The sequence below is a fragment of the Pezoporus occidentalis genome, unplaced genomic scaffold, assembly GCF_034315485.1.
Source record: "Pezoporus occidentalis ecotype Australia unplaced genomic scaffold, CSIRO_AGI_Poc_V1 ctg124, whole genome shotgun sequence".
Taxonomy (NCBI): domain Eukaryota; kingdom Metazoa; phylum Chordata; class Aves; order Psittaciformes; family Psittacidae; genus Pezoporus; species Pezoporus occidentalis.
The window spans coordinates 1,200,632-1,688,218 of NW_026913038.1; the positions used below are offsets into that span (position 1 = coordinate 1,200,632).

A 487,587-nucleotide genomic window follows, 5' to 3' on the forward strand; every position below is an offset into this window, starting at 1 on the left:
AAAAGTACTGCCCATATTTTCAGTGAACACGTTCTTTTTAAGCTACTACAGTTCTAAGATTATGAAGTTTTCTGTATTTAGAATAGCATGAAACTAAAAATCTAGAGAAATTAATTCTATGGGAAAAGTCTCCTATTTCCTCCCTGAAGAGTGGGGGCAATAATTTGTTTCAGTTTAAATCAATTTTTTTTTTAAAATTCAGGGTTTTTCCAAGAAAATTTTTTTAAAAGTCAGATGAGGCAAAACCAAACAAACTCCAAATTATTCAGAAAGCCAAACCACCACAAATATTTTTCACTGGTGAAAGTCCAGTGTTTCCAATAAATATCATTTGGTCACTGCTCAATTGCTAAGTGAAATACAACATGGCATATGCAGGCTTAATACTGGAAATCTTTACTTACAGTTCAAATTTAGAGCTGCCATTCAAAGCTTTGGTCTCTAGTCAGATCCCATTTAAACACCTGGCCCATACTCTATTGCTTTCCATCTGGCTGGAGAGAGAATGCTCTCAAACTTAACCAGCATAAAGCCACCCAACTCACCTCATCCTTTTGCCCTTCCCTGCAGGGTGACAAAGATGGCCAGGGCCATTTACATCTCTCAGTCCATGTGGACCCTCTGGACAAGCAAATGAGCATAGCACTCCCTGATATGATATTGCAGAGAGATGCATCATCCTGGGAATATAATTTGTGTTTTACAGTGCAAAACCACTTGCTTCCCACAGTTACTACCCCTTACATTTGCCAACACTACAATGTGACACATCAGAACATAGTGGACATAAAAGAGTCTCATCCTTCCTCCTCTGTGTCAGTGGCAACTCTCCTATTGATTTCAACTGGGGCAGGACTAGACCTTTAACAAGGAATAAACTGCCCCAAAGTGATTTTTACAAATAATATTTAAAGTGGTACCATCCAACCATCACATCTTCTTTGCAAGACGTGGAAAGAATTTTTACTTTACAGTCTGGAGCAGGGAATTAGAAATTGCCTGCAATCTCACCCACTCCAATGGCAGGAGCCATAAATCATCATTTTGTCCACACAGAGTGAAAAGCAGGAATCATAGCAAGATTCAGGGAGAGCCGCCCTTCATGTGGACAGCAGGGGAGACATCTGGGTCACATGCCCCCTAACCTTATCTTTATTTTTCCATCAGGCTCTGTGACATTTGTCCTTTTTCATTCAATAAGATGCAGGACTATTTGCCATTTTCAAGTAACCCCATTATACAGTATTTCCCACTGACAGACGCTTCCCCTCAGCACAAGGTGCTTTAACTCTTTCTAATAGGTTTCTTCCTGGCTTCTGTTTCTTGAGTGGGATTTTATGTTTTGTTTGCTTTGACAAAAAGAAGAAAGAGAAAAAAGAAAGAAACATACCCCCTGGGAAAGTTAACCTCAAAACATAACATTTCTAAAGCAGGATAAACCACTACCGTAACTGCAGAGGACAACATAATTACAGGTAAAAACAGAAAAACAGATGTACTGAGCAAGCAGCCTTGGCAGTCCAAAGTTAGAAGGTCAATAGGTTGGGTTGCCTAAATTGCATGGTTTTAAAGCAGGCATTAGTTTCTTTCTGCAAATTAGCCACTTCAAGATCTATATTTTGTCTGAAATCACAGGCACTTTCTCATCAAAAATCCAACTACTCTAGAAATATAAAAGATGGCATAAAACTTTATCTCATCTACTACAAAGTGCTGGGGAGAAGCTGCATGTAGAAACTAACAGGTTGCATCTCCAGAAGGTTTCTACCAGCTTCACAAAATGCTGTCTTCTAGTCTGTAATCAAAGCCTTGAGTTGCATTGTCCTACAGTCTTCATTCTGGTGTCAGCCTTCCAGCTGGGAGAGGACATTCCCTTGTCTGCCCTCTGCAAATTGGAGTTATCCTCATGGGCCAAACCACCTTGATACTGAGCTCTGACACATTTTTGCTGAAAGCTGGAGGATGAATCTACCTTCTCTTCCTATGACGCTTAAAATTTTCTCATCAGCCCTGCTTATCAACAGTGACACTGCTGATTTCAGCAGACTAACTAGAAAGGAAGGGCTACTCTTCCCATTCTACTGATAAGAAGGTGAGGGCCAAGGAAACTGTGTAAAAGAAGGTATTCTGGCAAAGCATGACTTTGAAGAGGACTCTTCAAAACTGTTAGTCACTTAGCAACTTTCCTCCACACAGCCTCCCTGCACATGAGCCGTGACAAAGAGAACAGACCCAGACTCTTGAACATATGACAAGACAAAGTATTTCAGACAGATCCTTTGGTGCCTGCTCTAATGAGTCCAAACCATGTCCTTCCTCATAATGGGTGCTCAGCTGCTCCTTCAGGATGCTGCTGATAAAAAACAAGAACAGTGGTGCATCACAGACATGTTTCAAGGGCATCTCCAAATCACTAAAACATTTTTAAAATTCTCATGACATAAACATGCTTATTGTATTGAAGTCATGTGCTCAACCTCTCAGGTAAAGTCTGGACAAAGGATCCCTTTTCCACGTCACAAAACCTGGTGGAGCAAAGGTGCAGTTGGTGTCCACAAACACTTGAGAGCACTTCATTGCCTCTGAAGGGCTAAGTGTCCTCTAGCCATCACTTAGCTCCATTCCAGCCTCACTTGTACATGCCACCTCCACTCTACTGAGAAAGGGGAAAAGCATTGCTGCACAGCCTGCATGACACAGAGGTGCATTCACCACAGTTAGGTCTTCGCCCACACACAGAGTAACCATGGGTCATGAAGGCAGCAGGATTTCAGCCTGAATGCAAATGCGAGATGTCGGTCAAGAAAATGCCCCGCTGGGTTTTTTTCCCATGTGATTTTAGGCACATTCAGGTTCTCTGAGAAAAATGACGCTCTGTTTAGTCACTGCAGGGAGGAAAGCACCAATGGAAGCAGTGTCACTACTGGGGTGTCCAAACCGCATCTTCAAAGAGGCAGGAGTTTAGTCATTTTTAGCTGCCTTTTAGCGTATCACTGTGCTTATGTGAGTGGATCCACCTCTGCAGCAAAAATCAAAGGCAGCCAATTCTGGTTCTGTTCTTTCCTTAGCTTATATTTGGCAAATGGCAGTTTCAAATGTGAGCTTACATCATGTATGGTAACACAAGAGATGATGACAACCATGGAAGAGGCTGACTGCAAATTGTTCATGCTCATTCTGTGCCAATCCATCTCTGTACCCTCCTGAAAAGTATCTGATTTGCAGTAGCAACAATTCCAAATGATGACACCAAGGTAAACATGAAAAAGTAAATACTAAGAGAATCACAACTCCAGACCATGATACCAGTAAATAGAAGCTTTCTATGACAGCACTTGGTAGCAGCCCATAAATACACCCCATGTGATAAGTACTATGACATTTTCTGAAGGGCAGTTGTCGCATATGTACACCCAGTTGTCCCTACCCAGAATGACTGTCAAGCTGATGACTTCCAGAGGAACTTCTGTGATGCCATAAGATCGCTACTTTTGGTGAACAGCAAATTAAACATGTGACATGATACAAAATGATCAGTGAGTTAGAGCCTTTGAGATGTACAAAGGTGGCATGCAATGGTCAAAAGGCACTGATAGGTGTGCATCTACTCACTGCATTTTCCTTGGGACAGCAAGATTAGCTAAGAAATATTGGCAAATTTGAGAGAGATAAGAGAAAAGTGACAAAATATTTCAGTGCTATTCCAGGGGAAAAAAAAAAGATAAAGTAAAGTACCAGATAAGGTGCAGACTCTTAGACATTATTTATTTTCTGGTAATAATAATTGAATTTGTAGTGTTCTCTTACAATTAGAAAAATAAACCACAACCATAAAAGTAGCAGTTTCATGAGAATGGAGGCATCAATATACAAACTTTTAAGCAATGTTGGAGCTACTAAGGAAAGTTCTCAGAGAAAGACTGTAATATGTTTATCCTTATCATCTCCGTCTACAGTTCAGTGGTTATGCAGCACTGCAGAGCTGAGAACCTGCAGCCTGCTCTCAAGACTAGAGCCATGATATGTTTACCAAAATAGTTTTCTACCACAGAAGAATCTTGTATTCTTGCATTTCCTCTTAAAAAAAAAAAAGAAGCTTATTTAAAGCTTCTTTCCCCCCGAAATAGAAGAAAGTTAAATAGAAAGCCGTCATATTTTTGCAGACTGGAATTCTTGGTTTTTAGTCAGCACTACTGAACTTGCACAGTTGAGTCCAGCCTTTCCAAGGACCTCTGGAAACAACAAACCTTCAATTCCTGTTGAAACACTTATGAACCTATTGCCTGAAACCCACAGTATCAGACATATGCTCAAAAACGCACAGCTTTTAAAAGAACATGGTACCAGGCATGGCTGGCGAGTCTGTATGGAAGTTCAGACTCACCCATCAAAAGAGCGTCGCAGTCAAGTCCCTAGGCCAGACATGGCTGGCTCCCATTTAGGTGCTTCGTGTCTTAATTTCCTGTGCCCCATTTTCAAGTTTTATTTTCTCTCAACTTCCTGTCATGTGTCCTCAGCTTGCAAAAGACAAACTACAAAAAAAGATTCACAAACTACGAGGAGATATTTACTGAACTGTAAAAGTTACTTTGTCTGACATTATTTTGACTGTATCAGCACTGGGTCAATATTCAAAGTTGAAGTCTATTCTACAAGTTGTTGTTTGGCCCTCTTTTGTACTTGGTCTCCATCGAGGAAAAGCTAGGCCGTAGGCAGGAAATACAGAATCTAATCAATATATCAAAGATATGAAGAAATTCAAATATATGAAACATACATTATGAAGTGCTCAGTATCCATGTTTTATTCTTCTTCATTATTTTTTCAAACTTTAAGACCAGGGTTGCACTTAACGCTGTAACCGTGCTCCATTTCCACAATTTCCACTTGCATTAACCTTACTATATGTTCCATCTATTATCCACCTAATGCAGCTGTGTTACTAATCCCCATACCTCAGTCTAGATGCACTGCATGCACAGCACTTGGCCATAATGACGTGGTTTTAAAAATCATGGACTGTTAAAAGTGAAAGCTTGCACAAGACTTTTCCAACATTAAATAACATGATTTCTAACGGGGGGGGGGGGGGTGGGGGGGGTGGTGGTGTCTGTTACTAGAAACTCTTATTTGTAAATAAGGATTGGTAACACTGCAACCAAAAAACTTCTTTGCGGTTTAGCAAAAAGCAGATTTTATTTTAAACTGAACATTCAGTACTGATAAAAGATGTTCTCTATGACTGAGAGCACCAGAAGTAAGAACCTAGCATTTTAAAGTAACTCTTACAAATACAGGTCGTGCTTCAGTGGCTTGAAATGCCTTATTTGTATAATTTCTCCCACTGGGTGAATACAATTCTAAAAGGAAATGAAGCACTTTAATAGCTACATTCCACCTATATATACCTTATGCTTACATGTGGGCATTATAAATATCAGTAGCAAAAAATAAAGCAACCAATGCTTTTCAAAGGAAGACTTTTTTTTGTTTTGTTCTTTCTTGATCTATTGTTCTGACTCTTGCTTTGATTGACAGGTGGCATTCTTGTCTTTATGGATGGAGAAGCAAAGCCCTTGATGGTTATCGACATAAGGAAATGTCATGTCTGACTATGTTTCAACAAGACCTTCCCCTCTTTCCCCCCCAATTCCTGCTCCTTCCCCTCACTTTATTGTATTTAATGCCATGAAATCTGTCAAATACAATTTCATAATCCAAATACTTAATTGCAGTTGGGAACCAAAACCTGGCATTTAATTGCCATTTAGTATTTAAAGTCACATTTGCAACAAAAGTGTCCTTACAGGATAAGGTTGACCAAGTTCCCTTTTGCTTTGTACTTACGCAACCAAAGAGTCTCTTGGCCTTAACCCTGCAAGACGGTGGCAGAAACGTGCTATTGAGTGACAGGAGAAGCTCCGTAACTGACACATTGTAAGTTACGCATCAGGTGTAACTCATTCAGAAACCAGAAGCAATGGGTGGAAGTGGTAAAATAGCTCACTCTGCACTGGGCTGGCGCACAGCGTAAGTGCAACACAAGGGCAGTTCACTCACATGTGGTGCTCAGTGGCATTGCACTCAGTCCTTGCAAAAAGAGGTACCACCGCCGTTTACATCCAAAATAACTGCCTGACACTGTCAGTGTGAGGCCTGACTCCACATCAGGGCTGAGTGCAAGGCCTGAGGGAAACTCTCCCACAAAGCTTCGGTTTGGCACTTTATACCAGTGACACTAACCAGTACATGCTATTAGTTTGCCTCTCTGCTCCTTCTGCCACAATATATCCATAACACAAACCATCCTTGCTGACCATGGTTACCCTCCACACCACATTACCCCCAGCAAGACTCAATGCAAACATTCCTTGTTTAAAAAACGCTGTTCCTACATGCTATGCACATTCAGACTACATTCTAACACTTGTCCTCTCACCCTTTTACACCCTTCTTCTCCTTGGTTTGTCATATCTGAAATTAATTTGTTATCCTCCACCTCAAGCAGGGCTCGTATCTTTTTATCTGCATTGTAAAGTGCCCAAACAGCATAAATATTATATCTTTGGTGATGTCAAATAATAAATAATAACAATAGGGCAGTCTGGGAATACTTTGTCTGGGATAATGCATCATTACTCTCTCTACCATGACCCTAATTCATCTGCATAAATTTCCACATGTTTTATATGCATTAGGCTAACATTCTGACCACTAACCACAGGGTGAAGAAATGTAACATAGGAGCTGGTTTTGTGCAGCCAAAAATAGGTATCTCTAATTAAAAAACAAAGAACATGAAACTACTCCCCAGAACACCTCTGTCCCTGCAGGTGGACCTGTGTCCCCTTCCAGGTGCAGAGCCCAGAGGCATGATTGTACCTATTACTCCATAAATGGCTCAGGTCTTGCAATGAGTAGATCTTAGCCTAGCGAATTGCCCTTCCTCTGCCGCTTTTGCACAAAACCCTTGACAGCTAGGTAAATTTTCAGCTATTTTCAAAGCAAAGCTCTGTGTTTTGCTTCTGTTTAATGAGGAGTGTTTGGGGGTCTAATGTGTTGGAAATGGTTCTCTATTGTGCTAGGCAATAAGGGAGCCAGTCCTTCATACCGGTCATCAGCAGCTGTCTAATCACCTAGACATCTTGCAAGGCTTAGCACACAGGTTAATGTTTCTTTGAATCGCGTTACCGCTCCTGAAGAGCAGATGCTCAGATGTTCCTGAGCACAACTTAAGTGTACTCCCCAGCTTGTTGCCATGTATTTCCCATCTTTTTAATCCATATGCTTTCAGGCATGCACAGGGCAAACGCTTCCCCCAGAAGACTGAATAAAGTTTACCTAAATAATGAATTATATTCCTTTTGGACTTCTCAGCCATTGGATTCAATCTCATAAATGCAAAAAGAACATCTAAGAGGAAAAGAGCCTGCCGGCCTTTTTCTCCATAGTGGGAGCACAGAAAGCAAGTTCAGACTCGGATCTATGCAATGTAAGCCCAGCCTGTTACAACGAGTTTTGGTATAGATGCCAGAAGAAGCCTCCAAACAGCAGAACAAATAGGGAGAGAGTCCTGAGCCAGTTCTGAAACAATTACATTAGTTCAGTTGAAGGAGTATTTGGGAAGACAATCACATGCAGCATGCATGAGCATTTCTATTTCTTCTAGTTAAGTACTTCTGGTTTTCCCTCATATTGTCACTGAATGCATTTCTACTCCTTTATAGCCAGCCAAGCTATAAAATTCAGCATGAGCTTGAAGTATACTACATGCTAATTTTGTATTGCCCTAATAATGTTCAGATTTACTGGGATCTATTCTCTCACTGATGCATATTTGTAAGTGCTATTAACGTTAATGGGAGTTACCAACTAATTAGAAAGGAGAACAAAATCTAGGCTATGGGATGCAAATTAGAGTAGTGCCTATGTCACTTATCTTCCCGCTGAGGAATTACAGAGTAGAGCAAAATCAAGGACAATGGCTCTAAAATCTGTTGACTATTTGCCTTGCATTTTACACCCGTGAACCCACAACAAAACAAAACATTTGAAGGTAAATAGCTAACCAGGTTGTTAAAGTCTATTGCATAATAGTAAAATCTCCAAGCTAGTTCTCAGAGAGAAAGATTTGAAAAGTTCTATTCTGGCTCCCTTAAGCACACTCAGCAAAGAACGGCAGCGAGGTATAGCTAACAATTAATATTTTTAACAAGCTGGTCAAGAGAGCGTAGCTCAGTGAGTCTGTGTATTAAAAGGGCATTGTTAGCACACTGCTTGGCTTTTATGAGGTGAAACAATCCAAACCTACTTCAGCACATGGAGAGGTTTGGAGAGGTTTTATTTTCATCCTTAAAGTCCAGGGTGGCTTTGGCATAATAAAGGTCATATCTCCTAATCATGGTAATGTTCACACACAGCAATATGAGCTCATTGCACAGAGCTCCAGCACTCAGAAATCCCCGGTTAGAAGGTGTCACCGATTAAACTATCGCATTTCAAAGGCTTCCATACAGTAAATAGGAAAGAAAAGAAGAAAAGGAACCGTGGCCTTTTGTTATTCAAAAAGCTACGGAGAGCGATAATTAACCCATTTTTGTTGAGAAATCATTTGGACAAAAGTCAAGGGATTGCCACCCTGTCAATTGTTAAGTCTAGATAAGGACATTATATTCCACTGTACAAAGAGTGACTGAAGATAGTGAATAGAAAGTAGGCCACTACTATGACTTTCCCTAGTCCATCGAAAAAGAGGTCTATTTTTTTTTCATAAGAGAAGTAATATAGTAAAAAAATAAAATCTCTTCCTACATTAGAAACATAACTACAGTGCTTGTTTTTGCATTTTGTTAAATATTCAAAGGTACCACGCAATTAGCATGTCATTAATGAATAATTAATTACTGCTAAAAGAGCCTTCAGATTTTTTTTGCAACTAAATTATTTAAAGAGCAAATATAACAATGGACTGCAGCTCCCCACGCACACCTTTAACTTTGTATTTTCATCAGTGCATTGCTTTGTAGATGAATAGGGATTTATTAACTAAGAGGAAAAACAAAAAAAAAAAAACAAAAAATAAACAAACGTATTTTAGAGCATGGAAAGATTCCAGTTTCCCTTCCTGTTCCGCTGCCCTTACCCCCTCAAAGAAACCTGAGGACAAAAGGTGATGTGGTCCTTGTTAGCATCTGCTAGGAAGGCATTATTTAAAATATCTGAGATGTGCTTCAGGATACAAGATTTCTACATTTCCTGAAAAAAGAAAAAAACAACCCCCAAACCAGCAAAATATGTTGCAGACTACTTCTACCAGCTCTTTGCAGCAGCATACCCAATGACAGCAAGGGCAGTGCATTTCTGTTAATCATTCGTCATCAGCTTTAATGACAGTTACTGTATTATTAAAATCTACCCTACTATACAGCCAAGAGTTAAAGTGAAAGTAATTTGTTGCCACTTGCAGATATACATCACTAGTAAGACGTTAGTTTATATTTATAAGCTGCACATCTGTGAATCAGTTGGCCTACCCATCTGTTAACTGCACCAGTAAACAGTAAGTCTGTGAGCTGCATATTCCTGCATCCATCTCAAATTCTTTCTTTAATTGTATGTTTATGCAACAAACCTCCACTTAAGTGTATTTGAGAATGTTTTGAACAGTGATAATTAGTTTTTATGACTCAATACTACGCTTCCTAACACTGATTCAACACTATTATTTTTAAATAGAGACAGCACTCTGACTCCTCTGACAGTGTCAAAGCAGGTTTTTACCATGGAGCAGAATTTGTGCCTACAAAGATACTCAGGGAAAACAAGTCTCTTCCCAGAGGTCCCAAGCTACCATTACAGCATGTAAATGTGATTCTTCATCTTTTAGTAAACTTTTCTTTTAGGAGTTGGTCCCTGAAATAAAATACATTTAAGAGCTATCAGCTCACCACAAAAAGTTGTGAAAGAGCTTGGATTGTACTGGACTGGAGAGCAGGGGATTAAAATGGCAGTTTTGGGCCACATTCAGCAAGGTGCAGTACAGTTGTGAAGACGTGCCTGTCCGTAAGCTCCCGAGTCAAGGAGACGACTCACCTGTTTAAAGATAACCGCTTACACATACTGCTGATTCCAAGTGCTGTTTCATTTCCAAGCAGGTTTATGCTTGGGTACTTCACCTAATTTCTGTAAACAAAAAGCTAATGGAGAAAAAAAAAAAAAAAAAAAAGAGCCATAAAGTTATACCTCTTACTGAATCTCATTTTACTCAGGAAATATTGCATGCACCTCTTTGCATAATAGGGGATTTTCACAGTGTTTTTTTTCTAATGGCTTTAGAGTGAAGCTGTGTACAATATGATGTTCAACTTCATAAGGCATTTAGTTGCAGCATTTATTTTGTTTGAGGAACTGAAAGCACACTTATCTATGTATCATTGTGCTGATGCAAATGGCAAAATTTTCCACATGATTAAACATCATTTTCTCAGGGTATTCTGTGTCCAACTGCCTGCTACTCAGTAAATGTTTAGATCAATGCATGGTTGATCCCAAGTCTTGCAAGCCCGAAATCCTTCCATATCTAAATAAACACATAGGTTTACTTAAGGCCAAAAAAAAAAAAGAGGACTTAGGAAGGATCTGGAAAGAATCAGCTCAATAAAAAAGAAATAATGTTAATTTTAAGAAAATAACACACATATGCTTGTGATAATATTTTAAACAACAGGTTATATTTATTTGTATATCCTTATTTGCTCCTTTCCAGAAGAGTCTTTCAGTTAGTGACTCTTGGAGCTAAAAATGAGCACCAGTGAATGATGGTGCTCTGCAAATATCACCATTGACTGACAGTAGTGACGCCTACTGGCACCGCCAGCCCCAGTTGCTGCCAGAAGCTCCCCTGTAGTTGGTCTTCAGCCACCAACTGCTCACAAGTCCAGCATCTGTTCTTTGCTTAACATGACTGGGAGCCGTATGGACACAGTCCTCCTCTCTCATTCCTAGGGGCAGATGCCAGCATGGTCTTATGTCACTTCCAAGAGAAAAAGCCCTGACCTACACAGTGGCCGTCAGATGAACCAGGATCTTCAAGAACAGCAGGCTTGACAAACTGTGATAATAATTTTTTAGAGCATGTGGCAGCCTAAAGAGATTCTTCTCAGTAAAAATTGTTGTGATTTTTTACAGTTATTACAGGTATTGAGAAAAGTCAGATCAAAATAAACTTCCTGATGATATGCAAAAAATAGAGAGAAGGAAATAAAAAAGAAAAAAAGAGTCAGTCTATTCCCATCTCCTAAATCTTTTGCCAGTCCAGCACTCTGTCGTGACTGCCGGTCCAGCACTCTGTCTGACTGCTACTGCTGAACCCAGGACACACTCCCAGTCCACCAGCCCCATACACCAACAGTTAAGCTTGGCAGGTCACCGGAGCTCAGTGATAAAAATCATGCAGTCCCCGGCTTCCCTATGAAACTGATGACAAGGGCATCAAATTGATGCTTCTGCCAGAACTGGCCAGAGTACAAAATCTCATTCCTGAGCAGATGTCAGGTAGGGCAAACATTCAATCTCCACAAGGCTTGGACAAAAATGTAGGACAGCAGCACAGAGGTGAAAGAGGTTTGGTGAAAAGAACAGACCCCAACTCTCCAGCCAAAATATTTCAAAGCAACTTCTGCCGAGAAGACACAATCAGCAATTCCAGTGAGAAAGTATGTCGGCTTCAGCACACACAAAAAGCCTTCCACTAACATCTCCCAAATGGAAAAGGTATTATAAACAACATTCACCTCACTCTCCTCCCTCCCTGTCACAGAAATGACCACAATTCTTTACTACATACCTTCAAAACCAGTCCTTTGCAGATGAAAAGAAATAAAATCTAACCTTAAGAAGTACATTCAGAGACCCCCTTTATGCCACCACTCTGTGTCATGGAAAAATGAAGGTAGAAATCTGTTGAAAAACATTTCCCTGCTGTATTGTGATTGACATCTGACAGTGCTCAGTGGTGTCCTAACTTGGATGAATTTAAATGACAAGCTTTTCTTTATAAGTAACAGAGCTCCTTTTACAATAGAACAGCACGATTACTTCATGGAAAGGAAAAAAAGGAAAAATCAAAGTTTTTTCTCCAAATCCCTGGGGGCACCCCTGACCTGTCACCAGGCTATGACCTTCCCTCATTAATCTATGCAAATCAGATGACTCTAATTTGTGGCACCGATTGCTTTGCCACACCTTTAAATTCAGAGATCAGCCATGGGATGATACCTACATCACAGAGAGTTCAGATCACCTTCATGTTGCCAACATTTTTAATGCCATGACAGATGACTTCCCCACCATTCTGGGACAAGGCAGTCCACATAGCCCTCCAGACTACTTTTTGATTAACATCAAGACAAAAGCCAGCAGTGTTTTGCCTCTTCGTTTGTGATTAGCAGCATTGCTGCCATAAGCATTCCTAAGCAAGAACCCCTGGGAAGAGTATCAGATCCCAGGTCAAGGCACAGACTGCCAATATCACGGCTTCGCTAACAGTCACCCAATAGCTTTTATGGACATGAAGAAAAAATAAAAAAGAACAAAAAAAAAAAGGTATTCACTGTAATAAGCACCAGTTCCAACTGAGAGATATTATGTCAAACTCTAAGGCCTGTTTCAAAACTTTCTCCATTCACGTAACTTAATACACTTTGTAAGCCAAAGAGGGCAATATCACAGAAGATGTCTATGCTCACCTTCCACGTCACACAAAGGCCACGGGAGCTATTTTGTCTGGGTTTAGAGTGGTATGGGAGTTAAACTTTTTGCTTTAAATTGGGTCCTCGTCAAGGATACACTATTTTTCATTTAACCCCAGCCTACCTTATTTTATCCCTAGTTTTATCCCTTTTCTCATGTGAGACTCTTGTCTTCATAGTGCTGAAAAAGTGGAGATTTTCATTTATAATGAAAAACTAGTTATTTCTATACATACATATCTATCCACTCAGAAAGTTACTGGAGAGAAAACATGAAAATCATATCCCTGAAAACCAAAAAGCACATGGGAGTGTCATTAATAATAAAACATTCAAAGAATTTAATACATGGCCTATGTGATTCATCCATTTAATGCATCTAACAATGTATCCTGCACAATAATCTTATTTGCTTATGCCTTGCAATTCTGACAACACTCAAAGCTGTTAACCATCTTTTCAAACAAACACTGAAGGTTGCCAGTTGTGACAGATTTGGACTAATGTTGGTGCTAGCATGGGAGTTAAAGTGATTTGATAAGCTTGTAACAGCTTGAAGGGTGGTATCATTCCAAATATGTAAACAACATTGTCAACAACATAACCCATCAATAAATGCAGGCTCTATCACACACGGTCATCATTAAATTAAAATAACAATAATAATGGAAAGCAGGAAGACAGAGAAAAAGAAATAAAAAAGTTTCTCTATCCATAGCCACAAATCAATGACACAGAGCATCAGGGTTCACTGAAACACTGACAAATGTGTCAGGACCACTTGTTTTTAGCATTACTGTATTCTTTACAACTATTAGGAAGCAAGTACAAGGTTGTTATAGGCATAAAGGCTAAACATACAGTGACATACTTCACAAGCTTACTCATGCTTTGTATCAGAGCTTTCACTTACTGTACAAGTAGATTATCCTATTTTCCCCATGCTGATCCAAGTGATCTCATTACTTACAGAAGAATCCTGGCATACAGAGATCACTTTGCCAACCATCATTTACAACATCCCAGCAGACTCCATTTTTAAAGAAAAACTTTTTTTTTTCCTAATGGCTCTTCTATTGCAAGAAAAAAAAAAAACAAACAAAAAACTGGAAATAGCTTCCACAGGGATTACAGCCTCTGCCACTGGGGAGGCCAAATGCAATTATGGAGCCAATATTTTTTAACAGCTCCCACTCTGATGGCCAATAAGCAGCTTGGTATTCCCCCGCCTTCATCCTCCAAGCGAATTTATATATATTTATATATATTTATATCTCCACTGGCAGGCTGTCAGAGACTTTGGAGGCTCTGCACAACAAGCATGCTCAGTGAATCCTGGCCATCTGGTTAGCTGGCTAGATCTCTCCCTCCACGATCTGTGTCTTCAGGCAGGACCAGCTCCTGGAGTACTTGGGTATGGGCAAGAACCATTTTTGGGGACAGTCTGCCTGTGCTGATTGACATGTGACCCATTCCTCTGTTCCATCTTCAAGAGCTTTTATCAGAAAGTGGATCCCAAAGGTCTTTTAGTGTCCTAGAAGCCCTTTCCATAAGGTAGGGCTTTCCATAGCAGACCTCAAGAACAGACCTGTAAATTAGTGGGGGAAAGTGCTTTAAAACAAACAAAAGCTTCCAAAGCAAACCCCAAAAGCATCTAAGCCTCTGTCCAACAAAACAAATGCTCATGTAGCTCTAGAGAGGGAAGGCAACTCACCAAATATGCACAGATGCTTGATGCCAGATTCACTTTTTACAGCTCTGCCACAGGCTCATCCACAATGTCATAGAAGCAGTTTGAGCCCTACCCTTTTCACTTCAAGTCCATGTTTCATTTCCTCCAGCTGTAAAACTGGGGAAGTCATACTGAGTTTCATCACTGTAGATACGTGTTGGATGTTTATCCAGTGACCAGATAGTGGAGTCATGAATTACACAGAGATGCTTATACATCTAACTACATACATACAGTCTCTCCCTTAAACACATGAGCTACCAATCAAGTAGATCCCTCCACTTCAAATTTCATTGAAATTTCTCCTCCAGTAAAAGTTTTGCTGCATTTTTATCTCTCAAGGGGCATTAAGATATCATGGCTAGAAGAATCAATTTGGGAAAAAACATAATTTTAGCATGCTTTCTCTAATGGGCAATCCTCAAATTCTGTCAATGTTTAGGATGCTATGATGTGGTTCAAAGCTAATTTTAGGGGAATTAGTCCTTTAAATTCAATTCAAGGGTCTTTTCACTAAGGAAAGAGACCATATTGGTTTGCCTTTTTCAGATGCAACGGGAAGTTTTTATTATACATTCACATATTAGAGGAAGACTGATCCTGTGAGTTTTCAGAAATAACAACTTGGAAAAAAATATTTCCAAAGGGCTGGCTGCAGTGCTGATAAACATTCAGAGAGGAAGATCTAGTGGATAGGGAACTGCCCTCAGATTTAAGAGATGTAGAAGAGGATCCCCAGCCTAAATACAGACTTCTTTGGGAAATTGATTTTACCTCTCCTGCAAGATCTCAGTAAAATACCATGCCACTACTTCAGAGGGGACATAATTACTAAAATATCTCAGCTAGACTTTATATTAAAGCTGAAATAACAGGCGTTTCATCCATGATACACTCACTTTTTCTTTTCCTGATTTGCAGTCTACCCACACTCCACCAATTCCTAAATCTCTGCACAAACTGGTATTAAGGTCAACTGAACAGTGCAACTATAGGATAAAGACATCTGTTAATTCAGAAAAAGCGTAGAGACTACTACTGCCATAACAGACTGGTTACTCTAAACAAGACAGTTCAGGCAAAGCAGAGCTCCACAGCTACGTTTGCCAATACATACCTAAAACAGCCTCCAACAACAACCGCAGGGAGACAGAAACATGCAGTAAAAGCTATCCATGCAACTGAATAATGCTGCCTTACACAGTTGCCAAGAACTACTTGAGAAGAGGCAAAATTTACCATCACAGACTGGTGCAACAATGCCTATTTCCTGTAATTAAATTATTAGTCTCACTTCCAAGCTAAGATTGCAGTCAAAGCACTCACATGGCAGTGCAATTCCAGAGAGCAGCCTAAGGGGCTCCATGCAGCAGCCACTGTGCTTCAGTGCCCCCCAGCACCCCACCGTCATGCCCTCTGGTAGTGCAGGTGAAGGGCTGAATTTCACAGGAACCCACAGTTAGAAACCATTCCTGGTACTAGAAGTATTGCTGCAATCTACACATTGATAAGCATTTCAATTTAAGCAGTAGTGATTAATTGATATGAAGCTGTGTTCCTGCCCCTCCCATTGCATCTGAGATCTTACTTTTGAAATAACAAGGGGTTAAGGTTTGCCATGAACGTACCACCTCCATTTTTAAGGTTATAAAAATGGGATGCTTACACTTTTCCTAACCCCTCACCAATGACCAGACCCATATGTAAATTTCACACAGTAGTATTTAGTAGCATAATTAATCCCTACTTTATGTTATGAGTAATATTTCCTATTCCCGACCCTGCAACGTCCTTTAAGAAGATCCATGTTCCAATTAGACTAGCCCATCGGCACTCTTTTAATGAGCAGATTAATCATTCAGATGGGTACAATGGTGTCATCACAGGTTTTAAATATGATAATCTACATCCTAATGGTGCTGCAAAAGCCTTGGCTCATAGCAGAAAAAAAAAGGTAGGCAAAAATTGGTGATACTTTCTTTTTTGTTCTCTTTCTTTTTCCATATGACACAAGACATGGGACTACTTGGACAATGCAGAGAGTGCAGCAAGAAGAGAGCTCAGAAAGAGGGACTGCTGAGCAGCTCAATAATTCAGGTGCAGGAATTGTTTTGTATCCTCTGGTCCCTGAAAAACACTCTGCCATGATGGGAAAAAAATTTCAGGTCTGTCTTGTCAGCCTAAGACATCAGCTCTGCCCTTACAGCCTTTTCTCAACACTTATTTAAAACATCCAAAATGTAAGACTGTCATTCAGAAATTCATTTAATTTTAATTAAAATTAGATCATGTCCAACATCACCATTTCCAAAAGGCAGCCTGGATATTATTAAAGCCAAAGAGAACCTGCTATATTTATTTAAAAAGAAAAAGAAAGGTTTGGAAAAAGTGAAAAAAATACATGCAAACTACATTATATGGGTTTAACGCCCTGCAAAAAAAGTAGGTATAGATGAGTAGGTGAAAAGGCTCCTGCAGTAATATCACCCTCAAAACTAGAAGTGCCAGGATTATAAAGCCAGGACCATACTCCATCCCTGCTCTCAGTGTGAGTTAGAAATCTTATGTGCTGCACCATTCCTTAATTTTGGCTTTGTACTCGTAGGGCTTGTTTTAGCAACAGGTAAAAGTTACATCTGCTTTTCCATCTCTTGAGTTTGCCTTAGTAAGACAAGCCCTGCAGAACACCAGCTCCTTTGCAGACACGGAACATTGATTTACACTGCGGTTGATTTTGGTGTAGCCAGAAAAGAACCAGCAACTGTTAATTCATCTAGAGGCTGTCTTTTAAACACAGCAAGAAAAAGACAGTAGTGGATACTTGTCTATGAGAATGATAGCTATAAACCATAACCAGTTCTGAGGACTGTTCTCTTGTCAACAGTCCCCATGAAGTCATGACCAAAGTCTGAGTAATTCTTTCAGCACTGATGGAGGAAGAAGTGAGTAAGGGATATAAAATTTAGACTTATCTCTAATATACCCACACACAATCTATGGCAGAAGGCAACTGTAAATTCTGTCTCAAAATGTCTCAACTTCATTAAAATATGTTTGTGGTACAAAGGAATCTTTATTTATTATAATTAAAGCAAAATCTCTTCTTCAGCAGCCAAAATCTACTCTCCAAAGTCACTGTCAACAGTGTGACTATTTTTCAAACCACATTTTTCAGCTAATTGTTGTCCAAAGCCTCCTCATTTTACGCAGATATGTAACTGTAGGAATCAGGCCACTCAATTAAATTGTATCCATCTTGGCCCTTCATCTTTTAGGATCTGATCCAGCTCTCCTTGACTACAAAGATGATTGAATCAGAGCCATTTTGCATAACATCAGTAGAGGATTAGGTATTTCAGTCAGGTCTTCAGGTGTACTGGCTGAACTCAATCTGAAATTGCCTGCATCAGATAGGCCACTGCAGAAAACTGTTTGCATACAGAAGGAAGCACTGAAATTATAAAGAGCCATCTTATGCACATGCACTTGCTGGGCTAGGAGACATTATTCTTATTAATGCACTTTTGCTAATGTCCACATCATAGGCCTTTTTTTTTTCTTTAGCATAACACTAATGTTAGTTGTCCATTACGGTACCTGGAGTCATAATGGGCAAGGAAACCCTACAGCGAAGAAGTCAAAGGAACAACATTCAGAAATAAATTCCTATATTGGTTATGGGAACACTGTTTTAGCAATATTTTATTATTATTATCATTATTATTTAGAAATGGCAGTGCATTAATTTCTACTCAGTTTGGAAATTCAGGAGATCATTCGCAAGGCAGCCCTTTATAAGCACACAGGGAAACCAGCATCAGCCATGAGATGGCCCCTGAAATGGTCCTCTTAGAGGATGCCCTCACGCCTACCCTCACTGGCTTTTCTGCAGCCCCCATCCTCACTTGCTTTTCTGCAGCCCCCACCCTGGTAAGCAACATATTCTTCTGCACCTGACACGAGATTCTGACTTTGGCTGTCACTCTTTGCTGAGGCTTTAACTAACACTATCTGTGCAACTTGAGAAACCACATCAAATTGCAGTTTTTCCTGATTTTATAGTAATTTGCATAATAGGTCACTGTTAACACACTGTGCTGAAGGAGAAACAGCTCAACTCAAATCTACCTTGAATGTTTCCATTAAAATATGCTCAATTTTTTCCCCTCTACACTCAGTTCTGTCAGCTCAGGAGTGAATTAAGGAAATACATATGTAAACAACTACAAGTAAATGCAAAAAACAATTATAAAATTAGTTATTGATGCATAATCCAGTGTGATTCATGTTATGCTCCCACCGTGATCCCAGTTCCAGAAGAGTTAATCAACCATAGCAACCTTCTAATCAGAGCAGTGAACTAATGATCCTATTTCTGAGTAATACCAGTCAGATAAGGCTCTCAAAAGGTAGTTAACATCACTTTGGTGGAAAGGCATGACAAGTGCAAGTTCTAGCAGTGAGTAATGCATCATTCATGCCCCCTCTCCTTCTGACATTTTAACGTTATCTTGTTTTACTGTGTCGGCCTAACACTGCCACTGCTGGCAAATTAAACTGTGAACTTACAAAGTGGGTGGCAATAAATACAAATTATGAGAGTTCAAAAGATGTCCCTGGAGGTGTACTGCCAGACATGGAATGTCTCTGGCTTTTCTGTCACATAGCGATAGACAAGACAAAGTATAGCATGAGCTGAAAAAAAAAGAATTAACTACATCATGGTGAAAAATGAGATGAAAATGAAAAGAACGAAAGAAAAGAAAAAGGAAAAAAAAATAAAAGGGAGATGTAAAGGCAGGACAAGAATGAACAAAAGACCATAACCTTGAAATATTAAATATAACTGTATTTCACCTTGCAGGGAAAAAAAAGCTATGTAAATTAGGAAACAACTAATGCCTTTTTAGAAATACAGGCAAACTATAAAACGTTGTCAATGTTATTACAAAAGTAAGCAGATCCTCCTAAAGAAACAGCCACAAAAATACAGTAACAGGATGATGCTAAAGCGTTTGTATCTCTAGCAGAAATTCGGAATATCCCACTGTGCTTACCCACACTAATAAAGATTTCACATTTTGCATTGACTTAAATACATGGAGCAAAATCCTGCTCTCATAGTCAGGGTTAAAAAGAAAAGAATGAGAGAACTGCCCAAGATGACAACAAGGCAATCACAAAAAGCTAAAGCTCCTTGTACAGCCTTTGCTATTTTGGGTAGGGAGGTAAAAGGGGCAGTGGGGTTCCTCCTTGCACTCCCCAACAACTCTCAGGGGCTGGTGACCTCCTCAGCCCCACAGAGACAAGGCCCAATTGCACAGTGCATCAGTCGTACTGCAGATTTAACACAGACAAAAGAGGAAAAAGTTTAACATTTCTTCTTTCCCTTGGGAAGATAAAACTTTACATGCTATTACGAAGGTCAGAAAAAAACTGATTTTTAATATACCCAAGCCATGAAGCTTATTCAACTTGGTCTAACACCGCTAATGAATCTTATAAAATATTTTATCTTCCCCGCCCATGTTCACAAACCACTCACATGAGGCTTGAAAATCACAATAATATCTTCCCAAAGTGCAGATATCACTCACACCATATGCAGCACAACTCTGTTTATTTTTCCCTATAAACCATTGGTTTCATTGAAACTCATTAGCATCACCTGTGTTAATTACACTAGCAAACCAATCAACAGCTCCTTCTTAATTAGGTTTTCTTTATTAAAGCCGGAAATTACCAAGGAGACAAAAGTCAACTGGGGAAATTATGTGAAAAGGAGTGTTTATGCCAAATTACCATACAAAATATAATAAGGAAAGGAAACTCAGTTTGTTTACAGGAATAACAAACAATATTAATTTTCAAGGTCACTGGCACAATTATTAATTACCTGTCTTACATTTTATTGTGATAGTTTAGTCTACAAAGGCTCATAAAAACCCCCTTCAGACTCTGGATGTATTGCACTTCAGCTGCCACAGTCACTGCCTATGACGTGCACAGTGTTTTTGGAAGTTACTTTCATGAGCATTTCCCAGATGGGTTGGCATGATGGAAACTCTGTTAAGGTGCATAAAAAACTCCAAGGTTTGACTGCTGCCTCCCTTAGAGAGTTCCCATGAGAAGAGAGAATTCAGCCAGTGAAATCTAGGCTGCTCATTCCTGGTGGAAGACGTTTTGTCATCCAAGAAGGTATCTTGAGAAGTGCTGTTGCTACTGATCCCAAGACCTCACAGAATGCCATGCTCCCTCCCTTTCCATCCCATGACACCAGCTGAAACAACTCCCATAGCTTCAGGCAGAGCTGGCACAGGCTGAAAAAAAGCCCCACTCAGCATAACTGGGTTTCCTGAGGTTCAGAGAGGAACACCATGAAATCAACCCTTCTGCAGAGGAAATCTCCTGGCATACCCAGCTTCTGCCCCTCCACTGCCACTAACAGGTTCTCAGGCTTCATTTGTGCCCTGTGTGTCAAGAGCCAGACCCAAGAGCATCCTGCTTGGTCTGGTCAGCCCTGGGCTGACACCAAGATGAGGTCAGGGTGCTGGGCCACAGAGTAAACGCTGTGGCTGTTACTGTAGGAAGTTTGCCAGCTGCTTTCTGTTCACATGCCCCCTACCAGTAGAGTCCCTTTTGAGTTTCCTTTACCACATTGTACCTTCTCTTAAAGTATTGCCTATGTGCCTACACATACACACATTCCCCCTCAACGCACAATTTAGTGCAACTACTCTAGCTCCACACCTCTACCAAGATCCCCAAAGAATCATTACATGTTACCATCAAAGCAGTTTTCTATTGCCAAGACCTCAAACTAGCAGCCATGATGAAACATTTCAAGACGTACTGTATCAGGAAAGTATCATGTGCTAAAGTTTAGGGTCTTCTCTCCAGATTAAACACCTTGCAGCATATACTGATTTTTCAGCTGACCAATATGAATATTGATACTTGAGCTCTGAATTCTTGACCTGAGATATCAAAGGGAACTATGGAAATAGCCATTCATGAACTGTAGATTATCTGCTCTGAATTCACCTGGAAATCCAGGTTCATCAGCCTATTATTTCTAAGTTACTTGCTGTGCTGCACAACAGTTCAGTTTAGCTGTCTAAAAATGAGATGACTCTTCCTAGCCGTGCACTTTGGTATGCCTATGTTCTTACAGAACCTTACTTTGGAAACTCTTTACTGATTCCATAGAAAGCTGAGATCCTGCACCATCCTCATCATCACACTGTGCTTCCCAAATGACCATGAGCAAGTCTTTTCAAAGTTTACTGCAGTTAATTCAGGGTAACACGCATACATGCTGCTGGTACATTATGTAAGATTTTTTTGTGTCTTGTTGTCACTTCCACACTTATTGTGAAAGTACATCTGATTTTTAATTAAATCTGTGTATTGTGTCCTAATATTTTGGTACATGCACCCTTAGTTAATCACAAATCAGTTCTTTTCAGTCATGCCTACACTTGCATTTGGGAAGAATAATTCCCTGTAGTGTCACAAATATCAAATGCTTGGAAAAAAAAAAACAACAAACCCTAATCTACTTCTCAGAACTGTTTTCTTTTAACCCAGTTACCTACTATACTGCCAACATCTCAGTCTGCAATAAGTCTATTTGTTAACTGTTCAAATGCACATACCTTAGCTTTATTACACAGATCTATTACATGTTGGGCAATTACCTCATTTCACAGATAGTTGCTTGTAAACTAAGATAATGTGGTTTTCCCATGAGTTATTCTTGTATGGCTTATGGTGTTTCTGATTTTTCTGTGGCTTGATCTTACACTTTGCAGGTACCACTGAAAGACACAGCAATCACCAGTGCCAGGACAACTGCTTCATCCGCTTTCTGCTTGTACAGCATCTGGCACACCAGGACCTCAACACTCATCTGGGGTCCCAGATGTGACCGTAGCACAAATATTTCATTTTCCCCAGCTTTTTTTGCAATACCACTTCATTCCAACAAAATTTAGAACCCTTTCTCCCCAGCTCTGCAAGGACTTTTTCCAAACTGGCGCTTCTTTTGATCCATTCCCTTTGTTTCCTCTCTGAAGTAGGTAATAAAGATGTGACACAGATTCAAGAGGGTTGGTGAGAAATGGGGTTACCTCCTGGTTTCAGTCAACTGATGGAAGAAAGAAAAATGTTATACAAGGCTTCAGGTCTGACTCTCCAGAAAACCCTGTATAAACCATAATGCTCCCATGGAGTACTGGCAGGGAAGTGACTGCCCTGGAGGTTTCTGTATAATTGAGGACATCTCACAGAGTCTTTGGCAGGAGCTTTCTCCTCTCCCCACTGCCTGGGAGCACTTTTCCTTAGCGCATCCCAGTCCCTCCTCTAACACACTGACTCTAATGAAAGCAACATCTAGAATCTGCATTCAAACCACGTTTCCTGGTGAACCAGGGTTCAGACAGGTGACACATCCATCCCTGCTTTGATCTCCACCCATAGGATGCTGGAGAAGAGGCACTTTCCAGTCATTCCCTGAGTCTTTCTGACTCTCAGAGTACAAGAATAATGCGGCCTGCATATGCCAAGAGACTGGCTGGAAGAGCCCCACAGGTGAACAGGCAAACTCTGGAAAAACTGTGGTGGCTCTTTAGGTCTTCTTCACATGCTGCCTTAAGAGAGAATAACTTGTCAATGCAGAGAAGTCCTTACTCAGCCTCCTCCACCCAGTGAATGCCAAAAATAATCCAGAAATAATGAGATGTTGCCTATTATGTCACCTGCTGTACCCAGCTTTTGCAAGGTAGGTAATGTCATGCAATGTGACAAAGCTGTCTCAGGAAAGAGTTATACATCAGCTGCCCTTTAACATGGACAATTTTAGAAAAGCATATTGCACCCTAAAGGTGGACTTTCCAATCTGCGGATCATTTAAGACAGACTATCACATCATGGCTTAGGAAAAGAGAGGAATGTGGAAATGTTCCTTTCTTTTATGTTAGTTGGGGGGAAATAGCCCAGAAACAAAATAATCCCCTGTGCTAGAAATGCATCATGGTTACAACAATTCCAGAATGGGTATTTAAAAGACAGGGTTTTTTAAAGTATATTATTTCCCTGACAAACCATGATGGCTCTTTAGAACCCATCATGGTCTACTATAAAAAAAAATTATATTTAAAACACTTTTACAATATGTGTTATAAAGACATTTTTTAAAAATGAACATTCCAACCCAAACCATTCTGTGATTCTGTGATTATTTACCCAGAAGGCCATAATGGCTCTGAAATGTATTTTGTAAATCTGTATTTGGGGGCTTTTTTTGTTAAAAAGGATTTTTTCTTTTGGCCCAAGAGATCTTAAGCAGTTTCTATGGAATTATCAGAATTTATTGTTTTAATAGAGCTGAATTGGAGTTTGGAACATGTTATTGCACGTACAGCAGCAATGTTTTTCAGGCAAAAATGAGAAAGAGGGAAAAGAAAAAAAGGAAGTAGAAGTGGAAGAAGGAAAGGAGATGAAAGAGAGACAAGAAGAAGGGAGATGAGAAGATGGGACACAGCCCACACAGCTAAAATGCACAGGCACAGAAGAGCCACAGTCCTGGTAGCAGATGTAGTGAGGGGCAGGCCTAGAAATCCCAGAAATCAGGGAGGGAAGTATTTCCCAGCTTAAGGCAAAGCACTGCTCCCAGACTGCAGCATTACAACATGCCAGCTCTGAAGGAAATAGAAGAAATAAAACATTGATTTGGGTGAAAGCTGACAGCTACCACAGGTAAATACTGTAAATGCTTGCACAACAGCATTTTGAGGTTAAATAACAAAGGCTATTTAAAGAGTCTTCACCTGTGTGCCCGTTAGGCAAACCCAGCCCACATGCTGGTCCATACTGCAGACTAATGATTTAAGAGGAGAAATGTGAACAGCCAGAGTGAAGCAACATGGCCAGCATCCTACTTGTGCCTGAGCATCGCCATCAGAAGCCATCTCTGACCCACATCAGGTGGATCAAGGAGCCAAGGTATCCTGTCCATGTCAGTTGGAAGAGCCTGGTTCACACTTTTCAGAAACATTCTCTGGCTGATAAAGAACAATCACAACAATTCCATGTTGCCTCCTATCTGCCAAGCACAGTGCCAGAGACATTAACCAATCCGCCTTCAAAGGCAGCCTCCAGCACACCCTCCAAAGGAAATTATGAAGGGGATAAACACCCTCAAAGAACACTCAGGTGTGGCTGCACAAAAAAAAAAACAACTGGCAACAAGTACCAATTTCTACACATGTGCACAGGCACATACATACACACACACTACAATTTCCAGGAGCCACAGCTGGTGTTACGACATGACTCTGAGGCACTACTTCTGATTTTTCTTATATCAGTACATTAATTCTCACTTGGGAAGAAAATACTGTGCCTGGAATGATACTCTGGGGCTAGGAGCCAACTATTTCAGTACAGGTGAATCAGAATCTGGTTGAAACACCAAGAAGCCATTCCCAATCAATGCAGCCTTTCAGTGACAAAACCAGCTCTGCTCCACTTGAAAAAGCTAGAAATCAAAACATCCAGGAGCCTGCTGGCTTGCATCTTGCTAAAGCTCCATGGCTCAGCAGCATCAGGGTAGTTCTTGCTTCACAGATGTTGTGTGCCCACAACTGTAATGCCACACTAGGCACAGCATCTGCAACCAGCACACTGAGCTTCAGCCACCAAACTAAATCTAGAGCAATTCTAAAATGCTAGCTACCATCCTTACTTTTTTCCTTAGTAACTGGAATTAAGTACAAACTAAAAGCAAGCCAACTTGGTTTGTACCATATCGTGCAAATATGTAATGAAATCCAAACTCACAATAAGCCTGCTGATACTGCAAAGGACATTAGTTTGACTAAACCAGTGCAAATATCTAACTTAACATGTTCAAAACATTTTAATCTATGTCTAATGAGATGTGCTGATGCCCTGTTCCTCTTAAAAATGAGATTTAGACATAAAGACAGGACAGCTCTTGAATTTTTTTATGCGAGCTATGGTCTCTTCTGAGTTAGATTATACATAACTCAGTGTAGTAAGAATTTCTGTGCCTGATCTTCTTCTCATGTTAAGGTATTGCTACTGGTGAGGAGGAAGTCGTCACTGGTGTACACTGGTGGAAATGACACTGTGGAGTCACAGCAAACTCCCTCACACAGGGAGTCCAGCTTACCCTCCCAAGTGGGGGTTTGGTTATGTGTTACAGGCAGGATGTGGTAGCAAAGGGGTGAATTTCTCTAGGGGCTGCTAAGCAGAAAGACTGTATCATCTGTGGTGTCTTCTGGACTCCATTTCTCTTCATCTGCAAGTCAGGATAACTGGTGTCAGTGAATGAAGCTTGGAGCGCTCTGCAACTGGAGCCCCGTGCTCCTTAGGGAACAGGGGAATATGTGCCTGCAGAGGGGAGACTTCTTTGGCCAGATGCAGACTATCTGCCTTAAATTTACAAAAGATAACTTTTGTCACCAGTCTTCCCCAGAACACTTCAAGAGCTTAAAGCAGACTTTGAGAGGGTTTCAAACACTTTTTCCTCTCAAATCCATCTATGCTTATTCACTGTGAATTCCAGAGGTATGACCTGGATTTCCTTGCACACTCTCAGACCAAATTATATCAGTCCCAATTAAGTCATCTGCTAGCTGCACCTGCAGCACAGGACTGCAAAATTTCTTCCTCTGTAGATCTCCCTATAGGTAAGGCTGGGCAGGGAAACCTGTGTTAGAATAACTACTATAAAACCATATAATACAGCCTAAAAATACAATTATAATTGCAACACCAAAAGCAAGCCAGTCAATATTTTCAAGATTCTAATAGTTTCAAGCACTATTACCTTAACGGTCTCACATCACAGTACTGATTAAAGAAACATTTTGTCTTTTTATCTGTATTCAATGGAGAGCATAATCACTGGAGTGTAGAGACCTAAAATATTTATTAGGAAGTATACATCTCTGGTCAGGCAGTGAAAGTCAATGCTGAAGTGGTGAGCTGCAGCACAGCTTTCAGTCTAATTCACAGAACCCATCCCATCACCTCTGTTGTGCATGGGACAAGCTATTGAGTAAGCTGTGCTGCTGCCCTGTTCCTCTGCAAAACACTCTCAGAGAGATCCCCCTCAGGATCTTAACTGGCAGCATCACTCATGGAAGAGGTATTTCTATTTGGCTAAGTCAACAAGACACACGCATGGAGACAGGATACATAATCGGCCTCAAATGTGGAAAATATGGTGGGTTTTTAAAAGTAAATGAGCAAATCTGCCTTTCCTGAAAGTAGCACTGCTCTTCATCTAGAATTAAAAAATAAATGAGGCTATGCTCCCGTTCTTCTACTGATAAATTTGTTTTCTCTTTTTGCCTAATTGCTTAACAATAAATCCACACACACTCTATTATCCATAGCCTACTGCAATATTCCTCGGGGCACATGATCAGCAATCAGAAAGCTTGAAAGATGGCCAACATAATCTTAAATATCCCAGTGTATTACCAAATCAGTATTTCAAATTTAGTGGACATACTCAGATATGTTTTCCTCTTTGCAAGAAGCATCATGTAAGTGGCAAACAAGATACAGAAGATCGATTATTTAGCATAATTGCACAATCTAATTGTATGGATTTTAAATGGAACAAGGAGGAGAAAGATTAAAATCATACAGCACAGCAGTATACTTTCACAGAGTGCATGAAATAGATTTTCCCCAATTAGCGGAACAATGGAAATATTTACTGTCAATTCAGTGAAGATATTCTGAAACAAGAGTCAAGCAACATCCACATCAGCACAGGGCAGGAGCAAATCATTTTATCATTAATAGGGGGAAAGAAAACCAACAAAACACCAAAACACTGAAAACTTACACGTTCTGCTCAAAGAGCTGTGCTCCTGTGGTGATGCTTCATTTCAGAACCACATTTGGGGCGTTACGAACAGATTGTGCTGAGCTCTCAGAAGAAAGTGAAACATCCACATGAATGAACGGGTTTTATACCCACATGTACCTGTATCTGTGCAGACACATAAGTGCATGCCCACTCATAGCCCTACTCCAGCACATTTCACCACCAGTTACCAAAAACCAAGCCAGTACAGTATATTCTGCAGATAAACCAGAGGCATGGGGGAAGCTCCCTTGTCTCAAAAATTAAGTGAAAATGCTAACCTTGTCATATTCCCTGGGCAAACAAAGGCAGGGGCAGCGCGGCTCTGCTCAGCCATACCATGGGTTAACTGGCATTTCTAATACTTTTCACCTAGCCTGGCTTGACAGATGCCTAACCTTCACTGGGGAGTGGAGACAGCCTGATGGGCCTGGCTATACAGGGGGAAAATTTTTGATGCTTCCCACTTATGACATGATTGATTTTCTTTCAGCGGCCCTTCACTTCTGGATGTGGCGAAGGCTGCCTGCCCGAGCCCCCGCACGCCCTGACCTCGACATATGGCCGCTGTGAGGCTGAAAACTGATGACGGCAGAAACCTAAAAAATCAATAGGCCCTGTCAGTCAGTGGGGAGGCAAACGTCTTTTAAAAACCCAATCACGACACGTACTTGCTGCACGGTACGGAGCTCCTGCACACTTGAGAACACACTGCATTTCCCGGGGTTTCTGTTTATTTAATTATATAGTTTTTTACTCCTGTGTTAGCACACTGCTTATCTGTTTATTCCTTAACCTTTTGTGCAAGAGGAAAGTGAAAGAATTGTCTTGTTAGGATGGAATCTCCATGATATTAACAAGGAAAAAAGAAATCCCTGGAAACTCTCTGGGAATAGTATGAAATAAATAAAGAGCACCTTTCTGTTGCCAATATAAACACTGACATCATTATTTTTGACATTATCTGGAAAGAATTTAGATATAAGAAGTTCTGGAGTTTAAAATGAGCATGAAACTGTTTTAATTTTCTTTGCAGGGGATGAAGCATTGTTTTGGTTAGTTTTGATATTTTTTTTAAACTTTGTTTCTAAAATATGTAAGAAATAAATTGAATTCACTATTAAGTTTATACACTTCACAGTTCTTGTCATCCCCTGTGCACGCTGAAGAGGGGAAAATATTAGGGCCACTGATATAAGCTGGAGGTGCTGGTGTTTTGTAAACTGCACTGGGCCATTTGTACCCCACAGGATTGGGTCAACAGCATCCAACACCATCCCTTTACTCTTGCCAGCTCAAGAAACAAAGGCATCTTATAAGAGAAATGAGCAATATAACATACAGTGATTCGATTTCTATATTTTGACTCCAAGACTTTGTCTTTTATAACTCTGATGAAAAGCAAACAGCCAGCCACAATTAGAAAATTAAATATGTTACCAGTAGATAGAGCCTGTAATACTTTATCACCTGCAATCAAGAGTGCAAGTCCCAAACAAGCACTGCCCCTGAGTGATTTATCTAACCTTGCTCAAGTTTTGGAGGGATAGGCATTATTTCAAAACCATATCGTCATGCAGGAAAGAAAAAAAGAAACCAGAAGGAGATGTTGGCTGCGAAACCAATGTGTTACTGGGAAGCGTTTTAGAAATCCACCAAAAGTGAGAAAGATTTTTAAAAACTAATAAATCACCCAAATAAACAAAATCTAATGCTGAATTCCCAAACTAAGACCAATTAAAGCTTTCTTTATGACTGCAAACCTGACAAGCTTACGATTTCACCCTGTTGCAGTGGTGTGTGTGTGTGTGTTTTAATGTAATATTAATGAGCCAGGATGGAGGGTCATAAAAAGTGATAGGTTTTTGCGATGGTAAATTATAAATCGGTATTGATTTTTCCCGGCACTAATGCAGCCAGCTTATTGTAAGACACCACAGGCAAAGTGCACTTTATCAGATTAGACTGGAGCCTGGTATCAAATATACATGAGAAAAAGGATGCATTTGTGACTTAGACTAGATTTTTTTTTTAATGATACATGAAATTTTTAAAGAAAAAATGTCTCAGAATATTAAGAAATTAAATACCATTTTAAAAGATCTCAGATGGTAGCAAATAGATATTAATGTCACATTAGGGTAATTTGTTTTTACACTGATGGAATATAAGCTTACATAGGAATATAGGAATAAGTACATGAACTAAATCCTATTCAGATTTAACCATGTGCTAAATCAATCCAATTTATGATCATCTCAACTGCTCATGATAAAATAGTTCCTCATTTGCATAACATGCCTGAAGAATCAGGCCCTACGTCTGCTTATGACTGTAAGCAAGATCAAGTCACACATACATATGTCTATACGGCAAGTATTGATTCTCTGTGTGTTACTTTTTACATCCTACACTGCTTTGAAGAAGTTGTTTAGTTTTCCCCCATAGACGTACCACCCCATCATGCCAGCCAAGGACTATGAAAGAGCTTTTCCTTGTAGTACTTTTATTGCTTAAATGCTGTGAAGCTTTTCTTTCCCTTTCATCTCAAAACGCATTGGGAGTTGGCCACGCTGTAAAACTGGGCGTTATTTTTAAAATCAGCTCTGCTTTTCATCTCCCGACCTTTCCGCAGTTGGGATTTCCTCATTAAAACATTTCACTGACGTGGATAATTGACAAAAAAGAATGAGAGGGAGAAAGAGAAAACAACAACAACAATAAAAAGCACCATTACTTTCTGCAAAGCTGCTCTGGATGGGCAGCAAACCAGCATCACTTTCACTTCACCCAGGAGGGCAAGGGAAAGGTTTGCACAAAAGCTTATGACTACGTCCCCACGCTGGGTCTGAGGTACTCTGCCATCACTACGTGCCAGCACTTCCAGCCTCAGAGACCCTTCACAGCTCTTGGCTCTTCTGCTGCCCAGGAGGCTTCTCCTCAACCCAAACACCCCAACAGCTCCCTGGAGCAGAGCTGTCACCCATCTCCTGCTGCCTCACTGGCCCAAGCAGCCTGTGTGCAAAACTCACTGTTTGTTAATTAACATATGGTTTTGGGGAAAAAGTTTGTTAACAAACAGCCTCTTCACAGGCTGCCTGTGAAGGCACTCACTAAAGTGAAGAAGTGTGAGCCCAAACAAGTAACAAGGTGGAGGAGGATGACACCAATGTGTGTTTGGGGAGCATTTTCCACAGGGAAGGAGGCGTGTGGTTGGAAGATGTGGAACCCCAAGGGCATATGAACCCCCTGGGAGGTTTGAATGGAGGAGCACTGAATACAGTCCTTCACATCTCATACAAGTGGGCAGGGGCCCAAGGAACCCGGCATGCTAGGTGCTGAGGAGGGGTCTCAGTGGGGGCCACAGCCAGATGGCCCCACCAGAGCATCCCTTTCAGCCTTTTTGTATTTTAGCCACTGGAACTAGTGCTTGGCATTGCACTCTCAAAATGTTTCTGAGAGTATTTACTCTCCTGTATTCTGATTTTATTATTCTTATAAGCAGACTAAGGAAGAAATGAAAAATTGGCAGAGGAGAGGGAGGGGAATGCTGCTTTTTCTTTCTAGTAGGTTTATACAAATACTCCTGAACAAACAGAAAACTCCAAGCCATCACTGGAAACCCAGCTGGCCCCTCTTTCTCTGCCCAGTCACACCGACCACAACAGATTTCAGCTTACAGAGCCAACCCTGTGGAGCACAGCACCCTCGACACCAAGGATCAAGCCCACAGCAAGTTACAGGATCATATAAAAATACTTATGATTACAACAACAAAGAAACTCAAACACAAACAGTCTCATTAGCAGATTGCCAGCAACCCTATTTGTCCTGCAGTGATGCATTGTATCACAGGATAAAAATCTGAGGCCTGATCTTAAGAATCTTTTCTCAGACAAAATTCCTATAAACTTCAGTGGAAATTTTGTCTGTCTCAGGACTGACTGGGCTTTTGCCTTGCAACTCTTCATACGCTGAAGGTAATAAGAGGAAACTTTTCTTTTTGACAAGACCTCATCAGGTAAAACCTAATAAAGCTAAAAAGGAAATTAGAAAAATGGAAGGTATTCCCAGAGCAGTCTGATCCCGCCTTGGCTAAAGCCAGTGCTGGAGCCCCCTTCACTCTGAATGAGCCAGATTCCCTCCGGCACGTCTGCCCAGCCACCAACCATGTAAATCAGCAGCACACCAAGGGCACGAGCCAAGGATGTGACAAACCAAGGGGTGTTTCACATGGGTCTCGCTGAACAGAACGGGACAATAAAACACAGCACCAAAATCTGGCCCAGGGAAAGAAAAAACTCCTCTGCTGCCTCAGTGCAAACTCATTGCCCTTCCAATCACAGCAGCACTTTTAAAGTTATTGCTATAAATGTTATTAAAGCAAAACAAGCCATTTTTAAAATGTATGCTAATTCCACTTTATTAGTGATGCCAAAGTCCTCATTTACATTTTTCATAAAAATTATGCGGAGGTTTTTTGCTGCTTTAGGGATAAAACTAATAAACAAATACATAAATTAGTATATTTTAATTAAATGTTATCCCGTGAACTAATATTGTATCCCATTGTCTAAAAGAAAAAAAAAAACAAAAAACCAAAAAGAAAAAAAAAGGAAAGAAAATCTAAAAAGCACTTCTAACTTGGAAATTTATGTTGTATTAAAATATTGTAACTCATTAAAAACTAATTTGAAAATCACTTTACCTAACAATCATAAAAGTTTTGAATTCTGTGTTCTAATATGTGTTATTTGTTTTAATACAAGAGATTATCACTTTAGCATGCATTACTATTAGAATATTAGAGGCATCATAATGCTCCCAGTTCCTCCTAGAAAATAATGAAGCCAGGTACTACGTGCAAATGTATCCCCATTTCCATTATAAATACTGTATTTTTTCTATTCTCTAACACCACAGACTGTACAAAGCCTACACAGACCCATGGTGACACACACGTTAATTTGCTCCTAGGTCCATATATCACATCTGAGTGCGTAAAAATTATGTACGATTTGGGGATGGGATACTGTATGCCATTATTACTTTAAAATGTTGCTCAGAGTACAATAAAAGGGACCATTTAAGCAGTAAGGTGTGGCTGAAGCTGCAGGGGGAAGTCCAACAGGCAGAAAACAATCACATTTTAATTTAACATTTTAAAGTAGTCTGCAGAAATAGCTTGAGTATTAAAGAATCAAATGTGCATTAGAACATATTCACCTCATTAGAAGGTTTTCCATAACCCTGTTTTCCCTCAGAAAAGACAAATAGACCCAGACTCCACATTTTCATTGCTCTCTATCTTCATTGTAATTTTTTTTCTAAATGTAAGATTATTGCTTTCAAGGCAAGTATTTAAATGAAACAAGCACTCTATTTGGCATTTTCACTGAAAAAGCTTTGACTCCTACTTGGTTATGTTTCCTGGAAAAATGAAAGATTAAAAGAAAAAAAAAAGGAACCAAAAGGAAACATGAGGAGGTTTTGTGTATATAATTGCACTTTCTGAAAAAGTACATTCATTTATCAGTCTTCCTGAAAGTGTAATTGACTGCATAGTCCTATTAAAACTATCTTACACTATAACCTGAGCCACTCAGAGGCCATACCTTCAGGTATCTGTTTCCAATATCAGTGAGCGATACTGATTGCATAGTGATGGGGAGCAACAGGACAAAGCTAAAGTAATTAAGCAGCAAGCTTGAAGAGTCCCCATCTCCAGCACTCTTTGAAGGCACAGTTAATTATTGCGTGGATGCAACAACATGGAGCAGTACATGACACTCAGAAATTGGACCACGGTGTATGGGTGGGAGGACTGAGACTCCTCACCACAGTTAACCCCTTTGGATGATCCAAAGGAAGCATATACATTTAATCTATGAGGAGAAAGATCATGCAAACATGGGGCTTTTTCCATTGAACTTAGGGGTTTCTTCTCTGCCCCAAAAGAAGAATTTCCTGCAGCTTTAAACTCCCTGAATCCTTCTGTTCTAGGCGACATCAAATGTTCTCAATAGGGGGATTTGGCTTTCTAGTGGTACAACCAAAAAGTGAAAACCTCTATTGTCCAGTTCCCTGCCAAACAACAATCAACAGAACACAAGCAAAAAAGCAGTCTCCTGAACTTGCCTGGGCACTTTAAAAGCTTTAGAAATATTTTCAAAGTGCTCTTTTTAAACCGGTAAGGCTCATAAGCCACTGAAAGATTAGTCTTAATGTGGAGAAGTGACTCATCTGCAGCGACATCAGAGAGAGCCCAATGTCCTCTCTCACTTTACAGTCAGCCTTATCACCCCCTTGTCTCACCCCAAGTCTTCCCCATAAATATTTAAACAAGAAGCAAAGTGATATATTATGGATATCGTATTCAAAACTGCCTAAGTGAATTGCTTCAATCCAAGATCTATGAAGGATTTAGATACCTATACTTCATTTTAGATCCTTAAACTTCCTTCCAAAGCAACGGAAAAGCGGGCTCCTACATAACACCCAAGATCCATGTATTCTTGTGAATCTGGCATTAGATTACTCACTAACACAGTGGTCTACATCCTTACCATCATCTCTGGAGCTGTGAACAGATGGACTAGCAGCATCAACTCGGCAGAGGAGGTGCAGCTACCTAGTAAAGTGATGCTGGAAGATACATTAGAGAAACTGAGCCCCAAACATCTGATGCTACTAAAAGCCTACCCTGGTGGAACTGACTCCTGAATTTCCTCTCCCCAAATGCAGTACAGCTGGATCAGCAGCCACACAGCTGTCTGGCATCAGAACCCACCCCCCACAGCTCGTCAGGGTGGAAATCCTGGATCACAGCTCAACACTGCTCCAGAGAGTTTTATGTGGAGGAGCTCCCAGGGGATACACTGCTTCTCACAGCAGCTACTCTGAGGTGGCCAGGTCCCCCCAGAGCCTTGTGAAACTTATAAAAAGAGTGAGGATTGCCAGATTCTTGCCGGTAATTATAAGTTATCCCCCATTTAGTGCACAGATTTCACGCTGGCAATCCCCCCTTTCCTCTGCCTCTGTCCACATGTCAGGGCTTTGGGGCCATTACCTTAGACAAGGCAAGAAGGAAAACGCTTTGTCTCTGTCACTGCCACCAGTGTGTTCATTTTGTCACAAACTTCCTAATGCTCAAATCTAGACACCCAAACCAACAGCAACAGCCCACTTTTCCCAGGCACAGAAACTCCTACCTCTCTGCTTAATTACAAGTAGGAGATTCCCTATAGTGACTGATGTCACTATAGTGCTACAGCACTGTTTGTCAACTTTGTTGTATCACCTTCAGCATCCCCAACAGACACTATTATGACAATGACACTATTATGACGCTGACACTCCCCAAGGTAACCAAAACACCCTCTGTTGTGTGATAAAGAGAAGTTTCAAAGTCTCAGGAGCAACTAATAATGAATGATAAGAGCATTGAGCAGGCAACCTGTGTGGGAGTTTCAGGAAGAAGTCTCCTTCCTTCTTCTCAGACCCCCACTGTGGGATCATTTGTGCACTGGGTGCTTGCTGGACCCCTGTGTTCAATTGTGTTTGTTATTAGCCCCAGACACCAAATCTCAGTGGCAAGGGTTGGCACTGAACCTGGGAAAATGGAGGATTAAACCATCCCTTCATCCCAGAACCATTTATGTTAAACTAGGATTTTTTTTTTCCTAAACCAAAAAGCTTTCCATCAAAACTGCAGGCTACCTCAGCAGAGTCCAATGTCCTCAGATCCTTCTGACTCTAAAACCAAGACAGCAGGCTCACAGCAAAACATAAACAGGCAGACACTTCAGCAAAGGGAGCTTTTCTCTTGCCATTGGCACGAGGCTGGTTTTGTAATCAGTCTGGAAGTTTTATTTTTAACTGCTGTAGCAAGGTTTTACAGAGACACAATTGTTCTTCTGAAACCTTGCTAATAGGTCTGATCAGTAATACTATTACTATATACAGAGCAGAAAAGCACAGCATAATGAAACTGTACTGTGAGAAACTATGAACGAAATATTCTTTCTATAAAAGGCATTTTTAATAAAACATGCAATGGCCCCAGAAACTGCTCGTCATACTCTGATTGAGAGACTGTTCTTCAATCAGTGGGTGCTCAAACCCTCCCCACCTCTTCAAGGCCCTCACAGTGCTATTATCCCCCTTTGAGAGAGCGCATCTGGCAAAGGGAAGATGGGGATTTTTCCAAGCTACTTTCACGTTGACCACACACTTTAAAACACTCAGAGCCTGTTCCAAGGAACAAAGTGAGTAGAGATACTCCTTCAGTGACTCTTAGGTCTATGTGATATACTGCAGATGCATTTAAGTATTCTGTGAAGATTGCTGTGATACGTAAGTTCAGTACCAGGATCAGAAATTCAACTGTGGATATCCAAACTTTTCATACATCCCCTGCAAACCATTATCCCTCTAAGCACGCTACCTAAAAGCTTGTTTAGTTATCGGTACAGCATGAACACAATGGTTACAGCCAACAAGTGAACATGGATTTCTGTAGTGGGCAGTCATTTGAGGAAAGTCCATAGTTTCTCCTTCCTGAGAAGTTTGCCCTTAAGGACCCTCTTAAAAACACACACAGAAAAAGTCAATTACACAAGACAGAGTTCTCTGCTGTGTACAAATTTAACAGCATGGCCTGGTTGGTCAAAAAGGGTCAGACAAACCCTCTTGTCCAGTCTGCAGGCTTTTGGAGTGGCAACTGAGAGTTATCTAAACAAATTACACCTCCTAATTAACTCTAGGGAGCAAGAAATGAACTAAAGGATCCCAGCAACACACTGACCAATCTTCCAAGGTGCTTGAAAGTGGTAGGATGCTCCTCTTCCTGAACAAAAATATTTGCACTTGGTTCCCTATAAGTAATTTTGCCCTGTGAACTTTATAAACGTACCACAGCTTGATCTTCTAAATCTTTCTAAACATTAAGACACTTGTGTGTACATGGCTCAGCTCCTATTCCTGTGCCTTTTTAACAACTTAGACCGTATCTATGTTTTTTCCTTGTTACTATTGTCTAAAGTTATCCGAACAGAATAGTCTTTGCTGCCAATTCAACGTTTCTTAGGAGTTTAAAATGCATTAAAAAGTTTAATTATTAAACGTAAAAAAGTAAAATGTAAAAAACAATTTTCAGACATACTGCACAATTTAAATCCTTTCATGGATTTTGAATATCTTTCTAGGTACTTCTCTGATCCTCTCTGCTGTGCCATGCAAGCACTTCACAGTGATTATTGGATTTTAACCTCATAACAATAAGGTGGAGACACAAAACAGATTAAATGACTTGCCCATGTCCATGCCAGGATCCTGTTGCAATGCAGTGACTCACAGGCAGGACAGTTAAATTCACTGTGCTGTGACCTATCCATAAAAGCAATGTTTCTTGTCACAGAATTAAGGGATTTTTCCAATTTATATTGGGAGGGGTCAAGAAAGAAATCTTATTATTGAGCACCATTGTAAAAGGGCATAGTCCGTGACCCCAAAACTTGTTGTTTGGATTGTTTTTTTTAAGTCAGTAGATTTTAAATCTGCATTTACATATAGAAATCATCACAGATACAACCCATTCAAAAAAACACCCTGTATTTGCCACTGCTGTCTTTCAAAAGGGGGAAGAGGAGAAACAGACAGAATTGTTTTGTTGTCAAGAAAAATACATCTAGCATAAAATGTTAAGGTTGCCAAGAGATGACAGTATTTGGCAGCATCCTAAAATGTTTGTCATTTTAAAAGTATTTATGCTAAGGCAGAAAATAAACTATCCAACATTTTAGTCACTTTAAGTGATTAAAACAAGTCGTCAGAATTTTAGTATAAATACTCTTAGATAAAATTTTCCCTTACCTAACTAGCCAGAAAAAAAAGCTGTGTGCACTTTTTTGCTCTTAAAGCCTGTATCTTAGCTCTAAGTGCTCTGGTGTGTAGGTAAAACAAAATGAGGTAGACTTTGAAGATCATTTTCATTTTCATTGGAAACATTTTCAATTACTGCACTGCTGAACAGAAACAACTGGGGGAAAAAGGTTAGGAAAATTTTAAATGGTCACCAAAAATGCAAGAAATTCTCCTTACAAAAATATAAGTACGTGAATTCAGTCGTCTAAGTTTATGTTCTAACATGAATTTGCACATTTTCCCGGTAGTGACTTGCCTTCTATTTATTGTACCATGTTCAACAAGTATTTACAAGTGCGCATTTCTCATGAAGTTGGAAGCAAATTTGGATCTATTTTTTCATTTTATAATGACATTGATGTGTTTTTTCTGACATGCCTCATGAACTCAGTCAATCACAAGTCTTTCTTAATGGAAACCACATGTCTGCCCAGAACTGTGTAATTACAATGCTAGGATTCTTGGCACTGCCAGGAAAATGGGCATTGTCAAACCAATTAGAGTTTATTTATTTACATACCATTTCTGGATGAGAATGTTCTTTCTTTTATGCTGATACTGAGAAAATATGTATTTTATCGAGTAGTTGTAATTTTCGCTAGATACTGTTACATTTTGTAGCAATTACATCTCTAGTTTTCAGTTACTTTCCACGTAAGGAAACTTTCCTTTAAATGAAACAGCTGGGAATAGCATCATGAATTTTATCAGCCCAGTTTTCATTTGTTTCAGATGATGAAGGAGATGTGAGGGCGGTTGTTTCCCTAAGCTCAACAGAGTCAGTATTTCCACCCACTTCCACCCCACGATGAGCTTTTCATTGTACAAGATGCCAAACTTGTACATTTGTTCTCCTGCAGTATTACCCTTTTCCCATGCTTGGTACACCAGTACCTGCAGCCTGCCCTGGTAAAGCAACACAGAGTGTCTCAGAAGGAAGGAGCAAGGCTCCAGAAGGTGATCTGAAATGCTGCTCTAAGGTTAACTCTGGATAACTTTAAAAAGAAAGTTGCATGTCTCAGGAAAACCAAATTCCATGCAGCTTAGCACTGGGTCCTCCACTGAGTCATGCGTGCTGCTGCTGGAAGGTTACAAGCAACCAGAAGAGGCTGTGTGGTGGTAAATTCATTCCAGGGACACCAAAGAAAGGCCAGAGCCTGAATGCTGGTGTACCATGTCTCCCACAGAGCCCCCTGCACACTGTAACCTGCTGAGAGTTCCCTCTGCTCTTTCACAAGCACTGCTCACCAATTCAGACCTTCTCCATGGGCTGCTATATCAAAAAGAGCCTTTCTAACTGGCACTGGGTTTGTCCTGAATATGAGTACAGCTGCAGCATAAGCATGAAAGGGGAAAAGGTAGCATAAGTACTGATTATTTCCAGGAATAAAAACAGGGGAATAAAAGCAGGGGTAAAGCAACAAGTTCAAACTACAAGTTTACTGGGCATCTGTCACTTCTCTGTGTTGCTCCCATCTGTCTGAGATGGGTTGTGTGCTTTTCTGACAAATGCCTTTCCAGGTCTCTATTCCTGCAGTGCCTGAACACCCAGCCATCCTAATTTTCCCAGCCTTTAATCTTACCCTGGACAGTTGCAACACCTCCACATTACGAGGGGAAGCAGCAGGGAGCATAGAAGGATATGCCCAGGACATGGAAGGACAGCTGTGGCTGAGAAGGGGGTTGAAACCCAGTCCCACCAAGAGCCAGACAGGGTTGTGCCAGGCTCATGCTCAGGGCTGACCCACAGGAGCCCTCTGAGGATCTTCCTAACACAGAAATAGTCCTGTTTTACACAAATCTGCTGTGTGACATTGTCCTAAACTACCCGGTGTCAGAAGATAATCCCCTTCCATGGCAGGGGATATCAGGGCCTGCTCTGTGAGACCATAAGGTATTTAGTAACAGAGAGATGTTGGCCTGAAACCTTCCCATCTAGACCAAGCCACCCTAAGGGGTTGCTCTCTGGTCACAGGAGGCACCTCCTACCCTGAAGTTTTGTTATGCTCTTCCACTGAAAACACAGAGGAAGGGAAACAGCTGTAAAAATCTCCTATTTAAAGCTCCTGAAGCTTCAGAGCCTTCTATGAAATCCCTTGTATGGGATTCTTTTTTATTTTTAATTTGTTTTTAATTGCTGCTCCAACCTTTCATGACTTCCTCATCTTTGGAAAGTTCCAAAGCATTTAAAGGAAACATGAAGTTCTGACGCCCTCCGACATTATTTTTCAGTTTAATCATTTTCCCCCATTTTCCTCCTCTTTCTCTGTGCTGAGTGAGGGTGGGAAAGACACAATTAAGGGAAACTCAAAACTCTCAGATGTTTCAAATATGAAAAAGTTTAATAAAAGTTTTCCCACACATCAGCAAAGAAGTAGGAATAACTGTTTTCTTATGGAATTCTCAAAGCTGAAATGACCAAAACATTCCTGGGTTTTGTATTCACCACTCCCTCCCCCATTTTTTGAGCCAGAAGTCTCTGCTTTATCTTGCATTCATGCTTGTGTGCATGTCTATGAGAGATAGAGCCCTGCCCTGGTGATCATACAGTTTATAGTAACCAGAGAGATGAGGGGTGAGGGCTGAAATGTGGCACAGAGAGGGGAAATGACTTGCCCAAGGTCATGCAGTGGGGCAGTGACTCAAATGATTTCCAATAACAGTCGTTTCTATAAAGGCTTTAAAGAAATGGTGCTTGATTCACTGCCTCATTCTGCTGCTGAGGAGAATAACACAGTCCCAGCAGCTACAGGGGAGTTTCTCATTTCTGTGTCAGGCCAAGTGTTGAAGCAAAAGTTGGCTTTGGTTCAGCTGGGAGAGGAGGAGAGAGGGAACGGATACGTGTGTTTTAAACTGCAGATCCTGAATAAGAGAGGGACACTCCTGAGGTAGACGTTTATGTGGCTATTTTAAGAGGTGACAGAGGTAACCCATGTCTTCCATAAAGAGCAAGTGAGGATGAAGATGAGTTGACAGGTTGGGCAGTGGACAAAATACTCTTTTTTTGTTGTCACAGCTTTTGTTTCCACTGTGGTCCAGGTCCCATGCCATCTTGCTACTCATCTTTGGCCATTCACATCCCTCCATCCTCCATAAATCGGGTGGCCCACTACCCTTCTCACACACCAAAGCAGGTCAGGAAACCTCTCGGCACCAGCAGCCCTGTCCCAAACACAGCCAGTCAGCAGGAGGAGGAACCTGGCAGCTTCTCCTTGCTGCAAGCAAATGGCACAGAAAGAAAAGAACAGCAAGAAAAAAAGTGCCCACAGGGAGGATTTACAGCCTTCACAGAGCAAGGGAGTCCAGGGAGAGACTGGATTGTAATCCAAGTTATGTTTTCATCTCTGCTCTATTCACAAGGTGCTGCAGCCCTTGGTTGAGCTGTCTCTTGGCTACTGAAGCAAAGTTCGTCACCTCTTCACCAAGAGATAGGAAAAACCTTGCCACCTTGCAAAACAAACCCATGAAAACAATGCGGTAGCAACTGATTTTCAATGCTAATTTCAAATTACAAAGCAGAAGAGCAACTTTCCACATGCAATTTCTGATTCTGCTTTCTATTCCTGTCGAGCTGCAGCCAGAGTTTTGCCAGTGAAAAGTGCTATAAACAGCCCTGGCCTAGCTGAAAAAAGCAATATGCCGTCAGTCTGACATCTACCTCGCTTTTCCGCTCATTGTCAGCACTTTGATTGATGGTGTTGTTCATTAATGTGGGACGATTGTCAGCTTTTCCTGAATAAATATAAAAAGAAACAAAGAAATCCCCACCCTCTTCAAGCCAGAGTGAATTATTTCCTATTTTCCTTTGCTGAATTCAGGCATGTAACAGTACACTGCCCTCAAAATGTACTGGAGCTTTAACCACAAAGTAGGAAATTGGACTTTGGATAGAGGAACCAAAACTTTACTTAAGTAGTAGGTATGGTAATTAAATTTTTACTATTATTTGTTTTCCAAAAGGAAAAAAAATAATGGTGTGCCCTAACGGCTTCTGCTTTAATACAGTACTTCAATTTTTGTGCAAAAAGCTAAAAGGAATCTATTTGGTGAAGACTAAAATGACGTGAAAAGCACAGGCAATCACAAGCACTGCGAAAGATAGGCAGAGATTCAATTTAGTACAAGACTGCATCTCAATTCACACTGGGGAGAAAGGGAAAAAGAGATGTAAAAATTTGCATACACTTGAAGTATTTAAAAGGTGGATAAGCTTTGTTGGGCCCTTTGTATCCCCAAAATACTCCCCATGATATCTTGTGTGATCAGGAATCTTTGAGGTTTTGTCATGTTGGATGTCCTCATTGTCTTCTCTGTATTCCCATACACCAACAATTAGAAGAGAGGGAGACACCATAAAACCCATCCTAAACTCTGCCTTAACATTTGCCATTTTCACTATACATTTTACCTCTGTGAGTTTGCCTTGCGCTGGCACCCTTAGCTTTCTGCTTGATGGAGTCTTTCTAATCAGGTCATTGCTTTTCTAGTTAGCAATAGGGTCATTGCTCAACATCTTTTTCAAACTGTACATTGCATCAGTGTGTACAAAACACAATAACAACAAAAACAATGATTACAAAATCGTAACTGGGTGGGACGCGGGTAGAAAGGGGAGAGGCATGTAAATGGGTGACCAATGATGAATTCAGCAAATTGTGCTTCGGCACCGATCCGCTTTAGAAACAACATGTTAACAATGATAATATTCTCCACAAGTGCTACATTTGTAGAGTTAAATGGCAAATTATTTTGAATACCTCTGTAAAGAACAGGAAACTGAGAATTGTGGAAAAACTGGCATTACGCCACCGATAGAAGATTCAATCTGACTGTAATAGAAGGTGATTATTGGGGACTAGCAGGCAGATGATGGATGATTTCCTTCTAACATGACAGCTCTGCTGTGTATCAGCAATCCTCAAACAGCACAAATGTACAGGTCGGCTTTTGTGGCTTTTTAATTCTTACCATTGTGGGAAATGGATTTCAAATGTGTGGCAAGCTATTTCAGGCTGGCAGGGCACATCTGGATCGTCCCTGTCTTTCTCTTTCTCCCCTCTCTCTTGGACTTTTTTTCCCCTTTTTTTGCAAACGTAACCAAAGATGCTCACCGAAGTTTCCAGCCATTTACCTTAGGCAGCTGGGGAACAAAGAGCAGAATCACACAGGCCTTGCTCCAGCAAACCCCCCACTCCAACCCAGTGGGAACACTGCTGGGAGAGCAGAGCAAGAGGAGCAGAGCCTTGTGGCAGCCTTCCCTCCCCACTGCTCCCCCCATTCTAGAATATCCTGAAAATTAAAATACCCCCCAAGTACCTAATATCTTCTTTATCTTCCACCCTTATCTGCTTTGGTGAAAAACACACACACAAAGTATAATTCATGTGCTAGAATCTGATACCCTGCACAATGCTTTGTTTCAAAAATACTCATTAGGGTTTCCTCAAGAGCATGGGCAACTTACCACCACAACTAGCGACTGGTACGGCTGCAAAAGCAACACATCTTCCATGTCTTACTGCAGGAAAAAGGCAGTCCAGAAACTCTAACAGGGTTAGGACAAAAAATATTTTAAGTTCTTTGCATAAAGCTATAAGCTTTGTACAGCCCTTTGTTTGAAAAGACGAGCTAATCAATAACCCCATCTTCTATTGCTGTGCCCCTCCATGTACTCCATTAAAGATCACGCAGCACTTTTAGTACGTTGTGAAATCATACAGAGCAGTTATAGGAATGGCTGCCTTCAAGGAGGAAAAAGTGCCATCCAACAAAATCCAGGCCTTTACTCCCTGTCACAGTGGCCTGGTGTCTAATGATGCCCTGGCTCCCTGGTCCTCACCGCAAATTAGTATGGACATATGTTCTGCTGTCTGTCAAGACCCAATCCTGACACTCTGCCAGTCCTGCACAAAAGGACGAGGTAATCCACAAGAGCAGTAAATTTATCAATCAAATCCTGTAAGTGTCCCTTGCTGATAACACCAGCCCTTTCTCAAATTTAACAAGGAACCGTGATCCAGCTCAGTAGGACGTCATGGGCATGTTCCACCTACAAAAACTCCACTGCCACTCTCCTGTCTGCAGTCAATCAGGTGATGGACGGTGCTCATTCACTTGATTTCAAAGATGGGGAGTTTCTACAGCAAAGACCAAAAAAAAGCAGCTCTATACAGCTGGTTAATACTGAGCCTTTTCTCCAAGTAATAAAAAAATAATCACATTCTGGCCTTTATTTAGGTCTCAGCAATGGGCAGGTAATTAATTCTTAGTTTTATATTTGTGTCCAATCTGCATTTTTTTTTGCTTTAGAAATGCAATTAGGGATGATGGAAAAAACAAGTAGGCCAAAGACACTGCATAACAACTGTGAATTAAAAACGATGCATCTTTGCTTCTCTTGTATTGCAGGTTGTAGGCACTAACTTCTGTGACAAGGCAAATAATATGTTCTGCTGCTGTTTGGAATCACTGTGTTGTTGCACAAAATGATATCGCAATAGAGGAGTAGCTAGTGTTTATAGTAAAGTAGAGCAAGCCATTATCAGTATGTGATGTCAATTTAAATTTTACTGGAACAGAAACCTTTTGACCCCTTCCAAACTTGATCCATTACTAGGTTTATACATGAAAGCTTAGGAGAGAATTAAATTAGAAGGAACATTGCAAGAGAACTGTATTTGCATCTATTGCACTTAAGACTGGAGATTAGTTGACCTTTGGAAAAGGGGATTAAAGTAGTTTCACCATCAAGAAAAGACAATCTGTGTTCTTAAGGCAATCAGATTGGGAAGGGTATCAACCTCTGAAAGATGAATTGAACTGAGGAAGAATCCATGCTAATTTGCATGGTTTACATGTCCTTACAAATGAATTTTGCAGTGATTTCTGCGAAAGGAATTCAACAGTATTTGAATTATTCCATGAGTCCTTCAGTGCTGGCATGTAAATGTGGAAACTGTGTCCGTTTTTACAATCTAATTTTACAATAGATTAACCTCAGCAAGGGTATCAGTAGATAGTAAAGATGCTGTGCAGTGCATACACCTGGAACAGCAAAATGCAGTCACCAGGAAGTTTCTTCTTTTTCCATGGAGGAAAATGTCAAGAACAATAATCACCAAATCACAGCGTCGCAGAAGTGCCTGCTCCAAGATAATCCAGGACCAGGGAATAAATAACACCCAGGATGGAAGAAGGCCTAATATGGGACATAAAATGAGGCTTATCACATAGGCAGCAAGCATATCTTGAAAAATATATGAAGCTGTACACATCTGCTGACAAAGTGGCCCTTATGAGTGATGGAGCAGAATTTAAAAAAAAAGAAAAAGGTGGAATTATGTTCTCTAGTAAGTGTCATTAGCACTGTGGTTATACAGAGGGAAAGTGTTCTTTCCCCAGGTCAGGAAGATACCTGTTAGCTTTATTATCTCTGCCATGAGATTTCACAGGAGAGCTCATCAATTAAAGCATAATCACATTCTCATTGAAAATTAATGACAAATATAATCCAAGTTGGGCTCTTCCTTACTTTCTAATAACCAGGAAAAAAAGAGCAGTGAATGCAAATTTCTTACAACCTTAGTGTACCTCTGCAAAGTTACAGCTCTTCAGACTCCAGTGCCATGGAGAAGCCATAGGGTTGATACCATTTTCTATGAACTGCATTTTAAGGTTTGGAGTATAATAGGCTCTGAAATGATCACTGTCAATACAGTTTCCGGGCAATCATAAGAACCAAGCAATGAGGCCACTAAATATGATCCCATCAATGCAATAAAGTGATGCTGCACTCATCATCACACAAATCAAGACAGAACAGGGGTAAAGAGCAAGAGACATGCAGATCTCTTGGGAATCTTTGCTAAAAGAAAATCTCCCCATTTTCAGATATAAAGACACACACAACCAAACATGCTTAGGAAGCCATTTCCCAGCATAAAGCTATTCGTCAGCAGGCTTTTAAGAAATGTGACAAAACTTTTCATGCTGAGTATTTATAATTTAAAGGAGCATTTTGCATTGTCTTATACGCAATTGCACAGTTCCATGTCCATAGTTACAAAACCTCAAAAATACATCAATAATCTGGATGACAATACAATTTGCAGCTTTGCATCACAGAAGACATACATTCTGTCCGTGAAATTTGGGTAGCTTTGATCGAGGGAAAGAGGAGGATGTATTAGAACTACCCATCTTCTGCACATCTCAAAGCAAGACATGGGTCAGAAAAGAATTTCTTAAATGCATTTTTCCCCCTGAATGGCCAAATGGCCATTACATTGGTACCCAAGGGAGTACCTAAATAAAAAAAAAGCAGAAGCATAGAAGGAAACATGCATACCTTAAAGAGGAAATACACTTGAGTGAAAAAAAAATAAAAACAAAAAATAAATCTCATTTTTAACATCAAAAAAGTTTACTTCATTAAGTAAGGATGCTGGGGACATGCTAATTTAGAAGGTAATGTTCCTGTGCAAGCTGAACACAGCTGGGAATTAAGGATTTCAGGTTTGTTTGAACTTTTAACCATAGCAGTCCTGGTTTTTAAGGAGAAAAGTTGCTGAGACACAAGTCACTTGCTGTGCACCTGAGCAAAGGACTGAAGCACAGAGATGGGGATCTGGCTGGGAGACCCATCTTCTTTGGAATGCAGCTGGAGTTGTCTCACTCCAGGACATTGCTCTGGACAGAGAGATGAATGCAAGGACAGGTTTCCAACTGCTCAGGCACATCAGCTACCTCAAGCCTCCAGCAATTCTCAGTACTTTCAGTTCCTGACATTTTCAGAAGAACTTGGCATCCAGAATGCTGATTTTTTTCCCAGGAAAACCTGGGTCAGCCACCTGAAGCATAGCAGAGAAACTAGAGCTGGAATTAGCTGACATCTCCAGAGTCAAGAGTCAGAGTCCACCCCATGTCTCATCTGTTGTTCCCTTCCAGCAAAGATTCACTCATTGAAACATTCTGCAGTGAGGGCACAGAGATCAGATTTAAGGGAAAAGTAAATCCCATAATGCAGAAACCACTCCAGAACCACCACTTCGTCTATTAAAATTACTCCCATCTTTTTAAAACAAAGCGCCCATAACTTCACTCTCAAAAAATTTTAATAGAAAACAGTTAAGAAAAAAAAAAGTATAAATGATGTTATTTTAGAAACCCAGGAAGCAGTGGCTTTCTCATTCTGTTTAATAAATTGTTCTCTGGATGCTCAGAGAATTCACAAAAAGGCACTCGGTCGTACTTTGCAGTACCGGTCCTACATAAGTTTTACAGCAGCTGCAATCATACAATGAGTCCAGCTCCAGGCCAAACAAACAAACAAATAAAATAAAGATGCACCCCTAGGCTGTGTCTGACGCTTCCCATGTAACTATCTCCAGGATGCCACCTCTAAAAAGCCTCAATGTTTCTTTCATATTCACCTGCAGAAAGCCCCTTCCTCTCCCTTGCATTAAAGATTCAGCCTGCACATGGAGACACACATAAAGGCTCGCACACACACATACCCTATGTTATGAGTTACTGTTTTCCAGCGTGGTAGAAGAATGGGCTTAGGCTGACACTTTCAAAGGACTTGGGAATCTCACTCCTTCAGCCTCCTTGGAAAATCACAGCAACATCCCTAACAGCAACAACATGCACTTGCTCAGGACCCAAAACCAGTTATTACACTTGGAAAACAGACTCAGGAAACCAATTAAAAGCCCAGTTCAGCATCCAGGTAAAGCAGAAGCAGCAAACACAGGCTCTGTAGGTAGGTTTGCATGTCAGCTTCTTCCCATGGGAAAAAATTATAAACTTAAAGCACTGCCAACTGCCCCTTGTTTGTGGCTGATGGGTCTCAGCTGAGGGACTGGGAGCTGATACGGTGACTATTTGCAGTCCTTGCACAACAGCGATGCTCAAGGAGGGGTCTGCAGGGGCTGCTGCTGATGGGGTTGGGAGCTGTGCATGGACTAGGACTGAGAACCTTACCCGGTGGTGTACCATCTGCACACCTCATCCACGCCTGCCCCAGCTCCTCCTTGTTGCAGCACATCACAGATTCATATAAGCTAATGCTGAGGAGGTGTGCGTCTCTGAGGATGGACAGACAGACGGATGCTGAGAACAAAGATTTTGCGATCTAGATTCTTCACACTGAGAGGAGAAGACAATTAGAGTTGCTAAACATGACCTAAAGGGGACAGTAATCCAGCTTGTACTGCAAAAAAAAAAAAACCCATGCCAACTTTCAAATCTGCTTTCCCTCTCTGGCAGCTTATTAATTAAATGCCCTAAATACCAACAAAATCCCTTTTCCTAGTATTAACTTGAGACCACCTGGAAGTGCAGGGCTGTTGCTCCCACAAACTAAATCCTCTATTCCTCTCCCGTTCCCTCTCACCTCCTCTTCACCTCAAGATGCAATCAATGCCTTGCACCCTCTTGCACACCACTGCCAGCAGCTTCAGCCGCATCTGAAGCTGACCCTGGCAGCTGGCGGCACAGCCCCCTGCGTGCTCTGCAAATCTGTGCCAGAGATCCCTAAGGCTGCGGTTTGAGGCTAAGCACCTAGGAGATCACTTTCACTCCCAATCTGTCAGCCCATCATTCGGGATCAGCTGTGGCCCTCTTGTTAATTGTTCCCAGCTCTGAGCAACCGGGGATGGGAAACAGGCCATGGCTGATACATGACTCCTGGCTCTGGAATGCTCTTTTACCATCAGCCCTTTGGAGACTGAGTTTGTTGAGTTTAAGTCTCAGCTATTTGCCTAAGTCTAATTTTGGGGAGAGACAGAGGTTTGACTGTTGTATTTTATCCGCAGATGGGAGCAGAGGGGTAGAGAGCTGTCAGAAGTTATGCTTCTTGTTTTAAATATTAGTTTATAAGAGTATATTGGCACATTTACGTTAAATTCTGATTAAAATGGGAAAAAAGGGATTTAGCATTTCTAAAAAGACAGCATGTCTGGATCCACAAGGTAAACTTCCCATAAAAGAGCATTCAGTGTCTGAATTTAAACCTTTGCATATTATTCCGCTGAACATCTGTTGACCATGAAACTTCAGATAACCAACATTAACATATACAGGCTGTTTGTTTAAAAAAATAGATTATTCACACAGAATCAGTAAAGCTCTTAAAGAACTATTTTTCTGCTTGTTGTTTTTTTTTATCCCAGCAACATTTAAAAGGGGAAAAATTAAAAAGAAACTTTTATAAACAAGAAATATTTTTTAATGTATGAAAAATGAGACTTTTGGATTAGAAGTGGAATTCCACACAGCATTCAAGATTGCGTTATCAGTTTTATGGCACCCTATTAATCTGTTACAATAAAATATGGTGGTTTTTTTAAAGGGAAATTGTCTTTCAAGAAAGGAAAAGCAGAAGGTCCAACCTTGATAATAAAGCTTGTGCTTACTGAAAGTAACAGGAAGATCTGTGTCATCTGGCCATCTAATTGAAGAAAGATGCTAAACACCATGCAGAACTGAGTATAATAAACATGATTTCTTTCCTAGCTGAGTGTGGAAATGTTTTATAGATATTTTCTTCCTCCTTTCTTTAGGTGTGTGTATGCTTATGTAGATGTAGGTATCTATTTTTTATAAATATTATTTAGCACTTATATAAAGCTGTCCAAGTGCACTAACAAACCAGCAGGATTCAATTAGCCTGTGCTTTTTAAAAATGGCCCAAAATCACTAAATGCCCCAGCTCCATCCCAGCAAATTTTCCCAGCACATAATTTCACCCTGGGCTCGAGACAGAACATGGCTTTTATAAAAGAAAACCTTAAATATTAATGCATGTTTGGCTAAGGAAGTGGAAGTCGAATCAACTTCCTGATACCCCGAGTATCTGATTTCTAAAACGGTCCGACGCTGATGGTCGCAGCCCCTCCAGATGTGGGGTGAAGCGGTGCAGCGGAAGCCCAGGTTTGCAGCCCACTGCTGCGTCGGACGCAGAGCTCAGCGGACTGCATCCTCTGATAGTATATTTTTGTTAGCTGGCTGCCCGGAAACCCTCCACTGCTCGATTTGTTTTGTGATCCTACAAGGGCCTTCCCGGTGCTGATGACAGCCCTGAATTCAAGAGCTTGTTTGCTTTGGTGGGGTCGGGGACCAGCAAATGCTTCGCCATTTAATTTATCCTCTGCAAGAGAGGTATGGGGGCCTCGTCCTGAAGGATGGAGTCTATTTTGAGAGGTTCATGCTGTAGCCTGTTGTTCACCACATACCAAAAAACAATGCCTTTTTGTTACCGATCCCGCCTTCTTTTATTGCTTTGTTTATTGACATTTTCGGCACAGGACTTTTTAGGAGTATTTCCTCATACAAGGAGCAAATGTCACAAATACCAAAATTTGAGTGAGGGAGAGAGAGAAGTCCCAAGAGGACTACTGATTTCATTACCTCCATTTTGGCAAAGAAATTGGAAAATAAAACTTCTGCATTTTACTTCATTTTTCTCCATCCTCTCTCTACAAAAAGTATTGGGGGAGAAACAGAACAAAAAATGCAACGATGTTTTCTTATTCCATCCAAAAAAAACCAAAAACATTTTTAGGACTTGGAGAGCAGAAGAGGTGATGTCCATAAAAAGAAAACAACAAAAAAAAACACAACTGTCCCCATGCCCCTTCTCCCAGTTTGGAGCTGAAACACAAGCCACTGCTAGAGGGAACAGCCTGTCTGCTCCAGAGATAATTACCAGTGCAGCAACGTCCTGGCAAATTGGCCCATGTGTCAGGCTGGAGAAGGGTGCACAGTGTCCTGCTTGACTTTTCACTGAACTGTGACTTATATTTCATGTTTTAACTCTTTTTGTGTTTACTCGTTCAACGTTGCCACATTTCACGCACTTTGCTCACAGAAGACTGAGTCCCGGTTCCGCAAATATCTTCTCCTTCCTCAGTTATGCAGAAGTTACTGAACTTTTATTTGTCCAATTTTTTTTGGTTTTTTTAAGAGTTAAAATGTGTCATTGTCAACCTAAACATTTCTGATGCCCTTAGTGTTATTTCTATGCAGTAACAATGTAGGAGCTCATTAAAAGGGATCAAATTCTTCTTCCCATTTTAGCACACTCCCCAAGCCCTGCAAAGCTGAGCCAGCTGCCTCTGCAGATGCTCAGCCACCCATCACACCAGAGCACCCACCATCACACAGAAGCATAACGTTTTGGGGTGCACGTGATCTATCCATGTGCTGACCTATCTACTAGATGAATGGTGGGTGTGAAAGGCTGACAGGAAAAGCTACTGCAAGAAGAACTTGGGGCAAAAAGTTTCATAGGTCACGTCTGGTTTTGTTCAGCCCTTCGGAGCGTACAGCAGAAAATCCCTCCCCACTCCTCTGTACCGTATAACTTTGCGAGATCTGGACTTCTGTGGGTGCAGCTATCTTTCCACCTCCCTTCCACCGGCACTATTCTTTTGCTTGGCAGGAAAGACAGTAATCAGCATAAAACTGTACTCCATATTCACATGTCTTGCTCCATAAATACTTAGGAGTGAATTCCTCCTCTGGTTTCCAGAATCCTGAAAGAGAAATAGCTACTGCTCTTTCAGTAATGCAGGCTGGATTTTGTCACGTTGCAATCTCTAAGAACGACATGGTTCCAGCTGGTTAAAAGTCAATACATGAAATGACACAGCAGTACCTGGCATGACAACAGAATCCAATTTAACACAATGTAACATATCAGAAATGTAATTTTTTCCTTTTCCAGATTGGCTGTCTGCTGGCATTTCAAGTATCAAATAGCCAACAAAAATGTTTTTAGATCTGGGAGCTGTTCCATTAGCATTGTCTGCAGCACTTCGATAGCTGCTCACCGTGGCGCTCCTGCTATTGACTACATCAAGCACATGTGCATGTGTTCACTGCTAATATCAGTTCCAATTTCCAAAAGAGAAAAGAAACCTTTTCCAAACTTTTGTTCTTTTGCAATGTAACATACAAAGTAAATCTGTTTAGTATTTTACTTCTATGGTTTAAATAGACTAGATTTGAACAAGCTGTTCATATTTTCAGCTAATAAACTCATTTAAACTGTAGTGAGTGCAGTCCATAACACATGCATCTAAGGAAGTCACTGATTAATGAGATAACATATGAACAAACCATGTTTTTCAGATATTTGTTCAAGTGCCTTCCTAAGACTATTTAGCATGTGGAAAAATACGGACCTATGCAGCACTACAGATGCAGGAAAACAGGCTATTCTTGCTTATCACTAAAAAAGTACTGTAAAATTATGGAAGTACAATAGGAAATCCATTGGACCACCAAGGCTAAAAGGCTTTTACTCATTTACTAAATCCACAGATCAAATAAGGTCAAGAAGAACTGAATTTTCATAGTGTGTCCAAACACACATCAATAGCGAATGGGTAAATCTGTACATACTGACGTACAGACACAGTCTGATCTTTGCAGCCTTTTCCTCAGCCCTCACTGACTCAAATGGGCTATTTATTGAATGAAACATTGAGAGAAGCATACTGTGTATATCTTGGAAGAATTTGGAGCATTTCCTGGACTACTACATACAACACTGGAAAGGTACATTGATTGGAACAGCACTTCAAACAAGATTTAGACAGTAAAGAAGACAGGACTAAATACCCATTTCTCCTAGGAGCATCATTTTGCATATTAGTCTCATCTGTGGGACCTCACTGGACTTACATCCATGTAAATGGTGATAGTTCCCAGTGGGGTGAGGAAAAGAAAGATCAGAGCAATATCCTTAGTACTGCATAACTACTTAAAGACTGACTTGCATTCCTCAGACCAAAATAATTATAGCTCTTCCACTGCTCCAAAAATGCACTTTATTAAAAACTCATTAGGCCCCATTCATTTATATTTACCTAATTCTCCTACAAAAGCATTAATCTTTGCACAATTCCTCCAAGCATTTACCAGACGAATATTTAAAACAGGAGATGTCCTGTGACCATAAATGTCACATTTATTTGCGTTCTATAACTAATTAATATCTCAGACTTCCTGCATGTATCTGTATAACAGTACTGTAAATATAAATGGAAAATAAGTAATAATTTATGAAATCTGATTTGCATTTTCAAATATAAAATGTGCAAAATCCAACTAATTAGCAGGAGTGAAGGCCAAGGTGTTTCTATAGCAACAATAAAAATGCTCTAAAAATGTTTTATATGAGGCTCATTAATGTTTGTGCTCCTCACTTGTTTTGTGGGTATACCCTCAGACACAGATACTGCTTTGCTGTTAAGTTCTGATCACTGAGTAACATTTAATACGCTTGGCAGAGTGCTGGTACTACTTCTTTATGCTGACATTTCTGTCACAGGCTTAAAAAAATATTTGGTGTGCAGTACAAAAACTTATAATTAGAACAGGATCCAATGGCACAGGAAAAATAACCCAACCAAACTGCCAAAGAACAGAAAACGATGCAAAACAACCCTTGAAATTGTTTTCTTTCTGCTTTCTTCAAATACACTCTTTTAAATCTGACCTGCTACATGTAGTAGATGGACACACAGCAAAGTTTCTGAGAGCTTCCCTCCCTGGGCTGGTGCCAGGGCTATTCCTAGCTCAGTACACAGCATCACCCAGCTCAGAGGCCACGCTAAGGAATTCTGATTTTCCCTTCACCTCCTGTGCAACTTTCTTGCTTAGTAAATTGAAAAAGAAACTCTCATTTCCATCCACAGTGTGTACAGTTCCCCAGCAGATTGATTTCTGCAAGAGAGCGAACCACAATGCTTAAAAGGCGGCAAGATCTACTGTACCACCAACAGCCTTACTCAGCTGAAACCTGCTAGTTGCCGCAGCCTGCGAGAGGTAGGAAGGTGACAAATGTCCTCATAAAGCTGGGAGAAGGTAGATGGGAACAAGTCATTCTTCTTTGGTTTAATTACTGAAAAATCATTTGAAACCTAGAAGCCCATCACTTCTACATGGGTTATTTGAATGCAAAATAAACTTATGCTGAATGGCATAGACAGAGGCCACCAAATAGCATTTATTTCCAAGCTGGCTTTAATCAAGTGCTAATTCCCAGCTCCTCTGCTGAGTATTAGTAATATTTTATGAAAAAGTACACAACATTAGGTCTAAATTATCACAAACAATTGAGATATTCTTGAAGTACTGCAGTGTTGACAAAAAAGCATGCACAGTGGCTGCTCGCAGTTGTGGGCATTAATTTCCAGTGCCACGTGTGCAATCCCTATAATAGTTTAATACCATTAGGCTGCATTGCAACTTTAAATGGCCTTAATGGACCCTGAAGTGTTTTTCGATTATGGATACTGGGAGAGGTCTAGTCTGCTCCTGTTACTGCTTCTAGTTGTAAAATACTTGTATTTTATACACTGAGGACATTAAAATAAGTGTCTTTCATTAACTTTCCCATCTTGAGGGTGCTCACTAGAGTACCACCACATTTTAACAAGGGCCTTTTCTACAGCTCTATTTCAGTGGGCTACTGAGATGCTGAAAGGTGCCTGATCTGCATATTACTTTTGCAACAAAGTCCCCGTTTCTTTAAGATCTTACTAACACAAATCTTCTCAAAGGCTTTCTTTTGATAGCTGTTGAATGGAGGAGCCGTGCAGCTCAACTGCAGGCAGCAGAACTATCGGCAAAACATGGTTCGGTGACCAGGGGCTCCGCCACTTCCCAGCTCCCACCACTTCCCACAGGATGAGCTCCGAGTGACCAGCTGCTTTCCCAAATTTGACACCAGGCATATGGAGGAAAGTCAGGCCTGGGGGTAACGAGCTGGGGCGAGCTCCAGTGAGCAATCAATTAGGAGCAGCAGCTCTCCTTCCTCACTGCGACCGCAGCAGTTCCCACCGCCCAGCCGCCACGCCAAGCAGTTTGCATGCAATAAAACTTGTGGGGAACCAACTCAAGTGAAAGTCTTTAAGATATATGATGAGGATTAGCCGTAAAACACTAATTAAGGATGGGCTGAGGAATTAATGGGAACCTGTGAGGTTCTGCATTTTATTTTCCCATCTAACAGCATTGCTGCTCTCCATTTAATGAAAAGAGAAGTTGACCAAATGGATTTGGGTTTCTTCCCCTTATTTTTTTTATTATTATTTTTCCTTAGCTTATTTGGTAAGGGCAGGTCATTAAAGAAGGAACACAGCCAGAAAAATCTCTTAGTGAAGGCTCATTACATTTTTCAAGCACAAATAAAGTGTCACTTTAAAAGGAAATCCAGTTACTCTGAAACATTTGTCGCTTTACTTCAGTGCATGTGAAATGAATACAGGGCCCAACGCTGCCCTCAGCTTCTGTAATTTCCCAGCAGCTAGACTCTCAGAGAGAGTGCTATGTAAAAATAAGTACATTGTTTAATTTATTGCAGTCCGTTACCATTTTTCTCATGAAAACAAACAAACAAAAAAATTCTAGCAGCTGGTTCCAATGCCACCCACTTTGTTTAAATTTATAGCAAAAACTAGCAGCATCATTAAAAACAAACATTGCTCCCCTCCAAGCATCCTATAGTGCAGCTCACAGAGAGATGTGTAACTTTTGTAAGAGGTCCAGGAGACATCAGCCAGCTTGGATCTCAGATCTGAACCTCCAGCTAGGTTTTCCAGGACAGAAATAACTAGAATTTTATTCATCGAAGTCGTTTTCTGGAAAAGAACATTTTGGATAGAAAGGAACATCTTAACAGAAAATTTTCCATTTGCTGAAATGTTCCAATTTTCTGCTGAAAACTAACAATGATTCTTGTAATTAAGTTTGGGAAGCGAATGCGCTGAGGGCTGCCCTATGATGCCTCTCCCTGCTCTGCCGTCATTCCCTTCCCTCAGTGAGAAGGGGAAGAGTGGAGTACAAAAGGATGGATGGAGAAGGGAGAATAGGGAAGCAAATGAAAAAAAAACCATATTTTTTGTTTTCAGTTCCCTCCCCCTAAACTGATAAATTATGTGAATGTTTTCCAATGCTCTTTCAGTTAACCTATTATTAATCAGATGTCTTGGAATGGGACAGATGCTCAGGATCCTTTGTGGAGGAAATAAATATGATCTTTTCCTCGTTCTTTCCTTAGTGAAACTCCCTCCCACCGAGTCTATCTCCCTGATCAAAAGTAAAGAGATGGTTTGGACAAAGTGTTTTGGGATGGGGACGGTATTTTCCTACAGCTGCAAAAATACCCATCATTCTGCAAGGCCCCTACCCTGGCAGGGAGATGGCCATCAAAGGGGACAACCTGTGGGCTCCCTGCAGCCTCGTGGTCCCAACAAACGACAGACGAGATCCAACCATTGCCTGCCTGCTAGCAAACCCAGCAACCTAAAAGCCATGTCAAGACTCATTACATCTTTTCTTCTAGTGTTTCTCAGCTTGACATTTGTCTGCTGGTGGTCTGCAAGTGACTGCGCGAGGACTGACAGAGGGTTTTCAGAGAAATGAAAACTATCTGGATGCTTTTGCAGGCATGCTGACGAGCAAACAGAATGGGGAAAACCGAAAGCAAAGACAACAATTCAAAACTTAGCCTGGTTAGTATTTGGCTACGAATAAAAACATTTTGGCAACAAACCATTGGATGGTCCTTTGGACTAATACTTTTTCCAGATAATACAGGTGGAGCTACAACTAAAAGGGTTGAGGACCAGTACTTAGGCAAAATAATCTGCTGTCCAGCTCTTTACATTGGTTATAAACAAAACAACAAATCCACGAACCTTCCCAACAGAAGCGGTAACTTGCTGACTGCATTTGCAATAGACAGCTAGATCACCCCAAAAGCAGCCTGTGAGACCTGCCAGCAGTTTTACTAAAATGAAAATGCCCACTGAGATCACAGCTAAGCATTTTTGGCAGTCCAGTAGCTCTCTTCAGCCTTAACTTTATACAAGGCAATACTGATCTCCTTGGAATAAATGAGCTCACAGAAACAGCGCCTAAGGATGAAGGGCAGTGTCCATGTAAGGACTTCCAAAACTCAGGCCTGATTTTTAAAACAGGTAGAATATCCCTGAGGAAGAAAAAAACTTCTAACCTTCTTCCTTTATAATGTTCTAGCAGGCCAAAATTAACACAAATGCTAGAAATACTTTGAAATAACAACATGTCATAAGAGCTTCAAGGTCTACTTTTTCCTTCTTAAAAAAAATGCAGATATTAATTGCTTTGGAATTCAGGTACAAAAATCCCCACCAAAGTCCAAATCAACTCAGAGGACAATGTCAGAGCATAGTTCATGCCTAACTTCAGGTGCTATTCCTGGGATTCTCTTATTTACTTAGTCCATGTATGCATTAATTCACTCATTTGCATCTCTCCGTTTATATTTAGAACATTTAGGGGTTGCAGCTACATCACGTTTCCCCCCAGATATCTGTGGAAAACCGGGGGATTCAGCTTGGCTGTGCAGCATCGCACACTGCATGAAGTTAGCCATGTCTCTGACACAAAAGAAACAACACAGTATTATCCTGCTTCAAATTTCTCCAACTGCTTTCCTCCCAGGTTATGACTTTAGTTTCCCCCTTGATATGCCATCCTTTCTTTATTACAGCATATTTATCTGTGGTCTTTTTTTTATTATTGTTAGCCTGCTTTTGCTTCTTCTTTAACCTTATTAACCCTTGCTAGTATTTGACAGCTTAACACCCTCCATTATTCTGCAACATTTGCTATAAGAACTGACATGGAACTAATAGCAGCCTTTTTATATCCAATCTACGAGGTCACATGAAACTGCCCTTGTCTGAACCCTGCAAGATTTCCTATAGGTGGTTCTCCTTTTCTGTGGATTTTCTACTTAATATGTCTCTACAGGTCTGTCTGAATGTAAAAAATGGAATCAGATTCCTGCTAACTTTAGCTACTGACAATGTACACCTTAGAATAGGAGTAAGTCTTCCCTTTAATGAAAGCTCCCAGCAATGTGATTTGAAACAATTTTGTGATATTCTTTTCAAGCATTATGTATCACTTTTTAATGGCATACCCACAGATCTTCCATTTGAAGGGATCTTTGATTTTCCCAGCAAAGTGCCAGAATGGCATGGTCAGATCCATCCCCTGAACCTCAGCTCTGAGTGTAAGTAGGACATTAAAGCGATAGCATGATAAGGTTGAGGTGTCTAGCTCAGTTATTCAGCATGGGTTGATTAAATATAATTAATTTTGGTCTCTGACTTCAGGGGACACTGATCACGCTGCACTGTACAATACCAAGCTGTTGTTTATCCTCTTGACTGGATCTGCTGGAGCTTTCCCCTAGCCTGTATAGTTGACTCTGCACTAAAATCCATGGCAAGATTCTTTAAAAGGATGTAGTCAATCTAGCAGTGCAAAACAACTGAAGTACTGTGTGGCTTGACAGAAACCAAGGGAGGAAAAACGAATTGCTGGGGTAGGATTGCTCAGAAGAGATGCAATGAGAACACCAGTTGCTTCTCTAGATTTTTCCTAATGGGACCTGAGCAGCAGGAAAGAAGGGGTTTTTTTCATGCATTTATCCCTTGCAAGCATGAGAAATTAACTTTTTTGCTACAAGGAAAAGAAAAGCACAATGAGCTCTATAGCGCTGAGCAAAGAAATACATGGAGGACAAATTGAAATTTAGGAGAATAGGTTTTAACAGCCTTTCTTGCAGATGTAATACCTGCTTAGATTAGTCTACAATTATCTATTTTAAAATTAAAAAAGCCTTCTGTGCAAATCCATCATTCTTATTATTGCCATTCTAAGTGCAGCAAAGACCCTGGGAACTCAGTTCTTCACTTGAAACTTCTTTAGAGAACAGTTCTTAGTTCAGAAGTCCACCATTTCCCCCACCCAATTTCAATTTAATACCATCTAGAGTGATAAAGTGGGAAGAGACAGACATCTGGTAGAGCTAACTAGTCATTTGCTGGTTCTGTGAAAGTTTGTGCTTCCCAGTCAGTGCCACATATGAGAAATACAGATGGCCCTAAGTTAGAAAAAAAGAAGTGTTGAAACATATACAAATGTTATGAGGACTTCAAGTGTAAAATGTTAACCAGCTGTGAATGTGACATCTCTAGTTTTACTAAATCTGCTGAGATATACCATTACTGCACATGAAATCTATATACTTTCTATACTGATGGCAATTCCCTGTTCTCCATTTGCTTCTAGTTTTGGGCCAAAACCAGGCAGATGACAACATTAAAAAGAGTCCAGAAAGAGGAAGAAAAGTGGTCTCCATTTCTAAGAGCTGTTTGTAACTGCCCCAATAATTTCCTGTGTTACAAGCTGGCTGTTTACTGGGAGGAGGGTAGAAGTCACAAACATCTAGAGTTAAAAATAATATATAAATGTTAAAACAAAATCAAAAGGTTACTTATTCACACGAAGTCCTAGAGATTTAGAGTCATCCATTCTATATACAGTTCAGCAATGCGTGGAATGCAAGAAGACATTTAAACCACAACACAGCAGTGATCTTGCCCTGTTGCTGGCAGTATCAGTTGTTTCCCACACAAGGGCCTAAATCTGACCCTTTTATGAAACTTTTACATTTGCAAAAATAGAACAGTTGGGAAATCTTGGGCACTTCTAGTTAAATTGCAAGCAAAATAACCCTCTCTCTGCTGCTGCTTAAGCTCTAGATAATCATCACATATCAAGACAATTACTTTTTCCCCCCATATGAGTTGTTTTGACAGAGCTTTTCAAAAGTTATGTACAATGCAACTTAAAATGAAAAGAAAGTGTGTATTTCAGGATGCATTAAAGTGCATGAGCAGGAGGAGAGCCAGGGAAGGAGACAGGTTCCCCTCCCTTTCCCTTGGACAAAAGCTTCAAATTGCCAGGTCTACCTTTGGCGTCTCACACAGATGTGCAGCATCATGATTGACACAGGCCAAAGAAATCACCCATAAAACGGCAGATGCATAGTGACCTGTGTGGGGGAAAAGCAGCTATAGGGAGTCGCTGGAAGCATACCCTGTGTGCATGGTACATTCCCTACCTCACTTCATCCCATCAAAGGCCTCCTAGGAGAAGGGAAATGGAAAGGATCTTTTATCTCAGGGCAACGTTGTAAGGGTAGGAGCACTCTGCAGGAAGGTAGGATTGCTCCTCAGTCCTTCCTACCTTGCTCTACACTGCCTGGCTGTAAAGATGCTCCTTCCCCAGGAGCAGGTCACAGTGAGGCTGGGAGCCAGTTTGGGATTTTGTGTTTGTTCTTGCTAGTAGTGCAGCAGCACTGGCACAAAGTCAGATTCCCTTCACCCCTTCCTAAAATGCAAGTGGGAGCAGGGACCAGCCTCCCTCACCCTTGACTGCCAGGATGCTTTGCTTTTCTACTTTTGCTTTTCTTTTATTTTCTCTTCAGAGAAGGCAGGCAAAAGCAAAAAGAATCCCCAGTTTTAATATAAACTGGCAAAATATTATACTTCTTGGTAGAGTTTTACACCCATCTTACATATGAATGGGTGACTGCAAAGCATAGACCCCCTGAGCCAGGATCAGGACATCACCACTTTGGCGTTAGTGACAAGTGCAAGGGTAGGAGAGTACCTAGAGGAAACAAAACTGAGAGCTCAACTGCAGTGTAAACCTCATTTCCTCAGAGAACAGGGCTGCTGCTTTAGGATCCTCTTACTAGTAGACTGTTTGCCTGTTATTATGGACTTTATTATGACATTGGCTTGCTTTAAATATTATTTGTATAATTAACTTTCCAGAAAAGAATGTTCAGTTAACATATTTCTTTCAACACCCACAGCAGAATTATCCTAGAATACCATCATAAACTTTCTTTTAAACATTTTCCTACTGATTCCAGCTAGGAAGGTTTTGCCTGAACAAAGGGATGGTAGCACAGGCAGAATTGAATTTGTCTTTTCCTTTCAGAGATGGAAAGATGCATTTTTTTAATCCTTCTCTCACTGAAATGAGAGAAGTAAAAGACACCAGTCATCATCAGCAGAACTCCTTAAGGCATCCCTTAGAGGAATAAACCCCTTTAATATAAAGTGGGTCTAAAGCAGTGGCATAAACACATCGGGCAGAATTTGTATGCCTGAAGTTTAGCTAAAGGCCATGTCTGTGCAGGTATTTAGGCACCTAAACACAGGGATAAATGCCTGTCAGGGTGCTCCCACCTCTAGCAACTGCTCTGAAAGCAGCATCAGCACTACCAGCTGCTACATCCCTATCCAAGCTTCATGCACAGGCTCAGCTCCTGCCAAGACTTACTGGCTGGGCTTAGCACAGGGAATAACCCTCACTGAATTCAACAGCCCAACAGGACGCAGTTGGTGCTGATGAGCCCTCATGGACACCTAGCCCTTGAAACACGAAGCACCCCATTCTACGTTCCCCAAGATCGAGGTGCCACTCACAGCCGCTCCTGCCTGCAAGGCAGATGTATTGACTCCCCAGCAGTTCATTGTGTGCACGCACTTTAGCAGGCATGTTATAAATTGAAGGTCCACGTGGATGCAAAATTATCTCTCCCCTGTGGCCGTGCCTTGCTCCAGGTTAGGGTCTATGCCCAGGTACCCACATCCCATGGCACTGGTGACCTCAGGCACAGTCTGGGGTGTACGGTGAGGTCTCCAAGTTGAAGGGTCTGAAATGCTGTTAAATACTATCACTATCACTCCATGCTCAGGACTCAGGAAGCTGGCCACCTGGGTAAATGCTAGAGGATCTTGTACATATTATATCCCCATTATTTTCTGACAGACTTTTCCTTCCATTATGCGATACAGGAAAAGAGGTTTAGTATTATAACACCAAGAACATGGGTTTCAAGCTCCTGCTAACTATAAGCCCAGATCCTGGATACAGACACACACAGCTATCAACAAACACAAGGTAGCACTGAGACCCCATTAGGTTTTTCCTTTACATTTCATTTTTAAAAAAATACAAAAAAAAAAAAAAAGGAAGAGAAAAAAGCTTCACATAGTTTCCTCCTCTTGACCTAACACAAATTCCATCAGACTTCAAAAACAATACTTTGGGATGCTGGGGGATGCAGGCCGGAAACTGAGGAAAGACTTTACACAAAGTTAGGAAATCTTTTTTGGAGGGAATACTTCAAGCTACTGAACAACTTTATCTAGATGACTAGATCTTATGGTAAATGAGTATATAATTAAATTTAAGAGCTACGCTATTGTGTTTGAGGTATATCAGCTCATCAACAATAGAAGGACTGTTTAGCTATGCTAAAAGCGATATGTAAATACCATCCTCTGATAAATAATTGATTATTGCCTTAATGTTTGACAAAGCCACAAAATGCCCTGCAGATTATGTCCAAAACATTTTAAGGTGACGTGAAATCATTTTTATTGTAATGACAGTGAGCTGTCCATGGTTGACTGGTTTAAATTTTATCTTTTCATGTTAGGAAAGGTTTCTGTTTTCTTTGAGAATTTAATTATCAGAGGGTGTTTAATATGATAGGAAGATTTATGGCCTTCAGGAGCTATCCAAAAATAATGCTATAAAAATGGACTAAGATCCCATCACAAGCAATAAAGCTGTTATGCAGACTTGATGCTTGCAGTGAAAACTTTGCGTATGAATATATTTTAGCACTGTGCATAAAAGTTCACTTTGGAGGATTTTGAGTTTTGACCCTGAAATGTGACCCGAACTATGGGGTGAGGAAAAAAAAGCGTCACAAAAGACAGCCAAGCTATGCTAGTACGGATGCGTTAGTGTTTATTTTGGAAAATGCTCTTCACTATCCATAAATATTTCTTTCAACTTGTTGCCATTAAGATGCAGCGGGGACTAAGTTTTCCAGGAGGAGATAAAAAGAACAACAAAGATACACTCCTATTGTGTAATAATCAGTCCACATTTCAATGAATAAGTCATATTTCTCACAAGCCAAAGTTAGATAGTGGATTTATTTAACCTCTGAGGGTCAGGTAATAAATACTAAGTGAATTATTCAGACCAATGGCTAATCAATACTATTCAGTGATATATTTTTTGTGTTTCATAAAAGGTTGTACGCTAAAGGCAGTGAGCAATTATGGAAATTGGGCCCGAGCGGCACTCAATTCTTCTCTTACTTGAAACCCCAGCACCACTACCTTGACAGCAAATCGATTAGTGTGCTAGTGAAGCAGCTCAGCAACCTCTGACCCCTTCCAGCTCTGTCCAACAGCCTGGAGAGTATTTTATATTTATTTTATTGAATTAACCCCCTCTTGCCTGCACTCTGTTTTACACAGACAGTAATGCCATAGCAGAAAAACGACAGGCTTCTTTCATTTAAATGCTCCTCTGTAGGTCTGGGTAAAAGCAAACCTAACAGACTCCTTTGTTCTAACTTCAAAACACCAATTTTTGCTACAGCCCAGGGGTTTCAAGTCCATCCCAAAACTAATATAATTAACAGGATACGAAGAATGTCCTAAGTGTACCCCAGACACTGAATCACTCCCATTCATGCCTGTCTTTGCGCACGGCTACCAACTTTATACAACGCTCAAGTCACTGTTTTGCACCAAAAATAAAAGCTCCTCAATAAAAGTGAGTTAATATTGCTATAGGTATAATATCCTGTTTTACACAGTGTAAGGGAGAACACTAGAGATTAACAGCATTTTCCACCAGGAAATTAAAACTAACGTAAAGCCACATAAAGCACTGGACATTTAACTCTATAGGCGCTACTCCTGTTTCTTTTGCCCACCAGAGCTCTGTCTGATCCCAGTGGGAGTTTGCAAATATTCAAGGCAATGCAGAACACAATTTTAGGTCTAAGACCTGCAGGCTTTTCCTTTGCACCGTGCAAAGTGTTCAATACAAATACTTTTGGCAGTGCCATGGAACAAGAGCCCTTACCCAGCTACGGCCACCAAGCTGTCAACTCTCCACCATCTCCTGCCTAGACTTCCAAGTGGAAATGTAAACCATGAAAAGAAAATCATCTTCCTTGCCCAACAAGCATTTTCTCAATACCACAGCTGCCTCATGTCCCCTTTATATACATCACCACCAGGCTTTGGAAGTGAGGCACCATCTCTTTTACCAAAAAACTAACAGAAGCACATGAAAAAAGGTGCTGTAACAACAGCCATCCTACCCAGCCTCAAGCATAGGAATAAAAACATGATTTTCTCTGCCTTCAGCTGGAGAGATGAGCATTGCAGCCCCACAGAGGGCCCTATGTGAGGCATCCTACCCAAAGTATGAATCTGTTTATTTTTTCAACCTATCCACAGGAATAAGCAGGAGTTGCAGCTATCTGAATGCATTCTATATCACATATAACCAATTCCCCTGGTTCTAGGGAATTTATTCCCCCTTTACATTGGCATAGCTGAGAGAAGGTTCAGACCCCTAAATCACTTTCTGTTAGTGTTCTGATACTAAAAAGATCTAAACAACAGGTAAATACTCCAAGACTCGCAACTATTGCATACCATTTCTATTGGGAACTGTGAGCTAAAAAATATAATAGTGAGTTGAATGCAAATAATAGGAGATTTCTCAGGGAGAAATCAATCACCCCCAGAAAAGTGAAGACATGATGCTGTTCGCATTGAGGCTAAAGGGAACCAGATTAGATTTCCACTGTAACTAGTCTGTTCCACGCCAAAAAATGATAATCAAAGCAAAAATGGCATTAAGTAAGAGACCAGAAGCTTGTGTGTTCTGTCTACAGGTCATATTCTGTCACTTCAAGGCTGAATAAAGAATGCATGCATAGCAGGATACATCACTTTTAATAAGACTACTCACAGGAAAAGGGACCACTCAAAGTTCGCCACATCTGACCATAAGCAGATACACAGGCTTGAGCACAGGCTCGAGCAGTGTATTTTATAAAACCCTTATATGCTTCCATATAACACTGCATTGAGCTCTAAATTATTCTTTTCGTCTCTTTTGCTCTCAGAAGCCATACAAAAGTGATTACTTCAGTCATTTTTCAATATTACTTTCATTCCTGGAAAAATGCATTTTCAAAAGTTATTTATTTTTCACAGCATGGCATGTTGTTATATTATACTAGTTAAAATAAAACCACTGTAGACTTCGGCATGCATTTATGTTTCTCTTCCAACGGTATGATGTAGGATTTTATGCTGAATGTATTCTACATATTACATTATCAATCCTTTATCTTAGGTTTGGTGTAGATTGAAAGAACAAGCTGTTAAATCAACTTACTGAAGTAATTGAGCTATAAAATTGCCTTCTTATTTATAATCACCATTTCCTTCCGAAAAGGAGTTTTTAAAGATCAGCTGTGGTTTCTGTTATGCAATTTTTTAAACAACTTTATGCCACTGATACCACTTAAAACCTAATTAAAATAGTGGAGAAAATGTATGTTTCCTACGTATATCTGGATCAAAGAATGGGCTTTACTAGCATATTGCAGGCTGGGACTACCCCTCACCCTGATAGGTGGGGGAGCCTCTCCTGCGCTGTAGGTGCAAATTGGGGTACAGTCTGGGTCTGAGTCTCTGTTTCACCTCTTATCCCTGCCTCAAAATTCACCCTAGGAACCCTTTTCCAAAGGCTTAGTTCTGTTTGTGTTTCTTAATATCTGATCCTAGGTAATGCCAGAATGCAGAAGAGCAATATTTCTGAGTGCAAAGTGATCTGAAACAAAATTTATTTGAAGATTAATCCTGTGCCTGCCCAGCTAAGAGATAACCATAACCATTGCGCCATTTCTCAGTGGCAACCTCTTTGCAACAGATTCGGTTCAACACCATGAAAATGACTGTTTATCCAGCTCTTTGCCCAGAAAAGCCTAAAACCCTCTGACTCCACAGGGTTTTACCTAAGCAAAGCATGACTGCATGGCTGCTCCAGAACAGACTTTCCTGAACAGGAGCTTGGGGCCCTCTTGCCCACCTGTGCTGCTGGTAGATACTGCCATAAGCAGTTGAAAATCCCACATCCACAAATCCATGATTTCTTCAGAGTGAGCAAAAAGGGAGAAACACAACTGGCTGCGTAAGGAAATGCCAAAACAGGGGAATCCAGCCCAAAGGTGGCCAATGGAGGGATGAGACATGGCCTTAATGGAGCAGCGGGAGCTGTGGGATGGTTTTGAGGCGGCCGAGGATCCCACATCACTGCATTGTGACACATCTTGCAGGCTGCAATCCTGCTCCAACCTTCTGTCGTCCCCACCCCGCCTCCAGCCAAAATCTCAGCGTGACCCTGCCAGTCCCTGTGTCACCCCTCTCACACAAAGAGGGCAAGCAGAGCAGCAAGCCCACCCTAAACCATCAATAAAACGTAGCTGTGCTATGAAGACTCATCCTCCCAAAAAGTGCATTATCAGACACTAGAGCAGCTGAATACCTTTTAGAAAACCCTGCTCTTCTTGCGGTGCGGCTGAATTAGAGGCAGGGAAAAGAAGGAAAAGCTTAAATATTTAATGAACAGGTCCACAAAACCTGGGAGCGCAGCTCTGAAAGCGCTATCTGCTCTACACCCACAGAGGTGGCGGGGAAGTGGCTGAGGGCCAGATGACAGGGGACTTTTTCTCTGAAATAGCGCTGGCAGAGACCTATCAGGAAATCTTTCAGGATTGCTTTAATCTTTCATTTTAGTTTGGTCTCTGGCCACACAAGTGCGTCCAGCCCTCAGAGACCCTGGAGGTCACTATCTGTGAGTTTTAAAAACAGGAAAGCCATTACAACAAAACCAGAAGAGCGAGGGAAAGAAGTACTCGCTGTAAATAACGTGCGTTCTTAATACAACAGAATGGTACTTGCATAGTTTTTGTTCTGCTGTTGCTTTTAACTGAAAAAGGAAGGGAACCTGGAATGTTATAAACACGTCTGAGTTTTTAGTTCCCTGCCAAAGAATTATCTATTAAACACAACATGAACTATAAATCTGAATTTCAGCTCCTGCTCACAGCATATGAATCTGTTCTCCCCTTTGATATGCATGTGAAGTTCATTGACGCTAAGAGGAGCTACACATGCTTATTACAGGATAACTAGACCTCTCAGTGTGAATATATACTTCTAGACAGACAGTTCTGCTTCTGTTTAAGGAAAAAAAAATGGGGAGCAAAAAGAAGATACCAGTGGTGGGGGGGAAAAAAATGTATTATGGGTGTTCTGCAAACAGAAGTTCCATTCTGTGTGTTTCTGATCAGGCAAAATAGACATCCACAGAAACATGCATAGGCATAGCAGTGCATACATGTATGTCCCTCCAGTATTCAGGGATGCATTTAAAGACGTGCACAAACACGTATGTACTTGTGAGGAAGTCTTCTCTCAGTCCCCCAATGCTCAGTGCCAGCGCCAGCTTCTGAGCTAGTGTAAATCAGCTCAACTCCATGATTTCCACTGAACTGCCCAATTTACACCAACTGAGCGGGTGACACAGGGTCTAAGGGAGTGCTGAAAGCCCCAGGTCTCTCCTACAGGATCTGTGTAAAGCAGCTGCTGCGCTGAATGCTAATGGGTACAGGAGCGCAGAGCACTGGTATCAGGGAGTTATTTCTTTTATGGGAACATTTCTTTAGATGTGTATTTCATTTTTTACCTTGCTGGCTAGAGGTGCTCCCAGGGACAGCAAATAGAGAGGGAGAGTCATGTTAAATTCATAAACATACACTGTAGAAACTAAGTGAGCATATAAGGATTTGGTGGGTTGACCCTGGCTGGATGCCAGGTGCCCACCAAAGCTGCTCTATCACTCCCCTCCTCAGCTGAACTGGGGGCGGGGGAGCAATATAACAAAAGGCTTATGGGTCAAGATAAGGACAGGGAGAGATCACTCACCAGCTTCCATCATGGGCAAAACAGACTCAGCTTGGGGAAATGAGCTTCATTTAATTAGCAATCAAATCAGAGTAAGATAAAGAGAAATTAAACCAAATCTTAAAAACACCTTCCCTCCCTGCACCCCATCTCAGAGCTGGCTGGCATTGGCTCTGTGGGATGCTTCTAACAACTTCCACAGAAGCCACCCCTATAGTCCGCTGCTGCCAAAACCTTGCCATGCAAACCCAGTACAAAGGGTAACATATGAGTGTATATATACCACACCTGCATTTTTATGGCACAGATGGCTCTGTATGTATCTGTATACACGTATGTCTATACACGTGTGTAAAAATATCAGCACCTAGGTAAAATTTATAAATTGTCCAACCAGACCAGGTATCTTCAGCATTTTATTTTTTTAATCAAGAGCTTTTACCAGAAATATTAATAAAGGGTCAATTCCTTTCCATGCACCCAGTGACATTTTTGAATAACTGTGTTATATGCAGCGCCTTAAGAAGACTTATAGGACTGTCACAATATTTAACTACTCATTTTTGCTTGCATGATTGTGGTTGATATGACCACAGAATACTGATCTATCCAAAAGAGAAAAATTATAGAGTGGAACAGTGGGATTTATGAATGAGATATCTTTGGCTGCAAAGCAGTCCCATTTATAGCACTCAGCCACCACAAAACTGCTGTGTAATTGGAAGAGAAATTTTTCCCATGTACTGAAGCTATAGTCAAACTGCCAAACAATAAGAGACAGCCTTGTCTGAATTAGAGGAATCGCATACCTGATTTCTCTCCCACTCATTTAGAAACAGACCTTATTTCCCATCTCCACTCCTCTTATGCTGAGACTGGGGGTAGAAATCTGTTTTGTGAGTGCCAGAACAGAAAGCTGATTCCATTTAAGCATCATATCAGAATAAATGTGTGGACAAATCAGCAGGACTAGTCAGAGCTGCCAATTTTAACTTCCTGAGTATCTGCATGTGAAAACTGTTATTTTCCCAAGGAGGCACATGGGCTTTTGTTATGATTATTTATTTGTATTATAATAGGCCAAGGAAGCCACAGAGAGGGCCCTGTAATGTGAGAGGACACACAGACACAACGCTGCTCCGGGGCACTCAGGAGGCGAAGGGACGCTCCCAGGATGGACTGACACTCCCAGCACAGATGGACACTCGTCTTTCCACTGCCTCCATGTGAAGGATCCAGGCAAGTCCCCACCGTGCTCACATGGAGCTTGCTGCAAATCAGGGATGCCAGGGCTTTTACGTAGTTCAGGATGGCAAAATCTGACACCTTAAACCACCCATTGCACAGCTCCACAGCACTGCATGGATGGACAGACGGACACACGGAGATGCCCCTCACCTTGCAGAGCTGCAGGGCAGATGCACTTACAGGACCAGCTATCTGATGAGCCACAGTTAAGAGCAGCAGCTTGAGACTAGGCATGAAGTAACCATAAGCCAGTTGCATTTCTTGCTATAGAAATCAGCAACCTCAACTCCTCATCTTCACAGACAATACCACAGATCAATGGCCACCCATGGGCATGGCCCTCCTTGGAGCACTAGATTGGGCACATCCCATGGGGACAGCACAGTATCACCCCCTTTGGAGCAAGCAGGACAAGCTGCTTTGACATCATTCCATGGTGTGACCCCTTTTCTCCTTCCTATCCACTCCATATTCCCTTGGGTGACCTTTACCCTGGATTGCTGCTGGCAGGGAACAGATAACTGTGCCCAGCCAAGCTTTCCTCTCCCTGCCCGACCTCTCTGCCCAGGGCCACCACAAGTTCCATGACAGCACCCACAACAGCACAAAGCATCATTTTTACATATATTTTTGTAAAAGGAAAGTTCTCTGACAACCCTTTCCATGAAAACTCCAGGGCGGAAAGCAGCACAGAGTGAAATCTCATCATGAGCTCATGCCGGGAAGGACACGGAAGGTGCTGCAGAGAGCACAGTCTTACAGCCCCATCAGAGAGTAGAACTCAGGAAACAGGTTTACTTGCATAGTTACAACATGATTGCTGCTGGGAACACCTTCCTGTCAAGGTCCCTCCAACTGAATCCCTAATCACACACACTGCTGAGGATGCTGTGCACGACCCTCACATCACAGCACTGCAGGAGATGAAGCACCAGTGGCACTGCTCCCTGGTGAGCAACAGCCCAGCCAGAGGGGAGAGAAACAAACACCTCCATGAACTGGCTGCAATGATAGTGGGGAGCAGACACCATCCTAGAGTGGTCCAGGTGGGGTTCCTCCAGCAGCAGTTTTGCACCATTCTGGTGGGGTTTCCCAAAGATGTTTATGGCTGCTTCAGCTTTTAAACCTGCACCTCCAGGTAGATAAGTGGCTTTGGAAGCTAGACTGTGAAATACTAAGCGTAGGAGTTAAATCTCTGCTCTGGAAACCAGGAAACCCCCTGAGAACCCAAAGTTTGATACCCCAGAAATTGAAGCCCCCTGATCATGACTTGCTCTGGCAGCTCAGGACATTTTCTGCCAGTGATCACTAAGAAGGTTCAGAACAGCTTTCTCCAACTGCCAGTATGTTGCGTCAATTTACATTTTCTCCTTTCACACCATCCACAAAGAAAATCAAAATGCCAAAGTACAATTGTAACACAACTTTATGCTTTAACAGGTTTCATAATTTGTCAAGAGTTTTCTAATCCATTTCAAATTCCCTCTTCACAACAGGGTTTCTTCTATTTTTGCATTTGAACTGTGGGTGATTAAACAAGAAGCAGCAGAAAATTAATACGTTAAATTCAAAGTCACAAAAAACACAGATAATCTCATTGTCCAGTGAGAATCCCAGGAATCCTTGAGTTTCCAGGAACAAAAACTACAACTCAGTCAAGCTTAGGTCTGAGCAGACTTAATGCTGCTCAACAGCAAGCACTGATTGATTGTGGGGTTTTCTACTAACCTCCAATACAGAACTTGACTAATAAATAAATAAATAAACCTTGTTTATATTTAAAGAAGAAAAAAAAAGATTTGAGAGAGGTCACATGTGTCACAGGAAGCAATGCATGCGATGGATTCAGAACCACATCTGAAAACCTCTTCAAAGTCCCCAGGGATAACCACAGGACGCTTTTCTGAGTCCCTGCCCCCAGCCAGGCGAATAAGAAATGCGAACAATGACTCTTGTTTTTCTGCTAAAATGCACTGGAGTTATTACTTTGTTGTGTTCTTCCAAAGCACACCTTGCACGTAGGATCCCTGGTGTGGGCTCAGTGTGCCAAAATCTTTCCTCCTCCTGTTTAGCAGCACATATTGATACCATAAGGGAGTTTCAAGGACCTGGCCAGGATCTTCTTACTGTAATGAAAGGGTTTTCCTTCGGACAATGATACCGTGACCGAACCTTACTGATGCAATGCAGTAAGTACATGGTTAAAACATGAAGAGACGAGGAGCTGAAGGAGCTCAGATGCTGACAGAAGTGATGCCAACTATTTATTTGGGGTAAAAAAAAAACCAAAACAACACAGAACTCTTAAACAGCTCTGGAATTTCTGTCTCTAGAGACTCCCCCTTTCTTGAGTCCTGAGCAGTTTTCCCTACAACATTGCCCTATTGGTCCAGAGGGATTCGGGGGGAAAAAGCAGACAGGAGGCCACTGATCTACCTGCCCATAGCAATGGGATTAGGACGCATTCCTGCTATTGGGTTGAGCAAGCTGGAGACAGGGATTTGCCAGTGACAGAAGTAGGGAATCTCATATTCCCTGGGCAGGAGAAGGCAGCAGCACCTAACACATGTCAGGGGCAGGGGCATCTCTCACACATGCAATGCTTGAACAGAAATACACAAAGACAGGACTCAACCAGCCTGGGGACAACCAATATTATCATTGGAGCAGTCTCGTATCTCCTGCTTTGAGCCAGCCCCACCATCCATAGCAGCAAGGCACAAAACCACCAGCCAAAGCAGTAACGTTCATACATTTACATACATATCCCTTGAATGCCCTATTGATGGCCCTGTGAGAAAGGACTCGGTAAAACACTGCAAACTAATGACATAAGAAGCAAAATACATTCTGCATTGCATAGTTTAAACAAAAAAATAGCCTCAGAGGGGGAGACATGAAGTAACAATATAAAGGCAGAATGAAACATTTTGATCTGCTGAATGCCTTTATAAATATTTGAGTATCATTTATTTATGTTTTCTTTCTTTCATTGTAAAGCAAGGTTTTCTGACAAAAGCCCTCATTTGGAGAACACTGTGCTTTATTATTTAACTTCCTAAAAGCAACATCAAAGGTTTGAGTTTAAAGCTTTAAAACAAATGAACTATTTGCAATATTCTAAAGATTTAGAGATGAGAAGAGCAGGAGTTTCTCCACAGCTCAGATCTAAAGGCCTCTGTGTCTGTGCTGGGCAAGGAAGACACAACAACTCTGCCAAATGCTGGGGAACAAAATCCCTGGCATCCTTTTGCAAGCACCAGCTGTAACATGTGCCCAAGGCTGCCAAGATGCTTCATGTTCAGTCATTCTCCTTCCCATCATTGCATTTCACTGCAGTCACCCTCCTCACCTCTTCCCACCTTCACTGTTGGGAACTATGCATGGGTGCTGGGAGTCACCTAAACCACAGGCAGTGGTCCCCAGCAAGGACAGTTTGCATGCATCACTCACAGTGCTCAGACACTGATCCATTCCTGTCCGCCACTGCCATGATACAGACCAAATGATCCTGCCAGAAGAAAATTAGCCTGTGCCAGGTCTGGCACCTGCACGTGTCCTGGGAACATGTGGCTGTTGCTGGCATTCACGCAGTGGACAATATGACAAATTTCTCTACTTTGCAAGGCACTGAGACAAAACCTGGAAGCTCTGCTGAAAGGAGCATCCAGTCCCACCATGATGGATCTGGTCCATAATAAAAGGCACAAGAAGGGCAAAAAAAATGTGTTGTACCTCCAGCATGCAACTATCTCATGAAACAGTTTACCTTGGGAACTCAGTGGAAACGCACCCAGGAGACGGAGCATGCACTTATTCCACCTCAGTCCATTGGAGACTATTTCTTCAGTGAACAAGCTTTGCTCTGCAATACAGACTGCCATGCAGAGGAAAACCATCAAGGTTTCTACATGTGCAGGCAAACACAACACAGCCCCAAGCACCCCCAGGCTTTTCATGGCCAGGGCAGGCTGACTTCTGTTGCACGTATCACATTCAGACCTCAGAATCACTCGTCAACCCTCACAGCTCATAAAAGTACAGGAAACAGAATTTGACTTTTGGTAACACTATGGACCACAGCCACAGTGAGTGTAAATCTGCAGAGCTCCACCAGCTTCAATTTTATGTACAATAAAAAAAATAAAACCTTCATTGGGTGCTATGCAGTTTGTAAGAAAATCCCTAAATGAAATTATTCTGGGAAAAAATCTCTTTAAGAGAATATTAACTTTCAACCCAATGCCAAGACCATTTCCTTGCTGGTTTGTTCTGAGACAACCTAGGTTAGGTCCTACAAACTTAAACCCCCTCAAACACAGTTATGGAAATATTAAATTCCACCTAAACCAGCTGAAATTATGCAGGCACCTTTAAAGAAGAAAAAAAAAACCCAACACAACAGTTTGTGTTTTAAAGCAGAATGGACTCAGCCATCCATTAAATATGACAAGGTCTGCATTTTATTTAGACATTGCCATTAATAATGAAATGATGTATGATTTCCATTCCTGCAGTTCTTCCTTCCCTACACAATCAATTATGCATTTAAGAAAATATTTACTTGATATAAAAGTATTCCAATTAAGCATTACTGGTATACTAATAAGAGTTTGAAAAAATCAGATGATCTCTGAGATGCATGAAGGAAAAAGATACTCCACTTCAAAGAGGCATTTGTTCCTGTCTGGCAGGAAAAAAGTCCCTAAAGCAAAGCAAGGTTCAGTGCAGTGCTGCAGGTACCACCATCCTTTTGACCTGAAGAGGCAAATCCTCCTGTGAGAGGGTCCTTGGGGCTGCACATTGCTAAAGCAAATGGAATTTGACCCAAGAAAAAACACACATGAAACTACATGGATACGAACATTGGCAAGGAGAAGAAAGATCTTCCCAAAGACTCAGACATTTCCAGGTTGTTCCTGGGTGAAGAACAGGATCCTAAAAGTAAATTTAAGAGCGGTGGCAGTGACCAAACTCTCTTGACACTGTGAAGATCATTGCTCTCTGGAGAGTATGAGCTGGAGCTTGGGGCTGCCTCTCATCCACAGGGTGATGATCAGAAACACCTCTTGAATTCTCCCGCTACAAACATAATTGCCCAGTTCCTGGTTAACTGGTGCAAAGGGGTTTTATGGTTGGCAGGGAAAACACCCCAAGGCAGCCAATTGTGCAGGTCATCCAGCTGTGCCCCAAAGTCCTAGCCCAAGGAGCAAGCACACTGCTTCTACAGCTCCTCTCTGCTTCCAGGGCTCACTGGAGGCCCCAGAAAGCAGAGCATAAATCACAGCAAGCTTATGAAAACCGTTCAAGCCCATGCCAGGAGAACAGTACCCTGCCCAACTGTAAGTGTATGGGGGGGCCTAGTCCTGGCTCATGAAGATGGTGTTGGAGGTAGGAAAGGAAATAAAGTGGCTGGAGGCCAGAAAGCAGCAGCCAAAGAGATAGCAATTAGGATGCAGAAGCAGCCAGAGATATGGCATCACCGGAGATTTACTGTGCGCACACACCTCCCTCTCTGCTCCCAATGTACTCGCTCTTTCTTTCTGTCCATATACATACAGTAAATCTTCAGTGACTCCTTATCTCCCAGCCTGCTTCTAGATCCTAATTGCTATCTATCTCTGTCTGCCTGCCACTTCCAGGTCTCCCAGCCTCTTCTCTTACAGCTCCCAGCCCCCAGCAGCCTCCCTGGTTTTCCCACCCCCTCCTCTTCCTCTCCCTGGAGGCAAGAGGTTTCTATATGGCATTCGGCACCAGCAGCCAAAATTTCCCCTTTTCAACTAAATATTGCACCCCAAAACATGCAAGAAAACACTCAGCTCTTAGCAGCACGAAGCTACCTGGCCAATTCAAAGGCTGCTGCGCAGAAAGAAGAGCTTGCAGAGGAGGTGAGCTCCACTCCTGCTGCACAAGCCTCTTCCCTTGGCTTCCCCACACTACTCAACCACCCTGCTCCTTCCCTAACCAGCAGCCTGATCCCATTTCCCAGACAGAGACGGCTCGGCCAGGCGGAGGGAGCCTTCCGCCAGGCTCAGCATGTCGCTCGCCTGATTTCATTTTTATTTACTACTATTCTTTACTACTATTTATTTGTTCATTCCTATTTTTATTTCATTTTGAACATGCCCAGCTGTGTCATCTTGGTTTTGCTGAAAATGTAAACAAAAAGAGCAGCATTCAAATGCAGCCTTTCATTGCATGAATACATTTCCCATCCAACACAGCTCCAGTGCTCCCACCCTGAAATTAAAACTTAAAAAAAGGCAACACCACCACCGTATGTCGCATCTATTCCCGTTGTTTTCTTTATTTGTGCTATTTATTCTTTTTGAAAAACAAACATATCAAGAGTTTTAATAGCCAAGTTTGCTCCCTGCAAAGCAGGAGGAAAGAAATAAATGTAAATAAAGCTAATTTTATATCCCATATGGTAACAAACCTGAATGCCTCTGCTTTTCCCTAGCAAAACATCGAGCCTGCTTTTACAGTCTATGACAGAATTGGTCACCGGGTTGGTTTTTTTTTGAGCACTCAGTTCAGTTTTTGTCTTGCGAAATGTAACTTTGCTCTAGTGATCTCTAAGCCTGAGGTTTTTTGGTTTGGCTTAACAGTAATTATATGGATGTTGAGAAAGGGAAGAAGCATTGTACGTTCCTTACACTTCACAATTTTTCCATGCTTCCCTCAGCAATGAAGGGATATTTTCTCTTTCTCACAGATGACAATCCGAAAGGAAGATACAGAACATACTGTGCAGTAGAAAACACCTCCAAAGAATGCTGTAAACCACAATGCCAAAGCCTCGTTTATAACTCTGTCTTTGGCTTTTAGCAAGGGAACAATTAGAGAAGGAGAGGAAAGATAAGAGTAGAAAGGGTGAAAGAGATATGAGAAAGAAAAAGGAGGAGAAAGACAAGAGAAAGAAAGGATAAGAAGAGGAGGAGAAGAAAGAGAGAGAAAGGAAAAAAATATAATGGAGAATTAAAAAAAAACGAAGACAAAAAAGGGAAGAGAAGAAGAAAAGTGAAAGATGAGAAAGAAAAAAGATAAGAAAGGGAATAAGAAAAGTGAAAGATAAGAGAAAGGAGAGAGAAAGAGCGAAAGAAAAGAGAAAGCAGAGCAAGAGAAGGAAAAGGGGCAAAACGAAAGCGGGGAGAGAGAAGCGAAGAAGGCAGCAAGCCCAGAGAAGGAGCACAGAGGCAAACCGCGGTGTGTGTGTGTGTTTGTTTGTGTGTGTGTCTGTGTGTGCGTGTGTGTGTGTCTGTGTGTGTGTGTGTCTCTGTGTGTCTGTGTGTGTGTGCGTGTGTGTGCGTGTGTGTGTCTGTGTGTGTCTCTGTGTGTCTGTGTGTGTGTGTCTGTGTGTGTGTGTGTCTGTGTGTGTGTCTGTGTGTGTGTGTGTGTGTGTGTGTGTCTGTGTGTGTGTGTGTGTGTGTGTGTGTGTGTGTGTGTGTGTGTCTGTGTGTGTGTGTGTGTGTGTGTGTGTGTGTGTCTGTGTGTGTGTGTGTGTCTGTCACCCTGACGTCACTGTGTGTGTGTCTGTCTGTGTGTGTGTCTGTGTGTGTGTCTGTGTATGTCTGTGTGTGTGTCTGTCTGTGTGTGTGTGTCTGTGTATGTGTGTGTATGTGTGTGTATGTGTGTGTATGTGTGTGTATGTGCGTGTGTGTGCGTGTATGTGTGTGTGTGCGTGTATGTGTGTGTGTGTGTGTGTGTGTGTGTGTGTGTGTGTGTGTGTGTGTGTGTGTGTGTGTGTGTGTGTGTGTGTGTGTGTGTCTGTGTGTGTGTGTGTGTGTGTGTGTGTGTGTGTGTGTCTGTGTGTGTGTGTGTGTGTGTGTGTGTGTGTGTGTGTGTGTGTGTGTGTGTGTGTGTGTGTGTGTGTGTGTGTGTGTGTGTGTGTGTGTGTGTGTGTGTGTGTGTGTGTGTGTGTGTGTGTGTCTGTGTGTGTGTGTGTGTGTGTGTGTGTGTCTGTGTGTGTGTGTGTGTGTGTGTGTGTGTGTGTGTGTGTGTGTGTGTGTGTGTGTGTGTCTGTGTGTGTGTCTGTGTGTGTGTCTGTGTGTGTGTCTGTGTGTGTGTGTGTCTGTGTGTGTGTGTGTGTGTGTGTGTCTGTGTGTGTGTGTGTGTGTGTGTGTGTGTGTGTCTGTGTGTGTGTGTGTGTGTGTGTGTGTGTGTGTGTGTGTGTGTGTGTGTGTGTGTGTGTGTCTGTGTGTGTGTGTGTGTGTGTGTGTGTGTGTGTGTATGTGTGTGTGTGTGTGTGTGTGTGTGTGTGTGTGTGTGTGTGTGTGTGTGTGTGTGTGTCTGTGTGTGTGTGTGTGTCTGTGTGTGTGTGTCTGTCACCCCGCCGTCACCGTGTCTCTGTGTCTGTGTGTCTGTCACCCCGATGTCACCCTCTATGTGTGTGTGTGTGTGTCTGTGTGTGTGTGTGTGTGTGTGTGTCTCTGTGTGTGTGTGTGTGTCTGTGTGTGTGTGTGTGTGTCTGTGTGTGTGTGTGTGTGTGTGTGTGTGTGTGTGTGTGTGTGTGTGTGTGTGTGTGTGTGTGTGTGTGTGTGTGTGTGTGTGTGTGTGTGTGTGTGTGTGTGTGTGTGTGTGTGTGTGTGTGTGTGTGTGTGTGTGTGTGTGTGTGTGTGTGTGTGTGTGTGTCTGTGTGTGTGTGTGTGTGTGTGTGGAGCCGAGCCGCCCCCCGCAGCGCCGCCGTCCGGCCCCGCTCCGGCTCCCGCAGCCGCTCGCTGCCCGCGGCACGCGCCGTCAGCGGGCGCATACCCGGGGCCGCGCCGCTCGCCCCGGAGCCAGCCCGGAGCCGGAGCCCTTCCGCTGGGGACAGCCCCAGCCCCGCGGCCCGGTCCCGGCTGCCCCAGCCGGGGCTCGCAGCCTGGGGGGGGGGGGAACCCCTCTCTGAGCCCTCATTCACGGCCACTGCCCGCAGTGCCGCTGCTGAGAGCCGGGAGCGGGGAAAAAGCCAGCGGCAGGGCCCCAGAGCTGCTGCCCTATTCCCAAACCCCTCTCCCGGTCCCTCTGCTCAGCGCGCCGCCGGGTTTCGCACGCAGCGGGAATTCAGTGTGGGGCGCGCTCCTAAATTAGCTTTACCATAAATCTTTTAGGCTCTTAAATAAACAAATAAATAACGTTGCTCTCTTTTGCCCTCCTTTTTTTTTATTTAGCATGCAGCTCTTCATCAGCCTCAAGCCGTTAGACTTCCCTGACAGTGCCAACAGGAGACCTGTTGAGTCCGGATTTGGGGGTTTGGGGTTGTTTGTGCTGGTTTACTTCTCTCTCAGCAGCAACATGCTACTTTAAACTTTGCACAAGGCTTTGGGCTTGTTTGTTTCCCTGCTTTCAAATGCCATTATGATTTTAATCAAAAAGGACTGGTTTCTGGAGAAGGCCAGAGCAGACCGGGACCGGGAGGCAGAGCGCTTGGGCGGTTTATAGCAGTTCAGAAGGAGGTTTTGTAAACAAACAGAGCTCGGAGGTAGAAAAGCAAATACAGTGGGTGAAATCTTGGCCTCCTCCAAAGGCAATGGCACAGCTCAATGGGGCCAGTATATTCACATCCACACACAACTTCTTGTCCAACAAACACAAACCCAACAGGTAATGGAGAAAACAGCTCCAAATCTGTATTATTGTTATTATTGCCTCATCAACTTAATGCTGTCAGGGCTGAGCAACAGAAATACAATGGATGACTGAGTTTGGGGAGCAAATGTCCTAATGGGATTTCTGGCTAACAGAGTCCTCCTGACAGTGCAATCTCCCCCGAGCATGGGGCAGCACCATGGCCCCCAAGCCAGCACAGGAGGGGTGCTCCAAGCAGGGTCGTAGCCCCCCCTCGGTGCTGACCAGGGCTCCTGCACACTGAAACCTCAGAGGAACCATGGACACAAAGGTTTAGCAACCTGTTATCCACGTTGTTCCCTTGTAATGCCGAGTGAGGGAAATGGAAAATAGGAGAGAACTAGAGAAAGGTGCAGGATTGGCTCATGTGGGGCAAATAAGACAGAAAATTCCACTAGTAATACCCAAGTGAGGGCACCAGAACACATCAGTGCACCTCTGGCCATTTCTATGGGTTGTGATTTCAGTGAGGAGCCCAGCACAGAGCCAGCAGGGCTGGGCTGCGGACCGGACCTTGCCCAGCACGCACAGACAGGCAGTGCACTGAACCTCTGGTCTTGCAGGTGCAAAGCCAGAAGCAGCTGCAGCGCTGTCGTGCTACACAGAGGGACACCCGAGTGATAGAAAGGAAAAGCTTCTCCCAGGAGGAAGAGATGCACGCGCTTATTAAAAGGTACGAATTAAAGTTCCTCTGCTTGGCATAAGCCTGTGCCATTTATTTTCCACACCACCTAACTGCCCCAGGCAGTTCTTGCCTCACTTTTCTCCTGCCACAACTGTGGGGTAGACCCTGCCAGTGCTTCCACTGCATGGGGCCAGCACAGGGAGCTCCTCCTCAAGTCTTTCTGCTGGCCCTTGAAGACTAGGCAAGCTGATGCTTTCAGGACCTCTCAAAGCCAGGAAGACCCTTCCAGAGAGGGAGAGCCACCACATGACAGTTTGCATCATCAGAGCCATATGCTCCATCTACCTTAGTCCCCTCCTCACTACAGCACAGGGACATCAGATTGGAAAAAAAAAAAAGAAAAATCAAAGGGAAAACATTAATAAATAATAATCAAGATCATCTGCAGTTTTAATGATAAGCTATTTAATGAATTATAAAGTACCTATAACTCAAAGTATGAGACCGTACATTGTCAAAACTGGCATTAAAGTGTATGGAGATAATTAAGCAATAATGACCTCCACAGAGGGCTTTTCCTGGGAATTAATGACCAGTCAGGAGGAGCTGATGGCTCAAGACACAAGCAAGGGCCATTAACCCCAGCTGGTCATTTGTCGTGGTTTAAACCCAGTCAGGTAACTCGTTCGCTCACTTCCCCCCCTTTTCTTGCCCTCCCCCTGCTCTCGGAGGGACGGAGAGGAGAATCGAAAAGAATGCAACTCCCACGGGTTGAGATAAGAACAGTTTAGTAACTAAGGTATAACACAAATCACTACTGCTACCACCAATGATAATAATGATAAAGGAAATAACAAGGGAAGAGAATACATCATCTCACCACCAGCCGACCGATAACTCGCCCCCCCAGCCCAACCAAGCTCCGACCGATACCTCCTCCAGCCCTGCAGTCCCCCAGCCCTTCCGGCTAACTCCCAGTTGCATCCTGGGCATGACGTGCTGTGGTATGGAATACCTCTTTGGTCAGTTTGGGTCAGGTGTCCTGTCTCTGCTTCCTCCTGGCTTCCCCTCCTCCCTGGCAGAGCATGAGGCTCACAAAGTCCTTGGCCAAACCAAAACATTGCTTGTTATCAGCTCTGTTCCCGAGCTGAAAGTCAAAACACTGCACTACACCAGCTACCAAGAAGGGGAAAAATGACTTCTACTGCTGAACCCAGGACATTATCCACCCCTTATTCCATACCATTCACGTCATGCTCAGATCCCACATTTTCAATATACCATCACTCTTATCTTAGTGCATGGACCAGTCCCTATAAAGCTGCTGAGTCCATCTGGTCCATGATGTCAGGCTCCATCTCTTCTAACAGTCTTCCAGAGCAGGAGAGACTGTGTGCAGTGTTCACACTCGTGAATAACCTGGGCAATAGTGTCCATTGTTAAGTCCACCCCTTGATCATGAGTCCATCTCTATGTTGCATCTCTGCTCTGATGGCCTGAAGTGCCATGGGCCCACCAGGCTCAAAATAATTCACTGTCCCCTTAAGCAGTTTCTGCAGCTTGTTGCTGGCGACTCCATGCAGCTGCCTTCCATCTCCGACGCTTCCAAAGCACTGGAGGGGCCCAGTGGACTAGATACTTGCCCATAGTGTCCCACACACCCTGCCACTCATGACTCTCCAGCCTTGGGGAAAACCTCTTGGTCCCCCTATATTGTCGTCTAACCCCAGACAAGACCCAAACCTGACTCTGCTTAACTTTTGAGATCAGACAAAATGGTTGTGGGTAGAACACAGTCTGTGTGTGTGCCAACATGCTGATCCCCATCACAATCAGCAGGCAGGTCCCAAGGACACCCAAAGGCCATTCAAAACCTTCAGAACTCTCAAACGATGCTGCTGTACTTGTCACTGGGGCTGGTGTAGCTGCTGTGCTTGCCGACTCTCCCACCACCAGCTTCTCTTTTCCTGAGTCCAGCTCTTCCTCCTCTGCCTTGCTGGGAAATGCTGCGTGGTCTCCTGCATCCTCCTGGGGCTCGGCGGGCGGCTTCCGGGAAACGCTCTCGGCTGTCGCGGGGCTCGGCTCGGCCGCGGGGCTCGGCTCCTCCGCCGCCTTCTCCCGCTGCTCGGCAGCCCCTTCCTTCTGCTCCTCGACCGCCCCGACCTCCTCCACCCGCAGCCGTCCCCTCGCGGCCTCCGGCCCCGCTCCCGCCGCCGCTTGCTCCCCGGGGCCGCTCTCCCGGGCCGGTTCGGCTGCCGCCGGCTCCCGGGGCCGCTCCCCCTCGGCTCCCCGCAGCCTCACGAAGATGGAGAGTAGGGTGAGGGCCAGGACGGTGAAGAGCAGCCGGACGGCCAGGTACAAGTCCAAGGCCACGTCCGTCCCGCCCTGCTGCTGGAGCCCGCCCGTATTACAAGCCATTGCCATAAAGCACAGTGAGACAAGAACCTTAGCCCAGGCCCCACACTTGATAAACACTATCACAGCAAATACCGGCTCTACGTAAGTTACAACATTCTGAAGCTGCGAGATCAAGCGAAACAACTCTGAGAGCCAATAAATCAGCATTGTGACGAGTGACTATTAATCCAGTCAAATCTGTCGTTATCTCAACCCTTCGTGCCCCACGTTGGGCGCCAAAAAGAACTGTCGTGGTTTAAACCCAGTCAGGTAACTCGTTCGCTCACTTCCCCCCCTTTTCTTGCCCTCCCCCTGCTCTCGGAGGGACGGAGAGGAGAATCGAAAAGAATGCAACTCCCACGGGTTGAGATAAGAACAGTTTAGTAACTAAGGTATAACACAAATCACTACTGCTACCACCAATGATAATAATGATAAAGGAAATAACAAGGGAAGAGAATACATCATCTCACCACCAGCCGACCGATAACTCGCCCCCCCCCAGCCCAACCAAGCTCCGACCGATACCTCCTCCAGCCCTGCAGTCCCCCAGCCCTTCCGGCTAACTCCCAGTTGCATCCTGGGCATGACGTGCTGTGGTATGGAATACCTCTTTGGTCAGTTTGGGTCAGGTGTCCTGTCTCTGCTTCCTCCTGGCTTCCCCTCCTCCCTGGCAGAGCATGAGGCTCACAAAGTCCTTGGCCAAACCAAAACATTGCTTGTTATCAGCTCTGTTCCCGAGCTGAAAGTCAAAACACTGCACTACACCAGCTACCAAGAAGGGGAAAAATGACTTCTACTGCTGAACCCAGGACATCATTAATACCCAGGAAGTGCCCAGCTCTGAGTCTGTTGTCGTGAGTATATGATAAAATAAAGGGGAGCAATTATGAATATCTGAATTTGGGGTTTGCTCAGAAAGGTGATGTTGGCAGGTACATGAGTTCATGCCTGACCATCAGCCAGCCCCAGTACTCCCATTCCAGCTGCTCTCAGGAGCATTCCCCTGACTCAAACCCACTCTGGACCCCGGACACCAGTGTGTGCCAGCACAAACAGAGCCAACAAGATATATTTGCAACCTGAAAGAGTAAACGCAAAACATCCTAACAGCAAAGCAAAACCAAAAGCTTTGTTTCAACCCAAATTTTGGATAATAAATCCTCATGCTATTAGTAGTTCCAGAGCCCAGGTCTCAGGTTCGTCTGTCTAAGCAGCACACCATGTAACATATAACACACTTTTGGGACCATCACAGCTAAACCCAGCGCCTGGTGCAACCCTCGAGACTGTTTGCAGAGCGATCCCCCTAGGCTCCACCCAAAAGCAGAAGGGCAGACAGCCTCCTTTCAACCCAAACCTGCAGGCGTCTCTCCCCAAACTCCTTGTCACTTCAGCAGGACCTGGAGATAGACATGTCACATTCTGCTGAGGCAAAACAAAAGCTAATGCAGAGCTGACCCTATATACTGGACTTGCATCATTCCCACCAGACACAGCACCGCAGCAGTGGGTTGGCATGAGTTTGGAGCCTTGGCTGAGAAACAGAGACCCTCACCAAAGCTTCAGAGGCAAATACCAAATCTCTCCTATCCTTAGGAGGGCATGGAAGGATTTGGGGAGATGGGCCCCTGGCACAGATGCCCTGACAGACCCCTTCCCATTGTAAATAGAGGGAGAAATTAGCATGAGCTGTTTTGCCGGGTAATGAAACCCAGCTGCCCCCTGCTCCCAGACTTGTATTTCTACTAATCTCCCCTGTCCCCCTCTCCAACACTCACCAAGGAATGAGGATTGTACCTCTAAAAGCCCAGAGTTGCCATTTACATTTTCCCCCAGCTGGGGAAGGAGGGAGGGGATGTCCATCCCTCAGGCTCAGCATACAGGGAGGTGGAAGCCCAATGCCTACCCCAGCTGCAATTCTCCATCTTTGCTCTAAATAAACCCATGGGGGAGCGAAGGGACTTGGATTTTACACTACAGCCCCTCAGGTAATTTATTTACCCCAGTGCCATATTCTTGCACTGAAAACACATCAACGTGCTCGGAGGTGACAATCACAGGAGGTTTTGCCCTGTAGAATCACAGCATATCAAAATTGTCACCTATACGAACAAATCCATGATGGCTGTAAATATTTCCAAATGATTCTCAGCAGCAATTGGTGCTGATCATGCTGTTTGTGAGAACATAGCACTGATGGTTGCTGGCAAAATAAAGGCTCCCTTTAAGTTTCTTACAATCTGGAAAGAAACCTAGAGCAGCTCCTCAGTCACAGCATTTCTCCTTAACTGTTTACAATTGATCAGAAGAAAAAGATTAAGTATCCCACTGACAATATAGGATTTCCAACAATTATATGTTAAAAACAGCTATCGCTTAGCAGAGGAAAATCACTACATGAGGAAAATTAGTGCTTGTTAGTACATGTAATATTCAGAATCACGAGCAGAATAAAAGCAGCAATGCAGAAACTGTTATCAGCAGAGAGAAAATTATTCAAGTATGCATTTGAGTAATTCTGCATTTTAATTTAACCCTTTGAAACATTAATCAAACCGTGGCTAATTATAGGAATTAAGGAATTAAACGATGGAATCTTCTAAAAGATATTATTTAAAAGGCAGTTTATACAATTACTTGTATAGATGTTTGCTTTAAAGAGGGAAACATTTCTACTGTAATGAAAAGGGTCTTAGAAAATTAAATTAACAAGAGGGGACCAGGCTGATATGAAACTAAATTAGCATCAAATGCAAATTACAGGGTACTTAATGGTAGAAACAGGTGCAGAGCAGGTCCCTAAATGAGATAAATGAATAAAACATCCCTCTGCACAAATGTGGAAGCTGACACAAAGTCAATGATATGAATAATTCAGCAGCCTCAACACTGCTGTTGGGGTCAGCTTTCCTTGACCTTTGAAACAGGAAGTAAAATTCTGTCCAAATTTCAGTGACTGGAAATGCAGCAGTTATTTGTTGGGGGAAAAAATAAAAATGGAAAACCCAGATAATAAAATAAATAAATAAACAATGCAGACCCACAGTATGTGGGTGTGTATATACACACATATAAGATGATAAATTGAAACACCAAATAAATGTATCAGCAGAAGAAAACGTGCATAATTGGAAAACCCCTCAGATGTTAGAGCCACAGTGGCTGCAGAGTATTTGTTTCAGCCTAAAACGCTAAAACAACGTGTATGTGAGAGAGATACATGAGAGTATTTAGGACATGGTATGATCTAAGCATGTTCAGAGCTAAATGGTTTCATCTTTCAAAAAATAATTTAGTTGTGCTAAAGGGGATATTAATAGAATCAAAGTCATTATATTTCAGGCATTAAAGAAATCAAATCATATAAAAGGATCTATTCAAAGCTCACCGATAAATTGTTTTCTTTGCTACAAACTTTGTTTAAGAAAGGAACTGAAAGACTTCTTTTCTGGATGCTTTACTTAAGCTCCAGATTTAGGCACTATTGTTGCCTTAAAACCAGTGGAATATCTCCAGATTTTCATCCTTACGACTAAGTTAAGAAGATACCTGCTCCTTTCCATGTGATAAAATACTCAGCTAAAAACATAGGTCATATAATTTCTGATTAGATATACAGTCCTAATTTCAAATTGAATTTGGCACTAAAAAAGATTAATAAGGTATGACAAATAAGTAATTTTTTCAAGTTGGAAGGCAAGGAAGAACATCACTGCACACAGCATGTCTTCTAGAGCAACAAAAGATATAAGGTAGCAGAAGTTAGCTCTGTTTGCTGTATTAATCTTTCTTTGCCTGCTTACCCATCACCTGTGGAACACGTCTGATATAAGATTATCAAGCTTTGGGGGTTCAATTTGACTTTCTATGCTTTGGGCATGGTAAAGCCCAGGAATGGGACCACAGGGAGCACCTCTGCCTCCGGAAAGTTCCATGAAGAGTTAAATCAAGCTCTGACAGTAGCCACCCTGAAGATGCATATTAAGGAGATAAACAAAAATCAGCCCCAGTATTGCATAATCCCATGTGGCAAATGGAGAACAGGGAATTTGGGGGTTGAGTTCACAACTCTGCTCAGCACTGGGTTTGTGTGCAAAGTGACTCCCTCCAAAAGCCAGCTCTGAGAACCCAGCTGGTTCTCATTTCCAAACAACCAGTTTCTCTATCCCCAAGTGCTAAAGAAAATAATCCCAGCAATCCATGACTACACGCTTTCACAGGGACAGCAGTGAGAATTTGATTGTAGAGATAATTAAAGTCATTCCTGAAACTTCCAAGGAAAAAAAAAGCCGGAGGGGGGAGGAGGGGGACCAAGGGGGCCAACGATGCTCGTGTTTAAATTGAACTAAGCAACTGGTTTGGCTTGGAAAAGGAGGGTGGATGACAACACTACTTTCAGGGAATTAGTTCCCCTGAAAATTCTCTCTCCTGCACTCTAATAGTTATAATATTTGCAAAGAGAATGTGATAGACTGTGGAGAGTAGGAAGATTACAGTGAGGTTTGGAGCCTGGATGTTCTTAATTTGGCAAGAGTATCCAGAGGGAAATGCTTTTGCATTCTGGTAAACTTGAATGAAATTATGTACAGCCACTTCGATTAGAAGGTTTTAAAGGGAAATGATGCCATAAAAGCAATAAAACCAACTGCTATCTGCTTCAAACACTGAAAACATCTTTTTAAAATTAATGTTTCCTGCAGCCCTGCCACAAGTTAGGTCTGAAATAATTTTAATATTAACAGGACTCGAGAGCGGGTCAATCCAGAGCCAATTACATGACTGGATTAGTCCTCTGTATCTTTCCAGAACAGTGGAGTAATTTACACCACTCTGGCTGGTGTAAATCATCAGGGTACTCCTGGCATCAGGAGAGCTCTGAGGCTCTGGCCACACTGGAAATAATCATCATCATGGTTAAAAGAAAACCAAACAAAAACGGCTTGCTCCCAGCAAAGCTGAATTGTACAACCCCCATGTCACATGTCTACTGTGACCCTCCTCATCCTGAAATCGGTGTGAAATTCAGAGATGGGGAGAAAGAGTTTAAAGCACTTGTAATCTCTCCGTCTGCACTATCTGCCTTGAGCAGGAAGGGGGGATCTGCTCAATGAGAGCTATTCAGGGCCTCTCAATTAACCTGATTAGTTCAGCACGCTGCTCTCATGAATGACACCTTATCTTGGAAATGAAGGAAAAAAACTTCCTTCCTTCTGGAGATAGAGTCAGCCCCTAAAGCCAGAGCAGCAGCGCCCATCGGGGCTGGTTCCCCCATCTCATCTCCCTGGGGAGCTGCTTTTGGGGTGGCAGGGCCAGGCAGCCCAGGTGGCCCAAGCAGGGAGGGGGTCCCCGCTTCTTCAGAGCCAACCGGGCACATGATGGGATTTTCTGCAGGGGTTAACCCTTCCAGCACTGCACAGAGCCCAGTCCGGACACTGCCTGCAGGTAAGAGGTAGAGCAGGGAAGGGGGGGGAACCCCCCCGGGAACACTGCCTTGTTTAAGTGTGTTGTAGTCTGGAACTTGTTTCATATGTGACAGATTAATGAGCGATAACTGGGTTACCATGGCAAAAAGCATTCCCAAAATTCTCTTTTGTTTGCCCAAGAACAGCCTCCCTTTCTTCCCCCCCCCCCCATCCCCCAAATCATGCCGCTTTACAATAACAGAAATATTAACTAACAGCATGTTATTCTTTCAAATGTGGATGGCTGCGAATGTCAACAAGGCTGACTGTTACATACAAACTCCAAGAACTAATCAGGGAAAATAGGTGTCTCAACTGCAATTCTGAAAACTCAAATTTATGAGTGCCCAGCCAGCTTTGAAGGCATTTATTAGAAAAACTCCAATGACTTTTAAAGTATTAATGCACAAACGACACATTAGGGCATGATGTATTAACGTTCTTGTAATTTCTGACAAATTGAGTTACCATTGTCACAGCGGGGCAACCCCTCAGAAAAAAACAGTTCCTCTCTCCTGCCATGCGGTGTTCAGCGGACTACAATTTGTGTACACATAATGGGGTTCAGCAAGAAGTTTTCCTCCTACACCACACTGCAGTTTATTCTGTTTTTCAGAATGCCAGGGCTATTACACCACTCACTATGCTTTAAGAAAAGAAGGTAGATATAGCCTAGGGATTGTCTTGCCTAAACAGCTCCTTATGATAGAGGCTCTCTCTGTGCCACTGTGCATTCCCGAGAGCCAGGTCAGCCCAATGGAGCCCAGAGACCCCTGGAGCTCAGTAACATCAGACCACAGTGCCAAGAGGAAACCAAAACCCCAGAGATTAAAAAACCCTTAATTTTTCAGAGCTGCTTTTAGCACATAGACTCCAGCTTGAGAAACAAATTCTACCTAGACCCCAGAAGAGCCCAGGATTACCCAGGGTGCTCCTTTGTAACACAGTGGGAGTCCCTTGCTTTTATTTAAAAAGGGCCAAATCCTGATCCCTGCAGGGCAGCTACCACAAAACTTGTGCAGGTCGTTCCCTTCTCCTGCCTGCAGAATCCCCAGCAAAACATGTGATGGGGCATGTTCCCATCTGCAGCTGAATGCTGCTGGACTCTACAAGCGATGCAGAGGCACAAGGAGCAGACTGGAGATCTTACCATCAGATCTTAATAGCCCTGAGTGTGGCTAATTTCCTTCTTCTAGAGCAAAAAACATTTTAATGAATACAGAATACATTTCTTGTGTCATCCTTCTACACAATCTGAACTAGGTAAAGTGGGTTTTAACATCCACTAATCAAAGTGACTTAACAACTGGGAAGTCAGCCAATGGTTATGTAGTGGTGCAGATGCCAAAAAATCCAACTGAAAGATTATATTCAGGGAGATTACAGAGAAGACCTGACTCAACTGGGTGGAAGTGGATAGTTATCCTGGTCAGGAAAGCCTGTCAGTCTCCCTGCAAAATCATGGAGAAAATTAAGGAAAATTATTATGTTTTAAACAGCTTCCTTTTAACCCATTGTAGACATTGGCTGTATCCCATACAGATAACCTTATCCAAAGGCAAATTCTGGAATCAATGGATGAACAGCTTGGCAAAGTCCAAAAGCAGATGAACGGTCTCTGACAGCCATCAAGAGAACACTAACGAGAGGAAGATCATTTTTTTTTAGTGCTAGATGCTCACAATGAGTTATCAATTCTTTCTAACATTTACTTTATATAAAATTTATCCCTTCCAGGGTCACAATCGTGATGTCACTTTGGGGATGTCCTTTTTCTTTTTTAATTAATCTTTGAAAAAATGACTTAAACTTTCAGCTGATTGCATGATGCTGAAACAGTTTGCAATTCTGATTAGAAAGTCAAGGTGGGAGGAGAACTGAGAAAATCCAAGCCTACAGCAAACCTTAGGACCCTGGCACTATGTCATTATAGTATCACCTTTTTTTTTTAACCCCATTTTTCATCTCTTTCTAGCCCAGCATGGCACTGGAAGAGTTAAAGAAAACAATAAAAGAACAACCAAGTGTACAGGGGAGGATTTACTGGCATTTACTTTTAATTCTATGGTCCTTTGCTCTGTGGCTTATCAGCCCTATGTCAGCCCTTTTTCCTCCTTTATATTTCATGAGGAGACCCACATGCTGGTACTGAGAGACAGAGCCCAAGTGTCTGTAAGCTTTTTGTCAGGTAAAAAGAGAAGAAAAAGGAAAGGAACAAGAGGAAAAGCAAAGCTAAGAGGCATCTATTAGATGTCACTAGGCTTTTGTATTCATGTCAATGATTCAGGATTAGAGTATTTGAAATAATCTTATTGAGAGAACTCAAAAGCCCCACAGAGGGAAAGCCTGCTCGGTAGCATATGGCAGAGCAGCAGACAATATCTTATTAAGGATGTGTTAGCTAACACCATTACTTTTTATATTACATTACTGAACTATTGTGCCTCAGCCGGTTAGCGAGATGGCATAGTTGTGGAATGCCGTTTTGGACATTTTACCACGTCGTTACAAAACCAGAGAGATTTGGCTGGGCATCCAGCCCCAGCCCAGCAGGAGGTGGCAGCAGCGATGCTGCTCTCTCAACCCCCCCGGACCGCTGGGATAAGAAACCACCCTTCTCCAGCAATGGGGAAACGATGTCCTCAAGCCCACTGATGGGCACGCTGCCCTCACGCCATCCAGTCCCACCCACTCTTCCCCACCTCACTCCCCCCCAAATTCAGGTCATCACCTTTCAGGTCTGGCTGCTCACTACTGCAGAGAAAAGCAGGGGTATAGAGGGTGGCTCCTGCTATATCTCCAGCAAAAGAAAAAAAAACCCAGACTATTGCCAAACTCAGCCTCTTGTCAGATGAAGGGAATTTAATTTTGTTATAGTGAATGCTGTTAGTCTGAAAAATCTTTCTTTGCTCTTGGACAAGAGCTTGTAATTGGAGAAATAGCTCTTTTTAAAGTTATCTTCATCTGCCTACACCTTTAGAGGCAGCAAGAAACCAAAGACAAAACAGTACTGTTCATAGCATTTCAATGATTGCAGTGAAAGGCTCTATATCTGGGTCACCTTATTACTGTCCAGTATATAATTTCAGTGACTTGCTATAAAGCCTTTTAATAACTCATTTCACATAATTCACATATTAACAGCACCAGAAAATTTGTTTTCACCTTTCCTATTTCCAAACACTATTTTTAAAAAGTAGGTAGAAAATTATTCATTCTGCTTAAAAAAAAACCTCTAAAATACTGTCCTTAGCAAAAAGAGTAAACACTCATTTGATACAGTAATATATTCTGATCACAAACTACCTATGCAAAGTTGCTAATGCAACACACTGGGAACTCTGTATGGCTTTTCTGTACTTTTCCAGAACTGTTACAGAAAAAAAATACCCCATGATGCTGCAGGGAAAGAGAAAAATTCATACCAGTATTTACCACTATTACTACAGAGACCTGCTGCTGTCTGAGGACAGCAGTAAATCCTTTTCTAGAAAGTCATCTCCATCATGATTTACACAGGAACCTACACTTGTTTCTTGTTCTCTTTTAACTTTATTAGTTAGATGTTGTATTAAAATTAAATACATCCAGCAGGCAGAAGTGAATTTGAGTTTATCACAGTTTTTCTGTAGATGTGGATGATTACTTATAAGAATATATTTCTGTGGCTAGAAGATGCAAACATTTATGACTACTCACAGGAAGAAAACTACTCACACACCCCAGCTTCTACAGAATAAAGCTTGGGTTATGTTTTTACCCAGTAAATGCTGGGATAGAGCTCAGATACATTTTTCATGTTCGGAACAATTTTAGCTAATCTGCATTAAAACTGAGGATGATCTTTGCAAATACATTTTCCTATGACTCTTATTCATGTGTGCATTCCTACTGTGACAGGAAATATGGAAATAAATCAGGTGTTAAGATGGGACAGGAAATTTATCTACACCAGAGACTGTGTGTACATATATATTCATATGAGAAAAAGCCACTAGCTTTTCCCCCCCAAAAAATCATTACTCTTGAGAAAGAGAAGAACTGACACTGAGCTGCATGGAGCCCAGTAACCCACTGCGCCAAGCACGTCCTCCCTGCTGCAGGACACACTTTGAAGTAGGAGTTCATATGAAGAAATCAATAAGTATGAAAAGCACATTTGAAGTTTTGTGACCAGAAACAAAGGACAGATCCCCCTGCCAGGCCCTGGGCTCCTCCTGGGACCAGTCCAGTGCACTTGGAGCTTTCCTGATGCTGCAGGAGGTCACTGTACAGAGGCAGCCAAACTTTTTTAAGCACCTCTAACCTTGGATGCTCAAACCTTGCCATCTGAATGGAGCAGCAGAGTAATCTAGTTATACCTCGGGCTGCTCCTCTGCATAAGAAAACCCATAGGGTCTTCAGGATGGACTTTGAGGACTTAAACCAGTGCAGTCTCCTAAAGCTGTCAACCCTTGCTGACCAAGACTGAGATTTTCAGAAAGAGCCCAAGGGACTTAACCAACTGAAAGCAGTAAGTGCAGAGCTGCACACCTCAGGCTCACCACCTACCCAAGGCAGATCAGACCTATACAGACACATACTGGTCTTGGAGCAGCAGGTCCATCATACCCCATGTGTGCACTCAAGTCACTTTTCTAGACTGACAAGTGGCCAAGCCTCAAAGGGCTGTGGGTGAGCACCAAGATGATAGTCAAATGCCAAAAGCAATAGAGTAGGCTGGTCTTCACTTTCCTCATCCCCAGGATATTCAATACAAGCCTAAGGTTTTTATTCTTGACAGAAAAATCTCAATCTCCATTTTCAGTCTGTATCAGAAGAACCACTTCTCTTTGGGAACAGGATCATCTACCTACGTAGAGTTTACAGAGTACCTAGCACAATACACCTTCTTTGCAAGAGGAGCCTCTGTTTTATCACTGTGATATTAAATAGTGACAATCAGGCATAAGATCACAGTGAAAATAAAGCCCAAAACATTAGCTGCAGATTCAAAAGGCATCACTGAGAGAAGCAAGCAACTATTAGAGTAGTGTGAAATGTTTGCAGTGAAACCCAAAACCACATAAAACTTGCCTGGTTTGGGATTTTATAACACACTGAAAACTCAGAACAGGTTTGCTAAGAAAATCACAAACCTCCTGAGTGAAGCTAAGACCAAATTAAGGTTTTGCAAAATAGTTTTGAGATTATACAAAAATTCTTATACTTGGAGCAGAGGGGAGAGAAATCAAACAAACAATAAGCAGAAGCTGTTTGACCCTGACCAAGTTCACTCAACGCCAAGAGCAAAATAAATGAATTTTGAAGCAGCAGAGATATGTGCCAACCCCAGTAGGCTGAAACCAAGGGATTTTTGCAAGAATCCTTGCAAAGTTACCCCCAGCTCTAGTGATTTCATCACCAGAAAGAAAACTGGCACCCCATGTTTGAGGAGTGCTGATAGAGGGTTATGTCTGAAACTCTGTGTGAGAGTCATCTAGTGATCAGAGTCTCCCATTTATCTCACAAGGGCTCAAAATGCCTTTGGCTGCCGAAGTCATGTGGGAAATGTTTCGGGTAATGCTTCTCAGCTGCATCAATCACAACTAAACCCTCAAGGATGTGTGTTTCAGTCTCTCCCCCCTCAGAAATGTATGGGTTCAGAGGCTCTGGGAGCTTGCATGAAATGCTCAAGGCCAACTTCTGGCTGTCTGAATGCCCTGCTTAGAGGCCCAGAGACAGCATGGGAGACATCTCTGTGCAGTGCTGGGGGGTAGTCTTCTGTCACCCAGTTTCTGCTCCCTGGACTGCCTCCCTGATGTAACTCCCATCTGGCTCTGGAAGGAGTGGGTAATTTCCAGCACAAGACTCAAGAGAACAGCTGAATATTCAGGCCCAGGAGTATTCTGCACCTATGTCTTGAGATTTGTTAGAACATGTCATGCCTGCCTGCCTGCATGCGAAGTCCACCCAAGGATCCAGGACGAATGGGATCCTCAGCCTCCTGCAGCCCTATCTCCAGCATGGGCAAGGGAGGAGCAGGACACCAGCACAGAAACCTTCTGATGACCCCACACAGCAAGGTTCAGGTACCACATATGGTGAGGGGGATCAAGGATATGACCAGGACATGTCAGGAACCGGAGGTCCTGCAGAGGAAGCACTGCCATAATGCCTGGCATCTTCTGCCACTTTGCTGTGACACCAGTGCTACAATGAGCACATGTCCCTTTAGTTTGGCTGGGGATCAGCTGCGGCACTGATCCCATCCCCTGCAGCAAAGCAATCCTCTGCAGCTCCCTCCCAAGCAAAACCAGCCTCGCCCTGTTACCAGCATCTCTCCTAAAGCTGGCCAGATCTGCCAGCCAGCCTGCGTCTCCATCACTCTCCCTCCAGCCATGGAAATCTACTGCAAAATGCATTAATCGCCACATCTGCCTAACAAGTGTATTTGTGGGGAGGACGAAGTGAGTGTGGTACAGTCCTCTGTGTCATTTTTCCACCTGCCTGGTATTTAGGATGAAAAGATGATCAGGCCCGTAGAATACAATCCGCTACCTGATGACTTGTAAAGCAGTAAAACGGAGACATTGAAAGTCATTCACTCCTCGTTTCATGCCATTGCACAGTGAAATTCTACCCACAAACATAAAGTTTTTCAGGTTAAAGGCTGAAAGATTTCAAAAACATATGCAGGTGATTTGGCTCCCTCCACAGCCACAGCAGCTGGGTGTACTGGGGACAGATGACTGAGAGCCTGGCTGAGCACCCCATACAGCAGGTGCCAAAAGCACACAGGCGTTTCAAACACTGGTAGCAGGTCATGTATTAAAATATACCTTGGTGTCATCTGATAATAAAGCTTAGAAGATATTACAGCCTCCAATTTATGAGTCCCCACTCTTGCTCCATAGACAAGAGCTCTGCTTGCGCTGGAAATGCATAAACCACCTCTTCAAAGCCAGAGTGAGCCTCATTGCTCAGAAATTGCATCCAAAACAGCACGTGAAGAACTTCAGTATATTGCCAGGCAAGGGCAAGAAAAGACCCTGCTCATCACCATGCTCACCTACCACCTAAGGGCACACAGTCTCTACCCGGGGGAGCTAAAACACAAAGCCTGTTGACTTACACCACAATTAAAGTTCCTCTATCCAAAAGATAGACAGAGCTGAGATTTCTTAAGTAGGTCTCATCTGTCTTGGTAAATCTCAGCAAAGCCAATTTCAGGTCACTGTCATCTGCCTGCTTGCATACTCTGGGAAGCAGCAAAAGTTGGGATGAACCAGCAATTGCCAAATGGGCTGGTTTCAGCCCTTCTTCCATGCAAAGTCACAAGTTGGAGGTATATATATATATATATATATAGGCCCTAAATGCTGAGATTTTTCTGCCGCTATATTTGGGATTGCAGTGATTATTCCTATTTTATCAGTCACTAGGACTCCTGTTTACTGGATGCAGCCATAAAAGGTAAAGAAGCCCCAGCAGGCACAAGTAACACCATTAAATAGCAATCCTGCACTGGTAAATTGGGTTTAAAAGTTTGGAGCAGAATGCGGAGAGAGGAGTCTCTTTCCTGAACCAAGGAATAATATAAAGCCCCACTTTCTCCCCTATGTGACTTTTGTCATTATCATCTTTTCCGATTCTTACAAAGCAAACCTAATTAGGAAGCTCTCTCATTAGTCTTCCAGAAAAATTAGCACAGCTTATGCTAATTACTCCTGTAAAATTTAATAAACTCGTTGAAATGGGAATAGTCTAATGAGGTTTTATTTATTGAACTAAGGTAACTGTAAGGAAAAAGGTTAGGACACCAGGATATCCAGAGTGGCAATAAAACTACAATTTATTCAATTTCTTCACAGGAATTTTATTGCAAACCTTTTAAATTCAAATATGAGTTACAATTTGAAAGTTAAATCAATCTAGAATTTAATTTAATAACAGGAAGTGCTCTGTGTTTTCTTTAAGCAGGATTACAATACAGCCCTGCCACTGCACTTGTAGGAGGAATTGTGCATTTGTATTGTGACAATAATATCCCTTTTAAAATGAGTTCCTGTTCATCAGATCTTCATCTCAACACATGTAACTGGATTAGTGATAAAATATACAGGCTATGCTAAGAAGATGATTCAGACACACACAGGTTTCCAAGAAACTTCCCTGAAATGACTGCTCTATAAGCATAATAGGTTTATTTTGTTCTCCAGAGAAAATTTAGATCACTACATGAGTATAAATTTCTCTACGTCCCTTTCACTGCTGTATCTGCTGATACCATAATAGAGCGAAGTATAAAGCAATTTCATAAAGGATAAAGATATCCTGTTTCAAACAGACTTTTTTTTTTAAATCCCACATTTTGAAATGTGCGATTTACTTTTCATATCTAGGGTTTGAAAAAGAATACAACACATGTAACTTTGAAGTTGCCAAACAGCTTCTTTGCCAAGTTCACTAAACCACCACAAAGACAGAGCTCTCTCTACCCCAAGTTTCTCTAACCTCATCAAAGAGAATTAATCAATCCAAAATAGTATTGCAGCATGTAAGAGGAGGATAGCATTTCCATGTAAGTACATATGTCAAAAATCCCATGGACAGATTCTACGTTAAGCTCTATGTTAGGTCAGAGTCTGTGGATTCACAGGATTTGACGCAACAGTTAGATTAAATCCATAGGCAAGACTTTATCGGAGTGTAAGGCATGTGGGAGTGCTTTAGCCCAAATGGTAAATGAATTCTCTAAGCTCACATGCAAATAAAAATAGCTAAATATGGTTTTGCATATCAATTGACATAATAGTTAAAAATTGCACGCATGGAGAAGTGACAATGGAGTACAATTAAACACATGTTCTGGCTTGTGCAGGCATTTTAAAGTTAGGACAATTCTAAAGGACTCGTTTTAAGGTAAAAAGGCTCCATATAGATCACTTCATCCTTTCCGAACCAAAAGGGAGAAAAAAAATGAATAGGATAAATGTCACAAGAAACATCACTAAAGCCACTAACTGTATAAAGCACATACTTATTTGGCCTAAATTGTTTGAACTAGCCCCAGCCAAGAAAAGGTTTTAAGTACCCTACTGGGACAGATGCGAAGCGGCAACAATAGAAGCCACACTAATGCAATCCAGGTAACACAATCCTGTTTCAAAAACACGGGGAGGGCTAATTACAGTACTGCTGAGTCAAATTTCTTATACCACTGCAACCCACAGGAACAGGTCAAAATCAAATGTTATTCAAACCACAGTCATATCAGCCTTCTGTATCAAAGTCACAATTTAAAACCAAGTGAAGAACTTAAAAGCTTAACCCATTCACAAGCCAAGCATGATTCAGAGCAGGTGGTGAGGTAGGGTTTGTATTATCATCTTCAAATTATGTTTAGCTTGCCTTTTCAAAATAATCTTCAGAATTCATTCCTTTTGCATCAATTTAGGTAAAGACTGAGAAATTGATCACTGCTAGGAGCCTAAATCTGTTTTTTCCATGTAACAGTTTTCCTCATTTTGCAGAAAGTGTGTAACAGACAGCATCTCTGGCTTTCATAATCTGAAATGATTTGCAACTAGCAGTTTTGCATACTAGATAGTTAAACAAAATATTTCTGTAAACCTGCCATTAGCATCTTAACATCTCACTTTCCAGTACAATGAAAAATTCATGTGAATTTTGTAGCTTTCATGTTGCTCAAAATGCCACTCTAACACCATGTTTATAGTGTTCAGCTCTGTACCATGCTTATAAAACACATCTCCATACAGATTTCACTGTGAATTTTTCCCCACACACACTTTCTCTGCTACTACCTAATGCTCACAGAAGATGAAAATATGCCTAGTTAAAATAGATATACCTTCTGAGATTTAAACACTCTCAGGATCACTTATTATAGCTAATCAAAACACCTGATATAAGCTTCCAATATATGCACTTTCTTACCAAATTCAAACAAGAACTGTAAATCTGGATGAGCACAATGCTAGGCAAGGCTCTGCCCTATCCCTGGACCATTCTCTGTGTGGGGCACCCAACGCACCAAACCCTCTTCACCTCTAACATGGATGCCCTGGCACAGAAAATACTTTAAACTGAGTATAGCAAACCTTAACTCAGACAACAATGCAAGGAGAAGCACACTATTCTATGCTCTTGCCCCTATAAGTATAGGTAGTTTCCCTTCAGGCTCCCTCTATTCACAGATTAGTGCAAGGGTATTGCTTTCCCTAGGTGATGACAGACACTTTCAGTACTTCATGGCCATTTAACTCTTCTAGAGTAATGCTGCATAATAGCCAGGTTATTGCACATGGCTTTGTACAATGAGTTTGGACAATGAAAATGTAAAAATGACTATTTGGCTACCATTTTGCATAATTTGCAAGCACAGAAACTATGCATGGCTCGGAACAACTAAAATAGATATATTGTACTACAGTGATTTACATGGTGATGTCAGATTAGTAATATGAATCTGTTTAAAAACACGGCAATTAAGACAGGCAAAAATGAATTGATCAGCTGACAATACAGTCAAAACAGTATTCCAACCACAGAAAATAAGAGGAGGAGAAAAACCTTACTTTGCAGATCTATTTTTTAACTGGTTTTATGCATAAATAAAAGCCTTAAAATGTAGATGGATTGCATCCAACAGAACTACTGTAGCTAAGTGATAATGATTCAAACATTTTTCAAATAAAAGTTAAATATTTATAAGCACCCAACCACATTTCATAAATCAAAAACTATTATTATTTTATTCCTGAAGCTTCCCTGGCATAGCATGTGAATTGAGCCACAGAAAGTCAGAAAGAAAAATCTCCTCTTTATGCACATGAATCAGTTACAAGAACTGAAGCCCTCCAAAGAGCAGGTCACTCCATTATCCTCCATATGGCCCTTCCATGGCAATCGCAATTGCAAAGCACAACTAATTCAGTATCAAAAACGAAATTTCATCCATACATACTCCTAATTCTTCCCCATTAGCAACACAGGGCAGGTGTTTCGTTATAATGAGGAGGGGGGATAAAAAAAATGGAAGGAAACAATAGCAGTCCTTACCTGTCAATTATCACTGGATCTGATGGAGTCTCATTTCTGTTGCCACAGCTTTTCTTGTCACAACAGCGGCTACAGAGCAAAAGCGAAAGGATTTAGTGCAACCATTACACTGTAAAATCATCATTACGAACATGGTAGGTTCAAATTGCCGGCTAGAGTTACCGCTCGGTCCCTGCCTGGAAATCAGTCAAATGTAGTGGGTCACATATGGGTTAATTACTATGTTTAACTTCTTGCACAGCTGGTTAGCAACGGAAAATATAAAAAGAGAGGGGTTTTGGCCCTTTCACAAATAATATTTCAAGGATCACCCGAAACAGGGAGACCTGCCTATTCGTAGCCTCTTTGCCATGGGGTTGAACAGTTGTGCCACAGACGCTCGCACACAAAATAAGGCAGCTTTTTCCATGCTGAGCCTAGTTTTTACATTTGCTTAACACTTACATTACACATCCACAAGATATTCCTACTTCTACACAATTCTCAGCTACCAGAAAACCTCCCCCTGAAATCTGAAAATGCTTATTCTCCAAGAAACACTGTTGTTAATGGGGGAGCCGAAATGCAAGTGCCATTGGCAGCAGTTCTTTTATGCTCGAGCGTGCCTGTTTCCCCAAGTTTTCTGAGCATGTTAACAATCCCTAATGCCACGGAGAGCACAGCTCCAGCGGCTGGTGCCCTGCGTCAGGTCAGATACAAAGCAGGCATGTGAAAAATAAGCTCTGTCTCCCAAAGCATTGCTCCATTGCTGACCTCGAGGCTGGGATTCTTTTGAAGTAAGGTGGCTCATTGTTTCCTAAGAGAAGTTAAATTGTTGTTTGTGACAATTCCTTGTCAGGGATTACTGTCCATTAGGAGCCACAGATATATTGCAGGTAAGCTCACAGGCAGCATATACATTTCTGCTCAGGGTGGAAATCCCTCCTGGTGCATCTAGAGCTGTGGCTGAGTGACATATAGGCTGCCCTGCTCACCCTGTAGCCCATCCAAACCCATGAGACCTTGTCATAGCTACATAGGTGACCAATCCTCAGGCTTCCACCCACCCCAGGGGGGAAACACCCATCTAGCAAGGAAAGCTCTTGTTTGCTGATGCCTCTTGAAACAAAATCCTCCACTGAAGTCAAGGCTTCAAGGAATAAAAAAAAAAAAATTAATCAAGAACTCCTGGTCTTCGCAAGCCCTCCTTGGTCCCCCCCAAAGAGCTTCTGGATCAAACTTGGGCAGCTTCTATGCAGCTGCAGGGACCCCATCCCATGGTGACAGGCAGCAAGGACCACTCTGCTCTCCCTGGCCAGACCTGAGCACATGCCTCCATTTAATAAACTTCCTGGTAAACCTCAACCACACACAACCAGATCTTTGGAAACCACCAAGCTTGTTCCAAATAGCGTTCCAGGGACCTGCGCATCGCTTTCATTTCAGTGGGTGGCTGGCAAGAGCAACTATGGCTCCCACTCAGATGAACTACTTTCTTTTCCCTAGAAGGTGGAAAACATCAGGGCAGGAAGAAGCCCTCAGAAGTGCCATGCTATATAAATAATCCTGTTGGGAATATGACAAAGGTTCTCTTGTGTTGCTGAACAATAGAGTGAATAATATACAGTTACCCACCAAGATTAGCAATAAAGCAAGTAACCACACTAAAGATAACAAAAAAAAAAGGGGGGGGGCCTTTTACAAAACCAGCCTGTTTAAACATGGCTTAAAAAAAATAAAAAAAATTGTTTTCAAAGAGAGGAAAATACATAATTCTTTTCACCGCAAAGAGCTTCAAGGCAACTATTCAGGGCTGAAACTTTTCACAGTTAACACATGTGCGGTATCTTCATTTCGGTGGAAGTTACATTGTCTGGGATTGCCAAAAAAAACTGCTTAATTTTACAGCACAATACCACAATTGATCCACCAGAAAATGCAAGAGTCTTGGCACCCAGAAAGCATTAAAATTTAGGAAGGAATAAAATATGCTGTAGGTAAATAGTCATGTGGACGTTCGGGGGGCTGTTTTGCCTATAAAAGGACTTGTCGTTGGAGTGCAGCTAGAATGTGTGGGGTGAGAAAATTTACCCACAAACAAGGCAATAAAAACTGCTAATCATTTTTAAATGATTAAAATGTAATTAGAAACAGAGTTGGCACAAGTTAAGACAATGCAGTTCTTGTGACTGAAGCAAATCAGGGCTAGTCCTGACATTCTCACAGCAGACTGGAGGGACAGAAATTGCCACATTTACTCAGGCGAGCAAAGGTTCCCAGGCTCCCAGCACGAGATGGGCAGATACCACCATCCATTTACCACAAGGCTCAGAGCATCTTCCTGGGCACTAACCTAGAGGGAGAAGTGGCGGCAGGGGCCTGGAGATGGGGACACCTTGGACTCACCTCCTGCTGCAAGCAGGATGGAGTCAGGCACTGGCCAATGGGGACAACCCAGCTTCAAGAACTGAGTAAAGACTGCATTGCTCATCGGATATCCGCCCCATTTGGGCAGGGCTTCCAAAGAGTGCACCCCATAATCCTGAGCAACTGTAGAAGTCCTCACTCCTTGCACTGCAATTTGAGGGTGGTGTGGAAGAGGTGCACGTCTGACACATCCTGCTCTCTGAAAGGAGGCTCCAAATGTTCTTTCATGTTCTAGATAATTACTTTTTAAACTTTAGCTTGTCTTTGTGTTTTTATCTCTCAACAGCAGAATTCAAGGCTTCCTCTACCCTAGTTTTTCTATGCAGAGAATTAAAACATCATGCAAACCCTGAGTCTGAGACCTGCTTGCATGAGAAGTACTTGCCTCAAAAGTTTTAGTGCCTACTTAACACTTGGAAATAAGATCCTAAATATTCAGTGCTCTTTTCCCTGAAGGAATTTAAAAATTCCCAGGAGCTTCTCCAAGTCACCCAGAACCCTCCGGCTCCCAGCAAGGCTCTGAAAAAGCTTAGGAAGAGCTGCTGAGTGCCAGCTGCTTGCAGCCAGGGGGGCAAGGTCTCGTCCTCTCTGTTCTTCCATGACACCTCTCCCCAAGTGGGGCAAGGAGCCAGGTTTCAGGCACAACGCCATGTTGGCCAACAAAAAAAAAGCCTACAAAACTTAGTATGTTTGGGGGCAGCTCACTTTTAAAACAAGTAATTCTAGACAGTAATGCAACCTCTTCCCATCACAACCTCATCCTGCTCCTGCCCCCCATCTCTGTCTACCCCACTCCAATTGCCATCCTTGCCATTCACAGGGCTCCTGCCCAAGCCCCACACCATCCCCGTCCTACCCCTTCACAGGCCTCCCCATCTGCTGGCTGCCACCACCACTCCCAGTTTTTATTGCTGCCTTTGTCCTCACCGCACATCTCTGGGGACCTGCTGCCTTCCTGCCGTCTTGCTCCCTATCTTCCTCTTCACTTCCCTGTGCTGGACCATCTCTAGCCTGCACTACCCGGCACTTCTGTGGGCACACAGGAGGTGGCCTGCTCACCCCAATGTCTGGCACCCCCAAATCCTCTCATCCCTCCCCTGCTGTGGTGGGCAGGAGCATCACTCGCGAGAGGAGCCCTGCTTTGTGTATCTGTGCTTGGGCTTTCTGTGGGGACAATAAACAATGAGAAATGACGGGGCGATGGCATGTGGCCAGCGCAAATGCGACTTTCCGATCACTCAGCTGCCAGGCTCTAACAAGTCGTTAGCAAGTCCATGTGGGAGATTTTGCAGGAGCTCCCAGTGAGGTGGCTTTCATCCTGAAGATGATGCGGTCGGGACGAGCCCTGCCCCAAAAAGGCTCCTCACCCTGAAGCATGGAGGTGCGGGAGGTTCTTGCCAAGATGGCTCTAAGGCTGTATTTTACACAGACAAAACCCATATTTTACTCCAACCTCATTCTCAGAAATCACTGAACCATTTTAGCTGAAACTTTCCAAAGAAAGTCAGCCTGAGGCTGACACCCTGCAAAGGACGTTTCAGCCAGAACAGTTTAAGTTTGGCAAAGCTGTAAGCCACTGAAGGTTTCATAATGGAAATTGTTGAGGCAATATTAACTATAGATGTCCCTCCCCATGCTGCCTACAATACTAATAAATTCCACTGAGGCTGTGAATTCTCCCCAGCTATTAACATTTTCGCCAACAGTGTTTTATATTTGACAAAACACAATGAAATCCTTCGAAATAAACCACTACCTGAAGCAAACACCAGCCCACTTTCCTACCACAACCAGGATTCTCCTATACATTTGAATTCTTTGTCTTATCCGTGCCATAGTTGTCGTATACTATAAATACCCAGCTTTGTCACATAAATGCAAAGTTTTATTGTGCAGTTAGCCTTGATAGAGAGCACTGCTGAAAGTTGTTTAGAAATTAAATATCTAAAACAAGCTATTTTAAAATACAGAGCCCTCACTATTTCATGTCTGAAATGAAGAAATTTCATCTTAGGGAGAGCAAGCTGTCTTTCACACCATATGGCTAATGGTAGTGCATAGCAATTAGCTGGGCTGATTAATGGGGAACAGACTCTAATTTTATGCTTATAATTGAGGCTGCATTTGCACCCCTGGTGCAAATTCAGCACATCCCAACTTCCACTTACAACAGGCAAGAAATCAAGAGAAACAGAATGGTGTGGAGAGAGATTTTTTTTTCTCCTTCTAGACCCCTAAAGAGCATCAGATTTGCAATTTAAAAGAGTGTTAGCAGCACAATAGATGACAGATTTGTGCAATAGGGTCAAGCGGCCTGGTAAACAAACAGCACCCTCTTACACATGTATAGGCAGAAAAGGAAATGGGTAATATCTAATATGAGCTATAAGACATTTGAATATATCTCCCCCACCCCATCAGGCATACAACATTTACCTGCTATGGTCAGATTATTATTTCTTTTACTAGTGCTCTGCCTTATGCTTATGAAACTCAAGGCAGCATCTAGCAGTAAACAAATAGAAGGAGAAGAATAAACCTCCTGATCCAGTCAATTTTAAGAACAAAGGAAGTGTAAAGTGCTTTAATAAAGGGAATGACTGCATATATTTCCACATTCCCAGAATGGAAATAATTTTGTCTCAAAGTATACTGAATGTCCGTAAATCTTTGATGTGGTTATTTGGTCCTCTGGTTAGAACTCAGCCCTCCATAGGAAGTTTTAATTTACTTTTTACTCTTTATGTTTCTAAAGTGTTAGTAAGAAAATTAATACATTGAAGTAGGCAGTCTTTACCCTTGGATGGATAGCTCAGAGCGGCTGGCAGATGTAACTCCTAGCTCAAAAACCTTGTCGTTTAAGTATGAGGAACGAGCAGCAGTTTCAGACCTGACACTGCAGGCACTTGAGCACGTGCTTAGTTTTACTCACATGGACGGCCCCACTGTTTTACTGGTTTACTACTAGAGAAAAGCTAAGCACACACTTCAGCCTTATCAGGTCAGGGGCCTCCTGTAATATTTCCATGAACTGGTCCTAGCTAGGTATCTAGTGTGAAACTGGTGCTAATTGGGGCAACAAATTTTAGGGCAATTATGACTTGTCAGCAGGACTGGGTTTCCATTGGGAAAGGGAGAACTGGCCCAGAGTCCTCAAGCAAAGCAATACTGCAGCTCCCACCAGCAGCAAGAAGCTCTGGCACCTCTTGGAGATATCCATGCACTCTGATAGTTCTTAGACTGCAATGGGGTATCTCTGGTTTCCTGGAAGAAACCAAATCATGAATGAAGCAGCCTGGAAAAATACAATATGGAAACTGAAATCCCCAAATGCTGCAAGGAATAATTTGGAGGGGCTTTGTGGGGTTTTACCCAGGCTGGCAAAGCAAGCGGAGCAGCTCCTTCTCTGCTGGCATCGCAGGGTATTGACCTGCAGTAAACTTTTATCAGGGAGGAGCTGCCATGGAGGACAAAATATGGAGATCCCCAAGACAGAAAAGAAATAATATAATAATAATAATAAAAAATAATAAAAATCAACCAACAGAGAAGTTTCCATCTGAATACTTTTTTCTAAGTCTGTCCCCCACCAGGAAACCCTCATCCAAGTTTCTCCTCTTAGAAGTGGGTACTAGTTTTTACCCTCAAGTTACTCCTTTTTAGTAAATGCATTTTGTAAAAGTTACAACGCATGCAATGGCATTTTTACAGTCTTAAAACAACTGATTGTAACAATGAGCTTATGCAAGAACGCCTCATCTTCCACAAGGGAATTCTTTTCTGCCATCGAATAACATGTAACAAATGATTTTTTCAGACATGCAAAAAATATCCACTAACTTTAGTGGGACCATGAGGTCAAGCTCTCCTAGGTGCTAGAAGGTTCTGTGGGAAGATGCTGCCTTCTCTGCAGTAAAAGGGGAGTAGAAAAGGCTTCACCTATTTCAATTGGCCAGAAAAGAGAACAAAGCAGCTGCAGAAGTATCGTGTTCAGGAGAGAAGATATTTGGCTGTCCTGAATTCAAGTGACCAACCCCAAGCAGGCATGTTCAGGGGCAGAGAGCACAAGGCAGAGCCAAATCTGCACAAGGCCTTTTATAGAAAACCAACAGGAAGACATCTTTTGCATGGAGGAGTATCACCTGCCCCGCTCCAGCTGAGCAGGGACCTTGCATGAGCAGCAACTGGTTAAGACTGGCCCTCCTGACCTCGAGTCTCATCACATCCAGAGAAAAAAATACAGAAATTACTATTTTGTCATTCTACTGAGGAGGTTCTGTTGGGAACTGGGGGCAGAGACGTTTATTGCTAGAAGACTATAATCGACTGTTAATTTTGGTGAGGAGACCTTTTATGGGCTACAATGTCTAAATGAAAACCAGTAGTGTTCTGCGAAGAACAACTCTTTATAAATAATTGAAAACTAGTGTGACGGCTGAGACCTTGCTGCTAATTACACAAACTGAACTGGGTTATTTTGGGATTGTTTAATGCAAGAAAGATAAATTTAGGTCCAAAAATAGCTGCAGGTTCAACCTAGATTTTGAGAGACAGATTCATCTTCTCATCACTAATTAACTGGAAGAGGGGTATTTCTTACCTGCACATTATTTCATGCGTGAGCAGAACTCGGCACATTTCTGGGTTCTTGTCTTGGCCTTCGTATACTATTGCCTAGAAGCAAAACACATTTTTAGCTGTGCATCAGGTTGGGTTTGGAGTAAACAAAAACACATCGCTGTAGCCAATGGCACAGCCCAGAGTTGGGAGCCAAGCTGCAGGCTAAAGGGACAGTGCCTCCATCGAACCTGCTCCGAGACCTTCAGTTGGAAAACAACAGAGCGCAAGTACAGCTAAATTCCCTCCTCTCCGTGGCACGTCTCTGAAGTGGTGTGTAGGATGGGGTTTTTTAGTAGTCAAGACAACCACAATTTTCTTTTCAATTCAGAATAAAATATAAACCTAATAGCATTAAAAGAAAAAAAAAAAGGCAAAAAAAAAAAAGGACAAGGCTGGATATACTTTGGGCCCTATTCATTAAAAAAGAAATAAAAATAAGGGCAGAAAAGAGAGTGCTCATGTATTTTTAATTACAAAAGCTGCACAGCCCAAGCATTTTCCTGGTAGCTCCTGAGAAAGCGCCTGGGCCTGATTCTCCCCTTGAACCTCATGATCCACCACTTCCCAGAGAGCGGCTCTGGAGTTACAGGGGTATAAATAAGTGAGAAGCAGGCCCTACCAGAGCAGAGGATACCAAAACAAACCGAGGATCAACCAGCTTGAGAAATTTGACTCTGAGACAGCACAGGGAGAATCCTTAAAGTTGAAACTGTGGAAACACTGCGTTCACATTGCAGGAAGAGTTTACATTTGCAATGCTTCCAGCAGCAGAACCAGCAGAGACAGTGAGGGATCGGCATACACACTAAGTGGATTAAGCACTCACAGCCCGCCCAGTACAGGGTTTCCATCTGATCACGACAGAGTGATATTTTCTAACCACCCCTGGTCCCAAGCACCACACCCCCAGCAACAAAATAAAAGTGTAAAGAAACTGCCTTTATAGCACCATCTTTTGATGGCATTGAAGTTCCTAAATCTTTTAGGGTGCCACTGTAGTTATAAGATCAATGGTTAGAGCCCCAGACTTGGAGGGATGACCACCCCTGTATTTGAGTATCAGCTTTACCCTGGACCTTTTCAGCTTGTAAAATACAGACTTAAAAAGAAGAAACTGGGGGACAAACTCTGCAAATAAAATTATACCTGGTATGGGTATACATAAAGCTAACTATAAACTATATATTGAAAATAAAACCCAAAAGTATGCTATGTGGATGAAATACATTTTATGGAATGAGACCACTTTAAAATGGAAGTGTGGAAAACACTGAGAAAAAATAAGTTATCTTATTCGTGCAATAAATACTGGAGTAATATCATACGAACTGCTTTCCCAGCCCTTACAGATATAACCCACCAAGGGTAAGAGGTGCTGTACCTGCAAAGGAGGCACAGATCTCAGGACATACAAATTTGAGGAAGCATGAGCTGATTCTTAACACCATTTTAATAGTAACAAGCAATATTAATATTATGCATTATAAATTATTTAATGATTAAAAAACAAAAATCAGGAATGGGGCTCTGTTAGCTTTGCTAGTTTTAATTTTTTCATTTCTGTTTTGCTAAACCCATTCCCCTGAAGCCTGAGAGCCAGTGGGGTTTCTGTTGATAAAACAGAGGCCGGCGGTGTCATTGCAGCTAATAGGTAAAGAGCCTCATTCGACTTCTACCCCCTCATTCCCACCAGTGAGGCACAAATCCTGTGAACCCAGGACTCATATGAAGGGGACATAAAAATTGTCACAGGACGAATGTAGTCACTGCAGCACAGACACCAGCAAGCCCCCCTGACACCAGCTAGGACCCTATGTCCCTGCTCAATTGCTGGCCCACACCTTGAGGCACTTCCACTTCAGTGCCCAAGACAGTTATAGATGGTTTGCAAGAAGCCCTGGAAGTTCATCCATGTGCTTACAGCAGGAGGTGGGACAAACTCTAACAATCCTCATTTCCTGCATTAAAGGGGAAGATGGGGAGAAGAACCTTCAGCCAAAACCAGGGAACCAAAGGAACCAGCTGACACTTGACGGGGCTGGTCAGCGGGGACACTGCAAACATTCCAGAAAACCCCAAACCCCCTTAGCAGTAGGACAGGTCAGGCAAGGGAGAAGCTCATGGCACTTTTCAGACTTAATAATTAAAGAATAATCTGCCTCTGAGAGTGCAGAGCATGGGGGTAAAGAACAGATCTACCCTTGAGGCTATTAGTGGAGACAAACACCTCCAGTGCCCATTCACCTCTAGACAATCACAGCATGAACAGTGCCTCAGAGAGGACTGCTCAACTTGGCCTGCTCTTCTTAAGACTTCAGGAAAATAAAATAAATTTACCCACTATGGGTTATCTTGTTGCCAGTGAAGCCAAGGAAGCGCGAGAAATGACAAACCAGAACACAGCATTTACTTTCTTTTTTTCCCCTCCCCTCTCTCTTCCTGCTGCTGTGCTTACTTAACCTCCAGGTACCCGCTTAAATAACTCAACTAAATAGCAATAATGAACGGGCAGAGTCAACACTGTGGTACATAATCACCTTGTCTATTGTGTTTAGCATCAGTGATCCCTTTCTTTGCGTGCATGACATTCTTCTGCCTTCCTCTAACGTTACGGATTTGCTTTTCACTTTATTTGCATTTAATTACCGATGTTGCACCCATCCACATTGTGTTTTCTCCGCATTAAGCACAGATACTCCCGCATACCCTATTCCTGCTGGAATTCCTAGGAAATTCTAGGAAGCAGGAGAAATTGCCGAGCTCATTTCCAAGCAGCTCATCCCCAGTTCCCATTCCTATGTCCTAATTTACTTGCGCGAACGGGTGTGTAAAGCGCCAACTGTTTACTTCCATGAATGGCTGCCTGAGAGCATTGCAGCTACTCTGCCCTCCTGCAAACTGCGTTGCTCTAAAGCACTAATTCTACAATTAGTTTCAAAAAGGAAACAGGAACTGCTAAAGTTTCAGATCATTATAGCTGCCAGGAGTATTTTTACAGGAAGGGTCTACAACGTTGTTGTTGTGAAGATTTTTAACTGCAAAATCTGAAAACTTACCCTATTTAAAAATACATATTTTATTATTATTGTTATTTTTTTAAAGTTCAGGCTTTAAAATGGGCTGGTGGCGGCGGGATTCCTTGTCGTGCTGACACCATCGTGATTTTGTCAAATAGGGATCACATTAATGAGAGATAAAGTGAAAGTTATAGTGTATAAACTTAGACCACAGCAGAGCTAAAAATAAGCCTGCAAATACACACTGGTGTTGCACAACAAAACACCAGCGAAGGAACTGCACGATTGTAGACTTTGCTTTTTTCTTTTTGTTTACTTTGCGTAGTTTAAACTCGGTGTTGTTTCCTGCGTGGTGCAAAATAACTTTGCTCCTCATGAACAGCTTAAATATTTCCCCACAGAATTCATCTTCCATTTTCGTAAACCATTACTCCTCCAAGTAAGCTTTCTACAAGAAGCCCCAGTGAGTAACGATAACTCGGGCACCAACGGACTTAAAAAATGAGACCCCAAAAAATTAATGTCGAAATAGAAGGCTTTTTCACTTCCATTTAAATAAAGCTGCATAAAAAGTTGAATCAAATGCAATTCACTGCTTGCCAGCAAATAAAAATACTAAACTGAGCCCTCCGCAGTCACTTCTAGATGACAAGTGCGTTCAGTGGTTTGCCTAAACTTTACAGCAGTGAGGTTCATTTACAAAAATGTCATAAAATGAAATAAAAGGAAGGGGGATAATATAAAAGTCAGGAGCACAGTTCTCATTTAAGCCACTTTTTCCCCAGTAAAGATGGCAGGATAGAGCTATAAAAGAGTTGATGAATAAGCTGGAAAAATATAAAGCCAGATTTTGTCCTTAACTATTCCTGACTAAATCCAGATTTATGCTGATAGAAGTGAGGGCAGGATCATTTCATGGTGTCAGTTTGCCAGTCAAGCAATCCTGCTTTCTGAACTGGACGAAAAACAATCTTGAAGGAATGAGATCATGGTCATTATATTGTTCAGTTATGGCCTTGATTTTAAGAGAGTAAGAGAAGGAGAGAAATCAGCAACGTGCACCGAAATCCACTTGCTTTCAAATTCCTCATCTGTTTCACAAAACAAAAACTATCTTCATTATTGAAATAAAGGAGAGAGAAAAAGTTGTTTAAAATGAGGGTCCTTTCAAAAACAGAACTAGAATGATTTGGAATGACGTATACAGCCATACACACAGAGAGAAAATAAAATCCTGGCCCCACCGAATTCAATAGGAGCTATGCAATTGACTTCAGATGGGCCAGAATTTCACCCAGAGAGGATTAGGCTTGTATCCGCTATATATCTACGCAGAAAATACTGTGAAATACATTTATTTGGCTTTGAATACTTAACCCTTAATCACCCAAGCTTTTACTCTTTCCCCAGGCAGAATTTTGACTCATCCTAGTGAGGTTTACCCCAGACAAGTAGCACAGCACTCGGTCCTGGGGCGAAGACAGTTAGCTCTTGCTGTCTCTCTCAATGCACAATTCAGAAGCATCTAATTATTTTATGCAGGCTCCCTCTGCCTTTGATACACAGCCTGCTTATCGACGTATTCACACAAATTAAATAAATTTATCTCTCCTAATATGTTCATTTTTAATGGTTTTCAAACATTCACATGGAAACAGCTCTAGCGTAAATATCCCAGAACAAATGGCTGTATATTATACAGGAGGGAGCAGTTGGGCTGCCAGACTGGGAATGCACCAGGCCATCTGGCTCAGGCAGTCTCTCCAAAATCCTCAGCTTTGTTTTCACCCTCAGACTCCAAACAACACATTTTCCACTGTGATGAGTTTACATTTTCCCAAACACAGGTCCTGATCATGCATGCAAATTCCAAACTTCTCCATTCCTCTCTGTACAAGAAAATTAATATCACCTGCGCTTCTGACATCTCACCAAAGGCACAAGAAAGCTGCTAAAATCTGGCGCAACATAAACTTTCCCCGGCACAGGGGTTAGGTTTTGTTTTATGTTTGTGTGAATTTTCTCCGAGTGTGCTGAGGCTCCTCTGAACTTATTGATAACATTTTTTTTTCCATGTGTGTAGCTGCCAAGAAGGGCCGTGCTATGCACAGAATAGAGAGCTGATCAGATGTCTGCAGACATCAGAGAATGATAGAGAAGTCAACAGAAAAAAACATTTGCATCCAGAGTTAAAGTACTGGGGGGAAAAGCAAAATATAAACAGAGTCGAACTCTGAAGGAAGGATTTTGACTCATGAGGGCTCACTGCAATAGACAATAGCTATCGTGCAAAACTTATGATTTTTAAGATGCCTGAGCCATATTAGCATCCGTTATATCTTATGGATGAGAACAGCTGAAGCAAAAATGGGTGGGGAACAAGTATTGCAGATTTATTTCCTCCATCTTTCCTAATAGCGAAATATATCAACTTTATGAAAATACAGCTGAAGAAATAGAAGGCATCTCTTCTCCGTAAATACATTAAAAATCCTTAGACTGGCCTAAAACCTCCGTTTTTATTAGAGCAGACATATTTCACGTTTTGCAGGCAATTTCAAAATGCATCATTGTTAGAGCCAGACCTACTGCGGTAAGAGCTGCTGCTTTACGGAAAGCAACGGCTATAAAGTTTGGGATCCTACAGGGTTTTGAACACATTAGGAATGCGATCCCTACATAAAATGAGGTGCCAAGATAACATAAAAGAAAATGTAATTAAAGCAGTATTGACGCTGAATGTTGTTACTGTAACTGAAAAGAACTTCCCTGCAACACTAACGATTTGTGCGTAGTATTCACTAATTTTAAATGACAGGGACACATTCTGGAAATGTAGCGAGACCCCTGAAAGACACGGAATTGCCATCTTACCCAACACTGCTCTGGAACCACCACCCAAGGCTAAGCACATTATCCCCAGTATAACTCAAAATAATGCACTTTGAGACCGATCCTGCCTGAGTTTCCCATTCGGAAGTCCCACAGCCCAGGCTACCATGGAGCAGACATGCGGCAAGAGCTCATGTTTTGGGATAGCACACACAGAGCTCACACCTAAAGCCCAGATCTGCCCTGGGATGCGGTTCATAACACAATTCTTGGTCCTTTCAGTCATGCCACTCTCTAGCCCTGCTTCCCACACCGCATCACTGCAGACAGAGAATAGACACGCGCGCACCAGGACACATAGGTCCCTGTGCTCCACCTATGAAAGGATTCTCACCATGAGTTTCTTAGTTGGGTACAGACACACAAACAAGCCCCTGACTTATTCGTATCAGGAACATCTATACATACACAGCATCTAGCACAGCAAATCCCTGCCTGTCTACCTGCAGTTATAATACATGCTGCTAATGGGGTATTTATGTTAGACCATGAACAGCGATCCTACATACAGAAATCTGGGTCTGATTCAGAGGACGGATTTTATTTTATCTTACCTAACTTAATAATCCACTATACAAAACCCTGCATTTTATAGCTGTGAGACAAAGAGAATACATTTAAACCTGATGTGTCCATATTTAAAAAAAAAAAAAAAGCATATTTAATAGGAAGAGCCACAGATATATTCCTGTATGTTCTGAGGAACCTAACTCACCCGAGCTTTGCTTCTGTGGGATTTTTAATTTGCCACCAGAAACCTCAGAGTATCTGTAATTTCAGTCTGAGAATTTACAATTATTGAGTGTGTGAATGTGCATGTGAGAGTATCGAGAAGATACTTGCCAGCTGAAACATGTACGCTTCTGCAACAGTTTCATTTAAAAGTAATCATTTCATTATCCAGTTTGTTCTGAGCGTCATGCATTAAAATACTACACCTTCAAGCAGACTGACAATACATTTAACTTTCATTAAAAATTAAAGAATTTTCAGACAGTCTTTGCAATATTTAATTACAGTTTGATGATTTGAAAGTTACTCGAGATCTTCTGTATAATTCACTGTCGTGAACTATAAATGATATATTCAACGTTTGGGTGAGCTTCTGTCATGTGTTGTACTTCACTTCCTAATAAGCATTCAGCCACCAAAGTGATCCCAAATCAGAAATAATTTCACTTTCCAAAAGGAAGAGTTAAAAAAGAAGAGGGAGAATCCAGCCCCTGGGCCCCCAAAAAATCTGGGAGCCGCACACACCACAGTTTTGACATGACAATGCCCTGTTTTTCATAAGCAGTTATAGTCCTGCCTAATGAAATTATATACATGAAATTACTGCGTAAGCAAATATGTTTGTGGCTAAAATAGCCCTGCACTCCCTGTTTCCTAACCTGAGTTCGAAGAGCTTTTGTTCATAAATCCGTCCTTCTCAACCCCACTGCACTTTCCCCAAAATCTGTAATTTGTACTAACTTTGTTTTCCTAAGACTTCCTGAAATCAGACAGACTTTTCCCCCCCCACCTCCTTCTTCATTGTGAATGTGCTTTAAAGCTACATGGTAGGTTTTACAAATAAACTGTATCTCGGGTTTTTTTCCCCCTTTCTTTCCAAAGACCCTCTGATGACTTGATAATAATGAAAGACCAAGAGGTCAAACAGTGCCTTAGGATGAACTCTTCATATGCAAGATGCCTTTGTTAAGAAAATTATTTTGAATCCGCTGCTCTACATGAGTTCAGGGCTCTGTTTTCAGTAGGGTTATGAGCAGAGGCTTTTGCATTTCCGTAACGATAGGAGAGCTATTTCGAGATGATATTTATTGATAGTCTCTCTCATATGAAAGACATAAGCCCCAAAAGGACTAAGAGTTCATATAGCAGGAAGATTTGTTACTTTTAGCACAAACGAACCATTCCATGCCTCAAAAACAAGGAATGGCAGCAAATGCTTTCTCAAGATTTGTTATGAAGAAGAGCATGTTGCTGCTGTTTTAATTCCTTCAGGGAATGGGCTGTGTTTAGAAGTGTGTAGTTTAACAGAGTTCAGACACATAGCGGATTGTCTGGTAAAATTCATCCAAGTTCCCTTTTTCCTTTTTTTTTTTTTTTTACTGTTGAAAGACAATCTTCAATAGCAGGAAAAGATGTTTTGGGACCATCAAAGAGAGTTTTCTAAAACAAACTCAGCCCTTAGAGCTTTATGTTTTGCTGTAGAGAAAAAATACAAGCCAAGGGTTTTTTCCCTACAGACAACATACAGGAGCTGACTTTTCCTATCGGTACAGAAAAAGCTGGATGTTTTTTCCTAAATAAAATTTAAGAATTTTCTTTAACAAGTACAACAGTTTAGGAGGGGGAAAAACGTATCTTAAGGATTAAAAGACTTAAGAGCATCCCAACTACTTAAAAAAAAACAGAAGAGGAAAATGTTCTGACAGAAGCAGAAGAATATGCTGGAGTAGCAATGTTTTTGAAAAAGGGAGAATCGATTTCTTTGGATACTCCCTTCGTAAAAATGCTGTTTTCCTACAGGAAAGTATATTGTACAGGTAGGCACACGCCGGGGGCGAAGCTAAAGAGCAACTTACAACTAGGGGTAAGCCACTGCCGGGGTCTGAAGACCCGCAGCCCGACACGCATTTCGGGGGGGGGGCTGTTCCGACAGGCGAACGTGCCCCGATCTGATCGCTCCTTTCACCCGGGGCCCGGCGGAGGCGCGAACACAGGACGAGCGGACGGACAGACGGAGCCCCCGCGCCTGGGCAGCGGCTGGCGCTGACGGAGCTCGGTGCGCCGGGGGAGCCCGCAGATTAATGCTTATTAATTAAACTGTAAACTCGGCCCCAGCCTGAACAAGGGCGGCTGCAGCATCGCCTTTAGGAGCACCATTTTCCGGCGCTCCCTAAGCGCTGCGGTAGGCAGGGTCCAGCGAGGACCCTCTGCACAGCCCCATCACCGGGGTCGGCCCCGCGGCTAGGCCCCGCAGCCCCTGCCGCTACAGAGCAAGGACCCACTTCCCCGCAGCCTTTTCACCGTGGTGCCAGGGCCACTCCGCTCCGGGGGCGGGTTTCGCCTCCGCGGGCCGCCCCACTGCATTCCCTGGGGCCACCCCGACGGCTGCCACCTCCCCAGCACCCCTCCGCGGCCGTTCCGCAACACCTACCTGCTTGGTCATGGAGTCGATGAGTCGGACGTAGAAATCCTGCTCCGTCCTGATCCCTGAAACAAGGCACAGGTGTGAGGAGCGGGGCCGGCTGCCGGCAACGCGCCGGGGCTCGCCAGAGGGCTCGGGCCCGCTGGGGCTCCTGCTCGAGGCTGCCCAGGTCCCAGCAGCGCTTGGCCGAGGCCGCAAGGATGCGCGGGGCGAGGGGAGTAGTGGGAAGCTGCTTCCCAGCCTCTGGTGGGCTCTGCAGCCGAGGAGGCAACAGGAGGTGATGGGGCTGACACCAGGGGCTCCCAGCCCTTACCATTGCTGTAGAGCAGCTGCAGGCGATAGTGGATCCCGTTGTTGGTCTTTTCGCTGTTGGCTTCCTGAAGTCAAAAAGGACACGGGACGCCGGAGGAAAAAGGAAGAAAAAAAAACCAAACATATGAAGCTTCTCCATCACTCACACATCGGGTGTCCCCAGGGGTGGATAGGGCGGCTGTCACCCCCTCTTCCCTGCCCCGGGCATAGCAAGGGATCAGGGAAAACCCCCTCCCTGGCTGTCCTTCGGGACTGGGGAAGAGCCAGGCGCCAGAGACGCGGCCCCGGGGAGCAGAGTGGGGAGGGCCCTGTGAAGGCGGCCGAGCCCCAGCGGGGCGCAAGGCTACTCACCTTCTCCTTCTCCACGAAGCCCACGAAGGCGGTGCGCTCGATCTCCACGGGCTGCCCCTGCCGGTCGTACAGAGCCAGGACGAAGTGGAAAAAGTTGGACTTCCTCAGGTTGGAAGGAGGCTGCTTCTCGAAGTGAGCCCGAGCCAGACCCACTCCGCTGGGACCAGAGGGACGCGGGTTAGCGGCAGCCCCGACGACGCGGCCTCACATCCCCTTCTCCACCCCCACAGCCGGCTCCCGGGCCCGTGCCTTCCCCCGCCGGGCCCGGCTGGGCTCCCCCGGAGCTGAGCATCCCGCACATACACAATGAGTCCCCCCGGGGCTCTTTTCTCCGGGCAAGAGGAAAGCCGTGCTTTGCCACAGTGAATCCCTTGTGCGGCCGGGAGCGCGGCTGAGCCCGGAGCCCATCCCGCCCTCCGGTGATCCCCGAGCCGCCCCCCCGGCACCCACCACCCCTCCCCGGGGGCCGTGCCCGCCCGCCGCCGGCCCTGCATGGAGAGGAGCCGCGCTCAGCCCCGCCGGCGCGCTGCCCCGCGGAGCGGCATCGCTCCTGCCACTTCTCAAAGTCGGCTCGGAGCTGTCAGCCCAGCGCCCATGTGCCTGGTCTTTCAGTTTCGGTCCTGCGAGCTTTCCTTCCCCTGGCCGGGCGGTGGGTAAAGAGCCGAGGAGACAACTTGAAATATTTCAGGGTTGTCCCTGCAGAAACTTTCCCTTCCTTAGAGGGCTCCAGAGGGAGGGGTGCGGGGCGAGGTGGGAGACACCGGGAGATGTCAACATTAAACTGCTGCCGGCTCCAGGGCTCAGGCTGCGAATCCGCATCAGGGTTTCCTTCTATTTTTTTCCTTTTTCTTTATTTTTATTTCCTTTTTTTTTTTTTTCTTTCGAAGGGAAAAAGATGAGGAGAAGGGGAAATGAGAGAGAAAGCGAGTCTGGGCACAGCTTCGACAAACCCACCTCCTCTTTAAAAGGATTTCTTGTTAAAAATCTAAGATAAGTGACAGTGGTTTTACAAAGGGACTTCGAATTAGATTTCTCTCCGACAAAGCTTTGCAAAACTCCAGCTTATCGGAGGAGGAGAAGGGAGGCTGCTGATTCTGGGTAGGATAAGAGAGAGAGGTAGGGAAATATATTTTGGATACCTCCGTGCACAAGTCGCTGCTTATCGGAGGAGGAAAACGTTATTTGGAGATCTTCAGACTAAATCAGCAGCAAACATAGTTTTGGAAACTACTTCCTCCGCGCGAACACAGTGGGTTGGAGAGATTAAAACACACCTATTCTCGCCTAGCGAGGCTGGCTGCCTCCTCTGCTGTCATTATTGTCACTATTTGATAAAAAGTCCTTGCTACGGGACAGGAGGAATAAATATTTAACTGGCCACTTCTACGCGAAGCTCCCTGCTGTTAGCAGAGCTCCAGAGCCGGCTTTTGGGCTGGTGTAGGGGGGAAAAGGCTGCCTGTGGGGAGCCGCGCTGCCGGGGCGCGGGCGCGGAGCCTGCCTACCTCTGAGCGGCCGTGCTAGCGTCCAGGACGCCGGCTCCCTGCATCCACGTCCGCACCGCGTTCATCCCCGCGCCGAGGGGCTCTTCCTTCATGCTGCTCCCACTCCGCTGGATGCTTTCCTGAATCCCAAACATGAATCAGAAACAACAGCGCAAATCTTCCTTCTTTACTCAAAAAACCAAAAAAAAAGTGATGAAATCGCCAGCGGGCTGTTACACAGGGCTTTTTCTGTCTTTCTCTCTCTCTGCAGCTGATCTCTGGAATCAAAGCAAGTCAGAGAAAGCGAATACAGGCACGCACATTAAGGGGAAAAAAAAATCCAGAGGCAATCAGAGCCCGGTTTTGTCGCTGCTGTTCGCTGCGTGTGCAGTTTGTTTGGGTGCGTGGAGGGGCTGGCGGGGTGCTGGGGGCTGGTTGCAGCTCTCGCAAGCCGGAGGAGTACTTGAAGTCCCTTTTGTATGAAACCCCCCCTTCGGATGGCAGCAGAAAAAAAAAAAAAAAAGGAAGAAGAAGCAAAAGGAAAAAAAAAAATCTCAGATGCAGTTTAAGAAACAATAGGACGAACGGGAGCTGCGGCAGGCTCTGCTACATCAAGTGTCATTTTCCAGTGACAAGAGAGGCAAGTTCCCCCCCTTCCTCCCCTCTCTCTTTTCTTTCTTTTCTCCCTCTTTCTTCTCTTCTCTCCTCTCCTCTCCCAGCCGAAGCGCTCGCTCCTCGCTCCTCTCTCCTCCCTCCTTCAGCAGCGCAGGAAGCGAGTTGCCGTAGCCGGGCGCACGCCGGGAAGGGAACGAGAGGGGCGCACCCGCGGCGGCGGCGCGGACGGACGGCCGGAGGGAGACCCTGGGGCTCCCGGTGCCCCCTCCCTCTCCCGCAGCGCCGGGCGGACTCGCCGTCTCTCCCTATGGGAGCCACTTTGACTGTCCCCGCCGCCGAACACGAGCCCCGCAGCCCCGGCGGGCGGGGGGCGGGGCCGCAGACGCCACGCCCCCTCATTTACATCGCGTCAGCGCTCCACCCCCGCGGCGCAGCAGCCAATGACTGCCCGCAAAGAGCCAGCGCGGGGGCGAGGCCGCGCCCCTCTCATTAGCATAGCCCCTCCCAGACGGCCCGGGGGAAAGTTGCCCCGAAGCCCCCCCGGGGCGGGGGGTGCACCGGCACTAACGGGATCGCGCCTTTGTTCGTGGGCGAGGCGGCGGCGCTGCTCCAGGGACAGCCGGGGCTTGGGGTGCGGACACCCCGCTCCCCGCACCGCATCTCCCCCACAGCCCCCGGGGCCGCCCCTCGCCGGGAGGGCTCCGCGCTCCCACACAGCCGCGGGGACAAGCGGCAGCGCTAACCGCGAGGTGTCCGAGCTCTCTCCGCTCCCTCATCAGCGCCAGGCTGTCCACCAAAGCAGGGGATGCCCCGCGGTCACGTCCCGTACAACGGGTTATCCCCAGCACCGGCGCCTCTGGAAACACGAGTGGAGCCTCCAAATCCCCACTGAATCCATCATCCCGCTCTAACGTCCCTGCCCCACTCCCGGGCAGCGGTGCGGGGCTCTGCAGGAGCAGCACATTTCCTAACGGGACAGCTCAGGAAGAAAGTCCGGTTGTTTTTATTTCCTAGGGAAAATAATAACACCAGAACCAGCTCCTGCCCTCCCTGGGGAACCGCTGGGCTGGCGGAGTGGCGACGCAGCGGGCTCAGTGCCCGCACCTCTCCGCGGGCTCCCCGCATCATCCTCCATTGCCCCTGCAGCACAACTCGCATCCTCGCCAGCGGCTCCAGTAGCCGGGCTCTGGCCACCGCCTCCGGTGCGGGCTCCTGCCGCGGAACGGGCTGCGCTGCGCGGGTTTTATCCCCCCGAACAAGGGCTTGCGAGGAGTTTGCACATGTAACGAAACAAAACACGGCGCATCCCGGGCTACCCGCCCTCAGCCATGGCGATGTCAAACCGCGGAGGGGTGACGGGGACCCCCGGACTGAGCTTTGGGGCCGGTAACCACTGAAGTGCCTGGGCTATCTCTGCCTGCTTCCGTGCCCCGCCTTTCTCCTCCACTCCGAGGTGCAGAAGATGCTGCCCGGGAGCTGCAGGGGGTGGTGGGGCAGGCGGCTGCCGACCGCCCCTTCCAGGGTCCGCGCAGAACCCCGCTGGGCACAGCTAGCCCAGGGACAGCACGCTACAAAAACGTCGGGATACAGCCCCGTAGGCACCCTAAAAGCAGTCTGACAACTCCCTAGGGCATTCTTCCAGTCACCTGTACATCACTTTGTTTGCAGCGGAATCTGAGCACACAGCCAAACCTCAGCCAGAGATAACAAAGATCCCCAAAGTAGGCGCACAATCTACTTCCAGCACCTCTCTGGCAAGGCTAAACTGCGGCCGAGCCCCAAAGCCGATGTGGCTTTAGGAGAGTCCACACACGAAACATCCACATCCCAAGTATGCTGCACTCTCACACGGGAACCGTTACAAAGAGCAAGTTTTCACATTCCCTGCAGATGATATTTGAATCTTCACATAATGCTACTGTGTCATATCTCAGGGATATGTGGAAGAACAGCCATACATGAATATTTACGCCATAGGTACTGCATAGAAATAGTTTGGTCCCTGCAGTGCTCTGGCATATTGGTTTTCCTCCGGCTGCTGCTCTATCACTTGTATCATATCCAGCATAAATGCCTCCATGGTGAGATACATTTTGCAATTAAAAGCTATTTGCACCTGCACTGATTGCTCCTTTCCCAGGATCGGGATCTGCCCAGGGAGGAATAATGCATTTGAATCAATATACTAAGCAGTTGGCAGATTTTGCCCTTCAGATCTGTTCAGAGGATCAGGGGACCGTTTCCGTGCCTTTTCCTGGATGCTGCAGGGAACACCATCCCAGGAGCACTCTGACAACAGCTCCACCGGGCAGGGACCGCCAGCCACGACAATAAAAGTGACAAGTTCTCCGCTATGTTCCTCCTTGCACACACACATACACGTTCCTCTGTGCTCAACACGCAGCCAGCTCCTGGAGGCTCCTGCTGAGGCTGGGGGGATGCCGCACCTGGGTCTTAGAAAGTCTCAAAGCCACTAATTGTTGCAAGAGAGAAAGAGTTAAACACTGCTCGACCCCCACAGGACGAGTGTGAAAGAAAAGCAGGGCTGAAACAAGGAGGGGGTGAGAAAGTCAGGACTTTTTAGGGGAAAAAAAAAAGAGAGAAAAAGAAAAATAGGAGCTGGCAGGAGACTTCTGTGCTCCATCCACCCACAGGGGCCAGCCCCAGGACACCAGGGCTGGCATTTTTAAGAATTCCCAGTTGTCTTTAGCACTCTACACTCCTGGGTCCGGTCTCTGGATCAAAACCACCGCACTCTGACTGCAGCAGAGAGGCTGCTGCGTGTGCACCACTGCCGGTGCTGAGGCCGGAGGGTGTTTCATGTGGAAGGCTGGGTTTGTCCTTCCCTCAGCATGGCAAAGGAGCGGGAGGATGCTCGCAGCCTGCCATGGGGGGATCCCTGGTGGGCTGCTGGGGCTTGGCACTGAGCTGGTTTGCTGCAGAAGGACATCGGGCACGTTGCAGAGAGGTTCCCTGCAAGTGAAACGCTCCCAACATACAGTGCAGAATTAAGCACACACAGAGTTTGCAGGCTGTGATTTGCTCCCAGGGGTGAGGAAATGCTTCTCTCCCAAAGCAAGCAAGAGCCACACAGCTGAGCTGTGGATTTTACCCCAGCAATGCAAACCCATAAACTGCAGCTTTGCAGCACAGGCAGGAGCAGTTTATAAACAGGACCAGGACATGGTCCCCAGGCATGACAGAAGCTGGGATGGGGTGACACTGGAAAGGAGGAGGAAAGGGCCAGCCCTGGCTTGCATGTCCTATACAGGAGAAAACAGGGCTCCTGGGGACCAGCTGTTTTTGAGGTCTTTGAACAAGGGGCCATGGAAGGAGGTCTAAATCCAGGAGACAAGCACAGCCCCTGTGAGGCTGGAGGCAGAGGTCTCAGAGCACAGGAGTCTCCTGCATGGGGAGAGGCCTCTCCCTTGCCCTGACACAGTTTCAAGTGGGCCCAAGGCCCCTCTCCCCTCTGACCTGGAGTTTATCCAGAACAACTCCCTCCTCCTGCCTCCAGTCCCTCTCCCTGTGCCACGGGGCTCCCAGCACAGTGGGACAAGTCAGGCACTGCTTTGCTCTGCCCAGACCCTAAGGGAGGAAAGAAGTGGTTGGAAATAGGAATTTCCAAGAGAAAAGCCTCTGCTCTCTCCTCCCTGACCTTTGCAGCTGGATGAGACACCCCCAAAGGGACCATGCTCTTTCCTGCTCTTCTCAGAAGGAGGCAGATGAACAACGGAGCTGTGCCGATGAGGGAAAAGGGAAAAGCAGCCTCTCCTCTCAAGGTGGGACCAAAAGCAGAGCACTCTGAGCACATACCTGCACTTTCTGCTGATGCAGAGGTGAAAGGGGCTTGGGGGTTTGGGAGCAGTTCACCGTATCCTCTGCAGAAAAGGCACTTTTCATGACTATTTTCCTTATAGCAAACAAGCTCCTGTTTCAATTCAAAACCTTCCCATCCACAGATGAATCCAATGCCCGCCCTTGCAGGTGATGACACTGTTCAGCTACACAGGGTGTTTTATTCCTTGTTCCTGGCTTGCTCCTGAGGAGAAGAAAAAGGCTCAAAAGACTGAGGGCTGGGATATGATGCTCTGATCAGGAGGAAGGGGCCTGGATGTCTCTGGGGTGAGGCAGAGAGTTTGTCCACAGCACGATAAGGACAGAACCCCACTTTTACCCCAGCTGCCTCGAAGAACCAATAGCAGGTGACCAAGATGGAAACGTTTCGAGTAGGAGCTTTTATCCTCCTGCCCCCCTGCCCCTTGGGGACTGGGGACCCCGGGTTGCCCTGCCCGGGATGGGGCTCACCTCTCTGCTGGCCCGGGGCAGGGTTAACTCCCGCGGGTGGGAAGCAGGGGGCACTGAAGGAAATCTCCTCCCGCCTGGCCTGCAAGAGGGGGGAGGAAAGGGGGGACCCCCGCGGGGTGCCCGGGACGGGGGGTGCGGGACCCGGTGTTCCCCCCTCGGTGGAACTGAGCGCCTCGGGGCCGTGCGGGGGGGGGCGCGGTGCCGGGGCCGCAGCGCCGTGTGGTCACGGCGCCACCTGGTGGCCACTGAGGGGAACTGCTCCCGCCGGCACCGCGACGGGCAGCATCGTGGGGCGGACACGGGGTTGGGGAGCAGCACCCTCAGCGCCTCCCCCGCCCCATGGGGACCCGCGTCTGACACCAAGCCGACCGCTGAGCACCGGCGGGGCGCGGCAGGGCTGCCCGTCCGGGTTCGGGGAGCGGGTTGCCATGGGCCACCCCACACACTGCCGGTGCTCACACAGCACGTCGCGCTGCCGTTCCGGGGCACGGGCGTCGGGTCCTGTCCAGCTACGAGAGTGTTACTGCCGTTCCGGGGTCAGTAGGGCCGCCGGCTGAGTGTCAGCAACGAGGACACGACGGCCTGTCCACAGAACACACCCTGAGAGCTTCCTGGCGGCCCTACAAGCCCCAAAGGGGCAAACCCTCTGCTTTCACTCATCAGAGCAGATGAAACCTGTTTTGTTAGTTTATCAGTGGAAATTGCACTACTCTACAGCCAGGTGAAAATTCCCGCTCCCCACAGTACTCACACAAGCTTGCAGTACGTTCAAGGCTAGCTTGTACTTATTTGTTCATGCTGGCAGCCACTGGGCAGATTATGGTTATTTTATCACACAAAATCTCGCTATGATTTTTTACATTGTCAGTTCAGCAAAGCATGTAAACATCTAATCAACTGCTATTGGCTGCAGGGAGATGTAAGTACGTGTCTCCCATCTAAGAGGGAAGGGAGAAGCCCAAAGACATGTACTCCCTCTGAGAGGATGAGTTTAAGCACATTAAATGGAATGGATTTAAATATCTCCTAAAGTTGTCACATGCTTTGCTGAATCAAGACTGAATATTATCAGAAGTATTTAAGTGACTCAGGAATCCATATCTCCTGTTAAATGCCTACATAAACTCTGAGGACTTTACATCTTGGGATTTCGATTTTAAAAGGTGCACAAACTCTTTTGAAGGGCATCCTCCAAAGTCTCAGGCTCTTCGTTCAAATAGGGGTGATAGGAGAGGCAAAATGCTTGCTAATGCAGCAAGGTCAGCTCTCTGTGTGTAGGATCTAAATGCTCAGGATTTGGCTGTGGGTTTTTTCGCTGGTCATTTTGAAACCCATTTTCTCTGGCATTCATGGTAACATCAGAAGGTCTTAGTTCTGTTTCTGTTGAAATCACAAGTTCATCATCTGGGCTCAGACATTTTGCCTGGAGCCAGGAGCATACCTCTGACCAGGGAGATTTTGCCAGGGCACAGCACTGAAGCACTTTAGTTGCAATGACATTTAAAATATAAAAGATACTCACTTTTATACGTACTTTCCAGAGCTTTGGACAACTCAAAGTTCAAGTCTCCACTTTGTGTGATCCACAACAGGGGATTTCTTTGGTTTTATCTTTGTCCAGGATCTGTGTGACTTGAGGAAAACCACTTGGACTTCTCAGGCGCCTTCTCAGGAACTTTCTTAACTATTCTGCCTGGGTGAAAAAGCAAGGAAGGTGAAGAGAAAACCAGAGAACAGCCCATTGAATGAGAAAAAGCACCACGCTCATTAGGAATTTGGGTTATTCTGTGTTAGAAAATCTGTACCTGTTTTAAAGCCTGCATTTTAAGCAGCACTAAAGTGTGCTTAAACACTGTTCCCAATGGAAATTTTGTTGGAAGCTGCTGTTTGCTACCAAGTATTTGTGCAGGGAATGAGGCATTGCAGTCTTTATTCACACACAGCTTGCTCTGACTTGCTTAGGAAAAGGGCAGCTCGTCTGAGCAGGCATCTGTGTGCATGTGTGCCTCTTCCATATGCACACACATTCATTATGGATGATATACAAATGCTGTTCATGCTTCCTGAGCAGATTGTTATGGAAAGGTTCCCATCCCACTGATCTCACTGCAGGGCTTAGGAAGCATTCAGAAGCCTCCCAAAAAATGTGTTACAATCGATGTTAGAAAGAAATTACTTCCTCCAGCACTGAAACAGAGTCATTGTCATGGTGTGATGAAGGAACTGTTAAACAGACACAGCAACAACACTGGAGCTGGATTCTAGCCAGGGTATTTCAAACAACTTGTAAAAAGTTCACTGATTCTTTAATGACTCCACCTGGTTAGAGCAGGACCTCTGGTTTATGTGCCTTCCAGAAGATGTGTTGCAAGAGAAACATGTCGTAGATGATATGAATCAAGCCGGTTCCTCTAACATGCTGGTCTGGAATAGCTGTTGACCTGATGGAGTGTTAATGGGAACATTTATTTGTTTCTTTATCACTACAAAGATGTCATATATACTTACCCTGCTGCTGCCACTGTTCCCAAAGGGCTGTCAGCACAAGAGCCATTATAACATGACTGCCGGAGGTAATTCTTTTTTCCCCCTTCTCACACATTATTTCTTAAAATGATTCTGTAAAGAGAGAAAGAACTTGGATACAAAAATTGCTGCTAAAAGAACAGTGTGACGTGAGCCAAAGAAGCTTTTCTATATGCCTGTCTCTGCTTTTATTGCTTATGGAGAGCAGCACACACACACAGCCCGCATCCATCTTGGCACAGGATGTGTGTGAAGCATGGTGAGGGTGGGATGGGGTGGGATTTGCCACCACGATTCTCCACCACTCTCCCCAGTCAGGGGGACAAATGGGTGAAGTTTACGTGGCACTGCAGCACCGTGTCACTACCCTTGCAGAGGGCCTGCACTTGGGTGATGCACCCAGCTTTGTACTTCCTACCCTTTCCTTTGTATTTGTGATTCCTTACATGGGAGCATGAAGGCTTCAACACAAAATGTTTTGGTAACACAGTCAGTAAATAAAAACTAGGCAGAAACCCATTGCCCTTACCTGTGGAAAAAACCAAACCTATCACATTTCATTCCTGTTATCCAAAGACTTGACAGTTTAAGGAAATTGCTAATGGGACCTTTTACTGCCAGGTCACTAGTTCAAACCTGGCTCTGTCAGTACTGACCAAGAGTATCTGGTGAATGTTTGATGATGTGAGATTACAATATGGGTCTCAATCCATTTATCAATAGAAAACCCCTTCAACAACTTGAACCCCCTAAAGCTAATGCCTATAGGAAAGCCTACAGGCTGGAGCATGAACGACCTTTCGCAGCCCTACAGTAGATCAAGGTCAGGATGGGGGCATGCAGATGGAAAAGCTTACAGCAGTGATGTCCGGGCAGAACCTTTCTGCGCCTAAACAAATCTACTAGTTAGTGCACTAAAATACTCCAGTAACAGTACAGTATGAAAGTGCCAGATCCGGTATTGTTCTCAAAGGGAAAATGAGAGGAAGATGCAAACATTAGGAAATCCAGGATCAAGAACTGGTTTACACTAGTGCCAAAACCTCAAATTCATAATTTTGCAAGCTGAGAAGCTCTATTTGAATTTCTCAATATTATAACACTACCATAAAGTTAAAACTCAAATGTCGGGGTAATGGGTAAGGAGTCAAATGTCTTTATTTTTGAGATTGACAGGAAAATAAGTTACCACCTAATTCACTGCTTCCCAAACTGTCCCTTGCTCTCAAAAAGTATAAAGCATCACTGGCAGCATCTGGCAGCTGCTGACAGCAAAGACCAAGGGCAAGAAGCAGCCACCTGCCCCTGGAGCCCAGTACCTGGGCAAGGTACATGTGTTAGACATGGTCTGTAACCCCCATTGCAGGGTCCAGCTTAGCAACGTTTCCAGCTCTGCACCCTCCTGAAGTCCCCCAGTGCTTCTCCTTCTGTAGGTAGGACTCTACCTTCAGACCCAGGAAAACAGGGGGACCACCGAGAAAGGCGGGGGAAGGAGGCGGGGGTCCGGCCCTGGAGCGTTCGGGACTCCGCACCGCATGCTGCCGAAATGAAGGGACGGGAAGTCTCGCATCCCTCGTGGATTCACCGAGCGCCCGCGGAGCGCTCCCCGGCCGCTCGGAGTGAAATCAAACGCGTGAGGGCCACCTGGCGGGAGCAGGGACGGGGTTGACTTCACCTCGTTGCTCCCCGCGTTTTTCCTGCGGGCTACATCCAGCTGTGGAGCCCGGTGGCAGGATGCTGAGAGACTGGGGAATGCTGGAGGGGCCGTGCTGGCATCACCGGCCTCGGTAACGCGCCCCTTCTTTAAGGGAATTAGTCTATGAGGACCCTGACACCGCTGAAAGGCAGCATGCTTCTGACAAGTGCTTCTGTGTAAGCGACCGAGCTGCTGGGGCTGGTGCACAGGGCCTGCAAAAACACATGAGCACTGACTGCAGGCCAGATACCACCAGGGATGGACAGACAGGTGCTGCAGGCAGGGAAAGGCTCCTCTGCACCATTTCCAGGGCTGGAACAGGATTGTTTCTACTCAGTAAAGCTCAGCACTGACTCACTGAAATCAGCAGCATTTACCTGACCGCTGGATACCCTGAAGGACAAGTGAGAGGTGTCCCTGCCCATGACAGGGAGGTTGGAACTAGACAATCTTAAGGTCCTTTCCAACCCTAACTATTCTATGACTCAGCAGGTACGGTGTGTGCTAAGTGTGAGCATTGGAGCCACAGATCCCAGACTGTAGCCTGCAAACACCAGTCCAACAAGTGTGTTCTCTCACAACTGAAAACAGAACTGGCAGTCACCTTCTTCAGGGTGCACAGAAATTATCTGCCCCTCCTGCGTGCATTTGTTATTCATCGTTCTGAAGTATCATTTCTTGGAGAAACAAACTGTATCGGAGAAACCCAGAGCGTTAACCACCACCTGATGACATCTTGCCAAGGACAAAGAATCAGTGTCACTGAGAAATAACATGAACTGCTACCAGCAGCCCTGATCCTGCTCCACCTGTGCTAGTACTCACTCAATACACTGTACAGGCTTTTCGGGCCAGAGATTCAGCACAGTGAATCCTGCACCAGAAGACAGCTTTGTAATTCAATATTTGGAGTAGTCATCTTTTTGAACTCAACGCCTTCCAGGTGGAAAATGAAAAAGGCAAACCAATTTTCCCTGTTATTCCAGGAGTCTCAGATGTGGTAGGAAAGGGCTGGACAAACCCACAGCATCTGTATTGCACAAATAACCAGCAAACACGCAGCAAGCATCACATCCAGTACTGCTGTTCAGCTGCACAAGGTGCACCTCACCCAGATCCCACCCCACCAGTTCCACAGCTTCAGAACAAAACCCAGAGTTAAAAAGGCTCCTATGGCCCTTCAACTAAATCACTTGGCATCAGCAGTCTCCAAGACTTTGGAGTTGCAAGTATAGAGAATTTTATTCCAATTCTAGTATTTTTCCCCAGTTATATATCATTTTATACAGAAGACACCATTCCTGTGCTTCCTTACCAATTTGATCCATATTGATCCACACTGATCCACACACACTTCTTCTAGGATCTTTTAAGGCTACAGAAATGACAATTTCTGCACTAGTTACAAAATAATTACCCATAATAATTTAATAATGAGCTTTCCCTTTAAATTATTAACATGAGTAGCTGTGGAAATTGTCAATTTCAACAAGTTTAAATTCAAATGATAAACGCCAAATCTGTGTTAAATGAGACCAGCAAATTAGCAATTAAAATATTTATGCAAGAAGGCAAAAGATACTGTATTCAAGGAGCTGAAGAGCACTCCCCTATCGGGATGTTTGACAATGGCATGTGTTTGGATATCCCAGCTCCAAAACCCTGTGCAAAGGGAAGACAAAAAAATATCTAACCCCATAATTGAAGCTGAACAGCGTTGACTGGTGCCCAGTGGGATTTCAGTAGAATCCAAGCAGTTCTCAGAATACCCTTGGGTTATACTGAGCAGAAATCCTGACCCCAATCATATTATTTCTATCATATAAATCTTTATCTGTGGGAAGCTTGGAAGAAAGAAGTTGCTTCATGGCACCTAATTGCTTTGTCACTGAGAACAGAGTTGACCACACTGCTTTTTAAGAAAGAGGAGGGACAACCATCTTTCAAGCTGAAAGTGAAATACCAGTGTCCGGGGAGATCTTGGAACCCTGTAAGTGCAAATCCCACTTTTCCCAGCTAACTTTGCAGGCACAAGCCATTCACAGAGCACCAGCATCACGGGAGCCTGCTGCACCATGGCTTCACTCCAGATTCAACTGGTGGATTTAAATATGGAAATAATTAGTTTTCCCCCTGTTTCAGTGTTCTCTGTGATTTCTACCTGCAGACCCAGTGACAGCACTCCCAACCCCAGCACTTTCCCACCACAGAGGCTGCTGCACCTGGCCCCAGGTTCCCCCTTCCCAACCTGACCTCCTAACTTCATCCTCTTCATCCCACTCCTCTGTCACATTGAAAATGAGAGAAGTGAATCCTTTGGAAAGCAACTCCAGGCTCTTGGGAAGTTTGGAAACCCATTGTACAGGGCTTAATTTCATCTTTTGGACATGTGTTTAAAGGTTTGGATCCCCAGGAGGAGTGAAGCACAGGTTGAGGGATGGTTTTCTGCCCAAGGAAAAGTTTGGGAGCAACATCACATGAGCATGAACCTGTCATAGCCAGAGCCACCCACTGCCTGCTAAAAGCACAGCACAAATATGGAGCCCATTTGCATCTGAAAGCAGAGGGAACAATTCAGGACTCATCAGAGCACAGGCAGACCCAGCCAACAAAACCACAGGAGGGCAAGACTTGTATTTTCTGTTGAGAGTGAACCTGGGAAGGAGATTGCACAACCCACCAGCAGCTGCACATCAGCCCAGACCTAGCACCTGCCTCCACGTGAGGCAGTTTTCAGAGCTCAGTTTCTATTCCTTCTCCATACCAAGGGAAAAAGGTGACCCTGCCGCTTCCTTTATCCTCCTCTCTTAGCTCCAGCTCCTCAGAATAAAAAGCTGGGGACCTGGAAGCCACCAGAGCCATGTTAAATGCAGCTGTAACTCCGATGAGCAATGGCTGCATGGGCCCAGGTTCTGTGAAAATGCCTCTGAGCACTTCAGTCCATCCCCACTGCCATGTAGTACAGCTGGATACAGACACATGCACAGACCTGGGCCACCAGCTGCACCCATAGAGCTCAGGAAGGGGCTGACACACTTGGCTGCATCTTCTGCAATACTCAAGATTAATATTTGAGCACATCAAAGTGTAATAAAAAATCCTAGTAACAGTCAATGGTTGGGTTTGGGGTTCTCCCACTGATTTCCCACCACCAGTGCAAAGGAAGGTCATGACCAAACCTTTTTCCAGCAAGATGAGCACATCAGCTATACCCAAAACTCCATCACACACGTGCCAAGATTTCCAGCTTGAAAACGAGATGTGTCTTCACAGGTTACAACTTTTCACTTTAATTCACTTATCCACACGTACTTTCTAATATGGACGGGCCTTTGAGAAATGAATTTCCATCTGAAAACAAACAAGGTCTGAAACAGTTTACAAAGGGACCCATCTTTCAAGGACGTTTCCTTTTAAATTGCACAATGTGGCTCTTAGCAAGGAAAATAAATAAAACTTAATCCCTCTGCATTCCAGCTGGCATTTTTTCCCCGAGCTAAAAGCGAACAATCAATTTAAAGAAAACTCAGCCTATGGTCAATTAAGGAGCTGTATATCATTGCATTTATAAATACCAGGTACCTATTCCATTGATTATTTTGATCCAGTTAAGTCTGTTTTACCTTTTAAATTCCTAAGAATGAAGTCATTTTCCCACATTGCAGTCCTGGGTTTTTCACATCTGTTGCTGCAAAATTCTGCAGATCGGCTGGTCTTTGGCTGTGGTACTCGCCAAAAGGGTTTCAGCTACCAGATTTATTTAAGGATGGGGATTATAAACTGCCAGGAAATGGCAACCACTGGGAAAATTTGTGTCTAATTACTTGTAACACATAGAAATAATTTCCCTTTTTTAATCTTTTTTTCTTTCTTTCCTCTTTATTATTTTCTCTTTTTTTTTGTTTCTAATTTGAGTTGGTTGCTTATGCCTACAAACTGTTTTCATTTTACATCTTCTCTCTTTAACCAGGATGGGCAGCTTTAGGTTTATGTGTGTGCCAGATGGACTCTCTTAGCACTGTTTAATCCCCTGCCAGCACCACCCAACCTCTGCTTCTCCCCAGGCTTTCCCCCTCCTTTCCAATCTCCCTTTTCCTCGTGACTTCGTCCTCTTTATCTTGGTCATCTCTGTCACTGAAAAGGAGAAAAGTGAACCCTCTGGAAAGTGAACCCCATTCTTGGGGAGGTGTAGAGAGCTCACCAAGTTTGCAGTGTACCTTTTTCTCTAAAAGACAGTGCTTGTTCTCAAGAACATAATCAATACCTCAGAGCCACAGAATACATTTGCCATGCAGTTCATCAAATAAATCATAACTTCATGCAAACAGATGGAATTTCCCTGGGCAGAGTCTCCACACTGGCACTTGGCATTCCCAGGCACAACCACCCGATGGTGCAGCACTCAACAGCACTGACAAGAAGAGTCACCACACCTCTAGGCATGACTCCAGCAGCACGCTGCTAAGTACAATAGCCATAGTTAGAAGAAACAGGCATTGCCGAAGAGAAGACTGGTACGTCTGGAGTGTGAGGGAGTGAGCTGTGATCCTTGATGTGATTGCACACACACATCACAAAAATGGGGACCAGTTAATTTCTAAACTCAGTATTGTAACACTGAGAAAAATTGAGTTTAAAATTGCATTTATCTTTATATGTGCAAGCAAAGCCAAAGGGATTAGTAGGGAAATGTGTTCGTCAGTCTTTCCCACAAGTGTTTTTGTGGAGTGACACCACAGGCAAGACTTAGAATAAGCAATCCTTTCAGGACAGATCTCACTAATACACAACAGCTCCAGATGCTGTGGAGACTGAGAAGTTGCTCTGGAAAATCATTTAAAGGTCTCTTTGTACACATGTAACATGCAGACGGAAAGAAGTCAGCACCAAACCACCGCCACCTCCACCAGCCTCGGAGCAGAGTGAACCAGCAGTGCTTCCTTCTTGACAGGGTCCAACCCTGTGATCCAGCACAGTGCTGTGACATCCTGCTTGCTCCTAACCAAGCCGCTTCTGCCCCAGCAACAGCAGTTTCGCTCTATTTGGTTCCTTTCATTCTGAATGCAGCTGGCTTCCCAACAGCACAACGTGCTTCAAACAGCCAGTTCTCCCTCCCAAGCATGGATTTTTATTTTTAGACACTGCTATCAACTTTTTATATCTTATTTGATAATTTTAATTCTGACCCAACTGAAATCAAACTCCTTCACTATCCATGCCGGTTAGGAAAAATGTTACAGGTCTGTTCTCAAACATTCAGATACTTTGAGCCCAAACTGGCTGGTTTGAGGGGAAGTATTGAGTTAACTTACAAATTGAAATTAAAATTAACCAAGAAAGAAGGGGACTCAGTATGAAGAGGTTTTCCCATGCTGGAAAACCTTGTGCATTTCAAGAACTCTCTGTCCTGGCATAAAGTGAAGCGCTTCCCTAGGAATGAGGAAGGAAATAGATTCTTCTACTGCAAAATAGCCAAAAACCAAGGGAGCCACAAGCAATGCAATTCAAGCTAAGGCTTTCAAATGAGATTTCCTAGCCACAGACTTGTTTGCTCATCTCATGGAGACATCTCACCTTGCAAATACATTTCCCTGAGCCCAGAGCAATGGACTTGATAAATCAGCAGCCCTGGGATACTCGATAGGACTAGCTAGACATACACTATCATCCCATGCAATGAAGTGCTTCTATTTCCAACAAAAACCACCCCACCGTAAAATTCCAAACTGTTCCCATTATATCACCTAGCTGGAAACATCTTTTTTGAGTCCAGATGTTCGTCAATCACACCACCATCAGAAGGAGTCCACATGAAAATGATTTCAAGCCTCAGCCTACACTTGTACCCTGATCATAAACACTCAAAAAGCATTTTTTCCCCATTTACTCATGCACAGCTGCAGAGAAAAAGAAAATCAACTCAAAGCAAGCAGCGTCCAAGAGGGAGTTCTGCACCAAACAAAGCTCAGAGGTCAGGATCATTCACCCAGATGCTCTAGAGAGCATCAAGACAGAAGGCTCATTTCATTTCATTCCTTACCTCCCTGCTCCCCCAGAGCAGCCTCCCCCTTTTCCTCATTCCCCTTCCGGTTACACAGTTCATTTCTTCTGCAAGATCTAACTTGGCACGAGTTTTGGCAATTCTCACTTCATCCCTGAACTTCCTGACCCATAACATGCAGCCTGCTTGGCTTATCAGTATTTATTTCCCACCCACCCCCATTCCTTGCAGGCTTCTTTTTAAGTTCCTCCCAGAGCCGCAGTCCCTCGCTTCTCAGAAAATGGTGTTCTGTCAGGATTCCGAGTGGGGAAAGAACACAACCAAAAAGCAGCAAAAAAGAACACGCTTGCACATCCCGCCCCTCTTAACTTTGCAGTCCAACAGATTCCAGTACCCGGTGAGCTCTGCCTCATGAACCATGCACAACATCCACACTCCACCTTGGCTGGCTCTAACAAACAACTCTTTGTAATGGTGTTGGCACCTAATGTAGGGAACTCCCATCTCTCAAGTGAAGTTCTGTTCCTATGAGCTCCCCAAGCCAGCAGCCTCCCCTTCTTTCTCTTCTCTCCCTCTTGAAAATAACCTTCTCACAGTAAAGAGGTGCAGCTTTCATCTCCTCCAGCCCCTCTTGCCAGGATGCTCAACTCTGCTGACTGCCGGAGCCCCCACACCTTTGAGCACCTTCTCCAGCATGGAACAGTTGCTTTTGGTTCACTCCAGTGGGAATCTTGCAGCATAATTTCTCCTGAGAGCCAGCACGTACCTTCCTATCCTGTCAGGCTCCCCTCCAGCACCACATCCATGTGTCCAACCCACAGTCCTGGATGACACTGTGGTTGTTGAACCTGCTGTGGGACTGCTGGTTCTCAGTGAGGAGTCTCCAAGTGCACTTACCTCTTACCAGTGGTGGTGTGAATCCAGAGTCCTTTCTTCTAGTTTTTGCATTACCAGTGAGCTATGGACAACTTAGGGTAGAAATGGAAAGGTTCATTGCCAAGGGGTCAGGCTGAGGAACAGCTTCTCAGCAGAAGCCATGAACACAAACCTTATATTTTTGCTACTTTCTCAACACCACTTCCTGTATTTATGAAAGCGATGATGTGACACAGTGTGGGACATGGAGGAACTGGAGACAATGACCCCTGTGATCCCCTCCTGCCCCACTGCCCACATGCAAGTCCTGTAGGTGAACACAAGTTCCTCTCCTTCCTTCCCTGCATTCACCCCAAGGTATCTGTAGAGTGGTTACAACCCCTCCAACCTTTATTTCACAAGACAGACCAAGCCTGGCTTTTCTCTCTTCCTCATCATTTGGGCATCACTTGCTCCCTATCATGTGAGGGACATGATCTGTTCAGCCTGGAGAAGAGAAGGCTGTGTGGAGACCTCATAGCAGCCTTCCAGTATCTGAAGGGAGCCTATAGGGATGCTCAGGAGGGACTCTTCATTAGGGACTGTAGTGACAGGACAGGGGATAACGGGTTAAAACTTAAAACAGGGGAAGTTTAGATTGGATATAAGGAGGAAATTCTTTCCTGTTAGGGTGGTGAGGCACTGGAATGGGTTGCCCAGGGAGGTTGTGAATGCTCCATCCCTGGCAGTGTTCAAGACCAGGCTGGATGAGGCCTTGGGTGATACGATTTAGTGTGAGGTGTCCCTGCCCATGGCAGGGGGGTTGGAACTAGATGATCTTAAGGTCCTTTCCAACCCTGACTATTCTATGATTCTACGATCTTACACAAAGGAAAACCTTCCCATTGCTCGCTTCTGGGATCATTTTCCCGCTCCTAGGGACAGCAAGCAGAGTTTCACAGGGCATCCTTCAAAAACATGTTCTGTGAATTGAGGGAAAGTCTTTGTTTCAGAATACTTCAGAGCCTCCTGTAACAGTGCTGCCCCCCCAGACCCTCCATTTCCTGCCTCCACAGGCTTTCAAGTATGGCTGGAATGGAAGCAGCCTGAATTAGTAGATTAAAAACTTGGACACATACACATTGCTTTGAGAGGGATTCAATTCCACAGAAATGCAGGTGTGGAAGAGCAGGACCTAAAGCACTGACTAACAGGAGTGAAAAAAGAAGAGCTCAAGAAAAAAGCCTCATCACAATCTTCCCCCCAAACACACCCAAGCTGTTAATAAAAGCTTTGCAGTGAAGTACATGGAAAATCTACATTTCTGATTAATACACAAGAAAACAAAAATGAGATACAGAATCACAGGATGGTGCAACTGATATTTCCCTCCTATCAGGTGAGAAGGAAATAGGTTTGGGTTTTGCTTGATATTCAGCAGCAGCAGTCACAGCCTCTGGGAGCAAATAGGCCCCAGTGCTCTGTTATTGTGGACAAGATCTGGTGGCAAGGCCTGGGGGAGGCCAGGAGGTATCACCAAGACACACAGCACTGAAATGGAAATGGGAGTAGAGCGCGTGCATCACAAGTTCCACTGAGCTCCAAGGGGAACAGACAGCTGCTGTTGCAGGAGAGCCTCTCAACACATACTTAATCGATGGCATTTCAATGCAAGAATCACATAACCAGGTGTAAAAATCTTCAAATGTAATTTATTAAGACATTCAGCTATGTCTGTCAGTCTACATCCAAATTTACTACTAAAAATAAAATAGTATCACATTTCACATTAGGAATACCGACTTTGAAAAACACTTGAGTCAAGCCTATCGTATAAATAAGTGACTAATTTCTCTTCATATCAAAATTCACATAAAAAAATTGCCTGCTCCCTACTCCCACCTATTCCCCCACCCCAGTTCCTAGTTCTACTTGAAGCCATGATGAATGTAAAAATTTAAGTATGGACATGTCCTTGTCAAAGAAAAAAAGGTGCAAACCTATTAACAGCTTTAAAAGTGGCATTTGCGGAGTCTGATCATACACAATAATGTACTCATTCCCAAAGTGCAAATATCGCCAGAGTTTAATACTGTTTTAATTCAGCTGCAAGAATTAAACATTACACAGCACAGTACTGCAAGGCCTCTATCTGTGCCCTAAAACTCATCCCACTTGCCTCCTGCACACGGTAGCAGAGGTCAAAGCGTTCATTAGAGCTTTAGTTTACTTCACGCAGCCCAGACTGTGCCCATTATTAGCAAAAGTTTCATATACAACAAAATATTTAAGACTCCGTCATAAAAGTCAAGAGTCACTATAGGTTACATAAATTCAAATGCAACTGCCCCACCAAGAACACCCAAAGCATAGACATGACGTATTAAGAGTGCTTCCATCTTCTAGTACAATCACTGCTGTTGTAGCTTTGATTTTTGCTTACGTGCCATAAAAAATTGTCAGCAACCAGGGACTGGTAACTTGCTGCATTTAACATCTCTCAGGTAGCCCGGGACACGGCTGTATGTGATACCCTCTTCCTGTCTGTCAGCAACCTCTCACAGACCTCTCGTTCCTCTTACCCCTCACCTGTGTCTTGAAAACACTTTTTTCACTGCAATTTGTTTCCAGACATCCTTCCTATGCCCACAGTTCAGAGAGCTTCTGGAGTCATTTCTACTGCATCTCACTGGAGTTACCACTACCAAGCAGCCCATAAAAATCAGCATGGGAGATTACATTTTGACCAGCATTAATAGCTAAACTTCTTTCACAGCTGTGGAAGGATAGGTTTTCTTCTGAGTCAAACTTGATCTCTGAAATGTGTTTGTTCCTGTGTCATCCTTCGTCACCTTAGAGCTGGACACAAACCCTTGGATCGGGAGCGGGGCACCCCTCTGGAGCTGCCATTAGTTCTGCAGCACAAGCTGCTCCCTGGCTGGCCTCACATGGGCCTGTGTCACTGTCCATGCTTTGAGACCCCTCCAGGCCATCCTGTCCACCAGTAACCTGGCCACTGCTCTTGCTAGGGCTGTCTTTCACATCTGGCCCATTGTCAGGTTCAGCACCAGGTGGCTCAGCTGCATCTCCAGGTCTGGTATTCTGCTCTGCAGTAGGATTTGGCTGTTGAACTGGCTCTGGTCCCAGCCCCGGTAGCTGTGAAGGGCTCTTAAGTTGGCAGTGGCACAGAGGGCAGGTTTCTTGCACATACAGCCATTTCTTAAGACAACCCGCATGAAAAAAATGGCTACATGGTGTGATCACAGCAGTCTTCATATCCTGAAAGACACAAAAAAAGAAGGAAGATCACATTATTTGTAATTCCATTCCTTTCCTCTCACCCAATGTATCTGATGGGTCCATCAGCCACAGAAGAGACTGAAGCAATCTACAGGTAAATAAAAGAATGTTCCTTCCTTCCTACCAACAAGCCTCTACATTCAAATACAAACACAGGCCAGGTCTGGCTGTTTATACCAGAGAGATTAGAAATTAGGGAAAACAACTTTGTTTATAAGGTGTTAAGAGTCACAGAATTAGCTGGTTTAAGAAATAACTGCGCATCTCAAAACCTGCACGCTTACAGATCCAACACGTAACAACAGCAAGCCAGAAATTAAATAACCCTGAACTCTGTCAGCTGAGACCCACATGTTACTGGTCTGGTGTTTCAAACACCCTCAATCAATCTGGCACCTGTAGTTTTACTCTTCAAAGAGCCTGGAGTATCAAGTTTGGAGTCACTCCAACTGCTCTCCAACTACACGCTGATCTTCAGGTGGTTCTTTCACTGTCATACATAACTACAATTTCTGTCCAAGAGAAAGAGACCTTGGAGCTAGAGGTGTGATAAAGATACTACTTTCAGCATTGACTTCTAAGGTACTTGCATCTGCTGGCTTACATTAGAAAGACTTGATAATTAGGTTTCTGTTATAAAACAGACATTGCACATGAAGTTGAAGTAGCAATGTCTGTAAATACTGGGCTACTTCTATGGAATAACAACAAATTAGTTCTAGAGTACACATTGTCTTTCACTAACAAAATCTTTCACTAATGAAAAAAGGGCACATTTGCTGTTACTTTTGAGACCAAATCAACCCAAATACAAGAGGTTTCAAGGAAGTTTTTTTGTGTAACTTGATTAAGAAAAAGCAATAAACACTTCCAAACTATCTCTTTATTCATAAAAGACTCTGTGGGTGACAGCACTCCAAATCAATTTACACAAAGCAGAAAACTGGGTAATTCAAGTAATTTACTGAGCACAATATTACTCGTTAAACATGATTCAAGTAACTTATTTTACTTAAACATGATTCAAGTAACTTATTTTGACAGTACAGAGATGTCTAAATTAAAGTCAATCTTCTGACACTTTCATTCTTACCTGGTAGCAGATGGCACAGATATCATTGTGTTGCTCCAACTGCTCTTTTGTGGCAACAGGCAGTGATTTTATCTTATTCACAGCATCTCTACGAAGAAGGAAACTCTTCCATCCCAGTTGGGCCCGCAACCACACATTGTAATAGGAGTGAATGAAGATGATCACAGAACCCATCACAGTCCATTCACCAAAGATTGTCTCCGAGACACCATATGCCACCACACAGAGAGCGACGAGGAATTCCAGCAGCCGGTATGTACCATTCACATAATAAATTACATCATCCATATTTTCTACAGGTTCTTTTCTGAACTCCTCCACCATAAACAAAACATAAATGAAAAGTGTTCCAAGCACCTGTAACAGTGAAAAGACCATGAGCTCATCATTCAGTTCTGAACCAGAGTTGAAGTCATCCAGCATTGTCCATTGAGCTCTATACAAACCAGATAGAGAGGAGGTGAGCCCCAAAGGAGTAAAACTGTTGCTGAGCTTCAAGACAAATAAAAGTCACTCTTTCTTGCAGAGCATGTAAGCTTGTTCCCAAGTACTTCCCCTTCCGTACTTTTCTCAGTCCAGAAAACAGCTCAGCTGATTCAACAGAAGTGCTGAGCATCATGAGCAGCAGTTTTATAGTGTTACAACAAATATGCTTAGTAGAAAACATCTGCTGTATTTATACTGCTGTGTTATGAACATCAAATCACTTTCACAGAGCCACAGCCAAGTAACAATACATAGATAAGTACTCTGGGAGGCAAAAAAACCCAACTTTTTTTACTATGATAGTTATGCCTTCAAAAGCCTTCTGGCTTTACAATTTGAAATTATTTTCATTCACCTCTATTCCTAGCCCTTAGCCTCAGTTACAAGCTAATGAAAGAGATTTTATACCTTATCTTGTACTTCTGCCCTTCTGTCATCCCTGGTCTTTCCTCATCGTGCATATCCCCCTCTAGAGTAACAGGATCACAGGTTAATGCAGAGCTTCAGTTACTACAGGGCTAGCATTCTTACCTGAAGAGAGGTTAGAATACTGCTGGAGATAATGATCAACAGCCAGAAATCCATGTGGAAAAATTGACAAATCATGTAGGCCATGTAAGCGGGGAACACAAGTAAGAACAAACAGAGGCTGACTGCTCGGAAGTGCTTCCACAGACTCCTGCAAACATAATAGGGTTTTATTTTTTACGTCAGGTTTAAGTGTCAGGATAAGAATAGGCTGGCCTGCTCAATGTAGGAACGTTAGATGTTTGCTCAAGGCTTTAACTTGTTGAAAGGAGTTTCTATTTGACTCAGGCACACTCTCATTCCAACCATAGGTTGGTAGGCATGCCCACCATGCATGCCTACACCACATAGAGTATGAAAAGTTCCCTCTCATACGGCCTTTTCTGTTTTCAATACAAAGACAAAAACTATGGGCAAAAAATTTCACCCACAGTAATTGCCATAATGGGTCTGATCAGTGGTTGGACAAATGAAGTATCTGAGATACTAAATGCTTCAGATGAAAGACCAGTAAAGAAAATTACTAACTATGCATGTAACTGTTTGTATGCTTTTCCATATAAACAGAGTTTACCCAGATTATATACTTACTACAACTCCTCTGTGTCTTTCTGCTAATACACATGGGGCAAAGGTATTTCCTTTTATCATTAAGTTTAACCCTGTTGCCTTTAGAAGCGTATTTCTCAATTCAGACATTACAAAAGAAATGTAGCAGGGCTTGAACATCCATCTCTGCCATTCCTTACTCTGCTCCTATCACTTCTTCTTCCTCATCTCCTCCCCAACCTGAATATACCATCAATCTTTTTACACCCACCCGTTTGGAAGGCTTTCAGGATATCTTCAGTAATTTACTATACTACCTCTGCATGTTCCTCAGGTATTTTAACCTCATTTAGGTTAAAATGTGGTACAGGAATAGCAGAAGCTGACTAAGAAACTATCTGAAGAGAACACTGCTATGAAGCATGCAAGTCTGCGTCTGTAGGTGAGGGAGAAAGGCAAAGCTGAAGTGGAATTTGTCCTGATTTTAGCCGATTTAGAACTGTCTGGGAGATTTGGCAGAAGAGAGTTACAACTCAGTATCACCACAGACTGCTTGTTTAAGCTGGGCAGATGCTCATATCCTGGCGCTACTCCCTCTCCCTGTGTTACTATATTTGAAGTTAACATTGCTGCAGGCAGAACATGCTGGCTACAAGTAGCCTCTAAGCTAAACAAAATCTCTATGTCTAAACATAAATAAGCTTTCTCTTTCATTTCTTCACTTACAGGTTACAGAAAAAAACACAAACAATTAACAAAGATACAAACAGACTAATACAAGAACACCAGATACCAATACAGCTTTTCAAATCAGAAACTGAAATTAAACAACAATCCCACATCATCAGAACATCTGGTGCACTAATGCAAGCCTTCCACCTCTTATTTTCTGCCAGTAAACCCTCTCATTTTGGGATCAGTCTCACAGAAAAAAGTAAAAGGGTTTACAATATTTAACAGGAGGTCACTCTCAGAAACTTCCCACCCTGTCTGAGATCTTCTCTTCTGAGATCTTCTGACAACTTCTCAGCAGTCTGAGATCACTGCATAAGAGGGAAACCTACCCAACCACAGAGGAGGTTAAGCAAAACCATTCTGCAAAGCCACACAATGGAGGGTGGGTGGGAAGAGCACTGGAGTCCTGGATTTGCTTAACTGAGACCACAGTGCACTGACATTCTTGCTAGGGAGAATAATCACTGAACAGTGCCATGCTCAGGGTGGGCAGCCAGCAGCTACAGAACAGCATGGCTTTAAAAAGGCTGGATGGATGCAGTCCTGGGCAGGAGCAGGTGACCAAAGTCACCTACTCTTTGCCAGTACTCAGCATGAGGAAAAGTATTATACTATGTGCTCTTGAGAAAACAGGATAGGGAGGGGAAAGCTAGAGAATTTAGACTGGAAAAGAAATCTGCATACAAAAGACAGGGTAAATTTACAAGCTACTAAAAAGCCAAATCAGGCCATCAATTACTAGTTTATCACCTCCTAAACCAGCATTGAGTAAGTCTCATTTTAGGAAACCAGTCTCTTACTTGTCCCTTGAGGCTCCCAGGGCCAAGACAATGGGATCAGCGATTTCCAGCATGGACTGAAGTATGGATGCCACCACGATGAAAAGAATAATACTGAGCAGGAACGCCCGATGCACAACTTGGAGCTCAATCAAACCTGTCTGCACAGCCAGGATGAGGAGTGTGACGCCTTCAGTCATTCCCCTGCAGATTAACAGAGTCAAAAGAACAATCAATCACATCTTTCTGTGTATCAATGCTGGTTCAAAAATACATCTAGAAACGCCAGGAAATAAGCTCTTTCTGCCACAATCCTTCAAATGTCTTGTTTTAGCTTTTACTGATGTCCTTGCTAAGGTTTTAATCAGAGGAGTGTTTTCAGAAACACTGAAGTGCTGGGGGTTAGGAAGCAGACTTCAGACTGCTCCTGCCTCAGTGCACGGGCTACAAGCAACTCAGCAGACATCACCCAATACGAGAGCCCTCCCCCAGCACAAAGCATTGTAAGGACCCACGCTGTGTCTTAAGAGGAGGAACCCACACACGTCAGTGTTGCCTACACAAGCCCAAAGCAACCCTGCTATGTCTACATTTGGGCAGCAGTCGGCCTCATTCCTACATCTCCACAAAAACCCCCTCTACCGGTTACATTTCCCCATCAATACCCTCCTGTCTGTCCTTGGCTCAACAACCCACCCAGTGACCAGTTCAGGCAACCAGCAATTTAGCCATTTTTCAGTTTATCCTCTCTGTACCTACACACTGTCCTCTTCTTCTTGGCTTGGAACCTCAGACTGAATATAATACCTCTGAGTTCCACAATTCAGCACCAGTACTTGACACAGTTAAGGAAGAGATCACCCAGAATTGAATTCTTACCCAAAAGATACTTTCAGGCAGACTACTCCTGGGCACCTCCAATTTATACCATTCTCACTTCCACATCATAGAATCCAAAATGTAAAACACTCTTTTGCATATGGTCTCAACTTTCTATAGAGTTAAGGGCTGGAATAACTGAGAAAGGTACTATCATACCTAGGATCCCAATTTCATATTGGACAAGTTGGGACAAGTTTTAAGAAAAGGCAGTTTCCATATTTTGGCTATTTCCCATGGTAATTTACAGGCAGTCTATAAAATGCTGTTTTAAGCCTCACAGATTAGAAATGTTTCACACATGACTACAGGGTAAATGAGGAAATGGAAAGATGAAGTGATTATCCAAGCATGTGAAAATTTTCCAGTGACTCATGAAAATGAAAGCCCTAAAACAATCCAAATCCCAACTAAAAGCCCTGAATTTATCACAGAAATTAACCATCTCCCAAGAAGTCTGTGACAAGCTGTATTTTCACCTCAAATCCTTCCTATGCACAAAGATTGGCATACAAAAAGCCTGTCAAGGATACCCAATAGTTCGTAAGTTAAAAAACTGCAAAGCAGCCTGCATGTTTCTGTATAAATCCCTTCTTTTTAGACCTCAGGCACAAGGCACTTACCTGTTCATAGCAGGATCATTCATGAATGCTCGATAACCCTGCAAGTAAAACTTGCAGAGAGTCAGAACTCCCAAAGCAACAAAAGAGACTGTGAAGACCAAGCCCAGGAGCGAGTACGGAGTGCTACAGCATTCGGCAATACTGGGAGGAGAGAGGGAAAGAAACAAAAAGAAAAGGTCCATCAATTAAAAGCAATGTGCTGAGCTCTCCCCTTGTCCTGTTAACTGTGCACACTGCTTTGAAAGCAAAATTGGATTGGTTTAATGAATATATTAAAAGCTCTAAACCACCATGAAACGCTTCTATAAAAAGAAAAAGATGAGATGTATTCTGTTACTTCTTCCCAAGACACAATTTCATCTCGGCTAATGCTGCTGTCAGGGCTGTGCTACGGTGTTTCTCTGGTCCCTCTTCAGCGCTGTGCCACACGGTGGCACTGTCCTGCTTGCGCAGGGTTTTCATCACCTAAAGTCAATCTGACAACCACAACGCACCCAGGTTACCTGCTGAAATTTCTGCCAGCTACCAGAAGCAGAGTTAAAAGCAGATGGATTCATTAAGGCGCTTTCCACTCAGATCTACAATAATGCAAACAAACATAAAACTGATAAAATTCACACCAGGTTCAGGAAGGCAATGCCTGTCTTTCATATGGCTGAGCCAGAAGCAGCAAAATAGACAGCAAAGAGTATTCTGCAGGCGGCTTCTTCCTCTTTTGCCACAGCAGTGAAGTCAGACAGACTGAGACCCCAGAATACATCTGCTGATGCTGAGAATAGCTGCATTACTTCAGCTCCCTCACCTTCTGTTGATTCTGGCACTGCAATGTTTGGAACAGCCTAAGCCTCAGAGCGTACTCTGGCTTCTGAAACACAATGCTGTCAGAACAAGGAGAATGCAGTGCAGTGCACCACATGCCCCAGCACTACGTAAAGAATCAGCTTACGTAGAACCAGAAATCCCTGTCAACAAGGGATTACACATCTGGAAATCCTCACATATATTATCCAAGGTAATATACACTGACACCCCCATTCACAAACAAAATAATCTCTTGCTCACCAGGACAATAGCCTTGTGAGAGAAAATACAGTGGTCAAAACCATGTCAGGTTAATTAACCAACTGAAGAGTGAACTAGTCCAGGGCTCTGACAAGACAAAAGGACTTTCAAGAAACACATGCCTCAAAAATAAACAAAGCTTGTCCAAGAGACATTTAGTTTGTCTCTTTTAATGACCATTTTAACTGGAAAACTCCTTTGGAAGCCATTCAAAACAGAAAATGTTGATGTGTTTACATATGCTACTTGCAGGGCTTCTGGTAAGCCTTCAAATTCTGCCTGGTTACCAAGCTGGGCAGGGCTGAAAAGGTTTTCAAATATTCCTGCTGCATAATGGTAGTGAGAAATGCAATATTTAGAGCAGCTATTTCTGCAGGATACTTGAGGAACTCTTATGTTTTCCTCCAAAATAAATTACGAGAAATCAGGACTCTGTCTTTTCTGCCTGATTCTTTTTCGTCAATTTTAACACCCTTAAACTTACTTTCAGATGATCTACTAAGCAAGGGTCCCAGAGGAGATTACGAGCTCAAAGAGAAGCCTGGGGAGCTCTGAGTGTTATATTCATGTGTCAAGCACATGTTCATAAATTGTCCCAAATTGCTAAACTCTTCAAGGCTTCTCAAAAATCACAGCAGTTACACACCCACAGAAAGGATTCTTGACAGGAGCAAGGACAATGAAAGGTAGGGAACAGGTTTTAAACAGCAAACATGCAAGCAAGAGCTTTCCAGTCTGGGAAGAACAAACTCCCAATTTTAAAGAACAGAACTGTTTGGTATGTTGCTCTCCCACCCTCATACATGAATCGAGGTGCACTGAATGAAACTATATGGATTCAAACAATCAAAACAGATTTTTTTATCATACAGACCAAGCTGAGCTGTGAAACTCCTTGCTCAGGATCTTTCAATGATGCAGGTGTACGTGGGTTCAAGGGCAGCAAGCACAAACTGATGGAAGAGAAGTCCTTTAGAGGGTTACTGGATGCATATTAACCATATCCAGCTAATACAGCTTGACAGCTGAAGCTGGATGCAGGACTGGAAGAGTACTAGGAAGTGTCCTGTTTGTCACATTATGAGCGGGTGTTTTTCCAGGTATTCATTTACAGCCACTGCTGGAAACTGGATCCTGGGCTAGACAGCATTTGGTCTGAGCCAGCACAGCAACTCTGATATTCCTATGAGAGCTGGACACAGCTGTTCTGCACACCCTAACTGCTCTCACCTGAATTCCAGCTATTCTCTCGTGGAAGAATGCATCTTTTCTTCCATTTTGTTGAACAGCCAGCGCTATATTATTAACTGCCCTCACACAGTATTTCAGCTCCCTTCTAGGGGTTAAGAGGCTATTAGTGGTATTGGGTTTTTGCTTTTAAGATGAATAAGCATTTATAACCTCTCAACTGCAACAGGGCAGAGAACATTTGCACCGTTTTTCCACGTTTTTCCGTATTTTTCCACTTGCAGGGAGAACTTCACAGATCAACTGGTACTCAGGGACTCACAGATCAAGTCAATGCAATCCTGCAAAGCAAGTTCCCTGTTTTGCCATGAAGTTACCAATTTGGTGTAGGAATAAACTCATTTATAAGGAAAAGAATCACTTTCCCCACCTCTAACAGCAGTACTCTGTTGTAACAAAGCTAAAATTTCAGCAGAGACAAACAGGAGGAAAAACTTCAGAGACCACTGGTTTAGTAAAAAACCAGGTAACATAGTCAGCACTTTTACATAATGCAGTATGACAATGTAAGCAATTATAACACTACATGCAACAAAATCTCTGGCATTTCTCCTTACTGATAGTGAATTTTGACAGCTTATACTATTGCACCACAGATATACACACAGAGAGGCAAGAAAAAGGTAATTGTGAAGTCCGACTGGAAAACTGCAGAGATGAGAAAGTTACGAGATGAGCAAGTTACTCAATTTGCTCCCCAAATAGCAGAATTAATGGCATATGGTCTCTAAGGAGTATGTCCTGTGTTGCCTTTGTGTTTAGGCAACTATTACCTCTTTTCTTCCCATCCCAGTATTACATTATCTAATTTGTGTAACTGATCCTTTGCAACACACCCAGTTCCTCTCTGCCCCACACTCCCACTCCCTTTTGTATGCTATCATTTCTAATTAAAGAACAGCCAGCAAAGGCACAGAGGTTCCAGACAGAATCTCCCAAATGCTGCCTTTCTCTCAGAAACAGCATGAACACAGGCCTCTTCTTTATCTCACAGTTTTTACAAAGCTTTTAGGAATTTGGTATCTAAGATCTTTACACCTCTGCCAAATTAACCACTGGACTCAAAAATACTTTGGGAGTGGAGTACTTTGGCTGCTTGGATGAAGTCAAGAATGTGTCCCACACCAGAATGATGAAACGAGACATACAAGGCTCAGAAAGCAACACAGTCACAAATATTACTTGGACTGAAATTCAACTGAAATATCTCAGCCTTAAAACCAATCTCTATACTGAAAACAACTTCTGGACCAAAGCTCCAATTATACATATTTCCTCATCAAAGGAATATTTTGTTTTCTCTAGGAACTGTCCCACAGTTTTACTAATGTTGTCTCTTCTGAATGGGATCCATGCCTCTGAAGGACAAGCTCAACAGGGTTTACACATGTGGTCGCTGCAATAAAGACAAGTATTCGTTTGGCATCCAAATGCAATAAAGCCAACTTAAATGTGCCTAAAAAAAACACATTCGTTTCAGGAGACAGTAACAACAGTAAACCTTTTGCAGACTAGTTAATTACCTTGTCAGGAAGAGGAAGAGGAGCCTCTCTCTTGAGGCAGGCTGGTCCCGTGTACTGAAATAGGAATAGATCTGAAGAGCAAACAAGACAAGCCAAAACACCATGAAAAGAACTGGGACGACCAGCTGGTTCCAGAGAGACATTCCCAAAGCCAGGAGACCATACACCTCCACCACCTGGGCAAGACAGAAAAACGCAGTTTGTTACTGGTTCACAGCACCCATGATTTGGTATCAAAAGCACAATCAAAAATATAGCCACAAGGAAGCTAAGGATAATTCACATGGCACTAGCCATCCCAAAGAAAAGGAGATACATCAAATTACAGTCTGACAAAGGGAGAACCCAGATTTAGCAGCAAGATATTACCACTATCTAGAAGTAGAGAGAATTACCTGACTATGCAGCAAACTATCAGAGCAGCTGAACACATCTTCCTACCAAGAAATGGCTGGAAGCTGCTGACTGAAGCCCACTCACAGCCAGAGGGGTGAGGACACAGGCCTCCAGTTAACACACAACCCTTTTGGATCTTTTCGTCCAGCTTAAGTCACATCAATGTTGCTCTCTCTGTAGGTACTGCCAAGTCACTGCACTCACAGGTACTGAAATAGGAGCCACATCACTTCAGTACAGTAAACCTGCTTTGCTGACCTGTTTTTAGGGAAAAACTTAACGCCTCAGACATTTTAAGTATCTCCAAAAGAACATGTACCAGACTTCTGACTGCTCCTAATCTACCAAGTAGTTTGAAATTAATGCTTAAGAGTTATTTCAGAAGATTCTGCAATACAAAAGAAGTCATTTGAGCTTCAAAGCCTAAATTACAGTGCAGTCATTTCCAAGAAGCTGGAACTTCATATAGCTGGACTTAATACAAAAGCTCAAGAGGAAATCACTCATAATTACTAATTCCTCACCACCTGCTTCCCATAGTGACATACAATCTATAATGGCTAGCAAATTTTAGCTAAACAGAAAGCTGAAAAAGCTGCCTACCTAGTCTTTCATGACAAGCGTGAGGGATATTATGTTCATAGGACCTGCTGCAGTATGTACTGTGGCCGATGGACAAGCATATGCTGCTGCCAGGGATATGGTGCCAAGCTCCTGCCTTTAGCTTTGCACACAGACATGTGAAGGAAGTGTACCAGCCCTCAGGAGATCCCCCCGGACTCTCCCTTGGTGTGGGACCAACACAAGCTATCCTATGCAGCTCCTGGCAGAGTGCTTCACCACATCAGAAAAGGGTCATGCTATGCTCATAATGTATATTCATAACCATGAAGTATTTCTGGCATCTTCTGCTACAAGTAGGCAGCCAGGGGTTTGGACTTGCTTTTAAATTATACCATTAGGCATAGCCTGAAACACACACAAAGCAGCCCTGCCCCACCTTTTAGGGCTGTCTCAGAAAACACTCCTGGTGATTAACATCCTAATATTCACCAGTTTTGCCACTGGTATCAAAATAGCACATGACTGTATTTGCAATTAAACATTCATAAAACGTTGAAGTGTTTTAAGCACAAGTGTCCTATAAAGAAAAATAGATACAATACTCTCAAACCTACACCCAATCTGAATTTGATTTCAGGAAGCTAAATGCTGCACTGTTCATGCACATGAAAATTAAAAGTGCTGGTTCCAACCTGTTGCAAGTGTTATGCTGTACAAAGACATGCAACTGGTTTACCCCAAACGCTGCCACAGTACGTGAAGAGTAAGCATGACTTTCCTATTCTCACTGGAAAACAAAGATACTGAAGCTTTGCCAGTTAGCTCCCAAATTAGCTTTTAATCAGCAAATCTACAAGCCAGTTACGGGTGAGATCAGACCATGGTAGGTGCTGTACAAAGATAATCCTGCTCCAAAGACCAATTACATACAAAATAAATAACCAGACAGTAATGATCAACATGACAGGCTGAGACCTTGGCACACTACACACCTACTGCTGCCAAGTTTTTGTTTGTGGATGACGGATATGACAGCAAAGCGGAGCTTTACAAGAGCTTAACAAGTTAATTTTTCAGATTGCTTAGGGACTGAAAAGCAGAAGTCAGAAAACAGTGTCTTGGTTTGAAAAGAATCCAGCAAGTGGTTCAAGCAAGCATCAAGCTTTATATGTCAAAATACACAGAAATATTCATAGAATCATAGAATAGTTAAGGTTGGAAAGGACCTTAAGATCATCTAGTTCCAACCCCCCTGCCATGGGCAGCGACACCTCACACTAAACCATGTCACCCAAGGCTTCCTCCAACCTGGCCTTGAACACTGCCAGGGATGGAGCATTCACAACCTCCCTGGGCAACCCATTCCAGTGCCTCACCACCCTAACAGGAAAGAATATCTTCTTTATATCCAATCTAACCTCCCTCTGTTTAAGTTTTAACCCATTACCCCTTGTCCTGTCACTACAGTCCCTAATGAAGAGTCCCTCCCCAGCATCCCTACAGGCCCCCTTCAGATACTGGAAGGCTGCTATGAGGTCTCCACACAGCCTTCTCTTCTCCAGGCTGAACAGCCCCAACTTTCTCAGCCTGTCTTCATACGGGAGGTGTTCCAGTCCCCTGATCATCCTTGTGGCCCTCCTCTGGACTTGTTCCAACAGTTGCATGTCCTTTTTATGTTGAGGACACCAGAACTGTACACAATACTCCAGGTGAGGTCTCGCAAGAGCAGAGTAGAGGGGCAGGATCACCTCCTTCGACCTGCTGGTCACACTCCTTTTGATGCAGCCCAGGATACGGTTGGCTTTCTGGGCTGCAAGTGCACACTGACGGCTCATGTTCATTTTCTCATCAACCAACACCCCCAAGTCATATTCACATACATTTTATTTTTATAGAAAAACATGGTGTGATGTTTCTGTACCGTTAACAAAGTGTCTTTTCAACTACATATACATTAGATGTCAAAGTGTTAACAAAATGGATACATGTCAGATCAGTCTCCTCTGTTTCTGCTAACTCTTTTGTTCGCGGTCTCAGCAATGCTGCTGTTCTAAAGAAAATACTACAGACTTTTCAAATCACTGTCTACAAGTTACAGATCACTGACTGTAAGTCAGTGATTATTAGTCAAAATGAGCTTTAGTGTTACTCCCACTTTAACACTACTATAATTATAAACGCTTTTCATACACAAAGCATCTTTTGAAATGAACAGCTACTACAATTACTGCATGGGGATTACTTTGCTCACTTAATGAGGCTTTAAAATCCCATTCTGCCACAACCTTGTCTTTTAGCCTGAATTTGGGCAGGACTAAGCAAAGTCCAAGCAAAATGGACACGCTCAGCTGGCCAGCAGCATAATTCTAATTAACGTCTTAACTGCTCACCCACACAAATTATAAGCTACCATAAATCAAAGAAAGATGCTATAGATAAGAACATATTTGGTTTGCTAAGAAAAAGAAACACACACACACAGTTGCACATAGAAGACAGCCAAAGTACTTTTCTCTTTCTTTTCTGCAAAAAAGGCTCAGGCCAAGGAAAATAAAATAGTTATGTTCACTGTCTTACCTGGACAAGCTCTCTGTATGCAGATTTTGCCAAATTATAGGGCACCAGAAGATTTGATGCCAGAAAGTAGAGAACTTCCAAACCAGTGAAAATCATGGCAAATTTGTTGATGATGACGATGGTTTCCAAAGGGACCAGGCAAAGTCGTGCCAGCAGAGGGAGCATGTGAGCAGAGAAAAGCCAGATCTGTTTCGTTTTCATGACGCAGGAGCAGAGCGTACATACCACCAGCTGACCTGGAAACGCGACACAGTATTTTATAATCAAGCTGATTATCCCCTTCAGTAAAAAAAAAAACAACATTTTTTAATACGTTATCTTTCCATAATGCAGTTATCAACATCCAGCATATTATGACAGTTCTAACTAGGCCATATCTGTTATGAAACCAGGCTCCTCCGCATCCTTTGCTGGCCCACACCATTTTCAACCTACGTGAAGTGCAGGCTTTCACTTTCATGAGATGTAAACCCGAAACACATGCAGAATCATACTCAGATTAATATGAGGTCCCAGGAATAACATTATGCAGAGGAGAACCCTGCAACTCATCCCTGTTCTTCCTTAATACCCCAGTTCGACTTCAATAGTGGTGGGATCTCTATACATGCAGTTGCTCTTCTGAAGCACAGCTATACTACTCTTTCATTCCAATCTATGCAAAAAAAGGTAATCAGAGGTCCCAAATGGCTTTTACAGCAACAATATTTCTCCTGTCAAGAGGAATTACTGGCCAAGAAGAGCAACAGGAGGACAGCCAGGTCAGCAGCTGAGACTTCAATAATTTCATAGTGCTTGCGGCAGTTGCACAGACTGATGCTTGCAAGTGACAGGTAATTAATGATTAAATTCTAATTAACAGTTGGCAGGGACACCAGCGCATCTCCCACATACCCAGAGATCTGGAGGCTGGTATTTCCAGAACAGACCACTCCAGTGTAACTGCTCCCATGAGAGTCCCTGGAAGTTGTACCCTTTCTCTCAGAGGGAACAGAATGGGAAGAAACCCAGAAAAGAACAATTCTCACTCATCACTTTGCAGTAAGGAAAAAGTTTATTGAATAGTACTTAAAAGCAGAACCTTGTTCACCACCTGTGTTAGCTAACATCTGAAAGCCACAATATGTGGCTCTAAACCCAAGTGCTCATCCTGTTTTGGAGCTACCTCCACCAGTGTTTGTATCTCACAGCTTTTCCCAAAACTGGGAATTAGCCTTAGCAAAACAGAGAGTAACAAAATCAAGACCGTTACCATCTCTACATCACTGCTAACTCCACATGTTCACATAAGCTTACTGACCTTGTAAGCCCTCCTGGATGGGTTGGGGAGGGAAATAGCGAGAGGAGAAATAGCAGTAGCAGGGTTTTGCTTTCATTCTGCTCAGCTTCCCCACCTAGAAAAGGACTTCTGCTTTCAAAATAACTGCAGCTGAGCTGAAAGCAATCTCTAATCTCTACTATTTAAGCACACAAAGTTCTTCCTCCTTCACACTGTCCTCTTTCAAGTTGAAGACCTACCACCAATTTGCTAGATGTACTTCTGAATTAGCAGATTTCATTTCAGAACAAGCACCCTTGCTCTCAGCAAGACACTATCAGCATGCTGGGGCTTGTAAGCCTCAGAGAAAGTTACTCTACTCATCTTTTCAGAAGTTCAGCACACCAGCTCTGAAGCATTCTCCCTCTGCTTTGTTATTCTCTACCCACACACACGTTGCTACAACCCTATTTAAGATACCACCAGCACACTGCTGTGCTGTAATATTCAGGAGCCTGGCACAGTCAGCTTGTGAGGATTTCTGCAACTCATGGTAACTAAGGCAACCCAGGTCCACACACAAAGGGATACAAATCCCAGCATCCAATATGTTCTTGGGTAAGCATGTCATCTTCTGAAAAAGTATTGCAACAACATCACATTAAACTCAGCACTCTTTGGGACGACTCTGCAGCTCTCCAATCACAAAACAGGACCTCCAAGTTCAGTTTCATCTTACACAACAGCAAAACCTGCTTTCCTCCAGCAGTGATGTGCCAAGTATGCTGGTCATCCCTGCTAAACTCTGACCCTCCCACCTTTTTTAATTCAAACTCTGATCAAATGTTCCCTGTCATGGGAAGGAGAGCTGTACAACATCAAAGGAAATACACGGAGCACTTTCTCTGGAGGTCCCAAAGTTCTTCCTGAAGTCTGCACCTTGTCAATTCTCAGCCCCTTCAGGAAGGGCCTGAAAATGCCTCCAGTGGAGCTTTTAATGACTGGTACTTCCCATTTTAAAGTGGGGTAGCAGTACCTTAGTTCAGGACAATCTCTCTCTGCAGTAAATCATAGCTTATCTCCAAGTGGGGCTGTATACTGTCAGTCTTTAATTTAACATCACAGTGTCAGTAAAAATTAGCTTGTACCTCATATCAAATCACAGAAAGATTCTAACACTTCAGCTATCTGCTAAGATCAGCAAATCCAGCTGAATGTTTGCACTCCATAAACTTAAACACCATGGACTGAAAACTGCCAGACACAGGTAATGAGCACAACAGGCAGAATCCTCCTGCAGGACACCACAGTCTTCCGCTAGAGAATGAGGCAATAAGGAAGAAATTTATTGCCTAAGTTTCTGCCCATTCTTTTCCCTTCCCAAAACATCCACAAATACATTAAACATTGTTGACAGGTAGCCAAAGCCCCCCAGCTCATAAGCTAATAGAAAATGTGCAAGAAGAAAGTCTATGTGGTACAGCCACTATTCCAGCCACTCTGACTATATGGAACTGTATTTCATTCCCAATTTTAAAAAGCTGATGTTAACAAATTCCCTGGCTACATCCTTAAATGCTACTAAAACCCCAGGATATATTATTATATATATATTAAATATCTAATCCCATATTGTGCACTAAGAAAAAGCAAGTCTTCATGGTAGCATCCAAAACCATGCAACTTTACACCATTCACACCCTACTTGTTTACAAAATAGCACACTCATCCAAGGGATGGTCTTCAAAGATATTTATTTCTTCCATCCAGCACTTTGCAACGTTAGTAACTCTAGTCAACAGTCATCAGACTGAATTAGATGCAGGGAAGAAATGACCAGGAGAGCCCGTTCAAAAAGCACTAATGAAGAAAAGCACCAACAAAGATTAAATCTGTGAAGCAGTTGGCATACTGTACATCATCCCCTTAATTCTGACCAGGACTTTAAGGAACAAGAGCTGGATCAGCAGCACCATTATTTCCCCAGGTACCTGCCTCACTGCCTTTGTCAACAGTGCTGAAGCGCAACATTGAAGAAAAAGATGGAGCACAGCACTTGTATATTCATTTTGCTGTGAAGATGACAGTTCAGCACAGTACACTCCCGAGACGTGGCAGATTGAACGGGATAAATACCTTTGTATGTAACAAATCTGAGAAAGTATTTCATATTTATACAAAACATTGTCAAGTCTCATAGCCCACTTGCACAGGTCTTCCCCAAAGACAACTGCTTACGTACACATTTGCTACTATTGCCAAGTACCTACTTTTAAAAAACCATTACAATATGGGGACACTTTAATCTGACACCCAGTAAAACCCAAAACTGTATGGCGTACAAAGAGTATTATCTTTTTCTCAGTTATTCTTAATCCATATTAAAACCTGGATGAAGCATAATGGGCTTGACTCTTGGTTTAGTTTCTGCCTGTGAATGACACACCACCTCCTGACCCCTTCCTGCCTAGGCCTCCCTCATGCTTTGTGAAGCTCTCTGAGGGATTCTGCTTTATCACTGGACCCCACATTGCACCCGAGATTCAAAGGGCTAATTACAAACATTTTGTCATAGAAACACATTAAAGGCTTTAGTTGTACTTTAGTGTCATTTGACAAGATGGGAAAATGTATTTAGAAATTCATGAGAGTAAAAAATACATCTGAAGTTTCCCTTTCACTGAAAAATACCAATGTTATTTCTATTAAAAATATTAAAAGCAAAGACAAATGCTACATTTGAAAGTAAGGATGCAGGCAATCAGGAGATGTATATATTCTGGTAGACCTAACACACTAAAGAAGTAAACCCATCTATATCTGCCAGCAGCAGCTGCAAGCAAACAGAAAGCAGATGAGTTTTGCCAACCATACATGGCTGACTAAATCTGTCAATAATCTGATGAAATCCATAGATCTTCCTTAATGCCTTTCACTAAGATTTTTCTTCCAAGCTTTTCTCAGGCTTAATTTTAAAACACAAATGGAGTATGTGTGTATACCAATATCCTCTCAGTAGAACATATGGTGTGGTATAGCAACCCTAACACTGAATTTAGTCTCTTCCTGTGAAAGTTCAGAGGGTAAGTAAACAGTCTAGAAAATCCAGTTCTTTGGGATTTATGTAGGATTTTTAGCTAGAGAAGTCATCTTTGCCATTAATCAAACACAATTTAAATGTAGTTTTGACTTGTTACTCCTTACTGTAGTTGCGTGCACATACCCACAAATATGTATCACCAGGTTTTTTGTGAGAATGACAGTGCTCACCTATAAGGCAAATGAAGAATACTTATACAACACTTTCATTGACAAAAGCCCTATAAATACAAGTTATTGAAATGTCTACAGTACTTTGCACCTAAAGATTATTACAGACAATCTAGTCATCCTGAATCAGATGGCGTGTCTAAGAATGTAGGGGCACAGCATGACAAACAGACCTAGAAAATACTTCAATGCTGCAAGTACAAGAGCATTGCTAAATCAGTGTCATAGAAAAAGCCAGGCAGGATACACCTAGCTTCCCATGCTTCTTGCATATTAACGGCAAACACAGCTACTAAAAGCGATGAGAGATTTGAAACCAAGACGTAAAATGTGCATAGGTTTCAATGAAGAGAATTAGGCAGAACTCTCTCCTGCATCACAAATATTTAGAGCACTTACCTACTAAAGCAGTCATGAAGCGATTCATAGAGAGAGGTTCCAAGTACATTGGCCCTTCATATCCTGATTCCAATTCGCTCCTCACATAATCCCTAAAAAAAAAACCAAACCAAATGCTATTAAGATCCATCCGATCAGACAAGAAGCAATTTATTCATTCTATACATACACAGTTTCAGTGTATGCTACAGTCAACTAAATTACACATAGCAATATTAACACTACTGCCAGCAGCCTCACTGGTGTAAGTCATGCCTCAGTCAGATCCTTAAGTGAGACAAATATTAGCTGTAATCAGACTCACTAGCATAGCTGTAAAAATCCTTTGGGATATCCAAGCTTTTCTTCAGAGCATGCCTGAAATCGCTTATTGACAAAGCCTCTTAAGCACCATTCCATTTGAAGTACCCTTATTAAGTGTTTTTCTTCCAAATAATAATTGCTTTTCCCACCAGCTCCACGTTAACAAAAAAAATTAACTCGAGAGCTTGACAGAGAGGTCTTCCAATTTCATGCTTATTGTATTTTGCACCTAACAACCTCTTTCCAATGAATTAAAAAATAGGTATGAAGGAAAGGTGACAGTCATAGACTAGAGTCAGGAACAGAGTTGCTACATAATCCTTTTACCCAACATAATTTAAAAGTTTAGCTCTATCTTGGGAAACCTGAGGGACAAACCAGATACCCTCAAACTGACAGACACAGGAAGGTAGTCTGAAAATCTGACAGGGTATTTGTAATTTCTCTCAGAAGCTGTGTGAGCTCAGGCAACCAAAGAACCTAAAGACAATGGGCATTTTTCTGCTCTTGGTGATTACCCATCAGCTCTGCCTTCAAGCAGGCTAACATATCTAACAGCAATATAACTCAAACATGAACTTCACAGTAGGATCAAGCATTCTACACTTTCAGAAGGAGATCCTGGAAAAGGACTGTAGTAATTGTCCTTAATGCCCGGCCACAACACAGCAGGAAATACTTGTGAACCTTTGCATCATGATCCAATACTCCAGACCCTTTTTCTGCCTTGCCCTGTGACCCTTCCTTCTCCATTCCTAGGACAGCTGCTGCTCCACCCTTACTACTACCCGACCAATTCTGCCAGCAGCAGCACAACTAAGCCTGTGCTCCAACCTGGCCGATATTGTCCAGGCACTTATGTGTACACACTTGATCGGATCCTGCATGGAGGTAGCAGACTTTGTTTGCTCAAGGGACATGGTATTTCATTTATTATTTATTTGTATTAGTGAGGCAAGCCACACTGGCTGGGAACAGATGCAGTCAATGTGAGGCAAACAGTACCGGAAACCACAACCAATACAAGAATTGCTCTTTTGAATTCAGTGAAGAAAAAGATTCAACTCAGGGCTCCTAGCAGCATTCATTTCTCCCCAGAAGTGTGGAAATATACCCTTCTAGTTAAGGTATTCACATTTTCATTTGCAAAAAATCTCTGGAATTGAAGACATAAATCTCAAAGTACTAAAACAAACACTTCAAAGCCTGTTCTTCATAGCTGACAGCCTTCCTACTCACTGTAGCTTTTCAAGTGTCATAGTATATGTGAGGTATGTTGAAATGGGTTCTTTAGACTGTAACCTATAATTAAAAACACATGAGGATTGAAAAGCCACTTAAAACAACTGATTCTAGATAGAACTTTCCCCTTATTATCGAGGCGTAGCTAAGCACAAGGGTTTTTTCTCCCTTCCACCATCTGTACAGATGTAATCTTTGGAACAAAGTTGATTTCAAGACCAGGTTGGACGAGGCCTTGGGTGATACGGCTTAGTGTGAGGTGTCCCTGCCCATGGCAGGGGGGTTGGAACTTGATGATCTTAAGGTCCTTTCCAACCCTAACTATTCTATGATTCTATGATTATTTTAGTATTTTTATTTATTTCACATGAACCTGCAGAAAGCACTTCCTGAATGTGCTGGGTTCAGCACTGAAAGCATTACCAACAAACACAATAATCAGAGTTACAAAGGGAGAAAACAGTAACACCATTTGCAACATGCTGAAGATGGCTGGATTAGCAGTATTATGCTCCATCCTCAAATTTAGGGTGAAAACAGCAGCTGTTTGTAAACTGCTAGAAGGAAAGCAGTGAAGACATGAAGTTTCTTCTCTATCTGTTAAGAAACAGGTTACAAAATCATCCAGCATTACCAACTGTAGCAAGATGACCTTACACAACTTAGCAAAGACACATCAAAGCTGCACTTACAGTTGCTTCTTCAACACCGGGAATGTGCCTGGAGATTACCCAAATTCCTTCAAGCTACATGTCTTGTCATTCTCTAGCTGAATCAGTCACCTGCACAGAGGTCTGCACTTGTCTTAATTCTTTAAGTAACTCTCACTAATTGAGTTTTAGGCTTACCAGCTTGGAGAAACAGTGTTTGAAGGCCTCCTAATTTTTTTTAAACAGTATTTGTAGATGGTGTCTGAATAAAGGAAGTCAAAGCAATGATTCTCTTATTACCAGTACAAACACAAGGATCTTTTGGCACAGACACCAATCAGAAGATGCCTCGAACAGCTGCAGTGCCATACAAGATGCTGAGAAGAGCAAGCGCCTGCACTCAATTTTGATCAATTAAAGCTGTATTAAGCTGCAGCTTTTACATTAGAGAATTGTTCACTTTACTGCAGCAGCGTAAGAAAACAAGAATGCCAAAATCATTATTTACAAGTTAATGAAATGACTGAAACAACATTACTATTTTAGAAAATTAGGATATAAGTATAAAACTTGGATCAGATTGCCAGCTATTCATTCTGCAGGCAATGCACTGACAGCTTCATATAATCAAACTGCTGGACTGTTAACATAAACTCATGCACAACCAGACTAACATTGCTCTAAAAAGGTGAAGAGATACAGTGCTTCACACATGACCATTTTTCTGTTACTGAAAGTGCAGAAAGGTCTCATGTTGTTAAAAATATGCTTTGTAATTGACTGACATAAAGCACGATGGTTATCTGACCTAATTGACTCATATAGCTGACATTTACTTTGGCTGATTAATCTCTGCAGTCAACATCAAACACACTCTCATAAGTTTTAAATGTCTAAGACAACCTCAAAATTAAGTGTATTTTAAGATTATCTGTAAGAAACAATTGAGGTTCCTGCACCCCCCCTCTCATTCTTAGCTCTATGAGACTCGACACTTGGAATACAATCAAAACAAAACTACAAAACTTGAAATAACACCATGATGCAGATTCTTTTTTTTTCCCTTTCTTTAGCATAATTAATTGCATTGTTTCTTTTCTGCATAACTGCATTGTTTATTTCCCCAAGTTTTATTGCTCGAAGTGGGGAAATGTGATCCTTTTAAGCAAGTCGTTTGTACAGCTACACATCAGCTAAAACCAGCATCCATTTTCCTTGTCAGGAGCAGCAGGATTTTGGCTTTTAAAGCTGACTTCTTTTTCCATAAACAGATGGTGTATTATCTCCAAATTGCCAGGTTAACACACTACATACAAATGTAGCATCTTCTCAAACTCTCCAAGCCTTCACAAACATTAGCTAACCAATCTTTACACACTGAGGTAATTCTCAGTCTTGCAGATAAGGAAACAAACACTTAAGAAATCAGGGGACTTGTCAAGGTCACACAGACCTGGAAATCTGAAGTCAGAGCTTAACTGTAAAATTCAGATCTTCTTATTCCCAGACTTGCAGCTGAACCGCACGCTATTTCTGGGGTGGAAAAAAAAAGCACTGAAAGCTGAAGTCTTTCAACAGCTCAGAATTTCCAGGACACTGCAGAGTCACAAGTGCCAGCTGATTCTGGTCTGGTTCTATAATTTGCACTAACCAAACTGGCCTCAATATAAGACCTCTTCATCTGTCTTAAATAGCATCCCAATTGGTAGTGCTTGCAAGGAATCCAACTGGAAGTTTTCAGCTCTAAACACAGTTATTAACAAAACGCATTCAGGAACAGTTTGCACATTTGACTACTGTATGTCTTGTTATGATCAGTCTGCTAAATGAAAACATCAGGGGGAATTGGGTAGCTTTGGCAATAAAAGGAATAGCTCCATTAGCATTGTTTTTGTGTGTTACACTTCACTATTTTCAACATTAAAACTAATGGGATTCAAACATTCTTTTGAAAATCTAACGCAACTGTCACTCCCCACACTGCACAAAGGCTGATGCTGAGAACCTCTTGCAAACCAAGTCTAGGTTATGTCTATGGAATTGGTAAGCTCACTCAAAAGTGTTAACAACTACATTTGCTTTGCAAAATAGCTAGGGAATACTGCTGTACTATTTGAATCCAAGACATCTTTTAATTAAATGTATTTTTTGGTGCCTGTTGATGCAAGATTTAATTGAAGTCTTTATTAACTCACTCCAGAAATATCAAATAGAGAAAGCTTAGCAAGAATATGCCAAATAGTCCAAGCAATAATTATCTAACATGTTTCAAGAAAGCCTGTAAAAGTCTCAAACTTCACAAAGCACAGAAGTCACAACTCACATTACACAGAAACACAAAGAAAAAAGTTATTAAAAACACAAACACAGTGCTAGCCCATAATGGATCAACCAAAATCCATATCATCTCTCTCTCAAAAAAATTAAAAATCCAGAATAGCATAAAGATCTCTAGAGGGTAAATCCTCTGGACCAAAGCCCTGTATCTGACTGGAATTTGTTACCAGCTTTATTTCAACACAAGTTCTTAAGTAATGTTTAGGTTGCTTTTTCAATAAGTAAGCCTTCAACCCTATAAGAAACACCCCCAAACTATATCTATAAAAACTCAGGACTCTCCTGAGGGTGATAAAAAATCCTCTTTCCTTCCTACCCAGGCAATAAGAGCCCATAATTCCCCTACTGCACCTTCATCCATTCAGGAAATCATTAACTGCAACTCTGACAGCCATAACAGTGACATGCCAAGTCGCCACAAAACCTTCATTAACACTCCTCTGAAAAGCAATATACTAAGAAAGAAAGTCCTGCAAATGCTTTGAAACAACAATTTTGACGAAGAAACAACAAACTTATCGCTTCAATCAAAACCACTTTTTAAGTGTTTCCCATGGGCAGACACCAAACTATGGCAGGCTCAAGTTTGTATTTTCAAAACTTCCCATGTAAAGCCCTTAATATGATGGCACTCGTTGGTTCCAATTAAGCATCTGTCAGTAAGAGTTTACACTGGCTTTCAACAGATTTAGCCGCAGACAAACAAATGAGGAAGGCCTTGTCTTGCCCAGCCTGGAGTCCTCCACTCTCTTGCTCTGTGTTTTAGATCCACAACACCTGTCTTTGTTTTCATTGTAAAATATATTACACAAACAAAGATGAATTGAAGAATAAACTCCACTATTACTTTACTTTTATGATCTTCCATATCACTATTTGCTTTTATCCTAGGGGCCAGGAAACTAAAAGTAACATCCTGTCCACTTGCAAAACGCTGCAGTGTTGAAAGCATGTTAGTTGAACCACTGACTAACTCAGATTAGTACATCAGAGGCCAGATTTAATCTTGTGGTAAATCCTTTCTCTTCCCAGATGAGTGGACATTATACCCCACAGAAAAGTAGCTACAAATGACTTAAGTCAATGAAAATACACCAGAGCTATCTGACTGCATATTTATTTCCATAAATTTTTTCAAGACAAAGAACAGCAAGACGTATTTATGCGTCTGGCAGAGAAAAAAAGGCCTCCACAAAAACAGACCTACCCCATTTATATCAGATATTAACAAAATATCAGTTATTTTCCTAATCCCCAAACTATCAAAATTAATCAATTTATTCTTACCGGGAAATTTGGTGCCCAGCATAAAGCAGCAGTGCAGTCAAAAAGTACAGGTAAAGCTGAACCAGGTGTTGTCTTGGTAAGGTTAGGAGCACAACACTTAAGATGTAACCTGTAACAAAAAGCAGAGTTGAAATTTCAAAAAATGCTACCTAACCCCAAATTTCTTAAAATAGGACTTAACACTCATTCAGATTTCTCTAACCACCTTTATATTTATTTGGTTTTAAAATTCTTGTACCTACATTTTTCTGTCATCAAAACACAGAAAGACCACCACCTTTTCTTTTATTTCCTCCTGAATAGAAATAGCTTTGCCAGCTTCTGTAAAACCACATCTAGAGGTCAAGAAGTAGACTTGATCCACAGTATTTTAAAGAGTTTGAATTAATATAACCTACGTAACAACTGGAAAACAGGCCTAAGTCTCCCTCTTCTTCCAAGTGCAAGCAAGTTTCAGTGTAGCAGGGAAAAAAGCCTATCCAACAAACTCAATTGATGTAAAAATCCTTTTCTTGCAGCAAAGGACACACAGAACATTTTTCCATGCTGATGAGCATTATACCTTTTAATTCTTCCCTGTATCTTCCTGGGTTAAAGACCCGTAATTAGAGATGAGGACACAAGTGCTATTCTCCATACTAGTAATATTAAAGCACATTCGAGCTTTCGGTGTTGCATAAATCTAGGACAGGACTTGGCACAGCCCAGGATTCGCAGGCATTTACACTGGCAGTTCTTTCACTTCTTGTCAGCATTTAATAAGACTGTGGAAAAAGACTCGATGCAGATACAGCTTTACTCTCCAAGACCACAGCCTGGGTGCTCAGCAGCCTCTCCAACAAGCAGTATTCCCGTGTTTTTTTTCATACCTGCTTTCATTAGGATACTTAAAGCAGTACTTTGAAGTTCACTTCACAAGTGAGTGGTACATGTCCATCTTTTTTCCCAGACAGACTGCAGGTCAAAAACCCAGCACGTGGTGCCCTGAGTAATCACCATTTCTAACCTCTCCCTCACAACGCAGTGCACCCTTCTGCAGGTCTCTACATGTTTTCTGAAGGTCAGCTTACATATCTGGCACTGAAATCCATTTAGGGGAAAAAAACCCACCACAAACAACAAAACAACTGCAACAGCTAACAGCTTCCCTGCAGCTAAGAATAAAACACTACAGAAGAACTTACCATGACACTTAGAGCTATACTAGTCACATTACCTTTAGACTTTCATCCCTCTATTCCGCAACACTAAGCACAGTGTTTTTAAGGGAGTTAATTTATACTTGAAGCTTTAAAAAAAATACTTAAAAAATAATGTAACTCTAGATGAAGCACTCATAAGTAGTGCAACAACCAGCTTGAGAACACAGTATGTTCCAATAGTTGAAAAAGATTTTAGAGTCAGTTGGTATTTATGCAGAAGTATTTCAAGGCTGTCATCCTCAAGAAGCCACCTCTAAAATTCCATCAACAGTGAGGTCTTCAAGGTGGTAACTCACAACATGCTCCTAGAAAAGGCATCAGACCCACAGGATGCCAAGCAAAGATCATTTTGGATATGACAAATCACAGGAGTGATACAGACAAAGCAATCCTATTTACCTACCTTTTTAAAAATACAAATATACAACATACATATTTAGCATTAAAGAAGATTTTTTCAAGTACTTTCATAAAGTCTGTGTGACAAGCTGCGTATCTGAGCTTTTTAAAAGGTACATCCTAAACCAACTGATAGTTTCTTTGATTAGAATGAAGTATAATACAAGTCACAATCACTAATTCCTGTACAGTATCCATCTGATCATTTACAAAAGTGATCAGAGGGATAGAACGCCTCTCCTATGAGGGAAGCCTGGGAGAGTTGGGGTTCCTCAGCCTGGACAAGACTTTGAGAAGACCTTATTGCTGCCTTTCAGTACTTAAAGGGGCTTAAGAAAGATGGAGACAGACTTTTTAATAGGACCAGTATCAACAGGGCAAGTGATAATGGTTTCAGACTAAGAGGGTAGATTCAGACTAGACAAAAGGAAGAAATTTTTTACAGTGAGGTTGGTGAAGAACTGGCACAGGTTGTCCAGACAGGGGTGGATGCCCCATCCCTGGAAACCATCAAGGACAGGCTGGACTGGGCTCTGAGCAATCAGATCTAATTGAAGATATCCCTGCTCATTGCAGAGGGGCTGGCCTAGATGACCTTTAGAGGTCTCTTCCAACCCAAACTATTCTTCAGCTCTGTGATTTTTATTTTGAGCTTTCTGAAGGGGCCTGAAACACAACAGTACAAGTTTCCTTCTAGTAACTGTTTTATATGGAGTAGCACGCTTTAGCTAATACAACACAGATGTTCTACATCATCAGTTTTCTTAGCAAACACATGTGTCTTATCATATTCATCCTCTTTGTTCACCACCTTCCTTCTACCAAATACACAAATGACAAGAGGAGGAACTCCTCAGCAGAACCTCCATGAAGACATTTAACTAATTGGCACCACACCACAGCATCACAAACCAGCTCCAGCAGCTCTCACACCATCTGCAGACATTCTTAACACCTCATCTCTGCTGTACTCACCATCTTCCCTTGATTGCTTACTTAGGGACAATTCTCTCTGGGAACAACCCACGTGGCACAACCATGTATCATTCCAGCACTTGAGTCAAATCTCTAAATCTTTCCTTCTCACTGTAGCCCATGACTCACCTTCAGAGAATTAAATGGAGTTTATTATGCAGTCCTTTATTCCTCTAGTACTCTATAAATAGTCTAAGAATACCTGTTTACTGTATCTGCATTTAAGCTCTGCCATGTTCTTTACCTTATTCTATCACATGAAACTGTGCTCCTTGGCCACATGATGATGTGCTTTTTACTGTAAAAGGAAGACATTTTAGAGGGCAGTAACTGCACTCCAACACAGCCATGTTACACATGAATATTTCAGAAGTGAACTAAAATACATAAGAATTCACTGAAGTAGTGAAAAAAAAGGTCTAAATACAGATCACACAATGACAAGATTACTGTCACATCTGTGCCTTTAAAACAGAGGGCTTCCAAACAGCACAGATGGTTATAACACTGCACAGGGAAGCAGCACAAGACAGCCAAGGTTACTGCAGAGGCTTGAGCAATGAGTTCCACTGTTCCTGAGTTTGGGCTGGAATTTAAATGTTCGCTTTGAAGCAGTTGTTTGCTCTAATTGTTGGATTTTGAAGAGAGGGAGAGTGAGAGACATTTGAAGTAGTTCCCTTTCACTCTTATTTACAATTCTCTCTTGCGACTTGAAGAGAGAGATTTCAACATACTTCATACTGCAACATTTGCATTTTTGCTGCAGAGGCCCTATTCCCAAAGTGGTTCCAACCTCATTTTTGTCAACAACACTTCTGCCAAAAAAGAAGGCACATAATTCATTACCAAACTATCTCATTGCCTAAAAGGAAGACAAAAGCTCAAATCAGACATACCAGCAGTAATACTCTATTCCCTTTGTTCTTGCCCAAACAAATGATGTAATTAGGGTATGGTATAAATAAGATTCTACTTAAAGAAAAAAAAAAAAGACCGGGAAATGAAATTTTTCACAGTGGCTTTCTCATCTAAATCATTACATTCTGTTTTCATTTGCACTTCCTCTGTCAGGAAAAAACATGATGTTGAGAACATACATCCCTCTGGAGAGATCCTCCACACACACTCTTGACAGCCTGAGAAACAGTCATCCTTCTGGGTAGCCTTCAGACGTGGGTTAACAGTAACTAACGCCCACTTCCATCCAAAGCTTTTTGAGCTCTGCACCTACAATAAGCACTCCCCTCTCTTGATTTAGGCTGCACTTGCTATTTTTGTTCTTGGGACTTGGTGTATTGTCCCTTTTGACTCACCAAGTACGTTTCTGCTCAACTGTAAGCAGAGCAGGCTCAGTGAAGCCCAATTCCTGCCCCAATAAAGAAACCATTCTAACGCATATTATAAAAAGATACAGACAAGAGAGAATAAACTCCTTCCTGAATACAGTCATAGTGCCCTAATGCCAGGCCACCAATAAACAGAACTGTACCATTATGCTTCAAGCTATAAGGAGCCCAACAGAAGACATTCTGCCAACCTTACAAATATACAGCCCCCCCCCACAGTACCTATTCAAGAGCACCAGGACGCAAAGAACTTCTACTGCCTTTCGTGTAAGATGTTACAGATTTAGGCCCCACTGAATAAACTGTGAATCACAGAAGCACAAAATGGTTTGGGCTAGAAAGGATACCAAGACCATCCAGTTCCAACACCCTGCCTTGGGCAGGGACAACTCACACTAGACCATGTCGCCCAAGGCTCTGTCCAACCTGGCCTCAAACACTGCCAGGGATGGGACATTTACCACTTCTTTGGGTAACCTGTTCGAGTGCCTCACCACCTTCACAGGAAAGAACTTCTTCCTTATATCAAACCTGAACTTCCCTTCTTTTAAGTTTAAACCCATTATCCCTTGTCCTATCACTGCAGTCCCTGACGAAAGGTCCCTCTCCAGTATCCTCTTAGGCCCCCTTCAGATACGGGAAGGCTGCTATGAGGTCTTCACGCAGCTTCTCTTCTTCAGGCTGAACAGCCCAAACTTTCTCAGCCTGCCTTCATATGGGCTATACTGTAAACACAATAATAAGTACAAAAGTTAAGCTAAACATGCTAGAACACATGTATTAACTAGCTCATGACTTCATTTACAACTTGTTGATTCAGCTGCATGAAAACCTCTCACTGTGCAATACTCACTGTTACTGTAAGCAGCAACTCAGACTGCTTTTCAGCAATCTCTCTCCATGCATGTATCACCAAGGTGTTTCCCAGCTTCTCTCACCCCATATTACCTCTTTGCAGATTCAGGTGTCTGAGTTTTATTGACATCCTGCAAACAATGGAGGCTTCTGGAGCATGATCAAAGCTGCAACCCATCCTCTTTATGAAACATTTTAGTGCTCATTTGCATGATTATAGTTTCCTTGTGTCCACTTCACATTATTACTCAGTTTCCTGCAGGTTTAGTCTAAAAATGAGAACTCTGCACATGAAAGAGTTTATAACATTTCTTAATAAAACCACACCATCTCCCGGAGTGCCAGAAAGTAAGAGCACAGTAATTTGGATTCTACCAGGAAATTAATTTGGCAGGCCCTAACTTCCGACTCACCCATATCTTAAAAGGGTAAAGGGTCCAGCTTACAGGAACTTGCAAAGCAACTTGCTGTGAAGCAGCAAGTCGTCATTCACAGAATACCATCAAAACTCCTGTCTCTGTGCAGGATGAATGCATGCCTGAGCCATTCCATCTCAGCCTACCCTTTGGCTGTCCTTATTTCAGTTAACTCAGACAACTATCTGGCCACAACATGAAAACACCAATAACACAGGACAGACTTCTGAAAGACTATTTGATATGGTAGAAGTACTAAAACAACAACTGGCACCTTTATTTTCAGTGTGTTTAATTCTCAGTATAACCAGTCACCAGACTAGTCACACAAGAATTTTCACAGAGATTTAATGTATTGTTTGTCTAAATCATCTGTCCTGAAAGCAGATGATTATTAAGAGATTCACTTTAGAGCTCACTTTAGTTAAAAGACACAATGCAGATGTTACTAGGAAGATTCTGTGGCCTATTCATCAGAGGGCAGCTAAAGCCTAGAAAGAACCCTAACTGCCAGTTATTTTTAAGTCGTGTAAAACAAAGAGACAAAAAGCTCTTGTACATCCTCAATTCATACTAAGCATCCTTTGCAGAATGAGTCAGCTAAAGGCAGTATTCTGAATTAACTGGGACAGCTACGCTGTCCTTCTGAGAGTGAGACTAATTCTTCATCTGCTCTGTTACAAAAGGCAATGTCATGCAGAATGTCTACCACCGGGCAAAATGACCTCTCCTGCATCGGAGGTGGCTCCAACACTCAGCTCATGCAAAATTCACTCCACTGAAATCAACATAGAAATAAGCCATTCAGAGAGCATTAAGTGTTCTCAGTCTCAAGCAGCCACTGAGGCATTAGTATTACCCCACCATAAAGGGTAGCTTTCATCTAGCTTGTCTCATCACTGCCAACAGATACCTGTTCAAGACAGCATAAGCATAGTAGGACTTAACATGTATATCGTTTTGGGGGAGTGATGTTTTTGCATGGTGATGCCAAGGTACAGCTCTTCCTTACCCTCCCCCTCAGCTATAGCTGATCGAATAAATGTTACTCACTCCAAGTAGTTCTACACTTTGAACTAATGTGCCCTTCAGAAAACATTGAAAAATTAGTTCTGAACTGAGAAAGCACACATCTAAACACACTTACACACAAGGAAATTAGTGTTTACCCAGTCATGGCACCATGCAACTATAAACAGAGCTCAGAAATCCTGTTATCAACATCTGCACATCTCAGTGAAAATAATGCCAACAAAACAATTTACTCATTACTGTGGTGCTGTCATGTCCCAACAGCTGTTTCTTGAATTTTTAAATGCATAACAGATCGGGCACTTTAAAGTATAAATAATCTAAGAACTGAGCTCCTCACAGAGATTTGCAGTATTCTCTAAACAAATCAAATGGACTTCCAGTTCTGCCACATGATTCAGGGAGTGTTCCTGTAACATAGCATACCTAATGATGAGAATTCTGGGCCCCAATTACAGACATGGAGAACTTGAAGAGCTCTGGAAAAGAACACGGAAGCGGAACCATAAAAACATGTCACAATGTATTCTAAATTGCATACACAAATTGCCATGTTGCCATGAGACTGGTACTCAAGAGTCCACTGAACCTCAACATTTAAGTGCCTCCTTTCAAGCAAGCCGCTATTGGCTTTTAAAAAAAAGTGATGGAGGTTGCCAAGGAGAGATACCAGCTTAATACAGAAAAGTTACCTGCAAGTATTCATATGCTGAGAAATCTGTTTAGTAAAAGCTATGACACTAAGGCAGCAGTACATGAAATGGCAGCTCCTAGAGTTGGAAAGAGGAAAGAAAGGGTACACTGTGTTTTAAGCACTGCGGAATCCCTACCCAATTCTGCGTCTACCAACTGCAGTATACACTGCATTTTATCCAAGAAGAGAATATGAAGACATAGAAAGTATTTTTTTAAGAAATGAAGACCAACTCCATGTCATAAAATTGCATTTGATTAAAAATAGCTGCAGTTTAATATAGTAACTCTCAGAAAATAGTCCTACTAACCATTTATCTAAACACGTTGGCAAGAGGAAGATAGACGACACGGCAGAGCAAACCCAAAGATGCTGAATCCGAGCAGTATCTCTCTCATCTTTATATGCATTAACTGCATTTACACATCTAGTCATGCATTCTCACAGTTTTGGAAAATTTGCTTCTGGAATGAACTGTGACTGCTTCTTTATTCTCGCACTGAAGCTTCACATGGCACTTCTTACTGTGTTTGTATCAGAGTACTATATCTTTCCTTTTAAGAGAAAAGGCATCCCAGAAAAAACAAAATTCTAATTAATGTACAAGAGCTTAAAGAAGAATGAGCAGACTGAAGCAGAGAGCAAACAGCAAACACAATGGCAATAAGCTCAGGTTTCTCCTCCCTGACCCCCCCCCTTTATAAAGGCAGCATTCATAACATCACCCAGCAAGTGATGTGACCAAGCAACTAAGGTATTAACCTCACAGCTCAAGAACAGAGTTGTGAAAGATGACACGCCTTACACCTAGTCCAAGTCTTTAAATAGCCCCTCACTTTTTTCACTGAAAATTCCTTTTTTGTGTGTGTAATGACAAGGAATATAATTCAAGATAAACCGCTCTTATTTTTATTCTTAGGTAGGAAAACACTACGAATTTAGTGCAATTCTGTGCCTCTAGCTTGACAGTGACTTAAATTCTAAATCTGACTATGATTACAGGTTAAGCTTGTGACTCTTCTCTTCCCATCTAGCCCAGAGTGTTTACCAATTAGTACAAATAGCATTGCTTTGCCCTTCACAGGAGGAAATTACGTGGTTTCAACTGTTTCCACCTTCCTCATCAAAAGAATGGAAAAAACAAACAAACAAATCCCCAAAACAACCAACCAAACAAAAAACCTGTCTTCTCAGAGCCACTCTACAGCGCAGAAGAAAACACTCAAGTCTGGCAGTAGAATGGGCTGGTCTACCCTACACAGAGGTTTGACATAAAAGGCATTTTAGTTAGCACAGATCTTTCCTGAAGCAGAGGCTATTCTAAATTTATACAAAATTATTTTACTGAAATCTTAATGAAACCACATTATACCTTTAGCAGCTGTGGACAAAGAAGTTCATTTGCTTTCTAAGCTGCTTTCCCCCCAGATCCTTCTACCTGGTAACAGCATATCAACTAGCAGAATTCTATCTGGTAATACAGCACACTGCTTGCAATTTACTGCATGCTCTACCTATAGTTTGCTTTGCTTTATACGTATTAAGTTAAACTTCATGCAGTTGAACCCATGGCTGAGTGGTTACCAGCACTGAATAGTTTCTCCTCACTGAAGTAGATAAGGTCTGTTTCATGAAAAGATATGAAAGGGAAAAGCTGTATCAAATGACAAATTGCATCCTAGAGGCTTTTATTATATTCCCAGTCCTGCTGGCTGGAATGCGAATCATACTTGCTTAACAAAAACAACTGGCTTTCCAAACTTTAAGTCAAATGGATGGAAGAAAATAAGTGCATTTAAACAGAAAAGATATCCCTGGTAACCCCTCGTGCTGAGCAAATTTCCAACTTTGTATCCTTAGTTCCAGGAAATGGTTCGCTATATCAAACTTGGTACGGTTTATTGATTTTTACGGCTCTCTAATCAAATCGTACCTTGAGCATCTGCCCAAGATAGATGCACCCAATTTCCTAAGGTGCTAGAAGCACTTCTGTGATATGGTATCTTACACTGCCTATATAAGAAATTCAATGATTGTTTGATATTGCAAAGGGCACTTGATGATACTGTGTTATATAACTGCAAATATGAACAGAGCATTTTTTTCTCCTAAATAAAACAGACTAGCATGTTGAAACATATCCATGGTAAATTGTTATTAAATTACATACTGGCAGTTATTTTCCCTCAGTATATCTTCAAAGAAGCTTGATTTCCCAAACTCATGAAAAAGTACTTTGTTTTCATTACAAATCAAATGTATATATTTTGATGTCATTTTAATTAAGGTTATACTGTAACCTGATGCAATTAAATCTGTATAAAATCATGTGTAGGCATGCAAATTGATTTATCCCAGCCTCACACTGACGCAGCTTAAAACCACCTCAACACCCAGGGAACCATAATGAATCAACTTCATTTTAAAAACACTAGCAAAGTTTTGTCACGAAGAATTGCCTGAAAATATTTTAAAACAGGTAACTTGTTTGATGATTTAGAAGCCCTTCTTGATCAGTTGGAGCAGTAAAAGTACAGACACCCAATATCGTAAAAGCAAAAAGTGAAACAACTGTTGATTGTGTACCAGCACAAAAGCACCACTTATATGAGGAGCACAAAGTCAGAATCCACTGGTTTAGTACTAAAATAGCATCCAGGTGAGAAATACTTTATTAACAATACACCCATCAAAAGTGCTATAGAGAGAGTCATTATCTCAATGGAATTAAGGGAGGACAAGGTTGTCAACTGGCTATAAAGAGGGGTTCTGTCACAGCTGGAAATTACCACTGGCATCTTGACAGCCTACTGCACACCTGTTAGTGCTGTGCTAGAAACTGAGCTGATAAACTGATTTCTAGAAGATACTTATGGGCCTACAAGCACATGAGAAAGGCAGCCCATCACAGTCTTGTGTCGTACACACCAGCAACAAACAAGTATTCTCTCCACAAACATATGAAAACGGCACAGAACTGCAACACCAGCTTTTTGCACTAGAAGTACACTTCTATTCCAGCATGAGGAAGTGGAGCCATAGCAAAGAAAGCCCCATGCGTTTTTAATGGCAGTAAATAATTTCCAGAATAAAGAGTCACATGCCAACCTGGACAGACCACTTCAAAACCACAGTCCTCCAACTCCTTAAGTAAAGGGTGTTTTCTTTACCTGACTCCAGTACATCTTTATCCTCCAGAGCCATCTACAAGGAAGAAACACCGCAGAGTGGGAAAATTATATGCTAGCCGTTTCTCTCCAAGCTAGGCAGTACTCATGCAGATGTCAGTGGCTATCAACCTCAACAGCCTGGATCCAATCCCTAATTAACCCCATGTGCAGATGAATCACATACACACCTGGAAAGCAGGTCCCAGAACATCAACCCTTTCATCTCCCAAAATCAGATGTCTAGCATTCCAGAGCTAGACTTGCTGGCCACGGTTCAAATCTCAGCTCCCTGAGCTGTGCTAGTAATTTCATCCATTTATCTCCAACACAAGGACTTGTTACCTGCTCTAATCCACTCACAGCATATGTACAGTTCATATAGTTCTAAACTGAAGAGCTGTACCCATGCAGCAGTGAAAGATAACCTTCTGGTGCTGTGATCACAGTCCAAACCAGGCAACCTTTTCCCTAATCTCTTGTTTGATGACAGTGATATAAATTACAATACTTCTTGCCTGCACAGCATTTCACAGCAGCCTTCTCATCAGACACTGGCCAAAGTCACTGTGCTATTCTTTCAGGGCACAGATCCTGTTTCCAGACACTATTTACATTATCAAGGCTAAACATCAAAGTTGAGTAAAAGACCTTAGACAGGATTTTTACAGCTAATATAAACAGACTCAAGCAGAATTGTAATGAACATATCATCATGCTATTTGTTGTAATCAATATATTATCACACTATTACCAAGTTCTTAAAATTCTTGTAGTAAGCAAACTGGTATTTACTACAGCAGTGTTTTCTCTCAAACACATGTACACTTACCCACGTAATGCATATTAAGGGCCAAGTACTTGTACTGGAAGAGAGGGTTGTTGTGCAGGCTACTTCTTTGGATCTGCTGGAAGAATGAGCTGACATCCCATCTGTACAAGACATCCAACAGCATGATGCTTGGGACCCTTAGGGCCACGTTTAACACTGCCTCCAGCTTCTCCTTTGCAGCCATTCTCTTTCCTTTACGTGAACTGGCAGCAGACTGTAAATAGCCCAAGAGAGAGAAGAGTAATCAGATCAATCTCACTGTACAAACAGCTATTAGGCTTTGTGATCATATGAATGGGGTTTCCTGTGTGTCCACAAATGACTGAATGAATCAACTGAGTTAAATTCAAATCCAGACAGGACAACTTCTATTTTTGCTATATAAAGGTCAATTTGCTAGCAATTTTTCCATGGTAATACTATAACATGAGGGGAGATTAATTTCATTAACATGGTCAAAGGGTATATACTGAATAAACCTTCATTCTTATTTGCAATAATTTTGCATTCAAAACCTCAGCCGAAAGGCACCAATGTATTAGGTATTACATAAACATGAACACAATAAGCTTTAAAAAGCAAATACCCGATAAGCTTTAGAAAGCAAACACCAACAAAATTCAGATGCTACCTCTACTTAGCTTAACTTTATGCCTCTCAAATGAAATAACCACTAACTAAAGAGTTCTTAAAACATTTCAGCTTCACTTCCTCAGTGCAAACTAAAATAAATAATTTCCCAATACCTAAGCTTTCAAAAAATAATTTACAGCATTCATTAACATCTAGCTTATATATTTATGGAATTTGAGGGCTGCATGTTTTAAAGATTAGGACCAACAATGCAACTATGCTACTCATTTTAACATAATTTATACAAACAAAAGACCATCTCCTCACTCCACAGTACTAGAAGGTAATTTACTTTTGAAGCTTGCTATCAAAGAAGACAGATGATGTAAGACAATGAAGGGTGCCACCTTTTTTTTTTTTTTAAACAGGAAAAAAATGCTGGTCCACAACAGCATCTCTAAAGAGATCTAGTCACCAACAGGACCATTCTGAAGAGCAAAAGGATCAGTTTCCACATCCTGTCAGGGCACTGCTTTCAGCTGAGACTGACAGTTGTTCCTAAATGAAATGTGCTGTTCTTGCCACATGCCACCTTCCCACCCTAGGAAAAGAATTCACCCCAGGCAGTAGTTGGAAGCCACCAATTATATACATTCTACTACAGAAGTGCAGTTGAAGTATTCAAGGCCAAGGTGGGGATGATCCAGCGAGTTTTTACCCACAAGCAGCCTTTCAAACAAGTAAAAACAACTACCTTCAGCACAATCACTCCCTCAGTGAAATCAGAGTTAAAAGAAGGCTCCTGATCCCAATTATTAGGGGGACAACTGGAGAGAACTGCAACCTGACTAAAGAAATAGAAAAATCTGCACTTGGAAACACACTTTATTTTAAAAGTTTTAAATGACTTTATTCATATTGTCCTTGTGTAAGTTCTAAAAGCTTTTGCAGTTATACAAGTTCTACACTATCAAGCCAATGTGGAAGTTCAGCATGAAATGAAACCATCCTAGCAGACAGAAACAAAACCAAAAATCTTCCTTCTTGTACAGGGACACCCATGCACTATCCTCACGTGAAGTTTTATTTGTGTTGCTATGGCCAAGATGACACCATAAACTAACCATGTGCACACCTAAGGCCACACTGACACGTACCAAGGCATGACGATGTAACATTAATTCAGCCCAGGAAGTCAGGACAGATCAAAACTGAGATCTGGCTCAGTAAAGCACAGGTTACAGGGCTGCTGCTTATCATTGTTTAGTCCACAGTCTAACCTTTCAAGTTATGTAAATGCACTTTTTTGGAGCTCTTGCAACAGCTCGATAAACCCCAAAGACAGCACTTCCTTCCTCTCAGAGGAAGCACGTCCCCACTACATCGGACATCACACACAGTACCAGCATTCCACAGTGCTTCCCAAAACTAATCAAAGGGTCAGCCAGAGACTACATACATTCAGAATGACCAACCAAAACCACTGCCAAGCAGCTACTACAGAATACTCGCATTCATCATTTAGTGTGAATAAAAGATGGGAGTTTAGACGTATGGTATTGTACAAACAAAAGCTGGGAGCTACAGAGATCATATACACTGTTTTGCCAGGCTGAGTACTGAACTACAAGCCTATGCTCAGCACAGAGCTTAAACAGCTCATATACAAATGTTTTAAATGTCCTGGCATCCTCAAAAATCTTTGGGTTTGCCAAGTTTGCAAAACTCATTAAAACTTTGAAATTCAGCTGCCTCCTGGTTTTTTGTTAGGGCTCAGGGTGGGTGGGAACTGACTTACAGGTTTTCACTCTGTCATAAAATACCCATGAAAAGTGACAGGCAGCACCTAATCTCAAAATACATTCTCGTAACTGTCAAACCTTTTCCAGTCATCAACAACAACCAAACATGTAGGACAAGAAGGAAATTTTCACTTTCCTTAATTACTCCAAAAGCAGAATACTACAGACAACTTCTAATACTGAAAGCTAATTGAGGTTCAGCACATCCAAATTAGGCTGAAAAATGTTACCTCCCAAATTCACAAGCACATACTTGAGAATGGAAGAGAACTGGAAGGGACAGCATTTATGTATCTAATAAAGCCAACCAAATTTCAAATCCTGTTAAAATAAAAGCAAAACAAATTCTGAAAACCACATTATGTCACAATGGATAGGCCATGAGAAGCAGCCACTGCAGCATATTCTGTCACTGACTGACAAAGCATCCAATACGAATAAGGAACCCTTTAAAATTAACTCCACTAGAAATGCGGATGTGTTAAATAAAGCCTCGGTTGTAATTGCTGCCAAGTTCTAACAGAACATAGTACAGGCAAGCAACAAAGTCCATTGCTCTAAGCTCATTATATTGTAAAGAGCTCTCACAATATATTATTTTGATTGGTATAAAAACAAACAAAACCCAAAAAACCCACCACAACATTAAACCTCTAAAACCTGTAGATAAATGATGATGACAGGAGTTGCTGGATGCTCAGACGTTAGGAAAAAATAGGTCACTGCTGTACATAGCTAAAAAATGCACTTAAGAGCAGGAGTGGGAAGCCACTTATTTGAGTTTCAAAAATGCTTCCCATGTTTTCAAACATCTACCTGTTCCAGATCAGGATAAGAGAAAGAAAAGTCTTAGGAAGAATGTCTTTGCTAACCTCAGCTGCCAACTGAATACCATGGAGCTGGTTGCTCACTTGCACACCCCCCCCGCAGAATGGGGAGCAGAATCAGAAAAAAAAAAAGTAAAACCCAGGGTTGAGACAAGAACATTTTAATAACTTAAATGTAGTAAAATATAGTAACTGCAATGAAAAGAGGGGGGGAAGAAAAGCCAAAACCCAAGACAGACAAGTGATGCACAATACAACTGCTCCTGGCCAACTCCCCCCAGTTTCTATACTGAGCACAATGGGCTACAGTATGGAATATCCCTTGGTGTAGTTCAGGTCTGCTGTCCTGTCTCTGGTCATTCCTCACTTCTTGTGCCCCTGCTTATTGGCAGGGCATGAGAGACTGAAAAGTCCTTGAGCAGGGCAAGCACTACATAGCAGCTACTAAAACATCAGTATGTCTAACACCAGGCTGGACAGAGCCTTGGCTGACATGGTTTAGTGTGAGGTGCCCCGCCCATGGCAGGAGGGTTGGAACTAGATGATGTTAAGGTCCTTTCCAATCCTAACTATTCCATGACTCTATGTTACCAACATTATTCTCAGACTAGATCTAAAGCACAGCACTGCATCAGCTACTAGAAAAAAATTAACTCTACCCCAGCCAAAACCAGAACAAAGAACTTCAGGCTTCACATCCCGTGTGAATGCTAGCATAGTTGTGCTATTTGACCAAAATCACCTTTTAAAAACGTCCCATTATAGCTGATTGTTCATGGAAACATTTTTGGTTTTAACAACACAGTCCTTTACAAAAATCCCTCCCTTACCTGACATAGCCTTTTTGTCAAAACCATACTTCTGATTAAACAGCAGAATTGGCAAAGCAAAATATTTATAAGTGTGTGTATATATATATATATGTATATGTTTGCCTAAAACCACCATAAGCCTGTCCCAGCTCATTCCATTAGCAAAACAGATTAGCAGTAAACTCAGAAGAAAAATAACCCAAAACCTCAACGATAACACACGTTTTCCTTTTAACAAAATTTTCTTTCTGAGGATTTGCCATTACATAAAATGTTACCATTTCAGCTGAAGCTGTGAATTATGGCACTTAAACCAGCGTAACTGTTGTTTATGCACCAACATAAATAGAAATCTATTGCATCACAGGCAGAAAATACTCACTGCTAAAGCAGTACAAGAGGCTGCACAAAATCTGCATCCATTTATCCAAGCAGGTGCAAAATTACATTAACAGACTAGAGTTTCTACATTAAGAAAAGCATTACTTGTAAAGTTATTTACTAGTTACAGAAATACACTGGAATATCTGCAAATTTAAGAGTTATTCTAGTATTATGATCAGCAAAAATCACTATGTAAAGATGCAGAAATTCCAGTCAGGATAAGAACTTCAAAACCGGACTTGATTCTGCAACTTTCAGCCTAACATCTGTGAACAAAGTGCTCATTCTCCTACAGGACTGGAACCTAAAATACCTGGTAAGACTGACTAGAAACCAAAAGAGACAATTTCAATTTCTGTTCCTCACATCTACGAAATTCTGAGTACTTTGTTACCCAGCAGACTTTGATCTGTAATCCAGTTTCCACTTGGAATTATTTTTCAGTGATACATTCTGAAACTGAAAATGCCCTAGCTAAAGCTTTTTATTTTCCTATAGGATAAACTTTGGTAGAGAGATCTTAAAGAGGGTGAAAAAGAAAAAAAAAAATAAATTCAACCCAAAATATATAACTCCTACCTGTAACTACAGAAAAGTTCAGCATCACAGTTCAAAAACTAAAATTAGACCTATCAGGTGGGCTGGATTCATGTACTTCCCAGAACCCTTCCTTCTATACACCTGTCCTGCTCTTGGAAGCAAATTTAAAGGAATTTGAAGTACAGAAGAATCCCATTCTTCAGAGATGTAGATCTTTGTATCATCAGTTTGGGAGGGAGAAAACAAAGAGAATAAAAGGCAAGGGACAGGACAAAAAGGTCTATCAGTTACGCACTTAGAAAACAATTTCCCTGTGTGAGTCTGTATCAAAAAATCCCCTAGAACTCCAGAGAGTATGTGAGTCATGGAGCCATCAAAACAGCTCCTTTCCATGCAGTCAGCAGCAAGGAAAGCAAAAGATGTCTCGCTCCCATACAATTTAAATTGGCTAACAAGGATAGCTCTCTAAGATTTCTGCTGAGAAGGCCAGATACAGTGAGCGTACCAAGTGCACTAATGAAACAGTGAAACACTGCAGACGTGTGTGGTAGTACTGTCATCAGCATCCAGTCAGCATTTCCAATACTACTCAGGTTCTGTAGTTTACAATAGAGTAGTTCAGTAATTTCAAATAAACAGAAAGTATTTAGCCCTCAATTTACGGATTTAGAGAGAATCAGGCACCAAAGACTCCTCAATCCTGCTGTGTAAGAAATTAACAAGAATAAACATTTTTTTTTTCTCCTTTCTTCCCCCATCAGTTCTAACAATACTGACTGCTGTAGAGCTGCTGCAGTGGTGTGACTACAGAACTGTTACTTCTACCTAGAAAACAAATTAATTCCTCAATTCCTACTCACCCAAGACCATTCCATTGTGAAGTGTAGCACAGGTAGGGTTAATCACTCCAAACTAATACATAACATACTTTGCGAAAAAACAGCTTTTACTGCAAATCAAATTAGGTCAACCTCTTATCTGTCCATAGGCATTTAAGTGAACATGCATTCACGTTAAAGACATAAGATAATGAACAAAAACAACTAGAAACAGTTAACTGTATCAGAAGGAAAAACTGCATTTCCAACTTTCATTAATTCTAGCAAGTTTTATATGAGAGAGAAGAAAATCAGTTTGGGAAATGAGGATATGTATCACAGACCTGTTAAGCTCAGGTTTTCTTTAAATATTTATTTCTGGGGTACAGGGATACGCTGTGAGCAGTTCCAGTACACTCAATTATATAGCAAATGTATAATTTATAGTCAGCCTATAAAACATCCACTGCCTTTTATTTTTCATAATGAGCAGGTAAGACCAGGGAACTGAACTCATGGGCCGACACATGTTAACAAAGGTTAACAAATCCACCAGGTATGCAGCAAAATCTCTCAGGATTCCTACAGAATCGTCAGTCTGCCTGAATATGATCAGTTCAAATACAGCCACGCTAAGGGGGATTGCTTGTCATTTTTTAGATCACAGACTTGCACTGGGCACCTGAATGACAGGAATCCAAGTCATTAAAATAAAAATATAACTAATCATAACTTTAAGTAGAATAAATCTTCAGGAAAAAAAACAATCTAGATCAAATCCACAAACTGAAGTGCTCTGAGGTCCTTTTTGACTCTACAGTTTCTGCCCAGTCCCAGGTTTGGTTTATTAACTAGTTATTCAGCATTCTTTTTTCTACCGCCACAGCCATGTTTGCAAGCCTACACCTACAGTCCTGCCTCACCACATTTGTATCAGCACATTCTGAGAAAATCTGGGCAGCAATCCCAAAGCGCCTCTGCAGAGGAGAGAATACCCAGAGGACCTGCACACAGAGCACTAACGACAGCCCAAGATGATGCAGTCTGTGACAACCCATCCCAAAGAATGGATTACAGGAAGACCAGCCATAGAAGTGAAGCTGGCAGACCCCATCAAGCTCACAAAAAACCCTGCAAGCCAAATGTGTTACCAGGATGAACTTACATGACAGGATGAAATATGTTTCATTCTCCACAGTTGCTCATTTAGTTTTTCGCCATTTCAGATACAGACAGAGCCTGTGCTTAGAATCTGCAACCCCAAGACTAGTTACCGCACTGGTAAGAAATTAAAATACAAAATAAGACTTTCAAGATTTTTCTAGGTCAATAACTGGTAAAGTTTCCATTGCTGCTGCTGCCTTAGCTAATTGAGGTGTGTAAATAAAGAGCATTCAGCTTCCAGGCCTATGAAACAGGCAGCTTAGCTTCCTGCAGTAACAGGCTCCTGTGACAGAAAGATCAAACAAATAGTAAAAATACTGAGAAAAGTCCCTTTTAACACATTCAAACTCAAGACACAAAACCAAAAAAATTTTCCAGAAAAACTCCATGAGATGAAGTACTCACTTCTGAATGTTCCTTTCAAGTATGCAACTAATTATAAAGCAGCAGGGCTTCTCTGAAGTGAAAGGAAATGTCATAAAAGCAAAGGCAGGGCAACTGGCACAAATCTCTGAATCATACTGAAGGCACTAGACATGAACATGCACTTAAAAAGCAAAACGACAGTAAACTGTCCACTCTATAACCACATCAAATGCTGCCAGGTGTATCTGGAGCTAAAAATGGATTCAGGGAGTAAATAACCATACAAATATAAACAGATCCAGACAACTGGAAGAGAAGCCATCCACATGTCTGTGTAAAGGAGGAAACCAACTCAAGCTGAGCCAAGAGCTTAGAGAATGTTTTGAGAGCACAACACAAAACACTAAGCAGGCTTATACCGCTTTCCACGGCACACCCATTTGTACACATCTTCTTGGCATGATGTACCCTTCTGCATCTGCATCATGGAGCCCAGCTGTTGAACCAGAGTGAGATACTGATCTCTTTCCACCATCTCCAAAGAAGGAAATCCCCTGTATGTCACTTGGTTCACACCTCCATCAAAACTGAGCTGTTCTAACATCAGCAGCTCCTGACAAGACTGACATAAACAAGGTGAATCCTGGTTTTGGACAAGCAGCAGCTCTATGTTTTGACAATCCTTCCACATAACAGTGGTCACAAGGACAACTATTTCCTAATGCTAATGAGTTTAGTAATTAAAGCTTTTCATGACATTATGGTTCAAACACCAGCAGCTGAATACAATAGTTACTAAGGCTAACTAGAAAAAAAAAGAGACAGTTTCTTACACAGCTCCTTATTTAAGGTAACTGGCAAAAATAAGCCAAGGTTACAGATAAGCCAAAGTTACAGGGTGCAATAGCTTAACAGCTCTAACCTTAAATAAATTTCAATATTTAAATCTAAATTCATTAACCTAAAAAGTGATCAAAGACAGTAATTAAAAATTATTTCCCTCTTTCCCTCCTAACTTTGGTCTCTAGGGGTGCATTACACATGCAAAAAAACCTAACACAAATTTAACTAAAAGTATCCAAGTCCCAAGTCCACAAAATAAGTTAATAGAAAGTCTTATACTAAAAATTGAAGAAACAAATATAGCAGCACCTTCAGAGTTTTTTTAAAAAGGATGTATTTTGAATAAGATCACAAATGGCTAATATTTATTAGTCAAACACGTTACCAGAATCTTTTTCACTGGCAATCTTTTGCCTACAATGCCTGCTATTCTCGCTTATTTACCAATACCTACATGCATTAAACAGAAAACCCTACCTTCTTTTTTTCCACTTTATTCTCCCAATCACATTCTTTATGCACCAGGCCCACACACACCCCCAAAAAGGGCAGTGCAACCAAGAGATAAGAATCCCTCTAAGCCCAACCATGTCCCAAGTGTACTTAGTGCCCAGAAGTACTCTCGTTCACAGAAATAGAAATGAAAATTCTCATCACAAACCTTATTTTAAAAGACTACAGAAGGTCTCCAAAAAATCGCCTAACATGACATAAGTAGGAATGATAGCACAAGCCCCGTTCTTCAAGCCACGGAGGATGGTTCTTACATAAGCATTACCATATGCTCCAGGGCCCGTCTCCAGCAGGCAATGGCCGGGCCTCCCCACTGCCCGCCCGGCTCCCAGCACACGGCACCGCTCCGCCTCTCACCCGCACGGCGTGCAGCGCCAGGACACCAGGAAAGCGGTGTGGGAATATCGACAGCTGGCTGCGGGAAGGAGAAAGCAAGGCCAGACCCCAAGGAGGGAGGGGAGCACCGCAACATCCACAGCGAAGCGAGCACCTCCGTCACGGCTGCAGCACCGGGCAACTCATCCCCGGGGCCCGAGGCGAGCCGCGCCGCCAGGCCGAGCACACGTACATCCAGGCTCTACGGCCACCCCTCCGACGCCCTCCACACACCCTCCCCAAAGGGCGACTTATTTCCTGTCCGCCGCCAGCGCGGCGAAACCCTCGCGTTCACCCCCGGCGCTGCAGAGAGTCCCTCGCATCCTCCCCCGGGCCCCGCGGAGCTTCGCCGCCTCTGAACTCTAGTAACCCCCGCACAGCTCGCTGCGAGCCACTGCCGGCGGAGGGAGGGGAGAGAGAGAGGAGGATGACGGGGGGCGGCGGTCACTGCACGCAGGAGAGGCCGGGGTAGCCCCGCACACGCGTGAAGCACCGGGGTGCGTGCAGGGGAGCCCTGAGGGGCGGCGGGTGGGGAAATCACCTGGGCCCGCGGGTTCGCCTCCTTCTCCTCCTACCTCCTCCTCCTCTTGCTCCTGTTCCCCAGTGTCGCGGCGGAGCTCCGCGCCTCACAGCGACGACTGTGGCGGCGGCTCGGTGCCCGGCGGCAGAGCGGCTCCTCGAGGCACCATGGCCGCGCCGCGCACGCCTCAGGGCGCCGACTAGCTCACGGCCCTACAGACAGGCAGCCATTGCCCCGCTGCTTGCTTGCGCGCGCGCGCCCCCTCCGCTCCGCGCATGCGCCCGCCCCGCCCGGGACCGCCGGCGATGGGTCGCGGTGGGGCTGAGAAGGGCGGCTTGCGGGGTCCGTTCCTTCCTCACAAACGTGTGCGGGGAAACGGGGCAGGGGTCGACAGAGCACAACGTGGTTTTTAAGCGGCAGGCGCCGGTCTGGAGCAGAAAGCGCCGTTTTGGGCGTAGGAATGTGGTCAGGGAGGCTCCGCGCACGTTAGCTGCCCCTAATGCCGGCTACCCTCGCACCACGCTGTTAAAACACCCCCCGGAAAAGGCAGAGGGTTGGGGTTAAGTTCGGTGAGGAAAGCAGGGTTTGGGTTTGGGTTCTGGGTCCTCCAGGGACGTGAGGACTCGCCAGGCAGCTGCGAGTCTGGAAGATGACTCACAAAGGCCGGTCAGCAAGATCTGAGGTAGCGTCTGGGCAGATGCTTAAAAGGCAGCTCTGTTATTTTAATAATACTCTTCACTGGCCTCATGGAACACAAAGAGCTGCATTGATTTCAAATGCTGAGGTTGTCTCTGTGCTTTTTTCCAGTAGTGTACTGTGGAAGCTATAGTCACCTTTGGTGTGAGATCAAACAGAAAATACCGGGCTTTTTGTCTCTGCTCTGACATTTTCAGCTGGAGACCTGTGCTGGGGCAGCTCCAGCAGCTCAGCGCAGCTCAGCTCTGTTTAGGAGCTCACACCTCACACCCTGTGCTCACAGCCCTTGCACGAAAAGTCCCTCTGATGTGGACCCATTCTGTAAAGGCTGTATGGCCACGCCACAGCATACTAAGGAAAAATCACAGCTCGAGAAATAATGTTTTTTACCTTAATATTTGAAAAAATTACAAAGCCACATTGTCTGGGACAAGAAATAAAGCTGCAGTGAGGAATGAGGGAATACACTGAACTGGAAAATCCTGTAGTTCACAAGGGTTGGGCCAGCCAACTTTGTAATTGCTTTTTTCCATCCATCTCTAATGAGAACTGGAACATTCATAGGCGTGGGTATTAACAATGTGTAGCCTCAACACAATGTCTTTAACTGTGTGAAGTAAAGATACTAAAATAAGGGGGTTGGGTGCCCATCCATGTTCTGCTTTTCAAAATTACCCTTGTCTGAATACCCAAACGTTTTCCAAACACCAGAAGGGAAAAGCAGTTTGAACGTGCCTGTGTTAACTTCTACCAAATCCAGGATTAATCCAGGACCTGTCCTCTGCCTAACTCCGGTCAGGCTGGAGTGCAGCAGAAAGGAGCCCAAATGGCACAACTGATGGAGTTCTCCTAGACATAAACCTTTGCTCCAGCACCATAGGGGAGCTCAGCTTATTGATACAATTCTTCACAAGCTTCAGATTTACGTGTTGTTTTTAAAATAGCAGGCTTTTATATTGTAAAGCTTTTCATTTAAAGCTATCAGTTCATTCACTGATTCCCTGGATTCCCTAAATCAGTAATTCTTCTCTTTAGACAGAACAAATACGCATGTTCAGCCAAACTAAGGACATGCATGTCCATGTGGTTATTGCTCACAAGTACTCTTTGCTCTGGTCAGGCTCATGAGGTTTATGGAGACCCTTCTGCACAGGGCTTCTCTCGCTCTCCTACACAGTTAGCTTCCTCCTTTGTCACTTAACATGTCCCTGCACTACAGGTGCTTCAAGCTATAGTTTTATGCATCTTTTTATTAATAGTGCCACTATCACCTAATTCTTCTGTTGTATCTGGGGTAAACACACTGCTCCAAACCCTGGACTCCTGCAGTCCGTGGGAAAACAATGGTTTCATGGCCTCCAGCCACTCCATTGTTCCTGACTCTGCCACAGCACTGCTCACCAGCACCTGCTGGTACTCTGCTTCTTACCACAAGGACTCTGACCCAACTGCCATACCACGTGTAAGAACTGCAGCTTTATTTCTAGGGCTTGCTTGTCTTCTCATGCCATACATGGAATAAAAAATCATGAGTTGATTATTTTCTGTTCTTTGTGGGCTTGGTTCAATGCCAACTGAGGTCAGGGTGATGGTGCAGGATCTGCAAATTCCACCACCTGTCTGCAGTACTACTTCTCAAAAAAAAAGCAAGCGGGAGAGAAACACAAATTATATATTCACAACTGCAGGCAGCAGCAGGTACTTAGAGGAGATTGACTGGTAACCTCTTGCTATTTTAGAAGTAATTATATAATGAAAATATTGTAGCAAGTCACCAAACTTCCTCGCTTCACTTTGCAAGCAAACAATAAGAAGTGAACCCCACCTTTACTTCATGTTATCATCTCTCAGCATTTAACTGTGAAAATATGTTCCTCCACAAAAGCACAGGTTCTCTATTGGGCAGAGCAGGTATGTGGTGTTACCACTGGCTTGTCAGGCATGTCTTTTGAAAAGCACCTCAACTTTCTGCCTCATTTCTCTGGAATTTTAAAAGCCTTTCCTCCATTTGACACTGGGTGGCTAAGAATTCTGAACTCAATGACTGTTTATTTCTCATTATTAACAGAGGCATTTGGATTCCAAACATTCAGTGATCAGCACCAAAGACTGACAGGGGCTACTGTGGTGACATCTCATTAAAACTCTCAAAAGCCCTTCTCCAAGTTCAGATACTGTGGAAGCTTCATTTGTCCATGTGGATGGACAAATGCCAGCACCCCAAACTGCTTACAAAGAAAATTCCTCATGAGAATTCTCAAAAGCAGGAAAATAGGCTGACATAGGACACTGCATGCCTAAAGGGGACAGTAAGATGGGCAGTTTTATTTGAAGCTTTTTACAAGCCATTGTTTCAAAAACAAAAAATCAGACATACGTATGTATAAGCAAAGGAACATCTTAACAGGTAGGTTACATTACATCAAGTCAGACAAAAGTTAAATAAAGCAAAAATTATGATTGCCTGCAAAACCTAATCTGCTGCCTCATGCAGATGCCTTACAATGGTGATGGCAGCCAACCCCCAAAGCCTTTGTGCTCTCTTCTTGCAATTTTATCCCATTCACTAAATGAAGGAAAAAATAAACTTTAATTGCTGCAGAAACAAATACCCGGACACAGGCATTGGGACCATTACTGGGTCCCACAAGGGCAAAAGAGCTGGTGCATCTCTTTCTCTGATTTACCTTCTCTCACTCCATAGCCCCATCTCAGAAATTCCCCAGCTTTTCCCTAATCTGTGACCCTATTTCCTAAATTTCTCCCCATCACTTAGCTTCTCATCGACTCTCATTTTGCCTCTCATTCTCGCTGCTTTTCAGAGCTTTTTCTAGCCATTCAGCTAGTTTCAGTTTCTCAATTTCATGTTTATTTTCACTCTCTTCAGGAAACACTTATGCAGTATGTCTGATAATTACATATCTCATATGATTACATACATTTTTACCACTTTTATAACACTGGAAAGCACTGACTCCAAGCAAATGAACAGCTGCTGTGATTTACAACTTACCTAAAGGGAAGCCATACCAATCTCTGTGTTGAGATGCTGGAGAGCTGGGTGGTGATGTAAGGAAAGTGATGAATCAGGTTTTGTTCGGCGAACAAAAGCATCACAGTTCTCTCCCGAGATCCCTTGCCAGTGAGGCATAATCTAAAATACAAAGAACTGAAGTAAATAAAATAAAAATAATTGGGCTGAATAGTGGCAGAAGAATAACAGTTGTATTCAGAAAGTGGAAATCATTTGGTATACTGGTACGAGCATCTAGTATTTACAGCATCTCACAGTGCCAACATTAACTAACTAATCCTGAAAAACCTGCTGTTATGAAACTATATAAATATTATTCTAACCTTCACTTTACTGATAAGGAAACTGACAGAGACTTACTGTATTAGTGATAACTTGAAAACGGGTTCAATTTCAAACTTGAGAGATTGCCATGTCTCTAACAGAGATGCCAGCTGCTAAAGCACACCACATTACTGAACACTGGAAATTCAGCTCTTGGTGTTCGCATTCCAAAGCTACATTGCTAGGGCACAGTGATGGCAGTGTCCAGTAAACCATGCTGCCTGGTGTGGAACACTGAAGTGGTCATGAACGGCACAGGCAGCTCGCACATGCATCTGCATTGGGCTGGAACCGCTTGGACACTACTGACTTGAAGAGTCTGACATTCTTGGACATCACTGCTTTTACTGCTTGCTTAGAACAAATTACGAAAGCAGAAGAAAACTGGGAAAAAAAGTAACAAAAGTATTGTAGGAAATAGAACCACAGAATAGTTAGGATTAGAAAGAACTTTAAGAACATCTAGTTCCAAGCCCCTGCCATGGGGATGCCTCACACCAGACCCATATTGCCCAAGGCTCTGTCTAACCTGACTCTGAACACTGCCAGGGATGGAGCATTTACCACTTTCTTAGGCAACCTGTTCCAGTGCCTCACCACCCACTGGAGAGCTGGGTGATATTCTTCCTTATATCTCTCCTGAACTTCCCCTTTTTAAACCCATCACCCCTTGTCCTATATCTACAATCCCTGATGAAAAGTCTACCTCCAGTATACTTGTAGGCCCCCTTTAGATATTGGAAGGCTGCTATAGTAAATAATAGCAAAAACAGTCAAGAGAGGAAACAAAAAAGCATAAAACAGATCAAAATACACTGGTACCGCAGTGTATTTTAAGGATTCTTCTATTCCTAGTGGAGAACATGGCCTCTGCTCTAGATTTTTTCCTAACATGGGTTCAATTTAGAATTGCAGTAGAGACTGGGGTATAGTCAAATAAGTTCTCTGAACAAAAAAGAAATTTTGGGAAAGGAAAAAAAAAAGGTGCAAAATCTTGAAATCTGGGATGTGGCTCATTCATAGCCTGCATAACATTAACATCTGCACTGACCCTCCACCATTAAAGTCACAGAATAGAACAAGGCATCAGTCAGCCTGGCAATGCCATCATTGTGTGTTTTCTCACTCATGAGATCCCACAGAGATGTGACAATCTTTCTCTTAAATCTCAAAGCAACTTTTTGATCTTTCCATACAGTTTTCAACTTTAAATGATGATTTTAAAGGATTCTTACCTAACATCCCCTAGAGCTGCTAGTAGGAAATTTGCTCCTACATGCAGCATGAATAGAAATTTAGGAGATGAGCTCCTGGGCTTCAGCAGTTATGCACAGAAGCATATTCCTCAAAACACTTGCTGTGAACATGAGGTACTGGAAGGGATCCAGAAGGCACCAGTTTGACATGCATTTGACATTTTATTTCACCCTGGAGCATCCCAGGACATAATGCACATCAAGGTGAAAGGCAACATGCATTTGCTTCAAAAGTCCCCCACTGCTTTTCCTTTCTCCTTGCTCTGCTAGTTTACCACAGTGCAAACCCAGAATACCACCATAAAACAAACTCCTGAGTACAAAGAAAAGATGATGCTGTTTGGGCTCTGAACTATAATTACACAGCCTTAGTCAAATTACTGTACCACTTTGCCCTTATTACAGTAGGGATTGAGCACCACCATGCGTTTTCACAGCTAAGTAAAAGGACATATTTGTCTGTGCCACATGAATGTGGGCAGGATCAGAGCACTTTTCAACAGTGCCTAGCACAAGGAAATCCTAGTCATAGCTTGAGTTCAGAAATGAAATATGCATAAATACTTATACTTCTTATTACTCCTCAAATAGGAAAAAAAAACAACCAAACCCTACTGCCTCCTCAAGAGAGCTTTTTAAAAGTGAAGCAGAAAGAAATTAAAACATATTTTAAAAAGAGTCAAGGGAAGTGGTAACACTATGTATCATTTTCATAGCTTGAATTTTCAAATAGGCCTGGAGGGTGCATAGTTTTATGACAGGGTGTGACTTTAATTAGGAGTTGTAGCTCTGTAAACTTTCCAGCACTACTGTAATGTGCTGCCTCTGTGCAGAGGACAACTGTGTACCATTAAACGAAAAAGCAAACCCTTCATGACCAAGACACGCACATACTGACTGGTTTTACATGGATTTAAGTGCAGTCAGAAGCTAAACTCGACATGAACAGTCACTGCAGCAGTCTCCAATTTGTACCAGTCATTTGGAACCAATGTGCTTTTATGCTAAAACTGAATATAGAACAGAACTCAAAATGCATATCCAGACAGGAAATGCACTGAATTTGTACCAACTCAGGGAAGAAAGGCTTCTATGCAGTTTTTGTTTATACTGCATTTCTTCACCAAGATTTACTTGCACTAGGAATAGCTCTTAGAAGTTACAGCAGACCTTCTAAAGGAACTTGTACTTGGTGCACAGCTGTTCACCTCTGCTCTTTTGTTCACTTCCCTATTTATCACCAAATGACAGAGAAGAATCATCTAACCTCTCCACAGAGCAAGACCTAAGATGACGGAGGACCTAAACTTTCACTTCCTTCCTCAAATTTAACACTATCTTTACTGATAGCAAGCAAGACTGCAGTCTGCATCATTTCCACTTTATTTCACATCTGGAAGAAAAGACTTCACTGCAGAACATTTTTTTTCTCCTTCAAACTATTTCTGCAAAGCAGAATACCGAGTACAGAAGGTCATCTTTATGCAAAACGTATTTTTCCTTTTTCATGTCCATGCACAAAACTACTGCAGCTGAAGCCCAAGAAGCCCAACACAGCTGAGCAGTGACCCTTGATTCAACAGACCCGGTAAGACAACATGCCTACAGTCAACTTAGGAGGTAAAAGCACACCGAGTCAGGACCCCCAGCTGCAGAGAAATCTCCTTTCAGTTAGGCATGAAAAAACCACACGGAGGAGCAACCGCCGCACACAGCAGCTCCCTCCACAGCCCTCTCCGGGGCCTAGGCCATGCTCTACCAAGCTCCAGCCGGTTCGGCAGCACAGTGGCCGTGACGAGAGAACGGGGGCTCGGCCGCGGTTACCGCGGATTTTACCTCACAAACCCACCATTTCCTGCGTGAGCCAGGCAGGAGCAGCCCGAGGAACTCTCCCCAGGCGGGCATGAGGTGAAACACCCCCCTCGCCTCACAGCCTGCCGCGACAACAGCGACAAGGTCTCTCCTCCCTCCCCACCACCCCTCGGTCAGCGGGACACCCGCGCCCATCCGGGCCTCCCCCCTCGCCGCTTCCGGTGGGCGCCAATTCCGCTTCCGGTGCGGCGGATCGCGGGACGGTGCCGGTTCCGTTGCCAGGGTGAGGGGCCGCATCGCGCTGCCGGGGGTGCGGGTAGCGATCGGTCAGCGGCACTGCGACCCGGTGGGCTGCGGGAGCGCCGCCGCGACCTCGATCACCGGGGCGGTCCGGTGGGTCTGCGCCCGAGCCGTCCGTGTGCTGCGGAGGCCGGGCTTTACTGGGCCGGGGTGAGGCAGGGCCGGTCGCGGATAGATGGGGCCAAGCGCGTCTCGGCCGGGTCGATAACCCCATAATGTCTGCGGGGCGGGAGCGGCTTCCCCGGGGCCGGCAGCAGCGTGTGAAGCTCCCCGCTCGCCTCGCACCTCGGTGCCGGGAGAGCTCCGAACCGGGGCCGGGGGCAGCGAACCTCATCTTGTGAATTCGCGGGTGCTGTCCAGGGACGCGGTTGCGGTGGTGGCTGACCCGGTGCAGCTTCGATTCGAAGCCCCGTCTCTCCACCTGTTGCTGGGTGGTAGAAAGGGCTGCGGTCCCGCCAGCAGCATCGCGCATCCTATGTCTGGGGGTTGTTACGGTTGTGTTTGATGTTGCTTAGTGAAACTGAAAGATGCGGATGTTTCTCTTTTAAATGTTCCAAGACAAGGGGCGTAACGCAACAATTTAACCACAGCAACACAACTTTAGCACTTTCTCTGACCCAGTGACCTTCCAACCAGCAGGCTGTTGGTGGTAAGGGCTCTGAAGATGTAGCTAACCAAACCGAGCTTCAGTTTTGCATTGCATCCAGCCCAGATGGTAGAAACTTTGAAAATCCCTGTGTCTTTCTCTGTTCCTCATCTGTTTTCCTCTAATCATCGATTCTGGTGATCACACTTAGTCCCTTAGCATCTTGACATTGAATAAAGGTATCATTTCTGCTCGGAGTTGCTGATAACGTTCATCCCAATAGGACTGTAATTCAGTAAGGACAGGTGTTGGGCAGGTGGTCACCTTTGGAGGGATGATCTTTTCAATTTAGCACTGGACGGAGACTTGAGAAGTTTTCTCACAGTTCTTGCCCTGTGCATTTTCTTGCAGAATGATTTGAAGTGTGTGGTACCGGTGAGGATAACTTATGAGGATCAACTTGCTTGATGCTATGCAGTCTGAACCTCAGATGAATTTCTTGGTACTTCTAGGACCCCTTTTTCATGAGTCTCTTTTTTCACTGGGTAATACCAGGTCCCTTTCTGAGTTGAGAATATTGGGGGTGAGGGGGAGTGAGAAAAAATTTCATTTTTCTGTTACTAGTTTTCCTCTTTAATTTGTTTTCAAGGCTCTTAGAAGCAATAGTGTAGAGGTGTGGCTTATAGTGTCCTCAGCAAGCAGGTTTTATCTAGCTGTCTGTTTCTCATCTGTTCTGAGCTTCGTGGATACACCTGAGTTATAACTTGTTCATTTCTAATAGACTGTACTGTGTGAATGAGAAGTATTTTGTCGGAGAGCAGGTAACGTCTGAGAATACAATGCTAGAGAGAGAGAGGAATCAGATTTTTGGATTTGGATTCTGAGATTTTTCAGAATTGCCAGACCTGTATTTCTTGGTCTAATGTATTCGTTGAAGGCTGATAGCCTCGCAGTTTTTTTTCTACAAGTGTGCTCTCTCTTGTTCTTGAATACCAGTCTTTTAAGGACAATCTCACCATTAGTGGTGCAGAGGCCTTTTCTGCATCCCTTGACAGTCTGTAATAGCCTTTTTGTACCTTTCTATCTCCTTGATTCTCTGTTTCTAGGCTTTAATAGGAAAAAAAAACACATTCTTTTTTCTTCTGCATAAAGCTAGAAAACTTGGCTTTCTGCTGTGTTTAATGTAGGACTAAACTATTAAATACAGTTTGTATAAACAATGCTGTGTAAGTTAAAGACAGTATAATTATGGTTGTCAGCACTGAAATGAAAGTGCTGTTCTTACAGTGTAATGCATTGTGTAGGTGTGTATTTTGGCTTTGTTTTCAAACTCCTACTTTGATATTGCTACAGTGAGATGTGACCTGGGGTGTGTATTACTGCAGGTATTGCACAGTGAAAGTGATCAGAGAAAACCAGTGCTAAAAATGAACTCTTGGCTTCAGAACTGTGTTTATGGGTTTATATATTTTATGTAGTTCACATTTGCCATTTGTTGTTACACGTGAGGATAGCCATGACTGGTTCGGTTGCATAATTATTGCAGAGGACATTTCTGAGCTTTGAAATGACTTTTATGATACTGCAGTACTCTGCTTGGGTGCTGGTTATGCAGTGAACAGGCTGTACCTGCACAGAACACACAGCAAATGAGCATATGCTGGAGCAAATGGTGAATGTGACATTGCTAAATACATTGAAGTGGAACTCGGAGTCCCAGTTTTAGTGCTGTTCTTTCTCCCTTCGTTTCAGCATTTAATCAACATGTTTATTATCTTCTTATGCAAAACAAACAGCTCTTTGATGTACAACATAATGAAAGATCAAAAATACTTTAAACAGACTGTATGGTTTGTCTCTTGAAAAGAGCAGTTTTCCTGTTTCCTCCTTACATGATCATTGTATTTTCCTCCTGCAGCAGATTTTTTCAGAAAATAATACTGAACATATGCTTCCAGGATGTCTCTCCCTCTCATAATAAAATGGGGTGGGCAGGAGTATACAATAACCTCTCTATCAGAAGAAGACACAGTGTTGGATCTGAAGCAGTCTCTTAAAGGCCTTACTGGAGTGTTACCAGAGCGTCAGAAACTACTTGGACTTAAAATGAAGGGTAACTATTCATATTTGCTATTTGTTGTGGATACGCCTGAAACGTTCAAGGACAAACATCCTTTAAACCTAGCCAGGATGTGTATACTAACAGGTCATCTACCAGAATGAACATGAACATAGAAATGTTATATATCACGGGATGTAGTTTATTATTGATACATCTACCTGGTCATTTTTTGATGGCTGAGATGGAAATGCTGCAAACGTATGTTAAAAAAAGTTAAATTGCTGCAAGCCAGACCAGCAACATATCTGTATATGGAAGAAGATGAAAATAGAGCTTGGGGTGTTCTGGTGTTTAGAGGGGTAGCTTGTTTCAATTAACCATGAAAAGTTTCAACAGTTTTCTAAAATCTTTCTACTCCATTAAAAAAGAAGCAATTATCTGCTTGCATTATAGGCAAACCTGCTGATGATGATGTTAAGCTTGGAGCTCTCAAGTTGAAACCAAATACTAAAATTATGATGATGGGCACTCGTGAAGAGAGTTTGGTAAATATTTTAATTATTAACTTAAACAGGAAAAAATGCCTATAGGTCTCCTAATTATGATTATTGGAATATTCAAAATTTAAAATCAGCTGAAAAATGGTGTTACAGTAGATTTCTGTTGGTGTTTATTTTTCTACATAAAGCTTTTCTGCAGAACTCTGCTAGCAGTGTATTCCTGAAACTCCTGTATTGTCCTGCATTTGAAGTACAAATCTATTATTATGATACTGACTTCTCAAATCTGAACAATCTTTGGTGTATTTCACTAATTCTTTCCACTAATAAAATGAAATAATTGTGGTTAAATAGTACTTTTGTCCTGTAATGTGCAGTAATAGGAACTTGATACCCAATGTTGTTTTCCTTCAGCAATCCTAGTTATCTCTTATTATTATTCCTCTAGGAAGATGTCCTTGGGCCACCTCCTGATAATGATGATGTTGTCAATGACTTTGATATTGAAGAGGAAGTTGTGGAAGTAGAAAACAGGTTAGGAATTGTAGCTGTTAAAAGACAGCTCTGTTATCGAATGTTCAGTATGCATTTTAATTAACTGGAACTTTCTGCACTGTTACATTAGGGAAGAAAATCTACTAAAAATTTCCCGCAGAGTTAAAGAATACAAAGTGGAAATTCTGAACCCTCCTAGAGAAGGAAAAAAGCTGCTGGTGCTAGATGTTGATTATACACTATTTGGTGAGATTTTATGCTACTTGTGGGTTTTGTTTAAGAGGTCAGTTTATTTACCAGTTCACATTCCTTGATTTTTGCTTTACAAATCTACTTCACTAACTTTGGTATGTCTTGTACTGTAACATTTTTGTTTTGTAATATTTTGGGGTCTTCTGCTCATATTTTAAAAAACATTGGGCATTTTAAGCATTGCATATTGTTGATTTTAGTGCAGCAACTGTTTACTTTCTGCAAGAAGACATAAAAAAGTAGCGATTTAATGTTCTATCCAGATAATCTCTCTTGACCAACTTACGTCTTGGACATCACAATGACAGTGAGATATTGTAAACTAACATCTCTGTCTATACTTGATTAAGTCCATTTTTGGGGGGGGCATGGGAGAATAGCTTCAAATTTTATTTCCACATTGTTACTAAATGCACAAAAACATGTTTTACTTGAAAATTCTGCCAGACTGGTTTCTTTGGAAGCCAGAATTTTCCTTATGACTTAATTTTCTGGGATGTAGGTATGTCATGGCAGCTTGACTATAAGCAGTAATAAGCTTGTCTTATTCTTCTTCCTTAGCTTTCCTTTTTGATGAGATCTCTTTACAATCTGAGATCAATATTCAACCTATTAGTGAGTTTAACGTTTTTATTTAGAGGTCTTCCACTAGCAGAATTAGACATCAGTTTTCTAATTGGAACAAGCAATGTTTGCATGCCTGAAATAAGCTTGATATGTGTTCACAAAATTACTGGACTAGGTTTAAAGGAATCCTTTTCATATCTCTTCTAAGTGCATAGATGAACTAGTTGGCTTGACTCTTCAAAGATACTCAGACCCACAGATCTCCAATTTAGTTGTTAGCTGAGCCTTCAGATACCTGTAAGGATCAAAGACCTGCAAGATAAATATGCCCTCTGTTTCTTCTTTCTACCTTTAAAATGTGAATGGTAGTTTGTTATGAGTTCCTTCATAATTTTAAAGTGCCTCAGTGCTTCCTTCATGAAACCTTTAGGTTTCTGGATAGATGAGAAAGTAAGAATGAACTTTCATAACTTAACCTAAACTTTAATAATGGATTGCTTATCTATTACATTCTATTTAGATCACAGATCATGTGCTGAAACTGGGGTAGAACTGATGAGGCCATACCTTCATGAATTCCTGACATCTGCATATGAGGATTATGATATTGTAATTTGGTGTAAGTTTTATATTCAGTACTTAAGATTTTATTGTATTGTCAGAGCAGAGACTCCAGGAGGGAATTTTTTATATTGCTTTTTAGAGTGAATCACAAGATCTGAAACAATACATGTATGTTGAGTATTAACATTCAGCAGGAATGTTCACATAGCTATTAATGCTATTATAGAAAACCAGTAATTTTTATGTAAAAAACCACCACATATTGCTCATATGAATGGCTCTAATCACAGTATAAAGCTCAACATCACACTAAGTGTGACTTTGTACAAACAAACAAGTGCTTGAAGTAGCAGAACTGCATAATCAACATTCGAACACTGTTTGATAGCTATCTTTACAAATATTCTGAATCCAGACAATAAGTAGTGAACTGCCAAATGAACCAAAGTGTCCTGTCTACAGACTTTGCGTACTGTTCCACTTCCTGTCTACAGCTGGAGAGCAGACTTGAGCCAGTGCAGAGTTTACACAATGTTGAAATTGTATTACAAAATACAGTTTCTGAGGTCTGAAACAGTGCTTCCACATACCCTTAGATCAGTGGGCAATGTTGACACTTTGTCCTTTCCAGGCCTTGTGTATCCTTTTCACTGCTTCCAGAAGAAAATCCTGCACTGGCAGTATGATTCCTCAAACCAGGTGTAGCCCACTTCTTACGGTCCTGCAGACTGTAGTTAGTTGATCTAGAAAATGGTTTAAATGCATGCAGTACTTCATCTAGGTTTTCATTTGAAACATAAGCTTTTCCAAATAACAATAAACTTCCATGAAGGAAGTCTGGCTTCAAGGCAATGAATCCTAAAAGCTGTAACAAGGATGAATCTTTCTGAACTAAAATTATATGTAAAAAATTGATATGAACAGCTTCTTGGCTTATTTCTTTTTTCCTGTCAGTGACTTGATTTGATAAAGAATTCTGTTTTCTCACTTTTGTTTCAGCTGCCACTAATATGAAGTGGATTGAAGCTAAAATGAAAGTAAGTTGTTCTGGAAATGTATAATTTCTTTCTAGTCTGATTAGCTGTTCACGTAGTTCAACTCATGCACAGTGTTATAGAGCAGGAACTGGTCATATGGATCAAAACCTGAGGGTTTTTAATCTTCAGTCACTTTAAATTATCTCTGTCACAAAACTAGATTAAACCTAATTTTAGAATTCCACACAAACATCAGCAGTAGGTGCTAAATTTAGCAGAACTAAACACAAGTCACTACCTGGTGAAACTGAGATTAGTCACATAGCATTCACAGTTGTTTTCATCTTTCCTCTAGAGTTCTAATCCTTGAGTGTAACATAATTTTCTTTTTAAAGGAGCAGACAGATGTGGCATGCTGGAATAGGTTATCAAGAGGAAACTCTTTTCATATTTATCTTGTACCTCTTGCAGCTGTGTGGTTCTGTTTCTTCCTCTGTCTTATTAAACATCCGTAAGAACTGCTCTTTCAATCCTAGTTTCTCCATACCTAAATCGGGCAACTAGCCAGTTTTGCACAGCTGACCCAGTGATAAACATATTTACAGTCAGGCTTAGCTGTAAATCTAATGTGCTTACTAAGAATTGCTCTATGTTTGGTTTGTGGGGTTTCTTTAATGCTTATAAATCAAAGTTTGTTTCCATTTCAGGGAAAATTTTCCAAATCTGAGCTTTTATATCTCTATTCTTTGTTACAGACTAACCTTTTTTTTCAGGTTTTAACAGAGCAAAACACATTTTTGGTGTTTTCTTCCTCAAAATAATTAATTGCTACATTTTTTTCTAAACAGAGGAGAGATCTCAGAGATGAGAACCTTTAATCGCCCATGAAGTGGAGCTAGCTCAAGTAAAATTGGTGTTGAGCCTTGCAAACATTGCACTTCTTGTGGCAGTTCTATCTCCATTTATGTCGTGGCTGTCAGTGTAGTGCTAGAACTCAACCTTGTGGAAAACCATTGTTAAAAATTTCTTCTGCACTGGTTGCCTCTCTAAATTTCTAGGTCACCTTTCCAGCCCTTTCATGTTCTACTGAATCACAACCTTTCTAGGCCTACTCCAGCATCCTGATGAGTTGAGATTCCTACCACTAGAAGCCAACTGCTATTTCTCTTTAAACTGATACCACCAGGGGTGCTCACCTCAAAAAGTTTCACTTTTTGTCAGAAAGCAATGGTTCCAGCAATACTTGTTTTACACTACAAAGCAGGAACAGCATTAAAAAAGAAAGGATTATCAGATAACCAAGTTTCATCTCTCACCATCTATTTATGTCAGGAATTCAAACAGTCTAGAACAGCGAGCTTTTTCAGTGTAACAGGACACTGACCCAGGTAGGCAGCTCTTTTCATTTGCAAGATTCACTTTTTCATATACAAGCAAATCAGTTAAGTGTGGCTGGATATTTGCAAGAGAGCTGTTGCAGTGGGTATTTTCTCCTTGTTCTGTAGCTTTGCATATTGCTGCTGCTGCACACACCAGAAATTGTCAGCACTATATGTGTTATAACGTGTCAGCAGATTTTGCTATTCCTTTTCAGCTTTTGAAAGGATTTGAGATGGAAATGGTTCTCTCTCATCAGAGTTTTTTATTTCTGAAAATTATGTTTTCCTTGGAGTCTTTATTTCAGGAGCTATCAAATCTTTGAAGTGCAAATTGGCAGATTTCTGATACACTGGTTATCTTGGACACATTTATGAGGAAAGGGTAACAATGAACTGTTACTGTATATTTCATCTTCGATTGGGCTGTGATTTACTGGAAGGAGCTGTCCTAGTTTTGGCTGGGGTAGAGTTAATTTTCTTCCTACTAGCTGGTGCAGTGCTGTGTTTTAGATTTAGTATGAGAATAATGTTGATAACACACTGATGTTTTAGTTGTTGCTATGTAGTGCTTACCCTCATCAAGGACTTTTCAGTTTCCTGTGCTCTGCCCGTGAGCAGGGGCACAAGAAGCAGGGAGGGAGCAGAGCCAGGACACCTGAGCTGAACTAGCCAAAGGAATATTCCATACAATAGAACATCATGCACAGTGTAGAAACAGGGGGGAGTCAGGCATGAGACACCAATCACTGCTCATGTTCAGGCTGGGCATCAATCAGTGTGTGGTGGGCAACTGTGTTGTGCATCACTTGTTGTTTTTTTTTTTTGGGGGGGGGGTATTTGTTTGGGAGCAGGTTTCTTCCTTCCCCTCTCTCTCTCTGTATATATACACTTTTATTATTTTTATTATTATTAGGTTTTATTTCAGTTATTAAACTGTTCTTGACCCATGAGATTTTTACCTTTTTTGATTCTCCTCCCCATCCTGCTAGGGGAAGTGGGAAGAGTGAGCAAGCAGCTGCATTGTACTTTGTTGCTCTCTGAGCTCAAGCCACAACAGGAAAAAATAGCAGACAGTACTCAGGTGCTGTCTTTGCTATGTATATTTAGTGAAGTTGAGGCATGCAGAACTTGTGAAAGATTATGCATGAAGGTACAGGCAAGACCTCTCTGTGTTTGCCTTTTCTGCAAAATTGCTTTGATTTATGCTGACAGTTGATAAGTTTATGATAGTAAACCCTGAAAAAATTCCTATTAGTTTTTTTCTCATGATAGAATGCCGTACTTTTATGATTCTCATTAGTTAAAAACATTTAAAACCTCCCAGATGCCTATTTTTAGTGTGTCTCTGGTGATCCTCATCAACTCAGACTTTGACAAACAATGTGTTATAATTGTAGTTCCAGTTGCACTGCAGTAAAACTGTCATAATTAGAAGCTTTAATAATAAATCTTTGTGATGCAGGAGCTTGGAGTGAGTACCAATGCGAACTACAAGATAACTTTCATGTTGGACAGTGCTGCCATGATAACAGTGCACACTCCTAGAAGAGGACTTATAGATGTAAGTGCCTATTTTTTCCTGATCTTCTACATTCAACCAACACGTTATCATACCAGTTTGAATAATTCAACAGTAAAGTTGTGCTGGAGTTTTCATGCAAGAAAACTAAGAATCTTGGAAGCATACATTTGGGTATTTTTCTACTGAAATTCTTGATGTTTTGAGTAGCACATTTGGATGACACTGCTTTCAAATCAAATAACTGTTGCAAGGAGATTTAGTACCAATAGAAAGTTTTCTTTGAGGGGTTGGGGGTGTATTTACTATGTTATACTATTTCACATCTCTTATTAAAGCCAAACTACCTGATAATTTTTCAGTGAAAGAATATAAGTGTCCATTCAAGTCTGCACTCAAGTTCCTGTAGACTGGTATTGTCATCACCTGCAGTTCTAATTTACCTCAGGTACCTTGGTTGTCTTATTTTTTTCAGGTGAAGCCTCTTGGTGTTATCTGGGGAAAATTTTCAGAGTATTACAGCAAAAAAAATACTATAATGTTTGATGATATTGGCCGAAACTTCCTAATGAATCCACAAAATGGACTCAAGGTAATTTTTAACTGGAATTTTAATTTACTTCTTTTTCTTATACTTCAAGTGGCACTTTCTCATACTTTACTGTATCATAAAGAAAGGCTGTTCTTAACTAGCAAAGATGCATGTTGGTTTTTTTTTTATTTAGATTGCCATTTGTCTGGACTAATATTTCCCTGACATTAGTATTAAACAAGCTTTGTCTCACTATTAACTGAGCTTTGAAGAGACTGTTGAAAATCAAGAAAAACATGATTTCTGCTTAAATTACACCTGTGAGCTATAATCAAGCTGGGCATTGCTGACAGGCACCACTGAAATACGCAATGGTCAATCTCAATAGTGGTTATAGTCAGAAAATAAATATCTCACTGGGAGAGGATTATCCATAATGCTCCCTCTAGCTCAGATTTGAAAGATGTTTGTCAAAATGTTAACAGAGCTTCAGACAAGAACATTGAATCACTAAAACAAGGCACAGGTATAATGTATTCTAAGCTGAAAACAGTTGTCAGATAAGCTTTATTTCTGACATCTCTTTTCACAGAAGCTATGATTGTAGTCAAAGGCTTCTTGTTGAAAAAAGCACATCTGGTTCCAGTGATGCCATAGAACTCAAAGCAGAGCTGAAAGCCCCTCATGTCTCCTGCAAAAATAACTATGAAATCATATCACAAAGTGTGGCAGTCCCTTCCAGATCATTTTATCTTTCTGTCTGACTGGGAGGGGAAGGCTTGAAGTGCAAGACAAAAGAAATGTCTTCCTTGTGGGCATGTCTCTACAGTCCAGTTTGCATGAATAACAAGACAAATCGGATATGGCCACTAGTGGAAAAGGTTTTTTTCTTCCTCTTACCCAAGAGAAGTTCTAATTTGGAATAGTACTGAAAATGTATTTTAATTAGTTGGTAAATGAAAGAGAATTGAAAGCATTTTTCTTACTTTGAGCAAATGGTTCTACCCAGTTTATTTATTTTGTATAGATAAGACCTTTTATGAAAGCACATTTAAATCGGGATAAAGACAAGGAGCTTCTAAAGCTCACTCAATACCTCAAAGAAATAGCTAAATTAGATGACTTCTTGGAGCTGAATCACAAACACTGGGAAAGGTAAGAATAAAGTCAAAATAATTTCTTCCTTCTGTCCCTGACCCTACTGTGTTTTGCTTGAGATTGTCTGTACAATGATCAGAAACATCTGAGCTGATGAACTTTGACATCGCTTACAGTTATGAAGATCCTTTACTTTGAGTGGGATTTTAATAAGGCTATAGTGTTTGGGCTGCTTCCCTAAAATGCTAAGATTTTGACAGAATGGAGCTTTTTTTTTTTTCCATTTTTCTCCACCATTCAGGTCTGAAGATAGTTTTCAATTGAAGCAATTATGCTTCCTAAAGAGAAAAAAGCTTTTGAAGGAGTCTGGTCCCTGGAAATCTCTCTCTTCCCACCCTTACAAAGTTAAGCTGTCAGTTCAGATTTCAGGTCCCTTGTAACAAGACAATTTTCTGGTGGTTACTTCAGAGGTTTGGGGTGTTACAGAGTGACTCTGAGACACTATCCAGGTTGTGTGGCATTATGGTATTCATCAGATCCAAAATATAAGTTACTGTGTTATGAACAACAGTTTTCTAAATGCTTAGGGCACGAGTAAGCATCCTAATTCTTGCTAGAGAATGATTAGCTAAAGTGTTTGTGCAAAATTGTTGATGGTTTCATGCAACAGCCTGAAGTTACAACACATGCAAGAAAAACGAGTGCAATATGCTATTCAAAAAATGCTCATTCACTCCTTAAAAGATCAGCCCTGCAAACTTCATACAATTTTCTTTCTTGTTTCTGATTAAAACAGAAAGTCAATTGTTACACTTTAAAAGCCATGAAATTCACTGGATGTTTCACACTGTCAGTTGAATTGGTTGGATTTTTTGTTCTGGAGTATTTGCAAAGACTTCAGTGTCACCACATAAACCAATTGCTCCAGCTATAGTGGTAGCAGAACTATGAGATCAGAAAACAAGCATTTTAGAGTAACTCAGATCCTCTAAAGAAGCTAGTGGAAGGCCATTCTTTTCAGGTTATTCCAAATGACTGTTCATTCAGGTCTTGAGTGTATTTGAAGGAGTGCCATATCTAATGGGTCTTTTTATCTTCAAGGATAATAGCTATTTTTCCAACTGATGTAATTTTCAGCCTCTTAGAATAAAATGTTTTCATTTCCTTCCTCCCTTTTGCTAAAAAACAAACAACCCCCCCAAAACCCCTTAATAGAGCCTAACTCTGTTTCAAGAACTTTGAAATAAAATAAAATCAGAAGTAGTATTGATCATGTTTCTATTTTTTTGTTATCAATAGGGGGATTCCTAGTGAGAAAAGCAAGCAGGTTCATACTTGGAACTTATATGACATACCAGATATATTTGTGCCTATGAAAAACTGTACTTTTGTTTCTTTCAGGTATCTTTCAAAGAAGCAAGGACAATAACATTAATAAAATTGTGTGGCACTGAATTGAAGGGAACATAACTAAGATCATTGGACTTTTCCTTGCTTTTACGCTAGAGTATAATAGTGCTGGACACTGGATCCAATGCCAGAATGACTGCTATACTTGGTCTTCCAGTTGGTTGGTTATGGGTTGTTTTGTTTTTTTTTTTTTTTAAAGATCACAGCAATAAGCTCAAAGTGGGAGAAACAAATCAGTTACTTTTCCTTGCCTTCAGTTCTGGTGTTACTACTTAAAATACTTTCCTCTCCTTTGCTGCCGAAAGTACAGCCATAACCATTAAAGACCAAAACCATTCTGAAACTAGAAAAACAAATATTTAGACCAAAAAAGTTGAGTAAGGAGCCAACCTTGGTGGTGTATGAATTGTATAAGCCCTCTATTCCCTCCATCTTTAGAAACAGCCTCCCTCTCCCATTCCAGTATTTAAGTCTATAAATTACAAGTTGTCTAAGTTTGGTATGTATTAGTATGTCAGTGTTTCTCTGTGCAAGACAGTAAGATGGGAAAATACCACCTCTGTGGCCAATTTACCCCGGTGTGTGAACTTGTACTATAAAGCAGTGTTTACTGGAAAACAAAAGACTGAAGTTTGAGGGAGAGAAACCCACTCTTATTTGGTAAGTGAAAAGCAGTCTGCCTGAAAAACTCTCATACATCAGATAAAGGGTTTAAACCTCAGATGGGAAAGTCACATTCCTAACAAAGCATGAACAAAACCCTTGTTCTCTTCTAGCTAAATCTTGTCAAAGTGCAAACACTGTGTTTAAATACAATATTCAGCCATACTGTTCTTAAAATATCATTTACTTGCGCTGCTTATGCCTGCACTATAGAAGTGTGATGTGACTGCTGTTTGGCATTACCAACACTTGTGCATTATGCAGTTCATGTATTTGAAAGAAGACTGACCCTTTCAAATAAAAATGGTATATATTGTTCTTAAGGAACTATAGCAGTTGTGTAAATAATAAATACCTTTTTCATAACATGTGTCTTGTGCTGTCTTAGATATCTGGTTTGCATAGTAGAGAAGCTTTTGATAATCTTGATTTTGGGCAGGGGGATTGAGGGGGTTTCTTTGGATTCCAGAGACACCGATTTTGCAGTTAAGTAAGAGACCGGTATGTGCCACTGCAGATTAGAGCAGTGGTGTCAAACACTGAAGCGCCTCCGCCTCCCAGGAAAGAAACCTTGACAGCAAATGTCAGAATGCCAGCACAGCAGACACAAATGAGCAGGTTAGGCTTCAGCTCAATGACCTGTCAGAAAGTATAGTTTCTTTTCTGCTGCTCTTTGTGATTCAGTGTCATCCCAAACTGTTTTAAACTAGTAAACCAGAAAGCTGATGCATAAAAGTCTTTGTTTTATGTAAGCATGGAAAGTGAATTTCCAAAGTTTTGTCTCCTAGAGCTGTTTTTTGGACTGTAAGGCTGGCTCACTCATGTATGTAACAGGGCAGATCAGTCACTGAGGTTAAAACAGTGATCCTTTACCTAGGAAAGCAGCAGTAGCATAGATGCTGGGATACAGGACTGATATGTGGCAGACGGAACACCTTTAAATTTAAGCAACTGAAAGAAGTCAAGGCATTGCACTTGGATCACCTACAGAGTTTGTTGTGTTAGTCAGATAGAGCAGACTGAACCAAGGAAATGTATTTCAACATGTGCCCATATCTTTTCGCTCAAAGTTGGCATACAAGGAGAATTTCACAGTGAATGAGTGATACTCCTTTCTTTTGCTTTATACAAGGAACATTTTAAGAAAGATTTTAATTTAATTGACACTGGGATTTCATCCCAGAATTTCAAAGTACAAGTAGATGCGCACTCCCCTTTCAAATATTTTATAAGCTGAGCTGGAATACGTGAGAGTGGGATCTCAATGTGATGGTAACACATAGCTGTTGCTGACAAGTCATTATGTGTTTTATGACTAATGTTGTTTCCCTTACCAGATTGTATGTTTGAAGACTAGTCTTGCAGTCTGATTTTTTTTTCCCCACAACAAAAAAAAATAAAAGGAAACATGTATTTTACTGGCTATCTTCTAAAAACACTGCAGTGATTTACTTGGCTGAGGCATGATGGAGCTTTGAGCAACCCAGTCTAATGGAAGGTGTCTCTGCCCACCACAGAGGGTTGGAGCTAGATGAGCTTTACAATCCCTTCCAAACCAAACCAGTCTGGGATTCTATGATTGAGATGTATAAAATCATGAAGCTGTGTATAAGGCAAGTGCAAAACTTATGTTCATCAAATCCCACAATACTAGGGTGAGGGGTCACTCAGACAAACAGGAGAGTGGCTTAAGAGCAGCAGGTCGCAGTCTCCTGGAATTTGTTGCCATGGTTTGTTGTGGAGGCAGGTGGCATCAGCAGGTTCAGAAAGGAGTTAAACAGCTTCATGAATGAGTACATCATCAGGGAGCGCGCTCAGAAGGCCCAGTATCTGTAATACAAGAATTGCAGGTGCGCAGGAAGATAGAAAGCACCTCTGCTGATTTTCTGTTCCTGCTTTCTGATATGGAAGGCAGTTTTGACCTACTTGTATTTCCAAAGTGTAGCTGATCCTTGGGAATAACTATCAACAGCAGAGTTTAAAGCCTCATTCCCTGATAACATTTAGTTTTCTTTTAGATTCTGTTGAGGTCCCCTAGAAGCATTTGATCAGTGGCTTTCACAATCTTTGTTAAAAGAAACAAGATTCAAGCATAATCAGGGGGAGCATGTGGCTTAGAGTTTGTAATTTACTGCTCTGAAAAACTCTGGAGAAGCATTAAATGGAGTCTGAAATATTCCAAATATTTTCATGTGTCAGAGACTGTACTGGGCTCCCAGTACATGTCAAGCATTTTGTATATTGTTCTGTCTGATTATTCGTATCAAAAGAGACAGTCCATTTTAAAATGAAGTTATTTCTGTAAGCTCTGGATATCTGACAACTCTAATGTCTCACTGTGGTATGAATGCTCATCACTGGAGGTACATGGAGTGACAGCTGAAGCCAAGAACTGAACTGCACATTCAGCTCCACAAATCCTCCTGCATGACTGTGAAATCTACAGCTAGTTGCCAATTTTTATTCCTGACTTGACATCCGACTGACAGCAAGTGGATGCCAAAGGGTTTAAGACAATTTTCCACTCCGTCTGTTCAGGATGTATTTAAGACTGACGGAAAAAGTGCTGAATACTTTCTATCAAGAAGATGAAGCCGTGGTAAAAACTGTGTTCCAGAGGGTAAAGTACACAGTTCTTCTGAGTCATTAAAGCTGATTAAAACAAGAAATGCTGAATAAAGAGGTGTCAGAGGGCAGAACCCCCTGACATTTCACTATTGACATTGCAACCCTCGTAGTGGATGCCAGCCAGTATTAGCACTGACGACCACTACATCCCAGCATAGGGTGGCTGATGAAGTGCTTTGGCTGGGGGATTGATGGAGAAAGATTTCAGTGAAAAGGAAATGTTGAGAGAGAGAATTACAGGACTAGAAGAGAAAAATACTGATCTGTCCTGGAGAAGACAAGGTACATCTTTCAAGTGTTATGAGTTTCTTGTGTAAGTAATATTAGCAATATCTTGTGACAGCCAAAAGTTATCCGAGTACTATACTGACATCTGTGCTCTGAAATGGCTTCTCACTAATCAGGACATGTTTTATATATAAAAGACTCAAAAGACTCAAGGTCTAAAGGGATTGCCTCATGGCGAGAGATGAACAATTTCTGTTCAGTTAGGTTTTCCTAGAGAATGGAGAAAAGTGGCTCTGATGGCGTACAGTGCTAAGTGTGACTCTGACTTTATCTGCTGGACCTTTATTTCCCAGCCCAGCTGTATTTCCCCTCATCTCTTAGATTCCCCAATAATCACACAAGGCCTCAACCACACCATTCATATGTCAGCCCTTTCCTGTTGGTGTTTTATAACAGAGGATTTCAAAATGAACTCTTTATATACCTATGAGCTTTCTCATACATCCCTGAGCATTATTTATGCTTATTTATGAAGTCTCCTCATTTCTGGAGATCCTGTGATGCTCCTTTGACATCACAAGCATTTTGATGCTCATTTAGCTCTCAGTAGTCTGTGCGGAGCTCGTCATGTTTCCTTGCTGCACAGACACATACAATGCCATGCCATTAATTTCTTTGTCTCTCCTAGCAAGTAGTTTTCCCACCAATTCATTTCTGTTGAGAACGGTGGGTACAAGTCAAATGGAGCTTGTTCTCAAATTGCATAAAGCTCTTGGTGCTATGGGTGGGGTGGTGGGCACAGCAAAGAGAAGTGCACCACTAACACTTGATTTAAAACTGTGTTTTCTTTCAACTATGTAGTTGAAATTACACACCCACCATTTTCCCCCAAGGTGTTTATATATCAGGAAAGAGCAGCTCTTATCATTTTCACCATACTACCATACCAGGGGCCAGGGTTGGCTGTGTGCATTGGACTGGGTGACCTGGAACAGAGCCTCCGTGGTCACTGATGCTGAGCCATGTCCCCTCCTTCCCTTGCAACACCCCAGAAGATTTTGACTTCCTAGAGCAAGCTGAGATGGCTCTAGAATTGTATTTAGCAAAGCTTACCAATTCCTTACCCTGCTTTCTAGATTCAGTCCATGTTTCCTGACATATATGGGTATGTAACATCTCATCTGTGATTAGTCAAAACTGCAGCACCAGTTTTGTAGGTGAGCATGAGCAGAGTTTGAAACACATGCTTGAAGTGCAACTGATGCACTTTTGGGTCCCTCTGCTGTCCTAATGATGGCTATTCCTTGAATCAGGACCAAAATGAGCATGTTTTTGGAAAAGTGTATTAAACTGTGTCAGAGATAAAAATGATAAAGTGATGTGGGTTTTTTTAAATCTGATTAGTCCCTTACAGATGTGACTAAACAGGAACATTGTTGTAAAGCCTTCTCCTGTAAAAGAGTAGCAAATTAAAAGAAATGATTTGTGTCTGACACTTGGAAAGAAGGAAATTCTGAGCTGCAGATGCATGTGGCTTTGTAATTACATCTGAGCAATATTCCCATCAATAGGAAATTAGCTGAGATAAACATATTCAGAAGCTATTAAACTGGGCTGCTTTGGATCTAGTGAGTAGCTGCAGCTGGAAGAAAGCAGGCAATTAATTGAAAATTAACTCTTTTAATAAGAATCAAAATATTGCATTTTGTATGTGCATTTCTACTTTCAAGTACTCCTAAATTTTAAGAATTTAAGTAACCTAAAGTGATTTTTTTCTTCTGAAATGATTGGTTTTGTTGGTTTACTGAAAAATCCCAAACACCCCCCTAAAAAGATATTTTCTTTAGATAGACAGACCAAAACTGAGTAAATTTAGGTAGATTTAGTTGTGAAACTAGAAAACTAGGTAATAACTGGTTATATGGAACTGAACTGCACACATGCACCATTGAGATGGAACTATTCTCACTGACAACACCGAATTCATGGCTCTTCACTCACTCATTACAGCAATCCCTGGACAAGTTACACAACAGTTTGTCTGGTTTTCAGCTTACAGATGCTATAAAACAGTTGTCCAGTTAAACTCACGTCACTGATGCAGAACTCTCATTACTCTCCGATGCATGGGAAGATGTGATGAAGCATGTACACTGAGAACCCGACAGCTTGATGATGCTGGTCCTGAAGCTTCAGCTGGGTGCTGGGAGCCCGGCTGCACAACTGGGGGTCAGAGATAAGAGCAAGTTAGGGTGAGACAGGCTGGTAGAAATGCTTGCCTGTATCCCTGCTCACCGTGCAGTTAACCCTGCACATTGCAGGCAGAGGGTATGGGCAGCCGGCAAGATGAAAACATCAAAATGAGCAGTCGATCTTGTGAGATTAATGCATCAAATCCCTTAATGGATTTGCAGGTAACAGAGATAATTACAGATCCACAGAGCATGACTCAGTCAAACACAGGGCACAGCTCCAGAAACTATGAAAGGAGAAGAGCTGCAGTATTACTGTCAAAGAAATTTGAATCAAGCCAGAGACCAACACCATTACTAAGTTATCAGCCTATTTAGGCAGTAAGAGGGCAAATGGAGACTTGTGGGCAGAGTTTCCAGTACTGGTCCATCTTCCACAAGAATCAGTTGAACTTTATTCCCGCCCAATGCCTTGCCTTTCCAGAGGGTTGAGCAGAAACCTTGGGCCAGGCATGGGACAAGCAGTGTAGCAGAAGGCTGGGAAGGAAACCAGCCAGGAGCTTTTGAGCCAAAGCTTCTGCCAGAGCCAATTAATGTGCAACTGCTGGGTTGCACCGGCTTTACAGCGGTTGGAGACAGCAGAGCGACCTTATCTTGCCTCATAAATAAGCATAAATAATGCTTAGAGTGGCTATATATATATATGTATATATATATTCAGGAAGGTAGAAGTTTAGGTATCACCTAATCATTATACTCCAGAAGCTGAGGCTTTGCAGAAAAGCCAACAGCAAGAACCGCGGCCCGCTGCCAGAAGGGCTCAAAGCTGATCTGCGCTGGACACGGTACCACTGCTAAAACCACCCAGTCTGTGGCAGCATCCAGTGTCCACCACAGGTACTGCACTCTCTCCCCTCCATCTCCCTGATCTGCTCACAAGAGCAATAGCCTTTTCCCGCTAACCCTTAGAGAGATAACGCTGAAGCCTGGACCATTCCAGAGGATTATCAGGATCTGGACAGGCCACCAAGACACAACAGCAAACAGGAGAGCACCCTCAGGAGCAAAAACTCCTCTGAGACCCTCTCAGGGTAAAGGGTGCTTGGACTAATTCTATGGCTGTGCCATGGCATGCCATAGCGGCTTGAACACAGGGGTGGGCAATGGCTTTCTCCTTTGTCACAGAGTTAACAGAGGGGAAGAGCTTCCCAGAGGCAGAGTCCAAGCCTCAGCTGATGCTAAATCTCAATATTTGCATCCAGCTACAGCATAGCTGAAAAGTTCTTCCCAGATCCTGGAGGTACAAAGCCCAGCTCAGCTGCATTTCTCTGTCCCCAGACTTCTCCTTCTGGTGTCTGCAAGGGAGGTGAGCAATCCCCTGGGGAAGACAGGAAGTTGAGTGGTCTCAGGGCAAAGAAGTCATTGATTAGAGACACCTTTTATCTGTTATGGCGAAGGGACATGTTAGGACTTCACCCTGTGCCTGAGCTCTTTCATGAGAGGTAATGGGCCGTGCAGGACCACAGGAAACTCATTCAGAGCACCCTGACCAACAGCAGCCAAAGGAGATGGGGTGAAATACTGCCAGGAGGGAAGGCTAAGGGGCAGAGAACAGACAGAAACAGTTTACAAGGAAGTTCAGAGTGCCAGTGCCTCCCTGCATGGATCTCTTGGTGTAACTCATTGCAAGAGCAGCTGTTGTGCTCAGCAAAAATAGGCTAATGCAGACACCCAACCTGAAAAGAGGATGGGTGCTGCAATACAAGGAACTTCTGAGTCTGTGAGGGTGAATAACTGTCACTATTTGTGCCCAGCCCTGTTATGGGCACCTCAACCTAAATTCCAACAGGTCGCAGATGCTCTGTGGCCGGGTGATGCCTCCGCAGAGGGCGGGGACCACAGGACGGCGGGTTGCTCATCCAGCGGAGCTCACCTGCTCCCGAGGCTTGGCACGGGGGGGCTTTGGGCCCCGCTCCGGGACCCGAGCTCCCTCCGCCGCCAGAGCGGCCGCAAGAGGGCGCCCGGCGCCCGGGAACCAGCGGCAGCTCCGGGCGGTACCCGCGCCCCAGGGATGGCGTGAGCTCCCGCGGCCCCGCCCAGCGCCTGCATCATCGTCATCGGCACCGCGGGAGCGTTCTCCGGGTGCAGTAACTGTGAATAGGGGTTAGGGGTACGTCTGGGAGCAGGGGATGACAGGAGAGCGGGTCACAGGGCAGGGCCCGGGAAGCTGATGGCTTTATCACGGGTGACTCCACGAAACCACCCTCCCAAAAAGCACGGCATTCTTTGGGAAGAAGGCCACAAGTGTCACAGCCAGCCCTGGCCACCATACCAATGCTCCTGTTCACTCCTAGTTTATTGAGCAATTTTAGGTCGGAAATGTGAACAGCACCACTGCTCCCCACAACCCTTGCTCCACAAGCTGGGTACTAGGTCCAACCCTACCACAAGCACTGCAGCCACTGCTTGGGACCAGCCTCAGGTTGGTCAGAGCAACCCTCCAGGCCCAGCAAAAGCTCAGTTTTAACCTTATCTTTTAAGTTCAGATTGAGGCTCTTCCAAAGCCCTGCTCTGATAAAGTTTCTGCTGACCTTGTTGAAGCTTTTATCACTCATACACAATGAATGTCAAAGCTTTAAAACAAGCAACTCTTTACATGGCACCTGACTTTCTACAGGGATATTTATTGTGCTTCCCCCCATTTTCCCTTTATGTATTGTGGTAGCTCTTGTCTTCCATGTGCTTTTATAAGCCTTCCACAGCATTTTTAGAGCAGGTTTATAAGACACCATCATCAGCCACAATTACTGCAGCTACTCATATGAGGAGTTCCTAAAACACACTGCTAGTTTCAGCAGGGGCCATGGGGAAAGGAATCAACAAAACAAACCCAAAACAATCCACACACAAAACCCAACTAAACAAAGCAAAAAAAACCTCGCCACCCGCCCCCCCAAAAAAAAACACAACACCAAAACTCTCACAGCACAAGCAAACCCCTCACCTTCTGTGCTCTGAAGTCAGCCTAACAGCCAAATGCTTCTCCTGGGCTCCTACTTAAGCACTTCAGCAGCAATGGGGTGGGGGAACTGTTGGCAGATTCCCAGCATCTGGGAGCCATTTCACCCCAGAGCAGGCTCAGCTGCTTCCTAATCCTTAAAGGACCCAATACACCTGACACTGTCTTGCTGCTCCCTGAAGCTGTCACCATCTACATCTTTTCAGTCCCTTGCAATACTCTGCAGTTCTCTCAGCTACTCTCTGAGCAGTCCTTTTACATGTCCCCATAGCTCAGCCTTCCCTTCTGTACTCAGTTTTGGGCCCTACCACAGTACGAGAAAGGCAATGAAAAACTGGACTAAGTTCAGTGAAAAGCCACCAAAAGAGCTGGGGACTGGAGCTCCACAAGAAGAGGCAGGGGGAGGTGGGCTTGTTCAGCCTGATGAGAAGAAGGCTGCAGGGGGCATAGGAGGAGCCTGCCAGTTAAGAAGCAGGTTAGAGAGCACACAGATCCAGGCTCTCATGGTGGAGATGAGACAGTTGAAAGGACAGAGATTGAAACCAGATACAAGGAAAAATTTCTGTACCATGATGACAGTGAAACCCTGGGACAGGTAACCCAAGGAGATGGTGCATGCCCCACCCTGGGAGGTTTTCAGTTCTAGGCTGGATAAAGCCCTGAGCAACCTGATGCGACCTCACAACTGACCCTGCGTGAGCAGGAGGTTGTACCAAATGCCTCCCAACCTGACCCAGCATGCCTTCTCTTAGGGAAAATGGGGTGAAGCAAAATGATAACCAAGTCCAGAGCTTCCTCTTCAGCAGGGCTGTGGGAGCCCTGCATTCAGCACCACCACCCTAGGATCATCCCATGGCAGCTAGAAAAACCTTGTCAAACACTGTGAATGTCAAGGGAAAAAAGTAGGACAAAGGACTCAACTGAGTTGTGACAGTGACACGTGCCTGTGCTGGGTGAGGAGGAGGAAGTGGTGGAGCACACAAGTTAAATGGGCCAAGAGCCTGGACACAGTAATCTATCAGCTGCATCACCGGCAGAGCGAAGCTGTGAGATGGCAATACATCCTTCCCCTTCTGCCATGTGCATAGCCCGGTCACAGGAGGGTGCTCAGCTGTGAGCAATGGCTCCTTTCAGTAGGGGCAACCATGCACAAATTGAATTCTTCCATTATTTTAACTGCCAAGAGGGACTGAGTGAGCCGCAGGGAATGCAGGGCCCTCATTCTGCTGCAAGGGGCAGTGGCTGAGGTGCTGGGGCAGGTCCCACCCCAGCCTCTGCCCCTTCCTCCCTAGGCAGAGAACAAGCTGTGAAGATGCTCCTGTTATCCTGTTATCCAGTTATCTTTCACTCACCTTTCAAAGCTGTCAGAACCCCCAACAAAACCCAATACAATTTAAAAGGTGAAGGAAGGAAATCTCTTGGCCTCTCCTGAGGAGGAAGTCTGGGAAGTTTTCCCAACTGGGGGAATTAATTTCCTCAAAGGAGACTACTCCCATTCTCCACTTCCCTGGCACAGATGCAGGATATAGCAGTTGGGTCTGTAGAGGTACATTATTTGCTATTTGATTTGAAAAGCAAAATGCAGGATGGTTGTCAAGTAGTGAACTCCTGGAGTTTGTGTTCTCTTGTGATCTGTCCTTGTTATCTCAGCCTCCTCCAGATTAAAATGGATTAGATACAGGAATATGCTGTGAGCCACTCAGACGTAAAGATGTTCCATACCCCCTCACTCATTAAAATGTCACTTTTCATCTTAAAAACGGGGTGGGTTTGCTCCTGTACACTGAATATGGTGCTGATCCAGAGCCATGCAACATAGTAGGATCACCTAAGGATAGGTCAGTAAGGAGAGGACATGCGGAGGTCATCCTGGTCCAAGCGGGAAGAGGAAGGCCCTTCCTCTTTCCCAACATGTCCTTCACGGCCATTTGTCCTTGTGCAGGAGATGCTGCTTGCTTCCCTCGATCTCATCCATGTTCCAGATGTCTTGCTGTTGAATTTACCACTGTAACATCTGAATGTGAAACCAAGCAGGTGTACTTCCCCTGGCTGTACCAACTGTGATACAGAGATGGTAAGTCTGCTTCCAAGAGAGCATGGAAGATTTTGCAAGAATCCAGTAGGTTGGGATGGGAAAAAGCATCAGGATCAAAGACAGCTGGTCCGAAAGAAGCTCCAAACCAGCCAGCATGGAATTCTGCCTGCGTGGTTTAACCACTGCCGCCTGCATCCTGCCTGTAAAGTTACCAAATGACAAAGGATTTGCCAGAATTGGCATCACAAATGTGAATATCAGAAGAGAAGCCAGCATTAGGTGTGCTGAGAGCACTGCTAAGACCTCTCTTTTTAGGCATTGTGCACCAATTGAGTTCAAAGCCTGGATTGTGGCATGATAGGCAAACACTCCAGCTCTGTCCAAACAAGGTCCAGAGGTTTAGATGCTCAGCATTTAGGTGCTTGCAAAAGATGTTGACCCCTGAGGCTCATGATAAAATCTAAAGCTCCCTTTGAAAGTTAAGTGTTTAACATGAAGGAGCTGGTGTCCCATTGATCTGCTGCCAATGTTTTAACAAGGGGATGCCACAACTATTTCCCTGTGTGAATTTTGCTCAGTGAATGGGGAGAGACTATAGAATTCATTTTCTCATGTTTGCACAAAGGAGGAATTTCCAGCCAGCACCAAGAAGAGAGAGGGCAGCATGGTAAAATGTAAAGAAAGGAATAAAGCCTACTTGCATTAAAAACTGTAAATAAATACAAATACTGGTGCCTGGAAAATCAGGGTCTGTGTACGATGAAGGGGGAGTTGATTCCAGAGGTGGGGAAGGAAGCCCACAGCTCTTCTCCAGGGAATATGTTTGGGGGTTTTTAATTATTGACACTGTATGCAATCTAGTGCTCTTGTAAATACAATTTTATTAGCATGAGAAGCCAATGGCTGCAGGAAATTAATGCTGGTGAGTTCAGCTTCCAAGACAAAGCATTCTCTTAGAAGGAAGAAGAAAGAGACCGATTTGGAAAGAAGAGCCTTGCAGCTTCTGCCTAAAACCAGCCTCCACCTGCCATCTTCTTGTTGCAGGCTTAAATGGAGCAATATTCCCTAGTCTCAGCTTGCTTGTCTCTGGTTTCCAAAGGAGATGAGGCATATGCAGTCACGCTGTTTACCAGCTCTCCTGTCACCCTCCCACAATAACCTCTGAGAGAGGAAAGAACATGTCTATGGAGGCTGGGTAAAGAAGAAAGGCACCCGCTGTCACCCACCCGCTGGGATGGGGAGAGCTGGGCAGGAACCCCTGAGGTGATCGCACTGCTTGGCTGTCCAGCAAGCGTGTACCAATTTGCCAGGCAGGATGGGACAGAGGAACTGCTGTGGACAGGAGGACACAGCCCATGGGAGCCGTGGGAATCGCCGCTCCGGCACAGGGAGCGCCTTGCTTCCCAGGAGGAGGGTGATGTAATACCATGGTATAGCAAAGCCACGCATTAGGCTCCAGCATGGCTCTACCAAAGCACTTTCCTGGGAATTGCAGAAAAAGGAATCCAGCCAAAGAATTGCGTTGAGCTTTATTTTATTGAGCAGAGATGGCGGAGATGAGGGCAAGCTGCTCTCCTGCCCGTGAACAGGTGTCTGTGGCTGTTGCTGCTCGGTGACATTGAGGACTCAGCATTTCCCCAGGTGCTTCAATCTTATTTTCCCTCCGCTTCTCCTGTAAAGGAGCAAGACAGTCTTAGACAAAGCAGTGTAGGACAGATGCAGCAGTGTGGGACGAGGAGCTCATCCCTCTGAACAGGACCATTTGCCTGACTCATGCTAGTGTACCCTGGTGCCTCACAGGCAACATTAAGCCATTTTCTCCTCTCCTTACTCCTCTCAGATTTCCCCTAGGATAAGGCAGCCTTGAGTGTGCACCAAAAGTTAAGGACTTCTAAGGAAAACTCAATATTTTTCAAGCACATTCAGTCCAAGCATGTGGCTCTGATTGCATCTTCTTTAGAAGGTGACAGAGCTCAGCAAAAGGAGGAGCTCAGGTTCCTCCACTGAGATTTTATGTCTTGTTCCACAAAGTCCATTCAGACTTTCTTGGAATAATTTGGCACAGCTCAGCTCCCGCATTCCTCCCAACACTTCTCAGTATCCAGAAGAGTGGGCAGTGAGAGTTGCAGCCCGTGGCATATAGTGGGAAATGTGCATCAAATTAGTGTGTGCAGAAGGTACAGGCAGGATGCAATTGCCTCCCAGGCCCCGTGCTGCCTCTCAGCATGGCAACCAGCAGCGTGCAAAGCCTAGAAATGAATTTAAATTAACTTGCATTCACACAGCTTCATTCCAAGGAGGAAATATTCTACTTGCACAATGCAGGGGCTGATCCCTACAAGAGGAGCAGTGTGGATGCAGGGCATCCCCTCCATAAAGAATATCATTACAGACACGGAAGGAGCTAATTCTCTGTTATTTCAATCCCCTCTACTTCCACTTACAGCACTGCCTTGCAGAAGGCACACTTGTTTCCGTATGTGATGCCATCCGTGCCACAGTGAGGGTTGGACTCCCTTGTGCAGTACACGCTTCTGTTTACGAACTCTCTACAAATCTGCAAAAGGAATAACAAAGCACCCTTGCAGGACTCGCATAGTCTTTCTTTCACTTTCCACATTGGATAAAGGTCACTAGTACAATGCCTTTTCTGCCAAAAGGACTAAAGCATCAGTGATGACACTACCTATTTACTGAGGGAAAAAGCCCTGTCAGAAAGGAGCAGAAGCAGTGTTTCAGGGGAACTTTTGCCCCATATTTGAGGAGGGAAACTGCAGTCACCTGAGAGAAGTCTTGATCTCCTGAAGACAGGAGTGGATTAGCCTAGGCATGTAGGAGAGGAGTCAGCACAGATGCTCTTTCGGGCGTTTGGCGCCAAGTTAGCTCAATGCTGTATGGCTTCATGCACCTTGCGAAACCATCACTCAGCGTGGTGCTTGCTGAGCTTTCTGCCTTCCCAGTGAAAGGAGAATAAAACCATAGTCTATTTGAAATCAAAACTTGTGTCCATGAAATGTACAGGTACTTTGTGTCTGGACCTTGTTTGGAGGGGTAGAACACTCTCAATGGTCCATTTGTTTCATGAGAAGGTTGGAGCAAAGCAGACAAAAGTGGTGCTGTGTATAAACACAACCCTGTGCAAGCACCCTAGACCTAATCATGAGAAGCATTTGCTAAACCAACCATCTGTTTCCTTCACCTACTTGCTAATGTGGCCACACATAACATCTCTGGTACAATGGTGAACTCCCCAAACTGTTGGAACTTCTTGGAAGCACCCACCTGCTCCCAGCAGATATTAAAACCTCTTTACCATGCACCAAGATCTTACAAACCCATTCCTCCAGACAGTGCAGATTCAGTAAGCAGAGAACTGCGCTAACCTCTTCAATGTCTTGACCTGCAACATCTGCAATAACAAAAAAAAAAGAAAAAGAGAAAAACAAACAGACATTTTTCCATTTCAGCATTATTTTCTAATGGAGGTGAACTAAAGCCACAAACCCTTTATGCAAACAGTGAAACACACACCAGGTTTTTCCTACTCTGTCATTTGGTGCGGCGGAGGAGGGGGCAGGAAATGCATTATCTGAATTGCTTTTCAGTATTTTGCTTTTTTGAAAAATGTTACTAAAATACCATGTAATCAGTCATTCAGCTGCTAACTGCACCTCAGACACATAACCCAATCTCCTGGAAGGCAGCCACTCCCGGGAAAGTGAGCTGCCATATCGGATCTGGAGCCGCACTCAACAGAGATTTTAAAGCTGTATTGACTTTTAAGGCTTTTAAGCTCCTGCACCTCTGAACAATGAAAATGGCTGGTACTGCTAATGAGAGGGTACTGTGCAGGAGACCCCCTCCCATGCTCAGCTTTCCAGCCATCCTCAGCATAGCACAACCCAGAGACTCTCCCAGAAACAAGTCCATCCTGGGCAAGATACAAAGAGATGTCATGGGGTGATACAGAGCAGAACAGGGATTGCTGATCAGTAAGAGTGCAAAAATACACACTGTAAGACTCTGGGCTTGAAGCCAATCAGTTCATCCTTTGTATATTTCTGCACTGCAAAGACTGCAGCCAGATGCATATGTTGAGTCCTTGTTGTGAGACTGAGCAACCCTACCATGTCTCTAAGGGGAAGCCTGATGCTCAAGGGTGGGTTGATGCAGATTTGCAGAATTTGGGTCACAACACCGGGGAACAAATAGCCAGCATCTCACACAGGAATAGAGATTCAGTAGTGAGGTCACTGCCCGCTGTGATGGTGCTCTGGGCAGGAGATGGGAGGAAGCTGTCCTGCAGTTGGGCTCCCACAGACTGGAAATCCCATCCAACCCAGTCAGCTAGAACATCATCACCCATCAACCCACCTGACTTCTGCTGATTGTATTGCTCTTTGATGTTTTATCCCTGGTGCTGGTGTGTTTATCATGTCCCCAGGTTAGGCTGGGCTGGCTTAATTGTAAAGTCACTGTTATGGCTATCTGCATATTATTTACAAAATAGCTCATTAGATAGTTTTTATAAATATTACATGTGGCTACAGAAGACTTTGTGATGATGTCTCTTGACATCTGTTTATTTTATAGGAGATCACAGAATTTGCTGCTATTCTGCCTGGCCTTGGAAGGAAGCTTCAGCACTCTGACAGAACCCAGACCCAATTAAAACTCAATTAGAGACAGATGAATATTTCATAATGAATAATGTGTACAAAGTAATTCATCTCTTTTCTCCATGCACAGCTTGCCATTTTCTCAAGTGAATTCTTTATTCAAATTATTCACAGAAAAACAAGTAGGAATAATTCTTGTTCTGCACGCTCTTCAATAACTGTCACCACAAACTTTGCAGAGCTGGGTCAGCTGGACATAAGTAATTGTTAACACTGACGTGACCTATAGGTTCAAAAACCATCACTCAGCTTCCCCAGATCATCAGCGAGATGTGTAAATCTCCAGATAAATAAATGCTGGCTCCTTTTAATTTGCCCTCTTTGCTCTGACTCCTTGAGGACATTCAAATTTAATTTTAAAGCTTTTCTCTGCCACATAAGCAAAAGCTGAAACTTTCATCTAATTACATTTTCACATCTCCAAGGAAAACACCAGTACCAAGATGCTTAGGATCAAAACAAGAGCTGATGACCCTGAGGTGAGTGAGTTTCTTCTCTAACTGGTTCAGCAAAACTCTCCAGTGAACATTTGCACCAAAAAAAAACCCGCATCATTACGCTCTGCTTCAGTACATTTGTTGAAAGAGCAGCTTAGGATTTGCTCGCTGTGTCTCCCAGTGACACCTCCACTGCGTTATTCACTGCGGAGGCACATGAGGAGCGGAAATATGTCATATGAGTGAGCAAGTCCCGCAGATATTTTCTACTTGCTCAGCTTTATCTTCAAGCCTGTCATCCGGTGATGAAGGCTCTCTCAAATTTTATGTTGTCAGGAAAGGTTTGGGATCTGTTTTTCTTTTCTAGGCTAGGGAAAACATCACTTACCCGAGAAGAAAGAGAGCAGCAGCAGGCTGAGAAGCACTAAGGCACCTGTTGCCTTCATGCTGCAGGTAGCTGTTTAGTCCAAGCCAAGCAATGTATGCAGGAGGTGTCGTCTCAGCACTGGAGGCCACAGTGCACACACAGACCTGCCTTTCTGTGTATTTATGCTCCCATCCGTAGCTGTCCTCGTTCTCCACCTTAATTGTGAGAACTTCTCCACTTCATTTCTAAAGCCATTATTGGTCCTGGCCTTGTTTATGGTGCTTTAGGAATGCTGCCCTGTCCACATCAAACCTAGAAAGGGATAATTATATGAGTGATAGATGGGCTTGTAATATCTTTTTTTTTTTTTTATCTAAATAGTCACAGGATTCTCACAAGGGTGAATTTTCAAAGCAGTGATTCATCAGGGAAGCTGGTAATTTTCATTCTCTGGGCCCTCACTGAATGCCAGCTCTGAGGCTTTGAGTGCGGCGTGATGACACTCACTAGACGTTACGAAATAAATCACACCATGAGAATGTGTTGTCTGTGAAACCAATTATACGTTGTTCCCTGGCTATTTTTGAGGATGGATCTAAATTTGTTGGGTTGGGGTGGAGAAGCGCTCCAGTGTGACATGCTCTCATAGCTGTGTGCACAGTCCCAGATAGGACTGCTGACTCTCCCCCCTGAACTATTTAAACTCTAGCTGTCAGTGTTTTCCAGCTTTTCGCATTCACAAACATATGTTAGGGCTCCTCTCCCACAGCAAGTAGCAATGCAGGGAATTTGATGGGGAATTGGGAAACTGGAGATCTATTTCCAGCCAAATCTGCTTGAGGATTTGTGTTCAGCTCCACTATTTGCAAAATATATGTCCAGATCAGAATAAGCTTTAAATTTTAATATATTTGCCTAAGGAGACAAGGCTTAGGAGAGCAATGAGTCTAGATATATCTGATTATTAGTTTCCCCAGCGAATTTTGAATCTGCAACTAATTCTAACCATAGGAGTAAAAAAGAAAATAAATAAAAAATACATTCTAAGACATTTTTCTAACAACAGAGGAAAGATGCTAGTAACATCCTCAGCCAGCAAAGGAGAGAGATTCTGAGTGAGATCAATGTTATGAATGTCTACACCTGGGGAAGCATTACACTTTGCAGCTTGCTAGACATCTTAAAACCCACACAGCAGAGAAACCGTGACTGACAGGTGAATTCTCAGATGTCTATTAAGGGTGAGCTCACGACCCAGCCTCACATATAATTTAGTTATCAAGGCAGTCAGCCGCAGCGCCGTTCAAAACCACGCTCAGTTCTGCCGCTCGCAGCACTACTTGTTTGCCTTTTCTCGTTTCATACGTCACTGCTCACGACCACAGCCTTAGTACCTCAGTCCTTTATCTACCCAAGCGTTTCAGTTGCTGCAGTGTAATCGAGTGGCTAAAGCCTCAGCATACGCACCATAGGGACCAATCCCTTCCATGCTAAGGAAAGGAAGAGACTAAATTACCAACCAGGTGATTATTGTTATTACCCCTTTCCACTTCTTTACAGCACTTGAAACAGGCTACTTGCTGGCATGGGTGAGGGCATCTTTCTGTTCCTCTGACTCCTGTGGAAATCAGGAACGGACAAGGGCATATGTACCTTGTTTTGCAGGCCAAGGGGTGTAGCTGGGCAGTCTTGCTGGTGTCAAGCCAAGCACTTACTGTGCTGGGCAAGTATTATGTGGTACAACCTTTCCATCTTCCAAAGAGTTCTTGCTTAGAGGCTCTCAAAGCATCCTGGATACAGCCACATACCCAGTACATACCCATTTGCCCTCCCTGTCCAGTAGATGAGCAGCTCTTGTGTGGGCTTTTCCAAAGTCTTCTGAGCTCCTAAGCCAGTGTCTGTCTTCCTCAGGCAAAAGCTACCACTGCAGAGGAGGTTCATCATAGGATCTTGCTGTTGAAAAAAGTATTGTGCTATAACCAGAACTCCACTAGTCTGTGGCCACTTTATAAACCTCATGGCCAACAAGAAATGATGAGAGATGTCTTGCCATCTCTGTGTTCACATCCATTGGATACTTAGATTGTTTCTTACTTCAGTAAACAAGAGCTAAGGAAAAGGCTTAGAAATCACAGACTTTGCCCTAAATATCAGCTTTAGCAGCAGATATTCTTGCTAAATATCAAGAGAATGGGAGGTGGAGAAAGGGAGTGTGTGAGCTGTGGCTCTTGAGACCTTTTGCCTGGGATGTTTGCCTATTAACAGCTTGAGTCACCCAAAAAGATGGCACATCATCATGAACATTCACATATATCATTGCTCCTCCAGTGCACCCTTTAGGCTTCACAGAGATGTTATCTCCATAGCTCTTTTCCCAAGATAGAAAGCATTTTGGAGCTACCAGCACATCTTCTGGCCCTTCTTTTCAAGGGTTAGTAAATCCAAGACCTTTTCTTGAAGGGTCCTTTATCCTACCCCTGCCTCACATACCCCCAGCACAACTTTTCACATCTCTCTCCCCAAGAAGCTGAAAGCCTGAGCCCAGTCTAATTTCTCCTCAAGTTCTCATTAGGCTCATTACAGCCTTACCCAGCTTGCTGCAATTTTGTGCTGATCAACACAGTCTCAATGGGCACACCCTTCAAGGAAGCAGCAGTTCCTAATTTTCTTTCCTATGAGATAGCCTCCTCCCTTTGCCATAAGCCTCCTTTCTATAACACACTGCCAGACCTGTCTCTTGCCCAGGTCTGACAGATAGGGCTGACTACAGCCACCTTTCCCCTTCACTCTTCCCCAGGGACATCACCTGTGCCAGGGACCCTAAAAGAACCAGTTCCCCCAAGACTCAGTGCTGATACAAAGACAAAACCATTTTCACTTTATAAGACATGGAAACTGGGAAAGTGGCAGTAATTTATAGCAGCTTGGTTTCTCTTCTGATGGTTTGGTATGGAGTGACGTACACGCATGACAGCTTGGGCTGGTGTGTGATGGGTGTTACGCTTTGCTCTTTATTGTGGTTTGTTTCACAACTTCTCCTGACTGACAGATAAGTACCTAAAAGCCTGAAGACCATTACCCCTGCCCTGGAAAAAACAAACAGCAAACCACCAAACCAAAAACCAGTCTGTGGCAAAGAGAGTAGTTGCATTTAATTTATTGATCAATCAAAGCAGAGACCAATGAGCAACAGTCAAAGGAGCAGGGAGGATGGTGTGTGTTCTCAGGATTTGTAAGGGAAAAATCAGGGTGAAGGGCACAGCTCCAGCGCTCAGCATTCGCCACGGTGCCTGAGGAACAGACCTTCCTGGCTCAATCTGAAGAGAAAGAGGGAGAGCAAAATTACAGACGTGGATCTCAGTTTTATAGTCTAACTTTACCCAAATAAGCCAATGCTCTCCGACTTATAAAGTACTTCACTTAATATTTCCCGATTCCCCAGGTTACATGCTTTCTCACATTAAAGAGATTTGGAAAAAAAAAACCATAATTTCAGACACCTTTTACAGTTACAATTTAAATCACTTTGTCAGGGAGGGAGTCAGCAGTGCTATGAGCCTGCAAATGGGGATCTGGATTTAATTGCAAGGGAAGTAGAAGACTCACTCAGGCTTTAGATGTGCAGTGCCTGGGGGATGACAGAGGAGTGAGAGGAGCATGGAGCAGGGATGGATTTACCGAGGGGTTAACAGGAGCTCCAGACCTTCCACACCAGCTGCTGCTGTTGTGTGTGTGCTCCAGCTCCTCTGGTTTCATGGCTATATGGTGAGCTCCATACTTACGAAACTGCATTGCAGAAATGGCACTGGTTTCCATAAGTTCTGCCATCAGAGCCACAAAGGGGGCTATATTCAGGGGTGCAGACGAGATTGCCGCCGTTCTGTTCGCTGCAGTCAATCTCCTCCTAATAATGGAGCAACAATGGAACAAAACCAGGTTTTAAAGCTTTTGTTCCCTGTCTTTTCCTACATGATGCTTTATGTTTATTTAATGTTTATGCTATGGTAAAGCATGAAAGCACTTTTCAGGTGCAGGGCTCTGTTGTTCTAGCAATTTTGCTAGCTCAGAGGCAGAGAACATGCTTGCATGGAGCATCCTGAAGCAGGGAGAAGGCAGGGGCCAAAGAATCTAATAAATACTATTATAAATAACACCATTCTATGAAATAGTGAGATAACCATGCTGATGTTCCCAAGCCAGCCCTCTCACTGGCTGCTCTGGTTCAGCAGGCTAGCAGAAGCAAGTGTACGGAAAGTGGACGGTCACAAGCCACGCTGCAGAAAGCATTCCCACCTGAGAAATCACCACTACTAATAGTGCTGGCAGTACACAGCCCTCCTGCTCTCCTGCAGAAAGGATGAGACAGCACCTCTTGCTCATCCTGTTTCCTGATAAATGTAGGTGTCAGCACCCACTGACTGCTGTGTTCCTAGGTCAGAGGGGCAGCTGCATATCTGAGCCATGGATTTGAGTCAAAGCCCTTTGACACTGGCATACTTTAACTCTTTTCCTCAAATCCTTTTCCCAGGCCAAATGAACAAGGCCAGTGTGGGCATTTCTATTAATTAGTTAAGATTCATTGAGTTTGTGTTGTAAAATGTATTGTAACAGCAGTGTGCAGATTCCTGCTCTTTACCCTGGCGCATTCTCCAAGATTGTTCAGGTCCATGTCCAGTCCGCTCCTTGGGGAAGAAAGCAAGTTAAGAATGAATGAGCACAGTGTAGCTGCTTCGTGAGTCAAACTACCTTGTTACACTTTAAATACCAACAGGAGCACCTACTGATCCAGACCCCGCTCCCATAACCCGGGCCCTCCACTTACATCACAGCATTGCAGAAGTGGCACTTGTTTCTGTAGGTAATCCCGTTGGTGCCACACATGGGCATGTACTCCATGGTGCATGGGCTCATACGACCCCTGATTGGTCTCAGGTAGCCACTACAGTCGAACTGAAACAGTCACAGAACAGCATTTTAATCTCTGCTCCCTTTTGCATTAATAATGGAGCAAAGTGCAAGAGACATCTTCCCCTCTCCCCAGAGCTGCAAGGGGAGAGCAGCCCCAGAGTGACTGGAGGAGTCGAAGGAGCCTAAACCATTGAAATCCTGCACAGGGGTACAGCAGAGTGCTGGAGGATCTGGTTTTTTATTGTCCTGAAGTGGGCTGCATCCCTATCATCTTGTCTGTTTTCACCGTGAATGCCACCATGAAGCATCTTTGCCTAAAATGCCTCCTGCAGCAGCAACTTTTGCTGCGAAATGTCAATGCCACTTGAAAATGGAATTTACTCTCACCCCGGTGTTTCTGCAATTACTCTGAGTGTACTGAAATGGAAGTCATTGTATTATGTTAAATTGCACAGCCGGAGTGTTTCTTTACTTTCTCTCTCTAAACTAAAAATAGAGATGCTTCTGCACTTCACAGTAGCTCCATACATTGATAAACGAAGTTTATGTTAAATGTTTTGATAGAGTTGTTTTTTTCTGTTACAAAATTACCATTTAATCAAATTCCAAACTTTCTCTGGGAATTTCTTGGCTTCAACGAGCCTCTAAGTCTGAAGAAAACTGATTGGATAATGCTGAAGTGTTATTGAAAACAAAGGCTTCCATTCTGAAGTCTGGTTTTACAGAGAAGATAATGTTTTAAAACTCAGTGAGTTTAACAGTTCATACAAAACGTAAAAGGAATTTTTGTAAATCTGAAATTCTTGTTTTTCATTCAACTTCTGGCAGTTTGAAATTGTGTGGGTTTAATACAGAATTAATCCTGGGCAAGTTTTTTGTCTAGCTCTCTGCCACTGTTTCACCCAGCACTGCTCAGTGCACCAGGAGAAGGAGCTGATCTCAGACCATACCTTAACACATCTTCCATCATGCCTCTTGTCGATGGCTCGGTTACGGCTAGAGGGAGAGAGAGAGAGAAGGAAAGGAAGAATTATTCTGCTCATACCATGCAGTCATCTCACTCACTAAATCTCTCCGCTCATAAAGCCCCAGTAATTAATCAGATTCAGGAGCTCTGACACGGAAGATCGCGGGCATTAAGGCAGACTGAAACTTACAAAAAATCTAGTCCACCCCCGATTAGTCACAACCCCAAAGGCTTTTGTCTGCTGCTTGAATGGGCATTGTAGGCAATCAGGAGACCTTATACTCACAAGATTTCTCTGCAGAGGGAGCACTCATTGGGGTAGGTCACACCGTCAGTCCCGCAGATGGGTTCGTAATCAGTGGGACAGTTAAACTCTGTTTCTCCAGAGAACGGGTACATGTCGCAGGAGGCCTGTCAAAGAGCATTTGTGATGTCTCCAAATGGAGAGAATGGTGTTCTTATGTGGATCCTGTTTTCTCTGCTTTGGGAGACTACTGTCAATCTTTTTTTTTTCCTCTATCTTTCTTCCATAGTGAAAAAGAGAAGGAATAAAATGTAGCTTGTTTCTTACAGCATATAAAAGCACCTTTTTGCTATTAAGACTTAAAGTACTTTCTGCAAGAATTGCAGCCAAAAATGATCATTCCCTGGGGAATCAAGACAGGGAAGATATTTAGGCAGTTATTCAATAGCTGCATAGATTTTCTGCTGGCACCCTGTGCTGTGCTGGCTCTCACTCTGCATTATTAATCGCTGTCTTTTTTGTCACCAACATGGGAAGTTATCTTTCTCTGACAAAGGTCATTTCTTATTTTGGGGAAAAGAGGTGGCATAATACTTAAGGGCACTTTTCTTCTTCCTTTTGGTCTCACTCTCCGTTTTTGTTCCCCTTCAGCCTTTCCTGGGATACAGTAGAAGTATGAATTATTCATCTAGGCTTAGACATCAAGGCTAAATGACAAAGAAAATCTACTACTCACCAGTCGTTGAGCAGTAACAATATCTACAATAAAAACAGAGATTATAAAATATAAATACTGCACAATGTCCTTGAATAAAATTCCCTTGGAATCATCAGTTTCCCAACAGAGTAACCAAATAGACTTTCTCATTCCTGAGAAGTGATTGTTTGCCCAAGTTTTATCGATTCCAAATAAACAAGAAGTTATAAACTAAGATTAAAAAAAATCAATTATTTGTGAAACCAGAAGTTTTGACTCACTAAAGAAGAAATAGGATGTAAACTTTTCTATTTTTGCAGCATTATTATCCCCACTAAGGTACATAAGCTTAAATCAGACAAATGCATCCTACCTATCTATTGGCAGAAGGATTAATTAATTAAGTTCATTAAATGAGAATGTTTATCATCACATCTCCAAAAGGCTGAACTCTCCTTTAGGATGTATATGTAAAGGCAAAGGCTCAGGAGGACTGGAGATACAAGCATAGCAAAACTGGCTTACCAGAAAGGCAGCTGAGAAGCGCAAGCCCAAGAAGGGCAACACTTCTTGTTGTCTTCATAGCGGAGACGGTTGTATCGTCTCTTACTTGCAAATCTGTCGCTGTTGAGTTCAGTGGATGATTCTCAGCTTTCTCTCTCTGCACTATATATATATATATATACATTCCCTGGCCTCGTGAAGTCAGCCCAGAAAGTAATTATTTGCTCTGTAAACTAAGAAAAATATATCGATTATTGAGTTGAGATTTAAAGAATACTTGTTTGTTAGAGATGCCCAGAGGAATTAAACAAAAGCTACACCAAGCTTGTTAACAAAGGCGCCCTGCTGTACAATGAGTGATTTGTACTTTCCAAACAAGAGCACTCTCTCAATAGTAGATGCTGTGAAATTACATATGGAAGAAAAAAACCTCCATTTATTGAAAGCATTTGAATTTATGCCCACCACAGATGGTATTTGGGTTCCAGGATATATGCATACTACAGGAGAGCTGGGGAAACAGCAACATGGGACACTCTAAACTTTTAGTGACATAAATCTGGGTTTTGGCAAACATCAACATACTTTACAGATACTGAGGCCTCGATGAATCTCTCCCTACTCTCTCCTGTAGTTTCCTGGTGCACTGGATTTCTCACCAACAGGACAACATTACCTAAAACTTCTGAAGTTTAAAAGACATTTCTGTGTAGGACCAAGAGTTATTCATCTGCTGGCTGTGGGTATTATTAAGAAATCATGAGAATAAGTAGCCTTAAATCTGGACTAGTGTAATGTTTCCCCTTAATGGCAAGCAAGTGGTATTCTGTGCAGGTAAAATAGGCTTCTTAATACCAAAGACATTCAAGAAAAACTTGCAGCAACTGCAAACAGGAGCGAGTCCTTAGGCTTTCTCCTCCCCGCTCTGTTACATGGCATAACATTTAGAGAGTCAGCTGAAAGCCATTATTATGGAAAACAGGTGAAGAATAATGTACTAGGCACTGTTAAGTGGTTCAACTCTATCACAAGCATATGGAAAAACAAATAAGGAATATTGCATAAAAGAATACACTTTTGATTTAAGGCAGTCACGGAAGAAACTGTGGGACAGAACATGTTTGTGCTTTAAAAGAAGCCTGATTCATACATGTGGCTTAAAGGCAGCCTCAGTTTTAAATAGAAAATAGAATTGTTTTTCTTATTATCCTGGGAGATGTTCAAGACTTGGTGGGCAGATAAATCATAAAAATGTAACTGAAAGTGTAAGGGAACTGTAGTCACAGAATGGAGCTTGCGGGATTTGGCCTGTTTGTATCAATGAAATCATTTTCCTGAAAAATAAATGAATAATGCTATTTGGATCTCATTCACAAATACCACAAGTTGAAGGGTTCCTTTGAAAGTGGTTCCTGTTGTATTCTTAACATCCTGAGTAACTGGACTTTCAGATTCCTTGAACTGATTGTGAGCTTATTTGGAAGGGAAGCAATAATCACAGAAGGATTAGTATTAATTATTCTCCAGGTGACAAGAATGACAAAGCCTGAAAACAAGGCTTCCTCAGAACTTGCACCAGCCACTGATAGAGATGGCATTTGCCAGCTCTGCAGTGGTTAGCGAGGCTACAGGAACATAGTCTGTCCCCTCTTGAGCCCTGCAACCCAAGGCTCTCCCTATCCACCTCCACATCTGAAATCCCCAGTTACCAAAAATTGGGCTGCTTCTTCAGTTTGCCTCTCCTGCCTGGCTGAAATCATCCTGGTCACTCAGGAGTTGTGAATGGCAAGGTATCTGTTAGCAAGCAGCTTTGTTCCCATGTCTGACCAACACCTACCCTTTGATAGGTCCACTGGGGAGATCTCCCTCTGATCCATGTGCTGTTTCTGAGGGCCTGGGTAGCCAGCCAGGACTGCTCCAAAAGCAGCTCTTTTCTTCCAGTAATCCCTGCTACTCCATAGGGCAGCAGGGAGAAAAAGAGAAACAAGGAAAGAGTCCTGCTATAGGGTCCATGAGGAACAACAGGAGATAACTGGCAGCAGGCAGAGCAGTGAGAGCTGTTATGCTAGATGTGATGTAGGATTGCACAAGGAACTCCATTAATAAGAAATAGAGGGAATGGGACAACAGTAATTGTGTGGAAGCAGGTGGGTTGAAAACAGGCATTAGGAGCAATCAAAAACAACTTGTCTCCATGCATTTGGAAGGGTGAGCTTCAGGAAATGTCAGACACATGTTGCAAATGGGAAGGGCAGAGTGGACGCACCTGGCAAACCCCCTCTGTGGTATTCAAGAGTATCTTTATGGTGGGCTCAGTAAAGTGACTTTGGGCATAGGAATATTTTATCATTTCTACAGATATGTGCTCCACATAGAAGTTTAAATAAAAGTCTTCCTGCTATTTCAAGTTCTTAGAGGGCAAACATTCAGGGAGGTTATGGCCACGTGGATGCGATAAACATTGGTAGCCATATGATGGATCCTTTAGTATTAAGATAATTTTTCAATAAATCTGGAAAATCTACCCAGTTTCTAATCCAGCATTGTTTCTTCCCATAGCAGTAATATTTTCCTGTGAATCTTTTCCTCTGGCTTTGAGACTCCCTATCTCAAGTGAGTCTGTAATCTACCAAGACCTAAAAAATTCTTCATTTATCCTTGGTTTAGTTAAAAACTTATCACAGGCTTCATGTGGCTACAAAGAGAAATTATGCTTTTGGGGGGGGGGGTGTTCATAAAAAAGGTGAATGTGTGCATGCAAGACTACATGTTGTTATTCCAGAATTACCATTGTCCTTGTTCCTGTATCCTGCTGTTACACACCACACTGTAATCAAGAATAAAGTGGTTTTATGCTCCACTCTATGCTACTGTAGGGACAAATGTAAAATGCGTTTCTTTGCTGTTGACTAGCAATGTGGCACACTGCAAGAGCTCCAAAACAGGTTGCTGTTCCCAGACCTCTGCACAGGGGGGCAGAACTGGATCTTCTATGACAACATGAATTCAATTTACTGCAAGCAAAGCCCCTGCTCTAAGCCGCACTCATCTAATATTTCTCGTTGTAGTTCAGCTATCTGATTGCTGTCTGCATATCACCAGTCTCTTAAGCAGAGATGATATCACAGGCAAGGGTGTCTGGAATAATTTGACTATCTGGGAGCCACATACAAACAGCAGAAGGCTGAGGATCTGGCCCTGCGCATCCCAAACGCTCAGTAAATCTCAGCTCTGCCTCACTGCAATAGCTCTGACACAGACAGCCCCCAGAAACGATGTCTCCAAGTAATTTTCTTTTAAAACATCATTTTATTTTTCTCTGCATCGAGAAAGAACGTAGTAACAAACCGATTATCTTGACTGAAGCCTCAGAAAGAAACTGCATTAACAGAAAGGTCTAGACTGGCCTGAGGTATATTTTGGCCAGCAACAAGTAGAACAATACACTAAAACAGAAGCACTGATATAAAATAGAGCAGAACAAAATAACTACATGCAATGTGTTAATCAGATTGTGGGGTAATTGAATGGCACTTCCTAAATTCACAAACATCAGATAATGACATAAAGTGCCGAGGCACTGCTTAAAGAATTGTACCATAAAATACCTCGGCAGGCAGACAATGTTTCCTGCCTTGCATTTCCTGGAGGGAGAGTTAGATTAGTAATGGTGAGAGGATTTTGTGTTGTTGTGGCAAGATTTTATTGAGCAGCAACAAAAAAATTATTTCCAAAGAGGTGGCCATAAAAGAGGACTGCCTTCCTCTCCACCCTAAATAGCTGCCCCCCGGGACAGGGAGCTGGGCATGCGGCTGGGGTCCTGCTCTGCCTTCGGTTACTCCGGGGTAGGATACTGCATAACTCTGCATCTGGGTGGAGGCTTTGTTCCCACACGTTTCTACTCGCAGTTTCCCTTCAATTGCCTGGTGGACTTTCCCATTTAGTGGACATGGGAGTGGACCCCCGGAAGATGCCCTCTGAGGAGCACTGGGATCTTGAGTGTGATCAGATCTGCTTGTCTCCAAGGCATCATGGCTCCTGGGGCCACCCTCATCCTTTCTGCTGCTCTCCCGGAAAGAAGATAGGTGCTGGAGTTCTCTTGCACCAGACTCCTTCACCCAGATGAGTGGGGCAAGAAGGTGCATGAAGCCCCCGAGCTGCACACCCTCCCAGAGCCTCGATTTGTCTTGGTCCTAAGAAATGGCATCCACCAATGAAATGCCTTCCCATACACAGACCTCCCTCTCACAGGAGGCACTTTCCAGCCCTGGGAAGGGACTTGGCACTAAATGGTTGTAGAGAGTCATGTCTTTTGGAAATAAATTGCCTCCCTTCAGATAGCTGCTCTCTCCAGTTTCTGGGAAGTGACACGTTGTCACTTAAGATCATTAACTATTTGACTGGGAAACTGCTGCTGTACAGCATCCCTCACTGGCAGCGCTTTGCTGTTAATGAATAATAAATTAACGCTATGACTCTGAGCCTTTCCTTTCGTCAGCCAAGGTTTCTGGAGGCCGAAGAATCTCAAAGGATCCTCTACAAACAAGGACAGTCGACGTAATTACCTACAAGCAGCAGCTAAGTGGTGGGTGAGGTGCAAAAATGGGCTGCAATAGCAATTGCTAGCAGTCCTCTGAACATCAGGTCTGTTAGGACTGACTGCCCACTAGTTTTCTGCAATCCCCCACGGTGATGAACACTGCAAACACGAACGTGGGCAGCCAGGTATCTGCCTGCCCAGAGAAAACATCTTGTCCCATTGCTTTGGGAAGCTGAGCGGATTGCAAAAGAGCTTCTCTCACCAAAAGGTGGTTTTCCAATCCTGCTTGCAAGAGGAACAGATGCAGCTGGGAAACTGCCCTTCTTCACTTAAGAAATTAGGGGTAACACCTGAAACTGAAACAGGCTTGAGCAGCTCCTGGTGACAGCAAGATCTTCTGTGCCTGCATAGCTTTTGCAAAGCAGCCACAAAACACCCCCAACCGTAACAATCTTGAGACTGCCTCTAACTACGTGTGTGTTCAGGCTTGCTTAGGGTGTCTTCATGCTCCCCAAGTCTGCCACACAGTAATGCAAGGGAGAGGCAGCAGGTATTTGACAGCAGTGGTTAGGGAAGCAGCCAGTTCTCCTAACCCAGAGAGTGTCTGTCCGAGATGCCCTTAGTGGAATAAATCATTTGGACTACTGCACTAGGATGCATCTTCAGCCCCGGTTTTCTTCTGGAAAGCTGGATGACGGCAGATGCCCTCAAGATCTACCCACTGCCTTTGTGGTTTTGTCTATTTCTTTACAGAAACCTCTTCCCTGTAATTTGCCTGTTAATATCCACATCCCAGGATTGTTGCAGTGATGTAATCATGCAACATCTTAGGTAAAAACAGAATGAGACATATTATTAAAGCAAAACATAAATGCTGATGGCTTTTTTATTAAGCAGAGGTTTTTAGGATTCAACAGGAGCTTTCAAGGTTCAGGACAAGGCTTTAGGGGAGCATCTGCCATGGGGAATGGCGCCAGGGAGGATTCCTCTTTATGAGCTGAAGCCTGTCGAGAAATTAACACTTTCGAAGAGATCTCAAGCGAAGAGTCCGACGGCTTCTCCTGCGGAGAAAGAAATCAGTACCTCAGAGACAGAACATCTGGGCTTTTACTGTTTGCCTCTCCCTCTGGTGACAGATATATCATACAGAGGCTTAAACAAAATAGAAATCTTCTGAATGGCATTCCAGCTATTTCCTTTTATTACTAACATTCAAAGACAAGATGAAGACTTAATTTAAAGGAAGAACAAATAGTCTGCATGAAATAGACTTTGTTTGCTGAAAGAAAGTTCTTCAGCAAATTACCTAAGAGGGAAATGCAGAACTATACTAAATTCTGGCAAATTCTCCCAATAAAAACTTACCCTTGCTTTTAAGAGAACAGATAAACATGAAGTAAGAGAACTTCAGCTCTCCAACCAGTCTCCAAGACTGATTAGTTAGTTTAAGTTAATTTGTTATTTAGTTAGTGAAGAGACTTATATTCATACTTACAGGAATGCATTGCAGAATAAGCATTTATTGCCATATGTTACACCATCAGACCCACAGTGTGGGACATATTCCATAGTGCAGACATTGCTGGGTACCACGTAGTTTCTGCAGTAGCCCTGTAGATAGGTGCAATCTATGTTCACGAAAAAAGTTCTCAACAACAGATATGGAAGAAAGGTGACATTAGGAGATCCCACACGCACCCCCAGCTCCCTCCAGTACTGGCCAGAAGTAGATGCTGAGAAAAAGCCCAGGAACAGGGCAGGAGTACAGTGGTGCATTGCCTCCAGCAATGTGGAGCCTGTGTAACCATCGTAAATGCTGCTGCAGTAACTTAGACAATAACTCAGACATGAACTGAATACCGCACTACTTGTTAAAACTACCATCAGGTGAAAATAGGAGTTTCACCCAATAATACCTGTGGCAAATATTGCTCAGACAGCTGAATGGCTCAGGATTTTCAAATGCTTATCACAATGTGATTAGTGAGGATTTAAACAGAAACTGCTGTAAGTAAAGAAATGATGGAAAATAGAAAGATCCATCCCTTACCTGCAGTGCACCAACATCTATAAGAAAAAAAAAAAGAAAAAAAGATACAAATGCAATTCGTGGGTTCTGTTAGAGTTAAAATCTGTGAATGCGTGCCCTGAATATGCTACTTTCAACTCACTGTTAGCAAATTACTTCTTAGCAAAAAGAATGTCAGACAAAATGCAGTGGTTTATTATAGGTTTGCAACATTGATTCTGTAGAATAATGTTTTTTTAATGAGAGTTACAGCCAAAATGGAAAAGGGTGTACAAGATGGAAGAAGAGAAAAACATTTTTCATGGTTCAAAGGATGGAGCAGGACATGCACTCAAAGCTCAGCAAGTTATTGAGGCTAACAGGGTCGTAAAGATGGCAAGTACTTGGAGGTAGCATCTTATATGCATTGCCACAGTAGTTCTTAAGTACAAGGAGTATTTAGTGCGATGTAACTTTTATGAAGCTTCTACAACTGTTCAGGCTCTTGGTTTGCATCTCAGCTCAGGATGACTACAAGAAATGTTCTCGCTCATTCAGTAAAATAATTTGTGTTTCTGCAACATTTCAGAGGTTAAATACTGGATGTCTGAGTCTCTGGGTTATACCACGTACATGTCACTTCTTTCATTATGCATAAACTAGCGCTGAGAGTAGAGCTGTTCCCACAGTTGTTCTTACCCACTCAGTTCTGTTGCTAAAATATTACCCCATAAGTGATAGTCTTTGATGTCAAGTCTTTTCAACACTATCTTTCTAGGAGTAAATAAGTCCTTGTAGAATGAAGCTCTTTCCAGTCTGAGGATGTTTTTGTGGTTTTAAAGACAGCCAGCACTTACTCAAAAGCAGAGCAGGAGGCAGTAAAGCTACTCACCTGGGATGCAGCAAAGGGCTAGAGCAAACAGCAGCAACACGCCTGCTGTCTTCATGGTGGCTGAAGTGTCTGCGTGCAGCGGAGCCTGTGTTTTGCTCAGTAAACATCACCTTAATTCTGCCCTCAGGTGGTAACCACGCTATATGTACTCATGTATGCACATGAGTCTCTGCGCATTTGGATTTGGCTCTTCCACCCTTATTCTGAAGTAACACTCCTGGTTGTTTGTCAGGGTGGCAGTCTCGACAGAGGTTAAGCTCTGCTGTAAGCCAGGAAGAATGCTTCTTCATCAACAGGAGTCACAAGAAGTTTAGATATGTTTGATACACCCTCTGTGTTGTTATTTTAAGTGAAATACATGACAAGTTCCTTCTGAAGGACCATAGAAAACTCCTGCAGGCAAAAAAGCAACTGTACAAACCGCAGCAGCAGCTGCTGTCAGATTTCCTCTGTGTGCACCTATCAGCGCCTATTCATGTGTGGTGCTTTTTCAGGAGCAAAACATTGAATGAACAGCTTCCAGAGTGGAAAGTCTCTACTTGTATTTTCATGCTTCATCCCAGTAAAGCATCATGAAGCTATAGTGAAACTAGGAAAGCAATGAACTGGGAGGGCAAGCAAGAGGGTGTCCCAACAATGAAGGGAGTCCTTGGACTGAACAAGAGATGAAGCAACTTTTATAGGCATATGCAAAGAATTTACAATTGTTATTTACCCTAAAAACCATGAGAATTGTGGGTTAGATTTACCCTAATGTACTGATAGACCAATGATGGCAGAATGGTGTGAGACCCTAGCCTGGATCCTGGAAAACTTGAACCCAATCTGGAAGTGGCTGCTTCATCCATCTGCCCATCTCGATATAAATCCTTCGTTTTACCACCAAAGCATCGCTTTTTTGGATGACCTCATTCCATCAAGGAAAACAAGCATCCTCCTCCCTTCGGCTCCCAGAAGAAATGCATGTGGGAGACACTACTTTTTAGAAGGAATATGCCCAATTTATTTACGTTTCTCTTGTATGGATCAAACCCCCACCAATTCAATACCCGAACAGCGGACAAAAGCAAAATAAATGTCATGAACAATACACCAATGACAGGTCACACTCTCACAAAACAGAAGGATATTTTGTCCTTGGATTGTGAAACGTTGCTGAGATACTCCTTGGGCTGGCAAAGAGTATGATGTTATTAAAGACTAGGAGAGGAGACAAGTAGGCAGGAGTAGGAACCGTCCTTAAAGCACTTGAAGGTTGTTAAAGGAAATAAGTCACTTGTAGGACCCAGAGACATAGGCAGTGTCTGAAAAATACAGGCTTTGCTAACAGACTGCCCTTGCAGGGTGCTACACTTCAGGTGAGGGCTGTGTTCAGCTCCTGGTGCAGACCCCACCACAGCCTGAGTGGGTTTTGCGCAGGGAAAGTGCACCAGCAATGCCTTAGGGGAGATCAGCTGGTGTCATCACTTGAGAGCAGCATTTCGGCTCTTTACAATGTCGAACGTCTGAAAGGGCCTGAACACTGATGTAGGCTGACTATCATTGATGTGAAAAGTCACACAGCTCCGAGGTTTGTGCATCTGTATTTAATTTTGTGCTTTTTATGAGAGGGAAGGGAGCAAAATGCAGTTTTTGTTATATCCCAGAGCTATCAGCACATAACCTATTCAGCCTGGCATCATCATTCAACAAACCAGAAGAAAATGTTTCATGAAACACATGAAACAAGACAAAGAAATGTTGCTGATTTAGTTTATTGAGAAAGAAAATCAGGAGTGAGCTGAGTTCCCCAGAGGGCAAGATGAACTGAGGTGAGATTTTTAGTTGGGATTTGCCAGTGGGCATCCTGTGGTGAATTCTCTCAGCACTGATACTCAGCATTTTCCAAAATGGCTTAAAGTGAGAGTCCCATTGCTGTCCCTGGAAGAGAGGAGAGGAAAAAATGGATTAGACAGAGTCCTGTCTGCTATAATCTGTCCGTTTCCTTGGCTCCTAGAGAAGGCAGATAGGATCCTTCCCAAAGACAAAGAGCTTGCAGACTCATAGTCCCATTAACTAAGAGACGAGTGAGATGATTTAACCCGTTCTTAAGACTGAAAATATTTTTTGTGAAACTGTGATGAAACTCTGAATTTCATTTCTTTGCAACATGCAAGAAAAATTCCATGAAGATTAATGGTGTTCAAACAATTCACACTGACAAACCGGACACAGCTCTTTGTATGCTCCAATGGAAACAAAAATGAATGGTTGGCATGATGGCTGGTGTTCTCTCCTGCCCCATATTCCTACTCAGCGCTGGTCAGCAAACAAGAAAGTGGCAAAACTGTGCAAACTTGCGCTTATAGAAGGCAACTGGTAACAGGAATGGGATGCATGTTTGTACATACACGACTGCATTGCAGAAGCTACAGCTGTTGCTGTATGTTTTGCTGTCAGAGCCACAGAGAGGCAAGTACTCAAGTGTGCAGGCGGGTTTAGGGTAGTCACTGCAGTCAACCTGGAAAAGAAAAAGTCTAATATGAAGGATTATGAAGGAGTCACCAGCAGAAGGGCTTGAACCCCTCACTACAGCTGCAGTGCAAATGATAAGAATCTAACCGAAAGTAATTAACTTCCTTGCACAATCTGATATAAACGGACGTGTCGGTTCCTCCTATGCCAGAGAATTTTATAATACAAAAATAGATCATAATTTCCTGTTTGAAGAGATGTGTACGATACCCTGGCCATAGCATTTCCAAGCAGCAACAATTCACTCTGTGAACGTGCCATGCTCATAATCACATTGTACTGTGTTCCCAACCAGGCCAGGAAATTAAATGGAAAAACCCTGCTGTCTGGAGAACTGTAAGTGCTGATGCACTGATGCTTGTGTAAGGGTCCAGTATCACTCCTGTATTCTTAAAACAGGAAGATCAACATTTAGCTAGGCACGGTGAGAGAGGGATTTTGTTTCTTATGCTATGAGTGCTACAGTTGCTGAGTATTGTAATGCAGAAATGCATATGGGTCCTGGAAGAGGCTGAGGAAATTAATGGAGAAGAAATATATCAATGCTTATTGGCTACACAGAAACTGCAGCTAGCTGAGGTCCATCACCCAAAAAATAGCTGGAGGTTGAAAGAGGAGAAGTCCCATACATCATACATACCCACTCTACCCTTACTCTCTCCTACACAGTCCTTACAACTCCTGCTAAGAGTGGGCTCTGCATCAAGCCATCGGGGCATGCTGGACCATTGGTCTGACCCCAAAAGGCATTATCTGTTCTTCTCACTTCTGCCCTGATGAATTATTTCTGCTACTACTCTTTTACTCGTCCTTTTCTGTGCAGTTACCCTCTTCCTTTCCTGTAATTAGTGTGGATGTATTATGTGTGGAAGAAGAAAATCTTCCCTGTGCTGAAGCACAGCAGCAGCTACACTTCTGTGGGATGCTACTGGTTTTGGGGCTGCTGCAGACACTGACAGTACTTAACCTGACATCAGCAGGACTGAAACATGGTCCCTCATCACAGAGTTCACTTACTGTAGTGTCTTCCTTCTTACATTCACCGTCATACTTCTTGTCAACACTGGTTCCAGCCTCTCTGGGAAAGGAAGAGACCCACATTAGGGAGTTCTGTGAGAAACCTGCTCTGCTCCAAAGCATGTCCCAGGATTGCTAATCAGCCTCAGGTATAACAGGCAGAATACAGGAGACATGCGACTTAGGTTGTGTCCACACCGCTCTAGGTTGCAGTGCAGATGGTGTCACAGCCTGCCAGAGTGCTGGCTTATAGCATGATGTGAAGGAAAAGGGAGCATCCAGGGTGTTAGGGTGAACGACAGGGTAGGTTGTGTGACAATGTTGATGCACCTTAGGTCAGTTGCAAGGCAGCATCTGCCACATAGACCCTTTTAACTTCGTAAAGAGAAGCATTCTGTCCTGTGTTAGATCTCCACCCAGCCCTCTACTTCTCTCTCTAGATCAAAGGCAGTTTTCTTTCTATTCACAAAGGAAAACAAGGTCTGGTTACCAGGGAAAGAGGAGGGTCAAAGTCCAAGCACCTTAGAAAAAAGACCTTGGTGGAAGTCCTGATATTCAGAAAAGAAGTTGCCAGGAGTGCTAAGCACTTGCTGTCCCTCATAGGATAGCTCTGCATATGCAGTACTCACAGATTATGGGCACACAGCAGGCACTCGTTGTCATAGGTGACCCCATCAGTACCACAGACGGGGCTGACATCTTTGTTGCAGAGCAACACCACTTTACCTTCTTCATCTGTTGTGTTGGGATACCCACTGCAGTCCACCTGCTGAAGGAACACACAACAAAGCACTGGTGAAGGCTTACTTATAAGAAGCAAGTAGATCTGGCGAGTGTGTCTGGCCACCTAGGATACTACCACGGCAGGAAAAATTGTTTTCTCTCTGTCACTATGATGGCAATTCACTTGAAGATGACCAATGCAAGATTTTGACATCTCATATGTCCTCTTATTTAGTGTTTGAATTCTTTCTTGGGGGGAGTCAAGCAGCTCTGGCCACTGAGAAGCAGGACATGCCTCTTAGTTTCCCCTTGGTTTCACTTACAGGGACAGCTTCCTTGCATTTTCCATCATGATCTTTGCCAACATTGGTTCCGTTTTCTCTGGAAAGTGAAAGACAAATATTAGGAAGTTCAAAAAGAAGCCTTGCTACATCCTAGGTTCTGGAAATATGTAACCAATACAAGGGAAAGCTGACTATCAGTCAGGCTTATATATAGCTATTTTTTGAGAAGGGGCTTTGGGACCATTTGGGGCAGATCGGAGCAGGGCATCTCTCCATCCTTTTGCTCTGCTTTGCTGTGATGAGATGATGCCCTAGGGGTTATCATCTGGCTGATCCTTGAGCTGGAGAAGAAAAATAAGGATGAATTACACCAGCAAGAGAGAGACACAGTGGCTAAGGCAATATCTAGGCGATGGAGTGCCATGCACTGATATCCAAGCTCATTTTGAAGGAATTGACATTACTGACATTTGTCAAAAAGTGGTGCTTCCAGGAATCCTAAGAATTGCTGCCTATGCAGTACATACATGTTGTGGGCACAGAGCAGGCACTCGTTACTGTAGGTGACTCCATCAGTACCGCAGATGGGGCTGAGGATCTTGGCACAGACCAACACCTCTTTGCCTTCCTCATTTGTAGTGTTGGGGTATGTACTGCAGTCCACCTGCCAAAGGAATGTACAGCAACAGGGTGGAGAAGACATTTTACATTCACCACTCTCATTTGGCACGAGACAGTGACCAGGTACAACCTGCAGCGGGTTTTTCACTGCCACTGCACACACTTGTGCTGGTGGGTCAATATGGTAACAGGCAAATCCTTCCTGCAGAGACCTCCCCACACAGCAGGAAAGGAGGAGGAGGAGAGGGCTACAGCCATACAGCTCCTCAGATAGGGTAAATCAGTGGTGGTCTCTCATGCTTACCTGAAATTCTTTTATAAAGGCTATCTGTTGCTCTCCCGTTTTTATATTCTTGTGGCACCTCCACTGCACTTCTGTTATTACTCTTTCATTATCAAAACACTGATTATGTTTTTTATTCAGAGGAGCAAGGCTAATGACATGGTGCATGGAATCTGGAGTACCTTGGTAGTATTTTGTTCTTCCAGCAGGCTGCTTTCAGGAAGTTTCTGATACCACAGCTTATTCCTGTCCTTTTAAAGCCAGTCATATATGACCCAACTTACAGCTTAAACAAGTTTAAAGTTGGTGAAAAATGAATTAATAAAAATTTTATATTGTTACTACTGCTACTACACTATTAACATGCAGCACAGATGTAGAGCCAAGGACAGTATAATTTAATGTTTTATACTTTGGAATCTCATTACAATGACACTAATTTCACGCTAACTGAAAAACAGATAAGCATCTGCAGTCCTGAGGTTTTTCCTGTTCCTTCAGTTATGTCTTTACCAAGCCGCATACCTGAGAAAAGTGACAGAAAGAAATCTTCCACTCACCTCCACCCCAAAGGCAGCATCTGGAAAAGAAGAGAGAGGCAGAAAGTGTGAAACAAAGCCAATATGATAAGACCTCAGTTAAAGCTGGAATTCTAGATGTAAAATTCCTATATGCAGGACCAAACTGATTTCCAGTGATTGGTTTCCTGAACTAAATAAACTATGCATGATTTTTTTTCTTTTCTGTGTTGATAAGTATAATAGCATTGCTTGTTGCTGGCTGCGATGAAACACGTTTTTGAACAGCTTTGTTCTTTTGTATTTCAAGATAAGTCGACATATTAGTTGAAAGTAGAATAACTTTTCCTTCCTTATCTTTCTACACACCCATTTTGACCCTAAAGAGCTACTGTTAGATATCTGAAAAGAAACTTGAATCAATACAAATGTAAATGCAAATAGTCACCTACAGGATAAGCAAATACATACAGCATCTGTTGTCAAGCTTATGCATTTTAAAGAAGCTAAGTGTGAAATAAAAAATTGTCTTTGACTTTATCATTTCATCAGATGGAAATATGCAATGATAACATCAGACCCTGGCTTGTTTTCATCTCTTGTTTCTCCATTAACAGAAAAAGAATTGCACAAAAGTTGCCAGACTCCTGAAAAGAACTTGCTTGTGCTATTGCAATATTTTTGTGCTCAGTTACTGAAGGTCTGACTACCTTGTTTCAAGCATTTATCCCCTTTCTGTAATTGTAGAACAAGTGTAAGCAGTGTAGCAGTGTTAAAGCAACAGTGTAAAAAGCATAAAAGCACTAGTTACCAGCACAGAACTCCATTTGCAGTTATTTATATTTATGACAGACAACCAGCTACAACAGTGATCCATTTAAGCCTGTCCCGAAATCTGCTCCCGCATCTTACGTGATGCCAAAGCACCAGGGCATCCTAGCTCTTTGTAGGAGAAGATTTTCTCTCCTTGAAGCCACTCTCTTACCTTTTTCGAGACAGCCAGGACTCAGATGTGAAGCCTCTGTGATGCCATAAGAGTTACTCACCTGGGAAACAGCAAAGCACAAAGGAGAGGAGCACAAAAACACCCGCTGTGGTCATGTTGGAAGTATGTCTTGAGTCTGCAGGCTGCCTGCTCCTGCTCTGATCATGAGATGGCCTCTCAAAGGCTGACTGCAAATATATACAAATGCAATGTCTAAACTGTTCAACTGTAACATAAAACAACCTGTAGAATCTGTCACCAACACAATGAGGCTGGTAATATTTATTGAGGTCTTGACTTTCAGGTAACGGTCGGCATCTGCTACGCAATTGATTTTGGCTGGACATCTGGTTAATAGCTTGAGACAATTATCACACGTCCTCAGTGATCAAAACCAAACAAACAGCCTTTTAGACAAAAGAAACCCCTTTAGGATTCAAGTAGAAATGAAGAAGCACAAAATACCGAGGGGAGTAAACAGCAGGTCCTTCATGTGTCTCTGCAGAACAACATCTCCCATCAGAGAGCAGCTCATGCAGAGCATGCAGTACTATCCTGATGCAGATCAGGCTAAGACTCTCTGCTTGCTTTCTTTTGCTTTGGGTGGGTTTTTTTCCCTGCATTCCCAGATATCCCCCTCTAGGTGTGAACATGCATCAGGTGTGGCTTTGCCATCAGCAGAACTGGTTAAGCTTTGCCAGGTGAGTCCAGCAGGACTGTGTCTAACCTGTGCAGCTAAAGGTATTTAGCATTGATTTGATAAGTGAAAGGGTTTCTTGACAGTTTCACTTCAGCAGACTTGAAAGCAGGTTATATTCTGTCAAATGACACCAAAAATGTCACTTGGACCTTATCATGAGGGAGCAGTTATTTACAGACCTAGCCACAGTGAAACACACCAACCAATTCAAAGTGTTCCGCCAAGTCATCTTGAGAACAAAACACAGTGAAGGTTTGGGAGCCTATTTACATAGCACCAGCTATGTTTGCAAGTACAGTAAGTCCTTTCCCCCTACAGATATTTTAGAAAATTATACTTAAAACATAGATCCTGTCCCAATTTTCCTGTCCGTCTCACACCTCCAGCCTTCATGCGATCTCCAAGTGTCTCCTTCCTAAGAGGAGGTCTGAGCCTCTGCAGCTTTAGTAGGAGTAATTTTGCAGAAGTGGGTTCTCCCTTTAACCTCAGTTTCTCACCGTGATCCCTTTCACAGGTCTGAAACGGCAAGAATACCTGGGGTTTTCTGCCATGGGAGCTGAGCACTGTGCTTAGGGTAGACTTCAGCATTATTGGAGCTGCAGAGCAAAAGATCTTTTACAGATGCTCCCTTGAACAAACAAGGCACCACCCATTAATCAAATGAAATTCAGTTGAAATCATTGAAAATTAGCCCAAGAAATTTTATTGGTGTCTGATATGTCGCAGTGGTCTACAGGATATGCTTTGACCCTTTAAAGTATACATTGCATGTATTGTATTCATGCATTGTATGCATGGAGTCATCTATTCTGGGCAATGGTGAGCTATGAAGGCAGCAGCATGGCTGTATGGATATATAGGTTACATTTTTACCTGGAAGAGATGGGTTTCTTCACAGGGAGAAGCATTAAAATAATGATGCTGCTGGATTTATTTCTATAAATTACAGAGAGCATGCATGAATATTTTAGAAGGATTGAGCACACCTTCCAGATATATTGCCCTAATGTGCCTTGTGGATGGTGTCCCTGGAAGCCAAGTACTTTCTCTAAGCGTGCACAGAATCATGCTGAGGCCGCTGTCACATGCCATGCCTGTTGCCTTTATCGGTTCTTTGATGAAGAGACACACAGTCTCTGCAGTTGGAGGAAGGTACATCTTTCTGGGTCAAACATGAACTTTGGTACTACCTTCTCCAGCCAGGCAGCAAGTCCACTGTAAATCATCCTCACCAGCCCTGACCTGACAGCTTTGGACAGGTTGTCTCCTGCCCGGTGCCCACAGTGCTGCTGCTCCCTGCCTGTCCTGGGTTCAGCAGTAGCAGTCATTTTTCCCCTTCTTGGTAGCTGGTGCAGTGCAATGTTTTGACTTTCAGCTCGGGAACAGAGCTGATAACAAGCGATGTTTTGGTTTGGCCAAGGACTTTGTGAGCCTCATGCTCTGCCAGGGAGGAGGGGAAGCCAGGAGGAAGCAGAGACAGGGCACCTGACCCAAACTGACCAAAGAGGTATTCCATACCACAGCACGCCATGCCCAGGATGTAACTGGGAGTTAGCCGGAAGGGCTGGGGGACTGCAGGGTTGGAGGAGGTATCGGTCAGAGCTTGGTCGGGCTGGGGGGGGGCGAGTTATCGGTCGGCTGGTGGTGAGATGATGTATTCTCTTCCCTTGTTATTTCCTTTATCATTATTATCATTGGTGGTAGCAGTAGTGATCTGTGTTATACCTTAGTTACTAAACTGTTCTTATCTCAACCTGTGGGAGTTGCATTCTTTTCGATTCTCCTCTCCGTCCCTCCGAGAGCAGGGGGAGGGCAAGAAAGGGGGGGAAGTGAGTGAACGAGTTACCTGACTGGGTTTAAACCACGACACTGCCCCAGATGGTGCGGTCCTCTAGGCAAGATGGACCTCTCCTTGGATGGGTGGAGAGCGCCTTCCTGACAAAGGCTGGTGAGTGTGGCCTGTATACACCAGAATAAGATTTTCCACTGCAAATGCCAGGTTCAGCACTGGGTCTGGCACTTGCCCCAGGCAACCCAGATTCATCTCAATCACCACAACACTCGTCTGGTGTTCAGCAGATCCATTCCTTCACTATCTCACCTACAGATGTTCTAGGGAGACTCAGGTATGTGACAGTTAAGTCACGAGTCTCCCCTGAGCTGTTCAGGTGCCCCCTCAGGCAAGCCACAAAAACAACACCCAGAGATCACCAGGTTTCAGACTCAGCCAGCCAACATCCATAGCTCTAGATTATCCTGCCTCTGGTAAGGGCACGGAAAAATCCCACAGCTGGCTCAGCTCATGCTGTGGGACAGGTTGCTCAGCTCGTAGTTACTCTTGGAAGAACAGTTAAAAAGAGGATTGGTCTGCAATCCTGCCACTGATCTCACGCTGTAATCTACTTCATTACAGTCTTCTAATCCTCAAATTCAGACGTACTGTATGGTTGATGACCATTTTGCTAATGGAAAAATCCTCATCCTTGCAGAAGCCAGCACAAAGGCAGAGGTCTGCTAGCAAGCAAAGGCAGTACCACATCTCAGGGTACCATGTGTTAGTGCTTCAGGGCACCAGGGGGTCTGCTGGCAGACACCAGGGCAGGATTTGGCCATTATACAACATCCTCTCTCACTTACACAAAGACTTCCTTGGTCTACATTTTCCATTGAATTTTTTGCCAGTATCGATTTCATATTCTCTGGAAGAATCAAAACCAATGTGAGAAATTTTCTTAGGCGATATGTGACTTCTCAGTAATAGTAAACAGTAATACCCTGATAAATGAATGACAAATTACTCAATACACTTTTCCAAACATTCCTGGGTTTTGTCACGTTATTTAATTAACAAATTGCTGTTGTAAAAGTGGGAAATAATAATAATTAGTTGTAGCTGTTTCATGAAATTGCCTCTAATCACTCCAAAATGCCTGCTAAATACAATACAGATTGCAGTTTCCATCTTTGTCTTTCTCTTGGCCACAGTATGGTCAATAACTGCTCACACTGAACCACGTGCCCAGAGAAACCAATACAGAACAAATGGAAGATCTGCCTCTCACCTACTGCCCAAAGGTGTTGTTTGAACTAATAAATAAAGCAAAGTCACTGATAGGATTAAAACATATCAACATGGAAACATATCCAGGTGTTGATGAGCTTATTAAATAGAGCTTGATTCAGGTAATGCCGGTGAATATTTTTCTGAGCTAATAAGACCATGTGTGGAACTTTGTACCCTGTAGGTGAAGGCTAACATGGTGTCACATTACTTATGCAATGAATTAAATGTACTTGGCCCCACTGCAAGGACAGATGTTGACACATAGGAACAAGTCCAGCCGGGGCCACCAGGCTGGTCAGGGACCATAGCACAGGGCATTTCGGTAAGCTGAAGGAGCTGGAGAAGAGATGGCTGTGGGGGGTCACTGCTGAGGTCTGATGGGGTTTAGAGAAGACAGAGCCAATCTTCTCAGAGCTGCACAGCAAAAGGATTACATTCAGACAAATGTGAGGAGTTATTCTTTGCCATGAGGTTGATCAAGCGGTGGCACAGGAATCAGAGGAGGCCATGCATGTCCTTCCTAGGTGATACTGAAAACCCAGCTGAATAAGGAAAATCTTGAGGACCCTGGGCTGACTTGGACTTTGGCCTTGTTTTAGACCTCTAGAGAGCTCTTCCAACTTGAGTTATTTTAGGTAAATGGTACTCATATAATGCTCTCTCCTACAGATAGATTTTATTAATGATCATAATATTTCTCCACGATCCAGGAGAGCAGCTTCAAAGTTTTCCTACCACCTAAAGAGTCACAGATAAGAGCTCCCAGACACTTTTATAGGGATGACCAGTAACATGTACAACGAAAAGAGTAGATTGTAATTATCATTAAAACACAAACACACTGTTCAAATATGAGAATGTTATTAGCTTGCAATGATTTCAAAGTCTCTCCATTTCTGCAACAGCCCGGGCTCCCTGCCATCACATTGCTTCCTCAGAAGGGCATCAGCATTTGAACCTACAGAGAGTTACCTGCAGCACAGAAGATCAGCTGCCAAAATAGCAGCCACTTCACTGCTGTGCTGTAGCATCAGCTCTGAGCACATACCTTCAATTCTCGCCACACCAGGTCATGCTGTGCTTCAGCCCTGGGTTTTTTCTGGATGATAAGGATGTCAGGTCAGGTCTCAGTTGCACAGGGCAAGAGTTACTCACATGAAAGCAGGAAAATGCTAGAATGAGCAGCAGAAAAAGGAGGCACTAAGGAGCAAAACATTTGGCTGGACAGTGGCCCAGCCTACGGCTCTTTGAAGTGAACATACTGCAGGGAAGGTGTTTTGGAGGTAATGCAGGAGACGTTATTCTGCAGCTGGTCAGAAGAAGAGGGAATCATTGGTTTATTCAGTTTTCCTGACACTCCTGTGATCTCAGCTGTGCCTCAGTGAGTGCTCGTTTCATCTTTGCCACAGCCCAAGCAGAAACAATGAGGAGGTGGCTGTGGGAAGTTACAGTCAACCTGGGATTGACACCATTCATGGCTGCCTGGCAGGAGAAAGTTAACCTGGCAACTTCATTGCTAAGGCTGGGAAGGCCTCCTTCAGTAGCTGGGGTCAGGAGAAAATCTTCCAAAGGCAGGAAAAAAAAATAAAAGGTCAATAAATTCTTATCTGCAAGGAATCATTATTTATAACTCAATGCACAGTTAAAATAGAATGAATAAGCATTTCTGCCATGAAAGCAAATTACTTTGAGGTTATATAAACCAGGGGAATAGTTGAACACGTCCCTAAAGGACAGCAGATGAGGCATTTTCAAGCTACCAGACATCTAGCAGCACGCACATCATCAGAATAGCACACGACAGGGGGATCATGGCTGTGTCTTTTGGATTCCAGACAGCTATACAAGCCACCAAACAGTGTCATTGCCATGAGAAGCTTATAGGCAAAAGGTATTTTAATTGACTAACTATCAGGGCTGGAAAAACTAATTCAGTATGGTTGGGATGAGCAGTTGCTGCATGCCACTGAGCAGCAAGGAGGAATATGAAGGCTTCAAGGAAGATCACTTGATTCCTGGACAGCTGCAATCAAGAGCTTGTTTACAGAGGGATAAGCATCCCAGATGCAGCTGCAGTACGAATGCTGTGGTAAGGCTGGCTGGGGAGACAGGTTATAGTCTCCTATCAAGCACAGGAATCACCTCTTCACAGTGAGCTGCCAAGCCTCATTAATTTATCATAGGAACATGCCTTCAGTGCTCGCTCCCCTCAGTTCTGTTTCCTAAGATTGACAGACATGTCTAAAGACCACAAAGTGTTCTTGGCAAGAGGGTAATTAACCTTCGATGTTTACATCTCCCTCCTCTTGGTAAGTAAAACACCAAGTCTGTTCATTTCGAGGAGGTCTGGCTGTAAACAAGTCATAGTTTCCTTTTATGCTCTTGATCAGAGGTCAGGAGGACTAGAATAGCAATTATTTCTGAGCTCTATCTGGAATAGTAAGTAACAGAGGAAGAATTTCCTTGAGTAAATGTCCAAAGCCTTGGACTCAGGGCTTTTGTACCCTTTTCACAGCCCCAGGTCTTTGAATAAGATCCCCATGAGGCTATAGCTCGACAACAGTTTGGGCCAGGATCTGGAACCTTCTTCGTGCAAGCTCAGGACAGGGTGAGCTGAGGCTCTGTCCAACTTGAGGGAGCTAAAGGGGAAGAAATCTATACACAGCTAATGACATGTATGAGAGAGGAATTAGTCTAAAGTGGTTTTTAAGTTAGATAAACATTCCAAGAGTGTCTCCCCCTAAACAAACCTCATATGGGAGGAAACAACAGGGACAGCAAAGCTGTTCCTGGAGGTGCTAATCCACTGCTGCAACAGTAACCTGGAGGCATCACTGCCTATTAACTGCCCCAAGAAACATCAATGCATTGCATCCCTAGGCAAAGTTTTCTTTCCATGTGACACCAAGGGACAAGGCAATGAAGAAAAGGAGCAAGTAGAGCATCAAACAAAAACATGTTCCCAGATCTCATCAACCAACAAACTAGCAAAAATTCATACAAGAAACAATGTTTGGAAAAGACAAATGAAGGTGGTTGCTTTCATTTAGGGGGAGAAAACACCAAGAGCAACTCTGGGATTTGGGAGGAATGGTGGTTTGCTTTTTAAGACAGATCTTGCAAATAAAGCAGCAAGAAGGGATTTTATTTCTGAGGGATAGGTGTGCAACAGGCTAAGAATGAAAATCCACTGCTCTCCCCTATGGGAAAGGGAGAAAAAGGGTAAGAGACGGAATGCATAATGGTGCCGTAACTTGAAAACTTGGCTGGAATAGGAGGTATTGGATGGAAAGAGTTTCTACAGCTGAAGGACTATTAGCATCATAACCACTGAGCACTTTTTCCTTCATTATTAACATCAAAATAAAGGGCAAAAGTTTCATTTATTTTGCAGAGTTGAGCTTTAATGAGACCACTGGCTGATTCTTTGCAGCTGGACATGGGTGAAGCAGAGTTGGTTCTGAAAGAAAGCAGCATGCTGCCAAATTACAGGATTTTACTATTTCAGAGAAATTGAGGTAAATAGCAGGACTTCTACCACCTGTGAACTATTACACTAGCAAAGTAATGCAGTTATTTACTTAATACATGATCATATGGCTCCTACATCCCCTGGCTTGTGCACCATGCCCCATTTGCAACCTGACAAAAATTCTTATCTCAGGAGAGCAGAACGCACTGATACCTGCAAATGTTTTGTGTGTCTCCTTTTCTGGTCTTGAAACAGGTTATGCTGCACTGTCCTGATGCTGTCAGTGAAGGTTGCTTGTGCATGCTTGCATAGCAAAGAAATATTTCTCCTACTTGACTCATATTTTGTATCTTTTTTGCCATCCTTCTCTTCATACATTTGAATGAAGCCTGTGGAGAATGGCATTATTAGAAAGCTAGCGTTAAATCCCTGCCAAAGAAAATGTCAACAGAAGGTATATGCATCACTTACGTCCAATCGTGTGCTGCCTGCTCAGCATCCGACTGACATTATTTGGGATGATGCCACAGAGAGCAATGGGAGATCAGGCTGCTTCTTAGTTTGCCTGCCTTCTTAGTCACTGGGATGACTGCTGTTCCTGAGACTCTGGGTGTGCCATCTTCCCTGAAGAAGGAAAAGTCTGATATTAGAGACAGTATGACCATTTTCCCAAAGGGGGTTGGGTGCTGGGAATGTAAATAAAACTCCCAAATAGTGCAAGTGAAGGAGAGTTCATCTGAGTTAACCACCAGTAATGAAGTGGTTATACTGTCTCTGGCTATTATATTCCTACCAGTCAACAAACCTGTGCCATCTGAATATACTGCATCATCTGGATTTCCACTCCAGATATTTTCTTTGACTGTTTTCTCCACTAAATCTTCATGATTTCCCTCCAAGCACAAACAACGAGTGAAAAGGGAGAAAAAGAGGATAAATTGGAAACGAACAGGGAGAGGCCAGGGGCTAGGGGACTGTCACTCGGAAAGCACGTTCTTTCCATCAGACTGACACATTATGGGCACATATCCCACATTCACTGGTGTAAGTGAGACCATCTGTGCCACAGATCTGCTCCAGCGCCTGGCCAGGGGGCCCAAACCGGCCATCCTCAGCAGTGCCCCCGGGGCTGCGCTTTAAAGGGAGCAGAGTAGAAGGGCTTAAAGCAATACATTTCCAAACGTTCCTCATTATTCAGGGGGCTTGAATGAAATTCAGGTTTTACTTCTATGAAAGAAAAATAGGCAGGAAGCACCACGCTATGCAAATGCTCTTTGTTTGCAAATTCACAGTATATTTAAACTTATGGGGCTGCACCTCAGCTGGTGAGATTCTGGAAAACCCTCCTAAGCAGAGTGGATGTCTGCCAGTTGGAGACAGGCTCCTTTCCATGGCTGCTGTCTGCTTTTCTCGTATCTACTCATTGATCAGCAGAGAGCACACAACCGGAACCCAGAGCATGGCAAAGAATCAAATAAAATTGTATCAAACATTAAATTACAGCAAGAGAATGGACATTTCTGAGTGTGAATGTATTGACGGATGAAACAAGTGGATACCAGGATTATATTTCTTTAAATATAGAGGTCTGGGGAAATCTTTCCAGTTCCCAGAGTATTTTCTTTGCTATCAGACAGTTAAATAGACCTGTGCAACTGACACGATGAGTTCGTATAATTATTTCTGTATTTCTTTTGTTTTGAGGAACATGGAGTTCTAAAAGTCGTAAAAAACATCCCATTTAGATATTCTTCTGAAAAAAAAGAACATTAAAAAATCAGTGGGATGAGCCTTGTCACTCTCAAGCACCACTCAAGAGAGATTGACAGAGTATCCAGGCCCATCTGCATGCCTCTCTGGAAAAAGCAGCACACTAAAAAAAAAAGCTAAAACAAGGTAAATCAGCAGACATAGTTTTGAAAGGCATAGAATTTTTGCTAAAGTGTTTGACTGAAGTTTAGGTACAGACACTATCAAGAAAAAGTTGTTGTCTGTTGGGTTCTTTTTCAAGTCACAGATAGGTGAGTGCTGATAAATAATGGAAAAAAATTTTTGGCTCCGTATGAAAAGACTAAGCATTGTTTTCTAAATCCCACTTATCAATCAAGATTTCAGTGATTCACCTCATTCTTCCTCCTCTTTGTGCTGCAAGAAAAATGACTGTAGATTCAAAAAGACATTGATAAGGCTATAAAGGTAACCAAGACAAACAAGGAAGGAGAGAGAACATTTATATTCTTAAAGTATTGCCTTTGTAATATGTACCGGTGCATTCACAGGTCACGAATCCCGAGGTCAGACCTTGGATGAAAATACAGCAAAGTTCATCAGCCCTTGACATGGCTTAGGAGCTTGGTCACTGATATCCAGAGCTGCAGTAGTGGCTGCAAGGCAGTGCGTGGGGCTGGATCCTTCCCTGCAGCCTTGACTGAGGATATAAGGCTGCACCTACAGCTAGTTCTGTTCATGAAAAGAGTGCAGAAAGAAGAGTTCACTGAAGCAGGACTAAAGCCATGCTTGTGCCTGATCCTTTTAGTGCCTCTTTCCAAGTTAAAATACAGGCTTTCTTATCATGAGAAGTGAATGAGTTTTGAGAGTAACCTGACCATTTCGAAGCTGCTCAGGCTTTTGTGTGAGGTGACTAAGAAAGTCAGCCTTGGCATTTTGCAGCAGTGTGCACCCAAGAAACAACGGAGCAATGGGCTAAGCAGCACCAAAGCATCTGTCAGCATTATAGTGGAGACAGTTACTGAATATATTTGCAGTCTGGCAAGCACTGAACTCATGAGATGATCTCTTGGTGCTCTATTTGTCCATCTATCCAGCCATTCCTCTAGCTATGAACAAACAGGCATCCAACTCACTCAACCATACCTCAAAAGCACCTTTCAAGTCTCCTAGTGGCACTTTGAACCTGGCATTGTCCTACCTCTCTCCTAAACCACAAAAATTCAGCACTTCCTCTTGAAGGTGCATGTCTTTGCCTGACCCTTGCTTCTTTGTCACAGAATCCATTTCATTGGAAAAGACCTTTAAGATCATTGAGTTCAACCATTAACCCAGCACTGCCAAGTCCACCACTAAATCGTGTTCCCAAGTGCCACATCTACAAGTCTTTTAAATACCTCCAGGGGTGGGGACTCAACCACTTCCCTGGGCAGTCTGTTCCGATGGTTGACACCCCTTTCAGTGAAGAAATTTTTCCTAATATACAATCTAAACCTCCCTTGGTGCAACTTGAGGCCAGTTCCAACACAAAGCAGAAAGAAATCATGTGATTAGCACACATGCAGTAAGTAACCCTGCAACAGCTGAAAAACAACTCCAAGGCACAGAAAACAGCTCTGTCCCTGAGAAGAAGACTGCTCTACTTTTCTAGAGTTATGTTGCTTCATAAAACACCCCCTGAGCCTGAGGGATATTTAAACTCCAGTGTCAGGCTTTTCTCATTTTCTGGCCCAGTTTTAGTGATTATTCCATTATGTACTTTTACCCGAAACCTACTGGTGAATACTGCATGGAAACCTCTGTCTAGTGACTACTTTGGCCTCTTCCCTGGGTTGCTCTGACTTGGTCTCAACATTATACCTCCCTGAGTCCGTGTTTGCCTTTGGTGTCATCAGACAATGAGCTCCACAGAGGAGGCTTTGCCACGGCTGTGCCCAGCTAATGTTATTCAGTTGGATCTTGACAGCTTTACTGCAAAGGCTTGCAAAAGCCAGCAGTCAGCACTAAGTCCAAGTGAAAGTCTGCCAAAGTCCACAAGAAAAAAAATTACTCAGGTCTTATCCCTGAGGGTAACCAAGTAACACTCAAACAAGACTAAAGCAGCATGTTCTGCAAAAACAACTTGACTGAAAATGGCGAAAAGGTTATACAAACCAAAGGAGTGTTTGCATTAGGACATAGACCCAAGAGAAGTACAATAAGCCATTGTTAGCCGCAAATCGTCTCAAAAAGTACATGCCAGCCGCAGACACTAATGGCACAGAGGTACTATGGCCTCATTCCCTGGTACAGTACCCACAGTATCTCCAACACAGGAACACTTGCCTTCAGCCTATTCTTATAGCCCGACAATTCAAAAAGTGCCTTTCCAAACCAATCCAAATAATTGTGTTATTCTCTAGTAAACTACAATGGACATTGAATCAGGAAACCATTAGCTATAGTCCAGAAGAAATCTTTTAATCCTGAAATACTGGATTTGTAATAGCTTTGATGACCTGGTGTAAAGCTACTGGTAGTAGATGCAGCTATGCTGCCAACAGATGAAGGGCAGCCCATATATCCCCCTAACTCCCTGACATCAATACAGACACCAAAGTGACATCAATTATATCACCAGGTCCTGAGCTCCTTGGCCTTAAAAAAGTAGACAAAACATGGCAGAACCACTTTCCTATGACTTGTTATATATTGAGTTAAAACTGGTCACCGGTGAACCTCTGCACCTTTTTCCTTCCTGAATGGCTTTAGAAGTCAGGCAGCTGCAGTGATGTACCAGGGCTGTCCCCCACTCCAGATGTGTTTTCTGCCCACCAGTCCTGAAGGTATTCCATTGCATTAATTAATCAAGACATTTTGTGAGTAGACACTTCTGTCTGTGACCCTGGAGGAATCTTGACATTCCCCTCCTGTAGTTTATATCCTATAACAGCACTTGACACTGAGGACAAATTCAGTGGAGAGAGGCTGCTGCCTCTTCCATGAGACAGGCTCCACAAGCAGTGGAAGCCAGGACCAGCCAGGTTCCCTTTCTAGCCCGCAGCAAGAAAGGGCTTTTCTTGAGAGCAAACCACCACCTGCATCCTAGACATTGCCCTGTGGAGAATGTGGACCATGCCCTTGAGTTAAACACCTCCTTGCACTGTGAAGTCCATGATCAGGTCAGAGAGAAATATTAATGTCTGGATGAAACTAATACTGACAAAGAGACTCTGAAGAGTAAGGAAGTGCCTGGGAGCTCCAAGAGAGGTCAGGCCTTCACCAGAGCAGGGATTACACTGTCGCATGGCAGGAAAATATTTACCCACAATGTTTGATAGAGCAGGATATCAATAGAAAAATACATATGCACCACTAGAAGTACCATGTCAGGGAAGCAAAGGGGCAAAAGGAATGAGACATGGAATTAACACGGAGAAATGTTGCAAAGTGAGTTTATTGAAGAAGTGTTTCAGGAGCTAAGGAAATGAGACAAACTGAAGGAAAGCTGTTGGGGAAGATCAGCCTGTAGGAAGCCACATGTAAGGGAGTTTGTCTTCCTGGGCTGGACTTCAGCACACACTTAGCATTCAGTCATACTCATGAGGTTCAGAGTCCTGTTGCTTTCCCTGGTGAGAAAAGGAAAGAGAAGGATTAGACAGAGGATATTCAGTGAAGAAACCCTGCTCCTCACTCACTGGCTCAAGTGTTAGCTTAGCATTGACTGTAGATAAAGAACAGTCTCAAAAGCCTTTTCATTATTATCATTAAAGGAAAGATGAATAGTTTCACACATCTGATACAATCCAATTGGTTTGGTGAAGTACTTTCCACATGCCCTGATAAGCTTGTGGGGAAGATTACATGCTGATGAAAATGAGTAAAATATCTTTCAAGTTAACAAACGGGAAGCCACATACAGATCACAGAAATGGGCCCTTTGTGTTTTCCCTTAAAATGCAAAAACAGCCACGTCCTTGAATAAGTCATGGTGCATCAGAAATATTCAGTATATGCCCATAAGCAGTTAGTCAAAAACCCATTATGAAAACAGCCCTGCACTCATAGCAGGTATAGGAATTGATCATGAGAGGAAGAGTTTTACTCTTGTACATACAGGTAGGCATTGCAGAATAAACATCTGTTGCCATATGTTTTGCCATCAGAGCCACAGTGGGCCATATATTCCATGGTACACATAGCAGAGGGCTGTTGGAAGTCCTTGCAATGCTCCTGCACACAGAAAATAGACGTGAGTCTACCTGCGAGGAAACCACATCCCATCCCGTCCCCCCCAGCATAAGGAATGACACCCCACTGAGAAATTAAATTGTAACATCATAATAGCAAACTCAGTTTCCTCCTGGTGGCAGATGCGCTCTTTTACTATTCCTTCTCAGTGCCACATCTTTTTCTGCACTGTTACAGAGCAATGGGATAGATATTGATTATGACCAGTAAGCACACCACCGCTACCCCAATTCCTAACCCAGAGCAGAGGACAGTCCCCCATGAGTGTAGCAGGCACTGGACCTCACTCTTAGTTCCCATCCTTTCCCACTCACTTTCGTAATATCCTCTTCACAGCGTCCATTCTTTCTTTTGCCAACAATGGCCTGACGCTCCCTGGAGGAAAGAGAAACCATTGTTGCCACAACCCTCCCCATTAGAGTGCAAGAACAAACCTCACTCCTACACAGTGCACACAGGAGATTTTCAGATAAACTTGCTTGGCGCTGCCCACACATCACTAACAAGAATGTTATGCTTATGGACCAGGCATGTGTCTTCTGGTATAACATTCTTCCCAACTGATGTGTCTCCCTTTGTGGGGCTCTGGGGTTGAACACCCATGTCAAACACCAACCGGGGGGAGCAGGAAAATGGGGGTAGACAGGCAGGACCAACCCAGCACAGGGCTTTAGGGGGAGCCCTTGCACACTACTTGACATTACAGATCCAACCACCACCGCTGTGAATCCCCCAGGGAGAATGACTACTTACAGGTTGGTGGCACACAGTGTACACTCGCTGGCGTAAGTGACACCATCAGTGCCACAGACGGGATCATAGATCATGGTGCAGGCCATCAGCTGTCTGCCATCATCCAGCGTGGAAACTGGGTACTGGCTGCAGTCAGGCTGGGGAACAAAGACACAGGCTCAGCTCTGTGTAACCCCCATGCTCATGCTTCTGCCCTTTGGTGTCTGCCACAGGACAAATTATGGTTATACATTAAGTCGTTCTTCATGGAAAACTAGCAATTTCCTTTCATAGTCTTATGCTGGAGAAGGCTGAATCAAGGCTTGGAGGTAGACATTACTCATTCAGCTTTGTATTTATCTTGATGTCCCTATACTTTGCTGAACAGACATAATAGGATATTGCAAAATGCAGCTCAAAAATAATCTGCAAATCAAAATGGCATGATTTATGTACATCCTGCAAGAGGGCCGACTGTGACCAAGGTGTTTTTCATGGCCCACAAGAATGGATCAGATGTGCTGACAGGCCTTTTGTTGCAACAGGATGGCTCCGAGTGCTGAAATCTGCCAACAGGACTGACAGCAGCTGAAGCTGATTTACACCAGTTGCAGAACTGGCCTTGTATTTAGCACTCCCAGTTTCTCCAGTGTGAGCTCTTCCTCCCTGATTTATGTATCTCACCCAGTCTGAGCACAGAGCACACTCAGGAAACAAAGGAATGACATTTCATAGTTTGTTTGTATAGAAATGAAATATCTGACTCGGGCTGTTGACTCTTTCAAACACATGCTAATGAGATGGCTTTGTTCTTCAGTTCCCCAGAGAGCATAGATAGTTTAGAGCTGGCCAAATATAGCTAAACTGGTATTTTTACAAGATTCATTGTTGGTATACATTAGATTACATTGCATTTACAATAAAAAAACAGAAAGTGGTTTGAATGCCCTGGTACATTAGGTATCAGCATGCAAAACACAGGCAATTTTCTAATCTTTGCAGAACATCCTTTTGTAAAACGCAAGCTTCCAGAAGGCACCGGATACCCTGAGCCCTCTGCATCCCCCTCCTGTATTGCCAAAACAGACTGCTCAGTCCCGGCGGCAGCTATGACTGCTGTGGGAAAAGGATTTCTTCTTGTAAAGCCTTAAATCATTTATGCTACCTGTCTCATAAGTCATTCCTCACCTGTCCTCTCCCCTTTCTGTTCTTGACTGCGTGTAGGAAGCACACAATGTTCCTACTGCTGGGAGAGTGATATTCACCCTCAGAAGGAAGGACAGCAGAAGCTGAGATGCTGGGTGAAGGCTACACCACCAAAACCAGCAAGCAAAACAATTTATTGAAGTTATGCAATCAGCCTCCACTCAAGCTCTTAGTACCTAAAGGGCTACACCTGAAGTATCTAAAGGGGTACGCAGGGTATATAAGTGCCTAAAAGGGGCCTCAAGAAATATGGAGAGGGACTTTTGACAAGGACATGTAGTGACAGGACGCAGGGGAAACAGCTTTAAGTTGAAAGAGGGGAGATTTATATTAGATATTAGGAAGAAATTTTCACTATGAGGATGGTAAGGCAGTGGCAGAGGGTGCCCAGAGAAGCTGTGGCTGCCCCAACACTGGCAGTGTTCAAGGCCAGGCTGAGTGGGGCTTGGAGCAACCTGGTCTAGTGGAAGGGGTTGGAATTTGATGATCTTGAAGGTCCCTTCCAACTCAAATCATTGTGTTATTCTTGGCTTTCTTTACATTTTACTTACTTGGGGAACTTCTAAGCACCTTCCATCATGCTTCTTTGCAACATTAGCTGAAAATTCACTGGAAAAGAAAGCAGAGTTAGAAATGCTCAGCAAGTCACTCTGTTGAGATCTCAGGGGTGACCTCCAGGCTTACGCATTATGGGCACACAGCAAACAGTCATTGGTGTAGGTGACACCGTCTGTCCCACAGATCTCACGCAGGATTAAGGGGCAGGCTGCAATTGCTCCCCCACTTTCGGCACCGCGCAGGTATGTGCTGCAATCAACCTGGAGAGAGAAAGTAACAATGCTGGGAGATGGAAGAGTTCCTCATCTGCAGTCTGTCCACCCTGCTCATCCAGATTTTAAAGGCTTCTGCCAGAAAATCAGAGGGGTTTTAAGTTCAGTCTTCCATTATAAATGAATTAAGTAATTGTAGCTGGGGTTGGTATTGTCTGCTAGCAGAGGGAGGAAAGGAACAGCTGGCCAAAAAGATTCTTTTCCCTCCAGTAGTTCACATGCAAGTTTTAAAACAATCATTTAACCCAAAGAATCCGATTTAAAATGTTTGACATTAAGTCACAGTTAACTAAATCTGAGATTTTGTTTCAGCTTTTTCATAGCAGCAGCAAGAACTGTTTCACCAGCACCTGCTGAAATATTTAATTTATGGTATACAAAGTCTAACGTTTTAAATATCTGAGGATAAACAGACAAACTCATTGGAAGTCAGTCTACATGAGCTAAGCATCAATGACACTTCACTGTCATTTTGCCTAGTTTCTCCAGTGCAGTGTCTTTTATTACCCATATTTCCCATGTGGTCCAAGAGCAAATTAAAGACAGCATCTTAAAAATGTGTCTTTAGTATAGAAAATATATTGCAGTCCCTCAGGATGCATGAAATTATTTTTGGTGCTTTAGAGCTGCTCTGCATAAGCAGAATAAGTGTGTTGAGATATTATCAGCACATATTGTTACTGTGCAGGATAATAAAGCTATTTTTGCATCCATACCTGAGAGCAGATTTTTCCTGGCCAACCAGGGCATGAGGAATATTTTAACCTGCCTGTCTAGTGCAATGGGAATCCTAGCACCAAATGAATACACTGACATCCAGCACAGCCTTCTGTCTTCCTTTCTTAGTGTGCTAAAAAGGGCTGCCTCTGATGATTTCAGTGCAGGGATCTGCAGCACTGGGACATTTTGTTTCTGAAGTCCTGGCCTGTTCCCGTTCTCTCTTCCCCTCATGTGCAGCGCATTGGCAGCAGCCACTGTGAGTGGTCAGGGAGAGCCGCAGCGCCATCATGAGCCCTGTGCATCACCGTTAGGTGTATCCAGGAGCGCTGCGGCTGCCCTGAGCCCAGCCAGGGTCTTTCGCAGGCTGGAGAGGGAGTAGGAGATGATGTGTATTTTACAGCAGTTACACTTACAGGAGTACCTTCTGCCGTGCACCTTCCCTCATGGCTTTTCTTAATGTTAGTCCCATGTTCTCTGAAAGGGAGACGTTGACGTTAGTGTGCTCATCAGCTAAGCCTTGTGCCACAGAAAGCAAACCAAACTCATGATCAAATATATATGATAAAGGAAGCATCTGATTGCCTAATGAAGCAACCTCTCCCGCTCATTAGTATGTGCAATCCGAAGCGGTAACAGACCTATCAGGTCTTCTCACTGTGTGCTATGTAGTAGCCCCATCCACTCTTTTCTCCACCCAAATACCACAGCCTTCATAGTGTACCCAGACTGAGAGATGGCTAGCCCACAGCTTTCACAAGGAGCACAAACAGCATCAGGGGAAAAAAAACAGGGTGACAGGGTCTTCATGAGGTGAAAGAGAAACAGAAACATACATATAGCTATGTTGGTATCAAAAGAAAAGCCACCTGAGCCCTAATCATGCCTAGTGACTCCAAAATAGAGTCCTATGTACAGTACTCACAGGTTATGGGCACAGACGCCACATTCATTGTCATAAGTGAATCCGTCTGTGCCGCAGACTGGGAGCAGGATCCTTGGACAGCGTATCCGGGCTTTACCATCCTCATATATTCTTGATGGGTACTGACTGCAATTGATCTACAAAAAGCAGGAGTGTCAAACCCAGGGAAGTCTTTGTTCTCTGAGAAAAACCACCACATAACCTCCTGCCAGGTCTTTCAAGCTGGGATGCTGAGACAACACTAGTGCTTCTCTCAAACGCAGGCTGAGTCAGTTCTGCATGAATCCTCTCATGCACAGAGGGGACCGCACAGCACTGCATAGTTTGGGAGATGTGAAATCACTAGAGTGGGTATCTCAGTCAATCCCACATGCAAGATGTGCCAGAAAAGCAAAGAGAAAAAGTCCCCTTTTCATTCCACACTATAGATAGAAACAAAACACCAAAATAGTGAAGGAATTTGAACTTTGCTGACAATGCATTTGAAGAGCATCCTCAAAGGAAGATCTAAGCCCAGGGTGACCAACTTCCACATGTATGTGCTGCCATGTTCTAGACACCAGCTCTGGAACTTCTCTGTTATATACACTCGGATCAAAACTTCAGGTGTGCTCCATGTACCAGAATATATCCCCACCCCAAAGGTTGTAGATATGAACTTGTAATGAAAACTCTGTGCATAGCTCCCATGCAGCTCATTTGCCAGGGCTGTGCAGACAAGGAGGGCCCAAAGGACACCTGCCCCAGGACAGATGGGATCTGTAGGCATCCTCAACACAAGGTGTTGACAAGATTTAATATAAAGGGAGAAAGCCAGACTTCAGGCCAGCTCACTTTCAGAGTAGATGTAGCCTCAGGGAACCTTTCAGTTGATAGAGCCAAAAGGAGAAATATGCTTTATATTGAATGCTTACCTCAGAAGTCTCCTGTCTGCATTTTCCATTATGCTTCTTCCTAACATTGGTGCTGTGTTCTCTGGAAGAGGGAAACAATAAAGTTGAGGAGCTAAATATTTAACCTCTTGTTCAAAGTCATGTACAAAATGAAGCAAACCACAGCTTCTAGCTCTTTAGGAGTGTATCGTAATAGCTTCATTACTTTAATCATTAACAAGCTTATCACATCTTCTCATAACATGCAATTTAAAGCAATATACTGAATTATTCCTTCCTCAACTCAGTCACTGCCAAGCCCAAAGACTAATCCAAGGAGCTGCTGTCTGACTCTTGAAGGTTTCCCCTCATGAGAGCAAAGAAGGTACCATAAGGAAACTAAAGGTAAATCCAGAACCAATCCAGTTTCTAAAAGACCTGAAGAAATAGGGATAAGCAGAAATGCAGATGAATGGTCTCAGGACTGCAAGGCATTGCTGACTACTTAGGAGGAGTGCTCTGCATATTGCACTTACCCATTGTGGGCACAGATTCCGCATTCATTATCATATGTAACACCATCCGTGCCACAGACTGGACTCAGGATCCTTGGGCAGGATACTAATACACTGCCATCTTCACTGATTATTGTTGGGTACTTACTGCAATCAACCTGTCAAAATAAGGAGAATTAGCTCTGGTTGAGCCCTTACTATGCAAGAAAAGTTGATGCTAAACTTTAACCTTTGACCTTTTCATTCCATATCATAGCCACCATTGTTTCTGCAACAGGACAAAGCCCTGATATAGTGAAGCTAAATCTTCAATCAGAAAGGAGCTTTCTGAATGTTACCCTAGTTCTCTAGCAGCCAAGAAGAAGGACTAAGTTGGAGAAAGGATCCTTCAGGGAGAAAAACATGTACAAAATTTCAGGCCCATTCTCATGAAAAAAAAAAAAGCAGTCTTGGATTTAGAGGGAAATGTTTTTCACCAGCTGGAAATTTGACTAATACTGTTTTGGTTCGTGTTGGGTTTCTCCCCAGTTCTCCAGCTCTAGAATTACTTATTATTTTGGATTCCTTGTAGTTAAGCACAAAGTTTGGAAGTATATATAAAATATGATTATTTCCAAGTTGGAGAGTGAACTTTCTACATCCCAGAATTTTGGTGCTGATATAGAAGCTTCTCTTCCTGAGGCACCAGACTGTGGGTCTCATATGAATATACAATAAACTATACTCTATAAATATGTATACTTAGTGCTCTTGTGAGTCTCATTATGGCTGTGAAAGCACCCAGCATGGGAGTTCTGATTCCCTGTTGCAATTCCTGTAATCTCCAGAGAGAAAACTGACAACCTGCACAGCATTTTGTCAAGTGAAATCTTGGGCCTCCCCTTCTGCTGGGCACAAAAGCCAGTTTAGTAAAAAGGAAGTGTGTTCTGCAGCACTGCAGCTTCTCATTTCATACCCATCTCCTTTATCCTCCATCATTTTGGGGCTGATATATATGGGGTGATGCTCTCCTTGGAGCAGGGAGGGTGCAAAATCCACCCTCACTGTGCAGAAAACAAAAGCTTGGATTGGGACCCTCGTAAGCCTTGTCGTATGGTCCTCTTTCTTCCTAGGGAAATCTGTGGGGTTATCAGAATTCTATCAGCAGCCTTAAGAGATGACTTCTATTGCACTTACAATCTGAGGCTTGCATTCTCCATCATACAGTTTGGTAAGGTTGGTCTGATGCTCTCTGAAAGAAAGGAATGCTTTGGTTAGGAAGCCTTGAGAATAACTTTCCCCATAACACTCTAGGCACTGGGACAAGAAAGGAAGGTCCCACCTGCCTTGTGGGTCACTACAACTGCTTGACTTGTCTGAATGCACCGCACAGATGGTATCAGTAAATGCACAGTATTTCCATATCACACAGTAATCAAGTGCTAGGAGTAATTAGGTGTTACAAGTAACACTTTGATCTGTTCCTAGCTTTGCTGGCTGTTCTCTGCTTCTTTTGTGATTCCCCTCATGAGCACAGACAGCAAATGTAGAAGAAAACGCAGGCTGGCTGCAGAATTACAAGCAGCCAGCTCCAAGGAAACCTACAGAGACACTTGCCTTAAGACAGGCCAGTGTCTTACAGAACTGTTTCTGAGAGCCTTAACTATCACTGATTATCCACAAGGACATTCTATGCACAAAACTTACGCATTATAGGCGCAGATCCCACATTCGTTGTCATAAGTGAGGCTATCTGAGCCACAGACTGGTGTCAGTATCCTTGAGCATGTTATCAGGACTTGACCATCAACTACACTGCTTTGGTACTTACTGCAATCAATCTGTAAAAAGAGCAGGAATAGAGAAAAAACAAGTACACATTTTTGATATAAAGATATAACACTCCTACAAAGTCTGCTTACTCTCCCTCTGCCTTTGGGAACCAATCCAGCATCAAACTAATTCCACTAACAAAAACAGAAGCCAGAGTCATGGATGCATGGAAGTAGAAGTCAGGAATGCTATCCTGCTGACAAAAAAAAAAAGGCACAGCAAGCACTGTGATTTGGGTTTGTGAGGCCCTACATAAGATACTGCTAGAGCTATTCAGGTGGTGAGATCCAGCCTTCAGACAACACATTTTTGTTTCATTCCCAGTTACAGAGGCTAGAAGTCTGTGTTAGAAAAGCACAGAGACATGGTACCAGATACCCCATAAAAAACCCTCTCAGCTTTGATTATCATCAGATTCCTGTTGGGCTATACAGACTAGGTGTGCATGTTCTGTTTTCCTTTTGTGTCATGTTTGAAATGTCCCCTTTTACAACCAGCTGAAGACTTCCATGGACTTTATCTTACCGTAATAGGTTTCTGCTTACATTCTCCATCGTATGCCTTCTCCACACTGTCATTGTGTTTACTAGAAGAAAGCAGACCTGTGTCAGGGATTACCGAGCATCATCTTGAGGCTGGTAGTGTCAGCACCCAGCTTCTAACTCACACTCCCTGCCCAGTCCCCCTGTGGTGGGTGAAGCTGCCATCTTTACCATGAGCCCCTTGCCCTGAGGCTTCTGCTAGGTTTCCAGCAATACTCACTGGTTGTGGAAGCAGATCCCACACTCGTTGCTGTATGTGGTATCATCAGTGCCGCAGACTGGGTTTATGTTCCTTGGGCAAGCTACCCAGACTGTCCCATCCTCACCAACGCCATTAGGAAACTGGCTGCAATCAACCTAGGGAAGCAGCACAGAATCAGCCCCAGTGCTGACTCCCTCAGCCTCCCACCCCGCAGCCACAGCACCCGCAGCTCCTGACACAGGTAAGTAAGAGATGTTACTTTGAAAGTGCTCAGGCAGTCAGGAGGAGTGAATCTAAGGAAGTTTCTGATTAAGCTTTCCTGCCAGGTCTGGACATGGAGGAAGGATTGCTGTGTGTGAGACAGTGCCTAATGAAGGTAGGTGATAACTGGGAGCCCAGCTGTATGCCAGAGCCCCTCAGCTCAGCCTCTGATCCCTTCAAATCTTGCTGCACTCCCTGGTGAGTTACAGGAGTCTTGTAACTGCGTGGGAAGAACCTACAGATAAATCCATCGCACAGACCCTGCTGTTTTCCTCTCTGTGACGCAGGTACAGGAAACCTATGCAGGGAACACAGTTCTGCAGGTCTTACTGTATAGAAAAAATGATCAGAATCAGTGTTTGATGCTTTCAAGCACATCATCTTAAGGCAGTACTCCTCATGAGGAGGTAACCTCCCGCCTTTGGCTTGGAGTAATTACATTATGTCTAAGAGTTAATATAATAGGATTGTATAATTACTTCCCACTTTCTTCATTTTTTTTAATGAACTAAAAATACTGGGGAAAAAAAAAAGAAAGGAGGGAATTTTTCTCATGAAATTGCCAATAGCATCCAATCATGGCAAATATTATTTGAACAATCAAATTTGCATTAGATTTAACCTATTTGCTCATCAGGTATTTACATACTGTTTCTGTTTTGCCAGAAACCTGCAATAGAAGAGAATAAATAAATCTGTAGCTCACCTGAACTCCAAAGGCAATCTCTGAATGAAAATAATGGGAAAAAAAATAATCAAGTTATTGATATGCAGAGAAGGTCTATGCAAATCTTTTAATTAAACTGCTAAATTCAGTGACTGTTTCTGTCTAATTTATTGGGTTTAGTAAAATATGGAGGTTTACATTATGCCACTAAACAGTCACAGCATGCATTAAGAGTTACTAAATAAAGTTCCATTGTACTTTCAAAGGGAAATAAAACAGGGGAAAGCACACATATTAATCCATCCCCAAGATGCTACAGGAAAGCTATACAGGTACTCTAAGTTCAGTACTCTTGGATTTTTAACCCTTTCTAAGGGATTTTTTTATATTTAACTTCAAAAATTTGGACATTTGTATTTAAGATGACTGCTGACCACTGGCACTGTTCATCTCCAAACACATCCTTCTCAGTTACCAGGAGTGGGCATAGTAAACTTAGAGAGCAATCCTAGAGATTACAGTTTGAATTTGTATTGGATAACAATGCCGTTTTTAACAGTTTTACTTTGCCCTTATACGCAGTACTCCCATGTACAAGCTGCTGCCCTGCACTAGGACTGCTTCATCAGCAATTTGCTCCTACAAACCAAGAAGATGAACAGTCATCTGTATGAAGTTTGCTGAAACCTCATTCTTGAAGTCTAACTTTTTGCTACAGTCTCTCAGGAAGAATGTTTCTCCATGAAATAAAGGTTCTCCTCCACATTACAAGCCCCAAATGCTTTTACAGGAATTAAAATTCGGCTCTGATTCAACTATATCGATCTCTGCAATATCCCAGCAAATACTCACCTAAGCAGCAACAAAGGGCTAAAGCAGCCTTCACGAAAACCCCTGATACCTTCATGGCAGACAGAGATACCTCTCCACTGCAGCCTGCTAGCTCTTTGTGTGGGAGAGGAAGATTGCAGGTAGGAGCAGGAATATATAGCATGCCACGATACCAAGTGGTCCCACCTTATTAGGTAATGCTCCAAGCCTGTCATCATCAGTCAAAGCCAAAAAATATATTTACCCAGCCCTAGATTTCTAGCTAATGATTGACACAAGCACGTATACCAGGAAGGGGCCTTTTGTGTGACTTGAGGGGAGTGTGGAACGTGCCAGGATGCCTCTCCTCCTGAACAGGTCTGCCCCATCCCTAGGCTGCCCCTTGCACAGCTGCAGCACATGGCAGGCTCACATCAAACCTGCAACTGGGTAAATGCAATTCTCCTCCTCTATAGTTTTCAACTGAGCTGCCAGCCCATAGCCAAACCCCTCATTACTTAACCTCAGAGCATGATTTTGTACTCTTCGTTGCAGTATTTCATCCCACTTTGAGCCCAGGCCATTTTGGCCCAGAAGGTCACCCTGTGCTCTGTGGGAGAAATCCTGCTCTTCTCCTGTTTTAAAAATCTCAGCAGTGCTCTGCCATCTTTTTCTGTAATACAGCAAGGAGCAAGAATAATAAGTTTGTTCCTAAAATCCATCTTTTTTGGCTGTTCCCTGCTAATTGTCAGGGTACCCTCTGCTCATCTGCTGCCATCTCCCCCATGGCCAGTTCCTGACCCACCTTGCCAAGCTTAAGTGACGCCATCCCACAGGGCAGCAGGCCAAATGCTTTTGATGTTTGCATAGACTAGATGTACTGTATTTCCTTTATCTAGGAAGTCAGCCAGCTTTGCAACGATTGATATTAGCCCACGCATGTTTTCCTTCCTGAAAATTCATTGTGTACATTATCCCTTTATGCTTTACATCTTCAGTTTTCTTCAAACTTCTCCTGAAGGTTTGCCCACTATTAAAGTAATGGAACTTAGATTGGTCCTTGACACTTTTTTTTTTTTGGCCTTTATTTAAGGAGATTTTTGACAATTCTTTGGATTGGTCTCAATCCCAGGCTTCTTAATTCAAATCCTAAATTTTCCATATTTCTCACTAACTTTTAACCTTTCAAATTCTGTACTTGCTAATCAAAATCCTTACTTACAGATCTATTTTTGACATAATTTAAACACAGTCAGTTCACATTGAATCATCCCAGTTTTATTTTCTAGGAGAAAGGCATTTCCAACATCTTTCTTACTTGAAAAATAAATCCACAATAACACGATTTTGGGGATTACCTAGTGGAAAATTTGATTTGCTTTCATACCCAGGAGCTCTGCTAATATTAGTAGTTTGCAGTGTGCATCTGCAAAACTGAAGTATCCCCATATACCAACATTTCCAGCTATGTTAATCTCTAGTGACATTAGAAAGATCTCTCTTCATCTATCTTGTTTTCATTTCTTCTCCCTGATGTTCAGCCCCAGTGCCTCCTGCCCTGTCACCTTATTTCCCAAGTGTCAAGGACTCCAGACTTTTGGACCAATGCAGGCCTCACCTATAAAGACCTCTTTTCATCCTGATTACAATATCCATCTCTAAGGACTTATTCCGGCCAAGACTACCATCCATTAATGCTTCCTGGCTGAGGCAAATGTATCTTGACAACTTAATTGCCAAACTCTGTAAAAGCTGTCATGGTCAAGCAAATTCCTGCCAGTGTCCACAGAGATGACACCTGAACCTTATCAGAAAGGAGATGTTATTTGCAAACCAAATCTGCAGTTAAAATAGATCAACTCAGTATGTTCTGTCAAGATCAAAGTCATTCTCTTCCAGCTATGTTATTAAATTTGGGGAATAGTTTGCAGTAGAAGACAGATTAAAGGGACAGAAGAGCAAACACCCATCAAGGATCTAGAGTGAGAACTGGGATCTAGAATATATCACCACAGCTATAGAGTGTGCCTGCTGTCCTCCACGTCAGCCAAGGCTCAGTTTTGGGCTTCTGCCCTGTGCACAAGGAAGATCAATGCTGTGACCCTACAAGCAAGTCACCTGCTTCACAAACAGCAATTCAGCAGTTTTCCCCACCAGCTGTTTATCCATCAGGACAGAGCCTTTCGGGACCAGAGCACAAGGTGCAGCATGTCCCTCCCAGGCAGGACAGGGAGCTGCAGGAGAGGAACGCCTTTGGTTGTCCCCATATGTTTACACCTTTGTGTTTGTGCAACCCCTCCTGCAGTCACGCTGTGTTAACATCTACCTATTTACCCCTCACCAGCCATGCCAGGAGAAGGAGGCTCTGTAAAGCCTATCATCTGGCCGAGCAGCCCTGGGCACAAGCACTCTGCTCCCTTCTTCTGCTGCCTCTCCAGGTTACCTCTGGTACCCTCTAGTGAATCATCTGTCACTATTTCTGCAGGACTTTACTGGCACTGGCCAAGAAAGGGAGCGATCCCTTCGAGGCCAGAAGGTGGTAAAGCCAACTCACCTGGTTTCTTAGGAATATATGCAGAAATTGTCCATGCTTCCCATCCTCAAACCAAGTGTGTGTTTGTTACTAGCCCTAACACTAAACTGTCTGTTTAGGGACCTTCAATATCAAGGATCTGGATTTGTAACTTCCAAGTAGTTACACTTATGTCTATTTGCAGTGGATAATTTGAGTGGAGTTACTCATACCATTGTGCAGTGGAAAGCATTGAACATTGTTTTGTTGCAGTAGCAGTGGAAGGGCTCCGCAACGGGAGGGCTCCTGCCAGCAGACTGAAGCAGGAAGATCCCAAGGAAAGGGACCGGACACAAGCTTCCTGTAGCAGGAACAGCCTTGCAGGAAAAGACAGAGGTGCTAACAGATGCCAAACAGGAGCCATAGAGGAGAGAGAGACACCCATTCACTGGTCCCCAGGGTAAAAGCAGATGGGCCATAGAGCAGAAGTTGCGATAATCAAGGCAAATAATGCTAAAACCCCCAGGTACTCCTACACAGCAATTATTTAGTGGGATTGAACATCATAGGGATGTAGGGAGAGCCAGAAAAGAGCTCTGCAGCAGTCCCAGAGTTGCTTTACAGAGCAAATGCCATCAGGCTCTCATGTCACAGCTCAGTTCTTAAAGCAAATGCCTCCAAACTGCAGGATGTCTGGCACTGTGTACTATAGCAGATCACAAGAGCTCCCCTGGCCAGAGCACACCGTGCTGCCACTCACAGGCTCTCCCTCCACCCTGGCTGTGAGACCAGCAGGGATTTGGTGGACAGAATCACAAAGCTCCAAATAGACAGGGCTGCAGAGGACTGAGAAACACCACAGTGAGTTCAAGGTCTGCTGAGGCACCTGCCAGAGTCAACAACCTTCCCTATACACCATAAGCAGCATTTGCACGTCCTGAAGAATTGCATAAATAGCCAACACTTTTTATGGGAGAGAGAAAAGTAAGCAAAAATCAAAGGCAGGAGACTCAAGGTCCCTGCAGAGAACAATTTAGTTCAAAACCCAAGCATGCAGAGAGGCCTGGAGACCAAAGCTCTTGAGTCATAATGCCAGTTCTGCAAAACCTCAGAAACTTCTGTGAGCCACATGGGGTCTGTAGTTACTGGCAAAAGACGCCCTTAATAAAACATAATTTACAGCAAACTAAAGAATCCCCAGAGTGTTGGCACCTTTCCAGTTTTGTAGAGGACTGGTTTGGCCTCATCACTGTATTAGAAGGCAACACAAAGGGCAACCAAGAGCAAACGGAACAGAAAAGGGAATAAATCCCCAACACACCTTGAGCTTTTGCCTCCTCCTCCCCAGGCACCTCATAGAAATAACATGTGGCATCATTCACGCATTGCTCCACCGCACACAGTGCTGCTCAGGACAGACATTATTGGTGAGCCCTTAGAGCCATCTGCAAAAGGAGGTTGGAAGCAAGAAGGGACTGATCAGGCAGGCTGCTGAGAGCAGGAAGGAGTCAGCATTGTTACCTCTAGTAGAGCCATGAACAACAGCGGTTTTAGGTAATCAGGGTCCTGCACTACCTCAGCAGACAGGTTTGGAATCTGATTAATGAACCCTTATCACCAGCTGTGATTTTTGTGGAAGATAATTTCTGCTGGCAGCAGGAGAAACTCAGAAGGTGATCAAATACTGATACAAAAGGCTAGTGAGGAACCTTCTTCATCAGCTCATTGCTTTTGGAGCACGGTAATGCAGGGTTTATGAGCGATTATTTCAAAACTTAAATGCTTGAAATCACTACAAAACATAATAGCTTTTGAGTGCGCTGATTTTCATTTGCAAGAATTTAGCCGCAAATTGTGCACTGCTTTGATAAAATCATGTAGCTGTCCCTGCACATGATTTTAGCTGGAATCAGCGAGCAGAAATCATCACAGAACATTTTTACTATCTGATATTCATCATTCCCAGGCTGCATAAATAACATTCAAGAATTTACTTGTTTCATCGTAGCTCAAAGGCAGAAAACTTTCACATCCACCAAAAGAGCTAACCAGGATCAAACTGGTGACTTTGCCCCTGCATGACTGTACTTAATGAGGGGATTTTCCACGTAGCAATAGGCGTTCATAATTTATTTCTAAGTCATAATATTTGCTCACATTAAAAATCCGCAAATAAAATATTAACACCTATTTATGTTGGTCTGCTGATAATAAAATCCAATTTTATTATCAGCAGAAATAAAATGTAACAGGTGTGTAAGCATTTTGAGAGCTCAAAATCAATTCTCATTAGCTGCAGTAGAAAAAAAGAATTTGATAACTTAATTGAAAAAGTAAAATCCATGTCTTTGGTGGGAGAAAAAATAATTGATATTAGGTAAAATCATGCCAAAATCTGAAAAAAAGTCACTGTAGCCTTATCTGCAACAAAAAGTGTTTACATATTGGGTCACAGCTAAAATGGACTCAAACACTGTCTGTGTTCATTCAAGGTCTAGAAATGTTCTGCCATAAAGTTTAGACAAATAAAGAACATATTTGCTTTAAGTATCAGCTATAAAGTACAGGAAATGCATGCAAACTGCTAGCAGGCTTCTGTTAACCCGCCATCAGAGTCTTCTGCTCTGCAAATCTCACCCCATTCTCAGATACGTTGTCACCAGCAAGCCCCATAGCTCAAAGACCTGGCTCCATCTTAAAACAGTTTCAGATATAAATGACTTAGAACTGTGTGTTAATCAGTTACATCTCAGAACAATGATACTTTGCATTAAATAGCTGAAGTAATTCAACACCCTGGAACTTCCCTACTTCATCTTCCCCAGCACCAGGACCCAGGAGGAAGGACCTCTCTCCCTTCAAGATGGGGGTGAACACTGCCTTAGCCCTTGTACCTACAGGGCCTGGTTTGGGAGAGGAAGTTCAGGCCAAAGCAGGAGGGTGACCAAGAAGTGCATAGTGAAGGTCCATGGGCCACCAAGATGGCTGAGGCTTCTGCTTAGCCAGCACTGCCTCAAGGACATCAGTACTCCTGCACCCTCAGAGCAAGAAATCCTGCTGGACAAATTCACACCTCCAGTTCCCAGAGACCTTCTCAGCTGCCTCCAGCTCCAGCTTCACTGGGGCAGGACTCCGCACACCATCCAACGTGATCCATCAAGGTATATATACTTCCCACAGCTGCTCAGAACAAAGTGGTCTGGATTTCCCAGTGCCTCAGATGAGGATGCTGGAAGAGGACACTTATTGCAACAGCTAAACTGCCAGCCCAACATCTGTAGTGCTTTAAAACCAGTTTTCCTCTGTGAGTTTCCAAATGTAAACCAATCAAAATCTCAAAACAACCCTCTGAGGTAGGTAAGTTATCTTTTAATAACTGTTTTACAGACAAGAAAAAAGTGCTGAAAGGGTGGTGAAGTGATTGACCCAAGACCCCACATTGATTTGGAGAGAACCTAACCCCTGGTCCCTCCTCACAAAACCCCAGATCATGCTCTTCCTCCTTGGGTCCAACATCTTCACTGGGTATTTACAGCAGCTGGTGCACCCCAGGGGCGTCTGCACTTACTTATTGCCTAAGGGACATGCAGTGTAAATCTGGAGAGGGGACTGATGTGTCCCTCCCATGGGGCTCAGTGAAGAAAAGTGACATGAAGATGCTGAGTTATCTTTATTGTAGAAGCACGTTAAAGACACAGCGAGGCAGCAGAGACCGCGACGGCACGCGTGGGGCAGATCTGGGAAGACACCGCTGCATCCCCACAGCCCTTTGCCCTCCACCTGAGCAAGACAGGGCCCGTTGGCCGCAGATGGGGATGAAGACAGCTCTGCAGTCCTGGGGACTCGGCAGCTCTCCTGATGCTCAACATCATCTCTTCCTTTACTTGCCCTAGGGAGACAGGGGAAGACAGTTTATTACTATAGTCCCAGAAAGTGGAGGGACCTGAAAGGACTATGAGAAAACCTTAAAGCTGATACTTCCACACTCTGTAGGGGTTCTAGGCCACCCCTGCCTCCCCATGATGGGGGACAGCAGCATGCTCCTCTGACAGTGTCCTTCCCAATCAGCAGGGATTGAAAAACCAGGGCAGGGTAAAAGGAATGGGTAGGGCCCACCACCACAGCACTAGAATGTTTGCATGTTCCCACGGGCTCAGCCTCACCATGCCCTGGCTGTGATAAGAGGGAAAAGCACTCTGCAAGAGCCCTTTGCACCATCTCTACAGCCTGTCCAAGAACAGCAGGACACTCCAACCCTTGTGAAACACAAGCCCCAGAGGACAGGCTGGACAGAAGGGAGTAAATCACTGCCAGTCTCGGTACCTTCGGTCACAGCTGATCCCTGGTGTTTGCTGGCAGTCTGAGCTCCATTACTTCTGGAAAGAAAGAGCAAAAAATAAGTCCACCCCCAAGCATGACCACTTCTGTGTGACACTTGCCAAGCATTAGTATCAGTGTGACAGCCCCTTTGGTTAGCTCAGCAGCCACATGGAGCTACAGCAGAGCCTGGCACCAGGGTAGGCAGGCTGGGTCACTGCCAGCCTAGGAAAACAAGACTGATTTCAGCCTGAAGCTAGGTGGTTTCCACACCTACTATATAACTGGGAAAGGTCCCGCTTTACACCTACTCCCCCCTTTCCCCCCCCCCATTCCACCATCTGAAAAAGAAGCATTATGAAACAACAGGCATTGTAAGAAAACCAAGACTTGTCCACTGCAAACCTGGGAGTTGTCTGTTTGTTAAGAAACAGATTGTTTTAAAACAGAGAAACTGGATATTCCCTTTGTTCCCTGACCTGTTGACTAATTGGTGACTATGGATGGATGGATCTTAGAAAAACCTTGGAACAAATACAGGAACTGCAAGATATGCAGCACTGAAAGTGAAATGTGCTGGAAAACCCCACAGTTAGTTCATCCACATGACATAGCCCTGCAGGACCTCCTGGCCAGCTAGCTTACCAACAAAGATATCTAAACCCAGGACTCAAACCTACATTTATCTTCCATAAAGCAGAACAGGATCAAAGGAATTTGGTCATGGCACAGACCTCCCAAGGAAGGTGGTGAGCCTGAATTCTGGCCAGCCTGAGGCCCCAGGGGCAGGATATCCCTGCATGCAAGGTTTTCCACCACAGCACTGTACAGATACACCCTCTGGTGTCAGATCCCTCTCAAGCCCCACTCCTCTCACCCTTTTCTACAAGCTTCCCCCCCTGAAGGCAATGTGGTCACCAGGCAGGTAGTGTGGAAATCCTGTAGGAGGTTTCCCCTCAGGAATGGATGCAGACACTGAGCTGCAAAGGGACGAGGTGACTTGGACACACATTTTGTCAGGCAACAAAATGCTCTCCATGGATAGTTTCAAAACACAACTCAAGGAAATATTACATTTTGGAGGTAACAACTTCTTATCTTCCCCCAAAGCTTAAAGAGGGGCCTTTGCATTTTCATTCTGCACATTGCAACTGTCTAAAACCATTTGTGATGCCGTAAGCACTGCTGGAGCTGGTTTCCTCTGGGTTTAAGTAGCATATATTAAGTGCCTGACTCTTCAGCAGAAAGAAGAATTCATCATATTGAAAGTGACCATGAATTTCAGCGCTGAAAATAACATTGCTCTGTTTGTCATTCAAAAGCTTCTATAAATTTCTAGTCTGATTCTTCGGGTGACATAATATACATAAGTAAAACAATCCATCGTGCATGGGGGTTTGTTTCTCTTGCCCAAAGGAAAAAGCTTATCACTTTCCCTTTTAATTGCATTCAACTCTCCTTGGAATACTTAACACAGCTACAAGCTGTCTGACTTTCAGTAAATGGCGTATTCCTCTAATTGCAAAGGCTTGAGAGCTGTAACAGCTTGATAAAACACAGAACGGCACGGAATCCCAGACCAAGCACAGTTTTGTGGGAACCCCCTCTGGTTTTCAGCTGCACAGTACGCCCAGTCTCATCTGTCTTCGGCAGCACGAGCCACAGGCTTGCATAATGCCTGGTCTCCCTGTGGCCCCAGAATACACAAGCCAACAGTGGCTCTATCACACTAAAGGCTGAAACAGAAAGGCCTCCACTATGATCACAGGCAAAATAATTTCTCTCTGCACTGCAATTTATTCAACTTTCTCAACAACAGAGAGCACTCTGCTGCTTCACAGAAGAGAGAAAGAGGAGCTGGGATGTTTACTTTCTAATGTTTTGGGGACCTGCAGGCATCCTGACAGCAAGCAGAGGAAGGCATGATATGACCCTATGGCATGATGGTTACCCCGCAGAAAAGCTCTTTGCTGCCTACAAGCACCTTGATAGCAAACTTGTATTCAGAAGCAAAAGCTCCCATCCAAAACTTTACAGAACTTCTCTTTGGCTGGCTCAATGTTTTAATTCTCTTTGGGGAGCAATTCTCAGTATTTCCCTCAGGATTAATATTCAGTTTCTCAAGAGTTCATGCCAATACAGAGGATGCTCCTCCCAGGGCACTGCAGGGCATCCTGCACACTCAAGAGACACAAACTGGGAAACCCTGGCAGCAAATCAAACTGCTGGAGACTGACGAGCTTCCATTGGTGGAAAGACAAAGTACAGCTGATGAATGTTTAACTCATCTGCTATGTGGGATCACACAAGATGTCAAGGCTCAAGACCTTTCCCAAAAGCGTGCCACCTAGTGAATAATTTTCATTTCCCAGCCATCTCCCTGGGTATTATTTGGGAAAAGAGCCCTTTATGGTTCACACAGTTCTGGTCTTTCTGTCCTCACCAAAGTCCCAAGAGGAAAGCCAGACGTTTTCTCAGAAATGTCACACTCCTACCATACAGCCCAGGTTATATATTAAAGCCAAGTGTGAACCTGTATTTAAACATCTGGACCACAAGCACTCCACTCCTGGGGTTCTAATGATACCATTGCAGGTGCAGGGACCAGACTGGCTTCCCACCATGCACTTGGAGTGAGAAGTGGGGTGCTATACACAGCAAAGATGTCACTTTGGTGATTTTCTCCACCTCTCAGCAACATCTCACCCCAGAAGAATTTAAAAAAAAAGAAAGAAAAGAGGAGATGGAGTGCTCCAATGCTTTTGGTACAACAGAGCCCTCCCAGCCTGCAGGATGCCCCGAGCTGACCCTGACAATAGCAGTGTGCTGCGCCAGGTGGCTGAAGAGCAGCTGCAGACCACAGCTTTAACCTGTTGGTTCAGTAACTTGTTCATTCAATTAAGCTGTTGGTTACCCTCCCTGCAGGGTCTAGGCCTGACATCTACTTCTCATTTTTCACTCTCCATTGTGGCTCCCTGGATCAGGTCCCCACAAGCCGAGATGGTGCTGGCAGGAGAGTTTCACAAGGGGAAAGAAGAGATTGATGTTTCCCCAGCCCAGCCATGGCATGCCGCTTACCACTTCAGGAGCAGGCTTTTTGCATTCACCTCGATAGTTTACCGTGATGTAGTTTGAAGCTTTCCTGCAAAGTGAGGACAAGACATTGCTTATTATTCACTTGCAATGCCACAACACTCTGCCATCAGGATGACATTCCTCTGTGGGCTCCTTAATACTTTGATGCTACTTCCAATATGATGGCATTTATTAGTCCCCAAGCAATCTTACAATCGGGCAGAAAGGGAATAGGGGACTCTGGAAACTTGTGTATCTTAATTAGCTGTCATCAGATTAATCTCAAGCATTTTGATCTATGTTTGCTTAACAGCAAGGCACCAAGGACACACTTGATAATGAGTCATGATATATCAAAACAAACACTGTGCTGCAAAAGACACTCGGGAATGGTGGATGGCCCTGTATTACTGAAATCTCTCCGCCTACTCACATGGCAGCTGAACACAAGTCACATTCATTTTTGTATGTTTTCCCATCAGTGCCACAGACTGGTTCTGAGGATTTGCTGCAGAAAATCCTTCCACCCTTTACCCCGTGCAGAATTCGATCACAGTCCAGCTGAAGAGAGAAAGAAATCACATTTGGTGCTGGTTCACTTGCATGACCCTCCTCTATGTGACTTAAAAGCACTTACAAACCAAGCCTTTCCATGGGGCCCCTCTGCCCTGGAGCAGGTCCAGCACTCCTCCAGCAATGCCAGGCTTGTAGAAGATAGTGTCTCTTGCTGGACCGGCCAGCCAAGCTTTTAGGGACAGAGCCTGCCCTGCCTGTCACAGGCCCGCTCATCAGATTTGCCTTGCACAGAGCAGGTTTATTTCTCTCACCAGGGATCCACAAGAAGATGAGAACTGCTGCCTGACCCTAGTCCTTATCAGGGCCTTGATGCTCTTTCATCCCCGAGAACAAAGACAAAACCCATCAGCCGAAATTAAGGAAAACCCTCTGCAGCAGCCTCGCGCTGCCTGAGGGTGGTGAGACACGCAGCACAACTTCTGACACCCACTGTATGAAGAGACACAAGCAGATATGAGCAGCTATGACTAATTAAGGGTGCCCTCTTGTTTCCTCTTGAGCACGACAACGAGAACATTTAGACACAGCTTTCCTTACAAGCCACACGTGGCACAACCAGGACAAACTCCAAGAACGAAGAGCCCCTTCGGGAACCAGAAATGCCTCTCACACTTAGATGCCCATGCTACAAGCATGCCGGAATGGGTATTGGCAGTCATAGCAAATTTCAAACAGCAGAGGTCAGAGATACTGCAGCCTGGCACACACACATCCCCTTCCTCAGCCTGGTCACCCACCACTGGTCCGGGTGTTGAAAAACAGACCAAGGAGGACTGACTAATGGGCTCCCATCTCTAGGAGCTACAGAACATGGTGCAACAACTGCAAATTGTGCAATCAGAACAGAAATGCACCCGAGATGGAGAGGACATTCCACCCCCTGTCCCACCTGGAGACGCCGTATTTAGCTCAAAATGGTGGCTTATCAGCAGTGCTACAGAGCAGGAAGCCCCAGAGGGAAGGAAGGTTTCAGACCAGGTGGCATAGGGAGGATGGTGATGTTGGGATGCTGTGATAGCACCTGCTAGTTAAGCATCACTTGCTAATTCCATTAATGTGTTGCTTCCTCCCTCGTCTGGGTAATTACGGATGACGTGAAAGCAGACAATGCTGACCTTTGCAGTTCTCTGCTAGATGCCTTCCTACATGCCAGACTTTGCTACCCGCAGCATGACCCGTGTGCCTGCATTACTGCCCAGGGCAGCCAGCCACCCCACCGCAGCCCAACACATCATCGATCCCAGCAGCCAGTGCCACTATCCCTTTGGCACTTAGGCATTCCCGTGACAAAGCCCACAGGTGGCCCTGGAAAGAGGAGAGGAGGAGATTTGCTCTCTGAATCACTTCTTGTCAATCAGGCTCATCAGCATCCACTCCTCCTCCGGTGCTACCAGGAAATACCACTAAGCGCTTAAGCACACTGGCATTGTTACACCTCATGCCTCCTCTGGAATGCACCAAAATTGCTGTACCTGCAACACCTACCAGGGTTTTTAACTCAAATATCCCTTTACTATAAGTAGTCAGTGGAAAAGGCTTCAGAAAACGTTAAGGCAGTTTGTAGTAAGATCCACAGAAACACATTTTCTCTCCCTTCCAGAATGTTAATTAAAGCAGTCTATGCAAATGCTAGAGGGGTTAAAATATCAGGTAGTATTTTTAGTCATCCTAGCCCTTGACAACACCCTATAGCAGCGAGATCCACGGTTTAGTCTCCCTTTTGATGGTAACTTATTTTTTCTTATTAGTTTCATATTTTCCACTTTTAGCTCTGTTGAAACTATTGCATTTTCATGGAGACAAGGGACAGCAGACACCCCCATCTTCCTCCCACATTATTCCATACACAGGCATCATCTATCACTCAGTGTTTCCCCTTTTAGCACTCCTTCCTTCTGCCAATCTTGTCCTCATCGCCTGGTCAGCTCCATCACACTGTTCTCGCCATGGCCTTTAACTCAGCACCTTTTCAGCATGAGGAGAGTGGCACTCCTCACCCCACTTTCACTACATGTGGGGCAGGCACCCAGCCTGAGGTCAAGATCAACACCCCCATAGCTGATGTACTTCCATAAGGAGCAAAGCCCAGAAGCAAAACTGGCTTCGGAGGGGCCCATATGGGCACATCCAGCCCCACTCCCTTTCTCTCTGCTTCCGTACTGTGTGATATAGGAGCTAGCATTGGCGTACAGATGATTCCACTCGTTCAAACCCTTCCAAGAAGCTTTAGGACCACAGCAAGAACAGGAGGAGCTGCTGGGGAAGGAGCTGGTAGGGGCTCAGCACCAGCAGAGCATCCCATGGGAGCAGTCCCCATTTCTGCCTATGCAGATGCCACCCGAGATGCAGGAGGTGGGATTACCAGCCGGTAGGCATCGGTGTCCCTGCTCTGTGTCTTGCGGCCAGGTGCTGTCTTGCAGTTCCTACCGCTCTGAGCTGTGTTTCCTTGTGGGCTGGAAGGGAGGAAGAGCAGAGAGACAGCTCATCACACCACCTGTCCTGAGCAAGGGGAGCACAGTGCAAACCCACCCTCTCCACAGACTCCCACCCTCTTCACACACCCACTGACAAAGGAGAGGGCGAGAAACCCCTCAGTCACATGCTAGCAGGGAGGCAGCAGGACAAACCTTGCCCTGCGCTCAGCCCAAGTGCCTCCTCTCCCCAGGGCTCTGGCATCACTTGGTGGATGGGGAGACAAAGGAATTGCACCAGCTAAAAAGTAAGAAATCTCAGAGGTCCCCAGCAAAGGCTCCGAAAAAAACAGCAGCTGGGTCCTGCTCAGGTCCAGCAGCTACAAAACAAACAGAAGTGCCTGACCAGTGCCAGAAAGCACGTGGTACACCAGGTGCTGACTCCAAGCCAGCGGGTGAGGGTGAGCCAGGGCCAGGCAGACACGTATGCTCTGCCAGGAAGCAGGGTTTGCTGAGCAAAAAGGTGTCCCAAGAGGGATTTTGAGCACAGCAACCACTGGTGCTTCACACACAAGAAAGCCAAGGCCAAAAAGGAGCAAAGGTTGCATGAGAACATGCTTCGCTCTATGTGCCTCTTCCCCATCACCAGCTCAGCCAGTGATGTAGGGAAGAAGTGCTGTACTGAGCACCAAAGACCAGTGTTCAATTCTCTACCCCAGATAGTGCTGAACCATTCTGGCTCCAGTTAGTGTCCTAACCACCTCTAGGGAAAAACATGTAAGTGGAAGGGGACAGAAACTGATGCCAGGGCTTGTGGGGTGGTTGGGGGGACAGGCTGTCATCCCAGGCACTGCTGAACTTACCCTCTACTGGATGAAAAGGGACGTCTCTCATTCATATCCTGCTGTGACCCTGAACCACCGCAGCCCTTCTGTAAAAGGGGCAGGATCACATTCAACAACCAAAGACAGAAACAACTTTTACACAACTAGAGAATTCACAAAGCTAAAGCAGCTCCTGTCCTCCCCCTTCTCCTCCCAGAAGCAGAGATTTATGGAGCTGTTCTTGGAGAAACAGGTTTGATGTTTGCTCCATACCCACCAAATGTTATCATCTGAGGTCTTACAGGACTGTGGGTGCCTGAACCTGCCCTTTATCTCTCATATAGCATCACACCACTGGGAAAGTGAGAGGGGCTGTTCTGTCAAGTCCAGACATGCCCACTTTGTGTGCTTACAGACAGGTTCATCCCACAGATGAGTGAGGCTTTGCAACACAACCTGTTTCTCCCCCATTGTCAGCTGGTTCCAGCCTCCCGCACGCCCAAGCTGACCATCAGGATCCCAGACTCTTACCAGCCCCATTCTCTGAGCTCAGAGCAGGCTCTGAGCTCCATCTCACCTGGCTTGTATTCCCTGAAGCTTGTTTGTTGAGCTGGCGAGTTCCACCAGACTGACCTCCTCTTTGGGCTTCCTTTTTTCTAGGAGAAGGGGAGAAAAGGAAAAGGTATTGCTATGGCAGTGTGACTGCCACCAGCACCCAAGGCTGCCCTATAAAAGCTAATGTCATGACATGAGGCACCACCTCCCCATCGCAGTCCCTGTTTCTGGTGGTCCTGTTCCTAATTCCCACCCCTAAGCCTTCTCCCTTCTCCTCACCATTCCCACTGTACGCTACATCCTGGATCCAGGTGGTTGCTTTCATATCAGGGCTGCTTCTGCATATGCTCTATGGGAGTAGGGAGAGAGCATCTGGAAGGCAAAGTACACATGTGGGAAACTCCTCAGGAGCTGCCCGTGCCCAACAGTCCCCTGGGAAAGGGTTTCCTCTCTATCAGCCTTGTTTCTCCTTCTCTGCTCCACGCTGCTTCTCACCTGCCCCTGGCCCCTTTGCGCTGAAAGGGAAGTGGGAAGAGGGGCAATGGCTGGAGCCCTACTGCCGGAACCTCTCTTGAAGGGCCACTGGGATTCAGGACTCTCTCCCAGGCATTGCTCTGGTGCAGCTTCAGAGGCAGAAGCTGCAGTTTTGCTGCTGGAGGTTTCCCTCTCTGCTGTTGTGGCTCAGAGGAAGCTGTACTCACAACTTCTCAGCGCACATGAGACATTTGTTGATGTGCTGTTTGCCAGAGGAATCCCGAACAGGGTCGTTCTCCCTCGTGCAGGACAGTCGTCCACCAGCTTCAAACTGGGAGCGAAACTCACTGCAAACGTCCTGCAGAAGGAGGGCAGTGATTAGGGTACCCTGTCCTCCTTGTCTTATTGATCCAGTTCCTAGAAACGTGATATTTCCTGCCAGAAAAGTGTTGCAGCATCACAAATGCATCACAGGAGAGCCTGGGTGTGGGCAAGAGAAGAGGGCGTGCAGTAGCAGTCACTTAGTATATAAGAGAAAAGTGAGTCAGAAAAATTACGGGTCCTTCTGCCTGCACAGCACGTGTTGGGAGTTTTCTACTAATTATTATGCTCCAACTAATTATTATTCTCCTTGTTGGGCTATCCAAAGCATGCCAGTGATGTGACTGATACAGTATTGAAGTCCCTCCCACTTCTCCCAACATACTTAATACACAGCTACAGCCTATTCCCAGATTGTAGCTCAGATAATAACTTACAAAGCAAGTAGTATCCCCAAAACCAACTACGCTTTGGGCCATGTCAATCAAGAAGCAGTAGTTAAAACATAAAAGCACCATGTAAATATACCTAATAGTCCAAGAGCAGTGGGAGTCTGTTTGCAGAATGGATGATTAATTTGTTCCCTGTTCAAAATCACTGTACAGAAACCATGTTAATTTTCCCCTGTTATGCAACATGGGGCAAATGTAAACATTCAACCTCCCTAATTTCAACTGTTTCAGGCGCTGCAATAGCTGATTCCAAACAGCAAGTACAAAGGGTAAGTAACTGCATCACACTTCGGTTTTTTACAGGTAGGTTTCAACACTTGTACTTTTCTGCCTGTTTTGTGTGTAGGAGAGTTTTGGTTAGATTGCAGTAAGGTCCTTAGGGGGTCACTGGCCTCATCCTTTGCTTTGCTCAGAAGTTTCCAGCATCTCATCCTCTCTGCCAGGGGAGGATTTCCCCAGGATTGTGTTCTGCATCCCAGCCAGGGCATCTCAGCTCTGCCGAGACTGGACTAACCTCAGCAAAATACCCAGAGTACAAAGCCCCACAATTCCCTAGAGCCAAAAGAGCCATGAGGAGGAGAGACGCAACCCAGCACAGGATGACCCTGCTCTGGTTGTGGCCAGCAGCCACCTTACATTGCTCCCATCAGAAATAACTGTTGCACCCCAATTCACCTGAGACCCTCACTGCTTCTTCCCATCACCAGCCTGTACTCACATTCCTGTGCAGCTCAAGCAATGCTTTCCCTCCCCAACAAGCCCATGAAAACTCTCCCAGCCCTTCTCTGCCTTATTCCCTGTGACAAACCCAGCTCTGCACCCCAATCCTCTGCCTCTAAAACAGCTCTGCCTTCTCCTAATAGCCTCCCTCAGTCTTCCTTTAAATTAGCATATATGGAGCTCTCTTAGTTTCCTGACCTCTGCTGCAAAAACCTTGCTGCGTACATCCAAGACTTGCCTTTGCCTTTTTCATGGTGTGCCGTGTGCCTGACCCACTAATAAATGCAGGGCTTTCTTATCCTTTGTCCCTTCTAAGTGACAAGCAGGAATTCTTGTTAATCACTGACTCTGTGATCTCCCAGTTATTACATTTTATCCTGTTTCTATTACTCCAGGCCTCAGCTCTATCCAATTAGTCTTGAGTGATCTGCTGATCCTCTTTGCTGATGCTGCCTCCCAGCTTTGTCATCAGCAGATTTCACTTACACTTCCAAAAGTCATTAGGAAAAGCACTGAAACAGGATTATGCCCAAGACTGAGGCTTAAGGAGACCACTCCAGTCCCTACCATAGGAGAAGTCAAAAGGTAAGTGTTCTAAAACAGCTTTTTCTCCCCTTACCAGGCAAACACCAGTGTGCAGGAACATGGTGGCTGCAGGGCTGTAAAGATAAGGTGACAAACAGCATCACCAAAGTTTCCAACAAGGAAAGCCGCAAGTCCATGGAGACAGCTCAGGGCTGAAATCTCCCAGAATACAAGGATCTTGTGAGCTTTGCAGGGTTCAGATTTAGAGTCTTTCTTTTTCACCTAATTAGCACCTTCAGCAGCACTGATTCTTCACCCTTGAGCCAGGTTCTAGGATAGCACAGCACACCTGGTTTCTTATTCTGATGGGATTTGCCTGTCCCTAGATCCACAGGTCAGCAGGATAAACTGTAAAGTTCAGGCACAAGTTATTCACTTGGGGGATTTGAGAATACAAACACAAAATGAGGGAAAGGAAAGTGGATCTCAAAATTAAATCAGTGGAGAAAGAGCAACTGAGTAGAATAATGTTGCCTTTTCTCTATCTTGGGTGAAAATCCAATAAAGTTTTATATTGACCTGCCTAATACTTTAATCTCACCTTATCTTCCTTTTGTCTGTTTTTAGATGACTCCTGTCCATTCTCCCTTTTGCTGGAAGAGAAGCAAGATGAGAAAGTGAATACCACAGTGCTCCAGGGAGCAAGAGGCTTTCCCCACCATCGGCTGCAGGAGAGGCAAGTGATGCCAACCACTGGCATTGGCAACAGGGTCCCTCCAGCAGCTGTTTTCTCAACAGAAAAGGCTGTGTTTTTCCTCTACTCACAACTTCTCTGCACACATGATGCATTTATTGCTGTGCTGCTTCCCAGAGGAATCACGGACAGGGTCATTTTCTCTGGTGCAGGAAAGTTTTCCTTTCTTGAACAGGTCCCGAAACTCTCGGCAGTCATCCTGTGGAAATGCCAAGAGTGTGGGTTGACACAGATACACTGACAGGGATGCATCTCCAAGAAATCCACAAAGGATTATCCACCCAACAAATTACATTTCAAACACTATTTTGTTTCCTTGAGGTGTAACTAAGTGGAAAATCGTAGTTTGCCTGATGTGTTCTCTTAAACTATAGCATGCAACATAAACCAAATGAACTAGTATGTTTAGATGAGCAGATCTGTCTTTTGCAGCCAGGGCAGCCTTATTTCTATTCCTAATAGGTAAGACATGCAGGAGCCTGCCTAAAGGACCTAGGTTCTGCTCCATGTATAAAAGCTATAATTTCCCACTGAATTTTGACTGAGGAAGTCATTTTTCCCATCTCTCATGACTGAACACAGTACCAAGAATTTTAAAATCCACACACAGTAAAAAAGGTGAAGCTGCAGGCATTAAAAATAAAATAAATCCTTGCACATCTGACATTCCCAGGTATTCTGGAGGAGGAAGTGTGTATTTTTACCTTCCACTTAACATGACATTATGTGTTATGTGAAGCAAAGCACTCCATTTCACCAGAGGCTTTTGTAGCAAAACCTGCTTAAACGTTTAAACCTGGTCTTTGTTTTCCTCTGAACAGCTTTTCTATAACTTTCAGGGCACACAAGCAGTTTGTAGCAGAAGAAACATGCTATATGTGAAGTCTTTAGGTTCTTTTATACGGCACTTTTAAGGTTATCTGCCAAGCGTATATCCGTAATGCATTATTCACCCCCCCCCCAGTGTGTAGAGGAGATGGTTTGATAACTTATCCCAGCTCTGCAGATGGGGAAGTCAAGCCCAGAAAATTACTTGCCAAAAGCCAGACAGAAAATCTATGGCTGAACAAAGAAATTCAGTGTAGGTCTCTTCCTAACACTGAAAGTGTCCCTTTGCCTTCAGAATCACACTTTGCCATGTCAGGTGTTTAAAGAAAGATCTCCCTTAGGACAGCTGTGCTTTACAAAGCTTTTAAATTGTCCAGGCACACAAGAGCTAGAAAGCGACCCTGCTTAACCAGATGTGAAGAAAAAAATAAATCCTGCAGCCAACACTATCTGATGGAAACCAATTCACTCCTATCTAGAATAAAAACCCAAGGCTCAAAAGACAACTCCCTCCACATAAAGACCTGCTATCTAGAAAAACAGCTATGGGTAAAAGAAACCAGCCAGGTGCATCAACAAGATAAACAAGGGACAATTAGAGTCAGCCTGCTCCCACACCCTGCCCTAGTCAGAGCTCACATACATCATCATTGCTATTAATTATTTGTCAGATGCCAATGGTGTACCTTATAAACAGGCAGGTATCCCTTTAGCCTGTGCTCTGGGTCAGACACGGACCATATATGCAATGTTAGTAATTGTCTGAAAGGGACCAGATTGCCTGTGAGGAGCCCCGAGGAGTTTTCGTTTCTTTTATGCTCATGGATGGCACAAAGCCTTGAGTTCCTTTAGACCATCTTCCAAAGGAAGAGTATATTTTCCCTGCTCCCATTACAGGCACATAGCTGGGACCTTCCCCATTGGCCAAGCCAGCATTTCCCACTTCAGACAAGGAAATGCACTCAGCAAGTGGGTCAGAGGAAGACACAATGCCACCACATTGTCCTGCTCCCAGCATGCCAATAAAACTGGCTTTAGTAGCAGCGTTTCACCTCACCTCTCCCAAGGAGTCTGCATTCCTGTTCACCTCTTCACCACTCCCTTTGTTTTTTGAGTCTTTTTCCCTGCAAGAAAGGGAGGATGAGTGACAGAGCAGCATGCAGTCTTCGAACTTAAAACCAAAATAGCTAATGTTTAAAGTCCAGTCCTGGCAACCCCACCTCCCCGTTTGCGCAAGGCAGTGGGATGGACCAACGCTGGGACTCTGGCCCAGTGAGACCTGCCCAGAGTTTTTAGCATCTCTGCACTGGGGGCATTTTGCCATCCTTTCTCTCTGCCTAACCTCCAGGTGTTTCCATCCTACTAAACACCATCTATGGAATCAAGAAACAAGTGTTTTCACCCTGGATTTGCTCCTCACACCCTATGTGAGGAGCTAGAGAGCACTACTGAGGTCACAGGTTTTCTGAAGAGCTACTGCCTGGTCTGTCTAGCCCAGAACTATGACTTTACACCATGGACAAGAGTCCTGAGAGTGGGCTTATTGCTATGGGAGAGGAGGACGTGCTGCAGATGGGCAGTGTGGCTACTGTAGCCAGCGCCTGAGCCACTGGGGAGCCGATACTCACAGCAGCCTTTGGCACATCAGGCACTTGTTGAGGTCTGCTTTTCCATCCGGGCTGCTGATGTGCTCCTTGGTGGTGGGACAGGAAAACTTCCCACTGCGCAGAAGTGACCAAATTTTCGTGCACTCATCCTGAAAAGCACAGAGGAGAGCAGTCAGTGGAGGCCCCCTGAGAGGCCATCTTGATCCTGAGAACAGTTTGTTTAAGCTTTTTTGGGTTGACTATGTGCTCTCAACACAGTTTGTTAACACCAGCCCTGGGGCTACCACACTCCTCATCCCTATCCCTCACTGCACACCACATGTGGTACAGGCAGCACCCAGAGCCCTACTTGTGACTCCCAAGGTAAAAAAGACAAGGAGAAAGTTCAAAACATCTTGAGAGGGCCATTATTAATGGGAAAAGGAATACATATTTAATTTGCGTGCAGCTGCAAATTGCTACCCGCTGCAGGGGAGGAATCCGTGTTATAAAGTTAGTCAAGAGTGGAAAATATAGCCCTAGAAGTTCCAGTGGGATGCAAGAGTAATGAATCTACTAGGGTGACTGAAGAGCAATTCAGGTGAAAGACTGAAGCACAGAAAAGGACAATCCTCTTAGGAAACACAGCTGCAGCAACCAATTGCCTCTTCTGCTGGGTAACCGAAATGCAGGAGAAGGAGAATCAATGAAGCATTTAGTTATTTTGGGCTACTATGTTTTCCAAAGGGTCTTTACTATGGAGAGACAAGCTTGTTTGATTAAAACGCGAACAGAGCTGACTTCTCAGTCATTGGATCACATAATTTCCTGAGACTCAAAGGACTTGCCTTAATTCTTTTAATTATCAAACTAGGAAGTTATCCAGCAGAAACCCCAGCTTCTGATCAGAAACAAAATCCTGAAATATCATTAGAAATATAATATATGACATTTCTAACTTCATCTCATGAGATTTCCAGCTCAGAGCTGTTCGGGTATGTGCTCAGCATAGTGCACCAAATATACACTGTCAGCTAGAGCCATTGCTGTATTACAAAAGTATTGTCTCTCAACATGAAGAAATTTCACTGCTTTTTCCACCACTGAAAAAGTGTTATGATATCTAAGATTAGCCTGCCTAAATGGCTTTGCTCAGAGCATCCATTAAGCAGTATAGCTGGCAAAACAAAAGGAGAATAAGAATAGAAAAGGTTGGACTCGCCTTAATCGAAGCTTGGCTGGCAGCATCTGCAACAGAAAAACCAACAATGAGACCATACAAAAACCTTTGAAGGGAAATTTTAAACCAAAAGCATTTAATTAAAATACTTGATGCAGTTTCCTAATCCACCCAAATAACCTCTAGATAAGAGCTAATCCAGTGCATTATTGCACACTAATAGAAAGGACTGGGCATTAGAGACTTTCTGGAACATTGCACTTTTTGTCATTCAAATGCAAAAGCACATCTCTTTGTTGTGTCTTTGTGTCCTCCTTTTACTGTGTTACTTTTCTCAGGCTTAAAGTCCAAATTCCAAGGATGATTCACTGTTTATTATTATATCCCACTGCCTCAGTAGTTGTATCAACCTTACCCAAATTTTTTTGTTGCTTTATCTTCATCCCTTAAAATCGGGATACCAAAGCTAGGCCATATCATTGTTGTTTGTCTAAACCTTCAAATTCCTTTTCAAGGCCCATTCCATTTGCAGTACCTCACATAAATTGCCAAATTAATAATGAGTCAGCAGATAAGCAGCTGATATATGTTTCTTTTTACTAAGCCACTTAGAGCCCGTATAATACATTTCATCCTTTCCTCTTGCATCATCAGTAGCATCACAGGAAGCCATCAAGAAATCCTCCACTAGCTCTTTTTCAACAGAAATAAGCAGTAAAGACCATTGCATCAAGCTTAAACTCCTGCTAAAATCTCTATTGTAGACATACAAAAATGGAGTTCTTAGCAAGTGTGACAAGAAATTCCTGGCTTTCTGAATTTACCAAAAATTGCATTACACTTTTTTCAAAGTCAATCTTCTAACATAAAATTCAATCTGCTTGGAAATTTGTATTCCTCCACTTACACAACTGAGTTTGTTTGTTCTTAAGCTGCTACATCTACTAATAATAGATACTCTCACCTATCAATAGAACTTTTCACACGCAAGAGAAAACATTTTCACACACAAGAGAAAGAGCTGTTACCAAGAATGTGTTATATCAAATCAATACAAGTAGTACAGTAAGAAATTATGGTCTTCCGGTTATGTCACTATGCTTTTTAAAGAACAAGGGCTCTCTAATCCGATGTCTCACTGCCTTTATGGGAGCTCCCACGCTGTGTCCTCTGCCAGTCCCACATTTCAGCACAGAGAACATCAGAAGTTACTAACCTGAGAAGAAGCAGAAAAATGCCAGAGCAAGGACCACTGAGGCACCTTCTATTTTCATGGTGAGGGTGGCAGCTGTTTGCCTACGTTGACTCTATTAGTGCATTGCTCAATGAGACCCAAAGAAAGGGCTCAGGTCAGATCACATATATATAGATGACCAGATTCTCCGCCTTCATTATGACATAATCTTCCCAAGAACCATCATTAGCTGCAAAAACCAGTTTGATGACAGTAGCTCTAAATTCTAATGATCCCATTAACACAATTAATTTCCATAAGGATGGGACATATTTGAGTCACTCCCTGTATTTTGTCAAGGTAAGAAAACTATGAATAGATTATTTTAGTTCCCCCACATAGCCAGAAGAATTCTTGCCATCTTTAGAGTGGTTCATAAGACAGAGGTACCCCAGTTGACTTAACACTAATACCCTTTCTTATCTCAACAAAACAGCTGAAAGCATTTTGCTTTGGTAACTTGGCTCCAGCAAAGAGAACAGGAAGGCAAGATCACTCAAGGCCTCTGGAAGTTAGCCTGCTTTTAATAAAACACCTCAGTATGAACCTAAATAGTAAACTCAGGCAAGGTTGAAAAGCATCAAGTAAGGTGCCTTGTTGAAATTCTGAGTTTGATGCTATAGTTCACATAGCAGCTGTGCCAACAATAAAACCATACTGCCAAATTCTAATCCCTTTCTTGTCTCTCCCTTGTCTTCAGAAGGGACCACAGTGTTATTAGTGAAAAACCTTTTCTCAGACAAGGTGGGACCTGGCAGACCATACTGCTTCAGCAGATCAGTGCTCTGAGATGGGCTGTTATTGATGCTAAAGGGTCCAGCAGTATGTAAGTAGCCCTGCTCAGCTGCCTCTCAAAGAAGAGGTAAAAAAGAAGGTGTCATCCTGCACAGGGTTTCTCAGATGACTTGAGAGAGGGAAATAAAGATGACATCAAAGTTCTGGAATGTGATTTACGTGGGAAGAAGCAATGTGCCTTGTTGTCCAGTTAAAAGAGAACTGGGAAACAGAAACCATTTGCAAGGTTTGAAACAGGTGGACAAGTGAGTCAAGCAGAGCAGAGGGATGAGGGACTCAAAGACAAGCAAGCAGGCTGCGGCTGTGCACAGAGTCGGCTCAGCTCCACCTGAGGAAGAAAACATTCTTCTGCATGACATATGCATTCATCTGGACTGGTCAACACAGCTCAGCATAAATCCTTGTGATAAATTGCTGCTATATGTTTCTCAGATCAGAATAGTTGTTAGTAGGGTCCTAATTTAGCCAGGTAAGGTCCTAATTTAGCATGTGGTCATCCCTAACATTTCTTTTTGACTCAAAATTAGACTACATGCAGGTTCACAGTAGAGATTTTGGAACAGAGAAGTCAACTGCCTATGGTTCGTGGCAGATCTGAAGAGCTGCGTGTTGCCCTGAATCACGAGATAATTTCTGTATGCGTATTTGGGCGTGGAATTAGAGGGGAGGCCAACAGGAAGAGAAGAAAACTAACCTGATATAGCATGTCTTGGTAAATCCCTGGGAGAAATTGGAAAATATCTGGAATGGGAAAGGCAAAAAATGAAATGTGTATGGTTGCTGGAAAGTGGATAGAGCTTGGAATGTGAAGGACAAAGCCAAACAATATTCTTTGTTACTGAGGCATCTTCCCATGATGTCAGCCATGAGGTAGAGTTTGGGGAAGAAAAGGTGCATTTTTTAATTGGTTTTGTTTTTAAAATTTTCTTTTCCTTCAAAACCTCTATTCCTATGGACAAGTGAAACAATCCTCTGATTCAGAACAGCTGGCTGAAGTACAGCAGGTACCAGACCTGGTCAGACTGGCCAGGTGAGAGCAGCTTCCAGCCTGGCAGTGTAGACAAAGTCAAGAAATGAGAGAGAAAGGAGACACCCAGGTCTTGACCCTAGATCAGCTCTGCAACCACCATACCTCCCTCCCATCATCTGACCACTGGAGAACACTGTCCCCTGAGGTGCTCAGAATGGTCCAAACACACCTTGATACCAAAATTAGAACCATGTTCAGTACCAAATCTCAAAAAAAAAAACTAAAACAAAATAGAAAGAGAATTAAGAATTTTAAATGAGAATGAATTGAAAGCTGGAGAGGGACTTTTTACAAGGACATGTAGTGACAAGGGGGAATGGCTTTAAACTGATAGAGGGGAGATTCAGATTAGATCATAAGAAGTTATTTACTCTAAGCATGGTGGGACATTGGCACAAGGTGCCTGGAGAAGCTGTGGCTGTCCCATCCCTGGCAGTGTTCAAGGTCAGGTTGGACAGGGCTTAAAGTAACCTGGTCTAGTGGAAGGGGGTTGGAACTAGATGATCTTAAAGATCCCTTCCAGCCCAAACCATTCTGATTCAAGGATTTCCCTCCCAATTATTACTGCATAGCTATAACCTCCTGAAACACTACCAACAGTATGAAATGTGATGTCAGGGGATGGGGAGACCCCCGAAAAGCCATGTGGTTTGAAGAATTTGCTCCTGTGGGCTCAAGTTACACAAACTGAGCAGAATAATGAGGGATAGCAGCAAGGGTGTATTAATTATAAACCTTACCTGACTCACTTGATTGCCTATATTGATGGATTTACACTTTATTGATAGATTTACACAGTAACATCTCAATCCTGCACTGGAATCCAGACAGCCCATTAATTTCCATAGGAGATATGTAGAAGAGAGCCTATGCTTTAGCAATGGGTTTAGTGCAGCACCTTGCTAATCTTAATTTAAAAATGATGCCAAGCAGCTGAAGAGCAATATTCTACAGGGAAAAGCAGCTAAAGGCAAGAAGAGATATTCCAATGATTCTTTTGTTCATGTCAGTTAAAATTTTGGAAAACAGCATATAAATGATGCTATGCCTGGCAGGACAGCTCTCACTGGGTCCATTTTCCAACACATTCTGGTAGGAAAACAGGAAACAGGATAAAAATAATCATGGAGAAGCAACTAGGAAAATGAGAGCATAATATTAAATTTAGGCAAACTCTTGTCAGGTGGAAACTGGAGAAGTTGTGAGGAGTTCTAGGAACAAAGTCCTACAGCCACCAAGCTGGGCAGGACACAGCCACAGGGACACTCACCTCTTCCCTCTTCAGGGTCCTGAGGAGTATGGGGAGAGGAGCCCAAGAGGCAGCTAAGTGATTCACACCCCGGTTAGTGATGACCATGCTCACACTCCATTTCCTATGATGTTCCCACACTTCACTCCTTCACAGGCTGTGCCTGCACAGGGATGTGTCTGTAGATATATAAAAATAAATGAGATGCCTTGTCCACTCTGAAAACTGATTTTCTTCCCTTTAGTGGCATGGCACTGTTTTGCAGATGGGATCACCTCCTGTCTAATGGGTTTAGCATCACCTAGGGATGGGTTTTGGCAAGGGAAAGCTTCCTAGCAATATAACCAGCTGGGGGCTTTGTTTTGAGAGTTGTCTTGGGGGTGAGAATGGGAAAGTTGTTTGTGGTTGAGGGGAGGAGGAGGTGTGTGTGTAAGGACAGTGAAGGTTTGTTTGGGTGGTTGGTTGGGTTTTATTGTTGTCGGGTTTTTGTTAGCTTTCCGTTGTTTGAATGCCAGTCTCCAGGCTGCCCTTAATGCTCAAAAGAATGAACTTATGCAGCCCCATTCTCACCCTAGAGGAAGGCAGCATTTTGGGTCAGGTATCCAAAGCCACCACAGCAGGACAAAACAAACTCTGATAAGGATCTGCAGCCTGCATTTTACCTACTTTGGCACTGCTGTGAGGGGGTATGCGGGGGTGGCCAGGGACAGCCCCCTTTCACAGCACTGTCTTTTCTCCTACTGGAAAACACACATCTCTGCACTCACTGCTGTGACTTCAGTATTATCAACATAATTCATCAGGCAAATGGGACTTTACCAGGCATCACTGTTGGGTCCTTAGACCAGACTGGGAAAGCAACACATGCTTGTCTCTGTGCTGCTAGCACTGCTCACTCTTCCTCCTGCCCACCAGCCAAGCTCACACCACCACAACCTTCGCAGCACCTGCTCTCAAGTGATGCCATCTCTCCAGGTGTCCCGTTCACACAAGCACAGACAGCCTTCAAGACTGTCCCATGGCCTGCTCTCCTTTCTCAGGGAATTAAACTCCTTCATACCCAGTGGAAAGTAACACTAGTAGGAAAACTAAATCACACGTATTTCCAATAAAACCACAGACATGCCTATATTCCCACCATAGTTGTCCTTTCCTGTCCTGATTGACACACTTGTTACTTCCCTGCCATCTCCTCCCCCTCAGAGGAACCCCATCACCACCACTGCTTAATGCTTGATTTCTGAAACATTGAAACTTCTCTTTTTCAACTGACCACTACACCTCTCTCACAATCCAGAGATTCTCAGGGCTAAAAGAGGAATAGTTGTTCAGCTCCTTTAACAAAGGAAACCCAGACTAGATGGTATTTGGCTTCACAGCCAGAGACCAGAGCTCTCAACTTCATCAGCGTTTCATGAGTTACACCTCCAAAGTGAGACATTTCAAAATGCAAGGACTAAAGTCACCCATTTTTAATCAGTTTCTGAACATTATTACACTTCAGGTTCAGAGCCAGCACCCCCTTGCAGCTCACTTTGGGCAGCTGTCAAGTAAGAAATATCAAGGGTATATAACTGTGCTGTCAGAGTTGTGGTTTAACCCCAACCAGGAACCATGCACCACCCAGATGCTCACTCACTCCTTCCTGGTGGGATGGGGGAGAGAACTGAAAGAGTAAGAAGTAAGAGTGAGAAAACTCGTGGGTTGAGATGACAGTTTAATAAGTAAGGCAAAAGCCGCACACACAAGCAAAGCAAAACAAAACAAGAAATTCATTCACCACTTCTCATCACAGGTAGGTGTTCAGCCACCTCCAGGAAAGGAGTGATCCATCACACATAGCAGTGATTTAGGAAGACAAACGCCATCGCTCAGAACATCCTCCCCTTCTTCCTGCAGCTCTGTATGCTGAACATGACGCTCTATGGTATGGAATATCCCTTGGATGAGTTGGGGTCAACCATCCTGGCTGGGTCCCCTCCCAACTCTTTGTGCACCCCCAGCCTCCTCATTGAAAAGGCCTTGACTCTGCAAGCATTGCTCAATAGCTAAAACACCCCCATCCCCAAATTATCAGCACTGTTTCCAGCACAAACCCAAAACTCAGTCCCATAAGCTATTATGAAGAAAATTATCTCAGGCAAAAATCAGCACACACATTAACACTGTAAGCTAACATAGCTTTTTGGGCTGCACCTGCCTAAGCGCTGCCCAGAGGTCTGTTCTGCACATCTTCAGGATTCATCTCTGTTAGCAAACAGATGATTTCAAGCCTCCCACAGACACCCAGTTATGTACCCACCATAGGTTACACAGCTGCAAGAAGAACTACAAATCTCACTGATCTCCTCAGAGTAGTTTGGGAGGCACCTCATCCATGTAAAAACATGGCATCCGTTCCATGCAAGAACAAGGTTTATGACAGTGGACAAGCACTTCTGTGACCAACATCCAGCCACTTGATGGAAATGAGTTGGAGTCTCTAGACTGCAACTGTTCCAGAGCTCCCTTGTTTGTACCCACTATTGCTGCAGCTCTGGCGAGTGCTGCCCAGATCTCCAGGGAAACAAGTCTTGGTCACGCTGAAGTACCACTGCCACTGATCAAGGTCTACACCATGGTCCTTTCCCTCCAGCCAGGATGAGCCTCTCCTGAGCTCTAACAAGAATTCCACCGGCCTGACCCAGTGACAAGCCCATCCCAAGAGGCTGCTCGTTTCCCACCGTCGTGTTGGGAATACAGCCCAGCTCACCAGCACAGGAGCTGGCTCTTCACGCCACCTGGCTGCACCGCTGCAAATGCAAAGCGTTAACTCGCAGCATCCCGGAGCACGATTCCCGGGCGGTGACCAAGGAGGGGGAACTGCTAGAGGCCAGGAGAGGAATGACAGGAATTCCCGGATAGCATCCACTTCTGGGAACCAGGTGCACAGCGAGCCCCATGCATCCCAGAGCCCATGGAGCCGCAGCAAAAAGCATTTCAGAAACATGCCCAGAGCATGGCAACAATCTTTACTGAATAATGTATAATAATGATCTGTGTCAAGTGGACTTACTGTATCAAAAGGAAAGGAGGCAGATGAACTTAATGTGGATCAGTTGCTTTGCACATCTTTGCACCCAGACTATCTACCAATTTCCCCTAAATCCAGCATCTACAGCATCCTCCGGAATCAGTGTCTCTTCCCTGTCATCAGGTTTCCTCCTGCCCAAATCTACATATATCTCTGATCTAAAATCCACAAAAAGCACCTTGGGTTATGAGCTGCGTTACATGACACTAGTCCATCCAGCACAGAAAGTCCTGCGTCTCCTCGTCACATCTGCAATGCAAAGACAGCAATTTCTAGCATTCTGTACTTGAAGTAGAGCATGGGTCTCATCTTTGCAACCCTTCCAGACCATAAGCCACCATGACATGTGTCTGACTGTTCTGGACAGGCCTTTGCCCTGCTGACTTAGCTTGAACTGTGTCAGGGAGGAGGGGGAAATAAATCAGGAAGTGAGCAACAGTGAGATGTGTATGTCCAAAAGGCAGGGATGAGGCCAACTTTGGAAGATCACAATAACAGTGTGTAACACATGCCATCTTCAAAGGACTAATGAATCCTTACAAGGTTCCCCTATTATTATTTGCATTTCACAGATGGGTACACTAAGATGCAGAAGGCTGCATTATCCTCTTGGTCACACCTATTTCAGCCTATTCATCCCTGGTCTTATACTGAAACTCATCCCGGTTGTGTGAGGGATCCTCTCACAAGTCAAAACAAAAATGCTATCTCTCAGACAGGCCTGGTACAGGAATCTACGGGCTGATCTGCACGGCACACCAGACCAACTGGTCCTATTTATCTCTCCTGGCCTTGAAAACAGATCAGCTTATCAATTCTTCCCTCCCATGAGGCTGAAGGGTACACAAAGCTCTGGCTTACTGCTGAATTAGATTTGTGTATATATATATATGTATATACACACATACATATACAAACATACACGCTTATCTTTTTCTGTATGTGAAATATAAGACGGAGGAATCCATGGGAGAGATACATCTTAGTGTCTAACACACCATCAGGCCTCATTCCACCCGCCAGTCTCAGTCTGGCCGTGGAGAGGTCCCACCTTCCAGCCAGGAGCCTCCCTCAACTCAACAACTTTTATTCACAGAAGAATGCAGCTGCCTTGGGAAACTGTGCTTGCTGGGGGAGAAAAGTTGCTCCCCAAGTTATAACCAAAGCCATGTGGGGCTGGGGATGCTGGAACCAGTCTCTACATTCAGAGGGAGATCCAGTGTCAAAGCAACAAGCTCACCCTGCCGACTCCAGGGAAGCAGCCTGCCATTCCTGTCAACACTTTCAGGGCATTATTTGCTTGTTGAAAAGTATTAGGCTGGAAACGGCAGGAGTTGGGTTTTGATCTACAAAAGGCCACAGCAAGTAACATCTGCACAGTGAAAGGATTTCCCATGGCAAAGCACCACGACATCCCCCAGAGCTGCAAAGGACTTGCAACCTCAGAACGTCACCAGGATCTGTGCTTTGATGAGCCTTACCAGAGAGACCTGATTTCACTGCAGTTAACAGTATCTGTAGCTTAGACAAGGGTAATCAAAATCTCATCATTCGGGGCATAAATTGATCGCCTGCAGGGGTTACAAAGGAATTTCACCTCGTGTGCAGCATTGCATAACCACACAGATTCATTGTGGGCATTTTCCAGCCTCAGCTGAGCACCAGCTATGGGCCACAGATAGAAGTAAAATATGGCACCCAGGCTGAAAAGCCAGAGTCATCATGCGAAAACACACAGCCCTATTGTTTGGGAACAAAGTACAATATTTTTCTGACTCTGGCTTCAAGTCACACATGGAAATAAAAGACAATGACTGTCATTGGGCTACTGAAACAGCAGAATTTCAACAGAGGAAATAAAATCTGTCCTGAGATTGTTTTCCAGTGGACAGCAAGAAGAGTGCCTGGAGAGCCTATGAACACAGTGCACTAAGGACTACAGAACAGAGAACGACCATTTTGAGTAATGCTGCCCCATCCTGTGCTGCCAGCTGGACCCTGTAAGTGCTACTCCAATGAGGAGTACTAAAACCTGCCCTCAAGTGAGCACTGAGCCCTTCCATGTCACCCAACAACCTTCATCATCAGCCATCCCCACCTGAACAACAAGGGACAAGAACATAGTGTTTTTCCCTCTCCAAAATTATTATTTATGTTTTATCAGTAGCAAAGGCTCCAGTGTTGGAACTGGCCGCAGGGTGTGGTGGCCTAAGTGCCAGAACCCATCGCTGCAGTAGCAGCAAGAGGCCAAAAACACGCCCCGTGTGGGTGTTGGTTGCTCCTAGATTATAGTATCACCGCACCCCGCTCCGCTAATTGCGCTGTGAAACTCTGATCTCTACCCTATCCCTGTGCCTTCAGCAGGTGCCTTCAGCCACTCGTGATCCTTCAAGGCATGAGCTGCTCCTCTGAAGATACCTATGGGAAAGACAGTATCACAAATTTCTCTGCCTTGTAGAAGGGAACTGAGAATAAGGCATTTCCGTGCATGGATGTGAAAGACCACATTGTTATTACTAGAGGCACCTGCTGCCATGGGTTGTGACTAGAACTGTATGCCAAAGGGGATAAATTCAAAAGAGAATTATCAACTTTTCACTAAAAAACAAGCAACAGCAACTGAAAGTACAGAACGCTTGCATGAGAACTACAGATTTTCCATAATCTTCTGTTTCTTCTTTCATATCTCCCAAATTTAGGAGCAAGTACACAACTGACATGAATATCTGCATTTGGTCAAAGCTCCTTATTGTTAAATTGAAAGCCGCAGAATGTCTTCATACACCCATAACTACTACTTTACAGCCACTGTACACCCTTCCCCCAATGTGCTGATGATGTGGCACTACCTAGGGAAAGACTTGTCCCTTTATGCAAGAAGTAAAAAGGCTTAAACACCTTCCTATGGGAAAGGGAGGCATACCATCAAGTGGCATCATTACGTTCAATAGCATCCCTCTGGTTGCTAAAGAACAATTCAGCCTTACCAAAGATAATTGCACAGCCCTTGATGCTTCAGCAGGGAAAGGAATCACTAGAAAAGCATTAGGATTTCAGGGAATTACTTTAGGTCCAACACACTTAAAGAAAACAACTCAATTCAGTCCTTAATGCTCAGCTGTCTCCACTCACACATCAAAACCTAAGTTTCATGCAGGCATTAAATGGGTAACCCTGGAGATTGCTCCTCTACACTGTGGTCAGATACTCCAGAGTACAAGTCTGCAGTCACTAGATTCCTTGCAAGTTTGTACCTGATTTTCAGCTAATATGCTTGCTACTGAACTGACAATCCGTATGCTCTGGTGGGAGTGTTTGCCTTTTTGGCAACAGTACTAGGATACTATGGCAAATTCCAGCTACCATGTCTTCCCTCACCTGCAAACATAAGACTTCTGACATTAGTGTTCCATGACAAAGCCCTCTTTAGTATCTGACACCAGGACTTGTCTACTTAATACCTTCTAACCAGACACCAGCAGCTCTGCTCATGCTGAGTGGAGAAGAGGTTACCCCAGCTGTGCTCTGAACTGCACAAAGGCTGAAGGAACACCCCATCAACATCTGTGTACATGGCCAGTAAGCTGGGGCACACCATGCCCAGGAAACATGCTCCAAGTCCTGCCTATCCCACAGGTCCAGCCTGCCTCTGGACTTCCCTACAGGTATGGAAACATGCGTCCCAAAAAGAGTGCTAAACACTTACCAAGTGGTGATCTCCTGAGCTAAAGGCACCTTCCATCATCTTCAGCAGACATGGCTGATTGCCGTGGCTGTCCTGGCCTTTTGTTCCAGCTTTTCTTCTGGAGGAGATAAAAGAGAGGAATGAGCCATTTTCCTTCTCTACATCACCAGGGAATGCACCTACAATGCAGCTCCTCCTTTCGTCCTGCACTTCTCTGGCCTCTCACCCTCCATCACAGAGGGGGAAAGAACCCTTTCCAAAGTGTTTCTGAGTCCTTTTGGCTCTTTCATCCTGTTTGGTGCCATCTGAAGCCCCTCAGCCACTGCAAGCCATCCTCAGTCCTTTTGTTTGCTACTGAAGCACAAGCACCTCATGGGAGTTCAGCACACCTTTAACCCAACCTGTTTCCCCAAGGACTGTTATAAACCATGACTTTTCCATAGGCACTCATCCACAAACAGAGCTCTGTTATCCCAGGAATGCACTCACTACATCCTGAGGTTTACCTGGTTATTTTTAACTACCTGATCACTTGCATTTAATAACACAGTTTAACACAACACACCAGCCTATGCACCCATATTCAACTTAATAAGCATCCCATTGCAGCCGGGTTGCCAGTCTAATGGTGGAGCAGGTGAGCTAACAAATGCCTAATGTCAGCAGCGGGAAGGAACACACCATCAGTGATTGATTAGCAAATTGGCTATTGGGAGTGGCATGTAGCAGACACCAACAGTATCCCAGAGCTAAAACAAGGCCAGGGAAAGCCTTGTTTTTCAAGGAACATCTAGATCATGACCTGGCCCTTTTTTATCACCACTCAGTGCTTGGCAGAAGGGTAAAAAAAGGAATAAAACTTCAAGCAGGCAGTATGCAGCAAAGGACCTCAGCTCCTGTTTGTTTTCAGCTTGTCCTAAAATATCCAGTGTCTCAGCTGAACATACTTCAACTGTTTGTCACCAAGACCAACAGCAAAATTGCCTTTCCTGGTGGACTGCTGGGATTTCCCAGCCTGTGATCCCTTCCAGTGAATACAATCCCTTCCCTGATTAGATTGTATTCACTCTTTGTTTCCTAATGGAAAAGAAGGCTGTAATCCAACATTTGGACTATGGGAATGGAGCCCTCTGAAGAGGATTTAGTAAGTTTGCATAAACCTTCTATTTGCACCTTGTGTGGGAGCTGGTCATACAGCTGAGGATGCCACATACCAGCTGTTGCATGCGAGTACATCTGTACAAACATGGCTACCCTTTACATACAGTGTGAACCAAAAAGGAGATCTTCCCCTTTGCAGCACTGAAACAGGAAGCTCAGTGACAGACAGAGCGCTGGGGCCGGGGAACAGGGATGGAGCTGCTGCCTCAGGAATTCCCCCTTCGCTTCAGTAAGTCTATGCTTGTAGCAAGGTAAGCATCCTGCATTTGCAGTGTCCTTTTCCTTTCTCTCCATTCTGAATCTGTTATATGCAAACTAGATCTGCGCTGCTGCCTGTCCTACCATCCAGCTGCCTTTACTGCAGAGGTTCATCCCTGTGGGAGTTACTGGCTGTCCAGAGTGTCTGTCCACTCATCACTGGCTCAGGACCAGATGCAGCATACAACTCTATCAGTGTCCAAATACTATCTTTTTATCCTCTTGAATTCATTGCCGTACATGTTTGGTCCCATGGGGTGTTTGCCTGGTGTGCTGACATTAGGGAACACACTACCTTCTTAATTACAGCTGTTGGAGCCATGGAGCCTGCTTCCAAAGATGTAGGACAGAGATACATCCATGATTCACTCTGGCATTAACACTGCGCTACTTCCATGGAGCAGAAAAGTGGAAAGGACCTCCCAGGTCATCAAGTTCATCTGCCTGTCTTCACTAGTAACCACATCACTGGATCAATTAGGAGATGTTTGATTGGCCTATCACAGCTAATGGGCTCCTCAGTCTGGCAGAGGAATAACAGGATCCAAAGGCTAGAAGCCAAAACTAGCGAGATCAGGCTGGAAACAAGGGGTGACCATTTAACGGTGCCTGAGTCTGTGAGGGAGAAAAGCAGTCCAGAGCATCCCACATCACAGGCAAGTTTTCATCTAGTCTGAATGTTTTGTTAAGACAATTTTATCCCCTGGCTTTCTGCCCCAAATCCAGAAGTCCCTGGGAATCTCTGGACTGCTGCTACATGGTTTGTGAGAGGTAACAGAGAGGAGTTGCCATCAGCTATGTAATAATGCACTTAGTGGGACTTTTTATTTTGCATCTGCCCTGTGAGACGTCTAGAGGAATCCACAAACTGAAAGAAAAGGTTAAAAAAAATAAATCACTGCTTAAAGTGAGACAAGAATTAACTTAAAACAATCCTCTGGCTGCAGCCAGCTGGTTTAAATCCCACCCTAAGAGCTACATTCATCATCACGTTTACAAAAGCAAGCAGTTAAATGTAATTTAGCATTTGTTTTCAAGGTATGGCATCAAATAAAATTGAAAAATACCATATCCTCATGCCCTAGGCATTTTCCCACATGCTTTTGAAGATGCTCTCCTAGAGATTAGACTGACATCTAAGATAATTAACATACCTTCAGGACGGAGATTTAATTAATAACAAATAAATAAGTCTCTCATTTACTAAGAAACCTGGACAACTTTTGTTGTAATATTTTCTGACTGAACACACACACTGCACCACAGTTATAGTGGTACTAGTACCCACTTTGTGGACACCATCAATTCCGGGGGTGGAGGGGAGGGAAGAAAAGTTCAGGTGAAGTTAAAAAACTTTCAGGCCCACTGTGAGGTTTTGCTTCATTCTTGAGCTTTTCTGCACTCCACAAAAAATCAAAATATCTCACTTTTAAATTATGCAAATCACCGCAACAATGACTGCAAGTCACTGCAGCACTGCAGAAACATTCAAAATTAATACTTGCATCGCATGTGGTTCTGTTTCACATTTGTGTGGGATGCTTAGACTATGTGATTTAGTGCAATTGCCCAGAATTCACAGACCATTTCTCACAAAGGATGCTGCGTTTGCGGTGAGAACGTAACGGAAGGGATTTTGAATCACTAAGTGACAGGCTATTACTTCATCTTGCCATGGAGCAACAGAACAAACAGTTAAGTTCTTTTCAGGAATGGAGGTACCCTGGAGGACACCAGCTTCTTGTTGGTATTTGTAGGACCTCTCAGAAAGCATCAGCTTTGGAAAGGTGTAAAGATCCTATGAAAAGAAAAAAAAGTCTAAGTGTTTATACTTGATTATAGTTCCAGCGAATAAATTACTCAGTCTTTCCCTGTTTAGTGGATGCTTGAAACCCCCTTTCAGAGGATTATCCCATTCAATCTATCTTGATGGGATCACAAGGCCTGAGCAGAGGATTCATGCTGATGATTTGAGCTGCATTTGACTTGTTGCACATACTCAGCTGGACAGGGCTGGCCCTGACCAGATCACTCAGGTCTACACATTGGGAAGGGCACCCATGGACCTTAAAGTGCCAAGTCTTGCTACAAGAACAGGCAAAACAGACATCTGCTGGGACCAGAGAGATAGCAGTGACACATTCAAGAGCACCATGGAGCACTCATGCAGACCAGCAGCTCCAAAAAGCTAAGGAGGAGGGAGGGGTATTCTTTCATATTAAGGATATGCCTCTGAAAAACAGTTATTTCTGTCAATAGGATGAAAAAGGTCAGTGCAATGGAAACAGACAACTGAGGACCAGAGCATCAATTGCCCGCTGGATGCTAACAGGGTGGTCTCACATCTGGACTGTCCCCTACTCTGAGCTGGGGAAGAACTCATGGTGTGGTCCACATGGTCACCACCAATGCAGGATGGAGAGAACAATCTTCAAGGCAAGATTTAGCTAGTAGCTACGGGGCTAAAGGCCAGGATCCACTCAGTAACAGAAATGCTTCCTCTAATGCCGTATAATGAAATCCAGAGTCATTGCAAGGTTCAGAGTATAGTACCTTGAAGTCAGGCTTGAATAGGTAGAACCTATACAGTAAAGATCCAAGTACTAAATCTACATGAAAACGGATCAAGGCTACTGGCACATAAAAAAGGTCTTTTAAACTAAATATTGTGGGAAAACCAACAGTTTGACAAGACATGTGGTTTGGGAAAATGTGGTCTCCAGTGGAGAAGTCATGAAAATTTTGTATCTTTGAATAAAAGGATAGGAGAGAAGCCAAAAATCAGTCAGGGAGAGAACAGCAGCCTGCAGCCCCAACAGACATCCCTCTCTGGCCTGCAGAGAGAAAGAGAACAGAACAAGACACCGTATGTGCACTTCTATCCAAGCACCAAGGGTTTAAAAGCAAGGTGAATGAACAGCAGTGCCCTGGTTTCAGGTGGGGCTATTCACATAACCAGCACCTCAGAGATCTGGTGGAGGGAATATAAGCAGCAGAACATGGTAATAAGTGGGTACAAATTATATAGGAATGAGAGTAGGCTGTGCAGGTGGAGGAGCTGAGCATCAAGGAGCTGTGTATTAAGGTATACATTAAGGTAAGCTCAAAGAGCACAACCGACCTAACTGTATCAACAAGTGCCACAGAGTCCCCAGGATTGCAGTCCCATGCCCAGACATTATAGCATTAGAGTTACTCCATCATCCACTCATCCAGAACAGGACAACTGCAAAACCTTAAGGGAGAGAAGTGAGGCTCTGATGGATATAAAAGAAGACAAGCACAAATAACAGAAGATGCCCATCTCCATTTACAGATGGGATAACTGACAGCAGTAAAGATGTCTACATTTAAGACAGGAAGCTACTGCTCCCTCCAGCAGTAATTTATGACATCTGAAGCAGAGAGCCTCTTTTTAAACACATCCTGAGCAGCACGCAGGAACTAGGGGATTTGATTTAAGTTATATTGCCTGTGGTTCTTTGCACCCTAAAACTGACAATCTTGAAGGTAGCCTTGCAAACCTGCTACTCAAAGTTTAACTTGGGGAGGGAGTCACCGAAAAGCACAGACACTTTTAAAGTTAAAAAGGAAAAGCCAATAAGGAAAAAACACACCCAGGAGATGGGAAAAGTCATTAGAGTTGGCATGCACCTCTTAACAGGGAAAAAAAAATTAGGGTAAAGCTTAAAGTAGGTCTATTAACAGTAAAATGATGTTTTCCAAGTAGAAGCACTGTCCAAATAATAATAACATAAAAACAAAGACTAAAGTGTAAGATCTGCAACTATGCCAAAATACACAAAAGATCTGAGCAGAATTTTCCAAGTCACAGTCACTAATAACAAAATACATTGAAGAATCCATGATCACAGGGCTAAGGGAATCTCAAAGGAAGGTAGCGCCATGGTAGAAAGTCTAAATTAACTCTTATTCACAATAAACTGATAAATCCTGGTGATGCAGAGCAACAGTCAGGGATTAAACTCCCCCTGCAGCACTAAAGGGGCTCAAACACGCCATCACCCAGCACAAGCTCTACAGTGCACTTTTGGGGGAGAGGAGGGAAAGCTCATATAAACAGAGTAATGAAGTACACAGAAGTGGAAGACTGGGGAAGACTCATCACAGGTTTTGGGGAGGCAAAAAAGGAGTCTTTTCTCCAGCTCAGAGTGGAGGGCAGTCCAGACGTGAAACTGCACTGTTGGCATCCAGCAGTCCCTTACAGTGCCCCCAAGTGTGGGCAAGCAATGGTACTGCTTGACACAATGACCTTTTGTTTCTAATGAACCCATTTCAAGATCCTTCCTCTAAAGGCTTCTGAAGAACACAAGGGACCATAAAGAAGCAGCTTCTTTGATTTAAAAATGGTTAAAATTGAGAGCAGTCACAAGAGGTGGAGGCGAGACACAACAGGAATTTCTGTAGCTCAGCTTTTTGTAAATGACTCTGAAAAGGCAATTAGCAAAGGGACAAATGGAATGATTCAGAAGAGTTCAAACCTGCAGGTCAACTGAGAGAAAAGCACAAGTCACTCATGACACAGTGGCTGGACAAGAAAGTGGCAGACATTTCAATACTGAAACACAGAGACAGGGGAAAAGGCCAGCTGTATTATACCTGCATACACAGCTCTACATTAGCCATCACTGGCAGGGGGCATATTAAGGAAACATTGTGGATAAGGTCACAAATAAATGTCACCTCATTGTTAAGCAGCAATCAGAAAGGTTTAGCACCTGATAAGAGCTGTTAAGAACCAGAGACAGGCTAAAACAAATCGTTTCTATCATGCGGCTGTACAACTGCTGGGTCTGCTCAGCTGCGTCATTCTGCACAGTTGTTGCACCATGGCCTTCATCATTATCACAACAGGGATGTAGGGAACTAGACAGGGCACAGGCATTCTCCCTCTCCTGGCAAGAGAGGGCAGAAATAGGAAAGGCTTTTGTCTAAACTCACAGCAACTCCCGTAGTGTAAAACAGGCTACAAAGGAAGGGTATGGTTAAGGCAGAGTCCACAAAATCAGGAGTGACCAAGAGAAAATGAACAGTAGATGTTGTTCGGGATTACTCATAGCACTAGAATTAAGGGATACTAAATAAATTATCCTACAGTAGGCTTAAATAAACAAAAGGAAGGTTTTTTTCCACTTCCCATACAATCTAATTGCATTGTGGAACTCATCGCCCCGGGATGTTGTGGATGCCGAACACATCAAGGGAGTCAAAAAGTCAATTAAACACATTCATGGACTGGTCCATCAGTGGCTATTAAACATGATTATGGAGATGCAGCCTCTGGCTGACAAGTCCCTAAGCCACATGAAGGTTTATCATAGGAAGAATTACTTTGTGCTCGCCCTGTTTATTTCCTTCAGGATCCAAAGCCAACCATGGTCAGACCCAGGGCCCAGGTACAGGAGTTATCCCAAGATGGTGCAGGCTCTAGGAGTTCATGTAGACATTCTCAGGCCTCAGCACATGCCAGTTCTGGTCTAGAGATCTGGACTGCTTCTTTGTCCTTGTCCCGAACTGACACTAAACCTTCTGAAAACAGGGTGGATTGCCAACATCTTGGGCTAAAATTTTGGGTTTTAAACCTCAGAAGAGTCCTAGGACATGAAATCCAAAAATCACACCCAGATGTCAGCCCTTTGTTTGGATGTCATGATTTATATTTCAAGTGACACTTCCTCTTCTGTCTCCCTAACAATGACAAAACAAAGAGCTATAAACAAATCCTGGCTCCAGATGCTCCTTTGCCCTCATTAGTGACCAGCTTGGCTAATGCTGTTTCATCAGCCCTTTGTTTCAGGGTGGCAAGCCAACATCAGCAAGTCGAGGACACTTTGATGGGCTCCCCCCCTTGGGATGCAACAAATTCCCAGGACACTCCTGCCCAACACTCACTACAATAACAAGCATGGGGCTGAATTACTGCCCTCGACAATGTTTGGTACGTGGAAAAACTTGTGTTTGCTAATTACCACGATTGCTCCATATAAATCACCCGCAGGCAGACACATGCAACCCCGGTAAGCCACAGCCCTGGCCCTCGGCAGCCTGCAGCAGCAGCACAGGTAGAGATGATGTTTCCTCTCTTTGAAGAGCCTCCCCAGCATCAGAGGTGTCCCACCCACTTGCCAGATCTATTCCTAGACATATCAGTTTCTATTTATTTTCCCACTAACTGTTACACTGGTGCAAAGAGACAAGGTTGAGAATCGGTCAGGCCAGACACATAAGTATGCTACAGAACAAAGATTTTTTCCCTCTTCCTTTGAAGCCTACTATCCATTATTTTTGATAAGAGGTGCAGGAGATTTATTTCTCTGGTTTGAGCACTCCTAAGCCTCTTTCCTAAGCCTGGCAGCAAGAACCTCAAAGCAGATGCCAAACCCTGCAATCTTTTTATGTATGGTAGAAATAATCCCTTTGCCTGCTGCCTGGGGGAGCTGAACCCTGACGTTCACACAAACTGTGATGGACTGGCACTCAGGAGCTGAAACAGAGGCAGCAGCAGGGTCTCTTCTCCCTACAGAGCACCTTTTCTCTGCAGCCAACCAACAACCACACACTTTGCTTTTGTTTAAGCTCCACCCAGAGTCTCATACTGAGGTTGGAAAGAGATACACAGCTCTGACCCCAGAGCCCATCAGACCTCCCCAAGCCAGGTCTCCACAGGGAGATTTGGGCAGTTTTCTCCCTGCAGAGGATCCTTTTCTCTTCCTCCTCCTGCAGCTTCATTTCTACCTTTAGAAACATCATGAATTGAAGCATAGAGCCCAAAGTAACCTTTGTAAGAGGGTAATGCAGCCTCCAAAGCCACCCGTGGTTCCAGATAAACATGAGCCAATCTAACAAGTTCCTTTTGGCTGGCTGGCTGCCTTGAACTGATGAAGTCAAACTGCACGAGTCACAACAGCATAGCCAAATCCCAAGTACCAGCATAATTGCCAACATTTTGAACCAGAACAAGCTGCAAGGGCAGAGGGAAGCTAATAGGAAAAGGAGCAAGTCAAGGGGAAATACTTGGCACTTCACTTTTGGCAGGGAGGAGCTGATCGACTTTTGCTGTGGAGGAATAAGGAGGAGCAAGAGAGGGAAGATCCACTTTCACTTCACTCCCAGGATGCCCAAGGACTTTCACATTCCTGCACAGAGAATAGCTGCTGTCTTTACATTTCATAATGATAGATTCCTCATTTAAAAATAAATCAGTGCAGCCTGGGATGCATGCCAACACATTTCCCCAGTTTTCCCACATCCTACATTTTAAAGGCAGCTGATGAGTTCCATCCTTCCTGATCCCTCATCCTTCCTTTAATAACTCCCCATGTTCCCATAAAAAAACCCAATGCATTGCCCTCCTCACCTTTACATTTCCCCAGACCTGCAGCCCCCTGCTTTGGCTGCTCTTGTTCAGTTTTGCATCACATTGCTAGTGCTGTTGAAACAGTAATGCAATCTTTCAAATTCTTTTGGTAACTTCTCCCATAGACATTACCACTGAACCCTTTATGCACCAGGTCTAAAAAAACACCTCTACTGAGTTTCTCTCCAAAAATGCAGACAACCTTCAGGTTGATATTGTTCTCCAAAACTTACCTAAAGGGACCCAAGGTTTGCAAACAGGGTGCTCAAACACACCATGCTGTGCAACATGGGGGCTATCAAACCTGGGATCTCATTACACCGTCTGCCTCCCACTTGGGGTTACGTTCCCATGCCATATCTTGGTTCAAATTAGACTGGAAGTTCATCATGCCAGTGGCAGTGGCACACTGTGGCACCACTTCAGCAAACAGGATCAATAAGCAAGACTAAAGACAGCTCTCAAGCACAAAAAAAAACTAAGAGGAACATCCACAGACGTAGGAAAATCTGTGCCCCTGCCCTGAATAAAGAACAACTCTCAAGATGCTTGAATAACTTCAGAACCTCCATGAACCTGACTCCTCTGTCATGAACTTCCTTTTTCACTTCTAGCCTCAACACTTCACAAATTACATGAACCTAAGTGAAAAGATGCTTTGCAGTCTGAGATTTGGTTTTTTTTAATGTTCTGTTTTATCAGCACAGCTCAAAGATTTGACTGGTCCATTCAAACTGGGTCATTTGTGTTGCAGACAACAGGGCACACTCAGCAAGCAGAGATACAAGGATTTTAAGTAGTGAGAAAATAAACAACCTGTTCTTTGTCAGCAGACTGCTCTGTGGCAGCCCAGAATCTCACACTCCGCAAAGCCTGCTTTCACCAATGCCTTACTCCCTTGACTTCTGTTGCAGGACTTACCTTTGCACTTAAGCTATCCCTCCCGTGATAACGCTAATGGGGAGGTGCTATCTGATCAGCTTTCCAGCTAATTACACCCAGAGCCACAGGTGCTGCCCTTCCATTAGGGCATACAAAGACCTGCCATTTATATAACTGCCCATCATCTCCCAGGGTCTTTAAAACAACTGAATCATTTTTCCAATAGCCCGAAGAAGCCAACCTGGGAGTCTGTTTTTTATCAGCTGGGCTGTAGGGAATGGAGTTATTTGCCACTGGCTGCCAAACAAGTCAGTGGTTAAGGTAAGACATTTGTCTTCCCTGGAGCCGAGGCAGGGGTTCAGTCCACTATCCCCCATCATCTCCCCACACTCATCAGCTCAGGTCCATAATAACTGCAGTGAGGCTTGGGAGGTGAGGTACAGCTTACATTCCACAGCTACTTCACCCTGCTACAACAGAGACAGTTTCATCCCTTTTCACTGGACATGATTTCTGTAACAAGAAGCTTTCAGTAATAGAAATTCCCAGCCCAAAAATTGTAATTCTAATCGATCAGGTGCACAACAGAGATCACTGCTTCCCAGGAGGCCTTAACTCCTTTTCCCCCTTGCCCACCATTCCTAAAAAACATAATCACTGGAGGTCCACCTTTCCCAGGCCTAGCATATGACCGCTGGATTTTCCTTCTACAGGAACTGCTGAGACCAAAAATAAAGCCCAAGAACTGGTTCTGGTGATTTTGTATAAGCAGGCATAGTGGGACTACCCTATGGCACTGCCGCTTTCAGAGCAGCTCGTCGTTGGACAGCATTGCTATCACTGGCAATACAGACCTCCAGAGAAGGTGGCTCTCAGGGTTGCAGAGGGATCATGCCGTGCCCACAGAGGTGGGCACACTTATTCATGGAACACAACAGCACTGGAAAGCAGAGCTGTCATTCCATGGGAAATCCCCAGCTTCAGACAGGATTAGCTTTGCTCCTTTAATCATTCTCCATCCAACTGGTGCTCAGGACAAGGGGACTTGAAGGCAAAGCTTTAGCCTCCCCCTCTTACCCTTTGGTTGCAGCAGCAGTTACGAAGACCCACAAATGAGACCACCATATTTGCATGCCATTTAACTTGGCACTACAGTTTTCCTGCTAACAGGAAGGGTTCCTCCAGCTGGGTGGGGTAGGGCTGTCCAAGAACAAAACCCTTTTGTACAGAAAAGGAGGAAGAAGTTAGTTGCCTCCTGCCTCATCCCAGAGCTTTGGAGTGAAGGCACTTATGGCAACAGCAAACAAGTGCTCAGCAGCACTGCAGTGATGTGGTTTAAGAAGAAAATAAACTTCTGAGCATGGAGCTAAGCAGGCCCGAGGCAGTAATGGGTACATGATGAATAATAAACCCATCTAAGCAACAAGCATGAGTCAAACCCAGATGAAGAGTTCCTCATATTTCCCCCCTGCTTTCAGCTGTTCCTTGGAAAACCCATATGTTTTATGGATACCCTCATAATGCAAACATTTGGCTGCTTTCTTGAACAAACCTTGGAGAGCCCAAAACTGGGTGTGTGGGCTGAGTCCTCAGCAGGGTACAGTAACCAAAGCAGAAAGAAACCTCCTCCGGGGCTGCTACAGCATTTGGAATGGGGGAAGTGGAACAGAAATCTTTGTAAAAAAGCTATTTACATCTGTTTGACCCTTGTAAGACAGGTCCCCAAGCTCTTCCCCACTTGGAGGCATTTGGATCACAGGCTGCAGCAGCAGTTTGATCCTTCCCAGGGGAAAGAAGTGCATAGAAGCCACAGGTAACCTCCAAGCCGCATAGACAGCCTGTGGGGAGCAGTGGGTGCAGGCATAGCGGTCCCATCTGCTTTGCAAGTGTGGATGGGGACCACAGCAGGCTCCCTGCAAGGACCAAGGTGCTGTCCGCTGCACTGCCTCTTGGCTCACAGTCCCACATTTGCAGGAGAAGCCAATGAAAGTGAAAGATACCTGCACCTTGCTCCAGACTCCACCTTGCCACCCCAGCCTTCCCCGACAGGCTGCTCCTCCCTGGGAAACTACTCATCTTCTCCCACTTGGATCCCTTGATCTGCTTGCCAAAGCCCAGCCTGGTCCAGAAGGGTCTGGCTGCCCAGATACCAACAGTCACTGCAGGGCTGCAGCTCAGCTCTGGGTTACCACAGGGCTTCTTTGCTTTGTCCCAAATGCCCATTGGAGGTCCACAAGTTCACCCATCCCAGTACCACCTGCTTGGCACAGTCCTGAGAAAGCCAATCCCAGGAGGTACACAGAAGGGGGTGTCCTGGGTTCAGCTTAAACCACGACAGCAGGTCCCATGTACTAAAAACAGTAGAGTACAAAGCAAACACTTCCACTGTTGCTGAAACTACTGTGGATGCACACAAGTGAACAACACATCCAGCAGCCAGGCACAGCCCTGAGCAGATCCTGCTGCTGGTTTGAAGCCAGGCTTACACAGCTCACTGCCCCAGCTGGCCTCCACATTTGCTACCTCATCCTTCCTTACCCAGAGGCCAGCACCATCTCCAGTTTTCCCTGCATCACAAGAGGGACAAAAACAGGACTGTGAAGTTTGTCGGCTTGCTAGACCACAAACAGTGGAGAAATGGGACAAGAAGGGCAGACTGGCAGGGTCCTACATCCAGCAGACCACCAGCAACTTTGTGCTATTGGAGGCAGACAACAGGGTCCACAAGAGGTAGCAGGTAAATGTGACCCACCTCCACATGCTTTGCCCTTCCAGAAGGGAAGTTTCAAGTGTGGTCTCATTCAGGACAGCACTGACAGGGTGTGACAGGAAGCTCTGCTGCTGGCTTCTGTCACTACTCCTCATCCCACAGGATGAAGTCTTGCCCTGTCCACTACTTCAGCAAGTGAGAAAATAGAATTTGGCCCCCTCTGCCACTGTGAATGCCCTGCAGCACACGGACAATGCATGGCACATGGAGGGCTTGCCTTAAGGGCCAGCACACAGACCCCAGGAGTCCTCTGCCATAAACCAAAAGCATTGTCCACCCCATGGCAGGAAACAGGACATCCCGTTGTGGCTGGGGCTCCCCACCAGGCTCAGCCAGCACCATGAGCTGCCAGGCAAACAGTGCCTCCTCCTCCTTCAGCCTGTTGAGCAACCACACCAGTGGGTGGACACACACCCAGGCTAAACACAGCTCCGGTCCCACCGCCCCCACCCGCCGTGGCTTATACCCAGGTCTCCAAACACATTCTTGCTTTGGGTGCGCAGGTTCTCACGCTCCTCCCCAGGACGGAGCCCGCCTTGCTCAACCCCGCTCTAACTCCGGTTTCCCCTACGCTGAACCCGGAACCAGATTCCACTCATCACAAAACGTGCCGGCTCTTCTTGCCCACACAGCTCTGCCCAAAGGATGAGGAGGATGCGATGCTGCCACTTCTATAACAAGAACTGGCCAGCACCTTGCCATTTGGGCTGCAGCATGATGGCCTGTCCCCCCAAGCAGGGGTGCAGGCTGGCTCAGGACTTAATGGGGAGGGAAAGGTCTTGGTGTTGCAATTGCCGTTCTCTCTAATCCCTGTATTTGACTGCCTCTGAACACAGGTCAAGTCGTGAGGCACCCGACATCTGAAGGACAGAGGGCTTAAGACTCACAATGCCTACTCAGCACAGCCTTTACCTCCACATGACACATCCAGCTTTTGCAATCCAGGTTTAGCACTCATCTGCCCTATTTCAACTTCAAAGCACTTCATAAACATTAACCAATTAATCCTCTCACCACCCTCAGAGGGAGGTGAGCATCTTTATTTTTATCCATTTCCCCATCAGTGAGAAGGAGAGAGTTAAGTGCCTCTCCCAAGGCCATCCTAGCTGACTCCCAGCTGACTGCACTTGACTCCCAGCCCCAGGCTGAGGCCGTCAGAAGAACACAAGCAGTACACCCCAGACAGTGGAAATGCAGCAGAAAGAGCCACAGCCACCTAAGCAGAGCTGTCACCAAGCACCTTTTCCTCTCTGCCAGACAGGACTCGGCTACTTGAGTACTTCATGTTCATCAATGACCTGCAAGAAAAATGATCCAAGACAACTTAAGACAGAGCAGGCCACTGACACACAGCAACCAGGACCAGCTGAAGAGCTATAGGCACATACACAATAAATGCTTTTAACAGGCCTGTAAAAAGTCCTACATCTTGCAATAAAAAGCAGAGGCTGGTGAGGATGATACCAGAGCGTGGCAATAAACTTTGATGTGACTGGAGCTAGAGAGACAACTGAAACACAAAATAAGCTACTGGCAGTGCTTAGCTTTTGCTATAAACTGGGACAGAATATTCCGGCTCATTCTGCACGTGAAATCACACATCTCCTCCAGCTCAAGCACAGCTTGGTTTAGGGAACATCGCAACCCTCTGAGGCATTAGTGAGGGCAGGGAGCTGGGAAGGGATGCTGGCCTTTGACTGGGAGACTGCAGGAAGTCAGCATGTGTCACACCAGGGTGGTGGCACCTCACTCAAGGTGTGGGACATGTCACCAGGAGAGATGCTCCCCCTCAGCTAACCTTCACATCAGTCAAGACTCACTCAAACGCTGCCAAGCAAGCAGCGTAGCACCCGTGTTCACCACGTCCATCATGTACCTCTAAGGTGTAACCAGCCAAAAAAATATTTTGTCACCCAAAATTACTCGTACTTTGATGAAGACCTGAGCTGCACTCCTCCATCACCACACAGGCAGGCAGAGCTGCCATGCACATACACTCAGTAGAAGAAAAGGAAACGCCTTGGTCCCCACCAGCCCTGAGAGACAGCGGGCTGTGAAGAGAGAAAACAGGGTGCCCACATGCACAAGGAAGGGTTGCACACCAGCACCAAGCCCCACCATCAGCAAGAGTTGCATTTATCATAACCTCACAGATTCCACTACTCGGGAGAAGGGGCCTCCTGAGCTGCAGGAGTGCTCCGGCTCTTCCACAGCTGCCTGAGACAGACCGGGCAGGGTTGGGAGGTTGCTCCCAGCTCCCTTTCACTTCAGCATCCATTTCTATCCCCAGGGTTCCTTGGAGCATGCAAGTGAAAGTCTGCCTGCTTTTGCAACACCACGACGCAGAGTGGGACTCCTGCTCCTCCTCCTCCGCCTCTCCGGTGGCGGGGAGAACCCACAATTGCAGGGTTTACAAGGAAGCGCCGCTTCATTTTTCTCACCGTTTCCAATGGCTGTGGCTCAGAGCTAACTGCTGACAATTATTCATTACCACTCACCCTGAGGTCCCAAATTGCTCACTAAATCCTATGAAGATGCAGGGATCCCAAACCCCTTTGAATGGAGAGGGACAGCCTTTAAATAAAGCTCTGCAACGTCAGATCAGTACTGGAAAGAGCTGAAATCAGTCCAGCATCTCTCTCTGAAGCAGCAGGAGAATTTCAGGCAGACGAAATGCAATTCTCTAACTGCAGTTATTAGAGGCAGCGGGGGTAGAAGCCTTACTTCTGTTACAGATACAGTACCATCCCAAGGGAATGCTTTTCTTAGCATCAAGATTCAGTCTGAGCACCCATTTAAAACAGTACAAAATGTGCCTTAAATTCCTTTCTAAGGATAGACCTCAAGTCAAAGTAGCACTTTAAAATGCCAGACTTACAACATATGCAGGAGGAGTCACATCTTTACCTATAATATGGTTGGAAATGGGCCCTGGGGAGGGGAGGGCAGAGGTATGGCTCCCCCAGGAGCACCCCAAGGTGCAGGGAAAGCCTGGGGCTGGCTCACAGCAGACAGTGCCATCTACTGACACCCAGTCCCCTTCCCATCCCTCCTGATAGGGCCTCATGCACCTTCCCAGCTCAATTACCTCTCATGTGCTAGTCAGACCCCAAAAGCAGCAGTAATTCTGTATAATATTCTTGGATGCTTGTTGTGCCATTCGCCCTTTCCATGTGGTTGTGTGGGGCAGACACTGAGCTGCTGGACGACCCACTGTGTGGCCATCAGTGTAGCATGAGATTTTCCAGCACATGCCAAGACTGCTCTTCAATGATAAAGGCTGTGGGGTTTAGGCTGACCCCATAGTGAAGCAATCTCCTCACAAAAGCCTTACAAACTCCTTCTGGCACCATTTGCAGCATGGTCCGAAACAGAATCACAGAGCGGTTTGGGTTGAAAGGACCTTAAAGCTCATCCCCTTGCCATGGGCACCTTCCACTAGACCAGGTTTCTCAAAGCCCCGTCCAACCTGGCCTTGAACACATGGAGCAAAGCCACCAAGTTCAACAGGACTATTAGGCCCTAAGTGACTGGGAAAGCCCTTGACATTCACTAAAAGAATGGATTGGTGTGTTGTTAATCATGCCCCCAAACTTATGAGCCTTTAACTTGCTCTTTTTTTTAGTTAAAAGTGGCTGGAAGATAGAATTCTCTTCCCCAGGAAATCCAATTCCCAAGCCCAAATTTGTTATTCTAGTAAGTGGCCACCAAGATACTTAGGTTGCAACTTCATTCCTTGACCAACAGTTCATTGACCTTTGTCTTCTCTGGGAAGTGAAAGAGAGGCCAAAGGATTCACCAGGACACATACCTAAACCGACTTACAAAATGAAGTTCAAGCTAAAGGAAAAATCTCCAGAAATAAGAGTGTTGGCATATTCTACCATTATTACTACCATTATTACTGATTATTTATCCTGCAGCAGTCACTACAAGCCTAGTGCCATTGTGCCATGTACTAGATAATATGTACATGTTAAAAGGCAATATTCTTTCCTGTAGAAACTAAAGAGAGAAAAGACAAAATGTAAGAGAGCATTGTTCTCATGTGAAAGCAAAACCAGAAATCAATTGACTACCCTATGTTATATAATGAATAGCAATACTGAGGCATACTGTGCACACTAATTTGTCTATAAAACATGCTTATTAGATATATTAAAGGCCTTGGGATGCTTGTACTGGTCTGTATAAACAGCACCAACCTGTACTACTCAATTCTCACTTACAAAGCATACCCCCAAATCTTCCTTCCTCCTGCCCTGCCTTCCCCTCACTGATACTCTAATTTTAGAACTAATTAAATTAAGCCTCTGACTCACCCCAGCTCTCCGATTTAGGCTTACATGATCTTTGCTACGAGAGCTTTCCATGCGCTTATTTGGCAGCACTCCCCCAAACAGAGCCAGCTCTGCCTCTTCCGCAGCCTGGCTCTGATCATCAGCTCACAGAAACATGCACAGGGCAAAAACTAAAACCCAAAGACCTTCTGAAAAAAAACCCAGCCATAACATTATAGACCCGTGGTCGGTTTGCATATAACACAGCAGCACTGCACTGCCCTGACTCCATACGAAGGATGCTCAAGGATTTAATTAACATGCGGGTCTCATTCCAGAAACCAGGAAGACAGCATCCAGAACATTCTGCTGTTACCCAGCCACCTAACGTTCAACCAGAGACTGCAGCCACACTCTGGATGTGCTCAAGAAGGAATAAAACCCTGAATTCTATATTTCTCATAGTCAGCCTGCAAGGAGTGAATGCAAGGAGTGAATGGAGCCCACTACCCACAGACCCCCTTCCCAAAATCGTTTTCTAACAGAAATACAACTGACACAAAAAGGAGTAAAGTGACCTGTTTCTAAAGAGCACACTCTGGCTCTCTTGCTGTGGGAGTTACTGGCAAGCACAAAAACCAGTGCAGGCACCAGCCTCATAAGCCTGGCACGCACCAAAAACCTGTCTTCCCATGAGCAAAAGCAGATACACACACAGCTCTGATGGGAGAGATTGTTCCTGTGGCCCATCTGAGTGAAGTCCACCCTGGAGAGAAACCATGTACTCAAAAATCACTTCGCTGCCCACACCCCCCAAACATATGTTTTTGAAACTAAAAATACTATCAAAGATCACACAGCAGCTTTCAAGTAAAGCCCTCCAAAAGCAGGACAACCCCAGCGAGCATACTTAATTCCCTGCTACCCCAAGTCTCATCATTACATGGAATTCAACTTAATTTAAGAACTCACATTCAGCCTGCAGATCTCTCAAAGCCCAATTAGAGCAGGACGTGCTTCCTCCCAGTATGGTACCCAAGGCATTTCCCAGCACAATCTCACTGCTGCCTGCCCAAACCAGCCAACCTCTTTTCGTGGCGTAGGAAAGCACATATTTATAACATCAGGAGCAGTGACCAGCCCTGGGTCAGCTGAACTTGTTTCCCAGTCTTTTTCTTTTCAATCTCCCTCCTTCAGCCTAAGTGCTAAGTGGCACAGGATTAGTAGCAATTAAGCCCATATTGAAGTCAGGGTAGTGCTCTTTAGGCCTAGAAAAAACCTGCATGTCACTGCAGCAAGATAAGCAGCAGGTGATGCCAGAAGCTTCTAATTTCCAAGGAGAAAAATTAGTTGTCTTTCTGCAAGCCTCCTCCTCCTCCTCCCCAGTCAGAATTTGGCCCAGATGGAGCCAATTCCCTTCCAGCCTGTTCATATCTCAGCCCTGCTCTTTGCACATGGGAGAGCTCAGCTTCTTCTGAACACCAGTTATAGGGGCTGAATAAAAACCATCCTAAAGCAGCTCCTTTGCTATGTTTGTATTAAAAAACCCCAACCCTGTCTCAGAACATGTGTGGGAAAGAGCAGAGCATTTTGATGGGAAGCAGAAGTTCCCTTTAGTTTGCTTCATCTTGGATTTGCTCATGACAGACTAACCCCAGTGTGCAGAGAGGCTCTGAAAAGAGGACCAGTCCCAACACTCTGGGATGTTCCCACTCCTCTGCCAGATCCTTTCCCACACAGGGTCCATCCTTGCAGGCAGGCAGGGAGTGTCACTCTGGCAATTTATCCTCTGGTCTCAGCCTGTTATCACAGCATCTTGCTGAAGTTATTTTAGCTACAGAGCAGCTTTCTGGCTTCCTGTGTTGTCCCTCAGTGTTCTTCCTAATTGAAGGCTTTTAACATTAACAGCATCTAGCAGCTGTTCTTCTTCAGGACTGGGAGGGGGAGCATCAAATCTTTTGGCTAAACTTCTTCTGTAAGGAGTGGAAATGTGCCTAAGTAGATGTCCTTCAAGTGACAAGCCATCCCCACTCTGCCAGGGGCTCCTTTTAGCCATGGTTCCCATAAATTTACCAACCATACATCATCCCCAAGCGTGAATCAGTGATCTCTGCTTGAATATTTCCTCCAGGGCCAGTCAAGGGGTTACACATAGTTTGGTGGGAGTTGAAGGCACCCAGGTCCAGTGCTGCACCACAGAATCATAGAATAGTTAGGGTTGGAAAGGACATTAAGATGATCTAGTTCCACCCCCTTGCCACAGGCAGGGACACCACACACTAAGCCATGTCACACAAGACTCCCTGCTGTGCCACCTGTGCGTAATATACTGGACAAAACTGGATGGTTTCACAAGGGGCTCCTATGCATGGAGAGGCAGAGCACATCCCTGGCCAACAAACGGAGCAGCAGCAGCTGGGAGCTGCGGGGTCCCACCTTGGTGGGTCTTGCTGCATTGCATGGAGAGGAGCATGCTGTGAGCAGCAGCTGCCAAACAAAATAGAAAATGGATGGGACGGTAGCCAGCGGGACACACTGTGCTTTGTGCCTGCAATTCCTCTCCAGCCAGGGTGGGATCTGCACAGCAAAAAGCTGCCCGAGTCCTCAGAAGAGGGCTAGGATTTACTTTTGTCAAGGCCTTGAAAGTTTTGAAGTCCAGAGAGACAAGAAGCAGCATGCTCCACCAGTGCCCAGGGGAAATTGCAACAGAATCACCAGTCAAAAGCATTCAAAGATCACAAACCAGACCCAGATGATCATGAATCACAGCTAAGAAACCACAAACGGTTCTTAAGCCTCTTCAAAATTATGGCATTTACCAACAGGCTCGTTTGGGCTGGTTCACATTCTCCAGCCTTCTTCTGAACCCAACAGAGAGAAAATGGGCTAAAGCAAAAGGAGAGCTTGGGCGATCCTGGGACTTCAGCCAGAGCAAGACCTATAATCCCAGTAAAGTCCATCCATAAAGCTCTTAGGTGTCATCAATGGTTTAATCCCTGTTTTAAATATTAATATAACTGCAGAGATAAAAGCAGTATCCCTGAAAGCACAGGGTAGTCCAGTCCAGCACCCCATCCTCAGAATGGATCCAGAGACTTCCTCCAAGTTTTTTGCCTCTCCATTCCATTGCTGACTTTCTAAGTTTCATAATGTTAATTCTAATTTATAATAATACAGCATCATAAAAGCAAAGCTGGGCATCATGATAATTATTTATGACTTATGCTTCTGGCCGACATTGAGTGTTTCTTTAGAGGCTTTAATTATCATTTATGCATCTTTGTTCCTCATCCATAAAAATCCCAGGGCTCTGTATGGCTGAAAGCTGAATTTATAGGATCCTGGAAACAGCAGAGCCTGGAGTCAGTGAGAAAGGCTGCTCCTAACCACCACAATGCCAGATCCTGTGAAAGAACACAAATGTCGGCAGGGCACAAAGAAATGACACAAAAGTGATCGTCCCAGCAGGTGGAACTGTAGCTCGTGGAGTAAAAGGGTCTTGTGAAGGCTGCATGTGATCCATGTCTGCACTAAGATGGAGATTTACAGGGATAGGTCTCTGGACCTGAGGTCCCAAGTGGGCAAGAGCTTGGCAGCACATATATTTGGGCTCAGGGGCACTGGCACCTGGTGCACCCTCCCTCCTGTGGCCTGCAGGGTATCTGTAACCACAGCTGCCCAGCCTTCTGCCAGCAGTGTCTGATCACCCTCCAGGTAATGCAGGAGGATGCTTAGGGAAAGCCTGACCTCAGACCATCAGGCAGCTCTGCAGCTCAGCCTGAGCAGAGGAACAAGAACAAAGCTCAGGGATGTCTCAGCTAAACCAACAGATGCAGGACAACATAATCAGCATCATCGCCTGCCTCCAGCCTGTCACTGTCTGCTCCTGGCAAGCACTTCAGTACTGGAGGAAGGCTGTGCAAGTCCAGGCACTGCGGGGCTGCATTGAGCTTGAAAGCAGGATGGATTTCTTCTTCCAAAAAAACACAGAGAGAAAACTTCAGGATGCAACATCTCTGAATATTTCCTACAGAAACCACAGCATAATGTGGGAACCTCAGCTGGTTTTTAACAAGTTTCTTGTCAAGTGGGGTTTGAAACTATGAGCCAGGGGCTTCCAGAAGCTCAGAAAATGGGAAGGAATGAAGAAAAGAGGATCTTGGCATGGATGAATAAGGATAAGAAGGAAAAGCATACTGCAGGCAGCAGCCACAGGCTTTGGCAGCCACTTCCCCATGTAGAAGGAAAAAAACCAAGTTAAAAGCTGCTTGGGGAAAGGAGGTTCAGCAGTGGATTATTTCATCTCCATTACCACAGCAAAAGCACTGCTGCTCCTCATATCCCTGATGGGCTACAGACAGTGTGTTCACTGCAAAGCACCTCACTTCCACAACCAGGCTGAAAACATGCAAGGCATCAAAAATAATGTCATATTTATTAGGGAAGCACTTCAATTGCAAAGCTCACAGAGGGACGTAGTGAGCTGACTACATGCAGAAATCAAAAGGAAACCCTTGATCGAAAGGAAATGTTTAGCCACTATGTTCAAAGGCTCCCTAAAATCAAAGACAAAACCCTTCTTTAATCAGGGCCATTGACCACAGCTGAAAGCACACAGAGCTGCTAGCAGTGCCTTCAGCATCACCTTTCACAGCACAGCTACAGGTGCCAATACTCTTACACCCCAGCATCTTTCCCCAGTATCCCATATCTGTGTTCTGGGAACAGTTCTTGGAACCTGAAACGAAGGCCTGTTTTGTAGGGACAATAAACATCAGCCATCAACTATGGTCCAAAACATCACAGTGTCCCTAGTTTAGCTTTAAACTTTCAGCCTCCTCTTTCAGCTTGAGCCCATCATTAGGAAAAGAAGCAAGAGCTAATTGGGCCTTATCTAATCTTAGCCCAACCCAATGGTCAATAGCAGTTAGCCAAAGTTTATCAGCAGTGTTTAACCATCATTTATCAGCTTTGGGGAGATTTTACTCAGGCAGGTGTGTGTCATGCTGACGCACAGGCGGGGTCAGGGAGTATTGCCCTTTCCACACCCCAGAGCAGATACAAACGATTAACACAACAATAAGGACACGTTTGTTGTGGCTAAAGCACCCAGCATTAGATGCTGTCAGGGTAAGAGTTCACCAAGAATAAAGTTCAAATGTAGAAATGAACTTCTGAACTAACGTGGGTCTCATGGTTCCCTGTGGCAGCAGAACCATGTCTGGAAGCATGCTCAGTGTTTTCACATCTGAGCTTTTCCCTCCTCTTTTTGGCACATTCAAGATCAAAGTCCAGCAACAGAAACATCACCAAAAGCTCTAGCCCATGTCCGCTACTTTTTTCCTTTTCCTCTCAAAATCTCATTTCTCTCAGTCTGTGAAGGAGTGCACTTCTCATTTTAAAACCTCTCCATAGCTAACAGGGAGAAGTGTTGTCAGAAATGAAAGACTTTTTTCATAGTTTGCATTACTTTTCCCTTCCTTTCCACACCTTTCTATTTTTTTTAACAGCCAGTTTTTTCCCATGGAGCTAAGCAAGCTGAGAGCTCTCTGCTGGAAAAGTCTCTTTTCCCCTAATTGAAATGGTACAGTGAGATGGACCTAAGAGTTTCATCCTCTTTGAGCCACATATTTCATTGAAATCAGAAGTACAATAGTGTTTTCCAGAGTCTTGGAGAGGTGACCTAAAGGCAACAATAACTGGAGGCAGACGGGCTCTTTTATCCAAACAGGACAGGGCAATAGAGACCCAGGATCCTTATTAAGAATGCTTAATACCAGAGCTCCCTGTTAAGTTACCCCCCACACACTTCAGAGCAATGTCCAGCCTTGGACAAGGGACATGTGATCCTTGGGAGCAGGGACAGAGGTGGTTTGAACTATGCAGAAGGTCAGATTAGACCAGGTCGTTTTCCAGGAGTCTGTGACACTGAAAGGAAGGTACATACCATATATTCTATGATCCTATTCTATGATTCTATATGCTTCCCATTTGTATATTGCTGTGTGGCAGAGGGCGTGGGCAGGGAGTGCTACTTCTAGTTCAGAGAACAGGGGGGGTGCCTTGCTGGAGGAAACTGAAAACTCTGTTTGCACAGTTATCGGCCACAGCACTTAATCACTCTGCCCTGGATCTCTGACAGCCCCAGGGGCAGTCAGTGGGATACAGAGGTGGGAGGCAGAAAGGATTTAATAAAGAAGCATTTTATGAAGAATTCTTTGCTTTTGGCATTTTCTGTAGGAGTGGGTAAAACGATACTTTTCCTCCAGTGCTGCCAGCGAAGGCAAGAAGAGGAGAGCTCCGTATTTCAGCTCCTGGGCAACCAACCCCATGTGCTGCCACTGCCTCCATGGAGATCTCACATGGGAGCCAAGGAGATGGGTACAAGCAATAAGGGAAGAATGTCTTCACAGGAGCCAGCACCCACTGCACTGTTCCTGACCTGGGATCACTCCCGGGTGGACAGCAGCAGCAGTTGTCCCATCTGCACGGGACAGAGCCCGGAGGCCCCCACTGTGACCAGAGAACACCACAGTCCAGACGTACCCCCACCAGCTGCGTGCCACTACCCAGTAAGCGACAGCAGATGAGGGAAAGGTTTCTGCAGGCTGGGTCCATGGGGTTTGGTATCAGGGCAGTGGTGGAAGAGCACAGGCAAATGGGCCAGGGGCTAGGATGCCAGGGTCCAGGAACTTGCCCCCACACCAGGGAGCTGTGCAATCACACCTAGGCAATTTCAGCCAGTAATCCCCACAGACACATCACCTGTCCTTGGTATGTTCATCCTCTTCAGGAAGCATTCGATGGCCATTCAGGCACAGTCCCTTCTGAACAACCCAACAAGCTATGATTTATGTGATGCCTTTGTCTTCAGACACTGCTGTCAGCAATACCCATTCTCAGACAAAGCTGCTGATGACAGCAAATTTCCAAAGGTCACTGTCATGGACACGCTGCCCTTGCTGAAGGTTAAAAACAGAAGCTTTAGTAAAAGTAGAAATGCTAATTTGATAATTCATTAATTTTCCCCTGTGGCTATCTTCAGCCGCCTCCCCAGAAACCAGAGGCCCCAGGGGCAATGTTTCCAGGACAGAAAACAGTATATACTGTTCTGGGCTCTAAAGACACCTCTACAGCTGCAGAAAAGAAGTGATATTTTCACAGCAGCTACTCCCAAGATCCCTTTTCCCAAACTGTCAGAGAGTTCAATATCTTCCATGTATCCAGAGCAATAAAATAGCTTTCCCAGCATTAATGGGAAAGAATCAATGACAAAAATCAGTACAGACCAAATTATGGTTGGGTTTGGTTTGGTTTTCTGCAGGAAAATCAGTGTTTGATCAGTGTCTCCTGGGTACAAGAGCAGCTGATCACTGCACCCTGGCCAGCTATCACCTTGCTGATGCAACAAGTCTTGAATGGATGGTGCCTGAATGGATTCAGCTGCACCATTCCCTTTCCTCCAGCCAGCTTGCAGACACCTCCCCATGGGCTCCTGCATGTGTTGATGACCTCCTCCTCTCTATGGGCACACCACTGCACAGGGCTTGCTCTTCTGCACTTTCTGTGCTGAATGCTTTCAAAACCATCTCAGGTACCATAAGCAAAGTCCTGGGTACCCCTGCAAGATTCAGGCCCGGCTAACCCAGCAAGTAACAGAGCTTTGGGAATTTTTAGCCTTTAAATCCAACACAAGTAGCTTTTTGGACCTGAGAGAGCTTTGAGCATCTTAGGAGCTATCTTTTGTGACACCCTGGGCTTCACATTTGCATCAGCCTTTCTGCAAACTTCACTCATCCCACTCATCACAGGGCAGCAGCAAACTCTACCTGACTTGTTAACCATCCTGAGCACAAGATCCTCCTACAGGTCCCCAAAAGTGCCTTCCTTTCCTGTATCCAAGAAAGATCCCTACAACCTCCACCAAGGGATGCCACCAGCACAAGGACATAGTGTGGGTTTTGGCTGCATAGTCACTCCTTGGTGGCAGAGCATGGAACCCTGTTGGGATAAGGCTTAGGGGTCACATCTCATTTGTACTCCCAGCCCTAGCACCACCAGTCAAGTGTCACAACATCTCCACTACCACCCCAATTCCCAGTAGCTGGGGCTGCAAGAGGAGCTCCACTTTTACTTTAGTCCATTTTCTCTCTGTTGGGTTCAGAAGAAGGCTGGAGAATGTGAACCAGCCCAAATGAGCCTGTTGGTAAATGCCATAATTTTGAAGAGGCTTAAGAACCGTTTGCGGTTTCTAAGCTGTGATTCATGTTCATCTGGGTCTGGTTTGTGATCTTTGAATGCTTTTGACTGGTGATTCTGTTGCAATTTCCCCTGGGCACTGGTGGTTTTTCTCTCTACATAAAGTCTTCAGAAAAAGCAAATTCCAGCCTCGGTACAACAAGTGCTCCTCCAGCCTGTCATAGATGGGCCATAGCAGGAAAATAAGTAGGTTCCTAAATTCTATAATCCTTCATAAAAATCAAACTTTTTCATTTCCCTGCAATGCAATTTTTTATTCCTTTGCAATATTTTCCTATTGAAGATAAAATGTAATTTGACAGTACTCAAACACTCATCCTGAAGGAAAATCACCTCTTCCTGCTGATCCACTTAGACGCAGACCTGCCGCCTTACCCACCACCCCTTCCCTGCATTCCCGTGTGTCGATTTCCCCTACAAGTGCCTTGCAGAAGCCAAAAGACACCACCAGCAATAGCAGAGGTCTTCCATCCCACACCGTGTGTGATGGCCATCACCCAACAAGGCAACCAAGGGGAAGCCATCCCATAGCAGCACCAGCTTTGGGGCCTGCTTGTCTTCTCCATTTCTCCATGGCAAGTGTTGCGCTCGGCGAGTCCCACCGCACGGCTGGCAGAGCCGCCTGACTCATTTTTCTCTACTCCTCCAGCTGATGTGTTCAGAGGAACACGCTGCTCTGACAAGGTGACACATCCTGAGAAAGCCCACACTGATGAAGACATCTCCCTGCTCCTTCTACCAGGAGCACCCAGCGCAATAGCAGTTCGCAGCTCTTTTTCATTCCTCCCCAGTCAAATCAGCCCCAAGGCATCTCTGATTTTCATGAAGGATACAATATAGATGTCAATCAGGAGAGAGGAGCCCTGAAATCCCACATTTTTGAAGGCATCTCATAAACACACAGATGTCAGTAGAGGCATTTGGGAAGGAAGAGCAATTGCTATCGGAGAAAACTGCATTAAAAACCTAGTGTGGCTGCTGTTGGGCTGCAGCAGCATTAGCAGCCTATATGGGAGGCTTCTTTTGACAGAGGGAATTGACCTTGACTCAGTTGGTTTGGCTCAGTTTGTGGCAGAATAAAGTTCAGTCCATCGTAAGCATAATCTGGAATTTCTTCAACCTTCTTCAGCAGTAAAGTACTTCATCTCCTACAGCTCTGAGAGGGGTTACAAAGATTAAGTCAGTGCAAATCTTTCAGGAGCCCAAGCAATAAGAGGATAAAGACAGAAGAGCCCAGGAGGCAAGGGCTGGTCAACAGCCTGTCTCTGCTTTGATGCTTCTGACTTGTGGAGGAAGGACAGGAGAAAACCGCAGGGTTGTACACACTTCAAATGCCCCAGGAGACAACGCAGAGCAGCTGTCGTAAACACTGAGGATTTACCCATCAAATTCAAGTTTGGAAATGTGCCTAGATGTTTCTGAAGAACCTGAGAAAAGATGTTTCTGTTTCTGGACAATCCAAAGTATCACATTTCCTGGCTACAGCAAGGATCTCTAAACTGAAAAAGGTGCAAACGTGTTTTACCAGGAGTGGGCACATCCCAAACAGGGGTAATCAGAGAAACTCTTTTCAGCACTGCTCTATTTGCATGTGTTACAGATTGAAAAGTGAAATCTTTTCCCCAGTTTCCCTGGCATATAACCATCAACACTCTTGCTAAGTCCCCTTCCAGCTTTGGGAAGTGAGACAAAAGCACCTATTGGCACCTACTTGGCTTTACTTACACTGGCAGGTGTGTTGGAGGAGTAACAGGGGACAGTGTTGGATCCAGATGAACCTCTTTCAGCTATAAAAAATGATCATACCTCCCACCCTTGCTCCTCAGAGAGTGATTACACCACAAGAATCTTTATCCCAGGCACACTAAAGTACTGCTGCTTGCTCACAGAGATCCACTCACACCCAGCCCAAATATTCACAGCTTTACTCTCCTTGTTAATAAAATAATAGATAGCATTAACAGCAGTTCTTTCAGCCTCATGTTGCAGGTCCCCCCAGGGAGAGCAGAAGGAATTCCAGATGACAGCAGGGAAACTCTCCATCACCTCCAAAGCAAACTCACAAGGGTTGTTTATGGCAGAGGAAAGGATTCTCCAGAGCCACATTTGGGCAGGGGTCTCCCTTGGACGGTGGAGGAGCTGCCGATTGAGCTGAGATTTCTGTCTCACAAACAGCTCCTTGAATTGCTCTTGGCATTGACTTTTTCCTGTTCAGCTAATTAAAAATCTGTCTTTGAGTCATAAGCCCCCATTAGTAATAATTTGCTTTGCACTTCTCCAGTGATTTATGGCCGAGATATCAAAGTGCTTCAGAAACATTAATTAATGCTTTAAACCCGAGGGACTGATGCACTCTCTGCAATGCACCATTGGTGGAGTAAACGTAGGAAATCCCCAGGGTTTACTCCAAACTGCAGGCAGGGAGAGGGGAAGGGAGCATCATCTGACCCAAGGAGCTGGTTTCAGCTGCCTGCCCGCAATCAGATGTGCAGCCAAAATAACGGCACAGAACGTGCAGCCACAAGTGAGCCTGACACCTCCAAGCTCTCTGCTCTCCCGTAGCAGTTCCTACTGCTGTCCCCATTTGTCTACAGAGAGAAGAGGAGCTGCAACACCCCAGTTCTTCCCTGTGGATCACACCAGGAAAGGCATGTGTGGACCAAATCCATCTTCACCCAGAGCTCTGCAAGTGGCAGTGACAGGGTTGTTAATCAAGGCCACACTCCTCATGCTAACACATGGATTTTCCTTGCCGTCCTGCCCATTTCCCCAACCTTCTTCCAAAGAGTCACTCTTTCCCAGCTTGCAGTGCAGACCCAAGGCTGTCTCCCACACCTGAGATGCAGCTCCAGTCCTTGCAAGCGATAAGGATCCTTCCCTCCATTGGCTTCTGAGAGGCTTTCATCCTTGCGCACACCAATGAGCCATTTCCCACCTGGTATTGTCCCTGTGATTTCAGTGTTGTCACCACAAGACTGCAGGGTGCAGCTGGCCATGTAAGGTGGTGCCAGAGGTGGGGAAAGGTATAAAGGTGCCAGCACAGACTGCCAGAGACAGGATCTCTAAATGCCTCTAAGTGTCCCGTTTCCTCTTTGCTGTCCCCAGCAAAGCATCACCTTGACTATGAAGGCAACTGGTGTTTTCCTGCTCTTCTCCCTGGCGCTCTGCTGCTACCAAGGTGAGTGCAACAATTTGTTCAAAAGCCATTTCCTTTCCTTGCTAAAGCTCTCATGTCTGCTTCATGCAGACATGAGCCTGGGAATGGGCCAGCTGGTGCTGGGACTTTGCTGTGTCCCTGGGCAGGGAATACCAGAGAATGCTGCAATGGCCAATGTGGATTAAACCAGTGGTCTGTGAGAAAACCTAAAGCAAAGGATTTAAAGGGTTGCCTGGCACCTGCTCTCAAAGCTGAGCAGACCTCCCAAAAGCAGGCTGACACTCTCCCTTCAGGGCTAGGGCTCGGCCTGGAGCTGTGGTTTCTAGGGCAATATGGTTCTTTTGGAGTGAATAGGTGCTGTTCTGGTTTTAAAAAAGCAAAGCCAAGAAGACAGGAAACGCATCTGTGCGAGTGAAAATGCAGCTCTCATTACCAAAGTCATCATTTAAGCCAACTGTGTTTTCAAAATCCCATATGGTGCAGAGGGGTAAGAACATGAGCTGCTGCTGCTCTTCAGGTCTTGCTCACCAGGGATTTCTGCATTAGTGGGTTCATTTGGAGGAGGAGGGTGCTTCTGAAACAAGTCCTCCATCATCCTATTTACTGTGCCATTGCAGAGCTGTCTCAGCACAAAATCTGCACTCATTTCACATGAACTGAGCATGCAGCGAGTTCCTGGGTGTGGACCAGTGCTAGTAAAAAGTCAAATCCCTGAAATATTAAAAGTGTGGCTATCCAGTCTTCAGCACCAAATGGTTTCACTGTACAGACCCACTGCTATTGGACCACATTGGTTGTTAATATAGATAAAGTCTAAATCCCCCATGTAGCTGACTTATGGATCTATGAACAACCCAAAGTCCTGGCTTGCTCCCACCAACTTTGGCACAAGACCTCAGGGTCCAACTATTTCTCCTTCTAATGGAGACCTTCTGCAATTTATATTTTGCTTTGCTTCCCTGTAGTACAAACCCACTGACACCAGAAAATCACCTTGGATTTACTCCAGCACTCATCCAGCTTCAGCAGGAGTTTCTCGGTTACCCATGAACGTGTCATAAGAGATAATAAAAGCCACCTTTGTTTCCTAGCAGCTGGAAGGGAAAGTCACTAGAAATATGCATCTGGCATCAACAGGGCTTTGCACCATCATGGTGTTTCTGCCAAGGGAAAGAGGCAGATGCAGCTGGGAGGGACCCTAATGCAAATTTGGGGAGATCCAAGGGAAGAAATTGTTTGCTGGGACAAAGGTGTTTGAGTGAAGACATGGTCTTCAGCCTAAAGCATCTTTACTAGGTCCACCTTCAAACCAGCCTGAGTGATAGGTGTTGTCTTCTCTCTTCACTCTTTCCCTAGGAAGCGCTGAGATGGATGGAGCTGCTGGCAAAGGAACAGAGGTGAAGGCTCCTACTTTCATGTAGCACAAAGATTTGCCCAGCTTTACTGAGACAGCACTAACCCATACACTGGGGAGCCACGATGCTAAATACAGTGAAGTATAGTGAGATGCTGGGTTGGGACCCCAGAGATGCCAGTGGCTGGGAACCTCCTTCTACCTGCTATGCCACAGCAAAATCCCAGAGATAGTACTGGTTTCTCACTGCATTTCCTCACACTCAGTGGGAAGCTATTCATAAAGAGCTGAATATCGCTGTTACCTGCCAAGAAGATAAGTGCTCCCCTTTCTCTCTGGCTTGCAAGTGCGAGGGCAGGCATTGTTGTGGCATAAAAATAAAAACTGTGAAGAACATGATCAGGCACTGTCCATGGAGCATTACTCAATATTGTTACTCCTAAGGGTGTGCAGCAGTGCCCAGTGGACTTCAGCTGAGCAAGGGACTGGTGACAGGCAGTCACAGTGGTTCTGAGAGCTCAGAGCAGAGCTCTGGGCAAGTTGTGATGGGTTATTAAGATATACAAACTATGTGAATGCAAAGGTCCTTTGGTAAATTGAAAGCATATTTAATATTTCCAGCATTACCCTTTTGTGTCTCCAGGCAGCTTGTGGTGATTATTCCCTAAGAAAAGGTTGTGCAAAGATCTTTGACCCCGTCTGCGGCACAGACAACCTCCTATATGACAACGAGTGTATGCTGTGCTTTCAGAACCTGTGAGTACCCGGACCTCCTGCACATCTAAATACCACACAGACGAGGGCCACTACAGATGTCTGGGGTTTCCTAGAAAGTGAGCTGTTTGCACGCAGCTGGGTGGAGCATGGGCAGCGAGCCTGGCAAATCTGGCACGGATCTGGCTTTCTGCATGGATGCTGCACCCACAGCTCCAAACATGTGGACACTGCCTGTGAAATAGCTCCCACACAAGCTGCCCGTAAGCAGGGACCGCACAGCCAAAATCTCCCCTTACCTGCAGCTGCCAAACTGCAGGGATTGCTCAGACTGCGCTGGAGGGTGCCCAGGAACTCAATAGTGGAGTCCTCAAAGCCTGCCCAGATCAAGCATGCAGGCAGAAAAACATTTTTCCAAGTGACCTCAAATGTGTGGTGGCTGAGGAAAAACTATGGGTTTTCACCCCAGTAACTTATAGCTGAGCTCTGCTTTCTGTTCTTCTCTGCATATGAAAAGGTACAATTTGGGTATTTTTAAGAATGAGCCTTATATTTAATCTGTGCTAGTGCCAGATTGCACCGTTTTAGCAGAAGGCCAGGTCCAAATGCTAGCAATGTCTCTGGCAAGACTTGATTCGTTTAATCTGGCTTGGGCCCTAGCTAATTTTGAGTATATTTATACATTGGAAGTGCTCTGTGTCAGACAAGTGAAGGAATTACTTCCAACTCAATGATATTAGGTGGTTCGAAAATCTCTGTTGGGAAGATTGAGTCTTATCTGTAGCCAGCTGCCCCAGTCTGTGGGGCTAAGGGAGCTTCATCCTTGACTTCACCTGGTGGAGGCAGGGATTTTGGGTGATCAGGCTCACACACCCATCTGCCATCAGCAGAGGCATTTCTAACAGAAGCTCAAATTCCAGTTTTTCTACCCTTGGATGAGTGGGCTTGTGGAGCCAAATTCTGCTTTTAGGAGCAGCTCTGCAGTAACAAGAACAGAGTCCAGATCACCAGGAAAAAAAAAGCTTGGCTAACAATTGTTGGTCTGGTTGTCTCCTCTTCATTAAGCCAAGCTGCTGCCCCGTATTCTGCTTCTGGCCTGTTCAAATGCTGGGTTCGCATTTATAAAAGATGCAGTCAGGCAGAGACATGCTGAGTGGGATCTCCTGAACAAAGGCGCCATGGTTAATGACCCAGCATGCATGGCAGGGTGGTAATGACCATGCTGGAAGCCAGCAGCCCAGCACCAGCTGCCTGTTGTATTGTACAACAGATGGGGGTGGGAGGTTCGTCAGACACAACATCATTAGGACTTTGGCCATGAACCAAGAGTGGGGTAAAGAGAGCAAGGAAGGCTTTAAAGCCAGCTTCACAGGGAGTGAAGTGGCACTGCGGATGCTACATCCCTTCCTTGCAGAGCCAGAGGTGGTCACAAGAAGGAAAGTTTGGGGTATAGAAAGAAAAAGACTGAGCCAGTGATGTATCCAGAGCTGGCCAAGAGTCAGGGGAGCAAAGCTAGTGCTGACGCTCACTTTGCATTGATAGGCACTTCATCCCTGTACTTCTTCAAACTCCCATTTGAGCAAGCTCTACGGAGCTGCATCTGGAAACGTGCTGCTCCTGCGGGTCAAAGCCCTGAACTTTGCAGCTCCCCTGTAATGTTCCCAAGTGAAGAAATTTTAGGGTTAGGAACAATGGCTGTTTGGTCTCCTTCTCAGGGTGATGTTGGCCAGGCAGCAGGAGTTTGAACCTGCCTGGTGCCAAATGTCTCAGGGGAGAGATAAATGGAGCATCCTCATCTATAAAGCTTTAGTCCATGGGGAAAAGTCAGATAGCCAAGAGGCAGATGAAGTGTCATGTGCAGTTCTGTGTGTGCAGCCGGTCTGACAAGAGCTGGAGGCCTGCAAGGAGTCTGGGGATAACTACTGAGAGAGCATCTGGCTGGTCCCTGCAGCACCAGCATCTCACTTGTAGCCTTTGGTCACTTCACTGTGACCAGCGTGCAAAATCTTTATGCAAAACACAAACCAGCTTGAAAATCATCAAACCAGCATTTCTCTTTGCACCTGAGACATGGGTTTGTCTTTCCAGAGAGAACATCATGATTCCACATGAAAATGGAAAAATTCAGGGCAATTAGGTCTGCTACAGTGTGAAAAATAACAGGTGGGGTTTTTTTTGCAGGTGCCTTTTTAGTATTTTCCTTGCTTTTGCTGTGGAGGCAATTGGAAGGGGAGGCTGGGAGAAGCCCAAGTCCAAGCAAGACACAATGGCAAGCATTTGCCTGTAAAAATCTACAAAACAAAACCACAACCTTTATCATCTGCATCCAGACAGAGATTACAGGTGTCTTAGTGCTGTCCTATAGCACAGAGGTGAATTATTCTGCCAGGAGGTGTCAGAAATCACCAGCTCTTGAGCTTCTTGGAACCAAGTAATACATGTCCATAGCAACACTGAACTCCCTGTCAAGAATATGTGGCCTTACTTACTGTGAATATTACTTGAATGATAATATAAGCAGTATTTTCCTTCCTTTCTTCTGTCCTTTCTCTCTTTCTTTCCTTGTCCTCCAAGCCAGGGTCTTCTGTGTATCAGGGACCTGAAGGCATTCTCTAGCATATTTTTACATTTCTTCCAGGCAAAGAAACACCAATGTGCGCATAAAGAACAGGGGAATGTGCCAGAAGCCCTCTGCCTGGTCCGACTCCACTCAAAACTAAAAGGTACAACTGTTCCAGAGAAGATAGCACAAAGCTGTCCCTCACCTGTACTTCTAATAAAACAGGAGCATTGCCATGTCTTGCACTTGGACTTCTTTCACACACAGCAGCCCCCTTTCCCTGACATTTGGAATATCTTCCTAGAAAATACAGTTTGTTTTGGTAATGGCCATAGGAGCTGAGAGAAAATTACTGGTGGAGCCTCACAGACAAGGCTAAGACATACCCAAGGAGAGAGCCAGGCTCCAGCATAACAAAGAGGCTCTTCTTTTGCGTCAAGAATTTTGATTTCCTTTCCAGCATCCAAGCAATAAGAGATTTAGCATTCTCATGACTTGCAATACCGTTTGTTAAATAGAGGGCATTAAAGCCGTTGCTCCACGACGTTTGCCAGGAGGAGGAGTTCAAGAAGACACCTCCATGCAGACCTGCCTCCAGCCTTGTCCATACACCAGCGCATCACACGGTCCCTGTACCCCGAGAGCCACCAACCGCAGACTCGTCCTGCAGGTCACAGCTACCCAGTGCATCGGAAAACCAAAGGCTCCGTTTTTCCAGGCAAACCCCAGTTTTTTCCCCTAGCGGCCCCGGTGAGCTTTGCTGCTGGCACCCACGGGCTGCGGGCCAGCGGGCGGGGCGATGCGGAGCCCAGGGCAGCGGGACGAGGGGTGAGAGATGGAGAAAGGGATGTCTCGGCACTGGAGGCCGCTGTTGCTCCGCCTGAGCCGGTGCCGGAGCCGACCCTGCAGCTGGAGGGAGGCGAGGCCGGGGCAGGCGGGGAGCGGCGCAGAGGGATGCCGGTGCTGCCCCTTCCAGCCCTGCAGCGATCCAAGAGCCGCTGCGGTGGGTTAGCGGAGGTGCTCAGCTCAAACCAGGCTGGGACAGAGCTGTCGGCGCTGGGGGTTGAACACTGTCGGGGTCCCCCATGAATTACAGCCCTCAACTATTCATACTTTTGGACAAACCAAATCCTTAGCAAATGCTGAACTTCGTTGTGGTTATAAAGATGTGTTTGAGTTCTCTGTATTATCCTTGAAGGGGCTGAAACACACAAACCTGCAGGATCAGCCTGAGAGAAGGCTCTAGCTCTCGCTTGAAATTTCAAATGCAACCAGCTGCAGCGGGGAGGGAGGGCAGCACGGGCTCCACATCCCAGATCTGCCAACAAGTCTGGCTGCGGTCGAGGGAGAGAGGAAAAACGACTCACTTTGCCCATATGTAAAATTAATGCACTGAAGGTGGTAGCCCCAAATAGGCTTGAGACTGTAAATTGCCTTAACATCTTTGCATAAAGGGGATCCTGGAAGTATGCCTCCCGCAGCTGGGATATTTCTGATTCTGCTGCGTCATGAGAAACAGAGCATAGCTTTTAGCTGGAGAGGTCTCTGCAAGTGGGGCTGGCAGGAGGGGAGGCTGAGCATCCTCACGCTGTTTGCTCACTGCTTTTGGACTTTGTGGCATGGCTAAACCCAGCTTAGCTCCAAACTCATCCAAGTTGGCTTCTTCCACTCAAAACACTGAAGAGAATGCACCGAGGCCATTTTATGCCAAGCAAAACATCTTTCCTGTCCGTGCCATTTCTGGAAAACATCACCCTGCATTAGCCAAGAATATTTCTTTGATGAAGCAAGGTGCTGACCAAGCTTGCAAAGCAGCAGGTTGGTCACGTCAGTTGGATGGTTGAGTGCAGACTGCATTTCCCCAGGCACTGCTCGGACACAACTAGCATTCCTGCTAAATGTCAGCCACATCCATTAGGCAGCAAGGTCCACATCAGGCTGGAGATTATAGGAGGCACCAGGTCAAGGGCCACCCTGTAGGTACTGCACAGCTGGGATGCAGGAGGCAGAACCAGCAGCAGATTTCCTGGAGGGAACAGTTGCTGTCCATATTCTGGTTTTGGCTTGACCAAGTGCAAACCTGAGGAAGCTTTAACAGGTGCAAAGATGTTTTATCGACCCCTAGACCAGGTTTAGTTTTATTTATAGGAGACTCATCCTCAAAAGCCAGTCTTCTGCCCCCATAAAGATTCTTCCCTAAAGCTGAGGAGAGAAGCACTTCATCTCAGCTGCTCCCCTACCATCTGATCACCAGCAGAGCCTGGAGACATCCTGCTGGCAGCCAACATGACTTTTCTGAGACACCAGCTTGCTTCCCTGTGTCTCCTGATGCTGTTTCTCAGTGCTGGTGAGTTGACAGGGATAGAGCAAAAGGAAGAATGATGGGAGGAAGGGTAACGGTTTCAGTTCTTTTCTTCATTTGCCTAAATAGCTGCAGCCTTTCAGGCCACATTCCAAGGGCAGCACTTCTGGCAGTGGGTGTTTGGGAGAGCCATGAGCACATTTCAAATGATGCAACTGGGGAAAAACAGGACTCGCCAAAACACAGGAAGAGCTCAGCCATCCGCCTCCATCTTCCTTCCCTTCTGGTTGCTGCCAGAGGGCTCAGCCAGGCCAGCCGGAAAGGCCAAGGGGTTCACAGGCACACAGTGGATGAGAAGGATCCCAAAGAATGGTACTAACAGAGGGGCAGCATTTATTGCCTGGGAAAGCAAGGGCACGGAGCAATGCAACGTCAGCCCCGCCACCACATGGCTCAGAATAACAACTGCTTGAATGGCAAAGTGGGAAACACCAAAAATAACCATGCTGGTTGCAGCAACCGGGAATTCACAGAGAGCAAGATACCCGTATGGCCCAGCCCCACGCCAGCTCCCTGCCTGCCCGCCCTGGGGAGCACCAGCACATCTATGTAGAGGAGGAGCAGGTGGTTTGGACAAGCAATGCATCCTCTCCTCCTGCCATCCAGGGAGCATCTCTCCAGCACTCCTTTGCCAGGATTTGCTGTTCAGGTGGAAGCTTTTCAACGCAAGGTCCCATCCTGCTCAATGCCTCCAAAGCAGCTCTGGATTCTGCCAAGCCTCAAGAATGTCACAAGAGTGATGAAAACCAGACAGCAAGGACAGATGGCCCAGGGGAGCATTTCCTGATCACAAAACCATGTTTCTTTGAAATTGAGACTTTTCTGCTGGTAAAAATTGCTGTGAAATTCAGCCAGGGAAGTTCTTCCCCCTCTGCCTCCTGGAACACTCAACTGAAGCTCCCATCTGGGAAGGAACATCTACGTCCATTGAGGTGTTTTTTTTGACTTTATAACATCATGATAGCAAACTGAAGTCAGGATTAGACCTGGACCAAGGGACTTTAGTGACATGCAGGGCCACAGCTGAGAAGCATCTCTGGACTTCTGGCAGTTTTAAAACACTCCCATTTTCAGCCCTGTTTGGAAGAGGCAGCATTTGCACTGCCCTCACCCACTGCAGCCTTCCCTGGCCTTTCTCCACTAAGAAAGCTTCTATTTTAGCCACATTTTCAACATGAGATTCATTTTTCTAGTCCTGGAATAATCAGAGGCTTCCTCAGATGTGCTGCAGCTGCCAGAGAGTACTTTGCATGGGCTGTGTCCAGTTCCAGGAGGCTTTTTTGGGAGGGAGCTGCATTAAGCCCAGTTTGGCCAGCTGGCATAGAGAACTTCGCATTGCAGACACCGCATGGGCACCTGTCAGTGAAAGGCTCTGTGTGTGCTGCCACGTACCACCTCCTGGATCTGGCCTTTTGCAAAGGGTACAGACACCAGTGTCCCCATGCCCAGAGCAGAGGTTCTGCTCTCCTTTATGGGTCAGGTCTGCACAGACCTACGTAATCACTTCAGCTGCTGCTGTTGCCACAGCCTCAACTAAAGATGTCAGCAATGCCAGCAAACACAGTTTTATCATTGTGGAGAGATGGTTGCCTGTCACAGTGCAGCAGCACTGCTATGTTAGAGTGTTATGCTGCCGAGCTTGAGACCAGAGAAGGAAATACTAACTTGTCCCACCTGAGTAGGAAATGATGGTGTTAAGTCTCTGCAAAGCAAAAGTCTCACCAAAATGGAAGGATGCTTTTAAACTGCAAATTTCCCTTCATCTAAACCACAGCTTAGGCTACCTAGGTGAAAAGCTGGTCTTGACAAATGTATGGCAATGAGCTAGAAGTGGCTCTGTACCAACACAAACTGTCCATGGGGCTTAATATGGCTGTAGCAGCAGCATCACTAAAGAGTGGACACTTCTCACTGGTGGGCTGAAAACACCACAATAACCACAGACAACCACAGCCACACCTAGAGCTGCAAGTCTGAACCAAGATCTCAGCCTTTGCTTTCTAATGTCTCTCTGAGCTGTTACAGACAAATCAAATGACAGTAATAGTTTGTATTTCTATCAAAAGACAGCAAGCTTCCAGGAATGATGAGCATCTAAAGTGCTCTGCAGCCAGTGCAGACATCAAGGCAGCTCTGCTAATGTTTCCACACCAGTTTTCTGGCCTTCATCCTGCATCAGGCACACTCCACTTATGCCAGGGGACAGAGGGGCTTTAAGTGCCAGGTCCGCAGGGTGCTGGCACATGAAGCTGCATTCCTCACACTCTGCATGCTGTCGGAGACCTCCCAGCACTGCAGTTGACATTAGCACTGCGGGTAGATTCAATGCTGAGAAGTTCTGCTTCCTTCCAGCTAAGCACAACTCCTGGAAAGCACCCAGGCAGAGGTCCTGTCCTTCACCTATGCCAGAACAATAACCTGCTGTAGCATGGCTCAGTGGGGGCAGATGGAAGGCTCTTCCCAAAAGCTTGAGCTCTTTGCGAGCCACAAAATGATGCCACAAATAGAAAATCACATGTGTAGTTTAAACCCCTATAGGGGTTGCTGGCCCCTGGGAGAAGGTCACATCCTTCCTGTCCCATCCTGGCACGGAGCATGTGAAGATCCACCCCCACTCCTGCTCTGCAGGGTGCTGGGAAGCTCTCCTTTCCTGGCAGATGGTGCTAATGCGGCTTGAAGCCACAAAGACATTAGGTCAGTGCAAGTGTCCAGCTTGCAGGTGGACACTTTCAGGACACCAAGATGTGATGCATTAATCAGAGACCCCCTATCAGCCCTCTTTTCTGAAGTCAGTATGCATACAGGGAAACATCAGCCTTCCCTATGCACCCTGTCACACACTCTGGGGCACTCTGCCCCCCACCAATGCCCTCAAGGGCACAGACTCTGTTTAACTCCAGTGGTAGGATGCCAGATCCTGAAAGCAAAAGCCAGGACACCACCAGTTGGGTTTATCAGGGGCTGGAACACAGTGGGGACTGAAGCAGTAGACAAGGCATAGCAGAGGGGGAGAAGGACATCCCACAGCCCTTGCACCAACGGCCATGTGCTGGTTCAACAGCAGGGGATGAGTTAAATGGGGATTGAAAGGGGATTTGAAAGGGGCTGGCCAGATGTGACTCTCCCAACCTCTGCTGGCCTTCCTGGCTGGTTCAGAACACCACACCTGCATCGCTGCCAGCCAGTAGCAATGCAGCAAAACATGTGAACTAGGGCTCAGCTCCTCTCCTCCAACTGCCAGCAGAACCTAAGAGGATGTAGTGCAGGGCAGGAGGAAAGCATAGGTCTTGGCCTGCCATTGTGGACAGGATGCTTTAGAGAATGGCACACACATTCACCCTATTTGGAAGGCTCCAGGAACATGAAAGACTGGACTATAATGTCATAAAGCAAACCAAGTTAAAACAGGCAGGGACAGAGCCACTGCATTTCTGCCCTCTAAGCCTTCCCTGACTGCCCTAGTGCTGTTTGCTCAGCCACCCAATTCAACAAGAGTTTCTAATTTTGGTGCCTAGAAACAATCACTAACATGCCTGAGCTTTCCAGTCTGCCTGATGGTGCAAAAGAGATGAATATAGCAAACAAACTACAAGTTCCAGGTCAAGGTGTCCTGGAAAAATTGTTTGAAAGATTAAGCATAAACTGATTCAGTCATAATGAGTGCTCTATTGTTTCTGCTGTTCCTTCTTACTCCAGAGCCACAAATATCCCCAGGTTCTTGGCAAAGGAAAGCAGCTATCTGGTTACAATTAGCTTCCCCAAAAGCCATTAAGAAAAATTCAAATCACCTCTGTAGACATCAGGGCAGACAAGCGCCTTCTGGTTCCAGCTCTGGCATGTTTGCTATCCCAATCCAACTGCTTTCAGAAATAATTCCTGCCTTGGAGGCAGCTAATTGACTGGAAAGGCATGTCCGTGCTTTTCCAGGCAAAGTGCAGGCTTTGGCCTAAATAGGACATCTGGACAAGGAAATACATATTTAGAGTTGCATACTCGAACTGCCACTCTCGGAAATAAGGCTCATGAGAGCAAAGTCACCCCCAGTAACCAGCTCGACCAGCAGAAGCCCTTTCCCATGCAAACAACTTGCTGTTAATGGGGGCAGTAGATGGTATTTACAACCTCCATAAGTGATGCAAGATCACTTTTCAGGATCTTGCAGCTAATCTAGGTCCATAATTCTCACTTGCTCCTGGATAACAGTGCTGGGATGACCTACTAAAGTATAAACAAAGGAAATGAGCTCCAAAGCTGGGTCTTCAAAGATTGCAGCTGGAGAACGTACATGCTGGAGACAGTGTGGTTACAATTCTGAAACCCATGAAGGCTTCCTCATCCAAAACCCTGACCCATATGTATAATAGCTTCTAACGTACATGTAATGGCCAGAAAGCTCCTAAGCAAAGTGGAAGATGGAAAATAGTACTTTTGTCACATTATCCTCAGTAGCCCAGTAAACCTGCTGCCATACACCTGCAGGGTCATCATACCTGCTTCCACGCTCCCTCTCTGCTGCTCCTATTCAAAGCATTGAGATTGAAGAATCCTTTGAGAGAGCCTTGGCTCCTGGTCACCAGCCTGACACACACACTCTGTGCAAAAGGGTCAACACAACTCCGTGTCCTCATTCGCTTTGCACACATTTGACTGCACCATGAGAAACGAGCCAGAAATCGGACCAGAGCACAAAGAGTAGCCACACAGGCTGTTTTCTTTCAGCCAAGATAAAGCTGGAGACAAAAATGAACCTCAGAGGAAAACTAAAAATATCCCTGCAAACTCGTAGCCTGGCAATACGCCTAATTGGGCATTGCCTGTATCATGAGGAGATATTCCTGTGAAAACCTGATGCTGGGAAACTCACTGGCCACTCTGCAGATGGGATCTTGCACTAACACCTGCCTCTGGAAAGCCAGGAGGGGAAATATAACAGGAAGCGGCAGGAGGTGTATAAATGTAATTTTCTCTTTCTCGGATGGAGCATGTTGAAGAATAGCTTGCCCATGTCGAGACAGAGTGTGAAAACCTCCGTGTCAATAGATAGAACTCATGAGGCTCTTGCGCCAGTCAGGGCAAGAGGTTTTATTTCTAGACCACCAAGGGAGAAATAATTCTTTAGAAAAATCAATGAAATTTAAATGAGTACATAGGAATGGCTGTTCTAGCCCCAAAGGTCCATCTAGCCAAGCACTATACTTCCAGTACAGTATGTCTTTTATCACAGGAACATACTTGTACAGTTCCCAGGGGCACCATGAACAGGAAGAGACCTGTAGATATGTGAACTGCCACACAAGGGACTGCCATCCACTCTTATCTTCCCAGTCCCCCCTTAACCCCCCCACCATCTGACCTCAAAATTGGGCTGTTTGGGTAGTTTTGCTGGCAGGTCTGACAGCCTGGCAGTCCACTGTGTACTCTGGTCCCTGACAAGGACTCAGACAGACCACATCCCCCTCAGCAGAACCAGGCAGGAGTTATGTTGACAAGGAGCTGCTCCTTGAAGGAGGGGGTCCCATCCCCATCTCATGTCTGGATACAGAGGATCTTAAACTGTCCCCAGAGACCATGTGGATCATGTCAGCTGGGCTAGAAGCCTTGGTCACAATCTGCCACCCCTCCTTGAACCAGGAGTAAGAAGAAACTGTATATGCCTGGCCACGTTGAAACCAGTGAAGTGTCTGGTGTCCCATGCATTTGCAAGCAACCTAATTAAATACCAGAGATGCTTTTCTCTGTTCACAGCTTTCATTTGCTACTCAGCACTCAGCCATCAAGGTCTCTGGTCTCATCTCAAAACTGTGTCCTCAGAGCTGGTTCTGGCAGCGTCCAGCTCTGCAGCTCTGGAGTTGAATCTCTCTGACTTCATAGCGATAATCACAGATTGATGCACTCATGAAAAATAAAGCTTAAAGAAGCCCAAGGAGCTCAAGGCGCAACCAGCTGTATCACGTGCCTTTCCCATTTCTTTTTTAAGACTTTCAATAACAGCTTTCTACAACTTGCTCAAGAAACCGTTTCTCAGATCTGTGTCTTTCTGGTTTGGCTTATGCTCGTGGCATCTTCCCCTAGCCATGACAGAGAAAAAAGCCTTTTCTTTCTCTTTTCTGTAGCTTTCACACATTTGAAGAGCTTCTCATTTATTCTCTTTTGCCTCAGTCTTCAGTAAACAATTTTATTTCCATCTCTCCTGCTAGGTCAGAATTTCTCTCCTTCTCCCTGTTCCTACTGCTGTCTTCTATTTTTACCCTAATCCAAACCTGAAATCTACAGCTGGTGCTAAGGGTAAGCTCCATTGAGCCCTTTCTACCAGCCTTCTCACAGGAGGCTTTGACCTGCAAAGACCATTCATTATTCAGAACAGTTCTTCGGCATTTCTGCTTCACTGGCACACACAACACAGCACTGATCATTTCACCTTTATAGCTCCCAGCAAAGCCTGTTAAACCTCAGCCTTGCTCACAACTACTACTTTAACATCCTGAAAGCATCCAGAGCTCCTCAAAGCCTTATGTTAAAACTGGTGACTTCTTGCTCATCCAGCCCTAACAACGCACACTTCAACTTCTAAGACTAACAATATCGCTACAAAGAAGAGGTGAGAATTTGCTTGCCCTCCTGCTCTTTAATTGCTGTCCTTGCCCCCTGCAGGTTTGTGAAGCCACCAGCCATGACAAAATCCTGCATTTCTCATGCCTGTAAATAGTTCCTTCAATTATATTTTCTTCTAAAGACTTCAAAAACTGGGCCAAAAAGAACAAGTGGGATATTTAAGAATCGGATCTGCCTTTGGCTTTTTTTGATCAAGGCAGCTTTTAATGGGCTCAGCTGTCAACATCAGGACAAACTTAATAATAAATGTCTGACATTTCAGTCATTATTCAGGGTTTTTATCCTTTCCCTCCCCCCAGTGCCTGCCTGTTTAAAGATTCACGCGTGCTGGTGTTGCCATTGTGGGCACAGGAGCTGAAACAGGAGCAAAGCTCCTTGTAAACACCCAGCAGCCTCTCCCAGTCAAGTCACACACAAAGGTCAGATGGCAGCAAGTACAGAGGAGAAGAGGATGTCCAGGGAGGGCAGTGCTATGGGAACCTGCTAATAAACCCAGTGCAGCAATCATGGCCTGCTAAAGCTTAGGCTGGCTGCCACATGAGGATTAGTGCTAGCGTGGTGCTCCATGGGAGGGTAAAGCGACAAGCTGGGCTTTGCTGGTGCAAGAGCCTTTGGCTTTCTTCTCTCTTGTGAGCTCCTACTTCACTGTACAGGCTGTTTACTGCTTCTTTTGGGCCTAAGGAGTGAGCCTGAAAATCTCAAGCTCAAGAGCTGTCTGAGGGTTAGCAGAGCCTGTCAGGGCCAGGGACCTGCAACATCACTCTGGAGTGAGATAAGACAAGCAGGAAGGGACTGCTGCAGCCTCAGCACCTCTGCACCACGAGTCATACCTGGAGGTGTCAAACCACGGGGACAGCCAGCACTAGGCCATTAGCTTTCATAAAGCACATAATAAATGTTCAGGTTGTTTAAACTTTCCTCTCTTACTAATAAGGTCCTGGCTCAATGCGTTCTGTGTTTTGGGTTTTTTTTTTCGTGTTGTATGTGGCAGCCTAATTACAGTCATTACATTGCCTCAAACTATTTAAAAGTAGTTGCTACATATAATTATGTGCATGTGAGAATAATGCCATGTCTAATACCGTGGGACTCCATCTACACTGGAGGAAGCAGTCCATGCTCTCCCACCAGATACCTAAAAAACTTGACATCACAGCTTGCGCCCAGGGCACAATGCAAGTTTCCAGCAGCATACCAGATCAGTTAGTCCATCATCTCCACCCCACAATACATGTGTCATGCCCTAGGTATTATTTGCTCTATTTAACAAAACTAAACTAAATGTCCCTGCAGGCAATGCTAGCACGTAATCGCCCACCCCAGCAGTGCCACTGCAGGCCAATCTCCAGCAGACCTGCAGTGTGCGTGTTATCCATTCAAGAGATGGTGAAGAGCTAAATTCCTGGAAGTGTTTCTTTCAGTTGGCTCATCTTGTCAATCTCACCATAGCCTAACAGGCTCCCACCTTTCCTAATGAAAAGAAAATTAAGTTGCATGTTGGTGTAGCTCGCATCCGCTGCTTCCCAGGGGAGCCCACATGGCTGGCAGCACCAGGCATTTGCAGAGACACGTTTCCCTAGGTCAGGCTGCACAGCTAGCTAGCTGTAACTTCAGCTTATTTGGCTGATCAAGATCTGAAATACCACATCAGGCTCTGGGTGTCCTTCAGTAATCACAGCACCACATCACACACCCAGGGCAAATATAGGTTTTCAGAGGGGGGTGCACAGCCTGCTTAAGGATAAGGATGATTGCATGCCCAGATCCATCCCTTTACCTCTGTGACCAAGATCTTTCTAGGATGGAGACTTAAGCACCAAGGTCAGATCCTCTTTTCACGGCCAGGAGCACAGTCCCATTATCTTCTCACTCTGCTTCTCCATGTGGTCAACCAGCTGTGGCAGAGACTCACCACCCACTCAGCTGGTTTGTTGCTGTTTGCCTTGCTGAAACTCTACCCTGTTTTGTTATGCAAAAGATTGTACAAAGAGTCCCTTCCATGCAGCAGCAACACAAACATTTCTAAATGAGACCAGCCAAACCCAGAGGCAGATACTGGTTCAGTCTATAGGGAGATGCAAATTATTCCACCGCATGCTTGACTGCCAGGAGGAGTTTTGCAAATGCTTTAATGAAGCCTGGACTGCACCAAGGCAAGGATGTCAGAAATTAATTCCTGACGTTCTCCAGTACTGAAGCAGCTCTTCATCTCTTTTTCCATCCAACTTGTTTTGTTTTGCTTCTTTTCTCTTTAGGAAACAAGTGCATAAGTGATTACATGGACAGAAACAAAACCAGTAAAAAGAGTACGAGAGAAAACGCCTTCAGCCGACTGGTGGAAGTTGAGGCAAGCAACGGTTGTAAGGAGGCAGCCGCCTTGCACAGCCAGGACTCCCAGGGCAGAGTTTGGTCACTTAGAGCTTTACCACAGCAGACTGACTTAAAAATACATAAACCAGCTGGCCCTGAAACGCCTGTGTTCCGTATCTACCCACTGCTGACAAACACCAGCCATTTTTACATAGCCTTAGGAAAGCTCATTCTCTGCAAATCATTACTTCATGCAATTATGGTTTTCTCTGTTGAATGTGACATGTGCAAAGGTCATTGCTGGAGATGGGAAAGGAGCTTCTGTTCCCAGAATAGGCCAAATTCCACATTTGGCCAGAACAGGAGATATGCTTGTCCTTTGGCTGGCAGAACACGTGTTCTCCCACACATCACCTGCCTTTGGCTGTCTGCTTTGCTGTGGCCCCTCTCCCAACAGCCATATGCTCTCCCACTGGGCCTCACACTGGGACTTCAAGTGAGAAATGTAATGCTGTTAATAAAAGCTGCTTGCACGACTTATTCACATGCCTGGAAGGTGTGAATGGCATCTCGGCTCCAGTGGCCCAAGCATCAAGTAGCAGTCACTGGAAACGAGCAGGTCTCCCGGAACCTTAGGGGTCTTGGTAGCCTACTTTGGGACCAAAGGGTGAATGTACCACGTCCAGCTCTATCAATAAGATACTTACACCAGACTGGGATTTAAATGTTTGAAAAATCAGGACAAAGGTCCTGCTCTGGAAAAACACCAGAATCAACCGAGCAGTCAAAGATAAAAGCATAAGGACCAGTCTTTGGGATCATGTTTCTCTAGTTCATGGAAGGGCAGGTGAGAACGTGGCTGGACTCTAGGCTCAGAACACAGTGCCAAATCTTTCCTCTACATGGGACACTAAACAGGGTGAAGACCAAGCCCAAGACCAACAACCAAAGAAGAACTGAGCAGATACAGCTCCTTTAAAAGCTTTACCCAGTGCTATACTTGAAATCTGGTGCTGGCCCATTCCTTGGTGGTGTGTCCCACCAAGGCCATACCCCTTTTTTCTCTCATTTAGCACTGCCAATGCACAAAAAACCAAGTAAACATCTTCCTGCACGGAGTGGTTTAAACAAGCTGTGCCTAATAGACCATCTATCTCATTGCTATTTGTTTTGGCATCTTTGACTATTTTAAATCCTACTTAAAGCTGTCTAACAACCAAGATTACACCAGTCACAACTTCCATACAAACATTTCTGTTGCTATCTGTACACTGGAAACACTGTGATTTTTTTTTCCCTCTACTTTTGCTAGTACAACACTGGCAGCAAATCACACCAAGGTAGGAGGGTGGGGTATGATGATAATTATGATGACAGAATCCACGGTATGACACCAACATCACCTGCTGGTACCAGACACTGTGGAAGCCTGTGTAGGCTTGTAACACACAGGCATACTGAGCAGGATCCACAGGTACTCAGTTTAACAGCTATCACTCAGCACTGCCATCCAATTCCCCTCTGAATAATCAGACAGGCTTGGCTGGTGCCAGGCATAACAGACATCGCCTTTCACATCAGACCCTGCTGAGAGCAGCTCCAGAGGGGGCCAGCCTTCCTATACAAGGACAGGATTTGAGCTACGAAGCAAAGTGTCCAAAAGGATTTTGACAAAGTGACATTTAAATCAAGGTTGAAAATCCATCCAACCGTGTTGCGTGGCTGCTGCCAGTCTCTGGCTGTTTCCAGTCTCCTGGATGCATGAACAAAGCTACCCCCAGTCTCCAAAAAGAGCAAGGAGGGGTTTTGTGATGCAAAATTTAGGGCCGTGAGCCACGTGAGTTCAGTTGACATGTGTCAATGAAATCACCTCCTTGCGAGCATTCCTCTGCCTGCCTCGTGCAGCCCTTCCCAGCAACTCCCCAGCTGCACAGCTTTTCACAGGAAAGGCTGCTCTGCAAAACAGGGCTTTTGTATAGAAATGCTTTGATTTTGATGAAATCTCCAGTTTACTTCTTCAGAAGTTTGTTTGTAAAAAATGAATTTCCCCCATCAGTTTTCCATTTCAAAATTATTCTGCCATGTATTTTACCAATCTTAGAAATGAAAAGATTCATCTTGGATTTAGAGTAAAACATTTAAAAAAAAAAAAAAAAAGACAAAAAAGAAAAAACAAACACTAAAACTTCCCAGATTTCATTAAAGGAAGTAGCTCCTTTGAGTCAGCATCTAGGATTTCCTTTTTAAAGAATTCCTAGGAAACTCTAAAATGGGACATTTCCTGCCATTTCACATCAGGCACACTTTGACCTCCCAGACTCCCGGCCACAAAGTGCTCTAGCTCCTCCCCTGTTTTACCACAATACAGTCCTCACAATTGCTCTGTTTCAGACTGTTTCCGGACACTCAAAGCATTTGCTCTGCACAGGTGTGAATGCACAGGGATGCCTTGCAGAAGATTGCCAGCAGCCATCACATAAATGCCCCTACCTCCAGGCTGACACCCTCCTAGTGAAGGAGCCCAGGGGACCACTGAAGAAGGGACTGCAGAAGGAGATGCACCCAGGGCTGCCCCTAGAGCATACATAGCAGCTGCCAGATACTCACTTCCCAGCTTGTGCCACCAGCATCTGGCCTACAGCATATAGTACAGTTTTCCTAGGAACGCGTGAACCTAGCTCAAAAACCCTCAAAACCACCACATAAGGTCTTGTTAGCTTTGCCTTTACCAACAGCACAAGTCCAGACCTCAGAAGCCAGCATGTGGCTTACAGCACACCCAGGGCCCTTTTTTCCTTTTAAAAAGCTCCATCTCTTTGTGTCTCAACTTGCTTGCTTTGCTTTGTGGTTGTTGTTTTTTTTCCCACCTAAAGTCAGGACAGGAATTCTATCAATCTCCCAGCAGTTTGTTTGGTACAAAATACAGAAGGAAACATTTATTTTTCCAAACTAGTACAGCACAAAATATCTTCTCAGTTTTACAGCAGACAGTATGAGGTTAGGGTGGTTTAGACCCCTTCCTTGCTCCTGGGGGCAAGGACCAAATGTCACAAATTCCCCCTGCCTGACAAATCCAGGCAGATGCTGCCAGAACCTCCACACTCACTTGGAATCATAGAATAGTTAGGGTTGGAAAGGACCTTAAGGACATCCAGTTCCAACCCCCCTGCCATGGGCAGGGACACCTCACACTAAACCATGTCACCCAAGGCTCTATCCAACCCAGCCTTGAACACTGCCAGGGATGGAGCATTCACAACCTCCCTGGGCAACCCATTCCAGTGCCTCACCACCCTCACAGGAAAGAACTTCTTCCTTATATCCAATCTAACCTCCCCCTGTTTAAGTTTTAACCCGTTACCCCTTGTCCTATCACTACAGTCCCTAATGAAGGGTCCCTCCCCAGCATCCTTACAAGCCCCCTTCAGATACTGGAAGGCTGCTATGAGGTCTCCACGCAGCCTTCTCTTTCCCAGGCTGAACAGCCCCAACTTTCTCAGCCTGTCTTCATACAGGAGGTGCTCCAGTCCCCTGAGAGCACTTCCCCAGTACAAGAAGGGTTTGGGATGTAGAGGGTTAGTAATAAGCTCTGCACCACCTCAGTCAGCGGGGAACTGCAGCCCCTCTGCACAGGATGAGGGCAACATGGCTTGCCAGGAAGTGCAGGAGCCCTCTGTGTTTCCAGATAAAGCCCATCTCTTCCAGGCACTGATGCAGTGTTTGATGAGCTCTATGAGACTTCGCCACCCCCAAAAACCACTGCTGTCCGAGAGCAGTTGGGAAGGAATATTGGGAATAATGAGCAGTCATGTCCGTCCCATTCAGCAGCGCTGTGCTGTCACCAGCACACTATGTGCCAGGAGCGTGGTCATATCCCAAAGAATGCTTCCCCTTGAGCTCCCAGAGGAAGAACTCAGCTTTTCTCTAGAAAGTGAAGTAACCCCAATGCTCCTAGCCCTGCTGTCACAGGAAAGAAGTTTATTCTGTGTTAGTCCTAGATGTGACTAAATCCCTGCCCAGAAGCACACTCCTCTTTGCAAACCTCCCTTGGACCCTGAGGTATACACCCACCATTTGAAACCACTCGCACCCCAAGGAGGTGCTGCAGCTGAAACAACACTGTGATCTCACAGCCAGCTCGCAGGGACCAGACTACCAGTCCTGTCCCAAACCATTGCTGCCTGCCACCCACCCTGCTCCATACACACAAATAGCTGGGCTATTCAGCCTCCAGCACAGACCAGTAGCATCACTTAGGTCAAGAGAGCAAGAACAGGTTTCCCAGCCCACCTTCCTCACTTGTAATATCAATGTCATGACTGCAGCTCAATCAGCAAAGAGCAGCTCACCAGCTTCACACCTACATCTTGCTGCAGCTTATTACCACGGAGGCCTCTGGTGTTCATCTTACCCTCCTCTACTTCCCTGTTGTGGTTTAAGCACAACCCACCCAGCCACAAAAACACTGCAGCAAACACTGTGGCCCATTCTCAAGAGCTCTTTCTTTTTTATGTATAGGGAGACTATGCCCATCAGCTCAAGACACACACAGAACAAAACCCTGCTTTGCAGTGCCTGTCCAGGGCTGTGGGAGGGACAGTTTTTATTACTTTTCCCAGCTGTAGATGTTTGGTTTATTTCCATAAGATGTTTCAATGAGGCATCTCTCAAAGCTCTCTCCTCCACAAGAATCCCACCTGCTCCTTGCTTTTATTTCTGTTAAGAAGGAAACAAGACCTGCTAACACAATCACTGTGCTTACTTGCTTTGACAACCACAGAATCAGAGGACATATGCCTGCACACAACTCCAGCACTACGCAAGAGCCATTTCCAAGTCATCTGCTTGGGTGCATATTCCAAAGTATGTTTGGTTTGGGTGTTTTTTTTTTTTTGAGGGGGCTTGGAGTACAGATGCTTTCAAAATATGCCCATGAATCCCTGTGGAGAAGGTTGCAGAGCAGGCTGTTCAGACACATTATAGAAACTGTAATCAAAGGTGTGGAAGAAAAGAGCCAGAATTAGGATCCTCAAGCCAAGAAATAGCAGAACCCCACAGCACTGCTGCCTCAGTCTCTGCAAAATCTTTACAACCCACCTCGCCCTACAATGTGGTGAATGGTGTTCATCATGCTGCTGTAAGGAGCCTATCTAATGCTGCAGCTCAGGCCAGCTTACACACAGGAAACCCAGTGTCTGTAAACAGAGCATCAGGATGAAAAATACAGCACATGATGCTCCAACACAAGGGCTGGAGCATCACAGCGTATTTCTGGTGACATGACCTCTGAACCAGGACAGGGGAACCCAGGCCTTGCCGTGGCAGATGGCTGAGGAATAGATGTTGAACAGTGATGAGCCCATGAGCACCTCCTCTGCACAGCACCGGCCACCCCTGTGCCTTCACGGTCAGGATCCTTGGTCAATAAAAGGTTAAAAATCCACTTAAAAACCCCAAATGCCTCAAGACAGCGAAAGTCTTGATGCGCAACCCTCTTGTGCAAGAAGTACTCAAGGCTAAAAAACCTGAGAAAGAACCAAACCACAAAGCAAACTACAGCAAAGCTTTCTTTTTTTTTTTTTGCATGAGCTCCTTCAAACATTTTTATCGCATTTTCTTTTGCCCACATGTTTTGAGGAAACAACTTGTGGATTCTCTCACAAGCAGGAAAGGTCCCAACAGCAGGGGTAAGCAGCTCTTCAAAGCTGCATTTTTTAATACCAGAGCTCTTGTCTATTAAACTGCCAGATTAGGCTTATTCTCAGCAACACACCTCAACCCAGTCCAGGCAGAAGCAGGTATTGCACTGAGTTCCCTGCCAGACCTGCTGCAAAAAAAAACCAAGAGAAAAATGTAATTTTGCAGCTGGGACTCTTGACTGTCTCCCAAAGTAGCATTAATCCACCTTACCTTCCTAAACTCCACCAGGAAATAGCTGCGAGGAAAGGGGAGGAGGAGGAAAGAGAACCACTTATGAAGCATCAGCTGCAGTCTAATTGGAGCTATTAGCAAGCTCTTAGTGGTGTTTATTAGCCTTTACCCAACGTTGCTGAATGAAGCAATCCTGACATCAGCCTTCTGGCTTGGAAAGCTGTGTTCACAACCTCAGCTCGAGGAAAAGAAGCATTCAGAAAGGTCAAACTGGTTATAATCACAGCTGTAGCTCTTCTAGCCAGCTCTGAGCTTGTTTTGAGTTCATAGAAACCAATGTCCCTTATAAGCGGAACCACCCTGCATTGGGGAGGAATAGGATCTTCCAGTCAGAAGTCCATCATGGTACTTGCTGAGATGGAGGCCTCTTGCTCTGAGTTATGGCTGTTGAGTCATTTTGATTTGATGGCATCATGCTGCCTTTGTTCTTCTGGGAGCTGGGGATTGCCAACCGCCTGCCCTGGTGACTGGGGTGAAATGCACTCAGAAGACAAGGTAGTAGCAATCCATAAGCCTGGCTCATGGCAAGCTGACCATGAGTCGAGCAGGATTAAAATGAGATTTTCATCTTCTGATGCACAAAACATTCATCACTGGCTGCTGCTGGATGTCTTCAGCCTGTGAACAGTTTGTCTAACATGAGGTGTTTCTTAAACATGTCATGCCTTTCAAAGGACATGCAGTCAAGAGCTGCATGCCTCAAGCAGGGCTTATCTCCCTGGTGTCTCTTATAGTAACATATTTCAAGGAAGCTTATCATATAGAAGGGACATTTAAAAATATATGAATGTATGCTATAAATCAGCCTCTGCTGGGAAGGAGCAGGAGGAAGAAACCTGGGGGATTTAAGAAGACCTTAACGTGAAGAAAATTCTTGTGGAGGAATTTTAGCTATGGGTTTGCCACAGCTGGTAGTATCTAGTATGAGTGGGGCCAAAAACCACACGATAAATGAAAGCACTTGGTGAGTTTAGAACATCCTTAACCAGAGGAAACACTGAACTATATATCTTTCATAAGTGCATACATAGGTAAGATCTTCCATGTCTCTGTGCTGGATAAGCTGCCTTGCTTTTGTGGTCTAGCTACCACAATTCACAATCTATACAACAATTTCATTTCCAGATAAGCAGAAGCAAGTCTTTGTCATCTCTATAGATGGGTCTGTCTGACATGCCACAGATGGAGGAAACCCAACAAAGTCTTAACTCACCCAACATAAAGTCTTAACTTTTAGGGCTGACTGCCAGATCCATACTTGAAAAGCTGAGCTCTGACTCATTCCCAATGTGTGTAACAAACAACTGCTCTGGTCACAAGGTTTTGCAAGACAAAGATGTAGTCTTCAAAGTTTGTGGTTACAAAGAACTGCAGTTTGCTTTTGCAATTGCTTTGCAGAATGGCGTTGGTGGAAGCTACCTCTGGGACCTGGCTGATGTGACCACCTACTGCAGGCTGTTGGCTGACTCATGCCTTAGCCACCCAAAACAACAAAACTTGCAGTGTTAGCAGCACAGTTTCCCCTCTTGACAAGCAAACGTTGTACGCCATGAAGGTGTTGCCGCAATCACAGCAACCTACAAGCAGCAGCAGCTCTTTTGGAAGACAGAACGTGGCGAAAGGAAACTTTGATTTTATCTTCCTCACAGCTCAGACTCATGGCTTCCAAAAAACAGTCATGTTCAGCAGAGAAAGTCTGTGTCCAAGCTTTGCTCTCACCATTTCCTTGCACATCCTTCAGCCTGCAGGACACAGTGCTGGAAGGCGGATCCAGCCTGGTGGCTTATGCTCACCAAGCAGCCGTGCCAAGGGCTGGTGGGAGGGAGAACCTGATACAGCACTCCTGACCATGGCCCTTCTGCTGATCCATCCTGAGCATCTTGGAAGGGAGATGCCATATTCCTCGCTCCAGGTCCAAACATCACAGAGGTGCTGGGGAGGATGACCCATCAGAAAGGAAAGTGAGTTGTCTATGGGGAAATCTTGCTCCCACCACCACGCTGGGTACCACTGCAGAGGTCTCAGACCACATCATCTCATCCAGCCCTGGGCACAGCAGCTCTCTGTCTGTTACCACTTCAGCCCTGTGCAAACCACCCTGCCCTGCAAGGAAGCACTGCTTGGTATCAAGGATGCCTGCAGGTGATGATGTGAAATGTGAATAAGGAAAGTAGTTTATGCAGAAAAGTAATGATCCCTTCGGGATCTTCCCAGTTTATATGCAATTATACCAAGCAGCTAAAAAGGAGGAGTGCTCAGCAGAGAACGGAGGTGGATAATCTGCTGGTGTAAAACCCCGCAGCTCCCTGAAGCAGTAAGCAATGTAAACCAGAGCTGACATTTGAGGATGCATATGATCTTCTAGTTTATGTGTGTCAGGACATCTGCTACCACAGCCCCATACAGGTAAAACTATCTATCTTCACCTGCGGCTGCTGCTGAGTGTAGTGTAGACTAACTCATTGAGCTGAGCCTCACGCAGGGGATTCCACTCCTTCATGCCAATTTATAGCCAATTCAGGATTTAAGCAACTATTATTTATCACCAGGGCTCCCTGCTAACCGTTACCACATCAGTGAGGATTTACTCAAAATGAGTTTCCAAATTAGCAACTCTGCATTCATTTCTTTTATGTTCGTTTCGGTTTATAAGGAATGTCAGCAAATCACAGGATCCCACTCAGGGTAAATTACCTGGGGATCTTATGCATGACGGCTCTGCTGAGCTGCAAAGGCGGTGTGGCAGCGAGCTCGTCATGCTCACAGTGCCTATGCCACCAGGGAGAAGGAGCCCAACTGCTTCCAAAGGATAAACAGGTTGGAAAGATGCTTAAAACATCTTGCAAGTATTGATGAGGCTTCCCCATGCAGACTAGAGCATGGCCAGGCCATGCACCCATCTCCCAACTCCTGCAAGTAATTCCCCTCTTCCCAAATTTATCAGTACTGAATGAGAAAGGAAACAAGAGCCCACTGTCTTTCTGTCTGACTTTATTCCCTGAGACAAGAGCTTTTCTCCCTGGCAGAAAACAAATTATGGTTCGTTTTGTTTAGAAGTGAAGAAATAGCAGGTCTTGACTCCATAGATTTCTGGCAACAGTTATGCCTTGGAAAAACACTTGTATTGGCAGAAAAGTGAAAGACTCCTGTCTGCTGCAGCAGCCTTTGGCCTCTGTGGATGTTTCTTCTGATCCCAGGCAGATGGAACACGTCTTCTATCCTGCACCACTCCATCAATTTCTGCTCCTGGATCCCTGTGCCAAGTCACACTGGCCTCAGCAATGGGGCAAGAGTCAAAGCCACCAATTCCCACGAAGAGGGCTGGGAACAGGAGGTAATGTGCAGGCAGCAGAGTCAGAGATGCCAAGGGATGTTACTTCTCTTTGAAGAGGCGGAGGAACAGGATGGCCAAGATGTGATGACAAGGACCGGCTGCTCCATCATATCAGAGGGGCAGCACAACCATCAGTTTTCTCAGGATGCAGCTTGAAGGTGGTGGTCCCATGCAATAGCATGGGGTATTTTCAAGTTGGGCTTTGAAGGACAAGGGCTGTCTGGTAAGGTGAGAGACAATGCAGAAACACAAGGCAGAAAGACCAGAACTAGATGTTTGCTCCAGGTGACATAGGATAAAATGAAATTGTCCCTGGCCATGCCCAAAGGTGTAGATGAAGACATAGGGGGGATGGAGCACCTCTTTGCTTTTCTTGCAGTCCTGGCTGGGATGTGGTTTAGACTCCACTCATCACTAAGGATGGGTTTAGCCTCCAGTACCAGAATGACAAGTGTCACACTGGTCATGAGCAGCCAGCCAGGACCTAGCAAGTAACTGAGCTGAGCATTGCACAGCAGGGCACAAGCAGCTGCCCTGTAACAGCTTCCATGACAGCAGAAGAGGAGCCAGCATAGACACAGCCAGTGGGATGGCTTTGGATGTAGGGAGGGAGGACAGTGCTGCTGGAAGAGCTCTGCAGCCCTCATCCTTCCCAAGGCAGAGACACTAATGATTTGGGTAGGAGACAGCTCCAGATACCAAGATTGGCCTTCCCAAAACTCTGGTGGGTTTTGACAAAAGCTTTGACCTTTCTTTTTTTCTTCCTTTTTTTCTTTTTTCTTTTTTGTCATGTAGCCAACTAAACATTCCCGTCCAGCTGCCTTCAGCCTTGTGTTACCATTCCTTCCCTAATGAATCTTTTGGGACATACAAGCCCCAAATCCTGCACAACTCTCATGCTCCCTTTCCGCCCTGCAAGATGGCTGCAGCCAGTTTTCATGTTAAATTTCCCAGCCTGGAAACTCAGCAGCACGAGGAAGGGCCAGTGATGTTCCTTTCCATATCCACCTTCAATGTAAAAGCAGGGCAAATCTTGCCGAGGGGCCGGAGTGGAACAGCCACCACACTGAGGCTCTGAACATCGCTCAGTACATGTTTGTGCCCCAGAAACAGAAGAGCAATGAAGACAAAAATAAACCACTAGGACTATTTCTCATCTTGATCCTTGGGAATGAGGAATTTTGTTCCTTTTGGTCCTTATTCCACCCTGTGCTGCTGCTGGGGCCCTCAGTCCCAGCCCAACACCGTCCTGCTGGCTGTACTCCTGATGGATTCTGTGTTCCTAAGTATAAAACCAGCTGCTTGGTGAGTCTGGAGACTTGTACACAGATGACTTGGAGTCTCCTTTGGTGGTTTTGCACCTTTGATCTCTGGAACAGGTATTTCAAGACCAGAAAGGGTTTTTGTGCTGGCCAAGGAAATCACTACATAAAAGGACAGAGAGAGCTGATAAGGAATGGGGTAAAAGGATTGTGCTGCAAAGGAAAAAGGCAGCCTACTCCTATGCCTTGAAACGCCCAAGACATAAAGTGAGAACTGGCAAGGGTCAGGCCGAATTGGCTCTTGCAGAGGATGGCAATAACAAGAGAAGTTTTAGCCATCTACATCAGAGGAAAAGGGAAGGAGAAATGGAGCTGCTGTACAGAAAGGATGGGGTATAGATCAAAGTCAGTCCAAGCATGATCCAAAACTAATGAACCCTTCTAATGTCCTGTCACTGTGCAGAGGACACAAGGATAACAGGAACAAGGAAATGGACATGGAAATGTCACATCCCTCCAGATAAAGAATCAGAGGGCTGCAGGCTCATATCACGGGCACGGCTGGTTCCTATCCCCTAGTACTGAACACCTGACACTGAATCCTCCCCATCAAAATGTTCACAAAGCATAGGGAAAGAAGAACATAAAATTACTTAAAATAGGGAAAAATGCCACTCCACCAACTAGAGACCATTCAGGTGTCCCATGCCACATGACAGGCATAAAGCAAAGTCCAAGGAAAGGGGGAATTGGAGCTCAGAACATATCACCCGGTTTTCCACTCCCCCAAGGGTGCCAGATAGCCTGATAACACTCACAGATAAAATATTGCCTCTGTAAATGGGAGAAATGGAGATCTAATCTACTTCAACAGCAGCAAAGTGTTTGCTAGAGCACCACACCACTAAGTCACTGAGAGCCTGGGGGGACAGGAACTAGGCTATGGGCTGTGAGATACCAGCATCCAGCTCCTGGATCAGGCTTGGGACAGGTTTATGGATGATGTCAGCTCAAAATCAAATGGGCTCATGGTGTTCAGAGGCCTGAAATATCCTGGGTAAACTGAGAACCAGAAGCAAGAGTCTTTAAGCATCGATGTGGGAGTACCCCAGCTTCAGGACTTGGGACCACTTTTGGTCCGAACCAAAAATGCTTGGAGGAACATCTCATTCTGTTCAACTCCTGCCTGCCTGCAGCATACACGTGAGTACTAATTCTCCTTCCCATAACTGAAGCACTTGACTTGCCACCTGATTTCTAGACATTTCTAGGAAAACCCCAGCTCTGCTAAGCAGAAAGTCACAACTGCAATGTGCCTAATCAGAAATGCTAATCTAATGCTGCCACGCAGAGCCAGCACACATAGCTCCCATTGCTAGCAGGCTCTTGCTGCATAGCCCAGCAGCAGCATCAGTTTGTTTATTTGGAGTGATTTACCCTTGAATTTCTCACCCTCCTTCCGAGAAGGTGTCACCCCCAAACACGAATTGCGCCACTGCACCTACCAGTGCATCTCCAGGCTTTGGAGAGGGCTGGGAATCAGGCTGGGTGCAGGGGACTCAGCTTGCAGAGGGCCGCAGGGGAGTACTGGAACAACAGCAGCTCTAATTCAATTTCTACCCATTTTCCATTTTGCCTTCACTTCATTATAGATTATTATTTTTAAACTGAAGCAAACAGAGTCGATTCTGCTTCCAACTGAATTGCCCACAGGCTGGCTCCTCTTCTCCATCCAGCTGATAGAATCTTTACAGCAAGCTTCTTCTCAATGGACCTGCAGTCTTCAGGGAGCAATGCCTTGGCTGGGGACAATCTCTCGTCTTTCACAGAAAGCAGCATTTAATTTCCAGTTACTGGCTGTTTCATGCAGCTTTTCAACTAGATAAGACATGGCATCCATGCACAGACTTAAAAGAGAGTAATTCTCAGCTTGAACTGGGACAAAAAGTTGGGATCTCAATATACTTTGCAAGCAAGGGGGGTCGTTTCCTTTCTGTTTCCAGCCTTTTTTACAGGCCAGCATAACTGTTACGCTGCAGATGAGCACAAATTTCTAAATAAGTTGTTTCAAAGCAAAACCCAAACCATTCTCCTTTGAGAAGTGTCAATGTGAGACTTCACAAAGATTTCTAAATATAGATACTTCAAAAGAATAAGTGCAATAAGAAGACTGGTCAAAACATATCGTTTTCTGCACAGACTGGCAGCTTTGAAGAACTCGTGCTGTCTGACGAAAAGATACTAAACTGCAAATGTTCCCTGGGCACATGCACAGCCCCAGCTCACCCACTGAGGCTGTTTGTCCCAGCACAGGGGACTGTGCAAGTCCTGTCCCTCCACCAAGCCATGATGACGGCCTGACAGCCTTTCCCTGGCCCATCATGGTTCTCTCTCACTTTCTTCACTACCTGACTCACAGTTTGGGGTCCCACTGTGGGGTACATATAGGTTGGAACAAGGGGAGTGCTGAACAAGTGCTGGACTTGGCTCAGCTGCCCAGCCAGGACCTCTTGCAATTAATTGCTCCACCCCTTGTTTCTTGTATAACTGAAACTCGATGGATCTTCCCAAAGGGCAGCAGATCACAGCTCTGATCCCATCACCTCCTGGAAGGCTGCAAATGTTACTTTAGGTTCCCCCAAATCTCATCCCCTGCATCCCTTTGGAGATCCCACACTGCACCAGTGAGAGCCCTGCAGGCAGGGTATCAGCTCCTGGGCAGCAATCAGCAATGGGGACAGTCCTGCCTTTCCCAAGCAAGTCCAGTTGAATCTCATTAAAAGATTTATGAGAGTTTTTGTACTGATTTGAGCTGTTCAGGAGCACTCCCTGCAGACTCCAGCCGGGTTTCTGGGGAGGACGTGCTCTTCTGAGATGTTTCCTATTTTTGTCGGCACGTTGAGCATAGCCCCTAAATTAAAATCTTCTATTTCAAGTCTATTTTGATCAACTCCACTTCCTTCAGTTTAAAAGATACAATAAGAAGAGATGAGCTCTTACAAATTAAAAGCCTCTCTTGCTTAACAAATTGTATCTCTGCAATAATTAATTGTCTGGTGAAAGATTCCAGCCCTACGTTTTTGGCCTCACTCCAGGCTGTGTAAGGTTAAAGAGAAAAAAAAAACATATATTTGGGCATTTGTTGCCTCACCACGCCTGCTCTCATGCATCCCATAGAAAGCAGAATGGATCTGACCAGTCCACATGGGGTGAGCCCATCCTGCTCACAACAGTGTCTGCTCTCCTCCATCAGCACGGCTGTCACCAAGTGCCTGTCACAAGCCTCAGCTTGTGGTTTGCAGGGAGGAGGCTTCAGGCTCATTTCACTGCCTGCTTTGGGTTTTTTCCATAGGTGATTATTAAGACAGCAGGTCTTCTGCTGTGAGCTACTACTGCTGTTCCCAAATTGATGGTTCCCAGAAGCTGATGGTATGTAGGAGTTGTATATATGGAAGATGTGAAAGCAATGCATGGGTTCGGGGGGGACTGCTGGTAGCGATGCCTCCTGCCGGCTGCTCCAGGACTTTGGGACTTTGTCTAACCTAAACTTCCCTGAGAAATTCCTTCCAGTGCATGAATATCCTTATGATGAGTAGGTCTAATTAATCTTAGTTTCTGCAGGCTAAGTCCTTAGCTGCTACTTCTCCTGCCATAGGGTAGGGAGCTTCTACCTTCCTTCCCTATGGTAAAACTGCAAATACATGCAGGTTATGACATCTGCTCCTTCAAAATCTTTTCAGTCTGTTCCCACAGGACACATCCTCCAAGCTTCTATCATCTATCTTGTGTGCTCCTCACCCTTGAGGCTTTTCAGCCAGAAAAGCCTCCATGAAGAGGAAGGTTGTAGTTGGCTTTGCTCACCCTGGTAAATGCTCCAGGTCCTCCTACACACATGAGACAAGGGGGAGGCTGGTATCAGCCAGGACTGTAAGAAATCCCACCTGTAGCAGAGGACCTTCACACTGTGGGTCAGGACAGAAAGATCCTCTCTTTATTTACCCCATTCCACGTGCAGCTGCCAGGGAGCAGCATCCCACAGCCACAGCTCCCATTTTTACAGTTACCTGCAGCGGGACATGAGATGGAGATTGCAGCAGTCTGGCACAGAGGCACGGCATGTTGCAGGCAGGGTGTCACAGTCTCTGTCCTGGCCTGGCTGAGCTTGCCCACACCACTCCAATGCTGCTCCCTCCCCAGGGATGGGGGTCTCACTGTCAGGGTCTACGTGCAGGGATGTGCTGGTGACATGCACCCACACTGGTGCCCAGCTCTTAATCTCATGCTGGGAGCAGCTCAGCACTGCACTGGCTTCAAAGAATCATAGAATGTTTGGGCTGGAAGAGACCTTAAAGCTCATCCAGTTCCATGCCAGGGACACCTTCCACTAGACCAGGCTGGTCAAATCCCCGTCCAACCTGGCCTTGAACACTGCCAGTGATGGGGCAGCCACTTCATGGTCCCTCTGCAACTCTTGGTCTTTGCAGGGCCTCCCCGTGCCCCATCTGCCTGCACTGGCAGGTCAGGCAGGACCTCAGCAGGGTCCAGCTCAGGGCCCTGGCAGGGTGTGAGCTGGCAGCAGCAGGCGGCAGCCTGCCTGGGCAATGCCCATGTTTTGGTCCATGCTCTGAGCTTTGTGCTCCTTGCCAGCCCCATGGCGGTCCCGCTGCAGGGGAGCGTTTTGCTAATCCTTTCATTCCTGCCCCCATGCCCAGCAGCACAGCCTCCTGCCAGCTTTGCAGGGAAATGCTTCAGAAGCACCTGGGGCTCAAGCAGGCAAACCTCCCTGTGAAGCAACGGGGCAGGAGCTGGCTTCCAGCCCTCAGGAATCCTAAACCACTGAACCAACGTCAGAGCAGGATCTTATATACGCAGACCAGAATCCACTGGCCCCAAGCTAAAACCTGACAGCTCATTCCTGCAAGCACTGGCAGACCTTCCTGACACAGGGCCCAAAAATGCCAGGAGGGTGTGAGCAGAGCTGCATCCCAAAGCATCCCATCCTCCCACTCTGCTCCTGGACTAAGAGTAACCCACGGCTCAGCTTCCTCCACACCCGGAGGGGGCAGCAGCTTTGCACAGCCCCAGATTAACCTGCTGCCCCAAGATATCACCCTGGCCACGATCTCAGCAGCATTTGGAAGAGGATTAAATATTTATCTGGAAAACAAGGACATGTACAATTGCATTTGGCAGGATTAGTGCTAAAGCCCATAAAAGACCCACTCATCGGAGCCGTAACTGGTTGCTCCCTTCCTGGGGACATCTCATGCACACCGGTGGGTACATGCTATGCCAAGGTTCCCACTGCCCTCCCAGCCTCATGGCCTGGGGGGAATGACTGTCACCTCTTCCCACAGACCTCAACATTTCCTTTTTCTCTTTACAGTGCATCAGAGAGATGAAACCTCCTGTACTGCTGTTATACAAACTTCTTTCTCCCTATTCTAGGAGTCCCAATGAATTTAGTACCCTCCTTGGCCCTTGGACATGCTAGAAAACATGTGAACCCTCAACTGCCTGAAGGAGCAATGTGTGAGTGTGAAGCCAGCCAGCACCCTCCAGTCCTCGTTAGAGCTTGGAGAGCTTCGTATAACACAGATAGACTGACAACCTGGAAACAAACCTCTAACATCCTCCCTCTGCACTAGGAGAAGCTTAAGAAATATATGACAGACTGTGTCTATAGTCTAACACTGTATCACAGCAGATGGGGTCCTGCTAAGCCTCCTTGGGATCAGCACTGCAGCAAACAGAGGGGTGGGAAAGGCCCAAGCCTCCTTTCCTTCTCCAGTACGTGTCCCTGCCTTTGGAAAGAAACATTCCTGGAATAGCCAGGGTTTATGGCACGCCAAAAATACACACACAAGCAGGATGTTGCTCTGGACCTCAGCCACAGCACAGCGAGGGTCTCCCATCACTGTGCGGGGCTGCTTGGTCTGCAGGCAGGACCAGTGCCTTGCACGGTGCCAGGCTCCCATGTTGGACTCGCTGGAGCTGTTTTACATGTCTTTCCCTTGCAATATTTATTTCCCACAAGTGTGCTCTGGCTTACACGGCCCCGACAGGGAATATCAGAGATTTCTGTCATAATTCACCCCTTTGTCCAGGACAAGATTTCACTGGAAAGTATTTGTTTAAAAAAAAAGCAGCATGCTAACACATTGGGAGGGTCTCTTATTTTCACCATGTACATAATCCACTGGAAATCAAAGTCTTCAGGTGATTTAAGTAAGATACTGCCCTCTCCCATATGGCCGGGAAGGGCAGCGGTCCTTCCATGGCTTTTTAGGTTGGATTTTTCCAGAAGAAACAGCTCAGCACAAGTCCCAAAACCCAGCCCTGGATCCTCTGCCAGAGTTCACATAAATGTCTCTGAAACCCAATGGGACACCCCGCCAGCTCTGCCCAGCCTGCACTGCCCCAGGAGCAGCTCCGCACCCAGAGGCTGTGTGTTCCAGGTATTTTCTGCTCCTCTTTCCCCTCCTCCTTTGGCTTTTCCAAACCCAGCCCAGGCTGAAGAGAGCAGCACAGAGCTGCCCTTCCGAGCCCTGCTCAGAGCTGAACTGCCATATGTGGGCATAACTTCACCATCTGAAGCTTTTCAGGAGCTCCCATGTTTGCCAAATCTCGCATCCCTGTTCTAGGAGTCCTGGACTTTCCCTGTCTTCTCCTGTACTTCCCCACCTTCCAGCATTGTTAAAGCCTTCAATAACACAGGACATAGAAGACCTTTCCTTGCTATTCCCTGGCTCATTACTCACTCCATGGCTCAGCACAGCCTGCCTGGGGAATTTCCCAGTTACAAGTGTCTCCGGTTGCTGCTCACTCCATGCAGCCCAGCGAGCCTGGCCAAAGTGGCCACACTGCCAGGGCACACACTGTGGTTTGGCCATCAGGTCTGATGGGTCTCAAGTGCCTTCTTCCTTTTTGGGACCTGCCACCGCTCAGACTTTCCATCCACAGCATACACAGGTATTACATCTGCCACTTCCCAAGTTGCTTCTGTAGATGTGCAGAGCAGAGTGGTCTGTGCCACCAGGAATACTCTTGCACAGCTCCTTTTGGCTCTAGGTCCAGCTGCTTTCCTGCACCTCACTGCATGATCTGTGCAGGCTGTCCTTCTCACACCTCCAGTGCTACATTATCCAGTTAACTCAGATCTAGCACACCAGGCCATACAGCCCCTCAGAAACCCTATAGCCACCCAGCCATTGCACAAGGTCAGAGCCCTAGGACCTCCTGTGCTCAGGGGTTTCCAGAAGTGTTGGGTTCCCCCGATAACCCAGACACCCCTGCATGCCTGAGGCTGCTACACCACTGCAACCCCAGCACCCTGCATGCAGCATCCTTCTGTAGAGCTGGGACCAAGGGATCCAGCCTGGGGACAAGCAACAGCAGCCTGGCCCCAGTACCAGCCACCAGCCCCATCTCCAGCAGCTGGGGGAAGCAGCAGGGACCTTTCAGTGGGAGGGATTAGGGCAGGGAGGCTGGAGAGAGGATCCTGCCCCGGTAACCAGAGACCTTTATCCCTACATGGCACTTTCCATCCTGACACTTCCAAATGTAAGATCGCTCCTAGAGCAGAGCCAAGCGAGGGGGCCTGGACAAAATCAGCACAACAGCAACTTGAGCTGACGCAGACATTCCTCAGCAGATTTCAGTCTTGTTTTGCAGGAGGGATCCCTCTGCGGCCACACACTGCACACACCAGCCACTTGAGAAGCTCCCAACAGCCAGTCCCTAGTTCTGGTGCCCAGACACATCACAGGCTGCTGATCAAGGGGAAAACTCTTCAGCTCCAGCACATCATAAGCTTATTAAAGATAGATCCATGCTTTGGTCTGCAATGATAAACACATCAAAGGCATTTTGGTCTGTGTGCCAGTGCCACCAGTATCCCCGTTTGGAAGAGATGGAGGCTGGGATGTGCTTTCCATTCCCAGCATAGGTCACTGGGGGAGCTCAGCCCAGTGAGCGGGGGAGCAGCAGGACCTGTCTTCTTCCAGTTTAGGGAGCCCAGGGCCACATCCAGGCTGTAACAATTCAGTCCCTGGCTATTAGCTCTGAGGACTCAGAAGTGGCTGGTGGGGACTGAAGCACCTCTCTCACAGTGCATCACTGCCAGTGCTGTTGTCCCCAGGCCATGCAGAGCCAGAGGGGTGGCCAAGCTTCACTGGAGTTCTGCTGGCAGCCTGGGACCTGCTCAGCTCGAGGCAGAGAGCTAAAAGAGAAAGCAGGTCTTCATTCACACAGCTGGCCCAGCAGCTGATATTCACACAGTGCTTTGAAACCCACAGATGAAAGATTTGAGAGACATGAAAGGCTGTCACTGCCTGTTTGTCATTTGTTTTCTTCCCTCCCTGCCATCACACACGTTCAGGGGACAGTTTTCAGTAAAGGCAAATGCAGCCTTGTGGGAAAGATGCCCAGCCCGGAGCATCCCTGCCACTGATCCACCATGAGTTTCTCCCCGCTGTGGCACAGAACCCCCAGCATGTTGGCATGGGCTCCTCTTGCCACCTTGAGTTGCACAAGAAGCAAATTTATACCCCAGCATTGACTGGGCTCCAGTTTCATCCTGCTTTGCAGTTACACCCCCTTTTTCTTTATCTCTCCCCAGTGCAACTCAAGAGCCTCAATCCCCCCCTGTGGCCTCTCAGCCATCTCCAAAGGCTTGGCTTTCTTGCTCTCAGGGTGCTCACACCAAATGCAAAGTCAGGTTTGCATTAGGAGCAAGTGATGGCGTCAGGCCTCCTGGCAGCAGGGAAGTTTGTGAGTTTGTACCTGCAGCCACTCAGGAGGGAGGCTTTGCACATGGCAAAAGGGCCCTGAGACCTTAATGTTAGTGAGGAAGGTGACGGGCATCACCCAGGAAAGCAGCAGCAGGAGGCAGCAGGCATCCCGCCCTGCTCTGTGCCTGGCACAGCGCAGTGGAGCCAGACACACTGCGTGCCCCGAGCACGGCTCACTTCCAGCATTTCAAATTTGCCGGATGATAACCTCAATGTCTGAGTTCACAGCTCTGATCCCACCCACTTGTGGTCTGACTCATGTTGCAGTCACCGCGCTGCCTGGATATTGGTGCGAGGAGGGAGGGAGGGAGGAGAGGAGAGGGAGGGAGGCAGCATCCCGCAGCACACGCTTCTGCCTTCACAAACTGAGCCGCACGCACCGGGGGAAAGTTGGAGGCAACGCAGCCACCGAGGGCTTCCACGAGCTCAGGGTGGTGAGAAAGCAGCATCTCTCCCAGGTAAAGCTTTTGCCTTACTTTTCACTTGGTTGTTACACTGGTAAATCACTTTCTAGTTGAGATCTCAGAGGGGTTGGTGGGTCCTCGCTGAGGCTGGGGTGTGCAGTGGGATAGCCGGGTCAGAGCAAAAGGGTGTTGCTCATTGGACCCTTGTGCTATCATCATCTTGCTGTGCCTGGAGCAGAGGTCAGGTTGGGGACTTTCACTGGCTGCTGCTGATGGGACCTCTGAAGCAGAGAGCACCAGGGTCAGAGGGAGGACACGGGTGGAGTGTGTCCAGGCCCTGCCCTGTCTAAGCATCCGTCAGTGTGCAGCATCTCTGCCCAAGCAGCCTCCCCACGAGGTTCACTGCTAAGACAACTTCTTGCACCGAGCTGCCAGAACCCCTTTCTCTGGGCACCCCAGCCCCTCCATCCAGCCCTGCACACCCTGGCAGATGGTGGGAATCTGCTGGAGCAGGGGTTGCCCTGTCCATGGGCAAAGCTGGCTCTGTGGTACAGGGTATTCCTGGGGCAGGGTACCCGCAAGCTGGGCTGTAACACGGCCACAGCAGGGTGGATACTCCCCAGGGGTGTGCAGTGCTCACCATCCCCTGACCAGAATAAGCTTCAGCAGAGGCTGAACTCTGGGACTTCTGCTGGGAACTTGCGCAGCTCCAAGCATGCCCATGAGCCCAGCACCGCTGTTTTCAGTTTTTATCTTTTCCAGGCACCCTTCGAGTGCTCTCTGCAGATCAAACTTCCAAAATGCTGACTGCTCCGCTGGTTTCTACATACCCCTTCAGATTCTCTGCTTTCAAGGGCCCCAAACTCCCTCTTACCCACTGTCCTGGGGAGCCCTTTTTCTCCTGGGGAGAATGATGGAGGGCTGGTGACTGTGTTGGAAATTGTGTCCTGCCTCCCCCAGCCCCTCTGCTCATGCTAGAGACAGTAATTGGTGCTATGTATCAGTCAGGGTTCAGGCTGGGATGGGGCAGGCAGAGCACCAGGCTCCAGTGGAAACCAAGGAACAGGGAGAAAAGTGGGGATGCAGCCAGGCAGGATCCCACTGTCTCCCCCCAGTCCCAGAGGTGTAGAAAGGTTGCAAAAGGGGTCTGCAAATACAAGACTGCAATTGTCTGTGTGTACCTGTACGATCACAGGGTAAACTCTGTCTACAGACATGAATGAGGGCACAGGGCACCTTGAATGTGCGAGCACCCAGGAGCAGCACATCCAACAGCCTTGCCCCAGGGAGTGGAGGGGAGATGAGCAATTGCAAGGAAGATATGGAAACAAGGGAGCAAAAGCCTTCAGCAAGTGCAAGGACAGAGGCATGCTGAGGGATGCTATGGGGTGCAGCACCACATGGGAGGCATGGGGAGGAGCACAGCCCCTCCAGAAAGGCTGTTCATAAGTAGAAACAGCCCCACAACCTCACCAAAGCCCTCCACAGACAGCAGAGCAAGCTAGTTACCACATCACTCTCACATTTGTCCCCTCTCACATTGCCTTCAAGCCCCAACTCTGGCAAATTCAGTCTTGTCCCATTGTGAGGCAGAGGATCAAGACTGCCCTTTGCCAGGGTCCCTGCCATTCACAGCCCTACCCGCTCCCCACCACTGAACCCCAAAGACCCTCTTTCAGACCAGGAGAAATCCCACCCCAGCTGCCTACCTCAGCCTTGCCTGAAGTACATCTTGCAGCGTGCCCGGATGGTTAATCTCAGGAAGCACTTGGATATAATTTTAGAAAGGGCCATGATGCTCTGCTGCGAGCTCTGCAGGGCCAGGGAACGTGCTTCTCTCCTAAGTGACTTCTGTGAGCTCTTTGCTCGAAAGGAAGCTAAAGCAGGAGGCAAAGAAACATTTCAGGTCTGCCTGAGAGCAGAACCATCCTGGACAGGCTTCGTGCAGAGCCTCTGCTGAACTCACAACCATTGCTCTTGGTTCCCTTTTGGGAAGCAGGAAATGCTTTCCAAAGACAGGCTGCCACGTTCAGACGCTCGCCGAATGCTCCTTTCTGCCTATGTACCATGCTGATGTACCTAGGCTTTTAACAGATTTTAAACAAACCTATTTATTATAGAACCAGAACTAGAAGTGCATGAATGGAGAGCAGCACATGTACTACCTGTGCTGCCGGAGTGGGTGCTGCATCCCATTAGTCTTGCAAAAATGTACAAAGGGCTGAAATAAACAATGCTGAAGGAAAGGATGCTGAAAGATGGGGAGGAGGAATAAAAGGCTAAAATGCAACAGAAACATCCCATGGGTAAATCACAGCCCCCTCCCCAGAAGAGATAATTGCCATTTCAAAAGGGAACACAGTGGATCAAATGTAACATGGGCTGCAACAGAGCAGAAAATGTCTATTCAGGCAGGAGAAGGCAGGAATTACTATGAGAGTTATAAGGAGGCTAATGGGGAGACAATAGTACATTAAAATGGGAAGATCATCAATGCTCTGAAGAAGGCTATTAACAGAGTTCTTTAAAAATCAGCCTAAAGAGAAATTTTATTTAATGGTTTTCATTGGTGATCTTGGCTCAGAAAATGGGAGTTTCTCTAAGAAAGTGCATTGGTGGGAAATCTGGGAGAAGTTTTGAACAGGACAAGGGACTAAGTACTATAGGAGAAGAACCAGAGGATCCAAACAGCAACAGAAACACAATGGACTGGCATGAGTTCACATGCTTAGGGACTAACAGCAAAAATTGCTACCCTAAGCAGCTGAAAACACCATAGGAAAACTATCTGGCTTTTAGGGGACCCCAGGATAACTGCAACAAAACAAATGCAACCTGACAAGTCCTCACAGCAGAGATAGCATCCATCACAGCACCAGTGCCACAGGAAAAAGCACTGGAAGATGACCCAGAAGCAATGCCCTGCTCTGGTCCCCCAGTGTCAGGAGGGTGATTCTGACCCAGGAACAGGTCCCAGCTGTGATAATGAGGGTAATCAGGTAAATGTAAAGGCTGCCTAGTGAGACAGGGCTGGAAGGATATCATTTATTCAGGCTATTGCTAGAAACCCTGCTATGGGAAACAGCTGGTCCACTCATACATCAAGGAGGAAATGAACTTGCTCTGCCAAAATGCAACAGGAGCAGAGGACACAGGACCTGGAATTAAAGGTGGTGACCTGAGCAGAAAACCAGAGGCAGATGTGGAGTCTGAGAGGGCTGATGCTCCAGGAGAGAGCCCCAAGCTAAGTGCATTGCTGCAGGGACTGTGCACTGAGGTCAGTGGGCTGAGCCACAGCCGCTGTCTACACCAGCCCTCCAGCCTACAAAGCCATGTCCAGAGGCTGTGATCATTCAGGGGAATGTTTCCATGAGATAATTTGCCCGAGGGACACAGGAAAGTGTCTCACACCCCCGCCACAGTTTGGGTTGCAACATCCCACATCTGAGCTGGCAGGTCATGCCCTGTCCCATGGAGAAGCAAACTCCCAAGGGTTTGCAGGCAGCAGAGCCCTGAAGCCCACATGTGCGCCCTGACAGCCAGTCCTCTGCAGGGATGGGGACACCTCTGTCCCCTTCATTTAGGAATCACTGCTCCCTTCCTTCCACAGCTCAGCCCAGTGGCTCTATATCTCACTCGGGAATGCTTTTTACTCCCTGACTTGAATGGGAGCAGTGACCATTCCTTGCCCTCAGCTAATTAGAAAAAGCAGTAAGAAAGCTGTTTCTGGCCAGGTGTGTGGCACAGGGCTGCCCCATGGCACTCCCTGCACCATGGCAGTGCCAAGTGTGCCGATGCATTCAGAGCTGGGACCCACCAGCAGAGCCCGGGCTGAGCCCTGGCATGTGAGCTGCGAGAGCCCATGTGAGCTGCGAGAGCTGGTGGCAGGAGCAGGTTGTTGATGTGTGGTGAAGCAGCCATGTAGGAGGCTGTGATCCACCCACAGCATTTTCTAAGTGTGCTACTCCCCCTATAATTTATCCTGCCATTTCCACATGTTGGGAGCAACGAAAAAACATCCCTTTCACTTGGAAATACCGTTCTCCAAGAACAACCTGTTCTCAGCGTTGCCGTCAGTGGGCAGGCAGCGCTCAGCTTGTTCCACACTGCTTTTGTGCAACGAACAAAGAGCTTTCCATGGCAAGAGCCTGCGCTGCAGCAGGAGGTGAGGAACCACTCCGCGTGCTGCCGCCGCAGCTGAAAGTATCACAGCCCTCTCCCAACAGCCTTTATCCCAGCACCCAAATTCAGAGGACCCCATGGCTGGCAATGAATTTGCTCTGCTCAGCAGAACACTTCCCATGGGGCAATTCATGAACTGTCATTCACTTTCAGCTCCTTTAGAATCAGCAGGGCTGCAGGTATCATCTTTAGTCTCACAGGTCCTCTCTCCACCACATGGCTCCTGGCAGTTGGCGGTTATTTACTCATGCAGTCTCCCTGGTATACTCTCTCCCTTGGCCCCCATGCCTTTAACCTTGAATCAAAGACATAGATCACCTGAAGAGTTTTTCAGCCTGTTCCACATCCTTATCTTGTTCTTGCAAGGCGAGTTTGACTTTAAAATCTCACCCTGCCCTCTGCCAAGACTGGACCTATTCTTTCTTCTGTTTGCTCCACCACTGTAGCTTGTTGCACGCTGTAAGGAATCAGTTCTACCTTCCTGCACAAGCCTGTGCACCACCAGGAAGGGCTTCACCACTGCTCCATGGGCTATGGGAGCCTGGGGAGTGGGGTTCTGCATCACCCATGAGGACCGGCACATCTCTCCCCCACCAGCACAGCAGGGAGAGTGAGGAAGACCCATCCCCTTGACTAGGAGATCACAGCTGCAGCACAGGCAGCTCCATGGGTGTCCCAGCACAAGCAGTTGGACTCCTCAGCCTGCTCCCAGCCCCTATCCCTCTTGTCACTTCAGCTGCAGGGAACAGGACCTATGAAGCTGTTGGAGCCCTTTCCAGCCACCTCCTTCCCAGGACATTGCACCACTGACAGATGGGTTCCTTTTACCTGCAGGGACCTGAGGAGAGTGAGGATTTCCTCTCTGGGCTGCAGGAGCCAGCACAGTTGCAGATGGTAGGGACCAGCACAAGGCATGGACTTCTGCAAAGTGCAGATGCAAAAGCAAAGTTTAGCAAGGCTTACAGCCACACTTCAGAAATTACACAGTTGTGACTAATTTTGCTAGATTGCATAATAAAAGCACACTGCTTTCTCAGGAAAACTCTTTCCTCATCCTCCCAGTCCTCATTTTTGTCATAAGCTCGTAGAATCTTGGTGCCTCTAGAATCCCTGCCCTTCCCTCAGCATCCCTACTACATGCGGGCACCCCCAGGGTTGGGGGGGTACAGCTGCAGAGACATGAGCGCCTGGCTGCCAAAGGACTTTCTAATACAGGTTTAAGTAGGCTGAAGCATCCAAGGGAGGTGCAGGCATCCCATTTCCAGAGGGGTTTGAGGGACAGCTCAAATAACCTTCACTCGCTGCAGCTCTGTGTTGGTGCTTTCTTCGCAGGCTGTCCTCAGCAAGTGGCAAAGCTCTGTCCCAGCTGGAGCACTGCAGACCACTGTCACCAACCAAACATGCAGAGCACATGAGATCCCTTGGTTGCTCAGAGGAAAGGAGAAGGCAGCAGAGGAGAAGGGAGCAGTTGAGACCCACCAGCAGCTGCCATGGGGGATTGGCTCCAACACTGACCTCGCAGATGGGGCCAACAAGCATAAGCAAGCCACAGGGCCACATCTTTCCCTGGATCATGTCACTCTTAGCATGCAAGGAGCAACACTGAATGTGTGAATTGACTCTGCAATGTTCTACAAGGTCACTGTAGGTCCAAGGTCACTTTGGAAAGGGCTCTAGAGCTGCCTTGTAGAGGCTCACACCAAGAAGCTTTGGAGCCAGTGAGAGCAGGACTGCTCCATCCATGCAACTGCACTATGGATCCTTGTTACAACCATACAAGCTCTCAAAAAAGGATGGACTTCCCCTTGCAGCTGCTAGTCGGATCCTGCCTCACCATCCTCATCGTGATCACTCTCTGCGGTAACATCATCGTCTGCCTGGCCGTCACCCTGGACCGCCGGCTCCGCAGCCTGACGAACTGTATCATCGTCTCCTTGGCCATCACCGACCTGCTGCTGGGCCTCCTGGTGCTGCCATTCTCTGCCTTTTATGAGCTCACCAAAGACTGGCCCTTCGGCAGCACCTTGTGCAACATCTACACCAGCCTGGATGTCATGCTGTGCACAGCTTCCATCCTCAACCTCTTCATGATCAGCCTGGACCGCTACTTTGCTGTCACCACCCCACTCCGCTACAGCCAGCTCGTCACTCCCTCCCGGGTAGCTGTGAGCTTGGCTGTTATTTGGACCGTTTCACTGATGGTTTCCTTCCTACCCATTCACCTGGGCTGGAACACCAATGGCACAGCAGTCCAAAACACAGTCCCCAACTGCAACAGGGAGTGCACACTGGAGGTGAACCCTGTGTATGGGCTAGTGGACTCACTGCTCACCTTCTACATCCCCCTGGTCATTATGTGCATCACCTATTACCGGATATTCAAGATAGCAAGGGAGCAAGCCAAGAGGATAAACCACACGTGGTGCTGCAGCAGCAACACCCACATGCCGCCCATGGTGAGGGAGCACAAAGCCACCGTGACACTAGCGGTGGTGATGGGAGCCTTCATCGTGTGTTGGTTCCCCTATTTCACAGTGTTCACATACCGGGGGATGTGGGGGGACAGTATGGTGAAAGGCACACCCATGTCCATTGTCCTCTGGCTGGGCTACGCCAACTCGGCCTTGAACCCCATCCTCTATGGGACACTCAACAGGGATTTCCGGGTGGCTTACCAGCACTTGCTGCACTGCTGGAAGACTGGGGGCCCCATGAGCTCTGGCCTGCCTCCCCCCCAAAAGGCCCATTCCAGGGGCAGGAACTGCAGTCAGAGCCAGGGCAAGCAGGAGGGCAAACCCCTGAAACTGGAGATGAGGAACGGGAAGGGGGTCTTGCTGACCGATGGAGCCCTCAAGAGGTAAGAGCCTTCTCACGTGCGGGTCTTTGATGGTAGGTCCATTCCCAGAGAGGAAGGCAGAGGTGGGGACCCCACGTTGTCCATGAACTTTTAAGCAACAAGCTGATGCCCCAGCAGGAAAACCCTTGCCCAGGCAGCTCTTGCTCTTCGCAAGTCACTCAGAAATTCATCTGAGCATCATCATTCAGCACATCCCTCCATGCTGGCAGCACAGCTCCAGTACTCCAGCTTCACATGTGGCTGGCTAGTCCTGCAATCGTCACCCATTCACAAGGAACACAAAACGTCCCTGGGTTTGTTGGGTAATGGGGACAGTTTTGCCATCAGAATTAGCTGTACAGAATGGGCACAGCCATTAGCTGCATCTGCTCCCAAAAACTGGACATGTCCCACTCTCTGCTGGTAGGCAGCCAGCAAAGCCTGGGCACACAGCAGAGCTTGGGAAAGTGACCGCCTGTCACAGAGGACCAACAGGGTGTTAGCCATAGGGCACAGTCAGGCTGCAAGTCCCTGCAGGAGCCAAGATCTGGGTCTTCAGCTCCCTGCTGAGCAGCCCAGCAGTCCCCTTCCCAGGCAAGCCACACACCCTTAGCATTTCGGCTGTCAGTTTGCATCAGCAGCAAATTTGGCCAACAGCAAGCTCCATTCCCATCTCTGGAAAGGGACAGAAACAGCCAGAATTAGGTTGGCAAATGATCTAAGAAATACAAATACCCACATAAAGTTAGAGCCAAAAATTCCCACAACATCATCCCAAGCATGTCACAGGGGTCAGGATCCGCAAGGCGGGTAAGCTCTGTGCCAGGCGGTGGCACCAGTCCCCTCCATGGGCACCCATGTCCCCCTGGGGCTGAGCCACCCACACACCACCTTGCTCAGGAGCATTCACCCATCTGAGCATAAGGAGCACAGAGGAGCCTGCCATCTGCCACAGTGCAAACTGCTGCTCCCAAGACTTTAATCGAACTCTGAGGCAGCTCCTGATAAGCAGCCCTGAAACTTTCCATCCATTGATAAGGAGCCCTTTGGCTCCCTGTACCCCGTATACCAACAAAGGAGCCGTGCTCGTGCTCTCCTGCAGCACATGCTCTTGATCCTGTCCCAGAAACACAGTCTCAAGCCACCAAAAGGAGAGCATAGGGAGGTGAACCAAAGGGCAGAGCCATCCAAAAGGCTCAGCCGACATCATGCCTCCCCTGGGGCTCGGATGTACTTTACCAGGGCAGATGGGCAGCTTGAGACAGGGGAGTCTGCCCCAGGAGACACGGAGGGATGGATGAGTGTGAACAAATACAATAACACAGCTTCTGCAGCTGCCTTTTCAGTTTCTGAGAAACTAATAAAGGGTGCAAAGGTTTAGCATTTGGTAAACGTGGTAGCAGGTTATATATAAAACATACGGAGAGCACGTGCCTGGCATGGTAGAGGTACTTCTGCAGACAGAGACAAAGGAGGAGCTGTGCTGTCTACTTACACAGAAGCGCAGCTCCTGGGCAAACCAGGAGCTCACCACTGCTGCTCTGCAGCCAGCCAGGGAGAGCTGCAATGGGGAATGGGGCAGTGGGACTTCCCTACACAGCGGAGAGGGACAAGAGAAGAGAAACATCAGTGACTTCTTAAAGATCTGCCTTATCACAGAGGGAGAATATGAGACAGAAGGAAAGAAAAGGGGAAGAAAACAGGTTTCTTCTTCCCCAGGCAGAGGTCAGGGTCATTTCCTCCAGGCTTTCCCAGTTAGACAAGGTCCCTGGTTCCCTGGAACCCTGGTTCCCCACAGGGCCTGATCCTGCTACAAGACTTGTATTCAAAGCCCATGCTGAGGTCAGCAGCAGCCAGGGGACCTCTGTCCTCTAGCTCTGAGCATGCAGGTGCCTGGCACCAACAGAGCAAAACCCCCAGGGCAGAGACCCAGCATGTGGCTCCAGCCTGTCCTCACCCTGCGAGTGAAGCTCCCCCACTGCTCAGCTCAGCCCCTATGTGCCTCCCAGCTGGATTTGCTCCCAGGGGTGCAGGAGGCTGGAGGGATGATGGTGAGCAGCAGCCGGAACCACAGCGGTGAAGATACCTGAGAGATAGGGACCACGGGGAAGTGAGAGAGGAAGACTCAAGCACGGGGATGTTTTTTGACTGTTCTAAATCCAGAGATCTCCTTCCTGTCCCCAGCATCGCTGCTGTGGTTTCTGCTCGCAATAGATAAGAGTTGCTTGAGCACTGAATGATCAGTTATTGCTTTTAATTTCTCTACTTCTCTCCTTAACCTGCTCACTTGTGCAGAACTGATGCACCAAGGATCACATGGGGCCCCTTCCAAATCTTTTTTCCATAGTCATATATACAAACATCTGCTGTTGGCAGATGATTTGGATCAGCTAATACCACAGAAGACAGGTGGGCACAGGATTTACCTGTACACCAAAAGCCTGGCAGCCAGTTTCATCCCAAGCACAAAACAAGCTGGTTCCTCTCTCCCCTTTCCTTCTGCGCAGTCTTCCCAGTCATCTGCTCTGGATGTGTTAACAGAAAAAGATGAAAATGAATCACTCCACAGACTCATGACCCCCCAAATAAGAAGGGCCAGAGTTAAGAAGAGCTCTGCTCAGAGCAGCTCCACAGGGTCATTCAGGGGAAAGCACAACCAGCAACATTTGAACCATTGCCCATAATAACGATGTTCTTTCCTGTTATGAGGCATAGAGAAAAGACCAGCAATCAGGAGTGGGAATACTGAAAAACTACAGCCAGTCTCAGGGGCATCAGGAGCAGGAACAGAGTGAGAGTCACCACTGCCTTGGAAATCAAAAGGCCACAGGAGCACCACAGCCATTAAGGGGCTGGAGGCATTTCCATGGGTAAGAGCCAAGCAGGGGTGCAAGAGAAGACAGCTGCTCCTATCTCCCCACCAGGCACTAAAAAAGCAAGGCAATTCACTTTACACAAAACCAGTAAAGGGAAGCACTTCTTGCACCTCAGGAACCTGCTTCACTGCAGTGGGACCCGACTCTGAGGAGGATGCCGAGCACTGAGCAGGACTGCAGGTTGTGAGACCAGTCCCTGGGGTCCAGAGAGATTAAAAGCCTGAAGGAAGGAGCATGCAGCACAAGCAGGGAGGTATTGGGCAGAAAACACCAGAGCTGAGCAAGTGGCTCTGGATCACCCTCTTGCACATAATCAACTGTGCTCAGGGGCAGGACGGTGCCCACAGTGTATGGGCAGAGAGATGGCAGTTTCCACAGGGCAGGACCAGTGTCCCAGGTACAGGGTGCCTGCCCCAGCCTGCCTGCTGGCCTCAGAGGGGTCAGACACCAGGCAGGCAGTACCTCGTGCTCCACAGAGCAAAGCCAGGCTCGACCAGGCTGGCACTGACCAACTGATCTCTTCATTTTCTCTCTTTTCTTTCTGTCCCCATGTACAATTTAACCCTTTCCAGTGCCAGAGCTCTCCCATGAGCCTTAGCCAGCCTCCTGCCCTGGGACCCACAGCTCCCAGCCTTCAACTCCTGGCTGCCCTCTTCCAAAGTCCCATGAGGTTGAAAGGACAACACTCAGTTTTCCTCAGGGAGCAACTCGACAACAGAGGCGAGGGCTGCAGGGTGAGTATGGGGCCGGGGTCACTGCATGCAAAGAAGGGGAAGGGGCAGCTCTCCCTGCTGTGGCACCCACTGCATTTTCCCTGATCCAGCCATCCCACTGCAATGGTACTTGACGCAGAGGGTGGTACCATCAGAGGTGCATCCTCACTCCTCATTCCAGCACCATTTGCTCCCCAAACCCAGCCACAAGCCCAGGGTAGGTGCACAGGGCTGTGGAGGTGTGGGCTCACACAGCCGCCCTGTGATGCTCCAGTAGATGCCTGCGTCCTGCCTGTCCCCCCACACGCTGCAGAGGCAGCTGTGTTCAGACCATGGATTTCCAGCACACTTCATTTTCATGCAAGCCTACATCGGCTCCACATAAATTGCAGCAGCTTTCATGGGGATGCTGGCAGAGCTCCCATGGTGAGGGGCTGATGCTGCTGCTCTCTCCCAGCGGTGCTGGGCTGGAGGACATGGCTGCTATGGATGGAGATGCCTCTCAGTTCCAGAGAGCCACTTAGTGCAACTCTTCTCAGGGAAGAGCCAGGCAAGGTCACCCTGACCTCCATATTCTCTCCCTCCAGTGTTGCATGCTGATAACCTGGGCTCTCCTGTGTTGACTGTGCCTTGGAGGGAGAAAATACAGCCACTCACATGCTGGAAGCTAGGTACACTTGTCCTTGCTGCACACTGAGCACTTCCGACCTTACCCAAGGTCATGGTGACGGTGAGAGCTGGTGCTGCCTGCCTGCACGTGCAGATGGGGCTGCAGCAGAAGAGCACAGGGTCCCCTGCCCTGGGGCACAGCATCAGCCTGCACGTCTCAGAGGGTCTCCCCATGAATCAACCTGGAAATGTCACCGCCCGTCAATAGGAGAATCAGTGCCTTAGAAAGCAAGGAGCAGGGCAATGAGATCCCCAGGGCCCCATTAGGCCCTGCTGGGCTGCAAGTCCCACAGTGCCACATACCAAGGCACAAGCATCACTCAGCAGTGCAGTGGCTGCTCCCCAGGGTGGCATCAAGAGGGAGCAGTGTGAAACCACGAGCCTGGAGGGCACAACAGCTCATAGAGAACCTGCCAGGCGGCAGACACGGTGCTCACCCCCCCCAGCAGCGTATACACAAGGCAGAGTCATCTCTATTTGCTGTCATTTCCCAACAGCAGGGGCGGAGGGGATGCCAATTCCAGCTCTTCTGCTTCATGCTTTCCCTCTCTGTGCCGCACATATGTTCCGAAACACATTTAGTTTCTGCGAGGCAAAGGCAAAATACCAGCCATCCCTGAGAGGCTGCTAATCTAATCAGCAGAGTAAAGCAAAGGCGGTCTGGGGGAGAGGTTTGCAGGAGATCTGAGGTCCCGGTGTGACCACAGATTTCCTCCCTGCACCACGGGGGTGGGGACAGGAAATGTCACCTTGCACAGGGCACCAGCCTGAAAAAGTCCCCAACCCATCTACAGGGGCAGGGAAAGGGCCGTGAGGAAAGGAGCACCCAGGAGCACAGCATCACCAACCCCAGGACATTTACTTTTGCCAAGCTATTTGCAGAGGAAAAAAACCCACCACTGCTGGGTGGCCCAAGCAGATGACAAAGAAAGCCACAAAGCAAAGTGATGTCACTCAGAGGGATGCCATTCAGTGGGTCCTGGAGCCTGCTGAGCATTGCCCAAATGTCAGCACTCAGCATATAACTGTGCTCCAAGAACATCCTCACAGCATCGCACCACAGTCCCTCCCAGGCACAGAGTTCTTAATGCAGCATCCCTTACGGTGGGGAGCAGGAAAGAGGAGAGCAGGGAGAAGGACCCACCTGCATCCTGCACAGCTATTGAATCCCCTCTCTGTTCCCTTGCAGGATCCCTGCTCTGGCAAACAACATTTGCCCTGTCCGCAAACACTGCTGAGGAGCCTTCACCTGCCCAAGGGGGTGTGTTTGAAGAGCCCTTGGAGGAGCTGCAGAAGAGCTTCTCTCCTGCCCCACTGAGGCCGTGACACCTCCAGTGTCAAGCCCCATGCCAGCAGGCAGTGGTGCCCAAGGAGCTGGGTCAGCAGCCAACACATATCCCCAGCAGGGCTGAGCTAGGAGTGCCCTCCACAGACCCCCAGGGCACAGGAGGGTGAAAGGGGATGTGGTCTGTGATCAAGGTCTTGGTGTCAGAGACACCAACCTAGGATGGAGAAGGGAAGCACAGACACTAGCTTCCCTGGTACCTTGTCCAAGGGACATACCCATCCCTCAGAGGGGCTAGAGGTCCTGGCAGAAGTGAGGATGATGTAGCAGGAGGGCTAGGCATGGTGAATGTCAGCAGCTGTGAGTTCTGGATGTCCTGCAGCACCTGTACTTGGGTAAGACTGCCTCCCACACTGGGGAGGTTTTGACATGATTGGTGCTATCCCTGCTCTCTATGACTACTTTACATGCACTGTTCCAGCCCCACTTCAAGAAGAGTGTCCCTGGAGCCTCCTGGGAAACATTGAGCATCCAGGGTTTGCCCCTGGGCTCTAGCTTCCCCAGCAGGATCCAAACCAGGATGTTTCTGCACCGAGCCTGTGCAGAAGTAAGTAATGTTATAAAAATCTATTTAACACAGCGAGAAAATGAGAAAATTGATTTCTTTGGGCATGTTTTGACCTGGGAAGATCTTGTCCAGCTATACCCTGCCGTGCCACATCCATCCCTCTGCTGAGATAGAGCCTGGACACGCACAGCACAAACTCCCAGGACACAGGCTGCAGCTGCTCCGGGAAGGGCTGGCACACACACACAGCATCTTGTCCTGTGGGACCAGTGAGAGCACCCCCGCGCACACAAACCCCAGTCCCTGAGCTTGTAAGAAAGAGGCAGCCAGCAGCGAGGACTGGGTAGGACATGAACGAACAACGACGCATTGCTGTGCTGTAAGAGCTTTTCTCCTGGACCTGACCCCCACCACCCCCAGGCACAGCGCGCTCGCTCCGCATCACACGGCATCCCCGGAGCGCAGCGGGGACAGGCAGAGCCGTGTTTGCAGGACGCCCCCGGGAAGGGAGGATGCTGAGCCGGGGGGGTGCAGGAGGGGCTCCCTGCACGGCGCCAGGCAGGAACGGTCCCTGCTCCCCGAGCGTCCCGACCCGAAGCCCCCCGCACCTCCCGGAGCGGCGCAGCCAGGGCCCGGCCGCAACCCCCGAGGAGCGGGGCTCTGCGCGGCGGCAGCGCAGGCTCGGAGCTCCCCCTGCTTGCTGCCGGGGACAAGCCTGCCCGCCCGGCCCGGACACGGCGGAGCGGAGCCCCGAAGCACCCCCGGCTGGGGCAGGGCTCCTCCCGAGCGCCACTGCGGTCCCGCTCCGCTCCCCGAGCCCCAGCAGCAACCACAGCGTTTGGTTTCAGCCTGAGCAGGGATGCCCCGCAGCAAGGGGTTGCCGTGGCAGGACACATCCCCTCCCCAGTATCCCCCCATATGACCTCAGGACAGGTTGCTACGAGACCCCTGGGGAGAGGACCCCACCGCGGAAAGAGAAATCACCTCATCAGCACTTTCCATTGCAAAGAGGCAGGAAACAAGTCACTGCAGCAGAGCAGGCAGAGGACTCCTCTTCCCCAACCCAACCAGACAGGAACAGGCCTTGCATCGCCTGTAGCATCCACGTTTCACTCCAGCTCAGAGAGGAAGAACTGGCAAACACACTCCCAAACCCCTGCCACCTATGATAACAATTAGAGACTTACCTAATTGCAAAAATAATTGCAATTGAAGTGTTTAATTACCATACTAAGCAGGAAGAGCCGTTTCTGACTGTTCCAGTAGCATTCCTTATCCATCAAACAAGGTTTGGGGCTTGTTTGGGTGTTGGGGTTGGTTTTTTTTTTGATTATTAGATTGCAGCCGTGGGGGATAAAGAGATTTGCTAATTAGGGTCTTGGAGAACAGCTACCAATTCACAAACACTTGCTTTTAATTTCAATACTAATGAGGCTGGAAAGGGGAGAAATCCAAAATGCAGAACATCTGTGGAAGTTGCTGTCTGCTGTCAGTGCCCCCGAGCCCCTCATGGGGCTGGCAGAGGCCTGACACTGCTCAGTGCATGCACCAGTCTGGAGGCCATGGGGCTGGGTTGGCTCAGTGCTAGCACAGGCAGGGTGAAGCTGCTGCTCCAGGTCGATGCTGTCACTGCAGCCACCGTACAAGCTAATCCCAGCATTGATCATCTGTCTGATCCCCCCAGGGACCATCAACCACGGTGGCTTTCTCAGTGATGTGCTAATCCCCATCCTGGGGCAGCAGTTCCAGCCCCTGGGGGTGCAGCAGCAGGAACTTCTCCAGGTGACATTTGGTTTTGCTCTCCCTTAAACCAACAACAAAAGAGAATTAATTTTTCTCTCCAAGCAGCATTTCTGGGAGGGAAGAGAAACTGCTTAGGAAGCTCCTACCCAACATCTGCTTTCTCAGATAGGAAATATCCCCCTGCTAGCAGTGGGAGCACATACAGGGACAGTTGCCAAGAGGATGGGAACATCCCATCCCCCTGTCCCTGCAGGGCACAACAGGAGCTCACACTGTCCTGATATACAGGATCCCATCCTCACCCTGCTCCACCAACGGCCCCAGGGACCCGCAGTGCCTGGCTGGCCTTCTCTCACCAAACCACCTTTCCCGTCCTTGCTGCAACTGTGGGTAGGGTCCAAAAACACGCAGAGAGGAGACACAAGGAAGGGGAGAGGCACATTTGAGACAGGAGCAGCCGCAGGGCATCCAGGCATCCCTTCCCAGAGGAGCGCAGCTGAGGAGCGGTGGCTGCTGTGGGCTGGAGGCGAAGGAGGGTTTTATTTCTTTTAGACAAAAGGGAAACATCAGTAGAATGGGAAAAGTGTGTTGTTTTTTTTTTTTCAGACTGTCGTGTGTTTAAACACAGAGCAGAGAGAAAGGCAGCTGACAGCCCTGAGCAGTCAAAATATGAGAAACTTTGTGTTAGAAAACTCAAGGTTTCATTTTCTGGGATAAAATTAGTTTTGGGGCCACTCACCCAACAGTTTTAGAGGAGGATCCAAGCCTCTGAAAAAGGTTTTGGGACCCATTGCCTCCCCCCAGGTATAAATCTTTCCATGCCAAACCACCTTGAAATCAAGGAGAAGCACTCCCTTCCAGCCTGAAGAAGATGACCATGAAGACAGCAACACATGGTGCCAAGGTGCCCTCCTGGCCTGGTCCAAGCCCTTCATTGTCACCACCCATGAATGTCAAGGCTGACCCTGGCCACTGTCAGATGGTGGCCATGGGACCAAGAGCATGGTCATGGCACTGGGATAGTGGCCATGAGACGGGAGAGGGGACAAAGCCACTAGAGGGCACAAGTATGATAGAAACATCTCCCACATCAAGGGACTTCCTGCTCCCCCAGGGCAGCAGTTCCAGAGGTCCCCAGAATCCCCCATCACCCCCATCTCCAAAAACGCCCACCCTTAGCTGAGTTCCTGCTGGCCCCAGGGCTCAGTGTTCCCCAGTGTCCCAACTGGGGCTGCACCTGGACACAGAGACGTGTCCAGAGAGCATCATCCCAGACAGCCGAAGCCCCACAGCCCTGGGTGGTGGCAGCCCACGCTGCATGGAGGCCATGCCTCCAGCATGGGGCACCCACCCAGCACCAGCCTGACCCTGCATACCAGCCATCACCTTCTTACACCCAGAAAACAGACCCTCTCCCCACCAGCACCTCACCTTCTCCTGGTGGCCCAAGGCGCATTGCACAGGGCTGGCTGCAGAGTCAGGTGCTCCTGGCCAGGCAGTGAGATGCAGGTCCTGCAAAGGAGCACCTGGCCACCATCAAGAGCCATGTCCAACATCCTTCTGTCCTTCTCCTTTCTCCCCCAGAGCATCCTTCAGACAGGCGCTCCCGTCCCTGTGCCTGCAGCCGTCACCACTTACATTATGCTCCACCACCAAACCAAACACCATTTGTCAGACACATGCCAGAGCCAGCTCTGCTGAAACAGATGCCCCTGTGTGTCCCACATCAAACATTGCAACATCCACCTTCCCGGTGTGCCACCATACGTATGTGCACACATTCATGCTGCCCCGTAGGGGTTTGCTGTCCACAGCGCAGATGCACTTGATCACAGGCCACCATCTCCCAGCCTATAGTCCTGCTCCCAGCCAAATGGGCACCCTGGGACTCCCTTGTGGGTGTCTGAGCTGCTGTCAGCACCGGGGCTGCCCTGTCACGTCCCAGCCACCATCCCCGGGCAGGGCTAGCAAGGTGCTGCCACCCCAGTAGTGTTTGCACAGCTTGGCTTCCGGCCTGATCTGCTCTCCCTGCTTCCAGCTCCCACTCCAACAACAGCAACAGATCTCCCTGTCAGCAGGAGCCCAGAGCCGCTGGAGGCAGAGGCAGCAATGCCCTCCAACCCCAGGCACACAGGGGCTGATGCTGATTATATGCAATACCAGCACTGATAATTAATTTCTCAGAGGATGAATTGCTCAGGAAAGCTCCAGAGCGAATGCTGTTCTTCCTACCACACACTCGTCTCATCTACTTGGGTTTTAACAAGCTCCGAGGAGAGGGAGAGGAAAGAGCATCTCCCAATGAACACCCTACCTGGGCTTAGGGTGTCTGCGGGGGGTCAGGATCTCTCCTGGGGCTGTTCCCTGGGGCCATGCAGATGTAGGCAGAGCAAGAGGATGCACTGGCACTGCCTGTGTCCCAGCAGTCAGGAGACACCCAGCACCAGCTATAGTCATTGACCAACCCCCTTCCTGCAGCTCCATATACCTGTGACTCAGCCCACATCATGGGGATCCCAATCTCCCTGTGGGACCTGCCCATCAGACCATTGGGATCTGCTCACCCGCCCACTCCCCAGGCACTGCCCACCATCCATGGGGTGAGTGAGGGATGCGGCTGTGGGGCCAGAAGCTCGTCCCCTCCAGCCCCATCTCCTACAGCAGCACACGGCACGTCTCCTCTGGGTGCTGGCAAAAGGCTGTGCTGGATGCAAATTCAGAGCGAGAAACCCCTGCAGACAGCACTATTATGCAGGGCTCTCCATCCCTTTTGCTTAATGGGAGGTATTTTTCTGTTTCATTTCCCTTACCCTCGGAGCTGAAACAGCCTTTCTGCAGCAAAATGCGCCAAGCCAAAGAAACCCTTCTCTCTTTCTAGCTCAGAAACTCTCCTCCCTTCCTCCTCCACCAGCAGAAATGCCCAGCCCACAGGCCACCCCCTCCTTGGTGTATGTCACATTGCCAGAGGGATGAATGGTCCCCATCCTGTGTCCTTGTGTTGGCACCACATCCTCGGGCTGCATTTGAGTCATTCATCCTCATTCCCCAGGCTGAGATGTGCATCCATCCTGTTCTGCAGGAGAGCCAGACCCCCAGAACCCCACAAGCACAGCAGCGGGGCCAGAGTCCCTTTCCCCAGGCAAGGACCCATGAGCAGGATGTTGGGACTGATGTCTAGTGAGGATGCAGGGGAACACCTTGGGGACAACAGGACAGAGGTACCAAGGGGGCTGCGGGGTTTTGTTCTCTCCATGCAGGTATTTGCATACACCACAGAACACAAAGCATGCCCTCAGCTCACCTCCCCAGTCCCTCCCCAGCACGCTTCACTTGCTTGGCCTGCTTCAAGGCTGAGTTAAGTCCACCATTCTTTACTGGGTAATTAAGCTCTTAATTAACAGGCCGGTTTCCCCTCAGAGCCCTGCCAGCATCCCTTGGTCCCTCTGGCAGTCGCTCCCTGACAGGGCAGATGCTGTGGGGCTGGGGATGGCTCCCAGGCGTTTTTCCCACCCCCTCTGCACTCTTTCCCTGACATCCTGGCCCTTGGGCACCATGACCCAGCCTGGAGGCAGGAGCCTGCTCTGAAAGTGGCAACAGGGCACAAGTGAAGCTGACACATGTCTGGGCTCAATGTGATACCCTGGAAGAGAGGGGCAAACAGGGGTGAGACATTACAAACCTTTCCAACCTTGACCATTCTGTGATTTCCACCATGAGTGATGCTAAAGCCTGAAAACTCCAAGACCAGAAAACTTCCCAGTTCATAAAGGTTCTTTTTAAAAATCAGTATTCAAGATGTTTCTGCCTAAAGGAAAATATCTCTCAGTAACCTTTGCTACCAGCTGGTCCCCTCAGCCCTATTCCCCCTGCTCCGGGACTGAGCAGGGAAGGGAGGCAGCACTGCTGTGCCCCAAACCCAAGCTGGTCAAACCATAGGGGACAACACAGGGACCCTGCCCCAGGCTCCCCAGCACAGAGAACCACAGCAAACCAGCAGCGATGAGCCCCTGTCCTCAGTGATGTGGCAGGGGTTGCCCTGCAGCACTCCAGCTCCTGCGTGTTCATTACGCGTCTCCTTAACCATGAAGAGAGGGTGATCCTCCTGCCGGGGCAGAGCTGCTGTCCCGTCCATCCCAGTGTGGCTGGGGATGTAGGAGGTTGGCACCAAGCAGTTCCCATCCTGCCGCCAGGCCAGGGTGGCTGGGTGGATGGGGAGAGGCAAGTTTGGCTTAATCCAAGTAGAAGCTAATTGTGTTTCATTGAGGTTTTATCTCTGCAACTGGCAACACGCTCCTCCAGGAGATTTAGTGGGAAGTTGTCTGGTCCCTGCCAAGAAGGATGATTTTTATTTTTTTTTCCCCAGAAAGCACATTATGCATCAAAGTTGAAATTCAGATCCCTTTTCCTCCATTCCCAGAGCGTATTTATGAGGCTCCAGGTATTCCTTGGTGCGTTGTGGTTTGCAGGAAGCCCCCAGCTGCTGCAGAGCCCGGAACCAGCTCAAAGAGCTGCTCAACTTTTGTTGCTTTATGATTTTCCCATTTTTGCTAAAATTGTTGCTGGGTGAGTAGCTGGGGACCAGGGGTTGGCAGAGAAGCAGCTGCTGCCTGTGCATGGCTCCCAGGCTGGTGAACACCCCCAACAGCCCTCCCAGGGTTTTCCCACCTGGAGCTGCTTCTCTCCATCCCAGCTGCACTTTACACATTCCCCAGACCCCTAAGTCCCCCCATCCCCTAAACCAGCTGCAGCCTGGTGTCTGCTGTCACATCCTGGATGAGGTTGGCAGCAAATCCAGTGCTTTTCCCTACAGATGCTCTGGTTCTGCTCCCTTTGGGGGGGTTCAGCAGGTTTCAAGCGCAGCCACGTCAGAAGGTGAATCAGCCCAGCCTGGAACCTGCACCCCTGGGCAGGGATGGGCAAGGGGGGGGGAGGCACCTGCAGGAGTGAAGAGGGGCAAGGCAGGACTGGAGCCTTCTTGCAGACAAACCCCTTGGGTTATGCACCCACCTGGTTTGCTGCGGGCAGGTCAGGAGGGGGGGATATGGGTGGCTCCTTCTTCCCCCCTCTGAGATCCCATCTCAGTTCATCAGGACAGGCCCAGCATCTGCAGTGGCTGGAAAATCACACTCGGTTTCCAAAAGGGAATGTAAAGTGTAAATCTCTGTCTCTCAGACACCCATTTGTTCCTCTGCAGTGAGAAAAGTGGCAAAAGCTTTAATTTCCAAGCTGGGAGGGAGAGAGACAATGATCCATCAGCAGCAGAGGAGGAAAACAGCAATTCTGGGATTACAGCAGCGGCCACCGAGATCTCTCCCTCCCTGGCAGAAACGCCGCAGGTTTCCCTGCCGGCCCCGCAGCTCTTACCTCCGCGCTGTGTTAGTGGGCAATTCGGAAGCCTTCATGGTGATGAGGATGGTTGTCGCAGGAGTGTTTGCCCGGAAGTGCTGGGCTGGAGGGGAGGCAGTGATCCCCCCCCTCCAGCTGGATTTCGCATGCAGAGCGGGCCGGCTGCAGCGCTCGGCTCTCCCCAGAGGTTCCCTTCATAAGAGGGAGTAAATTCCACTTATCTATCCAGGGGAGATTTGCATTTTAAATATCCCAACTCCAAATGTCACCCAGTTTGATCCCCTAAGCTGAACAAATGCAATGGAGCAGGGAGGGGGCCGGAGGCGGCTCGCTGCCATGGGCTGACGGGAAGAAAGGAAAAACCCAAGGTTAAAAGCATGCACGGATGTTTAATTTGGGCTGAGGCTGAGGATGGGAGCAAACATAGCAGTGACCCTCCCTCCCTCTCTCTTCCAGCCTCTGTTGGGCAGGGCACATGGGAACAGGTATCGGAGGTTTCAACCACTGAGGATTAGGGATTTCATGTTTGAGATTTTGTTTACACAATAAGACTTCAGACTGCATGGAGTGTAGGTGGATTCTCCCTGATGCCTGCAGAGGGATTAGTGCCTATAAGGCAGCCAGAATGAGCTAAAAATTGGAGAGATCAAAGTGCAGAAAGAGGAATCCCACATTCTCAGTGATGGGAGCAGAGAAAGAGGCCAGTGGTCGAGCCGGAGACAATTGTGAAGCTGGCCTCGGGGAGCATAGGGAAAGGCACGGAGCGTCCCTCACCCTGCAGCCACAGGGATACCAGGAGGCACCTCAGGGAGCAGATGGATCCCGGGTGTTTTCAGACCTCTCCTTGGGGCTTCAAAACCTCTCCTAGCCCACAAGAGAGGTTTGACCGCAGCCCTTCCCGAGGTCCCCACTGCCATGGGACCATCTTGGCACAGCAGAAGAGGGGTGTCCAGCCTGGACCCATCACTGCAGCGCTGGGGCACAGAAGGAACCTCAGCGCCATGCCCTGCAGGGAGGAGGCCACCTACCACGTCCCCCATAGCCCTCATGACACACAAGGAGGGGACATGCTTGCCTGGACCCGGGAGGCTCTGCCAAAGCCCTGGACCCACAGTGCCCAGCCAGTTCTCCTGCCTGCTTCCACTGCCCAGCCTAGTAAATGAGCCTTCTCTTCTTATTAAAGCCATGAGCTGATCCAATTAAAGCAGAGCACCAACCCTCATCCCCAGAAGGCAAATGCTAGGAATGTTTAAGGCATGAAGTTTTCTTGTCCCCAGTGCCTCATTAGCCATTCCAGCACCCTGCACACAGGGCATTGCCCCCTGCCAGCTCCCTGCCATAAGCAGTAGCTGCCTGCAGGTGGGGACAGGTAAATTCACCCAGGGTTCGAGGAAGATGTATCAGCCAGCCCTGCACAACTGCATCTTCGCTCCAGGGACCAGGAGCTTCGGGGGGTCTTTGGCCACGGCAGCCCACAGCAGCAGAGCTCACGTATCTGCAGGGAGCTCCTTTTTCTCCTTGGCATCTACAGTGACCAAGTTTGCTCCATCACCGTTCTCCGAGAGGCAGAAGGTGCGTGCACTCACCCCACATCCCTGAGCTTCTCCTGCACTCAGGCACAGGACACAAGTTTTATCCTCACCCCCATCTCAAAACCCACAGGCAGGCAGATGCTTCTTCACAGCAAATGAGTCTGAAACGGTTCAGAGAAGGACTAATTCCCTCCCTCCTTAATGCACGGAAGCTTCTTACGCTAAATCTATACAGACACAATTAGCATTATTCATATTCCATATGCTCCGGTCCCTTGTGATGAATATTAATCTGTTCCCGCTCCCAGGCATTAGAGATAACGGCGTTGCACCATGCTGCGCTGCGGTGCAGAGGTGGTCTGAAAGAGCGATGCTGCAGGTGAAGACAGTTTCATTTCCATGTTGGGAAGGGGAGGCTTTGCCTCTTTTTAGGGGTGGCTGGTTTATGGGGCTGAGGCAGGGCATCCTTTCTGCTCCCAGTCTGGGCTGAACTGGTCCCCACTGGGGCTGCCCCAGTCCTCCCTGGGCACATGGTGGGGCCAGACAACATGAAACCCTAACCCTCATTGCACCTTCCAGCTCTCAGCAGGTTTTGAAGGTGGGATAGGACTCAAGCCAGACTCTTCTGCCTCTGCCAGATCACATTCTGCAGACTTTCTGTGGCCGAGAAGTGGTCACAGGTGTTGCAGGATCTAAACCACTCTTCTTGGTGTTCCCCAGAGCACAAGCAGCTCTCCCAGCAGCCCAGAGCATCCCTGCTGCAGCACCCGGGTCCCTGCCCCAGCCGTGCTCCCACCTCTCTGCACAACATCTCCCTTAGAAAAGGGTCACAGGGCAGCAACACTCACCAATGCTGCAAAAGGAGCACAAGAAGAGGGGCAGAGGATATGATGCAGCAAATGCAGCTCGCCCATGCAGCCACTGCTATCTTGCAGGGACACATGGAGGGGGTAGAATTTACAGAGCTTTTTCAAACCAGGGGCCAACCTGCGTGCAGGCAGGGCTGCGTGGACCATTCCCAGCCTCATGTCCATCCGTCCGTCCTTGCCCTTCACACGTGGCTCCAGGCCAGGCCGGGGGATGCTGTGGATTGAAATGCCATACGTGTGGTGGGGGTGGAAAGGATACAGGCCAAGAGGCACTGCGTCTCTATACATCTATTTGCATGCTTAATCCGCTGCTGGGGAGTATAGCGTCAGGTCCCCCATCTGCTCCGCAGCTCGCATCATTAGCTGGCTGGTTTCCGAGGCGGCTCTGAGCAGAGGTGGGAGTGGAGCAGAGAGGGGAGAAGAGAGGCTGGTCCCAGTCCCACGCACCATCACATGTTGGCAGCCTGGGGAGCCTGGGGGGAACCCACCCCTTGTTGAAGCTGGTGCCTGCCCAGGGAGGGGTGTAAGTGGAGGGGGGTTGATTCCTATAGCTCCCGGGGTGTGGCTGAGCTCTGAGCTCCCCTGTGGGCAGTGTGAAGGGGACAAAGCTTCTCCTCACCTCTCATGGATGCTGCCCACACTCTAGCTTTGCCCAGAGGGGTGCCCAGGGCAGCAACAGTCCCCATAGCTGGTCCCTATCCAAAAGCAAGCCTGGCAGCACGCACAGCCACCAGCCCACACACACAGGAGATCTCAGCTCCACTGCACGGATCCATTCACATCAACCATTCCCACCAACCTGGGACGATGACACTGGGACACAGCCCCTTTAAATCCCTGTACTCACAGACCAGGCAGGACACTGTAAAGGGAAAAATAAGGGAAAAAATGATTTTCTTCTCCCCGGCAAGCCTGGATTGCTGCCCGTTCCCGGCAGCGCGCTGCCAGCACTCCCACACACCGCGTGGCACAGGACTGCAGAGGCCAGCGTGGGATGGGGGATGCCAGGGGGGCCGGGGTGCAGTGAGGGCTCCCCATGCCGGACATCCCTGCTGGGATACCACGGGTGTGGCAGGGCCCACGGGGCCCCTCTCACCCTGGGGTGCACAGCACAGCCCTCTGCTCCATTACCTACCCCATCTGCCCCATTCTGCAGGGCAATTCCCATCTCCGAGCTCTAAAAAGGCTCAAACTCAGCCAAAATCCCTGCTCAGCTCCCCAGGCTGGTGCTGCAAGGAGCAAGCTGTGCTGAGCAGATTGGGATTTCTCAGCAAGCAGCAACAAAGAGGGGGTCAGAGGGATGGAGGGGCTGGGGGTGGAAAGCCTTGCACCCCCCCAAAGTCACTCTCTGCCTCCGCTTTCACGCCTGGCTGGGTTCCTTCATTACTTACCCAAGCTGTAAATTGTCTCATTTGGAGCACACCATTTATCCCTGATGTGCACTTGAGCAGCCAGATTTTGTTTTCAGGTGTGTAATTAATTTTTTTAACGTGATTTCTCTCCTAGGAAACTGCAAACAAACAGTTCCGGCTTCCAGGGCTGGGCAGCTGGGGTGAGCGGCAGGGCAGGAAGCTGGCAGGCAAGGAGCCGATAGCAGATCCTGCAGGATGTGAGGAGCTGGGGTTTTGCTGAAGCTCCCCGTGCTCTCACTTTCCAGCTGGAGCCTCATCCTTCTGTGCAGCCCTCTGCTTCCTCCATCACCACCATGCTCCCCGCGGGCACCGGCAAGGCCTTGCAAGAGGAAGCAACAACCGCTTTCCCTGTTCCCAACTCAATCTGCTGGGAATTACCATTTTTATTAAGACCTAACATGCCCTTGGCTGCTGGGAATGTGATTTGCTCCTGGAATGAGATTACAATGGCTCCTAAGGAGCCCATAGCTGCAGCTGCCCCACCATGATGATGCTCCCATTGCTGGCCAGAGGCACTTCCTTTGCTGGATGCTTCCAGGCATCTCTGCTGCTGGGAGAGGCTGTGCTTGGGCATGGTATAGGGAGGATCCCTGTGGATGCACCACCCCAACCTCCTTCCCCTCAGCTGGGATGTTTGCTGTTCAAGGATGATGCTGGGCTATTTTTGCACTGACCATCACCTCTCACAGGGCAGGCACAAGGGAGGAGAAGCAGCAATTGAGGGTGAGTAACCTCTACCCTTGCTGCGCATCCCTGTGCCCAGCTGGGTGTGGGACGGGGGTGCCTGAGCACTGCTCTGTATCCCAAGCCAGAGCAATCCTCCTCTGACAAGCAGCACAAAAAAATCACCTGCTATGAATGGCAAGCACATCTCTTCACCTCTCCTGCTGCCAGGGAAGTTGTGATATGATTTTTGTCAGTGGTTTTCCAGATGAAAGGACACGAAAATCACCTCCATTAGCTGGAAAGGTGGGAGAGTCTATGGAAAGTGTACTTTCAGGGCTGACTCCGTGTAGGTCCCAGCCCCCTGCCCTGCAAGACCCCTTGGGCAAAGGGTGGCAGTTTGGGGGCATGTGAGATGTTGCGGTGCCATCCCCATGTGGGGACTCAGCCAGGGCCAATGCTGCAGGAGTCTGGGGGTTGCTGATGCGGAGCAGCTTTATGGCTCTGCACCAGCCACCCCCAAACTCCTGCAGCATCAGTCCCAAAGATGCTCTGCTGTGTGCAGGCTCAAACACAAACAAGGCAGAGGAGGCTACAGCTGGGGACACCGCTGGGATGGGTCCCCTGCATTTCTCTGATTGCTGTCCCACCAGCCACAGCAGGTCCCAAGGGCAGCAACTGCCTGCAAAATAAAGCCATACTGACCACCCCCCCCCCCAAGAACGATGCTCCAATAGATCCCCCCCCGAACAGCAGATGCCACCATGGCCCCATGAAACAATGACCTCCTGAGGGGAGATGCCACTGCCCAGACCCCCCCAGACCTGGAATCCTTGGGGGTATTTTTCCTGCATGTTTAAGTCTATTGTGACTTTCTGGAATGGATGGCGCTGTCCTGGGGGCCATAGGAGGGGGCTGAGCACTCTGCTCCGGCATCCTGCTGCCCTTTGTGCTTTCAGATTGCCTTCCAAGGAGCTGCTTAGCATTCGGAGCAGGCGCCCGTGCTATGTCAGGGCAAAAAACTCTCATTTGCCTTCAAAAACACATCGATCTTCTGCAGCCGGCCATGAAGGGCATCATCTGCCCTCCAAAACAGGACAGAGGGCATATGGGGGCCTGGCTTGGCTTTCCCAAACACAGACAGGATGGAAGGACCCAGGTCCACACTCCATCCTGCAGCAGCACCCCACCATCACATCAGAGTCCCTCACCCATCACCGCCCAGCTCCACCAGCCCCTGGGTTCAAAGGGAAAGGCATCAAAGCCCTGATTTCTTTGATTTCCCTTTGCTCCTTTTTTCTCCAGCTCCTCCTCTGGAGGAGTTCAGCTCCAGGTACTGCATGCACAGAAACAGAAACAAAAACACCCAGGAATTCCTGCTGTCCCTTGGAAATTCCTGGTGGGGGTCCCTGCTGCTGAGCTGATGCTGGTCACTTGCTGCCCCAGGTTTGGTTACTGGCAGGACCATGGGCAGGCTCCATTCTGGCTGTCCCCAGCATCCCCTCCATCACCTTCTCACCAGTAACCAGCACCTTTTCCCAGAAGGTCTGGTGCCATGTGAGGGTTATAATCTTATCTGCCTAACAGGAATGGTTGATTATCTGCCTTCTCTCTTCTGATAAGGGCCTGGCTGCAGGCTCACCATGCGGAGGAGGTAATACTTAAATAGCTTCTTTTCTTATACTTCATGTGGGGATTATTATGCCTGTCTTGAGTCCCCCTCCTCTGCTGCCAGCATGGGAAAAATCCCCGCAGTGGCACCATCTGCAGCACTGCCATTGGGCAGAATGTGACCGTGTCCTCTGGCACCATGGGATTCCTTCCCCTACCCATGCACAGTGGATATGTCCTCCCGGTCACCTGCAGTGGCACAGGTAGAGCTGTGGTGTTGAGCATCTCCTGCATTGCACACACCAACACAGCCACTGCTGACTGCCATGAAGGGTGAAATGTGTCACCACAGGGACAAGTTCCTGCACACCAGGAGCCTGGGGACCTTTGATCCGAAGTGTCTGCTTGCATCTAATCACAGCTACCCCAGCACCACCAGCACCTCCAGCGACTGGTGTCTGCTGCCCCTGCAGCCTCAGCAGAGCTGCTGCCTCCCCGGTTCCTAGTTGGAAAGTTCCAGGCTTCTATATGAAAAGTTCCAGGCTCCAGATGCAAAGGAGAAATGGGTCCTCTTCCAACCTGCCCATGGCCAGCTCCTCCTGGTCACTTCAGGAAAATGACAAAGCCGGTGGCTCCCATTAGCCAAGTGAAGGCTGGGGTGAAATACAACTATTGATCGGCCCTCTGAGTTCAGCAGCAAGGCACACACAGCCCGCAGCTGCAATCAATAGTGCCAGGGAGGCATTTGCTTTTGCTCTCGCTGTTGTTTATGTGCCCGTTCAGGGCTCCAGGATGAAGCCTGTGCCATGTCACCATCCAACACAGCTCCTACATGGTCCTCTGTGGTCCATCCTCCCCCAGGCTCTACAAGCCTGTATTTCCACCCACAGGAGTCAGGAGAGCAAGAATGCTCCCTAGTGCAGGGCAGGGATGAGCACATAAAACAGTTCTCCCATGCCTGGAGCCTCTCCATACCCTTGGCTCCCATGCCAGTGGCATGGAAACACCCACAGGGACCCTCTGCCAAAGGATAGGGTGACAGGCACAGCCTCCTTGGTGTCAGAGGTCTGTGGGTTCCCTTCTCAGCCAGGGATGCTCCGTGCACACAGGCTCCTATCAGAGCCATGCTCCTGACCCGCTCCCCATGCCCAGAGCTGGCTGCTCTGGAACCTCACGGGACACGCAGAGTTGGGGCAGGGAGAGGAATGGGGTGAAAATCCAAGATTTCCATCCCTCCAGAGGAGGATGTCAGCAGGGCAGGCAGAACTACACTTCCCAGCGTGCCCTGCCAGGCGCCGGGGGGGAAGGCTGAGACCCAGCCACCAGCTCCTCCCTGCTCCTAAATTATTCTCATTATTTATTTGTGGTTTTTCTGCACTTAACCGTCTGCCTCGTCCACTTAATTGGGGGATTATTGCCACTACCTGCCCGGCCGCCAGAGCCCAACTCATTACTGGGGCTTATTTATTAGCAGTGAGGCAGAAGAAACGCACCCTGCAGCTCTCTCTCCTCCTGCGCAGGCAGCTGGAGGTGATGGAGGAAAGCGAGCAGGGGCCAGGACACAGCCAGTGCTAGTGGGCATGGGCACCGTTTGGCCAGGACCATGTCAAAACCAGCCTCTGCCAGGCACGGAGGCATCACAGCAGCCTTCTCCATCATCTGGCAGCAGCCTGGGACACCACAGCTCTTGGCAAAGCATGGAAGGAGCAGCGAGAGCCTGGCTGCTCCTTAAAAGTGCTCCTCGAGCTCAGGAAAGGTCATTCGCACAGCACTGTCCTGCTCACAGCGAGGGACCTCGTCTCCTCAGCACAGTGGTGGCTGAGTGACAGCCACACGGCAGGGCGATAGCAATGGCTTATGGAAATCCACCACGGGGAGGCAAAGGGGACGGTGCCCCCCAAGCCAGCAGCACCTCACAGCTCCTCTCTGAACCGCTGCTCCCATCTCCAGGCAGGAGAATCCAGGAAGAATGTGGGACAGCAGGAGGGAGCCTGCATATTGAGTGCTTTGATAAATAAAACATGGCGAGAAGGCAATGAGAGCTGCCCACTTGGCTGCAGGCAGCTCTGTCTGCGGCAGCTGCATGGGGGGAATTCACAAGCGGTGCCACCCCGGCCGTCAGGACACCAGCCCCGGCGCTGCTCCTCCGCTCACATCCAAGTTTTGCTGCCTCAGCACTGAGGGGGATTGATTTATTCATCAGCCTCTGCATCCCGCAGCAGCCCTGCAAGGAGTGGTGCAGTGAGCTGCTGTGCGATGTGATGCGTGGCACGGCAGGGAGCAGGGAGGGCTGACCCCAGAGGTGGCTCCCGGCTGACCCACATCCTACCTGCCATGATGCTTGGATGAGGGGGGATTCCCTATGGTGGGGAATGAGAGCAATAACTCCCTGGGGCCACACTGCTGAACCCTCCCCAGGCACTAAGGCACAGCCATTCTGCATCCCCTTTTCAGGGCAGAGAGGCAGGACTGTTTTTCAGAGGACAATTGAGATCCCAATGGCCAAACCAACAGCAAAGACAAATTGCAATGCAAGAAACCAATCCAAGAAAGCACCAACCCCACAGCAACTCCAGGGCTTGGCAGGAGCTGTTCTGTGCACCCACAAACCCAAAGGAAACCCAGAGAACTGAGAGTTTTGCCTGCCTGCCAGGGAAGAGAGGGCAGCAGTTTGTGGAGAGGGACTGGGCAGGGAGAGAATGAGTCCCAGCAGGGTCTCAGGAGCCCTCTTGGCCATGCTCTGCACCAAGGACCAGGCCCTGAGCCAGAGTTTTGACCTGTCTGTGAGCCCTGTGGACCCGCAGCAGGCTCCCAGCTCATCATCACTCCTGTCCTCAGGATGTCCTGCAGCAGAGCATGGGCAAAAGCATCTTCAGGTGCAATGGGGGTCTCCCATTTGGGTAACACCACTGGCACACCAAGACCCACAGAGCTGCCCTGTTTAGAGACTCCTCCTCTGGGGGGCTGTCAGTGCCATGGGTGGGGAACCACTGACTCTGGCGGGAGAGAAATGCTGGCTCCCAATGGGGAGGATGAGTCTGGGAGGGCACTGCTGAAAGGCAGTGGCCAGTGGCCACGCGGGCTGGTACTGCGGTGTGGCTGCTACAGGTACCGAAGATGCAACTGCTGGGGTCCAGGGGCATAGCCAGGTACAAGGAGGATGCCTGTGTAAGGGGGAGCAACTCCCGGGTGCTGGCGGCAGAGCCAGGTAGCGGGAGGAGGATGGTCGGATAGCAGGGGGGCAAAAGCGGGGCTTCGAGAGGGGTGGCGAGGTACCGGGGAAGCGATTATGGGGAACTGAGGGGACCTGCCGGGCAGCGGGGGCAATATCCGGGACCGGATGGGAATTGCCGGCTGCGGGGCCGGGGGCTGCCGGCGGGGCGGGCCGGAGGCGGGCACGGAGCCGGCCCCGCCCGGGAGGCCGTGCGGCGGAGGGGGAGCCAGCACCGGGCCCCCCCTTCCCGTACCGCTCCCGCCTCCCTTCCGGCGGTGCCTCCTTCCCTGCGCCGGGGGCGGACGGGGCGCACCGGAGCCGCGTTGAGCGCAACCAGGTGGGTGAGGGGCCGGGCCCGAGGTGCCGCAGAGCCGGGGGGGGGGGGGGGGGGGGGGGGGGGGGGGGGGGGGGGGGGGGGGGGCGCGCACCGGGATCGGCCCCGACGATCCTCCCGGGGCCGCCGGCTTATGTAACGGGGCGGCGGCCGCGGGGATGCGGGATGCGGCATGCGGAGCGGGATGCGGGGAAGGATGCAGGCGCGAGATGCGGGGCTGAGCGGCGCGCCAGGACTGCCCCTCTGCAGGGATCGGGAAGTGGGGGACGCCGGTGTGGAGAGGATAGCATTAGAAGGGCTGTCACCCCCGGACTATGCTTTGCACCCCCCCTCGTTCCAGCCCGTCCTTGCCTGGCCATCCCCTGCAGAGCAGGGAGAGGAGGGGACCTGGTCCCCCCAAACCCCCTGCCAGAACCCAGGGAGGCTCCACACAGCCTTCTGCTGTCAGGAGCTCCTGGTACCCACTGGGCTCTTCCCACGCCTCCCCATCACCGGCTTCCTCTTCCATCCTGCTCCCAGCGGCTAAGTCCAGCCACCCGTGGAGCATTCCAGCTGCACAGTCCCCAGTCCCCGGGGCTCCAACCCCTCTCCCTGCTGCACCGTCCCTACGAGGTCCCTCCCGTACCCCAGTCTGCAGCCCTTCTCCCCGCCGTGTCCCCAGCACTGTGGCTGCAGCACATGGGGCAGGTGGCTGCTCTGACCCAGGCCTGGCAGCACGCAGTGGCACTGCCACCCACATGGCACGAGCATGACCGGGCAGCCACTGCCCGAGGCAGGCAGAGCGGTGAGTCAGAGCAGTAAAGCGAGGCTGGTACCTTTGCTCAGGACAGGGCTGATGGCTCAGGGCTTCTCCGTGCAACCAGACGGGCTTGGAGCGCGGTGGCAGCTGCTGCATGAGGTTGGTGAAGGAGCCAGAGTGATTCAAGCCAAGCTGAGGTGCTGGGTTTGGCAAATGAAGATGAGGAAGGATGGGCCAGGCTCAGGGTGCAGAGAGGTGCCCTCCCTGCCAAACCTGCCCTTATCCCCCCACAAGGCAGGACCTTGAGGGTTGCCAGGACAAGCTCCAGCATGGCCGGGGAAAACAGAGAGCTCAGCCTGCGGCTGGCAGCACCACTCTGGGTGTCTGACCCTGGGGAAACTGGAGACAGCTCTGCTGAGACAAACCAGCACAGAAAAATGTCTAAAGTTTTCCTTGGCCATGGGCTGAGTGTTTGTTTCTTTGGTATCCTGATGTGATAACGTCCGTATTGAAATGACCCCACCAGACAGAGCTGTGAGCACCCACAGCACTGAAGGGTGGCTGCGGTTTGCACCTTGGCTCTTCCCTGCAGCCTGACAGGCCCGGTATTGCTTTCTGGGAGCCGAGGGATCCCTATTGGTTTGCCCAGCACCGTTTAAGCACTGGAACTGAGAGGTCCCAGCGGAGGTCAGGTACTGCAGGGAAACCCTGCGGGGAGCAGATGGTGACCACTGGCACAGCTCCATCCCCACCACTGGGCCCCAACACATGCTCCCATGGCCCAGAGCTCGAGAAGTCTGGTCTGGCAGTGGTCATGGTCACTGCATCCCAGGCTGCTGCCCTTCCCACCAGCACAGAGCCGAAGCCCTTGGGCATCGTGCTGCCCAGACACGCAGGGCCAGACCCCCCTGCCTGGAGCAGGACCTTCCCAGTGACCAGAGGATCCCTGCTCTCGCCTGCAGCTTCTGCATGTTCCTGCCCAGACCTCCCCATTTGTTCTTATGCCAGCATCATCCTCGAGTTTAAATGATCCTTCTCCCTCCCCGGTGTTTACTCGCTGGGTGTATTTATAGAGAGCAATCAGGCCTGCTCAGCCAGGGTAAACAAGCTGCGCTCCTGCGGGCTGCTCTCGCGTGAGCACTCTCTGCTCACTCGTCCCAGGAGCTTTCCCTTCCGCCTCTCCTGGCTCCACAGAGCTTTCCTGGCCATGGAGGCCTGGACCATCTGACCCATCCAGCCATGGGCTTCCTGGGCCATGCCTCCAGGCTCCAGTGTCTCACAAGGTCACCCAGTGCCTTGCCAGGAGCCACGGCGATACCAAGATTTATACCTTAAAACTTTTAAACACATGTCACCTTTTCTGTGCTGTTCTGCACCACAGGTACCTGCTCCTCCTGCAAGCAGCCAGGCAGCAGGTCCACCCCTCCCTAGCTGGTGCCACCAGCTCCTCCTGTATCACTCACCAGAGGTTCAGCAGCATTTCATATCTCAGCCAAATCCCAGAGCCCAGTGATGCTGTGACCCAGACCTGCCCCGGCCCGTGGCAAGATGAATTCTGCATTAAGGTTTTTGAGGCTGAGGGTCTGCTTTTTGAAGGCAAGGCAGTTTGGGTCAGGTACAGGACCCCAACTGGGAAAAGCCTCTGGGGGCTGCCTAGTGCAGCATGGCACCCCGACCCCTTTGCATCCCTGTATGAGAGCCAGGACAGTGCACTGCTAGTGCTGCATCCAGTTTGCAGATACTTCCCCCAAGCATTGTGGCTCTGAGCCTTTCTTCTCACCCCAGTGCTCAGACACAGAGGTGATGGCAGCCCCAAGACACCTAAGGGAGAGCATCTCCTTTATGCAGAAGCACTTTGAGATGTGGCCCAGAGTCTCCCAGCCCCTGCACCCCACTGCTCCCCTTCCCCAGCCCACCCTCCTCCACAGACATTTGCACCAGCTCAGCTCACAAAGCAGGGTGCCAAGAGCTGGAGGTGCCAAAGCAGAGCTGTGGACTCGCTAATGCTCTCATCTCGAACATCAAGTTTTCACTGAATGCTGTGTCTTTTGTCCAGACCTCAGCTGGATAAAAGCATCCCTGCCAGCGCCTGGGGACACCACAGTCCCTGGAGCTGGGGGGGTCCTGGCACTGTCACCCTGCTGTGTTCTTCCCTGTCCTCTGCTCTGGCTGCAGTTGTCTGGTTGCCCGGACAGACAGACTGAGCTGTCCAGGTGGGATGCATATTCATGGTACTGGCAGGCTCTGCCCATTGCAAAGGCAGGGAAAAAACCGCTTTGGTCCTGCTAAGATAAAAAATACCCTGCAGGGATCAGAGCAGGAACCCCCGGACCCTCTGCATCCTCTCGGGTCCCTGTGCAGGGGGTCCCTGTTCCACCCTCTGCAAGGGGTGGGAAGGGCAAAGAGTGGCTGATGCACACCCCAGGCTGTGGCTGGCCAGGCGAGGGACTGGTCCTGTCCCAGCCCAGCTGTCTGCTTGGCACGGAGCTGTCTGGAATCCAGCCACCCCCCGGCACACATCCCTGCAGCACTCCGCAAACCGTCTTACCCCGCTCCGCAGCCTCCCCGCAGACTGAAGGAGGCAGCGGTTGTCCCCAGCAAAGGTCACCTTCACGCTGCTGCTGAGCCCTTCCCAGGCTGAGCTGGTGGCTGCATTTCCCAGGCAACAATCACCATTTGGGGATCTCCTCGGGGGTCCCTCTGCCCCTTCCCCGCAGCCCCCAGAGCTCGGGGTCCCTGGGGTGAGCCTGAACCCTGCGAAATGCAGCGCTGTGCCCGGGAACTGGGGCCAGGCATCCCTGGTCTGTAATGCCTTTAAAAGGCAGGCTTCATCCATCCATCCATCCATCCATCCATCCATCCATCCATCCATCCATCCATCCATCCCAGTCCCAGCTCCTCCAGTGTCACTGTTTGCCTGTGTTTTCCCCAGCTCCCCTGCGTCATACATTTATCTCCAATTTGCCAAAGCCTCCCTCCTTCCCTAGGATGGAGGAAAAGCCTTTGCTCGAAGTCAGGATGAATTTGTAACTTCCCCAGGAACCTGCTCCTAGAGTCAAACAACACAAATCACACTCATGGCACCCCCCATCGCAGGGGCACCAGCAGCACTGTGGGGATGAATCACCCCAGAAACTCCAGCATGGCACCCAGCACCCTGGTACCTGGGTGTCTGCACAGCCCCTGCTCAGGCCAGCATCCCCCTGGAGCACCCCTGCATCCCCCTAAGCATCACAGAGGGATTCCAGGAAGGGACAAGATGCCAGGGCAGAAGCTTCCTGAGGTCCAGCCACAGTGGGGAGCCCAGAGCGGGCCCAGCCTTTCTCCTACTGCAAAGTCTGAGCAAAGGCTTTTGTTCGGCAGCTTGTCTTAACTTCCCATTATGTTCTCTGAAGAAGGAATTCATCATCTGCAAGCTGAGGAAGGCAGAGTTAATGTGAAATTTTAAAACCCTCGGATAGTTGAGAGCCCTCTCAATATTTAATGAAAGCACCAAACTCCCGGGTGCCTGCAGAGATGGCCAGGGGCCCTCTGCCAGCAGTGGAGATGGTGTCCGTGATCCAGGAGAGGACCAAAGACCCTGATGGGCTGCCACCTCCTGCAGCCTGCCCCTCTAGGCTCCCACTTGGGTGACAGTGCCTCTTGGCAGCAAGTTGCTCCCATAGTTGGAGGTGGGATGTGGGAAGTGCACAGACACACTGTGGGAGGTGAGCTCTGCAGGCAGTGGTATGCTGTGTCAATCACCCATCAAGTGATTCTGCTTTGTCCACCCCATCCAATCCTTGGCCCCACCATGGAGCTGATCAACACTGTTGACCAACCTGACCAACACTGTTGGTGTCTCCTGCAGGCCCTGTCTCCTTGCGATGCTCAGCCACCCCTGCGAGGTCCTCGTCCCCCTGTGTTAGGTGTGGAGCCTGCAGACGCCTGGCACTGCACACACCAAGGTAGGCAGCGCTGCCCTGGCTCCTGGGTGGACTGCACCTGTTCCATGTGGTGGAGTGCAGCCACGGGGGGTACAGAGCAAGTTGGGTCCCCCAGGGATGGGGAGGTCAATCACAGGCATCCTGGTGAGACCCCATTGCAGGGCGAGAGGCATCTGCACCATGAGCTAAGCCCACGGGAGCGTGGAACAGCTCAGGCTCTGGGGTGGATGCTGGGCACATGGGGACCGTGGCAGGTGATGGTGACTGTGGGGCTGACACAGGGCCAGGGTTTTTTTTCTTTCTCTTTTCTTTGCTTTTGAAAGCCCCCAGATGGGAAAGGTACGAGCCAAACCCCACTGCGAGCAGCCAAGAATGAATTTCCTGGCCAGAGCCCCAGCCGCTCTTGGAGCAGCGCCGGGCCCATCCGGCGTCACGCCGCAGCGGAACCCCCAAGTACAGGCAGGCTGGGGCAGGTCTCAGCTGGGGTGGGCAGTGAGACCCAGACCCCTCCCTGCTGCCCCCCACTGCAGGGGTCTCACTCTCCCAGCACCCCGAGTTAGGGCAGTGTGGGCTCATCCTGCTCCCACCAAGCTGCAGCTTGGATGGAGCCCAGTCATCCAGATGTCCCCCCTACACTGCCCCAGAGCACCCCACCATGCAGCCATCTGTTGCCATTGAAGGGCAGGGTGTCCCCGGAGCTGTGGCCTTCGGATGGCTCTGTTGCCCATGGCATGGGGCATCTCGGCTCCCAAACCTCCCCTCTCATGGGATGCAATGGATCCTTCTTACCTGAGAAGGCAGATGCTCTCCCAGGGCTGGATTGGGAGTTTGGTAGAGCAGGACCATCCATCACAGTGTCCCCACTCCTCTCGTGCTCCCACTCCCCAGCCTCAGCAGTGCAGGGGGTGTTAAAGCACCTCAGGCTCTCTGCCCTCATCTCAGGAGCCCCAAAAAGCTCACAGGATCTTTGTAAAACCAGCACCTCTATCAGCACAACAGGGAGCTGCACCCAGGGGCTCATTTTTGAGGGTGTCTTGGCTGGAGGGGGGAACAGGCAGGGATTGACACTGCTCTACTATGATCTGGATGCCCAGTCTTGAGCTGATTGTGTCCTTGTCATTCATGCCTTTACCCTGCCAGTGAAATGAGGGTGGGTATAACCCCTCCAAGGCTTTCTGCAGGGAACGGGTGCCAAAATCCCATCCTGACAGAGAGCCAGGAGGGGACCTTTGGGCATCTTCTCCCTTCACAGTCCCAACCACCTCCATCGTCATCACCTGCACAGGCCCTGCAGGGGATCCCAGGGCAGCAGGGATGGAAATCACAGTGTGCACAGGCTGGCTCCTTCCCTGCAGGAGATGGCTGGGGAGATGGGGAGGGACAGGGAGGCAGTGGAGGGGTTGTGGGGGGCTTTTGTGTGCTCCCAAAGGAGTGCCCGGTGTGCTGCACCCAGCTCCGCACTGGGCCCTGCAGAGCTGTGGGGGTGTGTGTGCCTGCCATAAATATTGATGGGGTGGACTCAGCGCAAGGGTGTCTTTATATACAGCGATTGGGATGTAAATGCTGGAAGTACCTGCTGTGTGGGCAGGAGAAAGCGGTGTAGGTAATAGCACTGAGGCTGAATGCACAGTGGCTTTTTTACAGGGAGGTGGGATCCATTCTGTATAGGTTGGGGAGGTGGGAAGAGCACAGGTGAGTAACCCCCGGGGTCATAAACCTGTTTGGGAAGTCAGCCAGGCCCGCAGCAATCCTAAATCTTCCATGTGAGACTGCAGCGAGCCATCGTGGCTCCCACAGCCTGCTCCCCGCACAGCCACACCAGGATAAACAGCGAGGGGCTGCAGTGCCTCTGTTTAATAATGCATGGCACAGAGGCACCGGACGCTTGCTGAGAGTCGGGAGCTGCGGGGACAAGGAGTCACCACTGCAGCACTCACATGGTGGGGTCCGTCCCAGCATCCTCTGGATGTGGACACCTCAGGGGTCTGGGTGGCCCTGAGGCTGAGGCTGGGGGAGCAGAGCTCCTCATTGCAGGGAACAGAGCAGCAGCAGCAAAGCCGAGGCGCTTGGTCATGCAGTGGCTGATATCCCACCACACTGGATGCTTCCTAAGTGGAGCCTGGAGCTGGGTCCCTGTCCCCTTGGGCACTGTCACTGGGAGTCCCTCTGTCACTCTCTCGCACAGATGTAGGTGTAGATGGTCTTTTTGGGGAGCTCTGGGAGCATCTTTCCCTCTCAGGCACCATGCTGGGAACACCTGGAAGCCAAGGGCTCAGTGTCCTCCTTGCCCCATCCCTCCTCAGCCACAGCCACTGCGGCTCACACACTGGCTGTGATGCCCAGGACGAGCATGCTGGGTCCTGCAGGCACCAGTTCACAACCAGCCCCTGCAAATGGCCCCTCTGGGGGATGAACACATCCCTCACTGTGCACAGTGCCATGATCCAGCCCCACCAACCATCTGCTGCAGCAGCTCCCCGACACCCACTGCCCGGCCCACTCTGCACCCCACAGCACGGAGCTGGGCAGGGATGGGCTGGGGGATCCCCACAGGCAGGAGCAGACAGACAGGTCTATGGTAGCAATGCCGATGGGTCTGCAATAGTGATGGTAATGGGGCTGTGGTATTAATGCAGATGGACGCACGATAGTGATGCACAAAAAGCCACAGCATCAGCCCTAATCCAGACAGCAAAGCCCAGAGCCAGGGAGATGTGGGCAGCCTCAGGGCATGTGGCCAGCAGAAGTTATCCTGTGAGGGTGGCTCCAGAGGTTAATTTGGCCTGTTTTCTCCATCCCTCTCTGGTGAGCTCAGGGCCCCCCACTGCAGTGCTGCTCCCACTGTTGGGCAGAGCATCGCGGCAGAGCCAGGGTCAAGCCATGGCACCAGCCACCTCCCTGCCCACCATCCCCCGGGCTCATGGCACACTCCTGTGCCAACCCCAGAGCAAGACCTGCATTCACACCCATGCCTGTCATGGGGGGATAACAAGGAAATGGGTCCTGTGGGGCACCCACGTGTGCTGGGGGGACTGTGACTTGCTGCAGGGCAGAGCAGTGGCTCTGGCACCCCAAGGGCTGGACGTAGGCAGGTCTTGAGCACCTCATGCTCACCCTGACCACAGCATAACAGAGTGACCCCCGGTCCCCCTCGCAGCAGCGGGAGGGACAGAGTGCTGTCCCTGCAGCCTGTGCTCAGCCGCTGCGCTGGAGGGACCAGCTCCAGACTGATGCTGTAGCACGGTGGTGCCTGCCCCCATTCCTGTCCCCACCGGGTGCCAGCCCCAAGAGGCCAGGGCTGCTCTTCAGAGGTGCAGCTGCTGCATGTTCTGTGCTGCCTCTTCCCCTTCTCCCCGCTGCTGTTTTTGTTTTGTTTAAGAGGCTGGGTTACGAATTTTAAACAGCCTCCTGAAAAACCCAATTACCTCCAGAAGACAACCTGATAAAAGCTGCCTAAGTGGCACTGTGGAAATCGCCTTGTGCAGCAGTGGAGGGAAAACCAACATAATAAAGCCTTTGGAAATGGAGTTAACCACTTTTAATCCCTCGGTGCAATGAGAAGGACCAATAATTATTTTCTGCAGAGATGGGGGGGGGGGGAATAACTGAAATAACTGCCCTGTGGTAATGAGTGGCAGCAGGCTGGGCTGGCAGTGCTGCAGGGATGGGTGCAGATATTCAGGGACCCTCTTCCTTCTGCTATGGAGCTTTGCAAGGGCCCACAGAGGCTGTGACCTTGCAGGCTGCAGGGGCTGAGGGCAATGCTTGGGGCAGGCTTGGGGTGGATGCAGTGGGTGATGTGGCAGCTAGCTCTGTGTCTTCTCACCAGGTGGGGAGCAGAGCAAGGTGCTGCTGGGGCCCTGGCACCCCTGGTGAGCCGGTCCCCAGGGGCAGCACTGGGAGCTTCCTCCTCCATCTGCCCACAGCTGCCCCCCATCCATCCCATCCCACCAGTTCCATCCTTTCCTGACTTTCCAGGCAGCCACCCTGCAGGTGACGCTGCCCAGGATGATGACAGGGACCAGCTCTGCCCAGTATGTGCCCATGCTGGGCACAAGTGATCTCCCATCACCAGGAGCATCCTCCAAACGCCAGCCAGAGCCAGCTCAGCTCTGGGGCTGCGGTGGTCTCTATGGCCCATCCATGCAGCAGGGGTGTCCGCAGGGGTTGCAGGGCAGGAGGATGGAGGTGATGCCCAGGGCTGGTGATGAGCCTTTGGCTGCCCTTCCCATGGGATCCCAGCCAAGCAGGGCAGACTTGGACACCTGCCAGCCCGTCGGCTGCAGTTGTGTGCCGGCACCAGGGCAGTTTGGCCACAGCTCACGTGAGCTTCGTGCTTCCCACAGGAGCAGGGGATGGGGCCGCTTCACCCACCTTGCACCCTACCTGGGGTCCCATGCTTGGGGACAGCATTCCAGGCCAAGTCCCGTGGAGGGCAAGCCCAGCTCAGCACTGCACCCCGGCACAAGCAGGGGCCTGCCAGCTTGTCCACAGCTCATACTGGGAGCAGTCTTTGGGCACGCTGGGAGCTACTGGGGGAGGATGTGCTTAATGAGCCGAGGCATCTCCAAAGATTGAAAGACTGCAGGACCCATCCCAGGAACAAAAGGAGGCGTTTGTCAGGCGCTGGGAGACGGACGCGTTAATTCCTGCTGGCTGTCACACTTATCTGTAATGAATTTGTGCTCCGCTGTATTATTTTTAATACAATAGGAGCGGTGCCGCCCGCCCACCGCCCGGCTGCCGGGAGCGCTGACGTCAGCGCCCGGAGCAGGGCTGCCGCAGGACGGATGGACGGACAGACGGACAAAGCCTGTCTCAACACCCACCGTCCCACCTCGCTGCCCACACGCAGGGCACGAGGCCTTTATGCCATGGAGGTGGAGAAAGGAGTTTGTGGTCAAGGAAGGAAAGGGAGGAAGGAGGCTGAGGGCTTGGGACTGGTGGGGATGGAGTGTGCCAGGGGGTGTTTTGGGAAGCGGTGAAGGGCTGAGGAAGAGGGTCCTGGATGTGTTGTCCCCATGCTGAGACCCGTGACAGCCGTCAGGGCTGGAGTTGTCAGTGCATGCGCATACAGTCGGTGCCGTGTCCCTATGGAGGTGTTGGGCTGGCTCTTGGGTGCTGATTTTGCCCTCCTCTTCCCCAGCAGCAGCATGGCTCCCCAGTGCTGCCCCACATGCTGCATCACTCCCATCCCCCCTGCAGCAGCCCTGCCAGGTTTTGGGGGGCATCTGCAGCCTGTCCTAGCCCCTGCAGGCTCCCACACATAGAGGTTGGGGGTCCCTGAAATGACCCCACACCCAGACCCTCGCCAGCACTCTCCTGGGCTGTAGTTACATGATTCCCCGCAGGGCTGCTCCTCCAGAGCCTCACCATTAAGCACCAGCGATCCCCAAAGCCCGGCTCTGAGCACCACTAATCTGATTTGCTAAAGGCTCGTCTCGTTTCTAATAACTCAGGGCTGGATTAATTAGGAGGCGCCGGCTGCCCCTGTGCGGGGCATGCGTCTGTCCCCGGGGTCTCTCCATGCATTAAAATGAGGGTGGGAGGCCCAGGAGAGCCCTGTCCCAAAGGCTGAAAGAGCCCCTCTCTCTTTGGGCAGGCACAGAGGGCCCAGTCAAGGTGATGTTCCCTGTTTGGGAACCCCCCTGCTGAAGGGGGTCCTGAGCTCTGTGGGCATCATGGCTTTGATGCCACTGCACTCCCCAGCAGCAACCTCTACCTGAGCACCCCCACCAGCCATGGGACACCCCGGGGGCAGGCAGCACCAAAAATCAGAAGCTGGGGCCTCTGAGCGGTGGCTGTTGGTGGGGGTGAGATGGTTTATGAGGGACTTTCAACTCCTGCAACCACCCTGCACCGCTGCGCAGGGGACGAGGTGCCGGGTGAAGGAGCAGGGGGGTGCGGGACTGGGAGGGGGGCAGCTCCCCGGTGGCTCCGGCCGATGAGTGGATTAATGCCTCGTTTTGCCCATTAATTGCCGCGGAGGTGAATCATTAGCCCCGCGCAGGACGCGCTCCCCCATCCCTTCGCTGCGGGAGCACCGGGAGGGGGGGACCCTTTGGCATCGAGGGGAGCGGCGCGGGCTCCCCGGGACGGTTTTCTGGGGGTCGTGCGGCGTTAACCGGGGGGGGGTGGGGGTCCGCAACCCCTCCCTCGCGGGGCCGGGCTGCGCGGTGGCGGGGGGTGTCGCCCCGGGCGGGCCCACGCGTGCCGCCGGGGGCGGGCGAGGGCCGGGCCGCGGCGGGGCGGGGCGGGGCCGGGAGGGCGGAGCGGCGGCAGCGGAGAGCGGCGGCGGAGCCGGTGAGTGCCGGTGCTGAAGGGACAGCGCCGCCGCTGCGGCACCGGGCGGCCCCGGGCGGCGGGCGGGGCCCCGCGCCGCATCCAGCGTGGGGAGGGGGGGGTAAGCGGTAGGGTCCCCGCGGCACCGCGTCCCCTGCACGACCCCCCTCCCCTCCGCGGCTTCCGCCCCCCCCCGCCGCGTCCCCGGTTTCCCCTGCGCCCCCGGTACGTGTCCCCCGTCCAGGGTCCCTCCCGCGTCCTCTGTGCTTCCGCCCCCCCCCCCCCCGCAGTGTACCCCTGGGCTCCGCAATCTTTGCGGTGCCGGTGTCCCCCGCATGCTGGGTGTCCCCTACGTCCCGTGTCCCCGCTGTCCCCCCGCCCTCCCGCCCCCCCCCCCCCCCGCCGTGTTCCCTGCGTCGCTGCAGCCCGTGCGGCCCCGATATCCCGGCGCTTGTCGGTGTCCCCCGTTTGTGCTGTGTGTCCTCCAGCGTTGCCCGTGTCCCTGCACCCCCCCGGTGTCCCCCACCGTACCCCGGTGTCGCTGTGCCCCCCTCATGCAGCCCCCGCGTTCCGGTGCTCTCGGTGTCCCAATGGCCCCCGGGTTTCCCTTGCACCTTCCCTGCAGCCCCGATGTCCCGGCGCCCCACGGTGTTCTCGCGGCCCCAGTGTCCCCTGAGCCCCCCCCTGCAGCCCCAGGGCTAACCACGGTACTGCCTGGAGGAGCTCCCGTCCCCGGTGCTGGGAACAACAAACTTCCCTGGTTCCCGGTTTGTGGAGCCCCCCAACCCCACCGCGGGGTCCCGGGGTGGGGGGGACCCTCAAGGCTGAGGCACACATTGGGACGTGCACAGACACACACACACTGCAAACTGCACCCCCAGACTGCGAGCACAGCCCTGCAGCCCCCCCAAGCACAGAGGGCATGCGGGGGACATGAGCAGATACCCCCTTAACACCCCCCCCCCCGCTGCCTGCAGCCCCCTACACACACACACACACAGAGCATGCAAACAGCCTGCAACACCCCCACACGTACACACAGTCTGCAAACTGGTGTGCACCCCCCCCGTACAGCCTGCAAACCCACGGCCCGGCACACGCAGCCCCCCCCCAGCCCGCAACCCCCCCACGCAATGTGCAAACACACGCAGGCAGCACAAACACGTACACAGAGCACAGCCTGCAACCCCTGTGCTCACGCTCACCCGTGCGAACCCCCACACGCACATCCGCAGAGCTCGCGAACCCCAAAACTCATGGGTGCACACACTCAGAGCTTGCAAATAGGCTGCCAGCCCGCACACCATGTGGGCACACGCAGCTTGCAGCCCCCCAAGCTTACACATGCACACACACATGCATGCACACCCCCCGTGCAAACGCAGCCTGCAAACACACCTCTTGACCAAAGCTCCATCCTGCACACAGTGCCCTGCACGCTGTCACCCATCCCCAGCACCCGCAGGGATCACACACACAGGCACAGGCTGCTGCCTGCAACCCCTACAGCCCCCAAACACCCTCACAACCTGCCAACAGCCTCTTCCCCTTTCCTCTGCAGAGCACATGCACTGCGATAGACACGCGCGCACATGCAGCACCCCGTGTCCTGCTGTGCCGCGCTGGCAGACCCAGGCAGGGTCTGACACCCCATACACCAAAGCTGGGGCTTGCAGTGGGTGATGGTTCCCCATCTCTCCAGCCCCCAGCAGCACCCCAGGGCTCCTGCTGCTCCACTGAGGGCAGAGCTGAGGTGGAAGGTCCCTCCACAGGTCCCCAAAGCTAGTGGGGATGCAGGGAGAGGGCTGAGGGGAGCAGGCACAGCCAACAGGCAGATCTGCCGGTCCTGGGGCTGGAGACACAGAGGGTTACGTCACGCCTGGGCAGGGTCCCCAACCATGTCCCTCTCTGCCCATGCAGGTGGCCCAGGTCAGCAAGCCCGGACAGCAGTGGATGAGCGCTGGGCACTGGCCTAGCCGCACACACACTCCGGCACCATGGACTTTGTCATGAAGCAAGCACTGGGCGGTGAGTGGCCGCTGCACCCTCTCAGGGTCCCCCCTCCGGGAGCGATGCTGGCTCAGCACCCCGGGGAGCATGGTGGGGAGGACATGGTGGGGGGACGGAGCCATGGGGAGAGGCAGCAGCAGTCAGGAGCTGCCAGTGGAACTCTCAGGACTCCCATTCCCAGTGCCAGCAGTGCCAGGCTGGGAAATCCTGGCTCTGCTGCCGCTAAGTAGGATTCCCTGGCGGGTCCCCTGGGTGCCAGCACCAAAGGAGCTTCTGGCGTCTCCCCCAGCTGATGCTGAACTAGGACAGCACAGGCAGCCCATGGCAGTCCCCATCCCCAGAGCCTCCAGAGCCCATCTGCAGCTGGCTCCAGAGCCGGTGGCCCTGGGGATGTCCTGGGTTGTCCTTGACCAGAGGGGTGCTCCATGTCCTTCCTGCCTATACAGGGGCTTCTGCAGCCAGCACCAGGCTGCAGCACCCTTGGGAACCAGCCGATGGTCTTGTGCTGTGCAGGGGCCACCAAGGACATGGGGAAGATGCTGGGGGGTGAGGAGGAGAAGGACCCCGATGCGCAGAAGAAGGAGGAGGAGAGGCAGGAGGCCCTGCGCCAGCAGGAGGAGGAGCGGAAAGCCAAGCACGCCCGCATGGAAGCCGAGCGGGAGAAAGTCAGGCAGCAGATCCGTGACAAGGTGGGCACTCACTTCCCCTGCACCCACACCAGGATGGGGCTGGGGAGGGTGTCCTGAGGCGGTGGTGATGGGCACAGGGCAGAGTGTGGGCAGCACCCACTGCCTGCCCTGCTGAGGGCCTGTGTCCTCACAGTATGGGCTGAAGAAGAAGGAGGAGAAGGAGGCGGAGGAGAAAGCTGCGCTGGAGCAGCCATGCGAGGGCAGCCTGACGCGCCCCAAGAAGGCAATCCCGGCGGGCTGTGGGGACGAGGAGGAGGAGGAGGAGGAGAGCATCCTGGACACCGTCCTCAAGTACCTGCCCGGCCCGCTGCAGGATATGTTCAAGAAGTAACAGCACCACCAACCCTGCCATGGGGTGCTGGGGCACGGGCGCACGATCCCCTCCCACCCCTCCATCAGCTCCCTTGACCGTGGAGGGGGGCTGTCCCACACTCCCTCCTCATCCCCTCCTGCCCTTTTCCCTGGACCAGACCAAACACCCGCCCCGTCCTGTCCAGGCAGTGCCCCCCCACCACGCCAAAGGGGATCGGCCCTGGCTGGACAAGGCGAACCGGGACCAAATGCACTGATGTAACCTCGCGGCAGGCTGGGGGCACTCCAGGCCCTACTGGCCCCCGGGGTGGCTCCCCATGCCCCTAGCCCTGCCCTTCCTGCCCTTCCAGGGGACCCCGGCAGGCCTCTGCTTGCCTGCCCTTGTCCCCAGCACTGCCATCCCCCTGCCCCATCCCGCCTTGGGCCATGCCCAAAGCACAAAGCCAGGCGCCCTGCCCGCAGCTCCCCCCATCCCTGGTCCCCAGGCACGGGGGTCCCCTGGGGCTGCCCGGTGTGTCCCAGCATCGGGGGGTTGGAGGGGACCCCCGCACCCCTCCCTGCATCTCTGGCCCCATAGTTAAAGCCATATCAGTTAGACTGCAATACTTCAGCACCGGCAGGAGCGGGCATCACGCTCTGCCAACCATGTACAAAGGCACGTGTGGGGCAGGGACCCCCCCTGCCTCGTCCCCCCCAGCCCTGTCCCTGCTGTCCCCACCACTCGCTCGTCCGTGTCTCGTCCCCGCTGACCCCTGTTCTCGCGTTGGTGTCTCTGTGCCAGGGTGCGCCCCGTCACTCCATGCGTCCTCGTGTCCGCTGCACACCCTCCCACCCCCCGAGTCCCCCCTGTACCCAGGGTCACCCGCAGCGCTGAGCCGAGAGCCCCCCACTGCGCTGCCGGGGGCCCCTGCTCTGTTCCCTGCAATAAAGCCAGCACGGGGCTGAGGGCTGCCAGACCAGGAGAGCCCGGCTGCTCCCAACCCAATGCTGGACACACAGGTCCCCTGGGCCTGGGAAGGGATCCCTGGGCAAGCATCCTGGGTACGTCCCAGGCTTGCACCCCAACAGAGGGATGTGGGGGAACAGCCTCAGCCCAGCCCTTGCAGCACCGTGCTCTGCTCTCCCCATGCTTCCTCTGCCACAGCCCCCAGCTGCTCACCAGGGCCCTCCCCGGGAGGAGGCGGCGGTCAGCTCTGGGCTCCACAGACATGCTGTGACCATCCTGCTCGAACTAGTCTTTGACAAAATAATATAATAAAAGGATTTGTACATTGCTTCTTTTCAGTCCTTGCTCCCCTGAGGTCCTGCAGCAGCTCCCTCGCCCCTTCATCCCCCTGCGGGCTGAGACCTCTCAGCTCATCACATTAGGAGAGGCCACAGGGCCCCAGCGAGGCCATAGATGAAGGGAGAAGCCACATACAGCCCCCAGAGCCCTGTGCAGTCCAGCTGCCTCTACACACCCCATCCACCTTGCAGGCACCTCTCTGGGGTTGGGGACAAGGCAAAAGGGATGGGTGCTGGTGGGCCACCACCCCACAGACATGGTAGGGGGCTTCTGCCCCTTCTCCCTGATTCTGGGACTCCCCTCACAGAATGACTGGGGATACCCCGGGGGTACATGGGCTGGTTTTGGTGGTTCATAGCCTTCTGCCCCGCCATGAGCAGGGCACAAGGCTACAGGCAGACCCTGGGCAACAGGGCACACTGTACCCCCCCCAGGACCCCTGGCAGCGCCAGGAGGCCTCCATCCGGAGCCAGCCTCAGCTTTGACTGATTTGCCATCATTTACTAGCAAAGAGCTCAGCTGTTACGCAGGCGGCATCACCAGAGTAGTCACCTGGAAAAGCTTCTGTCAGAAAACAATACGAGGGTAGGAAATGATAGAGATCTTGCAGGCAAGGTCTCCATCACAGGCAGGCTGCACCCACTGCTGTGTAGTGACTGCCTGTGACCAGCGCGTCAGCACAGGGGGAAGAAAAGCCCCACAGGACAGCCACTCCCTGGCCTGGGGAGCAGCAACAGGGGACACACCACGTACCACCCGCGGCAGGGGTGCAGGGAAGGGCTCTGCCATGGGTGGGACAGGCAGCACCTTCTGCAGGGGCCACAGCCCCTTTCCATCCCATGCTGCCAGACAGGCGCAGGGATACGGAACTGGACAAGCCCCTGTGGCTGTCCCCATCCTGTCCGTGCCGCTGGTGTCACTTGTCACCAGCGCGGGGGCGCAGCGCCCTCTGGTGGGGTGACAGCGCAAGACGCGAGACAGCAAGAGGGGACAAGGACAAAGGGGACAGCCCCTCCACACAGACCCCTGCCATGGCCAAGGGGAAGGAGGCAAGGAAAGGGAGAGCAGCTCAGCACCTGCTTCTGCCCCCCCAGAGCAACCACAGGCACCTTCGTTATGGAAGAGGATTTATCAAAATTAGAAAAAACCACCACATACATTTAAAAAAAAAACAAACACAAAAGAAACAAACAAAAAAGCCCCAGATGGGGAAACATCCCCCAGTTCACATCCCCCCACCCTCCCCTTGCTGCCCCAATGCAGGCAAGCAACATGGGACATCTGGGAGGTGAAAGGACAGGCTGTGCTCCCCAGACTACCCTTGCCACCCAGCCTTTGGGGCCAAGGGGACATCACGTAGCTGAGCACTGCTGGGGAGGCCTGGCCTGTGCAGGTCTCCTCTCATGGGAAGCTCCTCAGCAGTCACCTTCAGTGACACAGTTTCTTTGGCCACCTGCCTTCAAAGCAACGCACCCCCCCTCATGTCCCAGAGAGGAGGCAGCAGCCCTCGGAGGGCAAGGAGGGCCCTGCCCGTACCCCCCATCCTCCCCAGCACATGAGCTGCTTTTTCACCGATGCTCCTGAGAACAGAATGCGCAGAGCTGAGCCTGAGGTCGCAGCACTGCCAAACAGGCAGAAGAGGGGGGCCATTTCCTTACCCTGACCTACACTAACTAAGCACCCTCCCATCAAGAGAGCAGGCAAGCGCTGCCTCCCCCCGTGCGGATTCATTAGGAATCATTGGGGAGGCCAAAGAGCTTGACAGTTCCTGCCTCCCTGCTGCTGTCGTATTTGCCATCTTTGTCGTCACAGGCGAAGGCCAACAGCGGCCTCTTCGGGTGCCAGGCCACTGTGAAGGTGGGGGACTCGCACTGCACCTCCCAGAGCTTCTCTCCTGCATGGAAAAAGGCCCATGTCAGCTTGGAGAGCCCGAGCCCTCTGCTGCCCCGCAACACACACCAGAGCCAGGCACCCGCTGCTTCCCTGCTGCACAGAGCAGAGGAGGAACAAACGCTGCTTCAGAGCCTTTTAATCACCCGGTAACAAGGAGCAGACATGACACGCATGCCTGCCACCGACTAAAGAGGTAGAGGCTCCCCCTCACGGCGCTCTGCTCTACACAGCAATACTCTCAGACTAATTCTCCCGGTGCCCTCCCAGCTCCACTAGCCCTTCTCCCTCCTTGCTGCTCCCCAAAAAGAAACCATTACCTGTCTCCACCTCTGCAATGTCGATGAAGTGATCTTCTGATGCCGATGCCAGCATCTTCCCATCATGGCTAAAGCTCAGCGTTCGCACGGGCCAGTCAAGCCTGCAGCCACAGAGCAAAGCAGACAGCAAACCTGTGGCATCATCTCCTGCACGGGCACCAGGGAGGGGAGGCAAACAGCTCTGGGACAGGACTACCTACCGTGAAAAGCACCTCACACACACCAGTTCATCCACGTCCCAGAGGCTGACCAACGCATCAGCACTGCCTGTGGCAAAGTACTTCCCCATGGGATCAAACTTGATACAGATGCAGTTTGAAGGATGGGCGTTGATGGACTGAATGGGTTTCAGTTCTGGGTAGCTGTGGAGATAGACAGGGCAGGAAGCAGTGAGAGAAGTGGAGGGCTCGAATACAAGCAGGGCAGGCATGAGGGACACTGGGATGGACTGTGAGCAAACCACCAGTGCAGGGCCATGCTCCTGGAAATGTTGGGAGAATGAGGCAAAGCATCAGGGTTACTCTCAGAGAGCCCAGCCGAGAATTGGAGCAACCTCAGCTTCAGGCAAGTTCATTCCCACCCCAGAGGGCTGGGAATCACTGGAGTGTGGGGCTCAGGTTCCCCAAAAAGCAGCAAAAGGGCTTGCAGACTGGTATCTGCCACAGCCATCCTAGCTAGCCACGGCACCTACCTGAGAATGTTGATGCAACCGTTCCCATTAGTGAGAAAGAACATGTTGTTATCGTTGTTCCAAGAGATCTCATTGACCTCAAACTTGAACTGTTCCTCAGCTTTAGAGCGATGTGTCTTGGCATCAATGAAGGTGACCACATCATCCTTGTTCCCTACTGCAATGGTCTGTCCATCAGGGCTCCAACAGATGTTGATGTTCTCCCCTGGAGGAACAGAAAGGCAGCAGGTCCCGTTGCCACCCAATAATTCACAGCAGCCACACATTAAGCAGACAGGCAGCTTTTATTCCTGATCCAAGGCCACAGTCTGCTCCACTAACTCCAAACCACTCCCAGACGGGACTGAGTGCCAGACCTGCAGTGTAACACATAAACCCCATACAGCAGCTGTCCAGCAAATAGTTATTGAAAACTAAACTTAACAGGACTGCAACTTCAAGCTGACATGACCACATCATGACCTTTCCCACTTCATACAAAATGGTTCCACAGCAACCTCCGAATAAGGTCAACTCAAAGAGTCTCAGAATCCAGTGATCTTTGAGATCCAGAAAACACATAAGCCAACAATAAATACCTAGGTATTTGCTGTCAACAAGGGTAAGAACAAGGCAGGTTGCAGTTATGCCATCTTACAATGCCATTTCCAGCCCCCAAACCTCAAAACTGAAGCTTTCCAAGGGAAAAGATGGTATCTGGGTTAACCAGTACATGAATTGAAATAACTGGGGTTTTCTGAATCTACAAAAACTTTTACTTCCACCATGGCTCTCTGCAATTTTGCCTTTCCTCAGTCTCCAGTCTGGCAGTCCACAGACTCCAGAGACAAGTACACAGGACATTATAATAGCCAGCAATGAAATTCAGCAGTTTCTCCAGTCCAGACATCAGAGTACATCAGCCCTCACGTTCACTGCTGCTCCTTCCAGATGAGTGCAACACAGAGATAACAGCACTCAGCAAAGACACCCCAACTACCAATACCCACAATAAGGGTGCAAAGCACTGCATCGCTGCCGAAGGGTCCACCACAGAGGAGGTGCTGCTGGGAAGGCAGAGCCTCACCTTTGGTATTGACAGTGGCGATGCACTTGGTGGTGCGGACGTCCCAAATGCGGATGGTTTTGTCCCCGGATGCTGTGACAAAGAGGTCAGGGTTGCTGGGGTGCCAGCAGAGCTGGTCCACGCTGTCCCCATGGCCCCGGTAGTTGTTCTCCTTCACCTGGAGAGAGAGGACAGCAAAGACAGGATGAGCCTGGTTCTGCCCCTCTCATATCCCAGGATGCTGCACCCTATTACCAGAGGGGGGCGGGAGCCCAGCCCAGAGCCCCACCACCGTGTCAGTCACACCCTGCGTCCAAAGCCGGCCGGCACGGAGCAGCCCTCCCTAGCCTGACACCAGCTCCAGCCCTGGCACCAGCCTGCGGCGTCCTTGGCGACGCTCCCCTTCCGGTACAGACCCAAGCACTTGCTTCGACGCCTGGTGCCGACCACCGGGGCCAACCCACCATGCCAAAGCGGCGGGTGTCCGAGCGGCTGGGACTGGAGGGGTGGGTCCGTGCTACCGGCCCGAATCACCATTCCCAGTCCAACGGCTTCCGGGATGCCTCTGCACCGATCCAAGTGTCTGCTCCACGTGCCCACCCCCCGGTGCCGAACCGCCGCCCGCCCGGTGCCGGGGAGCTCACCAGCCGGTCCTTCTCGAGCAGGAAGACGCTGGCGGTCTTGTCGAAGGAGCCGGAAGCGAGGCGGCGGCCGCAGCAGCTCCAGGCCACCGAATGCACCTTGGCACCGTGCGCCGGGAACTCGCGGCTCCGCGTGTTGGCGCGGAACAGCTCCTGCATGGCCTGTACGTAAGGCGACAGCGCCATGGCGCGACCGCCACCGCCCCGCCCCGCGGCCGCCGCGACTGACGCACTTCCGCCGCCCCCCTATGCCCGGCCGGAGCGCTGCCGCCGCCGCCCGCCGCGAAAATGACGGACAGCGTCGTCCTCATAAGCGACCAGGACTCGGAGGGCAGCCGCTCGCCGCCGCCCCGGCGCCGCCCTCGCCGCCCATCGCGGCCCGCGCTGCCGTCCCCCGCGGTGAGTCCGCGGCTGCCGGGGCGGTGCCTCCCGCTGCTTTCCCTCACAAAGATGGCGGCGCTTCCGCCGCGGCCGGAGGCGCAGGCCGGGTACGGGAGCCGCGGGGGGACATGAAACCCCACGGACCGCAAGCCCGGCCGGGCCCCCTCAGCGCCGTCCGTCACAGGACAGCCAGGCCGCATCCCTCAGGCATCCTCAGCCTCCCCAGGAGAGATCGGGTCCCCTCGGCCGCCTCCCGCCAGCCCAAGCCTGGTCCCCAAGTGTGTCCCCGCGGGGTCCCAGGCCCCTTGGCCGTGTGGCCCCAGAAGGACCCCGGTCCCCCACCTTGGTCCCCGCAGCTGCACCTCAGGGAGGGCCCCATCCCCTCAGCCAGGCAGCGAGGGCTTTGCCTCTGGTTTCTCTTTCTGGGCTGCTGCCACTGAGACCCTCTCGCCCCTTGAGCTAGGGTGACAGTGCCACAGTGCAGAGGTCCTTGGCAGGGGAGGGCCGAGGCACAATGACAGCGCTGTCTCCTCTATCCCCACAGGAGATCATCGATCTGACCTGCGAGGACATGAGCACAGACCTGGCGCCATGGACGAGCCTCACCATCATCGACCTGACAGAGGACACGTGCAGCCCTCCCCCCAGCACCAGCCAGGCAGACCAGGACCCTGGGCAGGCACCTGCTTCCCCGGCAGCACACACGTTCCACCCCTGGCTCTTCTCCACCCTGAAGCAAGAAACAGAGGCAGGGTCGAGCCCTGCAGCGCCCTGTCCCAGCGCTCCCATGGAGCCCGGTGCCACCACAGACACAGCAGAAGCTACAAACTGTAGCTGCATCTCTCCCACCCCCAGCTGCTGCAGCTCCTCCAGCAGCCCAGCGCAGAACTGCAGCACTACCACTTTCAACAGTGACTTGGGCTCCCTGGCCAGCATGCAGCTGGACTCAGATCTGCTGTCCTTGTCCCCCTCCAGCCTGGACAGCAGCAGTAGCTGGAGAGCCAGTGGCCCAGAGGAAGAGACTCCCCATCTCTGCCAGCAAAGGGAGCTTCCCCCAAGGCTGAGCCCTGTCTCAGCCATCCCCACAACCCCAGGGAAGGCCCAAGGGCCTTTGCTGGAAGCAAGTGATTTACAGCCACACAAAGCAATCCCACAAATTACCCCAGCCCCAGCCAGGACCAAGGCTGAAAACAAGGTCTGGCTGAACAAATTGCATTATTTCAGGAGAAGCGGAGTCCAGCACCTCTTCCTCCAAGGCGTAACACCCAACAGGGAAACACAGCAGGTAAATGATGTTCAGAGTAGCTGCTACCAAGCCCAGTTGGAGCCTGCTTAGAGCAGCCCTGGTGATAGAGGATGGAGCAGGGGCAGCCCCAGCTCTGCTTCTCCTCTTGGGAGAAGCTTTGCCAGGCACCTGGGATCTCTGGTTGTTACAGTTCCCTTCGTGGCTGGCCCCAGGTCACAGCTTGGTTCCCCTGTGTGAGGGGGAGCTGGCTTTCACCCATTGCCTTGCCTTGTACACAGCAGAAACCTGAGCTCATGCCCAGCGGAAAGCTGAGCATGGTCCACAACACCATGGAGGAGAACTTCGTGGAGGCCACCTTGCATTTCCTGAACGAGTTCATCTCCTACCAGCACTGTCCCCCAAAAGAAATCATCTCCTACTTGATCAGACAGATCCTGTTGAACAACCACAGAGGAGAGATCCTGAAGGACACCTACATGCTGCTGCTGAAGATCCAAATGTACGTGTTCCCTTTGCCACAGTGCCCTCGGGCTGGCTAGATTATTCTCTATGGTCCTCACACAGCAGGGAGTGATTTTTCTATAACCCAGGATGATCTTGTTACAAGCACAGGCACATCCCTGGCTGTCCAAGGGTGGCTCAGGGACAACCTGTGACACCAGAGGATAGGAGTGTGCTTGCCTTGTTCCTGAAGTGCAGATCTCATTCTTCACTGATGTGACATGGCAGAAATGCCTTCCCTGAGCTGCAGCAGGGGACGTGGCTGGAGCGTTTCCCTCTGCTGTCCTCAGGGATCCCACATAGAAGCACAATGTTTTGTGAGGCCACAGGGCCATGAGTCCTGGGACTCCCCATGGAGTGCAGCCCCAGTCAGGTGCTTCCAGGAAGTGAACGTGGTCCGGGGAAGAGGTAGGGAGAGGACAAAGCTGGAGAGAAGGCAGGGCAGGCCCCTGAGGAAGCAGGGCTGGGAAGGGCCAGGGGCTGCTGTGCCTCCTGGCAGGAGGTTGGGCAGTTCAGCCCAAATGGACACTGCTGTGCTTGCAGGCTCCATCCAGCCAACGCCACCACAGTGGGATGGGACTGGACGCTGCTGAAGTACATCATGGAGGACAAGGTACTTGGCACCACGTGTCACATTGAGCAGGGATCATCCAGCATAGAGTGCCTGAGGGTAAGTATTGCCCCAGGGCTTCACATGGCAGTGTTCTGCTCCAGAATGGTTTGCAGCTGCTAAGGGCAGCGACTGCCAATTGGGTATCCCACATTTGTCTCATTTAGTGCTCCCCAACCTGCTGCACAGCTCTCATCTGCAGAAGCCACAGCAACAGATAAAGCCTCTGGGTCACAGCCTTAGTGCAATTGTAGAACAGGTCCAGCAAGGCCCCTAGGGCATTTCCTGAGGCAGGCAGACCCTCCTGGAGCTACTCCTCATCCACATGCATCAGCCCATTCCCAGGACAAATTCCCTGGTGCTTCTCACCCCGCAGCTCCACCAGGCTCATACTTTCTCCATCTGTCCTCAGGAGAAGCCCCATGGCCAGCTCCTCTTCCTGCAGTACGTGGTGCAGACCCTGGAGGACGACTTCCAGCAGAACCTGAGGTTGCGCCTGCTGCAGAAATCGATTGCCAAGAAAGTGCTTTCGTGTGACATGTGCTTCAACAATGTCAAGTAAGGGACACCTCCTCCTCCCCATGCTCTAATCAGATGCTAAGAGGCAGAGCTCAGAGAAAACCTGTTGAGGCTCCAGATCAGACCTTCCAGGAAGCACAGGGAGTGTAGGGCCCAAACATAAAGAACAGGAGCAGGTTTACAAAAACAAACCACCAGAGATGCTGCGAGGCATTTCCAGCTGCAATCTCACAGGCTTTTCCCAGGAATGGGCTCAGATTTGCATTGCTCAGGACAGAACTGAGACGGAGGCAGTCCTGTTGACAAGCACAGAAATCCACTGTTCAACAGATCTACTCCCCAACCTGTCCAAGCATATTTTTCATCCTTGGGGTCTTTCCTCTGGATGAAGGACTCCATCATCCAGAGTCCTGGATGGACTAGAGGTCCATCCAGGATGGATCTAGAGGTCAGAACACAACCAAATGGATCTAGAGGTCAGAACACAACCAAACTGGGCCCATCCCCACTAAAGTTCCTGTTTCTGTTCCAGGGAGGTGGTTGAATGGTTGGTCGCAACAGTCACAGGAGTCTATTTGTCAGAGCCCCAGGAACAACCACAAGAAACTACATCTTCAGCAGAAGCAAGGGCCGAACGCAGCTCATCTACACCATGGCTGGCCAGCACTAACCAGGCAGAGGTGGCTCCACAAGCTTTCTTCATGCAGAAGTAAGCCCCAAATTCCTGACTCCCTGCTGGCATTACCATGGGGCCCAAGCCAGGGAGAAAACAGTCTCTCTCTGTCAGGGCAGGGAAGCCAAGCTGTACCTGGGACCAGTTTTGGTGGTTCTCCTTTGGGTAGACATAGACTGGGCAAGCGATAACTTCCTCATGTGGTTAGTAACTAGCTCAATAAGCATCCTCCTCCTGCATGTAGCATAAGGCTGGAGCTAGATGCCATCCCCACTGCTTTACTTTGCAAGCCAAGGGGTAGCATCTCCTAGTGTTAACTGCTTCTTTGATCCAGGGTGACCCTCCTGCTCCAGCGGATGTTGTCCATCGCAGTGGAAGTGGACAAATCTCCCAACTGCAGCTCCTGTAAGATTGCAGATGTGATATTCCCATTTATACTGAATATTCCCCTGAGGAGCCAAAGGTGAGACAAATGTTCACACAGGCAGATGCTGCCTTGCACAATAGGCTTATTCCTAATTTACTTCCAAGTCAGGATGCATAAAGTACCACAGTGTAAAGACAGGCTGATTTATGACTGAGCCAGCTAAAGCATGTATCTCCCATGGAGACACACCGCCACCAGCTGTACACATCTACCCAGCTGGTGTGTTGCTGAGGACAGCTGATTCTCACTTGCTGAAGTTGCAGGACCTTAAAACTGTAAAGAGGGCCTGAAAAGCAGCACTTTGCATCAGCACAGCAAAGTACTGGCAGACACATTGCTGATTCCCAGAGGCAGCTGGGTAGCTCATCAGAAATAAAGAGTTCCTACAGCTTTGCCTTGGCATCCTTTTGATTGCTTCTCTAAGAAATGCAGTATCCGAAGGCAAAGCACAAGGGCCTGACAGGCTCTGTGTAGACATGAGACCACTAAACCCACAGACATTTCAAACCCATGCCTGCAACCCCCAGCAAGCAGAACTCTCTCAGAGTGCACAACAGGTCTAATCAAGCCAATCTGACTAACCAAGCTATCATTCCACCCAGGTCAGATGCCCTGGATCTGGCTGGCCACATCTCACTTGCTTGGCTGTGCTCCCTGCAAGTCAGCAGGAATGGGCAATTGCTGCACAGGCTGCTGGGCAGGGTGAAGTGAAGCAGCTAAGCTGCTTGACAGAGCATGCCAACCTGCAGTGGCCACAGGTCAGACCTAAGGACATAAACATAAGGCATAGCAAAGGTCTCTTATCACATCTGGTGGTTTTCCTTCCACTGCACCGCTGCACAGCCCCTGCAGTCATCCCACATCTGCACTGGATCAGCACCAGTGTGACACCATGCTGGAGCAGTTGTCCCTGGTCAGGCTGTGCTGTCTCCCCTAAAGTGAATCCCTTTTGTTTTCCAGGGAAGCTTTCCTAAATACCATGGGGAGCCAACTCCTGCGTTGCAAACTGCTAGAGCTGTTGTTCCAACATAGCTGTGATGTACCTACAACCTTGCCTTTGTCCCTGGCCAAGATCCTTTATTTCCTTAGACACTCCTCTGTGCTGCTGCAATACCAGGTATTTAGTCTGACCTCTCCTTTCCCTTTTGTCCTAAGAAACCCTCTTCCAATAACCAAATACTGTCATCTGTCATAGGATGAAACAGCAACATGGCAAAAATGGGATGAGATGCTGGAGTACTTGAGTTTGCTGCTGCTGAGTTACCAAAATGTAATACTGGGTAAGCAGCCTGTTTTGGCATTAACAAGCATGATCTTATCAAGAGGCTGCAGTAGAACAACCAAAGTACCCTTTTTCTCCTCATTTCTTACCATTCTTGAACTCATGGTTACGAGTATTAGAAAGATAATGTGCTTCCATTTCCCAGGACACTAAACAGGTCAGGCAACCCATTGTGTTACCTCTCCTCACCAGCATTTCCTCTTGCAGAGCACTTGCGGAGCTCACTCACTGAACGCATGGATTTGATCATTCAGAAGGCCAAGCCCAAGCTCCAGGACAGCGACGACATTGGCCACCTGGACATCCATCTGAAGATAGAGGACTTCATCAGCCGAATGCAGCAGGTCCTGGGAGAGCCTTTTCCTCTGCAGATCATGGAGAAACTGAACTTGCTTCGGGAGTTGTTCCTCATTATCACTGCTACCTGATGGAGACATTCACTGCAGCAGGGGGGCACAAAGAACTTCACATTTCCTCTATAAAACCCCATCGAAACCCCCATCTCATGCTGCAGTGTTAAGTGTTGTACATCATGAGTTTGGTTATACATTTCTTTGGGAAAAAAAACAAATGTCTGGTTTACATGGTCTCAGTTCCCTTGCAAATTTGCCTCATTCCACAGTTTTACCAAGCACTCTGTACACTTTAAAAAATAAATTATTTTTGTTATATGCTGAGACGTCTCTCTTGGTGCCAGCCCTGCTCAAAGGAAGCACAGACTTCTGTCAACTGTACCTTGGGATAGCATTAGACTAATGCAGGCACAACTGACAATAGTTTGCACAGCAAGCAAAATGCCAAAATACCATTCAATATTTAGGAAAATATGATATTTTAGAAAATACCAAGCACGGGGTGCAGCGAGGGCATTCCCAGGGGAGGGATCCCCAAGCCACAATGGTCAGACATTAGTAGAGGAACATTTCTGCTCCAAATCAACCTACGTGACTTTGCCCAAGGGGATCAGCATGTCAACAGGGAGGACTGGGGACTCTTCCAGAACACCAAAGTGTCTGCAGTGCAGGCAAGCATGCGTGTGATGAAGATGAATATTGAATTCAAATCCATTGCCATAAACTCAAATCACAGCTGAAGTCAGAGAGCAATTAGGCATTTCTATAGGCATTCAAAGGCCATTCAGAGGCAACAGGCTGGGAGTGAACTCTGGTAGAGCTGCTGGACCTCCATTCACAGGGATTTTATTTTTCTTGTAACAAAAAAAATAAATCATACACATTAGAGACATGAATACAGACAACAAATAAATTAATGTCAAATGAGACTGATTGCCAAGGTGCAAATGAGTGGCCACAGTGACAACTGCTTGGCTGAGTGGGAGACTTAGAACACAACGCATCATCAGTAGCGCTGCTGAAGCTGGAGAGGAACCAGAGCCACAAAACGTGCTTCTTCAGAGCAGACAGCAGCCAAGCGAGCCATCCCTGCCTCACCCTCCAGGAGGAATGTTTGGTTTAAGGAGGCAGAATCCACAGAACTCAACAGTTACCAGCTGTTAAGTAACCTCTGTAAAATGTCCAGAATCTTCCAGTACCAGATGCAAGGCTGCTGCTGCCACCTCACCACTACAGAAAGCCTGCTGCTGGCTGAGGCAGCTCTGCAACATAATCGTGAGATCAAAAGGAGACCCATTTGCCACAGGACAGGTGAAGATTAGACCAACACTACCTCTAATGCTTAAGGAATTAGATGGCTGCCAGGAGTTCCTGCCACTTCTCAGGAAAGCAAGCACTGGCTGTTCCCAGTAACTGGTGCTGACTAGACCAAAATTTACATACAGCAGTACCACAGCAGGGAGGAATGTTTAGCCTTGATCTGCTCCCCCAGCCCTGCAAAATGTATTTAATGCTGATGAAGCAAAAAACCTAACTGAGAAGTGCCCCAGACCTACACAATTCAGATAAGATGCTAGGGGGTAAAAAAAACACACAGCAAATAAATCAAGCAGCAGTCAGATTGCCAGAACATCTGCAGGTCTGTTGTCTAGGGCAGGACAGTGTTGTTTCACAGAAAGAAAAGAGGAAGATTACTCAGTTCAAGCCAAACCAGCTCTGGTCATTTCCACCTTTTGGAAGAACATGAAGAGTTGGAAGAGAAGCGATTCTTCCTCGTTATTGCCAAGCCCCATTAGATTCTGCTCCCTATCTTTCCAGTAATTGCATCTCAGAATGGTCACTGTTCCTCTTTTCCTTACAAAAGGAAAAAAATACAATCCAAGGACAAGGAATTACGAGGTGTCAAACTGTAAGGTCACATTGGATAGTAAAGGGAGCACCACATCTAAAACTGACCCTCCACATTCCCAGAGCAACTTCCTCCTGGCAGTTAATGGTCCAGTTTTTAGTCTTTGATTGTTTCCATCGTTTTCTGCTGGTGTTCTGCACATGCCACATAGAACCACAGTCCTCCCGAGGGTACTTCAGCACTGAGCAGGACAAGACAATCAGACTACATGTAGCCAAGCCAGCCTGCTTGCACACTACATGCAGGACTGTCCCACAACATATGATTCCAGGTTCTAATGCAGTGTAGTGTACCAGGAAGCACAGCTAGTGCAGCCTAGCAGACCAAACTGGTGCAGCACAGCAAACAGGATGGTTTACATTGGTTTTGTACTAGCGCAGGGGTTTTTGCAAGACTGGCTTTAGGAGGACATTCACAACTGTGCCCTCTTTTGAGGTGAAGAGCTGGAAGGGAGATTTTCCTATTTTACTGCAGCACAATGGGACAAGGAAGCAGAGCCTAAGCCACCCTGTAGGATGCTAAAGACACCAGAAGCATTCTTCCTAGAACCCAGTGGGAGCCAGCACATTCAGATCCCGAGGTTTGATATTATGGGACCGTGGAGATTGTTTCCTCCCTTCTGTGACTGAAGTGTCCATTTTGGGTGGCTTGAAGGTGACTGGATCCTCTGACATCCTAGTAGCCTGAGCACGCATCAGCTCCATTGGGGATGGCTTCTGGGCACCCTTATAGGACTGGATGGTAAATCCTCCTGATAAAGAAAATAAACCACAGCAAATAAGAGCTAGGAAAACCATCCAAGTCCTTTTTTCCAATGCTGCCAGGAGTGAACAGTGTCACTGGTGCTCAACACTGCAGAAACCCTATGCAAGACCCAGCAGCTTCAGGTCATCTAAAGCTTATCCCACATCAGTGGCTGACACTTCCAGTTCTGGTTCCACCAGATAGAATAAAAAGCTGCCACCTTTACACCCTGCCCTTCCACTGCAGCTCAGTGCAAGTTATTTCTGCTTTCAGGTAAAACCTATACCAAGGACCTAGCTGCCTTATATGTAAGCACAGAAATGACATGAATAGCATATTCACAAAGTGGTCCTAGAAAGTAGCAAGACAAGCAGGATAAGGCTCCAGAAACGGACAGCAAGTTTGTTGTGTGACAGTCCTACCCCAGCTCTTGCAACACGGGAGATTTTAGAGGACATACCTGGATCATTGGTGGATTTTTGGATGGTTTTGGGTCCAAAAAAGCTCCATCTTTCAGATGGTAATTTGTCCCCACCAGTTTCCATGGTAAAGTCTAGACCAGTTAGAGAAGTAGAGGATCCCTGACTAAACCAACTCCTAGGGAAAAATCATTGATACGTATAAAACACAAGAATACTTCAAGTGGCCCCACTGTAGCAGGAACTGTACATGCAGTTATCAAGTTGCAATTTAAACAATCTTAATAGCATTGCTACCACCCCAGAACGAAGATACACATGTGCAAGTTCAGCAAAGCTTTCAGATCTATGCAACACAAGTCCACAGCAGGCTCTGAATTTCACCCTTTAGTCCCTCACTGGACAAGGTTATCTGTAGCAGCTCCCACCTCAGCAGCCTGCAGGAAACCAAAAGAGGCAGTGGTCTGCCAGGAAGAGAGTACCTGTTTTTATGCCTGGGAGAAGACTGGGGAGTGCTGCTTGGAGTAGACTGAGCAGAAGAACTCTGCTTGTCATCTTTTGTCATCTCTCCATTCTGCATTTTCAGCTTCTGTTCAGAGAAATGCAGAAGGAACAGAGCTTAAATACAACACATAAGGAACAGCCAATTTTATTGTCAAACTGAGCAGCTGTTTGTATCACATGTGATTAAGGATTTGTCACTTCACCCAAAGCCACACCCAGTACTCGCAAACACACCTTATGCTTCTTTTCACACAAGATCTAAGCATTTTGGAAGTCCACTATGCTCAAAACACATTCTCCAGGCTAGAGGAAGTAAAACAACACCTACAGCTCACTCCACTTCACAGGCAACAACAGTAATGTGCTGCTTCAGTACCAGCACTAACAGGGAAGCTGCAGACATAGTAGACCTGGCTTTATCCCATCAGCTCAGCTCCCTGGTAGCAAGTCAAAATACCACAGCAATCATCTATCTCCTGGATTTTTCAGAGCAACAAAGCTTTCAGTCCCACAAGTTCTCTAATGGAGGTGAGACCAGACCTTGTACAGAACATAGGAGGTGTAGGAGCACCCCTAAGAAGTAAACCCCATACAAGAGGATGGAAACACGGCTCTAGAGCACTGCAATTATTTTGACTGTGCTCTTCAAATGCAGTTAAACAGGAGCTAGGTGTACGCAAACCAGGATATTGCAAGTCCTACAGTACAAACTGAACTTTGAAGAAGTCACTTGAAGGGCAGTTATAGTTCACCAACCACACGGGCACCTTCTCAGGATGTTTCCCATGCATATCCAAGCCACACTAATGCAGTTCAACACTGTTACTGAAACTTTGACCTTGTGGGAGAACACTAGAACAGTTCACTATTAAACTCCAACTGCAAGATTATTGTGGGTAACTGAGCTCATCAGAAACATGTTCATTCAAGCCCTTTGTCTTTATTTGCAGTCGGAGACAAGCCCCATTTCATTTGCTGACTTCCACCTCAGAAACACGGGGTTTACAAGTTCTCTTGGGACAAACAGTTCAACAGTCAACTGCGGGGCACCAAAGGCACAGCAAGAAACTAGATTCTGTGTAAGCATGTCCTCACTTGAAAGAGGACTGTGAAGCTATAAAGTCTAATGCTAACTTTAAAATAAAAGTGGGTAACCTTTTCTACACAATCAGGTAAAAGCCTTCAGAGGAAGCAGTTTAAGGAGAGCAACATACTCCAACAGTTCCACCACCAAGCATGTGTTAAGGTAGTACACAACCCACACAGAAAAAGCCAATGCAAAACAAGCCTTACGTGGACTGCCTCAGCCACTCGATGATACTTGGTCTCCTCAGTAGTGAGGCCTTTGTGAGGGGTGTAGCCAGCTTCCCTCAGCCCTGCCTGCTGCTCAAAACGCTGGATGCTCTCCTGAGTCTGCTCTGGAACAGACAAAAGCACATATTCAAACACAAAGGCCACAACAAACAGTTCTAACAAACAAAGGCAACTGCAGCAACCAAACGCAAGACTTTTTTTCACCATTTGTACCTACACATTGTGATGAGTTGATAGAGGCAGCAAGATGAAACTTGTGAGATTCTGACTTGAAAACTGTCCTGAGTCATAAGGCTAAGTCAGATGAACAGTGATTTGTCCCAGATCACCAGCTGTATTACAAATGCAACACCTGCAATCATATCTATCTTGCCTATCAGCTGCATCACTCCCAATCACAACTTCCTAAATCTAGGAGACCCCAATAAGCTGGTCATTTGAAGTGGCCCTTTAGATTCAAGGGAGTTTTTTGGACAAAAAAGATGAAGTCTTCTGAAAGTCTGCCCACATGATCTAACTGATAATCACAGCTCTGCAGAACAGCTGGGAAGGATTCCCATGGGTTCTAGATCAGGTAAAATAAGCTATTTCAGCCAAATACAGAGCCAGCATCCAATACAGTGACATCAACTAAGAAAAAAGTCAAAAGGAATTCAAGCACAAAGATTACTGGAGAAGCCCAGTGTCTCCTTCAAAACAGGCAACATTTCACATGTTATTGCTAGTTATTTACAGGAACAGTGCACTGCATATGAGGAATGCAGAGGACTTTACTTCCAATTTGTGATTGAAGTTAGCACCAAGAAGGTGTAGGCTGGGGCTTCTGACTTATCACTACAAAAGAACATTTTTAGGCCATTATTGTTTTAGCCAGATTAGCATTTTAGTAGTAGACTAGAACAGAAGCTGCTTTCCAGGAGGAAGTCTATTTTCCTGGGTGTTATTTTCTGATCCATGGGTTATTTTTGAGCCAAGACTTAAAGAAGTGCAGATATACAGCTATTCCAAAATGCTGATCTGAAAAGCCTAGAAGTCCTTGGAAGCATTGCTTGCAAGAAAATATAAAGCTGAGATCCCAGCTGCTAGAAGAAGAGGCATTAGTGACAGATTAACTCTTGAATAATTCCTCTTGTTGCAAACTGACCCAATTTCATTTTAAAGCATCTTTATTTATGAGTTTGGGGGCTTTTTAAAACAAGACAGCAGCTGCTGCTATTAACTACCAGAAATGCCAGCAAGTGCCTCATTAGCACAGCATGTCAGCTCTCCACACCACTTTGGTTAATTTTAAAGCTCTACCTGTCATCCAAAAATAGCAAGTTAACAAGCAAACAGCAAGTAACAGCAGCAGCCACCTCAGCAACAAGATGGTATAGACTGCAGTGTCCTATCAGCAGATAGCATACCCTGCACCCCTCCCTTATCATCCACCTCCACCACCTGGAAACAGAGGCAGTAAAAGTGTGGCTTATTCCCTAGCTCCTTCTAGAAGCACCCTCCAAAAACCCTCATACAGCTCAAGCACAGAGTCAGTCTGAACCCACCAGCTGTCCAGGAACTCTGGTAGTTACCTTGAGGCACTACCAAGACAAAGCATGCTCAAGTGCCCATTAGGCACCACATTAGAGGTGAGAGTTCTTACTTGTAATGAGAGAGTTCATGATGATGTGAGTGGCCTTGGCCTTCACCACAGGTACCTTGTTCACACTTTCTGTAGACAATGATGGAGTTATGATGGATGCATTCATGTTAGCATCCCCCTCCTCGATCTGTGGGGAAGCAGCAGGGTACAGTTTAAGATGAGAAAGTATCTCAGCACCTTGCCAGGCCGCATTTCTAACTACTGAAATGAAACACAAGGCCAAGCTGCTCTAGCAGCTAGCCTTCATCCCTTGGAATAAACCCATACACTGTTCTCACTACAGCTAGGAAATGTTTAGAGCTTGAACCTTACAATTCTTAGCAATGAACAAGAACTTGCATCCAGTATTTGGAAACATGCAGGGCTCAGAGCCAAAAAGTTGTTAGTCTAAGCACAAAAGGTCAACAGGAAAGAAACCAGAACATATCTACTTCCATTCCCATAACTGAAAATTGGACTTCAAGGTCCACTGGGCAAGAGCACCCTTTCAGAGACAGCTCAGAAACAAGCTATTTACAGAACAGCAGGCACACAGATTAGAGGCTGGTGTTTAGACCTCGCTTCCCACCTCACTCCTTGTATCAGTTCCCTGTTCAGTGTATCCAGCAGTCATAGCTCTACCACTGACCACAAGACCCAGGCAACAAAGACCAGACAATGAATGCTACAAGAAATCCTGTGAAACACAGAAATCCTCCTCTTAGCACAGGAGTCACCACTCCCGAACTTGACAATTTGCTTTCTGCACCAAACCACAACTTCAGGTTTCCCTCCATTAGATATTTCTGGGTTGGTTTTTTTTTTTTTTAAAGGAGGTGAAAATCCGAGGTTAAGCTCTAAGGGATACAGTTACTTGCTTCCATTCAACCACAGTCAGTGCCACTTCAAACTGGGAAAGCAGCCTCTAAATTTAAAAGAGCTGGTCCTGTACTCAACGCCCTCCCACAGTCATTTCATGCAACAGTTTGGGCTGGAAGGCACCTTCAACAACTGTCTGGTTTAGCCCCCACTGCAGGCTGGGACATCTCCCACTAGAGCAGGTTGCTCAAAGCGAAGCCCCACCTCACTTTTAACACTTCCAGGGATGGGGCATCCACAACTTCTCTGTACAGTCTGTCCAGCGCCTCGCCACCCTCTGCATAAAGAACTTACAGCCAGCCCAGATCTACCCCTTCGCCCTGGTTTCAGCTCACAGCTTTAAACCTATAAACACCTCCCATAGCGAGGGGACTCCCCAGACAGGCCCATCCCAACCATACCGCAATGCTACCACAAGAGAGACAGGCCGCAAAGCCGGGCTCTTGTCCCCAGCGCCTCCGGGGCTCTGCTGCGGATGGCGGGGGCAGCTCCCCGGGGCGGTGCCGCGCCACCGGCAGCGGGACGGCTGTCAAGGCCACCGCAGCAACCTCCCGTCCTGTACCTTCGAGAGCTCCTGGTACTTGCGCTCGGGGATGACCGGCTGCTTCCAGAGGACGCTGGCGCACAGGTCGGCGGGCGGCGGAGTCATGGGCGCCGTGTCCTCCAAGCCCTCGTCGTAGCTGAAGGCCCGCCGCGGCACGCCGACAGGCAGCGATATCTTGCCCGGGCGGGGGCCGCCGCCCTGCTCCAGCGCTGCGGACAGAGAGGGCAGCGCTCAGAGCCGCCGCGGCCTGCCCGGGCCGGCGGGGAGCGCTGAGGGCTCGGCTTACCGGGAGCGTCCGGCTGCCGCGCACTCATGACGGCGGCTCGGCTTAGGCTAGCGAGGCTCGGAGGGGTGTGGTGGGGCAGAGCCCGGCGGCGCCATGGCGGGGAAAGCACCGGTAGAACACCAGCGCTACAGCGGTACCACAACGGCACCGGAGCGCAGGGACCGCCCCCGCGGGAGGGAGCTTAGAGGGGCACAGATGTCGCGAGTCCTGAGCGCGGAGCACGCTGGGAGATGTAGTTCGGGATGAACGGGGCGGGGCCAAGGATTCCGAGCAGCCTGACCCTGCCCGGTTCCTGCCCGGTTCCTGCCCGACACCGCCAGCCCTCGGCCCCCCCCCTCCGGCGGGGTGCTCAGCCCGCCCCAGCCGAGGCAGCGCGGCTGAGGGCCACGGGAGCCGCTCAAGGAGGCTCCAGGGAAGGGCCAGCAGCCGTGGGACCTGGCCCGGCGCTGGGGTGCGTTGCGCCACCGGGGTGGATTGAGGACCTGCGAGTCCCGTGGGCAGTGGGTGCACCGGGCAGGTGTGAGGCCTGGGGGCAGCTCATATCAGAGACCTGGCCGCCCCCTGCCCACCGTCGGGACCGCTGTGTTCGCCCTCGGTTCCCTCCTCTACATCGCCTGGAAGATCTCCTTCTGCGACACCAACAGCGGCGCCGACTGGGACGGATGGTGGGAGCAGGACCTGTGGGAGCAAGCCCCCTCCAAGGACGCCGTAAGGAGGGGACGGACTCCCCCGGTACCCCCGGCCCACCGCGGGCGGGAAGGGCTTAGGGTCGGGATCTCCCGGGCATCCCCTACACCGGGATCTCCTCACCGAGATCTCTCCGATGGGGCAGGGCACTGGGATCTCTCCTGGTTCCTCACTTCTCCCCCGGGACCGTGAAGCTGGGGAAGGGGCAGGGTCGGGGCTACCCCTGTGCTCCCCAGGCTGGGGAAGGTTCTGGATCACCAGCAGAATCCACACAGGGCTTGGGAAGGGGGCGCAGACACTGGATCCCCGCTGGGATCTCACACTGGTATCCCCTGGAGCAGGTCAGACTGGATTCCCCAGGGTATTCTTGGGATACAGCCCATGGGGTACGCTCCTGCAGCCCATCACGCAAGGGGACGGTCCCCAGCTTGAACAGCCAGTGGAGCCCACCAGGATGGAGGGGATGGTGAGGACCCCTTGCTCTGGGCTCATCAGTCAATCATCCCATAACCATGCAGCTGCGGGTACTGGGACCTGCTCCCACCCACCCAACATGCTCCTGTACCCCCTCAGCTGGACTGGCAGCAAGTGCTGGTGCTGGGGCTGGACGGAGCGGGGAAGAGCAGCGTCCTGCACTACATCTGCAACCAGACGGCCAGGAAGCACTTCACACCCACCCAGGGCTTCAACTGCACTCAGCTTTCTATTGAGGGGCTGGAGATGGAGCTGCTGGAGGGTAAGGCTGGCCTGGCTCTGCATGGCCTGGAGCATTCCACCCACCTGGAGCATCCCCCCCTGCCGACACCAGGCTGGGGGTAAAGAGCATCTGGGGTGATGGGAGGTCTGATTGATCCCCACACTGGTGCCTGATCCTCTCCATCTCCCGCAGTGGGTGGCAGCCAGAACCTGCGAGCCTACTGGCCCCACTACGTGAGCCATGCCCACATGCTGGTGTTCGTGGTGGACTCGGTGGACAGGTTGCGCCTGGTGACAGCACGCCAGGAGCTGCACTCGCTGCTGGCCATAGAGCCCCAGCTGCCCCTGGTGGTGCTGGCAAATAAGCAGGTTGGTATCTATCTCCACAGGTGCCTCTGGGCATGTTTCCAGTGAAATCCTTCCCCAGGGCCCTGAAGGGAAATCCTGATGCCCCAAATCCACCAACTCTTGCAAAATCCGATCTTGGGACAGTCTCCTCCAGTTTTCATTGGGAGGCATGGCTGCTGTTGCCAGCGCCTGGCTAATGAGTTTCAGGAGAACACCCAGGTAGCACATGCCAAATCCTGGATGGGAAATACATTTCAAGGCAGTTGACCAAGCGCATGCCTCGTGCTGCTCCCCATTAGCTTGTGCCAAAGCAGCTCCAATGCAAGAAACAGCCCTGCCTGCACGCTATTCCTGCCAGGACCAGGCTGCTGCCAGCTCCATGCACTGCTCCCCTCCTGAGCAGCCTCTTCTTTCCCCACAGGACAAGAGCGATGCCTTGAGCACGGCAGAGCTGTGGGAGGAGCTGGCCCTGCACACGCTCAGCGAGCATCGGGAGGTCTTCCTGCTGCCCACCAGCGCGACGTGGGACAGCCTGAACACTGCCAACAGCATCCTCCATGTGAAGAGCCTGCTGGTGACATTGCTCTCCCAGACCTTGAGCACTCTGCCACAGGGGGAGGGCAGCCAACCCCCCCCAGTTCAAGGATGAAATCACCCTTGGGATGCTCCTGGTGAGCAGGAACATGCAGCACAGGGCAGCACCCCACACCTTCACAGTAGCCCTGCAGGATATTAAATGAACGGGGCTGGAGAGGGAGTCCTGCCAGTGCTGAGCACAGCTTTCAATTCCCCCAACTCTGTACTTAAAGCCCTGTTGAGGAGAGATGAGGGCAGGTATTGGGCAGCCCTTCACCCTGAACAAGGGCAAAGATGTGCTGTTTGGTAGTTGCTGTGCCCAGCAGGCATTTGCCCAGCTGCCTGATCTCCCTCCAGTTCAGCTTCACCAGGTCACAGGGGATGAAGGAAGCCCTGCCTGCAGGCAGGAAGCTGCTGAGTCAGGCCACAGGGTGCTGGGTCCTGAAAACCCAATCATGAAAGCAGGGGAGCACCTTGGGAGAAGGGAGTACACTCAGCTGATCTCTGCTGTTAAAACTGTCACTCCTTCCTTTTGTCAATAAAAGAGGTTGACCAATCTGCACTGCCCTCCAGCTCCTTGGCAGAGAAGGGCTCTCCCAGCCTGCAGGCAGGAAGGTCACTCACAGGGGAAGGAAGCAGCACATGAGCCTGCTTCAACTTCTGCTGCCTATAGGGAAATCAGCAGAGGTTCTAGTGCTGCCTGCATCCGTTACTGCAGAAGGTGCCATGTGCCCAATATCCATGTCTCACCATGGCACTGGGAGCTCTCAAAGCAGGACTGTGCCAAGCAGGAGCCCATGAGTAAGACACACCACCTTGGAAAAGCAATTTATTTTAACAAGGCAACAGGAGCACTGCCTGCCACGCACAGGGACTGGCACAGCACACTCAGTCCCAATGCTACAAGCCACAGACAAGAGCCTTTCACGCCTGGTTATAACTATCTCTGTCTAATGAAGGTCCTTCCTCCATCACCAGAGGCTTTGCATAGCTCAGCTTGCAGGCACTGGGGCTGTGACTGTCACCTGTCTGTCAGTCTGTGCTAAGCACAGAAAACAGTTGTGTCAAGCCTGCACTTGCAGGCAAACCTGAGGGAAAAGGGCAGTCACTACACCTCCATCTTCTCCTGCTTGAGGGATGCAACAAATTCCTTGTACTCCTCGGGATAGAAATTCTTGTACACGTTGATCTTTCTCTTGATCTGCTTGGGAGTATCCTGGTAGTAGTTCTTCTCGTCTCGAGCCATTTCCTGAGACAAAGGAAAGCATAAAACAGAGGGATGTCCCCAGGAGCAAACACCAAACCAGCCCAAGCCACACTCCAAAGACCCACCCAGGCCGGCTGTGATCACTGCCTGACTCAGACAGGGATCTGGCCAAGGTTCCCCTTAACACAGCTCACTGCAACACAGGAGCCAGGACAGAGAGGATTATTGGTTCCCATTCTGTAGAAGATCCAGGATCAAGCTGCTCTGGTTGCTGTTCGCTCTGGGACAGCCAGTACTGACCTTGTAATTCTCCCCGTGGTTCTGTATCATGTACCGCACGTAGTCAATGAGATCTCGTGAGAGTGTGTTCGACTTCTTCTCGGGCAGACTGGCCTCATATTCCATCTCTAGGCAGAGAACAGAGACACCATGAAGCAGGGGAGGCAAGCAAGCAACATCTCAGAAGTCCCCAGCCTGTTCCCAAGATCAAGTCCTGCTGCAGAAAGGAGGTGGCTTCCCAGCACCATCTTGGAGGAAAACAAACAACAGTCCTCAGCACAATGTGCAGGCATACTGCTCGCAGCACAAGTGGAACATTTCTGCCCAGGCTGCAGAGTGTGACTGTTCAGAGCTGCCCAGTCCACCACCAAAACATGCAGGATACTGCAGCCTCAGTTTGTCACCCTGCTGTCACAAACCATCCTGTTTCAGAATCACAAGAGCCCTCCTGGGGCTGCAGGTAGAAATACTGTAAAGAAGGCAGCACAGGAGGGAAAAGGAAATTCCTGAGCCAGAGGACGCATAGGAATGGCAGAGCTGCTGTCCTGGCTCCCACTCAGCTCCAGCCTGGCTGGGAATCTCCAGCCAGCTGTTGCCAGGGGCTTGCTCCTCTACAAGCCTGGAGGAGAAGTAACACTCTTAGGGCATAGCACAGAGATGAGAGATAAAATAACCCAGAGGGCCTTGGGAGAACCCAGCAGGAAACCGCCAGGGCTGGAGGTGCTCCCTGGGGCAAGCAGCAGCAGCACTGACCGTTCAGCACGTAGGGCTTCCGCACTAGTTCCTTTCCTTGGTCTTGTCCATTGCTTTCCAGTTCCATCCCCTGTTTTGAATGAGAGAAAAAGCAACTCAAGAAAAACCCATTTGGGAGAGAGCCGTGTCCTGATACATTGCTCCCAAAACTCCAAACTGCTTACCCAATGGCTGCAAGGACAGAGAAATCTCAGCTGATTTAAGAAAAGCTGTTATTTGCGCCATTAAGCTAGCTCGAGGACAACCTTGTCACAGTGTGGACACAGACAAATGGCAAACAAGGTCACTCCTGTTTTTCATGAGTGTGACGTTTTGTGCGGCCACCTTTTGCCTGGAAGTGTTGCTCACTGGTGCAGACAGGCCAGCCTGGTGCTACTGTACATACCAAAGCCTTCTTTGCTATCAGGAGCAATTCAGCTGCTGTGTTCCCAACCCTACCTCTCCCTGGCAAGTCTCAGGAGATTGACTGGCATCATTTCTAGTGAAGCCCATGATTCATTCTTAAGTCCATTATTTCTCTGTGACACTGGAGCTTGCTCCCATGCCAGGATCTTGGCAAGAAAACAATATCCATGGATAAGAAACCCATCCACCTACAGAGACCGGCCCAGAGCCACCTGACCCATGCCCAGGGTAGGCTTCTGCTCTTCCCCAGCCCAGCTGCGTGTCCTGGGGAGGCATCACCTTCCATCCCCCACAAAGGAGCAGCCGCAGCCGATCCCCCCAGCCCATACACTCACCAGCAGCTTCTTCTTGGGGATGGGGACGGCCTTGTTGGGATCGCCGGCCAGGCCCATCTCGGCCAGGTTCTGCGCCACCGACTTGGTGGGGTCCCATGCTTGGCGGATGTGCGAGCTGCGCGGGGACAGGCACCGGCATCACGGCTGCGCTCCGCCCCACACACACAAGCGTCCCCCGGGCACCCACCGAGACCTGCAGCAGCCCCCCAGGGGCACCCGGCCGCCCTGCCCATAGCCCGCACCCGGGTCCGCGCTCCCCGTGCGCGCCCATGCCGCGGCCCTCACCATGCGATGCGCGGGGCGGCGCGGCGGCGGGCGCTGCGGTACAGCCGCTTGCGGTTGAGGTTGTAGGAGTACTTGTGCCGCCGGCTCTTCCCCTTCGCCTTCGGCATGGCCGCTCCACGCTGCTGCCAGCGCCGCGCCGGAATAGGCCGCGGGGCACCACGGGAAGTGTGGTCCCGTCCCGCAGCTCCGCTTGTCGGGCCAACCTAGTTGCGGACTACAACCCCCGTCATGCCCCGCGGCCGGAGTGCTCGCTCGAACGGTTCCTGGCTACGGCGGCCGGGGCGGGTCGCGGTGGTCACCTTCCTGCGGCCGCAGCTATGGCGGCCGAGCCTCCTCCGCCGCCGCCGCTGGAGCCCATCGTGCTGCCGGTGTTCAGGGAGGAGGGCTTCGGCGACAAGTTCCTGCGCAAGACCCGAGAGAACCCCCTGGTGCCCCTCGGTGAGGGGAGGGAGGGGGGTGGCGGTGTGGGGCTGAGGGAAGGGGAAGGGTCGGCTGGCAGTGGGGCTGCTCTGGGGGTGCTTCACAAGCCGGCAGCGCTCAGGTGCGGGGTGGGGGGGGCATGAGCTGCTCCTCAGAGCCCCTGCCCGCCAAGCATCCCTCCATCCTTCCCCTCGGCAGGCTGCCTCTGCACCGTCGGCATCCTGACCTACGGGCTGATCAACTTCAAGAGGGGCGACACCCGCAAGTCTCAGCTGATGATGCGGGCGCGTATCCTGGCCCAGGGCTTAACCTTCGCGGCCCTCCTCGGGGGCATGGCAGTCACAGCCATGAAGTCTAGAAAGTGAAGTCAGGCGAGAGGGGAGCTGCGGGTGTGCCCCCGCCAGCCTGTGTCCAGCTGGATTTGGGCTGCGGATGGAGTTTCTGAGAGACAGTTGTGATGTCCCGGTGGAGCTGGCACTGGAGAAGCTCTGGGTTCCAGAGCTCTGGGAACTGGCTAATACAACTCTGTGAATAACCTGATCTTTGGGCCCTGGCGGTTTTTTGATTCTTTGAGGGCTTGTCCTCCTGCTGCACTGAAGGCTGTGTCTCACTGAGCCTCTCCAGCCCTGTCAGAGCTCTCATCCCTGCTTGGTGCTGTCACACTGTTGAAATTGGGTCCTGGGGTCAAGTTGTGTCTTTATTCAGGCGGTGCACCAGCATTTGAGAAATGAGCTGCCCCAGTAGAAGCTGTTTGTGGCCTGGTCCTGCAGGACGGAGTTCATAAGCAGCAGGTGAGTTGTCTGGGGAGAATATGTAATCTGTTGGGTTGCAGCCAGTGAGTAATAAAGTGAATTGCAGTGAGATTCTGACTGATACTGGGTGGCAGAGCATTGAGAGACCAGAGAGTAAACAGGAAGGGAGAAGGCAGAGCTGCCTCACAACTGCGGTGATGCAAGCAGGACACAAGATGCAACTCCTGATGAAAAAAAAAAGTTGGGAACTCACATTTCCAAAATGGGGACTTGCAGCATTCCCTGGGTCCTGCTGCTGCTTTTGCTAGGGAGTCAGTTCCTGCACGGCTCAGTGCTTCACACGAGCTGAAAGCTGAGCTAGAGGGAACTGCACTCCCTGCATCGTGACAGACATCATTTGGATCATACCAGGGGGGTTTGGTGAGCAACAAGACTTTGCTCTCCCATGTCAGAGCTGCAGGGCTGGGAGGACATGGAGCTGTTGGCTCTGTTTGCTCCATGGCTGCAGCAGCTCATATCTGCAGGGGAAAGGGGCACGAACACCACTAATGTGCTGTGGTGTCTCCCGCATTGAGCTGGCTGGGGTGTTTCCAGGCACCGAGTGTCTGCAGGTTGGTGCCTGTGCCCTGGCCCTCCCTGTCCTGTGGTGCCTTTGGAGCTTGTGGAGCCCACTAGTGCCTTCATGAGCTTCTCTGGAAGAGAACCCCACCTCTGGGTGAGGGGGAACCCGCTTCTGCTTGCAAACAAGCAGGGATAGAGAGGAAGGCTCTTGCCCACCAGAGCCGACTTATGAGGTGTGAGGGTGGGCAAATGAGCTATTGCCAGCACTGAGCAGGGTGAGCCCCACCAGGGAGCCCTACACGTTGCCTGCTTAGCATGTCTTCCCCAGAAGCTGTCTCTGGCTGGCTGACTTGCACTTCAGCCCAGCCAACTTGGGGCAGGGCTGTGGGAGGCAGTGGGTGGGCAAATCTGTGAGCACAATCCCTTGGCAACCTGGATAAGGTTGGCTGCCACTGCCTCTGCCCCAGCCCAGCACAAACCATCTGGTCCTTCCCCTTGCTCCTGTTTCTTCCTGTAGGATGTGGTTTTCCTCCCACCCTGTCCTTTCCACAGGAGGCTTCTGTGGGGCTGTGTGTTCTCCTAAGCACACACGTTGCTGAAGCGGAAAGATGACAGTGCCCTGTAGGACTGGAGATGTGGGTTTATTGTAACAGGTAATTCGAACAGTCACAGATACCAAGCCAGGGGGATGTAGAAGAGCTGTGGGCATGGCTCCCCGGGAGCTGGCTGCCCTGCTTGACATGGGGGTACAGCTGTCGGGGGGGCTGGTGGGACAGAGCACAGCAGGGAGACTGCTTCATTTCCCTCTGCTCTGCAGTGAGAGGCAGACAGCCAGCCCCCAAGATACCCTGTACCCGTGTCCATCCTGCACAGCAGAGCTGCCTATGCATGCTGGAGTACAGTGGGACAGAGTAGGAGCAACAGCCCTATAGACAAGGGGCACAATCCCAGCACATAGTGACACCCAAGTGACTCCCCACACACCCATTCCCCTTCCCAGCTCACTGCTGAGCCTGTGCCCCTGAGCCAGGGGTGCCCTTCCTGACTCCATAGCTGCAGGGCAGGAGAGCTTTGTGTACTTGCTGTTTGGCTGACAGGGCTCTGCAGTGATGCTCAAGCAAATGTTTTGTGGGCTCTGCTCCATGTCACAGGTCTGTCCCTCTCCTGCTAGCCGGGAGTTGTGCAGGTTTCCAGAACTGGGCCTCCAAGCTGGAGGGGCTGGTGCTGGCCCTGCCAAGCAGAGAGAGAAACTGGGTGTTCGGGCTGGAAAGTGTCTTGTGGGGTGGGGAGTGGGACTGAGGCATCTCCCCACGCTGCCTTAGGTGTATAAATCCAGCAGGGGCCAAAGAGAAGCCACAGAGTAGCTGCAGGCAGATGTGCAGGTTGTTCTCCAGGGACAGTACAGGCAAAAGCACCAGAACTCTGCCCAGTCCTGCTCTGGGTCACTGGATTAGGGAAGTGGGGGGTTCAACCTTCCTACCTCCTTCCCTGCAACCGCACAGCCTCCATCTCCCATCCCAGTACCAGGGGAAGGAGCAGAGCCAAGGGTCCCAAAGCCTGGCACCCATATTCCCAACTGCTGGTTGCTTTGCTGGAGAGGCAGAAAACATCCCATACGCTCACCCCATGGCCCCATCCCAGTGCCCTGCACCACCTCAAACTGGCACCAGCAACCCCACAGGATGGATGGGACACGGACACTGCAACTGCTGCTTGGAGCCCCACCAGCTTTTTGTGACACAGAGCCAGGCTGGGGAGGGTTCTGCTGGGCTTGGGGCCTTCCCGGCCCAGCCTGGGTGTCTGCACTCAGATTCCTCAGCCCAGCAGCATCACGGTGCAGCCACGCTCCTGCAGGACTTAGCAGTGCAGAGCTGAGTAAGGGCTGTTCCTCCACCTTCCCACACCAGCTCTGCTTTAAACCCCTGGGAAAGGCAGGTGACAACCCCCGAGTCCCACTGGGATCACTGCCTGGGTCCCAGGGTCAGACACAGGGCTGCCATGCCGGGAGTTGCTCCAGGAGAGCCGCAGGTGGGTTTATTGCCAGTGCAGGGGTGAGGCGGGGAACACCAGGGAGATGTTCCCCCTCTCACTCAGCCAGGCCTCTGGGCACAAGCTCAGCCCAGACTGCGGGCTCCCCCGCTGTAACTCAGCTCTGCCACCCAGTGTCGCTTCCCGGGGAAATGCCACAGTGTAATAAATAGGTGTAAAAAGAGACCGATGCACCTTTTAAGCAAAGGAAAACCATGGGGAGAGTTACAACCAGTGACTCGAGCACAGCAGAGGTGCACAGACGGGAGCAGGCAGGATGAGGCCCCTCTTTGGGCTCTGTGAGCCCAGCCCTGCCTGGCTGTGCTCCAGCTGTGCCAGGCAGCAGCTAACGGGACAGGGGTGTCTGTTTGAGGGAGATGAGCACCGAGCGCATCCGCGAGACATCCTTGCTCTGCTTGCTGCTCTTGGGATTGAAATCGCAGAGCTGGGCCACCTTCTCCCATTCGGAGCCAGGGGTTTCCTCCTTGGACTCCTTCAGGAATGCTTCTTCCGAGGCCCTGCAGAGACATGGAGGGTTGTTACTGGCAGAACCCCTTCAAAGGAGACCCTCCCCTGTGTCTGGGAACCCCTCATGTCCCTGCTTCCTGTCCCTTTGCTCCGGCTGAGGAGCTCTGCATCCTCTGGGATCCAGAGGCACATGATGCTCAAGGCTGCTGTTGGCTGCACTCACCCAAGATATCATTCATCCAGGGGCACTGGAGTGTCTGCCTGCCCCCAAGACTTCTCCACTCCCAGAGCCATCCCCCAAAAGGCACAAGACCCCAAGCTTTGCCTCTTCAACAGCCCCCACACAGGCATTTCCAGGAGCTCCACTTGCCTCCTAAGACTCCACCATCTGGAGACAAGGAGACACTCAGCTGCACTGTCCTCCCTCTGGGACCTCACCATGGCCCAATACCTCCCAGCATCCCCCCTTCCCTTGGCTGGGCAGCCCCAGGACCCCCAGACCCTGCGGGGCAGGATATGGTCCGTAAGAGGCACATACACATAACCGATCACATCGGCGTCCGGCTGCTGGTAAAAGGCTTTGTCAGCGATCCTATAGCCCCCGAGGCAGAGACAGAGAGAGAACGCAGAGCGGACAGGCAGGCAGAGGGTTAGAGAGAGAGAAACACACAGGGGGTTAATGTCCTCCCAAAGAGCATGTCCCACTCACCATAGCTCATACAGCACCAGGACAACCTGCACACACAGTGCCCCAACCCTGCCCCAGGGTGAGGCCCATGCGGGGGGCAGGAGGCACCAAGATCTCAGTGTAGTCCCAGCCAGAGCAGCTCTGCACAGCCACCGGAGCCACTCACAGCCCCTTGCCTGGCAAAGCTCCATCCCTGCAAGGCTGGGCTACACTGTGGGGAAGGAGGCCCCCAGACATCCCAGATCTGGCTGCACAGCCAGCTCCCACTGCAGCCCTCGTGGCCATGCTGACCCCAGCATACCTGTTGTTTGCTCGGTTCTTCTCCATCTGCTCATTCTGACGCAGGTTCCACTCCTCCAGGTCCTTCTTGGCCTTCTCACGCCATTCCTGCTCAGTTACCTTTGATGCTGCATCTAAGGCCAGAGCAAATCAGACCCCATTAACCAGACTATCATGCACTTATTCTGCTGGGCAGCTTCCCAACAGGCAAGACAGCTGCAGCTCCTCAGCCTTATCCCCAGTCCCTAGTACTGTCTGAAAGGCATCACTGCCCCAAGGATAGCAGGGGCACCCACACAGCGTGGGCCACAAGATACCTCTCTGGGATGCAGCTGAGTCGCCTCCAGGTGAGGGATACCATGGGACCCAACTGCCATAAGCATGGCCACATATGGCCTCAGGTCTCACCTAGCTCCTCCAGGCGCTTCTTCTGCTCCTCCCTCCACTTGCGGATGCTCTCAGGTTCCTGGGTCAGCCGGTCAGCCTTGGCTATGGCTGCGTAGGCATCGGTGGGGCCATTGGACTCCTGGAGGACATGAGCACCTCAGCATCAGCACTAGCTCTTTCCACGGCCACCTCAAAGGGCCACTCAGACAAAACAAGATAGGAGGGAAGGAGGGTGAGAGCCTCAGACATGTGGGACAGAGTTCCCAAAGTGCTCAAGCTGCTGTCCCAGCTCCCAGGCCCTGTTACACTTCCCAGCCTTTACCTCCCTGACTTGCTCCTCTCACAACCCCTGGGCAGCCACCAGCTTTGTGACATGCTCCTATCAGCACCAGCCTCCCCTGACCCTGACTTGGGCTGAGGCAGCCCCAGAACTCAGCACTGTTACAGCCTGGCCCTATCAGACAGGGAGAGGCCAATGCCTGGACACTATCCCACAGAGAAGAGCCTCTCTAGCTCCTCTGAGCCCAGCTCCCACCTGGCTCAGCACCATGCTGGCTCAGGACCTCTCTTAACACCTTGTGCTGGCCAGGATTCCCAGCCTGATAGCGAGCTCAGCCATGGGATTACAGCTTTACTCCAAGATCCCAAATCTAATTAAGCCTGCCCAGTGTCTGATGTGATTATCACCCCTAATCTAGGCACGGGCAATGCACATGCCACGCTGCTGGGCACTGAGTGGGGTGAAGGGCTTATCAAGTGCTGGCACAGCTCCTCCTGCAGCCACCAGAGCTGGGCCTGGGGCTCCCCAAGGGAGCTGAGACCTCGGTGGGTGGCCTCCACTAAAAATCCTTGGCCACAGGGCAAGTGGGTTTAACAGGAGATGCTGCTGAATCAACAAAACAAGTGTCCCATGGCAGCCCTGCCCTGGCTCTGGCCTCGCTAAGAGAGGCTTCTGGCTGCCTCCAGGAGCTATCAAGGCTAGAGAGATGGGGCACTCCTTAACACCACAGGCCACCTGCAAACAGATTTGGGGCAGGTCATGGCAGATAGAACCAATCTTCTCTTCAAAGAGGGAAGAGAATGGAGCAGCCAGGACACCCCATGAGACACACACCTTTCCAGAGTGATTCTGCATCTGGATAGCAAACTGCGAGCAGAGCAGCAGAGCATGTGCCACATACCCACCCAATCCCCCTTAGCACCACTGGGCAAGAGGCTGAGCTCTCACCTGGAAGACATCTCCATTGACGGTGGTTCCTCCATTCTGGAAACCAGCTAGGAAAAAGGGAAGAAAGAAAGGCAATTACAACTACGACAGCTGTAGGTGATCCCAGGTGACCCCAGCTGAAGCAAATGTTTCTGGGAGTCTGTTTGTACCATTCCCAGCCCCACATACCCATCCACAACAGCCCCACGGTTTTCTGTCCTTGGAGGGATTCAGCCAACAAGCACCTCTCTATCTTCCAGACAAACCGTTCTGGGTATTTATGTCTTTACAGTGTTTTCACTAGTGTTTTATCTTATCTGAAGATTAGAGAAGCTGTTCCAGGCACAAGGCAGGACACAGGCAGGTGCTTTGACAATAGAAAGACAACCTCACCAACCCCCAGCTGCAGCAGCTAGGCAGAGGCTGCCAATGGACTGCTCCAGAAGCTCTTAGCTGAGTGCCCAGCAGTGAAGGGCTGTGAAGGGATAGCAGCTTTGCCAGGGACAGAGCCCACAGGGACACTGCAGCATGGTCCCCCAGCAGAGGAGGGCATGCATGCATGCTGAAGCCCTTGAGAGCCCACTTGAGGTGATGCCCTTGGGATGAGCTGCAAGGTTAGAGCTGGGAATGAGGCACCTCCAACACCCACAGCTGGGGTACACCCCCATGTGCCCCCCAGCCCCAGATAACACTGAGAGCTGCACATCAGGGTCACAACACCAGCCCCATGCAGGGGTCTCACTGCTGGGAGAGAAGAGGCTTTAAGGAGGCTCCAGACCCTGAGCTCTCTCTAGTGATAACCACAGGCTTCAACCAGCAGGCACAGGCAGCCACATGCAGCTCAGACAAGCACCATCCCGACAGTCTTCGACCCATCGTGCAGCTCTGGCTACACCCAACTCCAGCCTGTCTGACTGCATTTATCACTGTGGCTGTCAACAGCTCTCCAGGCCAGGATCTGCCCCCACAGCCTTGTCTGCGGGGAGGTGAAACAGCACAAGGAGGCCCTGTGGGCCTTGTTAAGGGGAAGAAGCCAGAGTACTGTGGCAGCAGTGTCCATGCAGACAGCAGACCGCCGAGCCCCTGTGGACTAGAGGTAAGAGATCAGGATTAGCACCTTCTACCTGCAGGGCCTGGGACCACAATGTTGCCAGTGAAAATGCCTTCCATTCTGCACCCCAAAGGGCTCTCCTCTCTGTGAGGACAGTGACAGGGCTGTCATTGCTCCTCAGCTTCACCTAGATGCCTCTCACATTGCCCTAGCTGGGGCCACCGAGACAAGGAGACAGGTCCAGTCAAGGAGATAGTCCATTAAATGCAAGCAACCCAGCCTGAGCATATGGGGGAGAAATCACCCCATATCCTTCAAGTCCCAGCTCAGAACTCACCCCTCATCCTCAATTTTGAGAAGGAACCACAACATCAAGAACAGGCCCCCGACAGCCCTTGCTGGGATGCAGGCCTGGCCACTGGGGAGCCCATTCACCTGCCGGGGACGCTGTGCATCCTTCGGGGAACACAGTCCCAAGGGGGGAGGTGCAGAAAGAGGGATCCCCCCTGCCCTCCACAGTCCTCCTTTACCCCCTCCGTGCCCACACCCAGGCGGCCCCTGGTCCGCGGCGCTCACCCGGTTCCGGCTGGGCCGCCTGCCCGGTCGGGGCGGTGGCCGACTCGCCGTCGGTCGGCCCGAAGCCCTCGTCGTTCTCGATGCCCGCGATCTCGCTCTCCTGTTGGGCCAGGAAAGCGGCGGCCGGGTCCTCCTCGGCGCCGGCCGCCTCAGAAGAGGAAAAGAAGCCGAAGTCGTCGGCCATGGCCGGTCCGCCCCGCTCCCGCTGCGCGGCTCGGCTGGGCAGGGCCTGACGGGCACCGGGCGGAGCTGTCACTGCGGCGGCGGGCGGGCCGGCCCTCTGACATCACGGGGGGCCGGGCCTGCCTCCCGGTGGACAGCTTCCTGCATCGCAGCCGGCCGGTGCGGTCCCACTGCGGGCATGGGTGGGCGGAGCAGCTCGGTCCCCTCTCCCCACGCTCGCAGGACCGTGGTCCCGGGGCGCCGTCACCACCCAGGCGCGCACCCGTAGCTCTGCGGGGCGGGAGCGGGCGGCCCCTCACAACCACCATCTTGACTGGCGGCCGCCATCTTGGGTGGAGCCGCCGCCGTTAGAACCGGCGGCGGGGCGGGAGGTGCCCGGGTAGGACCCACCGGATGGCTGGCAAGCTGCCGCGGTGACAGGCAGCCCAGGCAGCGTTCGGGGGGCTCCAGTCCGCATCCCCCCCCAACCCCCTCGGGCTCCAGGCTCTAGCGGGACTCGCCCCCAAGGCTAAAGGCAGCCACCCCCATCCCAGCCGGCTCCGGAAACGCCTGAGCGGCTTTCGGCACGTTTCGGAACTCTTCGTGCGGCCATCGGGAACACCCGAGCGATTCGGGCATTTCCGGATAGGTCTGCGAGCACTTCGGCTTTCTCCGGAGCGCGCGCGAGCATTTCCGGTTACGGCAGATAAAAGGCCGTTGGCTTCGTAACGGCGCTGGGTGCTCGCGCGCTCCCGAGAGCCGGGGCGGAAGTGCGGGTGGCGGAGACGTCAGTTCCGGAGAGTGACGGAGCGGCGGGTCAGAGGCAGCAGCAAAATGGCGGCGCCTGAGGAGCGGGAGCTGACGGCGGAGCAGACCGAGAAGCTGTTGCAGTTCCAGGTGCCGCGGCGCTGGGGGGCCCGTGCCGGCTGGTGGGAGCGGAGGAGGCGGTGCCGGACCCGTCCCACCGGCGCTGGGAGACTGCCGGCCTCCGCCGGGCTAGGGGAACGGCGTTCACCGAGAGCTGGGGCAGGCCCAGCATGGAGCTGAGCGCGGGGCTGTCGGGCCGGGACTGGGTGAGGGGCGAGAGGAGAGCGTCCGGCGGTCCCTGTCCTGGCGGAAACTCCCCGTGAGGGCGAGCGGAGCTCTTGTGTCGGGCCCGGGCTCTGCCGAGCTGGGGCTTCGCTGAGGGGCGGCTGGTGCTATGCATGCTCCGGGTGTTTCGTTTGGAATGGTTCTGTCATCGCTAATTGGGGAGGCAGGAAATGACTACTGAATAATAAACTTCATTAACTCCATACGGGAAAAACTCCTTGGTAAATCCCGGCCATTTTATTTAGGTAGTCTGAAAAATTCCTTTCCTCAGTGCTGAATGGAGGAGTTTTTCCTGGAGCCTTGAGAGGGTCAGCCAGAGGGTTTCTGTGCACTGTGGTTTCTCAGAAAATTGTTTCTAACCCTCACGGTTTGGTAGTGTCCCTGCTGGGGGGAGGCCAGTGAGGATTGTAATGATCTAATCTTGCTGTCTGCTACATTAACATGGGCTGGTTTGCTTAACCTTTGGCTTGCCAAGGATTCAGGGCTGCTCAGCAGCTGAATAACTAAAACAATCAATCTGTAGATGTGGTTTATTGTGGAGAACACAGTGCTGTGGAGTTGGAAAACTTCAGGCTGCTCAGTGAGAAGTGATTGAACATGTGAGTAATGAGAATGGTCTTCAGGTGTCTGGGGTTGGTTCTGAATTGTAGGGCATCATGTGGTGTTCCTTGGGTTGCAAAGTTCTTTTGCAAACACAGTGCTGACTTTCAGGAGTGTTTTGTCTCATTTTGTAGCTTCATGTTAATTTTTTTAAAGACTCTAGTTTGCAATATTTTGGTGGGATGTGACTGTAGAACTACAGGGCTTAAAGGGGTTCGAGAGGCATCCAGCCCTGCTGCCCTCAGCTGAGGTAGGTGCAGGCTTCTCATGATTCCAGACAGATCTTGCCAAGCCTTTACCTCCAAGCCAGGGGAATTCGGCAACCTCCGGAAGCAGTCAGTGTGCTGCAGTGTTCTTTCGTGACTGTAGCTATGAGGAAAATTTTTCTTATGGATACCCTTTCTGAATCTCTACTGCAGATTAAGCTGTTTGGGCAATCTTAACTTGCAGACTAAGGAAGCAGAGCAATGTTAACATTGCTTTCAGAGTGCTACCTTTTCTGTGGTAGGTACAGGAGGTTTGAGCCGCTGCCTTATGCTGCACATCTCTGGGCAAAAGCTGTCCTCCAGCTCCCATTCTCTTGCTGTAAGGTATCAGTGCTCATTAATCTCCTGAATGTGGACAGATGGGACCAGCTGCACTCATCAAGGTCCCTGTTGCTATTTTCAAAACCCTGTGGGCAGCTGTGAAACTGAAGAATCCTGTTTCCGGGTGTTACCTGGTGTTGCCATGGGCAGCAGGCTGGAGGGGAAGCAGGACTCAGGAGGAGAGATTCATGTTTTAGTCTAGCTCCTGTTGAACCCTGGTTTGAAGTGGAGGGAAATGCTCCTTAGACCACAAAGGGAAGAAAATCTTCACTTAAAAGACAGGTGTTGTCCACAGCCTGATCTGAAAGATCAGGTCCAGAAGGCTTTTGATCTTTGGATTCTCATTCCTCTGTCTTGTGGCATATATGGGATTAGCTTTTCACCAGGTCTGTGCTAATGATAGGCTGCACTGGTGATTCCTTCTTCTTTGGCACTTCCTTTCAGTCAGGTGTGGGCTCAGCCCTGCTTGTTTCTTTGAGATGAGATAGAATAAATCAGCCCACCTGCAAAAGATTTATTTCCTTTAGGTGGACTCTGCTAAATAATATTTGCTGTTTGGAGGGGCTGGCTAACTCACTAAAATCCTTTATATGTTGCCATTGCTGCAAAACACTGCTTCAGGTGGCTTGTAAACCTTTTGGGGTTCTTGTTGCCTTTATAGTGAGCACTTAAAGTATTTTCAAAGACAACTCTACCCATGTTGTGCTGCACCATCATAAGTGATTTGTACAATACCCTGTGGTGGCAGAGCCTGATACTTCCACAGGAGGTGGCATGTCACTGCTATTTGAATAAAGCAGGAGAGGACTAAGAAGGGAGTGGGGTTAACAAAGATGAGGCGAGACATAGCAGAGGGCCCTCAGCAGTGCTACACTTAAATGGGAAGCCTTGAGCAAGAGCTGTAGACTGCCATCCGCCCAGCAAACAGCTGTTCTGGGTGAAAATCCTGTTGCCTTATGCTGTTTATCCTAGTTCTGCTGGAATTACTCCTCCCAAGGCAGAGAGGTGGATGCCTGCTGGCTTGTCTGTTGCCTGAGGAGCTGTTGGGGTTACAGTTTGAATACCTGCTTTTCATGAATCCCACTGATGTTTGCTCAGTATGTTTTGGTAGTGCTCATATAAGCAGCTTTGCTGGCAGAAGGGTGAAAACAGCAGTTCTCTTCCTATGCATGGGGCTGGATTAGGGCAATTGTCTGCCACCCTGTGATGGCAGGTTAATGGAGGGGGGGGAAAAGTACCACTATGGAGAGATAATTGGACTAACCGTGAAATAAAAGCAGCAGAGCACTCACTCTTGCCCGCTTTCAACCTCCCGTTTGCTGCCAAAGCTTTGACTAATGTAAAGGAATAAAAGCATCTAAACTTTTCATCTGCCAAGATTTGGCTGTGTTGACATCTGTAGAGAGAAATTTGATGTGAACAGCTCAAGAAAGCTGTGGAGAATCCGGCTCCATTTGGGAGATGGAGGAAAGGGCAGAGCAGCTTTTGTAGGATCTCGTTATTGATCTGTGCCCATTACGCTTGGGCTGATGTCTGATGTTCTAATATGCTAATGTAAAGTAATGGAGTGTTATTCACAAAGGCAAGGTTAGCACTCATGATACCATCTCTGACTTCAGCTGGGGAAAGCAAAAAGCTCAGGGCTGAAAACATCTCTAAACTGAAGAGGAAGGAGGGAACAAACTGCATCTTTCCTATTCAGTGTATTGTGTATCGATCAAAACCCTCACAAAGGCATTGGCGGTAATACACAAGGAGAAGCTCCCTCAGTAAAGGCTTGCTCCTGCTTGAAGTCAGATGTTCTTTATCCCTGTAAACACAATTCTCTGGAATTTGGCAGTGGGTTGGGAATTAAGAGCGGTGCCAGTTACTGTCCTGTGGATTTGCATCTCAGCGTTTCAACATAGGAGTGTATCCGCAGAGGGAAGTTTCCCAAGTCCAGTTTACAACCTTTGTCCACTTTGTGTGCTTTTGAAGCACATGGAGTTTCATTTTCCACTACATTGAGAAGATTGCAGCATTCTCAGCAGTCTCAAAGGTGAGAGATGCATTTATTATATTCAGCAGCAGCTTCAGTATGTTTTAAGGTAGCACTCTGCTTTCAGAGGTGTTTGAGATGGCAGTGTTGAACTTTCCTGGCATTTGTGGTGCTTAATATCTTGTTTTCAGAATATTATCCACTTTCTTGAGCTTGCATCTTCATTTATTTGAAGGCATGAGGCTGCTAGCTTAATGGGGTTAAATTGACCCAAGGGGGGCTTATCTTTTTCTTGCTTACTATGACTAAGAGATACAGTCTTTAAGATACACCCTTTAATGAGACATTACAATCAGTAGGAAACTAGTATCTACTGATTTGAAGATACTGTTTATTCTCCTAGCCTTAGTGACACTAAGGAGATGCTCCTTTGTCTAATGTGAATAATGCAGTTTGCAGCTACTACCAGAAATGCTGTAACTGGTGCAGTGGAAGTGATGTGGTGTTTCAAGTCTCTGATCCCTGTCTGTGGCTGAGGTGAAGCAGTGGCTGTAGAAGGTGCTGAGATAACAGTATAAAAGGTCGTTAGGGATGATAAGGAGCAGTATCAGTGCTTCCCAGCAAGTGTTGTCCAACTGACAGTTGAACTGTCTTCCTGCAGTTCCTTACGTTGAGTGCAAGTCATTCTGAACCCATGTGTCTTCCAGAGCAGGCTGGAACTGTAGTGTGTCTTATGATGCATGTCAAAGTACCATTCAAAAAGGTGTTCAGTTTAAGGTGCCTTTACACAGGCAAGTTTTTCCCTGCAATGTTTCATTGTGCAGCTTCATTGATCAGGAGAGGCAGGAGCATGCGGCATGATGCTGCTGGACTGGTTCTGTCTCTTCTGTTCCTTGTTGAGAGCAACTGTACTGAGATGCTAAGGGGAAAAAGGAGTAGATTCCCCTCCATAGAGAACTGCCATTGTCAGACTCACCAACAGTGTTCCTGTTGCTGTAATGATGGTGGGGAAGGGGTGAAGTTTGCTGCCTTGTGCTCTGTTTTAGACCTACTGAGCAAATGCTGCAGTGCTTCAGTCCTCAATAGGTGCATGTTGATAGTTCTGCCTGGCTGTTGCTTTGGTGCTGCTTTCTGACCTAAAAGTGCTAAAACATTTGCATAATCTGAAAAGGAGAGTGTTCAGCCCTGAAGCTCTGTTGTTAGTTTAGAAACAAAGGTGTGAATGAGTTTCTGGAGCTTGTTGTGTTTTAGACCCAGCTGGCAACTACACACCACCAGCTGCTCACTCCTTCATTCCTCCCCTGGTGGGATGGGGAGGAGAGTCAGAAAAAGGTAAAACCTAGGGCTTGAGGTAAGAGTAGTTTAATAATTGGAATAAACTAAAAATGTAATAATAATTGTAATGAAAAGGGAGACAACAGAAAGTGAGGAATAAAACCTCAGAAAGACGAGTGATGCACAACACAGTTGCCCACCCCCTGCTGACTGATGCCCAGCCTGTCCCCAGGCAGCAACTGGTGGCTCCCAGGCAACTCCCCCCAAGTTTCTGTACTGGGCATGGTGGTCTATGGTGTGGAATATCCCTTGTGATAGCTCGGGTCAGCTGTCCTGGCTGTGCCTCCTGCTTCTTGTGCCTCTGCTCACTGGCAGAGCATGGGAGCCTGAAAAGTCCTTGATCAGGGTAAGCACTGCATAACAACATCTAAAACATCCGTGTGTTACCAGTGTTATTCTCACACTAAAGCCACAGCACAGCACTGCACCAGCTACTAAGAGGAAAATTAACTCTACTCCAGCTGAAACCAGGACACTTGGAAATCCTGTAAACACCTGCAGAATTTCCAGGCTGTTCAGGAATGTTGATCAGAAACTTTCAAGGCTTTGAAAAACATAAGATTGTGACTGTTGTAAAATCAAATGATTGAGTAAATTGCAGGTGCCTTTTAAGATGTCCTTCTACAATCTGTTGTCCTTCTACCAGAACAATGAAGTGCTTCTGTAAGAGTTTGGGATAAAAAAGGAAGTCAGAATGCAAAGTCTAGGTTTTACTCAGTGAAGCACATCTTTAAAGAAAGGCAGTCAAACTAAAGCGCTAAATCGTGAAGCTGAGCAATAAGTGAAGGTGTTCTGGCAGCAGCAGCTGAGTTCCTGAGCTTTACTTCTTCTGTGGAATTTACTTGCAAGGTGCTCCGTTGCAAGTACTTATGTTTTAATACATTTTTATACACCACCGGGCAATGACTTGAAGTGCCTTTTTCTGCGCAGCTCCAATAGCATAGTGAATGTCAGCAATGCTTTGAACAGTCCAGTTCTGTACAGCAGAATGAAACAATGGTGTTTGCCCAGTAGGTTGGGCGGAAGGTAGAAATCTGTGGAGACTTCATGAAAAAGAAGCCAAGAAATGCTTAAAAGTTTGAGCTGAGCCCAGAGATTGAATAGGCCATTTGTCCACTGCATTACTTTGGTGGAAATAGCATGTGGAATGTATGAATGGGGGTAGGGAAAGGAATAGATGCACCATCCTTCTCCAGTAGAAAAAACAATTCAGTGCATTCTGAAATGGTCAGTTTGTCCAGACTGCCCCAGGGGCTTTTGAATGGAGCAAGGAATGAGGCAGATAAAGAGCAGAATTTAATAGGCTTGCTATTGCTATCTCTTCTTGAGCCATCCAGGTTGCTGCAGCCTCTGTAGGGTTACACCAGCTGCCTGGGATGGTGTCTGGAGAGAAATCTGCCAGGTGAGAACATGGAGCATTGAGAATCTGTGGAGTTCTCCTGTCAAAAATGACCTTGCTGGAGAAATTGTCACATTTCAACACTCTTCTTCCATCACCAGCACTTTTTTGTGTTGAATGTTATGCTGCTTGTGACAATTATTGTCATTGGTTGTGTCATTTGAATAGCTGTTTCTGAAGGGAGTGCTGTTTCCTTGGCTTTCTGTAGTCCAGTTTAAAAAAGAAACCCAAACTTGGTTTAATTTAAAATAAAAGCAGTTTTCTTCAGAATTGCAGCACTCTTAATGGTGTCATCTGTAATGAGCTTTCACTGATGGGTTCAGAGGATTATTAAAAGGGTGGCATCGCATTTGTGGCTTTCCTATGGAAGTGCTTTGGCTCTGTGGCGAGAGGTGAGGTTTACAGATCTGAAATGTCTGTTCAAACACCTCACAGCGAGTGGTGTGGGGAGAGATGTGTTGCTGTGGCACAGTGACAGAGATGTTCACTGCAGCAGAGATTTGTCTCCATTCAGGGCGTGCTGACATGGCTTCCTGTAATAACAAACAGTCATTTGATCTTTTGCACAGAAGTTCTGATTGGCATGGGGTTAAAATGCACCTTCCCAAACACTGGTGTGAGAGCCCAGTGCCTCTGAGGTCTGTCAGTGATTTGGACTGTGTATTCTGCTTTGGGTCGTGTCTGTGCTGGCCTGGATTTAAATGTTTTTACTACAGCAAGCCCTGGGATGTGGGAAAACTCCTTCATTGGTGCCTCATTTTGGGTTTAGTCTCTGTGCTTGTAGTGAGTGAAGTAATGGTCATCTTGGGTTTTCAGAAATGCTCTGCCTGTCTTTTATGTTGATGCTTTGTGGTGGTGGTTGAGGGCATATCCTTCCAGAGTGAAACTTGTGGGCAGTGTTATGTTAGACTGGGCTGAGTGCATTTGTAGTAACAGACCTTGGGCATTGCTAACAATTGACTAATGCTGGAAGAGTGCAAAGGCCTGTTTGAGGTCTCTTGTGTGCTTATGGATTTAGGTTGGCTCAGGTTGCTCTGCTCATAAACTGAGAGCAGAGCACTTTTGAGTATTGTGGCAATGTGTTGCAGTAACTCCTGTCTGTGCTCATGTGTTGGAAAGAGCAGTAAAAATACAGCACTTCCCTGGCACTCACCTTAGAAACCGGGAATTGTTTAGGTTGGAAAAGACCTTTAAGATCATTGAGTCCAGCTGTAAACACTACCATGGCCTCCACTAAACCTGCTTTTGTTTTCCTCCTTTAGGACCTAACTGGCATAGAGTCCATGGACCAGTGTCGTCACACATTGGAGCAGCATAACTGGAACATAGAGGTACCTCCACAGAGAGGATTTGTAGCAGTTTCCAAGTCCTTGGGATAAGTAGAGAATTCTGTGGGGAGGGGGAGCCCTACTGGTGAGCTTTAATCTGTCAGCCCCTGAATTTACACTAGTAGCTCTTTATAACAGTATCTTGATGCTGGTTTCAGGAACACACACCACAGAGTTATGGCTGTGAACAGTCACTTGACTGGCATATGTCCCGTAGCACTGTACAGGCTGCCATGGAGAGGGCTTTCCATCCAGGGGAGAGTATTGGGGGTTATAGTTTGTAATGAGTTGTGCTTATCCAGTATTTTGGGGCTATGGACAAATCATACTTGCTGTTGGTGTCCAAAGTGTAAAAAAACATTTTCTGCCATCCTTAAATGTCTAAAACCTCCCTTTGCTCTTTCTTGTGTCACAGGCAGCTGTACAGGACCGACTAAATGAACAAGAGGGTGTCCCAAGTGTCTTTAATCCTCCTCCATCCCGGCCATTGCAGGTCAATACAGCTGACCACAGGATCTACAGCTACGTTGTCTCAAGGCCACAACCAAGGGCAAGTTATCTTATAGTGGATTTTGTCCAGATTCTTGGGTGACTCTCTGAACAACAGAACTTGCAAGCAGGGAAAGGAGTTGTTTTCGTTCTATGCTGTTATCTCCTTTCTAAATATGTTACCTTCTGAAAACAAAATGTAGAGCTTCAGCCTCTATTACTGCTGCGGGCACTTTCTCTGTGGTGTGATTCACACTATGAAACAACATTCTTTGTGTCATAGAATGACTTACTGTGCTGTAGTCAAGCTTTTTGATCAGTTCAGTTGGAACAAAGGACTGTCTGCTTTATATGGTAGAGTGATAATGAGGTTTTTATCTTTTAGAGCCCCCTAGAAAGTATATTAACTTCAATACAGTATCAGTGACTTGCATTAGTGTTTCTCAAACAGATTTGCATGAGCGCCTCTTAGACTCAGTGCTGTTAATCCCTTTGTACAGTTAAGAAAATTAGCACAGAGCAAAAGCATTGCTGCTTGAATAGTGCTGCTGGTTTTTAGACATGTCACGTTAAATTCTGTATGAACCATGTCTGTCACTTACATGTGATTTAGTGTGTCTGAAGCCATAAATATTGCTGAGCTTCTTTGCAGTGGTTGGAGCACTGGTGTTCCCATGTGTGCTTTATGCTGGGGGACAGCTTTAACAGGTCTCTTCCTGGGGTGGAGACTGTTCTGATCCTTTGTTTGTAATTGCAGGGCCTGTTAGGATGGGGTTACTACTTCATAATGCTTCCATTCCGATTCACCTATTACACATTACTTGATATATTTAGGTAAGTAATTTTTGTGCTGACTCATGTACTGACTGCATCAAGACACAAGCTTGGATCTGACTGTACCTCTGTGACTTGGATGTTTAATGGCAGATTTTTCCATTGATTTGCTCAGCTGGCTTTATCTGTAGCCTTGTAAGGTTCCTGCACTGTTTTGTGAGAAATAATCTTTATTGTAGAGAAAAAGAGCATCTTGCAGCTCTGTAAATTAAATATTGAATTGGAGTGGTAACTCCATATGGCTTTACAGTTGGAGTGCCATGCAAAGGAAATGCAAAACAGGATCAAACTGTCCAGTGTTCCTGGACAAACAGCTTCATCAGAATCAAGTCTCATTGGGCTGATCTGCAGGTTAGCCTGCCCTAATCCCTGTATTTGGTAAAACCCAGACTATAAACACCTCTGGGCTCCCCTTCAGTGTCTGTTGCCTTCCCCATTTACTGCCCTGAAGGGCAAGTTCATCCTCACAGTGCTGATGGAGAGAAAAGGGAATGCTGACATGCAGTAAATCTCCAGCGGTCCCAGTCCTGCCATCTGCATTAGTTTGGCAGTTTCCTCTGGTGTATTACTTTTTTTCACCTTAAAGACTTTTCCAAAGTTCAGTGTAATTTCTGCACATCAGTAGAACCAGGTAACATTGATACTTACCTTGTAATGAAGCTTTTTCCAGCCTTGGAGGAATGGCTGTTGCTTCTGTGTGCATTGGACTCCTGGTGTAATGTTCTCTGTCTACAGCTCTTTGTATTCTGGAATTGTTAGTCTTGGAATAGAAGAAATGTAGTTTTCAAAGTTACCTGGGTAAAACTGTGTGGCTTTTAGCAGCCCAGCTTTGGCTAAATTCTTCAAACCTCATAGTGTCGGTGTGGCTTATGCCTGATGCTTCAGAGGAAGTCAGAATTGTCAATCACACAGAATTCACACACACGCTGATGGCATGAGATATTTGCCTGTGGGATGGTTTTTGTAGCAGTGGTATCAGTTTGCAGCAGGTGGCAGTTTAGGTTGTGATTATAAATGTTCAAGGGTCTCAGCTGTGACTTTTTTCCTCCCTTATGAATACCAGTGGCTCTGTGGAAAAGAAAACCTGTTCTTCAGAAAGTCAGTAAGCTGAATTCAGTGTCCTTTGCTTCCTTCCTAGGTTTGCTCTGCGTTTTATACGCCCTGATCCTCGTAGTCGGGTCACTGACCCAGTGGGGGACATTATTTCGTTTATTCATATGTTTGAGGAAAAATATGGGAGGATACACCCTGTCTTCTACCAGGGAACTTACAGCCAGGTCAGTGTCACACGTTGGTGCATAGATCCTGGGGAGATGGAGAGGGGGGATTTTGCCAGACAGTATCAGGGCCTACCTGGCAAAATCACTTTTTATCTAAAAGCTTAGTGTTTGTCCCCAGACTCTAACAGGGTAATGGAGAGCTAGGGAACAAGTGTATTGGAAAACCACTGTCTGCCAGGCTTGATGGTATGCCGAGTCTGCAAAGTTGGAAAGCAAAGCTGCTCTGAGTGTTCCTCAACCGTCTGTACAGCCCTGTAGCCGACAGCTATTCTTTGTAATGCTGCCTTTGTTTTTATAAACTGATGTGGTATGCCAGAGCCTGTCCTTCTGTTCACCAAATTGGAATTGACTGCCTGGGCTTGTATTACAAAGCAACTCCAGAATCTGGGGTGGAACCTCAAAACTGTGAGAGGGAGCCCTGGAAGAAATTACAGGCAGTGAGAGTTCTGCATATTAGACCTGGACTCATGGTGCCCTCTGTAAAAGAGGGATGCTCAGTGGATGCTGCCTCTTCTGCAGCTTCTCTCAGCCTGGCTGAGGGAAGGGCCTCCTGCAGCAGTGCATCCCAGCAGGCAGTTGGATCAGCACTACTTCCTGCATGCTAGGGAGGAACATGGAGTCTGTATCTGCTCCACACTGCACAGTGATGGAGCACGACGCCTCCACAGCTCTTCTGGCTCCGTCTTGCCTGGAATCCAAACTTCAATAGCCATGGAATGGTTAGGCTACCAAAACTCAGTGCCAGTAAAACAGGGAGCTTATTATGCACTTACCCTGTGGTCTCATTAAGAAACAGTCTAGTTAAGAACTGGGTTTGTGGAATTCAGAGACTGGAGATGCAAAAAGGGGTTTTCTTTTGTTTGCCTTTGCTCTGTTGGGGACTGCAGCATTATTAAATTATCTTTTTTTAGTAGCATATTCATTTGATGTTGCCTGAAGATTGTGTTCTGTATTGGCTCAAGTGGAAAGCTCATCCTTGGCTGCTGGGAGACTGAGAGATGGAGGGTTCCTTCTCTGCAGCTGGTCTGGCACGGCAGTGGGGGGTGGTTTTGCTTTGAGTTCAGTGTTCTCCAAAGGCACCTCCTGAAAGGGGTGTGAGGGAACACTACTGTAGCCCTCCTAAATGAGGGTTTAGTCAGAAGGGCTTACAGGTTCATCCTCCACTGTTGCTTCATTAAAACTGTGCTAATTGCCCAGGTAAACGTTGCGGAGCTGTGTCCCACATTGTGGGTGCAGCTTTCCCCTTGCCTAGAGCCCCTGTAATGTTACTGTCTCTGCTCTTCTGCCAAGGCACTGAATGATGCCAAGCGGGAGCTGCGTTTCCTGTTGGTTTATCTTCATGGAGATGACCACCAAGACACGGATGAATTCTGCCGGTAGGTAGGAGAATGTTAGAACCAAAAGGTTATCTTGGCACTTTAAATGCAGCTTCACTCACACAGTCTCTTCTCATCCCTTAGCAATACACTGTGCGTACCTGAGGTGATCACCCTCATAAACACCAGAATGCTCTTCTGGGCTTGTTCAACCAACAAACCAGAGGGATACAGAGGTGAGTGTGTCTCTCTTGGTCTTTACCTGTCCCCTCCTGACAAGTCAAATGCTCTTTGACCACAAAATGTGTGTGAAATGCACGATTGGTTTTTGTGCAAGCAGAGAGATTTCAGGGTTGCATGGGGAAATACATGCTTGGATGCCAGGGAAATACCTTCGGCTCTTTGCCTCCACTGCCTGTATGTTTCTGGGCAGTCCTGGTGCTGTGCTCTCTGTTGTGGGCCTGCAGGCTGCTTTCAGTGCCTTGTTAATGGGAGTTAGTGGGTGTGTGCTGAGGATTAAACTGATGCAGAAACAAGTATCTGACTAGCTGTGCCCTTAACACTGGCTGGTGTTATGCCTGAAGCCAGGAGTGACTTGTTAGGTGCATTCTTCCCTTTCTGAGACAGACATGTTTACTCCACACCCAGTCTCTCTGTCTCCTTGAAAGTCCTCAGTGAGGTCCTTTTAAGTACTATCTTTCAGAGCTGTTGATGCCTGGCCTGCCAGTGTTCTGGTAGGGTTTTGCTGCAAATGGAGCCTTTCCCAAGCTCTGTTCGTGTCTCCTGTGTTGCTTCTCTCCTGCTGTGAAACAGGAAGGGTCAGGCCAGGAGTTCTGGAGTACTAAATCTGGGTCATTCTCGGCTTCATAATTCAGCTACCAGCTAAGGACTCCTTGAAAGAGTGGCTTTCTAAGGAGACATTCTTTTACTTACTGCTGTTTCATTGCTGCAATGCTTTGGAGTCATAGCCTAGAAAGCAGAGCTGGAAGGGATTGTGGCCTTTCATTTAATCCATGGGGTGCTCTGGTTTCATTTGAAGGACTCCACTGGTAATCACTGCTCCAAGCTGCATGTTGTGCCATGTGTGTTTTGAGGAGGAGGTGATCAGCAGCCATAGGTGAACAGTACCTTAAAAGCCCCTGAACTGCTTCATTCCCTGCCCCAAAAGAGAGCCCACTTCTGGCAAAACCAACTTGGATTTGTTCAGAAATGTCCAGGATGGCACTGTTATCCTCCCATGATGGTGTTTTCCAGAGTCTGGCTACCCTTAATCACCTCAGCAAGCATTTCCCTGTGCTTGACCAGTGTTTCTTTTCCTGCAGTTTAAGCCCAAGGCTTTTTGTTCTGTTCTGAATGGACATTCAGAGCAGTTTACTTCCTTCCTGCTTGAATTCAAGAACCTTTTTGGTCACTTGAAAGCTTATTTTTTTTCCCTTCAGTCTCTATGCTCCAAGCCACTTCCTCCCTTTGCTGGTTTATAGGGTTTAGTCTGACAAAATGGAGGCTGAGGCCTCCTGTGCCTTAATAGAGATAGTGGCTGTAGGAGCTGCTTTGGTGATGGGCAGGCCCTTGGTGATGGGAAATGTTTGTGCTGTACCCCTCGCTGGCCCTTCTGGATGGGGCAGTGATGGTCATGCCTCTTTCCCAGTCTCCCAGGCTCTGCGAGAGAACACGTACCCATTCCTGGCTGTGATCATGCTGAAGGATCGCAGGATGACAGTAGTTGGGCGGCTGGAAGGCCTTATCCAGGCTGATGACCTCATTAATCAATTGATGTTCATCATGGATGCCAACCAGACATACCTGGTGTCCGAACGCCTGGAAAGGTATGATGGGACCTGAGCTCCAGTTATGCATGCCTTGAGGAGGCAGGATCTGCTCTGCTCTGCTCTCCCTCCAGACACCATTTGTAGGCAAACAGCTTGTTATCTCCTGTCCTGTAACGTATCCCATGGGCTCCCTTCTTCCCAGTGAGATCACTGGTCCGTAAATTTAGATTGCCCTATAACCAGGGAGCTGGATGTGTTGCCCACAGCTGAAAGGTGGGTGTGAGTGCTCTACTGTTCTCTGCAGCTGAAGCAGACCCTTAGCATGCTGGAGCTTTGCAGGTAAAGCTCGGATGATGGTAGAAGCCAAGTGGGAGCAAAGGCACTGCAGCCAGTTGGTGAGCAAGAGCTGCTGCCTGGAATGGCTTTCTTGGATTTTCACTGTGTTTATGGTAGTGTCCAAAGTAGGGTGCTGCTCTATTGTCTTCTGTCTGCCCCTCCTCTGCCCCATGCTTTCTGTGGGGACCCAGTAGCGTTTTGATGCCTGTGTTTCTGATTTGTGCAAAGAATTAGCTTGAGGAGGTAAAACCGTGAAGATCCTCAAGTATGAGGCAGAAATCCTGGGCACTGTTATGTGCTGTCCACTCTGCCATGCTGCAGTGGGTGAGGAGCTGTCTGTGTTCAGTTCACGTCCACTCAACTGAGGGGACACAGTTTGTGTGCTGGGGATGTGGAAACCCTGCTTCCCTTTCCAGAGCTTGTGGAGCTCCTGAGGCATTACCTGATGTGTGTGCTTCTATGAGCTTGAGGCTGTACTTGCACCCTCGGGTCTGCCCTGAGCCTGCTAGCCCTGACTGCTTCCTGCTCATGTTTGTAGGGAAGAGAGGAACCAAACCCAAGTCCTGAGGCAGCAGCAGGATGAGGCATATCTTGCATCCTTACGTGCGGACCAGGAAAAGGAGCGCAAGAAGAAGGAGGAAAGGGAGATGAAGAAGAGGAAGGAGGAGGAAGTGCAGCAGCAAAAACTAGCAGAGGAGAGGCGGCGGCAGGTGAGAGCAGAAGGAGTGCTGGAGAGGCTGCTGTGCCCTGTGGGATGCTCACGCTCTGTAGGAGCAGTGCCTGCAGTAGGGCTTGTCTTGGAGTTGCTTGTCTTGCTCAGGGCTTGCGTGTCCTCAAAGCCTCCTGGAGTGGCTGTGCTGCAAGGGGCAAGCACAGAGGCCAGTTCAGTGCTGCCCACTGCCCCTGCTCTCTCCTTTGCAGACGCTGCAGGAGGAGAAGGAGCGCAAGTCGGAATGCCTTCCCCCCGAGCCACATCCCGATGACCCAGACAGCGTCAAGATCATTTTCAAGCTGCCTAATGATTCCAGAGTGGAGCGGCGATTCCACTTCACACAGTCCTTGACGGTGAGCTTGGGGCAGAGCTGTTGGGGCTTCCCAGGGTATGAGAGGGTCAAGGGGTTCTCCAGGTGACTCAGCAAAGCTTTGGTTCCATTGGACTTTGCCAAATGATGACTTTTGCCAAGAGCCTCATCAGGCAGAGTTGTTCCTGGGTATGGAGGGTGTTGTGGGGCCTGGACCCACCAGCTTAGAAGAGATTAGAGGGGAAATGAAAAACTTTTTCTTCTCCTGGGACTCTGGTTGGTTCTTTATTAAATAATGGTGTAGGAAGAGCCAGAAACAGTGTCTGGACTCCCCAGGTGCTCTGACAAGTCCCGTTTCACCCATGCTAAGAAAATAGCTGTCTCATGTCTGCAGTGCAGTGATGGTGCAAATTCTGTACCGTTCCCCCCATGAGATGCCATGGCTGCAGCGTGGCTGTGTCATTGCTCCCCCGGCTGGCAGTTATTCCTGTGCTTCTTTCCCAGGTGATCCACGACTTCCTGTTCTCCTTGAAAGAAAGCCCTGAAAAGTTCCAGATTGAGGCCAACTTCCCTCGCCGGGTCCTGCCCTGCCTCCCCACAGAGGAGTGGCCCAACCCACCCACATTGCAGGAGGCCGGACTCAGCCACACGGAAGTCCTCTTTGTGCAGGACCTCACGGACGATTGATGCTTCTTTCCAGCAGCCACAGCATGGAAAGAGAAATTCATATTATTATTATAATACAATATTTTTTTTAAATGACTGCGTACAAAAGAGGGATCAGAGACCACGTGGCCTGTGCTGAGTGTGTGTGCACTGGCGAGAGGAAGTGTGTGCGTGCGTGGCCTCACACACCCCCGTGCACAGCCATCCCCTACACTTGGAGGGCAGAGAGGGAGGGGAGCTGGTGTTGCCCCTCCATCCTCCCTGGGGAGGACCAGGAATGGCAGCTCTTGGGAATTCTTGCTTTTATTGACGACAATAATAATAAAACCCCGACAACCTGAACATCTTGTGAAGATTTTGATACTGCTGCTCCTGCCAGCTGGAACACCAGGCACCTGAATGTGCTGGGAGTGGGGTGGGAAGGGCTGGACAGAATCTCTTCAGCTTCCCTCTGTGTATAAATATCTTTCCTTTTAATATTTCTCTTGCTTTGTAATGACCAAAGGAGAAGGGGGTTAACTGTAGTATTAACTTTTTTGATAAAGAGCTGGTTCGATTCTTACCCGTGTGGGGTCTTGCCCAGGGTTCTTAGCCTGCGTAGTGTAATAAACTCTGCCTCTAGCATGTCTGTGCCAATGGTGTCTGCCTATGCCCCCTGCCCCACCTGGGCACCAGGGAGGGGGTTCCAGCTGCTGCACCTCAGCTGTTGGCCTTGAACTGGTCCTTTCGTGCTGTGCGAGACAGGAGCATGCACAGCACAGGGGAGCCAGTGCTGGGGTTGCTGCTGGCCTGTGGCAATGAGCTCCGGGCTGAGGCTGGGGAGGAGGGAAATGGCCCTTTCTCTGCTCAGAGGGCTGGGTAGACCCTTCTCCCTCAAGTTTGAGGTGAAAAGATGACATGCAAAGTAGGTGTAAGCTTGTTGCCCCTGGGACTTGGTCATGGCTGAGCTGTGGTGCTGTCAGCTCCTGCCCAAAGGGAGAGGGCTGGCAGCATGTCCCTTTCCTACCTGCTGGTCACCTTTCTGAGCAGATAGCCATGTGCTCATGCCTGCATGAAGCACAGAAGGGAGCGGGGAGCTCTCTCCCTTCCACCATTTCTGCAAGCTGTAAATCAACCCTGCTTCCCTGTCTTTTTTAACAGAGAGAAGGAGCCTTTCATTTTCCTCCCAAAGAGCTCTTCACCCTTTCTGGCCTGGAGCAGCTCTGGTTGGGGGGGGGAGCCTTGCTCTCATCCTTGGCGAACTGGAGCTCCTGCCCTCCTGTTGCAGGTGTGGTGGATGTGTCTGTTTCCTCTGCTTGAAGTGCCAGCCTGGGGCTGCTGACATTGCTGGGGCCAGCCTGGCTGGACTGGTTTCATACCCAGCCAGGGTGTGCACGGACCACCTGGCTGCTGCTGGAGCCACCCAGGAGGATGCCCTGTCCCAGGGTGGCAGCTGTGAAGGATCTCCATGTGAGAATGAGGGGATCCTTTGTGCTGCTGCATCAAGACCCCTCTTTTGATCCAGCAGCAGAGGGGGCACAGCACAAAAGGGGTGTGGAGCTGCTGGAGTCAGGTAAGATAATCCAAGGGTTGGAGCACCTCTGCTCTGGAGCCAGGCTAAGAGAGCTGGGTTTGTTCAGCCTGGAGAAGAGAAGGCTTTGGGGAGACCTTAGAGCAGCTCCCAGTGCACAAAGGGACTACAGGAAACCTGGAGAGGGGCTTTGGACAAGGGCCTGTAGGGACAGGCCAAGGGGAATGGCTTTAACCTGACAGAGGGGAGACTGAGATGAGCTCTTAGGCAGAAGCTCTTCCCTGTGAGGGTGCTGAGGCGCTGGCACAGGGTGCCCAGAGAAGCTGTGGCTGCCCCATCCCTGGCAGTGTTCAAGGCCAGGTTGGACAGGGCTTGGAGCAACCTGGTCTAATGGAAGGTGTTCCTGCCCTTGGAGCTGAATGAGCTTTAAGGTCCCTTTCAACACAAACTTTTCCACAATTCTATGACCCAGCCACCTCATGCTTCCACCCCTGGCTCTCCAGGTCTCTCCTCCAAACCCACCCTGGGGCTCTTCCCCCTGCTAAGTGATGGCCTGGGGACCCCCATCCCTGAGCAGAGCATGAGCCCGGCCTCAGCCCTGCAGCCCACAGAGAGACAAGAGCCAGGGTGCAGCGTGTTGGTATACATCATACATTTATTAGTGAATATCCCTCTCAAAATCAGCCACAACATTAAAAAAAATAATGATTGCACTACTTGGTCAAGCAGAACTAGCAACTTTCATTTTAAAAAAAGTACAAATCTGTTAAAAATTTCAATCAGTATAATACACATATATATAATACAACATACTAGTTATGTTAAATGCTACAAAACCAATATGATTCCAATGGAATGGAAAAAAAACAAACACTTTTAGAGCTTTTAAGAACCTTTTTTTTTCTATATATTAGCCTTTTTTCAAATACATACATGGGAAAAATGAGGTAACTGTAAAATGTGCAAGTAACAGAGCAAAAAAAATTATATATATATATTTATATATATATATATATATATAAAAACTTTCTAACACAGAACACACGTCCTAGCACCTTCCGGGGAGCCGCGGGGGCCGCGGAGGTCCCACCGGAGGGCCCGGGGACTGGTATAATAGAACAGTAAACAGTCCACTATCCCACCACAGGAAATCATTGGTAAACAGTGGTATCTACAGCGCAGTCAGCAATCACAAACACCCTAAATAATTGTTTTTTTTTAGTATTTTTTTTGTCATTTTTTCTTTTTGTTATTTTTTTTTTCTTAAATGATACTTTTAGCTGCTCATTGGAATAAATTCTGCAGCACACGAGCTGTGAGCTTTCGAGTCGCCGTCAAAGGACCGTAAGGCTTTCCTGGCTCCCTGGGCACCGCGAGGGCGGGAGGGGAGGAATAGGGGTGGGGGACACGGGGCGTCTCCGGGGGGCACGGGGACTCCTTTGGTTATCAGTCACTGAGTGAGGGATGGGGAGGGGGCCAGGGTCCTGCCCAAGGGGCACCGAGCCCAGCGGTGCCAGTGCCCGCGGCGGAGCTGGTGGCACCAGGACAGGGCCATCGGCCTCGACGCTCCGCACGTGGGGACCGCCAAGGCTGGGGAAGGGAGGCAAGGGGGAGCTGGCCAATAGCGACACACCACCTGCCGCCCCCCGGCACCCAATTGGCTGGGTGGAGACCTGCTGATTGGCGAGAGGCCCCTCTGGACCAATGGCGTGGCAGCGCAGGCAGCACGGTCCCGCTCCCCTCCATGTGCCCCCGGCCTCGCACCCGGCTGCTGCCCGGGGCCAGCCCCGCCGCCGGCCCCCCGCCCCGCGGGGAGCGTCCCCCCGCCACCCTCCCACCCCGTCCCCTTGCACACGCCGCCGCCTCCCGCTCGGAGGGGCGCAGACCCCGCGGGGACGGCCCTGAAAAGTCTCACGGTCCTGCTGTGGCGTTGCGGACATGTGCAGTACAGTGCATGGCAGTATCAGCTGAGCACAAAAACCCCTCTCCCCACCCCCCTCACCCCACAGCCGGCTACACGTAGCCAAGACCACGTTCCAAGCTGGTCAGACATGCATGCATATTTGTGAACATTTACATAGGGCTGGCGTCCGCTCGGAGGCTCCCAGGCGTCAGCAACGCGCGCCGCGAGGGGAGGGCGGCCCTCACGCCACCCCCCCGCCTATCACCCTCCTCACTAAGGAATCATGCAAAACCACGGCAACGCGGGATGGCTGGAGCCGGGCGGCGCCATCTCCCCTGGCCCCACACCGCCCGGCCCCAAACGGTTATGGGGAAGATATGGCAGCGGGGGGGATGCTCACAGCTCCCCCCCGCACCGGCTGGGGCAGAGCCAGGGGTAGCACTGAAAATACACCACGAGGTTCTGGATTAACCCCGTCCCGTGGCCCCCGGCCGGGCTCCCCCGCCCCAGCCGCCCAGCCAGCAGGACGGGGCATGGGGCTATTCCAATCTATGGCAGCGGGATAGAGAAACGGCAGCAGGAGCCGCGGGCCAGGCGGACACCTCATGCCCATGGCTGCAAGGATGGGGCTGGGTCTCCCCCCTTCAGGCATCATAGGATGCCACGGCCCAGCCCCAGGAGCTGTGCTGGGAATAGAATGAACAGGGAGAGGGGCCAGGGCTGTGCCAGCACCATCCTCCCACTGGCTAAGACCCCAAACAGCCACAACACTCCGGGGCTCCGCTGGGAAGTCGAGGCGGGAGAGGGGCTGCGTGCGGAGCGGGGATGGAGGCGATCCTGCCCCGGCCACACAGCAAGGCTGCTGGTGTCCGACCTCGGCCACCTCCTCTGGCTGCCCCCGGCCCGGCGCTGTGGCTCGGGATGCATCGACCCGCGGCACTCCCTTCTCTCTCCTCCATGAGCAACGTCGAGGGGAGGAGCCGCTGGGGCAAACGGCCATGGAACCAAAAGCGCGACAGGAAAAGGAAACAGGGAAGGGGGGAAACAACCTACCATTAAAAAAAAAGGTGACAAAAGGGAAAAAACCCTAATTCCCTAATGGAGTACAAAGACCTGGAAAGTGATGGAGCAACAATAGCGTCTTTGGAGCGCGGAGGGCACGGCCACGCGCCTCCTGCCTCCAGCACAACACGATTCGGGGCCCCAGGAGCGCAGCCGAGTCCGTGCCCGGCGGGGAGGAGGAGGGCTGGCCGGGAGCCCGGGCTGCTCAATGCTCACCACATCGAGGAGAGGCTTTGGGGAGGGGGGGTAAGCACAGGGTCAGGCCCTAGCAGCGGGCAGCGGCCCCCACCCCTGGCCCGGCGTCCTCGTCCTCTAGCGAATTGTGCGGCTCAGCACCCGCCTGCCTCAGTCCGCATCCCGCTGCACCTCCGACGCATCCGCCCGGCAGATCGGGCACGTGCGGTTTGCCTGCGGGCAGGGAGAGAACAGGGGTGAGTGAATGGATGCCCCACAGTACCAGCAGCACCCAGGGCCCCCCCCTGCACCACCACCACAGGCTGGAAACAGCCCCCCAGGCTGCCACCTCCCGGGACTGCCTCATCCACCCTGGCACTGCTCCCAGTGCATCCTGTGGGAAACGGCAGAGGCCATGTAAAAGGCACCCCCAGCACCCCAAAAAGGCACGGGCAGTACCTTTAACCATTTGTCGACACACTTGGCGTGGAACTCGTGGTTGCAGGGCAGGACGCGGAGAAGCTGCCGGGCCTCGAAGTCACTGAAGCACACGACACACCTGGGGGAGGCAGCCATCAGTGTGACCCCACCGTGGTAACACAGCCCCCAACCAACACCAGGCACCCCCGTACCCCCACACCAGGCACCCCGCCTGTGCCCTGGGCTCACTCACAGGGTCTGCTCGGACTGATGGCTCTCGGGGTTGAAGCGGTAGGACGGGAGGTGCTCGATGTCTGCTTTGGTGAGTCCCCGCGGCTTGGCCTCCCCCAGCCGCTCGGCCAGGTTCAGGAGCGCCTGGAGGGACACGCAGAGACTGGCTCAGCTGGGCTCATGCCCCGGCACAGCACCCCTCCAGGCTCTCCCCACCCTGGCAAAGCAATCCCCAAACACCCCCCAGCTCCCCCATCCCACTGCCCCACAGAAAGCTGGAGACAATAGTGGGAACGTCTGGTAGGAGACAGGGAGCTGCTGCATGGCACACGCCTGCCAACGCACCTCGTAATTCTCCATCTCCACATCATCCACATCCAGGTCCAGGCTGATCGTGGGTCCCACGGCTGTCGGCGACACAGGAAGCATAGAGCTGGGGTGGGCAGGACAGTGTGATCAGTGTGGAGCCACAAACCCCAACCTCCTCTCTGGCATGCCCAGAGCCACCTGTGCCAATGCCATGCCACTGTGTCCCCCATCCTGACCCCCACGCCCACTTGTATCCCCCCAGTACTCACAGGAAATAGGGCAGGAAGCTCGGGTAGTACGGGGGGGGCGGCGGAGGGGGCGGCGGAGGGGGCAGCGCCTGCTGCAGCCGGTACCGCTGGGTGTTCAGCCGCCGGGGCATCATGTGGGGGTATGGCTGCAGAGAGATAGGGTGCTCAGCACCGTGCCAGCCCCACGGCGTCCCCCCACCCCTCCACAGGACAGGCACTCACCACGCCGAATGGCAGTTCTTGGTGCAGCGGGTCGTGGGGGAGGTAATGCAGCGGCACGGAGGGGGACAGCGTGGGAGCATGGTGGGACGGGGGGTATGTGAAGCCCGCGATGGGGTGCTGCTCCCCTCGCAGGTCCACGTCATTGTCTATCCTCTGCAGAGGCTGTGCGGAAAACAGTCAGGATGGGGAAAGTGTCCCAAATACACTGCCCCAGCATTAGCAGGACAGAGGCACGATGGGCATCCCACCCATCACCCCAACTCAGACCCATGGCGGTTGCAGAAGGACAAAGCCCCCCAAGGTGGTCTTTGCTGGGCCACAGGGTGGATTGTGTCCCCAGCCCATACCCGCACCCCAACTCACCATACGCGGATGCTGGGCTTGGAGAGGTACAAACTGCCCCAGGGGGGCCATGTGGGGCGGCTGGTGGGGGGGCACTGGCGGTGGTGGGGGGTGCAGTATGTAATGGTCGCTGGAGATGATGGGGGGGAATGTCTGGTAGGAGACGGGAAGCTGTTGCATGGCACATGCCTGGATCAGCTGATGGAGGGAAGAGAAAAACAGAGGTCAGACACCACTGTGAGCACGGCTGCCCCTCCCCAGAGCCTCCCGTGCCCCCAGAGCCTTGCACTCTGCTGGGGTTGGGTCCCCATGCGACCTCTGGGCACCCACAGCCCAGGCTGTCCCCTGTGGGTGTCTGCACTGTCACTCACCGGGGGTGGGAGGCAGCAGAGCGGGTAGTGCTGTCCACTGAACATCACTGAGCATGCTGGGAGCTGCTGGGTGCTGCACCCAGGGATGTGCTGGCCGGCGTGGATGGGGAAGCCTTGCGTCGTGACGGTGGTAACCGTGTAGGAGAGAGGGACAGGTCCCTGGTGCACCTGAGGACAAAGCGCCGAGGGCACAGTCAGGGTACAGCCACAGATGAGCTGTCGTCATCCTGGCAGCAGGATGGCAGCAGGATGCTGAGCACCTGGCACTAGGGCACAACCACCCAGCACCACTGTCCCAAGGCGTGCCCAGAGGAGGGCAACTCAATGAGGCTGTGTTCGAGGTGGGTTTTGTACCCCTCTTAGCTTCCCATGGCTTCCAACCCAGCACTGCCACCGTGAATGAGGGTGACAGCTGTGGCATGAACACTATGAGAGGACAGTCTCCAGCCCCTGGGAGCAGGGACCAACCTGGGTACACCCAAACTGGCAGAGGGAGCCCAGGGTTTAACTGCTTGCCGGACACTTGGCAGCTTCAGAGCTGGGTGCTCCCAGCAGCAACCAGCCATCCTGATGGGACCTTCTGTTGGGACCACTGCCCCGGGGCCACCAGAAGGCCACATTTGGGACTGGGGGCTGCTGCACGTACCTGGTCATGCAGATCCACCATGAATGGGTTCTGGTGGGGCGGGTGAGCGGCCGGGTGAAGCATTCGTGGCGGCGTGCTGGGGAGAGCGTATGCGCGGGGCTCATCTACAGGGCCGTGCGGCTGCTGGGGGAAGGCAGGGTGCAGCTGGGGCTCATCCTGGCCCAGCAGGGCTGCCAGAGGTCGTTCGCGTCGTCCCCACTGACGCCTGGCAGGGGGGCTGCGGGGCCACCGCGGGAGAGAAACAGAGCAGGAGTGACCCCCCGGGCCAGGGGCACCACAGCCCCGGGCAGGGTGGCCGCAGGTGGGTCAGTGACAGCTCGGCTCCTGGGGTGAGGTGCTGAGGGCATCGAGCTCCAGAACCGGCTCATCTGATCATCCTGCACATGTCCGCAGCACAAAAGGGATCTCTGCTCCCCAGGGACCCATCGGCCGGGCCAGGAGAATGTGCTTCCCTGTCACAGCGTCCCCCCAAGACCCCCAGGAACCAGTGCCTTGCCCCAGCAGATACACGGAACCATCCCCGTGCCCCCACACCCACGGGTGACAGGGCCCCGCACCCCGTACCTTCGCCGGAGGTGGTCGGGGCTGCTGCAGGGTCCCCCCGAGAAACGACGCTGGTTAAAAGGGGCAGAGGGTGGCCGCCTATTCACTGCCAGTTCCCATGGTCGCATTGGTGACGTCGGGAAGCGGATGGGCACTCGGGACCTCAGGCTCCAGGCAGGGCGAGACACCAGCACCTTGGATCCTGCAAGAAGGACACTGGGTCATGCCAACCCTAGGGCTGCAGGAGCCCCATATCCTTCCCAGGCCTGGGTACTGCAGCCCACTCCCCACTGCTTTCTCTGGAAAAGGGAAGTAAGGCCGGGGCAGTGCGATGGTGCCACGGATGTGCTGGAGCTGCAGCACACCTGGCTCCTGCCTGTGCCACCTCCACACTGGGAGCCAGGAGCCCTTCCCGTGCCCAGTACTGCCACCCGCACAAGTGACTCTGGGGCACTCCAGGGTCACTGCCCCTGCATGGCTCAGCCTGATGTTTCCTCCAATGGGGATAGCAATGCCAATGAAAGCTTCTGCTGCTTGGGCACCTAAACCTTCGCCCACCCTATCTCCTGGGGGTGGATGCCACCCTTAAGGGCGTTAGGAAGAGCCTGTCTACCCCTGCATTTACTATCCCCCCCCACTGCAAGGCCAAAGCCACCCCCCATGCAAGACACAGACACTGAATGAGAGAGAAGCACTGTTTTCCACAAGCAATGAAGGGCCCTGTGGCTGCAGCAGTATTCCAGGCTGCTCGCCGGCACACAGGGAACCTGAACCACGGCAGGAGCTGGAGTCCAGCATATGCTTGGCCAAGCCAGGCTCCAGTGCTGCTCTAGGGGCTGCTCTCCCTTGCTGGGCTTTGGAGCTTGCTGCTTCAGACTGATGCTGCTACCCCAGAGACAGGCACAGGCAGACAGCGGGGCTCACGGCTCTGCTCTGGCTCAGTCTGCCCATGTCAACTCTGCTGCATCCAGGGCAGAACCACACATCCCCATGGAGGGGGCACAGGGACAGGCTGCACCTAGAGCTGGGCAGGCAGCCCTGCTCCCCTGCCAGCCCCAGCGGCAGGGGTCAGTGGGCACACAGCCCCAGGCCCTGCCTCACAGCCCCTCCTGCCCCCAGCCTGGCCTGTGTCCCCAGGCCACACAGGTCCACCCCCAGCCCCAGGGAAGCCTGGCACTGCACATGGGACACATCTGCATGGGGAGGCTGCGCTGCCCCATATGTCCAACCCCACCCCCCCCCAGGCATCCTCCTGATGCTCCCCTGCTAGCACCCTTTGACCTCCACAGCCACGGCCTTGGCACTGCAGTCCACACATCCCTAAATCCTGCTCGCCTGCAGGCTGCTGGTGCCCTCCCAAAGCAGCTCCTTCAGATCCACATCCTGTTCCTCAGTGCACATGACAGAGTCACACCAGGGCCAGGAAGGGCACTCTGAGCCCAGGGAGTGCTGCTCAGCCCCATGAGGAAGCTGGGGGGTCTCAGCCCAGCAGGGAGAAGCCACATCTGGGTGACATGCATCACACCAAGCATGGCAGAAAGTCACCAGAGTGAGCCCTGTGCCACACAGAGGGGTCTCAACCTCACACCCACCTACCAAACCATGCTTAAAGCTGAAAGCAGATTCTTCTCTGCTATTTTGGAGGGGGACCCCAAAACCCACAAGCTGAGCCCCCCAGAAACCTGCCTGGGATGCTGCTGGGGAAGGGGCCACACTCACGGATCGGGTTTGCCCCACAGGTGCTTTATTTTGCCCCCAAACTCCTGTCCATGTGCCCTGTGCCAGCAGCTGGGGCCGAGTTGTTGCAGCGGTGCTCCAGGGTTAACCCCGCTCCCCGGGAGCCTCCGAGGTGCTGCTGCTTCAGTTCCACATCCTCACTCTCAGAGCACACGTGGTACCAGGGCACCTTCCAGACCAGACATCACAATGATGGGCTCGGGGACGGGAAGTGCCTCTCTCCACACAGGACACATTAAAGCCATGCAGGAGGTCCCAACACGGCACCCCGAGCACACGGTCCCCGCCGGTGGGACACCCCCGACTCGCGGGACGGGGGTGGCTCGGCACCGTCCTGCCCCAACCCGCACCCACATGGCGCACACCCAGCTCCCGCCTTGCACCCGCAGCCACCCCAGGCAGCGGCACCGCGGCCCCGGAGCGGAGGAGACCGCTCGGTGCGGCGGGGGGCGAGGCGGCTCCCGGGCCCTGCCGAGAACAAAGTTAGCAGCGCGCCAGCGCTCACGCCCGGTGCCATCTGCTCGGGCAGCACCGGGCTCCGGGGGAGCCGCCCGCCCCGCCGCCGCCTCCCCAAGGGTCCTGCCGCCCGGTACACCCCGTCGCCGGCTCCGTCCGTGCACCCCGGGCTCCCCCGCACCTCCTTTCCCCGCCAACACCCCCGGGAGCGGGGTCTCCGCTGGCCTCGCCGCACCGGCAGCCCCCCTGAGGGCCGGGACTCTCCGCTGCCCCGACCCCAGCCCCGCCGGTCTCCGGGACGGCGGCACATCCCGGAGCCACCCGACGGGCGCAGCAGCCCGCCGGGGCACCGCAGCCAGCAGCACCCCAGCGCTCAGCCCCGCCGCGGGTGCAGCGCCCGGCCGGCAGCCCGCGCCCCCCGCCGGTGCCGGGCCGGGAGCTGTGGCTTTAACGCGCGGGGGCGGTGTCTTAGCAACGGTCTCCATGGAGAGGGGGCCCGTAGCAACGGGGCCGGCCCCGCAGGACCGACCCGCACCGCGCACCGGCCCCGGTACCGGGCGCGCCGCCTCACCCCGCTGGGACGGGCACCGCGGGGGCACCTTACCTGCGGTCCGTCCCGCCGCTGCCATCGCTCCCGGCACACTAGGTCTCAGCAGCTCCGTGAGCCCGGTGCGCCATGGGGACAGCAGCACCGTGTGCCCGGGCAGCCCATGCCATGCTCCTGCTGCCAGGTGGGTGGGAAAGCCGGGGCAAGGGGGAAGGTGAAGGCAGGATCTCGGCTCCCATCACCCTCCTCACCGGCACGGGAGCATGGAGAAGCTGTCCCCATCCCACCCAGCACACTGAGACCTCGCCTGCACCCACCGCCTGCCAGGCACACGCAGCTCTCCCACGGTATCTCCACACAGTTCAAGCTTCCAGGCACCAGAAAAGCCCCTTTTGCTTCAGAAAAGCCTCCCTCTCTCTCCCCTCGACTAAACAAAGAGCAGGAACCCCTCAGAGCATCCCCTCCAAGCGAGCAGAGCAACGCCGGGAGCTGCACACCGAGGCTGTGCCCCCGGCAGGACCGCTCATCCCCAGTCCAACCCCTGCGCTGAGGAGAGCACATCGCAGCGGCTCTGCCGAGAACCAGATGCTGCATCCAAGGCAAACTTCCCCGTGTTAAAACGCACACTTAGAAATTCCCAGGTAGGCGAGCGAGCCAGCCGGCAACCCTGATGTAATGCCTATAAACCAGCCCTCCCCTGACAGCTGGGCTTTAAAGTGCTAACAACCGAAAGGGAGCTAATTAATTTGTAACATCACCCCTTTCAAAGAAAACCTCAGATCCCTGGCAACAATTTAATGATTCAGCAGGCTCATCATTGCCATGAACAGTTGGAGTCTGGTTTGCCCCATCCCAACCCCGTGCCCAGCTCTATATGCCACGACTGCCAACAGCACCACAGCCAACTGCTTCTATCCCCCGGGTAGGGTCACACAGGACAGGAAAGCAGCATACCAGGGTATCATGCAGACCTATGATGGGGTCCAGAGCCATGTGCACCACAGGCGAAAACAGCCAAAGGACTCAATCAGCCCACACCTGAACAATCACCCTGAATGTCTGCACCACTACAATCTCTTTGCTTCGAGAGCTTGGAATTGGAGGGAAACAGCACTCTGCACTTTGACCTTGTCACTATTTGCAGGCAGAGGCAAGCACTGCACCTTTGCAAGCCTACCAGGACATGGTCTGATCCTGGGCAAAGCACCATCAGCAGGCAGAGGCCATAGATGGTGGATGTCCGAGCAGACACTCCTTCCAGACCCACTCCAGCATCACCAGCTCCCCCACGGCCAGCAGCTATTGATGGCTTTGGGATGGCGGCAGGAGAAGCCATCGGTGGAGCACGGCTCACCTCCCTGTGCTCCCTGCCCAGCCAGGCTGCACAGTCCCAGTGGCAAAGCCAGGTCCAGCCACACCATGTGCAGCCATGCCGAGCCTGCCTTGCCAGCTCCAGTGAGGACGAGGCACTGCACATCCAGCCACAGGGCTACAGCATGTGGGAAGGGTCAGCTCACATGCTCTCAAGAACAGCCACCAGCATCACACGGCCCTAGGTCTGGGATCTCTGGCTGGAAGAGCCGTGTTAGGAGCCCACGTGATGCCCCTCTGATGCTACACCAATACAGCAGCACTGGCCAGTGCTTCTAAGCCAGCACAAGGGGTCCCCAGTCCAGCTACCAAAACCTGTGACACCCCAAGTGAGCAGAACCTCCCATGCCAGACGGCCTTAGAAAGCTCTCGACTTGCAAGGGCTGCTTAAGCTGAATCTGCCTGCTCTCCAGCCAACGGACAGCCCATCCTTTCCCTCATGAGAGCCAGGGGCCAGCAGGATCGAAGCCTCCCGAGCCCAGGCTCTTTAAGACACCATCTGCTGCCACAGACATGTCGCCTCCCCTGCCCCATATATAGGTCAGGTCTGTCACAGGATTAGCTGGGGTGATTCGACTGGTGTGAGCACGGTTCTCACTGGAGGTATGCTCTGCCCCATCCTCTCCCCAACACCCAGCATGCCACAGCTCACCTCCATGTTCTCCCCAGCCTTTTCCCAAGTCCAGGGAGAGCAAGAGGCCCTAGATCCTCCCCTCCCCAGTGCCTTGAAAACAAGTGGGAAGAAAGCAGCACCAAGAACTGGTGCAGGGGAGAGCAGAAGAAATGTCCCTGCTCTGCCCAAGGCCACCAGGGTCCATGGGACATCGCAACATGAGCAGGTAGCACAGGGTGAAGCGGGGGGGTGAGGCTCTCCCTCCCTGCGCCGCACAGCCCCGAGCAGCCGAGGCAGGACGCCTCTGCCGCGATCACACGCCTCCCACTGCCACCCCCGGGCTGACAGCACTCCCATCAAACGCCTCCAGCCACACACACGTGGAGGATGCTGACATGAGGAGCGAGTAGCTGCACAGGCAGCGGAACTGATAACGCCCAGTTTCCTGTCGATCTCTCCCACGTGGATTCTCTGATGTCTAATAGCATGGCTGAGCTGCACTGCAGAGGGAGAACTAGCAGCATCTTCCTCCACAAGAACCAAAATGTATAACAAGCCAAGACCTTTGAGACACATACCACACCTGACACCATCCAGCAAGTTCAAAGCAGAAAGGAGAAGACTCACAAACAAACACTAAGCTTGCACAATCCTTCATTTCCTCAAGACAGGGTAAATAATCTGCAGAGTTATCTCCACCTTCCTTTGTTTGCCCTAGAAACACTAGCACTACCTGAATAGCATGACCAGAAGGCTGCTAGTGCAGCAGCCGGGCCCAGCTCAGGTCCCTCTGTAGCTCAGTGGCATCAAGCAATGGGTTATGTCCTCTGCTCTCCTGGATGGACTCTTCTCCCCCTGTAACAGCGCATGAACCATGCTCACCTCTCTGTCCCAGCATCCTGCAGCAGTCAGTTCCACAGCTCAGCTGCATGGGGGGGGGGGGGGGGAGAAAAGCAAATGCTGCCACGTCCGTCCCCAACCTGTTGCCTGGGCAGCCTCCCTGGTCCTCCCCTTCCTTCCTACCACAAGACACCACAGTTCAGGACTCCATCCTCCTTTGCCCTTCATGTTTTAGTTCTCCTTTCATACACCTCTTTCCTAAAACAGACCTAAATCTCTCCTTGAGCACAGCCAGCCCAGGCAGCAGGGATTTAGCCCCTTCCCTCTCCCCAGACAGCATCCCTGGATGTCCCCAGTTCACCTGCCACCGCTCCACAAGCATCCCTCTGAGTCCAGCCCACTCTCCACATGCTGTGGACTGTGTTAGCATCTGCCAAGCAAGCAGCGAGGGCAGGAGGGGCTGGGCTGCAGACACCTTCCCCACTGCTCCGCAGGCTGGGCTCAGGCAGAGCAGCAGTGGCTGGAGTGGTGGCTCCAGGGAAAGGATACGGCAGAGCCAGAAGTTGGTGGACAGTGAGGAGCAATTTCATTACTGCTCAGTAACACGAAGCTTCTCTTGGAAGTGCCAGTGACAGTCAGGAAGTTGGGCTGGGTGTTTTGGTTTGCATTTTATGAAGCCTGCAGGGACACCGACAACCTGCAACGAGCATTCTCACAAAGGAACTCAGAGAAATTCCTGATTTCCAGCAACCATTTACCCTCTTTTGTCCTTAATATGAAATTTACCAACAGGCTGCTTACCAGATGCACCGAAACAGGCAGTGACCACAGCCTTAAGCATGAAGAAGGCTCGCTGCAATACCCAGTCCATCACCCACAGAGAACCCCACATCAGTGCCTAGGGACGGTTTTAGGAGCAAAAACATGACTTCCAAGCTGACAGCCCCTGTGCATAAAGCGCAACTGTGCAGTGACAGCAGAGGAGCCTGGGGCAAAGGAGCTGGCTGACCTCTGCTACAGCTCTCCACAGCAGGTCTTTATTGTTCACCACTTCCCCAAAGCACAGGCATGGACAGAAAAGCAACTAAGACACTCGGCTCAAAATGCAAACGCAGCCAGAGAGCCCCAGCAGCACAGCAGGAAAAAGACAACCTGCCCGAGGGGACCGCGGCTCAGCGCTGCCAGGCTGAGGGGATGAAAGACCAGAGCACGAGCCCTCCCTTCCCAGAGGTGACAGCAAGAGGTGCTGGAGCCCTTGGCACCACCACACAGGCTCACCTGAAAGGAAGCAGCTGCTAACATACACCACTGCAGGCCATGGTTGAGCTGAAATCCCTTGTCCTGCTTCCCAGGGTAGCCAAGGAAAGCCCACAGCCACATCTCCACAGCCAGCAAGGCCAGGTCTCCAGGGACCAGGCTGCAGCCGGAAAATAGTATTCCCAAGGCCTGTCACGAGTGCTGCTTGCTGAGGACACTGCTCGCCTTACTCTTTGCCATGCACACAGCTGGAAAGGGTAAGTGCCCTGGGGGTGAATCTGCTGCTGAGAGAGCAGGCAGGCTGGCTACCCCCAGCACTCCTGTGAGCTGCCAGCATGGACCCGCACTGTTCCTGTCCAGAACTGACCTGGAGCCACCCAACATTCTCATGCAGCTCTGTGACCACAGGGCTCAGGGACTTGCTCTCCCAAATTCCTGCCACACCAATGTCAGAGGGCTCTGGGAGAGCACCAGCAGCTTCCTCAATAATTTAGCAGCCTCTGGACACATCAGACTGACACCCCATGGACTATATGCAGACCCCTTGGCCAACTGTTTCCCTGCACTGGGCTGGTGTTAAACCATGTTTCTCCAGCTCACCCCAAGCAGGGAGCCGAGGGATGGTGGGAAAACACCATGGACCAGCTCCTTAATTCAGAGATTAAAACCCAAAAGCATCCAAAAGCTCCACGCTCTCCTGCCAACCCCAGCAGCACCTCCCCAGCTGTGCCCTGCGGCCTCACGTGATGGTGAAGTGGATGCATACAGTAGGAGTGCTGGAGTGACAGTGTTAGAGCTTGTGTCCGACACACAGCAAATCCCAGCGAATCCCAGCTCTCATTCACAAATCCCACACGCTCTGCACAGGTACCAAGAGCTCAGTGCCCACAGCCCCAGGGAAAGCACACCTGGATGCAGACAGCCCAGCGAGCATGGGGCTCCTGGACACGCCAGTGTCCACCAGCACAAGGCCCACACCAAGCCCTAGCTATGAGGAGAGCTCTTCCTACAGAGGCCCCTGCTCAGTTGGGAGCCCACCTCCCCAGCGCCAGTCCCTCTGCTATATGAGCACTGAGGACACAGGGACACCTGGCAGGACAAGCAGGACGTCACCCCCTCCTGCTCTGCTCCCAGTGACTTCACTCCCCACCACGGCCCTGGGGTGACAGGACTTCACCAGCCCTGCAGACACCTGGAAGAAGTGCTGGGAGCTGAAGCACAGGCCCCACCTGCCAGCTGCTATTTCATTCCTCTAACAGGTCCATAAACCAGGGATAATTAAATCTCCCCTAAACTCTCTTCCATTTAAAATAAAAATCTATAGTCCCTATTTCATTAGCTGCCTCTGGGTTTTACAGCTTGATCAATGCCCCTCACAGAGTCCCCAGTCCCAGGCAGGCAGACGCAAACACACAGCAGGCAGCTTCCACCACGCGAATCAATGGGCACTCACAAAGTCTCCTCTCCTCGTCCTTTGTTTCTCACACATCAGAAGGGACCCACACAGCACAGCAGGTAGGGACAGCGTGTTTCACTGTTCCAGGGAACACTGCTGCCATGTGTGGTGGCTTCAGAGGTCAGATTTAGCACCTGGCAAGAGCTGAAGCAGTGGTGATGCTTCCCCCTCTAGTGAAAGGAGGGCCCAGCATGAAGCCCCAAAAACACAGCCATGACCCTAAAGGTGAGGCAGCACGTGGGCTGGGAGACACCTCTCCACTCATTGCAAGGTGAGGAGGGACAAGGCTCAGCTCTTGCAGCCCCTCTACAAGCATCAGTGGGAACCCAGAGCATTCACCACCATTCCGACCTCCCCACTCCCAAGCACACACCATTTCCTGCCCTTCCCAGCTCTCCACTGCTGCCCTGCCACTCACCGCCTTGTCCCCGCCAGTGTGCCAGGCCTGTGGCTATAGCAGCCAGGGCTCCAGATGGTCCTCACCACCCCTGCAAGGCTCTCCCTCCGCTGCAGCGGGGAGCTTCCAGCTCCTGGCAGCAGATGGAGGGACCACAGCAGCAGCGAGAGCTGCACAGGCAGCGGCCAGGCAGAGCGCCTGCCTGCCCACAGAGCGGAGCTCAGCACACTGGGTCAACACCCATCACACCAACTCCCTCTGCTACAGACACACATGCCTCCCTCCCACCTTTGCTCAGACAGAAAGGGCAAGATCCCTGTCTGCTGGTGCCAGGACACTTTGCAGGGGCAGTCCCACAGTGCCAGTGACAGACAGACCACACGACCTGGGCCTGAGCCCTCATCTAGACCAACCCGCCTGTAGGCAGGCTAGCACACTGGTACCATTCCAGGATCATCGCTATGATGCAGGAATTAGCCACTAGCCAGAGCACCAAGCTCCAAGCAAGGCTGGGGTGGACAAAGCCACACCACCCCTCTGCAACTGTGTGCAGGGCAGCGTGCAGGGGGGTGAGAGCAGAGCCTCTCAATCACATCGAAGTGGCTCTCACCTCCGGTGGCCATACCTGCCCCAGCTCTACTGCCCAATGTGGAGGGGCGCAGAGGGACCGCAGTTCACCTTCTAAACCAAACCCACTGCCCCAGGGACGTGACGCTGCAGAGCATGGTTCCCACTGCCGGGCCAGCCTCGAAGCAATCACCCATAGGTGACAAACAAAGGCACCCAGCAGGCGCTCTGCATTAGCAGTATTTTTAGACACCACTGTGGAGCCGGCCTTATTATTTTCATTGCAACGTGCATAATTACCCACCATGCACCGCAGTGACATCAGACGCAGCTCCCCTCCGACCGCCGCCACGGCCAGCGCCCGCTGCTCCTCTGGGGCTCTGGGCCCTGGGGATTGACCTCTTTCCCCCAGGCTTTGCCCTGCGCATCTCCCCAGGGTGGGAGTCAGGGTCCTGGGGAGCCCGAGCCGGCAGCAGAGCAGAAGCAGGTGAAGGTGGCAAAGGAACCGAGTGAGGCAGTGAAACAGGACAGTGAGGAGGGAGCACAGGGACACGCTCCAGAGCTGCAGACACGCACAACCAGCTGTGCTGGAGCATGGGGCCATGCAGAGCTTGTGGCCGAGATGCCAGCACAAAACCGAGCCACACTCGTGAGAGGAGGGACTGTCCCCATCTGGAGGGACAGCACCAGCCTGGCCACAGGCTGCCCGCCGGGCTCAACCTCTGCCCAGGAGAGCAAACCCTGGAGCACACCCCAGCTGCCCACAGCCCTGCCCCATGCATCCTCTGCAGAACCCGGCTGCTGCGGCCCCACACAGGGGTCCCCCCTGTCCCATGGCCTCGGTGCCCCCCCACCCCTTGTCGCTCGGGCTCATCCCTTTCCTACCTCTTCCCCGTGTACAACTTCCTGCAGAGTTTGGCCACTTCCCCTCCCGCACGCCCGGGGTCTCGCCCCGAGCCCGGCCCTGTCCACCGAACCCGGGGCAGGCTGGGGGGCCTGGGGCTCCGGCAGCGGCGGACGGGGCACCCGGGGCCGCAGAACCGGCCTCGGCCGGAGCCACCGGCTCAGGCCCGGCCGGTGAACGCGGGAGGCCCCCGAGACGGGGCTACGGCCAGGGCAACCCCCGCTCTGCTGGCAAGGCCCCGAGGGGCGGCAAGGCTCCGGTTCCACCGCCCTGCCCGATGTCCTAGGCAGCCGCCTCCCAGAAGGGGCTCCCCGAGAACCGGGGACTCCTCCCACCGCCATGCGCCTGCCGGTGCATAGGGCCCGGCTGCCCTTTACGGCCCCGGTGCCCCACTCAGCCATCACCCCCCCCACACCGAGGGCTGAGCTAGGCCCCGGCCCCGGCTCACCGGACCCCGCCTGCCCCGGCCATCCGCCCCCTCCGAGCCTCCGCACCGGAGCCCGCCGCGCACCGGGCCCCACTCGCTGCTCCGCCCGCCGCAGTGGGCTTCGCAGCCTCGAGCATCCGCCCCCCTCGCACGGGCCCCTGCCCGCTGCCCTCCCCCGGTGCGCCGGGGTCGGGCTTCGCACCCTTCCGCACCAGCTCTACCCTGCTCCTCCCGCAAGCCCCAGGCCCTACCCGCCGCCTATTTCCCGGTGCACCGGCCCTGCCCCGCGCAGCCCAGGCCTGCGGCCGCCGCCTCGCCCCGAACCTACCGGCGGCGCTTCCCTCGGCGTTCGCGGGCCGCTCGGTGCCTGCCGCGGCCCTGCCCGCCGCTCAGCCCGCTCGCATGGCGCGGCGGCCGGGCCCGCCGGGCTCGGTGTCCGTCCCGGTGCCGGCGCCGCTCCCGCTCCGGCCTCAGCCCCGCCTCATGGCGCCCCCGCGCCCGCCGCCCCGATGGAACCGGCCGCACCGATGGGCGCCCGCCCCGCTCCGCCGTACTGCGGCCAAGAGCGGCGCCATCCGAACCGCGCGGCCGTAATGCTCCGAGCGGCAGCGCACAACAACGCGCCGAGCCGTGCTGTGCTGAGCAGAGCCGAGCTGTGCTGAGCCGAGCCAAACCAAGCTGTGCCGAGCCGTGCCGTGCTGAGCTGAGCTGTGCCGTGCTGAGCTGAGCCGTGCTGAGCCGAGCCAAACTAAGCTGTGCCGAGCCGTGCCGTGCTGTGCTGAGCCGTGCCGTGCTGAGCTGAGCCGTGCCGTGCTGAGCTGAGCCGTGCTGAGCTGAGCCGTGCCGTGCTGAGCTGAGCCGTGCTGAGCTGAGCCATGCCAAGAAGTGTAAAGCCGAACCGGGCTGGGCCAGGCCATGCTGGGGAAGATGTCCCAGGACAGCCCGCGGGGGTACCCCGGGACAGACAGGGGCAGTGCTCAAGGGGGTGTCCAGCGTCATCACCGGGAGGCTCAGAGGCCTCCCCTGTCATCATGAGACAGCCCCGAGGGGCTGCAGGGGTATCCCCAGCAGCTAATGGGGTGTCTGTGGGGTGTCCCAGGGCAGCCTTCGCATGGGCTGGGAGATCCTGGAGCAGTCCTGGAGGGGCTTGCTGGCACAGGGTGCCAGGCTGGCCCCCTGTACCCTTTCTCCAGGGGGTGCCTGACCCAGTAGTGAGGTGAGATGGGGACCTCGGAGCATGCAGGGTGTCTGGGGGGGATCACAGAGCTTCCTGGGCATCCAGACCCCGCAGGTTCCCCAGGGAATTAGGGGTCTGGGGACCAGGGTAATGGAGGTGGGGGTCCCACAGGCCGAGGGATGTCTGTGCCCCCCCGCCACATCCCAGCCCTCTTCTGCCTGAGTGGAGCTGCACAATCCGCCCTTGTCCCCAGCAGGTCCAAAGTAGGTCAGGGAGGCTGGGCCGAGCCCCCAGGGAGGAGAGAGGGTGGCAGTGGGGTGCAGAGGGCTCCAGGAACTCACCCCAGGAGCTGCACCCCTGGGCAGCTGCCCACCCCTTGTCCTGGTGAGACCCCAGTATCCCCAGCCCAGGGGATGCAGGGCATTTCCCCAGCCCCTCTCCAGTCCCCTGGGGTGGTTCAGAATCCCTCCACATCCCCACAGGCTCTTTATCCCTCCTGGGCGGCACAGTCCCATCAGTGAAGATTGGGATGGCTGAATCCCGGGGGAAGGCACCCTACTTGGGAGGCTGGGTCTGGGGAGAGTGTGGGGCTGGGCTGGGTAGGGACTGGAAGTGAGCACAAGCAATAAGAAAGGTGAGAGAGGGATTTCTCACCCCTTAATTGTGGTTAATAATTGATGAATTTGTTTACTGCAGGAGGCAAAGGTCTCTGTCAGTGTCAAGGTGCGAGCGCAGAGCAGCCTGGCCAGCAGCATCCCCAGTGACGGGGCCACAGGTAAGAGATGTCAGCTGGGGCCTGGTCCCCCACTGGTGCTGTGGTCCATCGTGGTGGGAGATGGGGGTACCTGTCAGTGGGGGTACCTGTTGGCAGTGGTACCCGTGGCACAAGGAGAGGGACACCATGGTGGTGTCACAGATTGCTCTTGGGCTCTAAGCACTGCTTTGGCCCCATGAGCTGGAGCAATGGAGCCTCCAGTCATGCCCAGAAGAGGGTCCTGGGGTCCCCAAGCACCCCCATGGTCTCCAGCACCTGGAGGCCAACCCCATCCCCTGCATGCCATGTCCTCAAGAAGCCTGTGCCCACAGGTACAGCGTGGAGCCTGATGCTTGCTCACCAGCCTGGCTCAGCAGAGGTGACAGCCCCAGCAAGGTCACTCCTATCCCAGTGGCCTCTCCCCAGGAGGGGTTTGGGGTGGCTGCTGGGAGCAGGGACCCTCAGCCCCGGGCGCTCATTCTCTAGTGTGTGCCCACAGGCTTGCTGGCAGGATGGGACGGCGATCGCTGGTGGTGCTTCCCTTTCTCCTGGCAGCAGGTGAGGACTTTGCTCAGTGGTGGGCATGGGTGGATGGGAGGTGTTAGAAGTGCTTTCAGCCCCCAGCACTTGTTATGAATTCTCTGAGGGCAGCTGGGACCCCCAGAACAGCTGCCCACCCCACTGGCACCTTGGAGAGTCATTGGCAATCTTGCTACCCCAGGACAAGGCAGAGTGGGCAGGGGGCAGTGGGGATAGCATCCAGCATGGGTGCTGCAGCTGGAGGACAAGCATGGTCTGGAGGTGGGAGGTGTGGGATGAGCATGAGGAAGGTGAGAGGTTGTAGGTGTCCTTTGCCTTCTCTGGAGACCCAAACTGCAGCTGGGAGCTGGGGCTAGAGATAAGTGGACATGGGGGTGCAGGGCACAAAAGTGGGTGCTCAGCACACCTCCTGCTTGTAGTTTCAGGCAACACAGTGCCCTTCTTCAACATGACTATCGTCCATGTGCCTGAGGACCTGGAGCTGGGTGAGTGGGGTAGTCTTGAGAAGGTCCTGGGGTGCAAGAGGAGTGGCTGAGGGTCCTTGGGCAGAGGCTGACCCTGCCTATGCCCCCAGGCCAGGAGGCTTTCCAGCTGACAGCTACTGACATAGACGGGGACCCACTCACCTACAGCATCAGCGGGGAGGACGCCTTTTACTTCTCTGTCAATGCCCAGACAGGCATTGCAACACTGAAGAACTCTCTGGATCGTGAGGTGAGGGCAGAGACTGAGCTGGGGCTCTGAGGTGACAGGGATGGAGGCAGAGCCTTGAGTCCTGTGGGAGAGCTGCTCATGGCAGTTCCTGTGGGTCACTCCCTGGCCTCAAAGACCAGCTCCAGGGGGAAGAGCTGCCTGGGAGCAGCATCCCACCCAGGGGTGGTGGGTGGCAGGGTGTTAGGGCTCCGTTGTCCAAGGATTGAGCTGCTCCTGGCCCTGACCACGTCCTGCCTTGTGTCCCCCAGGTCAAGGCCAAGCTCACCATCACCGTCGAAGTGTCTGATGGGATAAACAATGCAGTGAGTGCTGGGGCACAGGCTGGGGGCTGCAGCAGGTGATGCGGACGGGAGCAGGGTCTCAGTGGGGCTGTTGACAAGACTTGATGGGGAAAGGGCTGAGGTGGGCTTTGGCCAGGGGTGGGTGATGCTGCTGGCTTTGGAGCCAGAGTGGGTGCTGGGTGCCATTTCCTGCACCCATCCCATGCCCTCCCTGATGCCTGGTAGGTCTCCAGAAAACTCACCATCATCGTTGATGACCGTAATGACAACGCTCCAGTGTTTCAGTACCTGCCATATGAAGCCTTCATCCCTGAGGTACCTCCTTGGGACCCCCAGTCTCCCCAGGCAGCAGGGCAGGGGTGCTGGGTGACTCCTGTGGCATGGGTGTGCTGGCAGCAGGACACCAGTGTGCAGGGAACAGGTGAACCCACACCCAGGTATGATGCTGTGCCTGGGCGTGGGGCACAACACACAACCCTCCATCCCAGTCCGAGACGTCAGTGCCTGGCTGGGACTCTGCCCTTGTGATGAGTTTCTGATCAGGGAGTGCCTGGTTCAGGCCAGGCCAGGGTGAGGTGGATCAGGGTGCAGATGGGCTGAGGGACTGACTGTTGGAGGGCCCTCCAGCAGCCAGGGAGGGTGGCGGGGGGGAATCCAGCCTCTGCCCCATATGAGCAAAGGCAGCAGCTCACCCCTGAGAGTCCCACAGCGCTGGGCAGCCCCTGGAACCCTGCGGGGCCAGAGCACCACAGAGCAGGGCTGGCAGGGCCAGGCTCAGTACCACCACCCCTGATCTCACCCCCTCTGCTCTCCTGCACAATGCCACCACCACCCTGCTGTGTGCCCAGAACACAACATTGGACAGCATCATCTACACCGTGTTTGCCAATGACAGTGACACTGGAAATGCCTCCAAAGTCAGCTACAGCATCGAGGAGGTGAGCACAGCACATTGCAGAGTGGGGCATGCTGTATCCCATGCCACCCCCATGGAGCAGAGGTGTTGGGTGACCTGGCCAGGGGCAGCCCTAGGGGTGTGGGGGAGCGGTATGTTGGGTCAGGAGGGCTGGTTCTGCACCCTCTGGGCAGTGGGTGCAAGGTGCTGATCAGTTGCAATCTGGAGATGTAGTGGCCAAGACTGGCAGAAGGATGGGGCTGAGCCTCCATCTCTGCTGGGGCACCTCTGCTCCCTGCCTTGGTGACACAGAGGGATGTTCCCTGCTCAGGTGATCCCAGACAACGCAAACAATTACTGGCTCTTCTACGTCCGGCCCAATGGGAATGTGGTGCTCAATGGCTCACTGGACTATGCCAAGAACACCTTCTACCAGATCAAGATCCTCGCCAAGGTGGGAAACAGCCAGGCTGAGGGTGCGGAGCTGCCAGGTAAGGGGGCCATAGGACTAATGGTGCTCTGGTCCCCAGGATGGCGGGGGGTTGCTGCACAACGTGATGGTCTTCCAGAACAGCTCAGCCTACCTGTCCCTGACCATCACTGATGTGCCCAACCTGGACCCACGGTTCCTCAACGAGCCCTATTCTGGCTCCGTGCCTGAGAACTGTAACCTGGTAAGGAGCCTGCTGGCCACAGTGGCATGTCCCCAGGGTGGCTGGGCCAGCAAGCACAGGGGTGGCTGAAGACATCATAGGTCCTGCCCTGATGGCCATGTCCCTGCAGGGCACCAGTGTGCTGACAGTCACTGCCATGGACAGAGACACAGGGGTGAATGATGAAATCTTCTACAGCATCACCAGTGAGTGATGGGGCAGGGCAGCATGGGCAGGGGGTAAGCAGTGGCAGGGTGGGATGGGCAAGGTGGGGGATCAGGAAACAAGGGTCACCACAGGGAATGATTCTGGACTCCCAAGCACTGCCAGCCTGCCCTTGCTGGCAGAGAGAGGTCAGGCCTGTATTTCCAGTGGCTGTAGCGGGTTCCTGCCGTCCCCTTGCCATAGATACCAGCATCCCCTTTGCTATCAATGCCACGACGGGCACCATCACTGTGAGTGCGCCCCTGGACCGTGAGCAGCTACCAAGTGAGGAAGTGCTGCTGGAAGTCAGGGTGAGTAGGAGGCAGCAAGGGGAACCCCATCCTCTTCCTCTGCCTGGGCCCCTCCAACCCTTTCTCTCCTCCTGCCCAGGCACGTGAGAAGAACCTGGACATCTATGGCAAGGTGGCCCAGGCCAGCACCCTGGTGACAGTCACGGTGATCGATGTCAATGACAACAAGCCTCAGTTCTACAACTGCTCCCTCCTGAGCTGCAACTTCTCCACTGATGCCCAGAGCAACTTCACAGGCACCATCATAGAGCACTCCTCCTCCAGACTGCCCGTGTCCAACCTCAGCATCGTCGCCCATGACCCAGACAAGGTGGGAGTCCCTCCAGGAGGCTGGGCTGGGGTGCAGGAGTTTGTGCACCCTCACTCCTGTGTGTCTCTCCCCTGCAGGGCATCAACAGCAATTACAAGCTGTACCTGCAAGGTCCAAATGCCAACGCCTTCTCTGTCTCCCCCACAAATATAATGGGCACAGGGGAGGTCCAGATCCTGGTGCAAGACCCGGCTGCTGTGGACTACGAGATAAGCCACGTCATGGTGGTGCAGGTGAGACCCACAGGACTGGCTCACCCTGGGGACAGTTCTTGCTCCTTGTATATGCCAGGGCGCAGCAGGGACACAGCTCTTCTCCTGCAGGGTTCAAAAGTCAAAGCAGACCATGGCTGTGCCCTGACAGCTTCTTCAGTGCAAGAGGAGTTGGGCTGGAGTGTGACATGTCTCTTTCCCATGCTCAGGGACCCATGTGAGACACTGTCCCTTCTCTGTCCTGCAGATTGTTGCTAATGACACAGGGAACCCCACAGACTGCTGCTCTACAGCCACTGTGACCATCGACCTCATTGACAGCAACGATCACATCCCTGAGTTCCCCCAGAGCATCTACAACCTGAGCGTGATGGAGAACAGCCCTGACGGCACCATCATCTCCCCAAACATCACGGTCAGGCACTGGGCAGGGAGTGGGCAGAGCTTACATCCCCCGAGCAGGGTGCTGGGCATGCCTGGCCCCACTAGTGCAGCTTGCATTGAGGGCACTGGACTCTCCATGTGTTTTTAGGGTGCTCACTGCCCATGGTTGGCACCCCAGATTCACCACTGCTCTGGCACCTAAGGCAGATGCTTCCTTCTCTCTTTCAGGCCTACGATCCAGACAGCGGTGTCCTGGGCCAGATCACCTACCAGCTGCTCCCAGAGAGCATGTACGTAGGGGCACAGCCAGCCACAACCAGGGCACTGTCCTGGCAAGGGGTCTGAGCCCCGGTAATGTCTCTGTGTATGCCATAGTCATAACATCTTCATGGTTAATGCCACAACCGGGGCACTGCTGGTGCGGAACGGGAGCTTACTGGACCGGGAGACTCGCTCCATCTACTATGCAAACCTCCAGGCGAAGGATGGGGGCAACCTGGTGGGCACCACGGTGCTGGAGATCACCGTGCTGGATGACAATGACAATCCACCCATAGTCATTGGCTCCTACTTCATCTCCGTGGAAGAGGGGCTGAACATCAGTACACAGATCCAGGTACGCACAGACAGAGGTGACAGGCGCTGTTGGAGAGGAGCAGGGACTGTCCCCAAGGTGCCAACAGCCATGTTCCAACTGCTGACCTTTTCAGGCCATTGACAACGACGAGCCTGGCAACCCCAACAGCGAAGTGGGCTTCAAGATCTTGCCAGGACCATTCAGCGACAACTTCACCATAGATGCAGCCACAGGTGAGATGCACAGCAAGGAGCCGCTGGACCGTGAGGCCTTGGAAGATGAGCGGGGGCAGATGGTGGTGACAGTGGAGGTATATGATCATGGCGTGCCGCAGCTCAGCACCTTGGTGAATGTCACCATCACAGTGGGGGTGAGTCCTGGGCACAAGTGGGGACACACTGGGGCAGACCAGGGCCTGGAGCTGGGATGGATGGGCAGAGAGGGGATGTGGGATCCCTGGCCATGGCAGAGGCACTGTGTCCCCTCTCTGTGGAGGAGGAGGGAATAGTTGATGCAGGGAGGCAGGAGAGCACAAATGTCCCTGCTCCTGTCCCCAGCCTGCTACGGGGGATCCCATTTCCTGGAGCAGCTACAACCATGGCTTTGTCTTCTGCAGGATGTGAACGACAATGCTCCCGTGTTCCTCAACCAGTCCTATGAGTTCTCAGTGTTTGAAGACTCTCCAGGTAGAAGTTGTGTGGCCAGGATTGTGGGACCAGTGGTGGCCCAGAATGTGTGCCTGCTGGCCACTGAGTGTCTGTCTCCACCTGCAGGGGCCCTAGTGGGTGAGGTGGAGGCCACAGACGCTGACCGGACAGAGATCAATTCCCGCATCTCCTTCCTGCTTGAGAGGAGCAGTGGCTCTAGCAACTTCTTGATCCGCTCATCCCGCCTGAAAGCAGGGCACTATGTCGGGCAGCTGACTGTAGACCCCGACATGTCCCTGGACTACGACACCCTGCAGGAGAAGTTCTTCTCCTTGGTGGTGGTGGCGGAGAACACGGCCGCGTACGACGTGGGGGACAATGCCAGTGTCCCAGTGGTGGTCCACATCCTAGACGTCAATGATGAGCCCCCCACCATCCAGCAGGTCTCGCAGGACATTCACGTGAGCGAGAACGGCATGCAGGAGGGGCTGGTGGTCACACTGGTCGCCTCTGACCCAGACACCAATCACTCACTGGTCTTCGAGGAGCTGGCAGTCGCCTGCTACAAGGATGGGAGCAGCACCGGGGATGTGTGCTGGGACTGGTTCCTGCTGGCACCCAACGGCTCCGTGCTGGTGAACAGCTCCGACATCGACTACGAGCTGTGTGACACAGTGGTGCTCACGCTGCGGGCTGAAGACCTCTACACTGAGAAGGGCAACCGCTACAGCCAGAACGGTAACGGCACCCACTGCCCACTCCTTCCAGCACCACTGAGCGTGGTGGGTGCTGGGACCTGCCTCTCCCACCTCCTAAGTGTGAGGAGCAGGGTGGGAGCTACGTGGTTTGGCAATGGAGAGAGGGTGTCCCCAGCTCTTTTGGACTGGAGCCTGCTGGGAAGATGGGGCTGTCACAGAAGCAGAGGAGGGTGCTGCAGGGCTGCTCTGTTGGTGACCAGAGTTCTGCTTTTGGGATATTGCAGAAACCCTGAGAATCCTCATCACTGATGTGAATGACAACGCACCAGTCTTCCTGCCTGTCACAGAGACCTTTGGTGAGCAGCTGGGGTTAGTGCATCCTGTGGTCTCCTCCCTGCACCCACACATGCTCTGACACACTGCCCAGCAGCAGGGACCTTCTCCCAGTAGGGAGGCAGGGCTGAGAGAGGTGCAGGGGTTATTCAATGCTTTCCATGAAGGCTGCAGGGCATAGGGCAGCAGGGGTATGCTCAAAGCTCTGCTGAGCCCTGGGGCTGTGGGGCATGGGGTCTGCAGCAAGCCTGGCTGCACACCAGGGTGAACACACCATCTGTCTGCTTTCCTTGGCAGTGGTTGTCCCTGAAATCTCCCCAGTGGACCTGCAAGTGGCTGTTGTGAAGGTGAGGATCTGTGTGTGTCTGTTGGGCTCACCCATCCCCACTGCAGGCAGGTGCTGGCCATTCCTATCTGGGCTTCTGCCACGCTTTGTCCCTGCAGGCCACAGATGCTGACTCAGGGCAGGGGGGAACCATCAGCTTCTCCATCATCAGTGTGGTGCTTGTGGAGGACAACGGGGTCAGCCGGCCCTTTGAGAACCTCTTCAAGCTGGTGACAACGACTGAGAAGGACATCTACATTGGGAGCATCCAGTGAGGCCCTGGGGCTGGGCTGGGCTGGGGAGGGTGCAGCAAAGCAGAGGTGCAGGCAGGGCCATTGCAGGCTGGAGAGGGGACAAAGCCATCCTGGGGTCCTGCCCTGGGTAGGGTGGAGCCTGGGGGATGACGGGGACATCCTGGGGGCATCCTGTGCAGCCCAGTGTGATTGTCGATGTCCCTGTTCCCACAGGGTGGCCAGCAACCTTGATGGCTCGCTGAAGGGGCAGTACCAGGTGACAGTGGAGGCTCAGGACAATGAGGCACCAGTGCACAGAGTACAGACCGTGCTGACTGTGAGTGTCACCCTTGATCTCCCTCTCTGGAGACACCCCGCACCCTGCCCGGCCACACTCACCCCTGTGCTCCATGTGCAGATCTTCACGGTGGATCAGAGCTACCGCATTCGCCTCCAGTTTGTGACAACGGTGGATGAAGTCCAGAGTAACATCCAAAGCATCAGAGCGTAAGGAGAGTGAGGCCAGGCTGGGGAGGTTGGGGTGGTGGCTGTGCAGTGGGGGACACGAACATGCAGGCTGTCCCCACTGGAGCGGGGGGCTGAGCTGCTTCCCATGCCCATGAGTGGAGCAGGAAGCTCAGCCCAGCCTCCCTCCACCCCTGCTGTCCCTAGGGCCCTGACCGCCGTGACCAAGGCAGGAGTGTACGTGGCAGCAATCAAGAGCATGGAGGAAACCCGCGCCTCCCAGTGAGTGGGGCCCTGCAGGCAACGGGGAAGGGGACACGGGGGTCGGGGGTGTCACCCTGCGTCCCGCTTACCCCATCTCTTTGCTCCTGCAGGGTGGTAGCCAAGTCAGTGATGGAGGCGTACTTCGTCTACAGCAATGGCACTGCCCTGGACGTCAACCAGCTGAGCATGTGTGTGCCGGGGCAAGGGCCACGCATGGGCACTGCTGCGCACCCTGACTAGCCCATCCACTCCTATCTCCTCTTTCCTTGGCAGGCTCATACAGTCTGATCCACTGATCCTGGCTGAGCTGGTCAGCCTGGGCCTGGCCATCATCGTGAGTGGGGCTGGGCGAGGGGCACAGGGAGAGGGCACCAACCCCTCATGAGGATGGGGGCTGGTACTGCTGGCCAGGGCTGTGCCCTCACCCCTGCTCTGCACCAGGGCCCCGGGGAGGTGGTGAATCCCACCAGGGAGACAGAGCTGATCGGCATCATCGCAGGGCTGGCAGCATTCCTGCTCATCTTCATCCTCATCATGACCCTGGTCTTGGTTCTCACCTCTAGGAGGTACCGCACCACCTGCACCCCCTCCTGCCTCCCCTCACCACTCTCATCCTCACCAGCACCCCCAGACTCATCCCTGCCCTCCATCCCCCTCCTGCCCACCCCATCCCAGTGCCCAGCTACCCCTGCCCCTCTCACCCGCCCTGTCCCTGGATTTGCAGCTACAAGAGGAAGCTGCATGCAATGAAGGCTCTGAAAGCAGCCACAACGTTCAGCCCTGCCATGGTGCAGCAGGGTCCTGGCATCCCTGGGACCAACCAGTACAATGCAGAGGGGTGAGTGTGGAGCTCCTCTGGCAGGAGAGGAGAGCCCAGGCATTTCCCCACAGCCAGGGGCTGCAGGGCTCGCTGCACACCCCTCCTGCCCTGGGGACACAGCTGTCCCGGGCTGCCCCATGGGATGGTCACTCACCTGCCACCTATCCCTGGCCAGGGCCAACCCCATGCTGAACCTCTCACTCGATCCCTCACATGACTTGGGCTTCCACGAGGACTCCATCTCTGTGGCCAGGTGAGTTCTGCAGGCAGGTCCCAAAGGCCACGGGGCCATCACCCTGTGTCCCCACCTCACCAGTGCCTGTGCCCTCTGCTAACGCCCACCCTCCACTCTCCACAGCATGAATTCCCTGGATGAAAACACAGTAAATGCACCTGGGGATGAGAAACTCAAGGCCAAGGTGAGCATGAAAAGCGCTACTGGTGTCCAGCAGGGAGTCCTGCCACAGCACCCCATGTCCCCTCGTCTCTGCTGGCTCCCCAGGCTCCTGGATCCTTCATGTCCCTTCCTCTTCACCCCCTTGATAGCCCTCAGTTCCTGGGAAGATGGGAGAGTGTCCCTGCCCCGGGACTCTGTCCCCACCCCATCTGACCACTCTCTTGTCCCACAGCAGGGCAAAGTGGAGCTGACAGACCCCTCTGACAGGGAGGCTCTGGTGGCTGCCCTGAACCTGAACCAGCCCAGCAAAACAGCGTACATCAACACCACCTTCACCACCACGGACTTGTGAGCAGGCATCTGGGGTGCAGCTGGGCCAGAGCAGGACTCAGGCAGCTGCGCTGGTGATGCTGTGTTCAGAGGCTGGCAATAAACCTCTCCCACAGTGGTCACAGTGTCCTGTGCCCATCAGAACATCTGCTGGGGTGCTCAGCCAGCTCAGGGGTCATCTCTCCTGGCATGAGGAGGGAAGGCGAGTGCCACCATGGGGCTTGGCCCGGCTTCTTGTCCCCAGGACCCTTCCCTGGGCTGCCCCACTGTCCCAGCTCAGCCCCTAGGGAGGGAGGCGCAGGCAGCCCCGCGCAGAGGTTTGTGCAAGGTTTTATTACCCAACATCCACATTGACACAATGGTCCCCCCGCCCCTTCCTCCCCCCAGCCCCCCAGAAAAGAAATGAAGAGGAAAAAAGAACAACATGGGTGATGAAGCCGCAGCTCGGCAGTGAGGGGCTGGAGGTGGGGAACAGCCCGGGGCAGGGTGGTAGAGGGATGGCGCAGGGCTCCTGGTCGTCCCTGCGTGGCCATAGCACTGCTCCCGCAGCCCAAGGCACTGAGCAGAACCGGGTCCAGTGAGTGCCATGGCACAGAGCAGGCACTGGCTGCTCGCTGGTGCTTCAGCGAGTCCCTCACAGCCCCTCCCCGAGCAGAAACAGCCCTGCAGGCCCAAAACAGGCGCAGGATCCCCAAAAGGGATTTGGGGTGTGGGGCAAGACTTGCCCCTTAGAGAGGAGAAGTGGCTGCACTGGTGACCCCGGCACCTCAAGCCCTCGTACACCTCTGCCCAAAGGGGATGGTGCAACTCCCCAGGTACCCCCTGTTAGCAGCTTCCTGCCCATCAGGCGCTGGTTGCCCTCACTTGGCACTGTGGGGCTGGTCCTCTCCACAGGGTCAGGCCCCACATTGTGGCTGGATGCCACGGTGCAGCCAGCTGTGGGGATGCTCACCCCCTGCAATCCCACCCTTTGCTCCCGACGCAGTCCAGAAACGTAGGAAAAGTGTTTGAAAAGAGGGCGACAGCCCCGCAGGACCCCGGGGAGGAGGCGGCTCCAGGCAGGACACACACGGCTCAAAGAGTCTCTTAAAAAGCTCCAAAAATGCAAACACGGTTCAAGAAAAGGCCCCTCCCTCCCACCCTCTAAAACCCCAGCTGTAAAAAGTGGCAGCGCTTTGAGACCATCGCATCCCTGGCTGCTGTTGGACGGGGATGCTGGAGGGACGTCACAGGGTCGTGCACCCACGTCCCAGGCACATGGAGCCTCTCCGGCACTGGAGCAGCTGGATGGGCCCGGCAGCAGGGCAGGCCCCATCCCCACCGCCAGCCTTGGTGAGGATGTGATCTGGGCAGGCCCCAGGCAGGGGAAGCTGGGGGCCATGGGGACAGACTCCTCAAGTGCCTCCAGCCACAGTGATAGGGACGAGCAGCTCTCCATTAGTCATGGTTGCTCCCAGCCTCTCCCATTTCAGTGCCCCATGTGCCTACATCCTTCCAGCTCCAGAGCACCCACAGCACACAGTGGGGCAGAAGATGGGGCTGTGGCTGGGATGAACAGGGCTGGATGGGCAGCCACAGGGAGCTGCGTGTGCACGGCCATGGGCTGGTCAGAGTGTGGCTGAGCCCTGGGCAGGCAAAGCAGTGGCACAGGAATGCACCAGCATCTCTCCAGCATGGGGAGCGATGCTGCTGCCTGGGATGTGAGTGAGACCAGAGCTCAGGGGAGCCAGCAGCTCCCTGCCCATGCCCATCCTGAGCCCTCTCCAGACCTGTGCCATGGGCAGCTGCCTCTGGCTGGAAGAAGCCATGTGCTTCTTCATGCTGACAGACGCCACCAAGCACAGAGACAGGGCACCAGCGTCATATCCCGGGGTACCTCTATGGGGCTAGGTCTGTGTGGGGACCCCAGGCTGCCGGGGGGACCCCCAGCAAAGGAGATGCCTTGCCCCAGCATGCAGTGCTCCATCACCACCTGCCCCAGGAGCCCTGCACGCTGGCAGCGGGTGTCTCAGGATGCCAGGGCAGGGACTCCCCCTCACCTCCCACAAGAAGCCCCATGGCACCCCCACCCCAGCAGCAGCAACTCACTCCATGGCGGGGCCGGTGCGGGAGCAGCACCGGGGCCGCCGGACGTTCTGCAGCAGAGCCCGAAAGACACCGGGCTGCCTCTTGGGCTCCTCGCCTTTGCGGGGGTCTCCCTTGATGGAGCTGGTGCGGGTGCTCTGCGGGGGTACCACCACCTGCCTCTCCTCGATCTGCTTCTCCAGGTGCTTCTGGATGGCCATGCCCAGCACCTCCACCTCCATGGAGGCCCCGTACACCTCCCATGTCATCCCTTTCTCATCCCAGCTCACCTCCCGGATGGGCTCCGGAGTCTCCTCCACCACCGTCCCCTTCACATGCACCTCAGGGTACGAGGCTTGTGGGGACTTGGCCACTGGTGTCATGGGGCCAGTGGCCACGGAGCGGGTCTCCACAGGCATGGACACCTGCATCTCTGCATCCTTCTTGGAGGGCTCCAGGCGTGGGGCGGCAGCAGAGCCCAGCTCCCTCTTGGGGAAGGTGAAAGCAGCAGCCCCGCCTGGGGGGCTCATAGGACTCAAGGCCACTGACACCAGGGACGCTCGGTTGTCCACTTGTGTACCCATGTCCTGCGTCCCGGCGTCCTGCGGTGGGGTCACTTCAAAGGAGTAGGACTGGCAGAGCAGCTTGCTTTGCTGGGGCTGCTGGCTGCTCCCAGCGTTCGCACGCCCGGCTGGGCTCTCCTCGGCTCTGCCCTGGCCTGGGGTAGTGGGGTTTGACCTCGACTCGCTTTTGCCCTTGCTCCCCGAAGTGCTGGTGCCAGGGGGGTCTGCTGTGCCCCCCTGGGGGTTCTTGGGAGCTTCACCACCCCTTGGCTGGGGTGCAGCGCCCAGGGATGTCCCTGTGACACCCTGGGGCTGCCCCTGGCTTGGAAGCTCCGCTGCTGCTCCAGCAGCCATGGTAGGCTCCGCAAATGCCACGTGTTTGGCAGGAGCCGATGCACTCCCCACATCCTTGCTGGGTGCTTTGAGGCAGGGCTCGGGCAGGGGGGGCACGGAGGCTGTGTTCTTCTGGGTGCTGGGAACCTCCATCCCCGCAGGGCCACAGGCTGGGGCAGTGCCACTTGGTCCCCCACAGCTCCCCGTCGTTGCTGCTGCGTTTGGCTCTGTGCCGGCGTCCCGGAGAAGCGTGCTGGGAGCTGGTCCTGTCGGCGATGGCACCTTCTCCACCACCGTGCTGGCCATGGTGCCCTGGGCCTCCGGTGCAGCCACACAGCAGGTCCTCACAGCACGGCCCCCCGCAGCACAGCCGGAGCCGGGCAGGCACTCACCCACTGGAGGGCAGCCAGGGGAGCTGGCACCGGGCTCACAGGCGTCCTCGGCACCGGCCTGGCAGCTCAGCAGCCGCAGCCCCTCGGGCTCCTTAGCGCTGCCCATGCCTGGAAAAGGCTTCTCCCATGCTAGTCCTGCTGTGGGTCTGCAAGAGAGAGGATGGGGCAGTGAAGAGGGAGCAGCGCATGGGCCCCCAGCTCCCCTCGGCTGCCAACTGTTTTTCTCCATGCCATCCATGACAACAGGTTGGGCAGCTGCCTGCAGCTTCTACCAGCACAGCCTGTGTGGTGGCACCCAGTGCCCAGCCCCACGGGAAGGGAGGAACTGTGTTGGCTGCCTCCCGTAAAAGCCAACCTTCTCCTGGCACAGCCAGATTGGGACCGGGAGGAGGATCCAGGCGCTGCTGCGCCTGCCAGAGCAGGGGGATGTGGCACAAGCACAGCAGAGGGGCAGCTGGAGCGTGGCCCTGGGCACCAGGCTGAGAGCCTGAGGGGGCTCAGCACCCCCCGCCTGCCAGTGGGGAGTTGGGCACAGCATGGGGTGACAGCAAGCTGGGCACAGGGACTGAGGGGGGCTGCAGAGCACAGCCCAGGCATGGGGCAACCCAAGCCTTTCCCTCCATTCACTGGGACCAGTGTTCCCAGAGCTAGGAGTGATGTGTATCCCCCAGGCACAGGAACCCCCAGCTCAGCACCGACACCCCAAGCTGAGGGTGCACCCATCTCCCGGCCATGCCCCTTCAGCCCCCCAGGACAGCCGTGTAGCAGGAGCATGGTGGGATGCCCCAGAGAAGCCTCCAGCTCTGCCAATGCCAGTGACTCCCTCCAGAGCTGGGAGCGCACGAGTCCTGGTCACGGTCACTCTGGGTCTCGAGAGGGCAGAGCAGAGCAAATCCCCCCAAGGGACATTGCAGGAGCAGCGACCAGGCTGGCACCAACCCTCCCCAGGAGCACCGGGGCCCGGAGGTGGTGACCCCCCGACTCTGTCTCCCCACGCAGCACCCTCTATACCCGGGGGTCATGCCACCGCGCACCCCGACCTGCTCTGACAGCACCCTCCATCTCGGCGGGCTACGGGTGCTCCGACTCGGTGCCGCTGCTCCACGGAGAGGCTGCGAGGCCCCGCACACGCGTGTGCACACGCACAAACACGCACAAACACGCGTGTGCACACGCACAAACACGCACAAACACGCGTGTGCACACGCACAGGCACGCACACGCCAGCACATGGCCACGGGCACACCCGCACGCACGGACACGCGTGTGCACGCCCCGGTTCCCCAGGCGAGCCCCGGTCAAACCGGCTCCAGCGGCAGCACCGGACAGGGGGAATCCGACACACACACACCCCACACCCCCGGCCCCGCCGCCCGTCCCTGGGGAAGCCGGTGCCGGCCGGGCGGCGGCGGTAGCACCGGGAACGGGAGCGAGACCGGCCCCGCCACGTGCGCCCCGAGGCCGTCGTTACCTGCGGCGGTGGCTCGGCTCGGCTCGTCCCGTCCCGTCCCGTCTAGCTCGGCTCGGCTCGGCTCCGGCGCGGTGGCGGCAGCGGCGAGCATGCGTGGGGCGGCGGCGGCGGGGGCGGTACCGCGCCCCGGGCCGCTCCCCCCGGCTGCCGCCCGCCCCGGAGCCCCCGGGCAACGGTGGGGAGGAGAGGGAGGACCGGCTGCCGCGGAGGGGGGGGGGGCCAGTACACACCCCCCTCCCCTCGGTGTCATGGGTGTCACCCCCCTTGCCCCCCCGGGGAGACCCCATCACCCCCTGGTATTCCCCAGCATCACCGACCCTGTCACCCCGGTGTACCCGGGCACAGCAGAGTACATGTCCGGCACAGGCACGGTCAGGGGGTCCTCAACCCTTAGGGGGTCCTGCGGGTGGGGGTGACAGTGAGTGACACCGAGTCCAGTCCCCCTCCTACCTGGTGATGGAGACGGATGCTTCCCTCCCAGGCATCACCGGGGAGGGGGGGGTGGGAGGGGGTGCTGTACCCCAACCATCCCGAGGGACCGGGACAACGTGTCACCGTGGTGTGACGGAGGTGGGCTCCAGCGCACCCCTCGCCCAGGGGTGGGAGAGGACGGGGAGGGGAGATCGTCCCCGTCTCCCTCCCGGCAGCGCCTGCCTCTGCTCCCAGGCTCAGGCTTTGTCTAACTCCTTCCCACGCACTCCCGCTGCGGGGGGAAGGCGGCCTGCTCGCTTCGCCTCATCCCTGCATCCCCCCAAGCCCCCCCAGCATCTTCCCAACCCCACTTGCATCCCTCCAAAAGCCCCCAGTATCCCCCCAAAACTCCCTAGCTGCTGCCGGTCATCCAACCCCTCTATATATGCCCACATCACCTTATAGGATTCCCTCCCTGACCTGGGGATGTCAACAATGGAGCAAGAGCTATAGATTTATAGGGTCAGGGTGTGTGTGTGCTAATGTTAACCCCAAGACAGGGATCTCTCACCTTGGTGTTACCGTTAGCATCCCCCTACCCTATATCTACCTATAGATATAGATCTATAGGGTGAGGCTGGGTGATGGGAGCTGGCACACCTGGTTGCTTGGAGACAAGGGAGGTTGGAAATGCTCCTTCCAGTAAACAGCCAGGATGGAACAAAAGCCGAAGGCTAAAAATAGGGAGGCAGGATATGGAAATAAAAAGCTTTGCCTCTCCCCTCAACCCTGGGGCAGAGTGGGGCACCCCCATGTCACCACCAGGCGCCCCATGGGTGTCTGGTGTGAGGCTGTTTCCCTGCACACATCAGCGTGTTCCCCCCTCATGGTTTTTGTGGACCCATGGTCCCAGTCCTGCAGCAATGACTGGTCCCAGTTGCCCACCTGCAGGGTTGGGAGAGCACAGGGTGGGGGACAGGTATGGCTTCACATCCCGTGCTGTCCGGTGTGGGCTCAGACCCAGCCCTGGGCACACACCCTGGGGGGACAAGGGACACTGCGGGCAGAATCAAGTCCTGGCAGAGGAGGAGACCAGAATGTCCCCATCCCCTGGCTGGGACCTTGCCTCAGGGCAGTGGGGGCTTGGGACCGCATCCTGCTGACATTCCCTTCCACTGCCACTCTCAGCTCTGCTGGCAGCCGCTCTCCCCATCCCCATCGGCATTCCGGAGCGCACCATGTCCCAGTGGCCAGCGCGGGTCATGGGGGGCACCCCCCCGTCCCCTCCGGCAGCCTTCATCCCAGGCCGGATGCCTCCTCCTCCTCCTCTTCCCACCCGGGCACCTCGAGGCTGGCAGGAGAACAATAGCGAGGAGGATGAGTAAGATGGTCCCCATTGCCTTGGCAACGCACTCGCGAGGAGCCAGGCGCTGCCTGACAAGCGCGCTCTGCCTCGGCGCAGCGGGCGCAGGTAGCACGGCAGCCCCCTCCCTCGCCGCCGCGGCCCACCTCCCACGCCGCACGGGCAGCGCCACGTGAACGCGCCCGGCTCCCCCACCGCCGCCGGCACCCGCACACGCCGGAGCAGGCAGCGGCGTGCACCCAGCAGCCAGCGCGGGCCAGGCGCGGCTCAGCACCGCCCCGGCTCACCGGTGCCTGGCTGTGACCGGCTTGTGGCCGGGGAATGTGCTCCTCTGCTGCGGAGCTGATGGGCTTCCTGTGGCTGCCCGTGGTATCTGCGGGCAGGGAGGCCGGGCTCCGGGTGATGGCAAATGGGAACTGAGGGGATGCCTGCGGGCACCGGGCTCCCATCACCGACTGACCGCAGCCACGCTGCCCCCCTGGCTCCCCTCCCCAGGATGGGTCGTGCTGAAAGAGGACCTTTGGTGTGCCCACAGCTGAGAGTGCTCTGGGGTGACAGGGATGTTTGAGAGGTCCAGAAGCAACATGAAAACTGCGCTGCCTTCACAGCACCTTGTCACAGAGGTGCTGGGGGGGGGGAACTGATCCCTGCCAGACCTGCTGTCCTGGGTGCCCCAAAGCACAGCCTGTGGCTGGGGTCAACCTAACCCAGCCCTGTGGGGTGGGAGGGCACTGTGGCTGGGACACCACAGCCGGGTGTCTGAGCACATCGCCCTGCATGCTCCTGGGTGCAGGTAGAGCCTCAGGTGCAGGCAGGGACATGGCCCCAGGGGTCCATGCTGAGTGCACAAGAAGGGATGGGGGCACAGGGTGAACACCCCCTGAAACCCCACATCCCCATGGCCCCACATGCCAATAGCCCCAAGGTCCCATGGTCCCACCCTGCCCGTTCCGTTCTCCACAGCGCCCCCTCACGGCCATCCGGGCAGGGATCAGCCAATCAGAGAGCTGTTTGCTGCAGAGCATGCGCTCAGCGCCATGCTGTG

At 47.6% G+C, this 487,587-nt stretch overlaps 23 protein-coding genes across 61 annotated transcripts in view; 9 read left to right on the forward strand and 14 right to left on the reverse strand.

Annotated features, from left to right (window-relative positions):
* The window catches only part of EBF1 (EBF transcription factor 1), a 279,371-nt gene extending 162,696 nt beyond the window's left edge, over positions 1-116,675 (reverse strand). For 4 of the 9 annotated variants that reach the window (XM_062607528.1, XM_062607527.1, XM_062607526.1 and 1 more), the window contains exons 1-6: positions 115,713-116,675; positions 114,211-114,367; positions 113,861-113,924; positions 113,557-113,612; positions 104,465-104,538; positions 97,459-97,527 (exon numbers count right to left, since the gene is read on the reverse strand). In XM_062607528.1, coding sequence (XP_062463512.1) covers positions 97,459-97,527; positions 104,465-104,538; positions 113,557-113,612; positions 113,861-113,924; positions 114,211-114,367; positions 115,713-115,846 — 554 coding nt within the window. In that variant the 5' untranslated portion in view covers positions 115,847-116,675. Of the gene's footprint in view, positions 1-97,458; positions 97,528-104,464; positions 104,539-113,556; positions 113,613-113,860; positions 113,925-114,210; positions 114,368-114,660; positions 115,609-115,712 lie in introns of those variants that run through there. The other 5 variants (XM_062607532.1, XM_062607531.1, XM_062607530.1 and 2 more) reach the window with 2 other exon arrangements.
* A 16,709-nt stretch (positions 116,676-133,384) lies between these two features.
* On the reverse strand, positions 133,385-186,465 carry RNF145 (ring finger protein 145). Of its 5 annotated transcripts, XM_062607522.1 has the most exons (12): positions 186,395-186,465; positions 182,945-183,085; positions 169,699-169,912; positions 158,781-158,889; positions 152,962-153,053; positions 148,035-148,270; positions 144,498-144,673; positions 140,665-140,805; positions 139,184-139,366; positions 137,103-137,250; positions 136,086-136,442; positions 133,385-134,971 (listed from the first exon to the last, which is right to left on the reverse strand). In XM_062607522.1, the coding sequence occupies exons 3-12, from the start codon at positions 169,880-169,882 to the stop codon at positions 134,546-134,548; spliced, it is 2,052 nt and encodes a 683-aa protein (XP_062463506.1). In that variant the 5' UTR covers positions 169,883-169,912; positions 182,945-183,085; positions 186,395-186,465; the 3' UTR covers positions 133,385-134,545. The 5 variants fall into 5 exon arrangements, with proteins under 5 accessions (XP_062463506.1, XP_062463505.1, XP_062463504.1 ...); XM_062607521.1 differs by lacking the exons at positions 182,945-183,085; positions 186,395-186,465 and adding an exon at positions 179,257-179,477; XM_062607520.1 differs by lacking the exons at positions 182,945-183,085; positions 186,395-186,465 and adding an exon at positions 178,606-178,909.
* An 83-nt stretch (positions 186,466-186,548) lies between these two features.
* UBLCP1 (ubiquitin like domain containing CTD phosphatase 1) lies at positions 186,549-199,627 on the forward strand. Of its 2 annotated transcripts, none has more exons than XM_062607536.1 (11): positions 186,549-186,640; positions 189,202-189,356; positions 189,759-189,850; positions 190,254-190,339; positions 190,431-190,546; positions 191,640-191,738; positions 192,683-192,720; positions 195,502-195,600; positions 196,034-196,150; positions 197,118-197,245; positions 198,590-199,627. In XM_062607536.1, exons 2-11 carry the CDS (start codon positions 189,203-189,205, stop codon positions 198,615-198,617), a joined length of 957 nt encoding a protein of 318 aa, XP_062463520.1. In that variant the 5' UTR covers positions 186,549-186,640; position 189,202; the 3' UTR covers positions 198,618-199,627. The 2 variants fall into 2 exon arrangements, with proteins under 2 accessions (XP_062463520.1, XP_062463519.1); XM_062607535.1 differs by having other exon boundaries at positions 186,613-186,750.
* An 11,334-nt stretch (positions 199,628-210,961) lies between these two features.
* Positions 210,962-215,946, reverse strand: LOC134157995 (serine protease inhibitor Kazal-type 6-like). 2 transcript variants are annotated; one of them, XM_062607546.1, is made up of 4 exons: positions 214,868-215,946; positions 212,747-212,772; positions 211,808-211,920; positions 210,962-211,035 (listed from the first exon to the last, which is right to left on the reverse strand). In XM_062607546.1, exons 1-4 carry the CDS (start codon positions 214,923-214,925, stop codon positions 210,990-210,992), a joined length of 243 nt encoding a protein of 80 aa, XP_062463530.1. In that variant the 5' UTR covers positions 214,926-215,946; the 3' UTR covers positions 210,962-210,989. The 2 variants fall into 2 exon arrangements, with proteins under 2 accessions (XP_062463530.1, XP_062463529.1); XM_062607545.1 differs by lacking the exon at positions 214,868-215,946 and having other exon boundaries at positions 212,747-213,081.
* A 2,041-nt stretch (positions 215,947-217,987) lies between these two features.
* Positions 217,988-223,945, reverse strand: LOC134157994 (double-headed protease inhibitor, submandibular gland-like). Of its 4 annotated transcripts, none has more exons than XM_062607541.1 (9): positions 223,876-223,945; positions 222,188-222,399; positions 221,702-221,724; positions 221,008-221,132; positions 220,705-220,750; positions 219,669-219,796; positions 219,483-219,528; positions 218,629-218,750; positions 217,988-218,163 (listed from the first exon to the last, which is right to left on the reverse strand). In XM_062607541.1, the coding sequence occupies exons 2-9, from the start codon at positions 222,348-222,350 to the stop codon at positions 218,118-218,120; spliced, it is 699 nt and encodes a 232-aa protein (XP_062463525.1). In that variant the 5' UTR covers positions 222,351-222,399; positions 223,876-223,945; the 3' UTR covers positions 217,988-218,117. The 4 variants fall into 4 exon arrangements, with proteins under 4 accessions (XP_062463525.1, XP_062463526.1, XP_062463524.1 ...); XM_062607542.1 differs by lacking the exon at positions 223,876-223,945 and adding an exon at positions 222,789-222,912; XM_062607540.1 differs by lacking the exon at positions 223,876-223,945 and having other exon boundaries at positions 222,188-222,511.
* Positions 223,946-227,574: 3,629 nt separating this feature from the next.
* Positions 227,575-230,235, reverse strand: LOC134157996 (ovomucoid-like). Its single transcript, XM_062607547.1, has 3 exons — positions 229,607-230,235; positions 228,202-228,334; positions 227,575-227,767 (listed from the first exon to the last, which is right to left on the reverse strand). Exons 1-3 carry the CDS (start codon positions 229,659-229,661, stop codon positions 227,722-227,724), a joined length of 234 nt encoding a protein of 77 aa, XP_062463531.1. The 5' UTR covers positions 229,662-230,235; the 3' UTR covers positions 227,575-227,721.
* Positions 230,236-231,344: 1,109 nt separating this feature from the next.
* Positions 231,345-248,792, reverse strand: LOC134157993 (ovomucoid-like). 3 transcript variants are annotated; one of them, XM_062607538.1, is made up of 10 exons: positions 244,259-248,792; positions 239,889-239,950; positions 236,613-236,739; positions 235,609-235,628; positions 234,672-234,808; positions 234,184-234,241; positions 233,767-233,903; positions 233,138-233,198; positions 231,997-232,106; positions 231,345-231,526 (listed from the first exon to the last, which is right to left on the reverse strand). In XM_062607538.1, the coding sequence occupies exons 1-10, from the start codon at positions 244,284-244,286 to the stop codon at positions 231,481-231,483; spliced, it is 786 nt and encodes a 261-aa protein (XP_062463522.1). In that variant the 5' UTR covers positions 244,287-248,792; the 3' UTR covers positions 231,345-231,480. The 3 variants fall into 3 exon arrangements, with proteins under 3 accessions (XP_062463522.1, XP_062463521.1, XP_062463523.1); XM_062607537.1 differs by having other exon boundaries at positions 233,767-233,906; XM_062607539.1 differs by lacking the exon at positions 244,259-248,792 and having other exon boundaries at positions 233,767-233,906; positions 239,889-240,677.
* A 140-nt stretch (positions 248,793-248,932) lies between these two features.
* LOC134157997 (ovoinhibitor-like) lies at positions 248,933-260,034 on the reverse strand. The gene is made up of 16 exons (XM_062607548.1): positions 259,879-260,034; positions 259,066-259,085; positions 258,117-258,253; positions 257,880-257,940; positions 257,229-257,362; positions 256,719-256,773; positions 255,564-255,700; positions 255,070-255,130; positions 254,156-254,292; positions 253,647-253,707; positions 252,368-252,501; positions 252,235-252,292; positions 250,499-250,635; positions 250,060-250,120; positions 249,612-249,727; positions 248,933-249,123 (listed from the first exon to the last, which is right to left on the reverse strand). Exons 1-16 carry the CDS (start codon positions 260,018-260,020, stop codon positions 249,078-249,080), a joined length of 1,497 nt encoding a protein of 498 aa, XP_062463532.1. The 5' UTR covers positions 260,021-260,034; the 3' UTR covers positions 248,933-249,077.
* Positions 260,035-265,999: 5,965 nt separating this feature from the next.
* On the reverse strand, positions 266,000-376,348 carry LOC134158004 (serine protease inhibitor Kazal-type 5-like). 6 transcript variants are annotated; one of them, XM_062607551.1, is made up of 16 exons: positions 284,746-285,309; positions 283,670-283,716; positions 282,086-282,162; positions 280,989-281,014; positions 279,809-279,936; positions 279,238-279,304; positions 277,424-277,551; positions 277,200-277,251; positions 274,808-274,938; positions 274,129-274,207; positions 273,591-273,658; positions 272,679-272,769; positions 270,174-270,301; positions 269,744-269,807; positions 266,672-266,724; positions 266,000-266,237 (listed from the first exon to the last, which is right to left on the reverse strand). In XM_062607551.1, exons 1-15 carry the CDS (start codon positions 284,839-284,841, stop codon positions 266,719-266,721), a joined length of 1,188 nt encoding a protein of 395 aa, XP_062463535.1. In that variant the 5' UTR covers positions 284,842-285,309; the 3' UTR covers positions 266,000-266,237; positions 266,672-266,718. The 6 variants fall into 6 exon arrangements, with proteins under 6 accessions (XP_062463535.1, XP_062463539.1, XP_062463540.1 ...); XM_062607555.1 differs by lacking the exons at positions 282,086-282,162; positions 283,670-283,716; positions 284,746-285,309 and adding exons at positions 315,507-315,699; positions 376,029-376,348; XM_062607556.1 differs by lacking the exons at positions 282,086-282,162; positions 283,670-283,716; positions 284,746-285,309 and adding exons at positions 315,507-315,694; positions 340,360-340,466.
* Positions 319,941-325,021, forward strand: SPINK1 (serine peptidase inhibitor Kazal type 1). Its single transcript, XM_062607549.1, has 4 exons — positions 319,941-320,178; positions 321,514-321,554; positions 322,155-322,267; positions 324,864-325,021. The coding sequence occupies exons 1-4, from the start codon at positions 320,067-320,069 to the stop codon at positions 324,943-324,945; spliced, it is 348 nt and encodes a 115-aa protein (XP_062463533.1). The 5' UTR covers positions 319,941-320,066; the 3' UTR covers positions 324,946-325,021.
* On the forward strand, positions 355,641-373,848 carry HRH2 (histamine receptor H2). Of its 4 annotated transcripts, none has more exons than XM_062607559.1 (5): positions 355,641-355,846; positions 361,307-362,831; positions 365,520-365,680; positions 366,259-366,420; positions 373,744-373,848. In XM_062607559.1, the coding sequence occupies exons 2-3, from the start codon at positions 361,729-361,731 to the stop codon at positions 365,557-365,559; spliced, it is 1,143 nt and encodes a 380-aa protein (XP_062463543.1). In that variant the 5' UTR covers positions 355,641-355,846; positions 361,307-361,728; the 3' UTR covers positions 365,560-365,680; positions 366,259-366,420; positions 373,744-373,848. The 4 variants fall into 4 exon arrangements, with proteins under 4 accessions (XP_062463543.1, XP_062463541.1, XP_062463542.1 ...); XM_062607557.1 differs by lacking the exon at positions 373,744-373,848 and adding an exon at positions 368,258-368,506; XM_062607560.1 differs by lacking the exons at positions 365,520-365,680; positions 373,744-373,848 and adding an exon at positions 368,258-368,506 and having other exon boundaries at positions 355,650-355,846.
* A 9,163-nt stretch (positions 376,349-385,511) lies between the features above and the next one.
* On the forward strand, positions 385,512-400,877 carry CPLX2 (complexin 2). Of its 2 annotated transcripts, XM_062607561.1 has the most exons (5): positions 385,512-385,648; positions 390,235-390,331; positions 398,513-398,620; positions 399,116-399,291; positions 399,425-400,877. In XM_062607561.1, exons 3-5 carry the CDS (start codon positions 398,590-398,592, stop codon positions 399,620-399,622), a joined length of 405 nt encoding a protein of 134 aa, XP_062463545.1. In that variant the 5' UTR covers positions 385,512-385,648; positions 390,235-390,331; positions 398,513-398,589; the 3' UTR covers positions 399,623-400,877. The 2 variants fall into 2 exon arrangements, with proteins under 2 accessions (XP_062463545.1, XP_062463546.1); XM_062607562.1 differs by lacking the exons at positions 385,512-385,648; positions 390,235-390,331 and adding an exon at positions 396,529-396,613.
* Positions 400,878-402,002: 1,125 nt separating this feature from the next.
* THOC3 (THO complex subunit 3) lies at positions 402,003-405,741 on the reverse strand. Its single transcript, XM_062607568.1, has 6 exons — positions 405,479-405,741; positions 404,856-405,012; positions 403,790-403,994; positions 403,299-403,460; positions 403,099-403,199; positions 402,003-402,782 (listed from the first exon to the last, which is right to left on the reverse strand). The coding sequence occupies exons 1-6, from the start codon at positions 405,659-405,661 to the stop codon at positions 402,619-402,621; spliced, it is 972 nt and encodes a 323-aa protein (XP_062463552.1). The 5' UTR covers positions 405,662-405,741; the 3' UTR covers positions 402,003-402,618.
* SIMC1 (SUMO interacting motifs containing 1) lies at positions 405,695-411,784 on the forward strand. Of its 4 annotated transcripts, none has more exons than XM_062607564.1 (10): positions 405,701-405,874; positions 406,401-407,141; positions 407,381-407,601; positions 408,147-408,273; positions 408,626-408,771; positions 409,265-409,441; positions 409,740-409,868; positions 410,793-410,949; positions 411,028-411,112; positions 411,322-411,784. In XM_062607564.1, the coding sequence occupies exons 1-10, from the start codon at positions 405,764-405,766 to the stop codon at positions 411,540-411,542; spliced, it is 2,115 nt and encodes a 704-aa protein (XP_062463548.1). In that variant the 5' UTR covers positions 405,701-405,763; the 3' UTR covers positions 411,543-411,784. The 4 variants fall into 4 exon arrangements, with proteins under 4 accessions (XP_062463551.1, XP_062463548.1, XP_062463550.1 ...); XM_062607566.1 differs by having other exon boundaries at positions 408,147-408,216; XM_062607565.1 differs by having other exon boundaries at positions 407,384-407,601.
* A 489-nt stretch (positions 411,785-412,273) lies between these two features.
* On the reverse strand, positions 412,274-419,846 carry KIAA1191 (KIAA1191 ortholog). 2 transcript variants are annotated; one of them, XM_062607569.1, is made up of 7 exons: positions 419,688-419,846; positions 419,420-419,610; positions 418,000-418,126; positions 416,337-416,461; positions 415,022-415,128; positions 414,581-414,717; positions 412,274-414,127 (listed from the first exon to the last, which is right to left on the reverse strand). In XM_062607569.1, exons 1-7 carry the CDS (start codon positions 419,713-419,715, stop codon positions 413,919-413,921), a joined length of 924 nt encoding a protein of 307 aa, XP_062463553.1. In that variant the 5' UTR covers positions 419,716-419,846; the 3' UTR covers positions 412,274-413,918. The 2 variants fall into 2 exon arrangements, with proteins under 2 accessions (XP_062463553.1, XP_062463554.1); XM_062607570.1 differs by lacking the exons at positions 419,420-419,610; positions 419,688-419,846 and adding an exon at positions 419,259-419,412.
* On the forward strand, positions 419,781-422,190 carry ARL10 (ADP ribosylation factor like GTPase 10). Its single transcript, XM_062607482.1, has 5 exons — positions 419,781-419,919; positions 420,205-420,395; positions 420,948-421,110; positions 421,264-421,439; positions 421,840-422,190. The coding sequence occupies exons 1-5, from the start codon at positions 419,781-419,783 to the stop codon at positions 422,065-422,067; spliced, it is 897 nt and encodes a 298-aa protein (XP_062463466.1). The 3' UTR covers positions 422,068-422,190.
* Positions 422,191-422,810: 620 nt separating this feature from the next.
* Positions 422,811-425,417, reverse strand: NOP16 (NOP16 nucleolar protein). Its single transcript, XM_062607571.1, has 5 exons — positions 425,259-425,417; positions 424,974-425,088; positions 424,234-424,303; positions 423,502-423,608; positions 422,811-423,243 (listed from the first exon to the last, which is right to left on the reverse strand). The coding sequence occupies exons 1-5, from the start codon at positions 425,363-425,365 to the stop codon at positions 423,103-423,105; spliced, it is 540 nt and encodes a 179-aa protein (XP_062463555.1). The 5' UTR covers positions 425,366-425,417; the 3' UTR covers positions 422,811-423,102.
* Positions 425,418-425,506: 89 nt separating this feature from the next.
* On the forward strand, positions 425,507-426,218 carry HIGD2A (HIG1 hypoxia inducible domain family member 2A). The gene is made up of 2 exons (XM_062607575.1): positions 425,507-425,696; positions 425,877-426,218. Exons 1-2 carry the CDS (start codon positions 425,576-425,578, stop codon positions 426,041-426,043), a joined length of 288 nt encoding a protein of 95 aa, XP_062463559.1. The 5' UTR covers positions 425,507-425,575; the 3' UTR covers positions 426,044-426,218.
* Positions 426,219-427,613: 1,395 nt separating this feature from the next.
* On the reverse strand, positions 427,614-433,954 carry CLTB (clathrin light chain B). Of its 2 annotated transcripts, XM_062607573.1 has the most exons (6): positions 433,676-433,954; positions 432,070-432,116; positions 430,863-430,980; positions 430,477-430,588; positions 430,026-430,079; positions 427,614-429,537 (listed from the first exon to the last, which is right to left on the reverse strand). In XM_062607573.1, exons 1-6 carry the CDS (start codon positions 433,857-433,859, stop codon positions 429,366-429,368), a joined length of 687 nt encoding a protein of 228 aa, XP_062463557.1. In that variant the 5' UTR covers positions 433,860-433,954; the 3' UTR covers positions 427,614-429,365. The 2 variants fall into 2 exon arrangements, with proteins under 2 accessions (XP_062463557.1, XP_062463558.1); XM_062607574.1 differs by lacking the exon at positions 430,026-430,079 and having other exon boundaries at positions 433,676-433,952.
* Positions 433,955-434,471: 517 nt separating this feature from the next.
* FAF2 (Fas associated factor family member 2) lies at positions 434,472-450,492 on the forward strand. Of its 2 annotated transcripts, none has more exons than XM_062607576.1 (11): positions 434,472-434,734; positions 442,091-442,159; positions 442,572-442,706; positions 443,403-443,479; positions 444,618-444,756; positions 446,050-446,135; positions 446,220-446,311; positions 447,724-447,901; positions 448,719-448,890; positions 449,102-449,245; positions 449,707-450,492. In XM_062607576.1, exons 1-11 carry the CDS (start codon positions 434,672-434,674, stop codon positions 449,887-449,889), a joined length of 1,338 nt encoding a protein of 445 aa, XP_062463560.1. In that variant the 5' UTR covers positions 434,472-434,671; the 3' UTR covers positions 449,890-450,492. The 2 variants fall into 2 exon arrangements, with proteins under 2 accessions (XP_062463560.1, XP_062463561.1); XM_062607577.1 differs by lacking the exon at positions 434,472-434,734 and adding an exon at positions 434,744-434,910.
* Positions 450,493-452,013: 1,521 nt separating this feature from the next.
* Positions 452,014-468,955, reverse strand: RNF44 (ring finger protein 44). 4 transcript variants are annotated; one of them, XM_062607581.1, is made up of 11 exons: positions 468,750-468,955; positions 457,871-458,051; positions 457,307-457,523; positions 456,661-456,828; positions 456,311-456,487; positions 455,948-456,109; positions 455,747-455,871; positions 455,514-455,601; positions 455,191-455,312; positions 454,977-455,076; positions 452,014-454,751 (listed from the first exon to the last, which is right to left on the reverse strand). In XM_062607581.1, the coding sequence occupies exons 2-11, from the start codon at positions 457,975-457,977 to the stop codon at positions 454,689-454,691; spliced, it is 1,329 nt and encodes a 442-aa protein (XP_062463565.1). In that variant the 5' UTR covers positions 457,978-458,051; positions 468,750-468,955; the 3' UTR covers positions 452,014-454,688. The 4 variants fall into 4 exon arrangements, with proteins under 4 accessions (XP_062463565.1, XP_062463566.1, XP_062463568.1 ...); XM_062607582.1 differs by lacking the exon at positions 468,750-468,955 and having other exon boundaries at positions 457,871-458,125; XM_062607584.1 differs by lacking the exon at positions 468,750-468,955 and having other exon boundaries at positions 457,307-457,426; positions 457,871-458,012.
* A 1,321-nt stretch (positions 468,956-470,276) lies between these two features.
* CDHR2 (cadherin related family member 2) lies at positions 470,277-480,065 on the forward strand. 2 transcript variants are annotated; one of them, XM_062607578.1, is made up of 32 exons: positions 470,277-470,373; positions 470,852-470,910; positions 471,312-471,377; positions 471,467-471,606; positions 471,855-471,908; positions 472,113-472,202; positions 472,736-472,825; positions 473,114-473,236; positions 473,313-473,456; positions 473,566-473,641; positions 473,844-473,950; positions 474,030-474,260; positions 474,338-474,493; positions 474,720-474,887; positions 475,085-475,146; positions 475,232-475,472; positions 475,567-475,803; positions 476,050-476,119; positions 476,207-476,818; positions 477,063-477,134; positions 477,409-477,458; positions 477,556-477,707; positions 477,904-478,006; positions 478,088-478,176; positions 478,342-478,416; positions 478,509-478,586; positions 478,672-478,732; positions 478,840-478,964; positions 479,123-479,236; positions 479,394-479,471; positions 479,577-479,637; positions 479,848-480,065. In XM_062607578.1, exons 2-32 carry the CDS (start codon positions 470,865-470,867, stop codon positions 479,965-479,967), a joined length of 3,891 nt encoding a protein of 1,296 aa, XP_062463562.1. In that variant the 5' UTR covers positions 470,277-470,373; positions 470,852-470,864; the 3' UTR covers positions 479,968-480,065. The 2 variants fall into 2 exon arrangements, with proteins under 2 accessions (XP_062463562.1, XP_062463563.1); XM_062607579.1 differs by having other exon boundaries at positions 479,851-480,065.
* Positions 480,066-480,257: 192 nt separating this feature from the next.
* On the reverse strand, positions 480,258-485,446 carry GPRIN1 (G protein regulated inducer of neurite outgrowth 1). Its single transcript, XM_062607580.1, has 2 exons — positions 485,219-485,446; positions 480,258-483,443 (listed from the first exon to the last, which is right to left on the reverse strand). Exons 1-2 carry the CDS (start codon positions 485,251-485,253, stop codon positions 482,030-482,032), a joined length of 1,449 nt encoding a protein of 482 aa, XP_062463564.1. The 5' UTR covers positions 485,254-485,446; the 3' UTR covers positions 480,258-482,029.
* Positions 485,447-487,587: the final 2,141 nt, after the last annotated feature.

Excerpts from the sequence above, each read along its gene's own strand:
- GPRIN1 (XM_062607580.1), bottom strand. The coding sequence starts at position 485,253 with ATGCCTGGGAGGGAAGCATCCGTCTCCATCACCAG. Across the intron at positions 483,444-485,218 it reads GCATCCGTCTCCATCACCAG|ACCCACAGCAGGACTAGCAT; the intron begins GTAGGAGGGGGA and ends TCTCTCTTGCAG.
- HIGD2A (XM_062607575.1), top strand. The coding sequence starts at position 425,576 with ATGGCGGCCGAGCCTCCTCCGCCGCCGCCGCTGGAGCCCATCGTGCTG. Across the intron at positions 425,697-425,876 it reads GAACCCCCTGGTGCCCCTCG|GCTGCCTCTGCACCGTCGGC; the intron begins GTGAGGGGAGGG and ends TCCCCTCGGCAG.
- LOC134157994 (XM_062607541.1), bottom strand. The coding sequence starts at position 222,350 with ATGTATATATATATATATATAGTGCAGAGAGAGAAAGCTGAGAATCAT. Across the intron at positions 220,751-221,007 it reads TCCCTCTGCAGAGAAATCTT|CCGTAACCGAGCCATCGACA; the intron begins GTGAGTATAAGG and ends CTCTCCCTCTAG. Across the intron at positions 218,751-219,482 it reads ATCTTGGAGAATGCGCCAGG|GAGGAGATTGACTGCAGCGA; the intron begins GTAAAGAGCAGG and ends CTCCATTATTAG.
- ARL10 (XM_062607482.1), top strand. The coding sequence starts at position 419,781 with ATGGCGGGGAAAGCACCGGTAGAACACCAGCGCTACAGCGGTACCACA. Across the intron at positions 419,920-420,204 it reads CGCGGAGCACGCTGGGAGAT|GTGTGAGGCCTGGGGGCAGC; the intron begins GTAGTTCGGGAT and ends TGCACCGGGCAG. Across the intron at positions 420,396-420,947 it reads AAGCCCCCTCCAAGGACGCC|CTGGACTGGCAGCAAGTGCT; the intron begins GTAAGGAGGGGA and ends GTACCCCCTCAG.
- CPLX2 (XM_062607561.1), top strand. The coding sequence starts at position 398,590 with ATGGACTTTGTCATGAAGCAAGCACTGGGCG. Across the intron at positions 398,621-399,115 it reads CATGAAGCAAGCACTGGGCG|GGGCCACCAAGGACATGGGG; the intron begins GTGAGTGGCCGC and ends TGTGCTGTGCAG. Across the intron at positions 399,292-399,424 it reads GGCAGCAGATCCGTGACAAG|TATGGGCTGAAGAAGAAGGA; the intron begins GTGGGCACTCAC and ends GTGTCCTCACAG.
- HRH2 (XM_062607559.1), top strand. The coding sequence starts at position 361,729 with ATGGATCCTTGTTACAACCATACAAGCTCTCAAAAAAGGATGGACTTC. Across the intron at positions 362,832-365,519 it reads ACCGATGGAGCCCTCAAGAG|GCATAGAGAAAAGACCAGCA; the intron begins GTAAGAGCCTTC and ends TCCTGTTATGAG.
- LOC134157993 (XM_062607537.1), bottom strand. The coding sequence starts at position 244,286 with ATGCTGAGCAGGCAGCACACGATTGGAC. Across the intron at positions 234,809-235,608 it reads ATGCTGCCTTTGGGGTGGAG|GTGGACTGCAGTACATACCC; the intron begins GTGAGTGGAAGA and ends TTCCTTTGGCAG. Across the intron at positions 233,907-234,183 it reads AATGCAAGGAAGCTGTCCCT|CAGGTGGACTGCAGTGGGTA; the intron begins GTAAGTGAAACC and ends GTGTTCCTTCAG.
- RNF44 (XM_062607581.1), bottom strand. The coding sequence starts at position 457,977 with ATGCGACCATGGGAACTGGCAGTGAATAGGCGGCCACCCTCTGCCCCT. Across the intron at positions 455,313-455,513 it reads TGGAGATGGAGAATTACGAG|GCGCTCCTGAACCTGGCCGA; the intron begins GTGCGTTGGCAG and ends GTGTCCCTCCAG. Across the intron at positions 454,752-454,976 it reads GTGTCGACAAATGGTTAAAG|GCAAACCGCACGTGCCCGAT; the intron begins GTACTGCCCGTG and ends CCCTGCCCGCAG.
- SIMC1 (XM_062607564.1), top strand. The coding sequence starts at position 405,764 with ATGACGGACAGCGTCGTCCTCATAAGCGACCAGGACTCGGAGGGCAGC. Across the intron at positions 405,875-406,400 it reads CCGCGCTGCCGTCCCCCGCG|GAGATCATCGATCTGACCTG; the intron begins GTGAGTCCGCGG and ends CTATCCCCACAG. Across the intron at positions 408,274-408,625 it reads CCAGCATAGAGTGCCTGAGG|GAGAAGCCCCATGGCCAGCT; the intron begins GTAAGTATTGCC and ends ATCTGTCCTCAG.
- CLTB (XM_062607573.1), bottom strand. The coding sequence starts at position 433,859 with ATGGCCGACGACTTCGGCTTCTTTTCCTCTTCTGAGGCGGCCGGCGCC. Across the intron at positions 432,117-433,675 it reads GGCGGCCCAGCCGGAACCGG|CTGGTTTCCAGAATGGAGGA; the intron begins GTGAGCGCCGCG and ends CCTTTTTCCTAG. Across the intron at positions 430,080-430,476 it reads AAGAACCGAGCAAACAACAG|GATCGCTGACAAAGCCTTTT; the intron begins GTATGCTGGGGT and ends CGGGGGCTATAG.
- LOC134157995 (XM_062607545.1), bottom strand. The coding sequence starts at position 212,833 with ATGCTGAAATGGAAAAATGTCTGTTTGTTTTTCTCTTTTTCTTTTTTT. Across the intron at positions 211,921-212,746 it reads CAGGTCAAGACATTGAAGAG|ATTTGTAGAGAGTTCGTAAA; the intron begins GTTAGCGCAGTT and ends TTCCTTTTGCAG. Across the intron at positions 211,036-211,807 it reads GCCTTCTGCAAGGCAGTGCT|GAGAAGCGGAGGGAAAATAA; the intron begins GTAAGTGGAAGT and ends GCTCCTTTACAG.
- FAF2 (XM_062607576.1), top strand. The coding sequence starts at position 434,672 with ATGGCGGCGCCTGAGGAGCGGGAGCTGACGGCGGAGCAGACCGAGAAG. Across the intron at positions 443,480-444,617 it reads ACATTACTTGATATATTTAG|GTTTGCTCTGCGTTTTATAC; the intron begins GTAAGTAATTTT and ends CTTCCTTCCTAG. Across the intron at positions 449,246-449,706 it reads ACTTCACACAGTCCTTGACG|GTGATCCACGACTTCCTGTT; the intron begins GTGAGCTTGGGG and ends CTTCTTTCCCAG.
- LOC134157997 (XM_062607548.1), bottom strand. The coding sequence starts at position 260,020 with ATGCTATATATTCCTGCTCCTACCTGCAATCTTCCTCTCCCACACAAA. Across the intron at positions 259,086-259,878 it reads AGCCCTTTGTTGCTGCTTAG|AGATTGCCTTTGGAGTTCAG; the intron begins GTGAGTATTTGC and ends ATTTTCATTCAG. Across the intron at positions 253,708-254,155 it reads GGCGTCTGTGCCCATAACCT|AGAACATGGGACTAACATTA; the intron begins GTGAGTACTGTA and ends TCTCCCTTTCAG.
- CDHR2 (XM_062607578.1), top strand. The coding sequence starts at position 470,865 with ATGGGACGGCGATCGCTGGTGGTGCTTCCCTTTCTCCTGGCAGCAG. Across the intron at positions 474,888-475,084 it reads TCATCTCCCCAAACATCACG|GCCTACGATCCAGACAGCGG; the intron begins GTCAGGCACTGG and ends TCTCTCTTTCAG. Across the intron at positions 476,819-477,062 it reads CAACCGCTACAGCCAGAACG|AAACCCTGAGAATCCTCATC; the intron begins GTAACGGCACCC and ends GGGATATTGCAG.
- KIAA1191 (XM_062607569.1), bottom strand. The coding sequence starts at position 419,715 with ATGAGTGCGCGGCAGCCGGACGCTCCCG. Across the intron at positions 418,127-419,419 it reads AGTACCAGGAGCTCTCGAAG|ATCGAGGAGGGGGATGCTAA; the intron begins GTACAGGACGGG and ends GCTTCCCCACAG. Across the intron at positions 415,129-416,336 it reads GAGTGGCTGAGGCAGTCCAC|AAGCTGAAAATGCAGAATGG; the intron begins GTAAGGCTTGTT and ends TTCTCTGAACAG.
- THOC3 (XM_062607568.1), bottom strand. The coding sequence starts at position 405,661 with ATGGCGCTGTCGCCTTACGTACAGGCCATGCAGGAGCTGTTCCGCGCC. Across the intron at positions 403,995-404,855 it reads CGCCACTGTCAATACCAAAG|GGGAGAACATCAACATCTGT; the intron begins GTGAGGCTCTGC and ends CTGTTCCTCCAG. Across the intron at positions 403,461-403,789 it reads GGTTGCATCAACATTCTCAG|CTACCCAGAACTGAAACCCA; the intron begins GTAGGTGCCGTG and ends CTATCTCCACAG.
- UBLCP1 (XM_062607536.1), top strand. The coding sequence starts at position 189,203 with ATGTCTCTCCCTCTCATAATAAAATGGGGTGGGCAGGAGTATACAATA. Across the intron at positions 190,547-191,639 it reads TGTTGATTATACACTATTTG|ATCACAGATCATGTGCTGAA; the intron begins GTGAGATTTTAT and ends CATTCTATTTAG. Across the intron at positions 195,601-196,033 it reads CTAGAAGAGGACTTATAGAT|GTGAAGCCTCTTGGTGTTAT; the intron begins GTAAGTGCCTAT and ends TATTTTTTTCAG.
- RNF145 (XM_062607520.1), bottom strand. The coding sequence starts at position 178,812 with ATGTTGCGGTGCTCCCCTCCCTCCTTGGGGTCTGGCCTTGCTTTCTCC. Across the intron at positions 137,251-139,183 it reads CTGGGAGCCTCAAGGGACAA|GAGTCTGTGGAAGCACTTCC; the intron begins GTAAGAGACTGG and ends TTATGTTTGCAG. Across the intron at positions 134,972-136,085 it reads TCTGTGCCATCTGCTACCAG|GATATGAAGACTGCTGTGAT; the intron begins GTAAGAATGAAA and ends TGTGTCTTTCAG.
- NOP16 (XM_062607571.1), bottom strand. The coding sequence starts at position 425,365 with ATGCCGAAGGCGAAGGGGAAGAGCCGGCGGCACAAGTACTCCTACAAC. Across the intron at positions 425,089-425,258 it reads GCCGCCCCGCGCATCGCATG|CTCGCACATCCGCCAAGCAT; the intron begins GTGAGGGCCGCG and ends GTCCCCGCGCAG. Across the intron at positions 424,304-424,973 it reads TCCCCAAGAAGAAGCTGCTG|GGGATGGAACTGGAAAGCAA; the intron begins GTGAGTGTATGG and ends CATTCAAAACAG.
- SPINK1 (XM_062607549.1), top strand. The coding sequence starts at position 320,067 with ATGCCTCTAAGTGTCCCGTTTCCTCTTTGCTGTCCCCAGCAAAGCATC. Across the intron at positions 320,179-321,513 it reads GGCGCTCTGCTGCTACCAAG|GAAGCGCTGAGATGGATGGA; the intron begins GTGAGTGCAACA and ends CTCTTTCCCTAG. Across the intron at positions 321,555-322,154 it reads CTGCTGGCAAAGGAACAGAG|GCAGCTTGTGGTGATTATTC; the intron begins GTGAAGGCTCCT and ends TTGTGTCTCCAG.
- LOC134158004 (XM_062607550.1), bottom strand. The coding sequence starts at position 283,872 with ATGCACCTTTTCTTCCCCAAACTCTACCTCATGGCTGACATCATGGGA. Across the intron at positions 279,305-279,808 it reads CTGATGTGCCAAAGGCTGCT|GGAAAAAGACTCAAAAAACA; the intron begins GTGAGTATCGGC and ends CCTTTCTTGCAG. Across the intron at positions 270,302-272,678 it reads ACACCGATGCCTACCGGCTG|CTGGACTGTGATCGAATTCT; the intron begins GTAATCCCACCT and ends TTCTCTCTTCAG.
- LOC134157996 (XM_062607547.1), bottom strand. The coding sequence starts at position 229,661 with ATGAAGACAGCAGGCGTGTTGCTGCTGTTTGCTCTAGCCCTTTGCTGC. Across the intron at positions 228,335-229,606 it reads AGCCCTTTGCTGCATCCCAG|ATTGCACCTATCTACAGGGC; the intron begins GTGAGTAGCTTT and ends TCGTGAACATAG. Across the intron at positions 227,768-228,201 it reads TTATTCTGCAATGCATTCCT|GAGAAGCCGTCGGACTCTTC; the intron begins GTAAGTATGAAT and ends CTTTCTCCGCAG.